At 41.2% G+C, this 576598-nt stretch overlaps 2 protein-coding genes and 1 non-coding gene across 12 annotated transcripts; 1 reads left to right on the top strand and 2 right to left on the bottom strand.

Moving 5' to 3' along the window:
- The first annotated feature begins 83718 nt into the window (after positions 1 to 83718).
- Positions 83719 to 139406, top strand: LOC126298485 (uncharacterized). 4 transcript variants are annotated; one of them, XM_049989821.1, is made up of 5 exons: positions 83719 to 84082; positions 105230 to 105349; positions 129395 to 130092; positions 130376 to 130626; positions 130729 to 139406. In XM_049989821.1, the coding sequence occupies exons 3-5, from the start codon at positions 129494 to 129496 to the stop codon at positions 132495 to 132497; spliced, it is 2619 nt and encodes an 872-aa protein (XP_049845778.1). In that variant the 5' UTR covers positions 83719 to 84082; positions 105230 to 105349; positions 129395 to 129493; the 3' UTR covers positions 132498 to 139406. The 4 variants fall into 4 exon arrangements, with proteins under 4 accessions (XP_049845778.1, XP_049845776.1, XP_049845777.1 ...); XM_049989819.1 differs by having other exon boundaries at positions 83731 to 84082; positions 130376 to 139406; XM_049989822.1 differs by lacking the exon at positions 105230 to 105349 and having other exon boundaries at positions 83743 to 84082.
- Positions 139407 to 159277: 19871 nt separating this feature from the next.
- On the bottom strand, positions 159278 to 489865 carry LOC126297555 (protein Malvolio). 7 transcript variants are annotated; one of them, XM_049988485.1, is made up of 14 exons: positions 489735 to 489865; positions 409629 to 409707; positions 264779 to 264967; positions 261911 to 262036; positions 256392 to 256618; positions 252741 to 252879; positions 245572 to 245727; positions 245258 to 245416; positions 237630 to 237677; positions 232406 to 232564; positions 198176 to 198399; positions 191680 to 191884; positions 189423 to 189487; positions 159278 to 162381 (listed from the first exon to the last, which is right to left on the bottom strand). In XM_049988485.1, the coding sequence occupies exons 3-14, from the start codon at positions 264953 to 264955 to the stop codon at positions 162306 to 162308; spliced, it is 1761 nt and encodes a 586-aa protein (XP_049844442.1). In that variant the 5' UTR covers positions 264956 to 264967; positions 409629 to 409707; positions 489735 to 489865; the 3' UTR covers positions 159278 to 162305. The 7 variants fall into 7 exon arrangements, 6 of the variants coding, with proteins under 6 accessions (XP_049844442.1, XP_049844443.1, XP_049844445.1 ...); XR_007552543.1 differs by lacking the exons at positions 409629 to 409707; positions 489735 to 489865 and adding exons at positions 173284 to 173475; positions 279181 to 279308 and having other exon boundaries at positions 162292 to 162381; XM_049988486.1 differs by lacking the exons at positions 409629 to 409707; positions 489735 to 489865 and adding an exon at positions 279525 to 279632.
- A 9782-nt stretch (positions 489866 to 499647) lies between these two features.
- Trnaa-cgc (transfer RNA alanine (anticodon CGC)) lies at positions 499648 to 499720 on the bottom strand. The gene has a single exon. It is a non-coding gene; the product is annotated as a tRNA-Ala (tRNA).
- Between the last annotated feature and the right edge of the window lie 76878 nt (positions 499721 to 576598).

Here is a 576598-nt window from a genome sequence, read left to right as displayed (position 1 = left end):
CGCATTCAACCTCTCACCAATCTATGAGTTGTTTACCTTAATGTGTCTATGGAGACACTCACCAAGTCCCCCAACCATCCGTCGCTCAAAGAAAAGAAGCACATCGGCATCAGCCAATAGTTCAGTGCTGACTACTGTTTTCTTGAGCATAGCGTCCCAAGACAACCCAGGCAGTGTGTAACAAAAGCCAGGTTCCAGAGCATATGAAGGGCTTATGTCAGTAGTGGTACAAGTCTGTTACCTCCACTTTTCTGCCTATAATGTTTATGAAAGTAATGATCCCAACAAACAGAAAAAAGTTCATCTCTAGCAAGAAGCCATTTGCTTGAATATTTCTGGAATCTCAACTGCAGATTTTTCAGCACTCATTTAACTTTAGGACTCTGTATCTCAAAATGAACAAAAATGTACTTGTACCACTAATGAAGTAAGCCCTTCATATGTGGTTGTGCATACACTCCAGAATTTCCCAAAAACACTTTGAGTGATGTGCATATCCTCCTAGGGTAGAGTTTCAACAAGTTTCTCGAGTGAAGCCTGCATAAAAAGTAGCGAGTCCAGGAAGTGGAGCATAATTCTTGGCGTCATTCATTTGCTAACTGAGCTATATCTCTCAACACTATCAGGCAGTTCACTGACTCAATCTTTCTCCATTCCAAAATCAGGCAAATGGTCTGTAATAAAGTGAGCATCATTCCTGCTCAAACTGAGAAAAGTACAGGTATGTGTCATGGTAATTTACACTCCAGGTAGCATGCATTGTGAGCAGCACCATTGATTTTCCCCATTAGATGACAATGGTCCTTACAGGGAGTAGAAATTTTGGAAATTTGTGGTAAGTTTCTATGGGACCAAACTGCTGAGATCATCAGTCCCTAGGCTTACACACTACTTAACCTAACTTAAATTAACTTACGCTAAGGACAACACACACACCCATGCCAAAGGAAGGACTTGAACCTCTGACAGAGGGAGGCACACAAATCATGGCAGGCTTCGGCAGACCATGCAGCTACCCTGTGCGACCTTTCAAGGAGTATGTACTTTCCAAGCTAAAGAATGCCCACAGATGTGACACTCGACATCCTTCTTGCAGCAATCATCATTCTCCTTTGACTCAGTCATGGGGATATTGAAGTTGTAAAGCTTGTCAACCTCACATGAACGTTTTTCAAGCTCGTCGAGCAATCAATTCGTCAGATTATCCCTGACATAACATTCATGATGGCTAAAACTTGAATCATACCAACACACAACCTGCTACGTGGCCACATGTGACACTTGTTTTTCTGTGAAGGTGGTGTATGAGACTAGGGGGTCACCTTCTCAGCACCTCACAGAGGAAGGTGGCAGCTTGAATGAATGTTAATTTCGCACCTTGCATGAGATTTTATATGTCGTAAGAAGTAGATGGATATGTCACCTGACATACGTCGGTGATAGTGAGCAGATTTGCCTAACAAAATTTACAGTACGTAATGCAAAAAAGGATGACTCTCGATTCGATGGTATTAACATACTGAACCCAGATCCCGCGTGTCAATGAGCAACAGATGAAAAAAGTTGCTGAAAGAAACGCTTTAGTTTGGGGACAGATTCGAGTTACTCAGTCACGGCCCACATACAATGAAAGGCTTCTAACAGAGTTCAGTGACCCGTGGCTAGAGAGATAATGAATGAGCCCGGCGATACATCGAGGGGAGTAGCTAGCGGCCTGCGACGGGGAAATTCTTTAGAAAACTGCGCTGTGGGAATTTCCAAATGGATACAAACAGGCCAGAGATGCAGTTAAAAGAGAATCGCATTTACTGATCACATGAAAGGCCCTTGGTGCTCTCGTGATGTACGCGTGTAACTCTTAGGCATCAGGAGCGGGCACAGAATGTCTAATTGGCTGCAATAAACTTGGAAGGAGTAGTTGTGGCGATATTTCGGCGCAATTTGAAGGTGCACCCTTTGCTATTGACGGGGTAGTTTCTGTGAGATGAAAGGAATGCTCCCATTGGTCTGAAAAGACTGTGATGCGAAGCACGAAGGGACACAGGTGGGGGACAGTTTTGCTGCGAAAGACACAATACCGTAAACTTCGTGGACTCTCCGGGACTGAACCAGCGTCAAGTGTAGAACAGGGCGCATCACGCTCTGTACGATGCCAAAAGCGGTATTTTGTGTGAACACTTCATTCACTTTGGCTGATATTCAGCTAGAAATTGGCTGAAGAGTTGTTAAGCTCCAATAGTGGAGAAACGAAACAGCCACGTAGTTAATTGTTCTTGTGAGAATGGAGAGGGCATTGAATATTACACGCTGCACCATCTATGAACGTGTATATCGCCCTATTTTCCAGACTAGAGATGAATGCGTGATTTCTCGTCTAACGAGAAACATAGGGCAGTTTCAGCTGATGAAATCAGTAAAGATTTTGATTAGCTTTTATAGGATTTTCAGAGGGCGAGAACAGCTATGTAGCCGACTACACGTCGCCGCTAAAGGTAAATGCTGCTGGCAGAGGCGTAAAATTGTTGCATCACCAGCTTGCATCCACTGTGAACATAGGCAACCTTTAGTAATCTTTTGCATATCTTGAATTGTTAATGAAAGCGAGAAACGTGCTATTTCTTTGAAGGGTGTAGACAGAGGGATGTGAGTTTAACACAGGGATGATATTGACAAGGAAGAGTAAGATAGAGGGAGAAAGTAATGTAAAAGTTTACTGTTTATTAGAAGGAGGCAGGGATAACTATAACTAATAAAAATACAAGCTCTAGAACAATGGAATTGGACAGCGGAGAGAGTTTCAAAAGGGAAACAAGAAGAAGTGATATATTCTATGTAGAAGTTCTGTTGCAGCTAACGCAAAACAAGAGATTACAGAGAAAAAGATGCCGCAGTCAGAGTCAAGGTGCAGAGTTTTTATAATATGATGTACCTCTAGTTAGAAAAAAAGGGAAATACTAAGATACTAACCTTCATCACCATCAATTTTCCTCTTACCATTAATCGTGATGAAGATGAGGAAACCATTATCTTTATACTAATAGTGGAAAGAAAAAAGAAAATGTACATATGGAATGGGGATAAAAGATGTTGATCTGTTATAATGGATGTAAAGTTATGAAGAGTTTAATAAGGAGAATGTTATGTACTGTTTTTAGTAGAGAATTTTTGTAAACTCTCTTAGTAGTTCAGTGTTTGTAAAGCTTGTAATATATCTTAAGCAGAAAGGGTTTTGATAATCATTTTTGCTTTAATAAAGAGCAATAGAACAACCCAAAAACTAATAAAAATGGAAATAACATGTAAATTAGAGAAATTTGGCGATGTAAGATGGACAAAGGCGTATACAATGTTGTATTATAGATGACATCATCTCGAACAATGCATTGTCACTGTGGTCAGATTGACAGCAGAACTGAGTTCAGTGGTTAGGCATGAAGGAAGGAACACTGAGTGTGGGTGCCAAGTACATCAGTTTCGAGATGACAAATGAAATGCCTTTGTGAAAGCAACAGTCCAAGAGGGTAACACCTCTGTGGAAAAGTAGAAAACTATGGGGACCAATGAAGTGTCCTGGATACAGTCGACATGTGACATGACGCGATCTTTATTCATGTGGAAGTCACATGCGATCTTCATAACAACAGCTCTCCTTAAGTGATAGATATTTAACACTTCTGTCACAAACTGTTTAGAGCAGCATAAGGAGATATGATGGATATTCACTAAACCGTAATGGAGGCTGACATGTTCCATCATTGATGAACAAATATTTGAATAGACCAGAAGAAGAAAAGGCGCGTTTCTGTAACCCAAGATACAGAATGGATGAAATTATCATCATACCATAAGGTATCCTGCAACTGCAGAGCATTCCTTAACACTGATGGGAATAAGAAAGAGAACGATGGAAGGCTGTCCAATCTATCTGGAAGAACAACCTGATACAGTTAAGGATACACAACGATTTGAAAGAAAATACTATAAGAATGTATTATACAATAACGAGGTTAAGTGGGACTTAAATCCCAGTTCCCAGTCCAGAGTAGAATGAAGACACAAGGGAGAAGATATTTGTATAGAAAATAGGAGACGAATTAACCAACAACGGACTGCCATTAATATTCGAGGATTGATGAAGAATATAAGTTTTATGCTGCTAATAACAGATTTCTAATATAATTTCGCCACGGGTACATGTGCAATGGAACGAACGCAACCAAGCATTCACAATGCACTCAAACCTTCTGCAATCTTTCTCTCTGCCGACCGCCATTCTATGCTCAGAGGTGAGACAGCGAGGCACATGAAGATAAGGATGATGACTTCAATGAACCACACTGAAGATATATGAGAAAATACTGTCTGTGACAGACTAACAAATATCAGATGAAACTGAAAAAAAATCACGAACATACAGAGTTTGTTATTGTTTAAAAATATTTCATTTTTGAAGAGTTTTGTGCAAGAAAGAGATTTTTGTTAACAATACTTTTGAGTTTTTTCAATCTTGACAGATAAATGATATTTTCTTGTATTTAACATTTTGACAACACATCTAGGTTAAGAAAACAAAATTTTTTTTGGAGGGAGAGATTCTAGTATGTAACATGTTTGTTAATATATAGCTTGTGTACAAAAAAAAGGGTTTTGCAATTTGATGTTGTTGATTTAATGTTTACAAGGTAATTAGTAGGATTAGCAATTTAATATTTTTGTAAAAGTCAATGAATAGTTTATTTCTTCTGTGAAGTTATAATGCAAAAGTTTTATATTGTTGTGGAATGTAAATATGTTTGTGAAAAAAAATGTATTGGAATTGTGCTCGTAAAGTTATGGGAATTGTGCTATAAATGTAAGATAACTTGAGAAATTCCATGAATTATAATTGCCATAGAAGCTAGAAACAGACATAGAAATTAAGGTTGAGAATAAGACATAATTATTGAAAATGGGAGGATTGTTTAAATGAAGGTTTCCCCAATGTCAATACATCTACATCATCATACATCTAAGTCTTGATGTCAAATAAAAATCAGTCTCAAATTTAAAAATAATGAGTGGTACAAATTTATGTTAAAGTCAAAAAATGTAGTACATACATTGCAAGAGAATCCATAATTTGTTTATATTTAAAATTAAAGTATTGACAACTATAGAATAGAAAGAAAAGGCTTCATATTATTTAAATAATTTTATTAAATCAAAAAAATAGTAAAAACATGTTAAATTCTGCAAAAACATTAGTTTAGTGCTCAGATCAGTAGTACATAATAAATCAATTGCACTGGGAAAACTGAAAAAGCCGTGACGTGAAGCACGGAACGACACAGGTGGGGGACAGTTTTGATAGGATTTTCAGAGGGCGAGAGCAGCCATGCTGCGAACTACACATCACAGCTAACGGTAAATGCTGCTCGCAGAGGGGTAATACTTTTGCATCACCAGCTTGCGTCCACTATGAACATAAGCAACTTTGAGATTACTCAAGGTATTCTTTTGCATACCCTGTCAGAAACACTAACTATCCCTGACAGATTTTATTCTCATCCTAACTAGTACTGAACTTAGAACCGGAATTGGATGATTTGACACAATATTGGCCAACTCAGATAGTGCTTCACTGTCTAGATATTGTGCAAGAAAGAGATTTTTGCTAACAATACTTTTGAGTTTTTTCAATCTTGACAGATAAATGATATTTTCTTGTATTTCATATTTTGACAACACATCAAGACTCTGATGTAGATGTATTGACGTTGAGGAAACCTTCATTTAAATTGTCCTCCCGTTTTTCAATAATTATGTCTTATTCTCAACCTTAATTTGGTGATATTGTTGTGCTCAGGGTTTTTTCTGGTAATCAAGAGTAAAACCTTATCTTGAGAACTGTCCTGAAATTGTCATGTCACAATCTATGTAAACTAGTGTGTTTCATTGTATTGTTATACAGAAATTAAACAAATTTTTATAGCTAAACACCAATGTGCTCTATTGTAGAATATGGGTTTCACTCCTGACCCCAGTAATTTATTCTAGTGACGGTAATGCACTAACAGGGTGTTTTTTCTGATGTCTGATAAACGTGAAAAGGAGTGGAGTATCAGAACAGCAGCGAGGAGGCATTCAAAGTCAGTGTACATAACAAAGGGACATTGCTCCTGATGGTGGACATTCTTAAATTTTAAGAATTTGTTTTCCTCAGTAACTATTATAACACATACGGTTTCCTGGTAGAGCAATCAACAAAATTCTTTGCCAATAACTCGCTTGAGGGAAACGTATTCAGTCACCTGAAGCAAATATGTTGTTTACCATTATGTATACTCTGCTGGAGGTAAAGGAGTCGAGACATGTCCTTGATCAGTAAATGGTGGTAATTTCTTTTTCTTCAGAAAATAGCGGCATGCTTACTTGCAAATTACGCTGTCTGGCAAATTCTGAGAAATGAAGAGGTCCAGCAACTTTATGTTTATCCTGCTTCTTCTGCTCATCTGACTTACATTTCCTCAGGCCATAATAATAAAACGATATAATGGTATTCCGTGCCTCGAATTTTGGTATGTCCTGGGGTTTAATGGGGAACTCGACACCGCCAAAGTTATATAAACCACAAACATCAATAAACTAACCATATCAAGGTGTGCATTCAGGATGAATGTATAATTTGTCTGAGAAGCCAGGAATGACCAAGGGAAACAATAATTGTCTTTTTTATTTTGGACATTATTACATGATCATTTCACTGCTATATCACAGAGGAAGCTTGATGTAGCTGGATCCCCCATCGATTGGATCATGGAAATGTGTATGGATGTCAAGGTATAGTACTTGGCTAATTGCTTTATCTGAGCTTCTAACGTTTATCTTGGAAAACTTCGCCTGCATAGTACACAAGGTAGATTTATGGAACCACTTAGTGATTGAGGAGCTCTGTGATACCACCCCACTTTCCCCCAAATATATACGATACTCATCTCCTCAAGACCAGAGTTCTGTTTGGGAGATATACAAGTTTGCAACACAGCACAGCGCTGCATTTTAAAGTGGGGTACCACAGATCATTAATGATTTTGAGGAGCTTTCTCTCCAGAACAGGAAGGCATGCCTTGAGAAACCTTAACGGATCTTTGCGCCCTTCTGCTGGGTTCTCTATAAGATAAAATGAAATGCGCTCCTCAAATGCATCTTCAGTCACTTCGTAGTTTAATTGTGGCATTGCGGTACTGACCTGGTGTCCATCTATAACAGGACAGGAGAGGAAACTGCTAATAACCACAGGTTCACTAAAACTAGTCATGGTGGCGGTGAGGAGCACCGCTGCCATTATGGATGTGGAGCAGTCCCCTGGCCTGATCCAGCTGGCCAGAAGGAGTGCCCTGGCGGTGGTGATGTCTTGTTTCAGGGGACACTTGTGGCTCTTAGCACTGACCCAGTTTACAGATGGTTGGTTGCCTCACAGCCGCTAGAAAGGCCGAGTGGGGCTCCAGAATCAGTGGGGGCTGCAGCAGTGTGGGCAGGAACGGTTGAGGTGGTGGTGGTCCCTGCAGCAGCAAGACTCGCACTCGTGGGTGGTACATGTCGCATCAGACTGCGTTTTGGGGAAGCCTGACACCCACGCCTCTGCGTGCTGCAGAGATGGTGCTTACAGGGAGTAGCTCGCTCCCCAGGGACTCTTCACACGTCAGGTAGTGGGAGAAAGAGAGAGAAAAATAAGTACACAAGTTATATTAACTCGTCGGTTGCTTCAAAGAATTTAGTCGAATAAAAGCAAATCATGCTAAGGGAATCAGGTTAGGAAATGAGACACTTGAGGTAGTAGATGAGTTTTGCTATTTGGACAGCAAAGTAACTGATGACAGCTGAAGTAGACAGGATATAAGATATAGACTGGCAATGGCAAGAAAAACATTTTTGGAGAAGGGAAATCTGTTAACATCGAATATAGATTTAAGTGTTAGGAAGTCTTTCCTGAAGGTATTTGTCTGGAGTGAAGTCATTATGGAAGTGCAACATGGATGATAAACAGTTTGGATAAAAAGAGAATAGAAGTTTTCGAAATGTGGAGCTACAGAAGAATGCCGAAGTTTAGGTGGCTCGATCACATAACTCATGAGGAAGTGCTGAATGCAACTGGGGAAACAAGAAATTTGTGGCACAGCTTGAGCAGAAGAAGGAATTGGGTGATAGGACACATTTCAGGACATCAAGGGATCACCAATTTAGTATTGGAGAGAAGTGTGGCGGGTAAAAATTGTAGAGGGAGACCAAGAGATGAATACAGTAAGCAGATTCAGAAATATGTAGGTTGCAGTAGTTATTCAGAGATGAAGAGGCTCACACAGGTATAAATTATGTGTCCGTCTCTCCATAATGCCCAAAACAGACATACGTGTCCGGCACTCCAGAACGCCTGAGACAGACTACTGCAGCCGAGGTACTTCATCTCCCAGTAGTGCCAAAAAAACCCGAAGGTGTCCGCAGTACTTCGGTTGCAATATAATTAGACTTATGTTTCTGAAAACTAGTGAAATTTCATAAACAAAAACGATAGACTCGTAAGGTAACCATGACAGATTGTCATACTATAAACTCGGTTATATACAATGAAAATTATATAAATAATTAATAAGAGAATTAGGCGCTTTGGCACCTAGCATCCAAATGTGCCAACAAATCAGAAGCAGGTTCAGTACAATTTGTGGACTCTCCTATGGGACTGGTACATACTGTACCATTTGCCACTTGTACCTCACTCCACTTTTGTATCACATGCTACTTAATGTGTATCAAGTCGCATCAATACGAGCTTCTAGCAAAATAAAATACCGACAGCCACAGCCAGGAATATCACACAGGATAGAGCAGCATAGAAAGATGTATCAAACCAGCCTTCAGACTGAAGACCACAACAACAACTACATGTACTACTACTACTATTACTACTACAAAATAAGGTTATTTATATAAATTACCAAAGTCTCCCTCCTCCTCCCCCTCCCACGACAACAGCTCATCCACGAAATCATGGGAGATCATCTCAGGCCAATTTGACATCTCTTTCGCCCACTCCCACATCTCCACATCGGGTTCAGGGAGAAGTTCCCCTAGCGATGCTGTAACAACAACACCACGAATTGTAAGACATGTCAATACTAAATTTTAACATACAGTACTGTTAATAGCTCACAAGACTTTTTAAAATTATGTACTTAAATGACTGCTGGTGTTGCAAAGGCTGGGATGGTACTGGAGGCTCATTAACTACCTCCAACAAGCGATCCATTTTGCTGAGCTGATATACTGTAGCAACAACATATCGATTTCAACAAGTTATACTGAAGACACAAAGAAAAAAATTGAAGACACAAAAAGTATGAAATGTAATTATATGGCTGTTGCATCCATTGGACAACAGCCAGAGGCTATACCACAGTCTCAGGGGGTTGAAGGTGCTCCATTGAAGCCTACAGCTACGGAATGAGCTCATCCAGCATTTCAGGAATATAAGCTGTAACAATGAAGAGAATATCTGTAACACACATTGTGAAATTCGTTTTAACTAAATCTGAACACACTGATTTGTTGACCACCTGTTAAAAAACTTTTTTTTCTAACACACACCACAAAATTCGTTTTAACGAAAATTGTTAACATACTTGCTATGAAAATTCACTGTGTACTTGCATGGCAATTCCTCCAGGTACTGCCTTGGACGCTTGGCACCACTGGCACTTGATGCTGATGTTCATGATGGACAGGCACACACACTGTCACCAAACAGAGAAGACAGAGGCACTCAATCACAATGGCGAACAATAGCAGAAAGGCACTTGAACACAATGGTGGATGACAGCAGAATGAGACAGCAGGTTGAGAGTGGAGGAGTTATGGCTTATATGAACTCAAATCATGCTCACTAGTTTGGTGGGAGCCAATGGCAATGATTATACTGGGGGGTGGGCTCCCAGGCCTGCTTTGGTGACAACCAATAAGAGCGCTCAAATAGAGGGAAAACCCTGACCTAAAGGTTCATACAGGAGGACAGTGAACGTATTCCCAAGTGTGATCTCGTTTGTAAAAGGCTGTTTCCTTCCAGGGAAATACAGAACATTGTTTCACAAGAACTTTCCCTCCCCAGCGGCCAGAATAATAGTACAGCGTCTATGGGTGCCCTGAGATGTTTTGTGGTACATCCTGTTTCCTCCCAGGGAAATACAAGACATTGTTCAATGAGAAAGTTTTTACCCAGATTAATAGAACAACTTTTATGGGTTCTGGAATGCCCCTGTGTCGCCACCAACAACAAAAGATCTACCTGGGTGTGAACAAAGGTGCAGGTTTTTCTCCAGAGACAGTGGCTATGAGGGCAAGACCTGCAGGCAACAGGCTGGTTACTGGCAGCTCCAATTAATGGGAATATTCAATGCAACTTCTGAGCAGTGTGCAGTAATAATTCACACGGTAGCCACTAGATAGCAACTGAATGCTGTCCCAGTTACTGCTTGCACTAGTACTGGCTGTGGCAGCCCCGCACGTGCCTAATAGCTGACAGTATGCCACAGGGTGCGACGGCGTGTAGGAGGGAGACCTTTTGCAGTCAGCATGAAATGACAGTTGACACATGGGGGCTAGAATGATCTGTTGCGAACACAGGGCTTTTCGACATCCGTGATATGTTTTTCGATTTTCTTGATATGTTTTTCGACGCTTGCGAAATGTTTTATAATCAGCAAGCTGATTTAGAAATCATTTACGGTAGTTTGCAATATCTAGGTAGCGTTTATAGCTGATTTTCGCGATGTATTTTTACGAAGATTTTATCTTTTCAGATCAATTTTTTCGAGAAGCATATTTTCAGTGATTCATTTTTCTGTTTGTTTTTAGGTATAGGAGAGGTTAACCCAATTAAATAAAGAGAGGGACTCTATCTTCCACCCCAGCAGCTTGACACAGACTGAGCATTTTTCCTGCCAATGTCCAGGTCGGGGAAGAGAGGGGAGGGTTGGTGAGGTGAGATAAGTGTGGTGTGGGCTAGTGAAGTATACAGAGATAAATAAAGTACACTAACATAACCTTCCTCTCCAGCAGTCGAGCACAGACTGAGCCTTTCACCTGACAATTTCCAAATGGGAGAAGGGAGATTAGGTGACAGTGGGTCAGGAGGAAATGGGAGATGGAGAGGGGGGAGATGACATCATTGCTGTGATGTTGCCACATCTACTGCCACCATCTTGGATAAATTTGGCAATAATAGAGGCTGTCCATTTGCTATCTTTGCCCCACTACTCAAGTGGCTCACATTCAACTTAGAATTGTCTATCTTATTATCTTCAACAGGATTTTTACCTCTGATGGGGCCTTAACTGATGTTTAATTCTGTTAAATCATGTAAGAGTGATGATTGTGATAAGTCTTCAATGCACCATTGCTTAGGAATGGCATTTTGTCATAACAAGTAATTTATAATTCAGTAACAACTGAATATGATTAAATCCAATATGAAATGTCCAAAGTAGCAAGTAAGTGACATAATGTGGTTTCACCTGAATGCTGTTATTCTTGTTTTGGGCTGAGCTGCCCATAATGATAATTTGCCTGCTCACTGAAATGACTGTAGACCCAAGTATTTGTTACTGTATGTATTGTGCAATCAGCAGACACGTTCTCAGGATGAAGATAATGGAGAAAAAGAAGGGCAGTGAAGTGCCAAACAGGAGCAGATAACGGGGATAGACTCCATTGACAGCATAAATGTGACCAATTTTATGGTAGGAAAGAAAATTATAATAATAAGTAGAATAACAAGCAAAGAAACAATTATTGTTTTAAGAACTGTAACAAGCTGGCCATACACGGGCGCATTTGCCCAATAGACCAGAACCGCACACCAATTTTGAGGCTATCTCAGATGCATGTGGCCCACCGATTTGAGACCCATTGTTTCCCACTTGTGTCCACGCCCCACTTGTGGGATCTAGTCGCTCCGATTTGACCGCAGGCCGGTTTCAAATGGTTCAAATGGCTCTGAGCACTATGGGACTTAACATCTGTGGTCATCAGTCCCCTAGAACTTAGAACTACTTAAACCTAACTAACCTAAGGACATCACACACATCCATGCCCGAGGCAGGATTCGAACCTGCGACCGTAGCAGTCACACGGTTCCGGACTGAGCGCCTTAACTGCGAGACCACCGCGGCCGGCAGGCTGGTTTCTTTCCTGTGTGGTGTTGAGCAGTGCATCTGCAAGACGAATCCTCGTGGACAGTTTTCGTCTACATCATGCAAGTACACACAGAAGTAAGCGGCTGGCAGTTCACTTACTTGGTACCACACAGAGTGATGGGCAACAGCCTCATGCCGGCATGCACTTGCCACACAAGTAAGTAAACATAGACTCTACCTATGTAGCTGAAAGACAATGTAATGGCATTAATAGCTCCAGCAAACGCTGAGATGCATTTCCAATTAGAATTTCTTTTTAGCTGTCTATTTTCCAAGTTTTCTATGGAGGAGGTGGGTGCTGTATACCTGAGATTCGCCAAGTGTTACCACAGTATAACGAAAATTAAAGTGATAACCGAATATTGAATGTTACTGAAAGCCATTGTTTCAGTTGTAGACTATATATTACTGTGAAATAATAGCTGATGAATTAATGCTCACTTTCAGTCAGCTGCTAAAATCGCACTGACGTTTAAATGTATTTTGAACAGCACAAATTAAATAGAGCCATGTTGAATAATGTGACAACAGACTATAATTGTCAACTTTCTTTGTGATTAACAAAAAAACTTGAATCCAACTACACTGTAGGTTTTCATGAGTAAATCAAGCAAATAAACTAGTAGGACTCATTAAATTTGAAAATATCAACAGAAAGAGAAATTAAGCTTAAGGTGTAGTGGTGAAAAAAGGTAGATACTATTCAAACATACTTCTACCTGGATAATTATTCGAATCAGTAGATCATTCAAACAAATTTATTCGCCAGTAAATTATATGTAAAGTAAATAACGAATAACATATAATCTCACCGTATTTTCTTTGTTTACTTCTTGTACAGTTTTAGTGTTTGTGCCCTTGGTAGAGTGCAGTTTGTGTTTGATAAACAACTTTTTAATATTTTTTCCATAAATGTGCCTTTGTAGCTAAGTGGCTCAAGTTCCAGTCAATAAAACGTAGGCTTAGGGTTCGATGCCCAGTTGGCCCTACAATTTTCTCTATTATTTATCACTTCTTTTACATAAAGCAGTGACAATTATTCCACGTTAAGTTGGACCATATTTCAGAGTATCTGTTGAAATGTAGATTCCCCTCTCACTGCCACTATAAATTTGTTCAGAGGTGAGAGAAGTCAAATGGACACCACGATGCCTAATAAAGCACTGCAGTGCTGAAAACAACCTTCAAGTTGAGCACAGCTTTTCTTGATTTACACCGTGACAAATTAACCATAAAGATGCTTATAGCTGGACAGCTTCAGTAATTTGGGCTACAATGCACTGGGCAGCCACAATGTTGAGCAGCCAATATAATCAGCAGCCTGAGCGTTAGTTATGACCAATGAGCTAAGTGAGATGGACGTGAAACATGTTTTGTCTTTCCTCTCATGACAAACATACTTCACTATAATTATAATTTTTTTTCTGTCGATTTACTTGCTTTATGCGCTGTAGATTATAAGTTCACTTACATAGATGCTGGAGCATATGGAAAGCATAGTGAGTCATCCATCTTTAAGCAATCAATTTTGCATGAATAGCTCTCCAATAAAAATTTACGAATATTCGAGAAAAACTTCACATCAAACAAGGAAGCATTGCTGCCATGTATCATTGTCAGAGTCAAGGCATTTGGAATATTTGAAAATGTAATCTTTCTTATGGAGGAACAAATTTAACAAACAATATAAGAACCTTTAACTACTGACTGTCTCAGACCAGGCTCTTTATAAAATACACTTTTGGCACTCTGGCAAATAAATGGAGAATGGAGAATTCTTCATCGCTCAATGGATGTTCGAGAAGAATTTGTAATTGCCATAATAAATTTATGATGTGTTTTCCTAAATAACGTGTCAGAAAAAAGCTACAAATTTGAAGACATACTGCACGTCCCCCAGGTCCTACTAGCTGTCGTAAGTCATCGTGAAATTTTTTTCAGGATGCTAGCAAGATCTGGTTGCTTCAACAAGTGCACAGAGACTGAAGACAGGTACATACGTTCTCCACAAGACAACCTGCCCACAACTGGCACAAAATCTCAGCTGCCTAGTGCGTAGACTACAGTGCACATCATTGTTTTATTGGCTACCTAGTCTGTAACAGACCTTACACTTTCGACTCAGTCTCTGAATATGCTAATACCTTCTACTTCTCACCGCTAATATGTCACAAACACTCTATGCAAGCAGCCTACGATGAGAATGCAGTTGATAAAAACTCTCAATCTTAAGTAGGCCTACCTTTCGTAGATTGCTATAAAAAAACGGATACACGTGTCTTCTTGATACAATTACACAATTTACACAATTTATCCTCGTAGTGCTACAAAATGAGTGAACCAAGCAAGAACTGAGTGGTTCCTAACGATTAAAATCAACAGACTTTTAATCTAAGGTCTCCTAAAACGTTTATGGAATGTTGCTAGACGTCCAAAGTCATCCAAAGTGTTTTAATATTAACTCTGAGTAAGCTTGCTATTAGAATGTGGAGCAGTTTTTGTATTTGACATCCATCTATGCAGCTACATAGCGCTTTGAGATACAAAAATTTCGGAAGAGGCACTGAGTTCGAGTACATAAAAAAGTTTGTAATATTGCAGTGCACCTGCTGCATTTGTACTGTGAAGGAGTCAAGAGATTATTGGAAGACATGTTTCGCCTTTCTATACTAACTGCAATTATTGCAGCAAAGTCACGACCACGATTTAAAAACAAATAGTTCATTTTTATTGTTGACCACGACCAAGGACTGCTTACAAAAAAATTCGGACGTGTATCGGCCAAGGAAATGTCAAAGAAATCCGGTCATGAGTTTCGAATGACATAAAGACGAATTCAGGAGTGCAATACATGTATAGAACATATTTTCTTTAGTGTCACAATGGTAAATATCCGTAAATAAAACAAGTTTGTCATGAGACATTTCGAAAAAAGAATTATTCTGAAAACTAATTTAATGCATTTCATAGATGGCAAAGATCTGGAACAATAAATGCAACTGGATTTCAAATTTATTTGATGTTCTTAACACTTTTTATTCACAGATGTATCTGTGTAAGTGAATAATGTTACGAATAATCTTTGTTATTTAGGAATAATGACTAATAATTTATGTCTGTATTCGTTATTCGTCAATCACATAAATTTCGCCGAAGTCTAGTGCTATGCGAAATGGATCGTGCATGTCCGCACAACAAATTCGCAGCATACATGCAAATGAGTGCAGGCACGTGAAATCCACGTGGCTGCTGAGAAGCCCACACGTAGTTGTGTTAGGAGCGTAGCCGGTTGTGCATGCGCTCACGCGGCTTTAATTAGCATTGGTAATCTTCGGCAGTATGCGCCGACGTTCTTGAAGCGGTATTCGCCCTCTCACTCGTACACCGAAGGCTAGTGTGGGCCATGCGGTTAGACCACGCGCTTGCAGGACTCTCTTTTTACAGTGTGGAGCAAACCAGCAGATTTTTGTGATTTATCCGCGGTTCCATGGACTGCAGTGCGTGCTCGACAGCCCAGAGGCCATGGGCGACATATTCCAGGAGTTTCGACAATGTCTCATCCAAAGTACTTTGTACAGTGTAGTGTTTGATAGGCATTTTCTTTATTTTAGTATATTTTCACACTTTAAAAATGGTTTATGTCTTCGAGAGAAATTATGGAAGATGGTAGGAACAAAACTGTGGCAGTCGCTGGCTGCTTGTACGCTTTGTATCATATATTTTCAGATAGAAAAGTTGCAAAAATGGGCCGAAGAATGGATTCCCAAAAGACAACATTCAGAGACACAGATCTGAGTCAGAATCGTGGCCAATGATCTGAGATTCACGAATATTTATTATGCTAGGAAGAGGGCGTTCCTGAGCCTTTGCAAACTGCAGTAATTCGTAATACCGGAAAAATAATAGGAAGTCAGGCAGTAGTAGCCGACCGCGACTGGCGCAGCAACAGATAACTAAACCGCTTTGTGTCATTTATTGAATTTTATTATATCATCTGTGTGCTTTAACAGTTTACTTTTTTGAGTTTCTGCATGTACATTTAAAATATAATAGCCAAAGTTCTCGCGTTTTCGTTTGCGTCAGAAAGTAAATTGATATATTACAAGTTCCTTATCAGGGGCGAATTATTTAGTTTCACCTGAGTGCTTCGGTAGTCAGGTTCTTGAATATCTGCGTATTCCTCGACACAATTCGTGCGTTTTCGTCAGGGTCTACATCAGAGTTGCGCAGCACGTGCAGATAGTCCGTTTATCTGCATAGTTTAGTTTTCCACGGTCTTTGGTATGGACAGAGACTGCGATTGTTGTGTGTGGATGCCAGCCGAGTTGGTGACACTTCGCTCTCAGCTTCAGGCTGTGATGGCTTCGTTTACACAGCTTGAGGCTGCAGTGGATGGGCACCACTGTTGTGGGCCGGCCGTGGGGATCCAACGGACGTCCAGCGCGTCAGAGTCCTCCGATCGGTCCTCACTGGTGGGCAACTCAGTTACTGCTCGCACTGAGGCTGACACCTCACTTGTGGTCGAGTGGGAGGTCGCCCCAGGGCGAAGCAGGCGGCGAAAGACTTCCCAGGCGGCTGCACGTAAGGCCTCCCTGGTTTGTCTGACAAACAGGTTCCACCTTCTGTCTGTGGCTGACACTGTCACTTATCCAGATTCTGTCGTCTGTCCTGTTTCAGAGGAAACCACTCAGTCTGCAATATCTGGGCAATCGAAGAAGGTGGGACTATTGGTAGTTGTGAGCTCCAACGTTAGGCATGTTATGGGGCCCCTTGGGGACTTGGCTGAGCGCGGGATTAGCCGAGCGGTCTAGAGGGCGCTGCAGTCATGGACTGTGTGGCTGGTCCCAGAGGAGGTTCGAGTCCTCCCTCGAGCATTGGTGTGTGTGTTTGTCCTTAGGACAATTTAGATTAAGTAGTGTGTAAGCTTAGGGACTGATGACCTTAGCAGTTATGTCCATAAGATTTCACAAACATTTGGACATTTTTTGAATTGGTTGACAAGGAGGGTAACAAAACCAATGTGCACTCCGTGTGCATACCGGGTGGAGTCATTCCAGATGTGGAAAGGGTCCTCCCAGATGCCATGAAGAGCATAGGGCGCAACCAACTCTGCTTTCGAGCGGCTAACAGAAGTGGTAAAGTCTGCTAGTTTTGCTAGCAAGATGAAAGCAGAGCTGACCATTTGCAGCATAGTTGACAGGACCGATTGCAGACCTCTGGTACAGCGCCGAGTGAAGGGTCTGAATCTGCCACTCAGACGGTTCCGCGACCGTGTAGGCTGCAGATTCCTCGACTTGCGCCAAAAGGTGGTTGGGTTTCGGGTTCCGCTGAATAGGTCAGGTGTCCACTATACACAGGGGCAGCTACACGGGTAGCAGGGGCAGTGTGGCGTGAACTGGGCGGTTTTTTAGGTTAGAGGGTCTCGGGAAAACAAAGGGTACAGGCTGAACACAGGAAGAACATAGATACAGGAACCATTGGTATAACAGTTGATCCGAGCGAGGTGGCGCAGTGGTTAGCACACTGGTCTCGCATTCGGGAGGACGACGGTTCAATCCCGTCTCCGGCCATCCTGATTTAGGTTTTCCGTGATTTCCCTAAATCATTTCAGGCAAATGCCGGGATGGTACCTTTGAAAGGGCACGGCCGATTTCCTTCCCAATCCTTCCCTAACTCCGTCTCTAATGACCTCGTTGTCGATAGGACGTTAAACACTAACCACCAGCCTATAACAGTTGTAAATTATCGTATCTGTGTTGGGAAAGTACCAGAGCTCCAAGTGCTAATAGAAAGCACTGATGCCCAAATCGTTATAGGCACTGAAATCTGGCTAAAGCCGAATATAAGTTCAGATGAAATTTTTGCAAAGAACCTAACGGTGTTCCGAAAAGATAAGCTAAACACGGTTGGCGGTGGCGTGTTTGTTGCTTTCAGATGTAGTTTAACTTGTCGCGAAATTGAAGTAGATCATTCCTGTGAGTTTGGATGGGCAGAGGTCATTGTTCGCAACCGGAATAAAATAATGATTCGATCCTTTTACCGACCTCCCACTCAGATGATACGGTTGCTTAAAGGTTCAAAGAAAACTTGAGTTTGATTTCAAACACGTACCGACTCATACGGTAATAGTTGGTGGTGACTTTAATTTACCCTCGACAAGTTGGCGAAAATACATATTTAATTCTGGAGGTACGTATAAAATATCATCCGAAATTGTGCTAAATGCATTCTCTGAAAATTATTTCGAGCAGTTAGTTCGTGAGCCCACAGGAATAGTAAACGGTTGTGAAAACACACTTGACCTCTTAGCAACAAATTACCCTGAGTTAATAAACAGCATCAAAACCGATATAGGGATTAGTGAACACAGGGTTGTCGAAGCGAGATTGAACATTGTAATCCCCAAATCCTCGAAAAATAAACGAAAAATATACCTATTCAAAAAAGCAGATAAAAATTCACTTGACGCCTTCCTGAGAGACAATCTCCACTCATTCCAAATTAATACACTACTGGCCATTAAAATTGCTACACCACGAAGATGACGTGCTACAGACGCGAAATTTAACCGACGGGAAGAAGATGCTGTGATATGCAAATGATTAGCTTTTCAGGGCATTCACACAAGGTTGGCGACGGGGGCGACACCTACAACGTGATGACACGAGGAAAGTTTCCGACCGACTTCCCATACACAAACAGCAGTTGACCAGCGTTGCCCGTGAAACGTTGTTGTGATGCCTCGTGTAAGCAGGAGAAATGCGTACCATCATGTTTCCGACTTTGATAAAGGTCGGATTGTAGCCTACCGCGATTGCGGTTTATCGTATCGCGATCACGTTTCCGACTTTGATAAAGGTCGGATTGTAGCCTACCGCGATTGCGGTTTATCGTATCGCGATCACGTTTCCGACTTTGATAAAGGTCGGATTATAGCCTACTGCGATTGCGGTTTATCGTATCGCGACATTGCTCCTCGCGTTGGTCGAGAGCCAATGACTGTTAGCAGAATATGGAATCGGTGGGTTCAGGAGGGTAATACGGAACGCCGTGCTGGATCCCAACGGCCTCGTATCACTAGCAGTCGAGTAGACAGGCATCATATCTGCAAGACTGTAACGGATCGTGCAGCCACGTCTCGATCCCTGAGTCAACAGATGGGGACGTTTGCGAGACAACAACCATCTGCACAAACAGTTCGACGACGTTTGCAGCAGCATGGACTACCAGCTCGGAGACCATGGCTGCGGTAATCCTTGTCGACTGCAGCGTCATATAGGGTAGTGAGTCAGACATGGAGAGGATAAAAAGCGGGTGGAATGTGCAACGACAGGGGGCATTGCAGGGCGGGCGCCGACTTCTTGTGCTGTGGCGCTGTGGCGCGCCGGCGGCGGCGGCGTCCTGGCGGGGCTGCTGGTGCCTCCATGTAGAGGCGACTACCGTTATTCAAGATGGCAGCATACATGGTGTTCACTATGAGGCCTAGTACATATTGCCACCACCAAAGAGTGCTACCGTGGACTTGGACTGAATTTTCACGAATGGCACACCCACCTGGGCTTGGAAGGAAATAGTTAAAGTCACCACCAGGATCCTAAACCGACCCCCACGTCCCCTTACCGACCAATGTTGTCGGGATAACGTACACTAACGTGTAATAAAGTCTACTAATGTGCACAGCACATGACGTCATCCAAGATGGTGGGGTGAAATGGGAGGAAAACGACTCTGCCTATGATGGACATACGTTTTTGTTGTTTTGCGAGCAATGTCTGCAACTCGAGATGGGTGAGGACTCGGAAAGCTCCATTAATTCACGAGCAGTGGAATGTAGCGGTCTTCTTCTGGTCGGTTGCAGATTGATTCGGTACTGGTGCTGCAGGGCGTCTTGGTCAGTGACAGTGTGAGGAGGCTCTTTTACCCTAAGACAGCGAGAATGATCTGTGACTCTCATAAGCACAGAGGTAGATCATAACTTAAGCACTATGCCCGAGATGTTAGAAATATGTAGAGTGCTGCCTCGTATACTTTGATCATTTATCTGTTCGATAATTAACACCGAATGGACGTACTGAGCAGTCATCTATCGACATTCGCAACGGTACTCGCTAAGTAGAGAAGTGTTGGTTTAGCTATGATACTGAAACTGGGGGAGACATGCTGTCACATAATTGGTCACTGTTGGGGTTACTGTAAAATTGATAAAATTGTTCCTGCTATCAACTGTGTTGCTTGTTATTACAGTACATTAGCGGTGTCTTTTCCATCCCATCTGTGCTGTTGGTTACGACATAATGATTGACTGACAACGATTGTTTGAGTTGGGGAAGGAGTTTTGTTTATGAGTGACAACTTCTGGGGGTTGCTAGTAATCGCGTACATGAGTGCGATATGAGGAATCAATCGAGAGGGAACGCAGAGCCATCAGCTATTCCTGTCCGTGTAAGAGATGAGTCTAAATGTAGAGCTCGTGAATCACCTTCGGACTGTAGTTTGGAAACCTATGCCAACGCCGCAAAACTCTCCCAGTTTGCTTATGTTGTAAGTGTCTTTTATTTAAATTCAATGGATGTGTGATGTGTTATGCTATCCACCGTAAGAATATGATTTACATTGTGCAATGTCCAGTTTCATGCGAAAAGTCGTGGATCAGAACTTCTTAATGCCAGTTTAGAACTTGACACAGACCTCGAAGTAGTGGCAGAAAAAAGATATGTTTGCATTGTACAAAAGTGTATTAGAAAACAGTGTTCTAAACAACTAAACGGGACAAGAGGGATCGTCTTTTGCGACTTAGTACAGTCTGTGGGGTACGATCATTGACCTACAGTATTGGTGATCAAATTTTAAAGTGGCCTCTAAGGTGCCTGTATGTTTAATAGGATCGCGCCACCCAGACAGCAGCAGTAGCAGTAACAGAGTTGTAAATTCGAAGAGGGATTTGGTATACCATTAGGAATGTTTGGATGGCCGCACACTGCGATATTCTGGGGTGAGCATTGCGAAATCTCTTTCTCCGCACTGGACTGCACTGCAGCTTTGCGTCATTGCACCAGCATCGGTGCCTATGTGACTTCTAAGTCGAATGAGCTTTTATAGTTCGTAATTTTTCCCTGTTGGGGGGGGGGGGCATAGAATAACGATGATAGCAGGTTGGGCTGATTGATTTGAATGGCTGCGGATCAGTAGTACTTGTATGTAGTTTGGCGATGTACCACATTGCGAGCATTTCCGCCGAATTGTCAAAACAGTCCTGTTGCACTAACTCAGACCGTTCTCTTTCTATGCAGGTTTCAGAAGGTGGTGGGTATGGTTTTCTCTGACTTGTCTTCAGTTCACAGTTAAATTGGAACGATTACATGTGGAAAGCTGTAGAAATGTGAGCAGTTGCAAGATGTGTATGGGGTGACTAAAACCAGGCTGTAATTTTATTGTAGCAGACAGGTTTGAGGAAGGTGTCTTATTTCGAGATATGAAAGTGCCAGAAATATGATACACTTGTGGGTGTGATCCGATCCGATACAGGTATGTGCTTGAATGGAAAGACCTGATTCCAAATGATGGACATCATTTCTAGCAGATAGCGTAACACTAGAGATCTGAAAAAGCTAGTGTACATTTCATACAACCTCAATCGACACATCATCTACTACTACTGTTTCTGTTCCTTCTCAATCAGTCATCGCCTATAACTCTGTAGATATATAGCAGAACCTCTGACATGGTATCGAGACAGAATGCGCTAGAAATACTATAGAATTATTTAGTAGGGGCGGTGTGAGGGAGTCGCAAATAGTGCTTACATACTACGTTCCTTAGCCGAATGACTTTCAAAATGTGATAATGTTATCCCGAGGGTGCATTCTGGGGATACACACTCCTATGAACACTGTCACAGTATTTGTCCGGAAAAAACCACCTCATTCAGAGATAATGTCGTATCTGGATTCGTAAAGCAGGTATAGCTTTTAACCTGGACACTCGTGTACACCTTTAGAACCTAGATCACTTGTGACAGTAACTTATGGTAGTTGCTGCAATCGGATTTTTCTTTAAAATTTGGCCGATTACGTCTGTCATTCTAAGACACAGTGGTAGCACTTGCAAGAAAAACATAAGAGAAATGCGCACCTGTCGTTGATTTTCCGCCAGTATTATTTCATATCGCAGGCAATGAGTTATTGAGGAAGTATTGTACTCAGTAGCAGTGGTGGGTGCGTGATATGTTCACATTTGAGCATCACGTTTATAAAGTATGTTTTTGTGTAACGGAAATGACTATGTCCAGTCGTAAGAAGGGTATGGATTTGACTTGGAGTACTGTGATAGCAAAGGGAAGAGCATGTCAAGTCATAAGGAAGGTAGTGATATTTCTATTTCCAGAGCCACTCTCGTCAACAGGGCGTATTTCGGATACCTCGATCACTGTCGAATGCCGTTCAAGTGAGACCGTGATGGTAAAATTTAATTGAAAGTATAGTGACAAAACATATATGCGACCGGTTTTCTGGAATGATCCCGTGTATGCATTGCCTGTGGTGGGAATGATTCTCGGTTCCAGTTAACGACAGAAGCCATCCTAATGCATAGGCCTGCTGGAGTGTAGGAATGTATCTGAGTTAACTTTACCGTCCTCTAGACGATCGAACAGCGAACTAATACTCAGTATGTGTTGGGTGGCTTTCGTGATCAAGTGGAAATTTGAGAAGATTGTGTGTGGAGGTGCGTTTGCGCTAGACTGTTATTCCCTGCCATGTAAATTGTTCAGTTGACTGCTTCTGCACATTTCACGCCTTTATTTAGTTGAGAGAAGATCGAGTGTGGTGTGTGCATCTAGCATGTGGAAGACACGTTTGCCTGTTCTCTAGACATGGGAAAGACCTTAGTTGGCGTGTAAATTATAGAGATCATTTGGCATCTGTTACATCAACTACGTCCGTGTTCAAGAGTGGAAATATCATTTTCTGCTATTTGTTTCTAGTTACTCAGTGGTTTACAGCGTGCTCCACCTCGCTAAAGTTTGGGGTTTGTAGAGAAATAATTTCCAGTCTATATTTTGGGAATTATGTTGCGCTAGCGATCGGTAAGAGGCTGCCTAGTGCTTGATATTGAGAAGTACCGAGAAAATGGTATAATATTATGGTGAACCATGCGAAAATACGTAAGTTCTTGTAATCGCCGGGTGTGGAGATGTCTGTAGAAAAGCGAGCAGGTTCGGAGCAGAAACAATAACGCGTTTGTGCCTAGGGGAAACGATCTCGATTTTGTTGAAGAGTTCTGAGATCAACTTCGGTCCGCTGAAGGAGCTCTGACGTGAAAGGGATGATTTTGTATGGCACTGAATGTCACGTTCGTAGAAAGAAAGAAAAGGCTGACGGTGCTTCCCTAGGACTGGGGAGCATCGTGACATATAGCCTGTGGAGATATAAAAGATAACTGCACTGTTTGTGTAAAATGTGCATATATTGTATTGTAAAGTTACTGTGGCTTACATTGTGTAAAATGTGTATATATTGCATAGTAAAGTTAGTATCGTTTATATTACGGCATGAGTAGAGAGGATGACTGTGTGTCCTATCATGAGAGTCTTTCCGTATTTGAGGATATGCATGGTAGTTTGTATGATTTAATTGTCAGTGCCATATAGCGATCTCTGTAAAATAACCGCTGAAAGCCTTGCCTGCAGAAGGAAAAAAGACAGACAGTTCTTCGATATCGGCGATATCAGTAATTATGCGGGTAATTTAGATAAGAGCCAATCTTAATGCTCAATTCATTCACATCCATTGTGCCGGGATATAGGCGCCTCCACATAGCAATTAGAACATTTGGGTATGTTGAGAGCAGGAAGGCTATCACGGTAGGTCCGCGTGGAAGACTGCATTAGGTTTTATTTTCGTAAACAGGTTCTGTTAGGGTAAGAATTTTCATGCATACAAACTGAGACATCAAGAAAGCGAGCGTTAACTATTTCTGGTAGACTATACAATTCCTGAGAGGTCGACTAAGTTCTTGTTTTTTACATAGTCACGTGATATGAGTATAAGATTGAGAACCTTAGTTGGCGAGTCGCCACGAAGCATTTCACAGCGAGGCGAGGTGTGGGCCACGCTGGGGGTGGGTACGCACGGCTGAACACGTCATGCTCGGCGCGTTACAAACGCTAAAGCCGTCGGCACACGGACCGTGCTGTCGTACGTTAACGTTGAGCGTGCCAAGTTCAACGTGCTGCAGAACGCTCAGGAACGATGCGACTCGTGCATACGGTACATGGGCCCCAACGTCGTATAGGCGATCGCAACGCACTCCAGCGGCAGTTGAGGGATGTTTCTAGTTTGTAAATCACACCGTTTACTCAACGGGCACGCGTAAAATTCCCACATTAGCGCTGTTAAAACGCACATTTCCTCCATCGTCCACGAAGTGAAAGTACCATGTCCAATCAATAGGGACACAGGTTTATAAAACTTCCATTACAAACAGTGCGGTACAAATTTGGAATACTTCTCCGCAGAAGATAAACATTATTTCATCAGTTCCACATTTTAGTAAAACCCCAAGGTCAGTCTTACTTGATCAGTCTTCCTTCCCAGTAGCAGAATCTTTGCAACATGTGAATTACGAAGCGAAAAAGAAAAAGGAGCAAAATATCTCTATACAAGTAGCCCAAGCTGTCCTGTAGATTAAGGTAATCGAAAAATTCGCCCGTCAAAAAAAGGTGTACTTATATTTACATAACATCAATTATTATAGCATATACTTATATTAAACTAATAATAAAGTATCAGAAACCAATAAAAACGCGAACGTTAAGAAAAAAATTGGAAGTAGCAAGACACGAACCACCACCCCATCAAAATAATCTTTGGGGGGGTGGGGGGCGGGGTATTGACGCTAATCATAGTATCTTATGTCATACAGTAAACCTTAATCGTAGATATGATACTAATTAAAGTTTAATTATAACAAATTGTACCAAGAACAATGCGTTTTGGGTAGATCTTCAGTGTGTCGCTCAGAAACGGCATATATACATATAGGCTTGGAATGAATGCTGATATGGCGCCTCACAGCTCTGTACTGAAGGGAGACGGCGTGCATGTGACGTAGTTGGCGTTGCGCCATCTCATTGGTCAACGCTCAGACGCACGCTCAGAATATCTGACATGCCAGATATTGCTCTGCACGTTCGGAATGACTCCCGAACGTGCTATTCCACGCTATGACGTCTGAAACTCGGCACGCTCATCATTCGGATGCACGGTCCGTGTGCCGACGGCTTAAGGGGAAAGCAGCCTGCGCTATTCTGTCATCAGCGGTAAAGACAAGTGCTGCCTCGAGGAGTCTCGATTATCAGACAGATGTGAAAGCGTCTTGGAGTCTGTGACGTCGGTATAACCGTGACTGTATACTCAGAAATAGAGACACCTTTCCCCTGCGTCCATTGGCGGGTCCCAGCTGTGACAGTTGTGCGGTCCTGAACAGACATCTGTGTGTGCTTTGACAGCTGACAGCCGTGTCACTTTGCGGCGGCTGTGGCGCGCGTTGTATGCGTGTCTGTTGCATTATCAGCTAACGGCCCTGTATGCTGTGCTATGTGCTATTTGGACAGTTTACGAGTTGATTTCGTGTCTGCACATCTGTGTACTGCATTATTTAGGAGCAGTTTACAGGTCTGTACTGGAATAATTTCGAAAAACTAAGAGTTGTTTGCTTGTCTGCAGACTGTGTATTGTGACCCCAAGCACATCAGTGCAAGTATTTTGTGTCAGTGTAATAAATGTACTCATTCCCTAAATAAATTGTTTCAAAATAAATGGAGTGCACTCCTTCCTTACTCTATACAGCAGCCCAGATAAGGCTGAGTTATTTTCGCGCCAGTTTCCCCCTACAGACCACCATCCAGGATTTGGTCACAGGAGGGATGCCAGTACACTCTGTTGGCAATTATGTGTGCTAAGTCAGCTAGAGTCTAGATCTTGTAGTGGAGACATTGCTTGCAAACTAATAAACACCGATGTCCATCATAGGCAGAGACGTTTTCCCGCCATTTCACCCCACCATCTGCTGTGCACGTTAGTACTCTTTAGTACACGTTAGTGCAAATTAGCCTGACAACATTGGTCGGTAAGGGGACATGACGCTCGGTTGAGGATCATGGTGGACATTTTAACTATTTCCTTCCAAGACAGATGGGCATGGCAGCCACGAAAATTCATTCCAATTCCACAGTAGCGCTCTCTGGTTGTGTCAATGTGTACTAGGCCTTGTGGTGAACTGAGTGTATGCCACCATCTCAAATAACAGTAGTCGCATCATCAGTTGACGTTATGGACGACAGCATCCTCTGGTGCTGGTACTGTGTACTAAGTCAGGTGCCGGCCATTAGGGCTGAGCGGCTCTAAGCGCTTCAGACTGGAACCGCACTACCGCTACAGTCGCGACTTCGAGTCCTGCCTCGGGCGTGGATGTGTGGGATGTCTTAGGTTAGTTAGGTTTAAGTAGTTCTAAGTTCTAGGGGACTGATGTTAAATCCCATAGTGCTCAGAACCATTTGAACTGAGTCAGATGGAGTCTGGAGCTCTTGGTGAACACACTGTTTGCTGCCATCTTGGATAGCGGTACTTGCGTCATCACCTGACGTCACAGTAGCGCCCTCTGGCGGTGGTGATGTGTACTAAGTCAGTTGGGCACTGGACCACGTGGCGAGCACATTTGCATGCAATTGGTTAAATAATAAACACTTATCTCCAAGTTCTTTTTTCCCACGAATCCTTAGGAGGAGGTGGCGGTCGGGCGACTGAGGTTAGTACAAGTGCCCTCTCTTTCGTTCCATTTTCATATCTCAGCCGCGAAATCCCAAGTGCCCTTTGTTTACCGCCTAAATTCAAACTTGGCGCCACTTCATAGGAGGAGGTGGCAGCCGGGTGACTTAGGTTAGTGGAGGTAAAGCCAAGTGAGCTATCTTCCATCGATTTTCTTTGCTTAGTAAAGATAATTGTGGCGTGGTGGATTATTCTCTTGGAATTTGAACTTCCCGCCATTTTTCTGGGGAAGGGGGTGCGGCACTTTCACGCCAAAATTAAAACTTCCGGCCAAAATCCGCCATCTTGAATGATGTCATGGCTACCATCTGGGATGACATCATGCACTGTTGCCAAGTCTACACGACGCCATCTTGGGTGAAATCATCGCCACCATCTTGGATATATTGGGCAACAATGCTCATTTACAGGTTGTCCCAATACTTTTAGTCAGAGGCAGTTCGCTCCGCGCTCTTGTATGTGCAAGTTCTGAATAAACCTTCGTTAAGTGAAATTAGTGTTCTTCATTCATCTTCTTACACCTTCTTCTATGTGACAATATATTTCTTGCAGCTTCAAATTGATCCAACAGAAACTTCAATCATTATGCAATGAACTTAATTGTATTAAATGACTTGAATGATAAAATCTACTTTTATCTTAAAACCACATAAGCAGTTGTAAAATTTTCGCATTTTCGACAGTATTCACCACTACCGACCCAAGGAATTAAAACTTGTGACTGCCAGGGTAGGTGGCGCATGAGTGAAATTCGGTATCGTTGCAGTTCTCTGGGAGCGGCTGTTTCGAATATGGTGCTGGCCCTTCATGGCTATTGATGTTATCATATCAATTGTAGGCGGCTATGTGACAGCTCAAAACTGTGACTTAACTGCTGTAACTCGATTCAGGTGACTTTAAGCCTAAGAACATATCCACTTTGTCCATTTATGCCACAATGAAAGAATTAGCGGACACATGGCCAGAATTATATATCTGCCTCATGTCATACCAATCACTGGCTTAGTCAAGAAACGTTAGACCTGCCATACCTCCACCAGTTTAAACTAATGGGAATGTTTTGTAGTAAACTATGCAGTTATGGGGTTATCAGTGTGTGGTGAATGACAAAAAAATTATAGGATTCAGCAGTGTAGCTAAGAGTAATCGTCTTTCACCTGGAGGAGATATAGTTGAACTACTACGTGACATTGTAGTTAACATCCATGTGTCCACTTAACCAACTGGAGACAAGTAACTCGTTCATAATCACATGGAGGTACTCTGGATAATATTAATCTCTCAAGCAAAACAATATTGTATATGGTTGTTTCAATACTTACTTCTCTAACTCGAAAAAATCTAATTCAAATTCATAATTTACTGAAGTCATTCAACATAATCCCAATTGCAGCTGAACCAGCTCAGAGAATAAGAACTTTAGCACCAGCTTTAACCAGATTTTCGTAAAAACACACAAATGATAATATTACAGACAAGTTGTCCCTGTATTTAGTGATCAATATGGTCAAGTTGTTACAACTAATTTTATGGGAGATTGAAAGTTTCAGTAATAAAATTGTGGAATATTTTTTTTCTCTTGACGAGAGCAAGCTGCTATGATGTTTACATTTCTAATGATACAGCTGAGGCGTCTGATAAGTTTATGGACATATTTAAATATTTTAATAGCATCTCACAAAAAACAGGAATATTTAATCCTGTAAAATATTCGAATTAATGGATCACAACATGGATAAAAAAACAGCATGTCAAAAAATAGGAGTTTGTATGAATACTATGAGCAAGATACTAACACTGATTTCATTACCTACTTCAAAAATTACAAATGAGTACTAATGTAAGCTAATTAAAAATATAATTAACAAGCAAATATGCAAGTTCAAAAAGAAAAGTGAGGAAGGCTGGCACATTAACAGTATAGAAATGAGTACAGTGTCAGTTAAAAACAGTAATAGAGGTCTCTTCGAAAATAAAAATAAACCGTCAACCCATGCTAACTACAAGTGAGACTGTTATTTCTCAAACATAGTTCACGAGTTGTTAAGTACACATCATGATAAACAAACAAACAATAAGAGATTAATATCAGACTCAAAAATAAACCCAAGTACCGATACATTATTTATTTATGCAGTAATTCTTGAGGAAATACCTAAATTTATAAGATTACCTAATAAATATTTACTGCTCACAGAAGAAAAAACATATGTTTTCATCAAAGGAATAGCAACATTTACTGTACCACTCCTCGTTGACATCTGAAATACACCATTTAAGTATGAAGTATTTCCAAATGGTTTAATTCATTAGACAATAAATCACTGGCTACTGGTATATTTTGTTTTCTGTCAGAGGCATTTGTAATCACAATATCCTTTCAACAGCAGCACACTGGTTCATCTCTTAGGAAACTGGCATCACCCATCTGGGAACTAAATAATGACGTATTCCACAAGGCACCAGCTTAGGAGCCTTATTTTCTCTTGTGTATATCAGTCATTCTTCGTTATCTGTAACATTACCATATACCTAGTTTTTCCGCGTGATACAAACATTGCAATAAATAGTCATAAAATATAGTCAAAAGCCCATTCTACACGGGAAATGTGAGCTTGCAAGATTACTAATTCCGCTGGCACGTACCGTGTGGATGGGGTCACTAGCACAAGATTCATGCGTACTATGTCTAGAAGGCGGAATAGGATGGATCCTACTCTCGCGCATATGTAGGTGCTTAGCGCGTGCGCAGACGACCAATTGGAAAGCACAGCTGACAAACAGCACGATTTTCCATCTGAAATGTGTAACTCGCTCCTGCTCAGTGAAACATAGTACAGCAGGTCGTTCATCTCACAAAAATTAACTCTTGAAACATCTACAATTTTCGGTAAGTATTATTTGAAGCTTTATCTCGATTACACTATTTATCAAAAGCTCTTGCTATTCTGAGCCATTCCTCTTCAGTTGTTGGAGCTTGTAAGAAAGAGTAAGTGAAGTGTCAGGTCTCACTTTATTTTCATTGAGTAGTACAGGAAACAAGTACCTTCAAATACTGATCCCTCAAAGAGTTACGGATTTTACAGCAAACATTATTATCTGTTTTCACAGACTTGAAACTGAAATACGATGCACAGACGACAAGCTCTTGCAAGATTCGCCAGTCGCCAAAGATCGCAATATAATTGTTAACCTGGAAAGGAATAAAATACGACCATTTTCAGCTAAAATCGTTGAAAAAACAATCGTATGAAAAAAATATACATACAAAATTAGAGTCTTGCTTTCTGCTGGGCGAAATTGCTTTCCTCATAGCGGTGTCTCTCAGGCGACTATTGGGCTTAATAAAGGATGATAGCTTGTCGAAACAAGTTGCATCATTTCTCACTAAATTTTAAAAACGTAGTGGATCCTCCAGCCTCAACTCCTTGATCAACAAGGCATAACAATTCTTTTTCCAGTCCCTTCTTTGAAGCCATGGCCCAACCCAGAAGCTTCTATTTTTGCTGTGTCTTTCTTCTGATTTTTCTCTTTGTGATGAGAGCTGCAGCTACAGTAATGAGAGCCAGGGCGATATCTTCTTCCATCCTTCTGAGCCTTGTCTTCTGAAAGTATTAATGGCTATTATAACGAGGGCGTTTACACATGTGAGAGACTTATAGGTGTGTCAACTACATTTATCGTAAATAAAGAATGTTTTCAAGTTCATGAGCAACTATAACCTCAAAAAGTTTTAGGAAACTAGTAACTTTTACCGTATTTTTTCCGTTGGCTCAATGGAAATCTCGTTTTCTGTACTAGTTGATCCTGTTCTGCGAAGGAATTAGTAATATTCTTATATCAATAGATTAAAAGATCATCAGCAGCCTTAGTTTGAAGTTATTTTTTCACTGACGTGTAAACATTGCACCACTCACAATGCAGCCCCACTATGAGTGTTGTTCTCAAACACAGGATGAGTTAGTTGATATTCATAAGCAGATGGAAACAGCCTTAAATCCTTTCAAATGATTAGCAACTGCTGTAAATCAGCGTGTTGGAGGACCTCCCAATAGTTGTGTACCAGAGGTACCAAAGTTACCTCAAGTATTATACTCTTCCCTGGATCCTGTTTCTTCTGCAGAAAGTACTGAATCTGTCATTGCTCATCCACATGACTGCGAGTGGTGTGTCTGAGGTAGGTCTAAGTGTACTGTGCAGGGTACACAGAGATCAAGGACGATCCAGGGTGTTATACGTCTAACCAACCAGTTAGGGCTCTTGTCTTTCACTGAAAGACACCTGCTGGGAAATCTGTTTTGTTCTGTGTCATGAGGAGGTAAATGCAAATGGGTAGCTGTCCATTAATCATCGGTTGTTCAAACATATGGAAAATTTTAGTACCCCTCATGGAAATGGCATCAAGGGACAGGAAGGAACACCAGTTGCTGTCAGTGTGTATGCCTGGGGGCATCATTCAAGATGCTGAAGATGCTGCTCTGGCAGCTACCGTTGACACAGGGTGCAAGCAGCTGCAAACTGTGATGAATATTGGATGTCTGTCGTCTGGGCTCTGAGGTCAAACTTGGATCATTCCAGGGACTTTGCAGAAACGATTGAGGATATCAGACTTATGCACAGAGTTTCAAAAAAGCTTAGAATTTGCAGTATTGTCCCCAGAACTGGCTGTAGCCCCCTCGTTCTGAATCAAGTCGCAAGATTGAACCAGAGACTTAAAAGGTTTGGTGAGATGCTAGGCTACAACTTGCTGGACTTGCTCAGTGGGATTGAGAACTGTAGGGTCCCTGTAAATTCGTCAGGTGTGCTCTACACATCAGAGGCAGCTACCCAGTTAGCTGACTGTGTGTGGGGTCAACACAAGGGTTTTTTAAATTATGTGATTTTCCATCCATTTGTGGTAATGACAGCTGTAGGATGATAGAAGTATAGGCCTAAGATCCAAAGGAATGTTCTTACCCCCACCCCAGGTGAAATATTAAAATCCTAATAGTTAACTGCTAAAGCATTCCCGACAAAGTGCTAGAGCTTGAAGCATTCGTGAAAAGCAGTGAAGCCTCATAACACTATGTACAGAAAGCTAGTTAAAACCTGAAATTGACATTAGTGACATTTCTTGGGAAAACTGAAGTTTATATGGAAAGGATAGACTAATTAGAAACGGATATGGTATATTGGCACAGTAGACAAGACACTCAAATACACAAAGATGGTAACATAAGCTGCATATGAGACTGTTTGTTCAAGTCTCAGTATCATAGGTGGGCATAACATTGTATTTGGATCCTTCTTTTGACAACCATACTCACTTTCTGATGTAACCAAAAACTTTAAAGAAAACCTCAGTGCGCTTGTGCTGAAGCTCCTCAACCATTGGAGACTTTAATCTCCCAACAATCGACTAGAAAAATTAAAGTTTTGTTAATGGAGGATCTAATAGAACATTCTGTGAAACATAACTAAGTGCCTTTTCTGAAAACTAACTGTAACAGGTGTTTTGGAGCCCCACTCATTATGGAAATATTTTAGATGCAATGGCAACAAGTAGACATGACCTCTTCGCTGATGTCCACATAGAAACTGGTATCACTAACCATAATACACCTTTGACAACAATGATTACTAAAGTAAAAATGACAACCAAAAATGTGAGGAGATATGTATGTTCTGTTAACTAGATAAAATATCAGTGGTATCGTATCTCAATGAGAAATCTGAAACTTTTAGCACAGGACAGGAGCATGTAGAAGAAATATGGCTCATGTGTAAAGGAATAGTTGACTATGCACTGGACACACATGTACCCAATAGAACACTTAATAATGGAAACAACTCTCCATTGTATACAATCAGTATAAAAAAAATTCTGAAGAAATTGGGACTACTGTGTAGTAGGTATAAAATAAAGCATAGAGCTATAGATAGAGAGAGAGGCTGAATGAAACGCGTCTGTCTGTCGAGGAGCACTGCGTGAAGCCTTCACTGACACTGCAGCAGTGTTCTGTCAAACGATCTTTTACAAAACCCAAAGAAATTCTGGTCATGTGTAAAGGCTGTTAGTGGAACCAAAGTTAGTGTCAAGTCACTCGTAGATGAGACAGGATCTGAAATTGAAGATAGCAAAGCAAAACCAGAAATTCTTAACTCCTTTTCCAAATGTTCCTTTACTAAGCAAAAACCAGTGGAACTGCCCCAATTTACTTATTGTAACTTCGGTCATTCCTGATTTAGGTTTTCCGTGATATCCGTAAATCTCTCCAGGCAAATGCTGGGATGGTTCCTTTCAAAGGGCATGGCCGACTTCCTTTCCCGTCCTTCCTTAATCCGATGAGACCGATGACCTTGCTGTCTGGTCTCCTTCCCTAAAACAACCAGCCAACTTATTGTAACACTGAAAAGATGAGTGATGTAAATGTTAGCATCAGTGGTGTTACGAAACAACTGAAATCGTTAAAACTGAACAAAGTGCCAGGGTCTGATTGAATCCATATCAATTTCTATACTGAATTTCCATCTGGGATAGCCCCTCATCTAACTACAATGTATTGTAGATCCCTCGAACAAAAATTGGTGCCCAGTAGTTGGAATAAAGCTTAGGTCACATATTCTGAGGTTACACATAAAGAGGTATCCAGAGCAAAATGATTTTCTCCATGACAATCAGCATGAATTCTGAAAACATCGATCATGTGAATGTAGTAATTCTTGATTTCCAAAAAGCATTTGGCTCAGAACCACATCTACAGTATTATCAAAAGTTCAAAAGTACAATCGTATGAGGTGTCAAGCGAAATTTGCTACTGGATGAAGTTTTTTTTTTTTTTTTTTTTAACGATGGACACAGAAAGCTATTTTAATGGCGAGTCATGAACAGAAGTAAGAAGTAATTTCCAGCGTGACTGAACGAAGTGTTTTGGGATTTTCTATTCATATTGTATATCAATGATCTTGTCGACAATATAAATAGTAACCTTAGACTTTTGCAGATGACGCAGTTATCTATAATTAAGTATGTGTGGAAGAAGCGACATAAATATTCAGTCGCCGGCCGCGGTGGTCTCGCGGTTCTAGGCGCGCAGTCCGGAACTGGGCGACTGCTACGGTCGCAGGTTCAAATCCTGCCTCGGGCATGGATGTGTGTGATGTCCTTAGGTTAGTTAGGTTTAAGTAGTTTTAAGTTCTAGGGGACTGATGACCACAGCAGTTGAGTCCCATAGTGCTCAGAAGAATTTGAACCATTTTTGAATTATTCAGTCAGATCTTGATAAGCTTTCGAAGTGGTGCAAAGATTGGCAATTTATTTTAAATGTGCAGAAAGGTAATATTTTACACTTCACAAAACGAAAGTGCGTAGTATCCTGAAGCTGGTGATACATTTCTCTTTATTGGTAGACTACTGTGAAAATGCAATCAGTCCACAAAGGAGATTGCTTGCAAATCACTCATAGCACCCATTCTGGAAAATTGCTTAAGTGTGTAGTACCCCCACCAAATAGGACTAACAATGGATATTAAACATATATACAGAGAAGAGTGGCACAAAGGGTTACACATTTGTTTGCCCTGTGGAAGAGTGTCACAGATTTGCTGAAAAAACTAAGCTGGCAAACTCTTGAAAATAAATTCCGCTTATCAGGTAACCTGAGAATGTCTACTTACAACATTTCAAGAACCACCTTCAAATGATGACTCTAGGAATGTACTATGAGTCCCTGTGCATTGCTCTTGTACGGATCGTGAGGACAAGATAAGATTAATTACAGCATGCACAAAAGCACTGAACTCTTGCACTCCAGACATAAATGGAATAAGAAAAATCATAACTGCTACAGTGGGACATAGACTCTACCATGCACTTCACAGTGGTTTGCACAGTATAGATGTAGATGTTGATGTAGATAATTAATTCTACTGGAAAGAGCATACTAGAGACATGCTGAAGGAACTAAACAAATCTCTATTTAGAATGTGAATGTTGTCAGATATATGTGATACGAAAATAAAAAAAGCTAGCATACTATGATTACTTTTACTCCAAGATGCCATATGCAGTTATTTTTTGGGGTACCTCATCAGGCCAAGCTAAAGTTTTGTGCGTCCAAAACCGTGTAATTAGAAGTATTTGTGGTGTGAATTCAATAACAACCTGCAGCTACCTGTTCAGTGAACTAGGGCTAGTAACCACTGCTTCCCTATTTATTTATTTCTTAATGAAATTTGTAGTCAAACATATACATTTTTCAGTTCATATAATTAATACAAGAAATAAGAATAACCTTCACTAAGATTTACAGTCACTTACTTTGGTTCAGAAAGATGTACATTGTTCAGGAACACACATTTTCAATAAATCTCCAGCAGCCACAAAATGGTTAACTACCAATAAAGTTCAGTTTAAGGAGAACCTAAAGGATTTATTGGTGGTCAGCCCCTTCGACTTCACTGGCGAGTTTATTAGTTGAACCAGCTGATGTGAATATGTTACTAACAATGTTGAGTATTAGTTCAGTTTGACTTCTGTGCAAATTCAGTACAGTAATGCGATCATTCTAAATTTGATGGTAATTGGCTATAGTAAGCTAAGAATTTTCATATACCCTTCAGTGTATTGAACAGTTACATGTTATGTCACAAGATATTTATGACATTTGAAATGAAAATATGCCTGAGACTTTTTAACTTATTCCACGTCCATGAAGACCACTACACTTGGGATCTGAGGAACTTACAGTAGTATATATGTTTCTCTTTGTAAATTTTTGTTGTGTGTACTTGTTTCTTTACATGTTCTATATTCAAGAGGATCCCCTCATTATAGATCTAACGGAATGAACAGTAATCCACCTTATGTAACTTAATATGCAAAGAAAGACCCACCACAAAAGGAGGATGATAATTATAAAATAACATAAATTTTGTCAGTATCATCAAAATTATGGATAAAATGTTCTCTATCAGATTAACATAATGGATTCAGAGCTGAAAAGTCAAACCAGACAGCAATTTTTGTGTCTTTAACACATTGAATGCCACGTGAGTTAAATATAACTCACGGGAAGTATTCTCTTCGGTCCATGTGAAGTAAATACAACTTGCGGACATCTTTCCATTTAAAGCTCTGTGGTGCAGTTGTAACTCACAGGAGTGTGCTGTGACTCAGTGTTATAAGTAGGTTATGGCCCAAGGCTCCAATAATAAATCGTGTTTGTGGCCTACAGTTTTCAAGAGCTCAGAAGTAGTTACTGACGTTTGAATTCGTGAGTTATATATAACTCACATCGCTCAGTCGTATTGGACTTTTCTTCTTTTTATTATTTATTTATTATTTAGTTGGGCATATTACTTACACAGTAGATTGCAAATCACATACAGTTTTATTTAAGTTCTTCAACTCTAATTGCAACAACAATGAAACTGAAAAATGTGGGTCATTCCACTTTGTTTCTTTAACAACTGCATGCACTGTGAGTTATGAAAAAACACTCTACGCAGAAATATGAGTCACAATTCCATGCAGTTTGTTTGCATTTCTTGACAGCTTGCTCTCGTCCAAATTCATTCTTCATTTTTTCGTAACACACTGTACACCTATGTCTGGCTGCTCCCATGTTCACAAGTGCACAATCTGCAGGTAACACGGTAGCTTTGGTGAGTGGTGTCTCAGGCTCTTCGGCATCTTCTGTATGGTGTAGTCTCAAAGTTCACTTCCTCTTAGAATTCTGTAATTGAGATCATCTTGTTGTTGATGTATCGGTAAATCACATGAGCGTTTACCTGTGCTCATCCTGTCAACAATTCAATTCCAAACTTCCTGTACCATTTCACACCCAGCATTAGTCTATAGAAGACTTTGACTGATTATAGTCAATTATCATTGCGGTTTTTTTCTTTCTGCCCTTCCTGGTTTGAACTTCTGCTTCTTCTTCTCCATGAACAGTACTCAGAATCGGAAGATCCCTCTTATTTTTCGATTTCAGTACTACTATACCTGTGGTTCTTCCCTTTGCTTTATGTTCCCCCTTTTACAGTTTTGCCTGTAAAACATCTTGAGGACTCAGTTTTCTGTTTGATCTGAGAGTGCCAACTAAATATGTTGATTGTTCAAGAAGCTGGTGTGCTAGAAGAACACTTGTGTAAAAATTGTCTGTATGTACGATTCTGCCCTCATAAGGCTCATAACAGTAGAAGTGGCAAGAGGAACACCAAGATTCGCATTTTTCTCTCAGTAAACTTTCATATTCCAGGTGTAGCCATCCTTTAGACAAAGTTTGAACAATTTATTCCGATTTTATAGCGCTTCTTCTTTATATAATGGATGGAAGGTAGTCTTCCTCGAAGTGGCACAAATGTTTTCTCAATGTAAACTTCTTTCTCCTGTACAACTGCACTTTCAAATCTCTGCAGTAATTTATCAGTAAGAGGTTTTTTTAATAAGCGGTTTCTCGGTGGGCACTGGTTGTTACTGGAAACATGCCACATATGTAAAAGCAGTTCAAAACGATTGTGTGACATAACATATTTACATTTTTGTGATAGAGCATAATTCTTGACCAATAATTTGCAAAACTCGATTTTACATTTAGTGACATCCATAACAAAAATCCGAAAAATTGTTCAATTTCAGTTCTGCTGTCATCAGTCCATTTTTCAGTAGACAATTAACAGTCACTGAATGACTTTCTGAGACTTGTTTAGCATACAATTTAGTTTGCTGAGTCACATGTTCTAAAATTTCATCAGTTACAAAATATCTGAAGAAATCGTATGGTGTCTTGTCTTTAAGAGTTAGTGCAACAGAAGCGTTTACACCAGAACTGGAATGAATAAATATAAAGTTTTTCATATTTTTACCCATAACTGGCCCCCAGACAATCTCATTAGAATCTTCAGAACTTTCTGACATTACACTTACTTCAATTAAACCTGAATCAATTGAAGTAGTTATGGCACTAACATAGAGGTGCTTCCTTGCCTGGTTTTTACAGCTGCGAAATCTGGTTCTTTGACTGAATGTGGACATAAAACTCTTCTTCCTACCTTCACTGATGTGATTAGATTAGATTAGTTTTTCGTTCCATAGATTCGTACTGAGAGATCCTCTTGGATGTGGAACATGTTAATTTCTTTTTTTAAGCTGAAATAACAATACTAATAGTATGGATATATACAATACATCATTTGTTTCTATTAAAAAATTCGTCAATGAAGTTGAAGGAGTTGGCCACTAGTAAGTCTTTCAGGCTCCTTTTAAACTGATCTTTATTTGTAACTAAATTTTTTATGTTTGCGGGCAAATTATTGAAGACGAGTGTCCCTGAGTAGTGGACCCTATTTTGAACTAAAGTAGGTGCTATTAAGTCCTTGTGCAGATCATTTTTGTTCCTGGTATTGTATGTATGAACTGAGCTGTTTGTTGGAAAAAGAGATATATTATTTAGGACAAATTTCTTTAAGGAGTAAATATACTGAGAGGCAGTAGTTAGTATACCCAGATCTTTGAAGAGGTTTCTACAGGACGTCTGTGAGTTTACTCAGCAAATAATATGTATTACACGCTTTTAGACTCTGAAGAGTAACCCCAAAATATTATACCATAAGAGATTATGGAATGAAAGTAGGCATTTTTATGTCGCCTATGTCAGCTAACAATCGAATTGCAAATACAGATTTGTTAAGGCGTTTCTGCAGTTCTGTGGTGTTCTCCTCCCATCTGAATTTATTACCAAGTTGTAATCCTAGGAATTTAATACTGTCAACCTCTTCTATCTGCTCTTCTTCATACTTTATGGTTATGCTGGGTGGAAAGTTCTTACAGGTTCTGAATTGCATATAGTGAGTCTTTTCGAAGTTTAATGTCAGTGAGTTGGCTTTAAACCATTTATTAATATCCATGAAAATATCATTAGCAGATCTTTCTAGAACTACACTCGACATACTATTTATTGCAATACTTGTGTCATCTGCAAACAAAACGAGCTTTGCTTCTGGCAGTGTAACTGATGAGAGATCATTAATGTACACAAGAAAAAGCAATGGCCCTAAGATGGTTCCTTGTGGGACACCACATGTAATTTCTTCCCATTCCAAGATGGCCGCCGAGTAAGTGACGCCAGAAACTATTTCCAGAAAGTTAAGTGATTTAGATAGAGAAGGAATAGACGTAGAACTAAGTCTGATACTTTTGTGGTGAATGTCAAAAATCAGCTTGACCTGTTGCTTCAGTTACAAACTGATGAGCCTCAAGCAGAGGTAGGTGTAGACAGGACACAACAAACTTTCAATAGGAAATTGAAACAGAAGGTAGGAAAGTCATCGAAAAGGAAGAACGTTTTGTTGTTAGGCAGTTCTCATGCCAGAGGTGTAGGCCAACTTCTGCAGGAGGAATTAGGACCAGAATACCAGGTCACACATTTTTTCAAACCAAGTGCTAGTCTGGATCAGGTGACAGTGGATTTAGGTTCAGTCTGTAAAGGATTTACCAGGGAAGACACCGTGGTTATTGGGGGAGGGCCAGGGAACAGTATCGACAGAGATCCTGGGTACAGTATAGAGTGTGGCCTGGTAAAGACTGCGTCGGCATCGAGACACACCAATGTTGAATTTGTATCTCTCCTGAAACGCCATGACCGGCCACATTTGAACTCTTATGTTGGGAGAGTTAATTTGGAGTTGGAACGGGTGCTTGGGTTTGGTGTGGGGGCTCATATTGGTGTGGTTCCTGCTGATTCTCTCAGTAGGTGGGACTATACCAGGCACAGCCTACATCTCAACAGGAAAGGGAAGGGTAAACTGGCTAGGGTAATAGCAGGAAATTTAAGGGGTGAAGCCCTGCCATGAATGGTAAAATACTAGTGGTTACAGGTGTTGGAGCAGCACCTTTTTTAGGATAGGTAAGGCAGAAAGATGTCACGTTCTATGAGAGGTCAGGATTGAAACAGATCTTCAGTTTAGGAAAGAAATTAAACAGCACACTTCTAGCACATTGGATCACCAATCACAGCTGTCAATTATAAATTTTCACCAATCACCAGAAATTTTATCTCCATCAAGTTGCATCTCAGTCCTAGGTAATTGCATTGATGAATTAAAGTTACCCAACACAGTTGACATAATCTGCCTCTCTGAACACCATGTGATCACTGGTATAGGAACTAGGCTTAAGCACAATGAGAGGAGAGTACTGCAAATGTTAGAATAAGGAAAGGTTCTCATAAAAGTTTAATTAAAAATAATGTAAGTATATTTCATCAAAATACTGGGAGTTTCAAGAATAAAGTAGATGAGCTTCTGGTTCGCTTAGAAGATTTTGAAGCTGAGGATGAAATAGATATACTAGGCCTGTCTGAGTATGACATTGTTACTGATATGGATAAGGTAAATGCAAGTGGATATAAGCTTTCTGCACATGTAATTAGAGAAAATATGGAGAAAGGAGGAGTTGCCCTATATGTCAAAAGTTATCATTGAGCAAAAAGTATAGAAACAAAAAAGTCTTGTGTAGAGAAACATATAGAAGCATGTGCCTGTGAGCTTCAATTAAATAAAGGCACATTTATAATTGTAACTGTATATAGGTCCTCATCGAGAAATTTTCATCTATTTCTGAAAAATTTGGACTCCTTGTTGTGCTGTCTGTCAGATAGGGGGAAGCAAATTATTATTTGTGGGGACTTCAATGTAGATTCTCTGAACGAGGGTAATAGGAAAAATGACCTTGAAGTATTACTCGGTCCTTTCAATTTGACACCTGCTAATGATTTTCCTACTTAGGTGATAAAGGATAGCAGCTCACTGATAGATAACTTCTTTATAGACCAAGTTAAGTTAACCAGATAAATGCTTAGCCTGTTGAGAACAGTCTTTCTGATCATGGTGCACAGCTGGTTACAATATATGACATAGCTCCATTCAGCAGTACTAAACAGTCCTCCAAAGTAGTACGTTCAGTCAACGATTTAACAATTGCAAATTTCGGGGAAAGCCTACAGCAGTTAGACTGGGATGAAGTGTACTGTGAAGCTGATGCCAATTTAAAATATAATTTATATCATGACACGTTTGTAAATGCATTTGAAAACTGCTTCCCTAAGAAAATAGTTAAATATAATCGTAAGAAATCATGTAAGGGTATAAAAATTTCTTGTAGCCTGAAAAGGGAAATGTGTCTGACAGCAAGAAAGAGCAGTGACCCAGAAACTATCAAACATTATAAAAACTACTGTGCAATATTAAGAAAAGTTATTAAAAAAATCTAGAAGTATGTGTATCAAGTCTGAAATCAGCAACTCTGATAATAAAATTAAAACAATTTGGAATATTATCAAAAGAGAAACAGGTCAACCAAGAGCACAGGAAGACAGTATTACCATCATATTGAATAAAAACGTTACGAAGAAAAAGTCAGAAGTTGAAAATATTTGTAATAATCATTTTCTAAATGTTGTGGATATAGTAAGAGCCAGGTGTTCATTAGAAGATGCTAGGCTGTAAATGGAAGAGGACATACATATGCAATTTGATACAATTGAAATCTCACCCACTTCTCCCTCTGAAATTAGAAAAATAAGAAACTTGCTTCAAAGCAAAAACTCACATGGAATTGATGGCACTTCCAGCAAAATATTAAAAGCTTGTTCTCAACAGATAAGTAAGATTCTCAGCCACATGTGCAATAGCTCTCTGGAACAGGGCATTTTCCCTGATAGACTGAAATATGCTATTGTTATACCTTTGCATAAAAAAGGGGAAAGATCTGATGTCAACAATTACCGCCCAATCTCCCATCTAACAGCTTTATCCAAAATTTTTCAGAAAGTAATGTATTCAAGAGTAGCTTCACATATCTGTAAAAATGAAGTACTAACAAAATGTCAGTTTGATTTCCAGAAAGGTTTTTCAACAAAAAATGCCGTATATGCTTTCACCAATCAAATTTTGAATGATCTGAATAACCGAACACCACCCATTGGAATTTTTTGTGATCTCTCAAAGGCTTTTGATTGTGTAAATCATGAAATTCTGCTAGACAAGCTCACGTATTGTGGCATGAGAGGGACAGTGCACAAATGGTTTAATTCGTACCTAACTGGAAGAGTGCAGAAAGTTGAAATAAGCAGTTCTCATAATATGCAAAGATCAGCACATTCCTCAAACTGGGGAACTATCAAGGATGGGGTCCCACAAGGGTCGGTCTTGTGTCCTTTATTGTTCTTAATATATATTAATGACTTGCCATTCTATATTCATGAAGAGTCAAAGTTAGTTCTCTTTGCTGATGATACAAGTATAGTAATCACACCTGACAAACAAGAATTAACTGATGATATTGTCAATAATGTCTTTCAGAAAATTACTAAGTGGTTCCTTGTAAATGGACTCTTACTGAATTTTGATAAGACACAGTACATACAGTTCCGTACAGTAAATGGTATGACGCCATTAATAAATATAGACCTTCATCAGAAGCATATAGCTAAGGTAGAATATTCAAAATTTTTTGGTGTGTCCATTGATGAGAGATTAAATTGGAAGTTCAGCTACTTATGCAAGAAGGGTCATTGCAAATTTTGGTGATAAACATCTTAGTAAATTAGCTTACTACGCGTATTTTCACTCATTGCTTGCATATGGCATCATATTTTGGGGTAATTGATTACTGAGGAATAATGTATTTATTGCACAAAAGCGTGTAATCAGAATAATAGCTGGAGTCCACCCAAGATCATCCTGCAGACATTTATTTAAGGATCTAGGGATATTCACAGTAGCTTCTCAGTATATATACTCTCTTATGAAATTTGTTATTAACAACCAAACCCACTTCAAAAGTAATAGCAGTGTGCATAGCTACAATACTAGGAGAAAGGATGATCTTCACTATTCAAGATTAAATCTAACTTTGGCACAGAAAGGGGTGAATTATACTGCCACTAAAGTCTTTGGACACTTACCAAATAGTATCAAAAGTTCAAAAGTCTAACAGATAACCAACAAGTATTTAAGAAGAAATTAAAAGAATTTCTGAATGACAACTCCTCCTACTCCATAGAGGAATTTTTAGCTATAAATTAAGAAAAAAAGAAAAAACCAAACAAAAATTATAAAAAAATAAAAAACAAAAATGAAAAAGTTGATATATTAAGTTAATTATGTTGTTAAACTAACTTAATTATGTCATGTATTGGAAAATTTGACTCGTTCAACATCATTACAAAATATTGTATTCATGATCCATGGAACTAGTATTAATCTAATTTAATCAGATGGTTGAGAAGCTGCATGTATATTACTTTTTCTAAAATTTTTGAGAATGCTGGCAAAAGTGAAATTGGTCTGCAGTTTGATGGTATCTCTTTATCCCCTTTCTTGAATAGAGGCTTAACATCTGCACATTTTAGCCACTCAGAAAATGTCCCAGTTATAATTGAATGGTTACACAAGTAACTTAGAGTTGTACTAAACTCACAATAACATGCCTTAATTAACTTTGTTGATATTTCATCATAACCACTACAATGCTTTGTTTTTAAAGATTTAATATGGAAGTTATTTCTTTTGGTGAAGTGAGTGACATATTCATGTACCTGAAGCTATTTGTAAAAGCTAGTTTCAGATATTCAAAGGCCTTATTTACTGATCCTGACAATCCAATTCTATCAATAACGGATATAAAGTACTTGTTAAATAGATTTCCCACACTATGCCCATTGGTTACTAATGTGTCATCTGCCCTTAATGCTATTTGCTCCTGTTCCTTTATGGTTCTACCAGTCTCCTCTTTCAGTATATCCCATATTGTTTTTATTTTGTTCTGCGACATTCGTATCTTCTTCTCGTAGTGCATTTGTTCACATGTCTGAATTACTTTTTTAAATATTTTACAGTATTCCTTGTATTTAGCTAAATCATCAGCACTGGAGCTGTTCTTGGTTGACAGATACATTTTTCTTTTTGTCTTACAGGAAATCGTTATTCCTTGTGTAATCCATGGTTTTATTATAAACTTCTGTTTAATTTGAGTAACTTTTAGAGGAAAACAGTTTTCAAACGTGGTACTGACATTGTTCATGAATGTGTTGTATTCCATTATCAGAACTTCAGTTTCACTTCCGATCTCCTCTGCTAAAAATTCGTCTGAGCTATCACCGAATAAAGACACAGAACTTTCATTCCTTATGTCTATAACGTCATTTAAAACCTGCTGTACATGCCTTTGTTCATCTTCATAACTTCTACAAGACATTTTCTTCTGCCACAATATCACTTCGTTATGGAGCAAACAAACTGAATAAAGACTGTAGCAACAATGCAGGAAAGCAATAATGGAACTGTACACAAATAATGCTGTGGGATGAAAAACTGACAGGAGTACAAACCTAAAATTATTATCAACATAGCAAATGATACACCGGGCACCTTTACTCTGGGACCATGTGAATCATATGTAACTCACACAAAAAAATTAAAAAAAGGTGCTAAAATGCCATATTTTAACTTTATTTGCACTTAACAAGTTTACTTCGAGCAAACTAAAGCAGGATATTGAAAAAAATGTAAATGGCCCCAGGGGCTTGGTAACCCAAATATAACATGGCAGTCAATGTACTAAATGAAATATCAGTTACATTGAAGATAAATGACATGTACCTGCCATATTTTTTGACCTAAGTAAAGCTCTTGATGGAACTACTCATGACATTATCTTGCAGAAGTTAACCTGGGATCGCTCGGGCCTATTGTTGTTGTGCGATAACTCACTTGTTAGATTTTTTCTAGCAAAGATATTTCTTTACGTTTTTGGCTGTAAATTACTTCTTTATTATTAGCAAAACATTATAATTACATATAAACATTAAATGAAGCATATATCTTGCTTTAGTTTTAAAAATTCCATATGCAGTGGTTACACATTTTATCGTTACGTCACAACACTTCTCCTAAAAGCACTTCGAAACAATGACTGTAAGTGAACATTCAAGGTTACCATCACACCCGTTTTACTAGTGAGTCGGTTCAAGCTTCTTGTGAACAACGCAAATTGCAGGTAAGAACACTCATTGCTGTATGCTCTTTACAAATGGAACTGGAACAAAGGTGGTAACGATCTATGAATATCTGTTCTTTTGTTTTAGGGCAGTAGTGACATTTTGTTTTCGCTCTTGATTCACTTGCTTCTTCTGCTGTAGGCAGATTATGGATACGTAGAACACCTTTTATTTTCTCCTTAAAGTGGTGTGATATCCTAGGACTTTGCATATCTACATCTACATCTACATGACTACTCTGCAATTCACATTTAAGTGCTTGGCAGAGGGTTCATCGAACCACAATCATACTATCTCTCTACTATTCCACTCCCGAACAGCGAGCGGGAAAAAGGAACACCTAAACCTTTCTGTTCGAGCTCTGATTTCTCTTATTTTATTTTGATGATCATTCCTACCTATGTAGGTTGGGCTCAACAAAATATTTTCGCATTCGGAAGAGAAAGTTGGTGACTGAAATTTCGTAAAAAGGTCTCGCCGCGACGAAAAACGTCTATGCTGTAATGACTTCCATCCCAACTCGTGTATCATATCTGCCACACTCTCTCCCCTATAACGCGATAATACAAAACGAGCTGCCCTTCTTTGCACCCTCTCGATGTCCTCTGTCAATCCCACCTGGTAAGGATCCCACACCATGCAGCAATATTCTAACAGAGGACGAACGAGTGTAGTGTAAGCTGTCTCTTTAGTGGACTTGTTACATCTTCTAAGTGTCCTGCCAATGAAACGCAACCTTTGGCTCGCCTTCCCGACAATATTATCTATGTGGTCCTTCCAACTGAAGTTGTTCGTAATTTTAACACCCAGGTACTTAGTTGAATTGACAGCCTTGAGAATTGTACTATTTATCGAGTAATCGAATTCCAACGGATTTCTTTTGGAACTCATGTGGATCATCTCACACTTTTCGTTATTTAGCGTCAACTGCCACCTGACACACCATACAGCAATCTTTTCTAAATCGCTTTGCAGCTGATACTGGTCTTTGGATGACCTTACTAGACGGTAAATTACAGCATCATCTGCGAACAGTCTAAGAGAACTGCTCAGATTGTCACCCAGGTCATTTATATAGATCAGGAATAGTAGAGGTCCCAGGACGCTTCCCTGGGGAACACCTGATATCACTTCAGTTTTACTCGATGATTTGCCGTCTATTACTACAAACTGCGACCTTCCTGACAGGAAATCACGAATCCAGTCGCACAACTGAAACGATACCCCATAGCTCCGCAGCTTGATTAGAAGTCGCTTGTGAGGAACGGTGTCAAAAGCTTTCCGGAAATCTAGAAATACGGAATCAACTTGAGATCCCCTGTCGATAGCGGCCATTACTTCGTGCGAATATAGAGCTAGCTGCGTTGCACAAGAGCGATGTTTTCTGAAGCCATGCTGATTACGTGTCAATAGATCGTTCCCTTCGAGGTGATTCATAATGTTTGAATACAGTATATGCTCCAAAACCCTACTGCAAACCGACGTCAATGACATAGGTCTGTAGTTAAATGGATTACTCCAACTACCCTTCTTGAACACTGGTGCGACCTGCGCAATTTTCCAATCTGTAGGTACAGATCTATCGGTGAGCGAGCGGTTGTATATGAGTGCTAAGTAGGGAGCTATAGTATCAGCGTAATCTGAAAGGAACCTAATCGGTATACAATCTGGACCTGAAGACTTACCCGTATCAAGCGATTTGAGTTGCTTCGCAACCCCTAAGGTATCTACTTCTAAGAAACTCATGCTAGCAGATGTTCGTGTTTCAAATTCTGGAATATTCCATTCGTCTTCCCTGGTGAAGGAATTTCGGAAAACTGCGTTCAATAACTCCGCTTTAGCGGCACAGTCGTCGATAACAGCACCTTCGGCACTGCGCAGCGAAGGTATTGACTGCGTCTTGCCGCTTGTGTACTTTACATACGACCAGAATTTCTTCGGATTTTCTACCAAATTTCGAGACAATGTTTCGTTGTGGAACCTATTAAAGGCATCTCGCATCGAAGTACGTGCCAAATTTCGCGCGTCTGTAAATTTTAGCCCATCTTCAGGATTTCGCGTTCTTCTGAACTTCGCATGCTTTTTCCGTTGCCTCTGCAACAGCGTTCGGACCTTTTTTGTGTACCACGGGGGATCCGTTCCATCTCTTACCAATTTATGAGGTATGAATATCTCAATTGCTGTTGCTACTATATCTTTGAATTTGAGCCACATTTCGTCTACATTCGCATAGTCAGTTCAGAAGGAATGGAAATTGTCTTTTAGGAAGGCTTCTAGTGGCACTTTATCCGCTTTTTTAAATAAAATTATTTTGCGTTTGTTTCTGATGGCTTTGGAAGAAATGGTATTGAGCCTAGCTACAATGACCTTGTGATCACTAATCCCTGTATCAGTCATGATGCTCTCTATCAGCTCTGGATTGTTTGTGGCCAAGAGGTCAAGTGAGTTTTCGCAGCCATTTACAATTCGCGTGGGTTCGTGGACTAACTGCCAGAAATAATTTTCGGAGAATGCATGTAGGACAATCTCGGAAGACTTTTTCTGCCTACCACCGGTTTTGAACAAGTATTTTTGCCAACATACCGAGGGTAGGTTGAAGTCCCCACCAACTATAACCGTATGAGTGGGGTATTTATTTGTTACGAGACTCAAACTTTCTCTGAACTGTTCCGCAACTGTATCATCGGAGTCTGGGGGTCGGTAGAAGGAGCCAATTATTAACTTAATTCGGCTGTTAAGTATAACCTCCACCCACACCAATTCGCACGGAGTATCTACTTCGACTTCACTACAAGATAAACCACTACTGACAGACACAAACACTCCACCACCAATTCTGCCTAATCTATCTTTCCTGAACACCGTCTGAGACTTCGTAAAAATTTCTGCAGAACTTATTTCAGGCTTTAGCCAGCTTTCTGTACCTATAACGATATCAGCTTCTGTGCTTTCTATTAGCGCTTGAAGCTCAGGGACTTTTCCAGCGCAACTACAACAATTTACAACTAAAATTCCGACTGTTCCTTGATCCAAGCATGTCCTGTAATTGCCAAGCACCCTTTGACATTGCAGTCCATCCCGCACTTTCCCGAGGCCTTCTAACCTAAAAAACCGCCCAGTCCACGCCACACAGACTCCGCTACCCGTGTAGCCGCCAGCTTAGTGTAGTGAACTCCTGACCTATTCAGCGGAACCCGAAACCCCACCACACTATGGCGCAAGTCAAGGAATCTGCAGCCAATACGGTCGCAAAACCGTCTGAGCCTCTGATTCAGACCCTCCACCCGGCTCTGCACCAAAGGTCCGCAGTCAGTTCTGTCAACGATGCTGCAGATGGTGAGCTCTGCCTTCATCTCGTAAGCAAGACCGGCAGCCTTCACCAAATCAGATAGCCGCTGGAATCCAGAGAGAATTTCCTCAGATCCAAAGCGACACACGTCATTAGTGCCGACATGTGCCACCACCTGCAGCTGGCTGCACCCTGTGCTCTTCATGGCATCCGGAAAGACCCTTTCCACATCAGGAATGACTCCTCCCGGAATGCACACGGAGTGCACACTGGATTTCTTCCCCTCCTTAGCCGCCGTATCCCTAAGGGGTCCCATTACGCGCCTAACATTGGAGCTCCCAACTACCAGTAAGCCCACCTTGAAGGCTGAGAATGATCCTCTGAAACAGGGCAGGCGGCTGCATCTGGCTCAGCCAGAGACAGTGCCGGAAACCGGTTTGTCAGACGCACCGGGGAGGCTTTCTGATCAGCCTCCGGGGACGCCTTTCGCTGCCTGCCACGCCTTGGAACGACCTCCCAATCAACCACAGGCGAGGGCTCAGCCCCACTGCGGGCAGCAACCGGGGCAACCACAGCGGCGGACCGATCTGGGGACAGACGGGACGAGGTTGACATCCCCGTGATACCCGAGTCCGGCTCCCCACAGTGGTGCCCATTGGCAACAGCCTCAAGCTGCGCGACCGAAGTCAGCGCCGATTGCAGCTGTGAGCGAAGGGATGCCAAGTCAGCCCTCATCCGAACACAGCAATCGCAGTCCCTGTCCATTCTAATCGATGTTTAACAACAGTTACCGAAACACGAGTCCGTGCCTAGATAACGCAAGCGGAACACGCAAAGAATGTATCAACTAACATGTACAAATGCCTAACGACTGCGCTACAATCTGCTGAATTTACGATTACAGTAACTAAAACTCGAAATTGCACCTCCTATACGAAACACGCAATTTAAATAAGAATCTACGAAGTAAACACTAAAGCGCGATGCTTCAACCCTCAAATACTATAATACGCCCGAAATATATGAATTAAACAATGCAAGTACCCAAAAACACGCAAAGAAATTAATTAAACTATGTAACAAATAAGTAAGCTAGGGTTATACGACTTGCTGCTGCAGCTGCTTATCCAACGGCGGCAGGGAGCACACTGACTGGCCAACCGACACTGGCCGTTCACAACAAAAACAGAAGACAGACGACTACGCGAATTTGCACTATTCAGGTACTAAGGCGCGATGCTACAACCCTCAAATACTATAATACGCCCGAAATATATGAATTAAACAATGCAAGTACCCAAAAACACGCAAAGAAATTAATTAAACTATGTAACAAATAAGTAAGCTAGGGTTATACGACTTGCTGCTGCAGCTGCTTATCCAACGGCGGCAGGGAGCACACATTTGATTATATGTACTTTTGTAAGCACGATGCTCAGTTCTGTTAGGAACCTTCTCCTTGGCATTAAGTCACTCGTATTCATCTTGTATATATATTATTTGAGCATTTATAGCCCTTAGGTTCAGCAAGGTGGAAAACAGCGTAAGGGGCCAGCGGCTCCTTATTCTTGAAACAGAGTATTCCGATTCAGACGGTCAACATCTACGCTGTCTTTTGTAAGATTGTAGAATGTAATCACTTCAGGTTTATTTGATTCGCCACTGTCCGCATCTATACTATGGTCTCTGTGCATGGTTAATACAATCTTTTTCTATTTCTTCTTCAGAAGACATGAGCAAAGGAGACAATTGGTACCTGGCTTCTCTCCAAGCGGGAAAATGGTGCTGTTTATTGACCTACCCTTTACAGACAGTTGCTCTGGTGGAATTTCTCTCTTATTAGTACGCAGAGTACCTACTACTGTGAGGCAATGATTAGTGTACAGTTCGTTAACGACTGGTATAGATGTAAAATAATTGTCCATCATCACGTTCCTGCCTATGTTTTCAATGGGTTGAATTAGTCGAAATACCACATTCCTTGCATCATGGGTACTTGATATGGACCAGCAGGCTGTTTGCCTGCATATATTTCTATATTCAGCGTGTAAAAAGTTCTAGCATCACAGAGTGCATATACTTTTATTCCGTATTTTGCTGGCTTATCGGGAACTTACTTCCTGAATTCGCAACGTCCAAGGAAAGCCTCCAGCATCTCGTCTATTGTTGTCAATGCTCCTACACTGTAACTCTTCTTGGAGACGTTTACAAACACGTCGAATATTTCCGTAATCGGTGCCAAGTTATCTATTTCCGTCCTCTGCGCCCTCGTAGACTTGTCATCAAATCGTACAGCTTGCAGAAGAGTATGGATTCTTCGGCTGCTCACTGACGCAATAAAATAATCTGGTGTTGTTCCATCAGTGGCCCATAGTCCATCGGTATTGAGGTGCTGTGACTTTTTCATTCCGGCGAGATATAAAACACTAAGGAAAGCAGATAATTCTTCAAAATCTGTCTGTGGCCAGTCTCGAGCACTCCATGAATAACCTGCTGCCATTCTCTCTAGTTCTTGGTTTGTATATTTTACAATGCGGTCAATTACACTGTCTAGAAAAACTACTTTCAAACAGTTGAGAAGAGTTTTAGTATTTTTTGCTTCCTCCTTTACACCTGGAAGCTGTGTCACAATATTCTGAAGAGCAGTTTTTGTGGAGGGGCTTTATGTTTGAACCATTTTGTTTTCGTATTCCTACCTTGATACATATTACTATTTGCAGATGTTGGGGTTACTGTAGAAGCAGTTATAGAATCGCTGTCAGACTGCTCTGTTGGTGTGTCTGTCTCTTCATGTATGGACTGTACTTCGGTACCTGAAGACAGGCCTTCTATATGGAAATTCTCGTCCAGAGGTTCCTCTAGGCACATCAATATCTGTTCGTCTGACATGACGCCCACCCTGTAAAATTTTATAAAATTTTATATGTTTTCACATCTAGCAGAGCATGTCATGTACTCTGTGTACACAGCTGCATCATTCAATATATAAAACCAAATAAGTATAGTAACTTTCTTTATAAAATACGTAATATGTGCAGAATACATCCAGGAGAAAAAGTTAGCCCATTCTCACTTCACTAGCATAGAGAAACGGACACAAAGAGAAGCAAGACGGTGTTTCACAAGTGTACAGGGCATTGTTACACAAGAACTGTGTGAGAAATAATCTAACAATGCATACCGCTTCAAACAAAACCGCTAGTAGCAGGCTTTACTTGTTATTAGACCGGGAAAGTCACGTGGACTGAAGGTAGAGATATCAAAGAAAGCATTCGCAAATCAACACTTCATTATCTTTAAAATACATTGTAATATTTCAGTAAAACCATGAATGTTAGATTTTTTCTCATGCGCGAGCGATCCCAGGTTAAAGGATAACAGAATTAGCCGCCAACCTAACACATGAATCCGTAATACCTCCACAATTGTCAACAGAGTAGAGAAATAAAATACAAAGACTGTGAAACGCATAGATCCTTTAGTTCTCATAGTAATGCATAAAAAAAATTGGGTATGCAATATCTTTGGGGCAGCTCTAGGACCTGTCCTATTCCTGCTCTATCAGAATGACTTAGCAGAAAAAATAGGTTGTGGGACTAAAATACTACTTTCAGATTAGACAAGTACATTGGTAGACATTAAAACTGCAATGCCATGAGGATAGTATGTAGCAAGCATCAGACTGGTATGAAGTGTGTTGCATGCTAGGGTATTCATCTGCTGTTTTTGTTTGTTCTGTTATCTACATACTAAAACAGACAAAATACTGCATATATAGTTGCATATACCAGAATAACATACGCTATTATAAAATAAAATTTCCAATTTATAATAATATATCAGTATTATTCTATTTAATGAATGTAAAATAAGGGAGGAAAAGAGAAATCGAGAGAGGGAGACAGAATAAACTTGTGTGTGTGGGAGGGAGGGGGCTGGCTTTTTTATGATGGACGTCATATTCTGTTTTTCAACTTCCATATTTTGCTAATGTCGAATCTTCTTCCTGAAGGCCTCATGAATTCCTTTTATCTTTAAAGTCTTGCATCCGTCTTCCAGGTGGTCTCCCACGTTTTCTTAGCTGAGCTGGTGACCATTCGTAGAATCCTTTTGGTTATCATTTATCATCCATTCATTGGAGGTGGCCATACCAAGATTATTTTATCTATGGCATCGAGAATGGTGTCTTTTTACCACATAATTTCCCATATTCTGTCATATCTGGCATGTTCCAGTTTGTAGATGTGACAACTTCTTCGGCAAAAGTCCATCTCAGGAGATATCAATAACAAAATGTTCTCGTTTTTGTTAGCTCTCATATTCAGCACCATATGTGGCGATATCCTCTGTGATTGATCCGTACAAGACATTTGTGCCCTTTGTAATTTTGTCACTTCATGGCAAGGAGTTAAGTTGGCCAATTACTCTTTTTCCTTGCCCAATTTCATTTATGATGTTGTGGGTAGCAGCTGAAGACCTATGAGAAGATTTGGATGTAGGATTCTGCAAAATTAAAAATGTCTGTACATTTAAATACTTGGGCATCACTTTTACAACAAAACTGATTACATTCCAAAGGAAAAATATCTGCATAGCACCATTTGGCACTCTTGTACACGGAGGTACACTCATGCGGAATTCAACAGCACGGGAAGCAAGCTACTTTTATGCTCCCAGATATTTTCCGCCACTCATAAGGTGAGTGCGGGTATCTTGCCAGTTTCACCTTATGAGCAGAGAATACAACAAATGCTGGATGAGAAAATTCTGCTTTCCCAGTAAGCAGGAAGAGAGATGGTGATTTTCAGTTGTCACTGTGGCAAATTTGCTATTTTCTCCTACGGTAATTTTGAGGAGTGTGCGAGGCAGTTTAGTCGGGGTTCGCTTAGAGTACGAAGGTGTCGACTTCTAGGCGAGGACACTGTGGCTGCTCATGCCTCGTTCATTGGAGATTGCTGTTTCCTGCATGGCTGCAGTTTGGCACTCTTTAGCGGTTTTTGAGTAACGCGTTTAGCACTTGAATTTGTGTTTGCATTTGCATAGTTCACAATTTGCAAGTCTGTATCACAAATTGTGATTGCATTTTATAGTTATTTCTTTTCCACACTGGCATCTAGAGTTAATGCTTTTCAGTACAAGAGTTTTTTATGAGTTTACCAGACTTCGGAGAGTGATTTATATATCAATCTACAGTCTTCCAGAGAGCATTCAGCTGACTTCTGCACAGATATAATTTTCATTAATTTGAATAGTATCACCTTGGTGATCCAGAGAAACCCAGAAATTGCTAGCGTATTGCTGCTTACGTTTCGATGAAAGTAAATGTGAATAAAGACAACCTCAGTATAAATCATAGTGACTGAGACCCAAAAAATTAGTATATTTCGAAATAACTTTTCCCACTCCATCATTTCCTCTCACAATATTCTGATGAGGCGACCCTTATAAAAAAAGTATCGTCAGTGGATTTTGCTCAGTGTATGCAGTCTCACAGTGAGGGTGTTTCCAATGTTATGCATGTGCCATAACGATAAAGATGTTGCTTGCTTTTGATCTTGAAAATTAGCTGGTTCATTTCAATTATATAATATAATTACATTTTTATTTTGTTGATAATGAAATTTCACCTGCAATAGTACAGAGCAATGTGAATGATTATCAACTTAACAGATGTAGGATTGTGTTGCATTCTATCTGAGCACAGACTGGGTTGTTTGGTCTTTTGTGTGTTGAGTTTACGAGTGTGGCAGGCAGCTTGCATTAACGACTGCTGAACCCTGGTCGACTCACACACTTATGTACAACAACAGAGATAGCCGCAACATGTCCAACTAGAGAGATACCACTGGGCCACCACTCGAGTGTCAGCAGCGAGGTTGCATGTGGAAACATTCAGATTCCTGTGGTACCACTCGGGTGACGCCAGTTTTAACAATACCACTCAAAGTTGAAGTCGTTCTGACTTTCCTTCCCCACACGACTAAATAGCTTTGTTTGCTGAATTTCGAAGCATCATCGCCGTATTCTGGTTTTTATGTAAATAATTTTGCTACATGTGTGTCCTGCAGTATCAGAAACAGTCTAAAAATTAGTGATTAGCAACGAATGCACTGTTTATTGAACTTTAGAGGAATGACCTTAATAGTAGAATCATACAAATTAAGTGATGTAATTCTGGCAAAGTATTCAGCTTGTAATGTTGACAAAGTAAGGTCATCAATGCACTTAAGCACGTGTCCAGTGAATTTGAGAAAGGAAGTACTGGTAATAAGGTCTCTGTTTGGCAGAATAGTTTCAGTTGGGCTATAGCTTTTAATAAAGGAACATGAGTATCCCATCATCAACTATATTACATTGTCTTTTAGCGCTTTGCACAGACTGGAATTCCAAAATTGGACATTGAACTTCAATATTTTTGAATGCTTATTTTTCAGACATTCAGTATGTTATAATATGACTGGCTTTGTCAACACGCAAAGTACACTTTATGCAGATAATAGTACTGCTTTATGAATAAATACAAATTAATATAAGCAAATGACTGCCAATAGCCTTTCCACAGTGGTAGCACCACTGTCAGATCACCGAAGTTAAATGTTGTTGGGCTTGGCTAGCACTTGAGATAGGTGACCATCCAGGTCTGTCCAGCGCTGTTGGCAAGTGGGGTGCACTCAGCCCTTATGAGGCAAAAGGATCTACGTGACCGAGAAGTAGCGGTTCTGGTCTCATATACCAACAATGGGCAGGAGTGCAGTGTGCTGACCACATGCCCCTCCATATCTACATCCATTGTCGCCTATGGGCAGTTTGGGTACAGTTTGGCCTCGAAGACTTATTTGGATGGAGTTAAGTTCATAAGCAGAAAACAATATCAATACACTTACTGGCACCAACATGTATGTTACCAGAACACTTGTCTGCACACATACGTAGATACTTAGTTCTAATGGTATATTAATTGCATAAATTGTATGTATACACACTTTTTTCAGTTTATAAGTACTAGTGTTTACTCAAAGCAATGCAGGACACTGTAGCCAAAGGAAAAAAGAAAGCTCACACCATGAATGAATTATCCTAATGGGGCGGAAATAGTTAGATACGATGTATATGTACAGACAAAAAAATGATTACAGTTTCAGAAAAACTGGATGACTGATTGAAGAGAAATAGCTTCACAAATTGAGCAGTTCAATAATGTGTTCGTCCACCTGTAGCCCTTATGCAAGCAGTTATTCTGTTTGGCATTGAGTGAGAGAGTTGTTGGATGTCCTCCTGAGTGATATCATGCCAAATGCTGTCCAACTGGCATGTTAGATCGTCAAAATTCCGTGCTGGTTGGAGGGCCCTGCCAACAATATTTCAAAAATTCTCTTATGGGTTCAGGTCTGGCGACCTTGCTGGTTAAGGTAGGGTTTGCCAAGCATGAAGACAAGCAGTAGAAACTCTTACTGTTTGCAGGCAGGCTTTATGTTGCCCATCTAAGCCCGGGATAGCTTGGTATGAAGGGGAACAAAACAGGGCGTTGAATGTTGTCAACGTTCCGTTGTGCTGTAACTGTGACGCAGATGACAACCAAAGGGGTCGTGCTATGCCATTTCACGATATTCTACGCCCCACATTGTTGCCCTTCATTGCAAGCCAACCTCAGCTTACATTTCAGCATGATAATGCCTGCCCGCACACAGCGAGTTTCTACTGCTTGTATTTGTGCTTATGAAACCCTACCTTGGACAGCAAGATCGTTGGATCTCTCCTCAGTTGAGAACGTTTGGAGCATTGTGGCCAGGGCCTTCCAACCACCTCGGGATTTTGACTATCTAACGCCACTGTTGGATAGAATTTGGCGCTATGTTAGTCCGGAGGACATCCAACAACTCTATCAATCAGTGCCAAGCGCAATAACTGCTCAATCTGTGAAGCTCTTTCACCTGAATAAATCATCCAATGTTTCTGAAATTTTGATCATTTGTTTGTCTGCACATTACATCACATCTACCTATTTCTGTCCCATTCGCACGATTCATTCGTGGTGCGACTTTTTTTTTCTTTTTTGTCTTAGTGTGTAGTATACTCATATACATGTATACAATGCATAATTCTAACTGCATAATTACACTCCTGGAAATGGCAAAAAGAACACATTGACACCGGTGTGTCAGACCCACCATACTTGCTCCGGACACTGCGAGAGGGCTGTACAAGCAATGATCACACGCACGGCACAGCGGACACACCAGGAACCGCGGTGTTGGCCGTCGAATGGCGCTAGCTGCGCAGCATTTGTGCACCGCCGCCGTCAGTGTCAGCCAGTTTGCCGTGGCATACAGAGCTCCATCGCAGTCTTTAACACTGGTAGCATGCCGCGACAACGTGGACGTGAACCGTATGTGCAGTTGACGGAGTTTGAGCGAGGGCGTATAGTGGGCATGCGGGAGGCCGGGTGGACGTACCGCCGAATTGCTCAACACGTGGGGCATGAGGTCTCCACAGTACATCGATGTTGTCGCCAGTGGTCGGCGGAAGGTGCACGTGCCCGTCGACCTGGAACCGGACCGCAGCAACGCACGGATGCACGCCAAGACCGTAGGATCCTACGCAGTGCCGTAGGGGACCGCACCGCCACTTCCCAGCAAATTAGGGACACTGTTGCTCCTGGGGTATCGGCGAGGACCATTCGCAACCGTCTCCATGAAGCTGGGCTAGGTCCCGCACACTGATAGGCCGTCTTCCGCTGACGCCCCAACATCGTGCAGCCCGCCTCCAGTGGTGTCGCGAGAGGCGTGAATGGAGGGACGAATGGAGACGTGTCGTCTTCAGCGATTAGAGTCGCTTCTGCCTTGGTGCCAATGATGGTCGTATGCGTGTTTGGCGCCGTGCAGGTGAGCGCCACAATCAGGACTGCATACGACCGAGGCACACAGGGCCAACACCCGGCATCATGGTGTGGGGAGCGATCTCCTACACTGGCCGTACACCTCTGGTGATCGTCGAGGGGACACTGAATAGTGCATGGTACATCCAAACCGTCATCGAACCCATCGTTCTACCATTCCTAGACCGGCAAGGGAACTTGCTGTTCCAACAGGACAATGCACGTCCGCATGTATCCCGTGCCACCCAACGTGCTCTAGAAGGTGTAAGTCAACTATCCTGGCCAGCAAGATCTCCGGATCTGTCCCCCATTGAGCATGTTTGGGACTGGATGAAGCGTCGTCTCACGCGGTCTGCACGTCCAGCACGAACGCTGGTCCAACTGAGGCGCCAGGTGGAAATGGCATGGCAAGCCGTTCCACAGGACTACATCCAGCATCTCTACGATCGTCTCCATGGGAGAATAGCAGCATGCATTGCTGCGAAAGGTGGATATACACTGTACTAGTGCCGACATTGTGCATGCTCTGTTGCCTGTGTCTATGTGCCTGTGGTTCTGTCAGTGTGATCATGTGATGTATCTGGCCCCAGGAATGTGTCAATAAAGTTTCCCCTTCCTGGGACAATGAATTCACGGTGTTCTTATTTCAATTTCCAGGAGTGTATTAAATACGCTTCTGCTGGTAACTATAGCTACTCAAAGCACAATTATTAAAGCCGTTTGACATTTGTCGCCATATTATATCGCGTAAAAGCATTCCACAATGAATTTCAAATGGCAACATTCACACAGGCCATCAACAGCATGAAACGTCATGTCACATCACATCACATCACTGTCAAGGTTTCCTGATACGAAAGTTTTGACGGTGATGTTGAAAGAGAGGTGGAGGGATGTGTCGTCGTCCGCTAACATCGGAAGTTGTTCTCTTTCGCCACACTTATTCTTGTTATAGTGGTGATTTTGTGCTTCTGGATTTTCTTAATCTTTATTTTATTAGTTTGCTTTATTTTCGTTTCATTAAATGACAGTTTTTATGTAAAACAGTCTGCTGTATTGAAGGAGAAAAGTGTTGTGGTTGGCAGGAGAGCCAACACATTGTAACTGAAGCAGGCCGAAATGCACGCGTTTTAGCTCACGCAGGCTGAGGTGAGGTCTGGAACATGACAAGGTTATTAGAATTCAGAAAAACGGGCGTAGCTGGTGGAATACTTAACTTTAATCCATTAATGATGAACGTCGCTCTTGACGATACATGGTTTATAATACACTCCTGGAAATGTAAAAAAGAACACATTGACACCGGTGTGTCAGACCCACCATACTTGCTCCGGACACTGCGAGAGGGCTGTACAAGCAATGATCACACGCACGGCACAGCGGACACACCAGGAACCGCGGTGTTGGCCGTCGAATGGCGCTAGCTGCGCAGCATTTGTGCACCGCCGCCGTCAGTGTCAGCCAGTTTGCCGTGGCATACGGAGCTCCATCGCAGTCTTTAACACTGGTAGCATGCCGCGACAACGTGGACGTGAACCGTATGTGCAGTTGACGGACTTTGAGCGAGGGCGTATAGTGGGCATGCGGGAGGCCGGGTGGACGTACCGCCGAATTGCTCAACACGTGGGGCATGAGGTCTCCACAGTACATCGATGTTGTCGCCAGTGGTCGGCGGAAGGTGCACGTGCCCGTCGACCTGGAACCGGACCGCAGCAACGCACGGATGCACGCCAAGACCGTAGGATCCTACGCAGTGCCGTAGGGGACCGCACCGCCACTTCCCAGCAAATTAGGGACAATGTTGCTCCTGGGGTATCGGCGAGGACCATTCGCAACCGTCTCCATGAAGCTGGGCTAGGTCCCGCATACTGATAGGCCGTCTTCCGCTGACGCCCCAACATCGTGCAGCCCACCTCCAGTGGTGTCGCGACAGGCGTGGATGGAGGGACGAATGGAGACGTGTCGTCTTCAGCGATTAGAGTCGCTTCTGCCTTGGTGCCAATGATGGTCGTATGCGTGTTTGGCGCCGTGCAGGTGAGCGCCACAATCAGGACTGCATACGACCGAGGCACACAGGGCCAACACCCGGCATCATGGTGTGGGGAGCGATCTCCTACACTGGCCGTACACCTCTGGTGATCGTCGAGGGGACACTGAATAGTGCACGGTACATCCAAACCGTCATCGAACCCATCGTTCTACCATTCCTAGACCGGCAAGGGAACTTGCGGTTCCAACAGGACAATGCACGTCCGCATGTATCCCGTGCCACCCAACGTGCTCTAGAAGGTGTAAGTCAACTATCCTGGCCAGCAAGATCTCCGGATCTGTCCCCCATTGAGCATGTTTGGGACTGGATGAAGCGTCGTCTCACGCGGTCTGCACGTCCAGCACGAACGCTGGTCCAACTGAGGCGCCAGGTGGAAATGGCATGGCAAGCCGTTCCACAGGACTACATCCAGCATCTCTACGATCGTCTCCATGGGAGGATAGCAGCCTGCATTGCTGCGAAAGGGGGATATACACTGTACTAGTGCCGACATTGTGCATGCTCTGTTGCCTGTGTCTATGTGCCTGTGGTTCTGTCAGTGTGATCATGTGATGTATCTGACCCCAGGAATGTGTCAATAAAATTTCCCCTTCCTGGGACAATGAATTCACAGTGTTCTTATTTCAATTTCCAGGAGTGTATCAATAGTACTGATAATGGCGCCTTGCTAGGTCGTAGCAAATGACATAGCTGAAGGCTATGCTAACTATCGTCTCGGCAAATGAGAGTGTAGAAGTCAGTGAACCATCGCTAGCAAAGTCGGCTGTACAACTGGGGCGAGTGCTAGGAAGTCTCTCTAGACCTGCCGTGTGGCGGTGCTCGGTCTGCAATCACTAATAGTGGCGACACGCGGGTCCGACGTATACTACCGGAGCGCGGCCGATTTAAAGGCTACCACCTAGCAAGTGTGGTGTCTGACGGTAACACCACAAAAAGTACATTTTTATGACGTCGTTTACTATGCAAAAAATAATGTGTTAGATAAACAGGCTATATTTATTCCCTTGCAATTATTATTTGATGTGTTTGTATGAGCTGTATATTTTCGTTAGCAAATAAATGTTGATATTTCGGAATGTTTCACTCCTAACCTTTCGCAACGGTGTACTTCTGTAAAAGTCGGGAGCGAATGTACCGCCCAGCCGGTGGGAAGCTGCAGCAGTCGAGTGCGGTCCGTGCTTCCAGTCTGTGGACTGTGGTAGCAGTTCAGCCTCACGTCATATTTCTCCGCTTCACTACACTCGACTTGTGTGGAAGTTTGACCTATGCACCATGTAGCGGCTTTGTTCAAAATATGTCAACAGGGTCCTGGGTTCAATTCACAGCCGGGTTGGGGTTTTCTCTGCCCAGGGACTGGGCTTTTGTGTTGTCCTCATCATTTCATCATCATCATCATCATCATTTGTGAGAGTGACTAGATTGGATTGTGAAAAGAAACTGGACTGTGTAACAATTGGGACTTTGTATGGGCGCTGATGACCGCGCAGTTGAGAGTCCCACAAACCAAGCATCATCATCATCATCATCATCATCATCATCATCATCATCGAAATCTGTAGGTAACAACAGAGTCACTAGATGGCAGTCGCATTCAGTTTCAAAGCGCCGAGTTGCACTGATCATTTCCCGCCGTGTTTCTAATCTGATTAGTGATTCAAATGTCTCTAAGCACTATGGGACTTAACATCTGAGGTCCTCAGTCCCCTTGACTTAGAACTACTTAAACCTAACTAATCTAAGGGCATCACACACATCCACGCCCGAGGCAGGATTCTAACCTGCGACCGCAGCAGCCGCGATATTCCGGACCGAAGCGCCTAGAACCGTTCGGTCACAGCGGCCGGCTTCTAATCTGAAGTTATGTGTTGTTAACCCCAGTTAGTTTCTACCAGAAATGATATGGCATATAAGCGATATACTTTGGAGGAAGCTCTTTCTCTCATGCTGGGTAGTGACTTTGAAGATGAAAGCGAATCATCATCCGAATGTGACGATGAACATGAAACACCTATTGTAGCTGCTTCTACATCAGGTACACGTGCTATTCCAGCTGTTCCATTGACGTCCCCAGACTTGGATTTATGCACAGAAGACGAATCTACAGATAGTGAGATAGATGAAGATGCATAAGAACCGCAGAACATGACCAAAATAACGTGGAAATTGCAACTTGAATTCGAAGAAACACGCGTTTGATGCAGCTACTTCTGGTGGTATCGTAAACAATGACAGCATGCTCAGTTTCTTTCAGTTGTTCTTTAGCACGGATGTCATAAACGTTTTGTCTGAAGAAACTAACAGATATTTTTCTCAAATGGTGGCTGCTGGTCGCGTTCCAGAAATGATCCAAGGAGTATGGTGTGACGTGAATGTAAACGATATTTACATATATATTGCCACTATGTTTATCACGACAAGAGTAACGAAATTGAGGCTGGCTGAATATTGGTCTGAGAACCCAGTTATTCAAACATCAATATTTTCTAAATTGCTACCTAGAGACCGATTTCAACATATCTTGCGGTTTTTACATTTCGCCAATAATGAAAAGCCTCACGACAATTACTACGGTGTTTGTACAAGCTACAGCGTGTAATTGGCCACTTTAGAAAGCAATATAAGGTAAATTTCTATCCTTATGAAAAGTTTTGCATAGATGAAAGTCTGCTATTATTCAAAGGAAGGCTAAAAATCAAACAGTATATATCTGCTAATCGTAGCCGTTTTAGGATAAAGAATTTCCTTAATTGCGATGTTCACACAAATTATATTTTAGATTTTATTATCTGCTGTGGCTCACATATAGATATTGAAAACTATGATCTCGGTATCTCAGAAAATGTTGTAGCTACTTTGGTAGAGCCATATTTACAGAAGGGACACACACTGTTCTGTGACAGTTGGTATACAAGTTCTGCTCTGTTTTCTTGGTTTTATGACCGGGCAACAAATGTTTGTGGTACAGTTAGCCACACAAGAAAAGATATGCCTAACATGCCTGAGAAACTAAAGAAAGGAGAGTTTACTCTCGGAATTTCTGTTGCACTAAAATGGCGTGACAAAAAAGATGTTGGCCTATTAATGCTTTCGACAGTCCACTCTACAGAAATGGTGGAAACATCGAAGATGGATCGTCAAAACAGGGTCGAAGCAATTGAAACCTTCAGTAGTATTAGACTACAATAAATCAATCGGATCTATATATAAAAGTGACATGGTAATAAAGACCGTGGAAAGCATCAGAAAATCCACTAATCTGTGTTGCAAGATGTTTATTCACATCGTGGACATGTCCCTTTTCAACACTTATTGCTTATATAAGAAATTTGTAGGGAAAATTAGCTACATCAACTTTCAAATGGGAGTCATACAGGGAATCCTGGAAAAATATAAAGTAGAATAAAGAAGATCTAGCAGAGGAAAAAGATCAGAACGTCCCTCGAGACTGACAGCAGGGCCTCACCTACCTGACGAGTGGAGCAGCTACAGAACTTACGTTGTCTAAAGCGCAGAAGAAGCAGAAGCAGACTAAAACGTGTTTTTAGGAATGCAATACGACACTTTGTGCCTCTCCTTGCTTCATGATTTACCATACACAAAAGACTTTTTAAATCTAACACTGTGCAATGATATTCTTGTAATCCTACTGAAATTTAGTGTAAACCAATTGTAAATAAATATTATTGAACAAGTGAAAACAAAAATAGTATTCAACTTTTAAATAATAAAGCACTCACCCCACCAGAGCTGAATCCAAAACACAGATTTTATAGAGTGTACGAAGAAATTTTGCGAATTATCTTAAAGAGCCAAGAAAAGTGTTGTCATTCAAAATGATATCAATAACATGTGTGATTTGTATTAATATTTTTCCGAGTAAATTATAGTAGAAGGTTCAATTATTGCGGCAACACAACAAGTGAGAAAGCAGGGCAGAGTAGCAGCGCGGGGAGCGCGAAAAATGCACCGTACATCGGGGGGGACGACGACTAAGCAGTTTACCACAGATTTGCAGAATTTGCTTTGGCCCCTAATGAACTTCATTGTTGATAGTTCCTCAATTCCGATACTATAATCTCACTTTTTGTGTCATGGATTGTACCCCATAGCCCTACTTTCACCATTCAGTATTGTGCTAAGTAAAATGGTGTGATGTCCAATGTGAATATAGTCTGACATGAGAGTGTCCTAAATGTGACATGAGAATCCGCTGATGTCTGGTGCGGTGTGAATTGACCTTTAAACACCACTTTCCACAAATATGATTACAGATTTAGTTTGTTAGTTAGTTTCATGTTCCAAGGTGTCATTTTGCATGATAGATCATAAAGATGTGGAAAGTCATTTTACATCCACATCGCAAATTAATTTATACATACAGTTAAATTCTGAACATTTCTAAGAGCCTTTTTATTCTTGTAACCAAGTTTCTAAGTCGTTTTTAAACTCGTGTAATAGGCCCAAAATAGCTGTTTTTGACAATTTGTGGAAGAATTTAGGCTACATTTTTAGGGTTGTTACATATGTAAGAAAACCGATAATACTATAGTTCTATAATATGACTTCCTTGAGAGAATGAACATTATTCCTTCGTCTAAGTTTGTGCACATTTTTACATTGAAGAAGTATTGATGGAAAGGCCGGGAACAGTCGTGGTAAGGTATCTGATCTGAGTTCTACAGGTGTCTCTGGGAGGCCAACCTATAATATATGTAATGGCTTCCTTCTGCTGTAGGAAAATGTAAGCTCACTGATTAATTTCCTGACAGCAGTGTTCCATACTGCAGTTATGAATGGAAGAATAGATAATAAGTGCATACTAGCATATTTTTACTGATATTTTGCCTTAATTCACAGAATAAAAATTATGCTCTTGCTAGTTTGCTGCTTAAGCTTTTTGTTTCTCCACCTCATGACAGTCTTTTCTCGGTCATGAGTCCAAATAATTTCACAATCTTCTCAGGTATTCTGTTCCTGTTTTGTTAATGGGCAGCTGGTTGGTCAGACACCAGTAATTAGTCACAAGAATTGCACTGCTTGACAAAAAAATCAAAGCTCCCAGAAGACTTGGTTTAATGTTACTGCAACTTCGTGCATGTACACACCATTAGCAGGTATGTAAATGATAAAGTTGCAGTTCCTGTGACACGTGGAACTGCCACAAGAGGGCATTAGTATTGTTCATGTTTAGTGTTATTAGCGTGTTTAGTAGGGCATATCAGGGAAATGAACTGCATCAAACAATGAGTGATCACTGTGGAGGCGACAGAAAAGCTGTATACTCAAGTGATAAAGCGTTATCAGCAACTGAGAAGCGTTTGAAAGGGGCCTCATTGTTGGCTCCCATTTGACTAACTAATAGATTCACGCAATATCCAGATTGGTGGGGTATTCATATGTGACAATGTCACAAAGTTGGACTGAATGGAAATGTGAGGGCAAGGATATTCGGTGTCAAGTATCCAGCAGACCACGTCTAACATTCAAACTGGGGGATTGCCCTGTTGTGCACCAAGCACATGGTACACTTTTCACATCTGTGCCTGTCATCTGAGAACAAGTACTGTGATGGATTCTCTCCAACATTTTGTGTCATATTCCACCACCTTTTAGAGATTAGCAGCAACCGGTCTAGGGAATTGCTGTCCCATATGTAGACTGCCATTAACTTCACAACGCAGACGGCGGTGTTTTTAGTGCTGTCATGGGTGGGAAGCATGAATTGCTGATGAATAGATCCTTGTCGTGTTCGACAATGAGTTAGAGATCCGTTTTATCCCTAATGGTCATTGTTGTGAATGGGATGGCGACCTGGGACATGTCCCATTATTCCAATGTTTAGGAGAGGCACAGCAGTGTAACTCCTGGCGCCATGATGTGAGGAACCATCAGGTATGGCTTCAAGTCACAGCTGATTGTGACTGAGGGGATTCTGTAGGTACTAGGTATGTCACGGACACCCTGCATGCTCAGGTGTTACCCCTCATGCAACAGTATTGTCCTGCCACTTTTCAACAGGATAATGGTCGTTCACACATGGCATGTGTCTCTATGAACTGTCTATGCGATGTTGGGGTACTCTCACTGCTAGCGTGATCCCTATATAAGTTCTCAATAGAAAATATATGGACAACTTATGGGGATGCAGTTGGAAATAATTGCGTATGCAATGTTCCTATTATTTATGCTGTTGTTTGCCATTCTCAATGCTGGATCTCTAACTACAATATTGGCTAATCAGCGTCTGGAGAGAACTGGGGCCTTTCTCTCCTGCGCAGCGTTCTTATACACTCGTGGAAATTGAAATAAGAACACCGTGAATTCATTGTCCCAGGAAGGGGAAACTTTATTGACACATTCCTGGGGTCAGATACATCACATGATCACACTGACAGAACCACAGGCACATAGACACAGGCAACAGAGCATGCAAAATGTCGGCACTAGTACAGTGTATATCAACATTTCGCAGCAATGCAGGCTGCTATTCTCCCATGGAGACGATCGTAGAGATGCTGGATGTAGTCCTGTGGAACGGCTTGCCATGCCATTTCCACCTGGCGCCTCAGTTGGACCAGCGTTCTTGCTGGACGTGCAGACCACGTGAGACGACGCTTCATCCAGTCCCAAACATGCTCAAGGGGGGACAGATCCGGAGATCTTGCTGGCCAGGGTAGTTGACTTACACCTTCTAGAGCACGTTGGGTGGCACGGGATACATGTGGACGTGCATTGTCCTGTTGGAACAGCAAGTTCCCTTGCCGGTCTAGGAATGGTAGAACGATGGGTTCGATGACGGTTTGGATGTACCGTGCAGTATTCAGTGTCCCCTCGACGATCACCAGACGTGTACGGCCAGTGTAGGAGATCGCTCCCCACACCATGATGCCGGGTGTTGGCCCTGTGTGCCTCGGTCGTATTCAGTCCTGATTGTGGCGCTCACCTGCACGGCGCCAAACACGCATACGACCATCATTGGCACCAAGGCAGAAGCGACTCTAATCGCTGAAGACGACACGTCTCCATTCGTCTCTCCATTCACGACTGTCGCGACACCACTGGAGGTGGGCTGCACGATGTTGGGGCGTGAGCGGAAGACGGCCTAACGGTGTGCGGGACCGTAGCCCAGCTTCATGGAGACGGTTGCGAATGGTCCTCGCCGATACCCCAGGAGCAACAGTGTCCCTAATTTGCTGGGAAGTGGCGGTGCGGTCCCCTACGGCACTGCGTAGAGTCCTACGGTCTTGGCGTGCATCCGTGGGTTGCTGCGGTCCGGTCCCAGCTCGACGGGCACGTGCACCTTCCGCCGAGCACTGGCGACAACATCGATGTACTGTGGAGACCTCACGCCCCACGTGTTGAGCAATTCGGCGGTACGTCCACCCGGCCTCCCGCATGCCCACTATACGCCCTCCCTCAAAGTCTGTCAACTGCATATACGGTTCACATCCACGTTGTCGCGGCATGCTACCAGTGTTAAAGACTGCGAAGGAGCTCCATATGCCACGGCAAACTGGCTGACACTGACGGCGGCGGTGCACAAATGCTGCGCAGCTAGCGCCATTCGACGGCGAACACCGCGGTTCCTTGTGTGTCCGCTATGCCGTGCGTGTGATCATTGCTTGTACAGCCCTCTCGCAGTGTCCGGAGCAAGTATGGTGGGTCTGACACACCGGTGTCAATGTATTCTTTTTTCCATTTCCAGGAGTGTATATAAAGCCACGGTTCTGACGGCTAAGGGAACGCCTGATCAAATCCGCTCTCCCGACTAGCCGCTGGGCTAGTAATGCACCACTTTAAGTTACTGAATAAATCATTGTTTCCTTTGCTGATGACCGATGAAGCTCTCAATTTAAATGTGCAATCAGCACATAGGTAAGTAATCCTAATAAAAGTCTGACATGGCTAAGTCAAATATTTTGGGCGAGAGAATTAATTTAATTACACTACACGCAGTAGACGAGCTCTGAACTTGTCCTTTGGAGATACACTATCGCTATAGTTTTATAGTTGAAACCTCTCACATCTTTATGATTATAGCGGATCCCCTTCTACTTAAATTTAAACATCCTAGCTTTATTTAATCGCCTACTTATTCTATCTTGCTTCCTTGATTTTTAAGACAAAAACCAGAAAATCATGAATTTCAACTAAAATTTTAATTTGTGAGATCCAGAATACTGTTTCTACTAAATTATTATGAAAAAGGAATCTTAATATAAATTTTTAAGTTTCTAGCTCATTTCTGTTCCGCCAATCATTTTTACAGAAAAATGTCCAAATTTCGAAAATGGTTAAAGTTATTGAACTGATATTCAACACATATTGATTTAGTATTACTCCTGACATGCTAGAAACGTTTCAGGTTATTTACTTGATTTTTAAAGTATTGTACAACATTTATGACGTCAGAGCTATCACTAACCGAAAGGCCACTACCTAGCGAAATCATTACAGAAGAGGAACAGGAACAAGCAGACAGAGTCAATGCTCCTGCACCCGCACTCTCGGTTAATCCTCTCCGTTGTCATGCCGTAAGCATCGGCAACAATTAAATTAAACTACGCAAGCTTTTAGTCTCACTTCCATTGTTTCAGTTTAGTTTTCTCTTTACTTGTACTCAGTTAAACGTGTTTACGACGTGTAGTGTGTACCGTGTTGTGCGCCATGCTGCCCGAAAACAGAAACGTCGTTTAGTGTTTGGCTGAACATCCAAGAACATTTACATGTGAGAGATTTGTTTTATACTGTCGAGTTTGTGAGAAAAACGTGTGGAGCAAAAAAAGTTTCAAACAAACCAGCACGTTAAGGCAAGTCCTCATATCGCAGGAATGCAGAAGAAAGGACCATGGCAATAACTTGTGACAGCAGCAAGTTGCAGTGGCAGGCATTTGTCCAAAGATAACCAAAAAAGCCGGTTTAACATGGATCTATGTGAAGCATTGATTGCAAGCAATATTTCTCTTCGCAAACTTACAAACCCTATCCTGCGCAAACATTGCTTAAATCAAAATATACCAGATGAATCAACATTGCGTAAAAATTACATACCTACAATTTACGTAAATCTTTTGGAAGAAATACGCGGTGAACTGAAGGTCAGCATTATCTAGATTTCAGTTGGCGAAACTACAGTCATTAGTGGCCATTACATTGCAAATTTAATTGTTGGTGCTTTAAAAGAAGAGCCTTTTTCTTCTATTTAGTGACCTTCAAAGAACTTGAAAAAGTAAATCATTCTACGATCACCAGATTTGTGAATGAGGGTATTAGAAAAATATTCCTACAATCTTCTGCAGATGAAAGGGCGTTGGTGTTTATTTCAGATGCTGCTCCCTACATGATCAAAGCAGGGAAAGCCATCTGAGTATTTTATCCCAATTTGATTCATGTGATGTGCTTTGCTCATGGAGTACATCACCTTGCTGAAGACGCACGTTCCACATTTGTGATTATAAATAAACTGATTTCATCCACAAAGAAAGTGTTGCTAAAGGCTCCTGCTCACATCAACACCTACAAAGAAAAACTACCAAATGTGCCTTTACCTCTCGAACTAGTTGTAACTCGTTGGAGTTTGTAGGTTGAATCTGTGTTGTTTTACAATGAACATTTCGAGGCCATTAGAGAGGTAGAAACGACTTTGATAGTGCAGAGGCTTTGGCAGTTTGCCAGTGCAAAGAAGCTCTTAATGATTCCAGTATTAAAAAAGGCATTGCTGTGATTAGCTCTCATTTTCTCCATATACTTGCAAGTATTAAAAACCTTGAAACTCAAGGTTTGGAGTTGAATGAATCTGTTCAGTTAATGAATAAAATTATTCTAGTGAACTCCTCATTGCCAGAGGCATTTCCAAGAAAGCTTAAAGAAAAGTTTGAAAACATTTTAAACAATAACCCAGGCTTTGAACCCTTGTTCCAAATTGATAGTTTTATTAATGGGATGGGTGGACTTTTACCAGAAGCAACAGGTGCCAACATAGAACACAAATTCAAATACTGCCCAGTTACCTCAGCTGATATAAAATGGTCCGTTTGTGCTTATACAAATGTTTCAAGTGATCGAAGACACAATCTTAGTACAGAACATTTAGAACAGTACTTGACTGTTTATGTTTACAATAGTAGAAAAATGTAAAATAACTTGTAAATGATGCTTTGGTCCAATAGTATTGATAAAAAGTTAATGCTTTTCAAAATAATTCATGATTGTATGTTGTTTTTTAAATAAATTATTACGGAGTTTTTGAGCATGCCCCTCTGCGTGCGATATATCTCGAAGTTAGACCTGTGCATATAGACTGTTTCGCTGCGACTCACTCACATCGCATCTGCTTGTTACCGACAACATTAGCAAATAGGAAACAATTCTTGAAACGCGATATGCGTCCCCATTTTGCAAATTTTTAGAAAATAATCCCACAAAGGCACCCTTTCTAACCTCTTCCGGAAGGTTTTCAGAAAATTATATTAGCGTTCTAAATGTACCAATTTTTCGCGAGGCTTGCCCTCTTCCTCGTAACTGATATGCATAGGCTCGACTTTGAGATATAATGCAGGCAGTAACTAACATGTTTTTTTTAATTATTTGATCCTGTATATTTCCACACTTTTCGTGCATTGTAAGCATTTTTCATGCATATTTGCATGCATATTTTAAGATTTTTATGAGGCATATAATCCTGTCACTAGTCATCATCATATGGTCCCAACAGCTGCCGTTATGTTATGGAATATATTGCACACACATAATGATCATTGCTGGTTTGCGTTGCCAGTAATTCAGATAGCAGACATTACTATTATGATGTGTAAAGGTAAGTGGATGTGCCCTATCTAAGAGGTGTCTAGGACATTATCTTTCAGAGAAATAACACAAGACTGCTTGTCTGTGTTGCCCTGATCTGTTTTTATACAGAGATAGTTTCACTGTTTTCCTAGCCAGAATGTTCTCTAGATCTTTCACTGACTGAAACATATTGTCACTGATTGCGGCGAGACTGTATGACACCACTCTCCAGCCGCTATAATTGATGAACTCTGGCGCTGAGTCGAAGCAGTGTGGAATTACATATCCGTATGCATCATCCTAGCTGAGTTTAGCGCAGTACCGAACCAGGTTAAAGCCACTATTGCTGCCAGAGATGGCAGCTCTATATATGAAATTTTGCAGCCAGTATTCCCCCAAATCACCAATAAATTCAATCGTGTATTTTGCCTACTAGACTGTATACTTGAAGGAGAACTAATAATCTGCCTCAGTCTTTAATACATCTCTCTTTCTCACAGAAATTGGTAAAATAAATTGATAGATCATATGGCATAATTGCCCTGATGTATATTTTTCTATATAACACCACATTCGCGACATGGATGTCTTTGTGATGAAATGATTAACAAATAGCAGAAATGTTTTCAAATGTAGATTAAAGATGTTTTCTCTTAACAACTCCTACACTATAAAGGAATTCTGGGATAGACGTAATTAGTCAAATGGCTTGCATATAGCCATCTAAATATTTTAGTTCGTTTCGTATGTTTATTTTATTGGCACATTCTACATCATAATGTTCATCATAAATATGATCTATAGAACAAGTACTATTTCCTTATTTGTAATCCTCCCTGGTGATGCGGTTTTAATGGCCAGCAGAATATTTTAAATGAACAACAATGAGCAAAGTCTGTAGGAAGCTGCAACATTAATAATGCAAACATTCACACAGTGGTCCAGGACTGACAGGATCAACGTAAATTCTGAAGAAATGTAGATAGGTAACTTTTACACTACAAAAAATCTCCATGCAGCAAACTTGCATTTATCGTAGAGGGGAAAAGTCTCATAGGTGAGTGATGCAAAACCTTTAGGCATAGATAATCATAAGGATATGGAGTGGGAGATATACCTTAGCAGTCTAAATAAAAAACTGAATACACTTCCATATACTGTTAGAATTCTCGCCTAAAGTGCGAGTTGCACTTCATTAGTGATATACAATCACGATGGATGAACAAACTTTCTTTGCCAGTATCCCATAAGGACCGTAAAATCATTCAGAATAAAGTGAAGGTTTGTGACATGGGAAGAAGTCTTCAGACCTAAGTATGACTTGCACTCATATGTAACTAACCATGAATTTAACCTACATGTGAAGTACAAATATATGCAGAAGAAGAATGTACCATACAGGCATAAACACATGTAGTATTGCTTAACATCCATACCGACACCAGTGGGAAAATACTCCTATTGAAGCACAAAAAATGAGGATATGTTCCTGTTTATCAAAAGACTCTGACTAAAAAGGGACTTTCAATCATTTTCCAGGAAATTTTGGGATGTAAAGATATTCACGATTTGTAACATATAACTCACCTCAAACTCCCACAAGCTTCCCTAACTGTAATTCACTCACACCCACTGGTCCATCACTGTAAGTCGCTCATTCTCATCCTCACCCAGTGGGCGTTGCTCACTCACTCATTCAGCCCAACTCATAGTCATCTCTTTGTGTTCCTCTGTCAGTGTCTCCTGTGTCACAGCCACAGTCCCCTCTGCTCTGCCCTACTACTATAGTCTCCTCTCACTGTCACTGTCTGGATCTTGCTCTCCCTTACAGCTAATACCTCATTTCTTCCTTCCTCCTGCTGCTGTCGCTTCTCACTGTAACTATCTCTCTATTCCTTGTTGCCATTGTCATATAATCTGTCTCTCACTCACTTCCACTTCCTCTTTGTCTCTATTTCCCCCCACCCCTACCCCCCACCCCACGATTGTCTCCTTTGCTCTTTGTATAACACACCCCAATGTCTACTATCTTCTACTATTTACTACTTTTCTGCCTGTTTGCCACTGCCAGTGTCTCCTTCTTTCACAGTATAAGAAAGCGCAAATATGTTCTCATACCAAAAGTACTGGGAATTTTTTTAATGTGCTGGTGGAGGTTGAATGCGGCAGCTGGTACCCCACTTTTCAGTCAGAGTCTTTTAAATAAACAAGAACATATCCTCATTTTTGTGCTCTCATAGGAGCATTTTTCCGCTGGTTCCCTTATTTTCCCTGCTGCAGCAGGGCAGGTTACTCATATGAAAAGAAATGTGAAATTTAGATGGTCTACTTGTGTGAAACTACTTTTACACCTCAGATCAGATTTTACATGAAAAAATATTTTTCGTGTGCATCAGTACTACAATATGGGGTTCCCAAATGATAATGGAGACACTTTACAGTATATTTCTCTGTGCTTCGTCACTTTGTATACATTTTCGCCTCATGCCGGGTCTTACATGTAGAAGTATTGTAACTCTGAACATATGTATTTTGAAAACGGATAAAGCTATCAAGAAACTTTCAACGTTGTTTGAAATCGGACTTTTAGGTATATATCGTAAAGCTTTGAGCCATTTGCTCTGCATAGCCGTCTTGAAATCCTCGGCTGGATGCTAGTGATGGTGAAAATATATAAGAAACCCTTTTTATAGGGTTATCCCAGGAACTGTCCATGAACTAATGTTGCCTTTATAAATCTCATCAAGCATACCATAGATTGCATCAATTGCAAAAAGAACCAACCGATTTCCTACATCAGGAAGAGGTGTGTAATATTCATACTTTGGCCCTATACAGTAGGAGAGTGACACTTAGATGATTCTTCCGATGATATACAAGTGGTCCATAGCCCAGTGGCTATCCAGAACATGTGACCCAACATGTTTAACACAAACAGTACACGAGGTATGAATACTGGAAAATCATATTTTTACATACTATGTTTTGGAATCTATAAGCTACACATGCTGTTGTGTGCATACTGATTAAATATGTTTCAAATAAAGTAGACACAGTTCTTGTTTGACCAGTGCTTCTGCTATGTCTCTGTACTTTTGGAGCATCTTGCTGAGTAAATATAATTCGCCAAAATATTTTAATTAATTATCAATTTATATTATGTTCACTTTATATTAAATTTATATTACTATCTACATTGACAGTGTAGAACATGTAATCTGAGTTATTAAATACTACAATATATATTTTATGCTTTATTTTGGACATTTGCTATATCATATGTACAAACAGTATACTAAGATGACTTATTGGACCAAAAATAAATAAAAATATAAGTATACTAGTGGTGAAAGACAAGCTATATTTATGTAAGTATAAAGTTACAAATAAACCATTTGTGTAATTACATGTTCATTGATGATGATGATAGACTACAAAACAGTACATGATACACAAATCAGTTTGAATCAAAACAAATCAAAAGTAAGTTGCTTGTCTTTTTTAATTTTCCAATAATTTTGTACAAGACGTATACTTTCCCATTATTTTCAGACATACTTACTCCTGCTCAAACTGACAAGCTGAACATTGAGTTACTCAATGTCAGTTATTATTAGAATTTGTGTTTGGATAATATGGTCTGACAATAGGCCTTTTTTTATCTATACGAACACTATATGCTATAGATTCGAAAAATAAATACAAGCACTACCACTCCATTACAAAAAAGGTAAAAGGAGAAAAGTCAATAACTAATAACCTCTTTCACTACTGATACCATTTCCCAAAATTTTTCAGAATGTGCTCTATTCTAGAGTAGTATCCCACCTGAGCAACAATAATATCCTCAGTGAAACACTGCCTCCGTATCTGAATGGTCAGCATCACTGCATTTGGTGTGGAAGGACTTGTTTTCACTTCAAAGTGCCTCCTCAGATGTTTTGAGTGACAGGTTAGTCTGAAAAGAGGTCCACATAGCTTCATGAGGCCAAATGAAGAGCCGCTTGAATAAAAAAAAGCAGCAGCAAGAACAGGATTCATCTACTGGCAATAAAGACTGAAGGGATTGGCGATATGCGGGCCACATGCCCCAGAATCACAAATCGCTTTTCATACTGCCATATAGACCACAGTTGGTTAGTTGGAACAGATGTAAGTCCTAATCCTTGAGTGGTTGTTGCGTGAACCATCTAATGCATTTGGCAGTGTTGATCAAAGTAGCCTCCTAGATAAAGTGACATTGTATCGAAGTGGTGGTATAACAAACAAATGGACGATGTCACACCTAACCAAAACAATGCATATAGCTGTACTTAATAAGAAAACAGTGTAAGATGGGAGATTCTTCTGAATGTGGAAAAAATCAGTTATGGGTTTCCACAAGACTGAATCTTACGCCCTATTCTTTGTCATGTATGTAAATTACCTTCACTCTAATATACAAGCTGCATAGTTCTTTTTTCAGATGACTCTAGTATTGTAATTGATACAAATATAGAGGAAATGATAACTAATGTTCTTAAGGGTATTATTGAGGGATTGTGTATGAATGGTCTTACTCTCAGTTCCAAAAAGACTCAATTTATTCAGTTCGTACATACAGAGGTACTACACCAACAATAAGTGTAACAAGTGGAGGAAACAGTAACTAGCGTGGATAATCGAAAGTGATGAGAATTTAAACTTCAATAACGCGTTTTTGAACTCCTAAAACAACATAGTTCAACCACATTTGCACTTGTGATCTTTGAAAATCTCAAGGAGGGACATATCAGCAGTTAACATATTTTGCGTATTTTCATTCAGTGATACCATATGAAATAATGTTGTGAGGTAACTCAGATTTAAGAAATAAAATCTTCATTGGTTAAAAACGTACTGTTAAGAATAATAATGTCACTTAGAAGAAGGTGTAATTAGATGAATGACGAACACTATCTTCATTTAACGAAGGTTTATTCAGCACTTACACATACAAGAGCGCGGAGCAAACTGCCTGCAAACTGCCCAGAACACGTATAGTGTATATACAGCTACAGAACATTCCAATACAATAATTCTAGACATTAGTGGATACTTCTAGAATGTACTGGACTCAAATATAGAAATTAAAATTGTACAAGATACGTGAGTTTTTAACTCAGGACCCTTCATGCAACAGCTTAGTATCATAACCGTTACACCACAGTGCAACTCGGCTTCTGCTCGCACAATGCTGTCTCCTTAAGAGAACAGTGTCTAGGTGTTACATCATCCTAGTCAGTGAACGAGCCATCGGTCCTGCATACTCCGACTCCCGATGATTGATTCTTGCCCTGGCGGTGATCTTCTTAGAACTTCCTTTGCCTCTACGCCCTTCGTTACCTTTCCGCTTGTTGCCTGTCGCTAGGGCTTCGAATTTTCCCTGGGTTGCAGGACCCTTATAGGGCTTCATTCGAAAGACTTAGACCGTATCTCTGATCTTTCGTCGTCTTGTGTTGGGGTCAAAATCTTCAACTTCATAAGTAACAACAGACAAACGTCTTACAACCTTATGAGGTCCAAAGTAACGCCTAAGAAGCTTCTCAGAGAGCAGGAGTAAAGGTCCAGACGAGGTCACCAGGCTGGTAGACAACAGGGCAGTGGCTCACGTCATACCTCCGGCGATCGTTTCCTTGAGCCTGCAGTGTGCGCAGTCGAGCTAGCTGAAGAGCTTCCTCAGTTCTGGTTAACACCTGACGATGTAGTCGTCATCCACATCATCAGAATGTAACGGAAACACAGTGTCCATCGTCTTAGTCGCCTCACGCCCATGCACCAGGGTAAATGGCATAAATCCTGTGGTGTCTTTTTTGGCGGTGTTGTAGGCAAACGTCACTAAAGGTAGCACCTCATCCCAGTTGCTCTGCTCAACATTGATAGCATGTTGGCCAAGGTCTTATTAAGGCATTCAGTAAGCCCGTTAGTTTGCGGATGGTAGGAAGTCTTCATGTTATGAGTAATGTTCCGCTGATGGTTTATCTCTGTCACAAGATTCGATTGAAGAACTTTCCCTCGATCCGTAATTAACGACCTTGGGGAATCGTGTTTTAGTACAATGCATTCAGTACAATACATTTGTAATGGCATAGCATGTCAGATAATCAGTGCAAACAATAATCCATCTACTGCCACTAGGAAACATTGGAAAACTTCTGAGGAGATCAACCCCAACATGCTGGTAAGGCATTTCGGCTGGTGGAATTGGCATGAGTCGGCCAGGTTGTTTCTGAGGAACTGCCTTTCTCCTCTGGCACTCTCTACTGTGTGACACATAGAGACAGACACTCCTAAATAAACCTGGCCAGAAAAATTTTGCGTATTCTATCGCATGTGTTAATAAAAACCGACATGTCCGACCTCAGGTGTGTCATGGTATTTCTGTAGAACATCTAATCTCATGTGTTTAGGAAGCACTGGTTGCCATCTCTTTCCAAACGGATCAAAGTTTTTCTTGGAACGTAATCCATTAACTACCTTAAATTGTCCTTTCACATCCAATGACCGATTTAAGGCAAGTATAATTTGAAATATCTTGGCGTCCTTCTTCTGCTCAGCAGAGAGATCCTGGAGTGCACTGAGATAGTTACTATCTTCATCAAAGTCTTGATGGTCTTGCACAGGGTTTCTTGAGAGACAGTCATCATCTTGGAGTTTTCTTCCGCTATTGTACACTATGGTAATGTCGCACTCCTGAAGACGTAGTGCCCACCTGGCGAGTCGTCCTGTTGGATCCTTAAGACCTGGCAACCAACAAAGCGAATGATAGTCTGTAACAACTGTGAACAGCCTTCCATTTAGATACTGTTGACATCTGAACATGGCCCAGATCACAGCAAGATATTCTCTTTCTGTAGTTCAGTAGTTTCTCTCGGCTTTTGTAAGTCTCCTAGAAGTATAGGCTATAACCTTCTCTTTTCCATCTGAAAGTTGCACCAGAACAGCATGGAGCCCATACCCACTGGCATCTGTGTGTAGTTCTGTAGGTGCTCTCTCATCATACAGACCAAGTACAGGGTCAATCGTCAGAGCTTTTCGCTGCACATCAAAAGAATCTTGTTGAGCACCACCCCAGATAAATTTAGTATCAGCTTTCAACAGCTCTTGGAGTGGCCTGGCTTTGATACAAAAGTCTTTGATAAAACGGTGGTAGTAAGAACATAATCCAAGGAAGCTTCTCACATCTCTAATCTGTCCAGGAATAGGAAATTCCGTTATAGATCTCACCTTTTCTGGGTCTGGCCGCATACCTTCGTTTGACAGAAGGTATCTAAGTACTTTGACTTATTTTGCTCCAAAGAGACGCTTTCTTGGATCAAGTTTCAGTTCGCCTTGTTGGAGACAATTAAGAACGGCTCTTATTCTTTTTACGAGTTCATCAGACGTCTCTGAGAACATTATAATGGCCGGACAGAGTGGCTGAGCGGTTCTAGGTGCTTCAGTCTCGAACCTCGCGACCGCTACGGTCGCAGGTTAGAGTCCTGCCTTGGGCATGGATGTGTGTATGTCCTTAGGTTAGTTAGGTTTAAGTAGTTCTAAACTGATGACCTCAGCTGTTAAGTCCCATAGTGCTCAGAGCCATTTGAACCATATTTTGAACACTATAATGTCATCTACATAAAAAAGACACATTGTCAACTTCAGGTGCGTTAGAACATTATCCATCATCCGTTCAAAAGTTGCTGGTGCATTACACAAACCAAACAGCATTACCTTAAACTCATACAGGCCCTCGCGGGTGATGAATGCAGTTTTCTCACAATCAGGCTCATCTACTTCGATTTGCCAATATCCTGAGCACATGTCCATGGTTGAGAAAAACTTAGCCCCCTTACGACCACCTAGTGTATCATCAATTCGTGGAAGAGGGTAAACGTCCTCTTTAGTTAGTTAGTTGGTAGCGTGTTCAATTGATCAATTGCACGGTACGGTAGCCTTTATGATGTGGAACGTGACAAGTGCACAAGAAATGCACATATGAAACAAAATTTTCTAATATATATATATTTATAGATTTATTTATTGCTATTCAAGAATTCATCTATGGTATAGAATGAGTTGTCAAGGGGATATGATTTCAATTTATTTTTGAAGCTGTTACATCTGTCTGTCATACACCTTATTTCATATGGCAATTTGTCGAAAATTTTTATAGCAGCATATTTTACCCTTTCAGTGCCAAAGATACATTGAGCAAAGGATAGTGTAAGTCTTTATTTTTTCTGGTATTATAATCATGAATATCACTGTTGTTTTTAAACTGGTCCATGTTATTGAGAACAAGTTTCATTAGTGAGTAGATGTATTGTGAGGCTGTTGTAAGAATTCCCAATCTTTTAAAAAGATGCCTAGAAGATGCATGACTATGAACCCCACACATTATTCTAACCACTTTCTATTGAGCAGTGAATATTTTTGTCTAAATGTTGAGTTACCCCAAAATATTATTCCATATGACATCAGAGAGTGAAAGTATGCAAAGTATATTAGCTTACTAATTTCTGTATCCTCAAAATTAGCAGTTATACTGATCGCAAAAGTTGCTGTACCTAGTCGCTTTAGGAGACCCAAAATATGAATTTTCCAATTAAGATTCTCATCTATATGTACACTCCAAAACTTAGTATGCTCTACCCTGTCTACTGACTTCTGTTGATGTGTTATATTTATTGAAGGAATTGTACTTTTGCAGCAGAAAATTGGATGTGGTGTGTTTTTTCAAAGCTTAGAGCAAGCCCATTTGCAGAAAACCATTTATTTATAGCATTTTCAATTGGACTTTCTTCTACTGGATTAATAATGATGCTTGTATCATCAGCAAATAGTGTCAGTTCAGCTTCCTGTTTCAGATAGGAAGAGAGGTCGTTCGCATATATCAAGAACAGAAGGAGGCCCTGTGGAACACCTAATGTAATTTCAACTCAGTTAGATGAAGTGGCAAATTTATTTAAATCACTTGACTCATATAAGGAAACATTTTGCTTCCTGTTCTGTAGGTATGATTTAAACCACTCATATGCTATTCCTTTTATACCATAGACTTGTAATTTCTGTAACATAATGTCATGGTTCACACAGTCAAATGCTTTGGACAAGTCACAGAAAATTGCTGTTGGTGACGTTTTCTATTTAAGGACTCTATTATGTGGACAGTGAAATTGTATATTGCGGTCTCAGTGGCACAGCATTTTTGAAATCCGAACTGTGATTTACTAAGTATCCCATTACTGTTGAGATGGCTCTTGAGTACATTACTTTCTCGAAGATTTTTGAGAATACTGTAAGCAAGGATACTGGCCGATAATTATTTACATCTGTGTTGTCCAACTTTTTGTAGAGAGGCCTGTCAATGGCATATTTGAACCTGTATGGGAAAACATGTTGAGTTAGTGATGCATTACATATGTGACTCAGAACATCAGCTGCAATTGCTTCACATTGCTTTAATATATTATTAGAGAGGTCATCTACTCCAACAGGAAATTTATTTTTCAGAGATTTAATAATTAATCTGACTAATTTTTTTCAAAACAGGCTCTTCCATTTACTGCCTAGCTTTTTCTTTTGAGCTGTTCTCACAATTTTTTCTCCTACACTTAAGAAATGATTCTTAAATACATTAACTACTTGTGTACTGTTGGTTAGGATGGTCTCGTTCTCTTTAACAGTAATACTACCTACCCCAGTGGCTACTTTTCCTGTCTCCCTTCTAACATTCCATACTGATTTGATTTTATTGCTGGAGTTGTTAATTTCTTCTATAACATACATATTTCTTGATTTTCTTACAACTTTTCCCAGTATATTACAATAATTTTTATAGTGTAAAACTCTTTCTGGATCTTTACTAGCTCTTGCTGTCTCATACAGTTTTCTTTTTCTTTCTGAAGACACTTTAATACCTGTAGTAATCCAAGGTTTCTTTAAAAAGTGTGTGGTGTTACACTTAGTAATTTTGTTTGAAAAACAATGTTCAAAGAGGGATATAAATTTATCAAGAAATATGTTGCACTTATCATTTGGCTCATTAAATACATCTCCGCAATTAACATGTCTTAAGCTTTCTCTGAAGTGTTATATAGATACCGGCTTTAGCGACCTTACACTTTTACTTAATGGTTTCTGAACTGTACTCTCTCTTAGGTTTTGTAAGTTAATCAGTTGTGAATCATGGTCTGACAATCCATTTACCACAGGGAAATCTTATTAAGCTTCCTGTAATCAACACAAAAGCGCCAACTGCCATCCTTCTTCCTGGCAAGGACCACAGGTGACGGCCAAGGGCTCTACGAAGGCTAAATGTTGTCATTCTTCATCATTTTCTCTACCTCGTCGCGATTTATTCGACTTTCCATTGCTGACACACGGTATGGTCTCTGGCTTATTGGTTGACGGTCTCCAGTGCTAATCTGGTGCTTCACCATCGATTTGTCTGATTTCCGCTTCACCTGTGGATTGAAGCATTCAGAGAACGCTTGAAGTTTGGCAAGTAGCTTCTACTGTTGTTCCTTAGTGAGATCTGGTGATAGTCGAGCTAGAAGATTTTGTCTCATAGTGGTAGCGCTAATTTCCCCCACAGAGTCGGCATGGGAGGTTTCTATGATGCTTAGCTGTTCTTCAATTAACGGCACAGTGTTTCCTATGCACATGCATCTTGGAAGGATCTGCCGTTCTCGGCGATAGTTAACTATCCACAATTCACCGAATCTGTTCTTAAACCAGACAACAGAGGCTGGAATGACCAAGTTATTCTTCAGTGGTATGCTTCTCTTACATTCCACTACAAGATCCATTTGTTGATGCATGGCATGACACGTGACAGTTACCTTTCAAGCATTGACTGCAGGAATGATCACTTCATCCAGCACACGTAGTCTCCACACACTCGGATGCGCATCTTCCTGTCCACAGTATCTCATCTCGTCTAGCATAATCTTCGAGCAACCACAATATATAATTGCCTGAGAAGCTTTCAAAAAGTCCCTTCTTATAATCACGTCATGACTATGCGCTCGTAAGATGATGAATTGTAAGGGCTGTGTGTGGCCACTTATGCTCAAATAAATGACATCTTCCTGTAGGTTTTACATATTTCCCATTAGCCATCTTCAGCAGAGATGTTTTGCTGTCGACGAATACAGTTTTCTGCAACTGGCGACAGTACTTCTCCGAAATGACTGAATATGATGCTCCAGTGTCCACAAGTGCTTGGGCTGGTCTGCCATCCATGAGGATATCGACGTAGTTTCCTATCATTTTTGTAGTGATTGATGGCGGAGAATTTTTCTCCTCGACGGCCTCACCTCCAAGGAAGGTCGCACCTTTTAGTTTTCCAGGTTGCTGTGGCTAGGTGATCGACTGGAGCTTCTAAAAGACGATGGAGACATTGAGATGTATGTTGGGGAGCACCGTGTCCAGCGACTAGCTTGCAGCGATGTTGACCTACGTCGTCCTGCACCTACATCTTCTTGTTCATCTTCGTCGTCCCGGAGTTGGCGTCGGCTAAGATCGGCCTGCCGTCTTGTGGCGTCGGCGTCATCAAATATCCGCCACCTTTCTCGACAATAGTGCACCACATGTCCCGGGCGTTCACAGTGGAAATATACTGGTTGGTTATCCTGGGTCCTGCAGACGTCAGTCTTCCTTGGTGCCCAAACAGGTTCCTCATGTGGCGTTGTAGGAATGTAACTCCATCTGGGTCTCGTATTTTTTCACCGTTTTAAAGGAACATAAAGGACGAGAGATGGGGTTCAATATCTGTTCAACTTCCTCCCTTATGACCTGTTCATGCGTCTCGCTTTTTTGCTCGCTTTGCAATCCAAGTGCCTTCTGAACGTCCTTTGTTACTATGTTACGAAGAACGCTTGTAAAACCCTTGTAAAATCCGCCACAGACATCGATACGACGTTTGGAAGCGGTTCAAACTTCTTACATGTAATTCTTTTTTCATGCATTGTCTCGATATACTGGCACCATTTTATGAAGTCGTCTGCTGTCGAAAACTCCTTCAGGAGTAGGGCTTGATACATGTCCTCAGCAACACCCTTCATGAGATGTGCAACCTTATCTTCCTCCTTAATTCTGGGATCCACTATTTTACACAGCTCCAAGACATCTTGAATGTGGGATGCTGTAGTTTCTCCTAGACGCTACGCCCTGCACTTTCGTTTATTTCAGCCTTGCACTTCTGTCGTTGTGTGTCGCCGAAATGCTTGCGCTGTTCCGCCTGGAATACTTCCCAACATGAGAATTTCTCCATGTTGATCTCAATACCATTGATTGGCAGTGCCCTCCAAATAGAAAAATACGTGAGCCGAACACACGCTGTCATTCCATTTGTTAAATTTGGCTATATGCTTATTTACCTTCAGCCACTTGTTTGGATCTTGGCCATCGTCACCAGAGAACCCGGAACGATGTTTCATGTGGTGGCACACAGTTGCTGTCGTCGTAACGCCCTCTTCTTCTTCTTCTGTCTGCGATAGACAGCGAACTGTTGAATCTGGCTCGAACTCGGGTTTCTCGCCACGTAAACGGCGACTCTGTCGTGGCCTGATGGGAGCCACTGTGTCGTCGATAATGTGCATTATCACAAGTTCCAATACCCAGCACCTATACCAGAATAATTTCACGTAGAAGAAGCTGTAATTAGGTGAATGACGAACACTAACTTCACTTAACGAAGGTTTATTCAGCACTTGCACATACAAGAGCGCGGAGCGAACTGCCTCTGGCCAGAAGACATGCAGTATATATACAGCTACAGAACATTCCAGTACAATAATTCTAGACATGAGTGTATACTTCTAGAATGTACTCGACCCGAATATAGAAATTAAAACTGTACAGTCTCGTTGAGTTTTGAAGTCGGGACCCTTCATGTAACAATTTAGTTTCATGACCACTATTCCACAGTGCTACTCGATTTCTTTTGTGACAATATATAGTACTCACCCACGATAATCTGGATGAGATCTGTTCAAGAAGTTGGGTATTTTGACTACTCTCTCACAGTATATTTATTCTCACATTATGTTTGTTGTAAATTAACCCACTGCGCTTCAAAAGCTACAATGATCTACATAATTAAAATACCAGAAGAAAAAATGATATCGACTATTTCACACTAAGGAATAATTAGCACAAAGAGCCTTTTACAATACTCCCACCAACATTTTTTATCACTTACTCGACGCCATTAAATATCTAACAATCAGCAATGTTAAATTTGAAAGCTCGTACCAAGACCTTGCTGTTTGGTTCCCTCTTCCAAATCAACCAACCAACCAATCAAATTTGAAAGCAAACTAAAAGATTTCTCTCTAACGAACCCTTCTATTCCGTAGAAGAATTTCAATGTTTAAATGTCTGAAAGAAAACATGTAAAAACATGTCGAACACAATGCTAGCTGAAAAAAAATTCCAAATGTTCCAAGAATGTTGCAATTACCGTATATAAACTGAGCTGCAGTGTCCGAAATACATTTTTGTGAATTACTGTAGCATTATTTTTTATTCAAATTTGTAGCTTCAACTTCTAGTAACTAGTCAAACTTTCTCTGGGACGTGATTGTAATGTCTGTGGAATCAAACCTTCGTTGTTTGCTTATTCTTCCGATGTTAATGAGTTTGGAATATTGAACGTAGTAGCCATTGTAGTTGACAGTGTTTGTAGCGGTAATGGACGATTCCATTTGGAGAAAGGATGTATAGTTATTGCGCAAATGTAGTGTGGTTATCTCTTTGTGACTGTTACTCATCTTTATAAAGAACATAGTGATATATGGTTTGTGGTACTACGTGACGTTTATTTCGTGCGACCATAAGTGCGACATCTGACTTAACAAAAGCTGGCAACAGGAATGTGAAGACAGTTTGTGTGGCAGAAATCGTAAATCTCACTGTGTGATAATGTGTTCGCAATTAGTATATGTGGCACTAATGTCTGAACTGAGGAGAAAGAGAAACTATGGTAAGTAATTTCAGACATAATAACAAATGAGTTGTTGTTGTTACGTTTTGTTTTTGTAGTCAACGCTGCGTGCATAATTCCCCGTCACTGTTTGTTTATTGCCTTATTTTGGGACTAGTGGTACGCATCAATATTTTATGAACTGCATATGTGTCCGAATCGCCGTATTGATATTAGATCAGTGGAACCTCAGTAACCCATGCAACCGTGCAGTAGATGAAAGGTAGGAAACAATCTGCATTCACCTACACACTCCGTATCGGCTTACTAGAGGTTTAAGAGCTTAGTTCTATTTTATTGCAGCATAGGGCGTAGTATCATAATTTAAGCACACGTAAAACCAACATTGCCTATAATTGAGAATACTGTTTCGAAACTGTTAATTTTGAAAGCCAAGCAGTTACGTCAACGGTCTGTGCTTTTGTTTATATTATGTTTTGCATACTATGCTGTACGGCTGGTTGGGTTGACATATTTGGTATGTCAGTGTCTTAAAGTTGCTGAGCATTCCAGTAAATGCATAATTAGTAGTAGGATGACACATTTGGAACTTCTACGGAAGACTTGTGCTATTTATTCACATTTGCAAGTTTGTCGTTTAAAAGAGTATTAATGTATGTCACTGTTTTGACGTTATTATTCTGACCACATCGCCAGCTTTATTCAAATTTGCTAATGGAATATTTTGTTGGTTAACGGTAGATTGGATGACATGTGTTGCATGACTGTCCCGTCATTTGCGTGTTTATAATTAGTAATTTCGAGGACCTCACGTAGTCTGATGATATGCCACATTTACGTCCATATAGGGATCAAAAATTTACGGGAGAACCCGTTGGTTAACTGTAAAATTTATAGAAGTTTGTATTTTTAAATTCCCCTAATATTGTGTATTTCATTACGTAAATAAAGCACTGGGATATGATAATGCCTGCACGTTCATCCCTCCTTTGTTGAGATGATATTGGTCTGTAGTATAACCCGAAACCTGTATTAGGACGACAATTTGGCCAGGTATTGAAGCCAATGTGACAGGCAGCGATGAAGAGACAGATAGGTTGGCATAGATCAATGACCACATGTGTACCATATTTAAAACTGTTTTAGAAGTTAAATTAGGTAAATTTAGAAATACACTACCATGTAAGAGACATCACCCTGCCGAATATTTTGATGCATATTTTGTTTATCGCCTAGGAAAATCGGAGGGAGTGGGCGGATTCACTAGCCCATTCTTGCCAAATGAAATGCAATTCCACAAATCTGATAATTACCCAATGGTTTTCTTTCTGTGTCGGTTTGCTTTTCATAAACAAAGTTGGAATGATTTACATTTCTTATATTAAAGTCAGTATGAACACATCTGGAGAGTTAAGTACTCATTCTGGAAGTATTAACGAATTGAATTTAACACCATCCTTCTACTGGAAATGTATTTTGGTGTTTGTATAGTAACATAATGAGTAGTAGTACTTCAATTTCAAATGAAGGACTATATAGTAACTAATTTGTCAGTCATGGTGTTTTTAGTGCAAGTTTTATTATCTACAAAAGGCAGGGGTCCTGGTTATAGTATATCATATTATCATGTAATAGTAGTAATTTGACACAATGTGAGAGTAATTGAAACCCTGCTCCATCTGGAGCACTATTCCAGCATGCATTTACAGTCTTATGAGAATCTTTATTTGACATTTCTTCTGAGGAGAGGTTAAGAGACCTGTAGCTAATTCAGTCTCCACTTTATTCTTTTCACCAAGAGTATTTGTTGATGGAGAGAACATCTGTGAAGTATGCAAAGTGGGGATAATGGGTTAAAGTGTGGTATTAGACCCCCTCCCCCTGACCATTCTGGTGGCAGAATGATCAGTAGTGCAGCCCAAGGTCTCAGTTAGGTTGAAAGATGACACATTTGGTTGTGAGTTGGTGAAGCCAAGAAACATAAAAACCAAATTGACTTTTAGTGTAGCCTAATGTTAACTTCTGTGCCAAACTGAAAAAAGGAACTGGGGTCCAATATGTAATTTTTACCAGATAATGTTCTATCTGATTGAAACTGTGGAATGGACCCTGACATGTGTCTTGGTAACTCAGTCAACAAGAATATAAGATAGACAAAGGCCGGTGTTCAGATCCTGGAGTTGCACTTACTTTTGGCTTGTCTTAAAAGTTAGTAATGGTATGAACCCCTCTGGAGACCTAAGCATTCATTCTGGAAGTATTTTATTTCGTAATCAATGACGTCAAAAATAGGGACAGAAAATCATATAAAATTTTTCACTCAATTAATTAGGGCTAGTGTACCAAATTGTTAAAAACGTGTAATAAGTGATTTCTTTACTTGCCACACATTCAAAGTTTGTCTTTGCTGTACCTGGAAAGTAATCAGTGGAATGCAAACCATGAAAATAATGAAGATAACATGTCCATTGGGTAGATGAGGTTACTGTCAAAACTATGTCAGCCTTTTTGAGGTTACCAGTTTGCTTTTGATTTGTACGACAGGTAGTCAGTTTCATAGGTCTCACTTCCATAGGTAGAAGAAATAGTGTGCAGTTCCTATCGATAAAGTTAAGTGGTATAGTGAGTGAGCATGAGTAGATCCTGAGTGTGGGAGGCAGTCTAACATCTGTATTGAAAATTTATGCTTCAGTCACAAGACTCTTATGTAAAGGGAAATGATGATGTACACGAGCTTAGAAGACAGTCCCAGCTAGAGCTACTGACCTTAGTCTTCAAACAGTGCTTTACGAGTGGTTTTTGTATTACTGTAAATGACCGTGCTGATAAAGATACATCGTCTCTCTTTTTTTTTCTTCTCTCCCTCCTCTGATTACCTACCTCTACATGGATACTCTGCAAATCACACGTAAATGCCCAGCAGAGGGTCCATTGAACAGCCTTCGCAATAGTTCTCTATTATTTCACCCTCAAATAGCACACGGAAAAAACGAACACCCAAGTCTTTTTGTGCGAGTTCTGTCTTCTCTTATTTTATTGTGATGATCATTTCTCCCTATGCATTTCAGCGCCAACAAACTGTCACATTTGGAGGAGAAAGTTGGTGATTGAAATTTCGCGAGAAGATCCCATTGTAAGTGAGAAATGCCTTTGTTTCAATGGTGTCCACCCCAAGTCCTGTATCATGTCTGCAACACTCTCTTTCCTGTTTCTCGATAATACAAAACGTGCTGTGAACTTTCTAGATGTACTTCGTTAACCCTATATGGTAAGGATCCCACAACGCACAGCAGTACTCCAAAAGGGGATGGACAAGTGTTGTTTTATTGTGATGGCATAATCCGTACCACCTCAGGCAGGAGGGTTACCTTCATAGTTCATATGTTATGAATTTAGCATATGTTAAAATTCAGGGGTAAGTAAGAAACAAGTATTTTTTTGTTTTCTACAAAAAAAATTCCTGCCTTGAATTACAGGCCTCCAAAGATGACACTGTGAATACCATTTTGAAGATAGAGATTTCAGACAAAAATTTAAAATGCTGTATCTCTGCAATTGTTCTACTTTTTTTTTTTTTTTAAAGACAATTGCTGTACGATTACAGTGGTATCCTCCGTTTGGACATATCCGTCCAAGTTCTTTTGCTGTGGCCTTTTGAAATTTGTTATAGTTCACAGAAAAAAAATTTTTTTTTCGAATATGCCAATCCAGAAAAGTTAGCTTTTTTATGTTGATTAGTATCGTGTAGTGCTATATCCTCTGTAGCTGAGAGCTTCCACTTTTAAGTTGGGCAGGTTTTGTTTTAAAAATCATTTTTGTTAACTTTCAAGGTAGTGCATGTCTTCACTGATGTTGTTTCTTACTAATTTCTTAGATTTTGCATCAATAGAGGAAGAATGAAATATTCTGAATCAGTCAACTACATAGGTAGGTGTTAGCCCTGTTAAGAAACCATGGTCAGTGAAGTCGAGCCATAAGCTCTAAATGTCAAGAAGGCGCAGAGAAATTAACAAAGCTATGGATGAATACACTACAGCAAAACTGACCACACTCTTCAAAGTAGAAATTCCATCTTCAGAAGGAAATGAACCAAAGCACTCTTGCCAGGAATTTTTTGCAAATGTCAATTCAGCTGGTGAATATTGTGCATCATACAGTGAAAACGTGCTAGTTTTAACTATTATTCCAGAGACATTTTCAAAGAAAACAATTCTGAACCACATTCCGTCAGTATAGAAGTACATGGTAGAAAAATAAAGAAATGTGGGGCCTGTAAAAGGAGTCTTTGGAAGACCAGATCCCTACTAGGGTCATCCTGTAGAAGCGGCTTAAGTTCAAATAGTGCAGTCATTTTATCTGGAAGATAAATGGGACTGCTCTCACCAGAGTACCAACAAAAAAGGTTGGTCAACAGTCAAAAAGTTGTGACAGTGAAGAGGTACATGACTTTGCAGTAATAAAGAAACTTTTGCAATTTATAAGAGCAAGTATACAACGTCACATGTTGGAAGATTAAAATGCTATGCACTACAACCTAAGTGGGTAGTTCCACACCCACCTAGAGGTGTCCGTTTATGTGTGTACTTCACGAATTTTGAACTCTGTGTGGTAACTTTGAAGAACTTTCTTGAGCACATGACATATGACACCTTGGTTGGGCTTGTGAAGTCATTAGTAGTCTGTGACGTAAAGCGAGAGACTTGTTTGTTTCAAGAATGTGGTGACTGCCCTGGAAAGAGAGGACTGACTTCACAGACACTTGGTCTGGAAGATGTAGCAGAGAACTGTGCAGGAACTACATATGCGACATGGTAGGATAATAAACTAATTAAGAAAACTGTTGCCTTTGACAGTTTTATTGATGAACTTGGTAAATGGTCAGTGAAAGCAGTAACACACCAGCATCTGTGGAAATGGCAATAACAGCACCTTGCAGAAGTGAAAGGTTGTGTACAAGCTGAAGAACTGTGTTTAGTGCTTCACTGTGATTTTGCTGAGAACTGGTCTTTAATTCTCCCACAAGAAGTACAAGGGTGTCACTGGAGTAATGAGCAGGTTTCAGTTTTTACAGGAGTGACACATTTTCAAAACAAGACCACAAGTATTGCAGTTATGAGTGATGATACAGGACATGACTCAGCACTTTCTTTGATAGCAATGCGCAAAATTCTTCTGCTGCAAACGGTGGCAGAGAAGACCATCATTATTTCTGATGGTGCTCCTAGTCATTTTAAAAATTGTTACCAGCTGTTTGAATTGTGTAAGTTGCTTGTGCCAGCTGACTGGGTATACTGTGCTACTGGTCATGGGAAGAGACCTCGTGATGGTGTAGGAGGCCTGCTAAACCAACATGCTACGAAACATAACTCCAGACCAAATGCAGCTGTGATTCAGAATTCTGAGGATTTTGCGAGAGTTGAAAAAATCTTACACATCCACAGCCATCATTCGTTTGTCCAAAGAGGAAATCGAAGAATTCCGTTAGTAGAAAAAAGCATAATTTTTCAAACAAACTACTCCTGTAAAAGGAATTCAGAAGACATTTTTGGACTCAAAGTGATTGGTGAACTCGTATTGAACACACTTTAAATAGCAAGAAAGAAGAAATTTCATTCATTTGGCCAACACCTCAGAAACAGCAGGCTAATATTCTGATTCACAACCTGAGAAAGGGAGATGTTTGTGGTGTGTGTGTATGACTGTGACTGGTGGATTGCGGAGATTATAGACACCAGTGAAGAGTATAGAAAATTGTATTGAACTTTATGCTGCTACATGGACCAGCTGCTGGATATAGGTTTCCAGCTGAAGGATGGCAACATGCCAAAAGTGCTCGTTTCCTGTTCACGGTGTTTTGAAGATTGTAAGTGCTCCAGTTCCTATTAGTTCAACAGGGAGGCATCATTCTATATCAAAATTCATTGACTGGCTAATTTCAGTACAAAACAGAGTGCACAGAAGTTGTATAAATTGAAACCTTTGTCTTTTCACCTTTCACATACATTTTGTAGCCATGTAAAATGCTTGAAAAAGTGAGTCTCTTACTCATCTTTCAAAACTAAAAATCGTGTTGAATAAGGCTAGGTTTTGATTTTTATGAGTCAGTTATGTGATAATGTGGTAATAAAACAGGTTTTATGTATGGCAAAAGTTTCAATTGTTTATGGTTCAAATGGCTCTGAGCACTATGCGAGTTAACATTTGAGGTCATCCGTCCCTCAGAACTTGTAACTACTTACCCCTATTAACCTAAGGACAACACACACACACACACACACACACACATGCATGCCTGAGGCAGGATTCGAACCTGCGACCATAGCAGTCGCGCGGTTCCAGACTGAAGCGCGTAGAATCGCTCAGACACACCAGCCGGCTCAATTGTTTATAAAACGTTTTCAACCTAAAAGTGGAAGCTCCCCGTTTCATGGAATGTAGAAGTAAATAGTACTAATCAACAGAAAAAAAATCAATTTTATGGATTGGCATTTTTGAAAACAAAAAATTTCCATAAATTATAAAAAAATTAAGAACACAATAGTAAAAAAAACTTTGACAAATAAATCCAAATGGAGGATTTCTTTATTATCATAAAGCAATTATCTTTCAACTAAAAAAAAACCAACAAAATATCTAGAACTGTTCCAGAGATGCAGCAATGTAAAATTTTTTTGAAATATAGTATCCTCAAAATGGTATGTACAGTGTCATCTTTGGGAAGCTGTATCTCATAGCAGAATTTTTTGTGGAGAAAACAAAAAAAAGATAAGTGTTTCTTACTTAGTCCTTCATTTTAACATATGCTAAATTCAATAACATCTGAGACTGTGGAGGTAAGATTTTTTTCCAAGCCTACTTGCATTGATGTTGACCATATGCCTGATGAATTCTTTAACACCATGATGGGAACGCTGTGGTTAGAGTGGATGTGCCACAATTATTCATATTTACTGTCGTCCTGTGCTGTCTGTCTTTTTATTATTTTACTGATTTTGCATTGCACAACTCTTTATTATGTGTATTGCTGATTTTCAGAACAGTTTCTTTTCCTTTTTTTTCTTTTTAAAGCAGTGTGAAAGGCAAAAGTTTCAGTGTTGCTAACACTGTCAGTCCCGTCAATTGATGAGATGCAAAATTTTGGATGACTGCCAATCCCATCCTTTCATGGGGTACAGTTTCTCCAGTTATGATTATGAAATTATGTATACTGATCAGCTCAATCGATCTGCACTGTGTCGAATGGGAAATGTGCAACAAGAAAAAAAAGGTAGAGGTTGAGCTGTCTGATGAAGAGGTTGGAGCACAGAGCACTGAAGTGGTAGAGAAACTTGCATTTCATTATTTCCCTATGAGTTTGGTAAATGCATGCAGTCTCCCCATTAAAGTAAAAAATAAAATGATGTGTCTGTCTAAATTCATAAAGTGTACATTATGCAGTAATTATCAATGTGCGTAGATGCTAGTAGGCAGTTCTTCTATGAGCCAACTGAGCAGGCTATCTTCAGGAAAAATTACACTACCAGGTAAAATAAGAACCCAGATGGTGTGCAAAGTATGCTAAGCTGAAGGAGAAAAGCAAACAGTAAAAGCTGTAAGAAAAAGACAGCCATACTATTGCAACAAGTGCAAAACCATCATGTTCAGAATGTATCACACAAAAAAATTACACTGTTTAAAAATTATGTGTGATACAAGAGTTTGAACTTAAATAGTGGCAATTATTTATTCACAACAGATACGAAAAAGTTACATGTTTATACCTGTTACTGTCCTTCAAAGTAGCCACCAGCATTGTGTAGAACCTGTTGCCAGTGATGTGGAAGGCGTAGTATGCCGTTAGCAGAGCCTGTTGATGGTAATGGAACGGTCTACTGCCTGTTGAATCTCTGGAACAGTTCAGAAGCGAATGCCACAAAGTGATTCCTTTCATCTTCGGAATCAAATCAAAGTCGCGAGGACTTAAGTCCGGGGAGTATAGTGGATGGTACAGTACTTCTCAGTCCCATCGACCGAACGGAGCAGCCACAGCTTGCGCTGTATGTGCCCATTCATTGTCATGCAAAATGATGAGTGGGTTGTGCAGAAAGTGTCACCAGCTTCTTTTGCAAAGCTGGTTGCAGCTGATGCTCCAAAAACAAACAGTAATACTGTGCATTGACAGTCTGCCGTGGAGGAACGTAATGCGTTAGCATAACACCATCACACTTGTGCATGAGAATCACCATAACTTTAGACCACTCCATTCACACCATCAACAGAACAGGCTCTGCTATACTACACCTTCAACATCAGTGGCAATGGGTTCTACACAATGCTGGTGACTACTTTGAGGGACAGTAACAGGTGCAAACATGTAAGTCTTTTGTTGCCAATTTAAGTTCCAACACTTGTAATCTACAATTGGGGTTATAGGTGGTTAGTTTTAAGAAGTTGAAAGTAGAATTGTTAGGACTAGAATGGTTATTTAAAATATTGGCTGTGCTGAACTTTTATGTTTTTTGCAAAACCTAACATTCCTTAAAATATAAGGGAAAAGATCAAACATACAAAGTATCTGTAAATATGTAATACAGGAGAAGAGGTTTTAGGCTTTCACAAAAGGTTTTATCACTGTTAAATGTTGAGTAGCTTTCTTAGTAAAAAGTGTTAAATATCCATAAAAATGGTTGGCTTTGTAAGAAATGTCGAGGTTTGCAAGGCCAGCAGTAAGTGTTAAATGCAACTCATTGCAGACTTTTGAATGTGAAAACCTTTAAAGTTTTATGTCACTGTTGGAACCAAGAAAGTAACTGCTTCTATGGCTCGTGAATACAGTGTATATGCCATCACAGTTGTGAGTTTCAGGCATCTTATTTACTCCATTTATAATCGGACCATACAGAAAAGTCATATCTTAAAGCGCTTTGTCCACCATTGTCAGTCTTCTCTAAACCTATGCAGAAAGTTTTCGTTTTGAGTTGGTATCACGAATAACCACATCATACAAGTTATGATGGTGATGGTGTTAAACAATGTTTTAAATACAACTTTCATAGTACATTCTTACAGATGTACACTTAGCCTATTTGTACTGTTAATGAAGTGTAATATTTTAAGTCAGCATTTGATTAATTTGTTTGATAAAGCTGTAGTGTAAGTCGGTCTTCCTGAAATTGTCCTTAGTCTCATCTTGGCCAACACGGAGAATCCATTATCATTAGAAATATATCTGTGAATACCATTTAGTGTTTAGGAAATGTGTCACAGTTTCTTCCATTTTAAAGCAAGATTTGATGCCTTCTCATTACTCCATATTTACATTTGCAACAACTTTCTTACCCAGCCCCATCCCTCACCACTGCTACCAAGTTCTCGTAACTTGCGACATGCACGACGTGTATCAACATTGGCTCTTCATTTATGGGGATGACTGTGATATTTCATGCATTGTGGTTGCTGTGCACAGTTTGTTAGATCAGTATTGCAATAATGTTCCTACGAACTCAAACTAAATCACTAGACAGTTCTGCTGGAGGGACATCTGCAACTGAGACTTCTGGTAGAGATTTAAGATCTGTTTCAGTTGTAAGGTACTTTTTATTTTTCAGCTTTTAAAGCACAATCAGTTTTGGGCCCTTACATGCCCATCATCAGGTGTGATACTGAAAATAACAAGAAAGCTAATAATTTTTTACACAAAGTTTTATATATGGGGAAAATAACAGATCCATATAACACATTAGAAAACAGCTGTTGGGAGAGGTGCAGAAAAACCTAAGTCAATGGCAAAGCAACACCAGAGAATACTAAGTACGACTGCCTGGGTAAAGAAATATGCATTGAAAACCAGGACACTTACACTTTGTGTTGTCCCCTGAACAAGTATAGAACTCAGTGTGCCACCAACAAGTGCAGAGCATGGAGTAGTGTACATGGAGAGGGAAGCAAACTGGTAAACCAGAGTGGCAAAAGTACTCCCATCTGTTAACAGGATGAACAATGCGGGGACCACCTAGTCTGGCCGTTCACAATTTGAAGTATTGATTTTCATTCAAGACGGAAAAAGAATCATTACAAGAAAGTTACATGAAAAGCATACAGAGTATATTATGAGCAGTAAAGGAACATATTGAACAGGGTGGTACAGAACTGTAGGTAGGGTTGATAGAAGAGATAGAGAAGATCCAACGGAGAGCAGCGCGCTTCGTTACAGGATTATTTAGTAATTGCGAAAGCGTTACGGAGATGATAGATAAACTCCAGTGGAAGACTCTGCAGGAGAGACGCTCAGTAGCTCGGTACAAGCTTTTGTTAAAGTTTCGAGAACATACCTTCACCGAAGAGTCAAGCAGTATATTGCTCCCTCCTTCGTATATCTCGCGAAGAGACCATGAGGATAAAATCAGAGAGATTAGAGCCCACACAGAGGCATACCGACAATCCTTCTTTCCACGTACAATACGAGACTGGAATGGAAGGGAGAACCGATAGAGGTACTCAGGGTACCCTCCGCCACACACAGTCAGGTGGCTTGCGGAGTATGGATGTAGATGTAGAAGCCGGCGACATAAAGTTTGTGTAAAAACCTTAAAACACATTTTAAAACAATTCCATTTTCCATGAGTGGCATGCTAGTTTAATGGTGACATGGAATAATGTGACACGTCATGACTTAAAAGAACATACACATGTGCTGTTCCTATTGAAAAGCATCTCACAAAAAAAAGGTAGCAAAACCTAAAAGTCCACTGTCAAAAACTCCTATACCAATTAATAGCTAGCAACAATAGCACTAAAGGGACATATTAAAAATAGGAACAATTCAAAAACTGTTAACTAAAAGCCAGTGGCTCAGTGAGTCGTAGGAAAGGTAAGACAGATGAAAAGCAAATTTTAATTTAGTGAGGATACAGACAACAATGCGCAATAATGCACTGTTGTCATAGGATAGGAAATGAAAAATATGAACACTTTTTATTAAGAGGTCATTTTACAGGTATGTTTGGCTAATGTGTTTGTTAGCAGTTACTGCAATCAAAATGGACAATATGTTTCTCTGTAAAGTGTTAGAAATTTTTCAACATTCTGCATATTTCACATAATTGAATTTCTAGTGTAAAATATACATGTTGGCAACACTGTTTCAAGCTCTCTCCTGTTTGTAACAAATTGGCAAGAACTTGCTCATGACTCCTTCTGCATAGAGTTTTTTTGTTTGGTTTTATCTTTTCTTTTAGATACAATGTCAGTGAGAAAATATAGTAGTGAATGGGTGAGGTGTGTGGGCTATGAAAAAGACATAAAAAGATGGTGTCAATAAAATTCTTCTGGGCTGTTGACCACATTGTCAATATATAACATCGTCTGATGTTTTGGCCGCAATTGCAACGTTGGACAATTTTATATATTGACCATGCGGTCAACAGCCTGGTAGAATGTTATTGGCACTGACAACAGCCTCATAGAAAATGGCGTTTAATAAAAGTTAAATATACTTCACGATTGTTGGAAGTCTGTCAGAGGTATTGCAGAAATATCTTTTTCTTTGAGTAACTGTGTTACCGTCACATTCATTGCACAGGAATTGCTGTATTCGCTGCAACAAGAAATTTAGTGATAACCTGCCTGAATGATTACCATCACCAGAATGTGATACTGGAGAAGACAGTGCAGATGTTTATATTTCTGTGTGTGATGTTGTTGTCACATTGAATGTTAGCATTTTTATTGTAGCCCCAAATATCCCTCTTTAAATGCCCAGGCAAGATAAGAAGCACAAGAACACAAGTGGAAAGTACAAATAAAAGTGGAAGAACTTGAAACAAGTTTAACACAAGTATCATCTTCAAAACTTTTTGAAGTGTATAATATAGATGCAGATTCTCTGGATTTGATGTGTGGATTGGGATTGATGACCTCGGATGTTAAGGCCCATAGTGCTTAGAGCCATTTTTGATGTGTGGATTCATACTCTAAACACTGTCTTGGCATCTACCTGTACTTAGAAGGTACAATTACTGACACTGATACCAGATAGCTACTCCAAGCAGCAGATACAGCAATACATACCTGCTTCCTCACATTATTTAATTTCAAAAGCTCATAAAATAATGAGAAAAGTATTTAGGCATGCCCAGGTTCCTACTGTATGCATCCATTGCAAGATGATACTCTTAATGTTGCTCTGGAATACTACCTAAGTGATGACAAAGATTGAAGCAGGCAAAGTCCTAATCAGACTCTTATCTCTGTTTGTGAAAATGGTGAAAAAGTTAAAAAGACAAAAAGATACATGATAAGATCAGTAAGAGAAGCATATCTCCTAATGAAAAAGGGAACCCAAATTTAAAAATTAGTCTCAGAAAATTCTACTCCTTATAGTGAAAATGGATAAAATGGAGGCCAGTGAAGGAAGTATGGACATGTTTGAAACTTTTTCCATGAGTAGTGTCACAGGGAAGAAGTACACTGAGACAGACCTGGTGCTATGGACCTATGTCAAGAGCCCCAAGATAAATGTTGGTTGCAGGAGTGTGCAGTGTGTCCTGGTGCTGAAGGGATGACGAGTGAAGCATTACACCTTCAGGATACTACTGTGATGTAACCTATGCATTGTGTGTGTGTGGCGGGGGGGGGGGGGGGGGGGGAGGAGAGTTGGTGAAGAAGACAGTGGAGCCAGGGAAGTATGTTGCAGAGGATAGGCATTGGGTCATAAAGGAGTAGTTCATCATCATATCTGCAGGTTTCAGAGACAGGCAATAGCAGAAGTAAAATCAGCCACCTCTCAGAAAACACACACAATAGTTCTTCATTTTCAGTTTGCTGAAAATTGGTCTTTTGCTTTGCAGAATGAAGTTCAGAGTCACCACTGGCATGCATCACACATGTCAATATTCACACGTGTTGCTCACTTCCTTCGAACATCACACTGTTTTGCTGTCAGTGTCTATCTCATTCATGACATTGCACATGCATGCAGTGCGGTCAGCATGATAATTGATGACATAGCATCTAAAAACCATACATTTTCTTAATGTCTGTAGGTGGCTAATGGTGCAGCATCACATTTTCAAAACTTCTTGAGTTTTATGAAATTGGAAAACACTGTACAAGAATTAAGGCCAAAATTTTGATGTTTTCAGCAACCAGCCGTGGAAAAACTGCATGTGATAGGGTAGGTGATCTCTGTAAACATTTTGCAACACGACTAAATTTCCAACATGAAGCTGTTGATGCTATTAGAAATGCTATTAGACCTGTACAGACCATATCAAAATTACTACAAAACTCTTCTAAATGATTGTAAATCAGGGGAATTCAGTTTAAAAAGAGACATGAATAGTCTGCTATGAAGTCAGTGGCAGGAATTCAATCGTGTCATTGCCGGGTTGCATTCCGGTGTGGAATATATGTTGCAAGAACAGTTCTCCATGAAATGCAGCCTGTTACTGTGTGTGAAATGCAGCAACTTCAGTATACTTTAGAAGACTTTGTTGTGAGCAGCTATAAATTATGTGCATGACAATGATTTGGGGAGGGGGGACAAATAATTAGTCTCTCTCATGAGGTGCAAGACGTAACCATCACCTTATGGTCTGGCGAATTCTTTCACCTGGCCATCGTCAACAGATCATTGTGCAGACCCTTTTTCCAAAGTGCTGCTCTTGTTGCAGCATCCTTGTCCTTTTGCAAACTCATCTTGGCCATACAAATTCAGTGAGGAGCCATTGGAAAAAGAGAAAAAAGTTATCTCTTTTGAACAGTGAAATGTTGACTCTTACAGTGTAGGCGATTTTAATTCATGGAATGTCATAAAGAAGTAAAATCATGACAGAAGACAAAAATTTGTGATACTATCAGAAACAGAAAAATATGTATACAATGCTATTTTCTGTACTTAATTTTTTTATAAAATGTTTGAACAAAATGAACAGTTGTTTTCCCACTTTTTATAAGGCTGTTAAGTAATTATTTTGACTAAGATATGCCAGTTTCGCATTACATTTGCTCAACATCAGCAGTCAGTTTAAATTTTTAAATGTCAATGATTTTTTTTTTACCTTGAGAGTAACTAGGTCTGACATAAAAATTTCTCAAGTTTTGCCTCACAAAATATTGCCCTTCTTGATTGATTGTACCTTCCATAAGTACAATGACCAACTGACATACCATGCAATTTGCAGACTATTTAGGATGGGGGTTGTAGAGAAAATAATTAAGAATAAAAAAATTCAGGTTCTCTCATCTTTACATAGAAATATTTTAATAGTTCATGAATTTCAAGCTTTAATGGCATAGCTGACAGTTAGCGGTCTTTCCACTGTATCATTATTCATGAAGTTATCCTCCTGTGACTATTCATGTTTTCAAAACATAATTTTGAAATTGTTAAAAATTACATATTTTTGTAGTTTATTTTTCCAAATTACAGATGGAAAAGAGGCTGAGAAGTGTGTATGTGTTAGTCATCTCTGAGAGTATTGTGAATAATGTTTACATTTAAAAAATAACTTCATAACTCTATGGCATGTAACTTTTAATCCGTTTTTTATTTTCCCTTTCATTACATGTTCACAAATAATCCCATTTACAGACGTCTAAAGGTTTCAACATATTATCAGAAAATCAAAGTATTTTAGTTTTTCAGAGGAGTCTTCTGGACTTTTGACACACATTTTTTTTTCTGAAACCTTTGAAATAATAATGTGACATATTCACTCTTGACCTGTATGATTCGAGATGATATTGTTCAGATGTGTAATTTAGTGTCTATATAGTCTCTAGCTCTTATCAGTTTCACCAGTCAATTATTCTTGTCAATTGCATGTGAACAGATCAGAATGTTAAAAGTGTTAAAGGCTTCCATGATAGACATATCAGTTCGAATAAAATCCTTTTGGGCATTTCATTGTTTTTAAACCAATAGAGGTTATAGTCTCAAAATGGTATGGCCCAGTACTACCAACAGGATTTTATTTGAATGAGATTGTCGTTGTTATCAGTTTCGTGCATATATGTTCCCAGGCAGATAAACAGTAGTGAAATTCACACAAGAAAAGCAAAACAGTAGAAGCTTAAAATTACATACCAATAACATTAATAGTTTACTCTTCAAAAGTAAAAACTCAGTGAACAGCTGCGTGCTGATTTGCCTCAGTCAGCCTTATTTATGTGCCTACTGATGACCTAGTGCCTCAAGTATTCAGTGAGTTGCTACCTTTACCCATTAAATTATGTATGTTGCACCGAAGACTTTTGAACATCATCATTACATGTGTTCTAAAAATAATTTCATCCCAATGTATAATAGTGTAGTTCCTTATTTCAGTTACCACAACTCATAAAAGACTGAAAGTAATAACTTAAATATATGGGTACAGCCAATGGGCATATTTTATGACCCAGCAAAAGCTTTTGACTGTGCAGGCCAGTCTTCTTCACAGAGCTGCACAAGAGCTGACTGTCATTAATGTTACAGTGCCAAGCCAGCAGCTGACTCCCCATGACTAGGGAATGAAGTGGAGATGGAAAGGGTTAGAAAGTGGAGCATGTCATACAGCAACTTGCCTGCCTACTGTATCACAAGTAGGTGTATTCATTTCCAGTGCCACAAGAGATCTAAAGTTGCCATGCTCACCAAGCTGCCTCCTGATAGGGCTAATGCAAAGCATGGTATACAAAAGACATCATAGCCTTTTTAATTGGGAGAATGTCGTAGAGTTGGTTTCACTTTTTATTTATACAATAAGCAACTTTGTTGCTTCTGCTCACCTCCCCCCACTCCCTTGAACTTTCCTCTCGTTTTATACATCAGCGACTTACTACTAACATTACGAGACAACTTTACAACTGCGTATTGTTAATGGAAGGAGAATAATGCGAGCAACATTTACAACATCTTGAATAATGAGAATATCGGCAACCTGTTTCATATTTACATGACTCACCTTTGCCAATAACAGTATTATGAAAATGATAGATTGCTACTCACCATAAAGATGACACATTGAGTTGCAGACAGGTGCGCCCCCACCCCCCACACACACACACTTTTTCTATAAAAGCAACCACACATCATGCACATTTGAATGCTATAATCATCCATGAGAGTAAGTCCATGCACCAGTCTTGAAGGGAACATGAGTATTTAATAATAAGCTGCTGAATAGCTTTCAAAGCAGATTCTTTGTAAAACAGTTGCCATGCTGCTTGCCTCCATTGTAATTAGGCTGAGCACTCAGAAAAGAACGTGTTGAAGTCACCTCATCGTGCAGCTTTACAATCTGATAATAGACTCCTATGCTGTCCTCATTTTCCTCTTTTGATGATCTGACACTCTGATAGACAGCACTCTCTAATTGTGACTTTATAGTGACACCTTTTTATTTATAATTTCTGTGACCCAGTCCATGTGATGGAATGGGACATTTGCATAATATTTTAACCTGTATCTTGCTTCAAAATTAAATTTCAATTGAAACAGCAACTCTTCTTCTATGGACATAAAATGGTGTAGGCCTAAATATAATTTTAACAAAGTAAAATTATAGAAATGTTAATTGGTATTTTGTAAATAAGTAAAAATAGTTGTGTGATGGAATGGGACTCCTGTCTGATATAAAATACACCAGCCTGTGAAACATCACTGATGTCTAAGCCAAGGAATGAAAAACCTTTGTCAGTGGTCAGTGTCCACCATATCAAAAATCTGAAAAATATAAGACCTAGGTACCCATGAAGTATTATCAGCTTTTAATTTAAATTTGCGGGTCAACTGAAGCATTTAGTGCAACTTCGCAACTCGTAACCAAACTGTCACCTGTCACCGTAAGGTAGATCTCTGGCTACACGGTGCTTCAATATGTCACTTCATTTAAGATACACTGAGGTGACCAAAAGTCATGGGATACCTTCTGATATTGTGTCGGACTTCGTTTTTCCCAGCATAGTGCATCATCTTGATGTCACAAGGGCTCAACGAGTTGTTGGAAGTCCCATGCAGAAATATGAAGCCATGCTGACTCTATATCCATCCATAACTGCGCAAATGTTGCTGGCGCAGGATGCCGTGCACGAACTGACCTCTCAATAATGTACCATAAGTGTTAGATGGGATTTACTTCGGGTGATCTGGGTGTCCAAATTGTGTGCACAAATTGTTCAGAATGTTCGTCAAACCAGTTGTGAACAGTTGTGGCCTGGTGACATGACATAGTTGTTTGGGAACATAAAATCAGTCATTGGCTGCAAATTGTTTCCAAGTAGCTGAGCATAATGATTTCCAGCCAATGACTGGTTCACTTGAATCAGAGGACCCACTCCATTCCATGTAAACACAGACCATCATCATCATTGAGCCACCACCAGCTTACCAGTGCCTTGTTGACAGCTCGGGTCCTTGGCTTTGTGGGGTCTGCACCACACTCAAGCCCTACCATCAGCTCTTACCAACTGAGTTTGGGACTCATCTGACCCATCATCCAGGATCCAACCAGTATGGTCACTAGCCATAAGAGACTCTGTAGGCGATGGCGTGCTGTTAGCAGAGCCACTCTTGGGTCGTCTTCCGTAATAGCTGTTAACGCCACGCATCGCTGCACTGTTCTAATGGATATGTTTGTCATACATCCCACATTGATTTCTACATTTATTTCATGCACTGTTGCTTGTCTGTCAGCCCTGAAAACTCTACATGAACGCTGCTCTCGGCCGTTAGTTAAAGGCTATCGGCCACTGCGTGGCCCCTGGTGAGAGGTGATGCCTGAAATTTGGTATTCTCATCACACTCTTGACACTGTGGATCTTGGAATATTGAATTCCCCAACAATTTCTGAAATGCAACGTCCCATACGTCTAGCTCCAACTACCATTCCATGTTGATGGTCTGTTAATTCCTTTCATGTGGCTGTAGTCACATTGGAAACCTTTCCACATGAATCACCTGAGTACAAATGAAAGCTCCACCAATGCAATGGCCTTTTATACCCTGTGTATGTGATACTACTGCCATTTGTATATGTGCATATTGCTATCCCATGACTGTTGTCATCTCAGTGTATTGTATTCACATTCACTGAGCTCACAAACTCACAACGAAACTTTTTACCTTGTGATATATCCTTACAGTATGCTACAAATCAGTTCACAACACCCTATATTCCAAAAACTAATATGAACACAAAAAAAGTTCTGTTTCCTGTTTGCACACATGATATCACATGCAGCATCATCATTACATTGCGGGATGAAGCTGATATCTGATATGAGTAGGATCTGGTGATCCAATGTGTTGTCCCCTCTGCTTTTTTCTGAAGGAGATCATGTCTTGTGTATTGTCATCTACTGTTAGAACTTAATTGACTTTCTGGCTTTCAGCTTAACATCAACAGAGGAACCCACATAAATATCCGTCAATTGCCAATTGACTTCATTATTTAGTGTGTGCTCAGGAATGTTTGTTTCATTTTCATCTGAAATAAACTGTGTGCGGAGTGTGTGAGGTATAACATAGATATCATGAATTGCATCCAGTAGAGACCTAACCTGTTCAACTTGACCCCTAGAACAAAAGTCACCATTATTTATTTCATCTTTTTTCCCATCAACACTGCTTTTCCAGTAAACTTACTGTCATGCTGTATTATGTGAAGACTATATAGACTTTATCACTTTAGTCACACTAGGCCTATTGCTAATTGAATAAATATTAATGAAAACACACACTGCAATAAATATCAAATGTTAGTTAAGATAAAAAACTAAATCTGGATTTCCAGGGTGTCTTCAAACTACTCTCTTAATCTGTGACTAAATGCGACAAGTTATAAAAAAATGAATTTCAATGTTTATTATTTGCAAATTATATGATTTTCCTGGAACTTCTTAACTTGTGAAACATACTTGCATTGAAAATACCATTAGAATTTTTTGTATTATTTAAGCTGCTTGTTCTACTGTGACAGAATGAGACAGTAAGAAATACAGTGTTTTATTTCATTAAAAGGCATGTTTACATTAAGGCATAACAATTAATTTAAATATATTAGTAACAGAAGTACTAAATAATTTATTTTATAAAAATAGAGAAAATTAATTTCAACTTACCACAGAAAATGCTTTTCTAAACCATTTTTCAAGAGCTCCCTTTCTTACTAGCAGATACCTAAGTATTACATATGCAGTTGCAAAGGAATTACTTTGATCCAATATGTATTTTATATTGTATAGGCAACTTGAACTTTGCTGCAACAATTTTACTTATATGGATTATTAAAATTAGTTTGCTTTTCCTTTTGGTGAGATGGCTCTTAATCCCTTTTTAAAGGTAGGTTTTCCCCATAATACTGTGATTAGCTTTGCCAATCTGGTAATTACTTCACTTCCAGTTGATTAAAATCTGTCATCTTTTTATGATGGTGTATGTTCTCACTTGAGAATATAAAGTTTGGATGCTATTTATTTGTGACATTATGGTAGCCTGGTAAATGGTGACATTATTTCTGCCACAATATCATGAAAAGATATTGAAGATCAGATTAGATTTACTTTTATTCCAGTCGATTCATAGTGAGGAGGTTCTACAGGATGTAGATGATGTCAGAAAAACAATAATACATGACAATTATTTACAACTCAAACAAATAAGCTAATGTACCATTTCACAGGTACCAGGTGGAATGATCATCATTTTTTTTAATGAACTCTATATGAAAGAACCATTTTACAAACCTTAATGCACTGAATTTTTTTAAAAAAAGTTTTTATTTTTATTTGTAGGGTAATAAACATGTAATAGAACTGCTATAATACTTACTTACAATGAAGCACATTACTGCACTGAAATGGTGCAGAAGTTAGATTATACACACACACACACACCAGTTGGTTCTACTGAGAAATTTATGAATGGAGTAGAAGAAGTTGGCCACCAATAAATCCTTTAGGCTTCTGTTAAACTGAGTTTCATTGGTTGTTAAGCTTTTTATGGCAGCTGGCAAGTTATTGAAAATGTGTGTTCCTGAATAATGCACACATTTTTGTACCAGAGTAATTTGTGACAAGTTTCATTAAGGAATAAATATATTGGGAAACAGTAGTTAGTATCCCTAATTCCCTAAACAGGCTTCTGCAGGATGTTCTTGAGGTCCCACCACATATAACTCTTACAGCACATTTTTGTGCCCGGAAAACATTAGCTTGACTTGATGAATAACCCCAAAAATAATCCCATGTGACATTATGGAATGAAAGTAAGCCTAGTATGCCAGCTTTTTCATTTTTATATCCCCCGTGTCTGACACAATTCACATTGCAAATAGAGATTTATTAAGACACTTCAACAGTTCTGTGGTGTGCTCTTCCCAGTTGAATTTATTATCAAGCTGTAATCCCAAGAATTCAACACTGTCCCCTTCTTCTATCTGCTTGTCATCGTATGTTAAGCATATGCTCGTGGGACACCCCTTAAAAGTTCTGAACTGCGTGTAATGTGTTTTTTCAAAGTTTAGTGACAAAGACTTGGCTAGGAACCAGTGATTAATGTCCACAAAACTACACTTGATTTGCTATCTATTGCAATGTTTGTATCATCGGCAAACAAAACGAACTTGGCGTCTGGTAATGTTGCTGATGAAAGGTCATTGATATACACAAGAAAAATTGGGGGCCCTAAAATGGAACCTTGTGGGACCCCCACATGTAATTAGTTCCCAGTTGGATGATGCCTGATAGCTTAAATTATAATTCACTGCAAACTTTTTGTAAAAATACTAAATAATTCTCCATACTTAGTCTTTATGCTGTAGTGGCAATAGGCTCCTTAATGGCTTTACTCTTTTTTTTTATTGTTACTAGTTGACTGTTTTGTGAAAATTATTGATCACAGATCATGGGATTGTAGTTCTATTATGCCAGTTTTGTTTATTTTTGCCACCATGCAGGTGTGCTAGTGTGTGCAACAGTTGTTACACTGAAAGTCATCATACATGATATCTTTCTCTCACGTTCTTGATTAATGTAATAGATTTTTGATTCACCAATTGTGTAACCTACATTGGTTTTTAAGTATGCAGTTATCATTGTCATTTCTGCTGTTTATTGTCTATTTTGTGTGTGTGTGTGTGTGTGTGTGTGTGTGTGTGTGTGTGTGTGTGTGTGTTTCTTGCCACACAAAATTACAGTATTTTTTAAATTTATTTCCATTGGCAGTACCAGAGACTGGAACTTCGGCAGATAAATCCTGTGATTTGAAGTTCTTGAGTGAACTTAAATTCGAGACCGGTAAAGATGATATAAAAAAAAGAATATGAAGGATTTCCTATCTGCTGCGTAAGTAATTTTAAACTGTGTGAAGAGGCAATATTCTTTCTTTCATAATCCTTGGTACGTTTTCATTAGGTCTTTATTTTGTACCCTACTGAAATGTGGCTTTTTCCTAGACAGTTTTATGTTGTACTTCTCTCTTTTTTTCCCTCCTCCAGTTTAATTAATGAATTAATTTATTTTAGGTTGTTGATAATGCCTTAAGAAGTTGTAGTTCCTACTGCAACGTTAGTAACTGCAACAACATCAAATATTTTTTCAGTGTGAATCATAGATCTATGTGAAGCGCTAGGCTAAAGTTTAGGTCAGGGCCAGCATCAGTCGCAGTGGTGTTTCTCTAATGCTAATAGGTTGGCAATGCCCCTTTTTTGTGTAGCCAGTGGGGCTATACTTATATGTAAACAGTGATAGAGAAGAGAAGAGTCAGTGAATTTTTATCATTGAAATTGAAACAATTCCCTTGAAGAGGGATAGCTGTACATATTACTTGCATATACCATCAATTAACTCTGTTTTCAAGTTCACTAACAACTGTAATTAACCTCAAAATGCTTTAGGAAACTAGTAATTTTTACTACAGGTTTTTGTGTTGCTTTAATGGAGATCATGTTTTGTGTATATGCTTTAATTCTTATAGGGAATTTACAACTTTTTAGCTCAACACATCAAAATATAATCAGTGGGCTTCATTAAAAATTATTGGTTCACTGTTTCGTAATACATTGCGCCAACCAAAATGCAACCACACTGTGAATGCTGTCTTCGAACACAGGACGAGTTGATTGACATTCGTAAGTAGCTGGAAATCATCCTGACTACAGTCAAATGATTGACAGCTGGTATGAATCTGTGTGTTGGAAGAGCTCCCGAGAGTCGTGTATCTGTGATACCGGTACCAGAGGTACCTCAAGTACTTTTTTTTCATGTGTATCTTGTCTCCTCTGCAGAAAGTACAGGATCTGTCATTACTTGACTGTGAATAGCATGTCAATGGTAGATCTAGGCATCCTGTACAGGGTGGATGGTAACCAGGGAGAACTCGAGGTGTTGTACCGATCCCCCTAACCAACAAGTTTGAGGTACTGTCTTTCACAGAAACTGAGCCACAGGGACTCACTTAACTTGTTTTTGGGAAACCTGATTTGTTCTGGTGTCAAGAGGAGGCAAACACAAGAGGGTAGTGGTCCATTAATTGTCAGTAGTTCAAACATATTGTGAATAATGGTACTCATTAGGGAAATGACAACAAGGGACAGGAAAGGACACCATGTGCACTCAGTGCCTATGCCTGGAGGTCTCATTTAACATGTTGAAGAGGCTATTCCACCAGCTATTCAGGGAACAAGATGCAGCCAACTGCAGATTGTGACACGTGTTCGAACAAATGATGCCTGTTGTCTGGACTCTGAGGTCATACTTTGGTCATTCTGGCGACTAGTAGAGGTGGTTGAGGAGACCAGTCATGTGCATGGAGTTCCAACTAAGGTCACAATTTGTAGCATTGGCCCCAGAACTGATTGTGGCCCTTTGGTTCTGAGTGGAGTGGAAGGACTGAACAAGAGGCTTTGAAGGTTTTGTGAAAGCTAAGCTGTGACTTCTTGGACTTGCACCATAGGATTGAGAACTGCAGCATCCCCCTAAATGGCTCAGGTGCGCACTACACAACAGAGGCTGCTACACAGGTAGCTGACTATGTTGGGGTGCACACAAGGTTTTTTGATTAGGTGACTTTCCATCCAGTCTACATAATGATAGCTGTAGGAAACCCAGACGTATCAGTGTAAGATCGAAATGCCTCCCACAGATGAGAGTATTCCTATTATAATGGTTAACTGCCAAAGCATTCGCAACAAACTGCCAGAGTGTGAAATGCTCATGCAAATACTTGTGCAAAGCAGTGAATACTAGCTACAGGGAGCTGGTTGAAAACTGAAATTGATAGCAGTGGGATTTTTGGGGAAAATTTAAGTGTATATTGAAAGGATAGGTGAGTGGGAATTAGAGGTGGTGTATTTGTCGCAGTTGACAAGAAACTCAAATCCACTAAGATAGAAATTGAAGCTGCATCTGAAATTGTTTGGGCAAGATTCAGTATCAGGGGTGGGCATAAAATGATAGTTGGATCCTTCTCTCGCCCACCAGACTCATCTCCTGATGTAACTGAAAACTTCAGAGGAAACTTCAGTTCACTTCTACGTCAGTTCCCCAATCATACTGTAATCATCAATGGAGACTTTAGTCATCCAACAATTAATTGGGAAAATTACTGTTTTGTTAATGGTGGACATGATAAAAATACGCTATGAAGCATTACTAAATGTCTTATGTGAAAACTATCTAGAACAGATAGATAGGAGCCCTACTCATGGTGGAACTATATTGGATCTAAAGGCAGCAAATAAACCTGACCTCTTTGCGGGTGTCCATATTGAAACTGGTATCAGTAAGCATGACACAGTTGTGGCAGAAATGATTACCAACGTACAAAGGAGAGTTTAAACATCTGTGCAGTCACTGTAAACTAACAGAGATTACTGCATAATAGGTGAAAATAAAGCGTAGGGCTATAGATATAGAATTGCTCTATGAAACACATTTGGCTGTCAAGAGAGCAATGCACGGTGCCTTTGATGACCATCATAGCAGAATATTGTCAAATGATATTTCACAGAACCCAGAAAAATTCTGGACTGCTTGTGGCACCAAAGTTAATCACCAGTCCCCAGTGTATAGACAGGATCTGAAATTGAAGGTAGCAAAGCAAAAGATGGAATGTTTAACTTGATGTTCAAATGTTCCTTTACAAAGGAAAACTCAGGACAAATGCCCCAATTTAAACCTCGTATCTCTTAAAAGATGAACGAAATAGGTAATACTGTCGGTGTTGAGAAACAGGTGAAATTGTTAAAATTGAACAAAGCTCCATTGCCAGATGGAATGCCCCTACTGCAGGTCCGGGGGTAAAAATAGGCCAGAGGTATTCCTGCCTGTCGTAAGAGGTAACTAAAAAGAGTTTCACACGTTTCAGCCTTTATGTGATGGTCCCCTGTACAGTTTGACCTCCATTCTTCAAAAATTTCCCAAAGAGCGAGCCGTTTGGGGAAGGACGCTTTGCATGGTGCGTCATGCATTGAGATCTTTAGCCCCCTTTCTCGTTGTTGCATTTCAGGCCCGTTCATTCTCCATCTCTTGGGCAAGGACACTTTCCTGGGTGCATTTTCCGCCATGCACTGTGCAGTGTCGCTTGCTGCCAGGTGGCCTAGCTGCCTGTGGGGAGAGCCCCTGGTTAGAGTGGGTGGCATCAGGACGATTGACATGCAATGAAGCGTAGTCCATCATCTCTTGCTGGTGGTGAAAAACCAGCAGTCTCTAAGCGTTCATGAGCTCAATTCAATGCACAGAAGTACGACCCCAAATCGTTCCCCTCCCTGGCCACACCATGGGAGGAATGGTGGGCTAAGGATGGCTGTGGATCTTATTTGCCCCGGTACCTTGTATGTTAGAGAGCTGATGGAGAATCTTTCATGGTGATGAAACCTCAGTTTTTTTGTTGAGCATTTAGAGGACAAGTATGGGGAGGTGGAGGGATTGTCCAAAATGAGATCTGGGTCAGTCTTCAGCAAAACAGCATCCTCTGCCCAGTCACTTGTGACAAGCTGAGGGATGTTTCTGTAATCATCACACCGTATAAGAGCTTAAATATTGTCCAGGGTATCATATTTCACAGGGACCTTCTTTTGCAGTCTGACGATGAGCTTCGCACCAGTTTAGTGAAGCAAAGTGTACATTTCATCTGGCATGTCCACAGGTTGCCACCGGTGCCTTCATCTTGGCCTTCGAGGGTGATACATTGCACGAGAAGGTCAAGTTGATGGTCTACCGCTGTGATGTAAAGCCCTATATCCCTTGCCCGATGCGGTTCTTTAAGTGCTGGAACTTTGGCCATATGTCTTCCTTCTGTACTTCCAGCGTCACATGTCGAGATTGTGGATGCCCATCACATCCCAATACTCCATGTGCCCCACCTCCCATCTGTGTCAACTGCAGAGAGCACCATTCGCCTTGCTCTGCAGACTGCAGGATTCTCTAGAAAGAAAGGAAAATCATTGAGTACAAGACCCTGGACCAAGTGACCTACACTGAGCTAAGAGAAAATTTGAACGCCTGCATCCTTTACGAATGAAATTGTTTTAATTCTGGCACCATCAGCTCTGCCTTCCCCAGTCACCTCTCAGAGCCGGAAGGCTACACCTGCCCCCTTGATGGTGGGGGGGGGGGGGGGGTGGCATTTCCCTCCCTGTTGCTAGCGCTCCACCTACTTTGCTTCGGGAGCAACAGCCCCAGACCCAAACCGGTGTTCCTGGTGTTGTTATAAATGGCATGTTGTCTACCAGTGCAAACGCGATTGCCGAGCACTCCTCGATGGAGAATTACCCCCCAGCCTTTCACACTCTCAATATGCAGCTGGAAGGGAAAGTCCTCTCATTTACTACATGCCACAGTGAATCCTATAACACACCATTTACTGAGTGAAAGCTCCTCAGTGCCCTTGCACATTACCCCAACACAGCTCCTGGGCCTGATCAGATCCACAGCCAGATGATTAAACATGTTTCATCTGATTACAAGCGACATCTCCTCCTCGTCTTAACCAGATCTGGTGTGATGGCATCTTTCCATCGCAGTGGTGGGAGAGCACCATCATTCCGTTGCTCAAACCCAGTAAAAACCTTCTTGATGTGGATAGCTATCGGCACATCAGCCTCACCAATGTTATTTGTAAGCTGCAGGAACGTATGGTGTGTCAGCGGTTGGGTCGGGTCCTGGAGTCACGTAGCCTACGGGCTCCATGTCAGGAAGGCTTCCACCAGGGTCACTCTACCACTGATAATCTTGTGTCCCTCGAGTCTGCCATCCAAACAGCCTTTTCCAGATGCCAACACCTGGGTGCCGTCTTTTTTGACTTATGTAAAGCATACGGCATGACCTGGGAACATCATATCCTTGCCACATTGTATGAGTTGGATCTCTGGGGCCCCCTCCTGATTTTTATTGAACACTTCCTGTCACTCGGTATTTTCTGTGTCCATGTTGGTGTGCCTCCCTTAGTTCCATCCATATCCAGGATAATGGAGTCCTGTAGGGCTCTGTATTGAGTGTGTGTCTCTTTTTATTGGCCATTAACGGTGTAGCAGCAGCTGTCGGGGCCCTCAGTGTCACCTTCTCTGTATGCAGATGACTTCTGCATTTCGTACTGCTGCTCCAATACTGGTGTTGCTGAGCGTCGCCTACAGGGAGCCATCCACAAGGTGCAGTCATGGGCTCTAGCCCACAGCTTCCAGTTTCCTGCCGCAGAGTCATGTGTCATGCACTTCTGTCAGTGTTGTGCCGTTCATCCGTAGCCAGAACTTTACCTTCATGATGATCCACTCACTGTAGTGGGGACATATCAATTGTTAGGACTGGTTTTCGATGCTCGATTGACTTGACTTCCTCATCTTCATCAGCTTTACCAGAAGTTCTGGTAGCACCTCAATGCCCTCCGTTGCCTGAGCAACACCAGTGGGGTGCAGATCGCTATACGCTGCTGCAGCTCGACAGAGCCCTTGTCCAATCCCGAATTGACTATAGTAGTGTAGTTTATGGTTCAGCAGCGCCCTCAGCATTGCATATACTCAACCCTGTGCACCACTGCGGGGTTCGACTAGCGACAGGAGCTATTGGGACGAGTCGGGTGACCAGTGTACTGGTGGAGGCGGGGGGTCCCTCCACTACAGATCAGATGTGCACAACTGCTCGCCAGTTACGCAGCACACATTCGTAGTTCTCCTGAGCATCCAAATTACTGTCTCCATCTCTCGCATAGGCAGCCTAGATCGGGGCTAACGATTGCTGTTCGCGTGCAGTCCCTTCTCTCCGAACGAGACTCCTTCCCTTCACCATTTCTACCTGCAGTCCGTTCACACATGCCTCCATGGTGTACGCCTCACCGCAGCTTCATCTGGACCTTTCACGTGACCCTAAACCCTGTGGCTATCCGCTGTCACTTCCTCTCTATTCTTGACTTGTTCCGGAGTGCTGAAGTGGTTTACACCGATGGCTGACGGTCGCATTGGCTTTGCCTACGTTCACAGCAGCAGTATTGAACAGAATTCCTTACACGATGGCTGCAGTGTATTCACTGCAGAGGTGGTGGCCATTTCTCGTGCACTTCAGTATCTCCGTGCATGCTCTGGGGAGTCTTTTCTGTTTTGTACTGACTCCTTGAGCAGCCTGAAAACTATCGACAAATACTACCCTCGTTATCCTTTGGTAGTGTCCATCCAGGAGTCCATCTATGCCCTGGAACGGTTCAGTTGTTCAGTGGTGTTCGTCTGGACCTCTGGTCACACCGGAATCCCAGCAAATGAACTTGCTGACAGGCTGGCCAAACAGGCTACACGGAAACCACTTCTGGAGATGGGCATCTCTGCAACTGACATGCGTTCTGCCTTATGCTGCAGGTTTTTTCAGCTTTGGGAGACGGAATGTCATAACAGCACACACAACAAACTCCATGTCATTAAGTAGACTATGAATGTGTGGAAGTCTTCCATGCAGGCCTCTCGCAGGGAATCGGTTGTCCTCTGCCGGCTTTGCATTGGCCACACTTGGGCGACCCATGGTTACCTCTTGCACCGTGAAGACTCACCTCAGTGTCGGTGCGGCGCCTGGTTGACGGTGGCCCATATGCTTCTGCTCTGTCCTCCTTTGGCTGCGCTGCGACTTCATCTTAGGTTGCTTAACTCGTTATCATTGATTTTTATCAAACAATGCTTCATTGACTGATGTGGTTTTACGTTTAATCCATGAGGGTGGGTTTTATCATTCAATCTGAGTTTTAGTGCATGTCCTTTGTCCCTCTGTGTTCTCCACCCTAGTGCTTTTAGGGTGGAGGTATTAATGTGTTGCAGGGTGGCTGGCTTTTCCTTTTTATTTTTGTGGTCGGCCAGCCACTGTAATCTGTTTTCTTGTTTTACTCTCTTCTAACTGTTTCTTGCATCTCTCTGTTGTTTTCTTGTCCTCTTTTGTTCCTTTTAGTGTTCGTTGCCTTGCCTTCATTCTTGTGATTTTTCCTTTCTTTCCATTTTGTGTTATATGTCTCATCCATTTTATTCTCACACTTGTGGTATTGTTTTATTAGGAACAAGGGACTGATGACCTCGTAGTTTGGTCCCTTTCCCCCTCTTTTAAACAAACTAACCAACCAACCATCCCCAGAGTCAGAGTCTCCTTCTCCCTCCAGTCGAACATCACTTAGCCCTAAAACAATTATATTATGTCCCTCCATTTCTGTCTTCACATTTTCTAATATTTATTTCTTATTCACCTTAATAATATTTCGTGCAGCAGTTCTCAATAAAGGTCTCTCTCTTTTCCTATTCCTGTTTTAATGTTGTGCTTAGTTCTCCTGTGTAAGTTCCCACTTGAAGACCAGTTTGTGGACTTATTCCGGAATATTTCTTCTCAGGAACAACCGTACTTCAGAGCACAGTCCAGTGGAGCTAGGGATACCATATGGGTCTTTAACATGGTGATTTCCCCTTTCCTTCTGTAACTTACGCTGTTAGTCTTGTTGGGCCCATCTACCTGTGGTTGTGGTTTCCCACTCTGAGGCCAAGAGAGTACCTTGCCTTCTATTTGCTCATCCATCCTCCAAGGAGGCTGTTGGCACTTGGTCGAATGGGTCTCCATATCCCAGGGGACATTTGGTCCTTACGTCATTAGTCGTGTATGAGATTAATGTTACTTTTTCTCTGTCACATGGAGGTGACATCAGGATTTTCCTTTCATTGAGTCTTAAGACCAAATGGATCTCACAAGACTCTCCAGTACAGTGTATAAATACAATTATTTTAACAGTGTAAAAATATAAATAGAATTTTGATGTTAACATTGATGAAAGTCAGTTGTGCTTTGAATATGTGCATTACAATGGAATTTAATTATTACTTGTTTCAATAAATCCTCAGTGCAGGAAGTTTCACAACAAGAGGGATTGTTTCTGGATTCTCTATCACCTTTTCTTTCTAGTGAGATAAATTTTTTTGAAAAGGAAATTACTTTTTTAATACGAAATTTAGTAAATTGCATGTTTCATGAATTTCAGTGTTGCTTCCATTATGCGGTAATTTCAAAAATTATTTACAAGTTGTGGTCAATAACAAACTAGACTGAGAATCATTGTGATTTAAATTGCTCCACAATTGCTTAGTATTGTTTTATTCCATATTTTCAATAGTTTTGGCGGCGGCGGTAGTGAAGGAGGAGGAGGAGAATTACTTAACATTTTTTGGTGGTAGTTTACTGGTTTCTACTCACTTCTTTAATTTCTCAAGTTCCTGGCTTGGAGTGGTGGACTCCCATTTTACACACAGAAGCAAATCAATGCACATATCACCAGGATTCATTGTAAAACAGTTAAAACATTGCTGCCATTGATTTTCAAATTTGGCTTTGGTCAGCTTAAACAAATGCAATGAACAGTTTGTGCAAAGCTTTCTTGTAGTTAATTCTTCGTGCAGAATTTACTGTAATTTTTTTCTGGTGTGCCTTTGGCACAGCTGTTTCATATGCTTTTGATTGCTGCCTCTACAATACTGTATTTGCACTTTCTTGACACTTTCTTGACATTTTCATATACGATTGGTTTTGGGATGTCCTTCACACAGATAAACTTCAAGAAAAATATGGTGTGTTGGAATTCAGCTACCAGTCTGTTTGTTGTTGAAATGTGTAGGGGACTTCTTATAAACCTGTAGCGATTTTTTGGGTGCCTGTGCTGATAAACTGTCAAAAATACATCATTTTATGATGACTTATTATACCAGAGTAACCATTTGAATGAAACATACTCAACATGACCACCTGAAAAGGCAATGTGAACAAAACTAGTTCATTGTCCAAATTGGCACTTGAATTATGTTATCGCGTAACATGTACAACAAACAGAAACAAAATTTCAACAATATCAATGTCCTCTCTGTCCCTTCAATTTCCTTTCCTTGGCCTCATAGTCGACCTAACAATGCATTTAGATTCAGTCACTTTTCCCATTAGAATAATCAGTCCTAGGGCACATATAAATTAGCAGGTTAATTTATTTTGTGTGTTTTCATTCATTGATATTGTTCTGGATATTTTGAGTAACTTCCATGTAAGAGTAAGGTACTCTTTGCATAAAAGAAACAATGTAGAATGAGGTACAGTCGTGGACAAAACGAGTGAGACCCTTCATCTTTTCATTATGCTGATCCGCACAGTTTTAAAGTCTGCTACACAGTATAACAGGCAAGGCGACGAAGTGCTACCAACATACTAGGTACATCCGTGAAATTGACGAACTATCCGAACTTTGTCAGACTGTTTTCAGTCATATGTAAGACTATACAAGGGTTGGAACTTAAATAGTGGCAACTATTTATTCACAACCGATACAAAAAAGTGACATGTTTGTACCTGTTACTGTCCTTGAAAGTAATCACCAGCGTTGTGTAGAACCCGTTGCCATTACTCACTAATAACAGTATTTTGATATTTTGATAAACATTCCGAATGATAGTCACATAAAGGTAGAAAATCCATGTTTTAGAGTCCTGAAAGCTCTATGCAACAGAAACTGCAGATCATTTTGCCATTTTCATTGCGAAATTGCCGGCTCATTCATGTCTGGGGTAATAATAGACGGCTGTTTGCCTGGGTTGTTTTCTAGCTTAGTGAAAGGTGTTTGCTACTGCAAGGGAGATCTGGTTTGTTTTCGGTTCTAATCTCGATGGAGGCAGATAGACTATCAGTAAAGCAATTTTAAGAAATTCTCGCGCCCCCAATACGTTTTATTGCTACATTTATTCTGTACTGGTGCCCTGTGGATGTCGATATGAAACTCTTGTAGAATTTTATACTTGTTACTGCCTTCCTTTTTCTGATTCTGTCAATAATTGAATTGACTTACGTGTGGCACTGAATGATTCTTAACTGAATTTCGTTATGAATCTTCACGGATTGTAAAATTTGCACACTTTTGTGGTAGGCCAGCAACAGTAATCCACTATGACTGGTCTGAAAGTTGACAAAATGTTTCGCGGCCGAATGCGCATAATATTTTGCTAATTCGTAACGATCTGGGGTACTTTGTCTTACTAGAACAGTTGTGTTATCTTGATAAGCAGAAATTCATTTTTATTAGTACAGTTCATACTAATTAGCGTTTCTTCTTTCATTTATATCTTACATTTACATGTTGCTTTTAATACACTATTCAGCATTAATATATTCTTACACATGATTGAAAACAGTGTGACAAAGTTCGGGTAGTTTCTCAATTTCACGCCTGTGCATAGTATGTTGGTAGCACTTTGTCGCCTTGCCTACTATGCTGTGTAGCAGACTTTAAAGCTGTGCGGATCAGGATAACGAAAAGGCGAGGGGTCTTGCTTGTTTTGTCCACGACTGTACATACACAGCCTGTTTTTATTCTGTTTTATTTATTGACTCATAGCCTGCTCTCGTACAGATAATATATTAATGTTACAGAATGTTACTATTAAATTGTGTTGTGACTGCATTGTGTTGATGTTAGATGTGGGTGTCTGCTGAAAAACAGTTTATCAGAAATGTGTGTTGTTAGTTGTGGGATCCTACATTGCCAGCATAACTGTCACAGTGGCTTTGGATGACTAAGCTTAACAAGTTTATGCAAGAAGACAGGTGTAATTTCATTCAATCTGGGACACCCAGAGAAAAAGTTGTTGACCACCTCTTCTCTACAAGATTTATTTATTTATTTTGCTGTTAAGATCTGTATGGTCCATGATGTATATGCTGTGATAGGTCATACATTTCATTAATTCCAAAACCAACAGTTGTATCCTAATAATAATATCATACACAACTGTGGCACTCAGTCACAATTCCTATATACAACATTGTTTGAAAGTACAATAATAGTTTGAAAGACCACAGTTAATAATAGAAAAATAGGAAGAGAGATGATTAGGTCCCCATCACAGCTGCCTAGAGGGGGGAGGGGTTTGGTGGTGGCCTTTTAATATATATCAAGCATATTTCCTTTATCCACGTGCATATATTCTATTACAACATATTTCCTCTTCCATATAGTCAGGTGTGGCTCCAGCTTTATAGATCGAGAGCCTTAGCTCCCCTTAAAAAGCCATTGTTAGTACTAAGGAACATTACAGTACAGTGCAAAGTTACAACTGGAACCTCATTGGAAAACATCATGTGCCTTAAATGAGTACATGGGTTGCTATGGAATGGTGTAGATGGTATGGAACTGTTGTTATGTGATCATGTGACCTACCATGCTGACATAAATGGTTTCATTAAAGTGATTTGAATGTGCCAGTTTGTTGTATGCAATCAGCATAGTAAGGTAGGTCGACATGGAGTTGTGACGCAGTGAGAGAAAGGAGCTGTTGTGTTTGGACATACCCATGGCTATATCATGAATGAAGCTGGTTTTTGGTGTATCAGCACAGATAGTCTGATGTGTCTGCAAGGAATGGTATACCACACATGGCCATGAAACGTGGTGTAAAAAGATCATAACCTGCAGAATCTTGAGACAAACAAGTGTCATGCATTGACAGAGACAGTCCATTTCAAAACAGGAAGAATTTGCTGCTGAATGTAGGTCCATGTCAATCAGTTCCTAAATGAACATTGCGAAGGGAACTACATACTGTGGACACTTAGTCTGGCACATAGTGAAAGGCCATTGCTCACAACAGAACATAAAACTATGTGCTTTCAATGTAAGAAACAACAGAGAAACTGGACAGTAGCAGATTGGAGGCACGTCATGTGGTCTGATAATTTGCCATTTTACCTGCTTTCAAACAATGCAGTATGTCAAGTGTACCAATGGTCCGATGACACATTTTTGTACCATAGTGTGTGGAGGGTATGCAGCTAGGACTGGAAGTGGGTCTGTGCAGTTTTGGGAATGTTTTACGTACCGTGATGTCGGTCCACCTATTTGTGTCTTGAATGTGAGCCAGACTCTTTATTTCAACATTATCATGACCAAGTGTTGCCCTTTCTTACTCATCCTTGGGATGAGTATGCTTTGGACACTCCCATCTCCCAAGATATGCTCACAAGTTAAGATGTGTATGTTCTCGGTCCAACGAACTCTCGGGCACCCTGTCACACATCGACTGGCCGTTTAAAGCACTCAGTTGTAATTGTGTAGACAATGTCTGGCTCTGTTTGGTACAGCAGGTGAAACATAACAATTGGTATCCCCACATTTTAATAGTTTTATAGAATCTAATCATCAGTGAGTGGCTTCATATTTATAGTAAGGGAAAGGTAACCACTTACTTATACAAGACTGGTGCACAGCACACAGAAGCATATAATTGTTGTTGTTGTTGTTGTTGTTGTCTTCAGTCCTGAGACTGGTTTGATGCAGCTCTCCATGCTACTCTATCCTGTGCAAGCTGCTTCATCTCCCAGTACCTACTGCAACCTACATCCTTCTGAATCTGCTTAGTGTACTTACCTCTCGGTCTCCCTCTACGATTTTTACCCTCCACGCTGCCCTCCAACGCTAAATTTGTGATCCCTTGTTGCCTCAAAACATGTCCTACCAACCGATCCCTTCGTCTAGTTAAGTTGTGCCACAAACTTCTCTTCTCCCCAATCCTATTCAATACCTCCTCATTAGTTACGTGATCTATCCACCTTATCTTCAGTATTCTTCTGTAGCACCACATTTCGAAAGCTTCTATTCTCTTCTTGTCCAAACTAGTTATTGTCCATGTTTCACTTCCATACATGGCTACACTCCAAACAAATACTTTCAGAAACGACTTCCTGATACATAAATCTATATTCGATGTTAACAAATTTTTCTTCTTCAGAAATGCTTTCCTTGCCATTGCCAGTCTACATTTTATATCCTCTCTACTTCGACCATCATCAGTTATTTTACTTCCTAAATAGCAAAACTCCTTTACTACTTGGTCTCATTTCCTAATATAATTCCCTCAGCATCACAAGATTTAATTTGACTGCATTCCACTATCCTCGTTTTGCTTTTGTTGATGTTCATCTTATATCCTCCTTTCAAGACACTGTCCATTCCGTTCAACTGCTCTTCCAAGTCCTTTGCCGTCTCTGACAGAATTACAATGTCATCGGCGAACCTCAAAGTTTTTACTTCGTCTCCATTAATTTTAATACGTACTCCAAATTTTTCTTTTGTTTCCTTTACTGCTTGCTCAATATACAGATTGAATAACATCGGGGAGAGGCTACAACCCTGTCTCACTCCTTTCCCAACCACTGCTTCCCTTTCATGCCCCCTCGACTTTTATGACTGCCATGTGGTTTCTGTACAAATTGTAAATAGCCTTTCGCTCCCTGTATTTTACCCCTGCCACCTTTAGAATTTGAAAAAGAGTATTCCAGTCAACATTGTCAAAAGATTTCTCTAAGTCTACAAATGCTAGAAATGTAGGTTTGCCTTTTCTTAAACTTTCTTCTAAGATAAGTCGTAAGGTCAGTATTGCCTCACGTGTTCCAACATTTCGACGGAATCCAAACTGATCCTCCCCGAGGTCCGCATCTACCAGTTTTTCCATTCGTCTGTACAGAATTCGCGTTAGTATTTTGCAGCTGTGACTTATTAAACTGATAGTTTGGTAATTTTCCCATCTGTCAGCACCTGCTTTCTTTGGGATTGGAATTATTATATTCTTCTTGAAGTCTGAGGGTATTTCGCCTGTCTCATACATCTTGCTCACCAGCTGGTAGAGTTTTGTCATGACTGGCTCTCCCAAGGCCGTCAGTAGTTCTAACGGAATGTTGTCTACTCCGGGGGCGTTGTTTCGACTCAGGTCTTTCAGTGCTCTGTCAAACTCTTCACGCAGTATCGTATCTCCCATTTCGTCTTTATCTACATCCTCTTCCATTTCCATAATATTGTCCTCAAGTACATCACCCTTGTATAAACCTTCTATATACTCCTTCCACCTTTCTGCCTTCCCTTCTTTGCTTAGAACTGGGTTGCCATCTGAACTCTTGATATTCATACACGTGGTTCTCTTCTCTCCAAAGGTCTCTTTAATTTTCCTGTAGGCAGTATCTATCTTACCCCTAGTGAGATAAGCTTCTACATCCTTACATTTGTCCTCTAGCCATCCCTGTTTAGCCATTTTCCACTTCCTGTCGATCTCATTTTTTAGACGTCTGTATTCCTTTTTGCCTGCTTCATTTACTGCATTTTTATATTTTCTCCTTTCTTCAATTAAATTCAATATTTCTTCTGTTACCCAAGGATTTCTAGCAGCCCTCGTCTTTTTACCTACTTTATCCTCTGCTGCCTTCACTACTTCATCCCTCAAAGCTACCCATTCTTCTTCTACGGTATTTCTTTCCCCTATTCCTGTCAATTGTCCCCTTATGCTCTCCCTGAAACTCTGTACAACCTCTGGTTCTTTCAGTTTATCCAGGTCCCATCTCCTTAATTTCCCACATTTTTGCAGTTTCTTCAGTTTTAATCTACAGGTCATAACCAATAGACTGTGGTCCGAGTCCACATCTGCCCCTGGAAATGTCTTACAACTTAAAACCTGGTTCCTAAATCTCTGTCTTACCATTATGTAATCTATTTGATACCTTTTAGTATCTCCAGGGTTCTTCCACGTATACAACCTTCTTTCATGATTCTTAAACCAAGTGTTAGCTATGATTAAGTTGTGCTCTGTGCAAAATTCTACTAGGCGGCTTCCTCTTTCATTTCTTAGCCCCAATCCATATTCACCTACTATGTTTCCTTCTCTCCCTTTTCCTACTGCCAAATTCCAGTCACCCATTACTATTAAATTTTCATCTCCCTTCACTATCTGAACAATTTCTTTTATTTCATCGTACATTTCTTCAATTTCTTCATCATCTGCAGAGCTAGTTGGCATATAAACTTGTACTACTGCATATAATAGAAAATGGTTAACACTAGCTTTCAAGCCCTTGCTCTTTTCCCAATAAGAATACATAATCACACACAACCACACAGACACCAAATGTGCGTCCACAGGCATGAGTGTGTTCATTGGTGCCCACATGGTTTTGTGTGTAAATGTGTGTATTCTTATCAGAAAAAGAGGAGGATCGTCAGAGCTAGTGTTAACTATTTTCTGTTATGCGCATCTGTGCACCACACATCAGTCCTCTGTAAGTAACTTGTTGCCCTTCCCTTATTTTACATATTTTTTCGTCCAGGACTATCCATTATTGTTATAATGATTGGCTGCAACTGGCTATGGCATAAACTAAAATAGTTGTTGAGGTAGTTCCTCACCAGATTGAGGCCATTATAAAAGTTTGAGATGTGTTACGTGACATTACCATTTTTTGCGTGGTATGCTTATTTTGTGCAAGATGTGGGGACAGCACTTTTTTCCCTGTTGTTTGCACAGTGTTGCAATTGTGAATGCTTGCTTAGGATGTGGACAGGTAATGGTGGAAATGTGAACTCCATATGCATAAATGTTGTCACTGAACACTTTATGTTCACTGTTTGGCAATCTCCCCCCCTCCCCCACTTGCACGCACTGTAGGATCCTACTCCATATTTTGAACCTGGAGCACGCTAGTAAGTCCCCAGTGATTGAATTTCTTATATTCTGTTAGCAATTTCATGGATATTTTGTTTACTAGGTTGTTAATTATATAGTATTTTTCGGGGTATCTTGCAGAAGTGTCTAGGTCAATTGCAAGTGGAGTGTTCTATCTAAATGTGTTAAACAATTCTCATTGGAAGAGGGTGTGTTTTGGAGTTCCTTCATCTGAGCATTTCCTGGCACCTCTCTTGAGTCCTTCATGTGAGTAGGATAAGGAGTATGTCGTGTCAAAGCTTTGTGCCTTAACTGAGATTGGGATTGACATGGCACGTGGGTAAGTCCATACCAAGTTGTCCAGCACTGGTTGCTTGACCATCTCAGAAAATTTTTCTATTTGCTGGGTGAATTCCCCAATGTTTAGTAGTCATAAAAATATTTTGAAAAATATTGTTTATTATTTTGAAATGGCAGCCATATTTCTTCCAGGCCGCATGCGTTTCTTTGTATTTGCAAGCATCTACATTTTTTACAATTGCTCAGTAGTGGATTGTCCTAAGCCTTTCAGATAAAATGCATTTAGTTAAACACCTTCTGGCTACAAATTAACATCATTATCACTTAGCTGAACGTATTCTATAATATATTTTTAAGAGTTCAACGTTATTAGCCAAAAATTTAAAAAAACTCAGTTTTTGAACAGTAATTTTCCAAAGAAATATTAATTTCTCAGCTTTAATATTTTTTCTGCTATTACACTGTATAGTTATGATATGATTGTAATTGGTCTACTGCAGACTTTCTTTTGTGACAGATCGCATTGTTGTACTGCCGACACCATCACAAGCATTGTTCCCATGGCATGAAGTGGAAAAGTGCCATTCTACATCAAACCCAAAATCTTCTTTATGAAAGGAGATGTTAATAATTTTTTTGTTTTTATATTGACTTGTTGCCCCATCCGAAAAGTAAATCAGTTTTTTTTTTTTTATGGAAGGGTTGTGCTGTTTAATGTAGTTTGTTGAAAAAATGTGCGCTGCCGTAGTGTTGTGTTCAAGGTAGTCACTTATGACACAAAAGCTGTGGCTTATTATAAATGAAAAGCACCCTTTTGGGTTTTTTTTTTTTTTTTTTTTTTTTTTTTTTTTTTTTTTTTTTTTTTTGCTGGTTTTCAGCTTACAAGACCATCTTCAGACATTCATTAGTTTATCTTCATCTTTATAATAGAATACAAATGGATGAACTGTGGCCTGTTTGTTTACCCAGTGGTGCCCTTGTACTTCATCGTGAACAATGTGAACAATAAAGGAACAATTTTCTGAAAAGTCAATTTGCTTTTTGTGATTCAAAAATTTACTTTGAGCTTTGCAATAAAATGATGCATTTTCATATTTTCAAGGTTAGCCACCAACACTTCAAAAAACTCTTCTCGTGATTTTTATGACTGTCACCATTTCAGTTCTGAGTTGTGTCACCCCTTGTTTGTATTTTATATTGTCAGGCATCAAATCGTCGTCTTCGGATTCTTCAAACATGTCAAGTAAGTCTTGTTTGCCTGGACAATCTTCTCATTTTCCCTCGATCATACAATTCTAACTGTCAATATTGCATACTATAACTCCCAAAAGGTCTTTATAGTCAACTCTAAGATTGGCCTCATCTATCATCAACTTTACGTTTTGATGATACTAACAAACACAAACCTTATGGGTACCAGATGCCCCTTCAACAATACACCATCTTGGTCTCAACTTACAAAACTTTGATCTTCCAATTTTAATGTCAGGATTTTCTTTTTTTAAATTCAGTGAATAGTTCGGTTAAATTACCCAATATTAACCTTTTTTGACTTTGAATCTTAGAACCATTTTCTTTCACAGAAACAGTCTTTTTTTGCCAGACATCAAACAGCTGTCATTGTCATAATACTTAGTAACTTTATTGAGTGTGTTTTCACCTACCAAATTAGATGCACTTTTCTTTTGTAGTGCTGGTAAAATTCCCTGTTCTCTTACTAACTGCCTTGTTAACTTAACAAGACATTCTGTCACTTTTGCTCGACTCCAAGAATTCGGCAGTAAACTGATAATTTTATCCTCTTTGTTTGAAGGACTGTATTTAGTTTTTAGTTTTTCTATCAAATCAATATATTTGGTTGGTGAAGTTTTAGAACTTCCATCTGTTTTAGTACAAATCGTATCCAAATTCTTTTTGGCTATAACTGCCACTTTCTCAATTTTTGTATTCAAGGCTATTGGTCTTTTATCTTAGTTTTCTAATTTTACAAGCTGTATCTACTTTTTTAATGTTTACTGATAAGTCACAAAATTCTGTATCTGATGTTTCACTATTCTTTCTCTTGTGAATTACAAATATCTCAGAATAACAAGTTGGACACAATGATTTTCCTGGGATGAGATTGACAAAAGGGCTTTTATTTTTAGAATAATGATCAAAGTATTTCATTTCATAGTACTTGCATGTTGATTGCCTCACGTGTTCCAACATTTCTACGGAAGCCAAACTGATCTTCCCCGAGGTCGGCGTCTACTAGTTTTTCCATTCGTCTATAAAGAATTCGTGTTAGTATTTTGCAGCTGTGGCTTATTAAACAGATTGTTCGGTAATTTTCACATGTGTCAACACCTGCTTTCTTTGGGATTGGAATTATTATATTGTTCTTGAAGTCTGAGGGTATTTCGGCTGTTTCATACATCTTGCTCACCAGATGGTACAGTTTTGTCAGGACTGGCTCTCCCAAGGCCGTCAGTAGTTCCAATGGAATGTTGTCTACTCTGGGGGCCTTGTTTCGACTCAGGTCTTTCAGCGCTCTGTCAAACTCTTCACGCAGTATCATATCTCCCATTTCATCTTCATCTACATCCTCTTCCATTTCCATAATATTGTCCTCAAGTACATCACCCTTGTATAGACCCTCTATATACTCCTTCCACCTTTTTGCTTTCTCTTCTTTGCTTAGAACTGGGTTTCCATCTGAGCTCTTGATGTTCATACAAGTGGTTCTGTTATGTCCAAAGGTCTCTTTAATTTTCCTGTAGGCAGTATCTATCTTACCCCTAGTAAGATAAGCCTCTACATCCTTACATTTGCCCTCTAGCCATCCTTGCTTAGCCATTTTGCACTTCCTGTCGATCTCATTTTTGAGACGTCTGTATTCCTTTTTGCCTGCTACATTTACTGAATTTTTATATTTTCTCCTTTCATCAATTAAATTCAATATTTCTTCTGTTACCCTAGGATTTCTGCTAGCCCTTGTCTTTTTACCTACTTGATCCTCTGCTGCCTTCACTACTTCATCCCTCAAAGCTACCCATTCTTCTTCTACTGTATTTCTTTCCCCCATTCCTGTCAATTGCTCACTTATGCTCTCCCTGAAACTCTGTACAACCTCTGGTTCTTTTGGTTTATCCATGTCCCATCTCCTTCAATTTCCACCTTTTTGCAGTTTCTTCACTTTTAATCTACAGGTCATAACCAATATATTGTGGTCAGAGTCCACATCTGCCCCTGGAAATGTCTTACAAATTAAAACCTGGTTCCTAAATCTCTGTCTTACCATTATATAATCTATGTGATACCTTTTAGTATCTCCAGGCTTCTTCCATGTATACAGCCTTCTTTTATGATTCTTGAACCGAGTATTACCTATGATTAAGTTGTGCTCTGTGCAAAATTCTACCAGGCGGCTTTCATTTCTTTACCCCAGTCCATATTGACCTACTACGTTTCCTTCTCTCCCTTTTCCTACTATCGAATTCCAGTCACCCATGAATATTAAATTTTCATCTCCCTTCACTATCTGAATAATTTCTTTTATTTGATCATACATTTCTTCGTCATCTGCAGAGCTAGTTGGCATATAAACTTGTACTACTGTAGTAGGTGTGGGCTTCGTATCTATCTTTGCCACAATAATGCGTTCGCTATGCTGTTTGTAGTAGCTTACCCGCATTCCTATTTTCCTATTCATTATGAAACCTACTCCTGCATTACCCCTATTTGATTTTGTGTTTATAACCCTGTAGTCACCTGACCAGAAGTCTTGTTCCCCCTGCCACCGAACTTCACTAATTCCCACTATATCTAACTTTAACCTATCCATTTCCCTTTTTAAATTTTGTAACCTACCTGCCCGATTAAGGGACTGACATTCCACGCTCCGATCTGTAGAACGCCAGTTTTCTTTCTCCTGATAACGACATCCTCTTGAGAAGTCCCCGCCCGGAGATCCGAATGGGGGACTATTTTACCTCTGAAATATTTTACCCAAGAGGACGCCATCATCATTTAATCATACAGTAATGCTGCTTGCACTCGGGAAAAATTATGGCCGTAGTTTCCCCTTGCTTTCAGCCGTTCGCAGTACCAGCACAGCAAGGCCGTTTTGGTTATTGTTACAAGGCCAGATCAGTCAATCATCCAGACTGTTGCCCCTGCAACTACTGAAAAGGCTGCTGCCCCTCTTCAGGAATCACACTTTTGTCTGGCCTCTCAACAGATACCCCTCCGTTGTGGTTGCACCTACGGTACGGCTATCTGTATCGCTGAGGCACGCAAGCCTCCCCACCAACGGCAAGGTCCATGGTTCATGGGGGAAGCTTTCTGACATATGTGGAGTAAATGCGGAAATGTGAACTATGGTTGCATTGTTACCAAATGCGGCCGAAGGATAAACAGCGGTAGACATCCAGTGGAGAATGAAGAATGTGTATGGGGCAGCATGTCTGTTGAAAACTAACATTGTGGAATCGTACACTAAGTTCTGGATGTTGCTTCTTCATGGTAACATACCTCCCCATTTTGCAAATATTGTAATGTAGAAGTTACACCATTTCAAGTGGAAGACACTCGAGGCGCCCTCTTCCTTCCCCACCCTACAGTCCTGATCTCTCCCAATTTTATCATCATACATTTGGTAAAAGTTTTTGAAGGGTATGATGATTCCTGTCAGACAAGGATATGGAGCAGGTAATTACAAGCTTCTTCTTGCATCAGGACACGGTGTTTTACCAAACAAGTATTTTCAGCTTAGTGCTTCTTTGGGATGATTGCCTCAATGCACATGGCAATTTCGCCTGATTGGCATACCAATTATGGACTGTGTGGTCTTCAGATGGAATCTTCTTCATCCATTGTATGTTGAGAAACCATAAAGTAAAGTAATGCTTAGTCTTGGATTTGTCTCTTGTCCGATCCAATTTTCCTTATCATTTGGTAAATGTCTAGTCTAGGGCCAGTGCTGTACTTAATGTGTTTTGTGCAGCAATATTGTCAACAATCATTGTGAGGTATGATGGGAATGAAAAGGGGATGTTTCAGTTGCTGGTTGTACACAGCCATTGAGAGAGCAGCAGACAGAGGACATGTTTGGAAGCAAGAGACAAAGGAATATTATCACATTATCATGTCAGTTTACTACAATCTGAAAAATTGTAATTTTAGTAAGAAGGAAAAGTGAAATATTTATGACAAACAAAATTATAAATATAATTGTTGCTCATTTCTCTCCCAGCAATGTACACTGTGCTGTTAAGTCCAAAACTAACCAGAACCCCATAATTTGCAACATGTCCAGAAATAATAGTGAAATATTTGTGACAACAAGGATTATTAATGTAATTTTTGTGAGTCAAACTGTCATATCCTGACCTAACCTAGGCCTCAGGCTAGGTGACAGATCAATGTAGGATTTTTAACTTTCACGTCATCAACTTCACATACTCGTTAACAAACTTTTACATTCAAACCTAACCTGGACATTGGCCAAGCTACTGATCATTCTGTTATCACAAGTAGGTATTTTTAGCTTTTACATAAATTGGCTTTGCTAACTGTCATCTGAACTGTCACATTCCAGCCTAACCATATTCTCATAATTAGTGACAAAATGAGCAAAAAGTCACATGTGTGGCAACCAATTACATTAATAGAATTGCTACTCATGGTAGGAATAACAATTATGATTGAAAAGGAAAAGCAAAAATGAAACAGGAAGAAATTTTTTTCATGCTAATTGCAAAACTTAAAAATAAATCTGACTTGTTTTGCTTCTGCTTTCTCCACATGTGAATAAGTAGTTATCAAAAATTGTCTTGCACTGTCTTGAGCGATGCAGCAAATATTTCATAGCAACCCATGTGGTCTCTATGTTTTCGGTATGGCACCTGTCGTAGCTTTCTTAAAGGCCAGTTTGTGGTTGACAGTGAGATGCTGGAAACCCTCATCTTTCAGGCTCTTACACATAAAAACAGCCTGAAGCAGCTGTTGTCTGGCAAAATGTTCCAGATGATAATTTCCAGCAGATAAACTTTCAGTAATATAGGTAGAACACAGAAGGGTGTGGGAGGGGGAGAGTAGTATGATACTCTTTGTATGCCTCCCCACACACAATCTACCTCTCGCCTTGTCACCTCCCAAACTTACTTTTGCCAAACTGAGACTTGTCAGTCTCAACAATTACTCCTTCACCACCAAGTTTCTCATTTTGTGTGAGGCGCACCTCTACACAAATGTCTATACAAAATTTTCTCCACTGAACAGTAGTTTGCATAGCCCTGTTCAGTTCATGAGAGAAAGTGTCAGAGCTGCACTTACAAGCCCACAAATATGTGAACTGCGAATTGTGTCAATTTTTAATTTGCTTGTAGAAAACTAGGACTTCTTCCAAATGGAACACTTGGAAAATTGGCAGCCTTCCTGCACTCCCACACTGTGCCATAAATAATAACCTTAGATTTTTTCAGAGCTATTTCTTCGCCGCATTTAATAAATTTCCATTCTTCCACAACTGAACCGTGCAACATATACCACTGTACTATGTCACCATGGATCACCAGACCACTTAATAGAATTTGCAGCCATATCTAGAACAGTAAAAATTGAATAAAAACTATGAATAAACAATAAACAAGAGAATGATCTCAATTTCTGTGCTATAAATACTTTGCTTCTTTTCTTGCTTCTCATTGGTTACATGAAAGTATCTTATCGTTGGCTACGCAAAACTGATGCGTTATCAACCTGTGAGAAGTAGAGGAACAGTGTCCTGTAATGCTTGTAACTTGAACATACCTGTAATCGTTTGTGGGGCTTCAGTACAAGTAGTGTATTCTGCCACAGCTACGTCTTTGGATAGGTGGTAAAACAATTTCACTATGAATAATTCCACTGTGTAGTTTTAACCACCTGAAGATAGCAGATTGCCTCCTTCTCACATTTATATCAGCATGTCAGTTAACCTGTATGCAATAGAATTTGCTTTTTCTGGCTATAAAAGTTTTTCAAAGTTATTAGATCATGTAGTGAGACATTGAGTGTAAAATAAAAAATCCGTTTTCACCCTCAAGCAGAAAAGTATTGTTTCTATTATGGCCACAAGTCCAGCATTTTGTGATCCTAGTTCTGATGATAATTTAGGTGAACCAGATTTCTGCTAACTTCTGGTGTCAAAAAGTGTTTGCAATGGCGGTCCATCAGTGTGTATATATCGGCAGAAGCTAAATAATCCACATTGGCCATTAGTTCCTCATGTCAAAGTGATCAGTCTAACATCGTATGCAGTCTATATACTTATGACTACCGAGGTTTTTGGGACACCCTTCAGATTGCTTCAGGATGCATATTAAAACTTGCGCCGGCCGCTGCGGCCGAGATGTTCTAGGTGCTTCAGTCTGGAACCGCGCGTCCGCTACGGTAGCAGGTTCAAATCCTGCCTCGGGCATGGATGTGTGTGATGTCTTTAGGTTTGTTAGGTTTAAGTAGTTCTAAGTTCTAGGGGACTGATGACCTCAGATGTCCCATAGTGCTCAGAGACATTTCAACCATTTTTTGAAACTTGCACCAATATTTTTATTATTTCGGTGGACATCTGCTTAAGCATTGACAGTGTTAACAGTAACCTCACAGTACTTTTATTTACTGATAATATTTGTTGGTGATGGAGTCCAAAACTACTAGTGATATTCACAGATACGATACTAGAAGTAAAAATGATGCACATTCTCTATTAATTAAAACTTGGGCACAGTAAAGAGTGAAATACATAGCTATAAAACACTTTGTAAGTTAACCCTATGCAAATAAAAATGTCTGAAAAAGAGGAGCTGTGCCTTTAAGTGACGATTAAAGTTGTTTCTCCATGACAACTCCTATACCAAACATAAATACAAGAATAGATATAAGTAGTCAGTGAAATACCTGTAAATGATAACTGTAACCATGAAATATATTTGTAATAAACAGGTGACACTGTAAAAGTAATTGATTCCATATCAGACTGCACCAAGCGTCTGTTGATATATTACAGTGATTTGTCAGGCTTCAGAAACTAAAATTTCCCATGTAAATAATAAATTGGTGTTTTTAAAGAACTAATAAAACTATTTAATTTTTATTTTGTTCGCAGAAACCCTGCCGCAGCCGTATGAAGACAGTTTTGAAGATGTAGTTCAACAAACGAGGAAATTACCTTGGTTGTCACTTGTGCAAAGCCGGACATAAAAATATGGCATTATTCTGTCTTGCACTGTTATACCTGTCAGCTTTTGCAAGTGGAACTGATATTTTTAATTATGAACGCACATTAACATTGGCTGAGCAGAAATTTTCTGATGTTTCAAACAAGGACAGCTCAGGAAGAGCTGTCAAATCAAGAAGAAGTGCATCTTCCAAATATTATGTCATACCTGACGCAACAACTGCTTCTTCCCAACCATTAACTAGCATTTTTACTCCTGATTTGTCATTAAAAACAAGCACACCACATACATCACGTTTTTTCCATTCTATTAACAGGAGTCACTCAGGAATACTGGTGAGGTCTGTTAGTAGGTACAACAGTGGTGTTCAATCTACTCCTTCACCATACACTACTCCAAACACACATGAAGTACCTTCTCTCTTGCCTCATATGAGAAAATTCTTTACACCTCCACTTCCTCCAGAATATTCAAATCCATTTGCTGACAAACCAACTTTGCGAGGCAGTTATTCTGATTCAGGTTCATCAAACAGACGTCCAATTCCACCACCTCCGCGACCCCCTTCAAACAGAGAACGAATTCCAGATAGACCTCCAGACCTTGTTCCATTGGAGAAGGAGAGGTAAGTACTCTCATAATATTTTCTCAATACAGGAATAGTTTTATGTATGGATATTTCATTGTCATACTTGGAGTCCCTCATCCATATTCAAGCATTACCAGGAAAAGTAAACTTGAGTGTTTCAAAACATGTTTTTATGTTCAGTTGTATCAGTAGGACATAAGATACTGATGTGCTGTAAGGATATTCAACTCTTAAATGATTAGTTATGTAATGTGTCATTAGTAAATATATGCTACACTGTTAGACATTTATAAGATATTAGATGTTTCTTTTATTTTAGGTCATCTCCCCGAGACAAAAAGAAGCCTCTGAATACACCAAGTTTCAACCGACCCCCAGAAACCCCTTTCTCTGAAGTAAGCAACAGCAATTTCAATGTACGACACAATAATGAATCGGAATACGAAACTGTTCCCAGTTTACATTCTCCAAGTGTTTCACGTATATTGTCTGGAAGCAGTGGCCGAAAACCAAGTAACCCAGGAATTATTATAAAGCCAAATACAGAATCCAAAGCCCCTCAGTTACCAGGTATATATCCAAGAACAGAAACAAGTTCTGTTGATGTACAACAAGGCTCAGAAAATATTGCGCTAAAGCCCAGCTCTAATCATTCACTATTTTCCAAATCAGATTTCACAGATACTAAAGAGAAACAGACAGGAATTTCTGGAGTACAGGATACTGTACCAGCAGACGCTGACATAGCTGTGGATGAGCGTAGTACAAGACGTGATGAAGAGTTACCAGATGATCAACAGCAGCCTCCTAAATCTGATGATCGTGGGATTCATGTGGCTATTTCTCCAAGTACACCAGCCCACAAAGATCTTCGTGGCAAATGGGGTGTTGCATGGGATGTTCATGTGTATCTTACTGGAAGCCTCTTTACAGTGCTTAGTATTTGCTCATTCATCAACATTGCACGTGCAAATTCGTGTAGACGACTGCTTTCATATGGCTATTTTGTGTCATTGCATGCATTACTGTTTGTAGTTGGTATATTGCGTAGTGTATATTTGTTTTATGATGGGTACAATGTGAATAAGTCTTTTCCAGAACCAGTTTCACTTTTGATGTTTCACATTGTTTCACCTTGCATCACATCTGCATTTTTAGTACTTTTTCTCTTCCTCCTCCTAACTACAAAGGTCTATGTATTTGGTGTTTATTTGCAGAAACCTACAGTTATTGCAATTTTTATAATTGTACATATTGTTTTGTGTGTTAGTTTGGACCTTGCATCTGGCTTTTCTCCAGAATCTTTTCTATCTCTGATTTGTCAGTGTTTGTTTGTCCTTATATGTGTATGTGTTGGCCTGGCATATTTGTACTCATACAGGATGTTAGTCAGGTCTGCAACTCGTAAAATGGATAGCTCATTTGGAAACAATTTCACAAATATTCATCACCCAACGCTATCTATAGCAATACGTTTGACATTAGCTGCAGCACTATTAAGTTTGCTGCTGTCAGCTGCCCATTTGTATGGGATATTTGGTGTTGATGACAATTTAGAGTGGGAGGGTAAGTCTCTTCCTTGGCTGCGATGGGGTCATCAGTTTTCAGTTCGGGTAATAGAGATTGCAATTTGCTTCTTACTGCTGAGTGCTGGTGTTCAGCCTATGCGCCAGGATCGTGCTGAAGCTGCAAAAGGGCAGCAAAATTCAGGCCTTGCACTATTTCGTTGTCGTCAGTGCACTAATACGACCCAGAGTAATGAAACAGCTGATGACATTTATCCGGCTGTATGTGTAACAAATCAAGCTATTCATGACTATACTGTTCGTACAGGGAAGAAAGTTTATGATGATTCATTCCCATTAAACAATCTTCACACCAGTTTTTCTGCTTCAGAATCTGGTTTTTCTGTCTCTACCTCAGAACGTAGGCTTTTGAGAAAGTCAGGCTATGTTCCACATGAGGCTCCGTTTCCAGTTACAGAAGTGGGATCTTCTGAGAGGAGATCTGTCAAGAAAGGTCCAGTATTTACAGGAGAAAGAGCGGAGTTTGATATTCCTTTCTCAACCGTTGAAGTTAGGCGATCATTGAAGGGTAGTGGGACTCTTGCGAGACAGAATGTGAGACGACCAGAACCATCATTTAAATGTAGCTCGTCAAATGATGGACAGGCGCACAAAACTTCAGGGATTATTGAGTCACAATATTGTGGTGCGCCAGTGAGTTCTGATGTCCGTCGTTCAGTGAAAAAATCGGGTACACTTGTGTCTTTAAACTCTGAAAGGCGAACTCCTGTACATCAGCATAGGAATGTGTCACAAACATTGTCATCAGCAAGAGAGAGAATATCCCCTTCAATGTTAGTGGCAGAGAATGGGTTTGTTAGGTTCCGCACTTTAGCAGACACAGAATTGGATCCAAGTGAAATGGTACGTAGATAAAATGTTGGATTGTGGAAAAAAGAGATTGTTTTAGATTGTATGTTAAATGTCTATTTGATGTTGTTTAAAAGAGTGCTGCTGAGCACGTAACTGCAGTCTGTCGTGTCTATAAGAATAATCAGATCTGGACTACTCAAACTTATTGCTTGTGGCTACTGCCACTTCACTTGGTTTCTTATATGAAACTGTGTGTTGGAGCAGTAATGAAACTGTTATGCCACACATGGTTTTCTGTAGAAAAGGTGTTTTCTTGTGCTGTAAATCTCTTTTAGACTGCCATATATTGTTTTTATTGTTTTATCCTTCTTTTCTATCACATTTTCTTTGTAAATTGTATTATTGTACTTAATGTGTATTTTTTTTTTTGCTATGTTATCTACATTTGTTTCTGATTTTGTACAACTTTTTACAACAGACTGAAACAATGTCCAATTTCAGTATTACATGAAGGGTGTTAATTTTATGTGCTTGTTTATATCTTTGAATTAATAGACTAGATTTTGAGATTTTGTACAGATATTTGTGAGTGTGTGTTTGAAAATGATTTAAATTTGTAAAGAACTAATTATGGGAAGAATGTGTTGAGTATTATATGTTGAGGAAGTAGCTATATCAGTGCTGTTCCTTGTTGTGAGTACAACTTTGATGTCTTTTGTGATAAAAGTTATACATAGATCTAGTAAATGTTGTACCTCCTGCCTGACATTTCTGTGTTATATGACCTGTTCAGGAAGCTTAGTTTTATGTTCAAAAGTTTATATGATAAAAATGTTGAAATGCAATGGATCTACAATGACTGACATTTTAGTATAGTATTTTATGTATTATAATTGTTCCCTGTTTGTCTTGTGACTTTATTGCCACTTGAAGTTAAGACTGTTGTAATTTTCAGGTATTTTTTGTCAATATACTGTAGAGGAAAGTCAAATAATACTAATGAGCTTTTTGTGTAATCCCCCGCCCTCCCCCTGCGCTCTGCCTCCCCCCACTCTCTGCTTCCCCCCACTCTCTCCTTCACTCCCTCCCCACCCTCTCACTTCCTCCCCCTTTTTCCTCACACATCCCCCCTCAATATTAAGCATGATCCTCAAACAAATATAGTGTAAGTTAAAATCATCCATGTACATATATATATGTTCTTGCTCTCGTTACATTATAGATGTTTCAAAATGATGATAATTTTTTCATGATGGAATGAGATGCAGAACAATCTGTAAATTCTGGTAGATTCGATATGATTCAAAAATTATCTGAAACTGCTCCAGAAATCTGCATTTTTGCTTAATTTTAATTGAAAACTTTTCTGAAAAGCTGTTCTTGGTATCAGATGTAATGCAACAGACCTTTGTTGTCCAACAGGGAAATGAAAACTGTTTTTCAGAGTTGTCCATTTTTTTATGGAAAGAAAAGGCAATAAGCTATTCTTTGTTCGTTTTATGCAGGTTGGGGAGGGGTACATGTAATTTTGCCTGCAGGTAATCTTGCAAAAGTTATTTGTGCCATAATTTTTTCTGGCGATTTTGAACCCATCCGTGTTATATATGTGTAGAGATTTATGTGTAAAGACATCCATTGAGAGGGAAACATCTTTCCTAGAGGTGGGTAGAAGGCGGCATAGTTCATCAGCAGAGCAGTGTCTGAAGTGACTGTTGACTTATACAAGCTATGAAATCTTTGTGCATGTCTCATACTTCCTCATTATTGTGCTTGGGCATTGTGGTTTTTTGTGTACATAACATCTGAATGTATTTTTTACTGTTGTTATATCTCTTAAACTGTCCAGTTGAATTCATTGAATTATAGCGTCTGCAGATATAGCATAGAGATCATGCATGTCATTGTGGGTATTCCACTGTCACCCTCCCCTCTCCTCCCCTCCCCTCCTCTCCTCCCCTCCCCTCCCCTCCCCTCCCCTCCACTCCTTGTGTGATCTGCATTGGTGAGAAATGTGTCTTGATGTCAAAAAGTATTTTCATCAGGTAAGACTAGACCTGTATAAACTAAAAGAACTGATGTGATAGAAACATAAAAATAATATTAACAATGACAACAGAAGCATAAATGGTAATGATGGATGATAGTGGAAAAATAAATCAGCATATAACATTGTGAAGCCCAGAATAAATGAAGGAAAAATGTGTAAAACCGATTTCCAGCTCAGGTGCAAGTACGGCAATACTGTCACCAATGTAATAGCAAGTAGATACTATAGTAATTAAATGGAACAGAACATCACCCTTACTGGTAACCGACATTAGTGCAACCACATGAAGATCAAATATTGAAAACTGTTAATCATAAATTGCTGAAGTGTATCTCATAAAGTTGAAAAAATGGTGTAATAGATATTCACAGTATTTTTTTTTTTTTTTTTTTTTTTTTTTTTTTTTTTTTTTTTTTTTTTTTTTTGAATTGCAGCTAGTCTAAAATGTTAAATATAAATATGCTCTCCTAGTTGTGTGTTTGCTACATTATTGTGTTCCCAAGTGCCATTGAGTGTGTAATGTAAACTGACTTTTTGTTAAACACAAACAAGAGTGAGTGAGTGAATCTTTCATCCAGCAGGAGAGTGTACCCTGTGAGGACAGATTGTGTGTCAGACTTGAATAACTCATTCAGGGAAAGCATTGCTTTTGTAAGGCAAGGTTCCATGTTTCAGTCTCAATCCGACACTCTGTTTTAATCTGCTGGTTTCAAATAAGATCAGTGATTAATATTGAAAACTAGCTCAGATACTCAAACTGGTTTGTGTTTACTTAAGTATAGGTGTTGTTGGCAACAAATTCCTCAAATGCAGTATCTTAGTGTAACATAAATGATTTACTTTTGACAAACTGCAATTCTCACAATGCTTTATTCATGTTGTGCAACCTGGTAATGATTTTTGTGTGCATTGAAATTTTATTTGCATGTGTTTCTAAACAAACACATATCAAAAAATGCCTGCACTTTAAGTTGTGTATTACTTCTTTGGGTTCAATCTCATCAAATTTTCATTACCTTCATTGTAATGTGATGAAATTTTGCTTGTTTATTATCAGTACCTCATGTGTATGTTGTGTAAATTTGCTGTTAATACTGATGACTTGAAAATATTTCAGGCCAAGCTGGATTTAGAGAGATGTGCGCGTTAATGTAGAAATTATTATTTGACTTTCCTCTATCACATTTAAGACATGAGAAAGAGCTACAGTTAATCATATATACTTTTAAATATCCTCTATGAGAGATACAGTGTGAATATTTATATGTATTTTTAGTCTCAAGATTACAGCTTTATTGTAATCCCAGAAATCTATTTCAAACCAATTCATTTCAATAGATGACAGCTTAATTTTGTTTTTGTTCTCAAATTTGTGTTGGTACTTTGCAGCTCCTACCTCTATTATACTGTATTTATAATTGTGATGAAATTCATATTATGTGCATATCCATAACAAACAAAAGTACAGAACATATTTTCATCAGTATTTTACTTTGTATGTGAAAAAACTATAAACAGTTTTAGTTTCAGTGATCTACACTTCAAAATAAGTTTGCTGTGTATTTGCCACTCCTGATGCTCAGTTTATGCTGTTGAACAGCCATAAAGATTGAGACATTTTAGTTTCAGTATTACTTAATTATAGTTTATACTGTTGTAATGTCAAATCATCTTGTGTATGTAAAACTGTTTTTTGGGAATGTTTGTTTGAAGATTAATGACATATGAGTCCACATTTTCCACTTCCTTTCTTTCTTTCAATTTTCCACATTGTCTACATATGCCTTCTTCCCCCAGCCGCGTGTGTGTGTGTGTGTGTGTGTGTGTGTGTGTGTGTGTGTGTGTGTGTGTGTGTGTGTGTGCACGCTTGTGCCTGATTTTTTGATCTTTATTCATCAGGGAGACCCCTTTTCCCCCTCAAGAGCTACAGAATATGTATGTACAGCAAACCAGTTTGATAGGTTCAGTTTAAAACACCGAACTATTAAATGAAGTACAAACCTTTTAATTTATGCTTAGGTTTAAAGATTGATTTGTGATTGCTTATATTCAATTTTAAAATTACTGGTACAATTCATTTCAAAATAATTTTAAGTATTGCCTACTGATGACTGTAGACAATGTGTGTTATCTCAGTGGACATCTGCAATGTAGATGTTGGAATTGCAAATATGGTAACTAATGCATCCCTCCTATGACTGTGTGGTTGGGTGAGCGGATGATTAAGGAAAATGAACAAAGTTACCCCTTGTTCTGTTGTGATTCCTGCCGTCAGGCTGCCCTCTTCCGTGCATTAAAAATTTCCTGCCAGCTAGTTAAGCAAGTAAGTACAGTTGTTGAAAGCTGCCACATGTTTTTAGTTGGTATTTGTAAATAAAACAGTATGTGTTGATTGTTGTTTGAAAGAGCTAAGGTCTCACACTGCATAGTTGCTCAGTTTCCTTGGAATTGGAAAGAGTTTCTTATGTTTCCTTGTCTGTGAGTTGTGTTTCTTTTGGTAGTGATAGGAAGATTACTTCGACAGAAACCAAGTAGGAGTTTGTGCAATAAATAATTATTTTGAACCATGCCATGCTGTGAAAACACATCTGTAAATCTTTTGCCATTAGATCTTTCATGTTTCAGTTACAATGATGTTGCAAAGAAATTTGTTTTAATTTGTAATTTCATTGAAAAAAAAGAAGAAAAAGAGTGCTAATATATTTTGTGGGTAATTTTGACAGTGTTTAGGATTTTGGTGACTGTTAACTTAAATTACATGTATTCTGGGTGCTTCATTAATGAAATAGGGCAATAGTTGCTATCTCTTGTGTGGTAACTGTGCAGATACAAACAAACAAGTGTGTTTGAGATTTATGAGACCTCTGTTTCAAAGCAAAATGTGTCCTGAACACAGATTTTTAAGAACAGAATAATGCTTTGGAAGATAACACACTTTCATATTCAGTGAATTATTTTGTTTAAAATCTTGTGGACTTATCTTAATTTAAAAAGAACCATAAGATTTTTTAAAAGTATCATAAAGTTGAGGAGATTAAAGAGAACAGGAATTCTGGTTAATGTTTGTAAACTGAATTATTTTTTGTAAGGAACTGAGAGCTATGGGTGCAGAAAAAATTTGAATTATTAAATGAATTAGTAGATGGAAATAATGGTTTGAAGGAAAAAAGATGCAAGATTTTGTTTAACGGAAATAACTGGGCATGTGAAATGTTTTGCATATGGTGCTGTAAAAACTGGAATAAATCAAGTGGAGAGAGTTTGAGAGAATGGACAATGAAAGGTTGGACAGTATGAGGAATCTGTGGCTGGAAAACGCACTGTTGTAAAAGAGGGGCTGGCACTGGAGAAAAATTATTTATTTTTGACTTCCATTTCAATTGATTACTAAATAATGGGTGGAAAAAAAAGTGCTAAATGCTAGGAAGTGACAGTAAACAGCAGGTTCTCTGTGTTCCTTTCCTTTTGTCAGTTATCTTGCATCATCTCTGTTTCTCATATAAATGCAGTACAGTAACTAATTCCTAAGAAATGGGTGAGGGGATGCTGGTAAACGATCTGATTAATACACTAAAACATTTGAAAGGACAAAAAGCAACATTTCAAGCTGTAGAACCATTATTGTAACTGAGTTCATTGCTACAAGAAACGAAATGAGGAAATTCTTTAAAGAACCTTCGAGATGTTTGGTTTAAATGCTAGTTATTACTCCCAACCTCCCCTTGATCCCCTTGCGTGCTCTCTCTCTCTCTCTCTCTCTCTCTCTCTCTCTCTCTCTCTCACACACACACACACACACACACACACACACACACACACACACACACACACACGGCAGCACTTTAAAACCAAATTTATGTGCAGGTAAAGGCTGGCAGTAATGGAAATATTTTGTATGGAGACAAATTTACCTTGTGTACTCACAGTTTGAATCATGACAGCGTATGGTCCCCGTATAATGGAAGCTTTGGCATAATACAGATCATTAGTTATATTTTTAATGAGGCATCTTATTTTGTAAGCACAACTTTTGATAACATTTTGAATATTTTGTATGTGTGAAAGGTAGCAGCCTTAGCAGCAGCAATTGATGTGTCGCTAAATTATGTAATGCCTTTCGAATGAGTATTAACTTGCCATCAGCCGTTTTACAGTAATTTTTAGGAACTACAGTTGATACGGAGTTCCATGTAACCGTGATTTAAATATTTTCTGATTCCCTTAATAAATCTTCAGTAATCCCGACATTGTGCAACAGTGCCAAAACTGTGACAATAAACTTTTAAACTATTTAACATACCGACATGAGAATGTGGCTTCAGATGTTCCTTTTACTGTAAAACAGGAAGAAATGGTAAAGAATATTAGTGTGATTCCCGTTCTGTTAAAAAGTCTGATAAGATTACACTGGTTGCATCTGCTTATGGCTACAGAAATCAGTCTACTGTAAATTTTGTTTAAAATATTTTAAATGTGGAGCATATATGGCTATTGAATAATCATATCGATGTTGTGTATTACATTTGAGAAGATACAGCTTCACACAGTATCATGTGAAGTCATTACTGTTAAACTGTGTATGTACTTAAAGCAAATCTGCTAAGTTGTTTTGATGTCATAGTAGCTATATGTAAAATTGAAGTAATTTAATGTGAATTTTGATGTTTTACAATATGATTCCCGTCACTGAAAATGTGAATTTCTCTGTAATTTGCACATATGTATGTGGATCATTGATATTGATGTTTTAACTGGGCGTTAGTAGTGTTTCTGTGGTAAATTCCTATTCAGATTTGTGTTGTGTTGTAGAGAAACTGTTTCCTGCTTTACCTGTAAGAATTGGCATAACAACTTGCTGGAAACTAGAGATTTTGTGCAGATGTTCGAAACTATGAAGTACTGTCATCAAATGACAGAAGGTGAGGTGTGCAGTGACTAGCACTTCTAACAGCAGAATAAAAACAGGTGGTGATATTCTTGTTCATTTGATTGTTCTCAAGATAAAATGTTTTGTTAGTTAAAAACATAAGTGATATTTTATGAACCAGATAAATAGTACAAGTCTATTTTTGTTTATTAATTGGCAGAACATTAAGAGGGATGATTTTTCAAATTATACCATTCAAAAGTGTGAATGTGGTATTTCAAAAATCTTTCTCTGCAGTTTTCTGGAAGGAAAAAAAAAGTTGCCTGTTTGCAACAGCTAAGAATATTTTTGTACCACAATATAAATATTGCTCTGAGAAATTATTACTGCATTTGAGAAGACAAAGGATTGTGTTTATTTGGAAAATTGAAATGAATGAATGATAAAAATTATTATGGTTATATGAAATGTTGCAAAGAAAGTTTCCTCACATCAGTGTAAAATGTTTAAAAACAGTACAGGATTCAGGCATAAATGTTTGTAAATGCTTTGGAGGGTAACCTCTAAGCAAACCTTTCTGAATGTTCGTGTCATTCTGTCATCTGCGTTCAAAATTGTGTGCATAATGTAAAACAAAAGTGATTTACACTCTCTGCTCAACTGCTCTTGATTGTTGTAAATCTTGGAGCCCAATAAAAAGTACTTCAAAAATCTAAACAAATTACTTTGTTTTCATGTTTCACTAGTGCAGGTTTTTGTAGATCGTTACATATATTTTTGGTATACTTTGGTACTTGGTATAATACTTTCTTTAGTAACAAATGTAACATCAGACATTTCCTTTGGAAGTGAGGTTGGTCAGATAATGAAATTACTGTTTGTATGGGTGTGATGTCATGTTATAAAGATACCCATGTAAGGAAACAGTGGTCCCCATTATTTTTGTAATATAACATCAACAAGGAATCGCATAGATTCATGCTGTTAACCCATGGGAATGACCAGTCAAGATGATAAAAATGGAAAAACCATGCCCATCTTACTCACAGAAAGGAAATTGATCGACTAAAGTTAACTATAAGGCTTTGGGGTGACCTGTCTTCTCTCTTATGGAAACAGTTTGCAAGATATTCTTCAAGAAGGAAGGCTGTGTGCTTTCTGGTGGATTTGTTGGGTCAGTACAAGAGGTTTTGCAGGTATGCTCTATAAACTACACCAGGTTAATTTACAAGTACTTCTGCCTGTTACATCACTTACTCTTCTCTGTTTGATAAATCTGTTCTTTGTCTCCTTCAAGTGACTTCAAAGTCAATGTTCGTGTGTGTGTGTGCGTGTGTGCGTGTGTGTGTGTGTGTGTGTGTGTGTGTGTGTGTGTGTGTGTGAGAGAGAGAGAGAGAGAGAGAGAGAGAGAGAGAGAGAGAGAGACCATCCATTTTATTCCTACTGAAATTTGTGCAGGCTGAGAGAGATAGATTGGTAAATATAAATTGTGGTGCATAACTACAGCACTTTAACTTTTGCAGAAAGCTTAAATTTTGCTTGTTAGGGCTTTGATATACTAATGAGAGTTCTTTACTTACATGAAAAATTACTGCTGGAAAGTGAATATTTGAACATGGTATTTCTGTGTGATTTGTGATCAGATGACCAAATATGACAAACAGTATTATTAGCCTTGTTCTTTGCTATACTGTGTTTAATATATCCAGTTTCACTGGAGCATCTCATTTTACAAGCTTCCATAGTAATAAACACTGGCAGTTTTGCTGTACTTGTGATATTTATACATAGTCTACAAAATGAAAACCTTAAATTTTGAGAGTAAGGCCATCAGAATTTAAAAAAAATCTATTATTTCAGAAAAAAATGTTGTATATGAAATGAAATGTTGATTAGTAATAACACAAAGTGCCTGTCACTTTTATCTCCCATATCAGGTTTGACAAGTGATTTAGGTGCCACCTGACTTATATTCCTTGACAAATAAGTGTCTGGAAGTGACTTGCAGCCATATACATAGTTGCATGTAACACTATTATAGGCAACAGTACAAAGTATATTATCTCACCACATCTGCGTAGTTTATCGCATACTGGGAGTCAAGGCTAGAGGTATATAAAAATATTTGTTTATATTTCAGTACCTATTAAGGTTTATAACTATTTGTCCAACATTTGTAAATAGGAGCTCAAAAAATTATATATGCATTGGTATAGTTTAAAGCGGGCACCATTTGTAGCTTGGAAGATGTTGAAACGGTACTGCACGTCTCACTATATATTCATTAGTATGACAGGTGTTGCGGTCTCACCGGTGGTGTAGATTTGGTGTCTCACATCTACTAGATCTCGAACCTTTTTACTGTAAACAATATCCTTGATAGTTACTATGTAATCACTAAAACCCTGGTAGTATCTAAACCTATTTTAGGCATGAGACCTATCATATAGTGGAACAACAATGAGACAAATAAAAATGCTACTGCAAGTGTTGTACACAAAGAATTACGAAGTTTGATCCAGTTAGTAAAAGATTTAATAATAATAATAATAATATTGTTATTATTATTATTATTATTATTATTATTATTATTACAATGTGTTTAGAGTGAGGTAATATAAACATGTTTATCGAAGTAATCAGTCCTAGTAACATTTGTTATTTTTTTCTTGTTGCTGGACAGTTTATTGTTCATTAAGTTATAGCTACAATAGATTGTACAGAAGTGTAGAAACAATTGAAAACCTGTAGCAACACAAAAAAGAAAAATAGTGACAACACCACTGATCACATAACATGAAAAAGATTTTTTTATTGCTGAGGGAGCCTACATGTTACTTTTCAAAGTGGAGAACTAGTAACATGTACTTCTTTTCATTATGCAAAATTTATTCTACATTTTATGTGAAAATTGATAATATGCAGTCATTTGTAAGTGAAAACACAAGCCACAGATACACATACTTTTAACATAGCCAGTGGTAGTCCGAAGTCCAGATCCACTCACTCACGTGAACAATTTTGTTCATTGTGAGGCTACACGAAGAGGCCATTGCCAGCATTAAAGGGTTTAATGTATGTAACTGTAATAGGTGTGTATACAGTGTGAGGGCATGTTTATATTGTATTTATGCTGTATTATAATGACAGAAGGGAGAGAGCTAAATCCAGTGCCAGCATACAGCCTAAATCCTATCGCATAGCACCAAAGGGATCGGCTGAGCATAATGGCCTTGTGCCACAAACTTTTTATCATAAACAGTGTCACATGGGCTTACTACTTGAGATGCTGTGGAGATGTTTGAAATGTAATCCAAGACATCGGTGCAAAGTCTGGAACTTAACACTGTCACCTAGCCTCTCCCTTGACACCCAAATACTAGTGATGAAAATTTCTTCTGCCACCAAGATCGAAATGGCTACCTCAGACAAGAGCCACACAGGCATGCGCTAGCTGCTTTGTTTACAGAGGTGTTGGCATAATTTGGTTGTGCATTGAGCATACACTCATGGAGCAGTAGTTTTACCTGTAATACAAGGCACATCCAGAAAGTAAGTTACCCAATGTTGTTTCCTTTAAAGCAGATGTATTTATCCAGGAAAATTGCACATGCCCACACATCTATGACGTAACAATCAAATGCTGGCCAGACAGGTCCTGCCTGGTTTCCAGTACCATAGCAGTAGTGCCCCAAAATGGGGTCTTATTCGTTCTCCCAGTGCATGCAAGGTTCAGTCAGTGATAAGGTTCCTTAATACTAAAATGTTGACTTTCACGGCCGGAAATATCATGTCCATTATAATTATCCGGGCTGTTATGCCGTGGTCGGTTGATGAATTTTGTCTCAATTCCCAACGTTTCGTCTCCGACTGCGGGAGACATCTTCAAGGGGGTCCGTAGGTCGATAGAAGGTCCAACACACCCACTGGCTCGCTACTGACTGCCGCTAAATTCCGTCTCCGCGAGCTCCCGCGCCACGGTGTGACGTTACGTGTTTTGAAAACGTCAGTGCAATTGGCCGCTGTCCGTCGCCGTTGCCATCACCCAGTAGTGGACGGGTGGTACACGTCTTCTGTAACACCGGCATCCATATACCGTTTAATTTCACGCCCTCCTCCTTTCGGTTGAAATTATTTGGGTGTTTAGCGATTTCGATTGCCTCCTTGTAGAGCCTTTCGTAGTATCCGCTTGTGGCCGCTAATACTTGCGTCTCCTCGAAACGAATATTGTGGTTCCCTGACTGGAAAGCATGCTCCACAACAGCTGATCGTTCCGTTTCTCCTCTTCTACAGTTTCCCTTGTGCTGTTCCAAACGTTTAGAAACCGTTCTTTTAGTTGTACCCACATAAACATCACCACAGCTGCATGGGATCCTATACACTCCAGCTTTTTCCAAAGGTTTGCGAGACGGGACTTGGCAAGCACAAACTGTAAGTTAATGTCTCAACATATTGCAATCAGTAATAAACTGTGCAGCAGTGACTGGGATAAGATTGATAGACTACTGCATGATACCATGGGGAAGCGTATGTTGACCACGTCTAGTAGACAGAAGAAGTAGTTTGATAATTTGCTACCTAATCAGTCTGTTCGGCATTTAGACGTTTCTCGGACCGTTATCAATTTGTCCAAACGTTCGTTATCTGACGATGAGACATCTGTGATTGCCAAGGGAGGAAATTTTGCTGTTAGTCCGCGTTTTGTGCCCACGGAAGAAATTATAGCCAGTGTAGAAGCAGGAATTCCCAGTGTGGATTCTGAACAGCTGAAGAAATCCGTATAGAAACAGTGAGAATATTATCCAATGCAAAACCGCCGAAAAGTAATATAACTGTGGGTGAGAGAAGAGCTTTAAAACTCCTGAATGACGACGATAGTATTTTGGTTCTCCCAGCTGACAAAGGAAGCGCAACGGTGGTTATTGATGTGGCCGACTACCAGGGTAAAATTACTGATCTATTGGATCCGCAAGCATATAGGAAGCTGAATAAGGACCCGACTAACAACGTTCTCAGAACTGTGTCGCGGTTAATAAAAAAGTCCTCCATTGAAGAGAGTGTACAGAAAGGTCTGTGCAATTCAGTTGCGCTACCACCGAGGCTTTATGGATTGCCCAAACTTCATAAAGAAAATGTGCCATTAAGACCGATACTAGGTGCCACTGGTTCGCCCACCTACTCGTTAGCCAAGTTTTTGACTACGCTGTTGAAACCACATGTGGGCCGTTCGGACTCTTATATAAAGAATTCGACACATTTCATCAGCAGATTGGATGGCATAGTGGTCCAGCCGGAGGACATATTGGTCAGCTTCGATGTGGTATCGCTGTTTACCATGGTTCCACTTAATGATGTATTGGAACAGCTGGATCGAATTTTTCCTGCCGATATTTTAGAACTATTTAAGTGTTGTTTGACGACCACATACTTCAAGTGGAATGAACACTTTTATGAGCAAACGGATGGCGTGGCTATGGGAAGCCCTCTAAGTCCCGTAATTGCAAACTTCTTTATGGAGAAATTCGAAGGACAGGCCTTAGGTACTGCCAGCAAAAAACCAAATGTATGGATGACACGCTTGTGAGACATGGTAGGGAGGAACTAAGCCGGTTTCACGAACATCTAAACAGCATAAACTCGAGAATTCAGTTTACAATGGAGGAGGTAGACGGCAAATTACATTTCCTCGATGTGCTTGTTTTTAGAAACGAAAATGGTAGTTTGGGCGACTCAGTATACCGCAAACCCACGCACACAGACCGTTATTTGCACCGGGATTCGAACCACCACCCACAACAGAAGCGGGATGTTATCAAGACGTTAGCGGACAGAGCTAAAAATATTTGTGAACCTGAGTTGCTCGACGCTGAGATGGAACATCTCCACAATGCATTAATGAAGAACGGATATTCGTCCGCCGAAATAAAACGTGCGTTGTGGCAGCGACGCAGAAACCATACTGACGTACAGGCTACTGCAAAAATCTAAGGTATTCCTGCCGTTTGTTAAACATGTAACGGAAAGAACAGGGAGGATCTTGACGAAGCGGAATATTACCGTAATTTACAAGCCCACCAGGAAGATACAGGAACACCTTAAGCCTGCCAAGGACGCTCGCAAACCTTTGGAAAAAGCTGGAGTGTATAGGATCCCATGCAGCTGTGGTGATGTTTATGTGGGTACAACTAAAAGAACGGTTTCTAAACGTTTGGAACAGCACAAGGGAAACTGTAGAAGAGGAGAAACGGAACGATCAGCTGTTGTGGAGCATGCTTTCCAGCCAGGGAACCACAATATTCGTTTCGAGGAGACGCAAGTACTAGCGGCCACAAGCGGATACTACGAAAGGCTCTACAGGGAGGCAATCGAAATCGCTAAACACCCAAATAATTTCAACCGAAAGGAGGAGGGCGTGAAATTAAACGGTATATGGATGCCGGTGTTACAGAAGACGTGTACCACCCGTCCACTACTGGGTGATGATGGCAACGGCGACGGACAGCGGCCAATTGCACTGACGTTTTCAAAACACGTAATGTCACACCGTGGCGCGGGAGCTCGCGGAGACGGAATTTAGCGGCAGTCAGTAGCGAGCCAGTGGGTGTGTTGGACCTTCTATCGACCTACGGACCCCCTTGAAGATGTCTCCCGCAGTCGGAGACGAAACGTTGGGAATTGAGACAAAATTCATCAACCGACCACGGTATAACAGCCCGGATAATTATAATGGACATGATATTTCCGGCCGTGAAAGTCAACATTTTAGTATTAAGGAACCTTATCACTGACTGAACCTTGCATGCACTGGGAGAACGAATAAGACCCCATTTTGGGGCACTACTGCTATGGTACTGGAAACCAGGCAGGACCTGTCTGGCCAGCATTTGATTGTTACGTCATAGATGTGTGGGCATGTGCAATTTTCCTGGATAAATACATCTGCTTTAAAGGAAACAACATTGGGTAACTTACTTTCTGGATGCAACTTTCTTTCTTACTTTCTGATGGCAACGGCGATCGACGGCGACGGACAGCGGCCAATTGCACTGACGTTTTCAAAACACGTGACGTCACACCGCGGCGCGGGAGCTCGCGGAGACGGAATTTAGCGGCAGTCAGTAGCGAGCCAGTGGGTGTGTTGGACCTTCTATCGACCTACGGACCCCCTTGAAGATATCTCCCGCAGTCGGAGACGAAACGTTGGGAATTGAGACAAAATTCATCAACCGACCACGCCATAACAGCCCGGATAATTATAATGGACAAGGTTCCTTAATGCACAAAACATAGTGCCCATCGAAATTCGTTGTCAGGTCTATGGGCAGACGTCATGAGTAAACAGATGGCGTATCGGTGGTGTAAGCTTTTTTCCGAAGGTCGTCAAAGGATTCATGATGAAGAGTGCAGTGGGCGACTGTCCATCATCAGTGATCACCTGGTTAAGGTGGTGCAGCAGCGCATCCTAGAGAACTGTCATTTCATGATTACACAGCTCAGCAGTCATTGTCCGCAGTTATCATGAGACTTGTTGTATGAAAATGTTGCTAAGCACCTGCTCTTCAAGAAATTGTGTGCCAGGTGGGTGCAGCAAAACCTGGCACCCGAGCACAAAACGAAATGATTTGGAGCTGCTGTTTTGATCATCCAGCATACAATCCTGATCTTGCTCCCCGTGTTTTCCATCTTTTATTACACATCAAGAAATTCCTGTCCTCTGGCCAGCATGTTGACTATGACGAAGACAACTGTCACGTGCTAGCTCCAATCACAGGCAGCAGACTTCTACAACACAGGAAACAAAAGTTCATCCCACGATATGACAATTATTTCAATTCATTTGGTGACTGTGTGTAAAAATAGCTCGAACATTGCTCTACCTGTTGCCAATGATGTTTTTCATGTAACTATGTTGTCCTTGTTTTAAAAAAATGGGAAACTTACTTTCTGGATGCACCTTGTATTCTATGTCACTTCTGTTTCTCCAGTTTACACCTTCTGCATCTGCAGCTAAGAATCAGGTAATTAGAGTGGTATTTCAGATATTGGTAAAAGTGGAAAGTATTGTTGGGGGTCTGAAAATACTACTAATGTTATATACATTGTCACATATGTATAATATATTTAGGTAAATGGCAGAGATTATCTGATGTTACTCTGTTATTGCTACTTGACTGGTGAGCAACAAGCATAACCAGAAAATGCAAATACTTATAATTTTTGTGCTTTGATAATTTTTTAACTGAAATATTTTTCAATATATTACTTTTTTTCTTTTTTAAGTCTCTACAGTATTCAAAAGTCTGTTGTACGTATTATTCATTATTGTCTGAAAAGGTGTTTATGAAGTAACCATTATTGAGAGTGGTATTTATCTAAGCTTTCAGACCATCTTACAAGTTCTGAACATTGCTGCTTTGTCATGTTGTCTTCATCTACTTTCGCCTTATATAATATCAGTTAGGCACGACTGATTTCCTCCCTCATCCTTTCCTAATCTTGAGATTGTGCTCCCTCTCTTAATGATCTTGTCTTTGACAGGACATTAAACTCTAAGTTTCCTTCCTTCCGTATTAGCCTTCCACCCTGATACTACAATTTTACTATGATGCTTCTTATTAGGACGAAGAGTCCAGTACAGAGTTCAGAATATTGCTGGGAGACCACAGAAGAACAAGTGATGTGGTACAAATACTCCAAGAATTTTTATTGCATTTTGTGTTTGGGGGACTGTTTGCTATGAACCAACTGCATGTATCAGTAGTACTGACTGTAAGCTATGAAGTAGAGCTTCCAGTCACTAAATTGATGAAATATTTATATCGCTTCTTTGTTCTGCTTATGGTCAATTGTAAGTTTTTAAATGTCATGGTACCCTCAATAAAAAAGAAAAATTAACTCTGAACATGAAAAGAATATGATAATGTTTAAATTAAAAAATAATCTACAGCCCTATACCCACACTGTCTTCCTTTATCTACATATTCATGTAGCAAAAAATACAGTATTCAATTGTTTTTAATTGTATTAAATCCTTTAGACAGCACAGTCCCAAAATATGAAATGGGACACCATTTGCCCATGGAAACTGAACAGTGTTACAGCGTGTGCAGTCTGTGACGCCCTCCAATGAGGCAGTGAAAATGTGTACACACTGAGTATAATGTGGTTGGATGTTGTGTTGAGGAAACTTAGTGACAGTGATATGCCAGAAGAGTAATACAAGTTAGGCATGTACAACGTCACTGAAATCATAGCAGCAAAGGAAGGAACAGTGAATTTTTAGTACCAGTACCTCGTTTATGATCAGCATGTTGTGCGAATTCTGTTTGTTGTGATTCAATAAAAATAAATAAAAGATCGTTTTTGCTGTCAGAGGCAAATGTATTCTTAATCTCTACTGATAGTGTAGGATTCCCTTTCCCTTGTCTTATAAGAGTTTAATTGGTATGGAAGGGTTCCACGAGTTTTAATACACTGGAGCTGCATGGTTTGCATTCTTTCAGGCTTGTGGGAACTAGTTATTACCAGACTGGAGCTTTTAGCGGGGTTGTCTATCAAATCCACTTTATTTTCTTTGAACCATAATGCGGTGTTTCTTATCTCAGGACAGGACAGTTATCATCTTAAGACAGAGAACATAAATTCTAACCTATTTCCACAGTGATCGTTGTCTAAAATGTTTTCATAAATGCCTGAATTCAGTTGTACTCACCAGAGCTAATATTTAAAACCCAAAATTGGAGAAGCGTCTCGGACCATCACACCACCTTCACTGAATTTCAGTATCATCACATGTTGTGAAATACTGTTTGTCAGACATGTATGAGTTACACACAAGCTAATCTGAAGCCACATCATGTATTTTGGCTAATCACTCCACATAACCTTCCACTACTCAACAGACAAACAACAGTTGTTTGCACTGTACTATGTGACTTTCTGCATTTATTATTGATTAGTAGCTTCTAGTAAATACTTCAGCCATGAAAATATTTGACGCTTTTAGTGGATCGTTCTGTCATTGACCTCTGTTCCTGATCTCCAGTCCAATAGCAGTTGCTATATCTGGAAAGTTGCAGAGGGTAAAGTCTAGAAGTCGTGTCATTCCTTCATGAGACTTCACAGTTAACAGCCTAACAGGACAATGATCTGTTACTGGATTGTAACAGCTACCTTGACAAGCACAGCACATATTAGATATGTACAGTTGGTTGGTTGATTTGGGGAGAGGGGACCAAACAGCGACGTCATCAGTCCCATCTGATGAAGGATGCGTGGGGAGAGAAATCAGCTGCACCCTTTCAAAGAAACCATCTCGGCAATCGCCTAAAGTAATTTAGGAAAATCACCGAAAACCTAAATCAGCATGGCCTGACGCAGATTTGAACCATCGTCCTCCCAAATGCGAGTCTAGTGTGCTAATCACTGCACCACCTCGCTCGGTACAAGTGCAGTTGTCTTACTGCAATATATCCATCAGTATCCTCCAGCTGTCACTTAATGAACTTGTCATCGATGGCATAATGAACCGTAATCTTACATCCATTAGAGTTCTCCAGAATAGAGAAACAGAATATTGTCCACTTATTTTGAAATTTTCTCAAATATAATGCTTTAGGAAAATATAAAATGCCTCTTTTTTTATTTGATTCTATGATATAAGGAAGGCTTATTGCAGTTTAAGGTGTGTCACAAAATAATGTCCGTTATGGTGTCACAGTTTCATTAATGAAAAACATAAACTGCTTATCATATGGTGTAGAGCTTTGTTTCCACCATTATACGAGGATCACTCAAAGTTAAGACCATTTGTGCATACAAAGCCTCATGTAGCTCTTTTAGCAGCCATTGTCCATCCAATAAGACAGATATGCCTGGTCCAGTTCATACCACTTACCTGTACATACAGATTGTGTACAAAAAGTATTGGGAACAATTTTTTCCTGAAGTGACTATGTCAAATGCGCTTCCACTGCACATGCTTGATAGTGTGGGTTGTTATCTTCAACATGTACCAAGTGGCAGTCGACGTGCGAGATCGTTCAGGCGAGATCACATTTTTATTGGAATCCTGTCAAGGCACTCTGTGCAAGTGCAACTGCGGCAAACGGTTGAATAGCGGTACAAAATCAAATTTTGTGTTAGTCTGAGGAAATGGGGTACGGAGACATTGGTCGTTATTTACCAGATGTTCAAGGATGTTACACACTGAAAAGAAATGTTTATGTAGCACAAGCCCTTCAAAGATAGCTGAGATAGTGTGGAGGACGGGGCCTACAATGGACAGCTATTGACACCAAGAACCAATGACAATGTGCAACGTGTGCATGAAGTGCTGAATTCAGGCAATCGGTGAAGTGTGCACATGGTTGCAAGTTCAGCTGGCATTGACAAGATGACAATGCACACCATTATCACTGAAGATTTAATGATGTGAAAAATCTGTGCTAAACACATCCCGAAGGCCTTGCTGCATGACCAAAAGCAGAGGCGAGTGAGCCAACCATCACCAGTAACTGGAAATTACACCTGCTCCAAGGCCACTGATTACATGATAAATGGCACCGTGAACATCCCATGACCCCTTACAGCACTGACTTGGCACCAGCTGACTGTTTCATATCCCCAAAAGTGAAATCCTCACTCAGAGTACACCTCAATGGGACCCTAAGGGTCACAAAAGCAGCTCACTCATGTACCCTTAAGGACCTTCTGGAATCCACCTACCAGGGAGCCTTTGAGTCATGGAAAAGCTGCTGGCAAAATTATGTTGACAAGTCAAGGGCTGAACTTAGAAGAATTTTGAGACATTGTAGGAATACCTAAAATAAATCTTATTTTTTCCAATACTTTTTACACAGACACTGTACAGTGAATGTAAAAAAACTTAAATATTTAAATGTCCTGAAATGGTGCCTATGTCAACTGAGAAAACTGATATTCATTATCAGAGATACACTGAAACAAAAAGTGGACCACAGCATACAGAATTGATGCTACATGGTTTGCTTTGCGCACAATTAATGTCCCAAGGACTATGGACCTCATGGCTGCTGCTGCACTGACTGGTTGAGTCTCTTTTTTTTCTTATGATTTGAGAACTGAATATGTAAGTGTTTGAGACTATTGTGCAAATAAACTAATACAGTCAGCACCTTTTTGCAGGCTTATTTATAATTATCTAAAGGATTTTGTGAGAACTAAAAGGGTCAGTAGAAAAATACATCAGTTGGCAGGAAATTGGTATGTTTTGCCCAGGAAGAACAGCAAGAATTGTTGACCATGTGCAAAAATAGAGCCATAAAAATGACGATGCTCTGAAACTGTGATTTTTAAACATTGTAACCATTTGCAGGGATATAATTTTATGTATGTTATTCATTGAGCTGTTACAGCTGTTATTACTTTAAGGCTCTGTTTCTGTAAAGAAAGGTTTTAAATTTCCACTATATGTTCAATTAAGTGATCATCAGGTGACAGACTATGAAGACCTTGTTTTGTACTTTGGTACACTGAAAGCAATTTCACCAAATGCTATGGAAACCCTTTCATTGGTATGTATGTATTAAACCAGGGACCTAGAAATGATGGAGAGGCTTTGACCCGCCAAGCCCTCAGTGATTTACAACCCCACAACAGTCCACCCATCCCACTGCCACTCGACACCGAGCTGAGGGTTATTGTGCGTTTCGGTCCTCACTGTAGGATTGAGGCAGTTCTGAAAAAATCTCAACAATATTCATTTTCACTAGTTTAAAGACACTGGTATAAATGGATTTATTGTATCTTCCAACTTCAGTGCTACTGCAGGCTCATCAGATACTATTTACATAAGCATTATTTCAGAGACAATTTATAGCTAGTTACTGGTAGTGGTGTGGAGAATCTGGGAGGTTCTAAGAAATTCAGTGTGGATCCATATTTGCCAGTGAGAAGACAGCATATAGAGATGGAAGTGGACAAGATTGCTTTTGTTATTAGGGAAAAATCCACTTCAGGGTTGTTGAAACAGGTCTTGATCTTTGTTCCACATGAACAAGAGTACAATGCCAGAACTACAATACCACCCTTCTCGGTAAAGAAAAAAAATGGTATAGGCATTATGGTTCATGGTGTGGGTTCTGCAGTCATGTCCTAGTTCATGAACCATGGGCAACGTATGAGTGGCCAAGTAAGTGGTCCCGACAGTCGGGATACCAGTTACTTTGGAATAAGGCTGGGCATCTCGGACATATTCTGAGTCGTGGTCACCTTTGTGCTCATACAGCAAAGACTACCAAATCCACCGGTTAGTCACTCAACCGTTAGGGGTAAATCTCAACGGGACTCGGGGCAAGTAAGGCTAGCAACCTGCTTCCCTGGTACTTTAAATATGATGCTGGCAACAATCAGAGCAAAATGCCTCGGACCTTTGGAGGTGACGGAGTCCCACCTCTAACTGACAAACCAAGGACTCCTAAGATATGACTTGGCAAACAAATGGTAATGAGATGGGGAGCTCTCAATATCAATGGGGGCTACTCTGGGAAGAAGGCAGAGCTGGCAGAGGCTGCAAGTAAAATGGGGCTGGACGTTTTAGCTGTTAGTGACATTCGGGTAAGGGGTGAGAAAGAAGATTAAGTGGGAGAATACAAGGTCTACCTGTCAGGAGTCAAAGCAGGAATAGCACAATGGGGTGTAGGGCTTTACATCAGGAAAGAAATGGAACCCAGCATAGTTGCAATAAGGTATGTAAATGAACGACTGATGTGGATAGATTTGACAGTGTCTAGCAAGAAAATTAGGATTGTGTCAGTATATTCGCATTGGGAAGGGACAGATTAAGATAAGATGGATAGTTTTTATGAGGCACTCAGTGATGTAGTTGTTAGAGTGAAGGACAAGGACAGTGTTCTGCTCATGGGTGATTTTAATGCCAGGATTGGAAATCGAACAGAAGGGTATGAAAAGGTTATGGGTAAATTTGGAGAGGATATGGAGGCCAACAGGAACGGGAAACAACTCTTGGATTTCTGTGCCAGTATGGGCTTAGTAACCACAAACTTCTTTTTTAAACATAAGAACATTCACTGGTATACTTGGGAAGGCAGGGGAACCAGATCTGTCATTGACTATATAATAACAGTTCAGGAAGGCTGTGAAGGACACACGTGTATTCGGGGGATTCTTTGATGACACTGATCATTATTTAATCTGCAGTGAAATTGGGATTGTGAGACCGAAAGTGCAGGAGGTCAGGTCCATATGTAGGAGGATAAGAGTGGAGAAACTTCAGGATAAGGAAATCAGGCAAAAGTACATAACAGCGATCTCAGAAAGGTACCAGTTACTTGAATGTAGTCAATTACAGTCAGTGGAAAAGGAATGGACAAGGTGCAGGGACACAGTACTAGAAGTGGCTAAAGAATGTCTTGGAACAGTAGTGTGTAAAAGTAGGATGAAGCAAACAGCTTGGTGGAATGACACAATCAAGGCAGCCTGTAAAAGGAAAAAGAAGGCGTATCAAATATGGCTACATACTAGAACTCAGGTAGACAGAGAAAGTTATCTTGAAGAAAGAAACAAATCCAAACAGATAATTGCAGCATCCAAGAAGAAATCTTGGGAAGACTTTGGAAACAGGTTGGAGACTTTGGGTCAAGCTGCTGGAAAACCATTCTGGAGTGTAATTAGCAGTCTTCGAAAGGGAGGTAAGAAGGAAATGACAAGTATTTTGGACAGGTCAGGAAAACTGCTGGTGAATCCTGTAGATGCTTTGGGCAGATTGAGGGAATATTTTGAAGAGTTGCTCAATGTAGGTGAAAATACGATCAGTAATGTTTCAGATTTCGAGGTAGAATGGGATAGGAATGATGATGGAAATAGGATCACATTTGAGGAAGTGGAGAAAATGGTCAATAGATTGCAGTGCAATAAAAGCAGCTGGGGTGGATGAAATTAAGTCGGAACTCATCAAATACAGTGGAATTTCAGGTCTTAAATGGCTACACAGGATAATTGAAATGGCCTGGGAGTTGGGACACGTTCCATCAGACTGGACAAAATCAGTAATCACACCAATCTTTAAACATGGAAACAGAAAAGATTGTAATAACTACAGAGGTATCTTTTTAATCAGTGTTGCGGGTAAAATCTTCTCAGGTATTGTTGAAAGGAAAGTGTGAGTATTAGTTGAGGGCCAATTGGATGAAAATCAGTGTGGGTTTTACGCCTCTTAGAGGTTGTCAGGACCAGATCTTTAGCTTGCGGCAAATAATGGAGAAGTGTTATGAGTGGAACAGGGAATTGTATCTATGCTTTATAGATCTAGAAAAGGCATATGACCGGGTTCCTAGGAGGAAGTTATTGTCTGTTCTACGAGATTATGGAATAGGAGGCAAACTTTTGCAAGCAATTAAAGGTCTTTACATGGATAGTCAGGCAGCAGTTGGAGTTGACGGTAAATTGAGTTCATGGTTCTGAGTAGTTTCAGGGGTAAGACAAGGCTGCAACCTGTTTCCACTGTTGTTCATATTATTTATGGATCATATGTTGAAAACAATAGACTGGCTGGGTGAGATTAAGATATGTGAACACAAAATAAGCAGTCTTGCATATGCCGATGACTTAGTTGTGATGGCAGATTCGATTGAAAGTTTGCAAAGTAATATTTCAGAGCTAGATCAGAAATGTAAGGACTATGGTATGAAGATTAGCATCTCCAAAACGAAAGTAATGTCAGTGGGAAAGAAATATAAACGGATTGAATGCCAAATAGGAGGAACAAAGTTAGAACAGGTGACGGTTTCAAGTACTTAGGATGCATATTCTCACAGGATGGCAACATAGTGAAAGAACTGGAAGCGAGGTGTAGCAAAGCTAATGCAGTGAGCACTCAGCTATGATCTACTCTCTTCTGCAAGAAGGAAGTCAGTACCAAGACTAAGCTATCTGTGCACTGTTCAATCTTTCGACCAACTTCGTTGTATGGGAGCAAAAGCTGGGTGGATTCAGGTTACCTTATCAACAAGGTTGAGATTACGGATATGAAAATAGCTAGAATGATTGCAGGTACTAGTAGATGGGAACAATGGCAGGAGGGTGTCCACAATGAGGAAATCAAAGAAAACTGGGAATGAACTCTATAGATGTAGCAGTCAGGGTGAACAGGCTTAGATGGTAGGGTTATGTTACACGCATGGGAGAAGCAAGGTTACCCAAGAGACTCATGGGTTCAGCGGTAGAGGGTAGGAGGAGTCAGGGCAGACCAAGGAGAAGGTACCTGGATTCGGTTAAGAATGATTTTGAAGTAATAGGCTTAACATCAGAAGAGGCACCAATGTTAGCACTGAATAGGGGATCATAGAGGAATTGTATAAGGGGGACTATGCTCCAGACTGAACGTTGAAAGTCTTAAATGATGATGATGATGCATTATCACTTCATTAAATGCCTTTTAAAACAAGACACTGTCATTTGTATGTGGGTAACTGATTAGAAATAAATGGGAATAACAATGCTGCTGTGACTCTAGGAATTATAGTAGTATTGATACCACATTGCTTTTAAAATTCAAATCATTAACTAAAATGGAGGTTCAATCCATAATTAAACAAATGGTTGTTGCCCTCTTAATAACAGTGGACACCAAAGCAGAAGACAATTTTTTTCTCTCACTGTAGGAAGTTCACTGGGCCTATATTGTCAGTTCTATAGAGCAAGAGCCCGTTATTACTCCTCCAACTGATTCTGAATACTAAGATCATAATTTGCGGGGTGGGGGTGGGGGGTGGGAATACAGCGGCAGGTCCCTTTTTTTTTTTTTTTTTTTTTTTTTACAGGAAATAGTGTCATCATTCATTTCGTGAGAGTAGAAGTGAGCTGTATTAAACTCAATATGTGTAGTGCGTACTGCAATCATGGACCTCAACATCATGGATCATATACCAACCTTACAAACTGCCTCCAGCAGCTCCAGTTCTGTGCGGCCTCCACTCAGCTTCCTGTGGACCCTATTTATTGCAGATCTCCTCATAGTCCATCCTCCAATTCAGAGGAAATCATATGCTTGAGAATATTTCATGGATGTCCCAGAAAATAAAGTAAAAACACTTATTTGTTTCCAGTGTATTAATTTTGAAAGTCAAAATACAGTGGACACGATTTGCCACTTTAAGCAGCACGAAATACTTTTGAGGTAGTTAAGCATAGACTAGTGGCTCTCCTTTGTAGGTTACTAGTGAGGTACAACTAATAATGATAGTTTGTTACTCATTTTCTGAGAGTGAAAGTTTTTTTAAAATTACGTTAGGGATAAAACTTATCAGTTGTGTTACCAAAAGTACAGTAGCAATTCTGTAGCCTAGGGTCCCACACCACAAAAATAAAAAATTGTCTGTTTCAATACTTCTCATAAAAGAGGTATACATAATCATTTTTAGGGCTTATTTAGCTGACTTTTTCAGTGGGCTGCCAATATGAATTAAGTCAGCATTAATCTCCCATACCCTATGCTCCCTTGTGTCAAATTCCTGGCACCCAGTCAAAGGCATAGCACATCAATTGGAAAAATATTGATACAAATTTTAAGAGAATAGTTTGCAACATTCTGGCAGTTTGAAGTTATAGATCAAGAAATCAAGTTTCTACTGTGCAAAAGTGAAAAAGAGGTTAATTGTCTTGAGAGAGGCAGCACCTTGTAACAAACTACACACAGTGTGGTTTCATTTGCAAGTATCTACTGTCAGGGTATTTGAAAAAAAAAAAAAATATTGAAAAAAATGTTCCTTTTATGACTGTGAATGCATTCTTTGACAAAAATAATATTTCTGGATGCCAACATGCTTCAAGCCACAGCACTCTAACTACTACTTTCAACCTGATAAACCATGTCTTAAATACAGTGGACACACAAAAATCTCTTCTTAGACCTAACAAGAGCATTTTATGTAACTAATTATTCTGTGCTCCTGAAAAATCTTGAACAATATTATCTGCAAGGCATCCCAAACAAGTGGATTAAATTGTATTTGAAATATAACTCTCAGGTAACAGAAAGATATGAATTCCAGATACACCCTTCAGAACCATGTGTACTAAGGCATGGTGTTCCACTGGGCTACTTTTTGACCAGGTTTTTCAAACACACAAATGATTTCCTATTATAAGTTAGGGATTCAGAGCCAGTATTATTTGCAGACAACAATGATCGAAGGGAATAACAAAGATCTCACTGCATCTGCTGTATGGATAACCAAAACTTTACACCTATCACTAAACATTATTTTCTTGGGATTCATATTCAAGAAAACCTTAAATGGAGCTCTTATATCATACCACTAAATTCAAAGCCAGCAGAAATGAGGTATGTAGTAAGAAATCTTTGCAACAACCCTAATGTCGAAACAATTAGTACTGTATATTTTGCTCATGTACATTCATTGCTGAGGAATGATTATTTTCTGAGAAAATGCACAGCAGACCATAACAGCTTTCAGGGAATGACAGGCAACTAATAATTAGAAAAGAAACAAGCTGCAGATGATCTAAAAATATTACCCCTTCCATGCAGTTACATATTGTAAGTGCATGTCAAAAAAGGTATGAGAAATGAAAACTCTTTTACTCAAAACAAAACTACCCACAATTATAGTACCATTTCAAACAGTGACATACATGTTATAGTCACCGCAACACTACATTGTGCCAAAAAGATGTATATCATGCAGGAACAAAAACTATACAAACAAAATATCTTTCAGAACTACATACATTTAAAAATCATCATACATACTGCAATCTAGCTTCTATTCAATATCTCAGTATCTAATGTATGAAAACGTGTAATTCATACTTTTAATTATAGAAATAAGCAATTCATGTACAAGATATGCTGAAATTTGTAACTATTCATTATATGGATCCAATTTGTTATAAAACTTTAAATGTAGGTTGTAAAACCAACTGGCAAAGAGATTTTTTGTCCAATATCTTGTGTACAAGATATGCACTGAAAACGATATTTATATGGACAAATAAATATATATCATGTGATCTGGGAGACCTCATAAGTCTTCATGTTTGTGGCGTGTTCATCAATTGATTTTGACAAAGTTAAGGAGCAATAAAGTGGTGGATGGTCTTTCTGAAGTTACAAATTGTCTGTTGGGTGCTGTACACAGACAGACAGACAGACAGACAGACAGACAGTAAGCTCCAATAATATTCACCAGTGATAGACAGTGGATAAGATATCAGGTGCTTCATTTCATCGTATGTAAACATTTCCCACACTGAAACACTTCCACAATCTGCCTGATGAGTGTCATGTTGGTAAGCTGGTTGCATTTCCTCAAGTTGTTTCTTTATGTGCTCTTCCTCTGCCACTTGCATGTACCAACATGACCATCGAACATTAGTTTAGGTACAAGGATGGGGCAGAGACTTCTGTACCATACAGCAAGGAGGTAAATCTGAATGGTATATATGGTCACCAATTGTCATCCAGAAGTGAATTTGCGAGTGATCTGTTGCCCGTGACCATTCTGTTTGGTGTTACAAACTGTGATCCCTGTCATTGACGCACTGTTGCCGACAGCATTATTTTTTTCTCCCCCCCCCCCCCCCCCTCTCTCTCTCTCTTTTTCCAGTTTTTTTCTGATTGTAACAACTCATGGTGTACCCTTGGCAATGTAGTGTATGAGAAGCCCAGTATCTGCATGACATCTGAGATGAAGCCCCCCACCCACATCTGGCACCTATGGTCTGGCTGCAGTTAAATGTGCTGATATTGCATATCCCATCTTTAGCTAAACTGTAACTGTCACACTTTCTCCAACACAGCAGCCTGAGATTCAAACATAGAAACTGAAATGCATCCACTCTTTGAAACAGTAATTACAGGAATGTCTTTAAATAAATAGCAGGTATACAATGTGGTAAAAATACTCCTAATAATAAAATGAAAATATATTTTTTTTAAATCAGTTACAGATATTTAACATAAAATTGTATGCATAATAAACACTGTATTTTTTTCAGATGTGCTGTCATTTGTAGCATGGTGGTTATTTGTCAATATTTTTTCTGTACCAACAGGTTATCCAAAATTACAGTTAAAATTCATATTCTGGCAAGATTTTTGCCACAGTTGTCAAAAATCACAGAGACAGTGAACAACCACCTATGTCATACCTGTCACATTACAAAACAGTATAAACAGATGTTACATTCTGTATCTTTAATAGTTCTTTAATTATGAACAAAGCAACAGTCAACAACTTATATTAACATTGATTGAGTGAAGAAGTACTTTATAAGCAGGCGAGTGAATAACACTCAGGCTACATGAAATGTATACTACTAACAAACAACATACTAGACAGAATACAATTACATATCAGTCTCTACTAAGCAATCACAATGAATTGTCTATTTGCCCACTAATGTTCCAGCATCTAGATGGGCAATAAACAACAGACATCTTTCATTTATTTAGGACTCAATATATTTATGAAGATATCAAACGGTATACTATAAAAATAAAGAATCTGCAGCACAGCAGTATTTATCAGATCTATTAGAGGTTTCTACCTATGAACAGATCTGGAATATGTATATATTTTTTTGTTACAACCCTAGTGGTGGGATAGTCTTTCTTTATCTGTGAACTACACAGCATATTTTGGAAAACTAATAATACGACGTCATATTACAATAAATTCTCAAATGTTTCACATAAAAAACAAGAAAAATGTTACGTTAGTTGTCTGCAGCTTCCATTCGTTGCATGGAGGAAGTCTTCCAAAATCGTAACTTCAGATCTATTAGGGGTTTCTACCCATGAACAGATCTTAGCAATGTGTTTTTATATTGTTGAAACAATATAAATCAATATAAAGGGGGGCAGCAGGGTGCAGATAAAAGGAGGCAGGCAGGGAGGGAGGGAGGGAGGGAGGGAGGGAGGGGGAGAGCGAGAGCGAGAGCGAGAGCGAGAGAGAGAGAGAGAGAGAGAGAGAGAGAGAGAGAGAGAGAGAGAGAGAGAGAGAGAGAGAGCGGAGGGGGGGGGGGGGGGAGAGGGGGGAGAGATGCAGCAATTTGTTTACATAAAATGAAATACATCATTGTGTTCTAAAGAAACTAAAATTATCTATCAGAGACTCAAGAAAGCTCGAAGATACTCATTTATCCATGTTAATAGTAACTGAGCTCCATGGCTGTGGATTTCACTACTTGAAGTACAGCAACCAGACAATTTTGTTGTGCCATTCACATGAAGGGGGAGAAATGAGGCACAAATTACAGAATAAAAATGAGTACACCTAATTATCAATTAATTTTAAATAGAAAATTCAAGAAATGTGGTAGCTAAACAAATTGTTATTTTGCACAAGGCAGCTGCAGAAATTTAAAATTCAGTTGATAAAAAAACACTATGTTGATGAAGATATAAATGTAATACACTAGTTGAAGTTGGGTGAAAGCCAAAAAAGGCATCCTTCCATAAAATAAAGCTATACTTTGTTGGTTGCTGTATTTCTTCAAGCAATGCAAATACTTTAATGAAACAGACTACAAAAAAGCTCTGGCAACATGTCTAACGCTAAGTGTTGAAAAATTCACAACAAATGTGGTTCTTCTTAGTGTGACATTTAGTACAGCATCTTTGTTAAGATACTGTTCAACTTCAGATGATAGCAAGCAGGAAAGTAACTGTAGATGTGGATTCTCAGAATATACACTATTCCTACAGTTACAAGTTTTATAGATAAGTGTAACACGAATACCCATTTGACAGAAAATAAAACCAAGAAATTTCTAAATTATTTTCAAGAGAAAGTGAGACAGTAAAAATAATTGATGGTGGGTAAACTGGTAAAAAATATAATGAGTTATGCATTTACATAAGAAATGTGAAAAAGAACAATAGTAGACTAGCTGCCAAGATTTCACCGAGCTGCAGAGTGAATCATACTACTTTTCTGACATTAATGAGGTTCCGTAATGTTTTTAAAAAGTGCTTTATTATGCTGTGTTATAACAGCACAAGAAAAAAAAATTTCAAATGGCACTGAGTAATAAAATTTTTGCGCGTAATATGACAGCTGAGATGGACAAATACCTTTTCCAATGCCAATAAAACTGCTTAATATGTCACCAGTTTTTGGAAAATCTTGCACATTAAAAACCAATAAAAATGCACAGTGACATACCTCAGGGAATAAGTAGGGACTGGTTTTCAAGTCAGTCTACCATGTGAGGAGTAAAAGAAAATAAAAAGAACTCGCAAAAGGGGGGAAATGAAAAACAAAAGGAACTCCCACTTGTTTTATGACAGCCATCCTTACAACTGTCTTCAACTTCCCAACTATCCCAGATTTGTAGATACAATTTTGGTACACCACATAAAAAATTCCTCACAGAACTTTACATATTTGAAGTATGAAGTGCTTCAAATATTCAATATAGAGCTAGCTAATTACAAGTTGCAAAAAACTGCACTAACTAGAGTGATGCAAAATATGTTGTTAAACAGTGCACTCTGTAACTTAATTTTGGATACACAGTGCAACTCATAGGTTCTCCTCCTTCCCAAGTCACTCCCATCCCCTTTTTCTCAAACTCAATTTACAAATATGACTGAGCAAATAATTATGTTTTCCGTCCTTAAACTGACCATTCACTATTACAGTCACTATTTTGGTACTATGTATAAGACCAGTTGAATGTGAACAGAATGCAAAGAGTTCTGGCATGACTACTGGGCAGGAAAATTTTCCAAACATTGTAACATAACTCTGAATGGTACATAATTAATATGTATAGCTTTTATAAAGACTGCTACATTACTTTTCTGCTGTGCCTCTTAAGTACTTTAAAAAAATATTTTGCTGATATTATGTACAAGGAAACATATCTAGAAAGATTAAACACATGTACAGTTTCAGTAAAATCTAATATAATAACAGAAGTCCATAATTTAACTATACATATTAGAAGTAACAACTGTGCTCACTGCTTGTTGACCATCTTGGATGGAAAATGATGAGAGGCTTCTGAAAGCAAAAATACAGTTTCAAATTGTGTGTCATATAGAAATGTGTTTGCAAATACTTACTAAAATAAATCTATGAAATATGTTTGTTCGCATTGTATCTTTTGCAGCAGCTGTAAAAATCAGTTTCTGTTGATTTTTCCATCTTAGGCTTACTGCAATTTAATTAAAGAGAATATTACACCAGACACATTTCACTTTTATTTATAAAGCATATTCTGTGGTTATTTTGCAAATTGGATACATATGTTTGTACATTTTTGGTTGTTTCAGGTTAAAAATGGTGTTTTGTTTAAAAAGTTGACGTTCAAATTACTTACAGTGTTGCTTTACATATTCTCCAAACCACTGCTTCTTCCCTACTTGTTAGCAGCAGTTGATATCAAATGACTTCATTTCATATATATACACATGGTAGCATTTGAAAATCGAACTGAAGTTACGTGTGTTTCTCACTCTCGACAGTATTACAGTCCTTATGTGAGTTCATTTGTTTTCATGTAGATTGTGAGCACAGCCAGCCTGTGAAACTACATTTATTTATTATTTAATTCGTGTGCATGTGTGTGTGTGTGGGGGGGGGGGGGGGCACATGCACTAGTGTAAATTAGTGAAATGTCCTGTATGTTTAGCAGCGATGTGTAAGGAGACTGGCAGGGGGTTAGTGTATATTTAATGTTCTGTTAAGTAGTCAATTAGTTTAAAGAGTGCATGGTTTGCCAGAATGGTGTGGTCATTTACGAGTTTATTTTCTGTTATGGTTTTTTGAATGTGGTAGTTTTCTTGTAAAGTGAAGAGTGTCTCTGGTGGCAATTTTATGTTAGTGTTGGTGTAAGTATTCTGCAAAAGTTGAATGATTAGTGCTATACCTCCATACACTTAAAGGTTCTTTGTATCCTGTGTCAGATGTCCTCCTGGTTTGACATGTATCGTCTGTCACATGTATTGCATTTCAGTTGGTATATTCCTGGTGACTGATATAGATTAGTCTTTCCTATTGTTTCTGGGAAGCATTTTTGACTTGTGCTGTTGATTTGGTGAGCTATTTTTATGCCTTGTTTTTTGAAAATATTAGATACTCTGTGTGTATGTTTGTGGTTGTATGTCACAGTGTACCATCTTTTATTTTCTGTTTCTTCCTGACTTTGTGTTATTTCATGTTCTCGTATTTTCTGTGTTTGTTTGTGATTCTGGCCTTGTGTTGGTGACAGATGGGCATTTGTTCTTTTGTGTTTCTTTATTTTACTATTCAGCTTTTTTACAAAGTTTTCTTTGTACCCATCGTTTGTGGCTATTTGCATTAAGATATTCATTTCTTTTTGGTAATTGTCTGTAACTAATGCTATTGTGTTTAGTCTGTGGAGTGTGAATCTAAGTACTGTCTTGCTTTTGAGAACTGGGCTGTTGTGATGTTGCATAATTGTATCTGTTGTCGGTTTTCAGTATATGTCAAATGTGTGCTTGTTGTTTTGAATCTTTATTGTGGGGTCCTGGAAATTTAATTACCTATTTTGCTCTTTGTCTATTGAAAAATGTAGCTTATCATGAACAGAATTATGTCTGTGTGCAACTGGAGAACTTTATTGCTTGGTTCATATATAATGCAAGAGATGTCATCCATACATCTAATCCAGAGTACGACATTGTACTTATTTGACACTATCTTGTTAAATATAATCCATGCTAAATGGTTCATAAATATGTTTGCTATAGTTCCAGACACTGTGGATCCCATTAGGAATCCTTCACTTTTTTAACAGAATTAATTACTGAACTGGAAATATTTCTGTTCTGTTATTAGCTGTAGCAACCTCACTGTTTCTTTGGTGTATTCATGTGGAAGTGTACTCTCTGTCTTAGGATTTTGTTCTCTAATGTTTATTGTGTCAGTTAGTGGTATATTGGAATACATATTCCCTACATTGAATTACAGGAGGTTGCTGTGTTTGGAACCTGTATGTCTTTTATGCAATGAATCAATTGTGTGATGTTTCTTAGAGTTTATCCTCTTGTAATTTATAGTTTTCTGATAAGAGTTTCAACATGTACCTTCAAGTGGGTAAGTGAGACCATTTCTATAATTCACAATGACTCTGGCAGGTGGGATGGTGCACTAGGATTTGTCTGCAGCAGTATCCTTTTTTCATAGTTGTCTAGTGTATTTTCAATGTCTTTTAGAGTTATTCTCAACTTCATTTGGAGTCTGTCAGGTGGATATGATTTTAGTTTTGTAATTTTATTTTTTGAGATGAACTCTTGTGTCTTATTGTTCACTTTACCCATTAGAACCACTTTGTTTCCTTTACCTGCCCTTATGATGATGGTGTTGTGTTCCTATAGTTCCTTTTTAAGTTTTGTCAGGGTTATAGAATCTGTATTGTTTTGGTTTCCTGTGTTTCCTTTCATCTGTGTTTTTATGTTTTTGATTTGATTACTGACTAGCTCTCTTGTCAGACCAATGTGTACCTCACTTGTTTCGTTTCTGTTTTCCTATGTGAGAATGCTTTCCGATTAAACTGTGAGGTCTTCTATGTACTTTTTGTCTATTTGTGTGCCGACATTTCCTTTGTACGCCAACCAGTGTCAGTGAGGTAGACCAGTAATGGACTCCAAGATTATTGGTACAAAATTAGTTCACTGTGTAGGAGCAGGAGTTTTTCCTGCAAATAAGCAGATGCAATCTCTGACAAGTGGTTTGTAAAAAATGCCGTGTACTGTTTGTGTATAGCATCAACAATAAATTTCAAGTTCGTGATGTTGGTTGGAATGACCATTAAGTGCACTATAACAGGGAGCAGTACATAACTTTTTTTTTTTTTTTTTAACTGGGAGATATGAGTGATGTGTACAGAAATGAATAAGCTATAATGATGTCAACATCCCTAAAAGTGCTCTGAACACAGCTGAAAAACAAAGTATTATAGTGATCAGAATACACCATAGGCATGACCCCATCCCTCCTTAAACATTAAAAGTAACAAACTTAACACACAGTTCCTTAAGGTTTCAAAAGCTCATCCAAATATAAGCTATTTTAGTGTAGATTTTCTTGAGAGATGCAGCTATACATGTCATGCATCTGAATTAAAGGGGCAAGACATTCCAGATTAAAAAATAAAAAATCTGAATTGTTGTATATGATCAGCAACCAAACTGACAGTGTGGCACTGACAGCCATTGCAGTGGAATATTCTTCTGAAGGCAGGCATAGAACAACACTATGAATGCAATGCAGGAATTTCATAAAGCAAACAGTTCTACAACAGGAGTAACAACACAAAACAAATAGTTCTATTATAGGAGTAACAACACAGCAAACTGAAAGGATGAACATATTAACACAACCTTTACAACAAATATCAGTGGTGCACAAATAATACCAATAAGAATGGAGCACCAGAAACAGTAGTAGCACTAACACCAGCACCAGCACCACCACCACCACCACCACCAAAAGTAGTAGCACCATGAACAGCTGTAGGAGCAGTAACGGCAGCGCCAACAATGATAGCAGCAGAAGCACATCACTGTTTAATGAGGAGACAGAGGGCAAATAAAGCTACTTCACTTAAAGAAAAATTTTTAAGGCTTCATATCAGTAATGGAAAGTAGTACACCAGTAGGTAAGCAAGTTCACCAACTCTTATCAAGTTTTGTTTTGTTTGTTTTCTTTCACTTTGTTTTAGAGTGAAAAACAACTGTCATGTGCACTCTTGTCAGAACCTTAGAACACTAATATGAAAGAGGAGTTAAAAACAATTACATGTTAAGCCCAGCTGATGTAAGGAAAGAGAGCTAAGAGCAAGGTCTTCCTCTTAAAGAAAGGTCCATAAAAAGTGCCGTAGAGACAACAAGATTCCAAACTAAAGATTAAATGTCCTTCACCACATTGCCATGACAGCCCACATGTTGTTCATTGAACAGCCAATAACTCACATGGCAAACATAAATGAAAACGTAACTGGTCAAATGGGGGATCACCACTTAACAAATGGCAATGGCTAAAACGGTACTGGCCAACACACAACTTGACAGATGGCAAACCCAGAGACCATCAGAAGGAATGGAAAAACTAGTGGGCTGAGATAGGAAGACCGCAGCCTTGGCAGCAGTGTCAGCAGCCTCATTTCCCGCCAGACCGATGTGTCCAGGAACCCACATATATATCACAGCGGCTCCCTCCAGAGTGAGCAAGTGGAAGCTTTCTTGGACACACTGAACTAAGGGATGGACCATGTACAGCACACAGAGGCTCTGACAGAATCAGAGCAGATGACACAATTGGAAAGCCTGTGTTGCTGGATGTATTGCATGGCTAGAGACCGCACGAAGAGCTCTGCTGTAAATACTGAGCAGTGTTCTGCAAGCCGATACTGAAAATCATCAGTACCAATGACAAAGGCACACCCGACACCATGGTCACCCTGAGAGCCATCAGTATACACAAAGGTACTACTGCCAAGCTGTGAGAGATGATGAGAAACTTACAACAATAGATCGAATCTGGAGTAGGAAGTAAATGAAGTCCAAGGTGAACACGGGCTGCTGCATGACGCCAAGGTGGCGAAGGGTTCACACCCATCAGGAAAGTGGCAGGTAGAATGAAGTTAAGCTGCTGGAATGACAGCCGAAAGCAAACTCCAGGAGATAACAGAGAAGAGGGATGCGCCACATACCGGCAGTCAAAGTCATCGGAGAAAGAGGCATAGGATGGGTGACCAAGCATGGCAGACAAATGGCATGCATATCAGTCAATTAGAACATAACACCAGTATGACAAAGGTAATTTGGCAGCTTCTGCATAGAGACTCTCAACTGGACTAGTGGAAAAGGTGCCAGTGTCCAAACGGACTCCACAATAGTGGATGGTATTTAGACAGCGTAAGATGGATGGATGTGCAGATGCATAAACAAATCACTCATAGTCTAGTTTCGTACGGGCAAGGGATCGGCACAAATGGAGGAGGGAGGTCCAATCTGCTCCCCAGGAAGTACCACCTATAACATTGAGGGGCTGCGTACAGCTGGCAGCCATGCAAGACATGTGGGAGGACCAAGAAAATTTCCTATCAAGCATGAGCCCAAGGAATTTCATAGTTCCAGTAAACAGAAGAGCAATAAGGACAAGATGACTCTTACCAAGTTCCAATGTTAACTGATGTGACCAGTTGTAGTGATGTCACTGAGGAGGTTAATTAATTTGTATTTTTTTGCCAGAAAATTCAGAGCCTCAGAAGAAAATTAAATCAACTGGCAAGAAATGTTAGTGACAAGTGGTCTCTTAGTTGGTCTCACAGAACACCATATGAAAAAATGAATAAACTCTCTAAAACTGCACAGCTACAGTCTAACATTGCATTACAGTAGAAAATGTATGGACAAACTTTCTGCCCAGATTGTACATCAGTGAGGTTACTTTCAGAGTATTCTGATCCAATAGCTCCACATTTAAAAATCACGTACAATTGCCGCTCAACGAAAGATCCGTACCAAACAACTAAGTTGCACACAACACACGAATGCCCAAGAAAGTAAACAGGAGTAATCCACTGAATTACAGCCCATATCACTAATGTTGATTTCCAGTAGAACTTTTTAAATATTATGAATTTCCTCAAATAACGTGGTTTATTGACAAACAGTCAAAATGGATCCAGTAAATTTAGGAGACAATCTGGGCAGCCCTCTTAGACCGTTTGCAAATGCTGCTGTCATTTACTGTCTTGCGAAGTCATCAGATGATCAAAACCAATTCCAAAATGATTTCGACAAGATATCTGTAGGGTGCAAAAGAGAGGCAAATGTCTGTACGTAATGAAAAGGCAAAGTCACCCCCTTGAGTATTAAAAGGAATCCACTAAATTTCAGTTACACAATAAATCATACAAATCTAAAGGCTCTGAATTCAAGTATATACTTGGGGATTTCAATTGTGAATAACTTAAATTTGAATAGTCACATAGATAATGTTGTGGGGAAGACAAGATTGATTAGTGGCACGACACTTAGAAAATACAACAGGGTCTACTAAAGGGACTACCTACACTATGCTTGTCCATCTTCTTCTGGGCTACTGTAGCACAATATGGGCATTGACAAAGTTCAATGAAGGGCAGCTCATTTTGTATTATCATGAAATAGGGGAGAGTGGGCCATGGATATGATATGTGAGTCGGGGTGGCAATCAATAAAACAAAGACATTTCTCATTGCAGAAAGATCTTCTCATAAAATTTCAATCACCAATTTTCTCCTCTGAATGACAAATTATGTTGTTGGTGCCCACCTACATACGGAGAAACAATCATCATAATAAAATAAGAGAAATCGGAGTTCACATGGAAAGATTTAACTGTATTTTTCCCATGCACAGTTTGAGAGTAGAATGGTAAGGAAATCGCTTGAAAGTGGTTCAATGAACTCTCTGCCAAGCATTTAATTGTGAATTGCAGAGTAATCATGTGGGTGTAGATGACGATGTTATAATGCATGCCGGAAATAATATAGAACATACATCAATGCAGTTACACACACATTGCACACAGCAATACTGTACTTTGAAGTCCCTCGGGTTGCAGTAAACGCAAATATAGCCATCACAGTGCTCACAACACTGGTCTTTTGCATGGAAATTGTGAAATTTCTTAAGACCATTACCATCTCTTCTAACTTGTGCTTTCTCTACAACAAAAGCTACCATAATTTTGGGTGACTTTAATATTAACTTTGTTACTGAAAACAGCAATGGTGTTTATCATTTATAAACCCCAACATAACAGGAGGCAAGTATTAAATGGTATTTCTGACAATGATGACCAATTACTCACAAATGAGGGTGTTAACTCCATGTTATATAGTAGAGCATCAATTATCCTAACATCGGTCAAGCAAATGACACATACCCAAAATGTTACTCACTTGAGTGTGCCGCCCGCCACTATGATCTTGCCCTTCCTTTCCCCCTCCCCCTCCCCCCATGCTGAGTCACTACAATGGTAACCATTTGCACTCTGTTATGTTCACTTGTGTCAACTTTGCCATGTAAAGTACACTTGCAATATAAAATGCCTAAATGTAAATGTGTTGTCCTTTCTATGAGATATAAATTTGAGATTAATAAAAGGTTAGAGGAAGGTGTATCTGCAACTAAGTTGTCTACTGAACACAAGGTTGGTACATTGACAACTATGGATATAAAAAAATAAAAGATGTGCATCAAAGATTTTATATCTAAGCTTCAGTCCACCGCATAGACAAGTCGTAAAACTATGAAGTTCATCATGAACACAGACCTAGATGATGCTGTTTACATGTGATTTACACAAAACAGATCACAATGAGAACCTATCTTTGGTCCCACTCTATGTGGAAAGGCAATTCAATTTAATGAAAATCTTGGAGAGTCATGAAATATTAAAGCAAGTAAAGACTGGTTAAAACACTAAGTCAAAAGTAAAGACTGGTTAAAACACTAACTCAGAACACAGTGTTAATTAGCTTCACAAACACGGTGAAAAACTGTCAACTGAATCTTCGGCAACTGCTCCCTTCAAAATCAAGCTAATGGATCTACTGAGGGAAGAAGATTATGCTCCCAAAAATGTTTACAATGCTGAAGAAATGGGGCTCAATTCGAAAGCTCTGCCAAGAAAAGCTCTTGCTTTTTGTCATGAATTAGCAGCAGCTGCTTCTAAAATAAGCAAAGACTGTATTACTACTTTAGCTGGTACTAATGCTGCTGTTAGTCACCGGCTGCCTTTCCTAGTCATTGGTAAAAGTAAGAAATCATGTTGTTTCAAACACATTAATATGTCTGTGATGCCTATTATTTACACAAAATAGTGCTTGAGTGGATAGTACAATTTGCACAGAATGGTTTATCAAAGTTTTTATACTTTTTTGTTGTTTTTTAGGAACACTTGTGTCTTTTACAACTTTTGTGATTTCACAAAGAAGATAAACACCTTTTCCAATTGTATTTGAATTTAATACAATCTGTTATTACATGTTGTTGTGCCAAAGCAATGCCAAACTTCTCCTCGTGCTTAACCACAGAAATATAGCCTCCTTGTGTCTTGAGAATGAGAGTAGTTGAAAACTGAGTATGAAGGAAACATTGTCAGACACAGTACTGTTAGTTGCTTGGCATGTATATTACCTACTGAATGCAAGCTCAGAAATATTCAGGATCAGTGACATACTGGCAGATTATAGACCGTTCAAACACTTGACAATGTGCAACATGTTCACAATGCTATTTAGGTAGACAGACATATGACAGGTTTTTAAGAGAAGCACCAGTTGTACTAGCATCTAGTGCTGAAAACTGTCTGTTCTGGGTGCGTTTTGAGGCTGTTAACACATTCCCATAAAAAATATCTAATGGGTGTATGCAGAGATATCTTGGTGGAGGTTGTTTTGAACTGTGGTTGTATCAAATACCGGTACCAGTTTGGTCTGAAACACCTTGTTTGCAACACTACCAACCTCAAAGCAGTTGCAAGGTAGCCATTACTGAATGCTCTGTGTTGTGTTCTTTTCTTATTTTGAAATGAGTGAAGAAACTAATACTGACCAACATAGTGTTTGATTATGACCCTCACGGCACCAGAAGCAATTAGCGATCCCTACAACCATGTGTCAAAAATTGTTCAAATGGCTCTGAGCACTATGGGACTTAACATCTATGGTCATCAGTCCCCTAGAACTTAGAACTACTTAAACCTAACTAACCTAAGGACATCACACAACACCCAGCCATCACGAGGCAGAGAAAATCCCGGACCCCGCCGGGAATTGAATCCGGGAACCCGGGCGTGGAAAGCGACAACCATGTGCCAGTTCTGCTTTTTGCAGAAACACAGATCACACATCACACGTGTATTCCAATTGTGCTGCAAGAGGGAGGCATGGCTCATTTACCCACAATGCTCCTCTCTCCTTTGGTGGTCATGAATAATTCTAGTTTGTTTATGCTTGCAGCCAACTGCCAGTCTGTAGTGTCTGCACTCTGCACTGAACAGAACAGAAAATCAAACCTGTCAATGTATTTTGACCATGCTGCAAATCTCTGCTAAACACATGAACAGAGTTATTTTCAGTTCTACTTCTATGCAGAGTACCTTGTTGGTTCTACCTCCATTATCATCTACATCTACTTCTACATACATAAGCTAGAAGCCATCAAGTAGGGGTTGCATGGTTATGAGAGGTCACAATCAATATTCTGCAGATTTTGTAACTATCAAATATGTCGGAAAATAAAAATAATGTTGAGAAACACTGCAAATCAGAGAAGCACTCTGTTCACAGGTGGAAAAATGCTGATGCTTCTCAACAGAAAAAATCAGTCGCCAAAAGCTTAAGCAGAGTCAAATAATGAAAACAAGTGACGACCATATCGGAAAAAACAAAGTTTTTACAAAAGCAAACACTCCAATTAAAAAGTTCCCCAATCACCATTATTTTAACAGTCAATTTCAAAGTACTAAGGCTTCATCTCAAGGTCACTTAGTGTGACAACTATTTAATTTTGTAGTATGTCTAATCATTTACAAATGAACAATGTTTTGATGTTAGTTTTGCCAAAAATGATTCAAATTTTGTCAAAAATAAACGTGAATTTTGCCAAATATGATGCAAATTTTGTCCAAAACAATTGTGAATTTTGGCAAAAATAGTGTCTACATTTCTAAATATGTCAAGACGACAAATCACAGATTTTTAAGTGAGGGGAACTTACCCTCTGAGCAGATATCAGACAGTGAATTTTAGGTCAGGATCTAATGGGTGGCACAGTTAAAAGTAGCCCACCTCTCCTTTGAATGTGAATTCAGTATTTTGACTTCTTAAACAGAGGAAACAGCTATGACAATGGCCAGTTTTATGCAGAAATCAATTGTTAGTATTCTTCTGTCAGCATTTCAGTTTATTTCATCAGTGAAGTTAGACATTTCTCTTTGTGGTCAGCACAATGCCTTTCTTGATGCAAGAAAGAATTGAAATTGTGGAAGCATATGTGAAAGCAAGATCAATTAAGGAAACTCGCAAAATTTTTGAGTCAAGTAACTGGATCAAGGACTAGCACCAAAGACAACAATACAGATTCCATGAAAATTGATGCACCTATGATCTGTGTCAAAGGTAAAATGACAAAGAATTCCTTCAGTTTGCACACCAAAATTTATTGCCGACATTTGCTGAGGAATTATTCAGAGCCCAAAGAAGTCTACACATAAACTGGCCCAACAGGCACATTTAAGTAGGAGGAGTTGCAATATCATATAACGGGTCTGCATTTGTTAGACTCTTTCCATAACAACATGAGAAAAGAAACACAGTTTCATCTTTCCAGTCATGTGAATTCACAGAACACGAGTGTCAGCAACCACGCCATGACGGGGGAGGGGGGGGGGGGGGGGGAGAGGTGTAACAGGAACAGAGGTAAGTACTGTCCAGCAATAGCGTCTCACAACTTAATAGTTTTCTAGAGTCCATTTTCCTTATGTTACAGTTAATAAATTAGTATTTCATTTATATGCACTATATCTTTTACATGTGCTTCTTAGGCTTTCCCATTCTTATTGCCTCTACACAAACAGTGAAAGTGTTATTCTGGACCATACCACTATTGTAGTGTTTTCCTTTGTATTCATCTGAGAGTACTAAAATTCTGTGATCAATTTGTGTACTCTTCTGGATATTGTCAAAACCAATATAATTTTCCTGGCTTCCTTTCTGCAGCATCACACATCTACACTCAGGCCAGTAAAGACAGGACTGACAAATTATCCAAATGATCACACACACACACACACACACACACACACACACACACACACACACACACAGATGTGGGAAAAAACGTATATATTCATCAGTTGTTCTCTTCAAACGTAACTTACATTGGTGAGACGAAAACACTGCATTACATTTACGGCCACATCACATATTAAAAAAGTTGTACGAGATGAAGACTGGAAAGAGTGGACAGCACACGATGAAAATTTGATGTGGGCTGCAGACTTGTGCATAACCTTTCAGTTCACCACAAGTTGTTAACGTAATATTTTAATTATTCAGATGCTTCAGCAGTACTAAAAGAAAGAATAAAGTAAAAGTTAGTAAGAAATGGATCTTATTAATAATGAAATGAAATAAAATTTTCGTGAATTTACAATAAAAACTGCCAGTTTTAGATATTAAGCATGTGTCTCAGGCAAAACTGGTCCATTTGAAATTACTATTCATAATTTCTCATTTGAAGGTCATTAATATAGGTTAACACTCACTTTATGAGTGAAAACACAGCAATCATTTCCAGTGATATCTTCACTGTTATAGAATGGTGGTTATCAGATGCTATATATTTTGCAAAAATCTGGCATAATTTCATCATTCAAATCACTTTCCAAAAAGCTCAACTCCCAATGTTTCACTTACAGCAGATGTTCTTAGTTAATAGCTTTCTGTAGTGACAAACCTGCAAACTACTGCAGTAGTGCTAATTTCTTTTTATATGGGTAAACAGCTGTTATAATTTTTTTAATGACATTATATCTGCTTTTAGATGTTACTGTTCTTATTTGACTATTGTAGTTTTGACATGTGCCATATCCGAGCATCTACAAAGAATAAAACAATGTACTGATAAAAACATGATATGAGATTAACAGAATGTACGCTCAAGATCTGCCATTTGTTAACATCCACATATTTAAAAGATTTGATGTTATATTATGCCAGAGGTGTACGTTAAAATATCATTGTTTCAGGACTGACTCTTTATGGTAATATGGTCATCGGCTGTTGTTAATGACATAAGTATATTTGTTACTGACATGCTGATTGAAGTCAGACAGAACAACGTATGGCGCATGTACACTCAACAGCTGGGCTACTGTAGACATAATGGCATAAAAATAGTATCATTTGGCACTAACAGCACAAAAACTGGGGCAGGACATGACATCATACAGAGAAAATGGGTTATTGATTCATGAAATGTGAGATATCCAATGCTCATTCTGTATTGACCTATGCCCCATGTGCTAAGGATTACTTACTTTATGATGCAGATTATGAACTTGACTGAATGTTTGAATTGCAACAGCAGCATCTGGATACCAACAAATGTGAGGCACAGAGGTTATAAAATGTGTAAGAATGCACTTACAAGGGATCACTATCTACTGTTCGTGTTTAAGAATGAAGAACGAGTTTCACTAACAAACTTCTCTTTCTAAAATTGCTCATGTTCATCTTTAGCAAATTGAAATAACTTCACAGTTTCAGAATGAAGGTAAAGGCCACAAAATTACCTCCCATGAGTGTGTTGAGTACAGTATTCAAGGAGACTTTCATTATGCCTGTGTCTTGTGACATAATAGTTAGAATATTGGAGTGGTAAGCTGAATGTCATTTCTTTTGTTTTATTGTTTTTACGAATTCACTAGAATGAAAAAGACAGCAAAATTTTGGACATTGTTTAACGAAATTATGAAATCGAGCCTCAGAGTAACAAAATGGCTGACCTTTCCCCTGAAGAAATATTGACCCGTGTTGCCTCTATAGCCATCTGTAACTGCGAAAGTGTTGCCAGTGCAAGATTTTGTGCACAAACTGACCCCTTGATTCTGTCCCATAAATATTTGATTGGATTCTTGTGAGGTAATCTGGGTGGCCAAGTCATTCGCTCAAATTGTCCAGAATATTCTTCAAACCAATTGCAAACAATTGCGGCTCAGTGACATGGAGTATTGTCCATCCATAAAAATTCCGTCAATGTTTGGGAACATGAAGTAATGTATGACTGCCAATAGTCTCCAGGTAGCTGAATGTAACCATTGGTTCAGTTGGACCACAGGACTCAGTCCATTCCACTTAAACACAGCCCACATCAGAATGGAGCCACCACCAGCTTGCACAGTAACTTGCTAACAGCTTGGGCCCACTGCTTCATGAGGTCTGCAACACACTCAAACCCTACCATCAGCTCTGACCAACTGCAATTGGGACTCATCTGACCAGTCCACAGTTTTCCAGTCATCTAGGGTCCGACTAGTAAGGTCACAAACCCAAGAGAGGCACTGCAGGTGATGTCATGCTGTTAGTCTTCAGAGGACTGTGTCACTGCAACTGAGAAAGTTGGTGTCTTGCCATACTACTTGACAGTGAATCTGTCGGCTCTTACACTGAAGTTCTCTGTCCTCCTGATGTGTTCTCAGTCTATGTCTATGTCTCTGTGGTACTAGGTGGCACACCGTACCTCCTGCTAGAATCACTAACTGAAAAGCTGCCTTCTGCAATCAGAGCAACTACTTTGTCTCAAACTGAATGTGCCCAGTGAGCCACGGCAGCCGACTGTTCACTATGCAATTTCTGCTTGCTGTTCCTTTACTGATGTCTGGGGAGGAAGTAAACATATTTCAATTAGAAGAAGAACTAGTTGTGTCAGGCTGAAGGAAGACATATTCAAAAACATTTGCTCTTTAGGTCTGCCCTTAACTGTGTATCACTGAATAAACATTTGTGAACTAGTACTTAAGAAACAAGCTCAAATTTTTAAATCAATAATGGACAGCTGAACTGTAAAGTTCCCATATTCCAGCAGTTAGCCCCTATATGAGGCATATGTCCGTGATACGATTCTTTGAGACATATATATCTAAATAGACAGAAAAAGTTTGTTAGTTCAACCTGGAACAGGAGGTTGTAGATTAGGCAACTCTCCATCCAGTCCAGATAACATCACCTGTAGGTTACCCAGTAGTATACGAGTAAGGTCCAAAAATGCCCCCTACGGGGTAGTTAACTGCCGAGGCATTCACAACAGAGTGCCGGAGTTTGAAGCACTCCTAAAAATAGTGAAGCTCAAATAATAGTAAATACAGATAACTGGTTGAAATCTGAAATTGATAGCAATGACATTATTGGGAATAAGTTAAGTCTTTATTGAAAAGATAGGCTAATGGGAAATGGAGACGGCATATTTGCCATTGTAGACAAGAAATACAAATCCACTGAGAGAGAAATTGCAGCTGCATGTGAGACCGACTGGGGGAGGCTCAGTGTCAGGGATGGGCATAAAATTGTAACTGGATCCTTCTATCCCCCATCAGACTCCTCTTCCTATGTAATTGAAAACTTAAAAGAAAACCTCAGTTCACTTGCACATAAGTTCCTCAATCATCAGTGGAGACTTATCATCCAACAATCAACTGCGAAAATTACAGTTTTTTTAGTGGTGGACATGACAAGACTTGCTGTGAAACATTACTAAATGAATTCTCTGAAAATTACCTAGAACAGTTAGTTTGGAGCTCCATTCGTGACGGAAATAGATCTAATGGCAACAAATAGACCCAAAATCTTTGAAGATGTCCACATCGAAGCTGGTATCTGTGACCATGATGCGGCTGTGGCAACAATGACTATAAAGTACAAAGGACAACTAAACCAAGTGAAAAGATATATATATGTTCAGTAAACTACATAAAGAAGCAGTATTTTCATATCTCAATGAGGAACTTTTAAGCTTTCAGCACAGTGCAGGGGCATGTACGGCTCAAGTTTAAAAAAATAGTTTACCATGCACTGGACAGGTACGTATCCAGCAGAACAGTTCACAATGGGAGGGAACCTCCATAGTATAAAGTCACTGTAAAGAAACAGGGATTACTGCATAATAGGTGTAAAATAAAGCATAGGGCGATAGATAAAGAGATGCTGAATGAAACATTTAGGGACGTCAAGACAGCAACATGTGATGCCTTCAATTACTACTGTAACAGAATATTGTCAAATGATATTTCACAAAATCCAAAAAAAAAAAAAAATTCTGGTCATATGTATAAGTTCAGTCCCTAGCAAATGAGACAGGAACTGAAATTGGGGTTAGCAAAGCAAAAGCTGAAATGCTTAACTCTGTATTCACTTGTTCCTTTACAAAAGAAAACCCAGGAGAATTTCCCCAATTTAATCCTCATACCACTGGAAAGATCAATGAAATAAGTATTAGTGTCAGTGGTGTTGAGAAACAGGTGAAATTGTTAAAATTGAACAAAGCTCCAGGGCCCAATGGAACCCCTGTAAGATTCTATGCTGAATTTTTGGCTGAATTAGCTCCTCTTCTAACTATAATCTACCATACATCTCTTGAACAAAAAACTGTGCCCAGTTCTTGGGAAAAACCTCAGGTCACACCTGTCTACAAGAAGGGTAGTACAAGTGGTCCACCAAACTACTGACCAATATCCGTGACATCAATTTGTTGTAGGGTCTTAGAACATATTCTGAGCTCAAACATAATGAGGTATCTTGAACAGAATGACCTCCTCAATGCCAGCCACCACGGATTCCAAAAACATAGATCAAGTGAAACACAACTCACACTTTTCTCACGTGACATGATCAAGGGAGTTAGTTAGATGCAGTATTTCTTGATTTCCAAAATGCATTTCACTGTGTATCACATCTGCACTTATTGTCAAGAGTACAATCATCTGGGTATAAAGTGAAATATGTGGTTGGACTGAGGATTTTTTGGTGGGGACAATACAGTGTCTTATCTTAAATGGAGAGTCAACATCAGATGTAGATCATAACATTGGGTGTACCACAGGAAAATGTGTTTGGGCCCTTGCTGTTCATGTTGTATATTAATGACCTTGCAGACTTTAATAGTAACCTAAGACTGTCTGAAGATGACATTATCTACAGTGAAGCACTGCCTCACAGACGCTGCACAAGTATTCAGTCAGATCTTGATAAGATTGCAAAGTGGTGCAAAAAGTGGCAACTTGCATTAAATATTCAGGAATGTAAAACTGTGCACTTCACAAAATGAAAGAAATGTTGTATCCCAGGACCATAATATCAATGAGTCACCGTTGGAATTGGCCGACACTTACAAATACCCAGATGTAATACTTTGTAGGGATACAAAATGTAATGATCACATACATGGGTAAAGCAGGTGATAGACTTTGGTTTATTGGCTGAATACTGGGGAAATGACATTGGTCTACAAAGGAGACTGCTTACAAATCATTCATGCAACCCATTCTGAAATATTTGGCTCAAATGTGTCAAATCCATACCACACAGGACTAACAAGAGATTCTATAAAGCACAACATGAATGTCTGACTTGTGGGAGAATGTCACAGAAATGCTAAAGAACCTGAATTGGCAGACTCTTGAAGATGGACAAAATATCTCAAGAAAGCCTACTTACAAAACTATGATTCTAGGAATATACTACAACCTCCTACTTATCACTCACATAAGGATTGTGAGAACAAGATTAATTACAGTACACACAGAGGCATTTAAAAAATCATCTTCCCAAACTCAGTACCTGAATGGAACAGGGAAAATCCTAATAACTTGCATAATGGGATGTGCCCTCTGCTATGCACTACACAATGGTTTTTAGGGTATATATGTAGATGTAGAGGTCGAACAAACGCAGTAAGATGGAGATTGCTGGTTTGAATGTGTTTCAAGACACGGCAATTTTCAGACACTCAAATCATTTCAATACTAACTATCATATTCAGGTAAAATAAGTAAATAAAAAAAAATTGTACAGTGTTTATATTGTCCTTTTGTGTACTTAGTGAGTAATATTGATAATGATAAAACACAGTAAATGGCTGTTTGGCCTAATTGTTGAATGCCAATTTCAGGAATATAAACTACTGTAACATACACTCCTGGAAATGGAAAAAAGAACACATTGACACCGGTGTGTCAGACCCACCATACTTGCTCCGGACACTGCGAGAGGGCTGTACAAGCAATGATCACACGCACGGCACAGCAGACACACCAGGAACCGCAGTGTTGGCCATCGAATGGCGCTAGCTGCGCAGCATTTGTGCACCGCCGCCGTCAGTGTCAGCCAGTTTGCCGTGGCATACAGCTCCATCGCAGTCTTTAACACTGGTAGCATGCCGCGACAGCGTGGACGTGAACCGTATGTGCAGTTGACGGACTTTGAGCGAGGGCGTATAGTGGGCATGCAGCAGGCCAGGTGGACGTACCGCCGAATTGCTCAACACGTGGGGCGTGAGGTCTCCACAGTACATCGATGTTGTCACGAGTGGTCGGCGGAAGGTGCACGTGCCCGTCGACCTGGGACCGGACCGCAGCAACGCATGGATGCACGCCAAGACCGTAGGATCCTACGCAGTGCCGTAGGGGACCGCACCGCCACTTCCCAGCAAATTAGGTACACTGTTGCTCCTCGGGTATCGGCGAGGACCATTCGCAACCGTCTCCATGAAGCTGGGCTACGGTCCCGCACACCGTTAGGCCGTCTTCCGCTCACGCCCCAACATCATGCAGCCCGCCTCCAGTGGTGTCGCGACAGGCGTGAATGGAGGGACGAATGGAGACGTGTCGTCTTCAGCGATGAGAGTCGCTTCTGCCTTGGTGCCAATGATGGTCGTATGCGTGTTTGGCGCCGTGCAGGTGAGCGCCACAATCAGGACTGCATACGACCGAGGCACACAGGGCCAACACCCGGCATCATGGTGTGGGGAGCGATCTTCTACACTGGCCGCACACCTCTGGTGATCGTCGAGGGGACACTGAATAGTGCACGGTACACCCAAACCGTCATCGAACCCATCGTTCTACCATTCCTAGACCGGCAAAGGAACTTGCTGTTCCAACAGGACAATGCACGTTCGCATGTATCCCGTGCCACCCAATGTGCTCTAGAAGGTGTAAGTCAACTACCCTGGCCAGCAAGATCTCCGGATCTGTCCCCCATTGAGCATGTTTGGGACTGGATGAAGCGTCGTCTCACGCGGTCTGCACATCCAGCACGAACGCTGGTCCAACTGAGGCGCCAGGTGGAAATGGCATGGCAAGCCGTTCCACAGGACTACATCCAGCATCTCTACGATCGTCTCCATGGGAGAATAGCAACCTGCATTGCTGAGAAAGGTGGATATACACTGTACTAGTGCCGACATTGTGCATGCTCTGTTGCCTGTGGTTCTGTCAGTGTGATCATGTGATGTATCTGACCCCAGGAATGTGTCAATAAAGTTTCCCCTTCCTGGGACAATGAATTCACGGTGTTCTTATTTCAATTTCCAGGAGTGTATATACATCCAATGTCAAATTCTAAAAAAAAGATAAAAAAAAATAAAAATAAAAGAATTTAAAAAAAATATTGTGTGTGCTGGAAATATCTATGCAGATTTATATGTAACATATGTCGGGCTGCTGTTGGTTTGTCCTGAATACTATGCACTTATTGAGTTCACAGTTCAAGTCTATGAATACATCCTAGACATTCTCAGGTTCCAATCATTGCACAAGTGGACATTTAACCACAGTTCCCAAAACACAGGCAAATTCCATTCCCATAGTCATCTTTGAGGTGAACTTTGTTAGCCTTTGATAATAAATATTACTGTCACGTAATCACTGTCATGCAGATGCAGGATACTCGAAAACTCATAGAAGTGCCAGATATGTGACACATGTGGATGGCAAATCACTTTGTTTGCGTACTACAGGTGGTTGCTGAATCTTGTGCACATGCAGCTAGACTCACTTCAACATCATCAGCATGACAAAAGAGATAAATAACTATCAGATCAATATATCAAAACTCAGTTCGTGGTCAGCCACGGCACTGCCCTGCACTCCACTTTTCTGATCCACTGGTACATACTTCCAGCTACTGGCATTAGTGCATCGTGGGCTGTGACATGATTTTTAGGGTGAATCAAAATTATAGGTTCGAGGGAGATGTTTAATGTCAATTATACTCCAGTATCATGTAACTGACTTCAGTTGATGATGTAGCTAAAGTTACAAAACGGGTCATGCTTTTAAAAATAAATAAGCACACAGCTGCAACTGTGCTTTTGACTTAACATGAACTATTTGCACTTAATCAGTGCTCAAGAGATGAACATCTGAGTTCAAACTCTTCTCTGGAGCTTGAAATTGTGGGCATAATTTATTGTCAGAAGTCCATAACAAACTTCGTATATTACAGTTAACATTTTCTAATAAGTGATCCAGTAAATTTATGTTACTAATATGATAATGCTGCCCATTCATGAGAGCTTTACTGGCTGTCTATAGATGCACAAGTACTCGTAACAACTTTAATGGTTTGCTGTTGATGAAAAGTCTGTTGTGAATTTACTGGGAATATGTAACCACCATTTCTAAACACTTAGGGATAATAGCTAGCTATTATATGTAGTTGTACAAATCTGTAACATTTGTTATGCCAAACATGATGATTTCATGTTCGATTCAAAGTTTTGAGAATAGCTCTCCCAAATCTGCTTTGGTGGTTGGAAATTTTGTCCAACATAAGGCACCATATCTTCTGTGACTTTAGCAACCCGAAGAAAAAACTGCATATTGGTTTCGCTGCAATTTAAATAAGACAAGCCATTTCATTACTCTAAGGCTTGATTTCATTATTTTGGAAACAACGCCCAAAATTTTGCGGTCTTTTCCGTTCTAATAAATTCATACAAATGATAAAACAAAAGAAGAGCTCTTAATACCAAGGATACATGAAACCAAAATGAGCCCTAAGTCATAGATTAAATGTGTAAAAACACATGAAGGTACGACATACACAACTGCATGTAATATTCTAGAATTCAGTAAGGTGCAACCAAGGCTTTGATCATCATCATATTGAATCAGAGCCCACACATTTGCCTGGTGAATCTCCTGCAACACAATTTACAAATTATTTCACACAACATCAATAATTTTTGATTGAAGATGATGGCAAACAAGTTGCCAACAACCGTATCCCTGCCATGTTCGACTTGTGACATGTCAGGTAAATTTCTAGGCTGTGGAAACAGTGGAACCTGCCATTCTTCAAAGAAGGCTTGATACTGCCTTGTTACATGACAGGGCATTGTCTTGCTAAAATATGTCACAGGGAGTTGCCTGAATGAGGGGCAGTACTTCAGATCCTACAAGCTTCCCGAAGTATGTTTTGTCTAATCAAAAAATGCCAATTTTGCTGATCGCCTAACTTGGGCCCATAACCTGTTGGAATGTGGTTTGACAATACAAGCATGACATGTAATTACAGAACACCTTTATTCTTAATTCACTGTATTGATAATAGCACAGAACTACTAACAACTGACTCAAAAACATGCGCATAGCCACATGTATAGGCAACAAAGATATTACATGGTGGTAAAATTTGAATCTCAACAAATATCTCACTGTTATAGTGACCTTCTATCTAATGATTCCACTCACACACTACTATTGTAGAATCACACCCTGTGCGAGACAGAATCTCAAAGTGTGTTGTTCATTCCCTGGAGACCTATCATTCTGCACTCTTCAAACACACATGCTGGTGCTGTCCTTTTCGATGATGATGATGATGATAATGATGATGATGCATACTAGCTTTCAGCTTTCCACATTGTCTGATAGCTTGTTACTGACTGAGCTGGAAGTGTCAGTTACTTTTCCGGTCATACACGGAGCATGTTGCTGGCTTTGAACATCACGTGTGGAATCTCACTCCCTTACTGTTGCTGCTATGTTACACATAGCTTCTGAACTTGATGTATTGTTTTTGGGTGTTGCAATTAACACTAATTTACTTGCAACTGGTCTGATATATACCACCCTCTTTCAGTCATGTGAAGCCAGTCTAAGGGTTCTCCTACTGAATCAGCCTGTATAATATACTCTGATTCACCTGCAGATTTTTTTAGTTCTCTGTACGACCAAACATGATGCTACTTTTCAATGGTGGCTGCACATCTCTTGGTGATTTATATACATAGCTGGGCACAAGACTGTTGTTATTTAACAAAGTTAACTTCTCAAGTAATGGATTAATGAATTAACTTCTCAGTTAATTTTAAAAAACATTAAAGGACACTAACTTCCATCAACTTTCTCAGAGTCCATTAATCATTAATTCGGTACCTACTATTTATGACAAAACTGATGCTTCACCACCCACGGAAGTCATGTTAGAGCAAGTTCGGGTCATATTGATGTGTGGCTATGCTGGCAAGGGTGCACGCAATTGATGTAAACAGTTGAGTACATGTGAGAATAACTAGGTGTTGGCTGTTTATTATTGTTTGTTTACAGAGTTCACATTAAATACTACTTTTTGTTAGTGGACTGACTGTAGAAACTAAATCATGGACTCTATAGCTCTACAACTGATGAAAATCCATGGCCACATTTAAGTGATTGTGTATATTTTGTATCCAAATCGGGAGAACAAACACTTTCTGATTGTGAACTGTGCTTGCCTAAAAAGTCAACAATTAGGGCTCAAAGTGAGATGCATTAAAAATACTGTATCATGCAAGACACTTGAATTTATTACTTCATTGCTGCTAACTCTACACACAACACATTTTCAAACAGTATCCACATACGTCACTGAATGTACCTAGAAAATATATCATTGTATGTCACATAGTTCAGGATATATGATATCATAAACACTGATATGAGTGAAAAACTACTGCAAAATGCAAGACTTAATTTCCTTACTACTTCTTTACTACTAACTCTATTCACAATACACTTTACAGACAGTCGCCACATATAACTTTGGATTTACCTGCAAAATTAGGTCTCTGACAACACAAGTTCAGCATGTACAACATCATAAATATTGAACTGCATGAAAATGACACTTGCAGGGTGAAATTTGTTAGATGTATGAGTGAAATATACTTGTCCTATGTACGATGTTTCAAAGTGCTCCATGTGAATGATGAATGCTGAATGCCCGACATCACAAAAATGTGTTACTGATATGCAGGAGAAAATTAGCTTCAATGGTAAGCATTTTGTCAATGCAAAGAATTTTAAAAGACATTGATTCCTCATATGTTAAGAAGAGAGTTTTTAGTTCAGAGAAGTGACATTGGCGCAGCACGAACTACATCCCGTATAAAGATTCACGATACAAGAGGAGGAGGTAATTCAACAGTGTATTACCTTGATGAAACATGGGTCAATTAGAACCATTCCAGGAAGATCTGTTGGAAAATGAGTGATGGTACTGGCAGTTTTAAAGTTTTCATAGGGATAGGTTCTCGGATAATTATTCTGCATGCTGACCCTTCATCTGGTTTTGTTTCTGAGAGTAAACATGTATTTACGTGTAAGAAAAATAGTGACTACCATTTGGAAATGAACGCTGTCACTTTCATGACGTGATTAACAATTCTTGTCATGCCTTGCTTCGAAGTTGGCCATTGCCAGTTATAATTCATATGTTACAGAGAACACACCAAATATAAACACCAGAAAAGCAGATATTTTTCCCTGGTTTAAAAATAAAAGTATTAAGCACAGTATAAACCAGACTGGTGCCGATCTCCTGCAGCTCATTAATTTATACAAGTCGCGTGACAGAACATACAAACTTGACTTCCTTGCACGTGAATGGGGTCTCACAGTTTTGCGTTTACCCACATGTCACTGTCACTGTAGCCTTGCGGAATTAATTTGGGCAATGGATAAGGCTATGTGAGAGAAAAAAAACATTCAAGATAACATTCACTGAATCATTTGTGAATGAGGCAATAGACAACATCCCACCTGTAGTGTGGGCACTGTCTGTGTGTCATGCTGAAAGGCTTCAGAAAGAATAATTTGACAGGGAAGTGGTGATGGATATAAGCCTTGAACCTATCATCGTACATTTACAATCAGGCTGTTCAGAAACAGATTCAAATAGAAGTGACGGTGGTGTTGCGATGTAGACTTTGGAATAAAGTAATAATATTTCTTAGTTTTAAAGACTTGTAGTTTAAAAAATGTGTTTGTCAACATATCAGCTGCATACATAAGAATGACAATTTCACAGCCTTTTTGATTAGGACTTTCTATCTTTTGAATTATGCAGGCTATAATGTTCAACATATTGCCCAAGGAAAATTTAAGCTTCTCCCATCATGTTGTGTACTCTAATGACATGAAAGAACGCAGCTGGATAAATTTGTCAAAAGTCCAATATTTTCACAAGTAAACCCCTGCCATTTTCAAGGCACAAATTGGATAAGGCCCTAAAATGAGAGGAACTGTTACTTGTTGCGATGTCGATCATTTTCGATGTTATTGATCACCATTCCATTGAGTTATTCACGGGTGATAGTTCATTGTTTGCTTGTTAAATGGATTATAAATGCGGGCTCTCACTGTAATGCTGAACGAGTTAGTTTACACTCATAATGCTCGTTAACAGTGAAAAATATGACAACTAACTGACCATGTTTACGATAGTCTTTTCATTAGTTTTTCCCACCACTAATACTTTTTTATGCACAGTGATTACACTTAACTACAGCCAAACACGTACACTTACACTTACACTTACTTACACACACACACACACACACACACACACACACACACCGTATAAACATTTTTAAAAATTCTGTTGAGTAGAAGCAATTGTCAAGCAAATATAATGATTTCAGTTTGTGTTTGATGTTAATTTTGTTGTGTATTAAATTTTTACTTATAATACAGCTCAAATCGCAATAAATGATGATTATTGCAAGCAGTTTCAATGATCTTGTCATGAGACAACTGTCACATTGAGAAAAATTCACACCTTCACAAAGCTGTGTCATCTGTTCTCGCCTCCCGATTTCATGTGGATTAAATCTTTGGAGCATTGGATGCAACGTCGTCAAGACGTGAATTAATATTTTTCTCATGATGATTGATCAAAATTGATTTTAATATTTACTATTCCCATCATAGATTTGAATGTATAGTATGATGTAACCTACGCAAATGTGCCTGACTGTTGTCCGCAACAATGCAGTTCAGCAACATGGACTTTGTTTGCCCACTCTCTGCTGCTCATGTGCACTTCTCATCCCTTTGCTGCTCCACCTCTGCACAGAAGTGCCATCTTGTGTGATGCGAGCTATAGTTTATTACATGTAATACCTCTATACCCTTGATAGCTAAAGTCAAGTGACTTGTTTCTATGGGCAAAAACATTTTGGCTTCTAAACAAGTTTTACTATCTGATGAAAACTTTAACATGTTGATGTTCATAAAGGGAAATATGTATTTTATGTCAGATACTATACACTTCCCTGTACTTTCACTCCCCCATAATTTAACATTTATAATTAAGTAATTATAAAACTACATGATTAAATGATTGAACTGTTTGTTTATCTTTGATGTCCTACCTAAACTTCCTCAACCAAAACATTGTCATTTAAGCGAATGCAACACATTTTATTCAGCAGCTAATTTCACTACACCTCACTAGTTCATTTCACTACACAGTCAACAAAGTTTTCTGTTATGACTTCATGATTAACAATTAAATTTAACTTCCAACAAATCTCATGTAATGCAATGCTTTAACATTCAACGAAGTTCACTATTTTAGTGACAGATTAATAATTAACAAAGTTAACTCTTTGATTAACACTGCCCAGCTATGTCTATACACTAATGAGGCATCCAAGGTATATGTAAATAAAACTTTCATTAATTTGTGTGCAACTTTCCTCCATGCTAACATTAAAATGCTTAAAATGTATGCCATAAAACATGTAAGCAGGTGTACTGAAGAGAATTTTACAAGGAATCCCCAATTCCTACACCAGTTATGTACTCCTTTTAGTCAGTTACACAGAAATTTGAGGAACAAAATAGCTACATAAAAGAATCACAAGATGTGAAGGGGGCCAAATGAGTCATTTTTGCAATTTTTTGAGATACTCATAAACTTGTGTTTAAATTAATATTTATGCTATTAAATTTTACAAGAGGAAATTTTCTGTCTGTTCATCAACTGGACCCTGTTTTACACGAGACACATTGCACTGTATTAATTAAAAGCCATGCACATTAAATCGAACTGATTATCTATAGCATTGTTCTTCTGTAATCATAAATTTTATTTACTTAACTGCTATAAACACAATTCACAGAATAAGAAAAAAGGTAGAAAAAAGATTAAACATTTTCACCCTCCACATGATTTAGATATATTTTTGAAGCTACAGAAATGCTTATTGACAGGTCTTTTAAGAATAAACAAGCTCATAAAACAGATCATACTGAGAAATACTTGTCACAGGTCTTCACTTCATTACTTACACACAGAAAGCACAAGATAAAAGCAGCAGAACATAGTGTTCAAGCATTTTATACTATGTTTCATCAATGAAAAATAGTAATGATACACACATATGGATACTAACAAATATTATCAACTGTCCTGAATTCTGGAAGCGAAGATTAGTGAAATGCATATCTGTGAAAGTGGAACTGCTTTTCTACAACAGTACCCTGTGGTTCACAGCCTAAAGCAAGACTTTCAACTATATGACACTTCAAAAGATTGTGTTTCATGCATACAATCTGTGTAGTTTGTGTCACATTTTTAACTGTTTAGCACTGATCACTGCTGACTGTTTGTCTGGCATAATGTGTAAGTGGTAATGGATGAATGTAAAATGAAAGGAAAGGAGAGAGAGAAAGCTGATTCTAGAAACAGACTATGTCTTTAGAAAGTACCAAGAGTACTACTGAACTTAACACATAATTAAAATAATGTCACTGTATTAGACACTCCAAAGTGATTTGAAACAGAAAGGAAGCTAAGGGATTAACATAACATTCATCATTGGTTCATTAGATATGAAGCAGAAGCTAAGATTGAGACAAGGATGGAGGAGGAAAATGACCCAGTTGTTTTCAAAGAAACCATTTGCATGGCATTTCTCTAAGCAATTTACGAAAACCATGAAAAACCTAAATCTGGATGGTCAGACAGACTTTTCAACCTCTGTCCCTTCAAATGCAAGACCAGTGTTTTAACTACTCTGCCAACTCACTCACTACAAATGCTTGAGAATTTAATCCAACACACTACTGCACAATTGTGTGATTGGGACCTGTTAGCACTACCTTTCTCTTTTTTGTGGTCAACTTGTGGAGGAAAACATTCATTCCAGCAACCTCTACAAAGAGAGTGCCACTGTGCTGTCATCATTTAGCACCCTCAGCCATTAAGGCAAATATTGATTTACTGGTTACCACTTTTCAACTGCCACATAAAGATGATAAAAAAATAAAAGCAACATATCCTGTTAAAATAAGGTAGTCACCAATCTGAAGTCGGTCCTGCAAAACCATACAATGTAAAATCACAATAAGAAGCAGAATGAACAAAAACTTTTTTTAGGACTCACTTTGTTAGATCAGTTACAACCTAAATTATGTTCACTCTTTACAGTTTTCAATAAACAAAAACCCACTAATGACACCACAGCAGTGCTGAAACATGTTTGGGTAAAATGAAAAAACAGTTTGTTTGCAAAAAGGTGGAACCTACATCCAATTTAACTGCAAACACAGATAGAAAGATAAGGGCTGCAGATCCAAAAGATGAATATTACTTGCATTGTGTTTCTTCATAGAAAGAAAGTGTCATAGTGAAACAACATTCTCAAAAAACTTTTGCATTAAACATGGTGTTTCACACACTGCTGCCATTACATTACAACAAAAACTGTCCTGATATCACAAGATATAAACAAAACTCCATCCGAACAGGCTTTGGAAGGCCCAACGGTATTGACCAGCTGCTGTGTCATCCTCAGCCCACAGGAGTCACTGGATGCAGATACGGAGGAGCATGTGGTCAGCACACCGCTCTCCCGGCCGTATGTCAGTTTACAGGACTGGAGCTGAGTAGCTACTCAGTTTGCCTCACAACGTCTGAGTGCACCCCGCTTGCCAACAGCACTCAGCAGATCAAATGGTCACCCATCTGAGTGCTAGCCCAGCCCAACAGTCCTTAACTTTGGTAATCTGACGAGAACAGGTGTTACCACTGTGGCAACGCCGTTGGCATCACAATATTTACTCCATATGAATCAGGACTGTGTCAAGTAGCTCTCCATCTATGTGTGTTACACAACCATACTCTGTTCATGTACTGTAAACATTACGTCCAATTTGCTATAATATTTACATTTTATTTACTGACTTACCTTGATTTATCACCATTTAATCCAAAGTCCCCCGGGACTGGCCCTTCTGTCAGTCTAGCAATAAACTGAGAAAAGAAGAAGAAAATATTAATTTCAGGGTGCACTATAGGTTTTCCGCTACTTTATAATTACATTAAGAGGGCATTATATATGCAAGAAGAACTGACAAACTACAAATAATTATTTCATGCAGGCTAGTGCTCAGTAAGTGGGGATTCTCATACTCCCAGTCTTGAAAATACTGGACTTAAGTACTTTCTTGCTCTTTCCACACATAATAATCAGTTTATGTTAAGTAAACTGTAGTGCTTGTGTTGCTATGGATGGATATAGAGATGTAATAGACAAACAGACACATACATACATACATGAATGTTTCTGTGCACTTTACATTCAGCTCTCATACTAAATTATTTAGAGACAATGTGGTTAAAATGATAAAAGTTTAAAATTTTCCATTACAGTTATTAAATAACTAAGTCCCTCCGCCCCCTAGGCTACAAAAGCTTTTAAAACTGAAATAAAAAAATACATGTACTGCTGCGGAACAGACTGAAATAATACAGTAGATACTAGCTAATCATTGAACTAAAATGGTTAAATCTGCCATTAAAAACACATTAATACCTCCAACCTAAATACTGAGGCTGGAGTCTGGGCAAAATTACAGACAATTATCACACTAATCTCACTGTTTGCTAAAATAGAGGACAGATCCTTCCTTAAATTTATAGCTACCCTCATCAGAAAATATACCTTCTGGTTCAACAATGAAGAAATGATTTTCAGTGGGCAAAACATGTTTCTGCTTTACATCTCTAACAAGTTCCCTTAGCTGCTGTGTCAGTGTCCTCATTTCCTGGGGTTCTGAAATGATGTAGCACCCAGCTACTTCTAATTTTATAGTAGGATAAGGGAGTCCTAGATCATTTTTTTCTGCTGGTTGTATCAGTGAAAAAAAAAAAAGACTGTACGGCATTGATGACTGGGGGTTCCCACATGGGGAAATTGAGCTGCTGAGTTGCAAGTCTCTTCAGTTGATGCCACATTGGGCAACATGCGTGTCAATGATGATGAGGACAAAATAATACACAGTCGTAGAGCATATAAAATCTCAGACCTGGCCAGGAATTGAACCTGGGCCTGCTGCATGGCAGTAAGATGCACTGGCCACTCAGCTAATGGGACAGACGATCTGTGGAACTGTTTGTTTGGAAGGCAGTTAGGCAATCTGAGTACAGATGAGAAAAATTAGTATCAACAGCTTCACCCCCCCCCCCCCCCCCCTCCCTCTCTCTCTCCCCCAAAAAATGTTTAGAGCAAAGACAGTCCTCTTGCTAAAATCCATCAACGAGCACTGCAATAAATTTGTGGAGCTTTTGCAAATTTTGCAAGAAAATGACCAATTCAGAAATGCTCTGTTTTTAAAAAACTATCAAATCCAAAATAACTAAATCTCCCAACAAGCTAAAGAGTGGATGTGCTCCAACCTTGGCATAAAACATTTATATTTGCCACACCACTTTCTGAAAGGTAGCTCTCTGCAAAAAGTGCAAACAGTTATTAAAAACATATTGCATGCTGGCATTCATCTTGTAATTTTTAGTTGACACTTGTTTAATGATCTTTTGGATGTTTCACTGAATGGCTGACATTGTCAAAAATTCACTCTTCATTGCTGGTTATTAAAAGGTATAAACAAGAGCAAATGATTATAAAAAGTGCATACAGTTATTAATCAGTGCATACAGTTATTAATTAATGCATACAGTTATATATAACTGCATGTGGATATTAATAAATGGAAACAGTTCTTAATAAGTGGATACAGATATTACAAAATCACTCCATGAGTAGAGTGTTCATGTGGTTATGATAAGGAATAAGGAGTATAATGACAGAAAAAAAGAGGTTAAACTGAAGGCATGTAAGCTGATCCTTTAAGAAGGAACAAAGTGCATTTTTGAGATTACCATTCCAGCTGAGAGACCAATAATCATTAAATGTGTCTTGTGTGTTCCCTCACCCTATTTGACACTACCGGGAGGCTTGTCACACTAAAGAATACAAAAGTATGTCATAAAGCAGTTATTTCAATGGAAACAGTACAACACTTGTCACAGAGAGGTATCAAATGATATAAAGTTAAGTAGCATATGAGTCATTTTTTTAAAAAAATTAGTTTGGATTATTTCAAATTACCACATAAGCAAGTTGAACAACTTTGTAGATATTTATAAAGCACACCAATACTCACTGTGTTACCAAATTTGCCTGGAGCCATACTGTTCATCATGTGCATAATTAAATATACACACATGACCAAGTAAAATACTGCATATATACATATCAGCATGTACCAGTACCAGCCAGTTACAGATTCTGTCGTCGTATGAACAACAAAGTAAATGTTTATAGTGATAACAACAACTGATAATGCAATGGATATTGTATTCATTACACTGAAAATGAAAAAGAGAAAATGGAAATATTACTGCAACAGAAATGTCAGAATAATTCACACACTGTATCAAACACAAGAAGATAGTGTCCTGATATATTTATCATCCAAAATGTGTTGAAATGTAAATTCAAATATTAAAAATACACAAACTCCATAAAAATCAAGTGCATGTTGTCTCACCAATATACTGTTCTAATTCAAGGAAATAGTATGTTTATTTTATAACTTCATCATATGCTATACAAACAATAATCATTTACACATTAATATAAAAAGTATGTGTGATGTAATGTACAATAAAAAGCAAGCCCTCACTACAACATTAGTCAGAAACACACAACCGGTACAAGGAGCACAGAAGTTAGTAATTTTAAAGAATTCCATAGGTGTCTCATTGAAGCTTTTTCATTCTATCACAGCAATGAACACAGTCTCACTCTATGGGGCAATAAAATGAAAATTAGATGGGGGGAGAAAGTAATTGGCCATTGTGAGACAAAATGGTCAGTGCCTTCATGGAAAAATGTTTGCATTTGCTTATGGCACCACGACTGTACCCAGGTGTGCACCTCTTTGTCAGAAAGCAAGTCAATGGCCATGAATGTCTTTCTTTGTGGCTCCAAAAATATGAAAATCGCATGGAGGGAGATTGGCACTATATGGAGGATGTGTAAGGGCTTCTCAGTGAAACTTCTGTAGTGTAGTCAAAATGTGTGGGTCGGTCCAGCTCTTGCCAAGGTTGTTTTGAGTATGCTGCAAAAATTTCTGCTGGGACGCCCTTACACATCCTCCATACAATCCCAATCTCTCTCTCTTTCTCTCTCTCCCCCCCCCCCCCCCCCCCCACAATTTCCATATTTTTGGAGCCCTGAAGAAAGACATTTTTGGCCACTGATTTGCTTCGGATGAAGAGGTGTATGCCTGAGTACAATCATGGTTCTGTAGGCAACCAAAAACATTTTTGCACAGAGGCATTTACCATCTCGTCTGACAATGGGATAAATTTACTAACACTTATGAAGTTTACTTTTGAAATAAGAAACATTTTACTTTTTTCCATCTGTCTCATTTTCATCTGATTGTCCCTTATATAATATCTGTTCATCTATTGTCAAGAATCTGGAAAAGTGCATTTAGGTTGAGAGGATTCCTTATGTTACACATGCTGTTAAATAATGCAAAGATAGAAATTAATTGGACACCTATACTTTAGGAAATGAAAGCCATGAAAATATAGACAAGCAGACTACACATTTCAACAGAATGAGTAATAAATGATTGTCTTTCCAAAATCTTAAGTTTATAAACCTTAAGGGGAAAGTCAAGGCTGTGTCTTCCTCAGACAACATATCAACTTCTTGGTGCATTATTGAATATATGGTAACAACTGATGCAATAACGCATCAGTTGATTAGTAAATATAGTAATATTATCACTACATTTGTGCATGATGTATACTGATATTGAAGACATAACTTTTTTGGATGTTGTGGCCAACAGGAAATAAAAATTCTCATGTCACTGGAAGAGTGCTAACAGATAGAAAGATCGATCTGCGTCTTAGGACTATTCCCAACCACCACTCCACATTTTCTCTTCTTTAACTGATTGGCAAGGCCCTCACAATGTAGCCTTTCTTTTTGTGACTTCTGATTTTAGAACACATAGAGCTCATAATATAAAATGGAACATATTGGATGATGATTTCTTATTTTGTAATAATCAGAAACAAAGGTTTGTTAGATGGATAATTTTTTCTCCCCCCCCCCTCCCCCACAATCTCCCAGCATTCCATGTCTACTATAGTGTACTCCACTAGCCACCTTTGGGTGAGTGGCAGAGCACAAATGAGTTCTCATGCTGACTGGATGAATAAATTACTACTACTACTACTACTACTACTACTACTACTACTACCACCACCACCACCACCAAGCAAATTCACGATTTCTTTGTAAATTTACATTAAAAAACTGTTTTGGCTCTACACATATTCAGTCTACAAATGACACTACCATCAGCCCAATCAATTACAAGAAGGAACTGCTGGCCTTCTATGTCTACACTTGTCTTCATTACAGGCGATCTCTCTCCTCTTTGGATCTAAGTGACTTGCTCCTTCTTTCTAACCTTCCTCAACTTTAATTAATTTGTTTTCTTGATTGAAGCTTCCTTTGATACAATTACCATTAGTGTCAAAAATACCTAATCCAGTGCTCCATTTGTAAAAAAAGAAAATTGGTTCTTGTACCATGATCTTCCAGGGAGTGTTTTTGAAACATAGACTTCTTAAAACCTTATTTTTATGCTTTTATGAGCATTTTAAAAGTGTTAATACAACATTTGATTTACATCACTTCAACCACAGCAAAAGTTCTATTGTATCACACCTCAAAATCTGCAGTTCTGAATTCTTCTCATCATAGGTATTGGTACGGTGTACTGGTGCGTACTGTCACAAATCAAGCACTGCCTAGGTCACACAGTATCTTTCTTCCAAAAAAGATTTACTGAAGTTTTCTTTTGGTTACTCCATTAAATAATATTAAAGCTGAACTGTTCACGCATATTCGATGTACTTTTGGGAATTGTCAAATATGTGCAAAGGGAGTTCTGATGAACATAAAAATCCTTTAAGAGAAGTGTAGCATGTTTGTGTTGACACACCTGAATCAATTCTAGATTCACACAAAAGCACGCTCCTAACTTCTATCATTTTTTGCAGAGAGTAACAGTCTATTATATACTTATATTTGTGGTTATTTAGAACTGACTCCATGAAGAGATGCTATTTCTTCATTGTTCTACAGCCAGAACACATCTGCTAATACACAGTATAGTTACCATCTGTTTCCCACTAGTCATCATTATTAACTGAAGATCAATTGATATGAACACATACAAAACAAGTTTAATAAAATGGAAGTGTTTTGCTACTGCTCTGAAATGAAGCTGGGCCACAACCTTCAACATCTTTTATTTCCCTTTTTACCCCCCACTCCCCCCCTTACAGCACAAATTTCTTTTAACTAGTTGTTATTTTCTTTTCACAGATCTCATATTTGTTCTCATATTGTATTACAGTTTATAGCAAACCAGATGTGGCAGACTAACAGTTGCTTCACTGTGATTAAAGTATCTATAGAACATTAAGAACTCCTAGGTGTGCACATCTGATATAGCTTTTGCACAAGATAAAGGTCAGCTTTCACAAAGATCACCACAAAATGGTCATAGGTGAAAAATACAAGCAGAAAAAAACAAAAAGTGTAATATTTTGAATATCTCAGAACAAGGAATATAAATTGTGGAAAACCCACACTATATTCTTATCCACAGATCTTTCCATAGCATGGAATATACCTGACAGGTGAAACATTGGTTTTGTGGCAATGGTTAGTGCAGTAATGTCATACAAAATGCAGATCTATTTACCAATACCTCTATTACAAACCACACAATCTCATAATCTGATACAAATACCAGTGATGGTGATGCATTAATAGCCATAGTACCCAAATGAGGCAACAGCAGAGGTTGTTGTCCTCACAGAGCAGATTAAACATTCAGGTAGGACAGAACAAAATAATTGTATCATAGTTCTATTGAAAGTGACACCACAATCTCATTAGCAGACAAAAGTGATGTACAGCAGAAAAACATTTAACATGAAATTAAGATGGCAAAAATTATTTTTCCCATTACAATAATTTTTTGTTAAGCAGTGCCTGAGGAAAACAAGAGCCATACAATTTCCTCTTGTCAAATTTTATTACAATACAATAACTCAATTTCCTGCTATAATTTTCTCTAGTGACTACATATTTTTTTTCTTTTGCAGTGTCCATTTCAGCATAAAATTTTTGGCAAATTGTTCAGTATCGTCCATTGTTTGATTAATTTCACCATTTGAATGTCATCGCAACAGCTGTGCATACTTTTCATGATGATCTGCATTTCTGGTGTAGTGGGGACTGGACCTGAAATGTGGGTTTCATTGTCAAATATAAATTCACCACCACCACCTACATTGATGTGACCTTTTGCGATCTGAACACACTCCAAAATGGCTGTCATATTTGGCATTGTACATACATCATTCTCAACTGCAACAAATTCACCAGAGATATCGTAGAAACTTTTCCAAACATTTAATTATTGGTCACTTCAGTTTCAATATCTGCTGATACTTGAGGTGACATAGAATCTGACACATTAGAGAATCCCATAGAGTGACATCAATTTTCAATTGTTTATGGTTCCATAAAATTCTTTACAGAATACTAGATGTATAACACATCATCAATAATCAGACACAGATCGTTTTTTGCTTTGATTGCTGGTAGATATTTATGGAGCAGCTTCTTAGAAAATGTAATTTCACATTTTGTATAATGCCTTCATCACATGGTTCTGAAACACTTATGGCGTTAATTTAATTTTGGGATGTGCCACACAATTATCAACAATCAACAGTTTTTCTTATGAAAATCACTTTTCTAAATTGAGAATCCAATCAGTGAGCACAGCGGCCACTATCCAAGCTCATTTGTTCATCATACATTCGACTAGTAATGTTCCTGTGTCATTTCAGTTTTCCCTAAACTGCTTTCAGCTATTCCATCCTTATTTGAAGCTTAAAAACTGCCTATTTTCATACAGTTTCCTCTGCCATTGCATGTAAACAATTACAGTGCCTGTATATAAAAAAAACACAGTGCCAAATATGAAAACTGACTGAAGTGTTTGGAAACTGGCAGAATCCAAAGACAAGCAACAATATAGCAACAGATGGAAGCATGGTTTACTTTGTTTAGTCTAAAGAAGAAGAAGAAGAAGAAGAAGAAGAAGAAATGGGGGGGGAGGAAAATAAATTTGTTAATAAATCTGATGGACATCAGGGCTGCACATAGTAGATTTATTTGTTCATCTGAGAAGCAAAAGCTTTTAATGTTAGATTTTTGTTTCATATTAGATGAAAAAGCATGAAATACTTAGTATTTTGCCGGGACAACAGTATTACCAGTATTTCACGTTAACCAATCTTCATGTTAAGCGTTTTCATGTTAAATCCTTTTCACTGTAATATATTCAGGAATAAAACTGACGAAACAGTACTAAAATTTATGAACAATCATTCAAACAAAACACAACAGTCACAATGCTAAATACAATGTATGAGAGTAGGAAGGATACAAACAATTACAAACAGTCAAAGTAGAACAATCAAAACTGCTGGGATGTGAGGGACCTGTAGAACAGTAATGGGTTGAGAAAGCTGTTAAAAATTATCACAAAGTTTCATAATTGTTTTTCCTCAGAGTTATAAACAAAAATACAGGAGGCAAAGCACAAAATAATAAAGTGAGCTTAGGACTCAGTTGATGAAATAGGCATATCATATTTTACCAATAGCGAGATTTTGTTCATTTCACAAGATCAAGAAAATAAATTCCGTACAGTTTCACAAAATTTATTTCCAAGTAGAATGCTGCAAATACATGCTACTTGGATAAATAATATGTTACATGTACAAGAGACTATGAACTACATTACTGTCAGTGCAACTGTTCACAAGTGCCTGTCCTCAAACACCCAACTCCATTATGATATCTGTTTCACAAGTTGCTCACTCCTAACCATTCAGTTACTACATTTTATAATGCAAGTAGTAACATACCGATCTATTTGGTTTCAATAAGTAGGCACTGGTTAGTTTGTCACAGTAATTCCAGAATTTTAACTGTCAAAATGCCTGACTGAGGTATCGCTACTAACTTGTCATACATAATATCATTTCTCTGTTTTTGAGGCATACAACAGTTGAACTGGAAAGAATGGAACATTTTCTTTAATTATAGATTTGCAGTTATGCCAAACCAAAATGGATTTGCTGGTCACAGGGCTCTGAAACTGGGGTTACAAACTGGAAGACAATCATCATACTACATAAAGTTACCTAGTATTGTCACACAGCGGTTGTATATTTCTTTATCCGCTATGAATGATTTGGACAACATATGAAATAGAATATGTTTCATGTGGACTATCATACAATCAACCAGCACAACAAAACATTCAATTTCATTCCTTCACATAGAATGTAATTTTTTAACACTTACTGCAAATCGTCACAACAGAAACAGGAACCTTGAAGTGCAAAAAAACAGCCAGTTATACAGGCAATTATGGATACAAAATATAAGGAATCATGAAAAATTATTTGACATTGTCTATTATGCATTTTACAACTAACCGATAATCTAATACAACTGGCTTTAATACTTACATTCCGTTTTGAAATTCACCCATAATTTTTTGACTGCTCGTAAATGCTATTGTTGGTATAGTAGCAAATGGTAATTGTAGACTCATTATAGCATTTAACAAGTCATTCATGCCAGATAGTTCATTTATTTCACTGTAAAATGCTACAAAGAATGTTGGGACAATGGCAATTGTCCTTGTGAAGAGGATTCGTTTCCACCTTGACCACTGTAGATTCAGGAATCCCTGAAATAAAAATTAGAGTTAATGTTAACTTTTTGTCTATTGTTTGACATTTATGATAAAATAATAGATATAACACCTATGCTTGGAGATTATCATATATTTACACTAGTATCCACAAAGAATAAAGAAAACCAGAAATAACTGCTGGGTTCACACAACGTTAACTCAAAAACAGTGATGTGACGAATGGTGATACCATTCTATTCTAGTTGCACTTTGATTGTTTCAATTTTCTCATTATTCTTTGTACATGAAAATAAGTTAGATATTCCTATAACCAAGAAAACTACTGGCATGGCTTACAATCAAGAAAACCAATGAAAAAAGCTTTATGCTTATACATATGATACAGACACACAACAGGTTTAAATATTACTGAAAACTCAGTACATCTGTACTCCAACAGCCATCTCAAAGCATGATGTTTAACTTTTAAATACTAGAATGTGCAAAATGTGATTTAAATTTAGTCCAGACTTCTCTCACTTGCTTTTTACATAATACAGTGCATCAACAGTACCATCACAAATAGCGCAAAACATGAAAATAAGAGTGACTGCGGAAGGAAGTTAGGGCCTAATAACCTGTCGATGAAAATTTCATTAGGTACAAAGCACAAGCCAGGTTGACAAAGCAAATTGGCAATGTCACTTGGTAGCAACCATCCTGGCATTTATCTTAAGCAATCTAGGGAAAACATGGAAAACCTAAATGTGGATAGCTGGACAGAGATTTGGACAGCCCTCCTCTCATATGCTTGCCCAGTGTCTGAATCACTGACTGCTTTCAATTACAGAAAAGCCAGTGGTAAATATGCTGTGTCATCCTAACAAGACACAGCCAGGGCGAAAGCACCACAGGCACAAAGACATGAGCTGGTGCCAGTGCCAGTGTCACAGAGACGTTCCACCAGCGCCACAGAGGATAAATATATCGACTTCGCCTCGGCCAATTGCTGGCCGCGTACAGTCCACCATCAACCGGACGACAACAGACAGAAGCCTACTCGGAAGATAGAAGAGCAGCTCTCACCCACTTTGATATAGATCATCATCTGGGTCTGGCTTAGACAGGGAACATTGTTTAGTGAACTCTTAGAAGTGAACAGACAGTTGTTGTAAATTGCATTTGATGTGTACCGTGAAGTTTACCTATGATTATTTGCACTCAGCCATTGAGGGCATTATTGTGTTGTAGATTTCATTATTCGACAAGTCAGAAAGGTAAGTAAACCTTTTATGTAGTTTTTATTTAATTGGATAGATAAAAAATCTACTCACCAAGCTGTGGCAGAACACATGCATAAAAGACTGTTGTAATTGGGAAGCTTTTGGAGCCAGTGGCTCCTTCTTCAGGCAGACGGGTTGAAATGGAAGGAGGAAGGATGAAGGAGAAGGACTGGAGAGGTCTAGGAAAAGGGGAAGATTTCGGGAAAGTCACCCAGAACCACGGGTCAGGGGAGACATGCTGTACAGGATGAGAAGGAAACACTGACTGTTGGGGACTGCACTGGATGATATTTGAAATTCTGAGAACATAAGGTAATATGCAAGACAGAGATTACTACTAAAACACCATGCACAAGTTAATATAAGTGATAGACTAAGTGCATTGGGAGGGGAGCAGTGAAAAATAGATGGGAAAGAATGAAAGATGTGGGAAAACTAAAAAAAGTGAAGCGAAGAGTAACAGTGAAGAAATGCTGAGACGGAAGAAATTAACATAAATTAAGGCCATGTAGGTGGAGAGAACCAAGGACTTGTTGTAGTGTTAGTTCCCACCTGCAGAGTTCTAAGAAACAGGTGTCTGGGGGAAGAATCCAGATGGTGCCTGTGGTCAAACAGGTGCCGAGGTCACGAATTTCGTGTTTCAGAGAATGCTCTACAACAGGGTATTGCAAGTTGCCAGTATACACCCTCTGCCTATGCCCAATCATCCTAACTGATAATTGATGTAGAAGGCTGAACAGTGTTTACATAATAGCCGGTACATGATGTGTCATTTTGCAGGTGACTCTCCCTTTGATAGTATATGTTTTGCCAGTTACAAGGCTGTTATAGGTGGTGGTAGGAGGGTGCATAGGGCAAGTGTTGCAGCGGGGACGGTCACGGGGTTAGGAGCCACAGGGTAGGGAGATGGATGCAGAAAGAGCATAGGGTCTGACAAGAATATTGTGGAGACTGGTAGGGCAATGAAAAGCTATTCAAGGTGTGGTGGGCAAAATTTCAGACAGAATGGATCTCATTCCAGGGCATGATTTTAGGAAGTCATGGCCCTGTTGGAGTAGCTGATTAACACATTCCAGACCAGGATAATACTGAGTCACCAGTGGTGCGCTCCAAAGCCGTTTTATGGAGGAATCAGCAATACCAAGATTGGATGTGACGACCTGGGAAATCAGCTTTTTAATTAGGCTGGTGGGGTACTTGCGTACAGTGAAGGCTGAGATGAAAATGCTAGTGTATTGCTCTAAAGAGTCTGCATCTGAAGCAATATGTTTGGCGCAGATGCCAAGGCTGTATGGGAGGGAACGTTTGACTTAGATAGGGTGGCAACTGTCAAAATGTAAGTACTGTTGTTTGTTGGTAGGTTTAATGTAGACAACAGTGTGTAGCTGGCCTTTGGTGAGGATGAGATCAACATCAAGGAAAGTGCCATGGGATTTACAATAGGACTATGAGAAATTTAATTGGGAGAAGGTATTCAGAGATTCCAGGAATTTTAGCAGGTCAGTCTCACCATGAGTCCATATGGTAAAGATGTCATCAATGTATCTAAACAAAACCAGGAGCTGAAGACTTACGGATGCCAGGAAAGCCTTCTCCAAGTGACCCATGAAAAGGTTGGCTTGGGAAGAAGCCATCCTGGTTCCCATGGCCATACCCTTGATTTGCTTATGTGTCTGCCCCTCAAAGGTGAAGTAGTTGTTGGTAAGTACAAAGTTCATTAAGGTGAGTAGGTAGGATGTCATAGGTTTGGAATCAGGTGGGCACTGACTAAGGAAATGTTCAGCAGCAGACAGACCATGTACGTAGGGGATGTTGGTATACTGGGAGGTGGCATCAATTGTGACGAGCAAGGTGCGTGATGGGAGTGGGACGGGTATGGATTTCAGATGATCTAAGAAACGGTTGGTATCTTTATGTAGAAGGGGAGTCTTTGTACTAGGGGTTGCAGGTGTTGATCAACTGAGGCAGATTATACATTCAGTCGGTGCTTTGATGCCAGGAACTATGGGACGACCAGGATGATTGGGTTTGTGGATCTTAAGAAGGTAACGTGGGGGCGTGTAGTTTGGGTGTGGTGAGAAGTTCTATGGATTTCAGTGTTAGCTCTTGTGAGGGCCTGAGGTTTTAAGGAGGGAAAGCAGGTCAGTTTGAATCACAGGGATGGGATCTTGGTGGAAGATGATGCATGAAGAGCTGTTAGACAGCTGACGTAGACCTTCACTAACATACTTGTTTTGGCCAAGTACTACAGTGGTAGATCCTTTGTCTGCTGGGGTGTCAAACGTTGCCTCCCATACAGCCTTGGCATCTGTAGCAAATTTATTTGTTCAGATGCAGACTCTTTAGAGCAATACACTACCATTTTCACCTCAGCCTTCATTACACATAATTGCCTCACCAGCCTAATTAAAAAGCAGATTTCCCATGCCATCACATCCAATCTTGGTACTGCTGATCCCTCCACAGAGCACACTATTGATGACTCAGTATTATCCTGGTCTGAAATGTGTTAACCAGCTACTTCGACAGGGCCATGCCCTGAAGTGAGATCCATCCTGTCTGAAATTTTGACCACCACACCTTGAATAGCTTTCCGTCGCCCTCCCAATCTCCACAATATTCTTGTAAGACCCTATGTTGCTCCTGACCCATCTCCCCACCCTATGGCTCCTCCCCCTGCGACCATCCCCACTGCAAGACTACCACCACCTATAACAGCCCTGTAACTGGCAAAACATATACTATCAAAGGGAGAGCCACCTGCGAAATGACATGTCATATCAGCTATCGTGTAAGCACTGTTCGGCCTTCTACATCAATTATCAATTAGGATGAATGGGCATAGGCAGAGGGTGTATACTGGGATCTCACAATTTCCTGTTGCAGAACACGTTCAACAACATGACACTCGTGACCTTGGTGCCTGTTTCACCACAGGCGCCATCTGGATTCTTCCCCCAGACACTTGTTTCTCAGAACTCTGTGGGTGGGAACTAGTACTACAACATGTCCAAGGTTCTCACCACCCACATGACCTTAATTTACATTAATTTCTTCCGTCTCAGCATTTCTTAACTGTAGCTACTCTTTGCTTCACTCTGTTTTAGTTTTCTACATCTTTCATTGTCTTTCCCATCTATTTTTCACCAATTCCCTCCCGCCTCTGTTATGTATAATGCACTTAGCCTATAACTTTTATTAACTCATACATGACATTTCAGTAATAATCTCTGTCTTGCATATTACCCTGTTTTCCACCGTTAAGCTCTCAAGTTTTCAAATCTCATCCAATGCAGTCTCCAGTCAGTCAGTCTTTCCTTCCCATCCCGTACGGTAAGTCTCCCCTGACATGCAGTTTTGAGTAAATTTCCCAAAATCCACCTCCCCAGTCCTTTTCCTTCACCCTTCTTCCTTCCCCTTCAACCCTTCTTCCTGAAGGAGCTACTGGCCCCAAAAGCTTCCCAATTACGTCTTTTACATGTACGTTTTGCTGCAGTTTGGCGAGTAGATTTTTTATCTACCCACTTAAATAATTTTGTCAATAATTGATTGTTTTCGTTTTTAAGACATTTGTGTGACTTTGTTACTAATTTGTTGGAGTGCTGTAGAACCTTCATTCTCCTATCCTGTTACCTGACCCTGGGTCAGAGCTGTGTAATAGTGGCAGGGAGAAATTGTCTTAGCAGTGTACTGCACCAGAACCCATTTCACGGACTCACCAACCCGGCCTACTGTAACAACAGTGGCAACTGGGCTCCCCAGCGGTAGCGACGAGGCCTTTATAAAACAGGCAATGAGGGCTTCCCAAACTGGTGATGAGGTGGCAGCTCCCCAAGCCAAAAGCAGTAGCGACAATGGCTGGCACGACTTTTGCCTCGAATTTAAAGTGTTCTTATTTGTCTTGTTTATCCTAATCCAAAACCACACATTTGTGACTTTTTTGTTCTAGTTGTGAGAGAACATCATGTACGTCACACCTTTTGCTTTTGTGTCATTGCTATTGTCTAATTAATTACAATGTCAACCCCACCCAATACCCAACCACAATTTATAATTCATTATCCTGTGATGCAACCGTAACCTATGCCTGCCCTGACTCCAGCTCCAAATCCACAGAATCTGCCAACTGTATACCTGTTCCTACCAAACCATTGCCTAATGTGGATGTACAATCACTGCAGGATTTTAAAACATTCCTTCAATTTCAGATGCAGTCACATCAGAAGCTGACCGAAATCATGACACAATTTGTCACACATCAAGCAGCAGCTCAAACAGTAAGCAGTCCGTCAACAGCTGTGCCTGCAGCTTCCATGCATCCGACAAAAACACAGAAGACTGGACAGAGTATACTGCACAATTCTGGTCACACCAAATATCAGGTACTGTGATGCAAATGCAGGGTGACTTCCTTTCCGTTGTCGGTGTATCAGTGTATAGGACTCTTACAAAACTCTTCCCTACATCGTGGCCTAAAGACGTCGGTTTTGAGACATTGGTCAGTTCATCGAATAAATACGATGAAGAGTGTAGCAACACTGCGGCTGCCTGGTTTAAGTTTTTTCGTTTAAAAAAGCAGCCAGGACAAACATACCGTCTGTGTGTGAACAAATTACAAGGCTTAACGTGGAAATACAAGTTCCGTTGTGAATGTGGACAATCTTACAGTGACTATAAGCTCAGGGATGCAATCACACACAATATGTCACATAACAGAATCAGAGAAGAGATTCTGAAATATTCTGGTCCTACTCTTGAGCAGGTATTGCAGATCATTGACTACCAAGACTCTTGTGATTTTGCTGTAGATAGTTTTCAGCGGCCTGGTAATATTTGTGCTGCAGAACAGAAGGGTGGCAATACACTACTGGCCATTAAAACTGCTACACCAAGAAGAAATGCAGATGATAATCGGGTATTCATTGGACAAAATATATTATACTGGAAGTGACATGTGATTACATTTTCACACAATTTGGGTGCATAGATCCTGAGAAATCAGTACCCAGAACACCTGGGCATTGAGTTAAACAGAGCTCGGATGGTGTGTACAGGTACGGCTGCCCGTGCAGCTTCAACACGATACCACAGTTCATCGAGAGTAGTGACTGGTGTATTGTGACGAGCCAATTACTCAGTCACCATTGACCAGACGTTTCCAATTGGTGAGAGATCTGGAGAATGTGGTGGACAGGGCAGCAGTCGAACATTTTCTGTATCCAGAATGGCCCGTACAGGACCTGCGACATGCAGTCGTGCACTATCCTGCTGAAATGTAAGGTATTGCAGGGATCAAATGAAGGGTAGAGCCACGGGTTGTAACACATCTGAAATGTAACATCCACTGTTCAAAGTGCAGTCAATGTGAACAAGAGGTGACCGAGACGTGTCACCAATGGCACCCCATACCATCACGCTGGGTGATACGCCAGTATGGCGATGACAAATACACGCTTCCAATGTGCGTTCACCGCCAAACACGGATGCAACCATCATGATGCTGTAAACAGAACCTGGATTAATCTGAAAAAATGACGTTTTGCCATTCGTGCACCCAGATTCATCATTGAGTACACCACTGCAGCCCCTCCTTTCTGTGATGCAGCGTCAAGGGTACCTGCAGCCATGGTCTCCAACCTGATAGTCCATGCTGCTGCAAATGTCGTCGAACTGTTCATGCAGATGGTTGTTCTCTTGCAAACATCCCCATCTGTTGACTCAGGGATCGAGACGCGGCTGCACTATCCGTTACATCCATGCAGATAAGATGCCTGTAATCTCGATTGCTAGTGATACGAGGCCATTGGGATCCAGCACGGCGTTCCATATTACCCTCCTGAACCCACAGATTCCATATTCTGCTAACAGTCATTGGATCTAGACCAACGCTAGCAGCAATGTCACTATACGATAAACCGCAATCGCGATAAGCTACAATCGGACCTTTATCAAAGTCGGAAACGTGATGGTACACATTTCTCCCCCTTACGCGAGGCATCACAACAATGTTTCACCAGGCAACGCCGGTCAACTAATGTTTGTATATGAGAAATCGGTTGGAAACCTTACTCATGTCAGCACATTGTAGGTGTTGCCACCGGCGCCAACCTTGTGTGAATACTCTGAAAAGCTAATCATTTGCATATCACAGCATCATTTTCCTGTCTGTTAAATTTCACATTTGTAGCACGTCATCTTTGTGGTGTAGCAATTTTAATGGCCAGTAGTGTAGCTCTAGTGCTATGTGGTCCTGTCAACAGTCACACTTAATGGCACACAAACAGCATCGCGGACAGAATGCATAACCATCAACAGCTTAAGCACATTCCATGCTATACTCACCAACAGCGTGGTACAAAATATTGCTCCTGTTGCTATACAGCACATAAACATGAACATTGCTTGTTATGCCAAGCCATTTGCTACTCCTGCCATCAAACTGTATATGTGCAAAGTGTTTGCTTAAAAAGACAAAACTCCCCATGTCACAATGTGAAATAATTGTGCTTTGCTATGCACGTGCGTGTTGTAATTTCTGAAAAGGTTGCTCCCACAGAACAATCATGTGCAGTTATTCAGAACACTAGTTCCCCTGAGCAATGTCTCTCTACTAAATTGTATGTACTTTTAGTGCTTGCAAGCCATACAGTAAAACATCAATTAGATACAGGTGCACATCAGTGTCCTTGTTAAACTATGAAACTTATGAACTGTTAGACAAACAAAAACTGTGCAATCCAAAAATACACTTATTGCATACAATGGCCAGAACATACCAGTGATAGGAACATTTAACATTGCAGCCATGTATCAGAATCTGCAGAAGACCGTTTCCTTTCAAGCGCTACAAAGTAGACAAACTGTTAATAGTTTTGGTCTCTACTTGTTTGGACCAAACATTGTGGCCAATGTGCTAGATGTGTGTCATTTCAATTCAAGTGACACTGTTGCTAAGCTCTGTGAAGAATTTCAAGAATTGTTTGCTCCTGGCATAGGTAAGGCCAATAACTTTGTAGCGCATGTTACGCTTAAAGACCACGCACAGCCACACTTTTTCAAAGCACATGCATTGCCTATTGCACTTCATGAACAGGTTGTAAAAGACTAGCTCACTGGCAAGAAAATGGCATTATCGCACCAATCTCTGCAAGTTGGTGGTTTTCCCCAGTAGTTTATGTTTGCAAAACATCAGGAAAAATTAGGATCTGTACTGATTAAAAGTCACTGTCAATCCTAAGACAGTTGTAGATACTTATCCATTGCCTCGCCCTGACGAATTCGTGGATCACTTAGGTGCAGGTCACTATTTTTAAAAATTGACCTTTGCAGTGCCTGCCTTCAGATTCCTGTACATGAATCTTTGCAAAATGTGTTTGTCATCAATACATATTTATGACTTTTCAACTTCCTTTGTTTGCCTTTTGGTAGCACATCAGCAGCTGCCATTTTCTAACGCTACCTGGAAGAGTTGACTGCTTCTGTATCTTCATGTACAAATTACCTGGATAATGTAGTAGTTGCTGCCCGCACAGCAGAACAACTTCTTGCCAACTTGCACACTTTATTTGAAGTTTTGTGTGAGGCTGGACCTAAGTGTAATAAAGGAATGTGTCTTTTTCCAGACAGAAATAGAATATTTAGGTCATGTTGTCAATTCTCAAGGTGTTCATCTGACACAGGCACATTTTCAAGCAATGTGTGATCTCAGACCACCTCAGAATGTCAAATAATTGCAATCTGTCTTAGGGAAGCTCAGTTACTACATTCACCTCATCCCCAACACAGTTCATATAGTAGCTCCCTTGCATCGCCTTCAACGCAGAAATGTTCCCTTTCTTTGGTCCGAAGATTGTGACACAGGCTTTCAGAAATTGAACCAAGCATCGATCACTGAGCAATGCTGCTTTCATTTCGATCCGAAGAAACCTGTCATTTTGGCCATGGACGCATCAACCTATGGAAATGCTACTGTTTTGTCACACCAGACTGGTTAGTCAGACAGACCTATCGCCTTCACTTCCAAGCTTCTGAACAAAGCTCAGCAGAATTATTCCCAAATCGAAAAGGAAGCTCTTGCCATCATTTTTGGAGTGACTAAATTTCACCAGGACTTATATGGTCAGAAATTTTATTTGGTCACGGACCATAAGCCTTTGCAGTCACTCTTCAATCCAGCCAAACTGATTCCTATTTGTACTGCTCAGAAATTGCAATGTTGGGCTCTTCTTTTCTCCCACTACCAGTACAAGATCATTTATTGGGCCACTTCTAAGCATATGAATGCAGATACTCTCTCACATCTACCTACAGTATCTGATGCTGACTTCAACACTTCCGAAGCAGCATGTTTTCAAACTGATGCACAAGAAACTGACAATGTCACGCAGGTTCCCTTGGATTATCGCAAAGTAGCAAAAGCCACCTCTACCAATCCCGATTTGCAAATTTTGCTCCACTACAGTCATACTGAATGGCCATTTACTAGCAAGCACATTGTTAGCCACATTGTTCATGGATATTTTACACATCTGACATGATGCTTCTGTTGTTCATGGTGTCATTTTGCTTCACACAGAGTGAGGGCATTCACGTGTGGTGATATTGAAAGTGCTTCAAAGACAAGTACTCAGCTTATTGAATCAAGTTCATTGGGGAGTTGTCCACACAAAACAATTAGCTTGGAGACATTGCACATGGTTAGCCATGGGCGCGCAAATAGAAAGGATGTCTCAACGGTGTCAAGTGTGTGCGAAACATCAGGCTGCCCCTCCACAATGTCTTTTTGAGTGGCCCAAGGCAGAGGCGCTTTGGCAGACTTTGGTGGCCCTTATTGGAACACATAGTTAATAGTTGTTGAACCACATAGTAAATTCACCTTTGTTGTTCCCTTGTCATCGACAACATCTCACTCCACTTTTCAAGCACTTCGGCCCACATTCTGCATCGAAGGTTCATCATGGACAACGGACCAATATTTGTCTCTGCAAATTTTGAAGATTTCTGTACAGTGAACGGCATATGCCATCTCACCTCAGCACCATTCCACCCTAAATGCTTTGTTCACACGTTCAAACAGCAAATGGACAAACTCTGCTTGCGTCATCCACGCAAACAAGCCTTGCTTCACTTCTTGTTCACTTATCACTTCCAGCCCTGCAATGGCCCTCTGCCCACAGAATTGCTGCATGGGCGACGCCACTGCACACTCTTGCATTTGCTCCATTCCCACTGCTGGCAGCACCTACCGACTCCAGTCAGCCAACATATTGGATTAGCCAATCCATGTTTTACAGAAGCTATAGCAGAAAGAAGTCATGGGAGTTCAGCACCACTACTAATTCAATTGGTTCGCATGTTTTCAGATTCGAGGTCCTGATGGGTTGCAGACATGGCATCTAAATCAAATTCACCCTCGTCACTTGCAAGGTTCTGCCGATTCTCGTATATTAACGGCCTTCCCAGTCGACGCAACCCGAGCGCCATCCATCAGAGTGGGGCCATGTGATGCTATTTCTGGACCTCGAGCTGATGGACACCAATGCGACACCACAACCATCCATTAGCATATGTCCGGTGTCATCTGCCATACCACCAGGGCTGGGTCAACCCTGCGCTGATGTCTACCAAGGGGCCTCCAGTCAGTAACATACGATTGCGGATTCACGCCATCAAGAAGATACCCTGTTAATGGGTGCTGAGACACCTTTGTTGTTCCCTTGTCATCGACAACATCTCACTCCACTTTTCAAGCACTTCGGCCCACATTCTGCATCGAAGGTTCATCATGGACAACGGACCAATATTTGTCTCTGCAAATTTTGAAGATTTCTGTACAGTGAACGGCATATGCCATCTCACCTCAGCACCATTCCACCCTAAATGCTTTGTTCACACGTTCAAACAGCAAATGGACAAACTCTGCTTGCGTCATCCACGCAAACAAGCCTTGCTTCACTTCTTGTTCACTTATCACTTCCAGCCCTGCAATGGCCCTCTGCCCACAGAATTGCTGCATGGGCGACGCCACTGCACACTCTTGCATTTGCTCCATTCCCACTGCTGGCAGCACCTACCGACTCCCGTCAGCCAACATATTGGATTAGCCAATCCATGTTTTACAGAAGCTATAGCAGAAAGAAGTCATGGGAGTTCAGCACCACTACTAATTCAATTGGTTCGCATGTTTTCAGATTCGAGGTCCTGATGGGTTGCAGACATGGCATCTAAATCAAATTCACCCTCGTCACTTGCAAGGTTCTGCCGATTCTCGTATATTAACGGCCTTCCCAGTCGACGCAACCCGAGCGCCATCCATCAGAGTGGGGCCATGTGATGCTATTTCTGGACCTCGAGCTGATGGACACCAATGCGACACCACAACCATCCATTAGCATATGTCCGGTGTCATCTGCCATACCACCAGGGCTGGGTCAACCCTGCGCTGATGTCTACCAAGGGGCCTCCAGTCAGTAACATACGATTGCGGATTCACGCCATCAAGAAGATACCCTGTTAATGGGTGCTGAGACACACCTTCTGCGTCGTTTCTCAGCGGCTTGACATTGGCTAAAGCAACAGTCTCCACTCCAACACTGGTTCCACCACCCACACTTACCCCCTCACTGCCGGTATGGTGCTTGGCCATATGTGAAGATCGTATGGTGGTTTGGGGGAAGGAGTGCTGTGTCATCCAAACACAACACAACCAGGGCAAAAGCACCACAGGCACAAAGATGTGAGCTGGTGACAGTGCCATAGAAGTTCGTCACTTACACAAGTTCCATCAGCGCCATGAGCAGTGCTGAGGATGAAGAGATCAACTTTGGCGGACTGTACTCAGCTGGCAATTGGCCAAGGCAATGACCGGACAATTGACTGAAGCCTATTCGGAAGATAGAAGGGCAGCTCTCACTCACTTGGTTATAGATCGTCATCCAGGGCTAACTTAGGGAACGTCGTTTAGTGAACTCTTAGAAATGGACAGACAGTTGTTGTAAATTGCATTTGCTATGTACAGTGAAGTTTATCTATGAATTTTTGCACTTAGCCATTGGGGGCCTTTTTTGTGTTATATTACATGCAGTGTTGCAGACTTCTCTATTTGCCTAGTCACACAGATAAGCAAAGCTTTTGACTCATTTGTGCGACTTTGTTACTAATTTGTTGGAGCATTGTAGTACTTTTGTTCTCCTGTCCTGTTACCTGGCCCTGGGGCATAGCTGTGTAATAGGGACCGGGAGAAACTGTCTTAGTGCTGTATTGCACCAGAAGCCATTTCACGCACTCACCAACTCGGCCTACTGTAACAACAATGGCAACTCAGCCTCCCCAGCAGTAGCAATAAGGCCTTTACAAAACTGGCAACAAGGGCTTACAAAGAAATATAAAAACTGCAGTTTTTCCCCAAAAACGCTATTGTGTATAATTTGATGACTGCCCAAAGAAACATTAGGTAAAAAAGTAATAATTCACAGATTTTTTATAGCTAAATTATCCAACCAATTCCCAATCACAATGAAGGACACTAAACAAAAGTGATTTTTTGGTCAAATTCACAACTTTTATGAACAATTAATAATTTTTAACTTACTGCCAATGACAAATTCTGGAGGGATGGGGGTACAAGCTTAGATTGGACAACGACAAGGTAATAAAGAAACTGTGGATTTTTTTCAATGACTAATCTTCTGAAGTGATTTCAGGAAATTACAAAAACTAAATTTGGATAACTGATGGGAGATCTGATCCTCATTTCTTTGAATTACAATTTATGATGAATGACACAAAATTTGACTCTCATCTCCAAGACAGAAGATTGGTTTCAGTTAAATTATTCTATATGAAACGTACATCAGGAGTACCTCAAGAACGCACCGTACGGCAAAGTTATTTAGTTTTTTCTAACCTGACAAGCCACATCAGGCTGGTAAAGAAAATAAGTCACTACCATTAACAAGTGAATGATAAAACAGCAGTTTCTGAGCATAGATCATCACTGAAACCATATGTATTAAGGACATCATAAAGAATAAGTACAAAAATGTAACTTTCATCACAGTAATTCCCTGCATCACAAAGCAAGTACATTGTGAATTAATCTGGCCACAGCTGCAACATAGGAATGAGATCACAAGGAATACATTAGTAATTAATAGATTTTTTTCCCCTGTATTACCGAGTGAGGTGTAGTTAGCACAATGAACTCGCATTTGGAAGAACGACAGTTCAGACCCGCGTTCGGCCATCCTGATTCAGGTTTTTCACAATTTCCCTAAATAGCTTAGGGCAAACATCAGGATGGTCCCTTAAAAGGGAACAGCCGATTTCCTTTCCTGTCCTTCCCCAATGCGAGCTTGTGCTCCGTCTGTAATGGCCTCATTGTCAACGGGATGTTAAACACTAACCTGTTCCTCCTCCTTTTCCCTTCATTGTTTATTTATTTACTTATTTATTTATTTTGTTTCAGGAGACAGTAATTTGTAAAAATGCAAACCTTGGCATAAATCAGTTTTGTTTAGGATACTTTAACGGGTATCTGATACTAAATACCACAAGTACATTCTAAAAGAAATTATGTTCACTGAAGGCCACACAGTACCCAACAATAAACATAACAAAGATGATTAACACAGAATAATTAGCAAACAAACTGACTTGATAATTGTTCAATATCTGACAGTAATTCATATTCACCACCTAACCTGAGTATCGATATGTAGGAAAGGTCAGATCTAGTTCATATCATGGCTAAAGCTTGCTTCTGCAACTGTGGGCAGGTCATGTGGCCCTGTCCACTGATGTGAGAGGCATGTAAATATTGTGGCCTCACACTTGATCAACAGTTCTCACTATTCTCTGAAGCCTTTGATAAGCATTATTGACAGGAGAATGATTGAGCTTGCCCATGTTTGCGTTTTTCAATTCAGATCACTGCCCGGACTGTTTGTGCATGCTCATGACGGCTTTTGCTACTCTCTGATGGATCTCGCTTCTGGATAGCCATTCCCTTCATCAACTCGAGCATCATCAACTGCACCGACTCCCTGTTTGTGCCACCGTCCTCCCTCTCACCACAAATGGGAAGGGTCGTAAACTCTGTTCTGCCTATGTAGAGTAGGATAGAAAAGTGATAATGAGGACTTTCTGACTGTGTAACTATTCAGTGTGAGACACACAGCCCAAATTTCTAAAGTTGTGTGAGCAGTAGATGCAGCAGCAACAGCAAGAATAGCAATGGGAATTCCAACAGTAACGCAGAAACTGCTACTGCAACTACTGCAAAGTCTACAACAGTCTGCAGATGCAGCAGCATCACCACCACCACCACCTCTTCCTTCCACTTGCTTCAATGAGGCGAATGAGAGTTGGGAGGTCTGCTTATGTCATTTCATTCTTCACTACAAGGCAAGTCAAATAACTGACCCCTAAATGTGGGAGTGCACTCTTACTGTTCTCTAGTAATAAACTGTATGAAGTGGTGCAAAAACTATGCTCACTCTCCAACCCCAGTAGTTGGAGCTTTTCTGATGTTTGAGGTTTACTGACTGGCTATTATGATCACCAATCCCACACAGTTGCAACTAGGCTTATATTTAATCATTGCATTAAGTAATGTAAGCAATCATATGCAACATGGGCTGCTGACTTCCAAGGCTTAGCATGCATATGTGATTCTTCTTGTAAACAATGGGGCACATTGTAATTAATCCACGAGTATGTTATACATCTACCTTCTCACAGTGAAGTTAGTGCAACAGCTTTAGAGTGACGCACTAAAAATTGCCAAAGCTCACGAAGTAACAGCATCAATGCAAGCTACATTTCACAATACTTCTGGTATTAGTAGTTGTTTTACGATCAACTGATTACAACCAATTAATGTGAACACCCAATTTACTGAGCACTGATTATCCAGTAGTGCGGTGAAGTGGTATTCAGTAGTTAGTGATCCACTGCCCTCATTGTCGGCAGTTGCACATCAAGAGAAACCCTTTGTTCACTGCTGGTGTCTCCCACGGCAAGCAGAAACTCATACAAAAGCTTCCTCCACATCATCATCACAGAGACCCAGAAAAGTTAATGCGATGAAACCATGTCCAGATTGCAGCTTAAGGCATTGACAACATCACTGCCCATTCCGCGACATCACCAGTTTTGCATGCTGCAAGCCAGAGCATCTAACGAATGTGTGCCTTGGGCAGAAAGCAACAACAACAACCACTACTACCCACAGCAGCATGCTCCACAGTATCTTGCTAATGCCAATAGCAGCAGCAGACAGGATGCAGAAGGTCATGCTCATGCTGCAGCTGTAAATCAATTGGGCAATGGCAAATACCAGTTCAACACATGTGTAGCTGTGTCTCCGATTAATGTGGACATATACCCATACATTAACTTCTCACAGCTGCAGTACCCTCAGCACATAGTGTGATGTACAATGAACAGTCAATCCTGCTGCGTGGTCAGATGGTCATCTAAACAAAGTATAAAAATGTATCTCCGCGACTAACCCTGCTAGTAGCAAACTCTGTGTGCTTTTTGGTTAGCAAATTCAAGAGCAAGTGAACTTAGTTTCAACCAAAATTCCATTCAAAGAACTTGATACATTATGTGTGCAATATAAGCACATGTCTGAATTTACATTAAGTTGTGCAATAGGGTTCAAGTCCACGTATCCTTAAAGCAATCAGTAGCGCATAAGTTTCATAGAACATATCCAGTGCCTTTTGCCATGCATGATCAAGGGAAAGCAGAACTAGATAGATTGTAAAGTAATGGAGTAATATTTCCAGTATCTCACCAATTGTTAACACCTATGGCGGTTGTTAAGAAGCCAAATGGATCAGTTACAATTTGTTATGATTTTAAATCTGAAATGAGTCTTTAAATTTTCCAGGTGTAAAGAGTACTCCCTCTTCAGATGTGTGTTTTGCACTGGAGACTGATAGTTCATGTCGCTACCTTCATATCAAAAATAGGTGCAAAGACACAAGCAGTCCGCTACATGAGCAACCTTTGTTGAGTTATGCACCCTCTTCAAATACTGTTCCATCTGTGGGGTACAGGCACATGCGTAGTGTGATATTATATGCGTGCTCTCTGTTGGAATGCCTACGCGCAGTGTTAAAATTCAGATGACAAAATTAAATGTCACCAGATGTGTCATTGGTCATAAAATGTTTCCTTTCTGAAGAAATTAAAGAAATCATCAGGCCCCACACCTTATCCAGCCGAAAGCCATCATCATGATTAATGACATTTTGTGCTAAACTTAAATTTCCATTAATTACTTACTAATTGAATCATACAAGGATTTCGTCGAGGCCAAGATTTCCATTGCACAGTAATTCATGGAATGCCTGTGGAGATACAATGCTCCAGTACGGTTGATTTACTGGATTTGCTTGCCATACACCCACACATACAGCCCTGTATTTGCAGATGTCTAGCTGCCACTACCTATCACAAACTATGGGGGTCCCTCACATGTTGGTGCACTGGGCACATGTTGTGTCTGATGGAGACAGACTTGCATATGAGCTGGAACACTTACAGTATTGAAGATCAAAGATAATGGATAGTCTCCACATCACATCAGCACAGGTTCCAGGAAGAAGAAACATGACCACCCACAAGAGCAAGAGAAGAAAGAATGATTTAAGTCCAGGGCGTTGCTCCCTTACATCATCAATATTTTGTCAAAGGCAGAATCTTAAGAAAAAATCATGTAAAAGTAATCTTTCACCCACATACAAAGACTTGTGCTCTTCTCAGTTCAGCAAAGAACGTTCTGGGATTGTGGAAGGCTGGAATCTACAGAATACCTTATCAGTGTGGCAAAGCCTACATTGGTCAGATGACATGCACAGTGTGTGAAAGGTGCATTGAACGTGAGTGCTACACTCGGCATTTGCAGCCCAGTAGGTCATGCACAGCTAAGCATTGTATCTCCACAGAACACTACGAATTGCTCTGCCACAGAAACCTTGGCCTAGCCAAGATCCTTCTGAGAAACAATTATTAAGGAATCAGCAGAAATACACTCCTGGAAATTGAAATAAGAACACCGTGAATTCATTGTCCCAGGAAGGGGAAACTTTATTGACACATTCCTGGGGTCAGATACATCACATGATCACACTGACAGAACCACAGGCACATAGACACAGGCAACAGAGCACGCACAATGTCGGCACTAGTACAGTGTATATCCACCTTTCGCAGCAATGCAGGTTGCTATTCTCCCATGGAGACGATCATAGAGATGCTGGATGTAGTCCTGTGGAACGGCTTGCCATGCCATTTCCACCTGGCGCCTCAGTTGGACCAGCGTTCGTGCTGGACGTGCAGACCGCGTGAGACGATGCTTCATCCAGTCCCAAACATGCTCAATGGGGGACAGATCCGGAGATCTTGCTGGCCAGGGTAGTTGACTTACACCTTCTAGAGCACATTGGGTGGCACGGGATACATGTGGACGTGCATTGTCCTGTTGGAACAGCAAGTTCCCTTGCTGGTCTAGGAATGGTAAAACGATGGGTTCGATGACGGTTTGGATGTACCGTGCACTATTCAGTGCCTCTCGACGATTACCAGAGGTGTACGGCCAGTGTAGGAGATCGCTCCCCACACCATGATGCCGGGTGTTGGCCCTGTGTGCCTCGGTCGTATGCAGTCCTGATTGTGGCGCTCACCTGCACGGCGCCAAACACGCATACGACCATCATTGGCACCAAGGCAGAAGCGACCCTCATCGCCGAAGACGACACGTCTCCATTCGTCCCTCCATTCACGCCTGTCGCGACACCACTGGAGGCGGGCTGCACGATGTTGGGGCGTGAGCCGAAGACGGCCTAACAGTGTGCGGGACCGTAGCCCAGCTTCATGGAGACGGTTGCGAATGGTCCTCGCCGATACCCCAGGAGCAACAGTGACCCTAATTTCCTGGGAAGTGGCAGTGCAGTCCCCTACGGCACTGCGTAGGATCCTACGGTCTTGGCGTGCATCCATGCGTCGCTGCGGTCCGGTCCCAGGTTTACGGGCACGTGCACCTTCCGCCGACCACTGGCGACAATATCGATGTACTGTGGAGACCTCACGCCCCACGTGTTGAGCAATTCGGCGGTACGTCCACCCGGCCTGCTGCATGCCCACTATACGCCCTCGCTCAAAGTCCGTCAACTGCACATACGGTTCACATCCACGCTGTGGCGGCATGCTACCAGTGTTAAAGACTGCGATGGAGCTCCGTATGCCACGGAAAACTGGCTGACACTGAAGGCGGCGGTGCACAAATGCTGCGCAGCTAGCGCCATTCGACGGCCAACACCGCGGTTCCTGGTGTGTCCGCTGTGCCGTGAGTGTGATCATTGCTTCTACAGACCTCTCGCAGTGTCCGGAGCAAGTATGGTAGGTCTGACACACCAGTGTCAATGTGTTCTTTTTTCCATTTCCAGGAGTGTATATCAAGTAAACAAGGGTTCACAACTATGCAGTGTCATGTGGACACAATCAGTAAGTAGCATTCCACCTCATAAGAACCTCAAAAACCTATAGCTGTTCCTGGGCAAAAGTTAATTTTTATGTGAAATTCATTCCCAACATGGCCCAGCTGTCATAACTGCTTAATCAATCGTTTAAAAAAGGAGTTAAATTCATGTGGTCAGATGCCTACCAGATAGCTTTCTTGCAATTTAAAAAAAGTACCTTACTTCAGCCCATTTTTCAGTGACATTCAACCTGGGCAACCACTCAACATTTGCCATCAATGTGTCAGACTGTGGCATTGGTGCAGTGCTGTCCCACAAGTACACCGATGGAACACAACAGCTCGTTGAATTTGCATCCACAACATTAACTGGGGTACAGTAAAGTTACTCGCAAATAGGGAAAGAATTGTTGGCTATCGTACATGGTGTCAAGAAGTTTCATGTACATCCCTATGGTACGAAGTTTCACCTGTTACCCCTACGACAAGCCCCCTTATTTTACTATTCAGTACCCACTTGAAATTTGCCAGTAAGACAGTGCAACATATGCAATGGTGGGTGTTGTTCCTTGGTAGATCCATTATTGCCCCACCACACAGCACTCCAATGTGGATGCACATTCTCACTTGTTACGTGGTCCAAAAGCAGAGTTTGGCAGCGACAAAGTGCTGTGTATTGCCTTAGACACAAATCAGCGACACACACACACACACACACACACACACACACACACACACACACACACAATGAATTCTCAATACTGGCATTTGAAATAGCAACATAAACAGGCCGTGAACTGCTACTTTACTGAGTGTTGCATGGTGTACTGCAGGGTAGGCCAAAGCACCTGCCTAACGGCATAGACCTGCAATGGCACACATATTTTTCTTTACAACACAGGCTTAACACAACGGATTGTGTCTTATTGTTAGCTATGGATGAAAGCTGCATGGTGATTCTGCCCATGCTCTGCCCCTGCATAGTAAAGCTCCTCCGCACTGCACACTGGGAAATGTGCAGAATGTAGGCAATACTACAGTGTACTGTGTACTGGTCTAGTGTTGATGCTACCAAAGAACATAGAGTCTGGTACTGCCAGGCCTGAGCCCACAATCAGTCAGCTCCAGCACAGCATTTCAACCCTTGACCATGCCTGATCACCCATGGCAAAGAGGGCAAAAGCTAATTATCAGCACCCTAACTAACTTTCTATATGTACTACAGACAGCACCACCACCACCACCACCACCACCACCACCACCACCACCACCACCACGGCACCTACCATCCATGCCCTCTCCATCATATTTGCAATATAGGGGGCACCTTCTATCCTGGTTTCCACCAATGATCCACAATTCAAAGCTTCTGCATTTCAGGATTTTTGTAACAGCAATAGTATTGAGCACCCGGTCACCACCTCATTCATCCAGTGTCCCATTTGAATGCCCAGCAGATGGTCAAGAGTGTCAAAACACAGATGCACAAGATAATGAAAACAGCCAACTCTGTGGAAGCACTCACCAGCTTTCTCAACCAACCAGTCCACCCCATACAAATGTATATAGTCTGGCTGAAATTTCGCACAGGTGCAGATCTCTCAAGCTTAGACCTGCTGCACCAAACTCAGCAGGCCTATCGCCCACACACATGGGCTCCCACACATGGACTCATAAACCTGGCCAAAATGCCCGGTGGAGCCAAGATCCAAGGGAGGGGGGAGGGGGGGGGGGGGTCAGTAAAGGTTTGAGCTTGAGGCCAACAAAGAGCACGTAATCAGGCTTCGAAACTTCCTCTAGCCACAACAAGATTTAGCACCCTCCTCCTCCTCCCTCCCCTCCGCCCCTCCCCCGCATCCAACTGGACATAACTTACACAACCACACCCACGACAAGCATGCCCAACGGCGTGCCTACAACCACTACAATCTTTATCCTGGCTTTCAGTGCCAACAGAGTGTCAACAAGGACCAGCAGTGGGAGCCAATGGATGTAGAGCCACTTCCATCACCTAAGCACCTACCAGCTCATACTGATGCCAGAGACCGTGCTCACCAATCAGCGGAGGCTGAGCATTCTCAAACTGATTTACCCACGGAGGCTGAAGTGTTGACCCTATCCCAGCCACGGCTGACACTACTCCCCTGCAGGTAGGACCAAGTAGCATAACAGAAAGCATTAATTAGCCAGCAATTCCACAGACAGCGCTAACATACAACCTGGATCAGATAATGAAACACCGTGGGAGACTTTGGTGGGAACTCCAGCCTCCGACTGCCCCCTTCCTCAACTAAATCGACACAGGCCAAATCGTTTACATCACTATGTGGCAATTAAAGAGAAAGGGGGTTTAGTATTGGGCAGTGATTCGGACTCCCTACACAGCCCAAGTATCAATACAGAGGAAAGGACAGAGATACTCAGGGCTCGTGCCACTGCTCCAGTTTGCTCCTGCAGAGGGCACTGCATCAGCCATGGACACATCAAGTGGACTGTAAATACAGTGGCCCCACACTCATGTGATAGTCCTAGCTATTATCTGAAGCCTTTAATACAAGTGTGATTTACCCTGCCTGGATTTACATTTTTCGATTCAGAATGCTGCCTGAAATATTTGCTTTTTCTCGCAATAACTTTCAATATGCTCTGGACTTTGTTTCTGGCTAGCTGTTCACTTTTTGAACTCTGTTGTTGCAGAACACAGGAACTACTTGTTGGTTCCCGGTTCCTGTGTCATAGCCAGTGTACCGTATCTACTCAAATCTAAGCTGCACTTTTTTTTCTGGTTTTTGTAATCCAAAAATACACTTGCGGCTTAGAATCGAGTGCAAAGTAAGTGGCAGTTCTGAAAAATTTTGGTAGGTACTGGCACAAATAACTTCTGCTGCCGAATATATGTAGCGCTACACAGGCATGCTGTGGAGGCACAAAGATAAATACTGGCACCAAAACCTCTGTTTCAGTAAATAAATTAATAGCAAAGGTAGAAGAATGTAAACATTATGCTATGTATTCTTTCGTGTTTGCTGCTATCTCATGTAAATCCTATCTGCCTAAAGTAAGTGGAAGTTCTGAAAAATTTTGGTAGGTACTGGCAAAACTAACTTCTGCCGCCAAATATATGTAGCGCTACACAGGCATGCTGTGGAGGCACAAAGATAAATACTGGCACCAAAACCTCTATTTCAGTAAATAAATTAATAGCAAAGGTAGAAGAATGTAAACATTATGCTATGTATTCTTTCGTGTTTGCTGCTATCTCATGTAAATCCTATCTGCTTAATAAACTACGAAACTAGAGTGAGACAGCAGCAAACGTGGAATAATATAAATATATATATATATATCATGTCATGTTTATATTCATATTAAACTTATTCTGAATACTGATACAGTCAGAAATAAAGCACGGCAACTGACTAGATTTTTAAATCTAAGATGACTCTAATTTCTGTGCAGAATGTAATGTACTGAACAGGTGTCTGCAAAGATTTTCAAAGGGAGAAAAATTTTTGGTAAACTCTCATTCAGACCATCATCTATCATACGCAATCTGTTATTTGGTTCTTGTTGATCATTATCAAAGAAAGCAGCAGTGTTAAGTAACAACAAATAGCAATCTCTCGCCATTGTTTCGCTAATGAGACAATTCCTCTTTTTTTCTTTTTTTTCTTTTTTTATTGTAAGCTGTGGTAACGCGCACAAAAGCAAGCCATGCTACGAGCAGCGACAGGTCGTAAGTGCTCATTATCAGAATGTGGCAAACAATGCACAACACAGTACAATAATGCATTTTGAGCTTAGAGTGACGTAAACACCTACAACAAAGAACGGGACTTATCAGATCAAAGCAAAATAACCAATCGATTCAAACCAGATGAAGCATGTGAAAAAGGAAGGGTACCCGTATAAATATGGAGCGCCTGACACATAGCAATGGCTACTTGGTAAAGCTTAACTGTTAAGCTTACGACTCGAACCAAACTACTGTTGCCTTATCTTCATCCATTCGACCTAAATTGTGTCTCATGTTACAATGGAACAACTTTGTTCCGTTTTGGAGGTGCAGTATAAAACTTCTCTCCCCCCCTGAATTTCAAGTCTCATTTTTCAGGTGCAGCTTAGATTCGAGTAAATACGGTAAGTGATCACAAACTCTGTTCTATCTAAACAGAGTACGATTGATTGATTTTAACAGGGAATCTAAAACAGCTTAGGTCTGACCCGCCACTGCAGTATCGCTCCCTGTATATCTAGTAAAGCCAACCAGTGCCCTTAAATAGTGCAAGGAGTCCCTCTACCAGTTTTTTGTTAGACACAATTTCTTCAGGTCTAGTTGTCCCAAAGATTCTGTATCTTTCACTCTCTAATGCCATGCATTCGAAGATTAGGTGTGAGCAGTTTCTTCACCCTCATCAAAGATCCTACATTTACCGTATTTACTCGAATCTAAGCCGCACCTGAAAAATGAGACTCGAAATCTAGGAAAAAAGATTTTCCCGAATCTAAGCCGCACCTGAAATTTGAGACTCGAAATTCAAGGGGAGAGAAAAGTTTTAGGCCGCACCTCCAAATTGAAACAAATTTGGTCCATTGTAATATGAGATACAATTTAGGTCGAATGAATGACGATACAGTACAGTAGTTTGGTTCGAGTCATAAGCTTAGCAGTTATGCTTTACCAGGTAGCCATTGCTATGCATCAGGCGCTCCGTCTGTATTTATACGGGTACCCTTTCTTTTTCACGTGCTTCGTCTGGTTTGAAAAGATTGCTTATTTTTCTTTGATCTGATAAGTGTCGTTTTCTCTGTTATAGGTGTTTACGTCACTAAGCTGAAAATGCATTATTGCACTGTGTCATGCATTGTTTGTCGCATTCTGATACTGTGTGTTTACGAACTATCGCCGCTCCCGGCATGGCTTGCTTTTGGGCGCACTACTGCCAAAAAAAAAAAAGGAGAGAGAGAGAGGAATTGTCTCATTAGTGAAACAATGGCAAGAAATTGCTATTTGTTGTTACTTACACTGCTGCTTTCTTTGATAATGATCAACAAGAGCCAAATAACAGACTTCGTAAGATAGATGATGTTCTGAATGAGAGTTTAGCTAAAATTTTTCTCCGTTTGAAAATCTTTGCAGACGCCTCTTTTGTACATTACATCCTGCACAGAAATAAGAGTAATCTTAGATTTAAAAATTTAGTCATTTGCCGTGCTTCATGTCTGACTGTATCACTATAAGGCATAACAATAATACGAATATAAACATGACATGATATGTATATTCTTCCGCGTTTGCTGCTCTCACACACTAGTTTTGTAGTTTATTAGGCAGACAGGATTTAAATGAAATAGCAGCAAACCCGAAAGAATACGTGGCAAAATGTTTATATTCGCATTATTCTTATGGTGAAGAGAATACTGCATGTGATTCACAGTTCATAAAAGTTACTATTAGCAACCATCTCTTCTCACAGGTAGGAAAAAATTCAGAACGTAGAGTTGGCCATATTGACAAACATCCCAAACAGTCTTTCCAGTCAAATTTTCGTGGTACATTGGAATGCTGCTACATTCGAAGATGAACAATACGGAATTTGTATTTACTTCGTTGGATAATGTATGAAAATGCAGTGATCGAAACTCGATGCGGAGAAAAAAGCTCGTCTTCCACCTTTTTTTTTTAAATTTATTTACTGATGCAGAGGTTTTGGCGCCAGTATTTGCCTTTGTGCCTGCAAAGCATGCCTGTGTAGCGCTACATATATTCGATGGCAGAAGTTAGTTGTGGCGGCACCTACCAACATTTTTCAGAACTTCCGCTTACTTTGCACTCGATCCTAAGCCGCAGGCAGTTTTTTGGATTACACAAACGGGAAAAAAGGTGTCTCTTAGATTCGAGTAAATACGGTAGGGTCCTCTACCGTTATACCCATTGTGTGTAGGTGTTTTTTGAAATTCCCATGGCTGGTCATCAGTCCAGTCATGAGCTTGATCTCTTTCCTGTTCAAGCCCAGGATTATGGAGCTTCTTTTAAAACATGGCTTGGGAATCATTACCTTACCATGTTTTTGTTTATGGACCTTGGTCCAATATCCTACGTGATATTTCCTAAGCCAGTTTCGTAGTTCTAATTTGATCATAGCCTTGGTGATTGTCAGGACAGGTTCCGGTCCAATAAATGGAGTTGTTGCCCCCATCCTAGCCAATCTATCGGCTTGTTCATTGTCACAGATCCCTGAGTGGCAGGGAACCCACACTAGATTTACCCTATTGCTTCCCCCTAGCTCCACTAGAGCCCTGTGGCAATCTGCAACAATCTTAGATCTTGTTGCAGGAGCTGCCAATGATTTCAGGGCTGTCTGAATAGATGTAGATGCTACGGTCATTTTAGCACCTACACTTATTCTCCTCCACACATGCTCTGATTGCAGTAATTTCAGCTTGGAATACAGAGGCCAGTTTTCCTAGCGAAATGATCCTCTCGTCTTGGCTGAACCTCGTACACCCCTGGGCTCAGGACCTTGGTCTGTTTTCGACCAATTGGTGAACCAAACTATGTCCCCCATACGGTGTCAAACTGTTTTTTTCCCACTGCTCCCTACTTCCAATTATTATGTCGTAAGGCTTGTCGAAGCAGTTGGGAGATATTATAGAGTGGCAGGCATTTCCCCAGCCATTCCTATATTTACCTCACTCACTACATATGTGTGTGATTCTGGATATCCGAATGAGACCCAGTTTTAAGTCTGTGTGCCCCAGTTGCTGCCTCCATCTTGACGCAAAGGTGAAGTGGAGGTGGAGGCATATCCAGCACGGCTTCCATTCCAGCACTTGGTGTTCTGTTAATTCCGCCTGTTATGGCTAAGCAGGCCTCTCTCACACTATGGTCCTGTAGCAAATCCTAGGTCTAACGTCTGTGGTGTATATCCAGTGCATACTCCTAGGGCTTAGGTCCTAGATTTTGCCTCAAGCCCTCCTAGCACTCACTAGAGTACTTTTTGTTTGGAGCAGATGCTCTTAAGGTGAGGGGGCCCAAGTTGGCTTCTCATCCCAGGTTACCCCTAGATATTTCACTATCCCCTTCACAGGTAGAGTTTCATTGAAGAGCTTTAGATTCCAACTTGAGTGTTGAATATGTCTCTTCATAAATGGCACCACAACAGTCTTCTTAGGATAAACTCTCAGGTCCTGTTTAATGCACCATTTTTGCACAATGTCCAATCTTCCTTGTGCCATATTCCTAACTGTGTCAGTGAATTTGCCAAGTATTACTATGACAAGGTCATTGGCGTATCCTTGGCAGAAGAATTGCCTAGAACTTAGTTCCTCAATGAGTTTGTTCACCGCTAGATTCCAAAATACAGGAGACAAATCTCCTCCTTGTGGGCAGCCTCTATTGGTCTTAATTACCACCTTTTCATTCATCATGGTAGCCTCTACCTTCCTTCCACTAAGCATGGGCCTGGACCACCTACATATAGTGGTCCCCAGGTCATGCAAGTCTGCTGCCCATACCATGGAATTGAAGGTCATGTTACTAAAGACCCGCTTGATATCCAGAAAGATGCAGCAGAAAGCTATTTCTTGGAAGTGAAGTGCTTTTCTCCACCTTCCCAACGAGTTGGTGGAGAGCTGTCTCTCATGATTTACCTGGTGGGTATGCGTGTTGGTTCGAGTGTGGAGGGACCCTACTTAGCCTCCTCTCCCCAACATATACATTAACCAGTTTTTCCAATGTTTTGAGAATGAAGGAGAACAGACTTATTGGTCTCATATCCTTGGCCATGGTATGTTCAAGTCTCCCTGGCTTTGGAATGAAGACAGACTGATGAACTAGAAGTCAAGTCCCATAGTGCTCAGAGCCATTTGGAATGAAGACAACCTTCATTGCCCTCCAAGCATTGGGAATGATTCCTACTGCTAGGCTAACCCTGAATAGCCTGCATAGGACTTTTATGAGCTTTCCTCCTGCCTGTTGCAGGAGAGCTGGAAAAATTCCATCTGGGCCAGGTGGCTTTAACGGCTGGAATGTTCCCACTGCCCACTGGATTTTGTTGAAGTTCACACAGTCCTTGGCCGATTCCCAGTCCTCTCTTAAGAGTGCCTGTGAACCATTGTCTCTTTGGGGCCACATACTGGTCTGTGTTGTCTGGCAGAGCATACTGAGGAAAGTGAGTTTTGAGGAGAAATTCCAGTGTCTCATGTGCTGTCTTTGTATATTCCCCATCCTCTTTCCTCAACATCCCTCCTGGATTGGTTGGTATTCTAGTGAGAATCTTGTGAAGTCTGGCTTGTGCAGCCGTGCCCTCCACTTCCTCACAGAATGCCTTCTAGGATGCCTCCTTTTCTTGTCTGATTGCAAGATTGTACTTGACAAGGGCCTCACGATATTTAGCCCATTGTCCTTTATGTCTCGCAATATTAAACAGTCTCTATACCTGTTTTCTTTGCATTTCCAGTTTGTTATTCCACCAAGGGACACTTCTATTTGTGCATTTCCTGGTGATTGTGCAGTTCCTGCAGTTTCCCTTCAAAAACAAATAAACTGTGAAAGAAAATTATACTTATTTTCTGTAAATTCTATGAATCATTTTCAATAACTGAACTTCACACACACACTAATGAGCTAGAAACAACATAAGTACAGTAGTGGTGGTGGATATGGTGTTATGGGCGCTCAATAGTGTAGTCTTTAGCACCCGAACAGAAACAACGGACAAGTGTCACTAAAATGCAGCAAGTGCAAAAATAGGACTAAAATTAATGGTGAAAGGCTACATAGGCAGTTTGCATGTCAACAGTTGCAAAGTGGAATGCAGCACATAAAGAGGATAACTGCAAGAGAACGTAGGGGAAAGGGTTAAAATGAAACACAAAGCACATGTTTGGAACTGGCCTATTACAAGTATAAAAAGGAGTGGTAAGCCACTCGGCAACACTCTAAACATTCCAACCTAAAATTTTAGGTTGAAGCCCAGAAACATCACAGTACCTTAAAACTTTCTTGACACTCGCCTCATCATTGGCTAAAATCGAGGGCAGATCCCCACTAATATTAACTTCCGCCCTGACAGAATGATATAAATCACACTCAACTAAAATGTGGCGTACAGTGATTCGTACGCCACAGGCATCACACAGTGGGGGTTCCTCTCGCCGTAGTAAGAAGGCATGCGTAAGAGGACAGTGCCCTATGCGAAGACGTGTAAGGGTCACTTCGTCACGCCTAGGTGACCGGCAGGAGGAACACCATGGCTGGATGGTGGGTTTCACCAACCGCAGCTTATTTTCCCTCACCGCCAGCCATTCCTCCTCCCACAATTGCATATACTTCCGCCGCAGCACAGAAACAACACCTTGCAAAGGAATAGAACACTGTGTCACCTCTGGTAATCCGCAGGCGTCCTTGGCAGATCTATCAGCTTGTTCATTTCCCCGTATGCCCACATGCCGTGGCACCCAGCAAAAGGACACTTGCTTGCCCTGTCGTTGGAGGATGTACAGTTGGCCATAAATCAGCTGTTCCAACTTCTCCGCTGGGTACAGGTTCTGCAGTGACTGTAATGCGCTCAGTGAGTCAGAGCAAATTAGGAAGTTTTTGCCCTGAGTACACCGTATCTGCTACAATGCCTTCAGAACTGCATGAAGTTCTGCGGAAAAAACAGTGTATTCCTGGGGAAGGCGAATCCTGATGACACGTTCGGGGAACACTACTGAGCAGCCAAGAAAATCCCCCTGTTGCGATCCATCAGTGTATACTATTTTAAAATCATGATGCCTATCTAAAATGTTAAAAAATAAAGATTTGAAAGTAAAATCTGATGTACTGTCTTTCTTAAAATTTGCCAAATCTAAAATCAGTCTGGGCCTCTGGAGGAGCCAAGGTGGGTATCTGCTTCAACCTCGACATGAAACATTAAAACCGGCCACACGCATCTCTAAAATGCAATCCTTTGCACGAATCCCATAGGGCCTTGTTGCTCGTTGCCGGTTGCGAAAAAGCCTTTCCAGTGGAGGCCGAGCAACAGTGTGGTATGCAGGCGTGTATGATGTGGATAATGTTTGATAGGCCTGGCACACCATTAGTAGACGCCGCCGGAGGTGAAGTGGCGGCTCACCTGCCTCTGCACACAGGCTCAGTATGGGGCTCGTTCTGAATGCCCCAATGGCCAACCGAATCCCCTCATGGTGCACCACATCCAACAGCTTCAAATAAGTGGGTCTTGCAGACCCATACACCGTGCATCCATAATCAAGCTGGGATCGCACGAAGGCTCTGTAAAACCGGAGCAGACAAGTCCTGTCTGCTCCCCATGTGAGGTGACAGACATTTTAAAACAGACAGCACCTTAAAGAGACCATTTTTTCAGTTCCTTAATGTGTGGCAGCCACATAAGCTTAGAATCAAAAGTGAGGCCCAGAAACTTCACCGTGTCTTTAAAATTCAGAACGGTGTTCCTCATCCTCAACTCAGGCAAGTCAAAAATGGAATGAGAACGGTTAAAAAGAACACACACTGACTTATCAGTTGAAAACTGAAAACCACTCTTCTGTGCCCATTCATCCAAACGTCGGAGAGTGAGTTGCAACTGACGAGTCATCGTTGCAAGGCTTGAAGAAGAGCAAAATACAGAAAAACCGTCCACAAACAAGGAACACTGCACAGGACTTTTCACAACAGACGTAATACTACTGATAGCAATAGCAAAGACCGTCACACTTAAAACACTACCTTGAGGGACACTCTTGTTCAAAGTGACTAGACAGTACGTCTCCGACTCGGTACCGAAAATAACATGGTGACAGGAAGGACCGAATAAAATGCGGAAGACATCCACAAAAACCCCATTCGTGGAGCTGCCTGATGATAAGATGCCTCCAAGTAGTGTTGTATGCCTTTTCAATGTCAAAAAATATTCCCAACACGTGATCCTGGCGCAGGAAAGCCTGTTGTATGGCCGCCTCCAGGAGGGCCAGGTTATCAAAGGTGGAGCGATACCTCCTGAACCCACACTGAAAGCAACTAAGGAGTTGTGTGGATTCTAACATCTAGATAAGGCGGCGGTTGACCATCCGCTCCAAGGTCTTTCCCACGCAGCTAGTGAGGGCAGCACTACAGTAACTACCCGGGCACGTGTGGTCTTTCCCAGGTTTTAAAAGAGGAATTAAAATTGCTTCACGCCATGAGTCAGGGAAATGACCGGACATCCAAACTAGATTAAAAAATCAGAGGAGGATTTCTTTATTTCTCCCTGTGAGGTGCCGCAGCATGCTATAGTGGATTCTATCCTGGCCAGGGGATGTATCACGAGCCCCACACAATGCAGAATCCAGTTCCCACATGGAAAATGGGCAGTTTTACTCTTCTGCATTGGGTGAACGGAAGTCAAAACTGCTCCTCTCAGCAGCCACTCTGTGGGGCTCGAAAGCTGGATTCTGACTGGCAGTTGCAGTAATAGCTGCAAAATGAGCCGCCATAGACTGGGCAATATCTTTTGGGGTTGTGTGGAGAGTACCATTCCACATTATAGCAGCCATAGGGCATCTCCCACCTCTCCCAGAAATCCTCCTGATGGTCTCCCATACAATGGAACTTCGTGTAGAACGATTAATGGTGTTAAGGAACTGCTGCCACGACCTCTTCTTGCTCTCTCATATAATGCGACGACACTTTGCCCTCGCCACCTGAAAAGCTGCAAGGTTCTCTACAGTTGGCTGGCATTTGAACCTATGCAGAGCTGCCCGCCTAGCCCTGATTGCACAGCGGCATTTGTCGCTTCACCAAGGAACAGGCTGCCGCTTCGGTTGTCCCGTGGACTGTGGGATTGGCGCGGTGGATCACTTCAGTAATATGATCCACCCATTCCTTGACACTGACCCGATGTTCAAACTGGGCGAGTTGACTATACAGTGCCCAGTTGGCTCTACCGAGCACCCATCAAGGCGGTTTCCTTTCCGGTTCCACTGCATGTGGCAGGTGAATCCGGATGGGGAAGTGATCGCTGCCGTGTAAATCATCAACCACTTCCCATGCAGCAGTGTGGGCGATGGCTGGAGAGCAAAGCGATAGATCAATGGCAGAGAACGACCCAGTTGCAATGCAAAAATGCGTGCTTTGACCTGTATTTAGCAAATGGGCACTGGTAGACAGAAGAAGCATCTCAATTGCTCCACCCCTGGGGCAAGTACTCACAGAGCCCCAAAGCATATTGTGTGTATTAAAATCACCACAGACGATGAAGGGATGGGGGAGCTGTGTAAGAAGATCACTGAAAGCCTCTTCGTCAAGCACATCATGTGAGGGCATACTGTTAGCATATGGCGCACACGTACTAATATTGCAACTGCCTGTAAATCCGTCGTGAGGGAGAGAGGCGAGGAGTGGTAGTCGGTGTTGACGAAGATACCTACTCTTCCTCAAGCTCTCTGTCCACTCAGGTCGTCCTTTCTGTGGAGGACATAACCACGTAGCTCTGGGGTGTATGTTTCACTGAAATTTGTCTCTTGCAGACATGCACACATAGGTCCATCCTGAATCAATAGACGTAGTTCTCCAAATGTGTCCTGAACCCTTGCAGGTTCCATTGTAGTATGGGAGCCATCATGGTGGTTGTATTTTCTGCCTCTCTTTCCGCCGAGGTGGAGAGACTGCAGCGGGTGGAGGCTCGGGGGCGAGATGATTGCCCCATATTCTCAGACTCCATCAGCTCTGGGGAAGAGTCTGATGAAGCGTCTAGCGGGACCACATTAACATGATCCGAGGATTTACCAGCCGATTTAATCTGTTGGTGCTGCTTCACATGTGCTTTCCTTTGTTTAGAGGGCTTTGCTGGAACCGGAGCTGGGGTGTTTATGACCATGCTGGGCTTTGGAACAGCCTCAGCAATCGGAGATGCCTGGGGCTCTTCAATGTTAGCTACTGTACCTTTCTCTGCTGTTCTAGGAGGGGCTACAGGCTCTGATACAGTTGCTGCCTTGCAAGTGCACTGACATGTGCACGTGTTCGTGCCAACACTAACAACCTCCGTCTGTGTAGATGCATCGACCTTTGGAGGCGGCTTCTGAACAATGGAAGCAAAAGACGTAACAAATGTGGTGGGCTGCATGGCCTTAAAGATCTTTTTGGCTTCACTGTAGGGGATACGCTTAATTGTTTTTATTTCTTGTATTTTACGTTCCTCTAGGAAGATTCTACAGTCCCTACTCCAAACAGGGTGGCTTTCAGAACAGTTTATACATCTGACAGGAGACGAACAGTCAATTCCGTCATGGGCAGCCTTACTACAGTTGCCACACATCGCTTCTCCTTTACACCCTAGAGTTGTATGCCCAAAACGCTGGCACTTAAAACAGCGCATTGGGTTTGGGACATACGACCAGACGTTTAGGCAAAGAAATCCTGCCTTGACGTTTTCTAGGAGTTTGGGGGTATTGAAAGTAAGAATGATGGAGTCTGATTTCACCAGGTTCCCATCCACCCTTTTCAAGATGTTCTGAATGTCAACAATTCCCTCCTGAGCCCACTCACTCTTTAATTCTTCTACAGGAATGTCAATGAGATCCCTAAAGGTAACAACACCCTTACTGGAGTTCAGGGTGCTGTGAAGTTCTGTATCGACAGTGTATTCCCCCAAGCTTTTAGCTGTTTGAAGGTTAACTGCTTGCTGAGCAGTTGATGTTTCAACAAGTAGTGTCCCATTCCGTAAACGCTTCACTGATTTTAAGGTTCCAGCTATTCCTTCTAGACCCTTTTGGATATAGAATGGCGAAACCTTTTCAAAGGAACCCTCTTTCGTTTTTATAATTAAAAACACACTCTGGTTTTCAGTATGTGCTCTGTTACTCTGAACTGCTGTACGTTTGCTGACGCCGGAGTCAGGAGGACTGGCTAACTTAGCCCTCTTGTTGGATTGGGTGGTAGTGCCTACCAGCGGTCCACCCATCCCACTGGCCAGCGAAAAATTAGGAGGAGGAAAAGAGGAAGAATTCGTGGCATTCATGGTCGTCCCACGAGCAGCTAGGGAAACTTACGTCCATCCAGACAGAGCCCCACATGCCTGAATAAGCCTTGTACAACTGAGGTGCAGCAGGTTCCCCAGAGGTTTCCCGCTAGCGACTGTTCCACCTCAACAGCCATGCATCTTATCGGCACGCAGCACACCTTAAGATTGAAGGTTTTTTTTATAATGGTATGTACCGTTCTCGCGATTCAGGCAACCAAGCCAAGATCCCCGGTCCCTAAGACACACAACGTTCCACCGTTGCGCCACACGGTGGTCGCTGAAGCATGCCCAGAGCTTACGGTATCAGCAGACTGGCGGCGCACACCAGTCCACAGCTCGAGAACCCCGGGTTCGCCAAGCCCGTACCCAGCAAAGAAACGCTGAGTCCCCTGAGGGGATAAGTACAGTAGTGAGCTACTTCTCCTACTACACATATCCCTCTTACGGTTTGGGCAGTGCTATTTCTGATCTTCATGAACAGTGATAGTGGTTTCCACGAGGGCATCCTGAAAAGTAATGCCTCCAAGTTTTGTATGTGAGAACTCTTAAAGCTTTTCAAATAAGATGAACATTATTAACATCTATCTCTTTATTCATAATGTCTACACATTTTGAGCCCTCTTCCACTAGAGGACTCCAATATGTAGCATATAACAGGGCAGTGTGCAACTTAACTATGTCGATGCGTAAGAAATACCGTGCTGCAATCTAGTTTCAACTTCAAACAGTTTGTCCATGCATGGAGCAGAATATCACTGACTTTTTTTTTTTTACTTGAAAAGCTTTAAGATTTTTCACGTAAAAATTCACCTCACATTACACCAGTAGCTCTTTCTTACACTAGGGGATAAACTTACAAGTCATTTGTCCAAAAGGTGGAGACATTGTTTTGTTTTTGTCCAGAGTGTAACTTTGTATTTAGGTAAACTGGAAGTCCAGTGCATTATTTACCTAAACAGATGATTAAAAGTGTACATTACATATACAAATTGTTGGATGATTTTGCACATATATTCTTTTCAGTCTGTCACTTTTTTTTGCTACATTTTGATAATGAGATTGCAGCAATAGCAACGTAATTCAGTTCTATGTTCAGTACCAGCCGAATGAAAATTATTTGCTACATGTAAATCAGATTCCTAATTTTGCACCTCATACATTTCAAAAGTGTTTCATTATGATGTCACTGTGAACACAATAAAACCTGAAGAAAATTATTAAAGTTAATGCAGTTGTGTTAAACAAAAATATTAAATTTATAAAAATGTAGCAAGATATACCTCCATTGCAAACTGTCCTGCATATGTTCCAGTCATAGTACTCGACTGCCCAGCTGCTAAAATGCCAACTGCCCATATATACATTGTTGCTATGCCAAAATAACACCCCAAGAAGACTCCAGCTTTATAAATATCAGCATCTACCAATTGAGTGTTGTTCTACTGGAAAAAAGCAAAAAACTTATCAATAAAACAAAATGTCAAATTTAAACAGTAAAACAGATGAAAACAGGGAAGTAAATTATGCTGCAATATAGTGATGCAAGACATAAGGATCATTATGTGGCAAATTAAAGAGATGGAGATTGATGAAAGGACAAAAACTCCTTACCCACCCTTTTAGCCATTTGACCACAGTTTTGTTTGCTGTCACACTATGACGCATATAGTAGTATTATAATCCCATAACAGAGCTCTTTTGTAGCTCACTGTTTTACTAATGGTCTTCATAACAGCACTGTACTTGCACAGGTAGATGACACTGTATGCAAGTTTGTGAAATGAAGCCCACAGGTGCAAATATTATCTAATCAGTTATAGACTGTACACTGTACATACAAAAGTATAAGCTGACAGAATTTACCCCCTTGTTCTTTTTTTCTTTAACAGTGATGATAATCATCTTTATTTGTCGATAATAACTTTACAGTCTTGAATAACGTAATTTTTCATACACTTTCATTAATGATATCACATCATAAATACAAGTAAGATCTACGAAGAGCAGCACATTAGATACTTTGTATAAATATTTATCACCACTGATATACTGCAACTGAAAATACAGAAAAATAGTAACAGAGATAATGGAGTTCAGAAAGCTTTAAGTGGGTATAAACATCTCTTAATGAACTACTGTTTGAAAATGCCCATAAAGAAGTGTACTTGGAGTTCCTTTATACCAATTGGCAACATGTTATAGAACTGTCTTCCAGCAGAATTGATACAGAATTGTCTTCCACAAGCAAGTGGGCTGTGAGCTGTAGCACTGTATCTCTTATTATTCAATATCCTATGGCAATCTTCTCCAGTATGTGTATTGTAATAATGGATGTGTGTATACATTATGCTCTTTCTACATTCTCTTTTACCATCCTAATTGTTTTAAGAACATACAAAGAGTACACACACAGTAAATTATAATTGATGAAACAGTCTACTGGATTGACATCTACTTATATCAGCAGTTATTTTAACAACTCTGTTTTGAAGCCTGAATATCCTATCTATGTAGACTGTGCCGCATCCCAAATTTCAATCCCATAATTGATCATTTGTATGGATTAGTCCATAGCAGATTTTTATAGAACAGGAGGAGGGGTTGTAACAAGTAACTGTTGCAACTAATCTTTTCCAGATGTAGCTGGTACGCACTGCCACGTAAGATGTTCATCAATCACAATGCCTAGATATTTATTTTTATCAGATGTTTCAAATTTAGACAGTGGTTGGTCGGTTGGATTAAAAGAGGTAGAAAGGGACCAAACTACGAGGTCATCAGTTCCTTGCTCCGAATAAAACAATGCCACAAGTGTGAGAATAAAACAAACAAGATTGACAACTCAAAGCGGAATGAAAGAAAAAATCACAAGAACGATGAAGGGCGACAAACATGTGAATGGACAAAAGGGGACAAGAAAACCATAGAAATGAAAAAAATTGGATGAAGAGATTAAAACAACAAAGAAGATTACCATGGCTGGCTGACCATGAGAATAAAAAGAAGAAGCCAGTCACTCTGCAACACATTAAAACCTGCAGCCTAGAAGCACTAGGTTGGAGGACACAGAGGGACAAAGGACATGTGGTAAAACTTAGATCAAATGATAAAACCCACCCTCACGAATAAAACTTAAAACTAAATCAGCCGATGAGGTGTCGTCAGGTAAAATCAGCGGAAACAAGTCCGGTAACCCAAGATTTCATCACTGGGCAGTCAAAGTGAGACAGTGCACCAGAATATGGGCCACTGTCAACCGGGCACTGCACCGACACTCAGGCGGGTCTTCACAGTGCAGGAGGTAACCGTGGGTCACCAAAGTGTGGCCAATGCGGAGTTGGCAGAGGACAACTGATTCCCTGTGAGAAGCTCGCATGGAAGTCTTCCACACATTCGTAGTCTCCTTAATGACACACAGTTTGTTGTGTGTAGTGTTATGCCATTCCGACTCCCAAAGCCTAAAAACCCTACGGCACAAGTCAGAACCCAAGTCAGGTTAAGAGATGCCCAATTCCAGAAGCAGTTTCCGTGTAGCCTGTTTGCCAATATATTCTGGGGGTACACACTAACACCACTGAATGACCAGACCATTCCAAGGCATTGATCGATTCCTGGATGGACGTTACCAAATGATGGTGAGGGTAGCACTGGTGGATATCTTGTAAGCTGCTCAAGAAGCCAGTATACAGAAGAAACAATTCCCCAGGGCATGAAGTGCGAGAGAGATGTCCACCAGCTCTGCAGTGAATACACTGCAAATATCAGGCAAGGAATGCTGCTCAAAATGTCCTCTGTGGACGTAGGTGAAGTCAACATGACCATCAGCCATCAAGCCATCAGTGTAAACCACTTCAGAATCCCGGAACATGTCAAGAATCTAGAGGAAGTGACAGCGGAGAGTGGCAGGAGTAACCGAGTCCTTAGGGTCATGTGAAACGTCCAGATGAATCTGCGGCCTAGGTGTACACTATGGAGGTGTATGTGGACGGACCTGGATGGGAGGTGGTAAAGGGAAGGACTCCAGTTCAGACAGAAGCGACTGCATGCGAACCACAATAGTTAGCCCTGATATGGGCCGCTGATGTGGGAGATGAACTGCTGCGGGTGGAAAAAGGAGGCGGTAATTTGGATGCTCAGGAGAACGTGCAATGTAACTGGCAAGCAGTTTTACACATCGGATCTGCAATGGAGGGACTCCAGCTCCCACCAGGACACTGGTCACTGGACTGGTTATAAAAGCTCCCGTCACCAAGCGAACGCCACAGTGGTGCACTGGGTCTAGCACACGCAACACTGAGGGTGCCGCCGAACCATGAACCAGACTCCCCATAGTCAAGGTGGGATTGAACAAGGGCTTTATAGAGCTGCAGCAGAGTAGAGTGATCTGCATCCCAGTTGGTGTTGCTCAGGCAGCAGAGGGCATTTATGTGCTGCTAGCACTTCTGCTTAAGCTGGCGAAGGTGACGTAGCCAAGTCAGTCGGGTGTCAAAAACCAGTCCTAAGAATCGATATGTCTCAACTACAGTGAGTGGACCATCATGAAGTTTAAGTTCTGGTTCCGGATGAATGGTAGGTGCTGCCAGACGTACATGACACACGACTTAGCAGCCGAAAACTGGAAGTCGTGGGCGAGAGCCCATGACTGCGCATAGTGGATGGCTCCCTGTAGGCGCCGCTCAGCAACACCAGTACTGATGGAGCAGTACAAAATGCAGAAGTCATCTGCATACAGAGAGGGTGAGAAGGACGGCCCTATAGCTGCTGCTAGACCGTTAATGGCCACTAAAAATAGTGATACACTTAATACAGTGCCCTGCGGGACCCCATTCTCCTGGATATAGGGGGACCTACTGAAGGCACCAACTTGGACATGGAAAGTACGGAGAAACAGGACATTCTGGATAAAAATCTGAAGCGGGTCTCAGAGACCCCACCCGTATTTAGACAGTGATTCTAGGTTTATGTCCATCTGAGGGTGGTTATAGTTTACCAAGAACTTCATCACTACTATCTGATCCTTATTTAATGAAAATTTATTAATTATAAGACATTACATGATCAGGCCAATGTTCTCCTTATTGTTCAACACATTCCCAGGTAGCAGGTAATGTATCCTCATCGGATTTCACTGACTGAGTTTAGTGGCTATGTTAGGTCATTAATACATATAAGAAACAAGAACAGCCACAGAATACTACCCTATGAGATTACACAGTTGAGAAACTTGTATGGTTTTACTGTTAGGACCTTCCCTTTATTCTTATAATGATACATGTGAAGATCAAGACAGTGAAAACAATGTAAGTGACAGTTCAGTAAGCAACAAGCTCAATACCTACGTACTACATCTTATGAAGGAGCCCTTCTGTTTACCAAGTCAACAGATCCCACCCAATATGTGAATTCTACCTGGCTAAAGTACAAGCCATAGCAACTAGCACAACAGGATGGCTTAGCAATGTTATATATGCTCCACCAACCATTAAACATTAAATGTCTGACAAGATAAATGACAAATAAAATATGAGTCCTGTTTGCTTTTGCGTAGGCCTTGTTTCTATGGCATATGTGGAAATTTTACAAATTACAGGGTGGAGCGGTAAATTGCCTTTTTAGAATTCACATTTTGGTGACACTGTTGGCTGAATAGGGGGAGGGTGGACATGGTTTATAGTGACTGACAGGAAGTTTGTATTAAATTGTTGTTCAGTTGTGTTCTCTCCACAGGATTCTTCATGATGAACTGAATCTTCACCCGTACAAAATGTGCGCGATCCAGCAATTTTCTGTAAGGGATTATGTAACACGACGAACATCTTGTGAAGACGTGCTTGCAACCATACCCCATGACGCAAATGTGTTCTCTTCTGATGAGGCACATTTTCACCTCAGTGGGTGTGTAAACAAACAGAATATGCAGTACTGGAGTAACAGAAACACCATGCAAATTCACCATAGACCCCTCCACTGCAAACGTTTTCTGGAAGGCTTATCTCTCGGATGGGGGATCTCAATTGGGCCGCACAATCACGGACTGAGCCCTGTGCGATTTTTTTCTTTGGGTTTACCTGAAGTCAAAGGCTGAAATTGAAAGAATACCAGAAGACATGCTTGAAACAGTGCATGAGAATTTGAGAAAACACAACTGGTGCAGTATGTGGATTGTGAAGGCAGATATTTGCCAGATATACTGTTTAAACCATTTAATTAGAAACTTCCATTATTGTCTAATATGGGGAAAATAAAAATAAGTTTATAAGTGTTCATTTTTTTAATTTCATTCCCAAAGCTGTAATGTACTGTGTTCCACCCTGTATATTGAACTGATGATATATAAATGCTTGAAAACTCACAGCTTGTTCCTATTTGTCACAAGAAACAAATTTTTATCATGAGATATAGGCATTTTATACAAATAAACTGTTTAGGTCTTAAAAACAAGTTACATTTACTGTTAACTTTGGAATCTAAATTGCAAATAAGAAATAATTTAAGTCAACTTACCGGAAAAACATCATAATGTATATTGTTGCTCGACACACACTGATCATACTGTAAAGAAAAGAAAATGGCAGTTAATGGAATAATCAAAATGAGTATTTTATAAAGAAAAGCACTGGAGGAAAAAAGTTTATTGTTGTTATACTAGCAGCAAATTAAATAAGAAATTTAGACGATGATGATGATGTGTGTTTCCATGTCTATCAGTGATTAGGAGCACAAGCCACAAGATAAATGTCAGAAAAATTGTGATAAACATAATAATTTTTACAAACTTAAACCTCATTAAGATTTAAAAGAAATGTGGTAACAAGAAAAGCTTATCCGTTGGCCCACAGACTTAGATATTCACTTAAAAAATGTTTCAATTGACCAATACCTTTGACAAAGATGATTTTGCACTGATAGAATTACCAAAATACAAATGAATCTCTGGCAGAATATGCACCCCATTTAGGAGGAGGATACTTTAAAGCTTTAACTATATAGAGATGATCATGGCCTTGCTTTGTGGGATAAAATGTTCATGTCTCATTAAAGTTTTCGCTTAAGGACACAACATTAATGCCAATATCTAGCACAGGACTTACAAAAACTTCACTGTGCTATCAAAACAAAATTCCGGATGATATTCCACGCACGCAACATACGGTCAAATGTCACACCATATGACTTTCACAAGTTTTTAAAACTGAAGGAGCACCCAGATGGAATGACTTCTGCAGACAGCAAAATGTAAAAGAGGCAACTGTTAAGTAGTTGAGAAAGTGGCAGAATATATGAACAATTTTGGTATATAAAAACTTGGAGTCAAGGTTACAAAATATACTAACATTATTGCTGATAGTGTGAAAAAATACTAAAGGTCAGTACTGAACACAAAGTAAATACAGAAATACTGTACAGTCTCATTTAAATATTTCTAAAATTTTGTAAATTTCTTTCTTTCAAATGTCCACTAATCAGAAACACAGTTATCTGAATTTACTGTGTCATCTGAACAAGACACAGCCAGGACAAAAGCACCACAGGCACAAAGATACAAGCTGGTGCCTGCCATAGAGACTCGCTATTTGCACGAGTTCCACCATCACCACTGGCAGCACTGAGGATGAAGATACCGACTTCGCCTCAGCCACTTGCAAGTTAAGTACAATCCGCCAATGACTGCACAACAACGGACAAAAAACTTACTCAGAAGATAGAAGAGCAGTTCTCACCCACTTGGTTATAGATAATCATCCAGTGCTAGCTTAGACACGGAAAGTTGTTTGGTGAATGCTTAGAAGTAAACAGACAGTTGTTGTAAACTGTATTTGCTGTGTACCATGAAGTTTGCCTATGATTATTTGCACTTAGTCATTCCGGGCCTTTTTGTGTGATATTACATGCAGTGTTGCAGACTTAATCATTCAACTAGTCACAAAGATAAGTAAACCTTTTTAACAAATTTGTGTGACTTTGTTACTAATTTGTTGGAGTGTTGTAGTACCTTTGTTCTCCTATCCTGTTACCTGACCCTGCACATAGCTGTATAGTAGTGGTAGGGAGAAATTGTCTTAGGGGTGTACTGCACCAGAAGACGTTTCACAGACTCGGCCTACCGCAACATCAGTGGCAACTTGGCCTCCACAGCAATAGTGATGAGGGCTTTACAAAACTGGCAATGAGGGTTCACAAAAGAATTTCAGTCAGACAGTGACATCAATATGGAGTCCATAAATTATATTGGCAGACTGAGACAAGCAGTTGTGACACCTTGTGCTTCTAGTAACTGCCTTAAGCAAGTTTTATGAGCAGAGTTTGTGGTCTGCTACATTCTACAATGTCAGCAACACAGTGAGCTATAGACAGTCATGATGCCAACAGTAACATGCCATCAACTGTCTAATGGTGACAACAAAAGCAAGTTGGGCAATAGCAGGGTAATTATCAGATTGTTATTTATCAGCTTTGGCTTTTTGTTTTGGTCATGAATTTGATTCCAAATAGTCCTTTTCCTTTGACTGCTCATGAGAATTCAGCATGAACCGGACTGTGTGTCGATGCATTGTACCTGCACTCAATAAATTCTTGTTTGGTATCTGTTACAGACTCAGTAATGTAGAATGTTGCTCCACTGCACTCACTGGATTATGTTCAGCGACTGCTACTTACACTGGGAGCTAAGTTACAGTCTCTGCATGACTTACAGCTCTCTGATATTCCCCTTTCTAGACAATTCATAGATGCTACTCAGGGAGAACAATTGCTCAAAAAATTCCACAATCTCTGAAAAGGATGTGTGTGTTCAAAGAAGTAATATGTTTTTGGAAGGGCTCTCAGGATTATTAAAGTAGCTGACAGACACTGTTTTCCTGTAATGTATCCTCCGAAGTACACTGAGTGCCTCTGTTGCTTACTATTAATAATGTACCACTTATATATCTGCATGCTAGTTTCATCCTAAGTGCCCTGCACACCAGTCAGCTACGTAAACAGTGCCTAGAGCTATGGCCAACACTGTTGCATGCTCATTATACAACAGAAGAGGAAAATTTCAAATAATAGATTTTATTTGTCTAAAGTGTCTGGAATTGGCCTGCTGACAAACTCCACATTCACCTTCTGATTTGAATAAAGTGACCCATGATTTGAACACCACTTACAGATTAAAGAGACACTCAGTCTCTGAGCTGGAAGGTCATCATCAGCATCAGTGTTTATGGGTGGAAAATGTTGCACCAGCAGTGTTTCATCTGTCATGACATTTTCTTCACAGCTTTTGCAATCTAAATTAGAAATCTGAATCTCTTCTCATGTTCCACTGTTTTCTACTGTGAATAGACCACAACGATCCTCTCAGCATAAACAGATTCTCTACACTCCCTACTGCAACTAAATAGACTGAGAACCTGCCAACAACAATTATTAATGTCATCCAGGAACCAAGTCACCTAAGTAAAAGTAGTGTCCTTGACCCAGGTTCTTGCTACATTTTCAACTACATAACTGAGGATGTTAGTTATTAAGCTAATTATCTAAATCAACCTACTATAACTGAAATCAAGAAAGAATAATAAACATGGGATTCCACTGAGTAACAATAAAACAGAAAGAAAATATCATAAGTGGAACACAGCAGCACAGAATCAACTAAGTGAACTATATACACCATTCAATGTAACTGAAGGTCACTTTTTCAAAACCCTGTAATTATCTCCCACTGAGATGGAGGCGTTTGAAATTCAGCTCAAGTTGCCTACACGCTTCCTCTGTAATGGTGAAAAAGTGTGGCACCATGTGACATCATGCTTATGTTTGGAGATGCTTCGAACCCTGTGACGTGTGAGGTGGGTTAACGATGTCACATTGGTACCAAATTTTGTGACAATTCTGCTCGAGGCTACCGTGGACATATCAGACAATGGGAAAGTCATTAAACCCCTCTTTCCCATACTTCACCACTTCTCTTGAGGCCTCTGTGATGGAGTTCACAACTGTAACACTCAGTGTTGAAACCACACAGTTTCCTTACAGGTGGCCAAGATAAACATTTCACACACACTGTCGCTCAGAATCAATACAAAAAAGGCCTCAGAGGTTGGCATAAAGGGTATCAGTGAAACCACCCCTTCCCTTAGAGTATCGATTCCCACACATTCCACAGTGAGATAAGAAATAGGGTGATATCCTTGGCAACCTTTAACACTGCTGACATACCCTGGATGATACAATCCTCATCTAAGGACATTGTGGGCCTGCAACACTACTGAATGTGATCGGCCCCCTTGGGAGTCTAGCATGACGACAAAATTTTTGCTCTGGTGTATAGAGTGGAAGCACTAGGGACCGTTCAAAATGATTTCACGAAATTTGAATTTGATCCAAAGCAGCAAAGGGTGTTTATACTTTTTTAACCCTCCTACTCCAAGCCCTCTTGTGGCATGATCAAAGAGGAGTGTGATACTGATACATGCAAGAATAAAATGGCAAAGGGTCACTCTAGGATCCCCCAGTATGGCAACACCCTCGGTGCTACCTGTGCACCTTTATTGGGCACTTTAAAATGTCCCTATATAGAAGAGCCATTCACTGATTCCTATGCACTGGCATGGCAGGCATCCCTTTTGACACCATCAGATTTTGCATGCGACCAGCAGGCACTAGATTAGTAATGTATTGTGGCTCAGCTAAGATGTGTTGAAATGATTGCCTATCACACTGCCACCTAGGAATCAGTGACTGACTCTCACAGTACAGAGCCGTTTTCTAAGATCAACAAAGGTGCATTGGTGGCACCAAGGCTGTTGCCGAACAGGGCTGGTGGGGGTGGGGATCTCAGAGGGACACTTTGCTGTTTCATTAACATACGTGGCAACGGGCAATGTTACACATGTACCCTCCACCCCACGAGTATGTCAAAAGAGAGTGAATAGTGGGGGGTGTCAGCAGTGTCAAATGTTGTCAAGAATGTCATCCTGTTGCTCATCGCACAGTGGACTGTCATTTTTGACTGCAAAATGTGTGGGTATCAAGTCCCTAAAGAAAAAGGTGGTTTCATTGACACACTCTATGCCACCCCCTGAGAACTTTTCATGTCAATTGTGAGCAGCAGTCTATCTGAAATGTCTTCTTTGGCCACGCAAAATCATGCGATTTCAACATTGGGCATTGCTGTTCTGACCTCCATCACAGGGGGATCAAGAGAGAGGGTGAAATGTGGGTAAAAGGGAGGGGAGTGTGATGTCCTTCCCATTGTGTGACATACCCACAGCTGCCACTGGAAATGAGCAGAATTATCATGAAATTTGATGCCATTGTGGCATCGTTAACTCACCTTACACCTCACATCAAATTCTGGGCTCCAGTTTTCTTTCACACGTGTCGACACCTTTCTGTTCAAAGCAATGCTGTACCTAATGGTGATGAAAGGTGCCACACTTTTGCACCATTATAAAGGAAGGTCGTAGGCACCTTTGAGACAAATTTCAATCTTCATCACAATGAGAGAACATTAAAAAAGGTTTTGAAAAAGTGACCGTTTAATTGCATTGTGCAGTGTGTGCAAGTTTTTGCTGTGTTTTCCACTGTGGAAAAGTCATGAAAACTGTTGTATTCTGAGGGTTGTCAGAGATTATTCTGGGTACCTGCACAAATTTAACACAATATATATTTGGGGTTGGCTGAAAGCTTACTAGTTTGACAGTCTTTCTGTTGTGCTTATCTGTGACTCAGCATCTTCACTATATGGTGAGTAGCCATCTATCCTTGTCATAATATTGTCATTATTCCATCCCAGATTTTCAACAGTGCAGTTATTGCAATAGAGTAATGTATATGACATGTCTTGTTTCGCAGGTGGTCTGGCCTCTGATGAGATAGGATACGCCTGTGACAGGACTGGGGTAGGAAGAGCTGGGTGGGTGTGTTTGGCAAGTCTTTCATCTGCGTCTTCCACAAGGATATGATCCATGCAATTAGGGGTTGTGAGTGGGAATGGCATAGCAATGAACAAGGATGTTGTGTAGGCAATAGAACACCCTTAAACCCACTTACCACCAACAATACCTACATTTTGACAGTGATGAGAACTACTCCTTTGTCCAGTACACAGCAGGTTTCATTAGGGTCTTCAAAGACTCCCTCCCTCCCCCCCCCCTCCCCAAACCTAGTCCACGAACAGACTTCCTATGCCATATCCTCACACACCCCTAATCCATCCCCCACCCCCAAGAATCTACTACAAAGGAGTGCCACCTGATCAACCAGTATCACCTGGACTGGAAAACTGAACCATATCCTTCACCAAAACTATCATCATGCCCTGAAATGAGGGCATCCTACACAAGATTCTTCCCACCCCTCCTAAAGTGGTGTTCCATTGCCCATCCATCCTACACAACATACTAGTCCAACCCTATACCACTCTTCCTCCCAATGCTTGGTTGCAGGTATCATATACCTGTGGAAGACACAGATGTAAGTCCTGCCCAATCCACCCACCCAGAACTTCTTACTCCAGTCCTATCGCAGGCTTATCCTACCTCCATCAGAGGATATCCACCTGCGAAATCAGCCATGTCATACACCAACTCTGCTGCAATCACTGCACGGTTTTTTTATGTCGCTGTGGCAACCAAAATGAACAGTCACCACCAAACTGTGGACACAGCAAGACAGACTACTTAGTGGAACAGCATGCAGCTAAGCCGAACATGCTTGATTTCAATGGCTGCTTCACAACCCAGACCATCTGGATTCCTCTCTCCACCACTAGTTTTTATGAAGTACGCAAATGGGAGTTATCCTGCAACACATCCTTTACTCCTGGAACAATCCTGGCCTTAATTTCCATTAACTGACTGACCCCACACCCTCCAGACAACAGCATCCCCTTCCTCTGTCCTATTGCCCCCTCGCAATTCTTTTATCTATGTCACCTTCATCATGTGCTGCTTTCCATCAGCTCTGGCACCTATGCTACACTTGCCTAGCCCATGCACCTGTCACCTCTCCCTCCTAAATTCCGAGTGAGCAAAACTTCTACCTCCCTCCAAGCCTCCAGCTACTCACGCCACCCAACTCCTCTTGCTGTGTCTCTCTCCCTCTACCCATCCACCCTAGTCCAATGCCAAATTACATTCTTGGCACTGTGCACCCAGTCAGCACTGGGGATACAGGCAGACATGCATGCTGGTATGTGTGGAGGGGCGGGGGGGAGGGGGGTGTTTGTGTGTGTATTTTTACTCTAGCTCAAGAAGGGATTTATTCTGAAAGCTAGCAAGATTTCTGTCTTTTTTGTGACTCAATACCTATGTTTTTAGGTGTGTGGACCCCTTTACCCCCAAAGTATTTATAAAGTAATAGGTTAATTCGTTTTGTGCTTCCTTGACTGTGGTGACCAATTAAATATGTTTAGGGGTCCCAATGGAACATTTGTTTTGACCCATCCCTCTCTGCACATTCTCCTTTTCGACTCTGACATTTTTGTACCAGTATTAAACATAAAAAAACTTCTGCAAAGTTGCTAATAACTTCCAGCAACCGGCAAGTTCATTTAAGTTTTTGCAGCAAGATGCAAGAAACTGTTTCCACTAACCTGTAGTGGTTACTTGAGCAAGTTGATGAAACTTGTAGAAGCTGACTTTTTAGGGGTATTTCCTCATGAAAGAACATGCAGAAGTAGCTCCTGCAAACGACTCATGGGTGTTTATTTACTAGTGGACACACACACACACACACACACACACACACACACACACACACACACACACACAAAACCTTTTGAACACAGGGTATAGCAACACAAAATATTTGTAAGTGTGAATCTTTCGAGGCACAGATCCTATGAGCATGTAACAGGCTGTCATTTTCTACGCAAACCAGAATTCTCACAGTCCAGTAGAAGAAATTGATGAAGGCACAAAACAATGATTTTATTTGATTTATTTATTCATTTAGGGACTATTTCTTACTGATATCGGATTTTTCATCATGATCCAAAGTTATTAAATAGCTCAAAATACACACACACACACACACACACACACACACACACACACACACACACAATATTTATGTATAATACTCTCTTGCAGGTATATTTAAACACTAAGTTCAATTCATGCACTTGTAACTACATAACTTACCACAGCTTCATTCGTTTTCATATACAATCCTTTTGCAAATACTGAAACCACAAAAATGTTGATGATGAAACTCACAAACAATGCAATGCAAGCTTCGATGAAGAAGTATTTATTTGCTTCACGGACTTTCTCTGGCTTCCTTCGGTCGACTTCTCGAGACTGAAAAATGAACAACAATGAAAATACTATTTCTGCTACTTAAATGTTTAAAAACACTACTTAATTATACAGTCATTTAAAGTAACATTTATAGAAATAACAAATCAGTCATTTTAAAAGTGCACTATCAAGTGTTATACACAATTCAAACAAACCTTGACTAATGCTGAATGCAGGTACAGGTTATGTGGCATAATGACTGCTCCAACAATCCCAACTGCTTGGAGTAATGCTGTGCTGTCACAGTTTGTGCACCATGGAAAAAACAGACCTTTCACAACTTCTCCTTGATCAGGTGCCACAACAACATACTAAAACAAAAAGCCACCATTACAAGCACAGAAGGGATATCAACAGCAACACACAAATCAATACTGTTTTCCTACATACATAGTAAAAAAATAAATAGTTGAACAAAAGTTTTTCAACATTCTGTCAAATCATATAATGATACACCTGCTGAATTTCATCATCTTCATACAGTTGCCTAAGCATACAGGAATTATGAAACAATTAAAAGCATCTATACACAATATCGGTTCTCAGAATGCATTCAAATTTTTACTAATTGACAAACATAACAATCATATTTATAATTTTCCAAAGCAATAAATGCTACCCGTTCACAAATGCTGCAGTGATAGTCTATACTTGTTTTAAATGCACAAAAAGTAAAATAAATTAATCTTCAACTTGATGTTTGTTTTGAGGAATAGAGTGATTAACTAGGCTTACCCTTACTGGAGGTATTATGTCCTCGTCTTACCCAGGCTTACCCTTACTGGAGGTATTATGTCCTCGTCTTACCCTGATCTGTAAGTCAACTTTGTAAGTCAATTATATGGAAACTTAAAGTTTAATGTGCGATATCCACTGCCTCCATCACATATCTCACATAGAGATCATAAGAATAAGAGTAAAGAAACTCAGGAGTGTACATATAGTTAGTAATTCTCTCTTCACTCCAAACATGAATCAGACATGGCAGAAAATCGCCCATATCGGTAGGAAGTATTTCCGCCAGGCACTGTACCGTGCGGCAGCACAGTTAAACTACATAATCAGTTACAAAAAACTATATGAGATATATCACAAGTACACAATCAGCTAAAAAAAGAGAGTGTTTAAACTGTGGTGAGCTGTGATGAGAACGTGAAAGCATTTATCTTTGTTCAGAAAATAGTGATTACAAATAAATGTTGTGACACTGAATTTCACAATATGTGCTGGATTATGTTGATTTCTTTCCTCTGTTTTAGAGGATGAGGTAATGATGTGACATCAGTAAATGTGTTTGGATCCAGAAACTTGACCTGAAAAGCATTCAGACACTATGGAAAGCTTCCAATGAGGGGAAGAAACTGTTGTGTGCTCTCTTGAGAAGAGCTGATCCACAACTGTTGTAACCAGTCCTTAATATCCTGGATACTAGCAATCAGTTGGTGTTAACATCCAAGATGGCCCCAAACATGTTCTATGGAGACAGAGATGGGAAAAATGGCAGCATGATACTTGCATGAGAGGTAGCACATGAGTACATAGGATGTCCATGGTACCATCGGAGTTCCCTCAATCACTACCAGCTGTGACCTGAAGTCATACCCTACAGCTCCCCACATCAAGTCACCAAGTGTAACAACACTGTGTCTCTCCAAAAAATTAGAAGAATGGGACCTCTGGCATGGTTACCACCATACTTGCCAATGATGGTTACGTGAGGTAGTGCAGAACTGCGATTCATCGCTGAACAGAATGTGACACCAGTCAACAGCAGTCCATGCTTCCCAGTCACAGCACCATTTCAAATGCAGCTGTTTGTGTTAACAGCTGCCTACGCATGGGATGTTAATCTCTAGTCTGACAGCTACTACTCTCCGACCTATGGTATGGAATAACACAGAATGTTTCAGGGAGTCCATTACTTTTTCTTGGATGGCAAATGCAGGTTGGAAGGGGTTATTACAAGTGACAAGTATGCCTGCCCTCACATTCCCATGCAGTCCAATATCAGGTCACTGTCACATCCAAATGTCCCACAAATCTGGATATTGCACGATTCGACCAGCTGGCTAAATGGAGACACACAATGAGGCCCCTTCCAAAGTCTGTCAGGCGACGATAGCTCTGTCTCACAAGAGAACATGGCTTCTCAGTGTCCTTCAAAGTCATCACTCAACAATTCATGCCCCTCATATACTCTACCAGGCCTGGTAACAACACTAATGCTCCCTGGTGGCCATTCCCAGTGACGGCTCACGTAGAATTTTACAATTGGGGTACAATATTACAAAAATAAATAGATTGTGTTTCACTACGTTGTCACGGTGGGTGACACTTATTACCGTTGTGACATTAGCTTTACTTAATGCACTAAGATTCAATATGCTGTTTACATTTTTCAGATTTCAGCTATGGTTTTTTTAGTAATGCATTTATATGACCTAGATCTCTCACTGCCCCTGTGCCCATGCATCACTGTTCCTGAATAACAAACATGAAAAGCACTTTTTTACCACCACCTATATAACATTCAGATTTACAAGGGTAATAACTGTAACTATAACTATAATATAGCTATATGAACTGAACCATTTAAAAAATATATAAATTTTATAATCAATTGTTTAACATAGTTAGGAACAGAATAAAAAGTGACTTAACAGTTGGAATTGGACCCGAGCTGATGAATTGCAAGTCTGTGTGCTTGACCATGGGGCTACCACAACAATACGTGGACTGCTACTCAAATATCCCTCATACAGATCTTTAGAGTGCATTTTACCTTTTCCCCTCAGATGAAATATTTTAGCCCTCCTGTTGCCATATATAGGGTGTCCCATTTATCTTGACCGCCCTAAATAACTGTTTGTCCAGACACAAATTACAAAATGTTTCGAACAAATGTTCTTTACCCATCAGGGGGACATCAATTAGCATGATTGCCTTCGTTGTATCTTTGTTTTTTTACAAAGACATGAACAGTGGTATGACTTTTTTTTAAATGCCACACTGTATTTTTTATTCAGTAATTCATTTTCTCTCCTAAAGTCCCATTCAAAATGTATCGCAGTGTACCATTCACTAATAAATGTCATGTGACTAGGGCCTCCCGCCAGGTAGACCATTTACCGGGTGCAAGTCTTTCTATTTGACGCCACTTTGGCGACTTGTGTGTCGATGGGGATGAAATGATGATGATTAGGACAACACAACACCCAGTCCCTGAGCGGAGAAAATCTCCGACCCAGCCCGGAATTGAACCCAGGTCCTTAGGATTGACATTCTGTCGCGCTGACCACTCAGCTACTGGGGGTGGCCTACCATTCACTGAAACACAACATTATTAATTACATAACACAACATTGACTGAGTCCAGGATAACAAACTCGTCCATTTGATGGAGTTGTCAGAAAAAAAACAACCATTTCTCAGGAGTAGAATATTCAAAGGTGCTCCAAGTGGTGACCCTGGACACCGATACACTGGTGCACTCATTGAAAGAAAGAATTATTTACAGCTTCCAGTGTTGCCTGCTGGAGAGAATGACAAGCAACCATGATATGTTCCTGCATGTCCTGTGGAGTTGTTGGAATATCGTGATGGACAACGTCTTTAATGCATCCCCAAAGAAAAATGTCCAGAGGATTTAAATGAGGAGACCTAGCAGGTCAAGTAACTGTTCCTCCGTGACCAATCCATTTGGCAGGATACCTTTGGTTCAGAACATGACATGCGCACACGGCATTATGTGCTGGACATCCATCATGTTGACATCACATAAGCATTCTGGTTCTTAGCAGCACTTCATCCAGAAGAGGAAGAAGAATTCATCTGAGGAAGTTGGCATACGTTGTGCCATTTAGACTAGAACTGATGAAATAAGGGCCAATAATTGTAGTACCAAGCATCCCACACCAGATGTTAACTCTCCATTGACCTGTCTAAGCCATTGAGGTTTGTCACTGGACCAATAATGCATGTTCCTTGTATTTATCTGTCCTTTGTTCGAGAAGGAACATTCATCAGTAAATAGAACATTGGAGAAGTAGTTCGGGTTGGTAAGGATTTGCTGCTGTGCCCACTGACAGAACTGTACACGATTCTGTAAATCATTCCCATTCAATTCTTGATGTAGGTGTACATGGTAAGGATGGAACCGGTGATGTGTAAGAATACGATTTACAATGGTTTTAGGAATGCCAATCCTGTGTTCAAACTGTTGTGTGCTCGCATGTGGATTCATAGCAACAGAAGCGAGAACAGTATATTCGGCAGCTTCGTCTGTGCGAGTGCTATGATGACTGCGTTCTCGTGGGCTGAAACTGCCTGTTTCCTGAAGCGTCACAACAAGACGAGAAAACATCTGTCAAGAAGGTGGGTTCTTGTCAGTATATCGCTCTCCGTACAGTTCTGCTGCCTGCGTAGCATTTCACCTACCTTCAACAACTGCCTACTCTACACAACAGTATTTAAAAGGACTAAACTACTGTACTAAATGTACCCGTACATAAGAAAACAGTATTGCAATTACTGTTCTGATAACTTATATTCCCCACAGATGAGTAGTATTTCTACCTTCTCTTCGTTGGTGTACATTCTACTCGCACAACTCTTCAACTGATGATGGTTGATGTGACGGAATGACAGGTGTGCATTCTACTTATGTTTACATTTGTCCTCTGTCAATGTCAGCACTTTGATGTCTTCCATTACCCCGAGTACCTGCACTAAGTGCTGGGATCATCACATCAATGTTGTGTTATGTAATTAATAACGTTGTGCTTCAGTGAAGGGTACACCGTGATACATTTTTGAATAGGTCTTTAGGAAAGGAAATGAATTACCAAATAAAAAATATAGGGTGCCATTTGAAAAAGTCATACCACTCTTCATATCTTTGTAAAAAGCAAAGCTACAACAAAGGCAATCATGCTGATCCCCATGATGGCTAAAGAACATTAGCTTGAAACATTTTGTAATTTGCATCTGGACAAACAGTTATTTAGGGTGGTCAAGATAAATGGGACACCCTGTATACATTTGTAGTATATCTAATAACTCTTTAAGTCACAGTTTATCCTCCATAGATATACCAGAAAATGGAGTCTTTAGCAGATCATCTACAGAGAACAGTTTCAAATTACATTTCATTATATATTCACTGTTTTAACACCATCTTTCCCTTTCGACTTCCAAGGGTACTAATTTTATATACTTTTGATATACATTTATCAAATTATATAAAATTAGTACCCTTGTAAGTCGAAAGGGAAAGATGGTGTTAAAACATGGTTTGTAGTAAGCTGTAATGTGATTTGTAGTTAATCATGTGATTAGCTAATTTCAACTACTTGTCATTGTCAAGTACCTGTAAAACTAACATGGAAAAGCACTACATTGTCTGCATACACTGCCAGGTATAAATAACACTTAACACAACTCGCATTAAGATAAATGCATTACAGCTGAGTGCCTTCTCAGAGTTGATCATAGCATGGCTGACTGTCATGTCACCAGCTGACACTGGTTACTGGTTTCTAGTTATCGTGGAGAGAGTGCTACAAAACATGTTTTCATCCATTACGTTTGCATACCATCACACATTCAGAGAGAAGTGGCATTATTTTAGTACAATTTGCAGCTCACATTCAAAGAGGACTGGTATAATTTTAGTGTGATACTAACAGTGTGCTGTAGCACATTAGCACATGATCACCTGCTGCCACTGGCCATTCCACCTGCTCACAGTATGTATGCATACAAAGTTACAATGACATCTGACTGTGTCTTTTAGGTGCATCACTTTTTTTTTTTTTTTTTGTCAGGCAGTGTAATGCAATGATTTAACTTTTGGCTGCTCAGGTAAGCCTGAGAAAGTGGTACCTCAGAGCACCAAGAAAATGTTTCAATGCATTTGTAGTGTGAGTGTGTGTGTGTGTGTGTGTGTGTGTGTGTGTGTGTGTGTGTGTGTGTGTGTGTGTGTGTGTGTGCGTTGTTGTTGTTGTTGTTGCTGCTGCTGCTGCTGCTGCTGCCTGATAGGTCTGGAGAATTTACTCCTCCCAGCACTTGTATTCCAGCGAAGACTTTCCAGGATCATATTATTAATTAATTATAATGATACAGGAAAGAGATGAAAACACTGATTAAGAGGACAGCATACAATTCATATTTAATACAAAGTGCCGAGAGAAAAAGTTCAAAAGTCAAAATTTAACAAAGTAGTCATCTCTACTTTTCCAGAACCTGTTGGTCATGTCTTTGCAATAAATCCTCAATCACTGCTTATATGTGAGACAGATATTTGTAATATTGTTTTAATCGCCTACTCAATAAAACAAACTTATGTGTAAGAGAATACAAATACTTGTGAGGTATAATTAAAGTAACTCAGTACTATCACTTCATATACAAAACAGACTAGGAATTGTTGACTGTAATACAGGGAGAAATCGCTTGGAATTTGCTATTGCAAAACTTTTCTCCAATTTGATAGAAGTGGGCACTTCCTTACAGTAGAACAATGAAATATACATCAAAGGCACTACCTGACCATACAGATTCCAGTTACAAGACCAGTGTTCAACAAATTTGAACATTCCTGCAGCTTTCACAGGACACACACCGCCTTCTTTCCCTTTTTCATTAAAGATGACTATTTTGAATATGTACTTAGTTAGAGTTAAATAAAGAGATTGTACATGATCCACAATCCGATAAGAACTGTAAATAAAAGAATGTAATGCAATTTGATAACAGTGGAGATTTTTCTGTTATAAATATCAAGTATGTCAACTAGGCTATTACAGGTAAGCAAAAATGCAAGTTTTTGGTGATTTGTGGCTTATGTGGGACCAGTAGGGAGATATTACGAACATATTTATAGTACACACTTCATTGTTTGTTGTCTGTATAACTGTATTCAGTGATACCGATAAAGTTTCAAATTGATGGCACATACAATTATTGTAAAGAACATCATCAGTTTCACTGCGTCATTCTCCAAATTTATCAAGATTGTGGCATCCACCAGAAATAAACAACATGAAACAGCAATATTAGTGACTGATTTTAGAGTGTAGTGAGGACATTCGATCAGTGGAAGGTTTTGAAAGAGTATTAAGAGAGTGTAGGGGGGGGGGGGGGGGGGGGATGGAGTTACAGTGGAGAAGACAACTTCAAGATCCACATTTCATTGCCATTCATTACAAATACCAAAATACTTCTGTTGTTGCTCTTTTCACAACATAAAAAAGACAGTCAAGACAAAAAAATATTTACAAACATGCTGTGCACAAGCATAAAACAAATGAATTTGGTATCTTACCTCATAACCAAAGGTAACAGCCATAATAGAAATTAAAAAACCAAAGAGCATCTCTAGTTTGCGAAGTCCATACTTGTCGAGCAGCAAAAAAGTAAATGTGTCAACAACAGTTATTAGAACACCCACATAAAGTGGGACTCTGCAAATAAAATAAAATAAAGTAAAATAAAAAAGTTTGCTCTGTTTAGCACAAGAAAAGCAAAAATAAATAGGTACTCTACTAAGTAGCTGAATTCAGTAAATGGCAAAAACTAAAAGTGATTGAAGAAACAGTGTAGCTTTTTCAGTTTCTAACACAGTGAAAGCAGGAAAGTTGTTTCTGAAAAAGTAATAGAGCAAACCAGTGTGTACATTTCATTCTGGAGTAGACTATAAGGGGTGCTGATGTACAAATAAAAAATAAGTAATAGCAATATGATTTTCCAAACGAAATAAACTAAGTGAATGCAACAAAAAGAAACAGGTCTGCTGAAATAAGGTATCATTACTGTAGCCTAGCTTACACATGATAATGGAAAGTCCTTTGTGGAATATAAATAATTTAAGGAGTACAGACAACAACTAATCAGATACACAAGACTGATAATGATGCTAGCTTTTGGATGAAGCTTTCTTCATAGCTACAGAGTACAAAACACACCAGTTCAGATGCAATGTACTAACTATATTGCGCTGGCACAGCAGCTGCATTGCAGTCATGGATTGTGTCATGTGACGTGGGCAACAGCAGACAGTTGGCAGGGAGTGAGTGGGTTGGTTAGGGAATAAAGGCTGACAGCTGGGAGGGACAAGCAGCAGGTACACGAGATAGGAATACTACACCAGTGAGCTCTGTTTTGGTCACAAACAGAAATCCAAACACATACATGTGTTTGTGTGTGTGTGTGTGTGTGTGTGTGTGTGTGTGTCTATTGCTCTGAAGGAGGATTTGTCCAACAGGTAGCAACATTCTCTGTCTCATCTATGTCCACTAATGACTCAGCATCTCAACTATTTGGTTAATGTTTACCTTTACTCCTCAAGTTATTTATATACAAGGAAGGATTTTCCATTACCATATTTATAACATCATCACTTGATTCCCTTGCATACTATGCCTCATGTTGTCTATTCTTTATCACCGTCTCATCTTCTAAATCTGTTTTTTTCTCTTTATATTTGTCTGTCCACATCTTCCCGTATGTGCCTTCCTTACGCACACATATTACCAGCCCCATCTGGTGTGGTTACACTGCGCCTCTGTGCCACCTTGCAGCACTACTCCAACAAAGTTTTCTATATATCTGTTGTCACCTTCCATTGAATTGATATTCTGTTTGACACACAGAATATCTCAATATAAAATAACTTTAGTAAGCAATAAATTTGAGTTAGGTGTGACAAGCAGTCACAAATAAAGTTTCTGATTAAAGGGACCAAACAGCTGGCACAAAACACTGGTTATTTTGATGTGATACTGATAACCACACTGATCTGATCTAGATGCTTAGTTAACAGGTAATTGCTGCTGAGATCTCATCTTATTAGTATAACATGATAAAGAAATTAAAATTGCTTTCTCCAACTTACCCAGAAATGCTACTTTGATTTTTGACATTGGTAGCCAATAAAACAAGTTATTTTTGGATCACCTTGCATGCACATCTCTAGCCAGACTATCTCATGTTTTAAACTGGTATTTAGCTCATTGCGTGTGACAGTTTTTTATGGGAATAAATTCATCATCAATATCATACAGTCTTTTTGAAAGATTTTGTTGCTAATATTTTTTTCATTCATCCAGCCTGGCCTTCCAAGCAATTTGTAGAAATTATTGCTATTACTATAAATTAAATTGGTTGAATACTCAAACAGATAACCAATACCAGGTTTACATTTTCTCAGTCTGATCTGCAAGGATATCTTTACAGATCAAACATATATGCTACCTGTCTGTATGTAGTACACATCTGACATGTTCAGGGGAACCCATTAGTTTTTTGCCTGACAGCACATGTCAGTGAGTCTACATCCAGATGTATTACTGAATTAGCAGTACTTCTGGTTTCAACATCTCACTGTACACCAAATCACAGGACTCCAGTCAGTTCTAGGAACAACACTACAAATGGCACGTTGTGCTTCCACCATTTCAGTCAGCCAACAAAAGGAACTGAAGATGGCATCTGAACCAAAGTGAGAGGAGTCACCAGGGCTGACATAAACCATGACTCACAAATGACCACACCTTGTGCACTGAATAGTGGCCAATATAGCCTCTTCTCCAACTCTGGTGGAAACCTTCCTCCCAATAAAACACACTTCATGACTGCTGTGCTCCTGAGGGACTTCCATTACATATCTAAGAATGGTGTTCCCAATAACCAACAATAAATCTTCCCTCTGCACTTGCTATGAGTTCCCAAAAATATAAACCTGTCACATTATATGAGGTGACTCAAGCTGGCTCAAACATCTCTTCAGCAACAGACACCTCATACTCTTTAAGTTATACAGAGACAGGTGTGTATTCATATGTACCATCTACACAAAGACCCATGAGCTAGACACAGTCACTGTGCACTCGAGCAGGCAAGTTTATGCACTTCACAGGAAACTGGACCGATGCATATGAATTGTCATACCTGACATCCCAGGCTTCCTGAACTCCGTGAAGCAGTCTGTAGCTTGTCAATTGTATTCAAAGTTGCTTTTAGGCATTGGCAAACAGGGCCTAGTCCCCCTACATCTGTACAGAATCATACAGCCACTACTAATCTGTTACCAATAACTATAACTAACAAAGTACAGAAAAGAATTAAAGGCCTTAAACCTGAATAATCTGTTCAAAATTACAGAACGAGACCTTGGTACCACCAATTCTTTTGTCGCCATCTCTTAGTCCCTATTCAGATTTTTTATTCTTATTATCTTGCCTTTGTTTAATCTTGCCATATATGTTTTACTTACTTTGAAAGACGCCATCATAAATCACCACCACCATCATGTGCATATCATAGCTGCATTTATGCAAGCACTGCCTTAAATTATAGATAAGCAACACATGGCAGGAAAATGTCTTTTCCACTTCAAAGTAATGAAACTACTGGATTCACTTTTGGAACAATACGAGCACTGACTAATTTTCCTTGAGTATTAAGAAAATAATGGCCAGCTAACAATGTTAATACAAAACTGTACATGTCAAAACTAATTAATAGCCACATACATTATCACTGATAGTTCAATAATTTTGTCTATAGTGCACACGGATATTGTTACATCCAGATGCCTGAATACTTTGACAGTGGAATACAATAGCATCATTATTCCATTTTGATCTTGCCTTAATACAACTGTATGGCTCCTCCTAGAGCTCCCTTGTAATCCTTAACTAAGCTGAGACACCACAAATCATAATATACTCTCACTGTCTAATTATAAGTCATTACAACCCCATCTAGTGATGACAACAATGGCTCAAGAAATTATACTATTCATTTTAATATTGGATTTAGAATGAAATTAATGATTTAATGAGAGTCACCACTGAACAAGTTACACACAAACAATGATTATATCAGTTAGCTAACATGTATCTAAAAAGTAAAATAAAGACCATAGTATTTGAGTTATTTTATCATGTTTATATGTTTAACTTTTTATACTTACACCCTATTTGACAAAAGATATATGGCTATGGCTGTACCAATAACTTCTTGCATATCTGAACCAATAATGGCAACTTCTACCATTATCCACAAAAATATTCGAGGCAATTTTCTATACTGGCGATAGCACATTTCTGCTAGGTGAAGGCCAGTGACAACACCAAGACGTGCTGAGAGCCTCTGCATTACCAGACCAAGCATAGTAGCTGACATTAACACCCATAATAGCTGTAACAAGAGTAAACTTTCTAAATATTGAAGACATGTAAAGTACTGAAAAATAAATATGCATTTGAAAAATATTTAATGGGTTACAAGTCTTCAGGCTTTGAAAATAATGTGATATTTTGTTACAGTTATCTTGCACCCAGAGGGGAAATAACACTGACAGCTAAGAAACAACATGAACTACCCTCCAAGTGCCTTTTTAATATGATCAGTGACCATTTTTTAATGCATATTCTGAGGTCATAATAGGTATTTTTAGCTATGAAAGAGGTCAGGTCACCCCCTGTCTTTAAGACCAGGCATTTGAATGACAGATGGGCATATAAAAACTAATAGTAGCTGCAAAGCTTTCAGAACTTTATCTTCAGAGCAGAAAGGAAACATACTTCTTGAAAAAATTGTATAATTCAAGCTACTACTGGTTAATTGGTTACCCTGTCATCTTACTTCCCACTATTCACACACAAGGTTACTGTCAACAAATGCAAATCCTTCCCAATCATATGGATTTTCCTTCACCTGAATAATCATCATCAAAATCTCTGAAAGTATTTCAGATTCATTCATTTTCTTCAGTCTTCTGAACAGGGCCATCCCTAAAAGCAGGAGGAACTTCAAGAAGAAACCAGCAACTATTTGAAATATCAAAATATAACCAAAATGCTAACTAAGCTTAAGGTACAGGAAGGCAAACAAGTTTGCTACACTGACTACTGATATAAACACCTAAATAGACAATGCGGTTAAAATATATCACAACAGAATGCACCTACAGACAGTGTGTACAATACACGAGTTATCTCGAGATCCATTTGTAATGGAGGGCATGCAAAGCATGAGTAACATCATGTCCACACACAATGTGTTAATGGTCTGCAGTGTGACACTGGTTCAGCAGCTTTCTGGAAATTTAGGAATACAGAATCTGCCTGTTGTCCTTCATAAATGCTTTGCAGGATATCATGTGAGAAAAGGGTAAACTAAGTTCTAAATCAATATCAATTTTTTGACAGAAGCTTTTCTGGCTCAAGGAAATTTATTATATTTTAACTTAGAATATGTTCAAGAATATTGCAACAAGCTGCTGTTAATGCCATTGATCAACTTTGTGGGTCCATTCTTTTACCGTTCTTATATACAGGAGTCACCTATGCTAATTTCCAGTCACTTGGGACTTTGCACTGGGTGTGAGATTCATGATAAATGCATGCTAAGTAAGGGGCTAATGACAGAGTACTCTCTGTAAACCCGAATTGGGATTCCATCCCAACCTGGCATCTTAATTGTTTTCAACTCTTTTCCACGGATGTGTATTACTGTGTCCTCTATAAGGGAGTCTATACAATGGGCAATCAACGGTATGTTTGTACAATCCTCCCATGTAAACGAGTTCTTAAAAACGAAATTTAAAATTTCAACTTTCTTTCAGTTCCTTCTACTGGCAGATTAGAATTTTCACAGGTTCTCAGCAGAATGTTCTGCTATGGTATGATGCTGGGAGTTCTATTTTTCACACACTGATCTTTTTACATACACACCAGTTCCTACTAATTTTTGCTTCTTATCATTTTAACATTCTTTTTTTTTAACCAAGAGTGCAAGAGTCCCTACTTTTTCACTATTTTCTGAATTTTGTTATTAAATCATGGTGAGTCATGTGCCACTTAATCCACTTATTCAGTACCTTCTTCTCCAGAGTGCAATTTACGATCAGCTTAAACTTGGCCCATAACTGCTTTACTCCACCATACTGGTGCTGCATACCACTGCCCTTGTGTCGAGTGTTGTCATTTTCTATTTCAATAGCCTCCTTCATGTTACAATCCCGGAAATAGTTTATTCTAATTAAAACAACTGTCCAGCTAGATAATTTTGATGTTACATTAGTGATATGAAATACTATCATCTATTAATGTGTGTGTGTGTGTGTGTGTGTGTGTGTGTGTGTGTGTGTGTGTGTGTGTGTGTGTGTGTATAAAGAAAGTGTTTCTACTGATGATCAGTTGCCAGTCTTGGCATTAGGCACTATCTGCAAGCAAGTTGTCCTACATTTCATAACAATTTCCTAGCACAGTTCCTTTGATATAGCACATGCTACTTTTGATTCTCACATGGTTTCTCCATTAAGGACACCATACTGGGTTCTATTGGATAGGGAGCCTCCAATCTAGCTATACATTTGTTTCAATACTTTGTAAGTAAATATTTTGTTTACTTGACAACTGCATGGAACTGTATCTCTGGCTTTTCCAAAGTCAAGGAATACGGCATCAATTTGGATTCCATTATATACATGTTTCTCAATATTGTAAATAAGACGAACATGCTGCATTTTATAAAATTAGTGCTTTTAAAATCTGTGTTGAGTTCTACAGAGGAACTGTTCTGTCTCCAAAACAGAAATCATATGTGAACACAATATATGTTCCACAAATACAAATCTTTACATTTACTTTTTAATTTGTCTGCTCCATACCGAAATATCAGGGAGACAAGTTAGTTCTGTTATTTTAGGTGCAAATTTATGAAAACATATAAGAATTTTCAAAGTTTTCAAAAATGAGGAGTATATTTTTCTCTTAGTCAGGTATATCACAGTAATATTCGATAAGTGTCCTCTTCATTCATTGTGAACATATTCCTGACACCTTTTGCATAAACATCAAAATATGTTTAAAATCATAAGTTTTTGTATCTTTGGCTGCCAATGTAGCTCATCTATGAACACATCTAATTCTGAACTGGAAGCTTCTGAGTTATTCTCAGTTTGCATAAGGGGTTCTTTCCAACTTGATAAGTCAACATATTATTATAGCCAGTATTGAAATTTTGTAGAGTTCAAACAGTTGCACATTTTAATATTAAAAGTATAAGTGCAGCTAGAGCATTTTCACAAGCGATGTCTTGTTTCCATCTCTTCTGAAATAATATATAGAATAAAGCTGGTAGGAACTGTGGAGAGATGGTACGTGTTACGTATATACTTTCCTGGAAGCTGATCTACAATGGACAAAGTTGGGATCATCTGTTGCTCTACAATTTCCAGCTTTTCTCCATATTGTATAATCAATATTATTTTTGTATATTGCACCGTTTCTTGCCTAACATCACATCACAATTAATTTCAGGTGCTCACTGACAATAGGTATGTCCTTTATCTTTATTTGTAATCATCATGTACAGGGTGGTATATAATTTTATTTCTTTTATTAAAATAAAATACATGACAAATATTCTAAATATTACATTAAATTAATGCTTATCTCCAAATAATTCATAAAACAACTGGACATGGCTAACAGTAGCCAGTAAAAGAAGTCCACATAAGGATCAATACTTGTCAGGTATAAGCTTGTACTTTAGCTTGCTTTAGTAATTCATATCAATTCCCATAATATGAATGCTTCTCATTTCATCTCAAAGTATAATTGTAGCTTATTATACTGTCATGTCAAAGTTATGTGGACCTCAACAATAGAATAAAGTACAGGAAATAAAGGAAAGGCAACCAACAACCTACAGTTAACTGATGTGTAGCACATAGAAACATGCAACACAAAACTGTTTATACTTGTTCTAGAGCTCTTGTTCTTTCTCATGCACACAATACAGGCACCCAAATGAACATGCCCGTTTCCACATTGAAAGTCAATGTGGCCATGGGTATGTGCATTTGGGTGCTTGTGCGGTTGTGTGTGTGACCTGCTTCTACTAGAGCAAGAGCTTGAAAGCTGGTATACATAGTTTCCTATTGCAAGTTTCTGTGTGCCACACATCAGCCAGCTATAGGTGAGTGGTTGCCTTCCCTTCCACCCAGGAATTTCCATTGTTGTTATGAATAATATGCAGGATTATTCATGAGTACTTCTGGAGTTTCAGAAGGCAACTGCCAAAAAACTACAGATAATGAACACATATCAGTATATAGAGCATTTCTCCAAGATTTTAACTTGCATTACAAGTACTCAATATGGGTACCATTAGTGACATGGCACTGTTAATACATGTGTGAAATTCATTAAAGTTGCTGCTGCAGGAAGGCACAATGTATCCCACATAGGAAAACAGTTTATCAGGTTGCCTATCTTTTTGTAGATGATGCTGTAGTATATAGAAATGTTGTAACAATGGAAAATTGTACTGAAATGCAGGAGGATCTGCAGCGAATTGACTCACGGTGCAGGGAATGGCAATTGAATCTCAATGTACACAAGTGTAATGTGCTACGAATACATAGAAAGAAAGATCCTTTATCATTTAGCTGCAATATAGCAGGTCAGCAACTGGAAGCAGTTAATTCCATAAATTGTCTGGGAGTAGGTATTAGGAGGGATTTAAAATGGAACGACCATATAAAATTAATGATCGGTAAAGCAGATGCCAGACAGATTCATTGGAAGCATCCTGAGGAAATGTATTCCGAAAACAAAGGAAGTAGATTACAGTACACTTGTTCGCCCACTGCTTGAATACTGCTCACCAGTGTGGGATCCGTACCAGATAGGGTTCCATAGAAGAGATAGAAAAGATCCAACGGAGAGCAGCGTACTTCGTTACAGGATCATGTATTAATCACGAATGCGTTATGGAGATGATAGATAAATTCCAGTGGAAGACTCTGCAAGAGAGACGCTCAGTAGCTCGGTACGGGCTTTTGTTGAAGTTTCGAGAACATACCTTCACCTAGGAGTCTAGCAGTACATTGCTCCTTCCTACGTATATCTCACGAAGAAACCATGAGGATAAAATCAGAGAGATTAGAGCCCACACAGAGGCATACCGACAATCTTTCTTTCCACGAACATTACGAGACTGGAATAGAAGGGAAAACCGACAGAGGTACTCATGGTGCCCCCCGCCACACATCGTCAGGTGACTTGCGGAGTATGGATGTAGATGTAGATATCTGCAGCCATTAACTAATTCAATGCAACAATACAGAGTGAATGATTTATCTACATGTTCCGTCACATCTGCCTACTAGTGCAACAACTAAGCCACAGCATGTATTATGGATCAAAAGTTGAAACGATGCTCTATCAACTGATATGTGCAATTTTCTGTATTTCTTGCAGTTTTTGTGCAATTGTCTTCTGAATACCTATAGGTCCTTATGAATAACCTTGCACTAAAATTTATGTGTTTTTGAAATGTGCAAATATAAAAAATAGGAAAAGCTGAAACCAATACTGGCATGATATTATCTATCTACCCCATAAAGTGTAGTGATTTTCCGGGTGCAAATGTAGACAACAATTGATAATGAAGAATGATAAGATGATCCATTCTTACTTTATACTGTGCAACACTTCCAGATTGCAAGTCCGATTCAATATTTCCAGGATCCAAATATGCAATGCTCATGAGAAATCCAGGGCCAGTACAAGCCCATAGTTTTCTGAAACTAAACCAGGAATCCTGAAACAGTAGGATACGAATATTTCTCATCACTGAAGTTCTTAAGACATAGAAGATCTCAAAAGTTCTACAGAATAAAAGCAAAACATTACTGCTGCTGTTGAGCTGATGCGACCATGGAAACACAAATAGAACTATTTTCTGTTAAGTATTAAATACAAAAATTATAAACAGATCGAGTTATGAGATTATGTTTCTCTGCTCATACACACATAGGTGTCTTCTGTAATTTTCGAGTCTACACCATTTCTGCACTATCAAAACTTAATTTTCTTAAGTGATAATATCATCATGGGTGATCTTCTGATAAATTTCTCTCAACACTTTCACTGAAAATACACTAAAGACTTAATAATGCAAATGATAAATTGGCAAGTGTTACCCACAGGAGCGTCATATGACTTGAAAATATATTGGAGCACTGGAGATAAATTCACATTTCTGAACTTTTTAAATCAATCCTTCCATTTACAAAATCTTCTCACAGAAGTAAATTCTTGGCTTTTATTTTTAATGGACACCACAGAAGGAAAAAAATGTATACTGACAGCTACACCCAAGTTCAACCACACAACAGAAAATTGGAATTGTTCCAAGTTCATCTTAACATATTTACGAGGACAAGGAGAAGTTGGCATGTTAATATTACTTTATTAACATTGGCAAAATGTAGCACAATAATGTTAGTTATGTGTCAACTTTATCTACAGAATAGTTTTGCTTATATAATTGTTTGAAGTAGTCATATACGGTAGATTTTGTTGAAATTGATAAACTGAAATACCATGTGTTTTTCATTATACAATTCTTTGTTTTGGATGATTTATCACATATAATAATTCATACAGTATTGTTTAACGCCAATAAAGAGTATGTTCTTTCATTTTCAATAGTGATGTAGTGGACAGCTTGGTTAAAATATGGCTGTACTTCTCCTGAAGATGATCATGTGAAAGGCATTCATGAATTGCAACCACATATTTTCAACACTGAGAATAGATGCAACATGGTATTGGAAAACTGGCAACTGAATCTGTATGGAATAGCACACACACTAAGCATATCAGAAAGAGTACAGTTTTTATTACATTAACAATTAACTATGAGAAAGCTTTACACCAGATAGGTGCCCCATAGTTTGAAAGCTAACCAAAAGAAAATGTGAAAACAAATTTGTCAGCAATGTCTGAACTGTTTTAAAAAGAATCAAACTGATTTTGTGTGTAGGTTTGATATTGTGGCTGCGACACTGGTTACCCACTTTGCACCATAAACAAAATAGTGATCAAAGCAGTGGATGAAAGCTGGTGGCCCCACACCAAAGAAGACAAATTTCATTTGGTCTGCTGTAAAGGTTACAGGCAGTTTGTTTTTTCTGGGATGCAAGGAGACTCTTCCTATTGTTTACACCAAAAACTGTAAAACAATAGATAATGAATACGATGAAAATCTTCTGGACAGACTAGATGAAAAATTAAAGTTTCAGAACATACAAATAGGGCATGCAAAAGTGCCTATGCAGCATGAAAACCAAAGAATGTGAACTACATAATTTTAGAACATTCGTCCTGTTAACCAGATTTGGTACCCTCTTGCTTCCACCTATTCAGACATCTAAAGAAATATGTGATAGTCAAAGGTTATGGCAGCCACAGCTGGGTATTTTTAAGATCTTAAATGAACACATTTCTGAGGTGGAATCTATTCACTGGAAGAAGGTTGGATAACATGCACTAACCTAGACTGAACTACATTGAAAAGTACATTTTTACTTTAAAAAAAGGGAGCATTTCACTGCAAGCCTGTGGACTCCTCACTATTCGCTCACACAGAAAGTATAAAAAAAATTGTCTCTGAATTTTACATATCAAATATTTGTGCCATCCAAACAAGAGGCTTCTGTGAAACACTGCACAAATAAATAAAAAATTAGCCTGAAAAGAAGTCAGAGTGACATTACATGAACGTACAAAATTGTTCTGGCTTTTGTACCTACTTGTTGGCATTTTTACCTATTGGCTCTTGTCTCAGGTTCTTTGGCCAAAGTTAGTTTGACAATTTTTCTGATGTTTCACCAGCACGGATCGCTGGCGAAGTGTCAGAAAAATTGTCAAACAAATGTCAACTGAAGAACCTGAGACAGAAATCAACAGGCAGTATGTAATTACTTTAATATATCAGTTCACAAAGAGCTACAATTTTCTTTCTTTCCACTTGTACCAAGCACATCATATTTCCATATACTGTCTCTGCTGGTTTTCAGCACTAATTGTAATATAAAATACAAAATTAACCATGACTATCACTGTAATAGCCTAACAATAAAATAATAATAATAATAATAATAATAATAATAATAATAATAATAATAATAATAATCCATTGAATGCAAGTCCAATGTTTCAATGAATATGTGTCTAAATTTTATTTTTGTACTTCACAGTACATATTATTATACAGTCAAATAAATACAAGTACTAGATCACTCGTCATTCTGCCCTGTTGACAGCAGTTGGCTAGCTGGAACACACTTACGCCTAATCCATGAGTGGTGTTTAAGTTTGCATTTACTAATATCAGAAGTCCACTTCAGAATCTGTACAAATATTTTAACTTACAAAACAAAAAAAAAAACTAAATTAAATTTAACACACTCAACTGTATTATTTTGTAAAAGTATTATTCATATGTAAATAAAGGAAAAGGGTAATATATATGCCATATTCAACAAAAGTAACTTACACCATCTATATCTGGTATAGTAATTTTTTCTTCTGAGAAGTATGTCTGCTGAGTTCCTGGTGACAATGTTGTAGTCTCTGTAGCATTTTGTGGAGGCAAGCTTCGGCCACTGGAACCAGATGAATTACTTCTCTTTGGATATTTACTGTTGTCTTCATTCTGTCCGGGTCCATTCATGCTGTCAGCTAACTGTAAAAGAACACCAATTATAATTATAGCAAAAATATCATCATCACCATCATCAGTAGTAGTAGTAGTAGTAGTAGTAGTAGTAGTAGTAGTAGTAGCACTAGCAGTAGTAGCAGCAGCAGCAGTAAAAGAGGATGAGGAGGAGGAAGAAGAAATATTTAGTTACCAAATAATATTCAGTAGAGAACATAAAATACAAAGAAAAGACAAGACACTGTTAGTAATAAATATGAGACCAGAAATCTCAAAGATTGCTTATTTCTATTCAACCTAATACAGAGCAGTATTTTTTCTTAAAATAGTTCTCACATTCAATAAAACATCAGTTCCCTAGCAATTCTAGTTTCTAAGATCTATTTTTACTTTTTACAACATTCCACTTACTTGTTTCATAATTCCATTTTTAACAACCCAAAATTATCTGTCATTTATTTGCAACAGAAAACCTCTGCACTTGGACATAATAACTTACATCTATAAGGGGCATTTAAATGAAACCCAGTCCCTAGTGTAAAGCCGCTGTAATGATTTTATTAACTCAAAAATGTAGTTATACACAGTACACATACTCAAAAATAGTCACCAAAACTGTTGGCACATTTATCCCATTGCAACACTAGCCGGTCACTGCATCCTTGAAGAAGTTAGTAGGCTGCTGTCGTATCCAGGCCTGGAGCCAGTCACACACTTTGTTATCTGTTGTAACTCCATGTCCGCAAATAGGTTTTTTTAGTCATCCAAACACACGAAAGTCACACAGTGAAAGGTTGGGACTGTACGGTGGATGTTCCAGTGTTTCCCACCGAAACTGCTGCAATGTCGTCCTCACCGCATTGGCCATGTGTGGTCGTATGCAGGAGGATAACTCCATTGGAAAACATGCCTTGGCATTTTGAGTCGATGGCTCATCTAAGGTTCTGTAATGTGGCTTGATAACACTGGGCATTGATGGTGGTTCCCCATTCTAGGAACTTGAAAAGCAGTGGGTCTTGTGGTAAAAAAAAAAAGTAAGGACATCATGTCCTTACCAGAACTGGTGTGCACGGCCTTTGATTTCTTTGGAGGTGGTGAAGTCGCACGTTTCCACTACTTGCTCTGATGCTTGCTTTCTGGTTCAAAATGGTGACAGAAAGATTTATTCCTCCTCATGATAAAATTGCAGATGACTCAGAGACAGCACAGAACTCACTGCGCACAGATTTTTCGAAGGTTCAAGTGTTGATGCATTATGGTGTGGGCAGTGCTCACACTAATACCCAGTAAACGATGGATCTCATCCACAGTAATTCTGCAGTTATCCGAGACTAAAGCATCCACTTCCGCAACCATTTCTGGTGTGATGACAAGATGAGCCAGTCCAGGACAAGCATCATATTCCAGTGACTAGTGCCCCTCAAGGAATCATTTGCGCCATTCCACAACACTTGAACAACTCAGTCTGTACTCACTGTACACAGCCTTCATCCGTCGATACACTTTACAGCCTCCAACTCCCCCCACCGCCAGAAATCGAATCACTCCTCGTTGTTCCTGCTTACTCACCTGTATGTTTGGTAGTGGACAATAACTTGTGTGACCACCTTTCCTTTGGCGTGAAACCACATTGGCACTGTGCAACATCAAATGGTGTGCACGCATAAATCTCTCTATCAATTGATGGTGCCACGTACCCGCAGTTATGTGGTGCCACCTTACGTGTAAGGCAAAGGTAGATGCACTGACCAGGTTTCATTTGAATGAATCTCATACATACATATTCCACAAGCCCCCTATGATGTGTGGTGGTGGGTACCTTGTACAACTACTAGTCGTTTCCTTTCCTGTTCCACTAGCAAGGAGAGAGAGGGAAAAAAACTATCTGTATGTCCCTGTATGAACCCTAATTTCTCTTATCTTACCTTCACAGTCCTTACACAAAATGTATCAGCAGCTGTAGAATTGTTATGCAGTCAGCTTCAGATGTCAGTTCTCTAAATTTTCACGTAAGTGTTCTGTGAAATGGACGTAGTCTTCCCTCCAGGGACTTCCACTTGAGTTCATGAAGCATCCATAATACTCACATGTTGATCCAACCCACAGGTAACTAATCTAGCAGCCCACCTCTGAACAGCTTTAATGTCTTTCTTTAATCTGACCTGGTGGGGATCCCAAACACTCAAGCAGTACTCAAGAATAGGTCACACTAGTGTTCTACCTGTGGTATTCTCTATAGATGCACCATGCGTCCCTAAAATCCACCAATAAAACAAAGTCAACCATTCGCCTTCCCTACTACCGTCTTTATGTGGTCATTCCAATTCATATAACATTGCAGCATACACCTAGATAATTAATTGATGTGACTGTGTTAGGGGGTACACTTCTAATGCTGTATTCTAACATGATGGCAATGCTTTTCCTAGTCATTACATGAGCTTCTACATTTAGAGCAAACTGCCATTCATCACACCAGCCACAAATTTTGTCCAAGTCTTCTTGTATCCTCCTACAGTCACTCAATGATGACACCTTTGCATACACCACAGCATCATCAGCCAACTGCAGAAGTGTGCTGCTCATTCTGACTGTCAGATCATTTATGTATTTAGAGAATAAGAGTGGTCCTATCACACTTACATAGGACACACCTGACAAAACCCTTCTCTCTGATGAACTACATGCTGTCAAGGACAACATACTGTGTTCTATTGTTTAAGAAGTCTTTCAGCCACTCAAATATCTGGTACTCTATTCCGTATTCTCGTACCTTTGATAATTGTCTGCAGAGGGGCACTGTGTCAAATGGTTTCCATGAATCTAAGAGTATGGAATCTGCCTGTTGCCCTTCATCCATAGTTCAAAGGATAACATGTGAGAAAAGGGCAAGCTCAGTTTCGTACACGTGATGCTTTCTAAATCTGTGCCAATTTGCGGACAATATTCAGACTCAGAATATGCTCAAGAATTCTACAGCAAAAGGATGTTAAGAATATTGATTTGTAATTTTTCAGGTCCATTCTTCTACCCTTCTTATACAAAGGAGTTACCTGTGCTAATTTCGAGTTGCTTGGGACTTTGCACTGCATGATAGATTCACAATAAAGTTAAGTAAATGGCCAATGCTGCAGGGTACACTCTGTAAAACCAAACTGGGATTCCAGCCAAAACCTGGTGATTTATTTGTTTTCAACTTTTTCAGTTGCTTCTTTACATCACAGAAGCATATTACTATTTCCTCCATATGGTAGTTTGTATAACAATCAAATGATGGTACGTTTGTATGGTCATCCCACACGAGTGACTTCTTATATGAGAGATTTCAAGCTTCAACTTTCCTTTTTCTGTCTTCCAGTGCTCACCAGACTGGTTAACAAGTGACTGAATAGAAGCCTTCAACCAACTTTGCAATTTATCTACAACAAGAATTTTCTTGGGTTATCTGGAAAAATCTTTTGCTATGGTATGATGGTGGAATTGTTGTATGCTCCTCCCATTGATCTATTTACAGCCACATGAATTTCTACTAACTTTTGCCTAACATTCGTTTTTTTTTTTTTTTTTTTTTTTTTTTTTTTTTTTTTTTTTTTTTTTTTTACCAAGAGTGCAACAGTCTCTGCTTCCCCAGCAATTTCAAAATTTTGTCATTAAACTGCAGTGGGTCTTTTCTGCCCTTAATCAACAGGACATACTTCTCCAGGGCACTATTTATAATCTATTTAAACTTTGCTCATAATTCCTGTATGTCCACCATACTGGAACTACATCGTGTCCATTCATTTTCTAAGTGGGATGCTTATTAACTTTAGTAACCATCATCGCTATATCAGGATCACTAATCCCATTCTCTATACTGACACCATCAATAAGGTCAGGCCTGCCTGAAGTGGCAAGGTCTAAAATATTTACAGTGTGTATGGGCTGTCATACTAGCTGCTCAAGACAGTTTTTGGAAAACTGTTTTTCAAAGTACTTAACAAGACTGCCTTTCAGTACCACCAGCAACAAATCCACAGATGACCCAGTCTATACTCATCAGGTTAAAATTGCCTCCAACTGCTGAGAGCAGACTTTCTTTGAATGACTCAAACTGTCACACCAAAAGCAAATGGCCAGTAAAAACAACCGATAATAGCTAACTTGAGTTCACCTAGACCTGTCGTGCACATCCAGATAACTTCAGAGGCAGATTCAGTTTCAGTGTGTATGTGTGTGTGTGTGTGTGTGTGTGTGTGTTTTGGAGCTTATGGCCACTCAACGGCAAGGTATCAGTGCCCCTTAACTCCTTAAAACAAATAACTATGGACAAAATCTCTAAAATTGTTGCACACTTATGCTTTCAAATTGACCACACAGTCACTCTACCTCACGTGTGCTAACACAATGGAGAAAGAGTAAAAGTAGTTTTACATGAGATTAAAAATTAGTAAAATGACGAAGGAGCTAAAAGGAAGGCACAGGGAAATGTCAGTCACTGACCACTTACAAAAAACATGGGTTAGCCAGTCACCCTGTTAACACTTAAAAACCATCTCCCCAAAATCTTGGGAAAAATGTTGGACAACTCATAAAACTTTAAAATTCAAACCAAACTCATTTGTACATTACTTAAAATAGACGGCAGATCCATCAGCAAATCCACCATGGTCCAAAAAACTGTGGTGCTCACTGATCTGTATGAAGCCATGCGTCATAGGGCTGCGGTCTATGCGAAGATGGGTAAGGGAGGACCTTGTCACACTGATGTGGCGGGAAGGAGGTATGCCATGGGTCATGGTAACATTGTGAGTTTTACTAGATGGAGTCTGTCACTTGCTGCCAGTCATCCTCCCACCAACAAAAGGCTCTGGATCTCAATAATGAGGCTAAGCATGCAGGGGGATAGCACACTGAAATAACTGAGATCACTACAAACCTCCTTGGCTGCTAGATCTATCCTGTTATTCCCCACAATACCAATGCGCCCTGGTACCCAGCAGAAAGACACCTCCTTCCAAAGTCATAGTAGTTGGAGGAAGGCAACCTGGATGACTTTATCTGCTGACTACAAATGATGTAGAGAGTATAGGGCACTCATAGAATCAGAACAGACAAGAAATTCAGCACTGGAAGAACGTCTCACCTGTTCCAGTGCCCACAAGATCACATATAATTCTGTGCCGAAGACAGTTAAGTCTTGGGGCAGTCGGACCTTGAGGACAAAATCCAGCAAAACAACAGAGCAACCAACATAGTCCCCCTGTTTAGACCCATCCATGAAGACAGCTACATAGCTGTGGCACTCATAAAAAATGTCAGAAAATGTCACACTAAAAAGTGAAGTAGGATTGCAATCTCTCCTGTACTGCACTAAATCTAAAACAGCTCTGGGCCTCTTCAGCAACCAGGATAGCAGACAGTTGAAACCCTGGATTTTAAGTTGTACTTGCTCCACTTCAAGTGACTCCAGCACATGCTCACATGCTGCACGCGGATCCCAAACGGCGTTGTTGATCATGGACAATGGGAGAAAAGGTGTTCCAGAGGGTGGGGGGGATGAGGAAGTGCCATTGAATTGTAAGTGGTGGTTCACAATCCCCAGCACAGGGACTGGGTACGGAGCTGGTCCTATGAGCACCCCTGGCCAGCCTAATTCCATCATGGTGGACAGCATGATCCTTAAATAAGAAGGCCTTGGCAATCCATACACTGTGCATCCATAGTCTAGCCATAAATGCATGAAAGCCCTATAAAACTGAGGCAGACACACCTTGTCCACTCCCCAAGACCTGTGGTTAAGGCACTTTATGATGTTCAGTGCCTTCAGGTTTCTGGCTTTCAGGTCTCTCAGGTGTGGCAGCCACAACAATTAGGAGTCAAAAATGAGACCCAAAAATGTACAGGTTCTAGAATGTAGAACAGTGTCCCTCATACGCAAGGCAGGTAAATTAAAAATACAATTAGAATGATGAAAATGAAACACACACACACACACGGATAAGGAGCTGCCTGGCAACCAGACCAGACAATGGTTAACCATTCGCTCCAGGGTCTTTCTTACACAGCTTGTTAAGGCAATACTCCAATAACTACTGGGATATGTTCGATCCTGTCCTGGTTTGAGGAGAGATATCGAAATCTTTTCTCTCCATGAGTTGGGGAAGTGACCTGACCTCCATATCAAATTAAAACATTCAAGGAGGATTTCCTTTGACACTGCTGGCAAATGTTGAAGCATGCAGTACCAGATTTTGTAGTGAGCAGGTGCAGTATCACGAGTCTCAGACAGAGTCGATTCCAGCTCCGACATGGGGAAAGGGTAATAGTAAGACTCAGAATTATTGGATCGGAAGTTCAACTTTCCTGTCTCTACAGTCACACAGTGGTGACTAAATGCCAGATCCTGGCTTGTATTGGCAGTAGTTTTCACAAAAGGCTCTGCCAGCATCTGTGTGATGCCTCCAGGTGTTGTTTGATACACCCTTGTTTCAATACTGCTGCCACTGGCAAACGGCTGTGTCTACCAGAAATCTTCCAGAAGGCTTCCCAAACTTTTGCAGAACAAGTGGAATGGTTGCTAGAGTCCAAGAACGCTTGCCACGACCTATTCTTGCTCTCCTTAATTACACATCAAGCCTTGGCCCTCGTAACTCAAAAGGCTGCTGAGGTTGTCTTCTGTCAGGCAGTATTTAAACTGTCGATGAGTCATATCAGTATGCTGGATTGCTGACTGGCACTCACCTGTCCACCAAGGTGCAGGTCGTCTTCTAAGATGATCTGAGGACTTTGAGGTACACAAGTCACTGGCAAAATGGATCACTCATGTGATGCGAGCCACCCGTTCCTGGACGCTATTGTGGGGCTCGAACACAGCCAGCTGAGTGATAAGTGTCCAATTAGCCCTGCTGACCATCAATTTTGGTGGCTTCCATTCGAGCAGTCCTCCATCCAGTAAATAAATGCAGAGTGGGAAGTGGTCAATGGATTAAAGGCCATCAACGACTTCTCACTGAACAGAGTCTGCGAGGGCTGGAGAGCAGAAAGAGATAGTGATGTCAGAGAATGACCCAGTAGTAGCACAGAAATGAGTGGGAGTGCCTGTGTTGAGAATGCACAGCTCATGAGATGTCATGATGCTCTCCAAACCTGACCCCAAGGGCAAGCAGAGACTAAACCCCACAGTATATGATGGGCATTGACATCTCCCAGTAGGAGAAATGGTCAGCGGAGTTGTTCCGTAAGACCAGTTAGAGCCTCAGAGCCAATCACATCATGTGGAGGTAAACACAGTGAACAAACTGTGATCCTCTGACAGACATGAACTGCAACTGCAACAGCTTGCAGGTCAGTACCTACGGGGAGAGCAGTGGAGTGGTGCACATTATTGACAAACAAAGTTACCTCTCCGTTGGCCCTTTCCCCGCACAGGTCAACCTCGCAACAGAGTGTATAGCCACTTAGGATGGGAGCATCAAGCACTTTAAGTGTTTTCTGCAAACAAAAGCATGGGGGCGTTCCTGTGCTAGCAGTTTCAGTTCCTCCACATGGTCCTGAACCCATTAACATTCCACTCACTGTATGATGGGAACCATGTATCATAGGCATACTACTTTCATCCTGACTTTCTGCTGCGGAGAGGAGCTCACAATTGGTGGGGGCTCAGACTTTGGGTGGGATGACTGCCCCAGTCCAACATTAAGGCCTATCACCTCTACAGAAAAATAAAAAGAAACGCCAGAGAGGATGAAGTCGACAACACTGGGGTGTTTATTTCCCAATTTCATCTGTGTTGGATGTTTTACCTTTGATTTTTTGCCCTGGGTAGGCTTTGAAGCCACAACAGTGGCTGTAGTTGTGGCAGCACTAGATGAGGTACCGGACTGAACTTTTGGAGGGGCAGGGAGCTCACAATGTTGGTAACCATGACTTTTTCTGAAGTTCTGGGCAGATGGACAGGCTTCAAAATGACTGCAGCAGCACAAATGTGTGGACAAACACAAGTACTAGAGCTGACACTAGCAACCTCCATTTGTGTAGCAGTATCACCTTTCTGCACTGGCTGTTTAACAACTGAAGCAAAGGAGGTAGCGAACGTTGGTGGCAACATGGCTTTACACTTTTTTTTTGCCTCATTATATAGGGGTTCGCTTCGTGTAGTCTTAAGCTCTTGTACCTTCCATTAGATTCGCCTAAGCATGAGGCCTTATGTCCCCAACCTAATGCGCTCTTCCCATCCACCCTCTTCATGATATTTTGCTCATCAACTATACCTATGGGGGCCCACTCATCTTTCAATTCCTCCTTCTGAATGTCCACTAGGTCCCTGCACATCACAGCAACTTTGCCGTAATTCAACTTGATGTGCAGCCCAGTACTGATGGCATATTCCCCAAGGCATTGCACTTTGGGTTAAAATGGCTCTGAGCACTATGGGACTTAACTTCTGAGGTCATCAGTCCCCTAGAACTTAGAATACTTAAACCTAACTAACCTAAGGACATCACACACATCCATGTTCGAGGCAGGATTCAAACCTGTGACCGTAGCAGTCGCATGGTTCCAGACTGTAGCTGCTAGAACCGCTCAGCCACAACAGCCGGCCATTGTGCTTTCTGTAGGTTCTTAACTTGTTGAGAACTAGATGTTTCCACCAATAGTATCCCATTAAAATTTCATTTAATGGATTCTAAACTGCCAGCCATGCCTTTTAACCCTTTTTGAATGTAGAAAGGCAAAACTTTCTCGAAGCTGGCTTCTTTGCTTTTTACAATTAAAAATACATTCTGACTGGCAGCATGTGTTCTTCTAAAAGATGCAAAAGTTTTAGATTTTACTCCTGAGTCAGGAGGACTGGCTACATGAGCTGTCTTATTTGTTTGGGTATTACTACCTACTAATGGCTGATTCCATATCAGTCCCATTAGCAGCTAGGGAAACAAGGGTCCCTTCAGACAGAGCCCCAAGTGCCTCAGTAAGCCTTACACAACTGAAGTGCAGCAAAGGTTGCCCACTAACAACTGATCCACCTCAGCAGCCATGCATCTCATCAGCTCACAGCTCATGCTGAGATTGAGGTTTTTACCATCCTTGTGATCCTGACAGTCAAGCCAAGATCCCTGCTCCCTCTGATACACAGTGCTTGCTGAAGCATGCCTGGAGCTTACAGTGATAGAGGACTCGTGGTGCTTACCAGTTCCCAGCTCAGGAACCCTGGGATCGATAAGCTGAACTCAGAAAATGAATGCCGAGTCCCTTAGGGCGATTCAATAAACACAGTATTTTGACTGTAATGAATACAATATGTCCGTGATTAGAACCTACAATGTCAGACATCCATGTTATCAGTATCACTGACACTAATCTGCATCTATTGTGACATTCTATGGTAACATCAACACAAATGTGAGAAATGGAAAGATATTTAACAAAGATTTTTGACACTTATGTAAGCGAAGTTCTTACATAATACATTTCTTCAGTATGTGCTTTAAATAAATAGGTGTTTCGGTGCATCTATGACACCATATTATTATGTTTTCTCAATATATTTCAATTTTTTTTGTCCATCTAGAGTTTGCATATTTCTATAATTATGATCATTTTTAGGTTCTATGATGTAACCTGGAAATTTATGTATAGAATTTGATGGGTTACTCTTGTAGCCGACATACTCATAACTGAAGGCGCTTTGATGGAACCAAAATCTGTCATATTTATAGAAATACATGCACAGAGTGCAGCAAAATCACTTACACATTTTGATAGATAGCTTTTACAGGTTGAATGGCAAAACCAATAAAACGAAACTAGGCATATAATTCTTTTTTAAGAATAACATAAGGTGCACATTCTCCCCCAAATCTATTTTAAAGGTAACATCATTTATTTTGCATGGATAACTGGTATTCTCTAGAAACCTGATCTCTCTGTAGTAAACCATTCCTTTGTTCAAAATAAGTTTACTTCTGCCAGTATCTCCCTCCTACCATTAAAACTTCCAAGCAGCTCTCCTGCATACATAGTAGAGCTATGGCACTAGGTGGGAATGCGGGTCAGCCAGGTGGCATGCTGAGATAATCCATGCTATTGTGATAAACTCTGTGTCTGGGTGATGCAGAGGTTAATGCAACTGCCTAATAAGCAGGAGACCCCAGATTCGAATCATGATCTGGCACACACTTTCACTTGTTGCCACTGATTCTGCATGCAGTTCCCATGCAGCTGACATCAGTAGTTTACTCTCTTTTCTTTCCTTTCTCCCCTTCTGCCTTCAATTTACGTAATATGTATCACAGCTGCGGATTATGCATGGTTTCTGTTCTTTCAGACATGTCCTAAAGAACAGACCTCACACATTCATACAATTGATTCGTTTCAATGGACAATGAATCCACCACCTTCAGTGCAGATGCACAATTACGTTCAACCTCCTGTGGGAATCTAAAATTAGAGAGCATAGAGGACATAGACAGGGATCGTGGGCAGGTGGCACTATCAGGGAATTTGGGTTGTCTGGGTAGCGTGCCAAGATTATTCTGCATATAGTCCCGATGTAGCTGACATCAGTAGTGCCTTCCATTTCCTCTCTTTTCTCCCCAAACACCTTCAATTTATATAACACACAAAAATGCACACAGTTTGAACAAACTACTAACAGAGATGAAGCGGTGGTTCAGATGTGGCATTCAAGAAGAATTTTGAGAAAAGATTTGGGGACACCACAGAAAGACTGAATCAGGATATCCTGATGGATATTTAAATGCCCGTGCTCCTGATAAAAATACAAAATGACAATAAATGTAGTTTTGAGACCTACCACCATTGCTATTCAGATACGTACATTCCACATCTGAATACTAATGACTGTGTAAATGAAACTATCAATGCATAATCAAACTGTCTTTTTCTTTTTACTCTTAATATTGAGGCAATCCACAAGTTTTCTTGAATATGGATATTATTCAACAGTTTTGTGACAAAGTCAATACAAAGACCTACAAACAATTACAAAAGATCAAACTTCAAGAAAGAAAATCATTGCTACACCACTCATTACCATACACTCACAAAAGGATATGATAAAAAAAATTTGAAGCTTTAGGAATGTACCTATCTGCTTGTGTTACTATAAACATACACAAGATTCACTTATATGCAATAATTTTTGGAAATTCAACCATTACACAGAATACAACATAAAATGAAAATCTTTAAAGACAATCAACACACGTGCTGATATATAGTTAGGGTCAAGAGATATATTTGATACGAGTCATTGGCTTTGATCAGAGATGTAATGTTAATGGCTGCTGTCACATCACATTTTGGTGTGCATATTTACATTTTCATTCTTACTTGGTGAAGCCAATGAATGTGAAAGTAAAATTTAAAAAAATAAAAAAAACTGGTTGTGGCGACAGAGTGACCTGCAGCTTTGTCTGAGTCCTAGTCAGACTGGAAGGTGACTGTCTGATCTGCAGCTTAGCCAAAAAACACACTACTGATATCGCATTATAGTTACCATATTGTTTATGCTGTTTGTTGCCTGTTTTCTACGACACTGGTCAAAGCCGATCTAATATTCATCTTTATTAAACAGATAAAATGACCACTTATCAGTTACATTGTGGAAAATAAACTGTAACAGCTGAGTGTCTGGGTCAGACTCACTGATGACCAGTAGGAATTAGTTTAGCAATCTTCAAACCATCCTGAAAAACCTAATAAGTTTTGCATCCTGTGGAGAGAAAAAAATAATAAAAAATAGCACAATAGTCCTGAAAGAACAACATGCAACAGATACTGAGAACTAAATTCCTTGGGCACAATTATGACCAGTACTATGATTCCTTACATCAACACCAGACAAGACTTTATTATTTTCCCTCTGCAGTGGAGTGGCATGAAACTTCCCGCCACATTAAAACTGTGTACAGGACCAAGACTCAAACCTGGAACCCTTGCCTCTTGCAACCAATTGCCTGCAATAGGCAAAGGTTCTGGGTTAGAGTCCCAGTCCAGCACAGTTTTAATTTTCCACGGAGTCTAACAAGACAACATTAATGAGAACAACTGCCCTAACTCGATAGATACTCTTGCAGACCATTTTCAACAGTGCGCGTGTGCTCATGTTCCTCACTAACCTTTTCTTCATTTGCAAATGATACTATCTAGCTGTGAGGATAACACTCACATGTGCCTGTAATCTTTTGTGAACTTCTCCCTGGCCTTCCTCGATGCTGTGAATGGAGTTTCGTCCAAAATGAAAGAGACTGACTTATTCCTTAGTGCTGGTTTGGGTTATAGCATCCTCATTTCCTGACTGACTGGCTACATCTTCATATGAGAGCGAAGTGGGTATGATGCCAAAATTGTAAGTATTGTTTGGCTGTCTTTTGAATTTATATGTTTGTTCCATACAGAATGTGACCACCCAAGCAGTGGATTGCACCATATGAGGGTTACAGGATCTCTGGTTTTAACTGCCCCTTGTGTTAGAGGAAAAAATGTATGTTTTCCCACATGTGCCTGACAGATCCCATTACTTTTGACCCTGTAATAGGATTTATTTTTTCATAGCAGCCTTATTTCTAAATATCATAATCAATTATGTAATACTGCTTTCCTTAAGGCAATACAGAAAACAGCCAAAACTGCATTTTATACTGAAACTTCCTGGCAGATTAAAATTGTGTGCCGGACCAAGACTCGAACTCGGGACCTTTGCCTTTCGTGGGCAAGTGCTCTACCAACTGAGCTACCCAAGCACGACTCACAACCCGTCCTCACAGCTTTACTTCTGCCAGTACCTCATGTCTTACCTTCCAAAGTTTACAGAAGCTCTATTTTACAGTAACAACTTGTGAAAGAATAAAAAATGAAAATCAGTCCGGGTAACAGATAGAACAACATGTACCTCAGAATGAAAAATTTGGAATCACACTGAATTTGATGTTCTTTCTATAGCCTCTGAAAGGATGAAAAAACACTACTTATCAGCAGGCTAAAAAACGTTAGCCATTTTAATACAGTCCAAAATGTTACCAACTTGTATCCTTTACAATAAGGAGTTATTTTTATAAATAAATCAGGGGTATGCAGGGTGTTCTACAATGAAGCTGTTCATCCTGTCAATAGCAGTATGTCAGTGATTACAATTATCCTGCATGAAACAACTGCACTAAATGTGTAACCAATTCAGAACATATAAATTCAGTGCTCGAGACTATCCCAGCTTTTTTAATATGCTACTGTCATTCAAATATCAACATGAAATAAATGTCAACTAATGCAAATTTATGTAGGCTAATAATGAAATGATAAATGTACAGGTTCAATTTTTATGGAGAGACAGGTTGGTGTGGTACGCCATGGAAATATTAATTTAATTTTGCTACGAAACAGACACTTCTGGTTCCAGGAGGTACTAACTACTATTTAATGTCCATTATTCTTACTACAAAATCTTACTGAAAAAGGGATCTGAAGCTATCCAATTTCTGAAGCATTTTCACTGAAGTGTGAAGACTAAATCAATAATCTGCATTCGAAAATACGGCGAATAGTTTCACTTATCATTTCGTGCAATGTAATACTATAATTCTGTGGAAGGCGTCACTATTAATACTAATATTTACAGCACACCATCCTAATTTGTTTTTCGTACAGCCTGAAATAAACTTTTTGTAAATGAACGCTGCTCCAAATTACTTCGAGTTACTGGGAGTTATATAAACAATCTGAAATCTAAAAAATTTTAAAGCGCTATTATTATTTACTACAGCATTGCATACATATGCAAACTGGGCTGTGGAAATGAGTGTACAACTCGGTGAAATATACCTCGAACTAGATACTTGATATTATATTATAGTATATTATATTCTTCCACCTGTATTTTCAATGATATTTTGTGTTTTTGAGTTTATTGCGACTTCGCACTGAATGTCTGATACCGGCAGTTAAAGAAGCTACTTATGATGCATGCTGCGACTGTTTCTGTACATTTGCAAGTACGTGCAACTAATATTTCTATGGCATACATGCAGCCAAATGTAAGTCACTCGAGGCGATAGCGCTTGTCTGGTTAATACCACCCGAGAATGGAAAGTTTCTTTCTGCGACTACCTTTTTTTATAACTGAAGTCTGTACTGCTATTTTATACTCGCACAGAACAGTCAATGGACTGTATCTGCCTCGCTCGTTTCATGCACATGCATCATTATTATATATACACAAAATTACAAGCGTTATGTACCAGATTCACCCTGGCATCCATGTGTTAAAATTAGCCCGACGAAGCTGTCGCGTCGGAGCATCGGTTCTTCACAAATTAAATTTCAAAGATTCAAGTACAGACGCTTCGTAAACAACGCAAGAATATGGGCTTACTTCTCATTTTGCAGACAACACACTTGTACAAGTCGGCCCACAATGAGAACCTTATTGACTCCGTAAAATATTAAGCAATCTTTAAAATATGTTTCTTCTCTCCGCGTTTAAAACAATGAAATGTCTAGCAATAATTCATCTTTCAATGTTTTACAGGAAGTAATCTATCTCAGTTTTCGTAAATAATTGTAGTGTATTTAGTCCACTCACTGCACTACGTCAAAGTTGTCGGCCCTGCCGATCAGCTGTCCAAAATTCTTCGGGATCAGACGCGGCGTCAACGGCGAACGAATGACTGAACAAATTGCCATCCTGTAGTTTAAATATTAACTGCTGACGTCGACCTTCCTTCCAGCTACTTGAAACCAAGAAACAAGGATATCTCGTGTAGTGGGAGAAATCCCAGCAGCCCACTGTTATTTCAAATAGTACCTGCTTAATAGCACTTCATTCTCATCTAACATTGGCAAAACACTTCAGTTGTTGATAAGGTCTCGCAAATATCTCTCGGCGTTAAGTACATATCTTCAGTTTTTATTGCCGTTTATGAAGAAACCCCGTGAAAGAAATAACTAACCGAACGTACAGAGGTCTGATTTACAAATTCAGTAAAACGTCCCAATAACGGATGGCTCAAAGACAAAAATTAATCTCCATTATAAGAACATTAAGAAGTGTCCTTTAACCAGAAAAAAATCTGTTAGATGTTACACAACAGGATCGATATGTTGCAGTACCTTCCGAACATTATTTTATTTTATTTTAATGCAGCGTTTTTGTTCAACATTCAGCGAACCAAACACATTTGGTGAATGCTTTCGAATATCCGAAAGAATCGTTAAACACATAGTTCAAAAAAAGATGTGTTCATTGCATGTAGCAAGGTATTTTTTTTATTAAATTGCTAGATTAAAAATGCAGTATCAATTTCAGAAGGTTCTAGTTTTTATGAGACCAGACCCCGACTGTTCAAAGTAATCACCTATCTTTTTCTGAAACTTGAAGTTTTTTATAATTGTCTTTTCAATGTGTGTTTCAAGTTCAGACGCTAAACTGATCGATTTTCACCTGTCTTTATTAAAAAGTAATGCTATAGCTTCCTCGCCTCTTCAGTAGCTATTTTACTTTTAAGCGAAGGTACTCCTATTTAGCGCTTTTGTCAATAGCATGATCACTTTCCCCCCATGAACCATGGACCTTGCCGTTGGTGGGGAGGCTTGCGTGCCTCAGCGATACAGATGGCCGTACCGTAGGTGCAACCACAACGGAGGGGTATCTGTTGAGAGGCCAAACAAACATGTGGTTCCTGAAGAGGGGCAGCAGCCTTTTCAGTAGTTGCAGGGGCAACAAACAGTCTGGATGATTGACTGATCTGGCCTTGCAACATTAACCAAAACGGCCTTGCTGTGCTGGTACTGCGAACGGCTGAAAGCAAGGGGAAACTGCAGCCGTAATTTTTCCCGAGGACATGCAGCTTTACTGTATGATAAAATGACGATGGTGTCCTCTTGGGTAAAATATTCCGGAGGTAAAACAGTCCCCCATACGGATCTCCGGGCGGGGACTACTGAGGAGGACGTCGTTATCAGGAGAAAGAAAACTGGCGTTCTACGGATCGGAGCGTGGAATGTCAGATTCCTTAATCAGGCAGGTAGGTTAGAAAATTTAAAAAGGGAAATGGATAGGTTAAAGTTAGATATAGTGGGAATTAGTGAAGTTCGGTGGCAGGAGGAACAAGACTTTTGGTCAGGTGAATACAGGGTTATAATTACAAAATCAAATAGGGGTAATGCAGGAGTAGGTTTAATAATGAATAAAAAATAGGAGTGCGGGTAAGCTACTACAAACAGAATAGTGAACGCATTATTGTGGCCAAGATAGATACGAAGCCCACACCTACTACAGTAGTACAAGTTTATATGCCAACTAGCTCTGCAGATGACGAAGAAATTGAAGAAATGTATGATGAGATAAAACAAATTATTCAGGTAATGAAGGGAGACGAAAATTTAATAGTCATGGGTGACTGGAATTCGTCAGTAGGAAAAGGGAGAGAAGGAAACATAGTAGGTGATTATGGATTTGGGGCTAAGAAATGAAAGAGGAAGCCGTCTAGTAGAATTTTGCACAGAGCATAACTTAATCATAGCTAACACTTGGTTCAAGAATCATAAAAGAAGGTTGTATACATGGAAGAATCCTGGAGATACTAAAAGGTATCAGATAGATTATATAATGGTAAGACAGAGATTTAGGAACCAGGTTTTAAATTGTAAGACATTTCCAGGGGCAGATGTGGACTCTGACCACACTCTATTGGTTACGACCTGTAGATTAAAACTGAAGAAACTGCAAAAAGGTGGGAATTTAAGGACATGGGATCTGGATAAGCTGAAAGAACCAGAGGTTGTACAGAGTTTCAAGGAGAGCATAAGGGAACAATTGACAGGAATGGGGGAAAGAAACACAGTAGAAGAAGAATGGGTAGCTCTGAGGGATGAAGTAGTGAAGGCAGCAGAAGATAAAGTAGGTAAAAAGACAAGGGCTGCTAGAAATCCTTGGGTAACAGAAGAAATATTGAATTTAATTGATGAAAGGAGAATATATAAAAGTGCAGTAAATAAAGCAGGCAAAAAGGAATACAAACGTCTCAAAAATGAGATCGACAAGAAGTGCAAAATGGCTAAGCAGGGATGGCTAGAGGACAAATGTAAGGATGTAGAAGCTTATCTCACTAGGGGTAACATAGATACTGCCTACAGGAAAATTAAACAGCCCTTTGGAGAGAAGAGAACCACGTGTATGAATATCAAGAGCTCAGATTGGAACCCAGTTCTAAGCAAAGAAGGGAAGGCAAAGAAGGGAAGGCAGAAAGGTGGAAGGAGTATATAGAAGGTTTATACAAGGGCGATGTACTCGAGGACAATATTATGGAAATGGAAGAGGATGTAGATGAAGACTAAATGGGGGATAAGATACTTTGTGAAGAGTTTGACAGAGCACTGAAAGACCTGAGTCGAAACAAGGCCCCCGGAGTAGACAACATTCCATTAGAACTACTTACAGCCTTGGGAGAGCCAGTCATAACAAAACTCTACCAGCTGGTGAGCTAGATGTACGAGACAGGCGAAATACCCTCAGGCTTCAAGAAGAATATAATAATTCCAATCCCAAAGAGAGCACGTGCTGACAGATGTGAAAATTACCGAACTATCAGTTTAATAAGTCTCAGCTGCAAAATATTAACGCGAATTCTTTACAGACAAATGGAAAAACTGGAAGATGCGGACCGCGGGGAGGATCAGTTTGGATTCTGTAGAAATGTTGGAACACGTGAGGCGATACTGACCTAACGACTTATTTTAGAAGAAAGATTAAGAAAAGGCAAACCTACGTTTCTAGCATTTGTAGACTTAGAGAAAGCTTTTGACAATGTTGACTGGAATACTCTCTTTCAAATTCTAAAGGTGGCAGGGATAAAATACAGGGAGCGAAAGGCTATTTACAATTTGTACAGAAACCAGATGGCAGTCATAAGAGTCGAGGGGCATGAAAGGGAAGCAGTGGTTGGGAAAGGAGTGAGACAGGGTAGTAGCCTCTCCCCGATGTTATTCAATCTGTATATTGAGCAAGCAGTAAAGGAAACAAAAAAAAAATTCGGAGAAGGTATTAAAATTCTTGGAGAAGAAGTAAAAACTTTGAGGTTCGCCGATGACATTGTAATTCTGTCAGAGACGGCAAAGGACTTGGAAGAGCAGTTGAACGGAATGGACAGTGTCTTGAAAGGAGGATATAAGATGAACATCAACAAAAGCAAAACGAGGATAATGGAATGTAGTCAAATTAAATCGGGTGATGCTGAGGGAATTAGATTAGGAAATGAGACACTTAAAGTAGTAAAAGAGTTTTGCTATTTAGGAAGTAAAATAACTGATGATGGTCGAAGTAGAGAGGATATAAAATGTAGACTGGCAATGGCAAGGAAAGCGTATCTGAAGAAGAGAAATTTTTTAACATCGAATATAGATTTATGTATCAGGAAGTCGTTTCTGAAAGTATTTGTTTGGAGTGTAACCATGTATGGAAGTGAAACATGGACGATAACTAGTTCGGACAAGAAGAGAATAGAAGCTTTCGAAATGTGGTGCTACAGAAGAATGCTGAAGATAAGGTAGATAGATCACGTAACTAATGAGGAGGTATTGAACAGGATTGGGGAGAAGAGAAGTTTGTGGCACAACTGGATTAGAAGAAGGGAGCGGTTGGTAGGACGAGTTTGTGGCACAACTTGACAAGAAGAAGGGAGCGGTTGGTAGGACATGTTCTGAGGCATCGAGGGATCACAAATTTAGCATTGGAGGGCAGCGTGGAGGGTAAAAATCGTAGAGGGAGGCCTAGAGATGAATACACTAAGCAGATTCAGAAGGATGTAGGTTGCAGTAAGTACTGGGAGATGAAGAAGCTTGCACAGGATAGAGTAGCATGCAGAGCTGCGTCAAACCAGTCTCAGGACTGAAGACAACAACAAACAACAATTTACTATTTGATTAAACAAATACGAAACTTCCAAATTATTCTGTGTTCCGCAGTTGACATATCAATCTATTCCAACACTTTTTTAAGCACATACTGAACAAAAACACTCGTTCGTTGCTATATAAAAGGACAAAGGCTTTGTTGAAGAAATATCAGTTATCCCAAATTTCTTCCATGAACACAGTTAATTGTCTTGCGCATTTTCGGGAAATTCATTACACTTCTCACATGTATGCATTGTTTTTAATGTCATTTTCAGACAGAGCTATGGCATGAGTTACACCTTCTGGTAGTAGATGCGTTGCTCATCCACATGTCACACTCCGACCTCTTTTCTTGGCGGTACGCTCCTCAGTTCTTTCAACACGTTGATCTTTGTGTTTCACGAGGAAAGTTGCAATGTCGGCAGGAAGTGAAGGAATATTAGCTCTTTCCACTAGTTGAGGCTTCATAAGAGACAGTGCAAAATCTTCTTTTCTGGATTTGTTTCATTTGCATGAAAAATTCTTTGAGCATTGATTCCTGCTGTATCCATTACAGCATAGAATACAACCAATGGCCATCTTCTTGTCACCCATGAGACGGAATACGTACCTCCCATCTGATCGACTGTGTCGACTTCTTCCTTTGTTGTATTGTAATCCAAAACTATTTCTGGTTTACCTGTAACTTTCTTCAATGCTTCAAAAATTGGGCATAGTTGAAAGTAATATAACTACCTTGTTTTGTTTCGACACATACGAAACTAGCGTCATATCATTCTGAAAACCAAATAAAGAGGAGTGGATAGCCCTACATTTCCCATGCAAAATTTTTGTGGGATTTCGCGTTTGTTTTTTTCTCAACGTGCAGATGCATGTTAGCCGCTTTTTCAAAAGAAAGTTGCCTAAGGAACAGCTAGTGTATCAATTATCCATTGTAACGTTTCTTTCTGAGCCTTCAGTGTGAGTAACTAGCCTTCTTACAATATCACAGGAAGAATTAGAAACATCGTATGGTCTTTCAGGTTGTTTTGCACAATATACTTCAATATTACTAGTGAAGAATGCTTTAGCATCTGCTAAAACAAAAATCTTTATCCTATACTTCGCTGGTTTGTTCGGGTTAAACTAAACATAATAACATGGACCCCAGAGAGCTTGCAACTTTTCGTCTACTGTCACAAATTGTCCTACACTATAAGCGTTCTCGCAGTTCACCACAAAGACATCCAATATTTGCCGTATCGCAGCAAGTTTGTCAATTACTTTCCTTACTTGCCATGTACTCTTGTCGTCAAAACGGATACATCGTAAAAGGTACAGAAATCTTTTGTAGGTCATCACAGCCTTCGTAATCTCCATACCAGTACCATCTACTATCCACAGTTCAATGACATTTGTGTGGTTTGATTTCTTAGTCCCGATGCGATACAGTAATCCCGACAATGCCATTATTTCACACCTTGTAGTTTTCTTAGCTTCCCTTTCTCTGGAATATTGTACACATTCTTTATTAGATTGAATGTATATGTTCGTGTATTTCGTCAATCATTTTCAGGCTAAGTACTATCCGTGAAGCCTCTGTTTCACTTGTGAGCCATCTGGCAGCACGTGTAGGCCCAGGGAATATTTTCACAATATTCTTTCTTTTTGTTTTCGAAGTCACATTAGGACATATTTTATTCCATTTACTCGTTTTGTCCTTCCCAACAAAAATACCACCAGTGGAGAGTGGCTCTTCACAGTCAGCATCCGAATCGTGGACTTGATTAGAAGCTGAATCGTGCTCACTTCGTGTGATAATTCCTTTTCTTCTTCAGAGTCGTTATCGTTTTCGTTGTCTGGTAGAGTTTAACTTTGGATCCTCGTTGAGTAATCGATCAAGCTCGTTGTTTGTCAGCTTTGACCTCGCCATGCACAGTGATACACCCGGTTGTTACGTGTCATCAGAAATGGCTCTGAGCACTATGGGACTTAACAGCTGTGTTCATCAGTCCCCTAGAACTTAGAACTACTTAAACCTAACTAACCTAAGGACATCACACACATCCATGCCCGAGGCAGGATTCGAACCTGCGACCGTAGCAGTCACGCGGTTCCGGACTGAGCGCCTTAACCGCGAGACCACCGCGGCCGGCTACGTGTCATCTTTTGATTAGATTGAAAAGGGAAGAAATGAAAGCGAAGGAAAAATTGCTTACGACCGGGCGCGTGACGTACTTCGTACACTAAGATGACACACTCGCAGTTTATTTTAAATTACTGTAGCTCACGTGAACCTATGACAACACGACTTCTCACTGTGCTAATTGAAACAATAATGCAAGAATAGGTAGGGACTTGCTATTGTAAAACAGCAATGGAACTGTGCATGACAATGCTATTTGCGGTTGGCGCACTTTATACGCAAGCGCGCCGCTCGAGGGTTAAGAATATTCGTTAATCCTACTTTTCCTGGCCTTATCCCATATCTCCTCGGGAACGGCATGATAGTATAGATTTGGCAATGTTAGTGGTAGAGGACCTTCCTGTCGCCACCAGTTCCTCCGACACGGGAAGGAATTTGTGTACCCCCTCTCTGTCTACGTCTAGTGTTATCCCATGTGAAAGTATGAGAACGTTTTCAAAGTGTTTGCGAATCGTATACCTGAGACGGGACATTTGCCTAGTCGGATGTGGGAAACCGCTTAAAAAGCGCATTGAGGCAGGCCCTCGTCGTTAATCCGTCGAGTGGATTCGATCCGGTGTCAGCCTGACCCCGAATCCCGGAAGTGGCGTGCTAACGCGTGCGGCTATCCGGCTGGGTCTAATAATTCTTTAATGTGAAGAAATACTACCCTTATATTCCACGCATTTCTGCTGGGGAATGAAAGTATCCAAAATTTAGAGGTCCGTTGCTAGATGCTTTACTGTGTGAATAGACAAGTATAGAATAAACATAAATTAATAACGCCCTATTATCCTACAACTTGTTAATGAGTGCACAATCTACGTGACTTCTACAGGTGTTGGAGGCGTACTGAGAGCACTTGTGCGGTAATTTCTCTTTTCTGTCAAATAAAAATTCTAAGATTTTTCCCTGTAGTGACACAAACTAAAAAATGGAGTTTGTTTACAGAGTCATATAATCCGCTCACAGAGAAAGTTTTACACCACCCATATTATTTGCATAGTTAGTGTTTTATTGTTATTATTATTATTATTATTAGAAACCACCATCTCGGTGCTCGTTTGAGCACACGAAATAGCTTCGTGTACCTGTGTACCTGTGTACTGGAGTCAGAAGTACCGAGCATTCTGTGTCGTTTTGCAGAGCGGGCTGTACCTCCAATCGTGAACGGACCAATGTGACTTCTGTACACAGTTCCGTCTGTCAATATAACTTGATGGGTAATTTAAAGTTCAAACCGTTCGCATATCATCACTCAGCTGCAAGAAGGGTTGGTAGCACGGGGATCTGGCGCCGAATTGGCGTACACCACAGCGATGTCATTCGAACATTTAACCTTGAAGATCTGCCTCGAAGTGATCGTCTCTGGCCAACAACACCAGATGAGGACTCTCACCTGTAAAATATGGCTGGTAGCTACTCTCAGAAGAATGCAACAGAAAGGGAGATGGAGTCCATCGAAAACGGCGCCCAAGCGGTGAAGGGATACATACGAAATCGATATGTCTGGAGCAAGTTCTACCGGCGACTATCAATCGCACTGGCTGCAGCTGACTGCAAGTCGTGGTATATTTTGACTCTAATGAAACCTGTCGCCTGAGTTCTGAGACCATCCTTTCGATGGCTGACTGAAATGCTGAAGACAGCTAGGCTGGCACACGAGGTAGAAGAACAAGTTGCGAATATGAAGTGGTAGAATAAGTTGCGATTTGTAACATCGTCTCCAAGAGCTAGTAGCACTATCCCTAATAATTGAACCTTTAGTTCTGTCACGGGAAAAGTCACGTGTAACACTAACGTGCCGTGGAACACGCTAATGTTACTCTCTGAGATGATTTCGAAGTTCGACCGTACGTGTGTCTAATGGAATTGGGTACCTGACTATAATTGCGAATTATGTTAACAGTAAAACCAAACGGGCCCTAACCTTGGGAGTTAACAGAAGTGGTAAAATTATAAGTGAATGAAAAAAATAAACAGTCACCAGTCTAATTAGGGACATTAATTTGGAAATATATACTTGATAAAGTTGGATATTAGTCATTGAAGTTACTTTTATTGAGATTTCCCTTTGAATAGCAAACACATACTAACTGGGACAGTGCACTCCGTACTGTGTGTAGCAGCAGCTACCAATAACACACACACCAGTAAATTATGGGGAGAAAAATTGCAACGAGCTCATGCTAATTACGACCACAATCATTAGCAGTACTTAATCAAAATACTGAATCATCACTGCATGAAGTGCACAACTAATTTGGACATGAGGGGCATGAATGGCATGAATAACACAAATGAAGATGAATAACATCTTAAATACACTGTTTAAGTTCCTCTGCATATAGCAGTTTTCCTTAGTAACAGTAATAGTTCATTTTTTCGTAATAGGTCAATATGATGGGGGACCAATAAACTGGTATAGTTTCACTAGCCAAGGGTCTTTGATTATTGCAAACGTAAAAACTACCTCTAAAAGCTAATCATTCACTTAAATTACTTTGCAAGGTAATAAAATGCAACACTGGACTTAATTAACTTCGAAAGGAACCATTCATGATGGGTACCAAAACTACACTATCTTTAAAAATGTGCATAACTTCGCTTATAACAGTCTACCGCAAATCGGTTCATTAAAATTTATATGTACTTGTATTTTAATCACCTGTGAAGCAGGTATTGTTGGCAATAATATTTACACAATCTTGTACTGTAATCCTACAAAACTATATTTTATATTAAACTAAGGATACTTTAGCAAAAGCCTATCCAACTTCACTTTCACGGTTTAAGCTTTTAAGTAATTAAGGGTTTCACTTTCCTATTGACTGATGTTTAAATTTTTGTTCTTAAACTTCCTACCTTAACAATTTCACTTGTAGTAATCCATAAACAAAGCATACAAATTTTACTCGTACTTTAACTTTTGCTACTCCGTTTACTTAGGCCAAAAAATCACTTTTAAACAAACGAATGCCACAATCGTTCATTTAAAACAGGATACTCGGTTTTAGTATCACTTAGGTGGGGACTCAGCGTAGTTTCGTGATCAGGATTGAAGTTATGGTTTCGAACACGAACTGACGTTTTATGTGATTATTATTGAAACAACGCTCAAATTAACTGGTCCATGCTAATATACATTGCGTAACTGAATGTATGAAGTCCGTGAGGCAGTGGCGAAGATTAGTGGCAGGCGAAATGGTGGCTAACTGTACTCTCGGTTCTTGATGTGCGAATGCTCTACAAAATCTCTTCTTGGCGTATGACTTTCAACATATTAGAGCCATTCCATTGTTCCGTGAATACCAAATAACAGCCAGATCCACACCCGAGGCAAATCCCTTCTAACGCAGCTTCCAATTGCCTCTCTTAGCACCGTCGACGTGTACCGTGCTAAGGCTAGCCACACAATGCGTGCCGTTCACACAAAGGAACCGCTCTGTTCGACCGCCAAACCCACCTTTTACATCGTGCCATGCCACTTTCGTTGAGGATGGACTTCCCTACAGCGTTTACATGTTACAAATACAAGTGCCCTAAGCATGAACCAGCTTTTAAGAAACATACACTACTGGCCATTAATATTGCTACACCAAGAAGAAATGCAGATGATAAACTGGTATTCATTGTACAAATATGTTATACTAGAACTGACATGGGTTTACATTTGCACACAATTTGGGTGCATAGATCCTGAGAAATTAGCACCCAGTACAACCACCTCTAGCCGTAATAACGGCCTTGATACTCCTGGGCATTGAGTCTAACAGAGTTTGGATGGCGTGTACAGGTACAGCTGCCCATGCAGCTTCAACACGATACCACAGTTCATCAAGAGTAGTGACTGGCGTACTGTAACGAGCCAGTTGCTCGGCCACCATTGACCAGACGTTTTCAATTGGTGAGAGATCTGGAGAATGTGCCGGCCACGGCAGCAGTCGAACATTTTCTGTATCCAGAAAGGCCCGTACAGGACCTGCAATATGCGGTCGTGCATTCTCCTGCTGAAATGTAGGGTTTCGCAGGAATCGAAAGAAGGGTAGAGCCACGGGTCGTAACACATCTGAAATGTAACGTCCACTGTTCAAAGAGCCGTCAATGCGAACAAGAGGTGACCGAGACGTGTAACCAATGGCACCTCATACCATCACGCCGGGTGATACGTCAGTATGGCGATGACGAATACACGCTTCCAATGTGAATTCACCGCGATGTCGCTAAACACGGATGCGACCATCATGATGCTGTAAACAGAACCTGTATTCATCCGAAAAAATGACGTTTTGCCATTCGTGCACCCAGGTTCGTCGCTGAGTACACCATCGCAGGCGCTCCTGTCTGTGATGCAGCGTCTAGGGTAACCGCAGCCATTGTCTCCGAGCTGTTAGTCCTTGCTGCTGCAAAAGTCGTCGAACTGTTCGTGAAGATGGTTGTTGTCTTGCAAACGTCCCCATCTGCTGACTCAGGGATCGAGACGTGGCTGCACGATCCGTTACAGCATGCGCATAAGATGCCTGTCATCTCGAGTGCTAGTGATACGAGGCCGTTGGGATCCAACACGGCGTTCCGTATTACGCTCCTGAAGCCACCGATTCCATATTCTGCTAACAGTCATTGGATCTCGACTAACGCGAGCAGCAATGTCGCGATACGATAAACCACAATCGCGATAGGCTACAATCCGACCTTTATCAAAGTCGGAAACGTAATGGTACGCATTTCTCCTCCTTACACGAGGCATCACAACAACGTTTCACCAGCAACGCCGGTCAGCTACTGTTTATGTATGAGAAATCGGTTGGAAACTTTCCTCATGTCAGCGCGTTGTAGGTGTCGCCACCGGAGCCAACCTTGTGTGAATGCTCTGAAAGGCTAATCATTTGCGTATCACAACACCTTCTTCCTGACGGTTAAATTTCGCGTCTGTAGCACGTCATCTTCGTGGTGTAGCAATTTTAATGGCCAGTAGTGTACATCTACATCTACATCTAGTTGGATACTGTGAAAATCACTTTTAAGTGACTGGCAGAGGGTTCATCGAACCACCTTCACAATAATTGTCTATTAGTCCATTCTCGAACACCTATCTTTCCGTGCGAGATCTGATTTGCCTTATTTTATTATATGATAGTTTCTTCCTATCTAGGTTGGCGTCAACAAATATTTTGGCATTCGGAGGAGAAAGTTGGTGGCTGAAATTTTGCGAGAAGATCCCGCCGCCCTTTGTTTTAATGATGTCTACCCGAAATCCTGTATCACACCCGTGACACTCTCACCAGGTTTCTCGATAATACAAAGAGTTGCTACTCTTCTTTCAACTTTCTCGTCCGTTAATACTATCTTTTGGAATACTGCTGCGCGGTGTGGGATCTTTACCAGATAGGACTGGCGGAGTACATAGAAAAAGTTCCAAAAAAGGCAGCACGTTTTGTATTATCGCGATATATTGGATGGAATGTCACAGAAATGATACAGGATTTGGCTTGGCATCATTAAGAGAAAGGCGTTTTACGTTGCGACGGAATCTTCTCACGAAATTCCAATCACCAAATTTCTCCTCGGAATGCGAAAATATTTTGTTGACACCGACATACACTGGGAGGAACGATCACCACGATAAAATAAGGGAAATCAGAGCTCGTACGAAAAGGTATAGGTGTTCATTCTTTCCGCCCTATACGAGATTGGAATAATAGAGAATTATGCTCTACCGTGGAAGAGTTAACTTTGCCATCGTTCAAGCTACATCTCTTACCGTTCCACGATGACTTACAAAGTCCCTGACCACGGTAACGATATAAATTAAGGTGCCCTTCACCAAGAGATAGTTTCAGGGCTTTTATTGTAAATAAGCGTTTTTGTTTGCAATATTCGAATATCGTCAATGTAAACTGCCTCCCCTGGAATGACATACTTGTGGAAATTTCTGTAATTTGTAATTGTTGTGACAAGACGAAACTACTTTCGTCTAGCCATAACAGTGGGTTCTTTGATTTCTCAGTGAGGTGACACATCAAACTATACTCGCGCTCATAAATTAACGCTAATGCTGATGCATGGTGAAACAACGCTCTGTTGGGTGGTTTTGCGGGTTTAAATCACCCCGGGGTATGACCATGCGGTGTATTTGACTTGCGGTCGTCGCACGGTGGCGCTCGCAGCAGTCCACATACGCGGAGGTGTGTTGGTGGATGTCAGAGTACAGTGCAGCGAGCACGTGTGCAGATGTTTTCAGACGTACTTTGACTGTGTGTTGAAAATGGCGCAGAGAACACATACTGATGACGTTATGAGGGGTAGAATACTAGGGCGACTGGAGGCTGGTCCACAGCAGGTCGTAGCACAGGCACTCCGTGTGCCACAACGATTCCAGCAGGCACGAAACGTGTACAGGCGCTACAGTACGGAACGTCCACAGTGTACAACACCACAAGAAGACCGATATCTCACCATCAGTGCCCGCAGACGGAAGCGGAGTACTGCAGGTAGCCTTGCTCGGGACCTTACTGTAGCCACTGGAAAGTTGTCTCCAGACATACAGTCTACAGACGACTGAACAGACATGGTTTATTCACCCGGAGATCTGCAAGGTGCATACCACTGACCCCTGGTCACGGCAGAGCCCGCGAAGCCTGGTTTCAAGAACACAGTACGTGGTCATTGGAGCAGTGGTCCCAGGTTATGTTCACAGACGAGTCCAGGTGTGGTCTGAACAGTGATTCTCGCCGGGTTTTCATCTGGCGTGAACCAGGAACGAGATACCAACCCCTTAATGTCCTTGAAAGGGCCCTGTATGGAGGTCGTGGTTTGATGGTGCGGGGTGGGATTATGATTGGTGCACGTACACCCCTGCACGTCTTTGACAGAGGAACTGTAACAGGTCAGGTGTATCGGGACGTCATTTTGCAACAGTATGTCCGACTTTTCAGGGGTGCAGTGGGTCCCACCTTCCTCCTGTGGAAAATAACATACGGCCCCACCGAGCTGCCATCGTGGAGGAGTACCTTGAAACAAAAGATATCATGCGAATGGAGTGGCCTGCCTATTCTCCAGACCTAAACCCCATCGAGCACGTCTGGGATGCTCTCGGTCGACATATCGCTGCACATCTTCAAACCCCTAGGACACTTCAGGAGCTCTGACAGGCACTGGTGCAAGAATGGGAGGCTATACCCCAGCAGCTGCTCGACCACCTGATCCAGAGTATACCAACCTTTGTGTGGCCTGTGTACGTGTGCATGGTGATCATATCTCATATTGATGTCGGGGTACATGTGCAGGAAACAGTGGCGTTTTGTAGCACACGTGTTTCTGGATGGTTCTCTTAACTTACCACCAATACTGTGGACTTACAGATCTGTGTCGTGTGTGTTCGCTATGTGCCTTTGCTATTAGCGCCAGTTTTGTGTAGTGTCACATTGTGTGGCACCAGATTCTGCAATTGTCCTTAATTTATGAGCATGAGTGTAGAACATATGAAATATTAGTTCGATGTATTATCTAAATGAACAAAATATTTACTTAACTTTGACACACTTCTTTGCTACAATGTTGCATCATAATTTACAGCTGTCAGTGAAAATTAAAGCATCATTTGATGCACTGATTAACAAACTGTTCTCTTCAGGTACAATGTATTACATTTACAACAGCACAAGTTCATCTGATACTTTAACAACTCACTGGTTGTTTGGTTAGTTGATTCGGGTGAGAGGACCAAACAGTGAGGCCATTGGCCCCATCAGATTAGGGAAGGATGTGAAAGGAAGTCCGCCGTGCCCTTTCACAGAAATCAGCCCAACATTTACCTGAAGCAACTTAGGGAAATCACGGAAAACTTAAATCAGGATGGTTGGACATGGGTTTGAACCGTCGTCCTTCCGAATGCGAGTCCAGTGTGCTAACCACTACGACATCTCGCTTAGTAACTCGTTGATCCTACACTATGATGTTGACTGCTGTAGCTGTGGTGTCAAACTTGGGAGGAGGTCTTGCCTGGTCGACCTATATTGACCTCAGCACGAGGGCGCTGCTGTTGCTGATAGGATGGCGTGGTCTTCTGGAGTGCGTCCCATACGTCGTTGCGAATTGCAGCGAGTCCTCGCTAGTGTCTGTAGTATAGATTCGCATTGCCGACTTTGGTATGTGACCAAGATCTTTGGACGATACCACAGTAAAAAGACAATTTCATAATATTTTTAAGCGTGTGACATCTCGAGTAGTATTTTCAGTTTATTCCGTGACATCTATAGGCTGATAAAATTAGTCTATGAGCTACTTTTTGACCAATGTCTTTCTACTGTGCACAAAAGAGCATACATTTGTCAACCTTCTCGCCACAAATAGCTTTCCTTTCAGCATCAATGCTCGGGCAGAAAACCTCACGAATTCTGTCACTGAATGGACGCATGAATATCACGGTCTCATTAACTTGCAGCGAAGACAGTTCGAAGTGTATGTGATCTGTTTTTGACTTCTACACTTATTTTCGTGGTCCTTACGAGAGTAATCTCCAAGGTAGAATAATATATTTCATGACGTCAGTCAAAATAGGTGATTATCCTTCCATGAATTATGAATTTTATTTTGCACCTCTGCACCGCTCTCGAGACATTTAAACAAATCGATCACAAATCACTCTCTGTCTCAAAATATGTGCTGATTTGATGAAGTTCTAGCACTGAAGAACTTTTTACAAGGGTGATTTGAAAAGTTCTCGGTACGGAATAGCAAAAATATACTTACATCACTGAAACTTCTTTATTTTTCAATTTAGTCTCCTTGTAGATTAATGCACTTAGTCCACCGATGTTCCAGAGCCTTGATCCCATCTCGAAAATGATCCTCCAGGTCTGCAAAATAGCTGTCAACTCCGGCTATCAATTCTTTATTTGAAGTGAATCTTCGTCCACCAAGAAAAATTTTCAGTTTTGTGAAGAGATGGAAGTCTGACGGAGCCATATCAGTTGAATAAGGTGAATGTGGTAACAATTCATATCTTAGTTCGTGTAATTTTGTCATGGCGACAGCACGTGGTGTGTGCGGGCGCTCATTGCCTCTATCGAAGATGACTTTCTTCCTTGCTAAACCTGGCCTTTTTTCGAATATCTGTTGTTGAAATTTGTCCAAGAGGTTAGCATAGTATTCTCTAGTAATTGTTTGTCAAGTGAGAAGATAATCTACAAACAGAATCCACTACGCATCCCAGAACACTGATGCCATGACCTTTCCCGCCGAAGGAATTGCCTTTGCTTTCTTTGGTCGCGGAGAATCAGCATGTTTCCACTGCTTTGAATGTTTTTTTTTTTTGTCTCTGAGGTATGTTAGTGCACCCAAGTTTCATCTGTGCTTGCAAACTGGCGCAAGAAAGCTTGTTTGTGTCTCCTAAAATGGGCCAAACATTGTTCCAGTATGTCCATTCTCGTGCGTTTTTGATCCAGCGTCAAGAGTCGCGGCACCCACCTTGCAGATACTTTTTTCATTTCTAATTCTTCAGTTAAAATGTGATATACCCTTTCCGATGACACCTGGCAAGCATGAGCAATTTCACGCACATTCAATCTGCGATCCTCCGTGAGCATTTTGTGCACTTTTGCAGTGATTTCTGGAGTAGTGACACATCTTGGCCGACCACTGCACGGATCGTCATCTAAGCTCTCCCGACCAAATTTAAATTCATTTGTCCACTTGGCAACAGTTGAATATGAAGGAGCAGAGTCCCCCAGTGTATTCTGGAAATCGCCTTGAATGTCCTTTGCTTTCATATCTTTCTTTACGCTGTACTTAATCACTGCTCGAATCTCGACTTTTTCCATCTTCGCAAATCACTACTCGGGAACAACTACAGAACCATGTCACCGCCACAGCTCTCACCCAAGTGCACTGACGTGGCACGTGTTTAAAGGCAACAGTCCAATGAATATCACGTGAACAACTCGTAGCAGTAGCGCTGACCGCTGGTGATGATTCCGAGAAGTTTTCAAACCTCCCTCGTTTAAATGATGCATGTCCATCGATGAACGACAGTCTGACTTACATGGATTGGACAAAACGATGGAAACACCGAAAGACATGCGTGCTTGAACATAAATGCAGATGCTGCCCAAGCCTGCAGATTGCGCTGTTGTATTTGATCACGAACGGTACAAGTGCAATGCCCTCAGTACGTTTGAAGTGTCAGTTGTGGCCACAACAGTGTTCTGTGTAGTTGTTTGTGCATTATATCGGAGCTAAGTGAATTCGAACGTGGGCGAATTGCCGCTGATCATATGGTGCGTGCTTCTGTTACAAAGGTAGCTGAAGTGTTTGGTGTTCCAAGAGGCACCGTATCGAAGATTTATACAGCACATAGGAAAAGCGGAAAACCTTCATCCGCTAAGTCACAACGCGGAAGATATTGTGTGTTCAGTGATCATGACAGAGGGTCACTGAAGAGGACTGTGACGAAAACTAAAAGGACAGCTGCAAAAGTCACTGCAGAACAGAATGTTACACGCGCGAACCCTATCAGCACCAAAACAATACGAAGGAAACTCCTCAAGCAGTGAATTGCAAGGCGAGCTTGTGGAGTATATTATACAGAGTGGGTGGTGTGAAAATTGTCTGGAAATTGCAAAAAAGTCTTACATGAAATAGAATACCCCTGTTAATAAACAGGATAACTGTTCTTTAAAGAAGATGCCGGAAATAGTTACCACTGACGCTGTTCACTATTTTTCATTTCGTTATCATCAACTGCCGAAAACAGTTGCCGGCCAGTGTGACCGAGCGGTTCTAGGCGCTTCAGTCAGGATCCGCGCTGCTGCCACTGTCGCAGGTTCGAATCCTGCCTCGGGCATGGATGTGTGTGATGTCCTTAGGTTAGTTAGGTTTAAGTAGGTCTAAGTTCTAGGGACTTTAAGTTTCACTTCACGTGAGGTCATTAGACAGGACATTCTAATGGTTTCAGCTAAGATTTCTGTGTATCATCGCTCATCTTGTGCAAGCAATCGACAAGGCAATCGGTTTGGTTCGAGATATAATTTTCTCGTTTCGCCTCCCTCATTCCCTTCATTGATCGAAATCGTTTACTGTTACAGAGTGGTCAAAATAAAACTGGCCAGAGATGGTTCAAATGGCTCTGAGCACTATGGGACTTAACATCTATGGTCATCAGTCTCCTAGAACTTAGAACTATTTAAACCTAACTAACCTAAGGACATCACACAACACCCAGTCATCACGAGGCAGAGAAAATCCCTGACCCCGCCGGGAATCGAACCCGGGCGCGGGAAGCGAGAACGCTACCACACGACCACGAAGTGCGGACTGCCACAATTATAAAAACTCAATGCAACTCGGGTTATCCATGAAGGCTTGCGGGAAATATGTATGTAATATCTGATTGTTTGAACATTTCAGCCCTCCTTGTGCTCAGTTAAGGTGAATTCGATCCGATATGCAACGTGACTTTCACTCGTTGGATTATCTTCATCGATTTCTTAGTTACCGGAGTCCTCTATACCTCTCATTACGTACGAAATATGCAGCACGAAGAAGGAGTTACGCGACATAAACGGAAATTGGTAGGCGTGTTGTTACATGTGAAAGATGATGTCTATTCAAATTTCACGTTAGTAGCATGAATGTGGCGCTAGCAGCGCCACTATGAGCATGCAAATCAGGCTTGCTTTAAATATACGCTCTAACGACCCTAAGCGCTGGTTTCCTTTGATATTGGTCGTGGTGAGTTGATGTTAGTCAAGAATGCCTTTAAGGCGACAAGACCTCACTGAGTTTGAACGAGGTCGTGTAATAGGGCTACGGGAATGTACGGTCGCAAGACGACCGGGCTCCACACGGCCGCGTGGAAGTACCGAGAGTGAAGACAATCGATCGCGTATGGCGTATGATTCACATGCGTCGTACTGCACCTGAAGCAGCAATATGAGCAGCATTTGGCACCACAGTTGCAAGAAAAGCTGTTAACAAGTCGGTTACTTCAAGGAGAGCTCCGAGCCAGAGGCCCGTTTTTCGACTTCAGTGGTGTCATGCGAGAATTCATCGGAGGGCTAGTTCTGTCTCGGTGGTAGTGACGGCTGTGTGTTGGTTAGAAGGAGGCCAGTTACAGCCTGCAACCAACCTTTCTGCGTGCTAGACGCACTGGACCAACATATGACAGCAGCACCACTCTCGTGGGTATTCCATGCATCTTGACTTCAAAATTGTATGTTAATCTGGTGATTGAGCTACCGTTCACGAAGAGCATTCCATTGGGCGTTTTCCAACTGGATAATGCTCGCTCACATACCGCTGTTGAGGTTCAACATGCTGTCCACAGTGTCTACATGTTGCCTCGGTCTGTTCGATCATCATATCTGTCTCCAACAGCGCATATATGGGACATCATCGGACGACAATTCCAGCGTCATCCACAACGAGCATTAAGCGTCCCTGTATTGACCGACAAAGTGCAACAGGCATGAAAATCCATTCTATAAACTGACATCCGGTATATATACAACACAATACGTGCACGTCTGCATACTTGCATTCAACATTTTGGCGGTTACTGTGGTTATTAATGTACCAACATTCGACATTTGCAATGGCGTAGCTCTCGCTTACACAAACCTGTGATCTTGCAGTGTTAATCACTTAAACATATTACCTAGACGAATGTGTTCCAGAAATTTCATTGTTCTACATTAATTATTTTTTGGTGTTGTGATGTTTTTCCATCAGTGTGCAATACGTGTGAGTCAGACAGTTTAGAACACTCGGCCTAGATCTCGGTGGAATTAGATAGCAGTAATTAGTGAAAGTACTGGTTATTTTTTAAGTTTCACGAAATGTCTGAAGAAATTAATGCAGTCTCTACGTAAATAATTCAGTACTGGGTTATGATAGCGTGCAGGGTGCAGTCGTCCGCAAATTTTGGCTCACTCCGGCACCAATGACTCCTCTTGCACGGATTCTGAGGCCATCCTCAGTTCATACAGGCGGCTGGCGGAAGTGGTAGAGGCTGCTGGCCTCACGCTTGGGATGCAAGCAGAGCACGCAGTTTACGGCATTGTTTCCATACTTAATCAGGGCCCTTTTCGGTTTGGAGCCGAGTGGAGGGTCTCAACCAAAGGCTTTGTCGACTCTGTGACGATCTTGGCTGCGGATTTCTAGACCTGTGTTATCGGGTGGGGGTTTGTAGAGCTCCCTCCGATAGGTCAGGGGTGCACTACACAAAGGAAGCAGCTGCTCGGGTAGCAGAGTACTTGTGAAATGCACACAAGGTTTTTTTTTTAGGCTAGGTGGTAGTTTGCGTTACTGTGATGAACATCGGCCAGTCGATACGCAACGAGGGAAGTCAGACTGCGTTCAGGGTAAAGACACTTCGACTGTCAAAATTTTATCAGTAAACTGTCGAAGTACTCGCAACAAAATTCCCAAATTTACTGCCCTCCGGGAGAGTTGTCGCCCTCAAATTATTCTCGGGACCGAGAAGTGGCTGAAACCCGAACTAGAAAGTTCTAAGATATTTAGCGAGTCATGGAACGTAAATCGGAAAGACAGATTAGCGGCCACAGGAGAGGGAGTGTTCATTGCTATCTCTATTGAGGTCGAAGCTGAGTATGACAATGAAGTTATCTGGTCGCGTATAACAGGTCAATGTGAAATCAAGTTAATATTGGATGTTTTTACCGGCCACATGATTCCGCTGTGGCAGTTCTAAAGTCATTCAAATAATGTCTATGGTCAGCAGCAAGTAAATAACCAGATAATGCAGTACTAGTTGAAGGCGACTTTAACCTACCGAATGTCTATAGATTCATTGCAGGAGGTACGGACATACAGTCATGCAAAGTACTTTTGAAATGTTTTCTGGAAACTGTCTTGAGCAGCTAGCTCGGCAGCCCACATGCAGTGGATATATCTTAGACCCTGTAGCTACAAATAAGCCGGACCTTATCGACAACGTCAGTATAGAAACGGGAATTAGCGATCATGTCGTCGTTATAGGAAATATGGTTACGAAAGTTAATAAATCAGTTAAGAAGGATAGGAGAGTATTTCTGCTAGGAAGAGCAGATAGGCAGTTGTTAGCACCTCTTTTAGACAGTGAATTGACATCACTAAGTTCCAGTAAGATGGACGCAGAGAAATTACGCTCAAAGTTTAAGCAGGTTCTAAATCGTGGTCTGGAGAATTATGTGCGCGGTAAGTGGATTAATGACGGAAAACTCTCACCATGGTTTAATAACGAGATTCGGAAACTGCCGAGGAAGCAGAGGCTGCTGCACTCTCGGTTCAAAAGAGAACGAGCAATTGACGACAACCAAAGGTTAGTAGAGATTCGTGGGTCTATCCGCGAAGCATACAACTACTACCACCGCATGCCGTAGCGGAAGATCTGACAGAGAACCCGAGAAAGTTTTGGTCCAATGTAAAATCGCTTGTTCACCATTATGGTGTGGCAGTTGAAAATAGCAAAGCGAAAGGCGAAGTTTTAAATTTCACGTTCAAGAAATCGTTCACACAGGAGAATCGCACAGACCTGTCGTCATTTGACCATGCAGAAGACTCCCACTTGGACGACATAGTAATAAGCATCCCTGGCACAGAGAAGTTATTGTAGGAGTTGAAGATAAATAAGTCACCAGGTCCGGATGGAGTCCTAGTACGGTATTTCAAAGAGTGCTCTACAGCATTGACCCCTTTCTTAGCTTGAATTTATTGCAAGTCTTTCGCACAGCGTAAAGTCCCAAATGACTGGAAAAATGCGCAAGTGACTCCTGCGCATAAAAACGGCAAAAGAATAGACCAACAAATTTACAGACCAAAATGCCTAACATCGGTTTGCTGCAGAATCCTTGAACATATTTTTAGTTCGAATACAATCAATTTTTTCAGGCCGAGAAGCTTATGTTCACGAATCAGCATGGTATTAGAAAGCATCGCTCACGCAAAACTCAGCTTGCCCTTTTCTCAAATGATATACTGCGAACTGCGAATTAAGGACAACAGGCAGATTCCATATTTCTAGATTTCCGGAAAGCGTTTGACACGATGCCCCAATGCAGACTATTATAGAAGGTACGAACATATGTAACAGATTAACAGATATTTGAGTGGGTCGAGGACTTCTTAAGGAATAGAAACCAGTATGTTATTCTCGACGGCGACTGTTCATCAGAGACAAGGGTATCGTCAGGAGTGTCCGAGGTAGGAGGATATAAGATGACTTAGACAACATTTCTAGTTTGTTTAATGAATGGCAGTTAGCTCTAAATGTAGAAAAATGTAATGTTCGGATACAAGATTAGTTGTGTCCTGCTTGACACAGTCATGTCGTTTAAATGTCTAGGCGTAACACTGCAAAGCGATATGAAACAAAATGGGCATGTAAAGATTGTAGTAGGAAAGGTGAATGGCCGACTTCCGTTTATAGGGAAAATTCTAGGCAAGTGTGGCTCATCTATAAAGGAGACCGCACGTAGGACGCCGACGCGACCGATTCTTGAGAAATGTTTGAGTGTTTGGGATCCGTACCAGGTCTGATTAAAGGAACACGCCGAAGCAATCCAGAGGTGGGCTGATAGATTTATTACTTGTAGCTTCGAACAACACGCGAGTGTTACGGAGATGCTTTGGGAATTGAAATGGGAATCCCTGGAGGGAAGGCGATATTCTTTTCGAGGAACACTATTGGGAAAATTTAGAGAAAAGGCATTTGAAGCTGACTGCAGAACGATTCTGTTGCATCCAATCTACATTGCGCGTGAGGGCCACGAAGAAAAAATAGAGAAATTAGGACTCATACGGAGGCATACAGTCGCTCTTCCCTCGCTCTACCTGCTAGTGGAACAGGAAAGGAAATGACTAGTAGTGGTACGGAGTACCCTCCGCCACGCGCTGTAAGGTTGATTGCGGAGTATGGATGTACATGTAGATCTTTTCGAGAAGACAGCTGTGAAGCCTTGATGACTAACCGTGTGCACGCAGCTGCCAATACAGATCAAAAAGATATGGCAACAGTCTCTCAGATGAGTGCCTGTTGTAGAGGAGGGGCAGACGTGGAGACGTAAATCCCAGCTTGGCTGATATGGCGATATCACTCAGTTGCCGATCGATCGTTCAATGTCGTCATAGTACTTCTCGTCTGGACAAGTGTTCCAATGGCAATCACCACGCCAGGTGGCTCAATGGAGTCGCACGCTGGAGAAAGACGGTTCAAGTTTCCGTTCGATCATCCAGATATAGGTTTTTCGTGGTTCCCCTAAGTGTCTAAAGGCAAATTCCATGATGCTTCCTACGATAAGGACACGGGTTGTTTCATTTTTCGTACTTCGCGTAATCCGAACTAATGCTCCTTCTCCAACAACCTCATCGTCGACGGCACGTTAAATCTTTATTTTGCTTGCTTCATCTTGGTTTTCTGCATCACCCACTCGAGCATGTAGTGTTTTACTGACATGCTGAATGTCAAGCATTACGACCTGAACCACATATTCAGCATTATACTTGTGATAAGTGTTTGTGAATGCTGATATCAGGAAAATTGCGAGGTCAGTCTGTACATCAATTAACGAAGACATCGATCAAATTAACGAATCGATCAAATGAACGTACGGAAAAAATATTACAGAACGGGAATCTTACAAGTGGAGCTGCGTTAGATTTCATATTCCACTACTTACAAAAATGCTATGTTGTATACCACAGTAAGTACCAGAACATCAGTTCCAAAACAAAACACTGTTGCAGTGAACAAGACTTAAAGTCCCGGTCTGTGAACAAGCTCTGCCTGCACAATGTATTTGACCTTCAACTATGTACTCAGCGGCGACGCGTCGTGGCATGGAAGCAATGAGGCCTTAGTAGGTCGTTGGAAGGAATTAGCACCACATCTGCACACACAAATTACCTAATTTCCGTAAATTCTGGGGAGGGAAGGATGAGCTCTGACGCCACCTTCTAACACATCCCAGAGGTGTTCGATAGGGTTCGGATCTGGCGAATTGGGGGGCCAGCACATCAATTGGAACACGCCACTGCGTTCCTCGGATCACTCCATCACCTTCCTGGGCTTTTGACATGGCGCATTACCTCGTTGAAAATTCCCCCTGCCGACGGGAAAACGATCGTCATGAAGGGGTGTACGGTATCTGCAAGTGCACGATACTCCTTGGCTGTCATGGCGCCTTGCACGAGCTCCACTGGACGCCCACGTGAATGTTCATTGGCATATGCTGGGTCGTCAGCTGCCGGGGCCCATCTTTAGGAGTGTTCGGTGCACTGTGTGTTCAGACACACTTGTACTCTGCCCAGTATTGAAGCCTGATGTTAGTTCCGCCACAGTTGGCCGCCGGTCCTGCCAGCCTACGACGTCCGACATCTGTAATGAGGGGTGGTCCCCCAACCCAACGTCATCTGGAAGTGGCTAATGGCTCTGAGCACTATGCGACTTAACTTCTGAGGTCATCAGTCGCCTAGAACTTAGAACTAATTAAACCTTACTAACCTATGGACATCACACACATCCATGCCCGAGGCAGGATTCGAACCCGCGACCGTAGCAGTCGCTCAGTTCCAGACTGTAGCACCTAGAACCGCACGGCCACTTCGGCCGGCATCTGGAAGTGGTTTTGCTACGGTCGCAGGTTCGAATCCTGCCTCGGGCATGGATGTGGGTGATGTCCTTAGTTTAGTTAGGTTTAAGTAGTTCTAAGTTCTAGGGGACTGATGACCACAGATGTTAAGTCCCAGAGTGCTCCGAGCCATTTGAACCATTTGGAAGTGGTTTCACCTTGGTTTCGCCACGTGTTGAAGACACTCACCACAGCACTCCTCGAACAGCCGAAAGGACGTGCAGTTTCCGAAATGCGAGCCATCACAATGAGCCCTCGGTCAAACTCAGATAGATCGCGCGCCTTCCCCATTCTACACACGGACATCACGCTCACTGATACTACGTGCACCGTGTGTGTGTCTGACGCAGTCGTTCCTCGCCAGTTGACGCTGTTATCGCCTGGACGGCTTTATATCGATAGTAGGTCGGTGGTCATCATGTTCTGGTTGACCAGTGTATGTGCATGTTATGTAAAGTTTTTGTTCTTCTTGGGGGCATTACTCTCAATGAAAGGTTTGACGTATGAGCATTACCAAAAAAATTGCACTTACCACCGTCCATTTTTCAAAAAGGAGCTACCATTTCCTAAGAAATTTTAGGTTATGTGCTAACCGTCTGCAGATATATAAGGAGAAATACACAGGGTGCCAGAAACCTTTTGAGTCAACATTTTACCAGAGTATATTTTGAGATAAGGAAAGAAGGCTCGAAAATGAATATTTCAGGTGATATGATGTTTAAAGTGAGTAATGCGTGCAAGGCAATTGTGTGTGAACTGTTTTCGTGACGTAACAGACAAATGCCCTCCACATCAAAGGTGGTGGTGTTACTTTGGCGGAAAATTCGTCTGTCATGTGACCACAGTGGAGTTTACCACGCAACATAGTTTACAACTGACTGTCGAAAACGAAGCATTACTCGTTACAAGAACTAGCAGATATGCAGTTAATATTTCATACAGCATGATGTAGAACCCGGGAAGCCGGACGAATGTGCAGATAAAATTTTCGCAACAGATGTCAGCCTAACAATAAGAAATCTACTTCTGCGAATATAAACGTAGGAGACAGTGAATAAAATCTCATTAACTTACCCGTAACACGCGCTCTTGGAAGCAGCAATTACACTCTCATGTATGCAAGCAATGAGGCAAAATAACTTTGAACACAGAGTTAATTTCTGTCATTGCTTAAGTTACATTACGTGCACTGAGACTGCCGACGGGTATACTTTGCACAGCTACTACGAGCTTTAGTTATTGTTGGTGGCGTTGCTTTTGTTATTGTTGCTGCTGCAATTGGAAGTGTAAGTTGTAGATGTAGCATTTTCATTAATACAATTAATTCCGATCATTATTTCCTTGACTCAGAGGACTCCGTTTTCGATTCTCTGACGTCACTACAATTTTAGCACGAAAGGGTTTCGATAGCTGTATGCATAGACAACAAGATTGTGTCGAGCTTGAAATGAGTGAAGGTGGGTTTGTAGAGGAAAGAGTGCGTCGCCATAGTGCACTCCCGCATAGAAACAGCTGTTGCTCGATAGCACAGCCTTGGAAAGGTACTCAAAAAGATGAGAGGTCGTCACAACGTCATACAATGCCTCGAAGTAACAGTGCGTGGTGGTATGAAATATAACGAGCACAGTGTTTTAGTCGTGGGTAAAGGAAGTGGCAGTCTTGTGTTCATTGACAATCCAAAGGAATTATTGAGTTTGTATATGGAAATGATTGCTAGTAGGACCCATACTAGATTAATGTCAAACTCTGTGTGTCCTTAACAGTTCGCATACAGGGAGTATGTAACGTTTTCAAATCAGAGCCAGCTGTTAGAGAAATATTGAAAATGCAGACCTGGTAGCCGTTCTAGGGACGACATATATTGTATGGTGAACCTCTACGAAGAATATATGAAGCATTTGTTTTTAGTGAGGACAGTACTGTTATGAAGCCTCTGAAAAGTAATGTATCTAGATTTCGTGAGAAAAATATACGAAAATAACGATGACCCAATGCAGTATCATGGCTGTAAAAGTCGGTCTCTTGAATCAGAGTACTGAAGCAGCTGTAGTATTAATACGTGTCTGCGATATTCGTATGACTGAATCTGGCCACGAAACTGGTTAGAAAGCATGTGAACATAGTTTGCCGACATGTCGTGAGTAGGTCTGTCCCGCGTAAGAATCGTTGAGATAGCTTGCCTACACGATGCGTCATTGGTACGACAGCTAATCCGACCAATGTCCGTCGGTTTTTCTCAACGCTGAACTCGTAATCTTGGAACTGATTAACACGTTCATAGAATCAATAAAATGTGTTTCATTGTAGTATTTAGACACTATGTACAAAGTTAGCACGCTGTCAACAAACTGATAATGCACTGACAATCTTGCGAGAGCGATAAGATGCTAGACCGGTATATTCAGGAAAAACCGGTACATTTCCCTTGCCAGACACTTTAGCTTAGTAAATTTGTCTTATAAAAAGAAACAAGTATGTCCTACTGCATTTCCTTGTATTTACAGAGATTCTTCGTCGCACTGATTCTGCTGTAACAGATCTATTTCCCCGTCAGAACGAAATTCATCTCGTTCTTGGCAGCGGTGGTTACATCTGTAACGGATCGCAGCCCAATGTTATCAATAGGTACTTGATAATCCCACCGTTTGCTTTTTCTTCATGCTGTGAGTTAAAATATGGTCAGCGTCGGTTGATTTTTTCCTGTCTCTTATTATGTGTAAGGTTATGTCTTGATATATTCCACAGCGCACATTAAAGGAAACCAAAATTGCACATTTTGATTGTACGGATGTTTAAAGGTAAATCGTGTTATGTTCTTCACGATGCCAATGATCAACCCTAATAATCCTAAAATGCGATATTCATGTCGACGGGACGTAAAACAATTGATTTTCTTTCTTCCTTCGAAACAGCCTGTCCTACATCTACATTTATACTCCGCCACCCAACGGTGTGTGGCGGAGGGCACTTTACGTGCCACTGTCATTTCCTCCCTTTCCTGTTCCAGGCGCGTATGGTTCGCGGGAAGAACGACTGCCGAAAAGCCGCCGAGCGCGCTCGAACCTCTCTAATTTTACATTCATGATCTCCTCGGGAGGTATAAGTAGGGGGAAGCAATATATTCAATACCTAATCCAGAAACGCATCCTCTCGAAACCTGGACAGCAAGCTACACCGCGATGCAGAGCGCTTCTCTTGCAGAGTCTGCCACTTGAGTTTGCTAAACATTTCCGTAACGCTATCACGCTTACCAAATAACCCTGTGACGAAACGCGCCGCTCTTCTTTGGATCTTCTCTATCTCCTGCGTCAACCCGACCTGGTACGGATCCCACACTGAACAGCAATATTCAAGTATAGGTCGAACGAGTGTTTTACAAGCCACCTCCTTTGTTGATGGACTACATTTTCTAAGGACTCTCCTAATGAATCTCAACCTGGTACCCGCCTTACCAACAATTAATTTTATATGATCATTCCACTTCAAATCGTTCCGCACGCATACTCCCAGATATTTTACAGAAGTAACTGCTACCAGTGTTTGTTCCGCTATCATATAATCATACAATAAAGGATCCTTCTTTCTATTTATTCACCATACATAACATTTGTCTATGTTAAGGGTCAGTTGGCACCCCCTGCACCAAGTGCCTATCCGCTTCAGATCTTCCTGCAATTGGCTGCAATTTTCTAATGCTGCAACTCCTCTGTATACTACAGCATCATCCGCGAAAAGCCGCATGGAACTTCCGACACTATCTATTAGGTCATTTATATATATTGTGAAAAGCAATGGTCCCATAACACTCCCCTGTGGCACGCCAGAGGTTACTTTAACGTCTGTAGACGTCTCTCCATTGAGAACAACATGCTGTGTTCTGTTTGCTAAAAACTCTTCAATCCAGCCACACAGCTGGTCTGATATTCCGTAGGCTGTTACTTTGTTTATCAGGCGACAGTGCGGAACTGTATCGAACGCCTTCTGGGAGTCAAGGAAAATGGCATCTACCTGGGAGCCTGTATCTAATATTTTCTGCGTCTCATGAACAAATAAAGCGAGTTGGGTCTCACAATGTACCTTACATATCAAACTACTTTAGCTCTAACAGGGTGTTTCACAGTTCCTACTACATGCTTCTAGGGGTTGTAAAGGGGACTCAGTAGATAAAGGTTTGATAAGGAATTCATGTCCGGAAATGTACTGTTTTTATATACACTGAGGCGACAAAAGTCATGGCATAGCAATAAGCACATTTACAGATAGCGGTAGTATCACTTACACGAGGAATAAAAGGGCAGCGCATAAGCGCAGCTGTTAATTGCACTCAGGTGATTGATATGAAAAGGTTTTAGAAGTGATTATAGCCGCACGACAGGAATTAACAGGCTTTGAACGTGGAATGGTAGTTGGACTTAGACGCATGGGACTTTCCGAAAAAATGGCTCCTAGCACTATGGGACTTAACATCTGAGGTCATCAGCCGCCCAGACTTAGAACTAATTACACCTAACTACAGACATCACGCACATCCATGCCCGAGACAGGATTCGAATTTGCGACCGTGGCAGCAGCGCGGTTGCGGACTGAAGCGCCTAGAACCGCTCTGTCGCAGCGGCCGGCTGGGACATTCCAGTTCGTAAATCGTCAGGGAATTCAATATTCCGGGATCCACAGCGTCAAGATCGTGCCGAAAACGGCAAATTTCAGGCATTACGTCTCACCACGTACAATCCAGTGGCCAACGGCCTTCACTTCACTTCACGACCGAGAGCGGCGCCGTTTGCGTAGAGTCGTCAGTGCTAAAAGACAAGGTACATTGCGTGAAATAACCGCAGAAATCGATGTGGGACGTACGACAAACGTTTCTGTTAGGACAGCGCTGCGAAATTCTGCGTTATTGGGCTATGGCAACAGACAACCGACGCGAGTGTCTTTGCTAATAGTACATCGCCTGCCTCGCCTCTCCTAGACTTGTGACCATATCAGTTGGACCCTAGACAAATGCAAAACCGTGGCCTGGTCGGATGAGTTTCGATTTCAGTTGGTAAGAGCTGATGGTGGAGTTCGAGTGTGATGCAAATCTCACCAAGCCATGGACCCAAGTTGTATACAAGAGACTGCGAAAGCCGATGGCGGCACCGTAGGTGTGGGCTGTGTTACATGGAATGGCTCGGGTCCTTCGTCCAACAGAACCGATCATTGACGGGACATGGTTACATTTGGCTACTAGGAGACCATTTCCAGGCTTCATGGACTTCATGTTCCAAAACAGAGATGGAATTTCTATGTATGATAAAGCGTCATTACACTGGGACACAGCTGTTCGCGATTAATTTGAAGAACATTCTGGCAATTCGAGCGAATGGTTTGGACACCCAGGTCACCCGACACGAATCCCGCCGAACATTTATGGGACATATATCTACATTTACATCTACATGGATACTCTGCAAGTCACACCTAAGTGCTTGACAGAGGGTTAATCGAACCACCTTCACAATAGTTCTCGAACAGCGAGCGGAGAAAACCGAACACCTATATCTTCCCGTGCGAGTTCCAATTTGTCTTATTTTATTATGATGGTCGTTTCTCCCCATGAAGGTTGGTGTCAGCAATGTACTTTCACATTCGGAGGAGAAAGCCTGTGACTGAAATGTCGTGAGAAGATCCCGCCGCAACGAAAAACACATTTGTTTTAATGATGTCCACCCCTAATCCTGTATCATGTCCGTGACACTCTCTCGAAACTTTTTCTAGATAGTACAAAACGTGCTGCTCTTCTTTGAACTTTCTCGATGTACTCCCTTAATCCTATGTGGTAAGGATAGCACAGCGCGCAGCAATACTCCAAAAGAGAACGGACAAGCGTAGTGTAGGCAGTCTCTTCAGCAGATCTGTTACATCTTCCAAATGTTCTGCCAATAAATCGCAATTTTTGGTTCTCCTTCCCCGCAACGTTTTCTGTGTCTTTTTTCTGATTTAAGTTTTTTATTATTGTAATTCCCAGATATTTAGTTGAATTTACGGCCTCTATCTTTTTATTGATTTATCGCGTGACCGAAGTTTAACGGATTCCTTTTAGCACCCATGTGGATGACCTCACAATTTTCGTTATTTAGAGTCAATTGCCAATTTTCGCACCATACAGATACAAGTCGTTTTGCAATTTGTTTTGATCTTCTGATAACTCCACTAGACGATAAACGACCACATCATTTGCAAACAACCTAAGACGACTGCTCAGATTGTTTCCTAAATCGTTTACATAGATAAGGAACAGCAGAGGACCAATAACACTACCTTGGAGAACACCAAAAATCACTTCTGTTTTACCCGATGACTTTCGGTCAATTACTAATTCACAATCTCTATTATTCAAATCTCGTATAGCGCGCGGAAAGAATGAACACCTATATCTTTCCGTACGAGCTCTGATTTCCCTTATTTTATCGTGGTGATCGCTCCTCCCTATGTAGGTCGGTGTCAATAAAACATTTTCGCATTTAGAGGAGAAAGTTGGTGATTGGAATTTCGTGAGAAGATTCCGTCCCAACGAAAAACGCTTTTATTTTAATGATGTCCAGCCCAAATCCTGTATCATTTCTATGAGACTCTCTCCCATATTTCGCAATAATACAAAACGTGCTGCCTTTCTTTGAACTTTTTCGATGTACTGCGTCAGTCCTATCTGGTAAGAATCCCACACCGCGCAGCAGTATTCTAAAACAGGACGGACAAGCGTAGTGTACGCAGTCTCCTTAGTACGTCTGTTATATTTTCTAAGTGTCCAGCCAATAAAACACAGTCTTTGGTTTGCCTCCCCACAACATTTTCTATGTGTTACTTCCAATTTAAGTTGTTCGTAATTGTAATACCTAGGTATTTAGTTGAATTTACGGCTTTTAGATTAGACTGATTTATTGTGTAACGGAAGTTTAACGTGTTCCTTTTGCACTCATGTGGATGACCTCACGCATTTCGTTTTTTAGGGTCAACTGCCACTTTTCGCACCATTCAGATATTGTTTCTAAATCGTTTGCAGTTTGTTTTGATGTTCTGATGACTTTATTAGTCGATAAACGACAGCGTCATCTGCAAACAACAGGATACGGCTGCTCAGATTGCTTTCCAAATCGTTTATATAGATAAGTTACAGCAAAGGGCCTATGACATTACCTTGGGGAACGCCAGAAATCACTTCTGTTTTACTCGATGACTTTCCGTCAACTACTACAAACTGTGACCTCTCTGACAGGAAATCACAAATCCAGTCACATAACTGAGACGATATTCCATAAGCATGCAATTTCACTACGAGCCGCTTGTGTGGTGCAGTGTCAAAAGCCTTCCGGAAATCCAGAAATAAGGAATCGATTTGAAATCCCTTGTCAGTAGCACTCAACACTTCATGTGAATAAAGAGCTAGTTATGTTTCATAGGAACGATGTTTTCTAAACCCATGTTGACTGTGTGTCAATAGTCCGTTTTCTTCGAGGTAATTCATAATGTTTGAACACAATATATGTTCCGAAATCCTGCTGCATATCGACGTTAACGATATGGGCCCGTAATTTAGTGGATTACTTTTACTACCTTTCCTCTTACTCCTACTACCTTTCTTGACCTGTGCAACTTTCCAGTCTTTGGGTACGGATCTTTCGTCAAGCGAACGGTTGTATGTGATTGTTAAATATGGAGCTAATGCATCAGCATACTCCGAAAGGAACCTAATTGGTATACAGTCTGGAGCAGAAGACTTGCTTTTATTAAGTGATTTAAGTTGCTTCACTACTGCGAGGATATTTACTTCTACGTTACTCATGTTGGCAGCTGTTCTCGATTCGAATTCTGGAATATTTACTTCTTCTTCTTTTGTGAAGGAATTTCGGAAGGCTGTGTTTAGTAACTCTGCGCCGGCTGGGGCGCTACAGTCTGGAACCGCGCGACCGCTACGGTCGCAGATTCGAATCCTGCCTCGGGCATGGATGTGTGTGATGTCCTTAGATTAGTTAGGTTTAAGTAGTTCTAAGTTCTAGGGGACTGACGACCTCAGAAGTTAAGTCCCATAGTGCTCAGAGCCATTTAAAACAGTAACTCTGCTGTGGCAGCACTGTCTTCGTAGTATCACCATTGCTATCGTGCAGAGAAGCCATTGATTATTTCTTGCCACTAACATACTTCACATACGACCAGAATCTCTTTGGTTTTTCTGCCAGGTTTCGAGACAAAGTTTCATTGTGGAAGCTGTTATAAGCATCTCGCATTTAAGTCCGCGCTAAATTTCGAGCTCCTGTAAAAGATCGCCAATCTTGACGATCTTGCGTCTGTTTAAATTTGGCATGTTTGTTTCGCTGTTTTTGCAACAGTGTTCTACCCGTTTTGTGTACGATGGAGGATCAGCTCCGTCGTCTGTTAATTTATTTGGTATAAATCTCTCAACTGCTGCCGATACTATTTCTCTGAATTTAAGACACATCTGGTCTGCTCTTATATTATTAATTTGGAATGAGTGGAGATTGTCTCTCAGGAAAGCATCATGTGAATTTTTATCTGTTTTTTTGAATAGGTATATTTTTCGCTTATTTATCGAGGATTTGGGGATTACAAGATTCAATCTCGCAACGACCACCCTGTGTTCACTAATCCCTGAATCGGTTTCGATGGTCGTTACTAACTCACGATTATTTGTTGCTAAGAGGTCAGATGTGTTTTCACAATCTGTTACTATTCGCGTGGGCTCATGAACTAACTGCTCGAAATAATTTTCAGAGAATGCGTTTAGTACAATTTCGGATGACATTTTATGCATACCTTCGGAACTAAACATGTATTTTCGCCAACATATCGAGGGTAAATTAAAGTCACTACCAACTATCAACGTGTGAGTTTGAAATCAAACTTAAGTTTCCTTTGAATCTTTCAGCAACTGTATCATGTGAATTGGGAGTTCGGTAAAAGGATCCAATTACTATTTTATTCCGGTTGCCACCAATGACCTCTGCCCATACTAACTCACAGGAAGTATCTACACTCCTGGAAATGGAAAAAAAGAACACATTGACACCGGTGTGTCAGACCCACCATACTTGCTCCGGACACTGCGAGAGGGCTGAACAAGCAATGATCACACGCACGGCACAGCGGACACACCAGGAACCGCGGTGTTGGCCGTCGAATGGCGCTAGCTGCGCAGCATTTGTGCACCGCCGTCGTCAGTGTCAGCCAGTTTGCCGTGGCATACGGAGCTCCATCGCAGTCTTTAACACTGGTAGCATGCCGCGACAACGTGGACGTGAACCGTATGTGCAGTTGACGGACTTTGAGCGAGGGCGTATAGTGGGCATGCGGGAGGCCGGGTGGACGTACCGCCGAATTGCTCAACACGTGGGGCATGAGGTCTCCACAGTACATCGATGTTGTCGCCAGTGGTCGGCGGAAGGTGCACGTGCCCGTCGACTGGGACCGGACCGCAGCAACGCACGGATGCACGCCAAGACCGTAGGATCCTACGCAGTGCCATAGGGGACCGCACCGCCACTTCCCAGCAAATTAGGGACACTGTTGCTCCTGGGGTATCGGCGAGGACCATTCGCAACCGTCTCCATGAAGCTGGGCTACGGTCCCGCACACCGTTAGGCCGTCTTCCGCTCACGCCCCAACATCGTGCAGCCCGCCTCCAGTGGTGTCGCGACAGGCGTGAATGGAGGGACGAATGGAGACGATTCGTCTTCAGCGATTAGAGTCGCTTCTGCCTTGGTGCCAATGATGGTCGTATGCGTGTTTGGCGCCGTGCAGGTGAGCGCCACAATCAGGACTGCATACGACCGAGGCACACAGGGCCAACACCCGGCACCATGGTGTGGGGAGCGATCTCCTACACTGGCCGTACACCTCTGGTGATCGTCGAGGGGACACTGAATAGTGCACGGTACATCCAAACCGTCATCGAACCCATCGTTCTACCATTCCTAGACCGGCAAGGGAACTTGCTGTTCCAACAGGACAATGCACGTCCGCATGTATCCCGTGCCACCCAACGTGCTCTAGAAGGTGTAAGTCAACTACCCTGGCCAGCAAGATCTCCGGATCTGTCCCCCATTGAGCATGTTGGGGACTGGATGAAGCGTCGTCTCACGCGGTCTGCACGTCCAGCACGAACGCTGGTCCAACTGAGGCGCCAGGTGGAAATGGCATGGCAAGCCGTTCCACAGGACTACATCCAGCATCTCTACGATCGTCTCCATGGGAGAATAGCAGCCTGCATTGCTGCGAAAGGTGGATATACACTGTACTAGTGCCGACATTGTGCATGCTCTGTTGCCTGTGTCTATGTGCCTGTGGTTCTGTCAGTGTGATCATGTGATGTATCTGACCCCAGGAATGTGTCAATAAAGTTTCCCCTTCCTGGGACAATGAATTCACGGTGTTCTTATTTCAATTTCCAGGACTGTACTTCAATTTCGCGACAAGTTAAACTACTTCTAACAGCAAGAAACACGCCACCACCAACCGTGTTTAGCCTATCTTTTCGGAACACCGTTAGGTTCTTTGCAAAAATTTCGGCTGACCTTATTTCCGGCTTTAGCCAGCTTTCTGTGCCTATAACGATTTGAGCATCAGTGCTTTCTATTAGCGCTTGGAGCTCTGGTACTTTCCCAACACAGCTACGACAATTTACAACTGTTTTAAATTTGGTTCCTGTATCTACGTTCTTCCTGTGTTCAGCCTGCACCCTTTGTGACTGAAGACCTTCATGAGTTTTCCCGAGACGCTCTAACCTAAAAACCGCCCACTCCACGCCACACAGCCCCTGCTACCCGTGTAGCCGCCTCCTGCGTATAGTCGACTCCTGACCTATTCAGTGGAAGCCTAGACCCAACCACCCTTTGGCGCCAGTCGAGGAATCTGCAGCCTACACGGTCGCAGAAACGTCTGAGCCTCTGATTCAGACCCTCTGCTCGGCTCTGTACCAGAGGTCCTGTCGACTATGCTGCAAATGGTCAGCTCTGCTTTCATCTTTCAAGTTCGCAGAATATGGAATCGGTGGGTTCAGGAGGGTAATACGGAACGCCGTGCTGCATCCCAACGACCTCGTATCACTAGCAGTCGAGATGACAGGAATCTTATCCGCATGGCAGTAACGGATCGTGCAGCCACGTTTCGATCCCTGAGTCAACAGATGGGGACGTTTGCAAGACAACAACCATCTGCACGAACAGTTCGACGACGTTTGCAGCAGCATGGACTATCAGCTCTGAGACCATGGCTGCGGTTACCCTTGACGCTACATTACAGACAGGAGCGCCTGCGATGGTGTACTCAACGACGAACCTGGCTGCACGAATGGCAAAACAGTTTTTCGGATGAATCCAGGTTCGGTTTACAGTATCATGATGGTCGCATCCGTGTTTGGTGAGATCGCGGTGAACGCACATTGGAAGCATCTTTCCACAAGAAATTTTTGGCTTCAAATTATCGTTTTTGTCATATCCCTGAATATTTACCATTCCTCCTGGGGTACCTTGTACAAACTGCTGGAACTAATGATTCTGCTACGGATTTAGAACCCTATAAATAGCTTGACTCCAGAAGAACGATCAAGTATTGTCACTAAGTAATTTTATAGAATTGAATTTTAAAAGCAACTGAACAGTATTCTTTCTTCGAATAGTACAGCCGCTTCTCAGACCTAACTTTACTCCTAGATATCAGGGATATGATTGATAGACAGTTTCTATAATTACGGTACTGAGGCAACAACTTACTGGAGACCTACGGTTCAAATCTCCGTCCGACCACACAGATATAGGTTTCCCGTGATTTTCCTTTCTCTCTTTTGGCAAATGAACGGATGGTTCCTTTGAAAGGGCGCTCCTGATTTCTTTTCCCATCCTTCCCCAATCCGAGCTTGTGCGCTGCCCCTAATGACCTCGCTGTCGACAGCGCGTTAACACTACTTTTTCCTTTTTTTCCTGCGGTACGTAGTCCTCTTCGCGTTGGACTCTCTACAAACAGAAGTGTGCTACTCCAAATCATTTACATTAGCCAAGATACCAAGAACGCGAGCTTCGCATGTTCCCTGAGCTTCAAATAGCTGATATATATTAAGTATCGAGGTATACGAGAAAATAAAGCCACAACATTTCAGATATTTTCGTAAGACGGAACACGTCTAGCCACTCTAACATCTGCCGTTTTAAAATGACAACGAACAGTCTGATAGGGAGCTGGGGCACTTGATAGAACAAACAAGATAAGGCCTACCGCTGCGTCGGAAATATGTCAAGGAAGAAGACAGTTACATGGAAAACAAATACAAGAATTCAGAAGTCTGCACAGAACAAGTATATTATGTTGCACTTTTGACCCGCCCGGGTAGCCGACCCCCCATGAACCATGGACCTTGCCGTTGGTGGGGAGGCTTGCGTGCCTCAGCGATACAGATGGCCGTACCGTAGGTGCAACCACAACGGAGGGGTATCTGTTGAGAGGCCAGACAAACACGTGGTTCCTGAAGAGGGGCAGCAGCCTTTTCAGCAGTTGCAGGGGCAACAGTCTGGATGATTGACTGATCTGGCCTTGCAACATTAACCAAAACGGCCTTGCTGTGCTGGTACTGCGAACGGCTGAAAGCAAGAGGAAACTACAGCCGTAATTTTTCCCGAGGACATGCAGCTTTACTGTATGATTAAATGATGATGGCGTCCTCTTGGGTAAAATATTCCGGAGGTAAAATAGTCCCCCATTCGAATCTCCCGGCGGGGGCTACTCAGGAGGACGTCGTTATCAGGAGAAAGAAAACTGGCGTTCTACGGATCGGAGCGTGGAATGTCAAATCCCTTAATCGGGCAGGTAGGTTAGAAAATTTAAAAAGGGAAATGGATAGGTTAAAGTTAGATATAGTGGGAATTAGTGAAGTTCGGTGGCAGGAGGAACAAGACTTTTCGTCAGGTGAATACAGAGTTATAAATACAAAATCAAATAGGGGTAACGCAGGAGTTCGTTTAATAATGAATAAAAAAATAGGAGTGCGGGTAAGCTACTACAAACAGTATAGTGAACGCATTATTGTGACCAAGATATACACAAAGCCCATGCCTACTACAGTAGTACACGTTTATATGCCAACTAGCTCTGCAGATGATGAAGAAATTGATGAAATGTATGATGAGATAAAAGAAATTATTCAAGTAGTGAAGGGAGACGAAAATTTAATAGTCATGGGTGACTGGAATTCGTCAGTAGGAAAAGGGAGAGAAGGAAACATAGTAGGTGATTATGGATTGGGGCTAAGAAATGAAAGAGGAAGCCGTCTGGTAGAATTTTGCACAGAGCATAACTTAATCATAGCTAACACTTGGTTCAAGAATCATAAAAGAAGGTTGTATACGTGGAAGAATCCTGGTGATACTAAAAGGTATCAGATAGATTATATAATGGTAAGACAGAGACTTAGGAATCAGGTTTTAAATTGTAAGACATTTCCAGGGGCAGATGTGGACTCTGACCACAATCTATTGGTTATGACCTGTAGATTAAAACTGAAGAAACTGCAAAAAGGTGGGAATTTAAGGACATGGGATCTGGATAAGCTGAAAGAACCAGAGGTTGTACAGAGTTTCAAGGAGAGTATAAGGGAACAATTGACAGGAATGGGGGAAAGAAACACAGTAGAAGAAGAATGGGTAGCTCTGAGGGAGGAAGTAGTGAAGGCAGCAGAGGATAAAGTAGGTAAAAAGACGAGGGCTGCTAGAAATCCTTGGGTAACAGAAGAAATATTGAATTTAATTGATGAAAGGAGAAAATATAAAAGTGCAGTAAACAAAGCAGGCAAAAAGGAATACAAACGTCTCAAAAATGAGATCGACAGGAAGTGCAAAATGGCTAAGCAGGTATGGCTAGAGGACAAATGTAAGAATGTAGAAGCTTATCTCACTAGAGGTAAGATAGATACTGCCTACAGGAAAATTAAAGAGACCTTTGGAAAGAAGAGAACCACGTGTATGAATATCAAGAGCTCAGATGGCAACCCAGTTCTAAGCAAAGAAGGGAAGGCAGAAAGGTGGAAGGAGTATATAGAAGGTTTATACAAGGGCGATGTACTCGAGGACAATATTATGGAAATGGAAGAGGATGTAGATGAAGACTAAATGGGGGATAAGATACTTTGTGAAGAGTTTGACAGAGCACTGAAAGACCTGAGTCGAAACAAGGCCCCGGGAATAGACAACATTCCATTAGAATTACTGACGGCCTTGGGAGAGCCAGTCATGACAAAACTCTACCAGCTGGTGAGCTAGATGTACGAGACAGGCGAAATACCCTCAGACTTCAAGAAGAATATAATAATTCCAATCCCAAAGAAAGCAGGTGTTGACACATGTGAAAATTACCGAACAATCAGTTTAATAAGTCTCAGCTGCAAAATACTAACGCGAATTCTTTACAGACGAATGGAAAAACTGGTAGATGCGGACCTCGGAGAGGATCAGTTTGGATTCCGTAGAAATGTTGGAACACGTGAGGCGATACTGACCTTACGACTTATTTTAGAAGAAAGATTAAGAAAAGCAAACCTACGTTTCTAGCATTTGTAGACTTAGAGAAAGCTGTTGACAATGTTGACTGGAATACTCTCTTTCAAATTATAAAGGTGGCAGTGGTAAAATACAGGGAGCGAAAGGCTATTTACAATTTGTACAGAAACCAGATGGCAGTCATAAGAGTCGAGGGGCATGAAAGGGAAGCAGTGGTTGGGAAAGGAATGAGACAGGGTTGTAGCCTCTCCCCGATGTTATTCAATCTGTATATTGAGCAAGCAGTAAAGGAAACAAAAGAAAAATTCGGAGAAGGTATTAAAATTCTTGGAGAAGAAGTAAAAACTTTGAGGTTCGCCGATGACATTGTAATTCTGTCAGAGACGGCAAAGGACTTGGAAGAGCAGTTGAACGGAATGGACAGTGTCTTGAAAGGAGGATATAAGATGAACATCAACAAAAGCAAAATGAGGATAATGGAATGTAGTCAAATTAAATCAGGTGATGCTGAGGGAATTAGATTAGGAAATGAGACACTTAAAGTAGTAAAAGAGTTTTGCTATTTAGGAAGTAAAATAACTGATGATGGTCGAAGTAGAGAGGATATCAAATGTAGACTGGCAATGGCAAGGAAAGCGTATCTGAAGAAGAGAAATTTTTTAACATCGAATATAGATTTATGTATCAGGAAGTCGTTTCTGAAAGTATTTGTTTGGAGTGTAGCCATGTATGGAAGTGAAACATGGACGATAACTAGTTCGGACAAGAAGAGAATAGAAGCTTTCGAAATGTGGTGCTACAGAAGAATGCTGAAGATAAGGTGGATAGATCACGTAACTAATGAGGAAGTATTGAATAGGATTGGGGAGAAGAGAAGTTTGTGGCACAACTTGACTAGAAGAAGGGATCGGTTTGTAGGACATGTTTTGAGGCATCAAGGGATCAAAAATTTAGCATTGGAGGGCAGCGTGGAGGGTAAAAATCGTAGAGGGAGACCAAGAGATGAATACACTAAGCAGATTCAGAAGGATGTAGGTTGCAGTAAGTACTGGGAGATGAAGTTTGCACGGGATAGAGTAGCATGGAGAGCTGCATCAAACCAGCCTCAGGACTGAAGACAACAACAACGGGTAGCCGAATCCGTTAGCCCGACGCTTCTGGGATTCTGGGATTTGGCGAGGCGAGCGTCTCCCAGATCGAGTCCGCCTCGTGGATTAACGACCGCAGCTGGTGAGCCAGCCAGCCTCAACGTGGTTTTCAGGCACCTTCTCACATCAGTCTAGGTAAATGCTAGTAATGGGACATCTAGGTAAGTGTTAGAGATGGCGCAACAAACGGGTTTTAACAACCGATTGGCCAGTCGATGGTTCTTCGTTCAGTCGGTTTCTTCAATCTAATGAAACAACCGAATGAAACCAGTCTCTGCGACCACGTGGAGATGTTGCAACGGATAATGGGAGATGTCAGCAGGAAACTAGCCAAGTGCGACAGGTGGATGGTGACCATCTAAAACATCTACATCTTCATCATACTCCGCAAGTCACCTAATGGTGTGTGGCGGAGGGTACTTTTTGTAACGCTCACTGAGCCCTCCGACACTCTTCCACTCGCGAATAACGCGTGGGAAGAACGATTGTCGACAAGTCTCCGCATTGGCTTTTTTTCTGGCGTTTTCTCCAGGTGGTCATTACGAGAGACGTATGTGGGGGAAGTAATATGTTGCCCGACCCTTCCTGGAAAGTCTCTCTCGAAATTTCAATAGTAAATCTCTCCATGATGCGCAACACCTCTCTTGTAAAGTCTTCCAACGAAGTTTGTTGAATGTCTCCGTAACGATCTCGCGCCGGCTAAACGATGCCATGACGAAACGCGCTGCTCTTCGTTGTATCTACTCTGTCTCTTGTATCAGTCCTACCTGGTAGCGATACTTCCTTCGCGGATAAGTTACATTTCCTTACGATTCTTTCTATGAATCTGAGTCCGGAATCTGCTTTTCCCACTACTTGTTTTTGTGATCATTCCACTCAACGTCACCCTGGATAGTTAGTCCTAGATATTTTACGGTAGATACTGTTTTCAGAGGTTTGTCATCAGTAGTGTAGCTGTACAGTAGCGGATTTCTTTTGCTATGTATGCGCAATGTGCGCTTATTTTTGTATAATAAAAGAGTTTTTTGGTTTTCTTTTCAGTTTGAAAACGAAATGCTGTTATCTTTTTTGTGTGTTCTTGAGTATTTATAGTGAATAAAGCTAATCACTCACTGTTGGTACGAATTTAAAAATCGCCTGATTCACTGCCGTACCCTTGGAATGAGTCGGTTGTTTTCTAACAACCCACTGAATCGATCGTTTCAATTCATTTTTTTCCATCACTAGTAAATACCGGGCTGGTACTCACATCCCACCTCAGCTACCCGCTATGTAAACATTTATTTGTAGAAAACTTTCTCACACTTGAGCGTGAGATTTATACTAGACTCAGACAGGTGGGGTGTACAGATTCCGTCTCGTGGGGAGTGGTGACGCCAAGAAAGGCATCCAGGCACCAGCTGACACTAACATTGCCAAAACCTGTTTGACAATGACGACTCCATAGAGGAGACGATATTTTCTGACACATTTTCAGTAAAAAAAGCATCCTACGAGGTACGCACGTTTCGTCTCTCGGTGATCTGATACTAAAAGTTTGTCCGCAGAATCCTCTAGAAATCTCTCACACTTAATGCCCATAAAACTATGCAGTTCTGACAGTCACAAGGCGTTTGATGGATGACTACCAGATCGTTAAAAAGACATGACAATCTAGTTTTTCTACGACTAACAATTTTGGAGCCTGTCCGAGTAATGTATTAGGATTTCTTTCTTCACCTTCTCGTCAATCAGTTTTAAATAGCCAACCGGGCCTACAGATTTGTGTTTCCATGGTTTCCCTAAATTAATTCACACGAATCATCCCAGTCGAATAATACTAAGTTGATTCCTTTGAGCCGGCCGAAGTGGCCGCGTGGTTCTAGGCGCTGCAGTCTGGAACCGCGTGACCGCTACGGTCGCAGGTTCGAATCCTGCTTCGGGCATGGATGTGTGTGATGTCCTTAGGTTAGTTAGGTTTAACTAGTTCTAATTTCTAGGGGACTAATGACCTTAGAAGTTGAGACCCATAGTGCTCCCGGCCATTTGAACCATTTGATTCCTTCGAGGAGTTTGACTAGCCATTGTCCAACTTGTGTAAGTAATTAAAAGCGTATGTTAAGAATGATACTACGCAAGTGCGGTTGATAGCTGTATGGTTATGAAGAATTGCTAACAAAGAGAATAAGCTCTTATGAGTGTAATACATTTACTAGAAAAAATAACTTAAATTTTCAACAGTACTTTAAGGTCTCGTTGTACAGTTTCGGGTCCACTGTTCTGTACCTTAAATTTCTTTAGGTTTGAATGAAGCTTAACACCACAATACTGTAGAGAAATGAACGTTGCTCGTACTCGGACGAGGACAAGTAAAGGTGCTTAATTACTGGCTAATCTACAGGCTTACGTGACAAACAGACCACTGTCGCCCCTATTTTGTAACGCCTTTCCAAACATCATAGTTGATAACTGTGGAGATGAAGAGTATTTTCCCAGGAAAACGACTTCTTACTGCCCACAGATCTGGGAAATATCATAAAACTTGTCGGTCTAAATTGACAGCTGTGTGAAGTGCTCTCATGCCCATTCCAACAGTCAAGTACGGCACTTGGCTCAATGATGGTCTTTACGATCTAGCTGCTGCCCTTTCGCAATCTGATGCGGCTAAAGAGATACTGGCGCAATTAATTGAATTTATTATTTTCTTACAGAGAGATGTCCTTAGCAGAGTACTATCCATCACCCTCCTCAAGTCCTAAACTGAAAAACATACATGACAAGTATGATTAACAGAGACTTCTTACAAAGCGAAAAAAGTCAGTATAGGTTTTCACTCTCTCGTGAAAGAAGTTTTAACCCTATCAACTGAAGTGTGTTTCTTGAGGTTCAACTGTGTCTTTTGGAACTGTTTGTGGTGATAATAAGTCCAGGATCTCTATTTCGGTTTTCGTTTAACTCCTTATTGAAAAAGGTGTTTCATAAGTAGAGTAAAAGGTATTCTTACGGAAACAGTAAAACCTAACACTCCTTATACAAAAAAATGCATATGTCCCCCCCCCTTTCCCACTGTAACTACGTGATGATAAATTCTTTGAGAAGAGCAGTGAATGTATTTGTATTCATTGACAGCTGCCTTTGGTATTGACAAATGCTTTTAAAATTTGTAGGGGTAACTAAAACGTCGTAACGTAATCTAGTTGTTACCAAATTTGTCGATTTGTTAACTTGATGCTCATGAGACTTGACTTCTCACGAATTATAATGACAAAAGAGTTTCGAAATTGTGAAGTTGGCGGCAATCTCTAGGATAAATTTTGGGAAGCCTTTCTCAAACGTACAAAGTCGTGCAACAGGCTGGTTTCGTATCCAAAGCAGCTTTCATCCTACCGGAGATCGACGTATATAAATCTTCAATGGCTTTAGGAGGGTATCGGGCTTTTATTTTTCTAATACAAATCTCAATGGCTCGACTGCAGGCAGTGCTGGCGATTTTTGTCATTGAAGATATGTTCTTTCAACGTCGTGCTCATCAAATCACTGGACATTTCCGTCAATGGAGATGGGGGCATTGTCATCTCTGAAGATGTATTAAGTTTCAGGGAACAATACATGCGACTCTGAATAAACACGGTAACCTAAAACTGTTTAAGACCTCAGGACTCAATAATAACACAAAAAGATATGAGCGCCCAAAACTATTACAAAATCTCCACCATATTTCATAGTGGGAAGCAATCAGCATTGATGCTTCCGCTCCTGTTCTCCATTCGTAAAAATGTGCTGAGGTTAGACACACTACATGTTTCCATTGGTAACTGATCCAGATTTTGTACTCGGTACATCGATGAAATCTTATTTCCATTCATCTAACTCACACGAGGTTTGACAATAGCAACTATGAGGTTTTTTCCGGAAATTTGTTGCATTGTTTTCGTTGTCAGTGTGGGGTAAATCCAGGGGAGGTGCCGCATGCGGTATAGAATGCGCACCCGTCGTAGTTTCGCCAAATACCGACACGGTGTGCGCGTACCGCTACTGCAGCTGCTCAGTGGACGCCAGCCCATAATAAAAGTGCATACGTTTCTATCGAGTACGTTTTACATACGCTGTGGGGGATAACTGAAGTATTCTATAGGGCGTCTTTTGATCCTTGTACGGTCATGATGTCATGAATTTATAATGTCCGGCGTCTCTTCCCTACAGATTGGGATACATACAGCAATAAAACACGGTACATATGCCGGACGTTTTTTCGTTAGCGATAGTTGCTGCACAAATCAATTAACAGTTTTAAATAAGCGAAAATCTTTCTGTTTTGTTTGCATTTCGTTCAAATGACTTAGAATGCATTTTTATTGTGTTCACACAGTCTTACGAAGATCATGCACAATATTATTCAATATTTCCGAATATATATATCTTAGCCAATTACTTAAAATTTGTTCACTGGATATTGGCAAAGTAAGTATATCCAATGTGTAAAACAAATTATAGCTTTAATTTTTAGAGAAAAGTACCTAAACAAAGTCTCTAAATATTGTTTCTGTTATTGATTTAATATTTCACTATGAATTTTTGAGTGTTTTGACTAAAGATAAGTGTACTATATGTCTTAGTTTTAATGTTTTAACTGTCAATAACTAAACGAATTATCTAAAGCAGTGAAATACCTAGATATATAATTATCATTAAAAATGTTTTTAACACTTCATCGTTTTCTCTTCACCCCACAATATATTTACAACCAAAGATGTGCTTATGAGTACATATATACACATATTACGGTTTTGTAGGATGCGGCATATCGCCCATAGCATAAAGGATGGACGCGGCAATGTAAAGGTGCTTTCGTGGTCAAATATTATGTTTAAATGTTACATTGGAAAAAGTCAAAAAAATTTATGTCACAGAAAACTGGTGTGTTTAGTTGTACAAAAAAAACTTTATTACTAGCGACAGTATTTTTTTTTTGGACTAGGCCTATATTTATTACTATATAATTACCATTTTTACTGTTTTATAGTGTATTTAAGCAGTATGATAGTGTATTTAAGCAGTATGATAGTGTATTTAAGCAGTATGATAGTGTATTTAAGCAGTATGATAGTGTATTTAAGCAGTATGATAGTGTATTTAAGGAGTATGATAGAAATGAAGGTTATACAATAAACAATTCGGTGCAGTTCAGTTATATAGTTTATTTACGAACTTCCAGCATGCTGGAGTAGCTGTGAGTCAGCAACTTCTGTTGATCAGTACGGCAATAAACCAGCCCAAAGTAGTAAATTTTACGTTTTTTATTCACTCTATGAGTAATTTGCACATTTTTGACATAGTCTTCTTATCTTGGGAAATGCCATTATTGACTTGAAAACGGGTCTCGGCCCGAAACCACTCATCGAGTGAATAAAAAAAAAGTAAAATTTCCAGCTTTGGACTGATTTTTCGCTGTACTGATACAGTTTATTGATTTTTTTTTCCCTGCCCCACCAATGAAAATGGGCACCAGTTGCCACCGACTCACAGCAACAATATTTTACCTTATGATAAACACGTATTTTGCTTTAAGGCTGTACTGTACATTACACTTTCGTACATTATTTTAGTGTGTCGACGTTTTCTTTCGTGTTATTTCTATTTTAACATGGAACAACACTTCAGACACCATTTAGAGTTGAAATTAAAGTTTTACTGTACCGTATCGTGATGTTATCGGCGAATAGAAGTGTTCCTCTGATAATCCGGCGTTTCTGTGTTCCGACCATGCTAGAGCTAGAGGTCCCGTACGGGACGGATTAGCGAGGTTCTATTGTACTATTTTTAGTGTATCGTTTCTGTGGTGTCAATGCCAGACACCACACTTGCTAGGTGGTAGCCTTTAAATCGGCCGCGGTCCGGTAGTATACGTCGGACCCGCGTGTTGCCACTATCAGTGATTGCAGACCGAGCGCCGCCACACGGCAGGTCTATAGAGACTTCCTAGCACTCGCCCCAGTTGTACAGCCGACTTTTCTAGCGATGGTTCACTGCCTACTTACGTTCTCATTTGCCGAGAAGATAGTTTAGCATAGCCTTCAGCTACGTCATTTGCTACGACCTAGCAAGGCGCCATTATCAGTTACTATTGATATTGTGAACTATGTACCGTCAAGATCGACGTTCATCATTAATGGATTAAAGTTAAGTACTCCACCAGCTACGTCCGTTGTTTCTAAATTCTAATTTCCTTGTCCTGTTCCAGACCTCACGCCAGCCTGCGTGAGCTAAATCGCGTGCCTTTCGGCCTCCTCTAGTAACACGGTGTTGACTCTCCTGCCAACCACAAAAGTTTCCTAATATAATATCCTCAGTATTACCTGACTTAATTCGACCACATTCCATTGCCCTTGTTTTGTTTAGTTGACGATCATCTCACTTTCTCTTTTCACGACGCTGTCCATTGCATTCTACTACTCTTCCAAGTTCCGTGCTGGCTCTGACATAATTACAACAGCAAACCTCAAAGATTTTATTTCTTCTCCCCGAGCTTTAATACCTTCACCAAATTTTTCTTTGGTTTCTTTTACTGCTTTCTCAGTGTACAGATCAAACAACATCGGAGATAGGCTAAAACCATTTCTCACTCCCTTCTCAACCACTGCTTCCCATTCATGCCCCTCGACACTTGTGACTGTCGCCTGGTTGCTGTACGAACTGTAAATAGCCTATCGCTCCCTGTATTCTACCCCTGCTGTCGTCAGCATTTCAAAGAGTGTGTTCCAGCAACATCACATGTTCAATATCCTTGTTAAAGTGATCCACGGATGAATTAAACTACTAGTACTACATTAAGTTTGAGCCGTCAGTGTTTCAAGATTCTCGTGCTGCACAAACGGCGTTGGTGGTGACAAGAGTGCTTCTGAAGTTCTCTACAAATTTAAGAATACTCTTAGAAGGCAAGCTACGAGTGTCCACTGCAGGTGTACAGGGCAAGTTGCCCCCTTTATTTCAGTACATTTATAACACTGTATTCTAAAAAGACAACGTCTGACCACACATTGCGTGGAGGATCCAAGACCTCTTCTAGCACAAAATATACCAAGTCCACAATACCCAGTCTCTGTCCTGTGTCCCATTTCACCCACTGACTTGTGCGAGATACACTATCTGATCAGAAGTTTCTGTTTACTTGTTAGTGGTTCAAATGGTTCTGAGCACTATTGGACTCAACTGCTGTGTTTATCAGTCCCCTAGAACTTAGAACTACTTAGACCCAACTAACCTAAGGACATCACACACATCCATGCCCGAGGCAGGATTCGAACCTGCGACCGTAGCAGTCGCACGGTTCGGGACTGCGCGCCTAGAACCGCGAGACCACCGCGACCGGCTACTTGTTAGTGGACATTAAAACTGATTGTGTCCACCCGTCTTGTTATTATGGCTTCTGCGCTGCTCGGGACACTTTCAATGGATGTCTGAGTGTCTGTGGAGGACTGGCAGCCTTTTCTTCCTCGAGGGTCGAAACCAGAGTAGGTAGTGATGTTGGACGCTGAGCACAGTCCATGTTCTAGCTCATCCATTGGGTTCAGGGTGGAACTCTGGCCAGGCCATTCAATTTCAGGAATGCTATTTTTCACAAAAATTGCCTCACAGATGTTGTTTTGTGCCAGTGTGCATCATCTCCGAACTGTTCTTATACTATATGCAGTACACAGTGCTGTAAAATGTGTTAACACCCATCCGCATTGAGTGTTTTATTACATGCAACAAGGGGACCACACACTAACCGCGATAAACATCGCCATGGATATAGCGTGACATTTCTCCAAATCGCTTGTTTGCAGTCATGAACTGTGTTGTGTCCGTAGGCGAATGAGATGACACACACACATCTGCATATTTTATTGAATGGTTAAAACAAGAGGATATTTAGTTACACTGTTTACAAGATAAACGTATTATATCCTTGATAGTAACTGTTCCAACATTTTCTGTTATAAAACTATGATCATCGACTAGTAGATATCGTGTACAATTACTTGTCATATTAGTGGCATCGTGCTAAGAGATCTCGGGCAGAGTTCGGTGTGTGGCGTCTTAAACAGCTGCTCGGGAAGTTGCATTTGTATGCAGTGAGTCGAAGCGTAGATGGCGTCCTTTGGTGGCGTCCACAGCGCCACCCATCGGAAGACGGCTTTTGCGACAGCGAGGCCCATGGGAGGCAACACATGTAACTACATGCTTGACAAGCATGCTTGCGCAAGTGTGCTTGTCAAAGTATGTTTGAGTGTGTTAAAATGGTTCAAATGGCTCTGAGCACTATGGGACTTAACTTCTGAGGTAATTAGTCCCCTAGAACTTAGAGCTACTTAAACCTAACTAACCTAAGGACATCACACACATCCATGCCCGAGGCAGCATTCGAACCTGCGACCGTAGCGGTCGCGCGGTTCCAGACTGCAGCGCCTAGAACCGCTTGGCCACACCGGCCGGCGTTTGAGTAAATTTTGCTCAAGCATCAGGACTGTAGAAGAAGATTGATGCTTGATCGAATTTCGATTACGCATGTTTGTGCAAGCGATAGAGTGTGCGTATGCTTGAGCAGGGAGGCTTTTACAAGCATTTGTCAGTGATTTGAGTTAATTTTTATTCGGTCCCGTTAAATTACATTCTGTGCAAAGGTTTTAATGTAATGTAGTTCCAGTCAAAGAATACAATATAACATGGGTGAAAAAAAATGTGTGTGAAATCTTATGGCACTTAACTGCTAAGGTCATCAGTCCCTAAGCGTACACACTACTTAACCTAAATTATCCTAAGAACAAACACACACACCCATGCCCGAGGGAGGACTCGAACCTCCGCCGGGACCAGCCGCAAAGTCCATGACTGCAGCGGCCTAGACCGCTCGGCTAATCCCGCGCGTAACATGAATGAAGAGAGAAGAAAATCAACAGTACTGTGTGACAGTTTTCGTAGCGCGTCTACTACGAATGATTATGGGAATAATACATTCGTTTCTTTAACCACTCTTTACTCTACATATCATGTTTTCTTTTGTCTTTTTTCATAACACTAGCAAAAAAAAATGGCTCTGATCACTATGGGACTTAACATCTGAGGTCATCAGTCCCCTAGAACATAGAACTACTTAAACCTAACTAACCTAAGGACATCACACACATCCACGCCACAGCCAGCCCATCGTCGTTTGAGCTCGACATTTTCTGCTGAACAAACAAATGCTTGTACAAAAATGCTTGAACTGTGTGGAAGCTCTAGGAGTTTGTGCATGCTTGCTCAAGCACGCTTGCGGAAGCGTGTTTGTCAAGCATGGAGTTACGTGGCTGGCCACCTAAGTCTCTTCTTCTGTGGCGAGCGGCGCGCCATAGCAAACTCTTCAGTGGCGTCGCTCTTCACACCGCCTCGAGCGTCTCTTCGCATTGACTGTGGAAATTTACGGCTTATGAGGAGCTACTACACCATTGTACCCTATTCTTTTCAACTTCCTACGCACAGTGATTGTGCTAGATGGACTGCTCACAAGTAATTCCTTCCACTGACCTCGTGCGACTTTTTGCAACCATTCTTCACAATGCTGACGGTCCCTGCCCGCCAGTATATGAAGTGAGCTATGGTTGTTCCTTCGTAGTTTCCAGCTCACAATGACATCATTAATAGATGACTTTGGCAACTTTAAAAGAGTTGAAATGTCCCTCATGGGCCGGCCGGAATGGCCGTGCGGTTGTAGGCGCTACAGTCTGGAGCCAAGCGACCGCTCCGGTCGCAGGTTCGAATCCTGCCTCTGGCATGGATGTGTGTGATGTCCTTAGTTTAGTTAGGTTTAATTAGTTCTAAGTTCTAGGCGACTGATGACCTCAGAAGTTATTTCGCATAGTGCTCAGAGCCATTTGATTTGTCCCTGATGGATTTTTTTCGTAAGTGACTTCAGTGACTAGTTCACTGCGCCACCCACCCTGCTGTTACCGCTTCTCTACTGGCAATACTCCCCGCCTCCTTTCATACGGTCGGGTCTGCCCCTTGTGATATTTAGTGGTCAATTCCGCATTACATACGGGTGTCTGGATACTTTTGACCAAATACAATAGTGCATGTCCATAAGGCAAAGTAATCTACTGGTTTTGCAGCCACAGTCAAAAAAAGGTGCATTTGGATCGTGTTGAATAGAAAGCCAACCCAGACACATATTTACCCCGTTTTTAATTCGGTGAGACGAGATACGACAGTTCTTATTGTATATTCACGAAACATTGATTTTGTGCTAGTAATATGGGGATGTTGGTCTGGACCTACCTATTCATATGCCATATTCCTTGACTTCTGGGAAGCGTTTGACTCGGTGCCCCACTGCAGTCTCCTAACTAAGGTACGAGCATATGGGATTGGTTCCCAAGTATGTGAGTGGCTCGAAGACTTCTTAAGTAATAGAACCCAGTACGTTGTCCTCGATTGTGAGTGTTTATCGGAGGTGGGGGTATCATCTGGAGTGCCCCAGGGAAGTGTGATAGGTCCGCTGTTGTTTTCTACGTACATAAATGATCTTTTGGATAGGGTAGATAGCAATTTGCTGATGATGCTGTGGTGTACGGGAAGGTGTCGTCGTTGACTAACTGCAGGAGGAAACAAGATGACTTGGACAGGATTTGTGATCGGTGTAAAGAATGGCAGCTAACTCTAAATATAGATAAATGTAAATTAATGCAGACGAATAGGAAAAAGAATCCTGTAAAGTCTGAATACTCCATTAGTAGTGTAGCGCTTGACACAGTCACGTCGATTAAATATTTGGGCGTAACATTGCAGAGCAATATGATGTGGGACAAGCGTGTAATGACAGTTGTGGGGAAGGTGGATAGTCGTCTTCGGTTCATTGGTAGAATTTTGGGAAGATGTGGTTCATCTGTAAAGGAGACCGCTTATAAAACACTAATACGACCTATTCTTGAGTACTGCTCGAGTGTTTGGGATCCCAATCAGGTCGGATTGAGGGAGGACATAGAAGCAACTCAGAGACGGGCTGCTAGGTTTGTTACTGGTGGGTCTGATCATCACGCGAGTGTTACGGAAATTCTTCAGGAACTCGGGTGGGAGTCTCTAGAGGAAAGGAGGCGTTCTTTTCGTGAATCGCTACAGAGGAAATTTAGAGAACCAGCATCTGAGGCTGACTGCAGTACAATTTTACTGCCGCCAACTTACATTTCGCGGAAAGACAACAAAGATAAGATAAGAGAGATTAGGGTTCGTACAGAGGCATATAGGCAGTCATTTTTCCTTCGTTCTGTTTGGGAGTGGAAGAGGGAGAGGGAGAGAAGATGCTAGTTGTGGTACGAGGCACCCTCCGCCACGCACCGTATGGTGGATTGCGGAGTATGTATGTAGATGTAGATTCAACTGTCACGTGTGCCGGCCGTTGTGGCCGAGCGCTTCTAGGCGCTTCAGTCTGGAACCGCGCGACCGTGACGGTCGCAGGTTCGAACCCTGCCTCGGGCGTGGATGTGTGTGATGTCCTTAGGTTAGTTAGGTTTAAGTAGTTCTAAGTTCTAGGGGACTGATGACCTCAGGAGTTAATAGTGCTCAGAGCCATTTGAACCATTTTTTCTTTGGTCACGTGTGGTAAAGATCAAACTCTTTCAACGATTTGTTTATTCTGCTGCAATCTTTGTTTCCAGAAGCCTACAAAGGGATATCACTTACAGTAATCTGATTTGAACACAAACACTCAGTTCTTAAGAACTGATGACAGAGAAGTTTCTTGTCGAGGGCTTCCTTGTAAACCAGCGACTATGGCTGCAGTGACTGTGAGCTTTGTGATACACTGCTTGCGCATATGAGAAAGCGAATTGTAATGAGAATTACATTTCTCTGTTCTACCTCCAGAAATTGTGTAGGCGTCCTATTCCAGCGCTAGAAAAGACATCTCAATCTTCAGAACTAAACCTTTTTAACATTACGTCATTCAAAGAACTTACTGACTCGGCATAGTAATTATACATTCATACAATGACTCAAGGATGTGTCTTGACAACTTGTGAGCAATATTGCATGTGGTAACTTAACTAATTATCAAACAGTGCTTATAAACTGCAAATTAGAACATCAAAGTGCTGGAGACCGATCTTCGATTAGAAAACATACCCACTGCACGCCATTTTAGAGTAGAAAGATTTCTGCAAGAAATAGTTGTATGATACATACTTGAAAATATTCCGCTCCCTATTAGTGAGAGCAATGTAGCGACTTACGTACGGTTAAGATGAAACTGACCACCTTACAACACTCTATGCTCAAAAGGATAACTCTCGCATCTTTTGGGATACTGTGACAGCGCAGTCTTGGTAATGGTCATAGTGGGCACCTTAGCTTTGTACCAGACGATTCGCTGAACGTATTTGTTTACATTGTACCTTCTTCTAAGTTAGTCTGTGTGTTTTCAAACAATCATTTTTTATCATAACGGTTTCTTTACTGCTCTTCGCTAGTGTTTAGAGGCTGAACGCATGTGGATAGAAATGTGTGACTTGTACAACAGCTCCAGACACGATAGAGCTAGAGAACACTCCTCTGACTACAGATTTGGAATGGGACTAATTTCGTAAGTAGTGTTTATGATCTGTAGCCGTTACTTATATTTCTATACTCGTACTTTATCTGTGGTCGATATATATGCTGGTGCTACTATAAAGCTGACCTTTATATAATAAAAAAATGAAAACAAGGAATTGAACCCGCTGTGTACCTGCAGCACTCTACTATGGAGAACTTTTAATGTGTTCAATATGAATAACGAGAGACTGAGTAAGTGGTAGCTGCGTGTTAAGTTGTTTACGTGTATGACTGTGCTGACAACTGTCTAGTGAATCAAGGATTTCACGTTATTCCATCAGATACGTGGGTACTGGATTGTGTACGTGCTATATACAGCGAAATTTATGCGCCTGAGAGTACAGAGAACCGGCAGAGTGTGCAACAATTATGTTCCCTCCACTGCATGTCTTACCAATCGCCCATGAAGAAAGGGAGGTTATGGCATCTAAGGAAACCACTGAAGTATACTTACAGATTCACATTTTCCCTAGATCCATAAGCGAATGAAACATCATATAGTAACTAGTGTGCATGCGCAGAACAGTGCTGTGCTGTGTATTTATTTAGATGTAGTTCAAAGAAAGTACCAGAATTCAGAACTTACAAAAAGCTGTTGTTCCAGTGTGAAGTAATATTTTGAAAATAAAAATATTTATTAAGAAACAAACTTCATTCGTCTGTACTGTAGCTTTTCTCTATGTTTCATCCACTTAATCTTCAGTGGTAAATAGAGCACATGATACCTCTGCCCTTAGAGAAGAAAAAAAATCTGATTTCTTAAACAGTAGACCTATTAAGTCCAGAAAGAGAGATACTTTATAAAACAATTAGAATTTCCATCTATGGGAGTGAAACTGAAGAAAAAACAACTTGAAATTCTAAATTACTGCTCCCAATAGCCAAGGAAAAATATAGACACAGTTGAAATTACCATTGTTTAACTAGTAGTGAGAGAAAAAGAGGTGCACTTTTACGTAATCATTGAAATTTACACCTTCGTGCCTCGAACTCATAGTTGCAAATGCTTAAACATCAATTTTTCTTACTTATGAAGGAAATAACGTCCAATTCTGAATTCTCGCCAGTTATGTCTTCCTTGAGTCCACTTGGCTAGGCCGGCCGGAGTGGCCGTGCGGTTCTAGGTGCTACAGTCTCGAACCGAGCGACCGCTACGGTCGCAGGTTCGAATCCTGCTTCGGGCATGGATGTGTGTGATGTCCTTAGGTTAGTTAGGTTTAATTAGTTCTAAGTTCTAGGCGAGTGATGACCTCAGAAGTTAAGTCGCATAGTACTCAGAGCCATTTGAACAAACCAACCCACCTGGCTAATTATAAATCTCTCATCATTTTCGCTAAGCTGATATAACAATGGCTGAAGTGCCACCGGGCGTTATATCAGTGGAATAAATCTAAACTACCGTTCTCGCACTGTTTTCTCCAGTTGCGATTCAGAACTTCTAAATTGGGCTCGAAGGCGTCTACAACTGCCCTCTGTAATGGTGCAAAAGTGTGGCGTCTGGCGACATCATCCTCGGCTTCGGCGACACTTCAGACAGCGAGGTGTCCACACATATAAGAAAGAGGCCAGGGTTCAGAAATTCATGTGAGATGTAAGGTGTCGCATTGACACCACATTTCATAGAATTATGCCCAACACCCCAACCGACGTGTCACACCGTGGGTAATTCGTCGCACCTCCCATTACACACATCTAACCCTTTCTCTTGATGTCTCTGCGATAGAGGTCAGAACCATGATACCCAGTGTTTTCTTATGGGTGGCCGAGGCAAGCATTTCGGACACACCATTGCTCAAAATCGACACGAAAAAGCCTCAGGAAGTGTCATTAAGGCTGTAAATGAAACCACCCCTTCCCTTGGGTGATCATTTTCATACATTTCGCAGTGGAAAACGACAGTTGCAGAGCTGTGTGCTACAGGACGACGTTCTTCACAACCTTTGACATAGCTGGCACCGCCCATAGGACTCAGTCTTCTCTAAGAACATCACGGGTCTCCAACACCACTGACAGTCACTCACCTTTTTGGAGTGTAGCGTGACCGCCATTTTTGTTTCGGTATGCAGAGGAAGCCTCTAAGGACCGTACAAATCCATTTGACGAAATTTGAACATGATCTGAAGCAGAAAAATGAATTTTTCGTTCTTCCTCCTTCGCGCCCTTCTGTGGCCTGTGGACTACGGAGATGCGACATTGACACGCCCGTGAACAAAACAGCAAAAGGCCCCTCTAAGACCCCTCACTTCAGTAAAAACCCTCGGGGCTACTCACATACCTTTGTTAGGAACTTTAAAAATGTTCCTGTACATAAGCAGCCATCCATCAATTCCGAACAGATTAAGTAGTGTGTAAGCCTAGGGACCGATGACCTCAGCAGTTTGGTCCCGCAGGTACTTACCACAAATTTCCAAATTACCAATTCCTACCTACTTGGCAACGCTTTCGACACTGAAACCTTGAGGCTGCACGCGAAATCTGAGGGATTTAAATTTCGTCAAATGGTTTTGAACAGTTTCTAGCGATTCCACCCTGCCTACCACAGCAAAAATTGCAATCACGCCACGCTCCAAAGGGATGAGACAACGTTTATTGGTTTTTGCAGCTCCACGATGTGTGTATGTGTGTGTGTGGGGGGGGGGGGAGGCAGCGGTATCAAAGGTTGTCACGAATGTCGTCCCTTTACAACATCGCGCTGCAGACTGTCGTTTTCGACCGCGAAACGTGTGAAAATGAATACCCTAATGGAAGCGGTTATTTCTCTCACGCCCTTAATTACACCTCAAGAGGCCTTTTCGTGTCGTGGTATGTCCGAAAAGTATTCCTCGGCCACCGATGAGAAAACCACGTGATATCGACACCGGGCGTCGCGGTTCTGATCTCCATGAGGTGTCAAGAGGTGTGCTGTTGGTAAGGGGAAGTGTGTCGACTTTCCCAAGGTTTTACACGTCCGCGGTGGCGCTAAACAGAATTGTTGTGAAATTTGGTGCCGATGCTATATGATTAACCCACCTACCACTAAACATGAACTTCTAAACTCCGAACATTTTTTGCACGTGTCGACACCTTTCTGTTTGAAGTGTCATCGAGGCCGAGGGTGACGTTGCAAGACGCCACACTTTTTCACCATTACAGAGAAAGTTTGTAGGAACATTCGAGCCAAATTTCTAAATTCTGCGACGCTATGGCAGAAAGGAGGGTGTTTCAAAAAATTGACACTTTAATTTTGTTACGCAGCATAATATCATTTGATGAACTGTTAACATAAGTAATTTTCGGTCACGGTCCTGCCATTATTCACTGAGTCACATCTACAGTTAAATGACTGTATATCGCCAACTTCCCAAACATAATAAACTGCTTTCAATTATCATAATCCTTATTCCAGTCACAGATAGTGACGAAATAAACACATGAGAATATTTGAATATTTTTCGATACAGAAAACTTTTAGAAAGTAAACTGAATCCTGTGTGTATCTTGTTCTTTAGGTTTTAGGGAATAGTGTGTGCTGCATAGGGGCTGGGTTTAATTTAACTGATGTTGTCAGGATGGAAGTCAGTTTTACAAATTATGTCACTTCCCTATAAGTAATTGAATTAGAATTATCTTATTGTTGCAAGATGAAGCATCATTTTCTGTTGATGATCTACAGCAGCAGTTTAGTACATTACTTCTGTTGCCATCCTGCAGCTAAGTACCTCGTACATTCAAACAAATTTTCAAGCTTGCACCACATACAGGGTGTTTCAAAAATGGCCGGTATATTTGAAACGGCAATACAAACTAAACGAGCAGCGATAGAAATACACCGTTTGTTGCAATATGCTTGGGACAACAGTACATTTTCAGGCAGACAAACTTTCGAAATTACAGTAGTTACAATTTTCAACAACAGATGGCGCTGCGGTCTGGGAAACTCTATAGTACGATATTTTCCACATATCCACCATGCGTAGCAATAATATGGCGTAGTCTCTGAATGAAATTACCCGAAACCTTTGACAACGTGTCTGGCGGAATGGCTTCACATACAGATGAGATGTACTGCTTCAGCTGTTCAATTGTTTCTGGATTCTGGCGGTACACCTGGTCTTTCAAGTGTCCCCACAGAAAGAAGTCACAGGGGTTCATGTCTGGCGAATGGGGAGGCAAATCCAAGCCGCCTCCTTTATGTTTCGGATAGCCCAAAGCAATCACACGATCATCGAAATATTCCTTCAGGAAATTAAAGACGTCGGCCGTGCGATGTGGCCGGGCACCATCTTGCATAAACCACTAGGTGTTCGCAGTGTCGTCTAAGGCAGTTTGTACCGCCACAAATTCACGAAGAATGTCCAGATAGCGTGATGCAGTAATCGTTTCGGATCTGAAAAATGGGCCAATGATTCCTTTGGAAGAAATGGCGGCCCAGACCAGTACTTTTTGAGGATGCAGGGACGATGGGAATGCAACATGGGGCTTTTCGGTTCCCCATATGCGCCAGTTCTGTTTATTGACGAAGCCATCCAGGTAAAAATAAGCTTCGTCAGTAAACCAAATGCTGCCCACATGCATATCGCCGTCATCAGTCCTGTGCACTACATCGTTAGCGAATGTCTCTCGTGCAGCAATGGTAGCGGCGCTGAGGGGTTGCCGCGTTTGAATTTTGTATGGATAGAGGTGTAAACTCTGGTGCATGAGACGATACGTGGACATTGGCGTCATTTGGAGTGCAGCTGCAACACGGCGAACGGAAACCTGAGGCCGCTGTTGGATCACCTGCTGCACTAGCTGCGCGTTGCCCTCTGTGGTTGCCATACGCGGTCGCCCTACCTTTCCAGCACGTTCATCCGATCACGTTTCCAGTGCGTTGAAATTTTTCAAACAGATCCTTTATTGTATCGCTTTTCGGTCCTTTGGTTACATTAAACCTCTGTTGAAAACTTCGTCTTGTTGCAACAACACTGTGTTCTAGGCGGTGGAATTCCAACACCAGAAAAATCCTCTGTTCTAAGGAATAAACCATGTTGTCTACAGCACACTTGCATGTTGTGAACAGCACATGCTTACAGCAGAAAGACGACGTACAGAATGGCGCACCCACAGACTGCGTTGTCTTCTATATCTTTCACATCACTTGCAGCGCCATCTGTTGTTGAAAATTGTAACTACTGTAATTTCGAAAGTTTGTCCGCCTGAAAATGTACTGTTGTCCCAAGCATATTGCAACAAACGGTGTATTTCTATCGCTGCTCGTTTAGTTTTTATTGCCGTTTCAAATATACCGGTCATTTTTGAAACACCCTGTAGATGACTACAGTTTGCACTGGAAATACGTGATCTCTATCTCACAGCTATATATTGTTAACAGTAAGAACAGTAAGAGTACAAACATCCGAAGACTTATATTAAGCACAATAAAAAAATTCAAAACAATCCTTACAGTACTTACACGAACCAATTGTGCGTACACAATCGAGATGCCAGCTCTCATCGTTCAACCGCATTGCAGTAGTATGAGTGACGGGATTGTTTTATCTTATTCTCTTCTGATACACAGTGGTCATGACTTGGATGTTGTTGCTTGCAGCTAGTATGCATCCACTACCATTAATGCCTCTGCAGCTTCGCCCTTGGAGTTAGACGTATTTGGCGTAATGAGATCGTGGAGTGTGCTTGGGGTACGCGTAGCTAGTACGGCGCCAATCTAGCGGGAACAACTCCAGACGACCCCAGCGCATCGCAATCCACAAAAAGCCGTTGAGGGATGGGCAAGCACTGTCTTCCACACGCTGACCATCGAGAGAAGGGAGATTTCCACACGGACACGGTAATCATTGGACCGGACCATGATGCGAAATCGCAAGTCCTAAAATTATAAGTCATTAGCACAGTGAGCAATTTGATGTAGTAAGAAAGTGCGAAAAAAGAAGGAAACAGAGTATCCTATGAAAGGGAGACGAGCCCGCATCTCGTGGTCGCGCGGTAGCGTTCTCGCTTCCCGCGCACGGGTTCCCGGGTTCGATTCGCGGCGGGGTCAGGGATTTTTCTCTGCCTCGTGATGGCTGGGTGTTGTGGGTTGTCCTTAGGTTAGTTAGGTTTAAGTAGTTCTAAGTTCTAGGGGACTGATGACCATAGATGTTAAGTCCCATAGTGCTCAGAGCCATTTGAACCATTTTAAAGGGAGACGTATGCCACAAGTTAAATATGTTCGGTGTGTAAATGCAGATATTTTTATTGGTGGCTGAGGACAGTGTATTGAACAACATTACATCAGTATTTACTTCATTTGTAGTATAATAACTATAACTGTTAAAGTAGTGTTGATGATGTTTGGTTTGTGGGTCGCTGAACTGTGCAGTCATCAGAAACCATACAAAGACTCAAGTTTTACACAGTCCAATCTGGACACTGTCATGAACGATGATGATGATGAAATAATGAGAACAACACAAACTTCCAGTCCTCGATGAAGTCCACAAACTGGCCGGGAATCGAAATCGGGACACCGTGATCCAGAGGCAGCAAAGCTAACCACTAAGAGAAGTGTGTTTTTAAATTGGTTGGTTCCTCCAAGTATATCTGGCAAGAGCACATCACTAACGATCATTTTCCCCTGGGCAGCAGGTCAGGTGTTGACGTGTGGACACGTTGATGCAAAATGTTTAATCTATACTGCCAAGCGTAGTCCACTTAGTGGCACAGTCACGACAGTGCAGAAAACATCAGGTTGTAAATTATGTGATGTATTTGGGAGAAGACTTTTAGGTGTACAGAAAAAATAACTAACACTTTAAACGGGGTACAATATCTGCACTTACAGCTCTAACACCCAGTATATACAGGATTTCAGGGAGCATAAGTGTAGGTATCTTTAGTAATGACTGAGTATAGTGAATCCAACAACGTTACGTCAGTATTTACTGGTATCCAACAACGTTACATCAGTATTTACTTCATCTGCAGATTAATAATTGTAGCCGTTACGAGTAGTACGTGTTTCGTTTGATTACAGTGAATGACACAAGCAGACCATTAAAGTTTATTTTCCCCTGGGCAGGAAGTCAGATATTGAAGTGTGGATACACGGAGGCAAAACGATAGTCTATACTGACATGTGCAACGCACTTCGCGGTACAGTTATGACCGTGCAGAAAACATCAAGTAGTGCATTAAGCAATGTGTTTGCGGGAAGACGGTTAAACAGAGAGAAGAAATAATTTACACACTGAAGCTGGTAAACCGTATTAAGGTACCAATGATCATAATATCTGTACCTGTGCCAGCAACACCCTGTATTTATTTATGTTAATTAGAAGGTAAATTATTTATAGGAGATTTTTGGCAGTACAAATATTTAGTTACAGGAGTAGCATGTGAGCAAGTGGCAATGTATTAGGATAATCGTAGCAAGAAACTTTCTTTAGTATTTTCTGTTATTAAAGCAATAAAATGCATTTCATCAACTAATAACAAATGTTTTACTGTGCCTCGCAGCACAGTCGGCATCATAATACGTTAATAGATGTGCAGCTACATTCTTCAGTCTGTGAAATGAGGATCAGCCGAACTTAACTTTCATTCTTTTCTAGGCAATAGAACCTAGTGGCAACCCTCTTATTCAATAGCTAATTTGTTTACATTATATTTCAGAATTACCAGCTTGCTTACTTACTACAAGATCATAATTAATTCGCACTCTGGCAAGCTATGGGGCAGTGTGTGTGGCAAATAAAGAGGCTCATCTGGTACTAAGAAGAAAGAGCTTACTCTCCACACACACAAACTTTTCAACAGTTCCGATTAACCACACAAATATTACGCAAACTCCTCGAAGGGTTGTCACACACTACTGTAGTTCGCGTCAGGTGTTCTGAACAAAAATCCCTGAAATACCATTCATATTATAAAAATGCTGGGCACCATCAAGCCACATTTATATCTCAAGACTCAAGATTATTCTCTCTCGAGCGAACATAAACGACTGTCTTTGGATATGAGGCAATGGAGTTCCCATAAAACTACTGTATAAATTTACAAAACCTGTTCTGCTGCCACCATCGTTTGTCTCAAGTACATACAGATGATGAAAACGGACGAAAGACAAGAGGCAGATAAACAATCACTTCCCCTCCCTCAGTATACGAATGGAATACGACAGAAAGTCGCTGATATTGCCCTTCACCAAGCACTCTACAGTGGTTTGCGGAGTTCGGACATAGATATAATTCACTGTATAAAGACCACCAAAATCAACTCTTGTGCAAGGACATTTTTGTTAATCCTGCAGCAGCTGAACGCATTACTACTCTGCAAGGAATTATTCCTTTGGAGCATAATGGACAGCACACATACAGCTCTCATATTTCCAATCCTCTATGGTGGGTTTACGACCTCGTGCAAGCCTTTCAGGCTGGCGCCACATTGGTGGCTGGTATCCTGCGAGCCAAATAGTTTATTTGTTTTCAGTGTAGCTGAGTCACACACCACTAATCCAGAGTATTATGACCACTTCCCAACGTGAACATGTGACGTGTTACGAAAACACATAAGAACAGCAGAGACGAATGGAGAATCGCTCTACTAGGATATGGACTGCGAATGGGGAAATCCACTGATGTAAGCAGTAGTGGGGCAGGGCCAGTTCAGACTCAGTGCGCCCTTTGTTCTCCTTACCTCCAAGGTCAATGGTCAATGTCCTCATCTGTAAAGTCATGGGTCAACGTCCTCCCCCACCCCATGTTCTGGTGCAGTTGTGTGCATAAAAGTGATGAGATGTTAAAAAATATTGCCGAAATTTAGGAAAAAAGCTTCTAATTGGCTGAGACCTCACTTTGCATGTTAATGTCCAGTACAAAGGCTCCACTGTTTTCCTCCCCATTCACCCTCTCCATCCCCTCTGCTCCTCTCCTTATCTCTCTAGGCTAATTGTGTGAGTCTCATCAGTCCTCTTCTGTACACTGTAGTAGAAAGTTCAACATCTCGAAGCATCAGCAGCAGAGATCAACCACCAGGCAGAATAAGAGAGAAACTTACATGTAAGTACTGACCCACACATCTATCTCATTATTGAATGCATATGTGTGTAATTTTGCAAATACTTACAGTTTTTTTCTTTTTTGATAGTACAACAGCCCTCTGATGCAGTGGAGCAGAAATCAGCAATAGCTGAACTGTCACTCATCGAGTCACAGCAAATACATGGGTTACCCAATATTTCAGAGCAGGACATACAACCAGTCACCACACCACCACCCATTGAGCCACAACTAAGGGATCCCAATGCACTATTGCTTGCCACTACATATAATTTGACTACCAGTTGAAACAAACATGTTATATAGGTTTACAAGCAGGCAGTGACTGACATATGTTAATGGAAAACGAAATGTTAAACATGGCGTTCAAGTGCAGTGATACGGAGTGCAATGAGCTATGTGAGGCAATGCTGAACATCAATGCTCGTATGGCGATGGAGTATTATGTATCACATTCTCCCCCCCAGACACTGGTTCTTTGGTGTGAAGCTGTCCATTGAAGAGATATACAGTGGTGCTGCACTCGAGGTAACATCTGGAGACTATTCCATTTATTTATCTCATTCAAATGTTATAAATTTACGTGCCTAGGCAGTGCATTACGAATTGTCTTAGACAGACTGAGTTAGTGGCAGTTGTAAATCAGAGCTGTAGTGAATGACTTTGTATATATCCATGTGAGCATAGTTCACATTTCAGTGACTTAGATCAGTCTATAAAGTCACACATCCAAGCAATGCCAAAGTCGGCCACTCTTACCTCCATAAGTATTAAATCCATAAAAAAAAACAGAATTTACAGATGGATCACCTAAGGATTTTACTGCCTCCAGCTGTACAAATGGTATACATGGGGCATTTAGGGTGTATAAGAAACATTTATATGGAAAATACTGCACAACAGTTGATTTCGAAAAAAATGATCAGTGTATTCTTTAAAGATGATAATTTGTGTATGATTGCTAATGGAGGGAAATAAGGACCATTGAATTTATTGCATTGAGTCTATGAAAATAGATGTAATAAAATAATATTATTACATGATTTAAGAGAAAAACAGAGATAAGTCGCAATTGGCCACTGAATTAAATTCAGTGGCGACTAGTGAAAATTTGTCCCAGACCGGGACTCAAACCTGGATTTCCTGCTTTACGTGAGCAGTCACCTTAACCACTTCGGCTATCTGTATACATTTGTCCTCTATCCCAAATTCTCAACCTGTCGCACACTACACATGTAACATGCACAGTGCATCATCTTCATTGCTCGCAACTTTTACCTGATTCCAGCATGAGTTCAGACATAGTGTGTATCCACATTTCTTTATTTCTTTCTTTCTTTCTTGGGGCCTTGGTTTCGCGTCACGCGGGGTCGGCCGCATTACTATTGATTTGGCAGTGTTAGTTGTACCTGGCAGCACGTGGCAGCACAATGCATGTAATATGAAAAACGTATGTTTTTGGGGGTGACCGGATACTTTTGATCACACAGTGTATATAGGCAGTGCGAAAGTTGAACCTTATCGAGAGACGTCACTGGCTAGCCATAGACGTGTTTTTTTTTTTTTTTTTAATTTATTGGCTTTCGCAGCGTGCCCACACAGCCATCTCAACACTGGAAATCTTATACTACAGTTTGTTTTGGCAATTCAGAGTATACATTAATTTACGTCGTATCCTGGTACGAAGTGAAATAGGCTTAACAAAGGATAGACTCCGACGTAAAACAAATTTTACACACACGATATAAAGAAACGAGTATAAAGGATGTGAGTGCACAGCAGAGCTAACAACTGTTTATTCTTTCGCATGTATAGGATGAACTGAAATTCGCGCACAAAACAAAAATTTCGTCCCGTGCATATTTCCGTTAAAAATTAACGCAAAAGAAAGAGAATTTTACAGCACTGTAATCATATGTACTACAAGTAACTTCATTCAGTACGCTTAGTTCAGTTACTGCAGTGCGTAAAATATTGCGTTAGAACACCCCAGTTCGCCGGCGTGTGTGACCGAGCGGTTCTACGCCCTTCAGTCTGCAACCGAGCGATCGCTACGGTCGAATCCTGACTCAGGCATGGATGTGTGTGATGTCCTTAAGTTAGGTAGGTTTAAGTAGTTCTAAATTCTAGGGGACTGATGTCCTCAGATGTAAAGTCCCATAATTCTCAGAGCCATTTTTTTTGAACACTCCAGTTCAAGAGTTCGATGCCGGATCTAAATGCAGTTTTTTTATTTTTATTTTTTTACTGCATGATACGGTGTCTAGCTCCTTAATCGTTGCATAGCAATTATTTAATGCTATCACGGAAATGACGGCACAATTATTCCTCTTTTAAAGACGAATCTTACCTCCACGTGTGTTCTCTGCCTCCGCAGCTGAGTGGACCACGGAAACAAAAACCAGTAGCTACTATTCCGACGGAATATGCATCTTAAATACCCACTAACAAACAGTACTCAACGGTACGCTCAGTCTTCATTTATCTGAATTAGAGAGGTGCAAATATACACTCCTGGAAATTGAAATAAGAACACCGTGAATTCATTGTCCCAGGAAGGGGAAACTTTATTGACACATTCCTGGGGTCAGATACATCACATGATCACACTGACAGAACCACAGGCACATAGACACAGGCAACAGAGCATGCACAATGTCGGCACTAGTACAGTGTATATCCACCTTTCGCAGCAATGCAGGCTGCTATTCTCCCATGGAGACGATCGTAGAGGTGCTGGATGTAGTCCTGTGGAACGGCTTGCCATGCCATTTCCACTTGGCGCCTCAGTTGGACCAGCCGTTCGTGCTGGACGTGCAGACCGCGTGAGACGACGCTTCATCCAGTCCCAAACATGCTCGATGGGGGACAGATCCGGAGATTTTGCTGGCCAGGGTAGTTGACTTACACCTTCTAGAGCACGGTGGGTGGCACGGGATACATGCGGACGTGTATTGTCCTGTTGGAACAGCAAGTTCCCTTGCCGGTCTAGGAATGGTAGAACGATGGGTTCGATGACGGTTTGGATGTACCGTGCACTATTCAGTGTCCCCTCGACGATCACCAGAGGTGTACGGCCAGTGTAGGAGATCGCTCCCCACACCATGATGCCGGGTGTTGGCCCTGTGTGCCTCGGTCGTATGCAGTCCTGATTGTGGCGCTCACCTGCACGGCGCCAAACACGCATACGACCATCATTGGCACCAAGGCAGAAGCGATTCATCGCTGAAGACGACACGTCTCCATTCGTCCCTCCATTCACGCCTGTCGCGACACCACTGGAGGCGGGCTGCACGATGTTGGGGCGTGAGCGGAAGACGGCCTAACGGTGTGCGGGACCGTAGCCCAGCTTCATGGAGACGGTTGCGAATGGTCCTCGCCGATACCCCAGGAGCAACAGTGTCCCTAATTTGCTGGGAAGTGGCGGTGCGGTCCCCTATGGCACTGCGTAGGATCCTACGGTCTTAGCGTGCATCCGTGCGTCGCTGCGGTCCGGTCCCAGGTCGACGGCCACGTGCACCTTCCGTCGACCACTGGCGACAACATCGATGTACTGTGGAGACCTCACGCCCCACAAGTTGAGCAATTCAGCGGTACGTCCACCCGGCCTGCCGCATGCCCACTATACGCCCTCGCTCAAAGTCCGTCAACTGCACATACGGTTCACGTCCACGTTGTCGCGGCATGCTACCAGTGTTAAAGACTGCGATGGAGCTCCGTATGCCACGGCAAACTGGCTGACACTGACGGCGGCGGTGCACAAATGCTGCGCAGCTAGCGCCATTCGACGGCCAACACCGCGGTTCCTGGTGTGTCCGCTGTGCCGTGCGTGTGATCATTGCTTGTACAGCCCTCTCGCAGTGTCCGGAGCAAGTATGGTGGGTCTGACACACCGGTGTCAATGTGTTCTTTTTTCCATTTCCAGGAGTGTATGTGGTCGTCAGATTTACTGTTACCTCTTTACTCAGGAACTAAAATTTGAGGCAACGCATCGATTAAGTGGCACGCGCATCAGGACATCCACAGATGGAGCAAAAATGCTGGATTTTATTTGCTTATCGTCTTAGTTTAACTTAGCTTAGTTTAACTTAGCTGAACTAAGCTGAGCAGTCACGACGTATTGAGACTGAAGAGACTTGTGTATGTGCACCCCTTTTGTTTATTTCACTCTATGTTGTGAACTCAAAAGAGACTCAAGTCATCAGGCGTCATTTTATTAAAGACGGACAAGCAATGACGTAATTGTTGCCTAAACTATATTCTCCTTGTATAAAGAAACGCAAATTTTATTTACCACGGATGGATTTAATTTCACATACAGAAAAAGAAAAATTAAGTTTTCAGCTACTTTACTTTATTGGCCTAATTAATCACGCAGAAGAAATTATTTTAAGTTCTGGAAATTTTTGTTTAGTTATGTTAAACTTCAGTTATCAATAGACATGTAGCACGTCCAAAAACTGTTCTGATAGGAAGAAAGTCAACTTGTAACGCCATAGGTCTAATGCTGTGCGGATTTATTTTGCCTTTTGCTTTGATTTAATGCTAAAATATTGTGTGTCTGTAAATGTGTTTGAATCGATAACATAAAATTGTATGCTCCTTTCTTTGCAAAAAAAAACTTTGACGTCATGGTTTGATTCTATGCTATGTAGTGTATCTAACATTTAAATTCTTTGTCCCTTTTGGAGGGAAACAAAACTTACTGTATATAATTGTAATTTCTGTGTGAATATTTTTTTGTAGATATGTCAATATGTGCAAATGTTCTATTTTATTTAATGTCTTTGGTTGCTGTTATGTAAATTGCTGATCTTCACTTAGGTTTCTTAGTCATTTGTATGTAAAAGGTGCGGTAGTTTCCCTCGGGAACGGAACTGTGTAGCGCCCGCAAATTTTGGTTGGCTAGGTAGAAAAGGTGGAACCAAGAGTCAGTCGGGGTCGAACTACCAAACTGTGCACTGCCGAAGTAAAAGTTGTATATTGTGGCTTTTTCTGCCACTGTCCAATACCTCAGATGGATGGATAAATAGCTGGAACGATTCTGGAATTTCTATCCATCATCGCCACCAAGAAGGGACAGAGTCTAGCAATTCTGCCTGCAAATCCACCTACCAACATGGCAGTTGACACCACATTGCGCAATCACTGTAACGAAATGCTATAATGATGTACCGTGAAGGATCAGCTTATTGAATTTTTTAGTGTGCTCAAATATAAGGTAACTTATAACTGAATTTATGTACCTACCTTGATTTTTTTCCCTATCACAACAACTTTCAGGTTCCTCTCTATTTAAACTATGATTACCGAGTGTCCTAGTTCGTGGAAAAAAATGAAAGCCTCAGAACACTAAATAATGTAGTTTGATCTTTGGTAAGAAAGGAGTGTTCAGATTTACTGTGGATTTAGTGAAATTGTTGGAGGTAGTAAATGTAGTCTTGTGAAAGCCTACCAGGGTTGGAAACAGTCTAATTTAAAGCTTTGTGGAGTTTCAAAGTCTCCGATTTAATCATTTACTTGAAAGTAGGAGATTGTGGTAATAAAAACAATTTGCAGTTTCTTTTAAAGATTAAAGCTCTTAAAACTGAGGTTTATAAAGTGTTGCTTAGTTAATGATCATAGAGCTGCCTGTAGTAAATTTTAAAAGGTGAGTCAGTTTTTCGTAAATTTGTCAACATTGTGTCTCACTGTAGTAAAAGTCGTGAACTGCATTTATGGAAAGTTATATACTCATGCTTACTAAGCACTTTTTTCTTTTGGGTATTGAAAGTGCATATTAATGGTGTAATAAAACCCCAGGTTATCCTTCACCACTATTTATGAAAAAAATAATTTCTTTATTCAAAAGACTGAGAAGTAATCTGTTAGTGAATTCCATTTAACTTTCATTTTAAACAGAATAGTATTTAGTTGAGAGATACTTAACTTGTGACCAGTTCATAATTTTGCAGTGAACTAATTTATAATTTCTTGCGAGCTAGGAGTATGTTTGAACAATAATACTGAATCTATGCCCAATTAATGATTCTGCAGTGAATGTTAATAGCAATGTTATAAAGACCATTCAGTTTGAACAAGCCCTGAAAGTAATAGTGTGTATCGGTATCTGTTATATTTTTGCAAATAGTTTGTGCTGCTCTAGCTGTTAGCTTCAGTCTTACCGTAAACATATATATATATATATATATATATATATATATATGTGTGTGTGTGTGTGTGTGTGTGTGTGTGTGTGTGTGTGTGTGTGTCAGAGATCATTGCACTCGCGTGTGGCGTGTGGCCAAGCATAGGTTGTGTTTGTCCGTTAAAGTTACTCATACCTACTTTCTTAAACAAGAAAGTTAATCTTTCTCTTGCCTAATTAGGCTGGCGACCGTTTTCCTTATTCTTTAAACAGTATAGCTAGGTGAAACATTATTTGTTACTGTTCAAATATTTACGTAATTCTGACTTTCATTTCCGATAAGCCACCCACGTTAGGTGCAACACTGTCAAAATAACAACATTCCTCTCAGAGGGTAACACTGCTCTGTTGCTTTACACCGTAATTGCTTTAACAAGATTGTTTTATTTCACGACCTGCCTGTAACTTAGGTTATGGTATAGTAGTAGCATACAGTAGTGTTATAAACTGACTTCAACGGAAAAGATGTTTTGTATCATAAGGAAAGCTTTTAACTCCAAATACAAGTTATGCGGAAAGAGAAATGTCTTCACACTTTTTAGTATCGCACTCAAAGAGCAATTGGAGGGGGCTAGAAGGGGTGGTTTGGAGGCCCAAAGGAAAAGAAAAAGAAAAGAAAAGAAGTGGTCAGCGCGTCCGCGCCATGCAGGGGGGGTCAGGGTTCGATTCCGACTGGGTCGGAGATTTTAGCCCCTCGGGGACTAGCTGTTATCATCATTTCATCATCATCGACACGCAAATGAAAATATTTGCACTGGGCCATACACTCATTTCACCTTCACGTGTTTCTCTGTCTCGGTCGTCCATGCTTACGGGTCCACCGTCAGCATTGCCTCCTTTTTCTTCAGTCATTGCCCTTCACCTGAATTAAAAACTTAACATCTTTTATCGTAGGTAGTTCCCATGCAGCCACGCAAATTGCATCGTCTAAATATATTGTTTCGCACTACGTACTTATTAGAAACCAGTTTTCGCCGTTGCTTCCTGCAGTTAATTCAGTCGACTAGTACTACCACTTTCACGTGCATTACATTTTTCTAGAACATTACGTCACCAATAGAGCGAGCAACATGCTTCTCAGGCAGTTACCAAATTCTCTTACTATTTTTATAAGTGCTGATAGCTTGCTGACACTAAAACAATAGTACAGGCAAATCATTCTCAACTGCATGGTGTGTTCTCGTGTATGCTTTTTATCACTGAAGACTACACTATCAAAGATCTTTTATCTCCACCTTCCTGTGGGTATACCTACCTTGGAAAGCATTGCTGACTATTTGCTTAAATGGTGTTTTTTGCTCCTTATCCTCTTAGGCACTGTTTCCTGCAACTTTCCCCATTTTGAATCGCAATGTAGTGCAGTCAGTTCTAGTGGCATCAACGGCTTGGGTTTGTGCTAACCGAAAACTGTGTAAAATTCAATAAACATATGTATTCCCCTTACAGGAATTGATAAGAGTAATGATTGCGGTTATCGAGGCACATTCTAGAGTTTTTTATCGTCCGCGTCAGCACATGTTCGTCGGATTCATAATGCCTATACGACTTTCCCGGGTTGGAGACACTGTCTGCAACTAATGTCAGTCAGCCGTGGCCTCTCTCCTTCGATGTGCGGGCAATCACAGAGCGGAAAGAATGGATTGCTAACTATAGGTAACAGGTCCATGCGTTCTTTTAGAAAAATAACGTTGTGGCTGCGTGTGCGTGTGCGTGAGGAGCCGGCCGCCAGATGAAGATACAAAGGAGCCCAGGTATGTGGTGCTCTTAGCTCCAGATAGTTGATAACATTGGCAGTAACACATGCAGTAACTCAACAGCAACTAAAGTTGCACATTGACTAGTGACTAACCATCGTCACGGTCTATGAAAAATTGTACGGGTGAAAGTGCAAAAAGCGGTCGAAGCCGAAATTTTAGCTATCTGTCATGGTACGCAGACGCCAATCTGTACAGTTCTGTTCGTAAAGTAAAGAACACTTGTAAACAGTGGGTGTAATTGCACAAGCAACATCTTCTTGACACTCAGCACATGGACGCATCTTCTAGAAACACACAAGAAAACAAGGCCTTGACGCTCATAGCATTACAGACGTAGGAAACCTAACTGTCGTGAGGTGTAGTCAAAGGCGAAACAGCTGCAAGAAAATACCTCGATGTCGCAGTTGTTACTATTGTATTGTATGGAACTGGGGACCTAGAAACGACGGTGAAGCTTCGTCCCCCTCAGTGGTACACAACCCCTCAACAGACTACAGCAGTCCGCTCACCCCACCGCCGCCCTTCACCGAACCCAGGGTCATTGTGCGAAGGAAGTGCGTGAATATTGCAAATCTAGCGCTACGCGCATTCACTGTAGCTTAGGTATTTGTTGTAGGGCAATTCGAGGACTTTTTTCCAACTTGATAGGCCGCAAGTGTCCTGTATATAATTGTTCGTCTCAACTTCCTCTACATTACAGCGGTACGTCGTAAACTGCAACAATGTTTAAATAATACAGAAAATAAATAACAATGTACGAGTGGCGTTCAATAAGTAATACCAACAACTTTTTCTCGCCAAATTTCCGTTGAAAAATGCGAAATTTGTTGAGGGACACCGTGAAATACTCACGCTTCAGCCCAGTTTATGACAGGTGGCGGCGCTATATGTAGCCGTGAAAATGACGGCTGTAACGGAGGTGCATTCCAAGCAGGTAGCTTTCAAGACACAAAGGAATTGTAGGCATCAGCTGACAGTGGGCTTGATTTACATCAACGGCGCAAGTTGAAAATTTGTGCCAGCATGGCTCCAGTCACACCCAGACTCTCAGTTTGTACGACACACTACTGATCTAGTGCCCCTGCTCATTAACCTCAATACTCGCGGTATTTCGCCGATTCCCGTAAGAGTTCGAGTTTGGTGTGCATCTCCGATGAAGGGATCATTGGCCGTCATCGCCTTAATTATATATTTGGTGTCTGTTCTTTCGGACATATCCGGACACCACATATATAATTAGCCAGCGATCCTTTCGGTGCGGATGCACACCAGGCTCAGACTCTTCGGGAATTGCCGAGATGCCGCGAGTAATGAAGCTAATGAACAGGGGCGCTACGTCGTGTCTCGTTTCCCAACGGCTGTAGGATCCAAATGGTGTCTGTTCTTCCGAAAGGCAGACACCATATACACGGGGGGCTGTCACTGAGTTTCTTTTGGCGCAAAACCAGAGCCTCGCAGATATTCGTAGGCGCTTGCAGAATACCTGTGGATACTTTTCAGTAAACAAAAACACAGTGAGTCGTAAAGCGAGGCGCCTGTCATCATTGCAACAAGGTCTCCCAAACATGTTCAATTCCCCGCAAGCTGGCTGGCCGCACAAAGCTGTGACTCCTGCATAGTCGGAACGTGCAGACACTCTCATTCGGGGTGATCAACGGATCACAGCCAAACACCTCACTGCTCAACTGGACGTCTCTGTTGGTAGTGCTGAGAAGTTGGAGTACTTACGGAAGACCATAAAGAGCAGTGATGTACCAACCGTATAAAATTGCGTCCGCGTTACGAGGGTGATCGTGGCATTTTTTTGTCGAACGTCATCACAGGCGATGACACATAGGTCTATCACTTCGAACCGGAAACTCTCCTCCACACCCTCAGTGGGTAAAGTCATGGCGACTGTCTACTGGGACTCTGAAAGGTTATTCTGTTTGTTCTCCTCCATCGTGGTGCAACGATCAATTCTGATCTACATTGTGCTACCCGCCAGAACTGAAGAAACGACTTAAGCGAGTTCATCGTCACAAAAATGCATACGAACTATATCCTTCTCCGTGACAACGCAAGGCCTCGCAAAAGTATGCACACCAGAGAGCAGCTCACAAAACTTCGTGGACTGTTCTTCCTCATCCACCGTACAGCCCGGACCTCACACATCCACTGAAGAATGCACTGCGCTGGTAGCAGTACGTGGATAATGGGAAGTTTATTGATGCAGCAATACGTTGTCTCCGACGCCGACCAGTAGAATGGCACCAGGATGGCATACAGGCCCTCTCAGGGAGCTGGCGCAAGGCCGTCGCATTGAACGAAGCATACGTTGAAATAAGGGATTTTGTAGGGCGAATACTAAGGTGTACTGGAATCTTGAATAAAACCAACATGCTTTCACAAAAAATATGTTGCATTACTTAATAAAAGCCCCTCGTACATTAAATGTATTCTATCTCGGAAACCATTCGTAATAGGATATTTGTCCATTTGACGTGTTTTGTTCAGTATCACTAGTACTATCACCCCTCAAAGCATGCACCTTACCTACTGATTCACACTGTACAAGCAGATTAGGAGACAATTTGAGCAGCCCTCTTAGATTATTTGCAGATGAAGGCGTCGTGTACTGTCTAGTAAAGTCATCAGAAGATCAAAACGAACTACAAAGTGATTTGCACAAGATGTTTGTATGGAGCGAAAAAAGTTCTGTTAAATTTCGATTACAAAATAAGTCAGACAAACTTAAAGGATGTCGATTCAGCAAAATGCGTAGGCATTACAACTGCGAACAACTTAAACTGGAACCAGTACAGTAAGTGTATTAGGGAAGGGGAACCACAGACAACGTTTTTTGGTAGAACACTTATTTATTTATTTAACGTTATTTGCATGTGGCCATCGCCATACCGTCATCAATAAGGTACGACACATAGAAGATGCAACATATTTACTGAAAAGGCTGCCTATACCACGCTTGTCCGTCCTGTTCTGGAGTACTGCTGCCCGGGACGGAATCCTTTCCGGAAAGGATTGACGGAGTTCATGCGAAAAGTTTATAAATGGCATGTAGTTTCGTATTATCATGAATTAGAAGACTGAGCGTCACAGATATGCCAAGTGAGTTGAGGTGGCTACTTTTTCACAACATTTGAATCACCAAGTTTTTCCTCTAAATTCAAAACCATTTTGTTGACTTTCACTTACGTAATGAGAAACGAGCACAGCTAAAAATAAAGATTTTGGTGTTCATTTCTCGCACTTGGTATTCGAGAGTGGAACGGTCAGAAATAGTGTGTCTATAAGTCCTCGGCCAAAACTTAATTGTAATTTTCGGAGTAACCGTGAAGTGGCAGATCTTTTATCTCCTGGAATTTCTTTCTACACTCAAGTTACAAGTGTTATTAACTTTAAAGAGTGTATCCCAAGGAAGCAAACGATTTGAGCGTGGTTGTTGGCTAGCTTCCTGACCTAGGCTGCTGGAGCAGCACTGCCTTAACACGTGCTGCTGGCCCATTATCGCCTCAAGTGCTCCGCGGGGCACCTGGCAAAATACTCCATACATTCGCCAAGTGTTCCACTCGACGCAGAAAAGAGTTGGTTACGAAATCAGCAGTCTCAGTGCACAGTAATTTACCCGTAACAGGGCTCACAAAGAACGGGTACCGACAATATCTTATCGCAAATCGGTACACTGCTTCATCATCACGATGCATTTATTACCCTTAAAGCTGTAGAGCAAACACTTTATGACTTCAGATCATCGTGCGACCATTTCTGAGTTGCTTACATGCAGTGTTATTCAGGATGAGCAGGGTTCAGATTCGCATCTGGTCAACCGGATGAGATATTCCATAGTTTTCTGAATAACTTCGTACAAATGCCGCCATGGCAACGGCCTATTTCTTCCTCAACCCTTTCCCACCCGAACGAATGCTCAGTTTTAATGACCACGACATCGACCGCTCGTTAAACTCTGCTTGCCTTCGTCAGTCAACCGATACCGAAAATCACAGACGAAACGTATAGATCTGCGTAAGGCATCTAGTCGAGGACTACATGATATTCGACATACCCTAAAGAAGTTAGCCACTATCATTGCCCAACACCTGTGAAATCAAAAATAAGTGCCGCAGTACTGCACGAAATTTTGATCTCAGATAATTTCCATATATTGCATTAAAAGATAGCAAAATGGTCACTGACTGAGTGGTGACGCAGTGAACAATCTTTAGTAAGTACCAAGTGCCGTGAGCAACTATGTTCTCCAACGGCTGCAGAAAACAAAGAGCTGTTTATGTTGATTTATTTATATGCATTCTTGGTTCAAATATTATCCCAACGATGTTTGCACAGCCCGTGTATGGTTCAAACTTGTTCAAATGGCTCTGAGCACTATGGGACTTAACATCTGTGGTCATCAGTCCCCTAGAACTTAGAACTACTTAAACCTAACCAACCTAAAGACATCACACACATCTATGCCCGAGGCAGGATTCGAACCTGCGACCATAGCGGTCACGCGGTTCCAGACTGAAGCTCCTAGAACCTCACGGCCACACCTGGCGGCGCCAGTGTATGGCTATTCTCCTTATACAGTAGTGGAAACCAATATAAAGGCACAGATTTTTGTAGGAAAATTAACATTCTCTGTTGGAATAATTGTGCAGTGTATATGCAATAGCATGAGATCTAGTATACCGACAAGTGCAGTCTGTCCGTAGTTCAGTATTGTATATAACAAGACATCAACGATTCAGGTGCGTACAAGCCTTTATTGAGGATAGGAAACAGACATCAGTAGGAGTGCGTGTTGTGTACATAAACCACGGTTGTGATGATATAAAACAGTTAACATGTGATGAAAAAGGAAAATTTGACGCATACAAGGTAATGGGGACTCTGAAATCGTTTACAATGATTGATAATTTCGTTAGGCTGGGTGCACGTGTGGACAGAACGGAAAATATGGGCAAAGTAGAAAACTATCTGAGGCATCTAACTGGTTACTTTTGCGCAAAGCATGGGCCACAAACAGTTATCCATCTCAATTTGTTGCTGATTTACAGTTGCCAGTAGCTTGCAAACGTTATGACAAATTTTGCCAAATGACAAACATGCTGCATTCAGGAAATGACTGCAGAAACCTGCTCTAAGATAATTTAACCGAAGCACAGGATGAATCCAACTTTTGCGAAAGGAGGACCACCAGGTGCTATTTTTCACTGTTTCAAGAATGGCTGGAGCAACGAACAGCTTGTCACGATCTGGGTAAGATGTTTTGTGCGTAGCGCGAAACTGAGCGGAAACATGCCTGTTCCTTTGATCTTAAGCAACCACTATATGCCATTCAACGATTGAAGCCAATAAACTGTGCAGGGAAAATGGGATAGTATTGGTGTCACTGCCCCGACATTGCTCTCACAGGCTCCAACCACAAGATGTCACTTTTTTCGGCGGTGAATAAAAAGAAATCGAAGGCTTTGCGGAAGAGGAAACCAATCTTTCAGAAAAAATTTGTAGGTCCCAGGAGGAACCTAGCTACTGCATTTGATGATATTACATTATAGAGTGACATTGACAACCCGCACGATGATAATTCGGAAGACGACACTGAAATATGCGGGGAGAGGTGTCTAGCTTGTGTAGGCTATGGAAAGGACGACGAAATGTGGTGCAGGTGTACAATCTGGGGTCCATCGGCACATTCAGATTGCTTAGGGTGGGATGAACCAGGCTGTTTCCTCCCACATACTCGCACATATCGCGAAATGACCACGATGAAAAAATTCGAGAAATTAAAGCTATTCCTCCCACGCGCCACACACGATTAAAACAAGAAATGGAGATCAGTTAGTCGTTCCCTCCGCCACACACCTTCAAGCACCTTGCAGAGTACGGATGTAAACTGTAAGCTTGATTTTTGGGTAAACAAACTTTTTCAAATTTTACCAGGTTACTATTTTTCTGAATTTCATATTCTCTACATCCAATAACATGGAGTTTAAATATGATTCTGAATACCTTCTTCATGATTTGAGAGTCGGTTTCCTTCGGCATAATGTTATATTTGTGTTTTTCTATGTTACATTTATTCCTTAAACTTAATTCCATAGAGAGATTACTCTACTGCATCAATGGCTTTTAAATATGACTAACGCGGCCTCCGCTGCTCACCATAATCAGAAGTTGTACTGGCAGCGCGAAACGCGTCATTTATTAATAAAACACTTGCAACAGAGAGAGTTCTTCTGGAACATAATTCCATAAAGATTTCTCTAACCGTTAGAACCCCAATATGTGGGTATTGCCAGTCAAAACAGTATTTTCCTTTTACAAAGTTCGACATGGTCGCGAATTGTACAGTGACCAGAATATAGAATACATTTCCTTTACTTCACGTCTATGGTCACAATTTTTTTTTGCCATCAGACTACGCCACGCTGGGTAGCCGTGCGGTCTAGGGCGTCTTGTCACGGTTCTGGTGGCTCCCCTCGTCGGAGGTTCGAGTCCTCCCTCGGGCATGGGTGTGTGTGTGTGTGTGTGTGTGTGTGTGTGTGTGTGTGTGTGTGTGTGTGTGTGTGTGTTGCCCTTAGCGTAAGTTAGTTTAAGTTAGATTGACTAGTGCGTAAGCCTAGGGACCGATGACCTCAGCAGTTTGGTCCCATAGCCGTTACCACAAATTTCCAAATTTTCATCAGACTAGCGGTTTCGGTCTATATTGACTATCTTCAAATCTGCAGTAAAATATGGTAAAAACACAAATACACTAGCAGATTGTCTACAGCTTAAAACAATAAAATAGACTATAATGAAAAGTATTACTGACACACATGTGCGTTTGTGCGCTTAAAATGTGAAGAGGTATACCTGTTTTATAAAAATATGTCGTAATATACTGGAGCCATAGCGGCATCGTCAAATGCTATTTTCATTTGATTCGCCATGAGAGCTGATGCATCATAGCGGAAAACAACATTGTTCCTAAATTTATATATTTCGATGAATGTAAACATTCCATTTAATTAATAAGCACCCAAGTTTAATATTCTGATTCTGACTCCTCCTTAAGTGACCAACGTTTCTCCCACCTCCCCTACTGACAAGGGACAATCCGTGTGCTCGTACAGCCGGTTTCTTTGCTCAATTAACTCGATTTTGTAATCACTGAAATAAAACCACATCATTTCTCAATGGGAGAAGTTTCATTGCTCTTCTTTCTCTCCCAAGAGGTTAACAGCTTCGTTAATAAGTGCAGTTTAATAGTATTGTAATTTCTTTCCGCGTGATACGACTGATGATTCATGCACTACAGTGAATGAAGCGTGTCGTCGCCGTCGTCATCGGCGGCGGGGGTGGCGTCTGTAGACTCCACAACGCTTAGAAAGTAGTTCGCCGAATTATGGTACTCCTTCGTCGTTGAACCATGTTGCTCTCTCATTGCACACACAAAACGGTGTTCGGGTCTCTATCGCAGGTACTCCATGGCGTGCCCAAGGGACTGGTCTGCAATTCGCCTGATGCAGATGGTTTTAATTTACCTCGATCATATACTCAGAATTTTGCTCCTGTACTGTTTGTGTGGGCCTCCGAATGGCTGTTCCTCTCACCTGCAATCAACAATTTGCAATGAGATTTTCACGGTGTTGTTATTCTAGTTTGTCTCAGTTACTGTGAGTTGTGAATTGTAGGATACTGATCCTCTCTGGGTGATCGTACTTAGAGATAGTCGTGTTATACTTTGGCACATGTTGCACTCCACCGTAAATCCGTTTTGGGTGGTTCACGTTAATGTCCGATTTCGATATTTTTGTTGCTTCGAGAATAAAGTATTTTGTGGCAACTGATTGTCAGCTCTAACGTGTCAGGACAGAAGAAACACGCGATTTGTAGGCCGTTTCTGGTACGATTTGATCCGTCTACGAGCTAAGCTCCTATTTTTAAGATCTACTTTTATTTTCTAGGGCGTCTATATTCCGTCAGTATATCCTTACAGAGTGATTTCCACGAATCAAGAAAAATGTAATGAAATTGGGTCTTAATGTCGACGGTAAGATTGTTAGAGAGAGAGAGAGAGAGAGAGAGAGAGACTCTTTCGTTTTAAGTTATTTAGGGAAAGCTAAATCTGGATTTCTGCATGAGGACTTCAGAGCCGCTCCTGTCGAATGCGAGTCCACTGCCGTCACTACTCCGATAAATCAAGAATCTTTCTTATCGAATGATACAAAACTACACACAATGTCGAACGTGTGGTGCAGTATAAACTTGTCATGAAAAGTTTCAGTCAAACAGGTACGCTGAATCTTAGAAGGTGTCTGAAATGAACAAAACTGGGGGACCGACTTGCTGATATAAAAGAGAGAAGAAAAATTTGTAACAATATGCTTTGTAATGGCGTAATGAGCTCATTACATATAGAATGTACACTACTGGCCAATAAACTCGCTACACCACGGAGATGACGTGCTACAGACGCGAAATTTAACCGCCAGGAAGAAGAAGCTGTGATATGAAAATTATTAGTTTTTCAGAGCATTCACACAAGGTTGGCGCCGGTGGCGACACCTACAACGTGCTGACATGAGGAACGTTTCTAACTGATTTCTCATACACAAACAGCAGTTGAACGGCGTTGCCTGGTGAAACGTTGTTGTGATGCCTCGTGTAAGGGGGAGAAATGCGTACCATCACGTTTCGCACTTTGATAAAGGTCAGATTGTAGCCTATCGCGATTGAGGTTTATCGTATCGCCACATTGCTGCTCGCATTGGTCGAGATCCAATGACTGTTAGCAGAATATGGAATCGTGGGTTCAGGAGGGTAATATGGAACGCCGTGCTGGGTCCCAACGGCCTCGCATCACTAGCAGTCGAGATGACAGGCATCTTATCCGCATTGCTGTAACGAATCGTGCAGCCACGTCTAGATCCCTGAGTCAACATATCGGAACGTTCGCAAGACAACAACCATACGCACGAACAGTTCGACGACGTTTGCAGCAGCATGGACTATCAGCTCGGAGACCATGGCTGCGGTTACCCTTGACGCAGCATCACAGACAGGAGCACCTGTGATTGTGTACTCAATGACGAACCTGGGTGCACGAATGCCAAAACGTCATTTTTTCGGATGAATCCAGGTTCTGTTTACAGCATCATGATGGTCGCATCCGTGTTTGGCGACATCGCGCTGAACGCATATTGGAAGCGTGTATTCGTCATCGCCATACTGGCGTATCACCCGGCGTGGTGGTATGGGGTGCCATAGGTTACACGTCTCGGTCACCTCTTGTTCGCATTGATGGTACTTTGAACAGTGGACGTTACATTTCAGATGTGTTACGATCCGTAGCTCTACCCTTCATTCGATCCTTGCGAAACCCTTCATTTCAGCAGGATAATGCACGACCGCATGTTGCAGGTCCTGTACGGGCCTTCCTGGAGACAGAAAATGTTTGACTGCTGCCCTGGTCAGCACATTCTCCAGATCTCTCACCAATTGAAAGCGTCTGGTCAATAGTGGCCGAGCAACTGGCTCGCCACAATACGCCAGACACTACTCTTGATGAACTGTGGTATCGTGTTGAAGCTGCATGGGCAGCTGTACGTGTACACGCCATCCAAGCTCTGTTTGACCCAATGCCCAGGAGGCATATCAAGGCCGTTATTACGGCCAGATGTGGTTGTTCTGGGTACTGATTTCTCAGGATCTATGCACCCAAATTGCGTGAAAATGTAATCACATGTCAGTTCTGGTATAATATATTTGTCCAATGGATACCCGCTTATCATCTGCATTTCTTCTTTGTGTAGCAATTTTAATGGCCAGTAGTGTATTTGATGTAATTGATCACTGCTCTTGTCAACTGTTCCATTTTAAGAATGTTTCGCAGCACTTCAGAGTGCCTACTTTTTGCCTAAATACTCGAGTCAGATAGTAGCTGCACTGAGTTCTGAAGGTGATGAACATGATCTGGTCGCATTAATGTCACCACCGCGTATGTTCGACGTCAACGTGGAACTACCCCTCACAGACGGCACGCTTGACCACTAGCAGCGGGGGAGGGTGGGGGGGGGGGGGGGGTATATAAAAGAAGACGATAAAAACAGCGTAGCCGTTGTCATAATTCGGAAATGGAATGATTTACTTTACTTCCAAACGGATACCATCATTGGTTTTCGCTCCAAGGGTGGAAGCATTTCCAACACGGCCAAGCTGGTAAACTGTTCGCGTGCTGCCGCGGTTAAAGCATGCGGTACGCTGCACGATTGGCCCCACATGACACGGGTGAACGATGGCCGCGGAGATGTGTACGGGCGAATAGACGTGGAACTGTTGAGCTACAGACACCCGAGATGAACCAAGGGGCTAGCAGCAGTTCTCTTGAACGACTGTTTAGCAGACACTGCTGCGCTCGGGCTTCCGCAGCAGGCGAATGGTTCCTGCACTCACACTGGCCGCTGTTCATCCGCGACGAAGGCTGCAATTTGCAACTGGTCGTCCATTGAGTGGCGACAGGTGACCTCAGATGAATCACGTTTTATGCTCCATCAGATGTGAAGCGTCTGAAAGCAACATCCTGCAACAGTCGTCGAAAGGCTTCTAGCCTGAGGAGGGAGCATTACGGTCTGGGGAATGTTTTCGTGGCATTCCCTGTTTGACCTCGTCATTTTGGAAGGCACAGTGGATCAACACAACTGTTGATCTATCCTCGGGGACCGTGTCCACCCCTACATGCAATTTGTTTTACGTCAACACGATAGCGCCTTCCAACGGCACAATGCAACGTGTCGCACACCTCGCCTTGTATGTGCGTGGTTCGAAGAGCACCAGGATGAGTTATCCGTACTCTGCGCTGTTAAAGGTGTTTATTCTGGGTTTTGACAGGTGTTCACATAAATGTGACTGGACACTGCAATATGACGTGTAGTTAATGATGTATAATCACGCCAAAACAATAAAATTAATTTTTTTATTTTTTTTATTTTTTTTTATTTTTTTATTTTATTTTTTTTTTTTTTTTTTTTGCAGGTACGTGTCTACAGTCCTGGTAGGCTTACACATTGAAACCCCCGCAGCACACAGTTGAAGGGTCAAAACAAAATGGAGTGACGTCCGGTGATCCGTTTTTGCATTCGAAGAAGAACAACGCTACAACAGTCCATGATGTGTTGGTGAACGTGCACGGCAACAATGCACCATCGTATGACAGAATGATTGTGTTGCGCGGTAGACCCCACTGTGGTCGGACAAGTTTGACAGTGAATGACGAAGAACGAAATGGCACATCATCTCTCTGTGAGCAACTGGGCATCGCGACACAAGTGGAGGACTTGGTGCTCAAAGACCGGCATATCACAATCGAGTCGATAGTGGAAAATGTGAAAATATATCGTGGAAAGTTTTCAACACATTGAACGACATTTTGAACGTGATGATGGACGGCGCCCGCTGGGTTCACGACAATTCAAAATCGCCCGCCGAATTGGGGCATCATTAAAAAAATGTTGCAGCTCGGTCAGGCCAATATAGGTGATGTCTTTACCTGCCCAGTCACCATGGACAAATGCTGAGTGTTTCCATATGACACCGAGATGAAGGAGCAAAGCCAGTATTCACCACTACTGGAAACTGCAAAGACCCAACCGTCATCGGGCAACGTGATTTTGAGTGTTTCTTCTGACTGTCGTGGTGTGGTACTAACAAGTTATGCTCGTAACGGGCACATCGTCACTACCGAAACTGTCTGACATTATGGGAGGCTGTGCAAGGGAAAGGGTCCACAGGCGTGTTCTTGCTCCACAACAACGTCCCAACTCATTTTGCACACATGCTACTTCTTTGGGCTATCATATTCTGCAGAAACGTGCTTCTTTGCATGTCCAGGAAAGAAAATTACGAAGACAATAACAAAAGGCTGTCTGCAGTGGTTATGTGTGAGCTGGAGTTTTGGGATGTAACACTGGAGCCCATACTGCAGAAGTTACATGAAAGCGGTACTATAAGCGGACTGATAGCATTTACAGATGACGTGATGTTCGCTGTGAGTGGTGGCTCCAGAAGAAGTAGAGAAGACAACTTTGCGGCCCTCCACGCACTTGAGGGCTGATGTCGAAGTATTAAATTGTTACTAGCACCTCAAAAAACAACGTACCTCCTGCTGTAAGGGAACCTAGTAAGAAAACCTGAAATAAAATTAAATGATGTTACGATTAGGAAAGCGCAGTAATGAGATTATTAGGGGTATTTCTGTACAAACGTCGTAACTTCGCACATCATGTACAGGAAGCAGGCAGAAAAGGTACAAACGAGATGAATAAAATTATAACCATTGCAAAGATTTATGTCCAGCACAGGCACAGTACTTTTCCCTCATTTCCCCCACCCCAGAGAGGTCAGTTATAGTCCAGACCCCATGGTGACCACACTGTTTCCTGTAATTCCCCACCACCACCTTGAATTATGTCACTGGAGGAATGAGAGTGACCTCTGGTGGTGGTACTGCTGACTAGGTCAGTTGGAGTCCAGACCTCGTGGTGAACACACTGAATGTCTGTACTGCATCAAATTGTTTGAATAAAGACTGGTGCATGATTTCGAGAGTTAACGATTAGCAAGCATGTTTGCTGGGTTTTTAGATGGATTATTATTTCGATGATTTACGAGTTGTTGGGTTCTCTGGACAAATGTATTTCATTATTTTACGAGTGGTTTGCAGGTCTGTAGGCTGTGCAATGCATTGTTTTGGGTGGTTACGATTAGCAAGCGTGTGTGCAGAGCATCACACATGGGTTATTTAGGAGTAGTTTTGAGATCCGTATACTGTGTAGCGTGACCCCGAGCATGTCAGAGCATGTATTCGGTATCACTGTGATAAATATTCTCCATCCCTAAATAAATTGTTCCAAAATAAATAAAGTACACTCCTTCCTCTCTCCAGCAGCCTAGCACACGTTGAGTCCTCTCCCAGCCATTTTCTAGGATGAGGTGGCGTTCGGGTGACTTAGCCCAAGTGACCTATCTTCCTGCGATTTTCTTAGAGTAGTAGAGGTAACCATACTGTGATTCATTATTCTGTTGGAATTTGAGCTTCTTGTCGTTTTTCTGGGATTTGTGACAGTTGGGTGACTGAGGTTAGTGGTGGTGACCTTTCTTTCCCGCCATGTTGTTAGGTTAGTAGAGGTGTGTTGCATTGTCCTGATGGAATTTGAACTTCCCACCATTTTTCTGGGGGCGGGGGTTAGGTTAGCGGAGGTAGCTCAACTGACCTATCTTCCCACCAAAATTCCAACTTCCCGGCAAAATCCTCCATCTTGGATGACCTCATAGCTGCCATCTTGGATGATGTCATGCACTGTCGCCAAGTCTACACGCCGCCATCTTGGATGACGTCATCACCGCCATCTTGGATACTTCTGGCAACAATGGAGAGTGGGGGCAGAATGAACTTTGCCCCAATACTATTACTATCCAAGAAAATGTGATTTGTATGACCTATTTTAGCTTTTCAGGTAATAGGCTGTAATTACGAAGAATAAATAAATAAATATCAAATTTTGCCTCAGTCCCCGTATTTTCAGGACATGATGCCCAGTGATTTCTTCCTCTTTCCTTGGATAAATAAACCATTGCGTGCCAGACATTTGTGGAAGGGCGACGAGGTGGAACTTTCCCTGAACTGCTTAAATACCGACCTCTAAAACCAAAATCTGCACCGAGTCATCCGTCACTGAGAAAACTGTGTGGTATTCATGGGTGAATATGCAGGGAAGGAATTACACATCACCAGGCTCATGGGCACAGCTTGATTTTAGAGGTGGTGATTAAAAGTGGATGACTGAACGTCTTATAGTTGTCTCAGTGCATACTGTCTCTCACCCTTTCAGATTTTACGCAAGGAGAGATACTTCACCATTGACAGGTAATGCGTAAACCATCGTCTTATAAAGGGCGATCAATGAGTTTCTGTTTGAAGGCCGTACAGTCCAGAACAGGTTGAGGCAATCATCCCAACAACCCATTAGGTTGAAGATACCCATTTGGCAAAACACTGTCCTGCTGTGGGAAGAAGTGCGTAACTGCTCATTCCATATCCTCTTTCTACAGGAATCGTCGACCCTTCGATGCCCTTTTTTAAGGGACCGAATGAGTGACACTGGCATATACAGAGATCAGGATTACAGGAGCGGTGCTCGAGTATCTCTCAGTTCGGTTGGCGTTACGACATTAGTAACAGGGACCGTGCGTTTTCATGAAGCAGCAGCACCCCCTGTCGCACAGCATTCCACAACGCTAGTTTTCGACAGACTTGCTGCACCGTACACATTCTTCATTCCGCAATGGTTGTCTACCGTTGTTCGTCTTTCAGCAGTCAAGAAATGAATACGAGCACGTTGGTCCCGTTTAGGCGATTTGGTATTAACGTTGCCATAGTTCACGTTCCCGCATTTACCGCACACACGTCGGAAATGTGTGTGAATTCCTAAGGGGCCAAACTGCTGAGGTCATCGGTCCCTAGACTATCACACTAATTAAACTAACTTATGATAATAATAGCACACACACCCATGCCCGACGGAGGACCCGAACCTCCGGCGGGTGCGACTGCGCAACCCGTGACAGCGCCTCAAACAGCGTGGCCACTTAGGGCGGCATGCTCGTTGGAAAGACACGAATGCCACACTACTCCCTTTCCTACATGTCGGTGCTTATATACCCGCATCGGAGTCGCACCATGTGCATATACGCTCCAGCAACGGCTTAAAACGGAAACATTTTGATCGCCCTTTGTAATATAACATTACAGGAAGACGAGCAATGGGAATAAGTGATGTAAACATGGAAAACTAAGGACTGAATTGATTCTACATCTCTGATTTATACAGAAATGCGCACTCAAGTGCATTAGCGCATTGTCGCGGGGCAGAATGGGCGTAACCATCCGCAATGTCGTTTGCGCCTGATTTATCCCTGGAGCGGGCTTGATAGGAAGAGGAGGTTGATGCCTACAAGTAAAGAGAGAGTCGATTCGTGCATGTGATTAACAAATTGTTTTCTTACAGTTACAAAACACTATTTTTAAAATCTAGAAACTAACTTTTACATAGACATAAGTCTCAGATTCTTTTACTGCAGTTGTTCATAGCACCGTTCATAAATAGTCTTGAATACCTTAACGATCACAGTTCGTTTCGTGGTTCCAACCTCATGAATTCACTATATTGTAAATTGTATAGTAAAATATTATATACTGAAGTAATAAACCCTAAATGCCGAGTTACAGCCTTTTAATTCGAAAATGAATCTAAAATGCTAATTTTGCTGGTTATTGATTACAAAATTTTCCTGTTGAGGGCCGCACCATAGGCTGAACATACTGTCTTGCTATTAACAAACTACTCTCCGTTTTGCCCTCGTTAAACGTTTTCCCACCGTCCGAAAATAAAAGTTCGATAGAACATGAAATGGCTTAGAATCTCTCGTATTATCTTTTCCTTCAGTTGTAGAGAGCTGCCGCCATCCGTTGACTAATGACCCTCTGCAAAATTCAGAGACAAATTTCATTAAGGAACGATAAAAAATTCATTACATTTTCAGATATGCTTTCCGAAATGAATTCCTTCTAGCGTACTGCTGCTTTTTAAACTATCCTTGTTGACTTTCATTTCTGTTCAGCTGATGTCCATTACTACCAAATTTCTGCCTGTCCACAGCCATGGAATTGTTAACTACCGGAATGAACAGTACGTAGATTGATCATCCAGAACATTCTGAACACATACATAATTTCCGGTATGTCCACCTTTTGCACGGATTAAAGTGACGACGGGTCGTGGCATGGAAGCAATGAGGCTTTGGTAGATTGCAGGAGAGAGTTGGCACCACACGTGCACGCACAAGTCACTTAATTCCCGTAAATTCTGGGGAGGGGGACGATGAGCTCTGACGCCACGTTCAATCACACCCCAGATGTGTTCGATCGGGTTCAGATCTGGCGAGCTGGGGGTGGGGGTGGGGGGGGGGGGGGGGGGGTGGGCAGCACATCAATTAGAACTCTGCACTGTATTTCTCGAACCACCCCATCACGCTCCTGGCATTATGACATGGCGCATTATATTGCGGAAAAATGTCACTGCCGTCGGGAAACATGCATCCAGTGTACGATACTCCTCAGCCGTTATGGTGCCTTGCACGAGCTTCGCTGGACCCACGGATGCCCACGTGAATGTTTCCCAGAGCATAATGGAGCCGCCGCCAGCTTGTCTCCGTCCCTTAGTACAGGTGCCACGAAGCTGTGCCCCATGAAGACGACCTTACCGTCCTCCCATCGCCATGATGAAGTTTTCGGGATTCATCAGACTATGCAATGCTCTGCCACTACACCAACGTCCAGTGCCGGTCGTCTCAGGCCCTTCTCAGCCGTAGTTGCCGACGTCATTGAGTTAACATTGGCACATACGTGGGTCGTCGGCTGCGGAGGCCCATCGTTACGAGTGTTCGGTGCACTGTGTGTTCAGAAGACACACTTGTACTCTGGCCAGTATTGAAGTCTGATGTTAGTTCCGCCACAGTTCGCGTTCCTCGCCAGCAGACGTTGCTATCGATTGGACAAGTTAAGTCGGTGGTCACAACGTTCTGGCTGATCAGTGTACAATGAAATTGACAGACTGGGGAGCTCCAGTGTGGTTCCATTCTCATGAAGCCGAAGTGGGTGCTCGTTGCTGTGTGAGTCGGTGATGACATGAAGAACTACAAGTACATTACTTTCTGTCATCTCTGGCTGGATAACGGAAGAGGGAACGTTAGACTTCGAAGATTCGTCGACAATGTGGTCGTAAGAAACGAAGCAGTGAGTCAATTGGATAAGGACGTGATAAAAAGTGTGCACAGCCTGGTTTACAGACCACCTCGCCATTTCCCTCAGCTGATATAGGGAGATCACGGTAAACCTAAATCAGCATGACCGGACAGGGATTTAGAAACTGATCCTCGCAAATATGAGTCCAGATTGAACCCTTGTGCCATCAAGCTCGACTGCAATTTCAAGCATGTACGTGGAGTACACAATGTATTACAGGTTCTGAGATTGTGACCTAGAATTTAAGAAGAACTAGGGCACATTTTGGCTTGAAACCATTAAAACGAACGAAATCTGTTGATGAACCTACACAAATAAAGCGCCACAGTTTTTCCCTATTGTAATTATCTCTATAGGTCTACAAACAGGCTACAGCTGCCGAAGAAAGATGCTAGGGAGATTGTTGTTGTTGTTGTTTTTTGGGGAAGGAGACCAGACAGCAAGGTCATCGGTCTCATCGGATTAGGGAAGGACGGGGAAGGAAGTCGGCCGTGCCCTTTGAAAGGAACCATCCCGGCATTTGCCTGGAACGATTTAGGAAAATCACACAAAACCTACATCAGGATGGCCGGACGTGGTATTGAAACGTCGTTCTCCCAAATGCGAGTCCAGTGTTTAACCACTGCGCCACCTCGCTCGGTGCTAGGGAGAATTAAGGAGTTCTGACCATCACTTAAAAAGTTGTTTATAATGTACAGAATCGAGAATTTCACTGAATCGACAACTCTGTTTTAGAGAACTAAAAAGAAGTGAACGCATCCAAGAACAGTGCACTTAACGGGTGGAGTCAGGGGCGCCGTCGTCAAATGTTCAAATGCGTGTGAATTCCTAAGGGACCCAACTGCTGGGTCATCGGTCCCTAGACGTACACACTACTGAAACTAACTTACGCTAAGGACAACATACACACCCATATGAGGGAGGACTCGAACCTTCGGCGAGAGGGTCCGCACGATTAGTGACATGGCGCCTCTAACCGCGCGGCCACTCTCCGCGGCTGCGCCGTCGTCTTTAACCCTTTTCGGTCGTCGGACGTCGTCAGTTCCTGCGTCCATAATGTGGGAAGTTACATCCGCTTCCGAAATTAGTGTTCGGAAAACGTTTTACTTTTTACTAATGCATTTGTCTTGCATCCGCAGATTCATTAAATTTTTTGAGCAACGTTTTTGCCATGGATGATACTATTTATTATAATTTCCACAACTACAATTTCGAATTTGATATTATTTTCAAAGGGTTAACCACAACCGATAATAAATACTTCAGTTAAACAATCCGCAGGTAGTAAATACGCGTGTAACAGTATTTTCATGAAATAATCTGAACTGATAATTGACGAAAATTACTTACGTGATGAAAAAATAACAGTTGTCACCATTAGCAAAATAAGGAAAAAGGATGTGAACTTATATGGTTTTTGTCTGCATTCGGTAGCTCCATCATCTCGTTACGAGAACATGTCAGAAAACTAACAGTTAAGTAAAGCGCACTTAACTAAATTTAACGATGTTTAACAGACAGCAATAAATCTCGTGAGACTGGTTTCGTGGTTTCTAAACCCGTCTGTAACGTCCACCGTACTGGTCAAAAACAGAAGGGAACCAGCTTCAAGGTGTTTAGAGCATTTACATAGATTATATTTAATACGTGCGCAGGTCTCTTGATACAAAAGCCTTTGGTAGCATAAGCAAATATATTGTTTGGTGTGAAGCTTACAGTTATGGGAAGAACGAGCAATACAATACTCTATTAACTGCGGAGAAAGACACAGATTCACATAGAAACAAATAAAATAAAACACTACGTAGACATTAAGGTACACAAAATATCTCAGCGTAACTAAAAAAGTTCTCGTACTATGTAGTATTCCGAACAGTATATAGCACGTCATCACTGTAGGGATGGGAAGTAACATGGGGCTCACAATGGTGTCGTGCCACAAAGAACTCGTGGAGCGTGAACGAAATACACTCCTGCGTGTGAAGTCAAAAGGGAAACGTTTGTGTGGTTTCCGTTCTTTCGACCAGTTTAATCACTTGAAAATAACTTAAAACTCTAAACAAATTTTAATAGTCAAGATCGCATTCAATATTATTTACTCCTGATGACCGGTTTCAATAGTTGAGATTCGAAGCATTTACATAGAGTCTGTAAATGCATCAGGTTACAGGTCAGAAGACGGTAGTCTTAATTGTTGAAATCGGACATCTGGAATAAATAGTACTGAATGCTATCTTGGCCATTAAAAGTTTCTTCAGAGCAAATACAGATCGCTCCTTCCCATCTATAGATATGAGGAATCTCAATTAAGACTCTAAACTGAAATTGTAGAAATTATAGTAAGTACTGCAGTAGGTGATGGATGTGTTGATCAAAAAAATTTACTTTTTGTATAAAATATATAAAAAAGCTTTCTTTGATTAGCGTGCTTTCTTACCCGTCCAATCCTATGCGATTTTATCATGCAGTAAAAAATTAATGGAAGTGAGCATATCGGAGAACATTTACGACAACAGACAACAGGTGCTGTAGTTCTGGCCTCGAGTATTGCAAATACGAGCTGATCAGCAACGTGGAACGGGTCTTGTTTTCGGATGGCAAGTACAAGACGTTAGTTCTCGAGAACAGCAAGAAGCCATTGGAATCGAAAACGTTATCAGTTGTCGTTCTCGGATTACGTAATACATTCTGAAATACTGTATCACATCGGATAATATCAAAAACTTCAAATATAGCAGCAGAGAAAGTGGACAAACAATGCTATCAAACACAAATCTGAACTTCTGTCCTCACAGAGTGGATTGCTGAGTCGGTTCTGCACAACGAGATATCACGCGATACGCAGAAATGTGACCTCTGTTCTCATATTCGCAAACCTAAACGGTACTCGCTCTGCGATTAGCTGACACACATCCGCACGTGGACCACAGTCTAACTGAAAGTTTGCCGTCTGTCACAAGAAGCATTATTCATATTTTATACTTCAATCGCCTGTGGGCATGGAAATCTAAAGAAATGGATTTTAACAATAGTGGGAAATGGAGCAGACAGTGGCTTATAAAGTAGTTACATGAACGCATTTAAAAAAAAAAAGGTACTCAGCCGTAATGATGATGGGAGTGTTATCCGGGTACCTGAACAGAGTCCATTGTCTTATCACAATAGCTGAACAATGTTAATCAAAAAGTTAACTTCGCTAATCGTTAATCCGCTAACTTCATTAAACGTGAAAGCGTTACTTTACAGGAGATTTATTGAAAGTTAAAGTTAATCGTTAACTCTTAATAGTAAACTTTATGTTGTGGGTGTAGTCAAATGAAAAATGCTTAAATAAAAATGTTTTGTTTGGGGAAGTTTAGGTAGCATATCGAAGATAAAAAGAAAAAAACGATTTAATCGTTTTGTTTCATAATTAGTTATCGATGTTAAATCGCGGAAGAACCAAAATACAGGAGAATCAGATAGTATCTGAGGTAAGGGCTTATTTTTCTACACTAGAAACAACATATTAAAGTTTTTATCCGAGACCGAGGCTCGTTTGGGAGACAATGTTTTAGCCCATACAAAAAGTCAATGTTGGACTTAAGCGCTCGACAGTATAGGGATATTATATTTAATAAAGAAATTTACTAAAATCTGTTCCCCAAGAAATACCGCATAGTAGCACGAGTATTTTCATTTCATGTCCTACCACATTTTGACTAGACTCTGGGAATTACTTTTTACAAATGTATTACTACTAGGCTAGTCTTTAGATCGTTGTTAGAATTAGAATCATCCGATTCATGGTTCAGTTTCCACAGTCAACTCACCAACAAAAAGTAGTACTTAATGCGAACTCAGTAAACAAATAACAATAAACAGCCAATGCGTAGTTAGTCTCGCTCGAACATGATTGTTTACATCCGTCGCGCGCACCCCGGCGTAGCAACACAACTACATGACCCGTCTCTGTCAGAAGTTGATTTCAGCGGTCGGTGCAGCGTCATTTTTGTCTGCAATATTAGGTACCTAACTAACGATTAACAGAAGTTAATGAAACCGTTAACGTTTTTTAAAATTATCTTGAAAGTTAATCCGTTACTCGAACAGTTCACTTCGTTAATTAACGTTAACGGATTAACGGTCTTGTACCCAGCTGTTATTATCACAACATTATTTTCGGCGAATGAATGTTCGTTCAGTGTATACAACCAGACGCATTTCGCTACAGTATTTTTGAGCAGTTGGTGATATGATGAAAGAAGATTTGAAATCATGAAGCTGTATGGGACTTGCTCCATAAATTCGACTTTATGCACACCCGAAATTTTATCGAGCAATCTTTGCATCGCGAAAATATAAAGATGTATGGGACTTCTTTGTAAGGCACTAATTATTTTCGGCTTCAAACAACAGAGTAATTTGATGATATATTTACACTTCGTGTAAATTTCTATAGAAGAAGTCCAACTGCATGGAGGAAGGAAGGGATGGAGGGAGTGCAGAGCTTAATGCCTCACCAAAATCACGGTCAAGACTCAGTACTAGCGTAGTTGAGGGAAAGAAGCCGTGGGGTTTGGAAGGATCTTTCCCATGGCCTTAGTGTAGAAATTATCTTCGCATTCACATGATTATAAATAAAAATTGAGCAACTAAACGCTGTACCGAGCGAGGTGGCGCAGGGGTTAGCACATTGGACTCGCATTCGGGAGGACGACGGTTCAATCCCGCGTCCGGACATCCTGATTTAGGTTTTCCGTGGTTTCCCTAAATCGCTCCAGGCAAATGCCGGGATGGTTCCTTTGAAAGGGCACGGCCGACTTCCTTCCCCCTCCTTCCCTAATCCGATGAGACCGATGACGTCGCTGTCTGGTCTCCTTCCCTAAACAAGCCAAGCCAACTAAACGCTTTCTGGTGGGAGAAATGTTAGGGAATAGGCAACCAAAAAAATTACCTAGTTGTAAAGTTGAGAACATTCGTACGTTCCCCCCTAAATAATTTACAAACCAACTGTGGAAGACATGGTTGCCTGTTCTCTAGACATGGGAAAGATCCTAGTTGGCTTGCAAATTACAGGGATGATTTGGAATCTGTTACATCACCAACATCGGTATTCGAAAGTGGAAATAACAGTTTCATCTATTTGTTTCTAGTTACTCAGTGGTTTACAGCACACTGCACCTCGATAAAGTTTGGGGTTTCTAGGGAAATAATTTCCAGTCTATATCTTAGGAATTACATTGCGCTAGAGATCGGCAAGATGCTGCCTAGTGCTTGATATCGAGAAGTACCGCGGAAGTGGTATAATATTATGGCGAACCATGCGAAAATACGTGTGTTCTTCTAACCACCGAGTCTGGAGATATCTGCAGAAAAGCGAACAGGTTCGGAGCAGAAACAGTAACGCGTTTGTGCCACGGGGAAAGGATCTCTAATTTGCACAAGAGTTCTGACATCGACTTCGGTCCTCTGAGTGTGCTCTGATGTAAAAGGGATGATTTTGTATGGCGCTGAATGTCGCGTGTGTAGAAAGAAAGCAAGACATGTGAAAGATCTTAGATGGCTTGTAAATTATAGGGGTGATTTGGAATCTGTTAAATTAGCGAGATCGGTATTCACGGGTGGAAATTTCACTTTTCATGTGTTTGTTTCTAGTTACTCAGTAGTCTAGAGCACGCTCCAAATAGCTGAAGTTTCGGCTTTGTAGAGAAATAATTTCCAGTCTATATCTTCAGCATTATGTCGTGTGAGCAATTGGGAGGCTACTACTGTGTGCCTGATATCGAGAAGTACGGCGATAATGATATAATATTACAGAGGACGATGCGGAAATATGTATGTTCTTATAATCCCCAAGTCTGGAGGTGTCTGTAGAAACGCAAGCAAGCAAGCATGTCCTGACCAGAAACAGTAGCGCGTTTGTTCTGAGGGGGAAACGAGCCTGTCTTTGCACATCAGTTCTGAGAGTGACTTCGATTCACTGAGGGCGTTCTGATGTAGAAGGGGTGATTTTGTATGGTGTAAGATACGAATTGATTGTGTACTACATCGACACAGTATGTGTTGATACATTGCTGAACTGGAGATCGATTTCACGCTCTAATATTCAAGCTTCTGACCCCAGTGGGAGGGGAGTGTAAATGAGAAGTTGTCTTTATGTATTTGACGATATGTATGGCACTTGGCGAGGTTTAATTGTTAGTGCAATATGGCGATCAGTGTAAACTAGTTTATTGCAGCTGAATGTCATATCTGCGGAGCGTCATGACAAAGTCAGTGTGAGTGTAGGCATACGATAATTTTCTCGGGTGCTGTACAGATATAAAAGATAACTGCACTCTTCATGTAAAATGTGTATATATTGCATTGTAAAGTTAGTGTGGTTTATGTTGTGGCATGACTAGAGAGGATGACTGTGTGTCCTGTCGTGAGGGACGTAAAGATTCAGCATATGGATAACGGGGAGAGATTTCTTATGTTGAAAATCATGTGCGCTATAGATAGTGAGATTGGTTCCAGTTGCTCAGCCGTCAAGAGGAGACATTAACTATACAACGATCGGTATCAGACTGTGGCAGCAATGGTAATATTAAATTGTAGTTACACTGGTTCATATATTTCTGACTTCCAATATCCTTGTGAGTCTGGTATGTATTTGATGATCTATGGACAAGTTTATGGGTTTAACTGTCACTTTAGATAGCTACACAAAATAATTTTACCTCTGAAAATCCCAGAAGGAAGAGGTGGATGGTGCTTGGATACCGGCGGCATCAATAATTCGGCGAGTAAATTCGATAAGAGCCAATCATAATGCTTAATTTATTCACACCCTTTGTGCTGGGATACAGGAGCCTCTACATGGCTGTGAGAACATTTGCGTATGTTGAGAGCAGGAAGAGTAGCACGTGATGGAATGAGTACCACGTTAGGTCCGCGAGGAAGACTGCACTCGAAGTTATTGTGCGTTATTTTCGTAAACAGGTTCTGTTAGGGCAAGAATTTCCGTGCATACAAGCTGAGACATCACGGAAACTCTTACAAAAGCACACGTTAAGTATTTCTGGGGGGACTATGCAGTTTACTAGAGTTCGACTTGATTATTATTTTATATAGCCATGTGGATTCAGCATAACATTGAGAACGTTGCTAGATGCGCTTGTGATGGTAAGTAGCTACGCACAGCGAAGCGTCAACCACACGTCACACAGGGTCCATGAGAATCGCTAAGGAGATTGCAGCTTGTGCTATTCTGTAGTGGATTTCTGCACCGTCTTCGCCGGATCGCAGTTAGAGTGAGGGCAGCGACGAACCCTCGCTGTGAAAATGTCTTTGCTCCCATCCGGTCGTGTCATCAACGACGCCTAGATGCAACTTTCACCAGCGTACCCAGCAGCGGCACCAGTGGGTGCTACCATGACGTCAGCTGATGACTTTCTGGGGTGGGGGAAACAGTGGGGACGAATAGGAGCCCTTAATCCAGTCATGTGTTCGACTTCAGCCAGTAGGATGGAAGTATCTGATGATGTCACTGTAGGAGATATAGGTGAGGCTAAGCAGCTCCGGGGTCTCAGTTTTGTTAAGTCAGTAGTGGAAGAAGAAGAAGAAGAAGAACCATGAAGAATCAACAGCAGCGGCGCTCCAGCACAGTCATGTAGAACAAGTATCCCATATCACATTATTCTCTCTGGTTAGCTTTATTACTATTATTATTATTCAAAGTTATATATAACGCTTCCCTGACTTTGTTCAACAGGGTCAAGCACCAACATGCCCAGCTCTGCTGTATCAACCTCGCCTGCCATCTCTTCAAGACCTACAGCAACAGCCTCCACCATGTCTGAACCAGTAGCGGTCATGTGGGTTCCTGTAGTGCACATAGCCCACTTGTTGGAGCGGGGCAAAGAGTTGCTGCTCTCCGTCCCACTCATCGATTTATGTGATGGGGACACACGACCTGCACACGACACACCGAATGCTGTCGCTGGTGGTGTTAAACAACAACAAGATGGAGGTCAGTACTGGGTGCCAACGTATGGCCCATCCCAGCAGAACATTCCAAGCGGAGTTATACTCCTACAATGACACATGAGAAACCTGTTTGAGCACCAAGGAAGACAAACGTCTGGAGGACACAGGATGACCAACCAGTACGTTTCCACTGTGGACAACCGGGACATGTGATGCGCTATTGTCGAGAAAGGCGGCGGATATTTTATGACGCCCGCGCCAGAAGACAGCAGACTGACCTTAGTCAACGCCAACTCTGGGACGACGAAGATGAACAAGATGATGTGGGTGCAGGACGACGTAGGTCACCATCGCCACAAGCTAGCCACTGGAGCGGACACTACCCAACACGCCGCTCAAGGTCTCCATCGCCGTTTAGCACCTCCAGCCCATCACCTTGCCGCCGCAACCTGGAAAACTGAAGGGTACCACCTTCCTTGTAGGTGAGGCCGCCGAAGAGAAAAAGCCTCTGCCGACGATCACTACAAAAATGATAGGAAACTACATCGATATCCTCATCGATGGCCGACCAGCCCAAGCTCTTGTGGACACTGGAGCATCATATTCAGTCATTTCGGAGAAGTGCCGTCGCCAGTTGCAGGAAGCCGTATTCTTCGACAACAAAACATCTCTGCCGAAGGTGGCTAATGGGAAATATGTAAAACTTACAGGAAGATGTGTCATTCTTGTGGGTATAAGTGGCCATACACAACCCTTAGAATTCTTCGTCTTACAAGAGTGTAGTCATGACGTCATTCTCGGATGGGACTTTTTGAAAGCTTCTCAGGCAATTATAGATTGTGGTTGCTCGAAGATTATGCTAGTCGAGATGAGACACTGTGGACAGGAACATGGGCATCCGAGTGTGTGGAGACAATGTGTGCTGGATGAAGTGATCATTCCTGCAGTCACTGCTAGAAAGGTAACTGTCATGTGTCATGCCATGCATCAATCCATGGATATTGTTGAGGAATGTAAGACAAGCATACCACTGAAGAATAACTTGGTCATCCCAGCATCTGTCCTCTGGTTTAAGAACGGATTTGGTGAATTGTGGATAGTTAAGTATCGCCGAGAACCGCAGATCGTCCCAAGACGCATGTGCGTAGCATACACTCAGCCGTTAATTGCAGAGCAGCTGAGTGTCATAGAAACCTTCCATGACGAGTCAGTGGGCGAAATTAACGCTACCACTATGAGACAAGATCTTCTAGCTTGACTATCACCAGATCTCACCAAGGAACAACAGAAGACGCTACTTGCCATTCTTCAAGAGTTCTCTGAACGCTTCAATCCACAGGTGAAGAGCAAATTAGACAAATCGGCGGTGACGCACTGATTAGAGATATGAAAAACTTCCTCGGATTATGTTCTTATTACCATCGTTATATCAAAGACTTTTGTATCAAAGTCAGACCACTCCAAGAGTTGTTAAAATTTGATGCTAAATTTATCTGAGGTGGTGCTCAACAAGATTCTTCCGATGTGGTGCGAAAAGCTCTTATGACTGACCCTGTATTTGGTCTGTACGATGAGAGAGCACCTACAGAACTACACACAGATGCCAGTGTTGTGGTTGGCAGGAGAGCCAACACAGGGTTACTAAAGGAGGCCGAAATGCACGCGTTTTAGCTCACGCAGACTGGCGTGTGGTCTGTAATATGACAAGGGAATTAGAATTGAGAAAAACGGACGTAGCTGGTACAATACTTAACTTTAATCCATTAATGACGAACGTCGCTCTTGACGGTACATGATTTACAATATCAATAGAAACTGATAATGGCGCCTTACTATGTCGTAGCAAATAACGTAGCTGAAGGCTATGCTAACTATCGTCTCGGCAAATGAGAGCGTAGAAGTCAGTGAACCATCGCTAGCAAAGTCGGCTGTCCAACTGGGGCGAGTGTTAGGAAGTCTCTCTAGACCTGACGTGTGGCGGCGCTCGGTCTGCAATCACCGATAGTAGCGACACGCGGGTCCGACGTATACTACCGGACCGCGGCCGATTTAAAGGCTACCACCTAGCAAGTGTGGTGTCTGGCGGTGACACCACAGTCAGCGGGTATGGGACTGGTGCTATTCTGGTATAAATGTCCGATGGAAAAGAGAAGGTTATAGCCTATGCTTCTAGGGCGCTTACAAAAGCCGAGAGAAACTACTCAACTATAGAAAGAGAATGTCTTGCTGTGATCTGGGCATGTGCAAATTTCGTCAGTATCTCTATGGAAGTGGTTACAGACCATCATTTGCTTTGTTGGTTGACAGGTCTTAAGGATCCAACAGGACGACTCTCCAGGAGGGCACTACGTCTTCAAGAATATGACATTACCACAGTGTACAAAAGTGAAATAAAACACCAAGATGCCGACTGTCCCTCAAGAAACCCTGTGCAAGACCATCAAGACTTTGATGAAGATAGTGACTGTCACGCTGCACTCCAGGATCTCTCTGCTGAGCAGAAGAACGACGCCAAGATATCTCAAATTAGGCTTGACTTAAATCGGTCAGAGGATGTGAAAGTACAACTGAAGGTAGTTAATGGATTACTTTGCAACAAAAACTTTGATCCGTTTGAAAAGATGTGGCTACCAGTGATTCCTAAACACATACGTTTAAATGTTCTACAGAAATTCCATGACACATCTGAGGCCGGAAATTTAGGACTTATTAAGACATATGATACAATCTGCAAGAGATTTTTGTGGCCAGGTTTATTTAGGAGTGTCCGTCACTATGTGTCACACTGTTGAGAGTGCCAGAGGAGAAAATCAGTTCCACAGAAACCACTTGGTCAACTCAAATGTATAAAAGTGATCGAAAGAAACAGCATTCCCCAGTTAATACGCTCACATATGCATAGTCTGCAGAGCTAAGTTAACAGTCTTGGTGCTAAATGAAATATTGTGAATAGTAATTGTACACTTCAGTTTTATATTGTGTAAATTATAATGACACATCTAAGTTGAGAGTCTGTTGATGAAGTTGAGAGTCTGTTGATGCTATAGTTCTTAAATTAGTTTTTCACACAAATTATTTTCAAATGCTGTATTTCTCTGAACTGCAGTTTCTTGAAGTTAATGCTAAGCAGTGCACCATGTGGTGATGTTATTAAAAACTTTGGAATGTTGAAACTGAGGTTACAGCTTTTGTATAATTATATTTGTGAGAAGTGATTTTGAGGGGGGGAGCGGTGGAGGAAATTGATGGAGACAGCAACTGTGGACATGAAAAATGAAAGTATGCCCCATAGTGAGAGAGAGAAAAGAGAGAGAGAGAGAGAGAGAAAAGAAGTATGGAGAAATGTGGAAGTGAGTAACACTCATTCCCCCATCAATGATGAAACGTATTTTGAAAATAATTCAAAATATGAATAAACTGATGACACCCCCTTCCCCCCAAGCAGTGAACCCTGGTTCCATACCTGGCTGACTTCACAGAGACAGAAAAACCTGTAAGCACTTTTCAAATAAATTTTCTCTGCTCTGTCCCGGAGAAAAATGTGCATATCAAAATGATTGTTTTGATCTGAAACCCTTATCCAGCAATACATAAGAATGTAAGTGGTGAAATTTAAGTACATAATGTGATAGTATATTATTTTTCTCTAATTTCATAGCTGTTAGATGACAGCATGAGGTAATGAATGACCCCATTGTTTGTCTGGAGTTATTTTGGAAAACCACATGGATCCTAAATCATGTTGTCAGACAGTGATTTGGAACAACCTCCTTACATATAAGTCTAGCCATTCATGCGCCATGTTGGTAGGTATCTTGAAGAAACAATGGGTAGTTGTTGCTGAAATTAAGAGACAAAATCATTGTAACCATAACTAACCGGTGTATGTGGTAGATACTGTTATAGTTATAAATCTAGTGATATCAGCATTGGATAAAATACTAATGCTGAATTTCAGTTTCAATTCTGAATTAATGATGCACATTTTTCAAAGTTCACTGAAGTTATTTTCAGATGACACTAGTGAGAGTTATTAAGGAATCTGTTTACAATAAGGGAACGAGTCCTTAAGTCCATACATCCAAGGTTCAACACCAGCTTGACCCTTAATATGAAGAAAAGAAATTACATTCAATTTGGAAGAAGTGAATAAAAACCAAAATCTCCACCTGGTAGTGGGTGGTAATGAGTTAAAATGTAAAAAACCATTAGGAATAAATGTTGATCAAGACTTAAATTGCAAAGATGATGTATTGAAACTCTCCCAGAGACTCAGTTCAGCATATTTTGTTCTGAGAGTAATTTAAAAAGTTTGCACTCCAGATGGGGCTCGAATGGTATATTTTGGTTGCTTCCAGTCCCATATAGCTTATGGGTGAATATTCTGGGCTAAAGCCATTTGCCAATTTAACAAATATTTTAGAGTAGAGAATAGGACTATTTGAATCTTTACTTATTGCACTACAAGACACACTACAAGGGCACAGTACAAGTCCCTACCTTCTGACAGTTCAAAGCAGCCTATCATGAATTCCTCTCTTATGGCAACCATTTCATCTCAGAGTAGTACTTACAACTCACATCCTCAATTATTTTTTGGGTATATTTCAGTCTCTGTCTTCCCCTAGAGTTTTTGCACTACACAGCTCCCTCTAGTTCCATGGAAGTTATTCCCTTATGTATGAAGATATGTCCTATCATTCTTTCACTTCTTCTTGTAAGTGCTTTCCATATGTTCTCTTCTGTATCAACTCCATGTAAAACCACCTCATTCCTTATTTTATCAGTCTACTTAATTTTCAACATCCTTACATAGCACCACATATCAAAAACTTCAGTTCTCTGCTTCTCTAGTTTTCCCACAGTTCACAATTTTCACAACCATATTTTGTGCTTCAGACGTACATTACCAGGAATTTATTCCTCAGATGAAGGCTGATGTTTAATCCTAGCACACATCTTTTTGCCAGGAATGCACTCTTTTCATGTGTTTATCTGATTTCCATGTACTCCTTGCATTGTCTGCAATGTGTTGTTTTGCTTACAAAGTAGCAGAATTCCTTTCCTTCTTCTACTTTGTGGTCAATAATTTTGATGTGAAGTACCTCACTAATCTCATTTCTCTCTCTCTCTCTCTCTCTCTCTCTCTCTCTCTCTCTCTCTCTCTCTCTCTCTCACACACACACACACACACACACACACACACACACACACACACAAACACATTGATGGTTTTCTCCCAAAATCATATACTGGCCATCCTGACATGGATTTCCCATGGTTTCCCCAAGTTACTACGGTGAATGCCATGATGGTTCCTTTGAAATGGTCATGGTTGACATCCTGTCCTGCCCTTGCCTAATCTGATCCAAGTTTTTATATATTCTATATGTGTACCTATTATATTTGTAACACATTTGAGATGTCCTACACTGCTGTGTTTAATAGTTAAAGGATGAGTAAGTAAATACTTAAATAAAAAGTAAATGCCAGAATTATTTCCTCAACAGTATTGTAACTGAAGATTTATTCTTCACTGTTGATACCATACTGTTAGCCTTATATGTCTATAAAATTGGTTTATTTATCAGGTTAGAATGTACATATATGGATCATACCAAAATATGTATTTGCATTATTATAATAATATAATTACAGCCCTTGTGACATTGCAGAGGAAGCTATCAGTTCTCACTTTTTCAGAAGAGGATACAAATACTTCTCTATGATTTGGGTATTTGAGAAACCTGTACAAGAGGAGAACAGTTGTATAAGCAATGCAAGCCACTTGTAAACTTTTTGACATTCCTTACAATTAGTAAATGACCGTTACATTATCACTGTGTTGTCAATACATTACTCATCACTGTTTTCTTCTGTAAACATAAGAATACAATGAAGTCATTTGGTTAGACATTAAATAGCCAAACATTCAGAATACCCTAACAGCTTCAGCTCACAGGATAAATACTTAAATGGCTACATTAGCTCAGAACAGAGCTTTAATGCATACTGCAATTACAACAAATAATTGTTTGCTCCTGTATCTCATGACCTGATTGAGGCACACATATGGTTAATCATCAGTACATCTGTTATGGGTCACCTTTCTGAGAAAGTGGGGCTGCTGTCTTGACTGTAAGCTTGGGATAACAAACCTGAAAGAAGCAGAAAAACCATGGCCCAATTAGCATAACTAGAAATTTATATCTATGAAATTTGACAGATTTGAGAAAAATTGTTTGGAAGAACTATAGTGGCTCAGAGCTAACAAAGTAGTGAGAGGACTTGAAAGCAACATTTCAAGGTCAGTCAGTCACAAAACTCACATATGGTAACTATCTGATGACATCAAGATGATTGATCTGAGCTTGTGGGTGGTGCCCACATATCTCTCAGCATGGTTATGCATACATACTGGCAATCATCAACTGCATCTGTTATGGATCATCTGTATGAGAAAGTGGTGCTGCCGTCTTGAGTGTAAGACGGGCATGACAAACCTGACACACTTGAACTGCATGATATTTCTGAGATGGAAGGAATTATATCCACTGTACTTGGCAGTTGTTAGCAAAGAGGCTTTCTAATAGTAGTAATAGATCTAACTGGTAAAGTATTCTAGTCTCTAAGTGCAGATGAGAAGTACACTAGAACAGGTTAGCACAGAGATTCCTTTTTTTCTTCCAATTATGGTCTATAAAACATGTTCCTAATATGTGAAAGGGAACCAATTCCTAACGTTGGTGTGTATATACCATCAATTATTTTTCTTTTTTGTAATTTGTAAAAATATCAAAAGTGTTCAAAGATGAAAAATGCATTAATAAGTTTAATACAATAATAATGAGCATTAATTCATACAATTCTATTTAAAATTTACATAAATTAAACACTGGATGTTAATGACTGCATTCTTGACATTTGTAAGACTCATTCAAAATTATATCTGTTGGTAAATGAGTAAGATAATATTCCCACTGCATATATGAACATATCTGAAGCAATATACATAATTTTTGACTAATTACTAAGTCAGTTATAAGGTAAAACTGTCATCAGTCTTAACCTTGGCAAATACCACAGTGCTGTCCTAGACAATCATATTGGATGTACTATTAAGGTCCAGGTATTCCAATTTAGCCAGGATTGTCCCAAATTTCCAATTGAAAATCTGACTCCTGATTAAACCTTTTCAGGATGGGGAAAAATATGATCACACAAAAATGGACAATATTTCATACAATGTTATTGTATCCACTCTAAATTGTTAATTATGGGTTTAAAATTGAGAGCAATCTTGTAAAAGTTATTGAAATTTAAAATTCTGCTTTTGATTTTAGTCAGAGAGCTAAGTTGGCAAACCTGACATAACAGCCACTGTTTTTGAGTAACAAGTCAGAAGACAATCATACCAGTGCTTAGTCATTCTCTGCAAGAACAGCCAAGTAGTTTTGTTCAGTCTCCTTTGTGAAAGGGTCAGTGACAAAAAAGAAACTAAAGTTGAAAAATACATTCAAGAGTATGTAAAGTTTACTCAGAGCTTCGAAATGGGGAAGATAATCATAATTTTCAGTGTACTTTGTGCGCTTCATGTTTTAGTGTTTCTTATGGATGTTTAAAAACATGTAATCATGCAACGTGTAGAAATTTTATTCAACTGTCGGCCTTGAAAATGCAGATGAAAGTAAGTTCGTTTTATGCTCCTCATAGAAGTTTAGAGCAAGAAAAATTAATAGCTGAGGAAGCATCCTTTGCGTTTCACTTAGTTATAAATGACCATAGTTATGTTTCTGTGGACTGCTGCACTAATTTGTTCCCACAATTGTTTCCAAATTCAAAAATTTCTTAGAAATATTCATGTGGACACACAAAGGCAACAGAAGTGACTTTGTCAGTATTGGGTCCTCACTCAAAAGAGTAGACAATTCAACAATTGGAAAACTCTTTATTATTCTACTTCTTCAGATGCATCCAACAAAGGACACCTTAAAACCTCTCCACTGGTAGTACATTATTTTTCTCATAAAAAAGGTGTATGTACAGAACTTCTCTCATTGTATAGCAGTGATAGTGAAACATCTGACTCAGTAGTGACAGAAATCAAAATTGAGCTAAACAAAGCACCTATACTGCTGAAGAATATCAGCAGTTTTTCTGCTGACAACACCTCTATTAATTTTGGAAAGAATAAAAATGTATGCACTGATCAGCCAGAACTTTACAACCACATACCAAAAGCCACTATGTCCACATTTGGCACGGATAACAGATTTAACACATCATGGCATGGAAGCAATGAGGCCTATGTAAGTCGCTAGAGGGCGTTGCACCACATCTACACACACAAGTCACCTAATTCCCATAAATTACAAGGAGGGGGCAATGAGCTCTGATGCCACATTCTATCACATCCCAGATATGTTTGATTGGGTTCAGATTTGGCAAAGTGGGCGGGGAGGGGGGGGGGGGGCAGCACATCAACTGGAGCTCACCACTGTGCTCCTTGAACCACTCCATCACACTCACAGCCTTGTCACAGGGTGTATTATGTTCTTATAATGCCACTGCCATTGAGAAAAAAGATCGTCATGAAGGAGTGTACGTGATCTGCAACCAGGGTATGATACTCCTTGGCCATTATGGTGCCTTGAATGAGCTCCACTGAACCCACTGATGTCACAGCATAATGGAGCCACTGCCAGCTTGCTTCCATCCCACAGTAAAGGTGTCAAAGAGCTGTTCTCCTGGAAGACGATGGATTCACACCCTCCCATCAGCATGATGAAGAAGGTGTCAGGAATTATCAGACCATGCAATGCTCTGCCACTATGCCAACATCCATTGCCGATGGTCATATGCACATTTCAGTTGTAGCTGCTGCTGTTGTTGTTAGCATTGACACATGCATGGGTCGTTGGGTGGAAGGCCCTTCATTAGGATTGTACAGTGCACTGTGTGTTCAGACACTTGTACTCTGCCCAGCAATAAGTCTGATGTTAGTTCCACCACAGTTTGCTGCCTGTCATGTTTTACCAGTCCACCTGGCTTACGATGTATAACATCTGTAATGAGAGATGGCCGCCCGACCCCACAATACTTGGACATGGTTTCACCTCGGTTTTGGCATGTGCTAAAGACACTCACCACAGCACTCCTCAAGCACCCAACAAATTGTTCAATTTCTGAAATGCTCCTTACAAGCCTCCATGCCATCATAATCTGCTTTCTGTCAAACTCAGATTGTGTTCCTTCCCCATTCTACACACGGACAGCACACTCACTGATACTACGTGCACCGAGTGTGTTTGAATAGCAGTCATTCCTTCCCAGGTGATGCTGCTGTTGCCTGGATAGGTTTATATTGATAGAAGGTTGATGGTGATAATGTCTGGCTGACAGTGTTGTCTAGCTATGCAAAGAAAATTCAAACTTGAGTGCAATGACATGTAAATATCATCTCTTGAATAATGCCACAAAGCAAGCAGCAAATGTGCTTTGAATTGATGTAGAACCTATTGTTGTTGAGACATGTAATGAATTCCATCAGTCTACTAAAAGAGCCAGTAAACTAAAGAAATCTTTTGCTTGGGTGGACATTGAATGGCAGCACATTTTAAAACACATACCAACATGCTGGCTATCAGTCACTCCAGCCGTAGAGCAAACAGCAAAAAACTTTTAACCACTCTAATCTTACTTCCTCTCACACAAGTACACACCAAAGATACTCAGAGACGATTTCAAAGATTAAATTTCTTTAGCATACCTGGGCTTTATAATGAACATTGGTGGTTATTTTACACTATTAAATGCAAAATTTCAGTCTGATGATGCACTTATTTGACTTTATGAACTAATTTAGAACCTATCTGAAGCAAAGAAAGGAAGACTGGTTTTATGGCTCTGTGGCATCCTCAGTCATGTTGAAGTCAGCAGATGATTGTCTCAAAATGTTCAAAAGAGAAGTGGCCAGTTACCTGCAACATGGTATATACTGTCTTTTCAAATGATTTCACATTGAAGAGAGTGTGTACAAAGATTTAAAATCATTTTCATTAACAGGGGAACAGTGCTAAACTTCAGAATTAATAGACATAACTTCTCAATATGAACTTCCTATAGACAATGACATGTGTTCAAAGAATGTGTGCAATTAAACACCTTTCTCAAGAGAAAACGTTTTTTAAGCTGAAATCTGATGATAAATGGATGAAATGTTTGCGTTTATCAAAACTGTGAAATCGTCTTCAAAGTTGTCTTTTGTGTATTCTGTATCCCATTTCAATGGTGCTCCAGAAAGAATTTTCAGCCTCATGAGGAACACTTGGCCACCAGATAGAAATGATTTAGCTACATTGGAAGATGAATTATTCACTTATGTGCCTGCATTTTTGTCATTTTCTCTACAGGGAAGAAAGGAAGATCCTACTAAGGATTGCAAGGAGAAATATCAATAATGAGAAATGCAGTTCTTTGTTATATTGTACTTTGAGTTTTAGACCTATATGTGTTTTGTAAAAAGTCTGGTTTCACTCAGAAAAAAATACCTTGCAACCCTGTTAGTATACCCTTACTGTCCTACCTTAAAAGCGATTTGCTCAATGGACATAAAGTTTGACACTGCGTCCAAACCATAGCGCAAATTTGGTTTTTTCATGTATGGAGCGTAACTCACTACCAGATGTGAAATAACTGAAAACCTAGGCGTGAATCAGGATTTAACCCTGGCCCTTTGGGCTTGAAATCTGACCCAGCAATTCTAAGTTAGTCAGAGAAATAGAAACAGAAGTTAAGATTTCTATTGTTAAGCAACTTTATATAACTACCTTTCTGATTGTGGGATTTACTCACAAAAACTGAGCATCAATACACATAACTTTCATGCTGCCCAGGAATCTCAGTCTTGGGTATTTTGACTAACTGATTTTTAAATGTTAAATGTCTTGACAATGTTTCAATGTTTTAGTAGGGAGAGAGAGAGAGAGAGAGAGAGAGAGAGAGAGAGAGAGAGAGAGAGAGAGAGAGAATGTTCTAATATTCTTGCTGAAATTGACTTAACTGCATTTGTATTTATATACACAGCCTCAAGAAAGTCTTTCTATAAGTTGTAAATTAGTTTTCATATTGATAAATATTATAGTAAACATCATGATTATCATAGGCCTGTTTAGTGCAACAAATATTTATTTCCAGATCTTGCTTCATTTTAATACACAGATTTGGGAAACCAGTTTATTTGTATTTATTTATTTATTTATTTATTTATGCAGGTATCATCCAATGATATAGGCTTTGTCATCATAGTACAAAAAATAAATAGCACAAATAGAATATATTACAATTTTTTTATGAGGCTTACGTGATGAATACTAAGAAATTCAAAACCTTTTTAATTTTTTTTAATGCTTGGTGCTTCTTAGATTGTAAAAATGTGTTCAAAAACATCTTCTATGCACCATGAGCTGACCGAAAACTTTTATGAGCCAAACTGATATTCTCACTTATAACCTGTCATCAGTGGCATCTGATACAGAGGACAACAAACAGTTGTACGTACATTGATATCTAAAACATGATAATTGTATACATAAAATCAGGAACATAAATCTACTTACATTATGTATCTCTATAACAGTGACATTCATTTCGGTTACAAATTCATTGTAACATTCAACTTTATGTTCATCTAGAAAGCAAACAACCATGGGGATGCTCACAATCCAATTACAACCATGTCTATGTTAATACATTAGGATATGAAATCCATCCTACCTCACAGGAGGCAGGTTGTCATGTATTTTATTGCTGTCAGTTCTTGGGTAGTGACATTATTGGTCACATTTGACATAAATGTCACATAATGTAAACATGGAATTAACAGATTGGCCAAAGAGTCTGCATTACATGTTATTTGTTACTTCTAAGATCATAATTATATGCATTTGTGACAGGCATTTATAAATGTAAAATCTCATGTTTGGGCAGTTAGTTATGCAAGAGTGAAATATGCAAAAAGCATAAAACTGTAAAAAATACATACAAAATAAATAAGAAACAATATTACTTGTCACACACTACACATTGAGCAAGTTAGCCTGAGCTCAAAATCTGTGTCTATTATATAATGAGGTTGTCAATTTGGACTTGGACCCCATGATTATCCAATATTTAATGTCAAATTAGATTTTGTTTCCACAGAGGAAATGCAGAGACTACAAACCAAATTTATTCAGTTTAAATACTGTTAAAGTTTTGCCAATACAATGGTCATTCAATAAGTAATGCCGCACTTCTTTTTTCTCAGAACATATTTATTGTTAAGAGTCAGAATTTGGTGACAATATACAACTACATGTCTTGTCCATGTTCTATTTTTCTGTATAGTCTCCATCACGTTCAATGGTCATATGCCATCATTGTGGAAGAGCATGTATTCACAGCTAGTAAAAGCTGTTGTCCTGTAATGGTAACCATGTTTTCACTCCATGACTGACACTCATCATCTTCAAAGTGTGTTCTCCATAGAGAATCTTTTACCATGACTCTTCCAGCAGAGGGGGTTGTCTTGAATTTCTTCTTTAGTGGTGAATGGGGGTGATGCCCCTCCATGGACTGCCTTTTTGTTTCTGGTGGAAAGTGGTGCACCCAGCTTTTGACCCCCATAATGATCCGTGACAGAAAGGCCTCTCCATTGGTCTCAAGATGCTCCAACAGTTCAGATGAAATGGCCCTTCTTTGAATCTTGTGGTCCTCTGTGAGCATTCGTGGAACCCATTGTGAGTACCTGTTTGTAAATCCTAGAGTCTCAATCATTGCATACGCACTTCCAATGCTGACAAACAACTGTAGAGCCTATTGTCAAGTTGTGATGTACCAGTCAACATGAATAATGGGATCCACACGATTCAGCATGTCTGGAGCTGTGGCTGTGGCTGTGACAGGATGTCCTGAGCATGGCTGATCATGCAGCTCTGTTTTTGCATTTCCGGACGCTGTAAATTTCTTTACCAATCACCTAACTGTACTCCTGTCACCTGCATCATCACCATACACTGTAAACAACCGTTTATGGATGCTCATCATGGTTTCTTTTTCTGCACACAAGAATTCAATAACAGCTCACTGCTTGTAACATGAGTCGTATCTAGACATTGACATTGTACTATGGCTTTGCCATCTGCCAGAACAGTTTGAAACTTCACTGTCGCATAGAACAAACATCAACTGTGAAGCACCAACATTGATGTTTGTCTGTGTATGTGTATGTGTATGTGTATGTGTATGTTAATCGCTTTAAAAAAAATTTGGGCATTACTTATTGAACGATCCTTGTACATCTTATTCTGTGACTCTGTTCATTATGCTGTTAGGGTGTTTTTATCATATGAATGTATATCTAAGTTTCTTCTATAATGTTTTTTTATTAATATCATTATCAGAATGCTTGTAGTCTGTTAAATGAGCACTGAATTCTGAAAAAAAGCACAAAGAATAAACTAAGAATAGAAGTCAGATCACATTAGAAAATAGTGAACAAGTAGAAAATGAAAAGTTTATATGCTTATCATACTGTGATCACATTTCAGAAACTAGGTTGCTAATTTATATCAGGAAAGAGAACACAATAAGATCATGTATTATACGCAATGTGGATAAGAGGCAAGCACAAACATGTCCAGAGAAAACAACATTAAGTGAATGTGATAAATTTCATGTTTGGTTAACAGGGAGTAACTTGAAACAAGATTTAGACAGCATATTGATGTCCATATAGCAAATTTCTCAGCATTCATACTTTTTGCATATTGTACCCTTAGATTGTAATTGTCAAAACATGATATTTTACATTTATAAATGCATGTCACAGATTCATATAAATATGATCTCAGAAATTACAAAATACATGTAATAAGACTCTTTGGCCTCTCTCTCCATTCCATGTTTATGTTATATGACATTTATGTCAAATGTGACCAAGAAATGTCATTGCTTAAGAACTGACAGTAATAAAATACACAACAACCTGTCGGCTGTGAGGTAGGACAGATTTCACATCCTAGTGTATTAACACAGATATGGTTGTAATTAGATTGTAAGTATCCCCATGGTTGTTTGCTTTCTAGATCAACATAACATTGAACGTTACAAAGAATTTTTAACTGACAAGCATGTCATTGATATAAGGGTAAATAATGTAAGTATACTTATGTTTCTGCTATTATGTATGCAATTGTCATATTGTAGATATCAGTGTTCATACAACTCATTGTTTTCCTCTGTATCAGATAGCACTGACAGTGTGTTATGCATGAAAATACCAGTCTGCATAATAAACATTTGAAGTGTAGCTCACAGTCCTTTAAAAAATTCAAAACTTGCTACCAGTTCAACGATTTCTCCTACAGCATACATGTAAAACTAATAATGAACAAACCTTGTTAAAATTTGTAGCAATTTTTGCGTCACCAATGTCTGGACAAAATTTCTGCTGCTGCATATGCATATCAAATGTATTCCTCTCATTCCCAGATGTAAAGTAATTCTATGAAATATGCCACTGACGAATTTGGACAAATTGAGCTACCTAGATTGTTAGTGTGTTTGAAAACAGAAAAATTATGCAATCAGCATAATTAATCCACAGTACAGAAAGGACGATTGCTATTCACCAGATAGAGGAGGCATTGAGTTGTAGACAGGCACAGTAAAAAGACCGCTAGAAATATTTAAGCTTTCGACATTTTCTTCATAATCAGAACTCTCATTCACAAAACAACAACAACAATTCCAACTCTCTCCCCCACACATGGCTATTATCTCTGGCCACGAGGCATCATTACCAATACATCCTCAACTTTCCAGTGTGATTGTCACACAAAAATTGTACATTTACTACCAAAGGAACATATTTATGGAGCTTTTTTTTGTCTAGAATGTGATGTCATATTGACACTCAAGTTATTACAGACAATTTCCATTGAAGAAATGTAAACACTTTCCTTTTTTTTTGGGTCACATGAACCATGTGTCCAAATAATAATGTGTTTTGATGAGTCTCCTATACATTAAGTCAATGACTTGAAATTATTTGTTATGAGACAACAAACTTATATTCTATTCTCTTAGAATCTTTGTTCTGCCATCTATTATCCAGTCAGCTGGCTACAGGTCCTCCCCATTTCCATTACATTTTCGCTGTAGTTTTCCACTCCAGTCTGTTCCCTCTTCCATTTCTTTGTTCCTGAGTGTTGAAGATATCTTCACAAGAAGTAAAATAATTTAATGTCATTCTCTGTTTATTAGTTCAATGATCTGAAAACTTCCTCTAGAACTGCTAAGAAAAGTGTTCTGTGTGTGTGTGTGTGTGTGTGTGTGTGTGTGTGTGTGTGTGTGTGTGTGTGTATTCCTAAGGGACCAAACTGCTGAGGTCATCAGTCCCTAGACTTATACACTACTTAAACTAACTTATGCTATGGACAACACACGCACCCATGCTCGAAGGAGAAAGAAAAGTGTTGACAGTATGCAAATACCCTGATGATGTTTAATAGAAGCTACAGTATCAATGTACACATTCTTTAAGACTCTCACATAGTGTTAATATAACTCATGTTTCTCTTGGGTTGTTAGTAAAGATCTCTCTGAAATTGAGTCATAAGTTTTCTCAAAATCTAGTAACTCGAGACAAATTGGTAATTCATAGTCATTGTTCTTTTCTGTAGTTTAATTAAATTACAAAAGGTCCATTGGCTATATCAACTTCAGTTGACAGCATTACCTTTACTTGATTGATAGCAAATGTTTTTTCTGTATGGTCAGTGATAAGTTTAGTAAATATCAAATACATTACAGTGTTTGATTGGCCTATAAATTATGTTACCTTTCTTCTGAAGCTGCTCGACTTCTCCATTGTTTCAGTTTTTGGAACTTGTCTTCATTTGCAGATATTCTGGGCTTAAGTATGACATTGCACCCCTCTATCTTTCCCACCACATCCTTATGTCTGCCTCAACAGCCGAGTGGTCAGCACGACGGAATGCCATGAAAAGAGGCCCGGGTTCGATTCCTGGCTGGGTCGGAGACTTTCTCCGCTGAAGGACTGGGAGCTGTGTTGTCTTCATCATCATCATCATCATCATCATCATCATCATCATCATCTCGTCTCCATCGACACGCAAGTCACTAAAATGGTTTCAGCTAAAAGGACTTGCACCAGGTGAGCAGTCTACCCGACGGGAGGCCCTAACCACATGACATTTCATTTCACATCATTATGAACACATATGAAATCTGCATTACAATCATGGCCAAATTTTGCTCCATATTTAATGCAAGTTCTTTTTAATCACCGAACTCCAGTGCAAATTAAAAAACTGCTGTACTCCATAATAGACAAATATCTGATAAGTCCATGCTCAAAAGAAATGATGGGATGATAACAGAAAGTTGGAAACATCAGCTTCTCTGCTAATGGAAACACTGCTTCCTGACAACGAAGAAGATGAGACAGATGATCAATGTATGTCATGAACTATGTTATGGGAAGGCTATGGAAACAATAAACTTGTGTCCCCCTACAGACAGGAAGACATTAGGAAATACTTCTCTTGTGATGTTTGAAATTTTCCCGGCGTACTGTTTGTTCCATAAAAACACGGGAGAACTGCCGTATGTTAGTAACATATTGCCACGATATTTCGGCACAAAGTCTTTTGGCCATCTTCAGGTGAGTACAGCTGGAGAAGTATCAAGTATCAAAAGTACTTCTCCAGCTGTACTCACCTGAAGATGGCCAAAAGACTTTGTGCCGAAATATCGTGGGAAGATGTTACTGACTTACGGCAGTTCTGGTGTGTTTTTATGGAACAATACGTCTCCTGCTGAAAAAGAAAAATCTCTCGGATGGGATCCCTGATGAAGTAATACAAGTCTCATGTTCCCAAATTGGTATTTACATGTGAACTGTACAATGAGGTCTCTTGCAAGGAAACATCGCTGCACCATGGAGGAGTGCCGAGTTAGTAATTATCAGTAAAGTGGAAACAAACATCAAGTGAATCCAAAATCCTACAGACCAATTTGTCTTCTGAACGTTTTTGGAATTATATTTAAAAAAAACAACGGATGAGGGTCTAGCATAGATAAGTCAACTGACGATGAAATTAATAAGGTAATGTAGCTAGTGACAGATACTGAATTTACATATGCACTATGATGATCAATATTACTGTCACTTTCAATAGCCTTTGGTGATCATCCTTCTTTCGTCGCCTTAGGGAGTCCGAGTGTCCAGGAGCGCTGTAAAACTGTTTGAGAGACTGTTGCCACAGGAGACGTGCGCCTTCAGTATTCCCAGGAAAGGAAATAACGAAGACCATAACAGAGTTTTGGGATACAGCATTGGAACCCATACTATGTGTGTGGTATCTGTTCTCTCAGTCATGTTGTGAATTTGGGTGTGATGGGAGGCACAGAGCAAGTGGCAATGACTACTGTGTCCAGATGGCTTAGTGGTCAGAACATCTGCCTCGTAAGCAGGAAACTCGTGTTCGAATCTCGGTCCAGCACAAATTTTCAACTTTCCCTTTGATTTAAATCAATGCTCACTGATGGCCAGTGTCTGTAGTTCCTTAGTGTCTCCATACTACAGAAATTACATAATAGCAGTAATGTAAGAGGACTGGAGGCATTTGCAGATGTACAGTTTGTTATAAGTGCTGACTTTAGAAGAATGATAGAAGATGAATGTAATGCTGCGCTCCACGAGCTTGAAGGGTGGTGTCTTATAGTCACTGGCACCTCACAGAGCCACGTATGTCTTGCTGAAAGGGAATCTATCAAAAAAACCTAAGATAAAATTAAGCGATGTAACTATTAGAAGAAGAGCAGTAACGAGGCGGTATTCATTGGTGAACGTCACAAAGGAAGCAGGCGGAAAAGGTACCAACATGATGAACAAAATTATAACTATCGCTAATAGACAATTTCGACTTCCCTGGAACACAATCAGAGCATACCACCAATCCATATTAGCTTCAGTCGTAGGATAAGGCGCGAGTTTTTGGGCTCATAGATTGCAGCTTGTGAAGCCGGTTTCATTAGTCAGGTGTTTAGCGAGGAATGTTACTAAGATTCACGGGCGACTGCACTACCCCCAATGATGCATTGTCGGTAACACGAGGACTATGCCCACTCGATTTGTAAATTAGAAGAAGGTGAACGCTTCATTGGCTATAAATGGCAATCGTATGGAAGTACAAAAGATACTTGGAACTGATGGCAGTACAGAAAAGTTAATACGAGAGTGCTTATTGCAACTGTGACAAAATGAATGGGACTTTGGGAGCCGCAAGGAGAACATTTCTCCCTAACATCAGGGAGTGACTACAAAAGAAATTTCTTCAGCTTTCGAGTGGATACTTGACTGGTCATGGCCTGTATGCTACGTTCGTGTACAAAAGCAAAAGGCAAATTAATGATAGTGGCGCTTGCGGCAATGTGGGCACTCTAGAGCACACAGTGTGGGGCTGTGTGCTCTACGGAGGTGCAGCGGATAATGGTCATCAGGCATTAAGGACGGTGGATCACACAGCAGCACTAAGGACGAGTCAGTCTGGCGGATCTCGGGTGACACTGCAGCTGCGGTACCTAGGAAGGACGAAGGAGACTTCACAAGACACTCAACCGCACGGCAGTATGCTGCCATCCCGCCTAGACGAGATTCTCATCAGATGGAGAGAAGCTAACTGAGGTCAGCGACCACTGAATTAAATGATTTTTCAAGGATCTGCCTTGCGCAGGTCCAAGTGATCACGGAAATGTGAATTCTAAGACGTTACAGTGAAATGTCGAATCGCTTGTAAAGTGCTACTGACGCTGTCCCAAGTCCAAACAGTCCAGTAGATAATGCATTATGAGGGCGGATCCAGCAGAAGAAACATATGAACATCTACATTTACATTGAAACTCTGCAAATCACATTTAAATGCCTGACAGAGGGATAATCAAACCACCTCCACAATTCTCTATTATTCCAATCTCGTATAACGCGCGGTAAGAACGAACACCTATATCTTTCCCTTATTTTATCGTGGTGATCGTTTCTCCCTATGTAGGTCGGTGTCAACAAAATATTTTCGCATTCGGAGGAGAAAGTTGGTGACTGGAATTTCGTTAGAAGATTCCGTCGCAACGTAAAACAGTTTAGATGCACTATAAGAAATAATCATATGTACTCCATATATTATACACGCAAACAAAGCTGACACTCTGCGCTGTGACTGATGGGAGTGACTATAAAGGCATTTCCCATTTACTGTCGCTCCCATCAGCCAGCGCGCAGTGTCAACTTTTTTTGCGTGAGTAATACATAACCAGGCCCTGTAGCAGTAAAGTGGTATTATTAGTTGGGTAATTGGTTAAGTTTTTTTTAAAAATTTTAGTAATAGAGAATAATTGTAGTAGATAGCATTTTTTTGTAGAATTAGCATTTTAAAAATATTTGTAAGTACCAGAAACAAGTAATTAACAAGCACATTTATAGCCACCACAAAAATTTGACTGTATGGCCTAAGTTAACTTTCCAGAGAATAGGCTGTAGTATGAAGAACAAATATATTGAGGTGACAAAAGTCATGGACTACCTCCTAATATCGCGACGGATCTCCTTTCCTCTGGTCTAGTGAAGCAACTCGAAGTGGCCTAGACTCAACAAGTCGCTGGAGGTCCCCCGCAGAAATACTGAACCATGCTACCTCTGTACCAACTGAAATCCTGACTCATCTGACCAGGACAAGGTTTTCCAGTGTTCTAGAGTCGTATCTATATGCAATGAGCCCAGTATAGGCACCGCAGGCGATGTCGTGCTCTAAGCAAAGGCACTCGCGTCGGTCGTCTGCTGCCATAGCACATTAATGTCAATTTTCGCCTGTTAGCGCTAACAACTCTGCGCAAACGCCGCTGCTCTCGGTCATTAAGCGAAGGCCTTCAGCCACAGTGTTTCCCTGGTGATAGGTAATGCCACAAGTTTGGTACTCTTGGTACACTGCTGACACTGTGGACCTTGGAATACTGAATTCTCTAACGATTCTCGAAATGGAATGTTCCATGCGTCTAGCTGCAAGTGCCATACCGCGTTCAAAGTCTGGTAACTTCTGTCGTGTGGCCATAATCACGCCGAGCACCTTTTCACATGAATCACTTGAGTGCAAATGACTGCTCCGCCTATGCACTGCTCTTTTATACCTTGGGTACGCGATACTACCGACATCTGTATGTTTGCATATTGCTGTCCCATAACTTTTGTCACTTCAGTGTAAATAAATAAAAAAAAATATTGATTTATGGACCTCGTAATCGGCGGAGACTGCAGGGCCTTTATTTTCTGCGTTATTCAGTTGCTCATTTTTCGTAATCAGCCCCCCCCCCCCCCCCTATCAGCCTACATGTTTTGTTACCAAACTAAAGAAGGAATCTATTACCTGTGCTCCAAGTGACCTATTGTGGCAGTTGTATTTATTGAGTTAGGGACCTACAAATTTATAGGCTGAGTCCATACGGCTCTATAATTTTCTACGATATTCAGCTGCCATTTCTGCTAATCAGACCACGAGTTTGCTTTATTTTTTGTTATAAAACTGTAGAAGGGCTCTACTATGTATTCTTAAAGTGGCATTTTGTGACTACTGTTATTTATCTAACTACGAACTTTGTATAATAGGGGCAGATTATGTGCAGCCCCTATTTTTTGCGGCGTTCGAATGCCACTTTCTTCTGACAGTTAATGAATTAAAAAACTCATAAGATAGGGGCTGAGGCTGTGAGGCCTGTATCTTCTGCATAATTCAGCGGACGGATTCTCCAGTTCAGAGTGATAATCTGGCTTCATTTTTGTTAACAAATTCACCAAGGGGTCTACTACAGGTGCTGCAAGTGACATGTTGCGATGGCTGATATTTATTGAATTATGGAACTCCTAAATTATGGGCCAAGGCCTCTGGAGCAGAATGTTCTGCGGTATTCAAATGACGATTTCTCCTAATCGGCCCACGAGTCTGCCTATAATTTTTGTTACAAAACTAAAGAAAGAGTGCACTATGTATGCTTTAAGCAGCTCGTTGTGACTGCTGGTGTTTATTGAACTGTGGTCCATGTAAGTTACGGGCAGAGTCCGAGCACATATTATTTTCTACGTTATTCAATTGCTGATTTTTTCCTAATCAGCCCGCTTTTCTGGCATAAAGTTTGTTAAAAATTTAAAGAAGGAGTCTACTATGTATGCTTCAAGTGGCATGTTGGGACGTTTGATATTTGAGTAATGGACCTTCTAAGTTGTGGGCTGAGTCCGTATGGCTCTAATTTCCTACGACATTCAGTTGCCAATATCTTCTAATTCACGCACGAGTCTGCCTTCATTTTCGTTACACAATTAAAGAAGGAGTCTATTGCGTATGCTTCAAATAACACAGTGTGGCATCTGAATTATGGAGCTTCTAACATACGAGCTATCTGGATGGCCCTTATTTTCTATGATATTCAGTTGCCGATATCTCCAAATTAGCCCGTCTGACAGGGGGATGGGGAGGGAGGTCAAAAGTGATTGATAAAACTGGCAGGTGGGGGAGGTAAGTGTGACAGGTTGGGTAGGGGATCTTAAATGATCCTGATTCTAATGATACAGGCATAGACAGTCCAAAAACAGGACCAGAATCGGCAAAACAATCATTCTGTATATACACTGAAGGCCATAAACATCGCTACACCAAGGAGGAGTTGTGCGACGTAAACTAAAGTTCGTAGACGTGTTTCTAGATCTGAAAGATGATGTCTATTCTAATTTCACGCCAGTCGGATAAGTGAGAGACTAGTAATCCCGCTGTGAGGATGAAAAATCAGGTTTGCTTTAAGTACACGCTGTAACGGCTGTGGACGTTAGTTAACTTTGAAACTGGACCTGGTGAATTGATATTATTCAAGAATGCCTTTAAGGTGACAAAGGCGCCATTATCAACACATCACCGAGTTTGAACGAGGTTGTGTAATCTACAATACTGCAGAAATACTTGGCAGGAATGAAGCCACTGTACATGATCGCTGGCAGCGGTTGTCACGAGAATGTAGACCGGGCTTCGGACGGCCATGTGGCACTGCCGAGACGGAAGACTATCGTGTTCGGCATATGTGTCTGGCGCATCGCACTGCATCTGCAGCAGCAATTTGAGCAGCAGTTGGCATCACAGTCACACAACGAATTGTTACAATTCGGTTCCTTCAAGACAGCTCCGAGCCAAACGCCCAACAGCGTGCATTTCACTGACACAAAACCACAGCGAGAGCTGATTGGAGGACATGCAGGAGGTGTGTTGTGTTTCCTGGTGAAAGCTGATTCTGCCTCTTTGCCAGTGATGGCCGTTTGTTGGTTAGAGCCGCGCGGGATTAGCCGAGCGGTCTTAAGGCGCTACAGTCATGGACTGTGCGGCTGGTCCCGGTGGAGGTTCGAGTCCTCCCTCTGGCATGGGTGTGTGTGTTTGTACTTAGCATAGTTTAGGATAAGTAGTGTGTAAGCTTAGGGACTGATGACCTTAGCACTGAAGTCCCATAAGCTTTCACACATTATTGAACATTTTTTTGGTTAGAAAGACGATAGCTGAGGCCCTGTGTGTTAGAAATGTTCAAATGCGTGTGAATTCCTAACTTATGCTAAGAACAACACACACGCCCATGCCCGAGGGAGGACTCTAACCTCCGGCGGAGGGGTCCGCGCAATCCGTGACGTGGTGCCTCAAACAGCGCGCCATGTTCGTGTGTTAGACACATTGGACCTACACCTGGTGAGTCTGGGGTGAGGTTTCGTATGACAGCAGGAGTACTCTTGTGGTTATCCCACGCGCCCTGCCTCAAAATTTGTTCTTCAATCTCGTGATTCGCCCTGTAGAGCTTCCATTCATGAACAGCATTCCAGGGGATGTTTTCCAAAAGGATAACGCTCGCTCACATACCACTTTCGTAACCAAACATGTTCTACAGAGTGTCGACATGTTGCTGTGGCCTGCTCGATCACTAGATCTGCCTCCAGTCGAACACATACGACACATCATCGCGAAAGCCCCTGCGTCGTCCATAAACATGATTAACCGTCCCCGTATTGACCGACCAAGTGCAACAGGCATGGAACTTCATCCAACACTCTGACATCCGGCTCATATACAGCACAATGCATGCTCGTTTACGTGTTTGCATTCAAAATACTGGCGGTTACACCGGTTATTAACGTACCAGCATTTCACATTTGCAATGGCTTATTTTGCGCTTACATTAACCTGTGATCTTGCAATGTTAATCACTTAAATATGTTACCTAGAAAAATTTATTCCCAAAATTTCGTTACTCTGCATTAATTATTTTTTGGTGTTGCGATTTTTTTTCCGTTAGTGTAATTCCTGTATTGTAAGAAAACCTTAACTTAAGTTCCACAATATAGCTTTGTTGTAAAGTGAATTTAGGGGCAGATTAATAATCGAAAGGTTGGGACTTCTATGCCCATCTCATGCTAAGATATTTTTTCATCCTTAGAGCAACTGCGGCAACGGATGACCTGCTGAACGCTTGAAAATTTATGATTTATCATGGTAGTGTCAAATTCACGTGCATGAAACTGCATGACCTAGTTCACAGGCAGAATGAAGGCAGGACATACCTCTTCCAAAATCACATGCCTTCGTGTTGTTAATTTTTCGCCAACGTTAAGACATCCAAACAAGCACAGATGTCATCCCTGTGCAGGTGAAATAAATGAAAAGTGCATTTGAACTACACTGGGGTAGTACTTCCGTTAACTTATAGTGAGTTGCGCAGAATTTACCTTGAACTCACGGACGCTTCCAAAGTGTGACGCAATGGCACTCTATTAACCTTACGTAACTGCAGAAAGGGGAAATCCAACGACGTGTATACATAGCAAACCATGACTAATTATGTTTCTTTCACTGTTAGCTGAAAAACGGTAAATACAAAAACACCTTCCAGTTTCAGAACGAACATTTTCAGAGACCCGTAAAATGAGAAATCGTCTATTTTCCTCTGATGCGTGAGAGATTTCATATCAATTTTAACAACATTAGGCTTTGAAAATATCAATTCGTGAAGCCCGAAATGAGTGCCGCACCAGAGTCCAGACCACTCACAGAAGTTTAGGGAATGCTGGTCAAATATGAAGGTCGTTAGTAGCATGAAATTTAATGTCCAGACACTCGTGGATGACACAGGAACTGAAACAGTAGCAAAAGCAGAAAGGCTGAAGTTAGTTTTCAAATGTTCTTTTACATAAAAAGATCAAGGAGTACTTCCCCAGTTTAATTCGCACTCCACTGCAAAAGTGCATGATACAAATATTAGTGTCAGCGATGTTAAGAGACATCTGAAAACACTAAAATTGATAAAGGCTCCTCGGTCCAGCGGAATCCCTGTTGGAATCTATACAGCATCTCAACCTAATATATCGCAGATCCGCCGAGAAAAAATCTGTGCCCAGTGGTTGGAAGAAGGCACAGGTCGCACCCGTCTACACCAGAGGAATATAGGCAGCAGGAATCATCCACAAAAAATCATTAACATCCATCTGTTGTAGAATCTTACCAAAAAAAAATGTTTGAGGTCGAATCTAGCGAGGCATATAGAACAGAATGACCTCTTTCATGTCAACCACCATGGATTCCGAATCAGTCGGTCATGTGAAACACTTCTTTTGCGCCTCCCACATGACAGCCGGAAAACCATGACAAAGCCAATCAAGTAGATGCAACATTTCCTGAGTTGAAAAACATTTGAATCGGTACCACACGACCTTTTTCTGAAGATAGTACAATAATATGGGGTATCAGACGAAATTTGTGACTGGATTGAGAATGCCTTGGCAAGGAGGACGTACATGTTATGCTGGGTACATAGTCATCGATACATGTTCGTCACATGTAGAAATAGCTTTACCGTGCCCTAGGCTAATACTTTGGGAGCCTGGCTATTCGTGTTGTCTATTAAGGACCTGGAAAGCAATATTCATTAAAGCAGATGAAGTTATTTATAATGAAGTACTGTCTGAAGAAAGCTGCATAAATATTCAATAAAGAGAAAATAAAGTTGTGCGCTTCACAGAATGAAAAACATAGTATCATAGGATTAAAATGCCAGTGAGTCACAACTATAATCAATACATACAAATACATGGGTGAAATAATTTGTGGAGATATGAAATGGAATGATCACATCAGTTCGGCTGAGGGTAAAGTAAGTGGTTGACTTCACATCATTTGCAGGATACTGGGAAAACACAGACCCTTTAGAAAGAATATGGCGTATGAGATGAAGTATACCAATACAGACTTCACAAGGAATCGGTAAATCAGGATCTGCAGTCAGGAAGCAGGACACAGTGAACCAGGTATATTTCAAATACGGAACACCATACACAAAAATATAAATAACAATCGTGATTCTTAAACAGTCAAGGTCGTATAACACTTGAACACAGACAATCCAATCTATGAACCAGAGAGAAAACCAGATAACGTTTGCGGGTGTTCGGCTTAGAGTCTGATGATGCGTAGATCACTTGAGCTATTCAGCTGACGCTGACACACAGAAGACCAAAGGTGTGATGAGCTCCCAGACGAAGGCTGGTGTCTAGGTGCGCGGCTAGAGGGACACCCTGCTCTGCCTTAAGGCCGTTGCCCACATTATAAACATGGCAACGGCTGCGCGCACAATGCGAGTGCACACACTGAATCGGCGGCAGGACATTAAGGATCTGGAGCCGACACCATGACTCGCTTACTTCCAAAATGTCCTTTATCCAACAGACATAAATTTCGGTAATTAGTAAAAAACGTATTTAACAATTTCTGTTGTGTGTATAAACTTGAAATTTTTGTGCATGTTTCTTAGTTATCTGTTTTGTTATTAAAAACCATCTTAAAAATAACTTATTTCATAATTTTGTTATAAGTAAAAACTCTTGGATAAGGGACGTTTTGGAACCAAAATATGGAGAAGAGACACTTTGGAAATAAATACTTCGGATAAGAGACAGTTTGAAAAAGACAATAGGGGAAAATTATAAACAGTATTTGTTTGGTAAATGTATATAATTTAATTTTTACGGAAACAATGTCTGTAGGTATTTTTAAAACAACTGAAATTATTTCTGGTTAAGTTAGGGAAACAGATAGGAACATACATTTACCAGAAAATAAGTGAAAAATAACGTTACATTAAACCTACACACATTACAGAAAACAATTTTAAAAGTGCCTTATGGGTAGTCATGTACTTATTTAAATCTGGATTTGTTCTATTAACTGCAGTGAAGTAATTAAAAGACTTTTCATCGCCCATGTGTCCACTGGCGTTTTCATCGTCAGATTGTCCTTCAGGTCTGTTCTGAATTGAATATAAAATTTTTGTAGAAGGCCAGGTCTTCATCTTGAGCCCAGTTTTCCCCAAAGAGAAGAGTCAGAAGCTTGTTGACATCTTTCACTTTTAGCTCTTTTACTGTTACCCGAGGTAGTACTAACAGTAGTTCAAAGTTTTGAACTTTAAATCCAGGTTTGAGTACTTTTTTCGTCTTTCCGAGATTGGTGTTATACAAGGTTCACCTGCAACAAGTACTTCACAGGATGGCACATTGCCTAGTGTTATAATAAATCTTTTAGCAGTAGAAAATTTATAGTGCCCATTTCCAGGCTTCATCTGGTAGTTTTCACATACCTTCTTCCAGCCAAAAATATTACAGCTCTCAGTCATACTGAAAACACTTCCACATTCCTTAAAGGTTTTCAGTGTATTTCTCAGGCTTAATAATAGTGTCCTAATTTTGAACTTCCTTCTCAATTCTGCCAAATACACGCTCAGGCAGCATATATGAATCGCCTGGTACAGGGAATACTAAAAAAGTCTAATATTTAGCGGCGTTTCATTTACCAACCAGAATTGAAGCATAATCATTATTGAACTGTTCCGGTTTTGTCCTCCACAACCGTCCACAAAAAACCTTACAGTGGTCACTCCCTCCAAGAAAGGATTTTTAGCCTATGAAAAATTGCTGATGCAATTTCATTCGAATCTTCTTTGAAGTCCGATTCTGTCCAGTGATATATAACATGGTCTTTTGTCTGCTTATCTTTAGATGTATTTAGATGTACCTTGGCAGATAGTAAAGTTAAATAAATAGAACTGTCGTCTTTAGTAAGCTGTCTGGTCAGGGATTTTGAGTAAAAACCAAATTCTTTTGGCAGTCAAAGGATAGGGTGGTTTCATTTTCAGTTTTAAGTAAATTAAAGAATGCTTCTGCCCTCTTTTTATGGAGATTGAAATCAGTTTCCACCGATTTATCCCCATTGCCTGATTTTAACTGAAACTGGATGCATTTGGAGCACTTGTCCACAGCAGGAGAGCCAAAGCTTAAATTATAATCTTTGACAAATATTTCATAAAAATATGAATATGGAACTTGAAGACCACTTTCTACTCTTGAATTGTAAGCCTTGTGAAACTTACTTATTGAAAGATGGCTCGAAAAATACTGTCTTGTTATTCTGGTGTTTCTACAATAATGTTTTTCAAGTGAGTAGAGGCTCTATGAATGACTTTACAGAACACCTTTTAGCCTCAAACAGCTTACACTTTTGGTCTCTTCCTCTATTCTCTACAGCTAAATTTCTGGAGTAGAAATGTCTCTCACAAACTCGTTGAGCTCTTTTCTCACTAACACCAAGTATGCCACAAAAGGATTTCTTACATACCCGAACCAAAGAAGTGTTTCCAGATATGGTATGTGGGATTAGAGAACGATTCCAATTTTCAATTATTTGTATCCGTTATCTTCATTAGTTCTCCATTTAGGTGTTTCACTCACAATATATTTAAGTATATAGTTATACTGCTCAATTATATTCTTAGAAGAATAAAAGCCTCCATGAAACTCAAGAACATCTTGCATTATGAGCCGATTACACTTAAAAACTTGATCAGAATGAAGGCACTGTGGTAGTCTTGGCAAAGTCTTTGATATGTAGAGCTTCCGGTTCTCTATTGTCTTTTTCCATTTACCTGGATCCTTTATACGTTTCCTTCCTTTGTTCTTCTGAGTCGCGTGGGATTAGCCGAGCAGTCGAGGGCGCTGCAGTCATGGACTGTGTGGCTGGTCCTGTTAAGTAGTGTGTAAGCTTAGGGACTGATGACCTTAGCAGTTAAGTCCCATAAGATTTCACACACATTTGAACATTTTGTTCTTCTGACATTGAGTTAGCTTTGGTCCCTCCATAACCTGTTGTTCAGTAGTTTGAGGTTGTAGTTCCTCCATAGATTAACCACAAAGTTTATCAACTTTTAGGCCTATAACACTGCCTGTACAGTACACTTTTAAAACGAGAAGCGCACTTTAAACTCAGAAGAACACTTAAAAACAGCCTAATTTTAATTATTGGTAAGAATTTTGACTTTAAGAACTAGCAGAAACACCATGGTGAACACACAAAAGAAGCACCAACTTCAAAATAAACGAAAAACATAACCTATCGTCAACGGTAAACAAAACTTAGCTTCAGCTAACCGCAAATTCTACCACAACACATTTCACTGGAAAAGTACCCTACATAATGCTTTTAAATTACCCAATTCCTTAAAATGGTTGGTAGCTGCACTGTGTGTAAGGGTCAATTTTGAAAAAAAAATTACACTGCTTAGAAAAAGGCAAACCATATAGGTCGTTTTGTTACAAAAATTAACAGTAGATGAGTTGGCCATGTTGGATTGGATAAGGAACATGCTGAAATTAAATAGGCATATCTCAGGATTTTATTATTAAATTGTAATGGTTTAAAGGACGTTTTGAACGAAAATCTGTAGTTTAATATGATTTAAGAAAATTTGATGAATGCTATGGTAACAATAATTCAATTTCCACAAAACTGCATAAAGGACATTTTGGAAATGAGTGACTCACATGAGACACTCGTGCAACCCATCATAGAATATTCTTAAAGTTTGGGGGGATCCATAACAAATAGGATTAACAGCAGATGTACACTATCTGGTCACATTAATGTGACCAACTGTTAAAACCCTGAAAACCACCTTCTCCAATGCGGACCAATGTGAGACTTTGAGGAAGGCAGTCTCTGAAGTTTTAGAAGGTATCGACGGGGGTGTGAAGCCATGCCGACTGCATTGCTGTGGCCAGGTGGGTTAAGGACCCACAGCGCGAACAGCCTGATTGAGACTCGCGACTGAGTTTAAATCCGATGAGCTTGGTGGACAGGATAGTACGATAAGCGCATCCTGGCGATCTTTGGACAATGCACACGCACTGCAAGCTTTTTGACATGTTGGATTGTTATGCTGGTAGAAGCTATTGTGCCGAGGGAAAAGAAAGAAAACTGCGTAGAGGGGTGGATATGGTCCCCAAGAATAGCTGATACTTATGTTGATTCATCGTGCCTTTAGAATGACGAGATCATCCAGGGAATGTCACGAAAACATTCCCCAGACTAATTCGCTCTCCTTGTTTGCTTTCACTCGTTTCACGCCGTACATCGGCTATCTGGCCGATGAAGCGTAAAACGTGATTCGTCTGAAAAGACAACCTGCTGCCCTTCAGTGGACACCCAGTTGCAGCATTGGCGTACAAATTCCAATCTTCGTCGCTGATGAGCGGCAGACAGTACAGGTGCATGAACCAGGAGCCTGCTGCGGAGGCCCATATAGAGCAAGGTTTTCTGAAGGCTTGTTGAGGAGACTGATCTGGGCGATCAGTTGCTCAACAGTTGCATGTATGTTCTCCCGCACACATCTTTGCAGCCGTCGTGTACTTCTGTCATCGATGGGCAGTGTTGCACTACAGTTGGGCAGTGTTGAACTACAGTTGCTTCGGCATCAGTTTTCGGTAGCGCCGTTTTACCATGCACGGTATACTTTAACCAGAGCCCCGTGCGAACATTTTACAAACTTAGTCCTTTCGTAAACATGGTGATAAAGCCAATGTCTGTGTAATTTTGGCCATTAGATAAATCGCTCCGTTTCCGCATTACGACAACGACTGCACTGTTTTCCACCCCTCCCCCTCTCCCACCCCACCACCGACACGCTTTATATACCCTCCACTGCTTGTGCTGCCACCTGTCGTCAGTGAGAGGTGGTTGCACGTTGTCGAACATACACAGTGATCACATTAATGTATAAAAGTATGGGCAACGCGAATGGTCACAGGTTTATTTAACTCACAGGAGAGCGTCACGAAAATACTGACACCCTGAACAGGCAGATGCTTGAAGATAGATGTAAACTAGCCCGCGAAACCCTACTTACAAAGCTTAAAGTACCGGTTTTAAATGGGGACTCTAGGAATGTGCTGCAATCTATTTTCATGAAAACACTAATCGCGCATACTACACTCGAATTAATTTTTTTCCAACATGCGGGCGTTGGTCCCGGTATAGCTCCAGGTTTGTTCTATCGCTGCTATGCCGGGTTTGTCAAAAGAATTCATTGTGCCTGAGTGCATCTTTATTATAGACTCTTCCTCGCACATAAGAAAATCCACACCCATATTTCACTTAGGTTTGTCAGATGTTGGCCAAGTTATGGGATTACAGTTACATGGAATATTCGTGTGCATTGGTTTTGGGTCCACATATACACTCCTCCTCAAAACAGAACTTGGCCCACTTAGATCTCATGATTAGTCCCAGAGATATAATTCGATTGTTGAATCCATGAAGTCGAGAATCGTTGGTTCAATTCGCGTGTGTACAGTTCGCGATATACACTCCTGGACATTGAAATAAGAACACCGTGAATTCATTGTCCCAGGAAGGGGAAACTTTATTGACACATTCCTGGGGTCAGATACATCACATGATCACACTGACAGAACCACAGGCACATAGACACAGGCAACAGAGCATGCTCAATGTCGGCACTAGTACAGTGTATATCCACCTTTCGCAGCAATGCAGGCTGCTATTCTCCCATGGAGACGATCGTAGAGATGCTGGATGTAGTCCTGTGGAACGGCTTGCCATGCCATTTCCACCTGGCGCCTCAGTTGGACCAGCGTTCGTGCTGGACGTGCAGACCGCGTGAGACGACGCTTCATCCAGTCCCAAACATGCTCAATGGGGAACAGATCCGGAGATCTTGCTGGCCAGGGTAGTTGACTTACACCTTCTAGAGCACGGTGGGTGGCACGGGATACATGCGGACGTGTATTGTCCTGTTGGAACAGCAAGTTCCCTTGCCGGTCTAGGAATGGTAGAACGATGGGTTCGATGACGGTTTGGATGTACCGTGCACTATTCAGTGTCCCCTCGACGATCACCAGAGGTGTACGGCCAGTGTAGGAGATCGCTCCCCACACCATGATGCTGGGTGTTGGCCCTGTGTGCCTCGGTCGTATGCAGTCCTGATTGTGGTGCTCACCTGCACGGCGCCAAACACGCATACGACCATCATTGGCACCAAGGCAGAAGCGACTCTCATCGCTGAAGACGACACGTCTCCATTCGTCCCTCCATTCACGCCTGTCGCGACACCACTGGAGGCGGGCTGCACGATGTTGGGGCGTGAGCGGAAGACGGGCTAACGGTGTGCGGGACCGTAGCCCAGCTTCATGGAGACGGTTGCGAATGGTCCTCGCCGATACCCCAGGAGCAACAGTGTCCCTAATTTGCTGGGAAGTGGCGGTGCGGTCCCCTACGGCACTGCGTAGGATCCTACGGTCTTGGCGTGCATCCGTGCGTCGTTGCGGTCCGGTCCCAGGTCGACGGCCACGTGCACCTTCCGCCGACCATTGGCGACAACATCGATGTACTGTGGAGACCTCACGCCCCACGTGTTGAGCAATTCGGCGGTACGTCCACCCGGCCTCCCGCATGCCCACTATACGCCCTCGCTCAAAGTCCGTCAACTGCACATACGGTTCACGTCCACGCTGTGGCGGCATGCTACCAGTGTTAAAGACTGCGATGGAGCTCCGTATGCCACGGCAAACTGGCTGACACTGACGGCGGCGGTGCACAAATGCTGCGCAGCTAGCGCCATTCGACGGCCAACACCGCGGTTCCTGGTGTGTCCGCTGTGCCGTGCGTGTGATCATTGCTTGTACAGCCCTCTCGCAGTGTCCGGAGCAAGTATGGTGGGTCTGACACACCGGTGTCAATGTGTTCTTTTTTCCATTTCCAGGAGTGTACATCGACCAAGGAGGTCACAATGATGATGGCAGAAACTTACTGTTATGTCTGCGTAAGCAGAAGAAACTAACGAGCAAAGTCCGTAAACAATTTATTGGACTGTTCAATTAACCAAAACAAATTCTCCAAGTATAACACCAACACAAAACAGTGATCCGTCTTCGAATCACAACTACATACAAGAATCATATAGAAAACAACTGAAATAATTTCCTACTAGTCTCCGCCAGAGAATTCTCGGATGTAGCAAGCCTAATACAGAGATCAGCGAGAAGATCCAAGCGGGGTTGCTGGGGCGGCAGCTATCCACGTCTGCTGGCGGTCGATGAACTGCCGATGAGCGGCCGAGCGCCGGCCTTTATACCGCTTCGGCGGATGAGTACCTCAGAACTATTTTCCATCGCGTGCTTTGACGTGTGAAAATAGTTCCGGGATCTGCAGCGACCTCTTACTTATGTTTATGTGGGCCGGTAGTGGCCCCTGGTGGCCGCTGGTGTCTTTCCTGTGGTGTTGTTGTAGTTGTTGTTGTGGCCGTTCATCAATATTGGCTGTCGGTTGTGTAGTGCTTCGGTGTGCCTGCGATGTTGGCAACCCGTGACTTCAGGCTGTCAGTTTGGTTGCTGATACTCTAGGCGCCGTGATGTCTGGTGGAGAAGGCCACAGCATTTACATTTCCCCTCTTTAAAATGAGACATAGGTCACAGTGTTTATGTTAAGCCGAGTTATCAAATTTTGAAGTTTCCTAGACAGAAAATGTTGGTTAGGGCATGTATGACTCCCCCCACGCCGGTCATAGTCTTTATAGACCTTTTCACGCCAAACTATTAAAACAGTACTCCCTTGTTCTTAGCGATCCCTATATCGATAGCCATTAAATTCACCGCTACTTCCCTTCCCTTTTAAAACCTCAGTCTATTCAATTAGGATAGGCGTTGAATCTCAGACCCACAGTTTACTTGGAGTCACAGTGCGTTTCCATTAATCTAGTAGCTAGATGTGTCAGTGTTACACACTCGTATGGATATACCATATTAAAACGGGGAAAGCATTTCCTTTTTAATGGCCTCAGCACACTGAAAATTAGATCGTAACAATCAGTCACTATTTGTACAACGACCAGTTACCCCTCAAATGTGCTGCTTGTAGGTCCTTTACTTCAAGAATAAAATGTATAACCGGCAGATAGCATAATAATATATCGTTACTCAATCCTTATAAGTGATACTACCTCAAGATACCTCCTAAAATTTCTGGAGTCTTTGCTGCAGAAGTGTGTCTTTCTACTCTTCGTTTTCAGCTTTCACAATAACAAAAATATTCCAAGATTACGATTTTCTGGTGGAAAAAATTTCATAGTTAGCTACAATTACTGTAATCAGTATTTTTCCAAGCCAATTTCAGGGACGGGTCTTGTCCATAGTAAATGCAAAGAGGAGTACGTGCTGTGCAAGAGATTCCCGCTATGTTGACAACAACTCACCTGATACCGACATTCCGGTTCATTTTTTCTCATCTGTTTACCATATACATCTACAAAAATACTTGACTACACTTAAAGTTCTGGCTCACTTGCTCTGTTCTCAGTCACTGACAACATAGCAACACAGTAAGACAAAAAAAAAAACAAGACACTCCATGAAAGAATTGTCCGAATGTGGCGGAAATCGGTAGATGTGATGTACATGTACAGATAAACGAATGATTATAAGTTCATAAAGAATTGGATGATTTATTCAAGAGAAAGAACATTACAAATTGAGCAGGTTAATGAAGCACTGGTCCACCTCTGGGCCTTATGCAAACTCTTATTTGGCTTGGCATTGATTGATAAAGTTGTTGGATGTCCTCGTGAGGGATATCGTGCCAAATTCTGACCAATTGGTGCCTTAGATCGTCAAAATCCCAAGATTGTCGGAGGGGCGTATCCATAATGCCCCAAATATGCTCTGTTGGTGGAGACGCGGTGAACTTACTGGCCAAGGGTTTGGCAAGCACGAAGACAAGCAGTAGAAACTCTCGCCGTGTGCGGGCGTTATCTTGCTGAAATGTAAGCCCAGGACGGCCCACGAAGGGCAACAAAACGCGGCGTAGAATATCGTGGAAGTACCGCTGTGCTGTTAGGGTGGCTTGGATGACGACCAAATGGATCCTACTATGAAAAGAAATGGCACACCAAATCATCACTTCTGGTTGTTGAGTCATATTGTGGACGACGGTCAGATTGGTATCCCACCACTGTCCTGGGAGAATTCAGACACGTCTTCGCTGGCCATTGGGGTTCATTTCGAAGCGGTACTCATTACTGAAGACAATCTACTCGTCAGTGAGAGTCTAGAGACGCCACAGACTGCAGTGGAATACCAGCCTGACTCTCGCCAGCCATATGGCTCGACAAATAGGAGTGATGGTCTGGAGTGGCATTTCTTTTCATAGTAGGACGTCTTTGGTTGTCATACGCGGCCGCCCATGCTGGGCTTACATTTCAGCAAGACAATGCCCTACCACACATGGCGAGAGTTAGTACTGCTTGCCTCACCCTACATTAGCCAGCAAGGCCGCTGGATTTCTCCCCAAATGAGAACGTTTGTAGCATTATGGCCAGGGCCCTTCAACAATCTTGGGATTTTGACGATCTAACACACCAGTTGAACAGAATTTGGCACGATATCCCACAAGAGGACATTCAACAACACTATCAATCAATGCCAAACCGAATAACTGCTTGTATAAGGGCCAGAGGTGGACCAACGCATTACTGAGTTGCTCAATTTACGAAGCTCTTTCTCTTGAATAAATCAACCAATTGTAATCATTTGTTTGTCTGTACATGTACATCACATATACCGATTTCCGTCCAAGTCGTATAACTCTTTCGTGATGTGTCTTTTTTTGCCTTGGAGTGTATAAACTTATCTAAGTACGTACACTTTAGTAACAGATGTTGGTGAATCACGAGGGTCACTCACATGAATAGAGACCATAGCACTGCAAATATACTTCTGTATGTAGAGAATCTGTATAACTATACTGTGAGCAATAACTCGACAGTTACTCTTGTTTTGATGCTTGCGGCTGTTCCGGCGATGGCTAGTCCCATGTAGAAGTAGAAAGTGACGGTAGTTATGAGACAGTGGAGGCATCTGAAATTTGCTTACAGTGCTGCAGTGTAACCTGTACGACTGTGTGAACTTCAAGTGAGCCCATCAGACCACACATAGGTGAATTAGCATGTGAGGTGTGTGAACTGTCGCTCAACCAAGAAGTTTTACCAACTTTTGATAAGATGTTCAGTGACCTAATGAAGCAAACAGACAACTTCATTGTAAAGAAACTGCTGGAAACCGTGAGCTTTGGCTTTGTTCATTCCATTTCATGCAATATTGAACTATATAAAGTGTTCAAAAAGTGGCGCTAAAACAATTAATGGACAGTATTTACAGGGAATACACGACGTTAATTCAATGAGATTCGTTTGCGACATTAGGCATAACGTCAATATGTGAATGGATATTGATGTGTTATAAACAGAGAGTCCGACTTAAAAAACACCCATTCGAAGCGCCCATAGAGGAAAACACTTAGTTTCCTATTGCCTGTTAGCGAATTCTTGTTGATGATAAATTAGCTTGTGATCTTTTGCATTTTTCGTGATTTCATCTCATTGTCAATGGTCTAAATGATATAGATGCTTATAAGTGGTAGGTCTGTGGTTATTACTGGAAAGACTTACCGTTAAATAGTATCGTTGGCAGGAATGTACAGCGTTATCCAGGTACAGGCCGGCACCAAACTTTGACCGCTGATGGGATCTGCAAATAAAATAATGAATGAGAATCTGTCATCGTTCGAAGATGGTACGTTTACTGAAGAAGCATGATGGATTTAGTGTCTTGAGGTGATTTTCGTTTCAGTTTTACGAGAATTCTTGTATGAAGATTTTCCTGGTCTGCTTCTAAATTGTATCAAAATAACGCATTCTAATGTTTTTGTACATTACAATTTTTCTGTTTAAGGTATCACAATCAGGTACATGCCATCTCTAAATAACAGTGGTTTTGTATAACATCTTTCCTATGCGACGTGGGTCACTTGCGCCTCATTTCCGTGTAACCATCATGCACAAGCACCAGACCAGCTTAAACCACGTGCAAGTATCAATATACAGTGACGAGACAAAAGTCATGGGATGGGATGGTGGTATGCACATATACATATGGTACACTACTGGCCATTAAAATTTGATACAACAAGAAGAAATGCAGATAATAAACGGGTATTCATTGGACAAATATATTATACTAGAACTGACATGTGATTACATTTTCACGCAGTTTGGGTGCATAGATCCTGAGAAATCAGTAGCCAGAACAACCACCTCTGGCCGTAATAACGGCCTAGATACGCTTGGATGGCGTGTACAGCAAACAAAGCTTGGATGGCGTGTACAGGTAAAACTGCCCATGCAGCTTCAGTACGATACCACAGTTCATCAAGAGTACTTACTGGCGTATTTAGACGAGCCAGTTGCTCAGCCACCATTGAACAGACGTGAGAGATCTGGAGAATGTGTTGGCCAGGGCAGCAGACGAACATTTTCTGCGTCCAGAAAGGCCCACACAGGACCTGCAACATGCGGTCGTGCATTATCCTGCTGAAATGTAGGGTTTCGCAGGGATCGAATGAAGGGTAAAGCCACGAGTCGTAATACATCTGAAATGTAACGTCCACTGTTCAAAGTGCCGTCAATGCCAACAAGAGGTGATCGAGACGTGTAACCAGTGGCACCCCATACCATCACGCCGGATGATACGCCAGTATGGCGATGACGAATACACGCTTCCCATGTGCGTTCACCGCGATGTCGTCAAACACGGATGCGACCATCATGATGCTGTAAACAGAACCTGGATTCATCCGAAAATATGAGGTTTTGACATTCGTCCACCCAGGTTCGCTGTTGTGTACACCATCGCAGGCGCTCCTGTCTGTGATGCAGCATCAAGGGTAACCGCAGCCATGGTCTCCGAGCTGATCGTCCATGCTGCTGCAAACGTCGTCCAACTGTTCGTACAGATGGTTTTTGTCTTGCTAACGTCCCTATCTGTTGACTCAGGGATCGAGCCGTGGCTGCACGATGCGTTACAGCCATGCAGATAAGATGCCTGTCATCTCGACTACTAGTGATACGAGGCCGTTGGGATCCAGCACGGCGTTCCGTATTACCCTCCTGAACCCACCGATTCCATATTCTGCTAACAATCATTGGATTTCAACCAACGCGAGCAGCAATGTCGCGATACGATAAACCGCAATCGCGATAGTCCACAATCCGACCTTTATCAAAGCCGGAAACGTGATGGTACGCATTTCTCCTCCTTACACGAGGCATCACAACAACGTTTCACAGGCAACGCCGGTCAGCTGCTGTTTGTGTATGAGAAATGGGTTGGAAACTTTCCTCATGTCAGCACGTTGTAGGTGTCGCCACCGGTGCCAACCTTGTGTGAATGCTCTGAAAAGCTTATCATTTGAATATCAAAGCATCTTCTTCCTGTCGGTCAAATTTCGCGTCTGTAGCACATCTTCGTGGTGTAGCAATTTTAATGGCCAGTAGTGCAGTAGCATCGCGTACTGAAGGTACGAGTATAAAAGGGCAGTGCTTTGGCGGAGCTGTCATTTGTACTCAGGTGACTCATGTGAAAAGGTGCCCGACAAAATTATGGGCGTACTTGCAGCTAACGACATAGGACATTCCATTTCGGAAATCGTTAGGGAATTCAATATTCCGAGGTCCACAGTGTCAAGAGTGTGCGAGAACACCAAATTACAGGCATTATCTCTGACCACGGACAACTCAGTGACCGACAGTCTTCACTTAACAACCGAGGACAGCGGCGTTTGCGTATAGTTGTCAGTGCTGACAGACTGGCAAACCTGCGTGAAATAAACGCAAGAAATCTGTGATGGACGTACGACGAAGGTATCCGATCGAACAGTGCGGCGAAATCTGGCGTTAAAGGTCTGTGGCAGCAGATAACTGACACGAGTGCTTTTGCTAACTGCCCGACATCGCCTACAGCGCCGCTCCTGGACTTGTGACCATATCGGTTGGAACATTGAGTGTGGCGCAGATCCTACAAAGCTATAGACCCAAGTTATCCACAAGGCACTATGTACGCTGGTGGTGGATCCATAATGGTGTGAGTTATGTTTCCATGAAATGGACTGGATCCTCTGATCCAACTGAACAGATCATTGAGTGCAAATGGTTATGTTCGTCTACTTATTTGCAACCATCTGCTATGGAATTTTTATGGATGGCAACACACCTTGTCACCGGGCCACAATGGTTTGCGATTGGTTTGAAGACCATTCCAGACAGCTGATGTGAATGATTTGGCCATCCAGATCGCCGGACATGAATCCCATCAATCATTTTTGGGACATAATCGAAAGGTCATTTCCTGCACAAAATTCTGTACCGGCAACATTTTCGCAATTATAGACGGCTATAGAGGGAGCATGGCTCAATATTTCTGCGGGGGACTTCCAAGGACGTGTTGAGTCCGTGCCACGTCGAGTTGCTGCACTACGCACCGGCAAAAGGAGGTCCGACACGATATTAGGAGGTATCTAGTGACTTTTGTCACCTCAGTGTAAAACTTACGTACGTAAAACCATTATTCATCTTGAGAAGATGCATGATACCTAGTTTTCATCAGTTCCTTGCGCAAATAACAGACGTGATTGCAGTATGTATTCCAATAACTGAAATTAAGTAATACTAACATAAGCACGAAATTTATCTGTTCAAAGGGCGTTGCGAGTTAATGTCACGGAAACGACGAGGTCATTAGAGACGAGGCACAAACACGAAATGAAAAAGCATATCCCGCATCTCGTGGTCGTGCGTTCTCGCTTCCCAAGCCCGGGCTCCCGGGTTCGATTCCCGGAGGGGTCAGGGATTTTTTTCTGCCTCGTGATGGCTGGCTGTTGTGTAATGTCCTTAGGTTAGTTAGGTTTAAGTAGTTCTAAGTTCTAGGGGACTGATGACCATAGATGTTAAGTCCCATAGTGCTCAGAGCCATTTGAACCCCTTTTTTTTTTTTTTTTTTTTTTTTTTTTTTTTTTTTTTTTTTTTTTAAAGCATAAGAAAGGAATGTTCAGATGTTCAAATGTGTGTGAAATCTTATGGGACTTAACAGCTAAGGTCATCAGTCCCTGAGCTTACACACTACTTAACCTAAATTATCCTAAGGACAAACACACACACACACACACACACACACACCCATGCCCGAGGGAGGACTCGAACGTCCGCCGGGACCAGCCGCACAGTCCATGACTGCAGCGCCTTAGACCGCTCGACTAATTAAGAAAGGAAATCGGCCGTGTCCATTTTAAAGGAAGCATTAAGTCATTTACCTCAGTCAATTTGAGGAAACCGTGGGACCGACCGCGCGACCGCTATGGTCGCAGGTTCGAATCCTGCCTCGGGCATGGTTGTGTGTGATGTCCTTGGCTTAGTTAGGTTTAAGTAGTTCTGAGTTCTAGGGAACTGATGACCTCAGATGTTAAGTCCCATGGTGCTCAGAGCCATTTGAACCATTTTAAACCGTGGGAAACCTAAATCTAGGTGCCCCGATGGGTATTTGAACCGCGTCTTTAAAAGAGCGCCACTCCACCCTGATAGCTCACTGACAAGCGATTGGATCGTAATGAGAGAAACTGCGTCACCAGTTAGAGTATGGCTGATACCAACTACCTGCAACAGCGAAGAAAGGCTTCTAGAACAATTACCACTCCAACTGTTCTGTGAAGCAAAGGAGATTCGAGACGCTGTTAGATGGCTGGCCGTGACTGTAGCTGATCATTGTAGGGTCACAGATGATTCTAGTTAATGTACAGTGCTATGTAGTAGACAGGAATCGTTGTTTTCTGAGGTTTTACAGATGATTTGGAAAGATATCGAGAGGAGAATAGCGAATTATTTGTAGGATGCTCAACAAAACATCCGACTGTACGCTCTGGGATCAGAGTTGGTTCTTGTTCGTTACGTAGGTGACCAAGACATCATTTCGTGTCCCTCTTTCACCACTGTATATCGGTACATCGTGATGATAATGTATTTGGAGCACGTCTATGTGTATTTTAGACGAGTATTTGCGAGTAGCGTTTTCGTGTCGATAAACAGCAATGTGCACGTGTCGGGGTCATTGAAGAATTTTACCGTAAATTTATAGGAATCGATATTGGAGTAGTTGTTACTCATAAATTATTTTCAGTCTTAGGACTAACGTACGAAGGCGTGCTGAAACGTAATGCCTCCGAGCTGTTTATGTGAAAACTCTTAAAGCTTTATAAATAAAACAAAGGTCATCAGAATTCTTCATGACTGTATATTGGCAGCCCTTTGCCGAACTTTAGCGTGTAACATGGCGGTGTGTTACGTAACCGTGTCGGTGCGTGAGAAACAGCGTGCTGTAATGGGGTTTCGAATTTGAAAGAGTTTGTACACACATGGAGCACCATCTCCTTCAGCGTGACAATGCCAGACCACACACGAGCGTTGCTACATCTGCAACAATCCGACGCTTTGGTTTCACTGTCATCGATCAGCCTCCATACAGTCCCGTCTTGACCCCATCCGATTTTCTTCTGTTCCCAAAACTTAAAGAACACCTTCGAGGACTTAACTTTGATACTGATCAAGCGGTGCAAGTAGAAGTGAGGTTGTGACTCCGTCAACAAAGTCAAACATTCTACAGTGACGGTAACAACAAACTGGTCTTTCGCTGGGAGAAATGTGTTCGTCACCAGAGTGACTATGCTGAGAAATATATTGTAGACAAGAAGAATAAAGATGTAGAGCGTTAACAATGCTTGTTTTATTAAATTAGCATTAAGAGTTTTCACATAAATAATTCGGAGGCATTACTTTGCAGCACGCCCTCGTACCTAAACTGGCCCAATGCTCTCTAGAACGGAAGGTGCCCTTAGCACCGAGGAAACAAATTGGGCAACATATTCTTCCTGTATGACTAGAACCTAGCAAATGCGAACATAGTACACTGAGGCGACAGAAGTCACGAGACACCTCCTAACACAGTGTCGGAACTCATTTTGCTCGGCGTAGTGCAGCAACTCGACGTGGCATGGATTCAACAAGTCGTTGGAAGTTCCTACAGAAATACCTCTTCAGCAGTCCATAATTACAAAAGTGTTGCCAGTGTAGGATTTTGTGCTCGAACTGATCTCTCGATTATGTCCCATAAATATTCGATGTGAGTCATGTCGGGCGATCAGGGTGGCCAAACCTATCAAGGACAATTGTGGCCTGGTGATACGGTGCATTGTCATCCATAAAATTTCCATGGAAAATGACTTCCAAGTAGCCGAACATAACCATTTCCAGTCAATGATCGGTTCAACTGGATCAGAGGACCCTGTTCATTCCATGTAAACACAACCCACACAATTATGGAGTCACCACCAACTTTCAAAGTGTCTCGTTGACAACTTGAGTCCACGGATTCGTCGGGTCCGAGGCACGCTCAAACCTTACCATCAGCTCTTATCAACTGAAAACAGGACTCGTCTGACCAGGTCACAGTTTTCCAGTCGTCTAGGTTCCAAACAATATGTTCACGAGCCCACGAGAGTCGCTGCAGGCAACGTCGTGCTGTTAGCAAAGGCACTTCTGTCGGTCGTCTGCTGCCAGAGCCTATTAACGACAGATTTCATGGCAGTGTACTAACGTAAACGTTCGTCATACCTTTCGCGTTAATTTCTGCGTTTATATCACGCAGTGTTGTTTGTCTGTTAGCACTGACAACTCTACGTAAACACCTCTGCTCTCGGTCATTAAGTGACTACAGTCGGTCACTGCGTTGTTCGTGGTTAGAGGACTCACTCTTTGACTCTATGGATCTCGGAACATCAAACTCCGTAACGAATTGGAATTTCTAGCTCCAACTACTATTCTGGGTTCAGCGTCTATTAATTCCCGTCGTACGGGCATAAACACGTCGAAACCTTATCGCATGAATCAAATGTGTGAAATCTTATGGGACTTAATTGCTAAGGCCATCAGTCCCTAAGCTTATACACTACGTAACCTAAATTATCCTAAGGACGAACACACAAACAAATGCCCGAGGGAGGATTCGAACCTCGCATGAATCATCTGAGTACAAATGACAGCTCCGCCAGTGCACTGAGGGTGTATACCTTTTGTACGCGATACTACCGCCATCTGTATATGTGCAAATTGCTGTCACATGACTTTTGTCATCTGAGCGTATTTAGTGATTTTGTAACCAATAGTTGCTTCAGAAGGCGAAATAGACAGGTACATCATCCAACGCCATTAGATGCAACTTCCACTGTGACTGGAACAGACGAATCGCCAACTCTTTGGAGGAAGAACGAGAAGGCAACTGTGGGATCAAATAATTGAATGAGGTGTTTGTTAGCAGGAGGAAGCCTTAAGGCGGGCAACCTCCAGCAGGTCCGTCCTTAGTAAATTACATTACTTTTGGTTTCGTGACTGCTTTACTTAAGTTCGGAGTTTCTGAAATTTTGTGATAATCAGGGAAGTCCGCCGAGCCTGCCCAAGTAGCTGTGTGCGTTTACGCGCCGCTTCCACGGCTGGGGAAGGCGAGCCTGTTCGGGATTAACGACGAAGGTTGGTGAGATGGCCAGTCTCGATGTCGGTTTTGGGCAGTTTCCCGCATCCAACTAGGTCAATACCGGGCTCGTGCTCACTTCCCTCTTCAGATACACATTTATAAAAAGTTCTCACCCTTGGACATGAGATTTACACGAGACGCAGACGGATGAGGTCCACGAATTCCGTCACGGGGTGAGTGGTGGCGTCAGGGAGGGCATCCGTCTACCAATTCAGAAGAAGAAGAAGGGAAGTTCATTGAGGTGGCTTCTCGCGTTTAAGAGCACCAGGAAAGATATACTACTACGCCAATGTACTGTAGCGCGATAGCTGTAAAATGGCTTCTATAAACATGTAATAGATTTTGAAACCGCGTAGTAAAGGCGCAGGAGCGTAATAGGAAGACAAAATAGTCAAAGAATTTTAGCAGACCGATTAAACTTCTCCCACTAGGCAGACCTCAATGAATTACAGATTAACCCTCCTACTATCAGGTTTTTTGTTTCACTGAATACCACTGGGTTCACAAAGGCCCCAAGTTATCTACAGAGGAAGTTTGTATTGGCAGTATTTTAACAAATAGCGTAAAAACGTACATTACTCTTGTGCAACGTAACAGTCATCATTTTATTTTCATAAATATTCAAGAAACAAAAAGGAATTTATAGTGGGATCGTATTGACCCCAATTAAAGTCAGTGGAAAAAACATGATTAAATTATAAAATGCTGTAAATATAAAAAAAATGGATGAAACATTAGAGGGAGAAAGTCATGTACTATGAATATCATAGTTTTTAAAACAAGGGAGATATACATTGATGTGCCAAAACATTATGACCACCAACTTAAAAGCGTGTTGGTCCACCTCTGGAACACAAATAAATAATGACTGTGCGTGCTATGGACTCGTCAAGTACTTGATAGGTTTCCAGGGGTTTGTGGCACCAGATGCATACACATAAGCCCTGTAATTTTCATGAGGCTGGTTTGTGGCAGCGGAGGTGACGCCCGATAGTATCCCAGTTGGGTTTCATCGGATTCAGATAAGCCGAATTTGATGGCCACCACATTGGGGCATTGGTCATAATGTTCTGGCTCATGTCATGCTCTTCAAACCGTTGCAGCACGATTCTGACTGTGTAACACAGACAGTTATACTGCTGGATGATTCCATCGCTGTTGGGGAAGACATCAAGCATAAGGGGTTACAGGTGATCCCTAATAATGTTCATGTAGTCCGCAGCTGTAACGGTGCTTTCGATTACTACCGTAGGTCCTATGGAAGCCCAGGTGAATGTCCCCCATAACATAATACTGCTCCCACCGGCCTGTGCCCGTGGCGCGCTGCATGATTCGAACAGCCGTTCGCCTGGATGACGGCGCATCTGGACGCGATCATCTACGTGGTTTAACAATAAACGGGATTCAATCGACCAGGCGACACGATTACATTAATCTGTGGCCCAATCTCAATGATCCGAATGGCCACTGTAATCATAACTGACGATGCTGTTGAGGCAACATAACAACACTTAAGGACCCTCTGATGCGGAACACCACGTCCAACACTGCACTTGTGTCTGCGCCAGCACTGTACACTGTCGTTACGTCTGCCACAGACTGAGAGAGCGCGTAAAACTCCGATACCTATGCTCTGTGATGCGGTATGGATGTCCAACTTCTTGTCGCCTACTCGTGGTTTCACCATTCTTCAACCACTTTCCACAGCAGCGTGCGATCAGCTGACCAGCTTCGCCGTTTCCGAGATGCTCGCTCCCAGGCACTGGGTCACAACAATCTGGCTTCGTCAAGGTCGCTTAAGTCGGCGTATTTCCACATTTGCACCACTTATAGTCGCTAGAATGATTCGCCATTCTTCTTTGCTCCATTCGTATACTTCTCTTTCCGCTTCACGTGCCGTCAACGCTACCAGGCAGCATACAACCTCGCTGTGGGCTTTGGTCATAATGTTCTGGCTCATCAGTGTATATATTTCCAGAGTGTTTAGAGGGTCGTATTAACCCCAGTGGTGCTAGGAGGGTTCATCAAGAAACACGTTTGAACGCGTGAATGAGGACAGATAACAAATGCGTTTGATCTACGAAACACAATTATCCTGTTTTATTTTAAAGAATCCTTAAGTATAATAATAACAATAATTATAATAAGTACACATTTTTACGTATAGTGAGTCTGTGATTGAGGCAGGCCAACATGCTTCAGTCGAATGGGAAAGCTCTTAGCCCCACTCTTAATAATGTCGCACAGTATCAACAAGAGACAGTTGCCGGTCTCTCTCTCGAGCACTAGTTTATAGAGTTAAATCCATAAGCCTGCCACTGAAAACAACTTAAATCTCTGAACACACAAGCAGAATTCACTATCTCACCTTCTTAAGCACTTGTGTTTTTATTTGTGGAAGGTGTAGCCTCTTCTTAGCTAAGTGTAAACAATGCAGCGCATTTGTGGGAACGAGAACTCTAAATGAAATAAACTATGCCGTAACTAGTATAAATGAGAGTAATAAAAACCCACAAGCAGCCGTGCTTGTATTAGCGCCCATAAGGTGAGTTAGAAAAGCTTGAAATTTATAAAACCAAAAAACAAGAACCAACAAAAGGGCTCAATGGGCAGAGCGATTTTTTACCCAATATCTCCTTTGCTTTGTTTGGCATTGCTCTACATTAATCACTGAACGCCTCTCTTCTGTCTATCTTTACCTTTGTCTTTACCTGGTATAGTGTGCTTCACAAATTTACTTATTTTTCTTAAGTTGAGCGAACAACTCTCGTGTTTTCTTGTGCTTTCTCTGCTTATCTTTTCTTGGAATGACGTGTCGCAAGGATCGAGGGGTTCTCTGGCGGTTACGTTCCTCTAACCACTTTTCTCCTATGGGGCATTCTGGCGGACACGCCATCAGAGGGATTATTACTACAGTCTGTTTTCATTCATTTGGCTTCTTTCGCTATTTGTTTTATTATGTATATATTATTCTGTGAACTCCGCCTGCTTATTCTTATGTACGTCATTATATTTTCATCTAAAATTCGCCACAAGTGCGTATCAGAATTATTGTCACTTAACTATTTTCTTTTTAAAAATCTAACTTTTGTCGTGATTTAACTTATTGCATTTTATTACTGTAATGTCTTATACACCTGTTAAGAACGATACAGATTTTACTGATTGTATTCTTCTGTTTATTTTTATCGTACAATTATATCGTTGAAAAATGTGTGTACGCCTGCAGTAGCGGCATCTGACGAACTTGCGACAATGACACAAACAGTTTGTGGTTACTGTACGCAGTTTGTTCGGAGCAGCAGCTCTGGGAACATCAGGACTCTAGCATATACCAGATTTTAGATATGTGTGACGATCCTGGCGCTGATTTTGTGTTTATCATTTGATTATGCCACTACGGCTCCATTATATTAGGACATGTTTTTAAAACAGTTAAAGCAGCACATAATTTTCACATTGTTTCTGTAATACTTTGCATATTAGCTTATTTTATTGTTTTAAGCGGTAGACAATCCACTTGTTATATTTGCGTTTTCCCCATGTTTACAGCAGCTCTGAAATTGGTCTTTACTGAGGACCTAACAAGTTTGTGATCATAGATGTGAAATAAAGAAACTTATTCTACACTTTCTGGATCACTGTTCCATTCGGGACCATGTCGCAGCTTGAGAAATCAGTTCTGTATTTTCGCGTTTGAACTGTTTACCTATTGTGCTCCTATAGCGAAAATGGGGAACTGGCCTACGTTTGTATAGATGATTCTGGGGAACAAAAGTCAGTACAATACCAAGGAAATGACCGTAAGGGGAAGTTGGGGGAATCCCGTGTTGCTGTTCTGCGCAAAGATACACCGCAGTGGTTGTATTTAAGTATCACACTAACAGGCAATTATAGCTGTTGGTATGGAAGCTAGATGAACTGTTAAATGCATTCAACATAGTTTTTGCATTTAAAAAAATAGAAAAATAAGCACTAACGACATTTATAAGCAAGTTTGGAAGCTGGACTCATTATGTGTGGAAATTCTGTTACCACTGAAACAATATATCAGGTTACTGGTAGAAACTAATAAGATATATGAAGCAAATTAACACCATATATGAGTAGTGTTAATTAATTCAGTTATTCAAAGCGAATACATGGCTATTTCTTTCAAGATAGTCTTGTCGAGATTGAATTTCATACCTTTAATGATCCCTATGCTAATGCTTGACACGAAATAAAAAGACAAGAAACGTATTGCGAATAAAACAAGGAACACAAAGAAACGCTAATACGTATGTATGCGCAGAAATCTCACAGAGTCCGCACGACTGGATACTTTCTCAGGACAACAAGAACTTCGCCATGTCGCTGTGCGATGAGTAATACACAGAAGTTGCAAGAGACCACACACGTCACAATAAGGCAACTCAATTCATTGATTGTGCGTTCTGTCATCATTTAACATAGCCTTGGGGCCTAACAACCAATAATTCCATAAGACACTTTCTATCTTCTTTTTACGCAACGACAGAATGAATCGTGCAAAAGAAAAACAGCACGTCTTACTACAACGTGTCGATAAATGTATTGACCTCATAATAAAATGACGCAGAAAGATTTCTAAAAACGTTATTGCAGTACAAGATCGCGGGAGATTAGACCAACGCGCCGGCATGTTGAAAGAAATTTGGGACCATACAAACCAGCCGTGTATACAAGGGAAGGAGGGAGGGGGGGGGGGGGGGGAGGAAGTATGTAATTGTGCATCATGACGTCCAAACATGGTACTAAGGTTTTTTGGAGCTGGACGCTCAGCACCTAAAGAAGCAGCTTCAAAAGTCGCCTGGTGGTGGCCACATTCGACCGTGTGTATAGCTTCTTTCAGCGCAACGCGTCCTAGCGACCAAAGACGCGAATGTGGCCATATATGGCTCCGTAGCGTTTCAGACCTGCCTTGGTGACATCGCAGCATTGACAAATGAATGTATTAAGTAAACAATCTGCAACAATAATATGTGCTGCATTGTTACTGATTCGACGGAGACGACGTAGACAAAAAAGACGTTTTTTGGACTCATCCAATAATTCAGGACAGATCAGAGAGGAGAACATTAAATCTGCTACACAACAAACTTAAACAAAACCCTGAAAAGTTTTTTGAGTACTACAGGATGTCTATTAAGTAATACGAAACTCTACTCTCTAACGTGTCGAATGCTATTACTGGAAGAAACACTCGACTACGTGATTGTATAAGGGCTGAAGGAAAACTATCAATTACTCTGAGGTAAATGAAGTTTTATGACTTATTGTATTATTTGTTTACTATGCATAAAAGGACAGGATTGAACCTTCTGATTTTTCCTCAAAGATCATTATAGGTGTGCTGCTTGTGGACTGAGATGATTGTTAGTCACTTTCAGATGTAATTCTCGACGGCTGTGCATGTGTGTAGGACTGAACCAATTATAAATATTTCAATTGAAAATCCATCTTGTCAGCTGGGCTAAAGTTCTCAATAAGGGGCATTTGCGAAAGTAAGGACATTTCATCTGGATCATTTTTTCTACGTTCCTTAATATGTCATTGTTGCAAACTCGTTTTCAAAACGCCCAACAATTTTTTTTCAAACTCGTCCTGTTTTCGTTTCTTCGGAAATGGACTTACTTTCTCCCTTTGCGCTGTGCGAGCAGGGGGAGAGGCTTTGGATGTAGTACGTTGTATGTCAGGTGTCGTGTTTGCTTCTTGTTGTGCAGTGTTGTTGTCAGTGGCTTGCGTACTTTCTGTTAGATCGACAGCCATATTCCCAAATGTGCTGGTGTAAAAAGAGAAAAGTGTAACTGTCCACAGTAAAATTTTATAATTTGTTGCCATGCATGGCTCAGTCTGGAACTTAAAAATGCACGAACATTATAAACATGGAATACTCGCGCTCTTTCTGCACATAAAGATTGGAGAAATGACAACTGTTTGTGATAAATGTAATGTTTCCTGGGTTTTGATGAATCTTCACTTTTGCCATCGTGCATTTTCACATTTTTGTAGCAGCAATCCGTAATACTCTTCCATCTTTTCTGCACATCCTAAAAAAAAACTTAATATAAATATTGGTTCTACTTTTAACCCATTATCAATGTTTCATTGTAGGTATCTCGCAACTGGCAGTTCCATCAGATCTCTACACTTCCAGTTTCTACTTGGACGTTCAACAATATCAAAGATTATTCGAGAGACATGCTCAGCAATCTGGGAAATAATGCAAGGGAAATATATGAAACAATTAATTGCTGAAGATTCGTTGAATATTAGTTTACAGTTTGAAAAAGAAGCTAATTTTCCACACTGCGTGGGATGTATTCATGGTAAGCATATTAGAGTGATCAATCCATGGGGATAGAGTAGTGAATACTTTAACTACAAGAAGTATTTTTCAATAGTTTTAATGGCAAATGGTTGAAATGGCTCTGAGCACTATGGGACTTAACTTCTGAGGTCATCAGTCCCCTAGAACTTAGAACTACTTAAACCTAACAAACCTAAGGACATCACACACATCCATGCCCGAGGCAGGATTCGAACCTGTGACAGTAGCGGTCGCGCGGTTCCAGACTGTAGCGCCTGGAACCGCTCGGCCACCCTGGTCGGCTTTAATGGCAGTAGCTGACGCAAATAACTGCTTCAGATATATAGATGTGGGGCCTTTGGACACGAGGGAGATTCAAACATCCTGAAAAGGACTAATTTTAGCAAGAAACTCTATTCCAACAATTTACCATTACCACCACCAGCCCCATTACCAAACGATACATCTGGTCGATTATTGCCATATGTGTTTCTGGCAGATGAAGCCTTTGCTCTGTGTGAAAACCTTCTGAGACCATACCCCGGTAAGGACAGGACTAACATTAAAAGAATTTTATACTGTCGTTTATCGAGTGCCAGGCGGTACGTGGAATGTGCATTAGGTATTTTAGCCAATAAATGGCGTATATTCCACCGTCCGATTGACGCCAGTATCGATTTGGCTGACACCACTGTTAAGGCCACTTGTGCACTGTACAACTTTGTGAGGGAAAACGATGGGTACAAATTTGAAGACACGTTATCGTGTCCTTTGGACAGCATTCCGGCCCAGGGGACAAGAGGGACCGTGAAAGGAACACACACAAGAGATGAGTTTGCTGAATATTTCTGTTCTGGGAGCAGGTTCTGTACCTTGGCAAAACCGACACGCAAACATTGCTGAGTGAAAAAGACTGCTGGCATAACAAGACACCACTAATATTCTACAATAAAGCGCATATATTGTGACTTGTTGTATTTACTTAATTTAACACATGTAATTCACCAGATGTCTTTCATAAACTTTAGACATTTTATTCTATTTTTGATCTTTTACACTTCCCAAATTAAATGTTTTTACTACACTTAAATAAGGCTTCTTTTGTTTCTTTGTCCATGTTGTCCCAACCTTCACCAACAACATTAAATGTCACAGCTAGCCAAGCGTCTCTTCTTTTTTGTCTGATTTATAATCCGCTTTTTGAATGTCGTATAAAAAAGGTCGAGCTAGAACTTCTAAAATAGTACGTTCGTCATCAAGTTCAAATGTGTGTGAAATCTTATGGGACTCAACTGCTAAGGTCATCAGTCCCTAAGCTTACACACTACTTAACCTAAATTATCCTAAGGACAAATACACACACCCATGCCCGAGGGAGGTCTCGGTCCTCCGCCTGGAGCAGACGCACAATCCATGACTGCAGCGCTTTTAAGACCGCTCGGCTAATCCAGCGCTTAAGTTCATTTTTTTTTCATCTTACACATCGAAAAAAAACCGTAATGAAACACTTGACTACACCCACTACTTTGTGTAGACACTCTGCAAAGTTACTACTGAGTTCACGTGGGAACGCAATGTGAGAAGCGTCTGACCTTGACCTGACCTTGAGGATGTGCCTTCCCGTTGGACGTATGCAGAAAAAGACGCTGTGCGTGGCCGCTACCGGCCTTCTCCAGCCTGCCTATAACAGATGGACGAAAGTGCAACAAATCACAGATTAGTTCAACACAGGACGTGTTAGACAATCCGCTGCAACATGGATCCCATGGGTAAGGCAACCAGCACCGCACACTGGTACCACTGTTAACCCAGTGTCATCGGGCACAACGGCTTGCATTTGTCGCCAGTCACCAGGGATGGACACTTGAACAATGGTGTAACATGATATGGTCGGACGAATCACGATTGAAACTATATCATCACGGTAGGAGGCATCGTGTGTGGAGCAGACCACGTGAATCGATGGATCTCGCCTGCTAAGAAGGTGTGGTCCAATGTAGTGGTGTCTCTGTTATGCTGTGGGGTACGCTTTTTCTGGTCTGTAATGGACCCCCTGGTTGTCCTGGAAGGGACTTCGAATGGTCCAGGGTATGTTGAGATGCTCGGGGACCATCTCCACCCACTTTTGGCCTTCCAACACCCCGACGGTTCCGCGGTGTTTGCAAATGGTTCAAATGGCTCTGAGCACTATGGGACTTAACTGCGGAGGTCATCAGTCCCCTAAAACTTAGAACTACATAAACCTAACTAACCTAAGGACATCACATACATCCATGCCCGAGGCAGCATTCGAACCTGCGACCGTAGCAGTCGCGCGGTTCCGGTCTGAGCTCCTTGAACCGATAGACCACCGTGGTCGGCTGTTACAGGGCATTCCATTTACCGATCAGCGCGGTTCACAACTGCTGGTGCATGTGAACGTGCTGCATTACGTCTCCCCAACGCATCCACACGTGCTCGACGGAATTTACGTCGGCCAAGTTCATTCGCCGAGTATCCTCCCCTTCCAAGAACTCCACCACCTGTGCTGCTCGATGCGGTCGCGCAATGTCATCTATAAAAATGAGGTCAGAATCGCCTGCACCGCTGAAAGACGCACATGGGGAACAATGTCGACTGGTGAGTATCTCATGTTCAAAGAGTTGCAGGTCAGTACGGTCTTCCAACATTGCGCTTCCCCGTACATCTGGACCACAAAAATGATCATTTTGGAGATTGCCGGATGTACCTTCATGTAACGAGAGGTGGAACAGCGTAATGCACCCAGGGACATTGTCGAACGTGATAGTTTTGGTGGTTCAGGTGTTATGGTGTGGGAAGGCATAACGTTGTGTGGGCAAACTGACCTATAAATCTTTGAATACTATACACTCACCGGTCAGCGTTATATTGACACTGTACTCACTTCCCATGTTTGTCTTTTAAGCGGTGTATTCGGCTCTGAATTCATTTCTATAGATGACAATGCGCGTCCGCATCGAGCAGCGTAGGTGGTGGAGTTCTTGGGACGGGAAGATATTCAGCGTATTGACTAGCCTCCCCATTCCCCCAACTTAAATCTCATCACGTACATGTGAGATGTGTTGGGGGGACATACTGCATCACGTCCACATGGACCAGGGTTATAAATACAAAATCAAATAGGGGTAATGCAGGAGTATTTTCAATAATGAATGCGGAAAAATAGAAACGCGGAGACGCTACTATGAACAGCATAGTGAACGCATTGTTGTAGCCAAGATAGACAGAAACCCACAACCACCACAGTAGTACGAATTTATACGCCAACTAGCTCCGCAGATGACGAAGAGCCTAAAAAATTGTATGATAAAATAAAATAAATTATTTAGACAGTTAAGGGAGACGAAAATTTAATAGCCATGGGAAATGGAATTCGATGATTGGAAAAGAAAGAGAAGAAAAAAGTAGTAGGTGAAAATCGTCTAGGGTAAAGGAATTAAAGAGGTAGCCACTTAATGGAGTTTTGCACAGAGCATAATTTAATCATAGCTAACTAACATTTGGCTGAAGAATCATGAAAGAAGGTTGTACACGTGGAAGAGACCTGGAGACACCGGAAGGTTTCAGACTGATTATATAGTGGTAAGACAGAGATTTTCGGACCAGATTTTAAATTGAAAGACATTTTCAGGGACAGAGGTGGGCTCTGACCACAATTTATTGGTTTCGAACTGTAGATTAAAACTGAAGAAACTGCAAAATGGTAGGAATTAATGAGATGGAACCTGGATAAACTGGAAGAACCAGAGGCTGTAGAGAGTTCCAGAGGGAGACTTAGGGAGCGATTGACTAGAATAGAGCAAAGGAATACGGTAGAAGAAGAATGGGTAGCTATGAGAGATGAAATGCTGAAGGCAGCAGAGGATCAAGTAGGTAAAAAGACGAGGGCTAGTAGAAACCCTTGGGTAACGCAATAAGTATGAATTTAATTGATGAAACGAAAAAACATGAAAATTCAGTAAATGAAGCAGGCGAAAGTGAATTCAAACGTCTAAGAAATGAGATTGACAGGAAGTGCAAATGGCGAAGCAGGAATGACTAGAAGACAAATGTAAGGTCTTGGAAACACACATCACTCGGGGAAAGGTAGATGCCTCCTACAGGAAAATTAAGGAGACCTTGGAGAAAAGAGAACCATTTGTATGAATACGAAGAGCTCATGTGGAAAACCAGTCCTAGGCCAAGAAGGAAAAACAAAAAAAGGAAGGACTATATAGAGGGTCTATGCAAGGGAGATGTACTTGATGGCAGCATTAGGGAAACGGAAGAGGACATACATGAAGATGAAGTGGGAGATATGATACTGCGTGAAGTATTTGACAGAGCACTCAATGACCTAAGTCGAAAGAAGGCCCCAGAAGTAGACAACATTCCGTTAAAACTACTCATAGTCTTGGGAGAGAAAGATATGACGGAACTCTCCCATCTGGTGGGCAAGATGTAAGAGACAGGCGAAATACCCTCAGACTTCAAGAAGAATATAATAATTCCAATTCCAAAGGAAGCAGGTGCTGACAGATGTGAAAATTACCGAACTATGAGTTTAATAAGTCTCGGTTGCGAAGTACTAACACGAATTATTTACAGAAGAATGGAAAAACTGGTAAAAGCCGACCTCGGGGAAGATCAGTTTGGATTCCGGAGAAATGTAGGAACACGCGAGCCAATACTGACCCAACGGCTTATCTTAGAAGATAAGTTAAGGAAAGGCAAACTTACAATGTTTTGTAGACTTAGAGAAAGCTTTTGACAATGTTGACACTAACACTCTCTTTCAAATTCTAAGCGTGGCAGGGGTAAAATACAGGGAGCGAAAGGCTGTTTACAATTTGTACAGAAATCAGATGGTAGTTATAGGAGTCGAGAGGCATGAGTGTAAAGCAGTGGTTAAGAAAGGAGTGAGACAGGGTTCTAGCTTATCCCCGATTTTATTCAATCTGTATATTGAGCAAGCAGTAAAGGAAACAAAAGAAAAATTTGGAGGAGGAATTAAAGTCCAAGGAGAAGACATAGAAGCTTTAAGGTTTTCCGGTGACATTGTAATTCTGTCAGAGACAGCAAAAGGACTTGGAAGAGCTGTATAACGGAGTAGATAGTGTCTTGAAAGGAGGATATAAGATGAACATCAACAAAAACAAAATGGAATGTAGTCGAATTAAATCAGGTGATGCTGAGGGAATTAGATGAAGAACTGAGACACTTAAAGCAGTAGATGAGTTTTGCTATTTGGACAGAAAAATAACTGATGATGGTCGAAGTAGAGAGGATATAAAATGTGGACTGGCAATGGCAAGAGAAGGGTTACTGAAGAAGAGAAATTTGTTAACATCGAGTTTAGATTTAAGTGTCAGGAAGACTTTTCTGATATTTGTACGGTCGGATGGTTGACTTTGGGGAGGGGACCAAACAGCGTTGTCAGCCGTTCGGTCGGATTGGGGGAAGGATGGGGAAGGAAGTCGTCCGAACCCTTTCAAAGGAACCGTCTCTTGAAGCAATTTAGGGAAATCACGGAAAAACTAAATCAGGATGGCCGGAGGCGGGTTTGCACCACCGTCCTCCCGAATGCGAGTCCATTGTGCTAACCACTGTGCCATCTCGCTCCGTGTATTTGTTTGGAGTGTAGCCATGTATGGAAGTGAAATGGTTCTGAGCACTAAGCAGTATGGGACTTAACATCTGTGGTCATCAATCCCCTAGAACTTAGAACTACTTAAACCTAATTAACCTAAGGACATCACACACATCCATGCCCGAGACAGGATTCGAACCTGCGACCGTAGCGGTCACGCGGTTCCAAACTAAAGCGCCTAGAACCGCACGGCCACACCGACCGGCTGTATGGAAGTGAAACACGGACGATAAACAGTAGAGAATAGAGGCTTTTGCAGTGTGGTGCTACAGAAAAAAGCTGTGGATCGGACGATAGATCACGTAATTAGTAATGTGGTACCGAACAGAATTCGGGAGAAAAGAGATTTGTGGTACAATCTGAGTAGAAGAAGGGATCGATTCGTACGAGACATTCTGAGACATCAAGGGATCACCAATTTAATTCTGGAGGGAGGCGTGGGGGGGGGGGGGGGGATAAAAATTGCAGAGGGAGCCAAAGAGATGAATACCGTAAGCAGATTCAGAAGAATGTAGGTTGCAGTAGTTACTCAGAGATGAAGAGGTTTGCACAGGACAGAGTAGATGCAGAGATGCATCAGACCAGTCTTCGGACTGAGATCACAACAACAACGTTCATATTATAGTCCGCAGCTCGTGGTAAGGCGGTAGCGTTCTCGCTTCCCACGCCCGGGCTCCCGGGTTCGATTCCCGGCGGGGTCAGGGATTTTCTCTGCCTCGTGATGACTGGGTGTTGTGTGATGCCCTTAGGTTAGTTAGGTTTAAGTAGTTCTAAGTTCTAGGGGAGTGATGACCATAGCTGTTAAGTCCCATAGTGCTCAGAACCATATACAACCGCTCGCTCACCGATAGATCTGTGCCTACAGACTGGAAAATTGCGCAGGTCGCACCAGTGTTCAAGAAGGGTAGTAGGAGTAATCCATTTAACTACAGACCTATTTCATTGACGTCGGTCTGCAGTAGGGTTTTGGAGCATATACTGGATTCAAACATTATGAATCACCTCGAAGGGAACGATCTATTGACACGTAATCAGCATGGCTTCAGAAAACATCGCTCTTGTGCAACGCAGCTAGCTCTTTATTCGCTCGAAGTAATGGCCGCTATCGACAGGGGATCTTAAGTTGATTCCGTATTTCTAGATTTCCGGAAAGCTTTTGACACCGTTCCTCACAAGCGACTTCTAATCAAGCTGCGGAGCTATGGGGTATCGTCTCAGTTGTGTGACTGGATTCGTGATTTCCTGTCAGGAAGGTCGCAGTTCGTAGTAATAGACGGCAAATCATCGAGTAAAACTGAAGTGATATCAGGTGTTCCCCAGGGAAGTATCCTGGGACCTCTGCTGTTCCTGATCTATAAAAATGACCTGGGTGACAATCTGAGCAGTTCTCTTAGATTGTTCGCAGATGATGCTGTAATTTACCGTCTAGTAAGGTCATCCGAAGACCAGTATCAGTTGCAAAGCGATTTAGAAAAGATTGCTGTATGGTGTGTCAGGTGGCAGTTGACGCTAAATAACGAAAAGTGTGAGATGATCCACATGAGTTCCAAAAGAAATCCGTTGGAATTCGATTACTCGATAAATAGTACAATTCTCAAGGCTGTCAATTCAACTAAGTACCTGGGTGTTAAAATGACGAACAACTTCAGTTGGAAGGACCACATAGATAATATTATCGGGAAGGCGAGCCAAAGGTTGCGTTTCATTGGCAGGAAACTTAGAAGATGCAACAAGTCCACTAAAGAGACAGCTTACACTACACTCGTTCGTCCTCTGTTGGAATATTGCTGCGCAGTGTGGGATCCTTGCCAGGTGGGATTGACGGAGGACATCGAAAGGGTGCAAAAAAGGGCAGCTCGTTTTGTATTATCACGTTATAGGGGAGAGAGTGTGGCAGATATGATACACGAGTTGTGATGGAAGTCATTACAGCATAAACGTTTTTCGTCGCGACGAGACCTTTTTACGAAATTTCAGTCACCAACTTTCTCTTCCGAATGCGAAAATATTTTGTTGAGCCCAACCTACATAGGTAGGAATGATCATCAAAATAAAATAAGAGAAATCAGAGCTCGAACAGAAAGGTTTAGGTGTTCGTTTTTCCCGCTCGCTGTTCGGGAGTGGAATAGTAGAGAGACAGTATGATTGTGGTTCGATGAATCCTCTGCCAAGCACTTAAATGTGAATTGCAGAGTAGTCATGTAGATGTAGATTTGAACCATTCATATTACCATCCTTACCATTAGGGGCTACCTCCTTTGATTTGATATTGTCACATTTACATCTAATACAACATCTGCATAGTTGTTGACAAAAAACAACGTCATTTCCCTGACACTGCAGTGATTGGTAAATACAGGCCTAGACACCCCAGAAAAGCAGTCAAGACCAGTAAATTTTGATATGTCACGTAGAACCCGGCATAAAGGACCACATGTGATAGGAGGGTCATCAAAATGTAAAGCGCCTCACACTGCATGTGCATTGAGAACATACGAAAGTACAGTCCGAGTTGAACTGCCTACCGCAGTAGAGTGTGCTCTTATACACTCCTGGAAATAGAAAAAAGAACACATTGACACCGGTGTGTCAGACCCACCATACTTGCTCCGGACACTGCGAGAGGGCTGTACAAGCAATGATCACACGCACGGCACAGCGGACACACCAGGAACCGCGGTGTTGGCCGTCGAATGGCGCTCGCTGCGCAGCATTTGTGCACCGCCGCCGTTAGTGTCAGCCAGTTTGCCGTCGCATACGGAGCTCCATCGCAGTCTTTAAAACTGGTAGCATGCCGCGACAGCGTGGACGTAAACCGTATGTGCAGTTGACGGACTTTGAGCGAGGGCGTATAGTGGGCATGCGGCAGGCCGGGTGGACGTACCGCCGAATTGCTCAACACGTGGGGCGTGAGGTCTCCACAGTACATCGATTTTGTCGCCAGTGGTCGGCGGAAGGTGCACGTGCCCGTCGACCTGGGACCCGACCGCAGCGACCCACGGATGCACGCCAAGACCGTAGGATCCTACGCACTGCCGTAGGGGACCGCACCGCCACTTCCCAGCAAATTAGGGACACTGTTGCTCCTGGGGTATCGACGAGGACCATTCGCAACCGGTCCCGCACACCGTTAGGCCGTCTTCCGCTCACGCCCCAACATCGTGCAGCCCGCCTCCAGTGGTGTCGCGACAGGCGTGAATGGAGGGACGAATGGAGACGTGTCGTCTTCAGCGATGAGAGTCGCTTCTGCCTTGGTGCCAATGATGGTCGTATGCGTGTTTGGCGCCGTGCAGGTGAGCGCCACAATCAGGACTGCATACGACCGAGGCACACAGGGCCAACACCCGGCATCATGGTGTGGGAAGCGATCTCCTACACTGGCCGGACACCTCTGGTGATCGTCGAGGGGACACTGAATAGTGCACGGTACATCCAAACCGTCATCGAACCCATCGTTCTACCATTCCTAGACCGGCAAGGGAACTTGCTGTTCCAACAGGACAATGCACGTCCGCATGTATCCCGTGCCACCCAACGTGCTCTAGAAGGTGTAAGTCAACTACCCTGGCCAGCAAAATCTCCGGATCTGTCCCCCATCGAGCATGTTTGGGACTGGATGAAGCGTCGTCTCACGCGGTCTGCACGTCCAGCACGAACGCTGGTCCAACTGAGGCGCCAAGTGGAAATGGCATGGCAAGCCGTTCCACGGGACTACATCCAGCATCTCTACGATCGTCTCCATGGGAGAATAGCAGCCTGCATTGCTGCGAAAGGTGGATATACACTGTACTAGTGTCGACATTGTGCATGCTCTGTTGCCTGTGTCTATGTGCCTGTGGTTCTGTCAGTGTGATCATGTGATGTATCTGACCCCAGGAATGTGTCAATAAAGTTTCCCCTTCCTGGGACAATGAATTCACGGTGTTCTTATTTCGATTTCCAGGAGTGTATATACATAGATCAAATCTTTACTATTCCACAAATAAGTCCCAGAACCTTCTTTAAATTACAAAAATAAAATAGTAATAAATTGCAGGGGACGGGAATCGAAATCCGTGTCGTCAATTAGCGACTATAACTGCTACATCACAATAGACGAAAACAGCATTAAGGAAATATTGACCTATTACATTCAGCTGATCTCTGTCAGCTTATGACTACGAGAGAAACCTTCATAACTTATTTTCTGGCATGCGAGTAATAACAGTTCTGTCACAAGATATTTTCGTGTAGGTCCGCTAACAAGGTGGACGAATCATTTGCAACACAGCGACCACCTCTGATACTTAGTTTCTGCTCCTGCCCATCACTTTGCTAAGTGAGAGGTTAATTATAAAAGATTATACTCTAGCATCTTACTCATTCAGAACAAATATGGGAAAAGGATGAGTTGTTGCGTATATTAAGACACAACACAATGCCATGTACGTCCTTGCTCCAGTGACTGCATGTAATCGTCATAACATAAGTTGGAAAAGGTTTAATGCTATTTATGGAGCAGGTTACTTTCGAGCAACTTATCACCACTTTTGGCCAACATAGTACTGGAAAAAATAATCAGAAAATGGGAAAAACATGTCAAAGGTATCCAAAATGAAAAAGAGAAAGGAAAAAAAGTTGCTGTGAAATATTAACAAACAGCAAAGATGAAGCCAAGCTTGCGCTACATGAAATCTCCTGTAAAACCGGACACCAAATATCCCATGAAAAAACTCACTACATTAACACTAAATCAACCGGGAAACTTTCACTGAACACACATCATGGAAAAATCTCACAGGTCACTTACGAGAAACCATCCAACTTACGGGACTGAACACAATCTCCAACATAGAAAGAATATTGAAACTGCAAAGGCGTACAACCTGACATGGAATTGCTACAACAAAAGAGCGACAGCTTGTAATGCAAAGCTAGGGCACTATTTGTTTTACCAGAAGCCTTGTATGAGGCAGTAACCATATTTATTAGACGGACGACAAAAATTCGTGACATAGAGAAACGCCGGCCGCGGTGCTGTCGCGGTTCTAGGCGCGCAGTCCGGAACCGTGCGACTGCTACGGTCGCAGGTTCGAATCCTGCCTCGGGCATGGATGTGTGTGATGTCCTTAGGTTTGTTAGGTTTAAGTAGTTCTAAGTTCTAGGGGACTGATGACCACAGCAGTTGAGTCCCATAGTGCTCAGAGCCATTTCAACCATTTGCCATTAAAACTATTGAAAAATACTTCTTGTAGTTAAAGTATACACCACTCTATCCACATGGATTGATCACTCTAATATGCTTACCATGAATACATCCCACGCAGTGTGGAAAATTAGCTTCTTTTTCAAACTGTAAACTAATAATCAACGAATCTTCAGCAATTAATTGTTTCATATATTGCCCTTGCATTATTTCCCAGATTGCTGAGCATGTCTCTCGAATAATCTTTGATATTGTTGAACGTCCAAGTAGAAACTGGAAGTGTAGAGATCTGATGGAACTGCCAGTTGCGAGATACCTACAATGAAACATTGATAATAGGTTAAAAGTAGAACCAATATTTATATTAAGTTTTTTTTTAGGATGTGCAGAAAAGATGGAAGAGTATTACGGATTGCTGCTACAAAAATGTGAAAATGCACGATGGCAAAAGTGAAGATTCATCAAAACCCAAGAAACATTACATTTATCACAAACAGTTGTCATTTCTCCAATCTTTATGTGTAGAAAGAGCGCGAGTATTCCATGTTTATAATGTTCGTGCATTTTTAAGTTCCAGACTGAGCCATGCATGGCAACAAATTATAAAATTTTACTGTGGACAATTACAGTTTTCTCTTTTTACACCAGCACATTTGGGAATATGGCTGTCGATCTAACAGAAAGTACGCAAGCCACTGACAACAACACTGCACAACAAGAAGCAAACACGACACCTGACATACAACGTACTACATCCAAAGCCTCTCCCCCTGCTCGCACAGCGCAAAGGGAGAAAGTAAGTCCATTTCCGAAGAAACGAAAACAGGACGAGTTTGAAAAAAAATTGTTGGGCGTTTTGAAAACGAGTTTGCAACAATGACATATTAAGGAACGTAGAAAAAATGATCCAGATGAAATGTCCATACTGTCGCAAATGCCCCTTATTGAGAACTTTAGCCCAGCTGACAAGATGGATTTTCAATTGAAATATTTATAATTGGTTCAGTCCTACACACATGCACAGCCGTCGAGAATTACATCTGAAAGTGACTAACAATCATCTCAGTCCACAAGCAGCACACCTATAATGATCTTTGAGGAAAAATCAGAAGATTCAATCCTGTCCTTTTATGCATAGTAAACAAATAATACAATAAGTCATAAAACTTCATTTACCTCAGAGTAATTGATAGTTTTCCTTCAGCCCTTATACAATCACGTAGTCGAGTGTTTCTTCCAGTAATAGCATTCGACACGTTAGAGAGTAGAGTTTCGTATTACTTAATAGACATCCTGTAGTACTCAAAAAACTTTTCAGGGTTTTGTTTAAGTTTGTTGTGTAGCAGATTTAATGTTCTCCTCTCTGATCTGTCCTGAATTATTGGATGAGTCCAAAAAACGTCTTTTTTGTCTACGTCGTCTCCGTCGAATCAGTAACAATGCAGCACATATTATTGTTGCAGATTGTTTACTTAATACATTCATTTGTCAATGCTGCGATGTCACCTAGGCAGGTCTGAAACGCTACGGAGCCTGCAACTATTGACACTTACAGAAGAATAAATTGAGGATAGAAAATGGTTCAGTACTAAAATCAAAAACAAAAAATTTGAACAAGTCTCAACGAAGATACAACAGGAAAAAATGGACAGATGAAAGGAAGAATAAACATACTGAATTAATGAAGAGGTTTTGGGAAGAAAAGGAGAAAAGTAAGTGCAGCTATGATTGGTCCAATAATAAAGTTGAAAGCAAATAAACGTAAAATAGCCTGTGTGCTAAAACAAATATTCAGTTACATGTCTTACTTCCATGTTTCTAACGTCCCACTTTGTCAGTTACAGGTTTAAGTCAACATACTAGCATCATTTTAGATACTCCACCGTACATGATACGAATATTTGCTACAGAGTGAATCAGATTCTATTAGGCTTAAACGATAATCACAACACCTTTCAATAATTCCAATTTCATCGCACCACCGATCGTTGTAATCGAAAAAAATACTGAATCATGTTTATACTTTTCTCTAACAAGGAGAGTTCCCAAGCAGTGGAATTGACTTTTTGAAACCATGTGTACAGTGATGTAGGTTAAGATCCCTGGTATCACACATTGCAGCCATTCACCATGTTTGATCTTCGTTTGCGAACAATCGACGAAAAACTATTATCGAATTTCGCATGATACTCAACAGCTTTAAGGAAGAAGTGTTGTATAGACTGGTTATGTAGCATAATGGTTATAGTGGGAAGTTGTGTGTCCGAATCTCATCAGGTGCTTATAACGTTTTGTTTTTAAATCTATAGCAGAATCATTAATTTTATTCAATTAATTTTTTTAAATGTAGTTTTTGTATTTTGTTCTTTTTCCACATCATTTAATCAGAATATTAACTTTTTCAATTGTTCTCATTTTCTCTTCCTATCATTCTTTTTCTTCTTGGAACTTTGTGCATGTGATTGTAATTATTTTCATGTATTATCACTGATTTAATTTATTCTATTTCATCATCCTATATTTTCGTCCATGTTGCTGCATTCATTTTTTTCTGTTCCTCATTTTGCTTGAATTTCGTTTTATTTATAATTCCTTCTTTCGTTTAAATCTTCATCTGCGTTATTTTCTCTATAGTGCAATAAGAATTGACGTTTTAAATGTTTGTGTGACGTTTACTATCCAAGAAACTGTAATTTGCACGGTCAATGTAAATAGAGTCTTTCGTCTTTTTTCTTAACCGATACACAGGCTTTTCCAAGTGTTTAAATTTTATGACAAATAAATAAATATAACTAAATTCACATGCACGAAGATTCCAAGTGGAAACAGAATAAAAGGAAGAAAAAGAGAGAGCAACTGAGAAAATTAATGTGCTGATTAAAATGTGACAAACGAGCAGAAACTAAAAAAAAAAAACATTTAAACCAATTAATTGAACATAAATAATTATCAAAGTCATTTCGATAAAGATTTAAAAATAAAGAAAGATTCCGAACACCTGATGACTTTCGAACCTACAACCTCCCGCATATCAGAGTAAGCAACCAGTCTCTGTTACATTTCTTTTTTAAATCTGTAGAGCATCACGCGAAATTCCGAGTTTTTTTTCGATTACTCGCACCGGGATGAATGGTTGCAGGGTGTGTTACCTGTTACCTTAACCTACAATACCGTATAGATGGTTTCAAAAAGTCGATCCAACATCTGGGGACCTCTCCTAGTAAAAATGTAGAATATGAGCCCCTCCCCACCGCCCATAGAATTTGATGGCTTGTTCACGAAACAATGTACGTGGACGTTGTTTCCATCCTTGTTGGAATTTGCTGACTACCTGTTGCTGGGATTTTGGTCGGACTCATTTGGCTCTCCTGCTTGTGTTAATCAAACAAACTTCTGTGAGGTTCGTATCTGTCATCTGAGCAAGTCAATTCAGAAAATTCGTTTTTTTTTGTATTTCCTATTTTCTCCAAACTAAAATGCAAAGAAACTTGTTTTGTGATCAGAAACATTATAATTATGATCCGGAAATCACAATGTGGAAACCATACTTATGTATTAAGCAGTCGTGACGACCAGTCCTGATTTTAAAGTCGGCCAAAATTAATAAAGTAGTAAACTGAGAAAACGCACTCGAGTGAGGGCTGTCCAACAGATGTCTGCCAGGCACAAAAAAGTCCATCAGATTGGCACATCTTGTACTCAGACTCAGCACCCCATAAAACCTTGTGTTACTGCCACACTGGCTGCAAAATTGTTATATTTCTGGATCAATTGCTTCTTGGATCTTGTTGTCAGTGGCTTCTGCACGGCAAATTAACCTTAAAGGGTGACTCATTTACTAGGCCCGTCGCCATTATAGTAGGGTTTAATATTTACTTGAATTTTTCGCTAACTAAAGATATAGTTGACAGTGACCTGATCACGTGTGACTGTTGTGAAGTCATGGAGGAATGCCTAAATGATGGTTCCTACAATGGTTGGAATTCAGCAAGCTATCTCGGTTGCCATCTGATAGAAAACAAGTCTGTCTCCATTAGCATTTACACTGCACGCTTTTCACAACGTGACGAAAATTTGTCCATCGTTTTCTGTACCTGAAATTTTCCCATGCCGCCACAATGTAATTTTACGTAAATACGAAAAAGCAGTTTTATTCCTAATGCATTTCTTACTTAAAAGATCATCACTAGACAACTGAGTGTCACAGTCAAACGTAGCGAGGATAACTGCATGCGAGTAAACAAACGTCGGAAATACGGATACTGAAAACGAGTGGCTGCATATTTATTGACATTAAAAGTAATATATGACAATCCAGCTACAATAATAAGAGTAAACAAGGAAGTAAAAACAAAGTGATGCATTAAATGTAGTTCTTGCTTTACTACTGTTACGGTTGCAGTAAAACAGTTTTTCTGCATACTAGTAGTTCGCAATATCTACAGTTCCCATTTATCTCGTGCTATCGCCTTTAACGATAGTCGATTTTTTTCTTCGATGGTTGCTTTGTTATCCGAAAAATGGTTAGCAACGAAAACATACCAGAATATTCAGAGTTGGAGTGTTTCGTTATTACTTGTGACATAAACTGGTGTGCAAAAGTTAAGGACAGAAGTAACTACCGCATAACGTGCCACTGCCAAGAAATATAGCTCAATGAAGCCTGCACCATACATAGAAAGAGCTGCTACAGTGTATTATAGAAGATAATTAAATGAAATACGCAACGAGACGAACATAAATTACGATTTTATTCAAGAAAATAGTTACATTGAAGTCACCGCAATTCGTGATGGTCCCTGGACATTATACAACGTGGGGCACCGTGTGTGATTACCACGGACGGCAACGTATGCTCCGTAACGTGTTCTCATGTTAGCCATAAGGTCGGTAAGGTGTAGCTGTGGAAGGACGTACCATTCCTCCACCAGCGCGACTGACAATTGTTAGATGCATTTGGACATTACAATACGTCTTACCAACACGCAGTCGCGCATTGTCGCCGATAAAAATGAAGTCAGGGACGAATACATCCCTGGAAACACGCACAAGGGGAAGGAGTACAGTGTCGCAATAACACGTGAGTGTACTGTGTTCAAAGATTCGGAGGTAAGTACGGCCACGCAACATTACGCTCCCTTCACCACAACTCTTGTACTACAGAAACGTCCATGTCTGAGAACGTTCAGTGCATTACGTGTTCCCATCTCTCGCCATACGGTGGTTCGTCCAGAGTCACTTCTCAGACTGTATCTGCTCTCATCCGAGACGCCACTCCTCGTTTGTGCAGTCCCTACGCGCTTGGCACCGATGAGCGGGTGTCAACGAAACACAAACTACTGGTCATCGGGCAAAGAGATCATCTCGATACAGTCTCCTTGCCACAGTGGAGCGTGAGATTGCATTACGTGCAGTCTTGTTAAATGTAGTTGCAATTGTCTGACGTAGGGCCCTTCTTCACTGTTGCACAATGTAGCAGTCATCCGTGGTCGAACACCTCGTCTCCTTCAGGCAGCAGTGCCTTTGGTTCGGACCGCTCCCCATGCATGTGAAACAGTGCTGTGAGCGTTACCGGTCTCGTGAGCTATACTCGTCACACTTTTTCCTGCTTACAATTTCCCTAATTCTTCCGCTTGTGAAGTCATCGAAATGTTCTTTCTGGGCCATGTTGTAATGAAGAACACCACCAACTATATCGCTTTGCGCGAACAGCCTCATTTGGCACCACAGTCACGCTGACCCACACCACGTGACGTCTAGTTTTCTGTCCATGACTGGAAGACCTCTGGCCAAATGCTCCAGTACTCTGATTTACTTCCACCGAATTATTAATATGTTACGTTACTTTATCTGTCTAGTTCTTAAATTTTGAAGAGCAGCTCACAGGAGTGATAAATAATCCGCTAATATGATATAATCTTGTCTTAAAATGGGAATAAGTTTTAAATTAAATATCTCGGAATCGCGTACACTGTTAACAATGTGTTTAAATTGTTTATTTGACATCTGAGACGAAGAGTGTGATCGAACGACGGATAACTTAGCGAGGATAACTACAAACGGATAATCTGTGTGAGTAATGTTATACCGCCCAGTGAGAAGACGAAATTGTTGGGTGAGTCCCAAGCGGACTGGCTGACCGCCAAGCAGGGATCGTGCAGGACACGGTTATCGGCACGACTCGCTTGTACAGCGAGGAGTGGCAGGAATCTTCACGAAAAGCCAGGCGTCGCCGCATGCACGCTCAGTGACGTGCACCTGTGTCGGCTACGTTTGTTTCCACGTTACGCTCACTCAAGGTCAAGAATACATTGTGACGGCGTGAATGCTGTTTACGACAGCAGGGCGTCCTAGTGGCAGACAATCACGCCTCTGCCCTGCTCATTTGTGCCACACACTCACTTGCGACTGTAGCGTCTGTTGCGTAGCTACAGCTCCCATTATCCTCAGTTCTACGGAGCCGCCGTAGCCCTCAGTAACGAGCTCATATCTGGCTATTGCTGGCGCTCAGGCAACTTCGTGACGCCCCTCGCAGATAAGGCAGGCAGACCGGCAACGACGGCTACCGAGACTGACTTCGCATGTGACAGAAAGCAAAACTATACATCTACGTAATTCGAATTCAAAGATATGCGTGTAACTGATTTCGAAATTATCGATTATTCGACTAACGCACAAGCGTTCTTCGTGCAGTATGTGTTACTAGCCCTGATTAGAGGAAACGAAGTGGATGGAATATTTATTCATCTGAAATCATCATGTATCATACTGACGCCTGGTAAAGAAAGGAGACTTACATTACCAGAACAGTATGACCACTGCCCACCACGAGATCTAATGCTGCGTGGTGTAGCGCTGCAGGCACGACGCCGTGTGGAAAGTACATAGACAGGTTGTAACAAAAATGTACGGCACAAATTGCAAGACACATTCCTCACACGTAGACGAAGAGATTATGTTATACGAAAATGGGTCTGGAAACGCCTTGTTTCATGTTACAACTCATTTTCTTCAACTCGTCAATCCTGGGAAACGCACAAGAACAGAACGTTAGAATCGTGCGGAACGTGCACACTTGGTGACGACTGGTTACCTTGTGCACTGCCAGTGTTTCGTTTTTCACGTCCCAATTGCCGCGTGGTGTACGTCATTGCTTGTTTACATGTAACATCAACTGTTCCAGCGATCAGCACGGCCCTTGCAAGCACCTTGCATTACTACGTACAGTTAATCACAGATTTGGCTCGTGCAATGGCAGTGTACACAAACGCAGAAATTGCACATGCCCATTTGATGAATGAAGTAGCTGACGACAACGGCGCTAGAGTTTAACGTTTGTACAGGATGAGATTTCCAGGACGAAGGTGATCCGATAGGAAAACGTTTGAAGCGATTGATCGTCGTCTCAGGGAACGTGGGGCATTTAAGCCTCATATTCGCGACCGGGGACACCGCAGCCGGAGGCGGCAACTCTTTACGCAATTGACGACGACCATACGCAATAGTCCAGGGATACACCAGCGCTCCGAGATTCACCAAGACCGCGGGTTGGTGCGTGTATCAATGCCGACGGAGGGCATATTGAACGTCTCCTGTGACAAAGAGTTGCGTGTGGCATGGTTGTGCGTTCTGTTCGTGTGTTTCCCATGACTAATGAGTTGGAGGAAGTAAGTTGTAACATGGAAACAAAGCGTTTCCAGACCCATGTTCGTGTAACATAATTTCTTCGTCTATGTCTGAGGAATGTGTCCTGCAATTTGTGCCATACATTTTCGTTACACCCTGTATAAGCGGAGAACACACGTATGGGGAACCATTCTAGTGACGATATGAGCCGCAAAAGGGGAAATACCAAAGACACAGAGAATACGGAGAGAGGCTGTGGCGCACTATTTAGAGCTCCTTCCTGTGTTCAAAAAATGTTCAAATGTGTGTGAAATCTTATGGGACTTAACTGCTAAGGTCATCAGTCCCTAAGCTTACACACTACTTAACCTAAATTATCCTAAGGACAAACACATGCACTCATGCCCGAGGGAGGACTCGAACCTCCGCCGGGACCAGCCGCATAGTCCATGACTACAGCGCCCTAAGACCGCTCGCCTTATCCTGCGCGGCCCTTCCAGTGCTATTATGCGCCATATTTTCGGAAGTGATGGTGAACATAGGGATCCGCAGCAAACGAAGTCCTCACAGAATCATCGAGACTGGACATTGATAAATGGAAATGTGCTACCTGGTCGAATGAATCGCGTTTCTTGTCATACTAGGTCGAAGGTCGTGTCGGCAGAAGCCAGTTTTAAGGTGAAGGGCTGTTCGCAACACGGAGGAAGGTAATTCTACTGTGGGGGACAGTCATCTGGTTTGTCATGGGGCACCACGACAGCTGTCGACTACGTGAACATTATTGTGGACCCACCTGTATCCCTTCATGTTTGATATCTTCCTCGACGGGACGGCATCTCCCAGCAGATTTACTGCCCTCGTCTCAAGATAATAATCATGCTACATACGCTACTGGCCATTAAAATTGCTACACCAAGAAGAAATGCAGATGACAAAGGGGTATTCATTGGACAAATATATTATACTAGAACTGTCATGTAATTACATTTTCACGCAATTTGAGTGCATAGATCCTGAGAAATCAGTACTTATAACATCCACCTCTGGCCGTAATAACGGCCTTGATACGCCTGGGCATTGAGTCAAACAGAGGTTGGATGGCGTGTACAGGTACAGCTGCCCATGCAGCTTCAACACAATACCACAGTTCATCAATAGTAGTGACTGGCGTATTGTGACGAGACAGTTGCTCGGCCACCATTGACCAGACGTTTTCAATTGGTGACAGATCTGGAGAATGTGCTGGCTAGGGCAGCAGTCGAACATTTTCTGTATCCAGAAAGGCCCGTACAGGACCTGCAACATGCTGTCGTGCATTATCCTGCTGAAATGTAGGGTTTCGCAGTGATCGAATGAAGGGTAGAGCCACGGGTCGTAACACATCTGAAATATAATGTCCACTGTTCAAAGTGCCGTCAATGCGAACAAGAGGTGACCGAGACGTGTAACCAATGGCACCCCATACCATCTCGCCGGATGATACGCCAGTATGGCGATGACGAATTCACGCTTCCAATGTGCGTTCACCGCATTGTCGCCAAACACGGATGCGACTATCATGATGCTGTAAACAGATCCTGGATTCATCCGAAAAAATGACGTTTTGGCATTCGTGCACCCAGGTTCGTCGTTGAGTACACCATCGCAGGCGGTCCTGTCTGTGATGCAGCGTCAAGGGTAACCGCAGCCATGGTCTCCGAGCTGATAGTCCATGCTGCTGCAAACGTCGTCGAACTGTTCGTGCAGATGGTTGTCATCTTGCAAATGTCCCCATCTGTTGACTCGGGGATCGAGCCGTGGCTACACGATCCGTTACAGCAATGCGGATAAGATGCCTGTCATCCTGACTGCTAGTGATACGAGGCCGTTGGGATCCAGCACGGCTATCCGTATTACACTCCTGAACCCACCGATTACATATTCTGCTAACAGTCATTGGATCTCGACCAACGCGCGCAGCAATGTCGCTATGCGATAGGCTACAATCCGATCTTTATCAAAGACGGGACAGTGATGGTACGCATTTCTGCTTCTTACACGAGGCATCACAACAACGTTTCACCAGGCAATGCCGGTCAACTGCTGTTTGTATATGAGAAATCGGTTGGAAACTTTCCTCATGTCAGCACGTTGTAGGTGTCGCCACCGGCGCCAACTTTGTGTGAAAGCTCTAAAAAGCTAATCATTTGCATATCACATCATCTTCTTTCTCTCGGTTAAATTTCGCGTCTGTAGCACGCCATATTCGTGGTGTAGCAATTTTAATGGCCAGTAGTGTAGGTTTCAGCAACATGAAACCAAACTCACATTGATATATTGTTCACCAAATTCACTTGATCTGAACCCATTGGAACACATCTGGGACGCGATCAGGCGCCAACTCCGCGCTCAAAATCCACCGGCCCGGAAATTACGGGAATTGTGTAGCCTGTGCATAGATACCTGGTGCTACGTACCTCTTGAAATCTTTCAGGGACTTGCCGAATACATGCCACGCAGTGTCGCTGCTATGTTGCTTTCTAAAGGTGAACCAGCACTCTATTAAGCAAGTGGTGAAATATTTTGTGTCATCACTGTATATGCGTTGCCTACTCAGACTTGACACTCGAGTAAAGAATTCTTGATAGCTAGAACACAACTTGTTATAATAGACGTCTTCCAAAGACGTACAAAAATTTAGAATTCTCCGCAGTGAACGCTGATAAGATTACACTTGTATGTTACATATTAAAGACTTTGTGGGTGGTGTTAGTAGCAACTTCTGAGTTTAGGAAGTATTATCCGATTAAAAACACATACATATCAAATCATGTCTTGACAGAAAATAGACAGATACAATTACTAAGTATTTCTTAATGCACAGTAGTATTCAAAAGTTAATAATAGTTACTAAATGAGAGCATTTTTCTTGAGCGGTACGTAGGTAGGATCGCAGAACAAAGCTTATTTGCGAGGTATTTAGTATGGAGCCATGTGCAAAACATGTAATAAGAAAAGTTCTGAAACCGAAGGTACGCGTACAAAAACTGTAGCAAAACCGGCATATTTCTGCTGAAATGAAGCCATTAATAGAGATAAGTTGAGTTTAGCTGACACACATGTCTGGCGACGACGAGACATTCGTTCACAAGCTCTATTGACAGTGGATTCCATTCCTGAGAAAGAGCTTGGTGGCAACTGACAGGCTGGAGTTCGTCTGCCCAATACATTTCACGCATATACTGGCGAATTAAAAACCTAAGACTTCGATAGCCAGTGGATGAGCTGGTCAATACTTTAGAGAAATCCATCCAGCAGAGCAAGACATGCATTACTGTCCGTGATGCAGAAGACTGGCTAAACTGTACTGAAAAGATGGGCATGAGGTTGTAGCATTCCATCTCTGTATCTCCTAGCGCTAACAGCCTTCCTCTGATAGCCAACATAGTTGTGAATTTCTATACGCCCATCCAACACCAAGACCAGAATCACTAACCATCACCAACAAATGGTTCAAATGGCTCTAAGCACTTAACATCTGGGGGTCATCAGTTCCCTAGACTTACAACTACTTAAACCTAACTCACCTAAGTACATCACACACATCCATGCCTGAGGCAGGATTCGAGCCTGCGATCGTAGCAGCAGCGCGGTTCCGGACTGAAGCGCCTAGAACCGCTCTGCCACATTGGCCGGCCATCACCAACAAATTGGTCTCCTTCGCAATGTTCTTTTGATTCTAGCAGCTACCACTTTCCCCTCCAGATGAACGTGTTAAAAGAAACCGTTCGCATACCGAAGCAAGATTTATTCGTGGTTCAATGTCGGCAGTGTTGACTCGACAATAAACAGAAAACTGGTACTGAGATCGTTGAATCGGCCCATTAGAAGAGGAAACCATCACTTACGGTGCTAGCTCATCTGGGCGGGCGCCAAGGGAATCCCACCAACAGCGCACGATGCGCTATTACAGTTATGAGCCAACCGTGTGCCAGGAATCTTCACAAAACACAGAAAGCGGCATCAGTTCCATGTTGAATGACGCACACCAGTGTCTTTTATCACTGCGAGCCTCCAGTACACAGTTTTTCAGGATATGGCAGCTTCTGAGAGAGCTATAAGCTTTGCAGATATAATTTGATTTTGTAGTTCAGTTAAGTCCAGGTATCTGTCCTGTCGAGTGGTTAGCCATCATCTGCCTTGTACTGGTCTATAACGAACATTTCACGTTTTTCCGGGCCATCGTTAAGACCTTTTAATGAAACGTTGGGACAGATTTAGCGCCACAGCCGATACTGTAATCTACGTTTGTCATGTTTCAAGGCGCTCGAAAATGCTATTCTGCAAAACAGTGTCCGGAGTGTCATTGTGTCATTACATTGTAATACTTCAAAACTACTCTCTGATCACAACGAAACTGCAAACACTACTGGCACATAATGACGTTTCTTGCACTGTGTTTTGTTAAATTTGGATCGTGTGCTTATGGAACGCATGGAGCACTCCTCCTCTTTACTGTTACCACATCTGAAATTCTGATGGTCATTTACAGTGACCTTGACAATATTCCTCTTGCTTCGCTTATACTTAACTTTTTGTAACTAGCGTGCAGTAAACTGCGCTTTACAGCACAAAAAGTGGTGGTGGCTGAAGTTTGGATTGCCCTCTATGTTCCCACAGGAGCCAATCACATTAGAGTGTACTGCTCATAAAAGTAAAGGACACTTGTAATTGAGGAAGTTAAGTCTCATTGACACTTATCACGTAGTCTCTAAAAACGGATATCATTCCTAGAATTTCACACAGGAAAACACACTGGAAGTCGTGAGGTGGAGGCAAGAAATACCTGGACGTCACAGCAGTCAGTATAGTGACTGGTAATCTTCTGACGTAGTCGACATACCGACAAGCAACTGCACGTCGGCAGGATTCTCGTCGAATCCTACTTTCGGTAATTATTTATTGTTTTACCGCGTTGCTTTGTTTAATCTACACGAAACGTGAAATTAACCGAACGACGTTCAGCGATTCTTAATAAGATTTTTTCGACTGTCAAAAGAAAACAGCATGTGATTTCCTTACCACTTAATATCCCGTCCAAAGGCCTTCCACATCAATGAGCATTCGCATCCCTAGTCTGTGAGGTGAGTAATAAATCTCTCGTTTTCTGCAACCTCTTACCAGGCAGCTAAGGTGACGTTTCACAGATAAAGGCGAGGATTTAGCGCGCAGTTGCCGATCATGGCACTATGGCTTCAAATCCCCCTACTTAGGTTTCTTTTTCTTATGCACAACCTCAGTTTCATCGTCGGTAGCCTCTCAGTTCACCAGATCTTACCCTCTGCAATTTTATGTGTGGGATACGTAAAGGACCGGTTTTTCTGTCACGTCGATGCTTGCTACTGTTAAAGATCCAGAACATCGAATTGAGCCTTACGGCGAAAAACAAAGGAAGAAGATAATGAACAATACAGAAGAGGGGCTGTGGAATTTCCGTCAGATCGAACATTAACTAAGCTAACCATCGAATTCGATGAGTTTAGTCAGTATCCAATCCAACACGCATCCTCCAACATTAATTAAGTATTCCCGTTCCTCCTCCGTGTTCCCATGATTAACAAATACCTCTTTCAATTTGTACTGGAACTGCAGGACGTGCGAGGGGCCCAGGTGTCTTCTGCCACTTCAAAGTAGAACACAAATTCTGTGACCTGAGATGTTGTATAGTGTCCTTGTGCCCACGCAGATATAGTGCTCAGGTCGCGAGTTCGTTGTTCTTGAAGTGAGGATATAAATAAACTGGTGAGATGGCTAAGGTGTTCAATTCTACTAAATAAACTGTCAAGTTCCAAATTTGAGGCGCCAGATATTTTTCTTTATTCACTCATCACTTGAATCACTTTATAGCTACAGCATCAAACTGCAGCTAAAATACGGTACGCTACAATCGTACGTCTATAAACTCACACAATTTACAGTTCACAAGTCTATTACATTAAGTATAAGGAGAAATTATTTTCATAAAATTAATATACTCTCTTACTCTACTCTTCTCTGCTTTGCACGCAGAGTCGCGACTATTTGATACAATTTTATGTGGCGAGCAACCGAGATTTTAACTGTGCGGCCTGTAAAGCGAATACTATACCTGTATAACCCATCGGACGCAACTGACTATACCCGCGCCGGCGAAACATTGCACTTGACAGTTCGCTTTTTGTCTAGTTAGGTTGGCTATACCGTAATAGGGATGTTGCAACAGCAGCCTCTATACACACAGCAGACGATACAGTTTTTCGTCCCGTCTCGTAAATGCAAGCGATTGAGCAATTACAGTGCATATAAAAACTCGTTTTTAGTTGTACTACAATGACAGGAAGTAAAGAACCGTATAATAATGCGTGTAAAAGCATAATAATTCACACCCTTTTGATAACGGAGCAAAGAAATACAAAAAACAAGCATCTGACGACTGGTACTTTAAAATCAATCATGTACGTAGTTTACAAAATAAATAATAACAGAGTTTGCAATAAATAACCAATATTAGTAATTTTTCACTCGCCAATTTACAGCAATAATGACGCAATTCCATCCAGGTCGCCATCGTCACTGTTGTCCGATTCATCGCCAAAACCGTCTTCATCGTCGTCATCAGCAAGACAAATCATTAATTGTTCATGGCCACTGATAATGCCTTCTATTGTCTGTGCTGCTCGTATAAGCTTCTCGACATGCTCTACTTTTTTTCTCCATGAGGTTGCATCCACAGTCACAAGAGCTTCACGCAACAGCTTTTCCACCTCTGTTATTGTAAAGGACTTGTTGTTCCTTACATACATTTTTACATCAGTCCATATTAACTCAATAGGGTTGAAATGGCAGTGATATGGTGGCAGTCTTATTACAGTGTGACCCTGCTCCTTGGCAATTTCGTCTACTACATATGTAGGTGTCGTAGGCTTACTTTCTTTAACAAGAGAATATAATAGAACCTTTGTCATACTCATATCCGCTGCAATATTTCGAGCCTGTAACCACTGCACCATAACTTCTTTCCGATCATTTGTGGTTGGGGCTTTGTTCTGTATCACCGAATGATATGGAGCATAATCCATTACAATTGTTGTAGGGACAGGAAATTGTTTTAAAAGGTTCCTGAACCACTCAAAAAATCGTGTGTGATCCATATCTTCATGGTAATCACCAGTCTTTTTCGATCTAAAAACTAAAAGTGCGTCGGGGACAAAACCACTGGAGGAACCTGCATGGACCACAATTAATCTAGCTCTTCTTCCCGTCGGCTGACAGCCGCTACTGCTGGGTGTGTTATCCGTCCAGCATTTACTGACAGCTTCTCCGGCATCAACCCACGTTTCGTCTAGCCAAATTATGGAATGAATGTCTCTGCCCACAATTTTGTGCAAGAAAATGCTACGAGCGGTAACAATATGTGCCCTCTCTAACAGTACTTTGCGTCCGTCTAGCGTTTTTTACCACCCCTGAAGAATTGGCTTTCTTTTAAAGAGACTAATAACTTAGCTACAGTCGGATACTCTTTTCTTTTGTAGTAAGCATAAACATGCCTACGAATTGCATCAGTCTGGAAAGAATCTAAATCTGCGATAGGACTAGGCTGCTTTTTCTTCTTTCCCGGGGTTGTTAAAAATGTATTATTTGATCCAGACAGCTCGGAATCATTACGGCTCACTTCAGTATCTTCCAAGTTTTGTAGTAATACTCCCTTACTCACTACGGTTCTGCACTAATTCCAAGAGTTTTCGACGTACGTTCCACCACTTTATCGGCAGGAATTGACGGCTGTCCATGAATGCTTACGTAGTTTTTCTCCTGCTCGTAAAACTCACGAGTTCTGCGTAGTAACTCCAGTGCCTGGCTGTTTAGCGGCACCCCTCGACGCAAAGGATCGTCACTAGGCGAACGAAGTCTTTTCGGTGGCATTTTCCAAGTATGTAAACTCACAACGTAACAAAAGTCACAACGATATAGCACACAGTACAACGAAAATACGCGGTAAACGACATACAATTCACGTTGTATACACATTCACTAAACAAAGCCGGCAACGCGGGAACTTTGACGTCACAGCACGTGAGTAACAGCAGTGTGATTGGCTGGCGCCCCACGCTGAACGCCTAGCGCCTATCGTTCTTCACTTGTTACTCTGTTACGCTGCCCAACTTCATATGCAAACGTCAAGTGCAATGTTTCAGCGGCCCGGGTATAGACAGCCCGAGGCACTTCGCTTCGTAGCGCACTGTTGGCAAGACCCGAAGATGCACGAAGTGCTTCGTCTGAATATCGTTGTTTTAATGTTAATGAAAATGAGATCTCAAATAAGTGGATGATAGCTTGCTATTGACAGCGTATGCAGAATGATATACGATTAAATCTGAATTATACTTTACGAAATGTTAATAAATGAGTCAGAGATTTGCCGCGCTGGCTTCTGTGGCGGCAGCCAATAAGATCATCCTCTTACTAAACCGGCGCAATTTGTCACAGAATACTCACTGTACCATCTGTTGCCTGTCTCTTTCTCTTTGCCCACTTCTTACATCTTGCCTCAGCTACTACAATCTTAACCAAACCATTGAGTGAACCTTGGGATGGGATCTTAATGGCTCCATAGCCAGAAATGTCACAAGCTGCGAATTTGATAACTAAAGACCAGCTGATACGAGTGTTGCAGGAAACGAGCCACAGTTTTGATTTTTGTCGTGTAACATGTGGTGCTCACATTGAGTGCATAACCGTTTGAATCTAGAAATCGGAACCTTTCTGTATCCAAGAATTGTGCTTTTACCCTTCGAAGTTTGTGAGAAAATATTGAAATTGCTCCATTTTGCATAATTCTGTAGAATAAGATAGGTACGAATAACACAATACGTCATTATACATAATCGTAAGTTACATTGTTTCATATAATGTCCCTTACTGTCAAAAGTGTGTTTTCATGAATATAATCCTAGTTTATTTTCTGGTGACAGTTAGGTAAAATGGTTCTGAGCAGTATGGGACTTAACTTCTGAGGTCATCAGTGCCCTAGAACTTAGAACTACTTAAACCTAGCTAACCTAAGGACACCATACACATACATGCCCGAGGCAGGATTCGAACCTGCGATCATAGCGGTCGCGCGGTTCCACTCTGTAGCGCCTAGAACAGCTCGGCCACGGCGGCCGGCAATTGGGTAAAAGATTTGTGTATGCGCCAAAGTGCAGTGACTTGAATCTCTTATCAAAAACTTTTTCAGAAATTTCATTTCTCTTTATCATATTTTGGTCCCAAGATCTTCCTGATTATTTTCCTATGGGACCAAACTACTGAGGTCATCGGTCCCTAGGCTTACACACTACTTAATCTAACTGATTTATGCTAAGGACAACACATAGACACCCATGCCCGAGGGAGGACTCGAACATCCGACGGGGTGAGCCGCGCGAACCTGTGGCAAGGCGCGTTACCCACGCGGCTACCCCGCGCGGCACTCAATTGTTTGGCTGTTTTTAACGAAAGGGATTCTGGTCTAATGACAGTGTTGTAGTGCTGGAGTTCTTTGTTTCTGGGAGTAGTTTCATTGTCATACAGAGTTTTTGTTAACTGAAAAACCATCTATATTTTCCTTGCCCTTGCTAAGTTAGCTTCTTTGGCCAAAGCATTTGGTTGTATAACTTCACCTAGATATTTAAACTTTGTAGCCTTTTTTATTTTTCTATAACCACATTCAATATATTTCGGTGCCTTCTTCGCATCTGTCTACACAATGTTTTTTCGAAATACATACATAGGCCTTCCTTTGAAGCTCTCTCTTTTAGGAAATTTATCTGCATTGTTGTATCTTCTATATATTCACCTAATAGGGCAAGATGGCCTGCAAAAGCCAAATAGTCTATACGCACATTATCCCCTTTTCTCTCAATTGTGATGTTTTTTATTCCTTCTTCGTCGGTCCTTTTCCACCACTCCCTAATTACCGTTTCTAATTCACAATTTAACAGCAGTGGGAACAATCTATCTCCTTCTCTTACGCCAGTTTTGATATCAAAAACCTTGGAGGTTTCACCTAAAAATTTAATGTTGCACTTTGCGTTTGGTAGTGTGTCTTTTATCATTCCCGCTGCTTTCAGATTTTTAATCTGTTATTATTATTACTATTATTATTTTGTAGAAACCAGAGGCATCCCACAAGAGAGGGCTAAAACTATGTTGGCGCCAGTTTTTTCATGCTTGAGAACGTAAGTAATCCTCGTTGATTTGCACGCTAAAAAGTGTCATATCTAATGTGGGATATTTTCCATATACTACGTGTGACTTACGACAAGGAAGGAAAAAATCAATTGCAATTCACCATTGATTTGACCTCTGCACCTTTGGATAAAAATTTACAGGTTGACCAGTCATCTACAGTAGCGTCCAGTAAAAATATCCCTGTTAACAAGTATATAGCGCATTTCACTGAATTTGCAGTAAAGTTTTAGTTCTTCTTGGAATAGGTTCAAATACAGACAGGAGCTTGCGTAATATTTAAACTAATAAATCGTTTTGCGGTGTTCTGAACGAAATCCGGATAAATGGCATGTTGCATTTCATTCAGGTCAACGCTGTACCGGACCTCGGCTGTGATTTTCCACCGCCACCTTTCTGACGAGTGAACAGTTTCTCACTCCTAAAAATACAGAATATAACAGCCTTTGAAAGCGCGAGTAAAAAAAAATAATCACTCGTGGCATAAGTACCTGAGAGTAACAAAACGTGGAGGAATGAAATTTAAAGATATTATTAGCCTCATTCCGAGGCAAAGCAAATGCTATGCTTCTTAGTATTCGCCATCGGTTTTACACTAGTTGGCGATTACGGCCACGTCCACATCCTACTGATCACTGAACGACTTCTTTCTCGCCTGGGAAAAAACAGGAAGGCGACAACACCACACGGTAGTGCTGATGAGGCGCCGGCTGCTCGCGGGAAGCTGGCGTCCTTGACCAACTGACAAACCAGCAGGGCGTGCAGCTGTCGCCAGCTCCGTGCAGGTAGCCAACACATCTTCAGCGCCAGCAATACACTATGGTCAACGTCGTCGCCACTATTAACCTAGGCAAGGATCCATGCTCCCCTGCAGTGATCATCCCCTCAGTCCGTTACCCAGTCTATCAACGAAGTTTGAGCATCAGTACCTGAAATGCGTCCTGCAGCATTTGGAAGCCGAACGATTTTTCCCAGAGGAACAAGAGACACTGAGGCGACAAAAGTCATGGAATAAACTATGTGCATATATAGATGGCGGCAGTATCGCGTAAACAAGATATAAAAGGGCAGTGGATTGTCTGAGCTGTCATTTGTACTCAGCTGATTCATGTGAAAAGATTTCCGACGTGATTACAGCTACACAATGGGAATTAACACACTTTGAACGCGGAATGGTAGTTGGAGCTAGAGACATGAGACAATCCATTTCGGAAATAGTTAGGGAATTCAACATTAGCAGATTTACAGTGTCAAGAACGTGCCGATAATACCAAATTTCAGGCATTACCTCTCACCACAGACAACACAGTGGCTGACACCCTTCACTTAACGACCAAGAGTAGCGGTGATCGTGTAGAGTTGTCAGTGCTAACAGTAAGCAACACTGCGTGAAATAACGGCAGAAATGACATACGTCGAACCCATCCGTTAGGACAGTGTGGTGAAATGTAGCGTTAATGGGCTGTGGCAGCAGACGACCGACGCAAGTGTCTTTGCTAACAGTACGACATCGCCTGCAGCGCCTTCTCTGGGCTCGTGACCATATTGGTTGGACCCTAGACGACTGGAAAACCGTGGCCTGGTCGGATGAGACCCGATATCAGTTAGTAAGAGCTCGTGGTAGGGTACGAGTGTAGCGCAGACCCCACGAAGCCGTGGACCCAAGTTGTCAACAAGCCATTGTACAAGCTGGTGGTGGCTCCATAATCGTGTGGGCTGTGTTTACATGGAGTGGACTGGGTCCTCTGGTCCACTGGGACCGATCGTAACCTTGAAATGGTTATGTTCGACTACTTCGAGACCACTTGCACCCATTCATGGACTTCATGTTCCCAAAAAAACGATGGCATTTTTAAGGATGACAATGCACCATGTCTTTAGGCCACAGTTATACGCGACTAGTTTGGAGAATATTCTGGACAGTTCGGGCGAATGATATTGCCACCTATGTCGCCCGACATGAATTCCTTCGGACATTTATGAGACATAATTGAATGGTCAGTTCGTGCACAAAATTCTGCACCGCCAACATTTTCGTAATTATGGTCGGTTATAGAGGTAGCATGGTTCAATATTTCAGCATGGGATTTCCAACGATTTGTTGAGTCCATGCCACGTCGAGTTGCTGCAATACGCCGAGCGAACGCGGGACTAACACGATATTAGGACGTCTACCAGAACTTGTCACCCCAGTGTAGATTTTGCTGAGTGCACGATTCCACATAAACATTGCTATGATTCTTGGAGGAACCCACAGTCCAGTGGTCGTTAAACTGTGCCCCAATCAAGTATTACTGCGGACCGCGGTTCTCAGCTGTATTTTATAATAACATACACACATCAAAAAAAGTTTTGCATCACCCCTGTTCCCAGAAATCCTGAATACAGAGGTTGACTGTCGATATTGTATCACAGAGATAGTCCCTTTGACTGTTCAGAGATGTCATTAAACAAGCCCAAAGATGTAAACAACAATGCATGAGCAGCGACTATTACACGGAGGGGGTCCGACAGCCGACCAGGTCTAGTCATTCCATCAGGAACGAGGTACACGACTCGTGATGTCTGTAGTTCAACCATGCGTAGACGGTCAATACCGTGTTCCGATCGCGTCCATCTTTTTACTTTGTGCCAGGAAGGGCTCTCAACAAGGGAAGTGTCCAGGTGTCTCGGAGTCAAACAAAGCGATGTTGTTTGGATATGGAGGAGATACACAGAGACAGTAACTGTCGATTACATGCCCCGATCAGGCCTCCCAAGGGGTACTACTGCAGTGGATGACAGCTACCTATGGTCAGGCTGAACGCCTTAGACACACTGTCTAGCGAGTGCAGCAAGGTGGAGGTTCCCTGCTGTTTTGGGACGGCATTATGTGGGGCCGACGTACGCGACTGGTGGTCATGGAAGGCTGTACGATACGTGAATGCCATCCTCCGACTGATAGTGCAAGCATATCGGCAGCATGTTTGCGAGGCATTCGTCTTCATGGTCGACAATTGGCGCCCCCATCGTGCTCATCTTGTGAATGACTTGCTTCAGGATAACGACATCGCTCCACTAGAGTGGCCAGCATGTTCTCCAGACATGAATCCTATCGAACATGCTTGGGATAGATTGAAAAGGCTTGTTTGTGGACGACGTGACCCACCAACCAGTCTGAGGGATCTACTCCGAATCGCCGTTGAGGAGTGGGACAATCTGGACCAACAGTGCCTTGGTAAACTCGTGGGTAGTATGCCACGACGAATACAGGCATGCATCAATGCAAGAGGACGTGCTACTGAGTATTAGAGGCACCGATGTGTACAGCAATCTGGACCACCACCTCTGAAGGTCTCGCTGTATGGTGGTACAACATGCAGTGCGTGGTTTTCATGAGGAATAAGAGGGCGGAAATGATGTTAATGTTGATCTCTATTCCAATTTTCTCGGAACCGAGGCGATGAAAAACTTTTTTTGATGTGTATATCTGGTGTTTTATTCATAAAAAGTACTTAAGCAACTTTAGTAACTTTTTCTTCGTGTATATGTAGTACTATCTTTCAGCAGCGCAGTCGACAACTCAACTTTCAGCTCTGTGTCTTCTTTGAATCAGACCTAGATGTGGACACGATTCTTTGCGTGACACGTAGAGAACGTCTGCCATAAAGAGTCCACGACAAAGAACCGCGGAAATGAATTTAAACAATGCATTACAGTGCATACTATGCTTCGCAAGAGAGGTGCTATAACACAAGCTAAACATGTACTTCAGGCATATTTTTTTCCTATTTTTTCTTTTATTTGCACCATCTCAGTCAATCTCCGATACATACTGAATCACACACACACACACACACACACACACACACGCACGCACGCACGCACGCACGCACGCACACACACATATTAACAGTGTTGTGACAATGCAATGATTGCGTTCGTCCATACGTCGTATCGGCGACAACATTATTTTTCGGATCTATGTTTAGTAGGATTAGTTGCTTGTTTTATTTCCTCTACTCGCTTCTTTCGTTTGTCTCTATAATAGTGAAACACCTTATATATCAGCTTTCATTAACAACTGCACCTCTTCACTGTGTTTTACCAATGGCAAGACTGAGATATTTGGATATCCATAGCACTTTCATCATTTGGTTCTACCTGTTTCGCGTCTGAAGAAATTTGTGACTGGAACAAGTTTTTAAATCAAATGAAGAGGCTATGCTAACGCTAGATGAATATATTGCAAATTTTCCAGACCGCATTTCATGAATCTGATCTGCTAAAAGATAAAACCTTGAACACAGCGCATTGTCCTAAAAGAGGGACTACGGCGAGTAACTGGACTTGTTACTTAAGAAAACACACTCTACACACTCTTTCACGGCCAGATCGACGTAATACTACGCCAAGCTACATAATAAGAGACAGAGATTTAGTATATATTCCTCAAGTCATCAAACCCTGCATGCCGAAGTGTACTTTGTGACGAAGCTGGACACTTCCTGTTCTAGACCGTCCCCATGTGGAGTTAGGATAAAATGTGTGTTTCAGTTCTGAACTTTTTAATCGAATACAGGTTTATTCCTCATTTTACTATGTTGTATCAGCCGTACCACAGCCACCATTATTCAAGTCGTTTAAGTTACCTTGACAAGCTTTTCTCTGTTTTTCTACATGTCTCGACCTTTCTTTTACTGAAATTGGTAGTACTATTTGTTCCGTTGAAGGCTCTGTCAGACCTAACTGTAAGTTTAAAAAACAAGAAATTTACAGTGAGAATAATTTATATAGCGACAAGGCACCATTTTTTCTTGGAGTTAGCCCGTGTCTTTACTGGGGCGGCGAGCTAATCTGGATTTGACAATGTTAGTGGTGGAGGGTGGTCTGATGCCCTTCCTATCGGATCAAGGACGACGGAGAAAAAGATAACATAATTGAAAGATTTATCCAGAGTAAGTTTATCTTCGTTTTCACGACTAATTCGCTGAACTTATTTCGATGAAATTTGGTATGGAGATGGCTTGAACTCTGATGAAGAACATAGACTACTTTAGAAAGTGTGTAGTGCAAGATACTTATTGATTTTTAAGAATATTACGTGAAATAGGGAAAAATATTTACTCTTTAACTTTTGATTTTTATTATATTTGTGAATACTCATTTATCCTCCCCCCATGAACCATGGACCTTGCCGTTGGTGGGGAGGCTTGCGTGCCTCAGCGATACAGATGGCCGTACCGTAGGTGCAACCACAACGGAGGGGTATCTGTTGAGAGGCCAGACAAACGTGTGGTTCCTGAAGAGGGGCAGCAGCCTTTTCAGTAGTTGCAGGGGCAACAGTCTGGATGATTGACTGATCTGGCCTTGCAACATTAACCAAAACGGCCTTGCTGTGCTGGTACTGCGAACGGCTGAAAGCAAGGGGAAACTACAGCCGTAATTTTTCCCGAGGACATGCAGCTTTACTGTATGATTAAATGATGATGGCATCCTCTTGGGTAAAATATTCCGGAGGTAAAATAGTCCCCCATTCGGATCTCCGGGCGGGGACTACTCAGGAGGATGTCGTTATCAGGAGAAAGAAAACTGGCGTTCTACGGATCGGAGCGTGGAATGTCAGATCCCTTAATCGGGCAGGTAGGTTAGAAAATTTAAAAAGGGAAATGGATAGGTTAAAGTTAGATATAGTGGGAATTAGTGAAGTTCGGTGGCAGGAGGAACAAGACTTCTGGTCAGGTGACTACAGGGTTATAAACACAAAATCAAATAGGGGTAATGCAGGAGTAGGTTTAATAATGAATAGGAAAATAGGAATGCGGGTAAGCTACTACAAACAGCATAGTGAACGCATTATTGTGGCCAAGATAGATACGAAGCCCACACCTACTACAGTAGTACAAGTTTATATGCCAACTAGCTCTGCAGATGATGAAGAAATTGAAGAAATGTACGATGAAATAAAAGAAATTATTCAGATAGTGAAGGGAGACGAAAATTTAATGGTAATGGGTGACTGGAATTCGAGTGTAGGAAAAGGGAGAGAAGGAAACATAGTAGGTGAATATGGATTGGGGCTAAGAAATGAAAGAGGAAGCCGCCTAGTAGAATTTTGCACGGAGCACAACTTAATCATAGCTAACACTTGGTTTAAGAATCATGAAAGAAGGTTGTATACGTGGAAGAACCCTGGAGATACTAAAAGGTATCAGATAGATTATATAATGGTAAGACAGAGATTTAGGAACCAGGTTTTAAGTTGTAAGACATTTCCAGGGGCAGATGTGGACTCTGACCACAATCTATTGGTTATGACCTGTAGATTAAAACTGAAGAAACTGCAAAAATGTGGGAAATTAAGGAGATGGGACCTGGGTAAACTGAAAGAACCAGAGGTTGTACAGAGTTTCAGAGAGAGCATAAGGGAACAATTGACTGGAATAGGGGAAAGAAGTACAGTAGAAGAAGAATGGGTAGCTCTGAGGGATGTAGTAGTGAAGGCAGCAGAGGATAAAGTAGGTACAAAGACGAGGGCTGCTAGAAATCCTTGGGTAACAGAAGAAATATTGAATTTAATTGATGAAAGGAGAAAATATAAAAATGCAGTAAATGAAGCAGGCAAAAAGGAATACAAACGTCTCAAAAATGCGATCGACAGGAAGTGCAAAGTGGCTAAACAGGGATGGCTAGAGGACAAATGTAAGGATGTAGAAGCTTATCTCACTAGGGGTAAGACAGATACTGCCTACAGGAAAATTAAAGAGACCTTTGGAGAGAAGAGAACCATGTGTATGAATATCAAGAGCTCAGATGGCAGCCCAGTTCTAAGCAAAGAAGGGAAGGCAGAAAGGTGGAAGGAGTATATAGAAGCTTTATACAAGGGCGATGTACTTGAGGACAATATTATGGAAATAGAAGAGGATGTAGATGAAGACGAAATGGGAGATACGATACTGCGTGAAGAGTTTGACAGAGCACTGAAAGACCTGAGTCGAAACAAGGCCCCCGGAGTAGACAACATTCCATTAGAACTACTGACGGCCTTGGGAGAGCCAGTCATGACAAAACTCTACCAGCTGGTGAGCAAGATGTATGAGACAGGCGAAATACCCTCAGACTTCAAGAAGAATATAATAATTCCAATCCCAAAGAAAGCAGGTGCTGACAGTTGTGAAAATTACCGAACTGTCAGCTTAATAAGCCACGGCTGCAAAATACTAACGCGAATTCTTTACAGACGAATGGAAAAACTGGTAGATGCGGACCTCGGGGAGGATCAGTTTGGATTCCGTCGAAATGTTGGGACACGTGAGGCAATACTGACCTTACGACTTATCTCAGAAGAAAGATTAAGAAAAGGCAAACCTACGTTTCTAGCATTTGTAGACTTAGAGAAAGCTTTTGACAATGTTGACTGGAATACTCTTTTTCAAATTCTAAAGGTGGCAGGGGTAAAATACAGGGAGCGAAAGGCTATTTACAATTTGTACAGAAACCAGGTGGCAGTCATAAAAGTCGAGGGGCATGAAAGGGAAGCAGTGGTGGGGAAAGGAGTGAGACAGGGTTGTAGCCTCTCCCCGATGTTATTCAATCTGTATATTGAGCAAGTAGTAAAGGAAACAAAAGAAAAATTTGGAGTAGGTATTAAAGTCCATGGAGACGAAGTAAAAACTTTGAGGTTCGCCGATGACATTGTAATTCTGTCAGAGACGGCAAAGGACTTGGAAGAGCAGTTGAACGGAATGGACAGTGTCTTGAAAGGAGGATATAAGATGAACATTAACAAAAGCAAAACGAGGATAATGGAATGTAGTCAAATTAAATCGGGTGATGCTGAGGGAATTAGATTAGGAAATGAGACACTTAAAGTAGTAAAGGAGTTTTGCTATTTAGGAAGTAAAATAACTGATGATGGTCGAAGTAGAGAGGATATAAAATGTAGACTGGCAATGGCAAGGAAAGCGTTTCTCAAGAAGAGAAATTTGTTAACATCGAATATAGATTTATGTATCAGGAAGTCGTTTCTGAAAGTATTTGTTTGGAGTGTAGCCATGTATGGAAGTGAAACATGGACGATAACTAGTTTGGACAAGAAGAGAATAGAATCTTTCGAAATGTGGTGCTACAGAAGAATACTGAAGATAAGGTGGATAGATCACGTAACTAATGAGGAGGTATTGAATAGGATTGGGGAGAAGAGAAGTTTGTGGCACAACTTGACTAGAAGAAGGGATCGGTTGGTAGGACATGTTTTGAGGCATCAAGGGATCACAAATTTAGCATTGGAGGGCAGCGTGGAGGGTAAAAATCGTAGAGGGAGACCGAGAGATGAGTACACTAAGCAGATTCAGAAGGATGTAGGTTGCAGTAGGTACTGAGAGATGAAGCAGCTTGCACAGGATAGAGTAGCATGGAGAGCTGCATCAAACCAGTCTCAGGACTGATGACAACAACAACAACTCATTTATCCGTTGATACGTGCTGCCCGATACAATTCGCAGAAATTAAGACAATTCTTATACAATTTTCAGTGTGTTTAATCCATACTTCAGTACTACGAGTGTCAATCAATAATGAAAGAGGCAAATAGGTCTGAGGAAAAAACTATTAATAGGACAAGTTTGATGCTTTTATGGCTTTAAGTTGGCATCACTGGGATGATATTCGTTTTTTACTTGCTGAAGACGAGAAAGCAGTGAATATATACCGTAGAATGTCTAAGGGTTATGGTGAAGGTTGTATGAATCGAGCAAATTTTTGTAAGTGGATAGAGCAGTTGAAAAATGGTCGCGACTCAGTGACTAACGAACTCCGTTCTGGCCGACCAATCGCAGTTTCAACTCCATCAAATTAAAGTCGAACTGATGACATTATTCCCGCCTACCGCCTTATGACTGTGGAAATGGTAGTTAATAAGGTTGAGAGTTCATGACACTATGTGTAAAAAGCTGAATTACCGCAAAACGTGCAAGATGGGTCCCAAACGAGTGGACGCGGCTACACAAGGAAACAAGGTTGAGAGTGTGCACAGAGCTAAAGGACAGTTATGAAAGAGAAGGTGAGCACTTCCTCAACAAAATTTTAACTTGTGATGAAACTTGGGTTCACTATTATGAGCCAGAATCAAAAAGACAAAGCGTGGAATGTCAGGAAACACCAACTTAATTGTCAAGAAAAAATTCAAAACCCAAGGATCAGCAGGAAACGTCATGTTGACAGTGTTTTGAGATGCTGAAGGTCCGGTTTTTTGTGCTTATCTCGAAGAGCAGCGTACAATGAACAGCCAATACTACTCGGATTTGCTTCTCAACAAGGTAAAGTCAGCCATGAGAGAGAGACGTAGATCTCAGAGGAGAGGTGTGATTCTCCAACAAAACAACGCACGTCATCTTATTGCACGACTAATCCGTGAAACCATCGACAAAATGGGCTGGGAAGTACTGCCTCATTCCCCTTACAGTCCTGATTTAGCACCTAGTGATTTCCATTTTTTTGGGGACTGAAGGAGGCATTACGTGGAAAGAGGTTCCAGGACAATAAGGGCGTGGGAAGTTTGTGGGAAATTGTTTCAAAGATCAAGATAAAGAGTTCCTTGCAGCCGGAATAGAAAAGCTTGTAGCCCGTTGGAACAAGTGCATAAATGTTCAAGTGGTTTATTTTGAAAAGTAGCAAAAATATTGTTTTGTAAAAATAAACGCTTTTTTCTCCAGACCAATTTGTCTCTCTAATTATTGAATGACCCTCATATGTGTTTTACAATGTACAGCTACTTCCGTAACACGACGGATAGATGTGTGCTCCTGCCTGTGCCCCTCTGTCCGCATTGTTCTGCAGCATTGCTGTGCATGCTGATGTACGGAGAGCTTGGAAGCTATTCTTATCTGAGCAGGCTGACACGTGAGGACAGCTCATGTTATTGCTCGCATTATTGTTATTGCTTACTTACTCACCATCAGGCATCATAACAAAACTAATGATATGCGAGTGCAGCTCGGGTAACAGCTAGTCATTTCCACTGTACCGCTCATCTCTACACAGCAGAAGACTGTGTCACAGTTCTTACATTGCGATCGTAGCAGCATAAGCGTGTTCTTAATACAATAAAATGTTACTTAACGTTGTACTGGATAAGATGAAAACACAAAAAACTAATTTAATTTTGTTATGAGTGGTGAGCAGGTGGTTCCAAGCTCAGTCGGCATCGAGATCGTTAGAGGTGGAATACTGGCTCATAGAAGGATAGAGGCCTTCTTCAGAGACCACACCGACATTCACCTGAAGTGATTTGGAAAAGAAAAAAACTTGAACTTAGATGCGTGGCAGAAATTTGAACACGACTCCTCCTGAATAAGTCAGCCAGTTCAGCGAGTGTGCCACTTAAATGGATTTTATTTTGAAGTACAGCACCTCTTGAGTATAAGTAGAGTACAATGAATGGGCGAAAGTCGAACATTGCACGTTATTAAAAGTGACTTAATGAGCTGCGTCTCACATGTATTAAAAATACTACTCGTCCAGCCTCAGCATCATAAATAGCATACGGAAAAAGAAATCTAATTTTCACCCTTCTCCGAAGCAGAGCACAATTGCCGATGTCTGGAAAGCACGCCGGCCAGAACAGGTGATGTAATTCTTGCGTGAATAACTCCCACTGCTTGTTTACTTCAGTCCGTTCTCATCTCTGAGTACTACAACTTTGTTAGGCAGCATGACAGATAGTACCCGACAGCACATGGGTCGCCAGGTTGACGAGTGCAACCAATGTGGGTAAATCACATGTATGTTGTGACCTTCCCCCTTCCAGGGACATAGAACCGATTGAACATGCGTTAGACGTTTCAGTTCGAAGGACTGCAGTTCCAACACTGCTACCTTAGACCTTAGCCATCTCCAGATGGCGCAATGGGAGACGTTACCGCAAGCCATGCTGGATGTTCTGTTGCACAGTATGGGGAACTTTTTTGTGGCACGTATCACCACGTGAGTTGCATCACATTCCGTATTAACTTTCTACATACCACCGCCAGAGGGCCACTGTACACGTTCAGTGCCACCCACGACCCATGGCGGTTATCATGCCTTGTATAGCTCGTATACGAAGTGGTGTGTAACGCTTCGCCGGCTGTGGTGGCCGAGCGGTTCTAGGCGCTTCAGTCTGGAACCGCGCGACCGCTACGGTCGCAGGTTCCAATCCCGCCTAGGGCATGGATGTGTGTTATGTCCTTACTTTAGTTAGGTTTGAGTAGTTCTAAGTTCTAGGGGACTGATAACCTCAGAAGTTAAGTCCCATAGCGCTCAGAGCCATTTAACCATTTTTTTTTTTTTTTGTAACGCTTCAAAATATTTTCATGAAACATGTGAATGTATACATTATTACTGTTTCTCTTGTATTTTCAAGGGTTTCGAAGATCTCTTAAACTGTGGGCGTGATTGTAAAATGACATGAAAGCAGTAGTGTCATGTTTTACAACAGATGTCGACAATTTGGAGTGTAAACGACTAAGCGATTTCATCGTACGTAAGCAAACACTAAAGGAAGCTGGATCTAGGTTGGATTATGGGCTTCTTACAATTTTTTACTTTCTCCGCCTACTTTCTCCCCTCAGATATAATTTGTTGTTTCTCCCACTTTTAACGCACCCCAGTTCAAAATGTTCAATAGTGTGTGAAATCTTATTTGACTTAACTGTTAAAGTCATCAGTCCCTAAGCTTACAGATTACTTAACCTAAATTATCCTAAGGACAAGCACCGGCTGTCATATGTTGGAACCCCGAAAAAAATAAATGGCAGATCCCGAAAGAAATGAAGGACGTGAAAACCAGGGCTGCAAATTCTAGCATACTTGCTTACAGGAAAGAAGGTACGATCGCTTCTTTCGTCCCACAAAATACAATTAACGAAAAATATATTTTATTGATTTCCAGTATGCATTATGACTCTGAAATTGATGAAAACATAGGATATAAAAGAAAACCTATTATGATAACTTATTATAACACACACAAAACTGGAGTTGATATGGTTGACCAATTGTGCTCTGCCTACAACGTTCGGAGGAGTACACGATGATGGTCCATGGTCGTATTTTATTCGATACTGAATGTTGCTGGTATAAATTCCCAGATAATTTACGTGAGAAGTAGCAACGAAAGTCTCCGCCGACGGCTGTTTCTTCGTCAGCTCGGATGGGAACTGTTGGGAGATCATTTGGTAAAACAAAGCCTACTTTCCAATCTACCTTGGACCCTGACTACGCGCATTATTGATGTTCTGCTGCAAAATCGCCGACCTTTTGGTCTTGTTGGTGAGAGAGCCGACAATGCCGACACCAACCGAGGAAGAAGCAAATCCTACCTCACAATTAGTACAAGACGTCTGACGAAATATTCGTGTAAATCGTGCAGACAATATCTGTGTCTTCAACACAGTGATTTTGTTTGCCGTGAAGGATGTGAATTGGGTGCTCCTCCAGAAGAAACATGAAAATGTCTCTTATTTGTTATATTCTTAGTTGTAAGTTACTTTTCAGGACTTTGTATGTCGTGCATACGACGTAAAATATTTCCTGAACATTATATTTTTCCAAACGTAGTTCCTTATACCTATGCTGTATGTTTATGAAATAATTCTGTAATAAAATTATTAAAAATAAATGTAGTACCTTACACGATCCTGGAGCTCATCCATACGCGATATTTTTACAGTACTGTTAATCTGAGTGAATGGATCTCACAGATCAGGCGCCAGCATCCGCGTGAGATTAGGAGCGCTAGCATCGGAATGTTAATGAATCTATTGTGTGCCAGGCTAAAGAGAACACAAGAAATGGCATGAGAGGGCGACACCACACAGGCACAAGCACTCGCCTGCCGCCTCTCAGCAGCTCCACATATCCGGAGCGCAACATCCGTCTGCATGTCGTACTCGTCCAGCCGCCTAAGGGAACGCTGGCAACTGTGGATTACATTGCTTCCTCCTTATACTGGCGGAGATGGAAATCCTTACTTTTTGTTGGCACTACGCAGCTCCGATCCCGCAGTCAGACAGTGCAGTTCAGTGCCTGCAGCCATCTCAGCGTAGATCATGCAGTTACATACACCATAGAGCACAATGTTTCGAGTTTCGTTGAGAGGATCACCTTCCGATGTAGCAGTAATCGTGTACGGAGAACCAAGACAATGAAAGAGTGTCTGCATAATTGCATTCAGTCATAGTGAAATTATCGTAGACTGCCGAGAGACAGCGAAGTTATCTAGATGTCTTTGTATTAGGTTTAGGACATCAACTGCTATGCACGAAAAGTTAAGTACCATGTTGCAACATACTCTTAATAAATGTTATTGATTCTTTCTTATTGTGTTGGCATATTTCTGTTCTAGTGGTACCTTATCAAGCAAGTGTATAAGTTGATAGTTGTAGCGCGCCATCTGCCACCTTTAAAGAACAATGGATAATAAACCACTTTTCTGCTACCGTGTATATGTGGGCTGAATTAATAGTAGCATTCATATAAAACATTCTCAACGGCATCCCAGAGGAGGATGCTAGCATGACTTTTGCCCAGTGCCAGACGGTGTTACACAGAGACTGAAACTAGCAGCGATTTTACACAGCAGCTGACGTACATAAACAGGTTTTGTCATTATTGGAGGGTCTTTCCCTTTCTGCCTTCCTTTTCTCAGTTTCCTGTTATTTGCTGGTTCTACGTGTAGACCTACGGAACGACTCGAGTTTGCTGTGTGCAAGGAACTCGTGCTACACTGCCTGACAAAGAAGTGAACAAAGTCCCGTATGGACGACATAGTAGTAAGCATTCCTGACGTAGAGAAACAAGATTTGAAAACAAATAAATCACCAGGTCCGAATGGAATCCCGATTCAGTTTTACAAAGAGTACTCTACGGCATTATCCCCTTACGTAACCTGCATTTATCGTGAATCTCTCACTCAACACAAAGTCCCAAGAGACTAAAAAAGCGCAGGTGACTCCAGTATGTAAGAAGGGTAGAAGAACGGACCCTCATAATTACAGACCAATATCCCTATCTTCGGTTTGCTGCAGAATCCTTGAATGTATTCTCAGTTAGAATATAATAAACTTTCTTGAGACTGAGAAGCTTATGTCAACGAATCAGCATAGTATTAGAAGGCATCGCTCGTGCGAAACTCAGCTTGTGTTTTTCTCACATTATATACTTCGAATTAAGGTTGAAGGGCAACAGACAGATTCCATAATTCTACAGTTCCGGAAGGCGTTTGACACGATGCCCCTTTGGAAGGTTTAACGAAAGTACGAACATACTGGATGAGATCACAGACATGTGAGTGGCTCCTAGACTTCTTAAATAATAGAACCCAGAATGTTTTCCTTGACGGCGAGCGTTCATCAAAGACGAGGGTATCGTCAGGATTGCCCCAGCGAAATGTGATAGGACCGCTGTCCTCCGTATACATATATGATTTGGTGGACAGCGTGGGCAGCAATCTGTGGTTGTTTGCCGATGATGCTGTGGTATACGGCAAGGATTCAAAGTTGAGCGACTGTAGATATATACAAGACCACTTAGACAAAGTCTCTAATTGGTGTGATGAACGGCAGATAACTCTAAATGTGGAAAAATGTAAGTTGATGTGGATGAGTAGGAAGAACTAACCTGTAATGTTCAGTTAAAGTATTGCTAATGTCCTGCTCGACACAGTCAAGTCGTTTGTATATCTGGGCGTAGGGTTGCAAAGCGATATAAAATGGAACGAGCATGTGAGAACTGCGGTAGGGAAGGCGAATGGTCGACTTCGGTTTATAGGGAGAATTTTAGGAAAGAGTGGTTCACCTGTAAAGCAGACCGCATAAAATGACTCTGAAGCGACCTACTCTTGAGTACTGATCGAGTGTTTGGGATCTTTACCAGGTCGGTTTGAAGGAAGACGTCGCAGCAATTCAGAGGCGGGCTGCTAGAATTATTGCCACTAGGTTCGAACAATACGTGTTACGGAGATGCTTCGGGAACTGAAATGGGAGTCCCTGGAGGGAATGCGACGTTCTTTTAGAGAAACACTACTGTGAAAGTTTAGAGAACCAGCATTTGAAGCTGACTGCCGAGTAATTCCACTGCCTCCAACATAAATGGCTCGTAAGAATCACGAAGATAAAATACGAGAAATTAGGGCTCATACGGAGGCATATAGATAGTCGTTTTTCCGTCGCTCTATTTTAGAGTGGAAGAGGAAAGGAAATGACAAGTAGTGGTAAAGGGTAACCTCCGCCACGCACTGTACGGTGGCTTGCGGAGTATCCATGTAGATGTAGATGAAGATGTAGAAGCACCTAGAAGCGGAGGAGAAGCCAAAATGAACCTTCATGACTTAAGAGGTAGGTGATGTTATTTTAGTGATTACAAAATCGAATCGAATTTTCAAAGAAGTTGGCGATACGAGCCCACTTATCAGTATGATGGTGCATTCCCAAGATGCAGGATGTCCGCGGCGCCCCGTTGCACTGTCAGAATTCCCTCAGTCACTACCAACCGCAGCCTGAAGCCATATCCAGCAGTAACAGCGCTGTGCCTCTCCAAAACATTAGAACAAAGGGTCCCCAGGTCGCCGACATATTGGCAGACAAAGCTCCTCGGGACAGTGCAGAATCACGATTCATCGCTGAACACAGTGCGATGCCATTCATCAGCAGCCCACGCTTACTAATCACAGCACCAGTCCAAATGCCACCGTTGGTATTGTGTTAATGGCAGCCCACACATGAGGCGGTAATTCCCTATTCTGGCAACTGCTAGCCTTTGAGCAATGCTGCAGGATGACACAGGGGGTTTTGTAGGGAGTCCATTGCATGTTCTCGGCTGGCAGGCGTAGTTGTGACAAGTTTACGATATGCTTGGTGCGTAAATAATCGATCGTTCCTTGTGATGGTCAGACGTGGTCGACCGGAATCTGACAAGGAGTATGCGTCTCCTCACGCTCCCATGCAGCCCAACATCCGCCCACTGTCACATCCGAATGCCCCACAAATATGGATATTGCACGATTCCACCAATGAGTCAAATGGAGGACCACAATGAGGACACTATGAAACCTGTCAGGTGCTGATCTCGCTGCCTCACACGAGTACACGGTATCTGCAAGTCCTACACAGTAATCACACATCTGACGCTGTCCACGTCCCTCACATATCCTACCAGACTTTTTAACAATACTAAACATGAAAAACACATTGCATGTTCGTCACCATTCTGCCCATCAAACAGAACTGCAAATCTAATTTACATACCAGCCGATGTATACGAAGTTACATTGACATACGACAATGTCATGAGTGCTTCAATTTTTTTGACAGACAAGGTTTATCGTCAACTGTAAACTTAATTTGTGCTTCTTAGAAACTTTTGACAAAAGTACCTCCGTTCTAAAACAATTATTTATTAATTTCATTGTATATTTACGTGAGAGAAGGATATATTTTTAAGAATTTTCGGACGCTTGTGACCGTTTGTGCTTTAAACAATTTTAACATTAGTACACTTTTTCAAAAATAAAAGAATAGTTTACCCTAAATTTCAGTGCATATCCATGTAAACTCATTTTTTTTTTTTTTTGAGAATTTTCCAAGGCTATAGGTGTTGTGCATAACTCATTTCGTAGTAAATCGTCTTTTCTGATACACAATTACTGTAGAAAACCAATATACTCTGTCACATTAGTTTTCTCTTATAACAGGAGTATATGTTGCATGAATCATAAATTAACGCATTTGTCGAATTTCCTAGCGACCATAACATCAAAAACATTTCAGAGAGACAGTAAATTTTAAAATAAGTTTTTCTGTTGTCATACTGCCAATACTTATAGCATATTAGACCCATAAATTAAAAGACAGCTTACTTCAAAGTTATTTGTTTACTGTTCTGTAAACTATTTCACCAGCCACAATGAAGCCCGACCTGTATGCTGTTCTCAGGCACAGGATGAGTTAGTGTTTGTAAGCAGATGGAAGCTGTCCTGACTATTGTCAAGCAATTGGAAGCTGCTATGAATGGGTGTCTTGAGAGGGCTGCAGATTCGTGTACCAGAAATACCAAAGGTGTATCATGTCCAATCCTGTCGTGTGGATACTGTCTTCTCAGCAGGAAGTACAGCATCTACCATTACCCGCTCACTTTGTCAATGATAGGTCCAGGCGCACCATACGAGGGAGACAGGCACATATCCCTCCCGCTAACTAACAAGTTAGAGGTGCTGAGCCAGTGAGAGTCACCTTATCTTTTGGGAAAGGAGCTATGTTTCGTGACATGCAGCTCAAACATGCGGTACCCTTTAAGGAAATGGTTCCAGGGGATGGAAAGGAACACCATTTTCACTCATTGTGTACGCCTGGGAGCCTCCTTCAACATTTGGAAGAGGCTATTACGACAGCCGTAGAGAGAATAGGATGCAATTAATTGCAGATTGTGAAGCAGGTTGCGACAAAAGATGCAGGTTCGTTGTAACGGTCGTGAGCATTGTTTATCTTTGAGAGTGGATGTTAGTCGAGAATACGATTAAAGCGACAAAGACGCCATTATCGACACCTCACTGAGTCTGAACGAGATGCAATAGGGCTACGAGAACCCGGATATTCGTTCTGCGAATTTCAGAAAGACTTGGGGCGAATGTGGCCACTGTACACGATTGTTGACTGTGATGGTCACGATAATGTGTGATCGCAAGAAGGCCGTGCTCCGGACGCCCATGTGGCATTATCGAGAGGAACGACTACCGTGTTCGGCGTGGGCTCTGGCGCATCATACTGCATTTGGGCAGCAATTTGAAGAGCAGTTGGCACCACAGTGACACAACCAACTGTTATAGGTCGGTGACTTTCAAGGACAGCTCCGAGCCAGACGCCCTGTAGCGTGCATTCCACTGACACCAAAACACCGCCATTTGCGATTACAGTGGTGTCAATCGAGAGCTCACTGGAGGGCAGGGTGAAGGTCTGTTGTGGTTCCTGATGACAGGTGGTTCTGCCTCGGCGCCGGTGATGGCCGTGTGGTGGTTATGAGGAGGTCAGTTGCAGGCCTGCAACCAGCCTGTCTGCTTGCTAGACACCCTGGTCCGACACGTGCGATTTTATGTAACAGCAGCGTCACTCTCATGGTTATCCCGCGCACTCTGACTGCAAATTTGTTCGTCAGGCTGGTGATTCGACCTGTTGCGCTGTCATTCATGAACCGCATTCCAGGGGATGTTTTCCAACAGGATAATGCTCGCTCACATACCGCTGTTGTAACCCAGCATGTTCTACAGAGTGTCGATATATTGCCTTGGCCTGCTCGATCACCAGGTCTGTCTCCAATCGAGCACATATGCGGCATCATCGGACGGCAACTCTAGCGTCAACCACAAACAGTATTATCCGTCCCTGTATTGACCGACCAAGTGCAACAGACATGGAACTCCATCCTACAAACTGACACCCGGCACCTGTAGAACACAATGCATCGACGTTTTCATGCTTGCATTCAACATTCTGGCGGTACATCGGTTATTAATGCACAAGCATTTCACATTTTCAATGGCTTACCACGCACTTATATTAACCTGCGATCTTGCAATGTTGACCACTTGAATATCTATAAACAAATGTGTTCCCGAAACGTCATTACTCTACGTTAATTGTTTTTTGGTTTTGGGATTTTTTTCGTCAGTGTAATTAGGAGACTGTCCATCCAATCCAGATTACGACAGCTGTAGGACCCCCTGAAGTATCAGTGCAAGATCAAAAGAAATGGCAAATGAGGGTATTAAAATCCTAGTGGTTAATTGGCGACGACTTCGCGACAAAGTGACTGAGTTAGAAGTCTTCTAACAAACAGTGGAACTCACATAACGCTATGTATAGAAAACTGGTGAAAAACCCGATATTGGCAGCAGTGAGATTTTAGGGGGTAAATTCAAATCTATATCAAAAGGATAGGCTAATGGTAAATGGAAGTGGTTTATTTGTTGCACCAGACAAGAAATTCAAATCCACTGAGATAGAAACTGAAGCTGCATGTGAGATTGTGTGGGAAAGAGTCAGTTTCAGGACTGGTCACAAACTTATTACCGAATCTTCTATCGACCACCAGATTCATCTTCGCATGTAACCGAATACCTTCAAAAACAGATGCGTTCGCTAGTACATAAGTTCCCAACTCATACTGTAATCGTCGGAGGAGACTTTAATCATCAAAAAATAAGCAGGATAATTGAAATTTTGTTATTGGTGGGTGTGACAAGACTTAATGCGAAACATTACTAAATCCCTTTCTGAGAACTGTCTATGACAATTATTTCGGAACCCCATTCATGAAGAAAGTATGTTGGATATAATGGCAGCAAATAGACCTGACCTCTTTGTGGGTGCTGAGCCTGGAATTAGTGACCACGAGACAGTTGTAGCAAGAATGATAATCAAAGTACAAAGAGCAACAAATAAAGGAGGAAGACTTTTATGTTTCGTAAACTAGACAAACAAAGTATAGTGTCATATCTTTTAGCTCAGGACAGAGACATGTAGAAGAACTGTAACTCAACTTAAATAGAATATTTGACCATGCACTTTATAGATGAGTACCAAGTATAATAATTCATAATGGAAGGGACCCTCCACGGTAAACAGTCACTGCAAATTAACTTTTAAAGATACAGAGATTACTGGGCAATAGGTTTAAAACGAAACGTATGGCTGTATACAGGGATATGCTGAATGAAAAGTGCTTGGCTATCAAGACAGCAATGCATGAAGCCTTCACAGAGTACCATAGTAGAATATTATTAAAAAATCTCCCTTAAAATCCATAGAAATTTTGGTCGTTTTGTAATGACTGTTAGTGGCAAAAAAGTTACTGTCCACATACTCATGGACGAGAGAGGAACTTAAATTGAGAGTAACAAAGTAAAAGCAGAAATCATTAACTTCATTTTCAAATGTTTCTTTACACAGGAAAACTCAGGAGTATAGGCCCAATTTAAGTCTCGTACCACTGCAAAGTTGAGTGAAATAGATTTTAGAGTCAGTGGCATTGAGAAACAGATGAAATCGTTAAAAATGAACAAGCCTCCAGGGTCTGATGAAATCCTTGTCAATTGCTACACAGGAATTGCAACTGCGTTAGTCTCTATTTAATCCATAGTACACCGAAGAAACCTCGAACAAGAAAGCTGTGCCCAGTGGTGGGAAGAAAGCATAAGTCACACCCATCTTTAAGAAGGGCAATAGAAGTGCTCCAAAAAACTACTATCCTATATCCTTGACATCCATTTGCTGTGCATTCTTAGAACGTATTCTGGGCTCAAATATAATGATGTATTTTGAACATAATGACCACTCCCACGCCACCCAGCATGACATCCTGAAAGCCAAGAATCAGGGCAGTCACGTAAATGCACTGTTTCTTGACTTTCGAAAGGCGTTTGACTCAGTATCACACATATGCTTATTATCAAAAGTACGATCGTATGGGGTACCAGACGTGGTGTGAGACTATATTGAGGATTTACTGGGGGGGGGGGGGGGGGGGACGGACACAGCTTGTAATCTTGCTTGGAGAGTCATCGACAGATGTAGAAGTAACTTTAGGTGTGCGCCAGGGAAGTGTTTCTCGTCCTTTGCTGTTCATGTTGTATACTGACGAACTTGCAGGCAATATTAATAACTGATCAGAACCACCTGATGATGGGGAAAGGCTATTCGCCGAAATATCGTGGGACTTCAACGACAACACATACGCCGAGAAAGCCTCCGATCACATATCAATATTGTGATTTCCCTAAATCACTCCAGGCAAATGCCGGGATGGTTCCTCTGAAAGGGCACGGCCGACTTCCTTCCCCATCCTTCCCTTATCCGATGAGACCGATGACCACGCTGTCTGGTCTCCTTCCCCAAACCAACCAACCAACATATCAATATTAATAGCAACCTCACATTTTCCCAGGCGATGCGGTTGTCTATAATGAAGTACAGTCTGTAAAAAAACTGCACAAATATTCAGTCACATCTTGATAACATTTCAAAGTTATGCGAGGACTGTTAACTTACTGTAAATCTTCAGAAATGTAAAATTCTGCACTTCACAAAAAAGCAGTATACTATGATTACGATGTCTCATATGTATAGGAGATTTTCTCCCCCCAGGAACTCGGTGTTGTGCTGTCCATCATCATTTCATCCCCATTGTCGACGCGCAGGTCGCCCAATGTGGCGTCGCACTCAATAAGACCTGCACTTGGCGGCCGAACTTCCGGCCTGGGAACTCCCGGCCACTGACGCCATTTTTCCATATATACACTCCTGGAAATTGAAATAAGAACACCGTGAATTCATTGTCCCAGGAAGGGGAAACTTTATTGACACATTCCTGGGGTCAGATACATCACATGATCACACTGACAGAACCACAGGCACATAGACACAGGCAACAGAGCATGCACAATGTCGGCACTAGTACAGTGTATATCCACCTTTCGCAGCAATGCAGGCTGCTATTCTCCCATGGAGACGATCGTAGAGAAGCTGGATGTAGTCCTGTGGAACGGCTTGCCATGCCATTTCCACCTGGCGCCTCAATTGGACCAGCGTTCGTGCTGGACGTGCAGACCGCGTGAGACGACGCTTCATCCAGTCCCAAACATGCTCAATGGGGGACAGATCCGGAGATCTTGCTGGCCAGGGTAGTTGACTTACACCTTCTAGAGCACGTTGGGTGGCACGGGATACATGCGGACGTGCATTGTCCTGTTGGAACAGCAAGTTCCCTTGCCGGTCTAGGAATGGTAGAACGATGGGTTCGATGACGGTTTGGATGTACCGTGCACTATTCAGTGTCCCCTCGACGATCACCAGAGGTGTCCGGCCAGTGTAGGAGATCGCTTCCCACACCATGATGCCGGGTGTTGGCCCTGTGTGCCTCGGTCGTATGCAGTCCTGATTGTGGCGCTCACCTGCTCGGCGCCAAACACGCATACGACCATCATTGGCACCAAGGCAGAAGCGACTCTCATCGCTGAAGACGACACGTCTCCATTCGTCCCTCCATTCACGCCTGTCGCGACGCCACTGGAGGCGGGCTGCACGATGTTGGGGCGTGAGCGGAAGACGGCCTAACGGTGTGCGGGACCGTAGCCCAGCTTCACGGAGACGGTTGCGAATGGTCCTCGTCGATACCCCAGGAGCAACAGTGTCCCTAATTTGCTGGGAAGTGGCGGTGCGGTCCCCTACGGCACTGCGTAGGATCCTACGGTCTTGGCGTGCATCCGTGCGTCGCTGCGGTCCGGTCCCAGGTCGACGGGCACGTGCACCTTCCGCCGACCACTGGCGACAACATCGATGTACTGTGGAGACCTCACGCCCCACGTGTTGAGCAATTCGGCGGTACGTCCACCCGGCCTGCCGCATGCCCACTATACGCCCTCGCTCAAAGTCCGTCAACTGCACATACGGTTTACGTCCACGCTGTCGCGGCATGCTACCAGTGTTAAAGACTGCGATGGAGCTCCGTATGCCACGGCACACTGGCTGACACTGACGGCGGCGGTGCACAAATGCTGCGCAGCTAGCGCCATTCGACGGCCAACACCGCGGTTCCTGGTGTGTCCGCTGTTCCGTGCGTGTGATCATTGCTTGTACAGCCCTCTCGCAGTGTCCGGAGCAAGTATGGTGGGTCTGACACACCGGTGTCAATGTGTTCTTTTTTCCATTTCCAGGAGTGTATTTGAAATGGAACGATCATATAGGCTCAGTTATAGGTAAACTGGATGCTAGAACATTTCTCAGCTATGTGGGACCGATACAGATAGGACTAACACGGGCTACTGAACATATACAGAGAAGGGAAGCAAGAATGGACTCAGGCTTTTTTGGCCCATGGGAGAGCGTCACGGAAATGCTGAAAGAATTGAGCTCTTAGACGCTTGTAGATAGAAGCAAACTTACTTCAAGTGATTCTTCCCTCGCTTCATACGACAACCGAAAGGGAAAAAGCCCTTATAACTGGCTTGCATGCACTTCACAGTCGTTAGGAGAATGTAGATGCAGATATTGGCAAGTATGGTAAGCCTGTGAGTGGCGGCCTCTGCTTGGTTGGAATGTTCTCTGCTGGAAGCCCAAACACGCGGACAGCAATCGCAAAGCTATCCTGTATTTTTTTTTTTTAAAGTTACTTTAAGCTATTTTCATGTTACTTCATTTTTTGAAAATTATCTGGGAAACTTGGAAACTGGGATATGTAAAAATATTAATACTCTCAGGAAAATGTAGTTCTTCTTCTGCCATTTTTCAGTGGGCCTTCGTTCACTGTGACGAGTACCAAGAAACTAAACAGCACATGCCTTTGTAAGTTCATTCTTCTGACTGAAGGTTTGACGGACTTCGACCATTCACTTATGTGATAAAATGGAACGTCTATAGCCATCCGTTCGATGTTCCTCATTATATGTCCGCCAATTTCAGTGATTCAGCACACCATCTTCAGGCCTTAACTGCCGCTGAGGGGGTTAACTCCAATAGTATACACGATTCCATCAGTAGCCAACATCTGTGAACTGGTTTCCATAGACTATAACAACAATGTTGTGTCTCCAACCATTTGATGGTTGGTAAACATATTAGTAGACGCAACATCGTTGTTGTAGTCTACGGAAAACAGTTCATACATGTTGGTCACTGATCGAATCGTGTATACGATTGGAGTTAACCCCTTCATCGTCAGTTATGGCCTGAAGATGATGCATCGAATCACCGAAACTGATAGCCATATAAAAATAACATCGAAAGGACGGCTGTAGATGTTTCCCTTTATTATATAAACAGCTCATAGACAGTAGACAGTCAATCAGTCAGTCGGTTGTCAGGTCTAGTGGTGGTACTTACTAAGCAAAGACCTCGAAAGAAGAGCAACTTTAACCATGAGGGAGCAGTACTGAAACCGTCGACAAGTGTCCAGAAGGCCCACGTGGACGAGGTGCTGCCGGAGCGTCCGTGCAGTGATGAACGCGACCTCTGTGTTGGCCATTGCTATACATTGCCGAGTTCAGGCTATCCCAGCTTCCCAGGCAGTGAGCGTGGTTATCGTGCTCGCGAGATTTCTCTTACCGCGGTGGAGGGGTGAACGTTGAGAAAGATTACACTTTACCTCTATGACACATCTCTGTTGTCAGTGTACACCCACAGTTCAGAGTGCAAGCAAACATTACTTGGCAGAGGGTACATATTATTCCTATCATCTAAACATGTGACTCATAACTGAAACATTGCTCTCATTCTGAAGCTCCGTAAGTTGTCTGTTTTGAGTGGCAACGACCACTTCAGTGCGGGTGCAATATTTCGATCTCTATGAGGTGTTTGGGTATAGGTAAGATACCAACTGGTCAGTTACAGCGTGTGCTAACAACGAAGAGCAATTTTGCTTTCCGGAATCATAATACGTGAATGAAAAGAAGTTGCAACTACTCGTCAATGCGATTCAGCGATATACTTGGCACTTCCAGGCAGGACGATCCAGATTATCAGGTTTCGAGTACTGAAAATGATTTTTGAATTTGTGCTCAAAAATATTTCGACTACCTGAAGGTATGTCAACACTTTGTGACGAATGATCACACTAAAATTTTATGCCCTTCTGCAACAGTTAACTTAAGAAATGAATCTATGATGGCTGCGGAGTAAATCAAAACTCTCGTCCGGAGTTCATCAAACAGGATGAGTTTGTGGTTTGTCAAGTTGCTGGAAGTGCTCCTCTACCACTCTGAGCGCTTTCGCAGACGGCAAAGAGAGAAACTGTGCATCCTGGAAACTTAACAAAGGAGAAAAAAAAAGAATAGTGAAGCCTCCCCAAGCCCGCAGTATCACGGTGACCATCACAAAAAATTCTACTGTCACCTTTGTACTGGTTAGTTTTTGAATCGAGGTTATCGCAGGATGCGGAGCTGTGATGTTGTCCGCACGTCTGGGTAAACTTGCCCAATAAAACGGACCTACAGAGAGATATAAAGCGGACGAAAACGTTTGAGGAACAGCAATTTTAAGAACAGAGGGGGAAACGAGTACCATTGCAAGCGTCAAGGGAAGAAACCTCCGCTATAGAAGGACGGATAGTAGGAGCAGTAGCGGTTTCTTTGCTGCCTGCAACAGATCATGCAGTGGTAGATTACGTTAGTAGCTGGTGTCATGCAGCACGATACCAGCGTCATAGCCATCTTCACTTGAAACTTTCGGCATAATAGGCCATGGTAAATGTATTCAACTTTCTCCTAACGTTTCCTCTTCGACTGCGGGAGACATCTTCAGCAATACAGTGGCGAACTGCAACCAAAACTCAAGAGAGGGTAGAATATATGGGCAGTATAGAGAGTACCACAGTCCATCACGTGACGTCGACCACGAGATTGTGTCTGGTAATGTCAACATTCTCGAGTGACGGTAATCGATCGTCCTTCTGACGTTGCAACGTTTTTATCTAAATTTTATCTAATTTAGAACATTCCCCTTTTGTGTTAAAATTATTACGGTGTTTATAAATCTCAATAGCATCTCTATACATGTGCACACGATAATGTGATTTTTCGTTATGATGCATTTTTGTTGTTTTTTTTAATTGATTATCAACAAAATTTTCTCAAACGTTGCGACTTTTTTGAATTCCAGTTTTTAAATTTTCAGTGTCTATCCACCATTACTGGAATACGAACAAATTTTTTATGGACATTTTCTAGATATATTTCATAGGTATTGGATACTTTGGATTTAATCATTTGAAGATGAAGCTTTTAGATATTTCAATAGAAAGGCGGTATCCATATTCATACTAATAATGTAAAAGTATGTATTTACGTATTCTATTAAAATATGATTACCATTTTGCTATCAAAATAATCTACCTCCAAATGACTAAGTGGATAACTATCTATCAGTAAAAATAAAGTAAGCTTTGTATATATCCTACCATTAATTGTTCTTGTCGGAGGACATGTTTTAAAACTCACCACATCAGTTATCCAAAATGGTGGCCATGACGTCACCTGATGATGCAAGTACAGTCATCCAAAATGGCGGTAAAGTGCCACGCCTCCTTGATTGCCCCCCTGCCACACCACCCTGGCGGGAAGTTAAAATTCCATCAGGGTAATGCAACACACCTCTACTAACCTAAGAAAATCGCGGGAAAATAGCTCTCTTGGGCTACCTCCACTAACCTAAGTCACATCAGCGTCCGAAATATCAAAATTACAAGTCATTCCGCCACTAACTCTGTAAACAGCACATCCGTCAGGTAAATGTGTACACAGGGATTACAGTGCATCACAAGAACCTATCGTTAACTTAGTTATGAAGCTGCAGTCTCGATTTTACACCCAAGTTGTGACAGGGGGGTGGAGTACATCACATAAATCATAATTTGTTTAGAGGAATGTGTCACGTTTCGTCACACATGAGGTAGAAGTCCTCTGATGACCGACAAGTTTACCGTTAACAATCGCAAGTGGACAGTGCTGTAGATCACATACAGAACACGTGGCTGTATATGAGACGAACGCAGGCTATGTCACGTGACTGATGCATCCTGACAGAACAGTGGAAAAGCTGATCTGCAGCAACTTCTCCCTCTATAGAACGCATCATCAGTCTACCATTAAATCGTACATCATTACAGCTCCATCTCAATCGATCACCCCATTCACTCTCTGTCATCCTTTAATGCAGATGCATGTAAGTTTAGTGGCGGATGGTTCTCTGTCTTCCTGAACAGCGTGAAATACAGTAGCCACCTCACGTGTATTACTGGTACCTCAACAGACATACAGTATAATGCTGCCTCGATGGCGAAAAATAGACTGCTTCCTTTGCTTCCATGTCGACGTTTTCTCGTATTCCTCTTGTTGCTGCATACTTGTTCCCATGTACAAATTGTTCTCCGTGAACCAGAAGGTACACAAGTACTTCCTCGATTTCCCCACATTTTGGTGTATATTCAGTCAGTTTATACAAATTCCCCCATCATTTTCCTCACTTGGTAGATGTATCACTGCAAACTCCTAGTATCTTCAAACCCCTAGGACACTTCAGGAGTTCCAACAGGCACTGTAGCAAGAATGGGAGGCTATACCCCAGCAGCTGCTCGACCACCTGATCCAGAGTATGCCAACCCGTTGTGCGGTCTGTGTACATGTGCATGGTGATCATATCCCATATTGATGTGAGGGTACATGCACAGGAAACAGTGGCATTTTGTAGCACATGTGTTTCGGGATGATTTTCTCAACTTATCACCAATACCATGGACTTACAGATCTGTGTTGTGTGTGTTCCCTATGTGCCTATGCTATTAGCGCCAGTTTGGTGTAGTGCCACATTGTGTGGCACCACATTCTGCAATTATCCTTAATTTATGAGCATGATTGTAGGTCATTTGGACTCCAGGCCACATGGCAACTACATTTCATGGTGATACTGCCTCTAATTGTTTAAATAAATAGTGCATGCAAAATAAAGACTTATGTCCAGCACAGGTTAAGTCCTCTCCCCACCATTTCCTAGGACGAGGTGGCAGATGGATGACTTAGGTTAGTGGATGTAGTCCAAGTGCCCTTTCTTTCCCGCCATTTTCTTAGGTTAGTAGAGATAGCCCAAGTGACCTTTCTATACTGCGATTTTCTTATTTTAGTGGAGGTAGCCCAATTGACCTCTCTTCCCTCCAAAATTCAAACTTCCCACCAGTGCCTAGGAAGAGGTGGTGGTCGGGTACCTTAGGTTAGTGGAGGTAGCCCAAGTGAGCTATTTTCCCGCCATTTTCTTTGGTTAGTAGAAGTGTGTTGTATTATCCTGATGGAATTTGAAGTTCCCACCAGGGGGGCGTGGCACTTTCCCACCATCTTGGATAACGGTATTTGCGTCATCAGCTGAGGTCATGGCCGCCATATTGGATAACGTCATGCACTGTTGCCAAGTCTAGAGGCCGCCATATTGGATGACGTCATCACTGCCATCTTGGATACCTCTGGCAACAATGGAGAGTGGGGTAGCACGAACCTAGTCCCACTAATCAGCGCTTCAAGCCGATTGTGTTCCTCGACGGCAGTGGCATTTTTCAACAAAATATTGCGCCATGTCACAAAGCCAGGAGTGTAATGGAGTAGCCAAGTGGTCTAAGGTGCTGCAGTCCTGGACTGTGCAGCTGGTCCCGGTGGAGGTTCGAGTCCTCCCTCGGGCATGGGTGTGTGTGTTTGTCCTTAGGATACTTTAGGTTAAGTAGTGTGTAAGCTTAGGGACTGATGACCTTAGCAGTTAAGTTCCATAAGATATCACACACATTTGAACTTTTTTTTTTTGTAATGGAGTGGTTCGAGGAAGGCAGTGGCGAGTTCCAATTGATGTGCTGGCTCCCCAACCCGCCAATCTGAACTCGATCGAACACATCTGGAATGTGATTGAACGTAGCGCCAACGCCCATCGCCCCTCTCCCGATAATTTACAGGAATTAGGTAACGTGTGTGTGCGGACGTGGTGCCAACTCCCTCCAGCGGCCTACCAAGGTCTCATTGCTTACATGCCACGACGCGTCGCCGCTATTATCAGTGCCAATGGTGGACACACTAGAACGAGGTCTATGAATCTGGACATTCGATATCCTGAGGCAGGATAAGAACTTTGGTGCTACAGGACTTCGCAACCTGAATGTTTCATGTTCTGAAAACTTTGTGACCAATGAAACCCTGTGACTAACGTACTTCGCTCTAACTTCCTTTATCGAAAACACTTTCGTTCACTTCACAAAGCTTAATTCAAACAAGATATCTCTCAAACGCGGCACACTGACAGGTAAGTCTATTTCCACGTTATTTTCGGATGCTCTTGTGTAAAATGCTGACCATGACACGTTAATGTCCGCACCTAGTAAAATTTCCCCACACACATTAATCCAAATCATAAAGATGAGGCTTAATTTTGATACAGCAGCTCTTGATACAAATACTTCACTGTAGTTGATTTGAAAACATGAAGCCGAATGCAAGATGCAAATATCAACTTAGATCATAGTGTCTCGATATCCATTCCATGTAGAAAATACAGTAGACAAGTTAATTACGTTTTCTCCCTCTGTCGTTACTGTTAACCCTTTCGAGATGGCGCCCGAGTTTTACTCGGGCACGGCCTATGCCAACAAAAGAGTGAGACTCGGCCGTCTTCTCGAATGTGTTAAGGAAATCTTTATTATGAATAGCTTAGTCACAAATTTTCATCTTAGCACTAGTTGTCTGCCGTGCGATAAAAGAAGACAAGCTTTGTTAGGCGTTCTACGTACACTGACAAGCTGTTTCCTGCAATTTTTAGAGAGGGAGAGAGCATTCACAAAGGTCGCTGGAAGCTAGTGTGTCTTTAGCAGCATTATAGAGCCACTCTTACTAAATTAACATATTAGTCATGATATGCTAGTGGAGATTTTTTTTAAAGTCTGCCTTGACGACTACATCAGCATAAAAATCTTGTCATCGTTAGGGGCTGCTTGCTCTGCCTTGTGAAATGAAAGTTTATATTTCCCCGTTCCACTGTGACACTGAACAGAAAGCCGCAGTATAATGCGAACAGTACCCCTTCCTCAGAATTCGCGGTGTAAGTATCACCCAGCCGTGGCTACTTGAAAGGTCCATATAATAACTGTCCGTGATTCATATTGCAGAGTAACAATAGGAATGAAGGAATTTTATATTTAGCCCACATAAAAAGCACTTCATTGTTTCTCGGTAAGAAGAAGTCAATGAGGTCGTCAGGCCCCGGCCAAAAACGAAACCTACATTTTTGTTTCGAAGCAAAATCGTTTGCCGTATTACAATCTTCTAACCATCGCTTATCTACAGGAGAAATAGTCAATATTCAGGGATATGACATGAACGATCATTCTAAGCAAAAGGTCTAGTAAACATGGCCTCTAAAATGCATACCTTGAGATGTATGAGCGGTCTTGATCTTCGATACTGTGAAACAAATCTCTTCTGCTGTTGGCTCTTTGCTTTCCGTATTTTGAGTGGTGGTAGAATGGAGCAAAACAAGGAAAAAATCTCAAGTAAACATGGGCTCTAAAGTGCATATCTGAAGAGCTATGAGCAGTTGTTCATCTTCGCTAGTGTGAAACTGATCTCCTGTACTGAACGAGTGTCCATAGCTGTTAAGGTATGCATTCTAGAGCTTATGTTTACTACACTTTTTCTTTTAAATGATCGTCCTGTCATCTCCCTCGATATTGACCATTCCTCTTGGGACACCCCGTACACAGCACTGTCTCGATATACCTATCACCTAACGCATTCTCGATGTCGAACGATCTTGCTGCTTGCAGGCTGGTCGAAGGAATTTAATTTTGTGCGCCTGTCGCTGTATTTTGTCTACAGAAGCGGATAGTTAGACACGCTGATGCAGTTTCCATGTCACTCGCCCCTCCCAAGAACTGTGCAATTCATTGTGACAAACCTTTCCAGTATCTAGCGAACCCGGTCACACGGGTCTCTGCCCAGTAACCATCCTTGGATTGTTACGAGTTGTTCAGTCTTTATCCAGGGGTTCGTATGTCCACTACCGGTCTAAAGTCTTCGATGACGTATCACAACTACGGATTTTTCGTTAAAACAGCGATTTTGTTTTGAATATTCTATCACATCCCCGATATTATAATAAAACAAGTATAAACGTGTAAAGACTAAGCCGCTTCTGTTGTGTAATGGACTGGTTGTTCGCTCACAGGGGGCACTGATCTGAATCCACAACAATGCCGACGTTACTTTATCTAATACAGTTCCATTCGAATAGGCCTCATTCCTTCAGCTGTCTGTGCAGAAATCAGTTCGGATTAGTTTAGGGTACACTGGGTGCATCTAGCAGGGTGTTTTTATACCTTATCAGCTTCATACCATATTACCTCCTTATGGGACGGAAGCAGGAGATTGGAATTGGAAAACGTACTGTAATGGTAGCTCTGAATCATGATGGCTATTCTAGTATGACAATAGCAACAAAAGTTGGCGTAGATCAGTCTCCACTGGTGCATACATTGCAGTGGTTCAAGCAAACTGGTGCCAGTGCAAGTTCTTTGCTATTTGGAAGACCCCGAGTAACATCAAACAGCGAAGATCAGTTCATGTGTGTACAGAGGACTCGTACTGCACTTCAAATTCGCGACAAAGTAAATAGTATGTCAGCAGCTCCAGTCTCTATTTCAACAGTGCAACGCTTTCTTAGTTAACAAGGTTTAAAGCGGTGCACAGGGGTCAAAAACTTTTATTACGCAAGCAAAATAAGGGGAAAAGCTTGTAGTGGGCGCAGCAACATAAAATCTGGAGCTTGCAGCAATGATCCAAGATGTTATTCGTGGACGAATCTAAGTCTGAAGTGTTTGGAGCCATTGTCGAGGGTTTGTTCGTCGACTTCGTGGAGAACGCACGAAGAGTCAATGTGTAACGCAAACGGGGAATCATTGTGGAGGGTCGGTCATGATGTAGGGATATTTTGCAGGTGATAAGGTCGGTGATCTAGCTAGAATAAAAGAAATATTAAAGAAGGAACGATATCACAGGATCCTTATCAACAATGAAGTTCCGTCTGGGAGGAGACTTACTTACTGGTCGTGGGTTTGTTATGGAGCAGGGCAATGGTCCCAAACATACTTCTAAATTCTGCAGAAGGTATGTCGGTAGAAAAGAGAAATGTAAGGAACTGAGGAGTGGGATTCTGGCCAAGTCAGTGACTCGACTTAAATCCCATTGAACTCTTATGGCATGAACTTGACAGGGAGGCCAGAAAACTGAGGGCATCTAATGTTCAAGACACACGAAAAAAAAACAGTTTTTCTACTGCTTCAATAAAAATGTCAGCTGCCCGTCCGTCCAGCATTGGCGTGGAGATGCATTGCAGAACCTCATTTGACGTGAAATGGAGACCTCCAAACTACTTCATTTTCGAAAACGATGGAAGCCACTGGGTGCAAAATGCTCGCTGTAGGTAAGGTGCTAATCATCTACCATTTAAATAATTGAAACGGGAAGAAAGATAAGCGTTTAACACCCCTTCGTCAACGAGGTTATGAGATGGGGAGAAAAACGGCTGCGACCTTTCCAAAGGAACAAACTCGGAATTTTCAATCATCTGTTGTAGTAAAACCAAACAAAACCGCGTTCTGGATAGCCAGAAGATGATTTAAACTCCTTTCTTTTCTAGTCTTAACTACTGCAGCACCACGATCTGTAATCGTCGATAAGTTGAGTTAATGTGGCAGCATGCGATCGTGCAGCAGAATGATGCCTGAAAAGAGATTATCTTTTCGTTTGTTGTGGAAGAATCTGCACAGTCTTCCAAAGATGAAGAGGCGGTTGCGTGGAGGACGTTCCAAACCTATCTTATAATTTCCGGCTCTATCGACGGTCGAAAACAACAGTTAGGTATATAGTATATTAATAAAATTAAAGTTTGAACTGACTGGAAAAGATGTAGTACTTACAAGTTACATATTAAAAAAGATCTAAGCCGGAAAGGCGACGTCATGAACAGTTGTGAGATGGCGAGCCGCTAAGGGCTGCTCGTACTGTGAACAAGGGTTGCAACAGTTCTATCACTTTAAAAATATTTCAGTAGTAACAGCGGTACTGTAGAGAGTGTAATTTGCTTGATAATATAATACTACACGTCGACGTATGTTTTCTCCAAAGTTCAGTAAGTTTACAAAATGTCTGAGACTCTTGCAGCCTCTTCTTGACGTGTTGCCGATTGGCGCTCATCTCGGGATAATTACGATTTTCCTGACGTTTTGCGTGCTCGAATGCCTTGCGTCATCTATTGCTGGTAGCGGTAATGGGAGGTGACTACGACATTGCTAGCTACTCGTCCCTGGGAAACGTTAGGAAAACCACATAAAGGAGCTTTGGCCGAAAATACCGAGACGAGCACCAACGAGCAAACCGTTCATAGATTTTTATTGAATAAAACGGTTAAAGTACCCTCTGAACTCCACCTTACGGAATTGTTATGAATAAATATCTCTCTTCCCCTGATATGAAAAAAATATACATCATCGTATCCGAGATGAGTTTTCATACCATAAAAAATTTACTGCAATTGCTGAAGTTTTGGCTGTCTGTTTCACTCTTTGTGAGAAACATAGAGGGATGTTTTGAGCGGATGCGGTAATCTTGATATGCCAGGCATATGCTGGCTGATAGTAAGACTTTTCGTCCAGTGTGGCTTCCATTACGCCACAGCGTGTGTTGCGGAGTACAGATGTGGACACATTCATAGGACTGTCTCACTGATCATAGAAAGTAAACCATCACATTTACGCGACGGGTAAACGTAGAGCGACACGTTTGGTAGAAATGTGAGCGCTTGGAGCTAACGCTTGATAGGGTAACTAACTTGTCCACTGAAAAGGCTATACAGTTAAGCTCTGATAAGGAATGCGTAGTGCTCCAGCGCGCGGGATAAACGCGAGGATATTCGGTCGCAGTTCGTTGCTTGGTGTCCGCGAGTCTGCCGAACAAACGGAAAACATTTACAGCGAAACTGAATCGCCCAAAAAAGGGCGGTTTCATTACACCAAGAAACTTTAGCTTTATTTCTAGCTGGTGCTTAAAGCTTGTAATGCTTGCGGATTTTTAGTAGTACTTTGTACGTAACTACGAGGGTGAGCTGAAAAGTAGTGCCTCAGAATTTATGTGAAAACTCTTAGAGCTTTTTAAATAGAACAAACGTTATTAACGTTCTACATGTTTATTCTTCGTGTCTATATATTAATTTCTCAACGCTGTCACCCTGGCGACGAACACATTTCTCCCAAGGAGAAACCAATTTGTTGATAACTTCTGTGCGAAATGTCTGGCTTTGTTGGCGGAGCAACAACCTCACCCCTGCTCGCATCGCTTCATCACTATCAAAGTGAAGAAGGTGTTCTTTGAGTGTTGGAAACACACTAAACTCGGATGATGCAAACTCGGGACTATCTACATCTACATCTACATGGATTCTCTGCAAATCACATTTAAGTGCCTGGCAGAGGGTTCATCGAACCACCTTCACAATTTTCTATTATTCCAATCTCGTATAGCGTGCGGAAAGAACGAACACCTATATCTTTCCGTACAAGCTCTGATTTCCCTTATTTTATCGTGGTGATCGTTTCTCCCTATGTAGGTCGGTTAAAACAAAATATTTTCGCATTCGTGGGAGAAAGTTGGTGATTGGCATTTCGTGAGAAGATTCGGTCGCAACGATCAACTCCTTTCTTTTAATGATGTTCAGCCCAAATCCTGTATCATTTCAGTGGCCCTCTCATATTTCGCGATAATACAAAACGTGCTGCCCTTACTTGAGCTTTTTCGATGTAACCCGCCAGTCCTATCTGGTAAGGATCCGACACCGCGGAGCAGTATTCTAAAAGATGACGGACAAGTGTAGTGTAGGCAGTCTCCTTAGTTGATCTGTTACATTTTCTAAGTGTTCTGCCAATAAAACGCAATCTTTGGTTAGTCTTCCCCACAACATTTTTTGTATGTTCCTTCCAATGCGAGTTGTTCGTAATTGTAATTCCTAGGTATTTAGTTGAATTTTACGGCCTTTAGATTTGACTGATTTAACGTGTAACCGAAGTTTAACGAATTCCTTTTCCCACTCATGTGAATGACCTCACATATTCGTTATTTAGGTTCAACTGCCAATTTTCGCACCATTCAGATATCTTTCTAAATTGTTTTGCAATTTGTTTTGATCTTCTGATGACTTTATTAGTCGATAAACGACAGCGTCATCTGCAAACAACTTAAGACTACTGCTCAGATTGTGTCCCAAACCGTTTATATAGATAAGGAACAGCAAAGGCCCTATAACACTACCTTGGGGAACGCCAGAAATCACTTCTGTTTTACTCGATGACTTTCCGTCACTTACTACGTACGAACTGTGACCTCTCTGACAGGAAGCCACTAATCCAGTCACATAACTGAAACGATATTCAACAAGCATGCAATTTCACTACAAGCCGCATGTGTGGTACAGTGTCAAAAACCTTCCGGAAATCCAGAAATACGGAATCGATCTGAAATCCCTTCTCAATAGCACTCAACACCTCGTGTGAATAAAGAGCTAGTTGTGTTTCACAAGAACGATGTTTCCTAAACCCATGTTGACTGTGTGTCAATAGACCGTTTTCTTCGAGGTAATTCATAATGTTCGAACACCATATATGTTCTAGAATCCTGCTACATACCGACATTAATGATATGGGCCTGTAATTAAGTGGATTAATCCTACTACCTTTCTTGAATATTGGTCTTTGGGTTATATGTGATTGCTAAGTATGGAGCTAATGCATCAGCATACTCTGAAAGGAACCTAACTGGTATACAGTCTGGCCCAGAAGACTTGCTTTATTAAGTGATTTAAATTGCTTCACTACTCCGAGGGCATTTACTTCTAAGTTACTCACGTTGGCAGCTGTTCTTGATTCGAATTCTGGAATATTTACTTCGTGTTCTTTTGTGAAGGCATTTCGGAAGGCTGTGTTTAGTAACTCTACTTTTGTAGCACTGTCTTCGATTGCTATCACGCAGAGACGGCATTGATTGTTTCTTGCCGGTAACATACTTCACATACAACCATAAACTCTTTGGATTTTCTGCCAGGTTTCGATACAAAGTTTCGTTGTGGAAACTGTTATAAGCATCTCGCATTGAAGTCCGCGCTAAATTTCGAGCTTCTGTAAAAGATCGCTAATCTTGGGGATTTTGCGTCTGTTTAAATTTGGTATGGTTGTTTCGTGGTTTCTGTAACAGTGTTCTGACCCGTTTTGTTTACCGAGGAGGATCAGCTCCGTCGTTTGTTAATTTATTTGGTATAAATCTTTCAATTGCTGCCGATACTATTTCTTTAAATTCAAACCACATCTGGTCTACACTTATTTATTTGGAAAGAGTGGAGATTGTCTCTCATGAAGGCGTCAAGTGAATTTTTATCTACCTTTATGAATAGGTATATTTTTTGTTTATTTTTGGAAGATTTGAGGTTACAATATTCAATCTCGCTACGACAACACTGTGTTTACTAATCCCTGTATCCTTTTTGATGCTCGTTATTAACTTATAACACTATATGGAGGATGATCGACGACAGGGAACCCAAGGCGTCGGATTGATGCAGATGTGGTCCAGCGTTGTCTTGCTGAAGGACAAGCTGTTCCGCGTGGGGACGAACGCTTCGAATTGGAAACTCGATTACAGCACGCCGTTTCTCACGCTCCGACATAGTTACGTTACACACCGCATGTTACATGCTACAATGCAGAGCCCCTAGCAGCAGAGGGGTGCAAATATGTAGAGACAAAGAATTAAGGTGTATAATATTAATAACGTTCGTATTGTTGTTTCGTGGCTGTAAATGGAAGAAAAGTTCGAGATGAACGTCTCGTGGACGTAATTTCAGACGGTCACAACTGACTCTGAGTAACTTCTGGTGGAACTAAAAATATTGCACCGTAGACTTCTGGAAACATAAAATCTCAGAAACGTGAACTACATTCCATAAATGACCCTGAGAAGTGCAATTGGTGTGTGCGTTATTCTGAAATCCTGACTTTATTTTTCAAACACTCTCGTTCGGAGTGTATGTGTTTTATGTTTGTGTGTGTGTGTGTGAGGGAGGGGGTGGGGGGAGAGCCTGTGTTTCAAACCTTAGGTAGGCCATTCAAATTTAGTTTTTCCGCGCTTTCCCTAAATCGCTTACGGCAAATACTGAGATGGTTCATTTGGGATGGAAACAGCCACTTTTTTCCCGATGCTCCTCCAATCAGAGCTTGTGGTTCGTCTGGAATGACCTCGACATCGACGGGGTGAAAACACGCACTTTCCTTCCGTCTTTTCCTTTTTTAAACGTCGAAGCGACGTTTATTTTAGCAATGGAAGTAACTGGTAGCCAAATAGATCTTGTCTCCAGCCAATGCCTTTGACACGTTGTACGACTTCAGTTGCGAAAAAAAGAGCACAAATGATTAGAATTCTTAAGTCGATTTTAATGAAGCTGGCGGTAAATGAATGTCCAAAGCATTTTGTCATTCCATGATTTATAACAAACTGCGAAACAGTTCTTTGCTGTCAAAAACAGTTAATTTTATCTCATTATAAGCAGTTTTAGAGGTTTATATCGAATGTTATCGGATTAGTGCACAGGCTGCTGTTGCGTTCTCACACACACGTACTATCTCGCTTACACACCTTACCTGAACAAGAATGTACGTCTATTTATGTGGAAACAATGAATATTGTTTTCTCAATAAAAACAGCCATTAGTTATGCAATATTTTGAAGAAATTTCGGGCTTCTGCAAAAACAACAGTCCGTCTTTTCCTCTGTAGATCGTAATTACATTAGTTTCTCGTGCTCAAAGAGTAACCCCACAACGATAATATGCAAAACATAGAAACCTACGTACAGTCCATGCAAACAAAACACACGCTAGACGACCAACCAGATGCAGTGAGCCTATTCAGAACAGGAACAAAAGTTGATGAAAATTGCGTTTTAAATCAGGAAGGAAGATTAGGGTGTAACGTCCCGTCGACATCAGGTACATAAGAGGCAGAGAACAAGGGCGGAACATTTGGCCGTGCCCTTTCAACGGAACCATCCCGGCATTTGCCTGGAGCTATTTTGGGAAATCACGAGAAACCTAAACCTGAATGGCCGGAAACGGATTTCCGCTCACCAACGTGCCTCCTCGCTCTGTCACATTTTAAATTATTGTTATGTTATACATGTGATGATGGCGCCTAGAAAAGAGGAAACTCATACTGGATAGGTAGAAAATGCCATTCTATCGAATTGTGACGGATGTTTAAATACTATCCTAAATTCAGTTCCCGACGACCTCTCAGTCATCGCAGCGAGAGCAATTATGTGACACGTATCTGGTCTCAGAATGAAAAAGAGTTCTAGTTTAATCACTACTCAGGAAAAACTGCAATATATGCTGCTTAGCTTTCGGACCACTGCTGTGCACAACAGTGTGGGAGAATTACTTTCTTAAAATAATTAAAAAACACACGCATACGAGGGTGAGAAGGCCTACCTTTGATGCTTCCGATATAGGCCCGGTAGAATGTCAGAAGCACTAGTGTGGTAGGTAGTCACGCGAAAGCAGCGTACTACAGCGCGACGCGAGACGCTGAACTGTAGGCAGCGAGGCGCGCAGGCTGTCCGCTGACTCACACACACGCCACCACGCGGCGGAACCTACAACCACTGCACTCGTTGCGACAGCTCGGTAACGAGAAAGTGTTCCACGTACCGCTAGGTTAATCCCCTTGGCTTGCGTTAGGCGAGACTCATATTCGGCTCAAGTCCTCCCCCTCCACCCGCTCTCTCTCTCTCTCTCTCTCTCTCTCTCTCTCTCTCTCTCTCTCTCCTGTCATAGCCTGACAAGGGGTTGATTGACAGCAGATTGCCGCCTCAACCTACGCTACATCTAAATTATTTCTCCATGTCCGAGGCAGGATTCGAACCTGCGACAGTAGCAGTCGTGCGGTTCCAGACTGAAGAGCCTAGAACCGCTCGGCCACCGCGGCCGGCCACAGTGGTTATTCTTAGCAAAACCGGGTCAGCGAAAGCAATGGGAAACTTACTGACGAAATTAGTCTGTCTTGCTAACAGCGTTTCTTCTCTGCCAGTGTCCCTGCGAAGTCACAGTTTCATCGTAAGAGCTTCAGTTATGTAAGGACATTCACTGCGATATCAACATGCCAAAAACGCGTATCTGAGAATTTGGCTGATTTCTGTTGTATATGACATCTCACTGAAGTAACTTCCACGAGTTGTTTACTTGCTGAAATGGACATATATCATCAGCGTAAACATGTGGAAGTTACTTAACTGAGATGTCGTAAACAACAGAAGTCAGCCAAACTCACAGATACGCGATTCTGGCACTTGGATACCGCAATAGAGGTCGTTAGACAACTGAACCCATGAAGACGAAGGTACAGTTCAGTGGCGCAGTAGAAATGCTATTGAAATGACAACAGGTGGATTTCATTAGTAATTTTTCCAAACGTCTGTCTAATAATCTCAGCAAAGCTAAGACCTGACGATGAAGTCATCGACGTATCCCATTCTTGAAAATACAGACATGTCTGTCCCCTCCCCCTTTCACTCCAAACCTCTTACATGAGTCACGGAGTATTCCAGACATGTCCATGGTCACCTCATATATGCTATTTTGTCTAAAAGTAACATAATATCTGACGTTCGTCATCTTCGGCACCATACAGCCACGACAGAGGCAGGTAGTATCAGGGTTCGGTATTATGTCCTATACCTTTTTCATTGCACGTAAATGATGTGTCATCAGTCTTGGCGTATTGCAAATACCACATGTACACTGATGACTCCAGTTGTATCTAAGTGAAAAACCTATAAACGTGCAAACAGCTATTCAGAATCTCAATACCGACCCCTGTGCACTATCAAAAATGAGCACAGGCTATAGGGTTAAGGCTCAACCCACCGAAAAAACAAGCGGTACTGGTTGGCCATTCTAGGCTCATTAGCCCGAAATGTTGGGAATCCCTACCATCTTTAACCCTAAATGGGACAAATATCAACTGCTCTCCTTCAGCAAAGAGTCTAGGAGTAATAATAGATGAAAATCTAAATTGCACTGAACACTTAACAGTAATGTGGAAGAAGGCATCAGCATCTCTTCATGTCCTACAAAGATATAAAAATTTCTTCCCTCTTGCTCTGAAATAGAAGCTTGTACAAACACTTATACTTCTAATTATAGATTACAGCCCACGGTGCCTGGAACTGGTAATGAATGCCTGTTCCGCGTTATATTTGTGATGTTCACCCTTTAATTACATTTCACCATCATGTTGTTGTTGTTGTTGTGGTCTTCAGTCCTGAGACTGGTTTGATGCAGCTCTCCATGCTACCCTATCTTGCGCAAGCTTCTTCATCTCCCAATACCTACTGCAACCTACATCCTTCTAAATCTGCTTAGTGTAGTCATCTCTTGGTCTCCCTCAACGATTATTACCCTCCACGCTGCCCTCCAATACTAAATTGGTGAGCCCTTGATGACTCAGAACATGTCCTACCAACCGATCCCTTCTTCTGGTCAAGTTGTGCCACTAACTTCTCTTCTCCCCAATCCTATTCAATACTTCCTCATTAGTTATGTGATCTACCCATCTAATCTTCAGCATTCTTCTGTTGTTGTTGTGGTCTTCAGTCCTGAGACCAGTTTGATGCAGCTCTCCATCCTATTCTATCCTGTGCAAGGTTCTTTATCTCCCAGTAACTACTGCAACCTACATCCTTCTGAATCTGCTTAGTGTATTCATCTCTTGATCTCCCTCTACGATTTTTACCCTCCACGCTGCCCTCCAATACTAAATTGGTGATCCCTTGATGCCTCAGAACATGTCCCGCCAACCGAACCCTTCTTCTGGTCAAGTTGTGCCACAAATTTCTCTTCTCCCCAATCCTATTCAATACTTCCTCATTAGTTATGTGATCTACCCATCTAATCTTCAGCATTCTTCTGTAGCACCACATTTCGAAAGCTTCTATTCTCTTCTTGTCCGAACTATTTATCGTCCATGTTTCACTTCCATACATGGCTACACTCCATACAAATACTTTCAAAAAAGACTTCCTGACACTTAAATCTATACTCGATGTTAACAAACTTCTCTTCTTCAGAAACGCTTTCCTTGCCATTGCCAGTCTACATTTTATATCCTCACTACTTCGACCATCATCAGTTATTTTGCTCCCCAAATAGCAAAACTCCTTTACTACTCCCTCAGCATCACCCGACTTAATTCGACTACATTTCATTATCCTCGTTTTGCTTTTGTTGATGTTCATCTTATATACCCCTTTCAAGACACTATTCATTCCGTTCAACTGCTCTTCCAAGTCCTTTGCTGTCTCTGACAGAATTACAATGTCATCGGCGAACCTCAAAGTTTTTGTTTCTTCTCCATGGATTTTAATACCTACTCCGAATTTTTCTTTTGTTTCCTTCACTGTTTGCTCAATATACAGATTGAATAACATTGGGGAGAGGTACAACCCTGTCTTACTCCCTTCCCGACCACTGCTTTCCTTTCATGTCCCTCGACTCTTATAACTGCCATCTGGTTTCTGTACAAATTGTAAATAGCCTCTTGCTCCCTGTATTTTACCCCTGCCACCTTCAGAATTTGAAAGAGAGTATTCCAGTCAACATTGTCAAAAGCTTTCTCTAAGTCTACAAATGCTAGAAACGTAGGTTTGCCTTTCCTTAATCTTTCTTCTAAGATAAGTCGTAAGGTCAGTATTGCCTCACGTGTTCCAATATTTCTACGAAATCCAAACTGGTCTTCCCCGAGGTCGGCTTCTACCAGTTTTTCCATTCGTCTATAAAGAATGCGTGTTAGTATTTTGCAGCTGTGGCTTATTAAACTGATTGTTCGGTAATTTTCACATCTGTCAACACCTGCATTCTTTGGAATTGGAATTATTATGTTCTTCTTGAAGTCTGAGGGTATTTCGCTTGTTTTATACGTCTTGCTCAGCAGATGGAAGAGTTTTGTCAGGACTGGCTCTCCCAAGGCCGTCAGTAGTTCCAATGGAATGTTGTCTACTCCGGGGGCATTGTTTCGACTCAGGTCTTTCAGTGCTCTGTCAAACTCTTCACGCAGTATCGTATCTCCCATTTCATCTTCATCTACATCCTCTTCCATTTCCATAATATTTTCCTCAAGTACATCGCCCTTGTATAGACCCTCTATATACTCCTTCCACCTTTCTGCTTTCCCTTCTTTGCTTAGAACTGGGTTTCCATCTGAGCTCTTGATGTTCATACAAGTGGTTCTCTTATCCCCAAAGGTCTCCTTAATTTTCCTGTAGGCAGTATCTATCTTACCCCTAGTGAGATAAGCCTCTACATCCTTACATTTGTCCTCTAGCCATCCCTGCTTAGCCATTTTGCACTTCCTGTCGATCTCATTTTTGAGACGTTTGTATTCCTTTTTGCCTGCTTCATTTATTGCATTTTTATATTTTCTCCTTTCATCAATTAAATTCAATATTTCTTCTGTTACCCAAGGATTTCTACCAGCCCTCGTCTTTTTACCTACTAGATCCTCTGCTGCCTTCACTACTTCATCCCTCAAAGCTACCGATTCTTCTTCTACTGTATTCTTTCCCCCATTCCTGTCAATTGTTCCCTTATGCTCTCCCTGAAACTCTGTACAACCTCTGGTTCTTTCAGTTTATCCAGGTCCCATCTCCTTAAATTCCCACCTTTTTGCAGTTTCTTCAGTTTTAATCTACAGGTCGTAACCAATAGAGTGTGGTCAGAGTCCACATCTGTCCTGGAAATGTCTTACAATTTAAAACCTGGTTCCTAAATCTCTGTCTTACCATTATATAATCTATCTGATACCTTTTAGTATCTCCAGGGTTCTTCCATGTATACAACCTTCTTTCATGATTCTTAAACCAAGTGTTAGCTATGATTAAGTTGTGCTCTGTGCAAAATTCTACCAGGCGGCTTTCTCTTTCATTTCTTAGCCCAAATCCATATCCACCTACTACGTTTCCTTCTATCCCTTTTCCTACACTCGAATTCCAGTCACCCATGACTATTAAATTTTCATCTCCCTTCACTATCTGAATAATTTCTTTTATTTCATCATACATTTCTTCAATTTCTTTGTCATCTATATTTCTTTGTCATCTATATACTCCTTCCACCTTTCTGCTTTCCCTTCTTTGCTTAGAACTGGGTTTCCATCTGAGCTCTTGACATTCATACAAGTGGTTCTCTTATCTCCAAAGGTCTTTTAATTTTCCTGTAGGCAGTATCTACCTTATCCTTAGTGAGATAAGCCTCTACATCCTTACATTTGTCCCCTAGCCATCATATGCACAGCTATCTTGGCTGTGTGCAGACATGCGCAGAGACTTCAATACCCTCTGTCTTCTCTCCAGTAAACACTGTCCTCGACCTAAACGCTCTTGTCCGAGCAACACAGAAGGAACACCCGTTCCCATCAGAGCAGAATCTTTCCTGTCCCACTCAAGCGTTCAGTCACCTTCTCGAAGCCCTTCTCATCAGGAAAGTACTTGGGCTCGAACAAACACAAATACACCAAAATCGTTTGAGAAATAATGTAAAGGTCTCTTACTGCACTAGTGATACTCCCGCATCAGCAAAACTCTGCAGTCGTCCGTTAGAGGCCTCTGCGTATGCCATACCGCATTGCAAACTGACCTGCCGGTACGCCAGTCGGGACCAGTAGGGACGGTGCAGTGTGCTTCTGAAGTTGCGTTTTGTGACATTATTTGTGTATTGAAGCGTCAGATGGCTCGGCGATTGGTAATCAATCCTGCTAATGTATTGCGATTGGTTGAGATGAAGTTACGAAGAACCCTTCTTCGTGAAGATGGTATTGGCGTAGAAGACGAATCATTCGCATGTTTTCTGGTATCTATTATAGTGCAGAAATATGAGCATAAGTTAGAAACAGATACTGTTGTAACACTAACACCTAATGATGATGATAGGGATGATAATGACGAACAACTCATTGCAAACGGTAGTGCTACGGCAAGTGCGGGAAGAGGCGATGGAAGCAGTGAATACCAACAGTCTCCCAAGAAGAAGGTTAAAGTTGCAAGTATCATCACGGCGTTTGATGACAACACACTGGAGAACGTGTACGATGATTATTACGTAAGAGGTTTCGAGACATACGACAAGCTTCTGAAAAGATTCCCTAAACTAAAGTCTAAAAGCAATATTAAAAACATACTGGATTACGTGGCAAAGAAAAGAGAAGGAAATACAGTTTTCAAAGGAAATCGTACACTGCTGTTCAAGACCATCAAGGAGCGTGTAATGGCAAAATTCGATGAAACGCGAGAATTCGGTTCCGCCGTTCATTATTGGCATTTATAACATTGGGCATTGGACATAGCCAGAAATCTCGGGTGTACAAACTTTACAACTTCACTAGGATTTATCACTAATTTGAAAAAGGAGTTAAGGATAACATCACGCCGTATCACTATGCTCCAAGCACGAAAAGATAATGATGACGAAGAAGAGCTGATTGAAAGAGCTTAAAGGTTTGTTGCTGACCTCAATGAGCATATCACGAGAGAAAACATCGATATTAGTTCTGTATGGATCTGTGATCAGAGTCAGTTCAACTATGAACTTTCTTGTGACAGAACACTGTCCATGAAAGGAGAGAGAAACACTGTCGCGATGTTGCAATCAGTTAACTGTGCATCACGATCTATGTTGCTATATCAATGGACGGACGATTGGCAGACAAAATCTATATTTGCTTCCAAGAATCCAGTGGAAAGTTTGGACCCCGCGTGTCAAGGGAAATAGAAACGCGGTGCCCTCCAAATGTCGTCGTCGATGAAAGTGTGAGTGGGAAGATGACGAAACAACATCTCAAGACGTTTTTTCTGTCAGTTTTGAATACACATTTGTCGAGAAAATCATTAGTACTTTGTGACTCCTGGTCTGGACATAAGGATGAACGAGTACTACTGGAAGCATCTGGCGGAAAATATGTAGATTTAAAAATCATTCCGCCTAAAACTACAAAATATGCACAACCTTTAGATGTGTATTTCTTCAGGCAATATAAAATATATGCCAAGACAATAACAGACTTCATTAAACTACGTTCCAGTAATATGCAGCCGAAACTGCACAACAGATTCTTTATCATGAATATGCGTTCTGTCATTTACAATCAGTTATGTGCGGGAGTATACAGACCAATGCTTAGTTACGCGTGGCAGAACGCTGGCTACGATATTGGTGAACCAGTGAACAACTTCAAAAGTGTCATTGACGTGGCGTTCAACACTGATACTACAAAATGTGCAAATACGCCATGCGATCAACTTGCATTTCTTCAGTGTGCGTTTTGCAGTAATTCATATTGCTCGGAGCATTTTATTGACATTCCGCATTTACATTTATAGGTAAGATTGCTGCATTGCGTATGACGTCTACAATTACAGCTACAGTGATATCTAAAGCATGACTGCAGAGTTTTGCAGAAAAACGACACCCACCAGCACATTCAGAGGTACATAATGGACCTGTAACCAAACGTTCATACAGATATGTTTGTTCGAGCCCAAGTACTTTCCTGGTCAGTAGCAGAAACTCGACTCTGGAACGACCTCCCGCTTTATATTCGAGAAATAAATAACATCTCCAGCTTTAGAAGACAGGTAATCACATAACAGTAAGATTACCTCTGCTTCCGTACGCACTCGTTACCCTTGTACATCCCCCTTCCCAACCTCATCTTCCTCTTTTCCCAGTATTCTTAGCCGATGTAGTCTTCTTAAATTTCCTATTCCCAGCACTCACTATATCAGAAAACATAGATTTTGTAGACTATAAAATCTTCTTATATCTGCCACTATCATTATTGTTATAAATGTCACTATTATTATTATTATTATTATTACTTTCATCACTATTAGTCGCTACAGCTGCAGTAGTACAAGTAATGCCAGAATTGATTTTAATTAAATTTGTTAGTTCATAGTATAATTTATTCACACTGTCACTTCAGACACGAAATCATTTCAGTACCAGTTGTCATATCAGCTATGGTGTATTGAATACTGTATGTGTGAAACCCTGGTCTGATGTAAGAGAGGGCCTTATGGCCCTAACCAGGTCAGGTTAATTAAACAAATAAATAAATAAAATAATAAGATTATTGCTGTATGTATATGTAGGTGGATTCTTTCTGAAATTAAAAAGAGCGACAGGCGACTCTTAATTATTCATTTCTTAAAAATAGCGTTGTTACCAATTTCGAAATAACAAATTATTCTTAAGAGCCTTTTCATATTTATCTTCAGTGATTTACAGTGCCCTACCAGACCTAATGGCGAGCTAGAACGATATAAGCAAATTTCTAAGTAGACAAATATTTTGTGCTACTACGCGCACACACACACACACACACACACACACACACACACACACGCACACTTTTGAATATTTGCGGCGTGTGCCGAATGGTGTTTGTGGTGCTACTATATTATCGCCCTTCCCTGTTTCACTGATCATTTTGCGAGACGTGTACGTGGCGCAGAAATGTTTCCCAACTCTTCCCGGAAAGTACGTTTATGGAAAAGCAACAGTAAGTCTCTTCGTGATAAACAACGGCTTTCTTGTAGTGTCTGCCACTGGAGTTTGTTGAGCATCCTCGTAACGCTCTTGCGCTGACTAAACAATACCGTGGCGACACGTGTCGCTCTTCGTTATATCTTCTCTCTCTGTTCTGTTAATCCAATCTGGTATGCATTCCTGAATCGCCCCAACAAGGGGATTGTAAGCCACTTATTTTCTGGATAAATACCGTTTGCTTAAGATTCTTCCAATAAATCCCTGTCTGGCATCTTATTTTCCTACCATTAGTTCCATGTGGTCATTTCACTTAAAGTTGTTTCGAATGATTACTCCTAGGTATTGTACGGTAGTTAATGTTTCTAGTGATTTCTCACCAATGGTATAATCGATCTCTTTGCCTACTTATGCACAACATTTTGCATTTATTTACTTTCAGTGACAACTGCCAGTTCCTACACCAATCGTCGAACTTCTTCAGATCTTCCTGCATTTAACTAGTCTTCCTAGAGACAACGGCATCGTCCACGAGTAGCATCATGGAGCGTCTAATGTTAATGATGATGTTTGGTTTGTGGGGCGCTCAACTGCACGTTCATCAGCGCCCGGCCTCTAATGTTACTCACCACACGGTTAAAATATACGGGGCTTTCAATAAATAATGCAACACTTCCCTTTTTCTAAAAGCAGATTTTTTAGTCAGAATTCCAATACACAGAGTACTGCCCTCTCTTCTGGCTAAAAAACCATATTTTTCAACATAATTTTCGTTTAGTTCAACGGCCTTACGCCGCCTTACTATGAGGGCCCGTATGACCGAATGATATCATTCTGCCTGTCGACGTCGGAGCCAACGTTTTGCTGCATCAATAACCTCCCCATCAGCTACGCACTGCTTCCCGCAGAGTGTGGTTTTCTATTGGGTGGTGAGGAACCCAGTGCTCACACACTTTTGACTACCCCAACGAGTGTGTCAGCACCACCAACAGAGGCGTCCAGAGGTGTCCGTAGACAGTCTGCAAGTGCCTACGAATATCTGTGTTTTCCGTCGAATGAAAACTCGATGAGAGCTCTCTGCTTGGAACACGACTCTGTTACGGACGTCATTTTGAAGGTTATGTCTAGCGCCGCCACCTACGGAAACTGTTGTAACCGCGACAGGGACTGTTGCGGGGTTGCCGCTAACGAAAACTCGGCGGGACCGACGGGAGCAGCCCGCGAACAAACAAGACGGACGAACGGGAATGGAAGGACAAGCACGACGACAGACAACCGAGCAAGACACCGAGATCAACAACTAAGTACTAAGCAACGGGGTCACAAGAGACAACCTCACGAAATCAAAACAACGCTGCAGCGACCTCTAGTGGTCTTCGAGTTCCATGCCGCCTGGCACGAATTCGAAACCCGCGGCGCTCGGTACCAGAAAAACCTCGTGAAATTATAAGGAGCCGGCAGCTCTGGCCGAGCGGTTCTAGGCGCTTCAGTCCGGAACTGCGCTGCTGCTACGGTCGCAGGTCCGAATCCTGCCTCGGGCATGGATGTGTGTGATGCCGGCGACTCCGTACAGTCGCGTTATCTGCCGCTAGTGCGCCGTTACCTGCCTGTTGCTCTGATATCAGACTTCGAGGTTAGGTTAGGTTAGTGTTGTTTAACGTCCCGTCGACAACGAGGTCATTAGAGACGGAGCGCAAGCTCGGGTTAGGGAAGGATGGGGAAGGAAATCGGCCGTGCCCTTTCATAGGAACCATCCCGGCATTTGCCTGAAACTATTTAGGGAAATCATGGAAAACCTAAATCAGGATGGCTGGAGACGGGATTGAACCGTCGTCCTCCCGAATGCGAGTCCAGTGTGCTAACCACTGCACCACCTCGCTCGGTCCAGACTTCGAGATGTAACTGGTAGAAGGAGGCGGCCGATCGGGACTGAAACTGTATGACGGATTTCAAACTTACCAGTAACGATCGCTACACGAATCTGGTGGGGGGAGGCTGGTCACGAGCCATCCTACGTGACCGCCAGCCGGACGTAGCAGAGCTGACGTAACCACTCGCCTAGGCTGCACGTTACCGTCTACTAGTTTGTCCAGTCAGTTAGTTGGTGTCATGTGGACTATTTACTATAGACGTTGCTCGTTGTCTCTTGAACTTTCAAACCTGTGGAGTTGCCCTCAATTAACAATCACAATAACAGGCTCAGATATGCAATGGACAAAATTAGAAACTTAATTTGGATTTATTCACTACGACGTAGATGTCATCAGGGACTGTATTTATGTGTGCTCCACGCCTTTTGTTGAAATAAATAAAAATAAAAATCAAGCAGCCGTTTCGCATACATTTTACTGTTTTGCACTAACTTTGTCAACACTAAAATGGTATTCCTCTATGATCTCTTACTGCTGATTACAATTTCAGATTCTCTTCTCCTTCAGGCATGTACTAGGCATTTGCTGTTACACCTTCTTGATTGAAATTATTGATCTTTGCACCTCTTCCTCGGTCTTCTTAAATACCTTTCGCCCACTGGGTAATAATACAGAGAAAAACCTCGGATAAAAAAAGTTTAATTTAAAACAGAGGAAAGAGCAAATGACCTTGCTGTTAGGTTTGATAAGCAATCAGACCTCAACATCCAAACATAACCAGAACTCGAAGTCAGTATTGACCTATATATAATATTAGCCCTAAACTGTTATCTCTTTACCAAGAAGCGAAGGCGAACAGAACTTCCTTCAGGAGAAGGTGCAGCCTCCTTTTATTTGGTCGCCGCACATACAAGGCACTCCTTCCGAGAAGTAGTAGAGGAAGCGCAGCCCACTGCTACTAAGAGAGAACCAACAAACCAGCGTGCCACCTCAAAACTCCCGATGGCTGTTTACTAGCTACCAGGTTTGCTTAGTAATTCAGTAATTTATGATTGTGCAGCTTTGTCCTTTAAAACAGCCACTGCAAATTTGCACAGTTATGAAGGAGAGGACTTTATCTCACTGCAAGCAGCCTTCTAATCCACGAACTCGAATAACCAAAGCAGCAGTCACTGGAGACCGGAAACGTGCTTTCCACAGGTTATCCTCTTGCCGACTGAGTTATCCAGGAACGAGACACAGCCCGTTCTCACAGGTTCATGTCTGTCAGAACGTCTCTGCTACTTTCCAAACGTCACATAAGCTGTTCTGCATGACTAGTACTCCTGGAAAAAAAGGACATCATGGAGAAATACCATGTGGATTTAATTAAAGTGCAGCTACTCACAGAAGTCCAGTATGGGCAGTAATTATAGTATGGTAACGAAAGATGGTAAATATGCTAACGCGTTAATGCAGAACCGGTTTACGCTGGGAAAAAATAGTTTCAGTTTTGGCAACCAGATGCAAATCTGGCGCTGTGAAAGCAAGAAAGACGTATAGAAATGTTTCCATATGTAATGGATTAGGAACGGGATGTGGGCAGAAAGGGTCAAACAAGTGAGGAAGAGGATGTGGGCAGAAAGGGTCAAACAAGTGAGGAAGGCGTAATGTTTATTTTATTAATAGCAGCCGCTTAACACTATTTGTTCAATATCAGCACCGGAGACATCAACAAGATGCTGACACGGTAGCTCAGCGTGTTCTGCCAGAGGTTTAGCCTTCCCTCTGTAATAAAAAAACAGAGTAAATGGACCAACGATGAATTTGAATAGGTGTCACAGGAAGACTGTCCTGAACAAATACAACGAAAAATAACGTACAAAATGAGATTAAAAAATGCTGTACGGCGCCAGGTTTGCACCTGGTAGGGGGAGCAAACTATTTTTTTTCTGGCGTAAATCGGTTCCACATTAACCCATTACTAAATTTTTCTGTCATACGATAATCACAACCCACACTGGACCTCCGTCAGTTGCTGCGATTTAAATATAACCATCCAGTAGTTTTGCCACATCCTAAAGGATTGTTTCCAGGAATCTGCCAGGAAGTTTCAAAATAATGCACCCCCCAGTGCAGAGAGGCACTTCCCCTTACGAGTACGAACTTCCCGTTACCGGTTTGATTCATATTGCAAGGGTTTAGAGCACGACCAGGATTTCGACATTTCAAGACGTAACTCTCAAGCGGTTTTGAAAAGAACGAGTTTGAAAATTTCAAGCTTCTTATAAACTTTGTATGGTGTAAATATTGAAGCAGTCTGTAGTCGAGTGGGCAACCGCGTAGTTTCATAAGCACGAGATCTCTGGTTCGATTCTAGCCGTTGGTACTTTTTTTCGTGCACAAGTAATTCTAACAACAAATTTATTATGAGTGCGCAAATTATTAATATTTTATGATTCATTTATTGTTCCATAATTTTTATCCCGAAAAAGGGAGAAAAATATTTTCATAAGGAAATTGGAAATAAAAAAAGGATACACGAGAACTTCCAATCAAAGTGGTACAGTCATTGCATTTACTTTATTGAATCTACATTTGCGACAAGGATAAAGTGTGGTCTATGGGGCACTGGAGGAATCAGGATTATGCTGTTTATAGAACATGGAAAACAATAATTGTTGTGGCACAGAGCACGTGGAATGAACGCCTCATTTTTGTGTGTGCATAATTTTTCAGTGAGTCTATTGAAAAACAGACTTGGTTTACATTCATAAACGCCTCTTGGTCATCACACAGTTTAGCGACGTACCACGTTTACCGAAGCATATCACCGAATCCTGGTGCAGACAACTGTCCTCTTGTGAAACCTTTGTCCAACATAAATATTGAACAGTATATTCCTTGTATTTATACAAACTTATTCCATTTTTTCTGAATGGTAAAAACAAAGTAAATAAGTGCAGTGATACACATAATTTTGATACTAGAAGTAGGGATAACTACTGCCTCCAGAGGACAAAATTAAAAATAACTGACAATAGTCCTTATATTAATGGAAAATATGGTTCAACAAACAACCACGTACTTTGAAAACTTGTGAACAAAATCTGTTCCATAGGGAGCTAAACACATTCTTGGTAAGTAAATGTATGTATACACCCATTGAAACATCTTGGCCTCAAGTACCAAATATAATACCCTTTACGTCATCTTCTTCAGTATCCACAGGCTCTGGAGGTCAATAAAACGTATTATACCAGCGTTTTCAGTGATCGTATTGAAAATATAAATAATATTTTTTTTCTTCAAGATAAACAGCGAAAGCTAGGTTGTCCACACAAAATTCATTTGGGTAAATTTAGAGAATCAATACTTGTGGTAAACTGTGCACCAGTTACTTTCCCTCTATCACATAGTTACCATGAGTTGGACAATGGTATGTATTATCTCATCAAAAGCATGCAGAAGTTCAAAATGTAGCACGTACTTCAATGTGAGATGCTTTTAATAATTTACACAACGAAACTCTCTCTCGGAGACTGGCAGAAAACCCAAAGAGATTCTGGTCATACATAAATCACACCAGTAGCAAGACGCAATCAATGCCTTCACTGCGCGATAACAACGGTGAAGTGACTGATGACAGTGCCACTAAAACAGAGTTATTAAACACGGTTTTCCGAAACTCCTTCACCAAAGAAGACGAAGTAAATATTCGTGAATTCTAATCAAGAACAAGTGCCAAGATGGGAAACATAGAAGCAGATATCCTCGGTGTAGCAAAGCACCTTAAATCACGTAATAAAGGCAAGGCCTCCGGTCCAGATTGTATACCAGTCAGGTTCCCTTCAGAGTATGCTGATACAATAGCTCCATATTTAGCAATTATATAAAAACGCACGCTCACATAAAGATCCGTACCGAAAGACTGGGAAGTTGCAGAAGTCACACCAATACCCTAAAAGAGAAATACTGGTAATCCGCTGAATTACGGGCCCATATCACTAACGTCGATTTGCAGTAGGGTTTTGAACATATACTGTGTTCGAACATTATGAACTACCTCGAAGAAAACGGTTTCTTGACATATAGTCGCCATGGATTCAGAAAACATCGTTCTTGTGAAACACAACTAGCTCTTTATATTCTTGAGTTAATGTGTGCTACTGACAGGGGATGTCAAACTGATTTCATATTTTTTAGGTTTCGAGAAGGCTTTCGACACCGCTCCTCACAAGCGTCTTCTGACTGCACTGCGTCCCTATGGAATATCGCCTCAGTTGTGCGACTGGATTCGTGATTTCCTGTCAGAAAGATTACAGTTAGTAGTAATAGACGGAAAGTCATCGAGTAAAACAGAAGTAATATCCAGCGTTCCCCAAGGAAGTGATACAGGCCCTCTATTGTTCCTATATTATAGACATAATAGAAAATCTGAGTAGCCCTATTAGATTGTTTGCAGATGATGCTGTCATTTACCATATTATAAAGTCATCAGATGGCCATAACGAATTACAAAATGAATTAGATAAGAAATCTGTATGGTGAGAGAAGTGGCAATTGACCCTGAATAAAGAAAAGTGTGAAGTTATTCACATAAGTACTAAAAGAAATCCGCTAAATTTCGATTGCGCGATAAGTCACACAAATCTGAAGGCTGTAAATTCAATTAAATACTTAGGGATTACAATTATAAATAACCTAAATTGGAACGATCACATAGATAACGTTGTGGGTAGAGGAAACGAAAGACTGTGATTCATTGGCAGAACACTTAGAAGATGCAACAGATCTACTAAAGAGACTTCTAACACCACGCTTGTCCGCCCTATTCTGGAGTATTATTGTGCGGTGTGGGATCCGCATCAGGTGGAACTGACGAATGTCATCGAAAAAGTTCAAAGAAGGGCGGCTCGTTTTGTATTATCGCGAAATAGGAGAGATAGTGCCGCAGACATGATACGTAAATTTGAGTTGCAATCATTAAAACAAAGGTGTTTTTCGTTGCGACTGGATCTTCTCATGAAATTTCAATCACCAGTTTTCTCCTCCGATTGCGAAGAGATTCTGTTGGCACCCACCTGCATAGGGAGAAATGATCGTCACGACAGAAATTAGAGCTCGCACAGAAAAATTTAAGTGCTCGTTTTTCCCCAGCGCCTTTCGATAATGGAACGGTAGAGACAGCTTGAAGTTGGTTCACTGAACCCCCTACAGGCACTTAATTGTGAATAGCAGTGTAATCACGTAGATATAGATGTAGATGTACTGGGTGATTCAAAAGTCAGTATAAATTTGAAAACTTGATAAACCACGGAATAATGTAGATAGAGTGGTAAAAATTGACATACATGCTTGGAATGACATGGGGTTTTATTAGAACCAAAAAAAGTATCGCTAGACGCGAGAAAGATATCTTGCGCGCGTCCTTTGGTGATGATCATGTGCTCAGCCGCCACTTCCGTCATGCTTGGTCTCCCAGGTCCCCAGACCTCAGTCTGTGCGATTATTGGCTTTGGGGTTACCTGAAGTCGCAAGTGTATCGTGATCGATCGACATCTCTAGGGATGATGAAAGACAACATCCAACGCCAGTGCCTCACCACAACTCCGGACATGCTTTATAGTGCTGTTCACAACATTATTCCTCGACTACACCTATTGTTGAGGAATGATGGTGGACATACTGAGCATTTCCTGTAAAGAACATCATCTTTGCTTTGTCTTACTTCGTTATGCTAATTATTGCTATTCTCATCAGATGAAGCGCCATCTGTCGCAGATTTTTTAAACTTTTGTATTTTATGGTTCTAATAAAACCCCATGTCATTCCAAGCAAGTGTGTCAATTTGTACCTCTCTATCTACATTATTCCGTGATTTATTCAGTTATCAAATTTATACTTTTTGATCACCCTGTAGATGCAAACACCCTGTGTAACGCAGAATTGACTTCTAGATGTCAAAAGAGACAGACTCGCCATTGTAAAAGGTGGTGGGGGAGTATTTGTTGTCAGTTGAGGAGCAGTAACAGCAGAATAGGTCAGTCAGGAGAGCTCAGAAACATCGAACGAGGACTGGCCACTGGATGTCACCTGAGTAACAAATCCAGCATGGACATTCAGCTGCCCAAGTCTACTGTTGGGGATGTGATTGTGAAGTGGAAACATGAAGGAACAACCATAGCTGAACCAACACCTGGCAGACCTCATGCACTGACAGGCAAGAGCCATGGAGCACTACGGAGTGCGCCGGCCGCGGTGGATCGCGGTTCTAGGCGCGCAGTCCGGAACCGTGCGACCACTACGGTCGCAGGTTCGAATCCTGCCTCGGGCATGGATGTGTGTGATGTCCTTAGGTTAGTTAGGTTTAAGTAGTTCTAAATTCTAGGGGACTAATGACCACAGCAGTTGAGTCCCATAGTGCTCAGAGCCATTTGAACCGACTACGGAGTGTGGTTGGGAAAAATAGCATGAAATCAGCAGAAGAAGTCACTCGTGAATTCCAAGGTGCTACCAGCAGTCCAGCTAGCACAATGACGGTATGTACGGAGTTGAAGACAATGGGGTACAATGGTAAAGCAACTCCTCATAAGGCACACATTTATATAGTCTATGCCAAGCGTCACTTTTGACTGCATAAAGAGTTATGCCACTGGATAGTGGATGACAGGAAACGAGTGATTTGGAATGGTGAATCATGCTATACCTCGTATTAATTGGATGGAAGGATTTGGTTTTGCCGGCCGGTGTGGCCGAGCGGTTCTAGGTGCTTCAGTCTGGAACCGCACAACCGCTACGGTCGCAAGTTCGAATTCTGCCTCGGGCATGGAAGTGTGTGATGTCCTTAGGTTATTTAGGTTTAAGTAGTTCTAAGTTCTAGGGGACTGATGACCTCTGATGTTAAGTCCCATAGTGCTCAGAGCCATTTGAACCATTTTTTTTATTTGGTTTTGGCAAATACCTAGAGAATATTGCATGCCATCAGGTAGTGCCAGCAGTAAAGTGTGGAGGAGGTGGTGTTATGGTATGGGGGTATTTTCCGTGGTTAGGGTATAGTTCACTTACTGCGCTTACGAAAATCCGAAACTGGAAGGACATGCGTACAGTAGAGAAACCGTTTGGAGATGCTGATTGCTCGTATCAGTATGACAATACACCCTGCCATAAAGCAACATCAGTGAGACAGTCGTTTATCGTGAATAATATTCGTGAAATGTACTGACCTGTGCAGGGTCCCAGCGTGAGTCCAATGGAAGACCTTTCGGATGAGTTAAAACGTCGACTTAGCTCCAGACCCCATCACCCAACATCACTGCCTTCCTTGTTTCTACTCTTGCGAAGGAATGGGCTGCCGTTCACCACAGACATTGAGATACCTTTGAGATAGCGTCCCTAGCAGAGCTCGGGTCGTCACAATGGTGAAGGGTTGAAGAGAGCCCTGCTTGGCAGTATCTACACCACAGTGAGTACAGCCACCTTGCCTCGTAACTTCAGCAATTTTCTCACTTAAGTTTGTGAAAGTTCCCGTATGAACATTAACAAGCGTTATATCACTGTACTACATTTCAAGCACTTTCGACTGTCATTCTAAGTATATCATTCTACAAAAAGTTTACTTCAATATCTCCACGGATAATAGTTAAGAATATTAACTCTGCAACAAAATTATGTATCCCTCTGCATACTATCACTTGTTAGAAAATATCAAAGCGATCTCTTGAATCGTTCTTTAAGTATAGCTGTGGTAGTTCTTAAGGGGGTATTACACGATGATCTTCCGTGAATGGTATTGGTCTAGCGCGACAGCTATCTAGTGATAGAAGGAGTGAAACTACGAAAATTAGCAGACACATTATCCGCGCGCCAGAATAGAGGAGCAGCTGCAAACCACCCTCAATCAGCGCATGGACGCTGGGCAGAGATAACTCGCGCATGTGTAGAAGGGGCTACTGCAGTGCTTTCTGATTGTTATTTGCTTGTTGGGTTGTTTTGGGGAAGGAGACCAGACAGCGAGGTCATCGGTCTCATCGGATTAGGGAAGGATGGGGAAGGAAGTCGGCCGTGCCCTATTCAAAGGAACCACCCCGGCATTCGCCTGGAGAGATTTAGGGAAATCACGGAAAATCTAAATTAGGATGGCTGGACGCGGGATTGAACCGTCGTCCTCCCGAATATTTTCTTGTTGTTCGGTGGCTAGTGGCTAATTTCAGATTTTCGTGTTGGGGATTTTCCGCATTTTTTTCAGTAAGTAGGTTTTCATAAATACAGAAAGAAACTTTGTTTCTTGCCAGTCGGCAATCGTTTCTTTCTGAGTAATATGCATATAAAGTTACACGGTGATTTTCGATTTGTATGGTAGTGCCTTAGCTTATGTAAGTTCATATTTGATTTGATTACATCTCTTGCTTTATTTCAGCATGCCAGGAAGGACAAACTGGCAGTGATAGGCGAGAAAGTCCGTGTAGTTTGGCCCAGTGCGACAGACGACGACTGCAAAACTGTGAGTAGTACATAGATATACATATTCCAATTAACACAAGTGCACTTTTTTTAAGTATTAATCCTTTAAAGAGTTTCAGATTGGAGTGCATGCATCCACAACAAATTCTGAAATTGTGAGCTGTGCTATTATGTGGCTAAAATCCAGACTCGTAAAAGATTCCCCAGTCGCCACGAAATGTAATGTTACAACCATCCTGCATCATAACAGGGAATTTGCCGGTATTTTATTCGTGATCTAGGCTGGTATGATCACAAAACGTATGGAAGTCGAAATGAAGTCCCATGCTTCTTGACAGAGTGGATCCACAATATGCTGTGCACGGGATAGGATTCGGAGATGGATCCGTCACGCGCAATGTACGAAGCGTTGTTGGGATGCAGATCCACAATCTATCACATCCGAGTTAGCGTTCGGGTGTGGATCTGCCGCAGACTATATATACCGAGCTATGTTTGGAGACAGATCCACCACGGGCCACATGTACGATAGAGTTTGCGGGTGGACCAACCATGCGTTACGACCGGACACGTATTCTATATTCGAAGTTTGATCCACCAACCGATGGGACAGGGTCCTGAGAGCCGTCCACGAGGCGTGCATATACAAAGTCATGCAGAAAGCAGAGCAAACGCTCTCCGAATGTGGAGGTGACTGGATACAGTGGAGTGCACTTCTATATTACACGTCCCGATCAAAGCATTTGGGCTAGGTGGTGCCATCTGTGATACATTTACAATCAATTTTAGAACGCAGAACGAGATATTATGTCATGATCGCATATATAGATCTGACCTCAAATCGATAGAATTGCCAAAAAAGACCAGGGAACAGGTATATATCAACCGAATATGGAGCCTAATACGGTGAACTTGAGGAAGTACTTTGCTATCTTCTGGTTTGCACCGAACAATTTGTATATTGGACCAAGTATGCTGCAACAGGAGGAATGCCAGAATACGTGGACATCGAAACGAAGGGAATAAGGGAGGCAGTCAATTTTTTTCCCATTGAGGCTGCATTATACTGTATGTCTGTTGAGGTACCAGTGATTCCGGATGCATCAGGCACGTGACGTAGCCTGCATTCTACTCGTATACAGCTACGTGTTCCATATGTGTTTTAAAGCACTGTCTACTTGCGATCGTTGTTGGTAAACCTGTCGGTCATCAGAGGACTTCCATCTCATGTGTGAAGAAACTTGACACACTCCTCTAAAGGAGCTTTCATTTATGCGATCACCCCTGTCGCATTTTGGGTGTATAATCGGGACTTCAGGGTCATAACTAACTTAGCGGTAAGAGCTTATGATGTGCTACAATCCCTGTGTATGCATTTGGCCGACTGATGCGCTGTTTACAGAGTTTGTTACGAAATGAAGGATTTATGTCTGATGGGGGGAGGGGGGGGGGGAGGTATCCCCGATCTAGCATTATAGCCAGCTTTTAAGTGCAGAAAGTTGTAGTCTTAGGAGAGTGTGTGTTTATTCTCTATCTTACCAATATCTTCCAAGTACAGATACTAGACTCTAGAACAATAATTTAGAGATCATAGCTTCGTTGATTTGGGTAAAAATGTGTCCAACTCAATTCGTCTCGAACTCCATCGCGTATAAAAATAAGTCTTTTCTTGTTCTTCTTAACTGTATGCTTTACATTACGGCACTTTGAAATCTGTTACTATACATCGATAAGGAGTGCTAGGTTCCTCGACATGGTAACATCTCGAGAAATCTCGTGCACTTGGATGGGTTGGGACTTGGAGAGCTATATTCATTTACGAGACGTGGAGTGTAGCGCTCTTCTTCTGATCGCTTGGAGATTAATTCTCCAACGATGCTGCAGGGTGTGTTGGTCAATGACTCTGTTAGGCTGGTCTTTTACTCTAAGATGAGGAAAATGCTCTGTGACTCCCATACGCTGGGAGATAGATCTTAAATTAAACACTATGCTCGAAGTGTTACAAATATGTAGAGCATTGTCTTATGTACTTTGATCATGTATGTGTTCGAGAATAAACAATGAATGCACGTACCCACATTCGCAATCATACTCGCAAAGTGATGTAAAAGGAGCGGTTTAGCTCTCATACTGAAATTGGGGGCCATGCTGTCACATCAATGGCCGGTGTTGAACTTATTGTAAAATTCTTCGCACTATCAAGTCTGTTGCTTAATATTACAGTACATCGAAGGTGTCTTTCCCATCACATCTGCGCATCGGCTACCACATAATGACCCAGTGACATTGCTTGTTTGAGCTGGGGCATAAGTTTTGTGGGTGGGAGACAACTTCTGGGGGTTACTAGCAGCTAAACAGCGATCGCGAACATGAGTGGAAAATTACGAATAACTCGAAATGGAACGCCGAGCCATCATCTGTTCCGTCAAGACGACATATGAACTTAAATGTAGACGTCATGAAAGACTTCCGCACGGTAGTTTGGAAACTCTCTACAACGCTGCCAAACTCTTCTAGTTTCCTTATGTTGTAAGTGTGTTTTATTTAAAAATAATTCAGTGTTATGCTATCCGCGGTAAGAACATGATTTACAAAGTGTGATGTCCAGTTTTCTGTGAGAGGTCGTGGATCAGAGCGTCTTAATGCCAGTTTAGAATCTGACATAGAGGTCGAAGACGTGGCAGAAAAAGAATTGTTTGGCAGTGTACAAAGCCCAATAGAAAACAGTGTTTCAAACAACTAAACAGGGCCACAGTGGGCGTTTCTTGCGATTTACAGTATAGTACGTGGGGTACGATCATTCTCCTAGAGTAGAGGTGATGAAACTTTAAACTATCCTCTGTAGTGTATCAATAAGTGTGTGTTTAATAGGTTTGTTCGACACAGGGAGCAGTAGCAGCAGCAGTTTGTGGGGTAAATTCAGTGAGGGGCGAAGTATGCTGTTAGGAATGCCCGGAGGGCTGCACGCTGTGCTTTTCTGGGAAGCATTGCGAAATCTCTCTCTCTCTCTCTCTCTCTGTCTCTCTCTCTCTCTCCGCCGTGGACCCCCAACGCAGCTCTGCGTCATCGCGCGAGTAATGGCGTCTATGTGAGTTCTATATCGGACGAAGTTATTTGAGCTTCTATATTTGTTAATTTTTGTCTACTGGGGTGTAGAGAATAAAGACGATAACATGTTGGACTTACATATTTGAATTGATGTGGATCTGTAGTACTTGTATGTAGTTTGGGAACGCATCAGAATGCGCGCATTTCCGCCGAATGGTCAAAACACCACCCTGTCGGAGTAACTAAGTTCGCTCTGATTCTAGACGGGTTGCAGAAGGCGGTGGATATGGCTTTGTCCGACTTCTGATCAGTTGCGACTTAAAATGGGATGATCACATGCGCAAAGCTGTAGAAATGGAAGCAGTTGCAAGATGTGCAGTGACTAAGACTATGTTGGATTTTCACTGTAGCAAATAGGTTCGACAAAGTTGACTCGTTTCGAGATATGATTCACTTGTCGTTGTGATCCTTCTCAATCAATCATCGCCTTTAACTCAATGGATATATAACGGAACCTCTGACGTGGTATCGAGACAGAATACGTTACACATACTGGATAAATATCTAGCGGCGTGAGGGAGTTGCAAATACCGGTCACATACCGCGTTCCTTAGCCGAATGACTTCCAAAATTCACCGATTTTATCACGTGGTTGCATAGTGATCTACGTGTTGGTCTGTCTCGACAAAAAACGACCTCATTCAGAGATAATGTCGTACCTAGATTTATAAAGCAAATATATAACTTTTAACATGGATACTAGTGCACACCTGTAGAATGAGGAGCGTTTGTGAGTGTAACATGCCGTAGTTGCTGGGTTCGAGATTTTTTTGTTTAACATGTGCTCGATTACATGGTGGTATGACTCGCAGGATGAACGTAACAGACATGCAAACGCATCGTTGATTTTCGGTCAGTATTATTTGGTGTCGTATACATCCAGTTATTGAGGATGTAATATTATATTTAGTATTAGTTCTGGGTGTGTGATATGATCGCATTTGAGCATCATGTTTATTAAGTATGTCATTTGTGTAAAGGAAATGTCTATCTGCTGTTGTAGGGAGGGTATGGATTTGACTTGGGGTATCGTGATAGCGAAGGGAAGAGTACGTCAGGTCATAAGAATGGTAGTTATATTTCTATTTCCAGAGCCACTGCCGACAGCAGGGTGTATTTCCAATACTTCGGTCATTGCCGAATACACTTCAGTTGAGACCGCGACCGTAAGATTTAATTCTAAATATAAAGATAGAAGATATATGTGAAGGGTTTTCTGGAATGTGTCTGTTTATGCAAAGTCTGTGGTGGTATTGATTCGGGTTCCCCTGTTAATAGTAGCAGTCTACCGAATGCAGAGGCCTGTTCGAGTGTAGGAATGTATTAGAGTTAACTTTACCATCTTCTAGACGAATGAATAGCGAACAAATACTTAGTATGTGCTGGGCGGCTTTCGTGATAAGTGTAACTTTGAGAGGATGGTGCGTTTGCGGTGGAGCGTTATTCCCTCCCATGTAAATTGTTCGGTCGATTGCTTCTGGACATTTTGTGTCTTTATTTAATTGAGGAAAGATCGATTGTGGTGTGTTTGACACACATTTGCCTGTTCTCTAGACGTGGGAAAGACCATAGCTGGTTTGTAGAGAATATTGATCATCTCGAATCTGTTAGATGACCGACTTCCGTATTCAAGAGTGCGAATATCAGTTCACTCTACTTGTTTCTAGATAGTCAATGGTTTACAGCACGCTGCACATTGCTAAAGTTTGGTGTTTGTGGAGAAATAATTTACAGTATATATGTTGTGCATGTGCGGTGTTCTTGATATCGAGAAGTACAGAGAAAATTGACGGTACTCGGTGATATATTCCCTGGTTGGAGATCGGTTTGACGGTCCAATAGTCTTGCGAGTATCGTTTGTATTTGATGACCTGCAAACAACTTGACGATGTTTAGTTGTCTGTGAAAAACGCTGATGAGTAAAAAATAGTTTACTACCACTGAGTATAGCGTCTGAAGAAAGAAAGAACACGTTGGCGGCGTATAGATTGAGGGAACTGTCCGTGCTATTTAGGAATCATTGCGAAATGACGAGAGAGAGCCGCAGAAAGAAAAGGTGGATGGTGCTTCGATAATGACAGCGTTAGTAATTCGACCGGTAAATTCGATAAGAGCTAATGAGAATGCTCGATTGATTGTGGTGGGATATAGGAGTGGTGAGAACATTTGCGTATGTTGCGAGCAGGAAGACTATCACGTTATATCCGGGAGGAAGACTGGCTTAGGCGATATTTTGGTGAACAGGTTCTGTTATGGGAAGATTTTGCGTGCACACAACCTGAAACATCAAGAAAGCGAGCGTTAACTATTTATGGGGCATTGTACGATTTCCGAGGGGTTGAGCTGGGTGTTATTTTTTTAAAGAGCGATGTGAGGTAAGAATAATGTTGAGAATGTTTTAGATGGCGAGTCATCACTCAGACGTTTCGCGGCGAGGCGGGAGCCATGCTGGGTAGTTAAGTATGGTTAAACGTGTGTGTGTGTGTGTCAATACGCCCTGCCTTCAATGGTAAACACAAGTTGCACCTGGAGATGCCTGGCAGGTGAGACTGGCGTGAGCAATGCTTGGAATGCAACTTTTACCGGTGTTCGAAGACACGTGCGGGACCCGAGATGCGGCTGCCTCACTTCGCTGTAGTACGTAGCCAAGCGCGGGAGTCAAACGTGACGTAGGGTGCGTTAGAATCGCTAAGGGGAAAGCAGGTTCTGCTATTGTGGAACAGAATTCTGCAGCGTCTTCGCCGGACCGCAGTTAGAGTGAGGATTTAGAGGAATGCCGAACGCGGGTGGCTGTGCCTAGAGTGCTCACTGTGAAATAAGCGCCCGGTCATTAACGGCTGTGTTCGGCTGCAGCTACGGTTGCGCTCCCGCCCGACCACATCAGCACGTGTGTGTAGGTGAACATGTATTTGGATAGGAATTTCTTAGGTGTTAGGTATGAATGGGAGGTGTCACCACCTCATGCTTGCTGAAGCCGAGCAGGGGCTATACACGGTTTGACATCTGAAGTATACGTCACTTGTCGCTACCTGCTGTGTACTCAATGGACAGGAGGCTGTAAACAGTGCTTGTGCGTGTTGATTGCATTATTTCGGGAGCGGGTCTGCAGGCAATCATATGCACTATTTGAATAAAAAAAATGGTTCAAATGGCTCTGAGCACTATGGGACTCAACTGCTGCGGTCATTAGTCCCCTAGAACTTAGAACTACTTAAACCTAACTAACCTAAGGACATCACACACATCCATGCCCGAGGCAGGATTCGAACCTGCGACCGTAGCAGTCGCACGGTTCCGGACTGTGCGCCTAGAACCGCGAGACCACCGCGGCCGGCACTATTTGAATAGTTTACCACGGTTTGACATCTGAAGTATACGTCACTTGTCGCTACCTGCTGTGTACTCAATGGACAGGAGGCTGTAAAATGTGCTTGCGCGTGTTGATTGCATTATTTCGGGAGCGGGTCTGCAGGCAACCATATGCACTATTTGAATAGTTTACGAGTACTTAGCGTGTCTACTCATCATTTTGCTGTATTATTTAGGAGCAGTTTGCAGGTCTGCACTGAAATTATTTCGGAAAATTATGAGTTGTTTGGCTATTTGGACGTAAGTGTTTTCCATTATTTACGAGTGGTTTGCATGTCTGTAGGCTGTGCGATGCGTTGTTTTTGAAGGTTTACAATTAGCAAATGGTTCAAATGGCTCTGAGCACTATAGGACTTAACTTCTGAGGTCATCAGTCCCCTAGAACTTAGAACCGCTTAAACCTAACTAGCCTAAGGACAGCACACACATCCATGCCCAAGGCAGGATTCGAACCCACGACCGTAGAGGTCGCGCGGTTCAATTAGCAAGCGAGTGTTGTAGAGCATTATAAATGAGGTATGTAGGAGTGGTTTGTCGGTCTGTATGCTGTGGGACATGTCAGTGCGTGTGTTGTTTGATGCATATACTCCATCCCTAAGTAAAGTAGATTCGTTCCTCCATCCATGGGCCTAGTGCAGGCTGAGTCCTTTTACCAGAAACCCCTAGGTAGGGGTTGCGTCCTGGAGGCTTATGTTGGTGATGGTGAGCTTCGTTTGCAACTTTTTTTTTTTTTTTTAGGCTGGTGGCAGAAGTGCATGTGACCTTCCTCTACTGCCAGAATTCAATCTCGGCACCAGTTCCTAGGAAGAGGTGGTGATCAGGTGGCTGAGGTTAGTATAAGTGTGCTTTCTTTGGACCAATTTTATTAGGTTGGTAGTGAAAGCGCAAGTGACCTATGTTTACTGGCAGAATTCAAAGCTCAGCGCCGATTCCTGGGAAGAGGTGGCGGTCTGGACATTGAAAATTAGTTGAAACTAGATTACCTATATCAGTTGTTATTTTTTTCTAGATAGGAATTTGAGTTGGGAACTTTGTGTTAGATTGACTTGCAGAGGTAGGTAGCTTGGCGCGAGCAATGGCTCACGCATACGCGTGTGTGTTTTCGTGACGATCTTGGGGGTTGAATAATGAGACTTGCATGATCAGTTAACATAGCGAGTGTTCTTTGTCGAGCAAGCCACTTGGTGGACCGGTGGTTGTGTGACGTCAGGGCATATCCACTGTCCAGCAAAACAAGTTTGGCGCCATCCGATCAAGGAGTGTGACGTGAGCGGTCGCTTGATCAGTGACGCGCACGCGGGCTACTGCTGACCGGTGACGCTCGGGTAGCCTACTCTGCTGGCGACGATTTGACCTAAGTCAGTTGGAGTCTGGACCTAGTGGCGAGCGCACTGGGTGTTGCCATCTCGATGATGTGTACTAAGGCTGTTGGAGTGTAAGTGATGACTGTACTGCTTGAAATAAATAGTTCAGTCCTTTTTCCGCCCAATCGACAAGAGGTGACAAAGGTTAGTACAAGTGTACTTTATTTGACGCGATTTTCATAGCTTAGCAGCGAAAGCATAAGTGACCACCAAATTCAAACTTGGCGAGAATTCGTAGGATGAAGTGGACTTAGGTTAGTGGATGTGAGCCAGTTGGCCTATTTCAGATGATTTTGTCGTAGGTGTGACCGATTATCGTGTTGGAATTCGAACTCCTGAACGATTTGTTTATGGAGTGTTAGGTTAGTGGACATAGCTCAGATGGCCTATCTTCCCGCCAAAATTCAAACGTCGCGCCAAAATCAGACATTTTGAATGACGTCCTCTGCTGGTGGCTATGTGTACTAAGCCAGTTGGACTTTGGTCTCATGGCGAACACACCTGCATGACATTGTTTAAATAATAATAAAGACAAGTCCGGTTTTCCCACCATTATCGTGTTGGAATTTGAACTTCCCGCCATTTTTCTTGGGGAGAGGGTTAGGTTAGTGGAGGTAGGCCAAGTGTACAATCTTACACCACTTAATGGATTTACTGAGTGCAGCCATCGTGATTGATGTCAGGATCGCCATCTTGGATGATGTCATGTTAGTGCTCTCTGTTGGTGACAATATGTACTAAGTCAGTTAGAGCCCAGACCTCATGGTCGCTACCTTGGATTACGTCACAGATGAGAGCGCTCTCTGATGGTGGTGATGTGTACTAAGTTAGTTGGAGTCCTGACCTTGTAGTGAACACACCTGCATGGAATTGTTTAAATAAAGTCTTATGTCCAAGTTCTTTTCCCACGAATCCTTAGTAGGTGATGGCATTCTGGTGACTGAGGTTAGTAAAGTGTCTTTTCTTTCGCGCCATTTTTGTTAGCTTAGTAGACTTATGGGAATTGGATTTTGTTTACCGCAAAAATTAAAAGTTGGTGCCATTTCATAGGAAGAGGTGGCTGTCGGGGGACTTAGGGTAGTGGAGATAGGCCGAGTGAGGAATTTCCCCACCAAAATTCGAACTTCCCGCCAAAATCCGCCATCTTGGATGACGTCATGCACTGTCACCAGTCTACATGCTGCCATCTTGGATGACGTCATCGCCACCATCTTGAATAAATTTGGCAACAATGGAATGTGGGACCGCACCCCTCTTGTCCCACTACTAACCTCATATTGTGGCTACTGTTGTCTCATGCAACATTTGTCCTGTGGGGCGGCGAAGAAGTTGTCGAATGAGTTGTTTGAATGTTCATTTCACGTAACAGACTATTGCCGATGCAACATATGTGGGACGGCGAAGAAGTCGTTGTTTAATGTTGAATGAAAGTTGAACATTGCCACCTTAAATCACGCGAGCCTGGCAACTAATTTGGTGGCCAGTCAGAAAGCGAAGGGAAACTTACTGACCTTAGTTCCCAGTCTGCACGGCCACATTCCTGTACAGCCCAGCTAAACGAAAAATATCCATAGTTCTTCACGAGATTAGGGCTGCTTCAATAAAATTTAAAGTTCCAAACAAGATTTTATTATCTTAAAGGCTCACACAAATTACTTGAAACTTCTGAAAATGCTAAAGACATTAAATATTGTTAATTCAGCCAATCGTTTAATAGTTCAGAGGCGACTTCTACAGCAAGTTCCTCCCGAATAGTTCATTACTCTAACTAACGGTGCTCTATTAATAGTTCGCAATAATGTTAAAAAAAAAAAGATTAATGCTCGCCTTAAAAGTGGAGTTAGTCACCACTTGCCACGCGGAATTATACTTCACACGGACGGCACAATAACAGTTTGTTACCGAAGTCTAAACGATCCAGGACGGTGTACAGTCCTCGCGATTTTCAATGTCCGTTTACATTGCTAAGTACGCGCATGTCACAGCCCGCTATGACGTCACCCGAGGCGAGGCGCGATCGGACGTTAAGCTCGCGTGGACTAGGCGTTGGTCTAATGCGGAGTGAGCTTACTACTGCCTCTGCCGCTTTTTTTATATAGCTCCGGCGCGTACCGCCAAGAGAGCATCTGTTCTTTCCGTTCCTATGCAGATGCCTGCAGCCTCCAAATGATCGCTATCTCAGGCACATAATCTTAAATATCACATTTAATAATAGCTTTACAAACTTCTCAATTTTTGTATACATACATCTGAGCAGTACAGAAGCACGTAGAAAATCTCAGCCCGCTAAAATTAAAACTTTACTCTCTAGAATTTTTACAATGGAACTAACGGTAGATTGTTACCTCTGAACTATAGCTTTATCAAGACTTGTATCAGCTGTTAATTATGCTACAAGACTAAAACTTGGTGTAGCTTTGTTAATTGTCCTATCTGATCATTGGTCTTAAAGAATTTGTTTTATCATTAAAATTTAAAGTACTTAATCTATAATGCTTATGTACATTTTACTCACAAAAGTAGTTTTTACTAAATTACTAAAAAACTAGAAGAGGTAACTGATTGTGGTATTTCCATTATTATTATTAGGGTGAACTGAAGCATCCTACCAATTTTCAATATTGTAGCTCTATTATTTCGCGCCTCTGATTTTTCCGAAAAACGCGGATTCTGGAGTCAATTTTAGTTTTATGGTTTTGGAAACCAGCACCACTCATTAATGACTTCTTACTGCACCTTCTCACCAAATTTTGGCTTCCTAGCGTCATTATTTAGCGCCTCCTATTTTTCTTTCAAAACGTGAATTTTACGTAAACTACTAATTTTATAACATTAAGATTTGTTACCTGAAACATTATTACATAGAACTATACTTTAATAAAGTTTTACACACAAATCTTAATTTTTACTTTTATGTTAAATGTGGTGCAATACTATATGCAGGCGCGTTACGATGACGTGACGCTACTAGCAGTGAACTAGGGTAAGTCCCGTGCACTCGCTCGCCTCTGTATCTTATACATGATACAGCGCTTGCTTTGCTTCATCACCCCCTTTTTAATTTTCGTGAAAATCTATTTTTGAACAAAATTAAATTTCTAAAAGAACAAACAAGCGATGGATTACTTTAGTATACCTCTTTCAACTTAAGTTGCTTCTTCTTAGGAAATTCCTTATTACTACATACACAAAATAACCATACTCATATACACATAGAAAACCTAGTACAGAAGACATTCACAAATTATTTACATACATTTACATGGAAATATAAATTTTTCAATGGTTACAAAATAGTTATTTTTTTTTCTTTAAAATCAGTCTCTTCCTGAAAAAGAAAATACACACGACTTTTATCACTGAAACGCACTCACATTTTTCTTTTACTATAATACTCGGCACTGTGGTGGGTGTCCTATTGTAACACTCATTTAATTTCACTGATTGACAAAATTGTGGGAGGAAATTGTATTCACTGTGGTTTGCGTCTCTACTTCCAATCTCCCTACCGCTTGTTGTCAGTCATTCATGCAGCCTGCATGTCCCTGAGAAACAGACAATACAGTCTAAGTTTCTGTTTTCAACTTATATCTAAGGTAGGACAAAGTACATTTTATAGTTTATATTCTGGCACTATTTTACTAATTGTGAAGTTGTCAGAAAGACATTTAGCACTAAGTCGTATCTGATACAATAGCTCCTACTTTCTTCTTTCATAAATAATCTTTTAGGTTCCTAAATAGTGAAAATTCTTTTAGCAAATTAATATATTAAGATCTTGCTTCAACTTAGAAAATTGAGTAACCTTTTAGTTTTAATGTACTCTGGCTTAATTATCGTATGGATTAGTTCATCAAAGAAGTCATTTGCTGACCAGCACTTTGCTTTATTGTATGAATTACTAAAGAAATTAGTTATTTTCAGTATACCGATTCCAAATTTCTGCATTTTCCAATATTTGTGTGTTTCTGTTGTCTGTTTAACTATTTATTTGCCTCAAGCAAGATTTAGCGTTTTTCACCATTTCACGAGACGTGAGGGAATTATTCTTTAATCCTACATCATTTACTTCAATTTACTTACTTCACTTCTTCACCTTATTCATTTTCTCCCTTTTCTTCCAGATTCAAAAATACTTCATTTCTCCACTTCTTTCTCCCTTTTCCTTTTGTCAGCCTATTGACGTCCTGTTTCTATATATTTGGTGCGATCCTCACACCACTTCCACACATCTCCATTTATTTAATTCTAAAACGCCATTGCTTGCCTCTATGAGCATTACCTTCTTACGCTGTTTTCCTTCAGACAACCTTATTTCTAGCAACATACTACCTTCTGCATAATCTCATGGATTATTCATATTCATACCGTACTTCGTATACTGCAAAGTGTCTCTCTTAGTTGTAGTTTCTAACCCTTTACAATTACATGAAATATTTTAATTTATTTATTTTAGCCATGTTTGCCTCTTATTGGTACTCAGACTTTTGTTTTGCCATTCACTAGGTAGATCCTTACTAAGAATACTTAAAACCTAATAGCATATATACAACATGAAGACATATGTGATTCTTACCTGTTATGATAGACCAGAAGAAGGGAATGAAACTTGAAAAGGAAATAAAGTTTCACCCAGCTGGGACTGCACGGTACGCCAAACCGTGTATCCGCCAAAGAGTGGCAGACTCCCTACAGTAATTAATTACTGTTAATTTTAAATTCCTTTAGGATGTGTCTCTCTTCAACCTTAGCACTTTCCTCATTCTCACTGAAAACCAAATTTTCCTGCAAGTATCCTTTATTCTTTATTACTCTAATAGGCAGTTCCCAAGTTTCATTACTACCGCCTATATGACTTCCTATAAAAGACTCTCTTATCACTTTAGAGTCAAGTAAAGTTAAAATTAAGTTGTTCTGATCAAAATTGATCTTTCCCTGGTACTTTGATAAGAAATCAGTACCAATCAACATATCAACACTTAAGCCTAGCACAATCAAACAAGGATGATCTATTACTACGTCATTTATACCAATGGGTATCAAAGCTTCGTGTTGAACTGGTCTAGAGACTTTTCCAGTAGCACCTATAATCTTTAAGCCACTTACTTTCATAACTGTTAACTTCTCTTTATTGGGTATGGTGTCAAAAAATGTTTGTGATAAAGCACTTGCTTCACTGCCACTGTCAAGCAGACAACGCACAGTGACTCCTGATATGTTTACTTTGATAACAGGGTGAGTTATTTTACATTGAACAGGTTGCTCACACACCTCGTCTAATAAATCTCGTTCTATGTTCTTCCAGCTAAAGTAATTCTGATCAGTTGCAATTACATTTACATTTACATCCTGGGGCTCATCATGCTCTATAATCCTAGCTGCTTTCTCTAATCTGTCCACTAACTTTAAATCGAAGCATCTGACGACTTTTTCTACTTTTGTTTGCTGCACATCAGCCAAACTATCCTCTACCTCTGAGCAACTGCGTCCCTGCGCAATATTGCTGTTCATAAGAATGTCGTCACCTTCAACCATTTGTGGCACGTTTACACAGCTACTAGATTCTTTCACCTCGTTACTATTTCTACCCCCTTCATTCATCATTTCCTCCTCTCTAAAGTTTTGCAGTACTGATTCTACTTCTGCTACTTCTACTTCAGCTTTTAGATTGCCATTTTCATCGAAGATGTAAGCTTTTACTTCATCATTATTCCCATCAGACTCAAACCCATTATCTATTTCTTCCCCATTATCTACCTTGAGTTCCTGTTCTTCCTTGACCCATTTTTCTAGTGTATCCAAAATACTATCCACTATTTTGTGAGAGTGGCTTAACACATCACTGGTATTATCTGTATTTATTTCGTCATCCATGTTGTCTGTCTGTGTATGTTGGCTGATTGTCTGTGTTTCCGTTACTGGCTGTGTTACTGTTACCGCCTGGTGAGCGCCAGTTTCCTCATAGACGGGATTTAGTTTCCCACACGCGGCCTGTTGTGTTCATCTGTGACACCACTAGATATAGTAGCATCATGACTCCCTTCTTGTCTTAATGGCATAGTATTTACTTCTCCACTTTCGTCATAGTAGTTGTTACGAAAGCGTGGTGAGTATCTACCCCCTCTTCCTCTGCCACGGCTTTGGTTTCGATAGTTTGTTTTGGTGTGCCTAACTTCCATATTTCTAACGTTCACGTTTCCATTATTTTGTACGTGATTGTTAGAAGATTTGTTATTCTGCTGCACCTGCTCCTCAGCAGCAGCTCCTCTTTCCACTCTTTCCAGATATTCAATAAATTTGTCTATATTATCTCTAGGGGCGGAAATGATCCTCTTCTGCCAGTACCACGGCAGCTTACCTTCTAAACCCATAATGATCATATCTGGCTTCATCTTTTCTGTCAAATGTGACAGTCTTGAAACCCACTTCCTAGCGAAATCCTTTACTGATTCACGCCCTGGGAAAAACTTCTTACCACTCCAGAATTCCCTTAACACATCATTTTGTTTGTTATGTGACCAGTATTCGTTGAGAAATGCAGACTTAAATTCAGATAAAGTTTTACATTTGATCATTACATCCGCTGACCATCGCAAAGCATCACCTGACAAATGACTTCTTATAAATGAAATTTTTTTTCTTTCTGACCAAGTGTTGGGGAGAACATCCTCAAAGTCATTCCAAAATTCAAGAGGGTGAATGTACTTATCAGGATCAAAGCGCAAAAACTGTCGACACCCTATAAAAGCGGCGTCAACTGAAGTCACATGCTGTACAGTAGAATGACTAGAATTAACAGAGGTTACTCTATTTTCTAGGTTAGCAATGTTAGTATTTAATTCCTCTACTTGTGACTCTACTGCTTCTATCCTGGCAGAACATCTTTGTTCCACTGCACCACGAATTTCGGTACAGGTTTCTTTTACTTTCTCAATGTTTTTCTGACAAGTATCTACTTTAATTTGTACCTCTTTAACTTTGTCAGAGCAAAGTTTGGACTCGTTGCTCAATCTTTCGGACAACCTCACTTCCAAAAGTTCATCTGCCTCTTGATAATTTTTTTGAATTTGATCTATTTCACATTTGAAAGTACTATGCATTTTAGTTAACTGTTGCCCTACTTTTACTTGAATGTCATGATGAATAGCATCTATCTTATAATTCAAACTATTCCACTTTGATTGCAGTTCTTCTTTTAGTTCTTTATTACTATCCTCAATTTTAGCCTCAATTTTATTTTCCAATCCTTTATTACTAACCTCAATTTTATTCTCTAACTCTTTATTACTATTTTCAATTTTAGCCTCAATTTTATTTTGGTTTGATTCGAGTTTGGCAAACAGTATTTGCATCCAATCCGGAGCTTCTACCTTGATACTTTGTATCTCTTGACTTGACTGAGCTGGAGATATATTGAGCTCAGTTTCACTACCTGACAAAGTTAGCAACTCTACTGGCTCCCTTTTGACTTCTATTTCACTTATTGATTGCATCCCTGCACTCTCATTTAAATTAAAGTCATAATTTACTGGTGACAAATTACGTTCTAGTTCAATATTTGAGGGATTAATGGAACCATCCTCATTAAACTCAATTCCTGATCCTGAGGATTCTTGGTCAGAGACCGGTTCCCTTCTGAAATGTACACTACTTTCCATATCTTTTAGTTTGTTAGCAGCAGTTAATAAATATTTTAAAAGTCTTTGACTTAACTTAAATGCTTGATTTCGACGAATGATGTCGTCGCGGTGTACCAGCAATCGTGATGCGACGCGTCGCGACGTATTGAAGGCAGCAGCAGCAGCTGTAGCGTCGAGTACCGCCACAGGAATCGCCTACTGCAATAGCTCCAGGGGGGGGCAGCAAGGCACCGTTGACCGCTCGGCGCAGCCGGCAGCTGTCTCGCAGATCAGCGCAGCTCCGCGATGACGCACCGTCTTCCTTTAGTCTCAGCGCCGTCGGCAGCCGCGATCCAGCATCGTCGCCTTCCTCACCATCGTCACTAACCAACGTACAGCGGTAGACACTTATTGTTTATACACTACACCCGCCTTTACTGGTAACACTGTTCCCACACTAGTTCAATTCAGTGTCCTGTTATTGCCTACCGAGTTCGTTAATTTATACCAATCGCTTTCACACATCGAGCACTTTTATTTGCTTTTAATTCAGTTTTCCCGGCCGATAAGCACCATATGTGGGGCGGCGAAGAAGTTGTCGAATGAGTTGTTTGAATGTTCATTTCACGTAACAGACTATTGCCGATGCAACATATGTGGGACGGCGAAGAAGTCGTTGTTTAATGTTGAATGAAAGTTGAACATTGCCACCTTAAATCACGCGAGCCTGGCAACTAATTTGGTGGCCAGTCAGAAAGCGAAGGGAAACTTACTGACCTTAGTTCCCAGTCTGCACGGCCACATTCCTGTACAGCCCAGCTAAACGAAAAATATCCATAGTTCTTCACGAGATTAGGGCTGCTTCAATAAAATTTAAAGTTCCAAACAAGATTTTATTATCTTAAAGGCTCACACAAATTACTTGAAACTTCTGAAAATGCTAAAGACATTAAATATTGTTAATTCAGCCAATCGTTTAATAGTTCAGAGGCGACTTCTACAGCAAGTTCCTCTCGAATAGTTCATTACTCTAACTAACGGTGCTCTATTAATAGTTCGCAATAATGTTAAAAAAAAAAAGATTAATGCTCGCCTTAAAAGTGGAGTTAGTCACCACTTGCCACGCGGAATTATACTTCACACGGACGGCACAATAACAGTTTGTTACCGAAGTCTAAACGATCCAGGACGGTGTACAGTCCTCGCGATTTTCAATGTCCGTTTACATTGCTAAGTACGCGCATGTCACAGCCCGCTATGACGTCACCCGAGGCGAGGCGCGATCGGACGTTAAGCTCGCGTGGACTAGGCGTTGGTCTAATGCGGAGTGAGCTTACTACTGCCTCTGCCGCTTTTTTTATATAGCTCCGGCGCATACCGCCAAGAGAGCATCTGTTCTTTCCGTTCCTATGCAGATGCCTGCAGCCTCCAAATGATCGCTATCTCAGGCACATAATCTTAAATATCACATTTAATAATAGCTTTACAAACTTCTCAATTTTTGTATACATACATCTGAGCAGTACAGAAGCACGTAGAAAATCTCAGCCCGCTAAAATTAAAACTTTACTCTCTAGAATTTTTACAATGGAACTAACAGTAGATTGTTACCTCTGAACTATAGCTTTATCAAGACTTGTATCAGCTGTTAATTATGCTACAAGACTAAAACTTGGTGTAGCTTTGTTAATTGTCCTATCTGATCATTGGTCTTAAAGAATTTGTTTTATCATTAAAATTTAATGTACTTAATCTATAATGCTTATGTACATTTTACTCACAAAAGTAGTTTTTACTAAATTACTAAAAAACTAGAAGAGGTAACTGATTGTGGTATTTCCATTATTATTATTAGGGTGAACTGAAGCATCCTACCAATTTTCAATATTGTAGCTCTATTATTTCGCGCCTCTGATTTTTCCGAAAAACGCGGATTCTGGAGTCAATTTTAGTTTTATGGTTTTGGAAACCAGCACCACTCATTAATGACTTCTTACTGCACCTTCTCACCAAATTTTGGCTTCCTAGCGTCATTATTTAGCGCCTCCTATTTTTCTTTCAAAACGTGAATTTTACGTAAACTACTAATTTTATAACATTAAGATTTGTTACCTGAAACATTATTACATAGAACTATACTTTAACAAAGTTTTACACACAAATCTTAATTTTTACTTTTATGTTAAATGTGGTGCAATACTATATGCAGGCGCGTTACGATGACGTGACGCTACTAGCAGTGAACTAGGGTAAGTCCCGTGCACTCGCTCGCCTCTGTATCTTATACATGATACAGCGCTTGCTTTGCTTCAGTCCCACAAACTTTTCAGCTCCTGTCATACTTTTGGTGTTTTTCTTGGTGGCAACAGTTAGTGGTCACCCTGTATACTTAGCCACTTTGAGGTAATGTACAACTATATATACTCTGGGACTACTGGTGATGATGGGAGTCAAAAACCTTAGATATAACTTCAAATATCCATGCATATTCATTAGTTTTGCGTCGAATTCTTCAATTTCCTCGTTGAAATATTTGTTGCACTGCTGTATTCTAGCATTCAACAACTTACCTTCACCATTTATAGACACCACATAGATAAGACATTCCATTTCCATTAATTGCCTAATATTCTGTCAATGTATTGAAGCATGTGCTTTGCATCTTCTGAATGAGTGTACAACAGATGTTTAATTTTATCCATAGTCTACAGTATACTGATACAGTTATATTTTGGTACACTGCATTTTATGCAGAATCAGATTGCACTTTCATCTGTGTCGGCCCTCAATCAGTTTCCTAGTTTTATATATAACCAGACAGCCATTCTGTGATTTATTCCAGCAGTCTTTGCATATGTTAACGAATTCATTGAATGATGTATCGGTTCCTACCTGAACTTGGTAAATATGATTTAAATTTTGATTTTTCTGTTTGAAAGTGATAATAAGTTTCACATTATCCCGCACCAACTACTTTGAGATCATTGAGTATATTGGGTTGAAGTAATACATATTGATTTGCATATGGCGGCCAAAGCAGAAATATCACTGGATCTCATCCTAATTTTCCCATATGAGGTCATCAGTTACGGACATGCTCTTTGGCTTCACTTTTTCAGGTGGTCGAATATCGCTGCTTTTACTGAGCATCTGGCATGTTACTCTTGAATGCTGGTCAAAATCTCCAGCAGTAGCTGATATTTTGGCTGAAACATGGCTTTTGAAAAGATATATACACATTTGAAATGGACTCCATCAGGAGGTATTAACAGCATTAGAACAAGATTAATCTACCCACAGCCTGCAGGTCCAATAAATGAAGCACATATGTTATTGGGAAAAAATGAATCATTCTTCTTCTCCCAGTGTCCAGCATCATTATTGCTGGACCAGTCACTTACTACAAGACCCTTTGGTGAGATTGTTGCATCCACTCAGTCCTGGTGGTAGCTACTAGTTCACATTAGGATGCAATGGGTTTTATAGGGAAACAGATAACTCACATATGACTCTTAAATTTTTGTTTTAATTTATAAACACACTCACACAAATATATATATATATATATATATATATATATATATATATATATATATATATATATAAACAAATAAGTTTGTAGTTCTGTGCCCACATCTGGAAAAGTTGAATCATACAGCTCCAGCTCCATCGATGCACAGAATGCATTGTAAACTTGAGCTCTGGTTTCTTCTGATGAGCGGAGAGCTTGGCGAGCTAACTCCAGCAGACTAGTCCACAATGTCACAGAGAGTCGATAGTCATTTGGCTGCCACCTTAGTCCATACTGTAGTTCATGCTGTATTGCATAGTTGGTGTACATTAAACTCCTAAAAGTCTGCTCTTGTATATGTATCCACTCTTTGTTGTTAAGTATTTTAACTGTTTCAGAGTAGTCCCCTGCAGAGATTGTATGTTTATCCAGTATCACTGATGGAAAGTGAACATTTCCTTGGAACAAGGCTATAATCTGGATTGACACGTTACGAAGTCGATGCCATCCATGGATGATATTACTTTGATGTCACTAAATCAACGGTTTTCAATGCCCAGTTCGATATTTTAGCATCACTGACATGCTTACAGCCATTGGTGTTCAAACACTAGGCTTGATTGAACAGCATTATTTCAATGTCAAGTGGCTATTGCTGAAATGACTTCACCTTGCCTGCAAGGAAAAGGAATTATTAGTTAAGCATATTTGTTTTTTTCTGCCTAAATTGGGCGATGCTGAGGGAATTAGATTAGGAAATGAGATACTTAAAGTAGTAAAGGAATTTTGCTATTTGGGGAGTAAAATAACTGATGATGGTCGAAGTAGAGAGGATATAAAATGTAGACTGGCAATGGCAAGGAAAGCGTTTCTGAAGAAGAGAAATTTGTTAACATCGAGTATAGATTTAAGTGTCAGGAAGTCGTTTCTGAAAGTATTTGTATGGAGTGTAGCCACGTATGGAAGTGAAACATGGACGATAAATAGTTTGGACAAGAACAGAATAGAATCTTTCGAAATGTGGTGCTACAGAAGAATGCTGAAGATTAGATGGGTAGATCACATAACTAATGAGGAGGTATTGAATAGAATTGGGGAGAAGAGAAGTTTGTGGCACAACTTGGCAAAAAGAAGGGACCGATTGGTAGGACATGTTCTGAGGCATCAAGGGATCACAAATTTAGCATTGGAGGGCAGCGTGGAAGCTAAAAATCGTAGAGGGAGACCAAGAGATGAATACACTAAGCAGATTCAGAAGGATGTAGGTTGTAGTAAGTACTGGGAGATGAAGAAGCTTGCACAGGATAGAGCAGCATGGAGAGCTGCATCAAACCAGTCTCAGGACTGAAGACCACAACAACAACAACATATGGTGCATTCCTATTTATTGCCATCAGCATTATTACATACAGTGCCTTGCAGCAGGGAGTATTGTTATGTGTCCTAACATTCTGAACTTTTGACTGTTCTCTATTAAGTGGGTGAACTATTTATAGATCACTGTACATATGTATACTATTCACGACCTCTACTGCCAGTTCATCAAGGTTATTGTTATTTTTGATAGTATATTTACAATTACTTTACAATTACATGTATCTATGCACAAGTGATTAAAAAATATAGAAAAATATTCAAGGCAGTTTGAGTGTGCTGTAGAGATAACTGCAGCTGTTGTGATGATGTACACTGGGTACTGAATACCATGATGCATGGCTGATAAGCATCCCAATGTCAAAGGTGGCACATTCACACAGCATGCCATGTTCAGTGCCCTATATTTAAAGTCATTGTTATACCATCACATACATGGTCTTTCAGTGAACACAACGTATTTATAAAAAGAGCTAGTGTGAGGGATTGGTTGGGCTGAAATTAAAGAAACACTTTTTGTAGGATATATTTATCATGGCAACGCTTTTTTTACACTAATCCACCTGACTGCAGACTGTTTCTGTTGCTATGAACGCCTCCGTTTCCTGGTCCAGTAGTAGTTCTGCTTGCACGGTAATAATAACAGAAAACCTATTTTTTTTATAACATCATACAAAGTTAATGAGGAGTGTGGAGTGGATGAGGGGTGGCCTTAATGATAAGAAAGTGCTGATGTGGAAGTCAGCGAAATATAACAGGCACAATTACCAGAGAACCAGATGCAATGATGCCATGACCTTTAAGATAAAGAAGTGCTGATGCTGATAAGAGTGCTGACAGATACTAAGTCAGCGAATTCTGTCAGAATTAGCAGATACCATCTTCTTACTGTTATGTCCTTCATGGTTTCTTTTAGTTTTCTTCTATTTTTTTCAGTTTTCTCTTGACTTTCCCTATATTCCTTTGTGGTTTCCCCTTGACCTTCACTAAATTATTTTGCTGTTTTCTCTCGAACTTCCCTTATTGTGTAAAGTAGTGCCATCATGCCCTCTAACTGCTACTTCGAGGTGACTGATGTTTGGTTTTGCTGCTATGTGGGTCGCCTTCAATTCTTTGTGTTTTTGTATCACTGATGTTGAGGTTTTACTTGCACTTAATTCCATTGTTAGCATACAGATACTCTCTTAGTTATGTACTCAAGTCCAGAATCTTTGATTGTTGAATTATAGTATTCTACCTCTTTATTGAACTGATTTCGCACAACATTATTGGCTGGTATTTGTTCCTTCTCTGACGACATTTTTACAGTTAAAAAGTTGGAATTACGAAATACAAGTCCAACCAAATTTCTCCTCGCAAAATTTGTCAAATGCCAAATAATTGAGAAGCTTCGCCTACAGCAGCAGTAGCAAACAGCGCGCGGTGTGCGTTACTGTATCACATACATTTATTACTACGACTTTTGGTTGCTGTGTCGTGCTGTGATGCTGTAAACTATGCCCTTTGTGTCACTGAGATGGTCATCTCGAACCACTGCAGTCCAAGATGATGTAGAATTCCTCTTCTTGTCTCAAACCACTGCAGTCCACACACGTTCGGTCGACGATGACTCTAATTACTCTCCCCGCACCTACATCCGTAGCTCTGTTATTCAGTTATTTCTCATTATTGCGTTCGAATCTCTACTCTCCAACGAAGAGCAGTCGTCCTTTCACTCATCGTTAGAGACAAAGCTCCGTCAATGTCTTTTCTGTATACACTCCTGGAAAAGGAAAAAAGAACACATTGACACCGGTGTGTCACACCCACCATACTTGCTCCGGACACTGCGAGAGGGCTGTACAAGCAATGATCACACGCACGGCACAGCGGACACACCAGGAACCGCGGTGTTGGCCGTCAAATGGCGCTAGCTGCGCAGCATTTGTGCACCGCCGCCGTCAGTGTCAGCCAGTTTGCCGTCGCATACGGAGCTCCATCGCAGTCTTTAACACTGGTAGCATGCCGCGACATCGTGGACGTGAACCGTATGTGCAGTTGACGGACTGAGCGAGGGCGTATAGTGGGCATGCGGGAGGCCGGGTGGACGTACCGCCGAATTGCTCAACACGTGGGGCGTGAGGTCTCCACAGTACATCGATGTTGCCGCCAGTGGTCGGCGGAAGGTGCACGTGGCCGTCGACCTGGGACCGGACCGCAGCGACGCACGGATGCACGCCAAGACCGTAGGATCCTACGCACTGCCGTAGGGGACCGCACCGCCACTTCCCAGCAAATTAGGGACACTGTTGCTCCTGGGGTATCGGCGAGGACCATTCGCAACCGTCTCCATGAAGCTGGGCTACGGTCCCGCACACCGTTAGGCCGTCTTCCGCTCACGCCCCAGCATCGTGCAGCCCGCCTCCAGTGGTGTCGCGACAGGCGTGAATGTAGCGACGAATGGAGACGTGTCGTCTTCAGCGATGAGAGTCGCTTCTGCCTTGGTGCCAATGATGGTCGTATGCGTGTTTGGCGCCGAGCAGGTGAGCGCCACAATCAGGACTGCATACGACCGAGGCACACAGGGCCAACACCCGGCATCATGGTGTGGGGAGCGATTTCCTACACTGGCCGTACACCTCTGGTGATCGTCGAGGGGACACTGAATAGTGCACGGTACACCCAAACCGTCATCGAACCCATCGTTCTACCATTCCTAGACCGGCAAGGGAACTTGCTGTTCCAACAGGACAATGCACGTCCGCATGTATCCCGTGCCACCCAACGTGCTCTAGAAGGTGTAAGTCAACTACCCTGGCCAGCAAGATCTCCGGATCTGTCCTCCATTGAGCATGTTTGGGACTGGATGAAGCGTCGTCTCACGCGGTCTGCACGTCCAGCACGAACGCTGGTCCAATTGAGGCGCCAGGTGGAAATGGCATGGCAAGCCGTTCCACAGGACTACATCCAGCTTCTCTACGATCGTCTCCATGGGAGAATAGCAGCCTGCATTGCTGCGAAAGGTGGATATACACTGTATTAGTGCCGACATTGTGCATGCTCTGTTGCCTGTGTCTATGTGCCTGTGGTTCTGTCAGTGTGATCATGTGATGTATCTGACCCCAGGAATGTGTCAATAAAGTTTCCCCTTCCTGGGACAATGAATTCACGGTGTTCTTATTTCAATTTCCAGGAGTGTAGTTGTTAGACTATTGTTGCTGCTTTCAGACTGTTGGACTCCAGTATAGGAGTCTTACATAGAGAATATTCTTCGTTGCGAAATAAACCTGACCATGTGCTGATACAAATATGTGTCTGTTATACTTTTCAAATACTAAAGTCATTCAGTTGAGAAATGTAAAATGTCACTTTGAAATAATAACAGTACAAGTCAAATTACTTTGTTTTATTGTCCATTTAGCACATTACACACCTCCCTAACAATGTCTAAGCTCATCCAATCTCATGTTAAGAGTTATGCTTGTTTCACATTCACACTGAAGTGACCCTTGCTCCATTACATTTCCACACTAATTAAACAGGTAATAGCTGATCACAGAAGCCTATTCATTTACGTTCTACTATCAATGTGTTTCTCTACGAAGGTAACTTATTCTCAAACACAACACTGTTTCAACTATAAATTTGATAACTAATTCAGTACGTCTTTCTGTGCAATAACTGATTTATTAAAACAGTTTTCTCCCACGAACCGGCGTACCGCTTTCAACTATTAATTACGCTTTCTAGCATACTGTTTATCGACGACGCGGATGCGCACGACTGCTCCATGTGGAGGCCCCACAAACTGTCTGTGCACACACCAAGTTGGCGCGCGACCACTGCAGCTGGGGCAATGTTGCCGTTATACAGCGAGAGAAAATGAGCACTCAACTTCCAAAGTTCCAGAAGCCAGTGACAAGTGAGGAGTAGAGTGTAGATGCGTTACCACATCAAAGATAGCAGTACACCTTACAATCCGTAAGTTCTCTGTGAGTCAGACAACACAGACACTGGACGGTAGATGAGTGAGGCTGTCCGACAAGTCGCGGTTTTGGCTCTTGTGAAACGATGCAAGGCGTTTAAACCCGCAGTGTGGATGGCGTAGTTCAGGCTGGAGGTTGTTTTGTGATGTTTTGGGTCGTTTAACATACCACGACTTGGACCCACTCATTCAGGCAATCGTGGTCACGAACCAAGCTCTTTATTTCAACATTGTACGTGACTAAGTGTTGCCCTTTCTTCTACATCTTTATGAGTACTCTGTGGCCACTACTATCTTCCAAGATGACAACAACCGTATTCACTGGTATGGATGTGTATGTTCCTCGTTTGACAAACACTCGAACACCCTATTGCACCTCGACTGGCCCACTAAATCACACAAACTTAATCGTAGAGAAAATGTCTGTGAGTATTTGGAACAGTGGCAGAAACAGAGAACGTATTTTTATTTCTTACTTCGCAGCCGAAGATGCACTGACGTTTTGTAGCGATGTCGCGGCCTTAATGAAAGCACTCGACTTCAATTACAATCCACAGAGTTGTGACGCTTCGTAGATACGTCGAAAATAAGTCTCAAGGGTTTTTGCTCCACAATGGAAAAAGGGTTCACAGTCCCAATTGCATCACTAGTTTGGGTAAAGAAAGATACGAAATTTTAGAAAATATTCTCAAATTAATTAAATACAATAAGCATAAACGGAAGATTTGTAGCAATTTCAGAATAACTGAATTTTTATTGATAATGCAAAAATAGTACACATAATATACTTGTTTTCTGTGCGAGAGAGGTAGTTGTGATAGGAAACCCCACTACATAAAACAGAAATGGCCTGAACGAAATTGGAAAGTAGGTGGAAAAAGTGCTCAACATCACAGTCTGGCAGCTCTTTAAGATATTAAAACTTCTTCCACCTTTTCACGTTAAAAAAAAAAAAAAGGTTCAAATGGCTCTGAGCACTATGAGACTTTAATCTATTGTCATCAGTCCCCTAGAACTTAGAACTACTTAAACCTAACTAACCTAAGGACATCACACAACACCCAGCCATCACGAGGCAGAGAAAATGCCTGATCCCGCCGGGAATCGAACCCGGGAAACCGGGCGTGGAAAGCGAGAACGCTACCGCACGACCACGAGATGCGGGCTTTTCACGTTAAACTTGGTTTAATTAAATAATCTGTAAAGGCGATGGATGAAACTAGCAGACGGTTTGCGTATCTTGCTGAAAAATTTCTTCGTCTTTCAGCAGAAAAAATAAAACAAGGTGTATTCGTTGGCCTTCAGGTCAGGGAACATCAAGTAAATCAAAATTTTGAAACATGCCTGTCTGATGCAGAAGCGTGAGCATGGCAGTGTTTCAAGATAGTATCAGAAAACTTCGTTGTAAGAAGAGCTGATAATGACAAGACTTTAGTGAATCAAATGATCAGCGCTTATCAAGACCTTGGCTGCAACTTGTCTTTGGACGTACATCTCCTCGACACTCACACTGACTTCTTCCCAAAGAGTTGCAGTCACGTATCAGACCAACGCGGAGACAGATTCCATAACGATAGAGCCTATATCTACCATAGAAAACGGAACGAAGGGAAGCAGATGCCTACGATATTGGTCGACTATTGATGGAGTATCATTTGAGACAAGAAAGACACTTTATACGAGAGGAAAAAAATGATACATGTCGTTTTTGCTGGCACAGTTGTATCATTTTCTCTTTTACTGTACACCTTCCTTTAAAATGTATGCTAGGAAGCGGATACTTCTGGGGATACATCCTCAGGCAACACCTTTTTAGGCTTCCCTAAAATGGTAGGGCTAAATTACTTCACTGAAATACTAGATCATATCATTTCTCGAATTCTGAAAAATAAGTTTACGTTTATATGGTAATATATTAGATAAAAATGGACATTCAATTTAAATTATCTCTGACGTAGAAAAACCGAAAAATATTACGATTGATATTTCAAAATGCTGTAAGAGTCACAACTTTTCTATCCAGAAAGAGAAAATAAGTAATTTTTTTAAGTGGCTTCAGCTGGGTATGCCATACCTGAAGAAATCAGGTTCGTCGCCGAACTGAAGCCTTTAATCAAGGCTAGAGGCTTGGTAACATGGTTTTATCGCGATATCTCCTGAGAGTATTGTTAATCGCCCACGCACACTTTGATAGGGTTTTTACTCTTGGAATGCCAGGAACTATAGCAGCAAACGGAATATTACTCTAAAACAGTACTAAGAAAACTGCGTAAATTTAGCCTCTCCACCGCACAAGTCGGTTCATCATCATGAGCGTCGCTGCCCCTTTTTCCATGAGGCACTGCGGAAGAAGTTTCGAATTTAAATCAGTATTTGCATGTAGTCCGTGGTCGCCTTTCAGTCGCTCGCCGCCTAAATTTTGGTAGACACTTTTTTATCACCAGGATTCGAACTGACTCTTCAGCATCGATGGCACCACTCAAATGTCCATTAGCAGTATTTCGGTTACGGAAGCGGATGCGAAGAAGAGCTGCATCAGAGGAAGCAAGACGGGTAACCCCTGGACAGAGTCTGTGTCGCAGTAAGCTTATCGCTGCAGCGAGTGAATCACCCAGAAACGGGGACAGCAGAGGCAGTGACGTGTGAGGCGTCGCAAGCGCGCGGGGCAGCCCCGCGAATTCAGCTGACCCTGGTGCGTGCACGGTGGGCGCATTTACGTGCTAACGCGCCACCCTGGCCCACTTCATGGAAAGTAAACGACATACTTCAGTGTTCCTAGCGCTGCTCATCACAATTTGTACAATTTATCAATTTTTTAGTCATACAGAGCCGTATATCAAGTTTTTACGTCAGCAATATTGGGTGTACAAATGCGACTGACTTCAGAAATAATTTTGGAATGTGTAAGAAATTTATAGCGTGAATTCAGTATAATTTCCGATACAGTCAGGCGCAAAAGTCGCCACATGGAGAATGCTGCGCTACAGCAGTGCAGCTACAAGTGTTTGAGATTTGTATGTTAAGGGGAAAAAAGGAGATAAAAGTTACAGCTTAAAAGTAAGTGCGCCTAACTGCTGACTAAACGAAAATGTGCGGGTTAGGAAGCATGGTAGCCAAACGAATTGATAATTTTCACAGGGCAGCAGCAGCAGCATTCAAATTGCTGTCGGTAAAAAGTATTGACACAGATATAAATGTGTTACGCCAAGTGAAGGTGGAAGAAAGTCCGAAAACGTCTCGGCATAAATAAAGCTGTATAAAATGTGGCTGCTTATTGGATTTTTTCGAACAATTTGCTCCATAGCTACAGAGCTCAACCACCATTAACATGGACAGACGGAGTCTTTAACAGGAAAAAAAAAAGAAACTTTCACCACAGACGATCTTTGAAGCTAATAGCACAATGCGAAATCCGTACGCCCCATTTCGGCTGTGCCATCTGAGAGGTAGTTCATTGTTAAGAAATGCTCTTACACTGAGGGGACATTCCCGTGGTGTCCCGTCATGTTGAAAAATAAAAGTTCACTTTTCCACTTAAATGGAACGTAGCCTCGTCCCTGAAGACTGCAGGTGAAAAAAAGTTATCATCCATCCGCATGCGCAGGATGAATTTACAAAGCTTTACACACCTTCAAGGAAGGGCTTATAGGAACTGAATCCTCTACGATTTGAAATACAGGCTGATCAAAAAGTCAGTATAAATTTGAAAACTTAATAAACCACGGAATAATGTAGATAGAGACTTAAAAATTGACACACATGTTTGGAATGACATGGGGTTTATTAAATAAACAAAAAAAGTCCGACAGATTGCACTGGACAGCAAAAAGCCAGCGACTGCGCATGACAATCGTGTATAAAAGGAGCTGTAACGAGAGAGAGAATCAGATGCGCCAGCAGTCGCAGCATGTTGACATTACCTGAAAAGGCGCTTTTAGTGAAGCTGTTTTATCAGAATGGGGAATGTGCTAGTTCAGCGTTTCGATCCTATCGCCATAGGAAGGGGATTCGAACGGGCAAAGGCCTATTGACAAATGCAGCTGTGGCGAAACTGATTTCGAAGTTCGAAGCCACGGTTTGTTTAGACGATAGACCCCGTAGTGGCCGACCGAGCACAAGGTGTAGTGCTGCTGAGACAGTTCAGGAAGAAATGGAGATTGTAGCTGGTTCGTCTATGCAAGGGGAAGTCAGCGCTCGTGCAGTCGCACGTCGCACCGGCATTCCATACACTACTATTTGGTTGGCACTTAGGCGTACCCTCCGATTCTATCCGTACAAAATCCATCGGCATCATGAACTGTTACCTGGCGATTTAGTGAAGCGGAGGGCATTTGCGGTGTGGGCGTTTCAAAAGATGGCGGAAGATGACGATTGTTTGAGTAACGTGTTGTGGACCGACGAAGCTCATTTCACGCTCCGAGGGTCTGTCAACGCCCACAACCGCAGAATTTGGGCTACCGAAAATCCTAGAACTGTCGCGGAAATTCTATTGCACGACGAGAAAGTCACGGTATGGGCTGGATTTAGCACATCTGCCGTTATCGAGCCTTTTTTCTTCGAGGAAATGCGTGATTCTGGTTTTGTAACTACTACCGTGACGGGTGAGAGGTACGCCGATATGTTACAGTATCGCATCATACCCAGCCTGGCTGATAAACACCAGCTGGAACGTACGATGTTTATGCACGATGGCGCTCAATCCCATATTGCTAGACGCGCGAAAGATCTCTTGCGCGCGTCGTTTGGTGATGATCGTGTGCTCAGTCGCCACTTTCGTCATGCTTGGCCTCTCAGGTCCCCAGACCTCAGTCCGTGCGATTATTGGCTTTGGGGTTACCTGAAGTCGCAAGTGTATCGTGAACGACCGACATCTCTAGGGATGTTGAAAGACAACATCTGACGCCAATGCCTCACCATAACTCCGGACATGCTTTACAGTTCTGTTCACAACATTATTCCTCGACTACAGCTATTGTTGAGGAATGATAGTGGACATATTGAGCATTTCCTGTAAAGAACATCATCTTTGCTTTGTCTTACTTTGTTATGCTAATTATTGCTATTCTGATCAGATAAAGCGCCATCTGTCGGACATTTTTTGAACTTTTGTAGTTTTTTGGTTCTAATAAAACCCCATGTTATTCCAAGCATGTGTGTCAGTTTGTACCTCTCTATCTACATTATTCCGTGATTTATTAAGTTTTCAAATTTATACTGACTTTTTGATCACCCTATACATCACAGCAGAACACGCCAGACAGACGAATGAAGAATGGCAATCTCAATTGACACGACGATCACGCTTCTGTGGATTACTGCTTTAAATGTCTTCTACAAAATGGCTCTAAGCACTATGGGACTTAACATCTGAGGTCATCAGTCCCCTAGAACTTGGAACTACTTAAACCTAACTAACCTAAGGACACCACACACATCCATGCCCGAGGTAGGATTCGAACCTGCGATCGTAGCGGTTGCGAGGTTCCACACTGAATCGCCTAAAACCACTTAGCCACAGCGGCCGGCTGTCTTCTACATCCTGAACAAGCCTATGTGGGTGATTTCCCCCTTAGACAAACGACTGTTGTCTTGAAACTGCTTTCGCCATCGGTGAATGCTTCAAGCTTAAGGTGTGCAGTGTGAAAATCACGCCACACGGTTGTAACTGAACTTCATGTGTTGCAACGGGGAACGCAAAAAGCCTTTTGTTGCAGCGTTATTTGCTGTCTCGACTCAATACACATTGGTCAGTGAGTTAGCGACACAAAGTAAACTCTAGTTTCTATGTCTAAGTTAAAATACATCCCACTCTCTATCTTCATTCGTATAGAAGGAAAAAACTCTTGTGAAATCGAATGAATCTTTATCACACACCCTGTGTAGTCTGACGTAAAGTCGAAAGTAATGCGAACCCACACAGTCCATCACGAGGTGTTGCCAGACCTGACAAAGAACTGATCATATCAACATGCACTAATGGGTGGATAGCGCATCGGAAGAGGATACGCTGCCAAAATTTTATTTTTTAAATCTATATTTTCTTAATAGAAAATATCGAGAAAGAACGAAAATCCCAAAGAATAATTAGACCAACCGACAAGTTCGGAGTTCGAGAACAGATATGCCCTGCAAGCCATTACATTTGAAGTGCAACGTAAGGAAGGTGGCCTAGCACAAACATCAAATTGCTCAGGTATGTAAATAATTACGATTTCAGTGGAAGTAGGCAGGAGTAATGCCATCTGCAGTCTGTATATAAGCAGCGGGTTTCTTATTCAGAAATCGTATTTCAGTATTGATTGTGATAAGATAGTATTATAATGAGACGAAACTGCAATAAACTAGCCATAATCGTGGGTTCTTTGATCACTCTGGGAGATGTTGCCACTGAACAACAACATATGAAATATTACTTCACTTTATTACACAAATAATAAAAAGATTTACTTAACTTGATAAAATCCTTTGCCACAGGAGCGCTGGATAATTTACAACTGTCATTGATTATTAAAGCATCACTTGATGCACTAGTTAACAAACTCCTCTCTTGAAGTACAACGATCAACATTTACAAAAGTACATTTTCATCTGAGACTTAACTAACTGTTTACTCCTGCTCTGTGATGCTGATTGCTTCATCTGAGGTCATGAACTGGCGCAGAGCGCTTCTTTGCTCTGTATTGTCTGTGCGAGGGTGCTGCTGTACTGAGAGATGGGGCATGTCTTCTTAAGCCTCTCCCATTCGTCGTTGCGGATTAAAGCGAGACATTGCTAAAGTCTCTGCCATCAACGTGCATTGTTATCTTTGGTGTGGCACACCACAATCTCTGGACAATGCCACAGATAATCTTTTGTATCGTGTAAGAATAAGAAATCTCCACCAGCATCTATCAGTATTCGACAGTGGCAAATTCATGGCTTACCATTCTGTGGTGCTACTGCTCGCACTGGTCATGATCCAATGACTCTCATACAGATATGTAATTAAAAGGGTCAGGAGGGTAATATTCAATGTTAGCGACCCCACGCCACTAGAGCTGGAGAGACAGTCCTACTGAGCTGTGCAGGAATAGAGGAGCTGAGCACCACAGACTGTCAGCTTACCAATCACTGTCGTGGCTTCCCTCGACGCGGCAACAGAGGCGCGTGCAGACAGTATAAAGGTCGGTTCCTGCGCGGCAGCAGCGTGGTTGCCATGGAAACGCCGTCAGCGACGCGGCCTAGCGGCCTCTACGTCGCGATTTGCCCGTGTCGAACCGCTGCCGCGTGCCGCGCTGCAGGTCCACGCCGCCAATCACAGAACGCGGTGAGCGTGACGTCAGGTATGGAATCCCGGGAGACACGAACTTTCGCCGAAGCGTTGGCGCGGACGCGGCTGCAGCGGGAGTGTCTCCCGACAGTACGCACTTGGCTGTTTTGGCGTTTAGCTGACGGAAGTCACGTGACTGTCCCTTCAGTAAACACTTGGCTGCGATGACAGTTCTCATGCAGTTGCACCCGTGAACACCGAAGGATTTAGTTAAACATGAAATAATTTCCATCTAATGTTTTAGTCGTTCATGCTCAATAAACAGAATAGTGTAAAAGTTTCGCAGTAGGCCCGTATTGAAATTTGCGCAATTGATCTGTGTGCGTACAGATACACCGAAATATTCTGCTGATAAGTGTCAGTTTTTTTCTGTGAATCTTAGTTGTTATAACGAAATGTGCGCTAAATATAGAAAAATAAATTTGGTTATAAAATTAACATATGGCTATACTGCACATAAGTCTGCTACCACGGTTTATTTCGCATTCACATGTAGGGGGATCAAGCTGGGGAATATGAAGTATTTTTAATATTTTGGAAGACGAAAAGCAGTTTTTAAGTAGCAATAGTATAGTTCCAGCCCTGTTAAAAACCTGAAAATAGATCGTGGCTACATCTGAACGGAGTCAAAATTTGTACAACTCCAGAAAACCTCATTAGCTTCCAGTATAATGCGATGGATAATGCTACATGGCCCAAAAATATTGTTATGTATCTTTTTTTATTCCAGAGAATCGCCAATATTCCTATGAAATAATCTTTTCTGTGACAAACACAAAGAAGAATAAAGTTTAAACGGATCACATACTGCTCAGAATGTTACTCCCATAATCATAAGCAGTGCCTATGTCTTTGAACTAAACTTAATGTGTTATCACTCTTTATAGAAGTGAAGCCAGATTTACTGTGTCTGTGTAAACATTGGTTATCAGCACGAGAATTTAATGCCTAAATTTAATAAGTGCTTGGTGCAGAACAACTGATTCCTTCGGTGGTGTATCTAAATATTCCAACAGAAAATGCAGTGTTAAGGAAATTGACTTAAAAAGCTTGTGTGTGGACCTAGATTTAGAGTTGGCTGCTTTGGAGTTATTAAATCTTATTATAATAATTGTTGTCTAGTATAACATTCTCCAGACGGCAACTTTGAAAATTTTCTCATCTAAATAGAATCTTGGCTGTGCTATTTAATGCACTTGAAAACAGAAATTGCACTGAGTGTTCATTTCAGCATACGCTTTTGCAAGGAGATTTCTAAGGAGGAAAATTTATGAATCTATTAACCATTTTTGTACTATTTGCAGCATGTCATTTATCAACCAGAGGTGATGCCTGTTATCACTGTTATCATAAAAAATGGTTCAAATGGCTCTGAGCACTATGGGACTTAACTTCTGAGGTAATTAGTCCCCTATAACTTAGAACTACTTAAACCTAACTAACGTAAGGACATCACACACATCCATGCCCGAAGCAGGATTCGAACCTGCGACCGTAGCGGTCGCGCGGTTCCAGACTGAAGCGCCTAGAACCACTCGGCCACCACTGGTATCACAATTCTAAATACATGGAACTATGAGATGACTTTAGTTGACCCAAGGACCTCTGCCAACAGAGCACTAGTCATGGGACTTTACACAAAGAGAACTAATAATCAACCAGCTCTTTCCTAGCGTTCTAATTATGTATTCACAAAAAGGATCATTAATAAGGAAACATTAAACTCTTTTCAAACAGCACTATCTGCAGCAGACTGACAGGTGGGATTACACGAAATGGCTGTTATTACTGCATTTAAAGAGTTATACGAGACCATCGAAACCAAATCTGATTATAGCTATCCACAGAAGACCAAAAAACGTCACAACAGAGGCAAACTTTGTGTGTGGTAAAGTATTTTGTCATAACAGACGTGACATTTAAGCACTTTTGAGAATTTCAGCCAGATTTCTTTTACATAGAAACTAAGACTTGCTGTAGCGTGACACTAAATCCTTGATTTTTGTGCCTATGCGAAGTAGTAAAATCATGACAAATTCCATTACTTTCTTTGTTGTCTTCTGTTAACTCAAATCCTTTACCAAACTCTGATGCAGGCCAGTTATTATATTTCATTGTGTAATTCAGTTTCATTTACACAATTAGATATCACTGAATTATAGAATACAGTTTGAATGGGCCAAGATAGTGGGATAGCATTATTTTAGTGTAAAACTCAAAAAATGCTTAAGTAAATTTTTATTCACCTTCAATTACATGCAATCTCTATCTCTCTCTCTTACTCTCTCTCTCTCTCTCTCTCTCTCTCTCTCTCTCTCTCTCTCTCTCTCACACACACACACACACACACACACACACACACGCAAAATTGCCATAATGTACAAGAAGACCTTTATGTGCTTAACACTATTAGGAAAAGGATAGTTTGCTATTGACTGTACTGGCACAATGTAAAGACTGTTAGACATTTGGCTATTGGCCAAAGCCTTCTTCAGAAAAGAAAAAATAAACAGATTTACACATGCAAGCACACTCCCTTCACATATGTCCACTATCTGCAGCAGGAGATATTGGTCACATGTGCTAGCTAGTGTTAATCTGTTCGTGTTTTGTTCTCTCGAGAAGGCTTTGGCCAAAAGCTAAATGTGTAACATTCTTCACATTGTGCCTGTCTGCAACTCAACATGTCACCTTTACAGTGAGTAGCAAACTATTTTTTTCCTAATATTGTTGATATTCCAACCTGGAGTTTCACTTTTTTGTATTAACGCTTCATCATCCCTCGCGAAATCCTTTTTTGCTTTGTGGAAAAAAAGCTAGCCTGAGATTCAATCTTGGCATTCACATTTACTGTAGTTTCTTGTGAGAAAGAAAAATCCTCATTAAGATTACCAATGATCTTCTTCAGACCCTTCAATACTTTGGCCTTAGTCTCCTGTCGACACTATGTTCTTTTTCTGAGTGCAACTATAGTTTCACAGTGGGACATCACATCCTGTTCAAATGTGTCAGCAGATTTTTCTGAATTGCCAGAAAGCAATGCTGACACACATTCATTACCTGCACTAGAGGGCAAGGAACACTGTTCACTCTCCTGGACAGCACCAGACAATGATTTGGCACATGGCATGTACCAGGTGTCAGTATAAATTTGAAAACTGAATAAATCACGGAATAACGTAGATAGAGAGGTACAAATTGACACACATGCTTGGAATGAATGGGGTTTTATTAGAAACAAAAAAATACAAAAGTTCAAAAAATGACCGACAGATAGTGATTCATCTGATCAGAATAGCAATAATTAGTATAACAAAGTAAGACAAAGCAAAGATGATGTTCTTTACAGGAAATGCTCAATATGTCCACCATCATTCCTCAACAATAGCTGTAGTCGAGTAATAATGTTGTGAGCAGCGTGTCCGGAGCTATGGTGAGGCATTGGCGTCAGATGTTGTCTTTCAGCACCCTTAGATATGTCGGTCGATCACGATACACTTGCGACTTCAGGTAACCCCAAAGCCAATAATCGCACGGACTGAGGTCTGGGGACCTGAGAGGCCAAGCATGACGAAAGTGGAGGCTGAGCACACGATCATCACCAAACGACGCGCGTAAGATATCTTTCACGCTTCTAGCAATATAGGGTGGAGCGCCATCCTGCATAAACATCGTACGTTCCAGCTGGTGTTTATCAGCCAGGCTGGGAATGATGCGATTCTGTAACACATCGGCGTACCTCTCACCCGTCACGGTAGAAGTTTTGCTGTCCAGCGCCATCTGTCGGACGTTTTGTGAACTTTTTTTGTTTTGTTTGTTCTAATAAAACCCCATGTCATTCCAAGCATGTGTGTCAATATTTACCTCTCTATTTACATTATTCCGTGGTTTATTAAGTTTTCAAATTTATACTGACTTACAAATGTTAAAATTTAAAATGTTGTCTAAACAGCTGCATCTATACGAATGAACTCATATGTTGCAGATGTTACACTTAAGTGAACATTTTCTTTCGCATATCAGTTCTGAATTTTTTTACAACATACACTTCACAACCAGTGAAAGAAAGCACTTCCCACAACCCTTCACCCTTGCATAAAATCATCCCATTTTTTATCTCTGAGGTACAGTTGTGGCTTGTTTTCACTCTTGACGCCCTAGAGCATTGTTTACGTTATGAGAGCTTTACTAAGCCCTCGTATGCTTTGTGTCTCACTAAACATAACAAAGCGTTTAATGACTTGTCCAGCCTTCTGCACTTTTTCCCATCTAGGTAGCTATATTTCATTACTTTATGTAGGGACTCCAAGTAATTGTATGCCCAATCGGTGCCTAAAGCAATACGCCCACTTTTCCACTCGCTGGCAGTACATCTTAAAAATGTACCTGCCGAATTTTGCAGTATCTGGATCATCCAATAAGTCTTCCAGCACTTTCTCCAGACTACAACTAAAAACATCCATATCCAGTTCAGTCTGAAGTTGCTTTAGTGAACTAAACACTGCTGATTGTTTCTCGCTACCCCCAGCAATTCTAAAATATGAGACCAGTTCCGTTGTATATGACAAGAACACAGGAACTGGTTTGGCACAGGTCTCAATGCTGGTGCATCGTCAGACATAAACACATTGGTCTTTACAGTGCCCACACTTTCTCTCACACATTTGAAATAAAAAGACAGTAAGCACACGTCTCCCCTATTTGAAAAACAAAATGCAACTGGCATTCCAGCACCATATCTATCAACAACGACAATAGTGAAATGTTGAAAATTGTATGCAGTCATGCTATGAGTGCCATCCAAACATATTTTATCTTCTCCCTACTTTAGAAGTTGTTCAGCCTGAAAGTCTGCCATTATAATAAGAATGAAGGCTTCATCTTGAAAATTAGCCACGCTGCTTGAACTACAGTACTGCATCATTTTTATACTTCTTCGTTGCATAACCAATACCAAAATCCCTTTTTATGTTATACAAATCTTTTTTCGCAAGGAGATGGATTCTCTCCACACTTGCAGCGATTGGTGCACTTCGCACATCTTGTAGAACTCGTCCAACATGAACACCCTGTGACAGCCGTCCTGAAAAAAGAAAAAAAGGAAATAAAAATGAAACACATTGATAGGCCCTAAATGTCAGTTCACCCAAATTTGATAATTTCATGTTTCATGAGCATAAGTGTCACATTATCCATGTTACCTGCCATCTCTGCCCTCTCGTTCCTATGCAGAAATGTTCTTCCAACATCTTGGGTCTGTCCAATATGCTTTGGAAAAAATTTTAAGCAGCATTTGTCGTCTGTTATTGTGACTTGCATGTTGGATGGACAAGTACTGCCTATTTTATTCGTGCCCAAACTTTTTACACACCTGGCGCCTGTTCCTTTAGCACTGAAATTTAAAGAGCGATGGCAGTGGTAACATCGGGCACGTTCTTCTCGTCGCTTCTGCTCCGAACAATTCATTACATAACGAACATGATTTACTTGTTAGTAAGAAATTTTCCACTCTTCAAAGTCTGAAAAAAATGTTAAGACAGTATTTTTAAGTCATGTACTTGGGACCAACAAAATTTTCTAAAACGGAACTAACACAATAAATATAAAAAACAAACCTGCAATACAACCAAATTCTATCTCTTGGCACTCAAAACTAACATCATGGTTCTATTGAATGTGTGTTCTCAGTTTTTTAATAGGTGAGAAACGAGAGAGAGCACTGTGGGCAACTAATGCGGCATTTCCGACTGTTTTCCTCCGACTTCATGCCATGCACAGTTATTTGATGCCGTTTTAATGAACTGCATCTCATAAATGCAATTCCGCACTGGGGACATGATTCACTGCCTTTTCCTTTTTTCGACACATGGATGTCAAATGGTTCAAATAGCTCTGAGCACTATGGGACTTAACATCTGAGGTCATCAGTCCCCTAGAACTTAGAACTACTTAAACCTAACGGACCTAATGACATCACACACATCCATGCCCGAGGCAGGATTCTAACCTGCGACCGTAGAGGTCGAGCGGTTCCACACTGAATCGCCTAGAATCACTCGGCCACCGCGGCCGGCCATGAATGTCAAGTTGATGATCTTTCCGCATACGGGCGTAGAGGTTCTTTTGCATTTTAAACTCTAAACTGCATTCCTCACACTTTTAGAGCGTTTCGTGGGGACCACTCATGTTTAGCAAAACAAACTAAACAATAACAAGAAACAATAACAAAATAGAACAGCAGCAACGAAATAACAAGAAGCAGCAACAAACAACGAAAGCAGTTAAATGGAGCACGAGGCAAACATCAACATGGATGGCGTCTTCGAACAGGATGACTCGTCACTTGAAACCAACTTCCAGTCAGTAAACGTCAAAACAGCCAAGTGCGTACTGTCGGGAGACACTTCCCGGCGGCAGCTATGAAATACTTATCAACCGATTTCAAGGAAACTATTCAGTAGAAAAATTTGATTCTGCTGCATGTTACAGCCTGATATCTTCCCTCGATACACTGGACTCGCATTCGGGAGGACGACGGTTCAATCCCTTCCTGCCTTCCTGATTTAGGTTTTCCGTGATTTCCCTAAATCGCTCCAGGCAAATGCCGGGATGGTTCCTTTGTAAGGGCACGGCCGACTTCCATCTCCGTCCTTCCCTAATCCAATGAGACCGATGACCTCGCTGTCTGGTCTCCTTCCCAAGAACAACCCAACCCTTCCCTCTATAAAGTTCCGAATTTCTTTTCGTTATTCGTCATGGTTACTTGCTGTATCGCATTTACGTAAACCATCACACGAAATTTTAATGAGTGTGCAGAGGTAAAAACGCATTGCGTGGACTTTCCGTGTAGTTCATTTTAGGTAATACATTACTGCGTATGAAATTTAGTCAACATATCGAAATTGTTTTTAAAGCTGAGAGCAGAACGATGGCTATCACCTTTCTCGAGATATGGAATGATATGTCGGCGGACGGTTCCCGCGCGCGGGTTGCTCGCGATGTGACCGATACTTCGTCCTGCTCGACGTAAGCCATGTGGTTGTATCAACCGCAAATTTCGTAAAAGGTTCAAGAAATCGAAACTTGTTTTTTCGCAAATGATAACTTGAAAAGAGACATGTATTTCGTCGCATTATAAATATCCAAAATCTATTTATCTACCGAGATATGAAAGTAACTACAGTTTTTCAGAATGGATGGATGATTTTTTTAAACGGCATTTATTAGCATGTGAAGTGAAAATTACAGTGACATGGAACACGTTAATAATTTACAATATTCTATACATACCTACAGAAGTTGAACCGAGACTAATTTGTTGGTATGTCATAAGATGTAATTTGCTAAGTATCTATAGCTATTGATTATTTCCTTTCGTAAGTAACAAACGTTTTTTTTCCCTTGTTCCAGTGTACTTTATTTGTTCAAGACTCGTTTTGCCTTTTACTTTAAGCCATCCTTGGTGGAATCTAGAATGATCCAATTTTGTTTTGATATGTGATACTTTCAGATTATAAAAAAGTTCACATTTTTTTTTTACGTGAATAAGTGATTACTTGCAGTTAATCGAGTTTTTTGGCGGACATCTGCGTTTCCGCTCACCTAGTCACATGCTGGAGGTTGAAGTAAAACTTAGCTTATGGAACATAAGCACATTTCATGTTCACTCTTTTTATCTTCTGTCACTAGCTGTAAACAGATTAGCGAAAACTCTGATTTAAAGTGGTAACTACAGTGTGTTCACCTCATGTCTCTTGTTGTTTGGTTTGATTATGTACCTGTTGCCAACCTAAAGAATTATATGCTGAAAATTAACCTTTGTTGATTTCTATTCTCCTTATATCTGTATGTGTCTGTGGCTAGTAGGTGATAGTTATAGGAAGTTAAAGTGAATGCAGAAGTTGTCAGACGGTGGTTGAAAGGTTTGGTGTTCAGCTGATTTCAGTTTTGGTTTAAATGTTTTGTGGAGGAGTTCATGTAAAAGTGAACTCACTGCTTATATTAATAGATAAAATTGTAGAAAGACGTTTCAACAGATGATTATTATCAGAATACTAGCACCCAACCCCTTTGTCCTCACTCTTACATGAACTCCTCGACAAGATATTTAAATCAAAACTCGTATCAGCTGAACACGAAAGCTTTCAACTACGCTCTGGCATATATTACATTCACATTCAATTTTCTCTACTCAGCCTGACTAACTACACGCACACATGAACAGATATAAAGAAAACAGACATTAGGTTTCAGCATATGCTTCGTTAGGTTGGCAATGTGTACATAAACAAACCAAATAAGAAGAGACATAAATTGGACACGCAGTAGTTACGACTCTAAATCAGTTTTTGGTAAAATATTCGCAGCCAGTGACAGAAGAATAATTGTGTTGCACATCAGTTAGCGCACAGAACATAAAAATTGTGAAGGAAAAAAGTTTGTAACGTGAAATTAATGTGCTTACATCTCGTAAGTGATTTTGTAGTGCAAGCTACAGCCTGCGACCAAATGAGAGGAAACGCAGACGCCAGCCAAAATTCGATTAACTATCATTAGTCACTTATTCACGTAAAAAAATAAGACCTGAACTGTTTCATAATCTACAAATAACACAAAGGTTCCACTGGAAGTGCCTTAAAGTAAAAGGCGAAAAGCGTATAGAACAAATAAAATACGTCACAGGAAGAAAATGGCGTTTTTTATTTACGAAACGAGTATACCTGTGCTTGCTGCAGGTGATGGCCACGTAAACAAATTTCTTATTTATTATTTTTGCCTTAAGATATTTTGTTTATTTCCAACGTTTAGAATACTTCATAATTACATGTAAAAGCATCTGATTGTCAATTACTCTTTCCAGCATCACTAAAACAATATTTACAGTCAGATTAGACTTTGATAAGTCGATTTCTTTTACCGAAAGATTTTACATCCCTGATCGAATCTTTGTGTCAAACGCCTTGGCATAAAGTACCAAAAATAATATGTGAATCGTTTTCAATATCCATAAAGTCTCACTGATCACCGTCTCGCAAGTAGTTATGAAGGATCAGTCATAATAATTGCTTTCACAGTTACCACTTTAGGCGTTATAATCCAATTGCCGATTCCATGTTTGGTTGCCAAAACACAGAATTAATTTTTGATTAACCTGCTTTCCCCGACAAAAACGGCAATTAAAAATAGTTTCATACGACGCTCGCGCACCTTTTAATATGCCTGAGAATGGTCATGTGATATATGAAGTCAGCGGAAAAGCCTCCAATGCACAAAAAACGTATGGCAGCATATGTAAACGAGCATTACGGTACATTTGCCACACGGTCTGAAAACTGCCAGTGCATTCGAAAGTCATGGGTAATACATAACCAGTCACTGGTTATTGTTTCATGAAGGAAAACATGGTTTATGGAAAATGCTACAAATGGCCGAATGGCCATAACAGTAATTAATCTTTATCATTTGCTGACAGTCGCCATAACTGCATTCAAGTTGTAACTTTTCCTTAACATACGGCTGTTTGCAGAGACTAATAGAGATGTATACACAAATACATCACAAATATATGTGCTAGAGGCTGCAGTAAATAAATATTGTGGCAATAAATACGCAACTGACCTACCTAATGAAAAATGATGTTATTTGCTGTTGGGCTGCATTCACAAGAAATACAATTCGTCTGTGTGTTGGTATAGTGTTCCACAGTAGTCTATCCTCTGCATGCCTCTTCGTCTCCACATACCTACTGCATCCCACATCCATTCTAATTCTTTGGTGCCTCATAGTATGTCCTATCAAGTAATCCCCTCTTGTAGTCAAGTCGTGCCTCTCCTTAATTCAGTACCTCTTCTTTAGTTATACGATCATCGTGTCTAATCTTCAACATTCTTATTTTTCACCAGGTTTTGAAAGCATCCATTGTCTTCTTGACAGAACTGTTCATAGTCCACGCTTCACTTGTATTCAAGGCTATACTGCACACAAATACCTTTGTAAAATAGTACCTAACCATTAAAATTTTATTCGATGTGAACAAATTTTTGTTTTCCAGACACGATTTTCTTGACACTCTTTATTTTATATCCTCTCTACTTCTGCCTTCTCAACTAATGCTTCCCTTTCAAATAATTAAAGTTTTAGAAATACAGTTTGGTTTCTGTACAAGTTGTAGATAATCTTGTGTCCATGTGTCTTATCGATGATACCTCCAGAGCTTCAAAGAATGTTTTTCAATTAAGATTGTCAAAACCTTTCTCTAAACATGCAAATGCTATAAACACAGTTTTGCCGTTGTTCAATCTGTCTACTTAGCTAAGTGGTAGGATCAGTATTGCCTTGCGTGTTCATACATTTCACAGGGATCTAACATTGTGCTCATGTTAGTTTGTATAACTCCTCCTACTCTCCTCTCTACATAGTAATTCCACCACTTTATAGCATTCTCTCATTTGCTTAGTTCTGGCTTGCCAAATGAGTTCTTGATAGTTTCTTCTCCTTTGAGCAAAGTTTTCTTTCTTCTTTCGCATTAAAGGCCGCAAAAAGCCTGCGGCACAGTGACTGGGCAGCCGAACGTTGAGCGTCGAGTGTGCAGAGTTTCTGACGTCATAGCGTGGGGAGTCTTTCCGAACCTGCAGAGCATGTCAGATCTTCTGAACGTGCGTCTGAACGTTGACCAATGGGACGGCACATGCATGCCCATCTCCCTTCGGTGTAGAGTTCTGAGGCGCCATATTGGCTTTCAGTTGAAGTCCGTATGCATATATGCCGTTTCTGAGCACCAGAAAACTAAGGAGAACTCGAAAACCCGCTGTTAATTGTACACTTCGTTGTAATAAAAGGACGAGGTACGTGATATTCGCGGTGAAAGAATTATTGTAAGTTGCGTATTATGAGAATAGGCTATGCCATTTGAAGGAAGCGGAATGTTGAGGATCCATTAAAACGCATTGTTCTTCGTACAATTTGTTATAATTAAATTTCAGTTAATAATATAGCTCCGATAAAAGCTTTCAGGACATGGTAAAAAGCTAGATAGGCTGGATGAAGATTAGTGGTCGTTTTTGATCCTTTAAGACCCCTTTCCTTCCTTAGTTCTGAGAGGACGGGAATGGGGCATTTTGACCAGGTCTCGGAAGGCAATCCCTGCCCTCTCACCTCCGACCCTCCTCTCGGGCATTTTTTTTTTTTTTAAGGAAGAAAGCGCAATGAATAGCTTTGTTGTTTTGATTATAAAATGTTATGAAATGTTTTTTTCTAACCTTCGCGTTTTTAATAGGTTTTGATACTTTGTTATTAGTTTAATATAGGTATATACTATAATATTCGACAACATGTAAACCTATGTGCGCTCGTTTTGAGGAGTGAAATTGCTCGATTGGCTCAATCTTCAGGACACCTTGCACTACTTGCAGTAAGATATTTTGCCCTTTTTTTCTTGTTTATGTTTTGTAATTCACATGTTGTAGAGATTCTGCTACTAAGTAGGAACAGCGATTAAGTAAGAATGACCTTAGGGTTTTACTAAAAAGTGAGGCTGACGAAATAATTTTTATCTGATGTGGAGAACAATTGTAAATTTGAATCGCACTATTGACAATAGAACTTTTATAAGCTAATGTCCTTGTCGACTGGAGATGGTACATTCCTTTTTGGCTTATAATATTATCACGGATACTGAAGTTTTCGTTTACGTATACTACAAGCAGTGCAACCTGACTAGCATATGGACAGGAGACGAAAGTACGTTTTAATAGAGCTAATATAGGAATTGTACGGCCGTAGGTTTCAGAAACAGTGTGATTTACGAGCCAGGTACAGTTGACAACTGCTGCTGAGCGCGTTGCGATCGTATGTACCACTTTCGGGCCTATGTACCGTATTCACTAGGCGCATCGTTTCTGAGTGTTCAGTAGCATGTTGAAATCGACACGCTCAACGTTGACGTTTGACAGCACAGTCCATGTGCCGACGGCTTAATGCTCCTAATGACAACGTTGTGGCACTTCTTTGTCTAGACGAGCCCCGGTTTTGCATACAGCATCAAAATAGACATATCCATGTGTAGAGGCTCTGGAAAGAACGAACGTTGCCAGATTGCACTCATCACCTTCATACGGGCCCAGTACCTGGCGTGACGGTATTGGATGCCATTAAGCACACATCAAGATCACCTTTAGTTCGCATGGCCGTTAATTTGGACAACAGCCGTTAAATTTCTGATATGTTGAGGTCGGTAGTCGAAGTCTCCGTGATTACGTTCAACAATGTCATGAAAGACTGCTCCAGGCCTATGCTGTCAAGAACTACCTCAGTACACAAGGCCTTGGCTGTTTTCCTGGTTAGCACATTCTCCAGAACTCCCACCCACTGGAAGCATCTGATCACGGGTTGGCGAGAGACTGATACATCTCCACTCACCGGTCACTACAGTTGATGAATTCTGACACAGAGGTGAAGGAGCATAGAACGTAAACAAAAGAAGCCACGATAACCTGGAATGGAATCACATCTGCACTCTCTTTCCAAAAGAGGTACAGATCAGTTAAAATGAATGTGGTATCATCGGAATATGTGCAACGAAGGGGATTAATATAATGGGGATGTTATAAAAGAAATCCATCTGGGCGATGTCACTGTAGAAATCTGATGCGATAAGGGCATCTATTATTTCCGAATTGTTTTTGGCTATACAGCATGGGATTTAATATTATTATCGTTTTGATAGGAAAGCAGTACTTCTGTGTAATGGAGGTAAATGATGTATTGAAGAGAGTGAACATAGTGTGTTTTGGTGTACGAAAGTGATGGTTGAACGGTGGTCTTAAGTTGAAATACGCAAGTAAAGATTCCTTATGTATGGTGATCACTTAGATTTGGTACAGTAGGGCAGTAGTTTGTAGGGCGTCTCCAGATGACGGGACAGCAGTCTGCGGTGCTGTTATCTTGTTACTCTTTTTTCAAGTTCCACCCATGTTATGACGCCGAAGTACTCTTTGAGGGCTCTTTTCAATGAGAAGCGGCATATAGTTAAGTTGGGATGTTTTAACTGAATATTACTATTAATTTAGCTCAAAATATCGAAATATACTTCACATATTTTGAAGATGAAAGATATGAACGGAAAGGTAGCACATAACAATTACGACAATTGGCCTCAGTGGAATACCTTTCGTTGTGGACTTAAGTTAAATCCATACAGCCTATGAGGTCTAGGACCTTATGCTCTAAGATTTTTGATGACATCCTCCGGTAGACCAGAATGCCTTTTGCTGTGATATTCAGCGGTATTAAGAACAACCGCTGCATTTCCCTTGTCAGCCGGAAGTACCACAAGATCTTCATCTTTCCGCAATGCACGGAGCTCCTCTTTCTCTCTCTCTGTTCTGCTGGCGTTAGATTTGGGCGGCTTGGCTGCGGCTAAAATGCGACCGATAGTATGTCTTACGTCGTCGGTGTCGTGTTGTGAGAAATGCAGCACCATCTATTCCACTCCGCTAAATGAACTGTACGAGACATAAAGTACGTGGTGTAGGAGAGATATTCAATCCTTTATTAAGGGCCGGCATGGCTCCTTCGTCCAGATTATTGTCCGACAGGTTGATGACAGTGTTCCATGAGATGGCACCGAACTTTGCGTCGTTGCAAGCTGCTCAAATTTGTTTGTTTACAAATTATATTGCTATGGTGAGCTCTTTGATGAGCTGTCGTCGACATAGCGACCCACTCCCAGTTGAGAGATGAATGAGCTGTAAATAAAACAGATGGCAGTTAACCTGCGTGCATTATTATCCAGCTCGCACCTTGTATTTCCTTTCTTTCGTGCTGGTCAGGCTAGTCTCCTGTAAAATATTATTCACTGCTGCCGACCATTTTGATACTCAACCATAGCAAAAGAGATCGTGGCCAAGTTTGTCCCATAGTGCTCAGAGCCATTTGAACCATTTTTTGGTCCGCATCTCGTGGTCTCGCAGCCGGCACGGTAGCTCAGCGTGTTCGGTCAGAGGGTTAGCAGCCCTCTGTAATAAAAAAAACTGAGCTAATCGATCAACAACGAACTTCAACGGTTGTCTTACAACGTCCGCCCCGAGCAAATGCAACGAACAAAAGCGAACAAAATGACAAAATGAGATTAAAAAAAAAAAAAAGGCGCGCAGTCCGGAACTGTGCGACTGCTACGGTCGCAGGTTCGAGTCCTGCCTCGGGCATGGATGTGTGTGATGTCCTTAGGTTAGTTAGGTTTAAGTAGTTCTAAGTTCTAGAGGACTAATGACCACAGCAGTTGAGTCCCATAGTGCTCAGAGGATTGCAAAGTTTTGGACGATTCATATTTCATAGTAATATTCTAATCACAAGCCGATACCCTATAACTACAGCTTCAATGTTTTCTGTTAAAACTGCAAGGAAGAAAACACAACAGCTCAGAGGAGTGCATATTTTTTTGTTTAAAATTATATATAAGGAGAAAAAAATATATATGAGGAAATAATTTATCTAATACATGCGATATTATCGTACTTAAAACTGATTCCTGGGAAGAACGAAACCACACATTTTCAAAACACAGCATATCATAGCATTTTCTTTCTCGCAGTCAGATTTAACAGAAAAACTGAACATTCTTGTTTAAAAAAAAAATATGTCCTCTATGACCATATGATGTTTATCACAGTATCACGTAAAAATTTAATGTAAGTCGGTCAAAAACTTTTCTAGACTTTTAGTAACAATGTTAAACAACGACTTGGCTTTATACAGTAGTATAGATACATATTTATGTAATCTATTGTATATTACATACACGGTGGTCAGAAACAGTCCATAAAACTTGTAAGGGTGTTGCAGGTAGGATGTGCTGAGATCTAATTGTTACGGGAAAAATTCGATATGTTGCGCCGTTTCCGAGTTAATTAGTACAGAAGTTAGCCAATCAGGCTGCCGCGTGTGCAAGTTAAAGTGGTCCGTCAGGTAGAATTAGTGTCAGTTATTCTCGTAGCGTTGATGACAGCGCACAAGACGGCCCAGCCTTTGGCTCACGTTCGATCCTTACTACCGTCCCATGTCCAATGTTTATGATCTCCTTCTTGTTCGGTTTTAGGAAACCAAGTGAAGAACACGTTTGGCGAGATCGTTTCGGGCGGACCACTTGAATTTGCGCCCGCTCCGGCCTGACTGGTTAACGTCAGTGCAAATTAGCTCAGAAATGGCACAATTTATTGAATGTTTTAAACAATTATTTCTCTACACAATCTACTCTACAACTCCCTTTCAAGCTTTTCAGACTGTTCGTGACCATCCTACATACACTATGTGATCAAAAGTAGGCCTATCGGAACACCACCAAAAACACAAGTTTTTCATATTAGGTGCTTGTGCTGTCACCTACTGCCAGGTACTCCATATCAGCGTCCTCAGTAGTCATTAGACATTGCGAGAGCAGAAAGGGATGCTCCGCGGAACTCACGGACTTTGAACGTGGTCAGGTGGTTGAGTGTCACTTGTGTCATACATCTGTATGCGAGATTACCATACCCCTAAATATCCCTAGCTCCACCGTTTCCGATGTGATAGTGACGTGGAAACGTGAAGGGACACGTACAGCACAAAAGCGTACAGGCCGACCTCATCTGTTCACTGACAGAGACCGCTGACAGTTGAAGAGGATCGTAACGTGTAATAGGCAGACATCTATCCAGACCATCACATAGGAATTCCAAACTAAATCAGGATCCAAGCAAGTACTATGAAAGTTAGGCGGGAGGTGAGAAAACTTGGATTTCATGGTCGAGCGGCTGCTCATAAGCCACACATAACGCCGGTAAATGCCAAACGACGCCGCGCTTGGTGTAAAAACGTTGTGTGGAGTGCCGAATCACGTTACACAATGTGGCGATCCGATGGCAGGGTGTGGGTATGGCGACTGCGCGGTGAACGTCATCTGCCAGCGTATGTAGTGCAAACAGTAAAATTCGGAGGCAGTGGTGTTATGGCGTGGTCGTATTTTTCATGGAGGGGACTTGCACCCCTTGCTGTTTTGCGTGGCAATATCACAACATAGGCCTACATTGATATTTTAGGCACCTTCTTCCTTCCCACTGTAGAGAGCAATTCGGGGATGGTGACTGCATCTTTCAACACGATCGAGCACCTATTCATAAGCCACGGCCTGTGGCGGTGTGGTTACACAACAACATCCCTGTAATGGACTGGCTTGCAAAAAGTCCTGACATGAATCCTACAGAACACCTTTTGGATGTTTGGGAACGCCGACTTTGCCATGCCTCACTGACCAACATCGATACCTCTCCTCAGTTTATTAGAGCATCATGTAAAAATTCGAAGTAATTCAGTTAAGAAATTTTCGAGATATTTGCTAACAGTGTTTCCCCTTTTTATAGTACATAGATCTTTATATACCATATATACTTAAAAATATGTAGCCTATGTATGACCAAACATTTATTGGAGAATCATGTAAAAAATTTAAGTAGATATTCTGAAGCATCTAATAAGCTTTCCCTTTTATGTAAATCGATCACGAAGTTTTCGAGATTTTTGGTAACAAAGACCTGTCCTTATATACTAGTACATGGGAAATGAGGACTAGCAGCACCAGATGAAGAAATAACACACAGACACACCGACACACACACACATACACACACACTCTATATTTTTACAAGCACACACAGTGTGTAGACGTGTACATGGTACATACAATAAATATACAGTTTATGTACGGATAGTGTGCAATGAATACTCAATCAATCTAGTGAACAGTCTGAATACTGTAGGGTTCCGATCCCATCTCTACAGATGAACCACTTGATAGTGGGTCAGCCCTACTTTGAGCTGCAGTGCAGTATGTACCTCATGGCTGCTGGGTCCTTAGTAGCAGTGTGCTGACACAGGTGGCCGCCCAGCAGCAGTGGGCAGATCTGCAGTGGACACTGGTGGTATTGCAACCATATGGGTCATAGTCACCAGACAGTGGTCAGAACTTGGCCAGACTGAGAGCAGCGGTTGGGCAGGATTCAACAAGCCAGTGATATACTCACATGATTGGAGTCTGCAAACAGTTGATTTTCATTCGCTGGTGCTGGCAGCATGAATAACAATCTGTCCTTCTGATGTACACTTAGTGTATCCATTACATGTATCATTGGAAACCAATTGACAGATAAGGAAAAAAGTAGTTATCTAATGTTGTAGTATGGTAGCAAGTGGAGTAATTTCACCTTGCTACATTTCAGTATGAGTAATGCAGAGGCAATAGAGGATGGTGGATTCCTTCTGGGAGGAAAGGAAGGAGGAGTGCCATGCAGTCATAGTCTCCTTGATAGTGCAGAGTTCAGTGAAGGGGGCAGTACCCCTACAGATGTTCGCAATCTCCATGTGAGTAGATGCCTTATCTGCACCCACAAATCTGTGTCTGGGTTCATCATAGCGAATGTGGTCTACTGTATACAAGTTAGAATCATGAGAAGCAACAATCTTGTGAAGATAGTCTACTAAACTGATGCATTTCTGCGAAATAGAAGACAGGAGCTACATAGTGTGTGCCCAGGCAAATGCTCCAGAACTTCTCAGAGATGTCTGCGACCTAGTGTACGTAAGTGTTCATATATAATCTTGCATATTTTCCTAAGTCAGTGATGCCAAACTACTAACAAACATTCATCATGTGCTCATACTCCGCATCCATTATGGCAGCGCTGGTTAAGTTGTTTGTTCGACAGCACTGTCAACAGCTTTGGAATGGAACCATTTCATGGGACTAGGCATTCTGTACATAGTGGCGAGTCACTATAATCATCATGCAAATGGGTGGGATAGTCTAGCTTTGCCCCCAGAACATATCCCTCACCAGCATATTCAATCTTATGTTTGATCTTTTCTGTGTTACAAGCTGTACAGATTGTGAATGTTTGAGCTTAGAGTGCTGTGAGATCTGCTACATATGTTGAACTTTTTCTCTAAATGTCCAAAGGTTGATAATCTGTTTGTAAATGTAAATGTGCGTTTCTGACTGATTCCTTCTTACAGAAATGAAATTTAAATGTAACATTAGAGTGTGAAGCCACACAGAAAACTGTGAAATGTAACACATAAGTGTAATGTGTTATCTACAAGATATGAGTATTGCTATTAATTCAATGGCAATATTATGTAAAGAATAGATTGCTACTCACCATACAAAAGGGATGTTGAGTGCCAGACAAAGGAAATGAAAAGACTGCTATAAATTTGAACTTTCAGCCAAAGGGCTTTACTTCTAAAGTAGGAAACACACAAACACAAATACAGGGAGAGTCAAGAGGAAAGGTACATGCTTTGAGGGGCGATATTATTAGTGATACTGAACAAAAGACTTCTAATGGATATATGCCATATTCCAAGTGGTTTCCGAGATAGATCACATTTAATATCACTTTTGTACCTTTTTACTGAAAAAAAAAGAAAAAAAATCTACACCCTTCAGCCTCCAGCAAAAACATGTCACGGTACAAAATTAAACTATATTAAATTTTCTAAAAAAAAGGTTGAAAAACTCGCTCAATGTGCATGTGCTGTAGCTTACATAGTTTTTGTAGGACAATTTGAGGTAGCATATTGGGGTAGCAAGTTGAGACAAACAGTTTGATAAGGGATGCTTGTGGTCCATCAAGTCGGAAAACTACCTCAAACTACACTAATGGCCATTAAAATTGCTACACCATGAAGATGGCATGCTACAGACACGAAATTTAACCAACCGGAAGACGATGCTGTGATATGCAAATGATTAACTTTTCAGAGCATTCACACAAGGTGGGCGCCGGTGGCGACACCTACAACTTGCTGACACAATGAAAGTTTCCAACTGATTTCTCATACACAAACAGCAGTTGACCGGCATTGCCTGGTGAAACATTGTTGTGATGCCTCGTGTAAGGAGGAGAAATGTGTATCATCCCATTTCCGACTTTGATAAAGGTCGGATTGTAGATTTGCGGTTTATCGTATCGTAACATTGCTGCTCGCGTTGGTCAAGATCCAATGACTGTTAGCAGAATATGAAATCAGTGGGTTCAGGAGGGTAATACGGAATGCTGTGCTGGATCCCAAAAGCCTATTATCACTAGCAGTCGAGATGACAGGCATCTTATCCACATGGCTGTAACGGATCGTGCAGCCACATCTCAATCCCTGAGTCAACAGATGGGGACATTTGCAAGACAGCAACCATCTGCACGAACAGTTCGATGATATTTGCAGCAGCATGGACTATCAGCTCCGAGACCATGGCTGCGGTTACCCTTGATGCTGCATACACAAACAGGAGCACCTGTGATGGTGCACTCAACAACGAACCTGGCTGCACGAATGGCAAAACGTCATTCTTTCGGAAGAATCCAGGTTCTGTTTATAGCATCATGATGGTCACATCTGTGTTTGGTGACATCGTGGTGAACACCCATTGGAAGCGTGTATTCATCATCGCCATACTGGCATGTCACCCAGCGTGATGGTATGGGGTGCCATTGGTTACACGTCTCGGTCACCTCTTGTTTGCATTGACAGCACTTTGAACAGTGGACATTACATTTCAGATGTGTTATGACCCGTGGCTCTACCCTTCATTTGATCCCTGCAAAACCCTACATTTCAGCAGGATAATGTACGACCGTATGTTGCAGGTCCTGTACGGGCCTTTCTCAATACAGAAAATGTTTGACTACTGCCCTGGCTAGCACATTCTCCAAATCTCTCACCAATTGAAAATGTCTGGTCAATGGTGGCTGAGCAACTGGCTCGTCACAATACACCAGTCACTACTCTTGATGAATTGTGGTATTGTGTTGAAGCTGCATGGGCAGCTGTACCTGTACACACCATCCAAGCTCTGTTTGGCTCAATGCCCAGGCGTATCAAGGCCATTATTACGGCCAGAGGTGGTTGTTCTGTGTACTGATTTCTCAGGATCTATGTGTCCAAATTGCCTGAAAATGTAATCACATGTCAGTTGTGGTATAATATATTTGTCCAATGAATACCCGTTTATCATCTGCATACCTTCTTGGTGTAGCAATTTTAATGGCCAGTAGTACATGTAAGCTACAGTCCATGTGCGTCGAGTGAGTTTTTCAACATTTTCACACTCTCTTTGCATAAACCATTAGTTCTAGAGCAATAAATGAATAGGCCTTTTTTTTGTAGGAAATCTACCATAGTTTAATTTTGTAATGCGACTCATTTTTGCTGGAGGGTGAGGTTTTCGAGTTCTTCAAGAAAACATACGTAATTGATATTAAATATGTTCTATCTCAGAAACCATTTGGAATATGGCAGAGGTCCATATGAGCTGAGGCCAGGCTGCCAACGATATTTTTCAGATGCCAGACAAGTGTTGTGACTCAGGATGTTCAAGCAATCATTGTTCGAACGTCACTATAAACAACATCCTAGTGTTCCATTTCCCAGTTTATACAGATATGCGCTGTGAATGGTTGAAAGTGGTCCAAAGGAAGACTAATTTACCTTCCAAGAGATCTGTGTGGTCTGTGCTAAGCATTTTGGAGAACAGGATGTAATAAACCTCGATATGTCTAAAGACATGCTAAAAATGAGCAGAAATAGCCATGAACTTGAACAAAGGTACAAGATTATGCAATACCAAGAATTTTTGCCAGTATGTCTCATTATTTAAGCAGACAATCTAAACATGGCTCTAGAAAAAATCTAAATGAAAGAATGGTGAAATGAGAGGAAGATCTTCATAAGAGAAAGGAGGAGTGGGTTGCATACATTGTGAGTAAAAATGTTTTACAGACTTGTGTGAAAATGTAGGTAGGACTGTGTGAAGCAACAGGTGGTGCCATATTCTAATTAACGATTTGATATGGCTATGTTGTTCTCACTGGAAGATATTTCAAAAATTCAAGTTAACGTAAAGGCTCATACTTTCATGTGTGATCAAGTATGTGCTGGCAGTAACTTTGTAAGTGCCCATGATCTGCAATGAATATTGCCTCTAAACCTGAAAGTAACTCAACAGTCACAGCTAGAGAACATTTTGCAGAAGCATGTAACCCATAAAACACCCACTGAAAGTCATGAGCATAATTGTGTCACAAAACTAAAAAATTGTGCTGCATATTTGGAGCAAAATTTTACTGAAGACAGGGGGAACAGCTCCCACATCAGTTTCTTGAGTGAACAAATTATGTTATACTATATGAAGAAGATATGTACTCTGCCAATGTGTTGTATAGCCCTTCATAATATTTGAACTGTCAAGTGCAGTAAATATTTCTCTTTTTTTAAACTGTCTTCTATATCCAACATGTGCAAACCAAATACAAAATATTATTGGATCCTTAAATATTTCAGCAAAAAATAAGTCAAGTTACTGTCATTTTCTTAAGACTGTAGCAACCAGATTTCCTGAAGAGCAAAGAATATGTATTTTACTACTGGATGAAATTCATATTAATCCAACCTTTCAATTCAAGTGAAGTGTTATAACTGGTCTTGCTAAGAATTCATCTGCAAGGAGTATACATGGACAAGAACAAAGACCCCAGATTTCTTGGTTAAAAATAACTTTTCCCTGGGTGAAGATATAATTTTTCCTGGCTGAAAATGCACCTTTTCTGTGTTGGGCGACAATATACTTTCCCTTAGAGCTGTAAAACTTATGAATCTTTTAAATGGTACATGTTTTATGCAGCACATAAGGAGATTAAACACAGAAAAAAATGCATTTTGGAAAGATCTTTGATGCTTAGCAATGTGTATACTGCAAATTTTTATATTGTGAAAGTATAATTAAGAATTCCATGAAACACAGCATGGTAGCTTCCAAAGCACTAAAACTGAGATTGTGCTGCACGGTGCATGTTCATCAGCCAATCATAGCTCATGTCACTTGATTTCACCAGCCAACGACAGCAGATATTCAGAGCATAGGACACGTCATGCAGTCAGCCATACAAATAAGAAAAAAATTATGGTTCAGATTAAGATACATACTGTATAGCTACAAGAAAAGGTAGGCTTTCACATATAATATTGCTATTTTAAATGTGTGTCACACTTTTTAAGATACATCAAACACAAATTTGCCAGGAAAAATTTTAAATAATTGCATAAATGGCTGATCTTCTGGGCCCAAATTTTATTGAAAAATAATGCTTCTCAGACCACCATTTGCAATAATTTCCCATGACCAGTTAGAAATGTAAACTGTTGTGACATTGGACATCATGCTCATCGAAAACAGTTTGTTGTTATGAAGTATTGCGTAATCTTTGTCCTAAAGCCTTTTAAATATTTTGCTGTCAGCAGATGCTTGTGTATGCTCAGTGTTTTGTTGTTGTAAATGGTGCATTTTCTTTGCAACTAAAGTTTTCTTTTTTATTATTCTGCAGTAGCAGATTAAAGCAAAATTCTTTGATAGAGTATCAGTTCTTACCAGACAAAATTACAAAAATTTCATTGAAAACTAAAATAATGAAAAATTTCCACAATTCTAAAACATTTCATGCTTTTCCCAGATTTACAGGTTGTGCACATCATGATTTATAATAGAAGCTGTGGTGTCACGATCACTGATTATGTCACACAAGCAACCAACCACAGCAAAGATGCTGCATGTCTGTGAAGCAACGGAAATCCGCCTCTGGCACACCTCCCAGGAGATGCCAGGCGCTACTGCCACACTGCAGTTATGAAATACGACCACAAGGGACAATCAAAACAGCTGTCTGAAGTTCAGAAGGAAGAAAGACTGGGGTTTAACATCCTGTAGACATTGAGGTCATTATAGACAGAGCACAAGCTTAGATTGTTTCAGGGATGAGGAAGGAAACTGGCCATGCCCTTTCTAAGGAACCATCCTGACATGTGCCTGTAGCAATTTAGGGAACTCCTGGAAAACCCAAATCAGGATAGCCAGATGCAAGTTTGAACTGTCGCCCTCCTGAATGCGAGTCCAGTGTGCTAAGCACTGCATTACCTAGATCAGTCTGGAGTTCACACTGAGTCTACTTCTGCTTTCAGTTGACACAGTTGCTCCTCTGTTGAGCTTATGTCAGACTTTTATATTTAGAGTGTTTAGTTGAGTCTAATGGACAGTGTTTGTAGTAACTGCATTTAAAGTGACTGATCTACAGACTTGCCATATCATGCAGCTCAGTATCTTTGGCTGCTTCTGTGTTTACTGTGGAAATGAAGGGTTACATTTGTATAAATAATTCCATGCATGTTCCAGTAAGTTACTGCAGTGGAGACCTCCATAGATAACTGTCTTAAGTACTAAATAAAGAGTTGTGTTATTTGACTGTGAGTGTTAATGGGCTGTTCCCTTTTTTCACCTGCTTATATGAAAGGGGAACACAGTAGTGGTGATGAGGATGAGATTCAAACCAACATGTGCATAGCACATTGGATAAAGCACAAGACAATTACAGCCAGCTGCAAAAAGAGGTTCTGGCTATGATTTACTGGGCTACTCGGTTCCTATGTTTTTCCTTGATGATGGACCACAAGCCACTGACAGCCCTGTTTGGTTCCTCCCAGCCCATCCCACTCAGACAGTGTGGAAGCTACAATTATGGGCCTTACTGTTGTCTTACTACCAATAAAAATTGATGTATTGGCCTAACACTAAGCATTCCAATGCTGACTCCTGTTGTGGCCACTTTTTGCTGAGTTGCAAGTGAAACAGCATCGGACACAGCTTTGGAGTGTGGTTCCAGACTTTGTTTGCCATGGATGGCCTTATAGCATAAATGGAATCCATCACCCTGTGGTAGACTGCTACTTTGCACAATTTAAAGCCATCTCAGTGCAAATGGGCATCCTCCTCCTTCATACAAAAACTAGCGATGCTCTAGTAATGGCTCCTCAGTCCCTTCCTTGGGAAGTACTCATACTGTTACACCAGAGTCATTTGGGTGTTGTCCAAACCAAACAGTTAGCCAGGCCATTGTACATGGCCTGGAACGAACTCTCAGACAGAGGTGATTACATCACAGTGTGCAACTCCCCCTCAGCATTACTTTGATTGGCCACACCCAACTGGACCATGGCAGTGGCTGCATGGAGACTTTGCTGGTCCATGTAGGAATACCCACTGGTTATTGGTGGTAGATGCTTATAGTAAGTTCCCTTTTCTCGCCCGCATGATGTCCACTACATCTATGAGTACCACATCAGTCCTGATTTCAGTTCTCTGTATTGAAGTGTTACTGGAAGTAATAGTGTCTGATAATGGGCCACAGTTCATGTAAAACAAGTGTGGAACATTTTGTCAAAACCTTCAAGGTACAGATGGACAAGTTACAGGACATCCTCTCACAGGTCCAGATCATCAGCGTGTTTTTGTCGTCTTACCACTCCTCACCCAGGGATGGCAAGTCGCCAATAGAACTCCCTCATGGCTCTCATACAACATTGCTCCACCTCTTGCATCCACCTGAAAGGATCTTTGTTCACAGACCCAGTTTGCCATCAGGGCAGTAGCCACTGTCACAGATGCAGTCGTCTCCTGCAGCTCAGTCATCTCCTCCATCAGGGAAACCTGGAGCTGCGTATTGTATTGCAGCCATGATGGCAGCCTGTGCTGCATCCAGCGAAGGAGTTACATCCAGCCATCCATGCCAAAGGTTTCCATCACTGTCTGTGGTGCCCCATCTGTGTCAACATCTGAGTCTGTGCCTACAGAAGCTGGCACACACCCTGTGACTGGTTTCCAGTTGGCATTTCCAGTCATGGTCAGGGCAAATGCCAGGGTGTGGGTGGGTGTTTGGTGCTGACTACAGTCTCAGCTGCTGCACCTGCAATAGTGTCGGTGTTCCATCCTCCTCCTAACGCTCATGCTTCACCCCCTTACATAACACTTGTGTGGATGTTTGTGCAGTATCATCAATGACCGCACTGTGGTGCACAGTGTTTTGCGGCCAGGAATCAGAAGGTGTTCAGCTCACAACCGATATCATGGCCAATAGGCGGCAGCACCACCACTGCTTAACACGCAGGCATGTACCATCCTTAAGCTGCTTCCACGGCGACCCCAGTAACACCAGCCAGTGCACATATTGAAAATAGCAAACTATGGGCCAATCATGCCATACCACACCACTGTGAGCTCACCATTGGCCTGTGTACTCCCATGTGCCCAGACTAGTTAAAGGCATACGGCCTGCCACAGATGGCAGTGCAAAGTCAAGCTGCAGTCTCGCAAAGTGTTTGGACTCACCATAACTACAGACATATACAGACTTGAAGTGACAGTATTGTATGATTCTGATAGGGACTCAGTGTTCTTTTTCATCTGACAGTGTTTGTATTCAGATCTTGTGAGAACTTCAATTGAGAGATTAAACTTGTTTTTCCACTCATTGCTCCAGTCTTTGTAGTTCCACGCTTCCCTGATACAGCAGTTTGTGGGGGGAGGAATGCGGTGTTATCAGTCATTGAAAATGTCATACCAGCAGTCAATCACTGGAAAGATGCTGCATGTCCATGCAGTATCATCAGTGGGTACAATCTGGATGACGCTTGAGTCACACATCGCACGAGCTGCAAGACGCTGCGGGCCCACTGCAGTTATAAAATATGACTGCAAGTGATGAGCACAGCACTTTGGTCTGAAATTCAGGTTGAGTGTACTTCTGCTTCCAGGTGACACAGTCATTGCATTGTAACTCTGTTAAGCTTACGTCAGACTTGTATATACAGAGTGTTTTTAGTTGTGTGTGAGAGACAGTGTTGGTAGTAACTGCATTCATAGTGCGAGATCTACAGACTTGCCATATCATGCACCTCATTGCCTTTGGATACTTCATTTACTCTGGGAATCAAGAGCTATATTTTTACATATAATTCCACACACATTCCTGTCAGTCACAGGAGTGGAACTCTCTAAAGATAAGTGTCATTAAATACTAAATGAAGAGTTGGGTTTTTAGACTGAGTGTGTTAACCAACTGTTCTCTTTTTCCATCTGCATATACAAAAGGAAAACACAACAGAAGCTGTAACATTTCTGGGTTTTCTAGTGGCATCTGCATTTTGCAGCAAGAAGGAAGTTGTTCATTCTGACCAGTGAAAAACACACCTGGGCATGTATTACATGAAAGAACACTAGCAATTTTGCATTCTGTAATGTCACATGGATTTAGTCAAAACTATAGTTTGCAATAACAATGCTGTAAACAGAAACACAACAAATAATTTGATAAACTTATCAGATGCAGACAAGCCTCTCTCATTCCCCTCATTTGATCAGAATTGTGATTGAGTTTTACAAGCTAAGTTTGCTGATGTGGTCAACTTTCATAAAGCAGAATGCCTCCAGTATAAAAGCAGCTCCAAAACTCAATTAGAAAAGAAGTGTGTTCTTGAAACCAGTCACAGAAGATGAACTGAGGAAAGGAACACAGGATCTGAAGTCCAAGAAGTCAGCTGGTGGTGATGAAATTCAAATCACATAATAAAGCTAGTAAGAGAATAAATAATCACACCACTTCTGGGAATAGCAAACAGATCTTTCAGAAATTAATTTTTTCCAGAAAACTGAAGACGAGTAGGGTTGTGCCAGTGTGCAAGAGAAGGAATAAGATGACTCCAACAACTATAGACCAGTTCCACTGAAGTCAGATTCCTAAAAAATCATGGACATGTTTATGTGCAATGAATCATTTATGCCGACAAACATAACATTCTTGTATGATCACTGTGTGGTTTCAGGATGAGTAAATCTTCGGAATCACCAGTTGCCAGTCTGACAGAATGTATTGTACTGTCCTTAGATGAAAACAAAAGTTATATCAGGAATGTTTCTAGGTCACTCCAAAGCATTTGACACCACTAGCCAACAAATGCTGATAAAAAATTGGTAAACTGTGGCATTCAAGTATAACCATGAGAGTAGGTACAACACAGAATAGTATGTAACAGGGGACAGTATGTATCAATAGTGAACTTATACCAGTCAGAAATCAGACCCATCTAATATGGAGTGCCACAGGAGTGCCATGGGGTTATTGATGTTTAATCTGTTTGTAAATGATATACTCACATCAAAAAAAGTTTTGCACCACCCCGGTTCCCAGAACTCCTGAAGATAGATGTTGACTGTGGATATTGCATCACAGACACAGTCCCTTTGACTGTTCAGAGATGTCAAGAAATCCAGCCAAAGATGTAAACAACCATGCATGAGCAGCACCTATTAGACAGAAGGGGTCAGACAGCCGATCAGTTCCAGTCATTCCACCAGGAAGGGGGTATACGGCTCATGTTGCCTAGACAGTCAGTACCATGGTTCGATCACGTCTGCATTGTTACTTTGTGCCAGGAAAGGCTCTCAACAAGCGAAGTGTCCAGGCATCTCGGAGTGAACTAAAGCTATGTTGTTTGGACATGGAGGAGATACAAAGAGACAGGAACTGTCGATGACATGCCTCACTCAGGCCCTCCAAGGGCTACTACTGAAGTAGATGACCACTACCTATGGATTATGGCACAGGGGAACCCTGACAGCAATGCCACTATATTGAATAATGCTTTTTGTGCAGCCACAGGACATCGTGTTAAGACTTAAACTGTGTGCAATAGCCTGCATGATGCACAAATTCACTCCCAATGTGCATGGCGAGGTCCATCTTTGCAACCACGACACCATGCAGCGTGGTACAGATGTGCCCAACAACATGCCGAATGGACCGCTCAGGGTTGGCATTACATTCTCTTCACCGATGAGTGCCGCATATGCCTTCAACCAGACAATCACTGGAGACATGTTTGGAGGCAACTCGGTCAGGCTGAACGCCTTAGACGCACTGTCCAGACAGTACAGCAAGGTGGAGGTTCCCTGCTGATTTGGGGTGGCATTATGTCGAGCTGACATATGCCGCTAGTGGTCACGGAAGGCGCTGTAACAGCTGTACGATATGTGAATGCCAGCCTCCAACCTATAGTGCAACTATATTGGCAGCATATTGTCAAGGCATTTGTCTTCATGGGCGACAATTCATGCCCCCATCATGCACATCATGTGAATGACTTCCTTCATGATAACAATATCACTTGAATAGATTGGCCAGCATGTTCTCCAGACATTAATCCTATGGCACATGCCTGGGATAGATTGAAAAGGGCTGTTTATGGATGACGTGACCCACCAACCACTCTGAGGGACCTATGCTGAATCACCTTTGAGCAGTGGGACAATCTGGACCAACAGTGCCTTGATGAACTTGTGGGTAGTATGCCATGATGAATACAGACAGATATGTATGAATGCAAGAGGACATGCTACTGGGTATTAGAGGTACATGTGTGTACAGCAATCTGGACCACCACCCTGTAAGTCTTGCTGTATGGTGGTACAACATGCAATGTGTGGTTTTCATGAGCAATAAAAAGGGCAGAAATGATTTTTATGCTGATCTCTATTCCAATTTTCTGTACAGGTTCTGGAACTCTCAGAACTGAGGTGATGCAAAACTTTTTTTTTTTGATGTGTGTACATGTTGGAGAGGAAGAGAAGAAAATACTTTCAAGCAGATGACATGACAAAACTGAACAGTGGCTAAAATGTGGAACATCTTGACAGACAAACATACATTTCTACAAATGTCACAGCTCAATGGCTTGTGGAAAATCAACTGGTCATAACCCTGATTAAGGTCATGTATGTCTGTGCATATGGATTTAGAGGTGAACAATACAAAGCTGGTAGAAGCGGAGCATGCCCAGTGTATTATCTGTTACCAGTGGAGGCTGAAGAACACTGACAAATGTATGTTCTGAAACTGTAGCACCTCTGGGATAACTGGAGTAGCCATCACCAGAGATTTATTCTGTCACTCCTGAACTACTTTACAGGCTTAGGACTCTTGCAAAGACTTATCCACTGTGGCGGTAGGAACCGAAGAGGTGTTAGCAGTACCCATGGCTCCTTGAGGTACTGGCTGGTGTCAGATCAAAGGTCTGTAGATTTCTGTGAACAGGGTGCACTAAAGGAAGGCCTCTCTCTAGTAGATGTCAGAGGAGGATGATGTTCCCCTGGCTGGGCACAGGAAATTGAGGTCCCTGATAATGATGCTGCAGGAACAAAAAGAGGCGAGGACCTATCTCCCTTATGGGCCAATTTTCTTGTGCGAATACCAGAAGTTGACATTAAGTGAATGGATGGCATAAGTACTCAAGTTACTAATAATGAGCAGGACACAGTAATGGCAAAAATTGACACCAATAGGGTGGGATAAAAACGATCACACTTTTACTACACTTCAAAATATGAGAGGCGATTTGAGGCTCTATGTTACTGGATTTTACATTCCTTAATTAGGGTAGCACAGTCCAGGGATTGTCTCCAAAATTGACATAGAATGGTGGCAGCCCGTGCATGAGTTTCCAGGAAGTGGCTCACCAGTATCGGGAAATTGGGTTGTTCAAACAACAGGAAGACATGTGTCCAAAGCACTGGAATCTAAAGCACATTGGGGATGATTAATATGACTTTGCAACACAGTATTAGACCATTATTTTGACTATATCAGGAAGTGATTCCCCCTTGAAATTGAGAATGAATGCTCCGGTGTCAATCTAGTCATCTTCCAGGTCATGACATACAACATATGAAGAGAACCTCTTTCTTCTCTAAGATTTCAGGTAATTCATCTGCAGTGTTAAGATTGGGTGAAAAGTTAATCCCTATATCATGTTCAGGCTCTTTGGGGTGTTACAGTAACAGGTGTATCACCAAATATTTTTCAGAGGAGTAACACTTGAGACTGTGTAGGTGTAACTGTTTTAATGAAGGCAGAATCACTTCATAATTTACCTAGGAAAGAGATTTATCCAAATACATTTGCAATATTCTCCACAGTGAAAATTGGCTTACTAGATACAAAGGACCATCCATCAGTCCGCCTGCAAGCTAAGAACTGAGGGGAGTAAGTTTCTGCAGTTCATTTGATATTGCTTTTCTCTCTTGGTGTGGTGAAAAAGGGAAAATTCTTGGGCTTGTAAAAATCTGCATAGAAGAATTCAGTTCTGCTTGAAGAAACTGACAGAGTCTCATGGTCCTTGGCTGATAAATTTTGGTTTTTTTACTGCACAAAATATGATCCATGAATTTGCCTACTACAGACAAGGGCTCTCCCCATGGGTATCTTTCAGTCAGAGCAATGGCCACCTGGAGTGATAGCCTTTGTGTGGAGGCCTGGTGCCTGAAATGGACAGGCAACAACCCTTTGCATGTGCAGGGAGATAACATCTCGGGTATCAGTGGTGTGTTCACTGCATATTCACGTAGCTACCACCATTTAGGTATCTGATTATCCCTCTCATGGACTGCCTACCATTCCTTGTATGGCCCACACTTCTGTAAAAAAAATTTGAAAATGTGGAGATAAAACCCAGATGTGAGGATCAAACAAGATTCAACCAAAATAAGTGGTGTAAAGTAAATAAATAATGTTGGTAAAGTCACAATTGATGTCCTACAAAGAGGATGGGTTGTCAACAGGGTATCTGTCCTACAAGCCAAGCTGTAATCAGTGTGTAGGACTGTAGCACAGAAGTCAAGAAGAGTAAGTCGAGAACATTAACACACGTCTTTACATAAAGGAGGTAATGCTGTGTCTTTTTCAGCTGTTCTGTGATGCTGTTCAGTTGAACATACATCCTAGGCTTACAAATGATCAGTAAGCAGATGAATATGTGACAAGTTGATCACTTGAAAATTGAGTAGATAAAATTTTGCAAGAAAATTGATTTGTTGTTCTGTGAGTGAGATCATAACTAGTATCCCACCACTTCAGCAATATAGACACCACCTCGCCAGTGGCAGCATTACTATCTTTGTGCCAAGTAATTCCCTTTCAGGCAGCCGCAACTCCGCAGGTTGAGGCAAGCGTATCGGACGGGGATGGGATGTGTTCCACTACAAGAAATACATACCTGATGCATCACGTGGATTGGCAGTTTGTAGCTCGTTACTGAAGACTTCACACCCTCATTTGCAAAGACACTCAATGGAGCCCTCATTGTGTGTACTGTTGGCTTTAAGTTGACTCTGACTTTGTTCACTGATACTGATTGGAGCTTCTAATGTTCACCCTGTACTAAGTTTTATGTCTTCACACACTAATGGTTAATGACAGTGACATGCTTAGCTTGTGTCATGCTTTGACACAAAACTGCCAATAAGGAACTCAAACCCATACATGTTATTTGTGCATCATGGATACAAAGTTTATTGAATTGTGTTGGCGGCAGCAGCTGATGCTGCAGCAGCAACAGAAACTGCTGCAGAAAGTTCTGAGACAGAGCAAGATACAGCAGAAATAGTATACTGATTTGCAGACCTGCATAGCAGAGTGGAACAAAGTTCCTCAAACAGCATCAACACCATTCGTATTTACACCAGTGTTATCAGCACCTATGATTTTGGCATTTGCTGGTCCAAAAGAAACTTTGAATAAATATCTCCAATGAGTTCTGCTGTTTTGCATGGCTAGTAGCATTTCTGATACTCGTCTTCAGTCTGCTTTGTTACTGTCTTCCAGTAGTGACATTTACAAACTAGTTTGCAAATTATGACCACTCACAGAATGTATTATATTGTCATGAGATGTCTTGTGTAGTTTGTTATTCACTCATTTTTAGACTCAAATGCATGTAGTGACTGCTACACTATTTTTCAGTGTCAGAAGAAAATGAACTAGTGGTATAAATCCTGGTTGGCTAAATTCCAAGATCTTAGTGTACAGTCCTGTTTTCAGTGTTCACAGTGTAAAATGTCTCATGCCAAATCTTTAATTAGGGATGTGATAGTGCATCTGTCTTCAGATCAGGAAGTTTGGGCTAGCACTCTTAGAATGTCACATGATAATTTAAGAAAGGATCTTCACATACCTCAGTTATTTGGAATGGCAGCAGTGGCACAACATGCATACAAATTTGACTTGGGTGTGACCAAAATCTGTAGATTCTGTTGCATTATCACACAGAGGTGTAAATATAAGCCAATTAGGAATATCATTAGAAATTCAAACGGGGATAGAGGTAGTGGTGACGACCTGAAAGGTAGTTCACCAAGTGTGGTGAAAACAAGGAAATCCTCAGCCAAGCATTTAGCGATATTGGTACTTTATGGAAGGAACACTTTGATTTACTTGAATCAAATCGAGAAATGTGCACAAAACTTAAAAACAAGTACGTATAATTAAAATCCAATGCGACTTCCTTATTCTGGCTACACTTGTGCCTTTTTCTGTGAAGGCAGTAGTAAATGGGAACCTCTTTACTTAGAAGCATCAGGTGTTGTGACACTAATTGCATCTAGCTCTAACACTACAGGCCCAGACAGGAACCCAGTGCTGTACTCAGGGTGTGAGTTGCAGTCAGCTGGCACAGCATTTTGCCATAGCAACAGCAACTCAATTCTCAGGGCAATGTCCAGCTTCCAGGAAATTATGACAGTGGTGAAGTAAGCAGCAGTACTGGTCTTCTACGTCACTGAGCCCCCTTTGGCCATATACACATCCCCAGGCCTGCCAAGCAGGTCAACAGCATGACTGGGCCATGCATCCGTGCCTGCTGTGTGTTGTTCTCTGCTGTGGGATCATCGACAAAGCTGAGCTGCAGCTAAATGACCACTGCCTGACTGATGGCCCTAGCCATCAGGTCGCCTTCACTTTGCCACCACCTCCACGAGACCACCAGTGGGGATCCTGAAGCCACTTCATGGTACAAGGTCGAAACTGAAGTTCTCCCACCTTTGTGCTGCTGCTGCTGGGGTCTGAGGCTGCCAGATACAAAATCCTAGCCATCAGTCACTCAGTGACAGCCAGCTGCTTGGAATACATTAGTAGCTGAGGCTGCTCACTATTGGGGTATCTTTTTGAGAAGCGTTTACAGTGGTGCATCCACACCAACGTGCCTGGGAGCAGGATTACATGTGTGTCATCTGCTACTACAGGCATGCTGCACTACCTCCTTTTATGATTAACAATGAAGAACTTCAACAACATTTAGCTGCCTTCATTGATTTCACCTCCACCCACATCCAGCAAAGAACTACTCTCTCCCTTTAGTCTTTCTGATACCACTGCCAGCGGGTGACACCCACAGTGGTAACTGACACACTTAATGGCACAATTCAGGTATATGCCAAATGCTGTGTACATATCCTACTCCCTTAATGAGCTTCATACTAAGTGAGGCCTGTTAGTTGTCGTGCAGTGTTTGGGTTGGGGGTTTGGGGAATAGAGAATTTGAAGTCTGCCCCCCGCCTTTTACACCAGCAAAGCATTTAGTCCTGCTTACCGATGTTTTGCAGTTGAGCATGGGTGCTGTTCTGTCACATAAGTACCCCCCCCCCCCCCCCCCTCTCCAACATCGCTGAATAATGACTGAATGTGTGTCTAAATCACTAACAGAACCCCCCAACCCCTGTGTGAATCTTCCAGATAATACAGCACAAAGAGATAGCTATGGTCATTGTCTTTGGAACAATTATCATAGTGAGATTCACTACTGGTCCACTATTCAGCACACCAATGCTAACACTGCCACATCTATTGATGGGTCCTTATTACAACTTTGGTTAGCAAGAGGCACTTCATATTCAGACTGATGAAAACATCAGGAAGACACTCTAAAAATTCCATTTGGTGGCCGAAAGGTTGTTAGACTCAGGTAAAAACCTGATGCTCTGCAACATAATTTGTTACAAATATTTTGATTGGCTGTAGCACCTACTCAAAGCTATAAAGCCACAAGAACAGACCTGTTTTTCAATTAACCACAGGAGATACTTCTGCTGGACCACCGAATAATCAGAGTACCAGGCTGCAATTCCAACTATACTCTGTCCTCGTATCTCCAAAGTATTACAGAAGACACATACTGGGACATTTTGAGGATTACGATGTTTCCAGTGTACATTGACAGCACAGGTACTGATGGTAACATATCACTTGTGACCCAAGCCTGTGAAAAGTGCACAGAAAAGACAGATGTGGCACAACATTTCTCTACATGACCTCCTGATCAGCCATGGGACCACATGCATATCAACTTTGCTGCCACATTCAAAGGGGGTTGTAATGAACACTCCCTCTATCTTCCCACACATTATTTCTGAAGGTCAGCAACTCCACTTGGTTGTATAGTTCAAGGGTCCCTGAAATGGTTCTTCACTACATATAAATCCACCTTCATATGAGGACATATTTAACTAAAGGTGTTGCAAGAGCACAAGCACCATACCCTTTATGGTCTCCTGCACCCAACTCAGAGAGCCCAGTCCTAGCAGCACATCTTTGCAGGCTCTATAGTCTGGTATTGCACATGTGGTTTTACATCTGGATCATCACTTGTCATATTGGGTATCCATTGTAAGAGATTAGATTAGGGTTTTGTTCCATATACCCAAAAAATGAGATGATTCTCGTGAGTGTGGAACATGACAGTTGTTATGAAGTAACAGTTGGGTCAAGAGAACCTTGTATGACATAACAGTTAGTTCTGGACATGACAACTGAAAGATATTCTGGGCTGACATGACCCAAGACCACTACTGCTATTAGTCATGCCGCACAGCTATCTCTGGTCCAGACCCCCACCTTCCATACTTCAACATGCTACCGACTGAACCCTTGCCTCCAAATCACCCCCCCCCCCCCCCCACCCACCCTTGAGGCAAAGATACAAACTCCACCTGCACCTACACCATAGGTCCATAATGCCAAGACCAACATAAGTAGCAGCCTATAAAGGTCAAACCCCTGTCCCAGCTACAGAAGACCATCCCCACCCAAAGAACAAGTCATCAATTGTCTGCAAATGGTCTCCAAGCCAATGGTATTGCTGCACATCTCTCCCACCTCCCTATATCGGTGATATGTCTCACCACAAGCACTACCATACCTATGGACCTTCCACTTCCAGCTGCCACAGCAAATGCATCACACAGACACATTAGAATTAGGATTCAGTCACCCTGATAAGAAAGAAGTTAAAATAACAGGAGAGCCCCAAAAAGTGCTTCAAATACACAGAAAATTAAGGTTAGCTTATTTCAGCAGACTACTGGAGGACTGAGTAATAATGTGGAGGAGCTTCTTGTTTGTTTGGAAAATTTAGAGAGCTCTGAAGAGATAGACATCCTGTACCTAACTGAGCATCACATACCCACAGGGTTCAAGGTATTACATTCTAGCACCTTACTTGTACAGAACTAATATGGGAAAATGAGTTGTTACATGTCTTAAGACAGAAAAAAAAGTTCAAAAACATTGAGACAAGTAGATTTTGTAGTGGTCACCACATAGATGGGTGTGCTTGTGAGTTAATAATGAAATATAGTTCACTTTCAATTGTAATTTTATATGGATCCCCACAGGGAAATTTAGAAACTGTTTAAGATGAATTTGGATTCCTTACTATGCTACCTACCACATGGCAATAAGAAGTTAATGGTCTTTGGCAATTTCAGTGAAGATTTTCTCGAGAACTGTGATAGAAAAACGATCTGAAAACCTTCCTTGATCCTTCAATTTGTTCTCAGTAATTAACTTTCCAACACAGGTGCATAAAGACAGTAGGACCCTAATTGATAATGTTTTCTTTGAAGCTCAAAGCAAGAAGAAAACTGTATACCCAGCACCAAAAACTATCTAACCGTGATACACACTTAGGAAAAAATAAGACAGTGTAGAATGAAATTTTCACTCTACAGTGGAGTGTGCGCTGATATGAAACTTCCTGGCAGATTAAAACTGTGTGTCGGACCGAGCCTCGAACTTGGGAGTTTGAGTCTCGGTCCGGCACACAATTTTAATCTGCCAGGAAGTTTCAGTAAGACAATGCCTTACAGTATTGATACTGCTCAGTGGAAATTAGAATAATTAATGGCTTCACAACAAATGTTTTTAAGAATAATTTACAATGATATATTGGAATGATATTTATAATGTACCAAATGAAATTTAGTCTATTCCATGATAAATTAATATCATTACATGAAAATAGGACATTAAATAGACTACTAAAGGGATTAAAATATTTCATGAAAGGAAAAGGCAAGAACAAGTTGAGACTCTGCAGTTGTTGCAAACTACAAAAATTACTCAGAATTACTTAGTAAAGTTATTAAAAATCAAGGAACATTCACATGTCAGAAATCAGTAATTCCAAGAACAGACTTAAAGCTAAATGAAAGTTAGTGAAATGAAAGACAGGACAACCAGCCACAGAAAAGGATAACATCACTACTGAATTGCATGGAAGGTCTATAAATAATGAGTCATAGGTAGCAAATATGTTTAATTGTCATTTCTTAAATATAGTAGAAAACATAGTAACACACAGTTCAACTGAAAAATCATAGTATTATGTTGAAAAAGCAACTACCATGTTAATATACCACCAACTTCTCCTTCCAAAATTAAGAAAATTATATATCCTCTCATAAATAAAAGTTCATTTCGACTTGATGGAGTTTTCAATAGAGTACAAAAGATTTGTTCCCATATAATAAGCCTTATCTTATCTGAAATATGTAATGCATCACTAGGTCAAGGCATTTTTCCAGAGAGATTTAAATATGTCGTCATTAAAACTCTATATAAGAAACGTTATAGGAGAGATATCTATCGACCTGTTTCATTATTGACATCATTTTTCCAAAATGTTTGAGAGTGTGATGTATTTTAGAATAGTATATGACCTGAGCAACAATAATAATCTCAGTAAATCACAATTTGGATTTCAGAAGAGTTACTTTACTGAAAATGCTATTTGCATGTTCACTCACCAAATTT

This window comes from Schistocerca gregaria, chromosome X, assembly GCF_023897955.1.
Source record: "Schistocerca gregaria isolate iqSchGreg1 chromosome X, iqSchGreg1.2, whole genome shotgun sequence".
Lineage (NCBI taxonomy): Eukaryota > Metazoa > Arthropoda > Insecta > Orthoptera > Acrididae > Schistocerca > Schistocerca gregaria.
This window is presented reverse-complemented; position numbering and strand designations above follow the sequence as displayed.

Bases quoted from the DNA above. Each gene is read 5' to 3' on its own strand.
- LOC126298485 (XM_049989819.1), top strand. From the start codon at position 129,494: ATGGCATTATTCTGTCTTGCACTGTTATACCTGTCAGCTTTTGCAAGT. The intron at 130,093-130,375 runs GTAAGTACTCTC...CTTTTATTTTAG, and splicing joins GTTCCATTGGAGAAGGAGAG to GTCATCTCCCCGAGACAAAA.
- LOC126297555 (XM_049988483.1), bottom strand. From the start codon at position 279,201: ATGGATGCCAGGGTGAATCTG. The intron at 264,968-279,180 runs GTACATAACGCT...GTTCTTTTACAG, and splicing joins TGGATGCCAGGGTGAATCTG to TTAGCTGACAGCATGAATGG. The intron at 256,619-261,910 runs GTAAGAATGGAT...CTCTTGTTACAG, and splicing joins GAAGTGTTGCACAGTATAAA to CTATTATGGGTGTTAATGTC.